Below are 576,716 nucleotides of genomic sequence, written 5' to 3' on the forward strand. Positions count from 1 at the left end.
TATCTAGCACATTAGTTATAATACCATAATTGTTCAATCGAACAAAGCAATACAAACAATTTTCTTCCATTTGGCACGGGCGCTCCCCGGGTCGATATAAACAATAACTTTCTGACACCTTTCAAGATGGCGGCGGCAGAAGAGAGCAAGGTTTTCGTGCTTCGCCATTCCACCTCTTTGAAGCGCGGTAACCGGAAATGACGTTCTCTCAACGTCCTACTCCCAATCAGGGGGTCAAGGGTTAGAGGCGAAGTAAGCACTTCCGGAATCGGGTATTCTCCGGTGTACGTTGAATAATGGCGGCCGGCCCTATATCGGAGCGAAACCAGGGTGAGTGCCGGGCTTTAAAAATAAAGTGAAACGCGTCGTGGGTGGAGCGACAGAGCCAGCCATGAAAAATGTATTCGCCTGAAGACCTAGCAGCCGGGTTATGTTATAACCTCTCGAATTGCCTCCCGTGCAGTGAACGTAGATGACTGTGGAGGTTCTAAGTAAAACTGGCAACTTGGTCCAGTGTGAGCCCAAGTGCGTGTGTGTGGCTGTACTTGGTACTCGAATTTGACACTGCTGGCACAGCCTGTCCCAAACACTATATGCTCCGTACCTTCCTGTGCACGCCTCTACTTTCCTTTCCCACTTTTACAGCTGATCCTACAGCACTTACCACTCTTAATATGCCTAATTTCCTACACTATATGTCCTCTTCACGTGGCTGCTCTGTTGCATATCTGTAGTCCTCTCTTCCGCTCTATCGTTGTCTTCATACTGACTGTGCCCCTATTCATGACTGTCCTGCTTGTGCATCTCTCCCACCTCCGCTTTTCCCTTTCTGCACATTAACTGAGCCCCCTCAAACACGTCTTCCCCTCCTTTTGTCTCTGGCATTTTTCCTGCATGGTCTTTTCTGCATTTTGAACTACATTAGCATTCCTACCCACCCTACTTCTCATTCCCTCCGTGCATACTCGCCGTCCTAACCCCACCTGTCCCTGCCTGTTCATTGACTCCCTTGCCCTCCGCCTGAGCCTGCTTGTGCCTCTCTTGTCCATGTACTCCTCCCTCTCTGCCTGCTGACCATCCTACCCGTCCCTCCATCTACTTAATGCCTATCATTCCTTTATTTTACCCATCTGACTTGGGAACCATCTACTCTGCTCGCTGCTAGTGCTTTCTCTCTTCCTACCCTATGTGCACACTGTCACCCGCAACTGTGCATACTTTCATTTTTACATGTGCTCATCATTTTACTTGCATGCTCTGCTCAATACCTGTATCACTACTTTTTTCCTCTGCTATACCCCGTTTGTTAACCCTCCTGTTGTACTGCTCCAATTACATGCCTACATGCTCGCCGGCTGCCCCATTTTTGTCATATTACATTGTTGGTACTTGAACATTACTTTTTCAAATGTATTAGGCACCACATATTTCTTTGATTTCGTAATGCTGCTATTGCAGTGTGATGACTGAACCCGAATAAAGTTTTAATGACTGACTGACTGACTGACTGAAGGGGTTAATCAGTTCACTGAAGCCCAGTTGATCGCCTCAGAAAGATGAAGGGCAGAATCCACCCCAGAGACATTGTAAACTTTCTAATATAATATTACTGTTATCATATTTGGTATTTATGTAGTGCCTACCACACATGTGACCAACGGGGTCCACATATCTCTGTAGACAGCTACCATCCTGTGGCCAATTTTCCCATTCTGGTTTTAATATTGTTTGTTGTGGTGAGCCAGAATAGAGCAGCTATGAATTTGTTGGTGTTCTACTTCGTGGACATAATTCAATTCTTAGAAACTGTAATATTGAAGTGCAAATTAATCTGACTGTACATTGGTATTCCATTTTCTCGCAGCCTTTTTAATTGGTGTACAAACAGCAATTATCCCCTTTTCAAATTGAGAGCCACAGGCTCCCTCAACCTACCCTGCTGGGTGAAGGTATGAGGGGCCCATCCATGTGGCTGCATGGCAGTTGTCTGATATGACCCTCCTACTTCTCGAACATTGTTCCTATTCCCCATGTTGGATGCTTCTGTAACCCCTAGTGAAGGGAATCTTGCACTAATAAGTAAGCATAACACTCAATCGCAATGCTAAAGGAGTCCCTTTTGTTAAAGTTAGAGCTGTTGGCGTTGAAAATGTTTTTTACTTTTGTTTTTTTATTTGCAGTGGAGGAATTATATTTGCATAGCAGTATTGCTAATTGTATAAAAAAGCAAAAGTAAAAAACATTGAACAACAGCTCTAACTTTAACAAATGCAAGATCTATTTCATACAATGGGTCTTGCAGTTATTGACATTATATATGCCAATGTTTTTAGGTCTTGCCTACGCAGCGCGCATGCGCTGCATAGGAGGAATCGATTCGCATTTCCGCCCAAAAAACGCGCACGCTTTGCATTATTTTCAATTGCTGGCGGCATCTGTTTGTAATTATCTTGCAAACAGATGGTGATCCTGCTTGTTCTGGTAAGGGAAACGCTGTGTGGGTCTGGTTTTTTTTTTGTGCCAGTCCGTTTCTGCAATGGGGCGATGTGAGGTGGACAGTAAGGTCATCATTTTCACGAGAACACAAGTGTCACCATAAACAATGCTATCATAATGCAGACAGTGTTTCCAGATAACATGCACACGGTGCGAAGGAGCAAACTTCACCAGGGAACTATCTGCTCACGCTGTTCCGGAGGGGTGTCAAGTGTCATTACCGATAAGCCCAACGGTCCGCATCAGCAACCGCAGCTATAGTCCGGCAGAGAAAGGCTCGGTGTTTCCTGCTCCCGCCTACCCCTCTGCCACCTCCCACACGCCGCTCCGCCCCTTCCCTACTGCTCACAGCAGAAGTCTCAAGAACTGGATCCAAGCTGAATGCATCGGCCGAGGCTGCCTCTCTGCCCTGGAAGCAGCTGCTGGACCCGGAACAGACACATGACCGGGTTGCCTGGGGAGGCATCTACCCTACGGCCCGGATTACACCTGCTCCTGCTAAAATGTACTTGCCTAATTGATGAGACAGGCAATTAAGAACAGATACAAGCTACAGAATACTCACATAATTACACTCTACTCCAGAGGTCTTCAAACTTTTTTGCTCTGAGCCCCCCCCTAAGCAAAATGTTTTGAAGTCGGGCCCCCCTACAAAACTTTAAGGCAACGATTGGTGGAGCAGGAAGGGACATGGTTGTGTGCATGGGACACGGCTTATGAGATGATTTCCAGAGTACTTTTTCTATAGCTCATAACCACACTAAGTATGATACTTATAAAACAGCAAATGCATCAAACAAAAACACGTATGGTCCCAAAAATACTGCTCCCCATAATTGAGGTGTTGTGAGCCCCTCGCACTCTTGGACCGCAATGCAACTACACCTGCTGTATTATTGATTAACAGCAGTCCTGAGAAGCAGGCTATCTCCTTTGCATCTTTGACCTCTTCCCCACCATGCCTGACCATCACTCCGATTTTGAATAACGTTCTTTGTCCCTTTCAGAAAAAAATTAAGCTCCCACACATTGTCTCCCTTTTTCTGCAAAGTCGCCCTCGGTCCTAATGCTAAAAAGGAAAATAAGCACCCATGCCCCTTTTTAGGTCGAGCCTACTCTATTCCGCAGGAATGAGTATAATGCCGCTAAACCACTACTTCACCCAAGGCTCTCCTCAAGCGGATTTTCAACAGTTCACGAGAATTCACAAGCTCCTCATGCACAAGCTCTCATCAAAGGCAGCCCAGCCTCCCTCACACAAGCTTCTCCCAGCAGGCAGCCCACCCCCCTCCCTCTCCATATGGTCGCTCCAGTTGCAGGCAGCCCACCCCCTCCCTCTAATCTGACATCTGCCAGAGCCTTCTGCCTATCAGCCTCCCTCCCACCTCCCCCCTAATTGCTTTAGTTGTCACGGCCTCAAGGCCGTGAGCTACTTCAAAGAGATCTGCTCCGCAGCTAATCAGCCTGCCCTACCCCCTCCCTGTCTGTGCCTTTATCTCCGTGCCCCTCAGCCCATCGCAGCCTGCCCAGCCTGTGCCGTCTCTCCCTACCCCTTAACCCTGCGGTTGACATCTCATTGATTGCATCAGTGGTAGTATGTTTTTTCTACAGCTCATCACTCTCTGCACACACAGCATTCTCTGTGACATCCCCAGGGCTTTTCATACTTTGTGGAAAGATTGCAGTCATTAGGCAAGATAAATGCTAGTTCCCTTAACACATTGCATGCCTCTCCGGAGTGTTAAGATCAACGCCGGTCTTCCCTGCCCACTGCTTCACACTTCACGACCGCCAGGCCGTGACTCGCATTTTTTTTTTTCTTCTGTGTGTTATTTTTTTTTGTTGTTATCAGATTGGCGTCCGTGCCTTCTTTAGTGAGTGCGCAGTCTGTGTAATAACCATCACTGCGACTTGCCTTGTTGTACTCTGATGGATTAACGGCCCCACATTGCTATGGCATTTATCGAACAAAGGGACGACATGCATGTATGTCTGTGAGGAATATATTTAAAAATAAATGTCTGATGAAGTGGCTGGTTCAGCAAAGAACACAAGAACAGTAAGTTGCAGCATTGCACGTTTAGCACATTTCTTCTCGGACATTGTTTATCTGTGCGCTTGAGCATTCCTGCTGCCACTTTGGTTGGTTTCCCAAGTAGCAGTAGGCAATGCCTATGACACAGACCGTGGCAGCGGAGCGAAAAGTACACTTTTTATACACTCCAGTACCAACATATTTTGGTGCAAATCCAGTATTGTATCAGAAAAGTTTAAGGGTCCTTATTTTAGGCCCCCAAGTGGACATCTCCTGCTGATGAGGCGCCTATATGCTCGGGTGATGTGAGCGCTATAAAACACAGGTTTTGGGCACATTATATATGACCTGATCAATTTACATACAATGTGCACATTGAATCTAATTTCACCGCTTGATCATGACAAAACACGGGTGCACCCTTTCTTTCACGCTAGATCAGATTACCGGGATATTACAGGCTGGATCTCACTGCAGAGAAACGTAAGATCTATATTCACCCGGGTGAAAATGCCATTGGCAGTTACAGTTAATTTCGCTTTGATCCCAGCGCTGCTGCAGGGGGTGTTGAGCATGTACCGATCTGCTGTGGAGAAACTTCCGGTTAATTCCAGTGGCCTCTTGGAGCTGGCTGTTGATGCCTACAGGCTGTGCCTAATTTTTAAAATATTCTCTGTCGGCGCCCACATTTTCTCAGAAGCATACTAGTGCGATGCCGAATGTCGTGCGTTGCCAAATATTAGGGTCATATTTCACCTCTGCCTCTTTCTGCCACTGACATACCCTCCCCCGCCCCTTTGTCATGGACTCGTTTTCATCCCTTTTGTTTGTTGTTGTAGTTTTATATTGCCCAATCTGCTCTACTTCATGCCCATGCAGACATCTCCCGCAGAAAGTAATCTCCTGAAGGGATCTTTTTTAAAGCTGCAGGTTTCAAAATCATTCCCAGGAAGGACGTGAAATGATATTGTTTTATAAAGCGCAATAAAACCCAAGGTACCAAAGCGCTATTGCGAGACAGACAAATCTACAGAGTGAGAGAACCAAATTTCCAAATGCGTTTTAAGGGAGTCTGCTTCAGAATTGTGAGTGGGCTCTGCCTTTCATCCTTCTAAAGTAGATAAAGCAAGCAGCATGCATTAGAGCCACACCTCCCTCATTTACTGATCTGATTGTTCCCAAACCAGGTTTCTTTCGCTTTGCCAACACCCGCCACAGTGTTTGGAGCAGGTCTTCAAATTGCATGCACAGAAGACCTCTCTCCCATCCGTCCAGTACATTACAGATGGGACACAATATTTCACGCCCCTTCAGCGCCCTCTCACACCCTCTCATACCCTCACCCACTCTCACACCCCCTACCCCTCACTCACCCTCACACCCCCACCCCTTCGCCCTCACACCCTTGCACCCCTCACCCTCACAATCCCTCACCCTCACATCCCCTCAGCCTCACACACCCTCACTCCCCCTCACCTTCACATCCCCTCACCCTCCCACACCCTCACCCCCCGTCACCCTCACACCCTGTCACCCTCACACCCCGTCAGTCAACCTCACCCTCACACACCCTCCCTCACCCCCCTCAGTCACCCTCTCACACCCCCTCACCCTCGCTCCCCTCACCCTCACACACCCTCACACTCTCACCCCCTCTCACATTCACACACCCTCACTCATCCTCACACTCGCACCCCCTCACACCCCCTCACACACCCTCACATCCTCTCACCCTCGCACACCCTTGCCCTCACCCTCACTCACACACACACACCTTCACCAGCATAGCATAACAAAACAAAGCATAGGATAGCAAAACATAGCATAACAAAACACAACAAAACGTAGTGTAGCATAACAAAACACAACAAAGCATAGCATAACAAAACAAGGGTTAGCATAGCACAACAAAACATAGCATAACAAAGCATAGCATAGCATAACAAAACCTAGCATAACAAAACATAGCATAGCAAAACAAAGCATAGCATAATAAAACATAACAAAACATAGCATAACAAAACAGCATAACAAAGCATAGCATAGCATAACAAAACATAGCATAGCATAACAAAACATAACATAGCATAACAAATCAAATCATAGGATAGTAAAACACAGCATAACAGAACAAAACATAGGATAGCAAAACAAAACATAGCACCACCACAGCATCACTCAGGGGCAACACAACATCACTATGCGCTACCACAGCATCACTGAACACCACAGCATCACTCATTCGCCATCACAACATCGCTCAGCGCCATCACAGCTTCAATCTGTGCAACCATTCAACAACACCTGGTTCAAATATGTTCTCTTAATGTTTCAAGCTTTATTACAAATGTAACAAAAAGATGTTAATATTTCACTTCTGTTCTTAGATTTTCGTCACAATAAAATACACTGAACATAATCTTCACAAGAGTTATTTACAAAACTTTAAGCTATTGCCATTATAAATTACAATAACTTTTATATAAGTATTATTGAAAAAATTAAAAGTCATTGTTATTTGTAATATCAGTACATGTAAGTCACGTAAATACAACACATATTGCGTTACAAATGCTATAGGTGTCACATTGGCGAAAGTTCTAACTATTGGCATTGTAAATGACAAAGCTATTAATTTCGCTATTTTCAAAAACATAAATAAAAAAATTGTCATTTACAATACCAATAGATCAAACTTTCCTAATGCGAGACCTATTGCATTGCAAATGCTTGTTTAAGGTTGACAGTGATAACTGTGATGCATTGGGCCCCAGTCCTGCTGCATATGCTTAATTATTGATAACCAGCAGTGGCCACTTACACACCTGGCAGCAGTACCTGCTTCACTAATGAATTGCCTTTTTTAAAGAAAAAAGGGGGGGAAAAAGGCCACTTATATTACCGCATTTGCTACGTAATCCATCATGTGCTGCATAGTACTGCAGAGCCAATTCTTCAATGCTGTAAACTAGTACTTACAAACATTCTATTCTGGAGCCTAGATTTATGTATTTTCAATAATTCTGCTTAATTGTGCAGTACAGGAAGACAAATACATTCTTGTTGCACACTTATGTTTTTAAGTGAACCTAGTTCTATGTATGTTGCGGTTTATTTTGCTGCACTTTTTTTGTGGTCTTCTGCAATGTTTTCAAAATATGTTGAGCGTGGATTAAGCAGCCATTTAATCTCTCAAACCTACTTTGGGATGGGATCACCACGGACACATTATTGTTGTTGTCATTAGTCCGTTTGAGCTCAGGTACAAAAAACAACTATCTGCTTATTGCCGCGCAGATTAATATGTCCTCACAGCACTCAAACAAACATTAACTATTCCCTTTGTCGCTAAACAATTCCCACCCCTTAAAAAATTTATTCTTTAACTTCATCTTGACAACTTCTGTTCGTGACAAACCCTTTTGCACTTTCTCCTGACTCCAATATTTCTTTGCACCGAACCAGCCTATCTTGCCCTGGACCAAGCTTGCCGTCCTTTCATTTCACCATTCTCCTCTTACTTTCCTCTTACTTTCCTTTGCTCTTTTCCCTGTTACCTCTAAATTCGTCCTTAGTGCCTTTTGATGAGCTTGACCCCTAATACCCAAATACCTCTTTCTCTGACTGCATCTCTTTCCCAGTGCTTAACCTGCTGCTGAAGCCTTGCGTCCCTGTGTACAGAGTGGGCTGGTAGGCTCAGTGCTTCCCTAGAGTAACTGCTCGGTTGTGAATTCAGCGCTGTGAAGCAATTACCTCTCCCAAATATCACGGGGTGAAGAGGGCAGTACCTAGCAATCCACCCAGTTCCCTGCAAGTCCCTCCGTGTGTGGTGTGCATTTAATCCTCATAGGAAATATCAATTGAATTTACCAACACTGTGTTCTGTAATTACCACATTTCTTATAAACATGCTGAAAAGCTGAAAAAAAACAGCTTCCACAAGATTCGGGACTATGGAAATTTCTGTAATAAAAGTCTAACTATTGATGTTTAGGCATCCTAATAAATACAGCCAGTTCTTAACTCGGTGATATTCTGTGGGTTTTGAAGCACTTATTTTGGTTCTCTTGCTGTTAGCAGGATGTTAGTTAAATTCATTCTTAACCATTCCTCACATAGGTCAGGAACTGAAATGGGGCAAAAATAAAAATACATAAATGTCTTTTGTTTTCAGCAATTGGTAAAGAAACATCATTTACAATGCAATAGCGCTAACTCTCACAAATTCGAGACCGATAGCATTACAAATGATTGTGTTTTTTAGAAACCTTTTTGACCCTGCCAGCACACTTCCTGACCTCCGCCCCCACGGCATTCTGATCACAAGTCTCACAAGGGCTGGAAGTAAATGAAGACAGCCTGGAAATGCAACACATAAAAAACGCGCACTTCCAGGCCATCTTCATTTACATGCAATTGCAGAGACATTTGCGCCCCCCTGTGAACCCATCCACGCTCCCCTGGGGGGGCGCACCCCACAGTTTGAAGACCTCTGCTCTACTCAATACAACATCAGTGCAATCCACATAATATCACTCAGTGCCACGTATTAACATGCCACATAATTACACTCTACTCAATGCAATATAAATACACTCCGCACAACAACACTCAAAACCACATAATTACACTCTACTAAATGCAACATACACTCCACATAACACCGCTCAAAACCACATAATCGCACCATTAAAACACTACTAAATGCAACATACACTCCACATAATACCACTAACTTCCACATAATTACATGCCACATACTTACTCAATGCAACATATATACACTCCACATAATACCAATCAGTGCCACATAATTACAATCCACATAATTACAATGTCCTCTATGCAACACAAAATACCATTCAATACCACATAATTATATTATACTTAATCCAACACACACCCCACATATCACATATTTACACTCTACTCAATACAGCATCAGTACAATTCACATCTCTCACAGCCACATATTAACATGCAACATAATTAAACATAATACTATATAAATACACTACACAACACTCAAAACCATATAATTAAACCTCATAACTACTCTACTAAATGCAACATACACTCCACATAATACCACTTACTAACACATAATTACATTCTATTTAAAGCAACATAAATACACTACACATAAAACAAATCAGTTCCACATAATTACACTCTCCTCAATACAACACAAAATCACTCCGCATAATACAACTCAGTGCCACATAATTATATGCTCCATAATTATATTGCATATTGTGATATGTCTGATGAATAATGCGTGATGGTATACATGAGGTTTTATTCCACTTGCTGTGTCCTTATTTTCATTATTGTTATACAAAATTGTTTGATCTGTTACACTAATTCTAAAATGTGTACTATCAAATTATCTCTGAATAAACAGCTATTGAATAGCACATCAAAGTATTGAACTGTGGTCTGTACTTTGGCTATAAATTCGAGTTACATTGAGTATCAGTATTGGCAATTCTCCCTTGTTTCTTAGTTTTAGGCTCAGCCTTACTGATTAGTCAGCCCTTATAGTTACTTACATTTCCTGAATACAGCATGCCTCAGAGACAGCGCAAGCGCAGCCTAGGCGAGACCTAAAAAGGGCATTCCTGTTTACCCGCTGCTGGTGGTAGTGAATGCCTACTTCAAAGTTTAATTATAAGGCTTACATTATGGTAAGTAAACTATGATTTGATTGCAGACTTTGACCCACTAAAGGTTAAATTCCTGTGTAGAAGACAGAGAAAGGAAAATGTCCGAAGAAAATCCACTGAGAACAATAGGTCAGGTTTTAAGATGAAGAATCCTGCCATCCTCAAAACAGAAGTTTCCCCAGATCCATTTAAGTTATGGACATGAAAAGAATTGCTTTAGGGATCAAAAACTTAATATGAATCCAGTTTATAGATTGGATCAGAGAATATTGTGCAGCATGTATGAACAAGCATCAGCATAGCCAATAGGTCGCGCTTTTGGGACCTTATAAGTATTTAGTTATGCAGCACGATATCCTTGGTGCAACAACATCAACTGATGCATGGGTAAACACTTAAAAGGTCCCAAAAGCGAGACCTATTGGCTATGCCAATGCTTGTTTCAGTGCTAATGGGACACATGAGGGAAAAAAATGCCCTTTCTTAATGTTATGTGGAAGTTTTCCAAATAACATTTTTCTTTTTGTCATCTCATACAAAGCCACTTTATGGGGACCATACCTACAAAAATGTGTTGCCAACAGGTTCCCTCAGTTGTTTCTTCAGGCGTATGTAACTGTGTAATGTGTTTGGACACCAGCCAGGGCAAGGATTTTCAAAGATTTAGGTGAAACAAAGTTTTGCTCTTTGGATGTTTCCTTTCTATAGCAAAAGGCAAGTTTTAGGCTATTTGTTGCATTCTTGCACCTTCTTGTAGAGGCATCTTCAGACAACTGCCTGGAGTCTATACTGTTGCACAGAATGAACACACCTAACCAAGAGTCATTCTCATAAACAGCTAGACTAGTAAGTGTTTCAAATGACATTAACCTGTAACCTGGCGTGACGCCACACATTTTGTTTCTGCAGACAATTTTAATCTTCAGATCTTAGATTTCCATAAATCTGTTATCCTTATACATACATCCAAAAGCCTTTGTACATAGACCACATAAAATCCTAATGTCTTTCTGTCAAAAGGACAATTGAAATAGCTGTAGCTAGTTCTGCAAGACATTATAATGCAATGCAGTTTTCGATACATGCTCGAAATAATACATCCCATGTGGCACTCCTACAAAACAAATGATTTTACTCCAAATCAAATGTCACAAGACAACACACTCCAAGTAAGAAAACTCTATGGTCCTATTAATGCTCCCGTTTTGTAGCTCCTTACAACACCAACAGGTACACCAGCATTAATTCAAACAATTCCAGGATTCTCAAATGTCTGACAATTTTCGGGTCAAATATTTTCACCAATTTTGTAAGTTAATTGTACAAGCTAAATATTTTTGCAAAATAATTAGAACATTGCCTACATTACTCCTACAAAATTGTGTTACCTCTTAACGTGATCAGGGCCATGTGAGTCTCAGTCATAACCATAAAGGCTTATTCAGAATTTATGAATAATTACGGAAGCCAACAAGTAGTTCGTGAAATTCATATTAATAAGGCATCGTATATTGAAAATGCAATAGGAATCAACATAAGGAAACTTCCAAAGCAAGTAACTAGCCAGAGACCAAAATTAACTCAGCAAGAGGACTAACATGGATTCTGCTCAAATAGTTTATGTATCAAGTCAAAGACGGACTAGCGCAGAGTCTGCACAGGTCGGAAAGCAAGAAAAGTCGATGGATAAACAGACCGATGTGGAGTCTGTCTTCATGAAAGTGCGCAAAAAGTATAAGTATAAATCAGCAGGTATAATGACATAGAGACTGCTCAGTTAGAAAGGCAAAATAGATTTAGTACGTCTCCCAAAAAGGGCACATATTATAGGTTCCAAACAGTGAAAATGACACACTCGACATGGTGACATCTGACATCATGAGCTGTACTGATCAAGTTATGAACACATAACTAGTAGTAACAAGCATTTGCAATGCAATAGGTCTCGCATTTGCGAGAGTTTGAGCTCTTGGCATTGTAAATGACAATGCCTTTTATTTATGTGTTGGTTTTTAAAACATAAATAAGGCATTGTCATTTATAATGCCAATAGCTTAAACTCTCGCAAATGCTACAGTCTACAATTAACTATGTGCTTTGTTTGTCCATTAAACTCTGTCAAGTTTGTGACACAAGCTGTACTTCTGCAATTACAGGAAGTGAGTTGTCTTCCAGAGCTTTAGGAATGGTCATTGAAGAATATCTGGTCACCCGTCATGCAGTGTAGGATTGAATACAGAGCTTCCCTGTCACTACTTCACTAGGCTTCACAGCAAGTTGGTTCTACAGAACATGGACATGGATGCTCCATTTTTGCATCCCTCCCCTTACCATGTCCACCTATACCGGCAAGTGCTCTACAGTGCCATGGGGCACTGTAAAAAAACACATAAATCTAGACCACAAGATGGTGGCAGTTAACAAGATTTAACCTCCACCTTCTAAGTGATGTTGAAAGGCAGGAACGCCATATTCTATTCTAAATAAACACTTAGTTGTTTATTCTTTGTCAGGCGTGTTGCTAACACAGCTTTGATGTTTTTTTTGTTTTTTTTAAAGTTGCTGGGCACGGTGTGGTGGGGGCTAAGTAGGTGCACAGTAGGCGTAGACACAACATCTATGCATATTTCCATACTTAGGCCATGTGATAAAGCCGTAGGCCTACATCCACAATTCACTTTCTATTTTATGCAAATGTTGTCCCCTTATATTTAGCAAATGAACGAGGACGTCAAAAGTGAACAAAAGCAATGCAGACGTCTCATGTGGCTAAGCCACTCGACCAAATGTAATGTGGACCTGCTGACGCGGTGAGTGATGCCGAAACTGCAACACGCGTGAATAAGAGAGAGCACAGGGACTGTTGCAGAGACTGCACAATGAGCTGTAAAGAGACAACGAAAAGAACAAGAGGACTGTCCCCCCCCCCCCCCCCCCCCCTGTGGTACCGAGACTTGCTATGAGTGACGCAGAGATTTCACAGGGGAACTGTAGAGTGAGGCACAAGGAGACAGCAGCATGAGTGGCAAAGGGAGTGAGCTGTGAGTGATGCAGAAACCACACTGTGAGGGATAAAGGGACTGAGCCACAGAGGCTGTATGGTGAGTTATTTGGAAACTGTAGAGTGAAACACCCGGAGACAGCAGCATGAGTGGTATACAGACTGGACTGTGAGTGCTACAGGGTCCGCACAGTAGGGTTGCAGAAGCTGATTCTTGAGTGACACTAGGACAGCACAAACAGTGACACAGAGATAGGGCAGGAGAGTGAGTGTAACGGAGACAATACAGAGACTGCACTAAAACTGACACACAGGCTACTGTAAACTACACAGAGATTGCACGATGAGTGGTCGAGAGACTGCGAGTCAGTGATGCAGAGACTGCCCAGTGGGTGAGACAGCAGCATGAGTTACATGGAAACTCCACATTGGGTGCTACGCACACGGCATTATGAGGAACACAGAAACTGCACGTGCATTGCCAGCAGCATCAAAAGATTCGTCAACATTAAGAACAGACAGAGATACACGCCGACCGACAAACGGGCACAGACCGACAAACAGACACAGACAGACACACACACAGACAGACAGACACACACAGTGAAAGAGTGCATGCTTCCCTTTCATAGAGAATAATAAGCAGAACACAGAGCTTGAACAGTAGCAGAAAACATTCGATACTAAACAGCCCTGAAAAAAATAATCTTCAATCGAGTACAAGAACATATACAGCAATAGAACAGTAGAGTGCATTTCCGGAGCCTCACAAGACACAGCACAGCGTAGGCATCAGCAGGGTAAGCCCTCTTACACAGGGCAGGTAGTGAAACAAGCCCCATGAAAAACAAGTACAGGTGCATTATTTTTTTTTAAACTGTATTTTTATTGCAGAATTAGAACACACAATCATTTGTTCCGACTGTCGGATCCATACCCATCCATCTGTGTATCCCATGGAACTCCATTCAAAACCCTTCCACCTTAGTCCTCCTCATTCTCCTGTCTGTTACTCAGTGTTCGTACTATTTCTTCCCAAGCTTGTGCCATCTCCATACTCTTCTCATTAGTAGTACGGGCTGCCTGTCGGAGTCTAACTGTGCCTTCGCTATGGGCCCATTTAAGTAATTCGCTCGCCCATCGTCTACTAGATGGGCCCTCCTTCGATTTCCAATGCCAGGTTATCTCCCTCTGGGCTAGGATGAGACCTAGGTCAATGAATTTACTAGTGGTTTTGGTTTTTTTCGTATGAGGAAACCACAGTAACAGACAAGTAGTCATGTCATAGACCACCTGCCTATCAGTAACTTCGTTAAGAAGCTCCCCCACTTCAGACCAATAGAGCCCTAGTCTCGGACAGTCCCATAGCATATGATCTAGTTCCACATCAGGCATCAAGCACCTAGGGCACGCCGCATCCTGCACCTGGAAATATTTCCGAATCTTCCCTGGGGTAAGTTAGGCTCTGTGCATTATAAAAAAATGCACCTGCTGGAAGCGAGCATTTCTGCACCCCTTCCAGGTCCTCCTCAAAATATGACCCCATGTTGTGTCCGGGATGGGTTTCCCCACACTTGTCTCCCATTTTTGTTTGAGAACCGTTAGTGGTTCCAAACCCTCATGTAACATTTGAGAATGTAGGCAAGTAACCGCTTTAAACGTGCCCGCCGCCATTACCACGTATTGGCAAGCCATCGTGGTCCTTGGTTCTGATTGCCCAGACTTCCAATGCTTCCGTATCGCCTTAGTTACAGCCATGTGCAAGAGGAAGCTCCCGTCGGGGAGACCAAATTGATCCTGTACCGCCCTAAACGGTAACAACTCACCATCAGCAAAGAGGTCACCAATCATGTGAAGCCCCAATTCCTCCCACTATATGAGCGGGGACCAGTCCTCTCCGTGTGGCAATGCCGTCAACATGCCCAAAGGGATTTCGGGGGCGTACGGGTGTGCCACTCCCGCCCTCTTCTGGCTTTTATTCCAGCACAACCTCAGGGTCTTCTCCTCTAGGGTTAAGTCCCACACCTCAAGCTGTTGCTGCATGACGATATACGAGAGAACATGCCTCTGTATTCCCGTCCCACGGGTCTGTTCTGGGACCCTAAATTCTCGAGCCACACTCTGTGTAAGGATCTGCAGCTGCGCCGCTAGGTAATAAAGTTCGAAGTTAGGAACTGCTAGTCCCCCTTCCGATTTCGGCCTTAACAACGTATCCAGCGCCACTCGTCGCCTCCCGTGTCCCGATAGAAAGTCAATGGTGAGCGTTCGTAACTCTCGAAAAATCTGTGGAGGTATGCAAAGTGGCAGCGTACGGAAATAATAGACCAAGTGAGACAAAGCTACCATTTTGAGCAGCGCCACTCTCCCCACCACTGAAAGGGGAAGAGTTGCCCAAAACGCCGTACAGCTTTTCAGGGCCCCTTATACAGCGTCCTATGTTCCCCTCCAACATGCTATCCGCCCCATGATAAATCCGAACTCTCAGATAGGTAAAGCACGATCGCTCCCATATCAGATCAGCGTCTAGTTGCGGCTGTGGCATGTCCGCTCTCATAGGGAAAATGCATGTTTTATTCCAATTAACTCTAAGGCCCGACAGTGTCCCAAATTCTGTTAGTAGGCCCACCGCCCCTCTTAGTGCCACTGTCGTGTCCCCCAAGAACAACAGCAGATCGTCTGCATACAATGAAATATAGTGCGGGATTTCACTACACACAATGCCTCTGTATGGTATCCCCGCCCTAGCGTGGATCGCCAGTGGTTCAATTGCCAGCGTGAGCAGCAGGGGCGAAAGTGAGCACCCCTGCCTCGTTCCTCTCCTCACCGGATACTCTGAGGATATTACTGAACCCAGTCGCACCCTGGCGGTTGCTAAGGAGTATAGGACCTTCGTCCAACGTCAAAATTGCACGCCTAAACCAAATTTCTCCAGCACCCTATCGAGGTACTCACATTCCAGGCTATCGAACGCCTTTTCTTTGTCTACGGGTAACAAGGCCGGCCGCCTATCCATATCCAGGTCGCTCCCCAACACTCGCATGAGGCGGTGGATTTTAATCGAGGTATTCCTAGTCGGAATAAACCCTGCCTGATCCTCATGGACCAGAGCAGTCATGTGGGGCAGCAGCCTCGTGGCCATTATGTGGCTCAAGATTTTATAGTCCACCGTCAACATAGATCGCGGTCTATAGGAGGTCCCATCACTACTCTCCCTCCCAGGTTTCAATAAGGGGACGACCAGCGCCTTTCTCATGGACTTAGGAAGGAGGCCCTGCTCCATCGCTTCGTTGTACACCTCCAATAGGCGAGGCGCCAGGATGTCTATGTATTTCGCGTAAAATTCTATAGGGAGTCCATCCACTCCTGGGGTCTTGTTCCGAGCCATCTGCTTGATCGCTCCCCTAATCTCGGTCAAGGTTATCGCCTGACCCAGTGTCTCAGCATCCTCCTCATCTAACTGTGGGAGCGGAATCCCCTCTAGGTAGCCCTCTATGTCCAGCTTTTCCGCTTCCAGGTGACTTTGATAGAGTGTCGTGTAGTAGCTCAAGAAGCGCGAGACAATCGCAGTCTGGGAATAGACCAGTTCTCCCGTCTCTGTACGCATGCTCAAAACCGGGCACCCTCCTGACACCGGGTTCGCTAGACTCGCTAGAAGTGTGCCCTCTTTGTCCCCTTCAGCATGAACCTTCACCATATATTGTCTATAATCATAGCTCCGTAATCTCTCTGTTTCTGCCGCTACTAGTTCTTTAGCCGCTAAGAGCTGCTCCTGCTGTCCCTTCTGCTCTGGTCTCTGCCTCTCCAGTTCCTGCAGTGCCCCCTCTGCTTTTCTGACATAAGCCAATACCACTGTTCTTTCACCTGAATATTTACTAATGCACAACCCTCTCAATACTACTTTAAATGCGTCCCATTCTATTCCTCTAGTAGATGCTGTCTCCCTATTCACAGCGAAGTAGCGTTCAATGCCATCCCGTATTTCAGAACTAAAGACCTGATCATCTAGAGTGTCTGAACGTAGTCGCCAGGCCGGGATCGCGGCCCTCCCTTGCTGCCATTGAAAGGACACCAGCTGAGGATTGTGATCGGAGATGGTCCTAGCTAAGTACGCAGAATGTGTTGCCAGACAAGCTAACGAGTGGCTATATAAGACCGCATCAATTCTAACATGCAGTTCATGGAGCGCGGAAAAGAAAGCGTAATCCCTGTCCTCGGGGTGGTGCCCCCTTCATATGTCATTTAACCCCCACCTGTCTTGCCATGCTGCTCTCCGTTTCGCTAACCTGCGTACCTGGGAATCAACCAGTGGTGGGTGTGACCTGTCCAATGTTATATCAGTGATCAAATTAAAATCCCCTCCCATTATCACCTGACCCGCCAGAAAATGTGCCAACGTCCCCGAGAGTATGTCTAAGAATCGGGGCTGATCCGCGTTCGTGGCATAAATACTACATAGCACCACATCTCTGCCATACAATCTCCCTTCAACCGCCACATACCTGCCCTCCGGGTCAATAACACTGTTCGTGGCTTGGAAAGGAATCCCCGCCCTCACCCACACCAAGACTCCCCTGGCAAATGCAGAGTAGGCAGTGCCAAACACTTGGCCCCGCCATCGCTTCTGCAACGCAGTACACTCCTGCTTGGTAAGATGGGTCTCTTGAAGCAACGCTATCTGAATTCCACGTCGCACCAAGTATGCATGCACCTTGTGGCGCCTGAACATAGTATGCAATCCACGTACGTTCCATGTAATACATTTCAATTCAGATAATGTCCCCATAGCAATAGTCCCTCAGCGTCTCCCCCTCCAAACTTCGCCAGCCCACACTAGAACCACTGAACCCCGAACCCCCAACTCCCCGGAAAACACCCAGGACCCCCCCCAAGAACAGTACCCAATAACACATTATCAGTCCCCATCCAAACTTCCTCAACAAATCACACAACTCTATCCTGCAGTAGTCACTACAGGTTGCCTTAAGGCCAATGGGAAGGTGGACCAGCCCGACAGGTGGCAGCACTTGCCCCAGCCCCTCAATCCCTCACACTAATAAGGCACAGCTATAATGTTCACGAACATTACCAAATACTCAAGCACCACCAGGTTCAGTTCTCCAGCAATGGCCCTCATGAGGGTCGATGTAACTTACAAGTCATCAGCCGTTCTGGGCGTCCCTTCCGGGCCCCTAGTGCTGTCTGCGTCCGAGAACTCAGTACCCGAGTGTCTCTTGTCCTCATCGGAATCCGTTCCCCTGGTTGAGTCCTCTCTCTGCGATCCAGTTATCGCCGCCAGAGCCCCTTGTTTGTCCGCCGCTAGTTGTGCGAGCTGTAAGGCTTGTTGGGTCTTGGCTTTCCTGCGGAGACGTTGCGATTGGCGCATCTGCGGTGGTTTAGGCTGTCCTCTGTCTCCCCTGCCCCTACGATCCGTGCCTGCCCTGTACTACTCAAGCCTGGACCAAGCGTCCTCGGACGTTAGGAAAAACTGTGTCAAACCTTCCATGATCACTCTTAATTTTGCTGGGAATAGGAGCGAATATTGGATCCCCTCATCTCTAAGCTCTTTTTTGATAGTCCAGTACGAAGCCCTACGTTTCTGTATCTCTTGAGTGTAATCCGGGAAAAGCGTGACTGAGCTGTTCTCCACCTTGAAAGGCCCTGTTGAGCGTGCGTTCTGAATCAGCAGATCCCTATCCTTGTTATGAAGGACCCTGGCCACTACAGGCCGGGGAGGGCGGCCGGTAAGGGTGGTTTGGCTGGAACCCTGTGTGCCCTCTCCAGCGTGAAGAAAGAGGAGAGGCCCTCCGCGGCAACTTGCGTTTTGAACCAGTTCTCCAGATAGGCTATCATGTCCGTTCCCTCTATTTTCTCTGGCAGGCCCACCACCCATACGTTATTACGCCGATTGCGACTTTCGGAATCTTCGGCCAAAGTCGCTAGGCGTTGCAACGCATCTTCCAGTTTACGTTCCACTGTCACCACCACTGGTTTCAAGTCTTGAATGACCGATTCAGTTTCTTTAACCCTGACCGCCAGCTTTGAATGGTCTGCTCTCAGGAGTCCCAGCCCCGTCGCCACTTGTGTTATATCCTGGTGCAGGGAGTCCTTCGTCGCTGCTATAGCTTCCAGGATTTTATCTAGGCGTTTATTCAGCCTCTTTTCTGATATCGTGCCCTCATCGTCCTCGCCGCCATCTCGGGCGCCGTCCTGCTCCACCGCGTCCTCCGCCTTATTCTTTGGTTTCATCTCGATGTATAGGGTGGACCACTGTTCCGCAGGCGGAGAACTTCCAGCGCACCTACACCGCTGCCAATGTCGTCTTGGGCTACCGTGGGTGCGGAATGCAACCAGCTGGGACCCTAAATCACCTGCCCGTGCACTCCATAGTCCCACTGCACTGCAGAAGTCACGATCACAGTCCAAAGCACCAGCTAGTCGCCCACTACAATCCACAGTCAGGAGCAAGGTCTTCCTAACCGTGTGGGATCCCTTCGTACCTCGTGCTGCTTCCATGGGCCCCAGCTACTTCTCCGCCTTCATTCACCTCTCCAGTCTTTTTTCCGTTGTCGGCGCTGTCTCCTTATTAGCCCCTCTCAGACTTCCCGATCTCCAGGTAGAGACCCAGTAAAATTCTCATGGCTCACTGGCACTTGTGGTACTCAAAACAGCAGTCGGCCAAATTCCGTGCAGTAAACGCGGCGCCCCGAGGTCACCTCCCCTCACCAGCTATGGGCAGGCAGGTATGTCCTCTTACTGCGCCATAGTTCTCCGTTGGGCCGTACTACGGTGCCTCCCTTCACGCAGCCTCGCTGTCCGTGTACATCCGGACCCCGGCTGTGAAGCGCTACAGGCCTGCCCCGTTCCCACCTCCGTAGCGCCGGGTCTAGGTCCGGGGCACTCCACTCACCAGGGGCCCCAGGGCCATCTTGTCGTCCGCCGCACACCCTCCGGTTCAATTCGCAGGGCTCCCGGCGTTCGTCTCTTCTCGCACCACAGGCCAGGCTGCAGGGCCTCCCAGCTAGCTCACCTTTGTGCACGGGCCGTCCGTTCTTCTCGCTCCGGCTCCATTTAGGCTGCGTAGCACGTGAACCGCCACAATCGTTCCCGCAGGCAAGGCCCTCGTTCACTGTCTGGACGGCACCACACCACCAGTCCGCCTGGGAACCGTCATTGCTCGCTGCTACTGGTGCGAGACTCTCAGATCATTCAGTTTGCTGGGCGCCATTTTGTAGGCTCTGGGCAGCGTACCAGCTCTCTGCCTCCAGGTCCGTTAATCGCACCAGCAAGTATTATCGGTACCCCCTCAGTATAGGCCACCGGTCATGTTTTGCGTGTACTCGGCGATCAGGTCGCCGCGGCTTGGCCTCAGCCACCGACCAACGCCGCCATTTTGCTGCCCTCTCTCCGGCTCCTCCGGCAAGATCTCCTGCAGCTGGGGCACTTCGGAACCTGCTAAGACCACCGCAGCAGGTCGACATGTGCGCTCGGTCGTTCCGGTGTTCGTTTCCGTAATTACTGCTGTTCCACAGGTCTTTTTTCAGGATGTATGTCGGGATCGGGCACGGAGCTAGTTGCTCACGCCGCCTCCACCATCGGCGCATGACGTCATATTTCTGTTTGTCGGAGCACATATTGGTGCAAAACGGCCAGTGCACTCAATGTAAATCAACTTTGTTCTGCCCATTTGTATCGTAGTGGACTTGCAACGTGATCCGAATTTTCAAATATCTTAAGTACAGATCCGTAGCTGTACACGGAGAGGTGTCATTTTCTAAGTCATTATTAATGTCTAGAAGATATTTGAAACGATAAGCCAAAGGGTGGTAAATGTAACAGCCTTGACATCATATTGAAACTGAAACATACGTCGATATGTAGGTGTTTGGAGGAAAGAACAGCAGGAAATAGTGCCCATGTTGAGACAGGTATTCCAGGCGCCTGCAGAGAATACAGGGGCGCACGCAGGATTAAGAAGTTTATGCAGGTCACTGAGATGGTTCTGGAGGGTCTGGAGCCTCTAGAAGTGGTACGTCTGAAACCACAGCTCCGGCCTGAACCCACTGAGCTCCCTTATGCTTAAGGGACTTGTGGAAACCAAGCTATTCGCTTGGTTTGGCATAATGCCTCAGAATAAGAGTGTGAAATTGGTCAGTCCTCAGATTGATGGTGATTTTTCATCATATATCATGGCATTTAGTCAAGTGCCCAGAAGTCGCAGTGTAAAAATACAAATTTCTGTCCCCGAAGCTGGATCAGTGGTTGATTTGGATCACTAGTTTTATAACGGATGCACTTTCCCTGGTTGACACAATCTGCAGCAAAGACCTCCATACATTGAAGGGGAGGGGCATGCTGTGTGCAGGGCCTTGTCTCCACTTTGCTGTACATACCATATCTGCTGTGGGGAATGCCCCTTCCCTTTGGCATGGAGGCAAACAATTACATCCGGGATGGAATTGCTGCAAACAAAATCTAATTTAGAGCTGCTCTATGTTCTGATTGGCCAGGTTTTTCAGGGTATGCCATGTCACCCGTCTTAAAATGAAACCACACAACACACTGAAAAGAGATAAAGTGCATTCACATTTGATTTAGTCAGCGGCTTGAATCCCTCCAACTACCGGCGACCGCTCCTTTAATTAATCGTGCACAAATAAATAGGCACTGGCAGGCTCCAAACACATTTTGCATGCAGAGCACGTTGTCTGCCTGCATGGGAGAAATTGACTGACTCTGCTGTCTCTGTTAGCAGCTGCACAGTGCAGCATGATTATTTTAGACCGCTGGCCTGAGAAAGGTGTTGTGCCATGTGTGATACTAGTTGTCTGTGACTTGCAGCGCTATGTGCTGGAAGTCTGTGAGTGAGGTGGGGTGTGTGACTTCGTGTATGCGTTTGCATGGAACCTTTGGAGGAGAAAACCGGCAAGCCTAGCACAAACTTGGAACTTTAATATTACCCACAACTCAGTGAATGCCCCTCGCTGATTCTATGACTAGGCACACACCTACTTGATGAAATTATTCAATTGCAGCGACGGGCCGCAGGCGGCCAGCTCGAGAGCAGCTGCATTTCCAAGGCTGTACTCTTCTCTCTGGTGGCTGGCCGCCCGCTGCGCATCAAGTTCGCGCAGGCCGACTCAGCTGCACAGAGTCAGTAGTAGGTAGGTGTCCAGGTGCTCTCAGGGACCGTGAACAAACCACTCTGGCCGACGCAGTGAGTCCACATGTTGTGACTAATTATTGGACATCCGCCCCGATCATTCCTGCCATTCCGGTTTGCCCTCGGTGGCTGATAGGAGGGGGCATGCTGCAACAACGCAATTAAAATCGATTTAAGGTTCCGGTGGCACAGGGCACAAAGTGGGCATGCCGCAACAACGTGATTAAAAGCGTTTAAAGCGCCACAGGCATAAACTTGCCTTCTGCTGGGGCGGGACTACATCCCCCAGCATTCCTACACTTCCTGTTTACCCTCAGTGGTGGTGAGGAGGGGCCACGCCGCAAAAACGTGCTTAAAAGCTCTTTAAGCTTTCTGTGGCAGGGACGCTCCTGGGACAAAGGCGGGTCGGTCTTTCGCCTGACAGGGACCAGAAGAGATGGCAATAAAAATAAACCAGGAGTCTGGGGAGAGAAGCGGAGGGGGCTCGAGGCACATTGCTGGTGCCTGCCCCCACCGTCTACCAAGCCCGTGCAGCTGCCACCACCGAGGGACAAGAGGAGTCCGATAGACCCGGTGAGTGGGGTGGGGGGGCTGTGTGTGTGCGCTTGAGCCCGTGAGTGGGGGGGAACCCGTGAGTGGGGTGGGGAACCCGTGAGTGGGGTGGGAGGGGGGTGCGCGTGTGTGTGTTATCCGCTTCCTGGCAATGTGGGACAGGAGATGTGCACGGCGTCTGGGTGAATGCGCGCGCTCACATGGGAGAATCCCCTGCGCGTGCCGATCCCCTGTCTCACATTCCCAGAAGTGGATGACAATAGATGCTTCACTGGACGCAGTGCTTCGCACTGCTACACCAGCTCGACCTAAAAAACGAAAGTATGATGCTTCAAATAAGACACATTAAGGAACGCCTATGTTTGTGCATATTTATAATCAGGTGCAGATAGGAATTGAAGGAAATAGCACATTTGTGCAACAAATTAAAACAATAGACAATACTGCTACATAGAGTAGACTGGGTATAGAGCCTTGAATTGTTGAAAATACAGGACCTTTCTGCACATGACTTCCTTCTCAAGGAACCAAAATGAATACATTTCAGCTCGACAAATAATCAGTATCATGAAGTGAATTCTGTTTCGCTTATTTTCCGAAAGAGAAAGACACGGAAGAGAAACCTATGGTAGGAAGATCATTCATATAATTTAAAAAAAGCCATTTCTTTCAGTCATTGTAAAACAAAGGTCACTGTAGGCGGACTTCAGCCTCGTCTTGTGAACTGAAGCCTAGTTATACTAACCAAAATAAATTTAAATGGAGCATTATTTTCTGTTTTCATTAAAAATGCCCTGACAAAGACCCTCGAATTTGTTGCAAATATACTAACATTCTGCACATGGCTTACTCTAGGAACACAAAACCATACAGTTTAGATTGACAAAAGGTACCATGAAATTAATTCTATTTTGTTAATTCTGGAATGTACATGTACTACAGAGAAACATCTATGTAGAAAGCGCCTTCGTATAATTTTAAAAAGCACATTTCTTTCTGTCACTCTAAAATAAATGTCTGTGTATGTTAACTTCGGCCTACTTGTGTCAATTGAAGCCTTGTTATCCTAACCAAAGCATATTTAAATCAAGCATTATTTTCTTTTCTTTAAAACTCTGATTTCATAATTCCGGTAAAGGCATAAAAATGTAGACAAAGCTTATCTTGACCCAGAAACTCATTCAGATTCACTATCTTGTGCCTGAGAACCTTCTGAATCAGCTTCAGCTGAAACGGCAAGAAACTTGTAAAGGGTTATAACAAACCTATTGGGAGTAATGCAGTATTAAAAAATATCATTATACATTTAAACAAATGTACATAAATTCCTTAATTGTTAAAAGCGCATCTAAATAAGAAAATCTGTCAAGAATGGTAACGTTAATAGGTCTCGCTTTTGGGACATGTGCCATCAGAATAAATGTGCGGTCCAGCCGAATGACACTGGCTCCATTTGCTTTTATTTATTAGTTCCTAATCCAAGATGGCAGATGCTGCTTGGATCAATGAATAAAAAAAATTATATTCTATTAGCGCAAAAGCGCCAATTAAAAAACAAATGGAATGGGGCATGGGGTCATTGGAGGAGTGGGTGGGGGAGGGAGGTGAAAAGCAGCACAAAGACGGCTGTGTCAGGAAAAGCATAAGGGGAAGAGAGCCCTTTAGTGATATTAAAGATGGTAGAGCTGGGGGGTGCTTGGAGAGAAGCACGCAGAGGAGACAGATCAATATGGAGCGGGAGTGGTTAGAGAAACACAAGAGGTAGATTGTTGGAAAACACATTCTCTCATGGACTAGACCTGTAACCTGAGACGAGAATGCAGCCTGCCCTCGCCACTGTTTAAACAAGACGTGCGGACGGGAGTTGTGCGCGCACGAAAGTTGAATGCAAAAGTGAAACTGATCGCGGTCCAGACGGAGCCTCGGGCGGTGAAAGCAGGCGTGTGCGCGGGCGCGCAAGCGCTAGGCCATCAAAAGCATGGGGTAGCACTTTGAAAACCCCGCTTACTAAATGTCACGCAGGGCAGCGCATGCGCTGGCTCTGGCTCAGGCGAAACCTAAAAATGGAGGAAGTCACAGTTGAATCAGAAGCAGGAGAACCGTAGAGGTCTGGCTTTGAACGCATGTTTGTTTGTATGTATATATTTTTCTAAGGCACAGACCTATCCAAAAGGCAGTGGATCTCTATGAAGGACCAAAGACAAGCATAAAGTCACTGAGTGATGGAGGTAGCTGAGTTGTAGATAATTTATTTGCAATGTGTTTTTTTTAAAGAGGTGAGTCTCCGAATCTTAAATTGGGGGTTTGGGGTTTGCTCTGATGGATAGTGGGATGTTTTGTATAGCATGTCTGCATTGTGATGGTGTCCTGACACCAGGTTTGCTGACAACCACCAGAGATGCTGAGATTTTCTGCAAGATTTGTGTGTGTGCTGTTCATGCTGACTTTGTATACAGTGCAACTGGTTTTGAAAATAGTGCAGGCCAACATGGGGAGCCAATGGGGTTTCATCAGGGTGATAAGGTCATGTATTCAGGTCCTGGGATGTTCTTCAGCATGTAGTATGCTCTTAAGGTGTGCCAGTGTTGAGTTTTGTAGGCCATGGAGTAGGAAGTTTCCACCGTCCAGACTGGAGATTTAATAGAAGTTCTGATGTTTTGTTTCTATAAGAAACTGCTTCACTTTAGTAGAGAGAGCTTACGCCAGGCAGTGTTTGGTTCTTTTCACAGTGTATTACTTGAGGATGAGGTTGGTGAATCCAAACGACTTGGCATTCTGTGTAGTTGAGGTTAGAAACTAATGGTTCATGTCATTGAGCAAGCTTTGTACTGTTTCTTGCTTGGTGTTCTTGATGGATAACTAGAATTATTTTGTCTTGGTTCTATTGAGCTTTGGGTATGCACTGGATGTGAGTGGGGTGGATTGGATTGAGGTGGATTTAGGTCAGTGCGAGACGCAAACAGTGTTTGTCATTGGATGTCTGAAACAGAGAAGACATTTTAAGTCGAGTTGTGCATTATCAGCATATTGGTGAATCTTGCTTCAGTTATCTTCAAGTAGAGCACCAAATGGCTCCATGTACAGGTTGAACATGATAGGAGGTAGTATGGAACCCTGGGGTGCTTGGCAGTTGGTGAACTCCACAGGGTATGGGAAGCGTTTTGGTCATTGAAGTACCCATATGCACAAACTGGTGTAGGTTTGAAAGGTAGTCGGAGAACCAGTGAGAGACATTGCCGGTGAGTCCCATCTGAGGCGGGTTGGGTTGGACTAGGGCGGGTTGGGTTAGACTAGGGCGGGTTGGGTTGGACTAGGGCGGGTTGGGTTGGACTGGGGCTATTTGGGTTGGGTTGGACTGGGGCTTGTTGGGTTGGGTTGGACTGGGGCTTGTTGGGTTGGGTTGGACTGGGGCTTGTTGGGTTGGGTTGGACTGGGGCTTGTTGGGTTGGGGTGGACTGGGGCGGGTTGGGTTGGGGTGGACTGGGGCGGGTTGGGTTGGGGTGGACTGGGGCGGGTTGGGTTGGGGTGGACTGGGGCGGGTTGGGTTGGGGTGGACTGGGGCGGGTTGGGTTGGGGTGGACTGGGGCGGGTTGGGTTGGGGTGGACTGGGGCGGGTTGGGTTGGGGTGGACTGGGGCGGGTTGGGTTGGGGTGGACTGGGGCGGGTTGAGTTGGGGTGGACTGGGGCGGGTTGGGTTGGGGTGGACTGGGGCCTGTTGGGTTGGGGTGGACTGGGGCGGGTTGGGTTGGGTTGGACTGGGGCGGGGCGGGTTGGGTTGGACTGGGGCGGGGCGGGGCGGGTTGGACTGGGGCGGGGCGGGGCGGGTTGGACTGGGGCGGAGCGGGTTGGGTTGGACTGGGGCGGGTTGGGTTGGGTTGGACTGGGGCGGGGCGGGTTGGACTGGGGCGGGTTGGAGCAGGGCGGATGGGATTGGGGCGTATGGGAAGGGATTGGGGCAGATGCGATGGGGCGGATGGGATTGGAGCAGGGCGGGATTGGAGTGGGCGGATAGGATGGGATTGGGGTGGGGCGGGTGGATGGGATGGGATTGGAGTGATGGGATGGGATTGAAGTGGGCGGATGGGATGGAATTGAAGTGGGCGGATGGGATGGAATTGAAGTGGGCGGATGGGATGGAATTGAAGTGGGCGGATGGGATGGAATTGAAGTGGGCGGATGGGATGGAATTGAAGTGGGCGGATGGGATGGGATTGAGGCGGATGGGAATGGATTGAGGCGGATGGGAATGAGGCGGATGGGATGGGATTGAGGTGGATGGGACTGAGGCGGATGGGATGGGATTGGAGCGGGCAGATGGGATGGGATTGGGGCGGATGGGATAAGATTGGAGCGGGGGGATGGGATTGGAGCGGGGGGATGGGATGGGATTGGAGCGGATGGGATGGGATTGGATTGGAGCTGGCGGATGGGATTTGATTGGAGCTGGCGGATGGGATGGGATTGGATTGGAGCTGGCGGATGGGTTGGGATTGGATTGGAGCTATGGGATGGGATTGGATTGGAGCTATGGGATGGGATTGGATTGGAGCTGGCGGATGGGATTGGATTGGAGCTGGCGGATGGGATTGGATTGGAGCTGGCGGATTGGTATGGGAATGGGGCAGATGGGATGGATGGAATTAGAGCGGGTGGAATGGATTGGATGGGATGGGATTGGGGCGGATGAGATGGGATTTGGGCGGGCAGATGGGATTGGAGCGGGTGGATGTTTGAGTAGATGTGACCATATTTATATAGGGCAGAATTTGGATCTCCAGAAGATAAATATTAATGCAGCAATAAGAAGCTGCAATTTCTACTAAAGAGTATCTGTTAAGATTTCATTCTGGCTGAACCTTTTTCTTCATTTTTTTTTTTTCGTAAGACGTTTAATTTCCATAGGTTCCAGACTTTCACTTGCTTTAGGAAGTGAGCATTATTAGTGTCAACAAAAATCATACATATAAGAGTCCTTGGAAGCAGCAAGATGTGGCACAGTGTAGTGTTACACATGAGATCACTAGTAAGCTAGGAGACTATATAGGTTCAAAATAGATGACCCGTTGTGCCGTTACGGCTTTTTTGGAAAGTCAACCCTCTCTGGATTGGGAAGGACACTGGTTGGATAACTGTAAAGCAAATATAGTAATCTAGGTGTTACAATCTCTGATTAGGAATGCTAGATAATGTGACTAGGAAGCTTGATGAGAATTTTTAGTTGCACTTGATTGAACACCAAACCTGTACAATGTACCCTCCTAAGGTTGCATCTTCTAGACCCACTTTATTTGCTGAAAGCCCCCATCCAAAAGTGGTTGAATGGCTGCTATGCTGTCAACTGCGTAACCTGTTAAGCTCTGCAAAGCATTTAATTTCCCTGCGCATCAGATCTCTTGCATGTCAAAACGTCATGCTTAGAAATAAGGTAATAAAGTACTGCATTTCATTGGACCTTTACTTTTAGAATTAGTACTAACTAATCCGTTGATGTAATCTACTTTTCAAGATAAACAAAATGCCACTTCACATTACCGAGCAGTCATTAAATCTTCTGAATTATTATGCTCTTGTCCGAAGCATAATTGTTTTGTACCAAACAGTTCAGCTGACTACTGTCAAGCTCACCCAATGTTGTATTAATTATATTTCCAGATGCAACAGTGTACGTTGGTGGCCTCGATGAGAAAGTGAGTGAGCCGCTGTTATGGGAGCTGTTTCTTCAAGCAGGACCAGTGGTCAACACACACATGCCCAAGGACAGGGTTACAGGCCAACATCAAGGTGAGTTTTTAGGAACTGGAATTAGGAGGTCATGTTTGAACAATACATATTTATGTTGCACATAATTGTATTTTAATCATTGTTGATTTGCATTGTGTTAAGTGAGATGTGAAGTGAATAGGAATATTTCCAGTACCGTGTGCCGCGCGGTGTCATATCAAGTTCTGCAATATGCTGATCTCCTTCCCTTTTGATTCCTGATGAAGGGCAAGATGATTTTTTTTTTATTTGGTGGTTCTTACATACAAATGGGGTCACTTATGCTGTGAATCAAGAGGTGCATTAGCAGCTAGTTATCCAAGGGAAATGGTAAGATCTTTAAATGGCAGTGTGCAGGACTGAAAACATTGCATCCATTTGTAACTTTTGACAGTGTTGTGGGGATTACCTTCTGAAGAGACATGAATCTATTCTAGAACTCTTCTTAATTTGTCTACCTCAAAAGTTCCTCTGCTCAATCCCCATCTCAGCGCCTTCAATCCCTCCTCTACTCACCCACCGGCACATCACCTGTTGCCCTTGGCTAGGTTCGCACGATATTGCATACTTGGCTTGAGGAAAACTCAAAGAAACCCAGCAAAACTCAAAAATAGTCCTTTCTACCGACGTGGTATGATTGACCTCAGTAGGAATGCAGCTGGCGGTGTTTAACACTCAAATAAATACTTATCTTAAGTATGCCAGCCAATCAAAATGCACAGACTTCGCTTAACGATTTATTATATTTTTTGTTGCAGATAACAAGGTATCAAAGCAAAACCCCAGTTTAAGTTAAATTGGGTTGACAGTTTACAATGTTGCACATATTCTCAATGAGGTCATTCTCCAATTTTTAGTAAAATGAATACGATCTGAATCTATAATGCAATTATATCAATTGAATTTAAACAATTCGTCTCAGCTCTTTCTTGAAATAAATGTATATTATTGTAGCATTATAAATCATCTATCTGATTTACCTTAAATTGTCTCTTGCCATTGTGGGTTTAGGGATATTACCCACATTTAGGGTAAAACAGTCTCTTGGACATTAGCCCATTTTTGGGCTGCATAGTCTCTGGGTTTCTACCTCTTCCTGCTTCTTTGACCTACAAAGATTACAAAAAAGGGTAAACCCGGAATCACTGGGACCTGGTTACTAATTGATGTATAAGAAAAGGGGTCCCAGTGTATGGAAGGGATTACATAAACAAGGAAAAACAAAATCATGGAACATTTGCAACAGTTTTCAAGAAGCAAAAACGCAATAGATTAGCACACAATGTTATTTAATCACATTGGTGGAAATTCAAAAATACACATGTCATTTTTAGGGAAACAGTATCATGGAAACTTCACAAAGGCGTTGCCCGAAGGGGGAGGGGTAGTGCAAGGTAGTTAGTACAATAGCTCACTGCACCATCCCAGCTCAGAACTTGGCTATATGCAAATTAGTCAGACCAAACTACCAAGCCAATTCTTATACTGGGAAGGAAACAAGCTACTGGGGACCGGTTACTGGCATTTAAGCCGTCTTCGGCCCGGCTTGCTTGAATCCTGATGGTGCAATGAGCTAGGGCTGAAATGCCAGAAACCGGTCCCCGGTAGCTTGTCTCCTTTCTGGTGAAGAATTGGCTTGGTAGTTTAGTCTGCCCTGTTCCCATGATGCACTGGGCCAGGGACAGACTGATTTGCATATAGCCAGGTTCTGAACTGGGATGGTGCAGTGAGATAAATAACGGTGATGGATCAAGCCCTGATCTTTGGACTGGGTTAGAGTGGTCTGCTTAATTCAGACACTCTGTTCATCACCACCCCCTTTTCTGAATCGTTTTTGGCCACTATAGGGGTGGCAGGGTATACTCAGACATGAGTCCCTTTCTCACTGCACCATCAGGATTCAAGCAAGCCGGGCCGACGACGGCTGAAATGCCAGAAACCGGTCCCCGGTAGCTTGTCTCCTTTCTGGTGAAGAATTGGCTTGGTAGTTTAGTCTGCCCTGTTCCCATGATGCACTGGACCAGGGACAGACTGATTTGCATATAGCCAGGTTCTGAATTGGAATGGTGCAGTGAGATAAATAACTGTGATGGATCAAGCCCTGATCTTTGGACTGGGTAAGAGTGGTCTGCTTAATTCAGACACTCTGTTCATCATCACCCCCTTTTCTGAATCGTATCCTCTGTCTAAAGGCATAGAACCAATATGAGGTGGATTGCCTTTCAAATTGAATTTTCTGGCTGCATTGGCGACACACTTTTGTGTAAGGTGATGGTCCTCTCAGCAGATTTTGGTGCTGCTGCCTTGAAGTAGTAGTATTGACAGACACCTGAGCTGTTACTGCTAAGGTCCGGGGGTCACATTAAAGTGGAAGTTACATGAGTGATGTCAGTAGCCCGCATGCCACTTGAGAGAGAAGTTCTCCCCAGGTCTAACAAGTCCTAAGAATCTGTATGCCGCCACCTCTGCTTCATACTAACTATACAGGACGTGAACAGCAGTACCATGTCTGCCTGCAAAGAGGTTCATCCCTATTTTTAATGCAGGGAATGTTCAGTCCCTCCAACCACACAGCAAAAATAAAAAGAAAATCCTATCAAAGGTTCATCATTCTGTCAGTAAGCTCTCTAATAGTCCATCATGTTTCCCAAAGGTTTGTTCAGTCTTTACTTTGTGTAATTTAGTCTGAAGATCAAATAATCAGCAGTTGTGTCACTACTCGTCAACTAGCTGAGGAAATGTATGGAAGTAAAAGTAAAGAAAGCCCTGGGCAGGTTAGGTGAGATTGTTTTTTCAGATCACTCCAGCTCGTCAAGTTGGCACCATTGTCTTGGATAAGCTTTTGGTATTCTGTATCTTAGACCTGAAGATAAGTGATTGAATTGGCTCACCCAGTCAAGCCCTTATGATGTACTAATTTTCTGCATTCAAATCCACCAGTGGCTTTCTGATTCTTACTTGGGTATGTTGTCATTTTTTTATAACACTAGGTTCCGCCCTCTGGTTATCTCAAATCTTAGTAGGTGGGGTGATGGGAAAGGTGGAAAAAGGGCAATCTAGATAGAGGGATGAAGGAATCTTGTTGCTCCAGTGGTATTCATCTAAGCCTGTACAACAGTGACTGACACATGTACAAAAAGATATTCGAACGGGCCTGTCAGAGTAGAATGGGATGAATTTTATGGTGGACTAGTGCCCCAGGAAACAATTTTTGATACCTTTCCTTAGGCGCTGGGGGATTCGTAAATGCAGATCTGCATATATGAAAATGTTACAATTAGACGATAACCACATAGTTTACGCTGTTTCATGCCTCTAAAAGTCTGTTGTAAACTGGAGAAAATCTATGTATTAAGCCATCCACTTCTACCCTGGATTGATGTCTTTCAATGAAATGCTTGTTTTTAGTTGTTTTTTTTTGTTGCTGTTTTTAAAGATTCTTCACGAAAAAGATCTTTTTAATAATCAAACAAGCTATCTTTGTATTGTGTTGATTGATACTAGGATACGTCAAATGTTTTTTTAATGTATATATGGATGTGTGAATGCCTTTATGATTTTAATCTAAAATCGAATAAAGCTTGTTTTGATTTGATTTGATTTGGTGGACTAGTGGGAGTTGGGGTGAAGTAATAGCATGCTTGTCTTAGCTGCTGGACAATTAAGTTTAATAACTTGTCTCACGATCATACACATAGGAAATAGACTGATAATTAACAGCTATTATTGGTTTGCAGCAGTGGACACAAACAATATCATGCAATTTTACAAGAAATACGAGTTAGCTTGAACGTTAATGATTAATACAGTGCACATTAAAAAAAAAGATTTTGACATCAGACAGCTGGATTAGCTTGCTCTGTTTCAAGCCTGTCTTGCTTGTTATGATTTCATCAGTGATAGCATAAGATTACCAAATTTGCTTTTTGATCCCGAAGTTTAAGTGCTCAATAGCCGGTGTGTGTTCTACCATAGTTCTAATCCTACCAGCAGCAGTTGGTGCACCAGCAGGACACCATGACTAAGTTGGCTTGTCCTTCTCTGTAAAACGGTCCCCAATCTTACCTTGGTGTTCTCTCCTGGGCCCTGGGGTCTAATACCAACGTGTTTTCCTGCTTCTCTACCATTGACTGCAATGTACATGTTGCTGTTGTTGATTGTTGTTGATTTTGGATGAGGGTGTAACTCGCACACTGCTATATTAAAAAAAAAATGCTAATCTAGGTGATTTTATGTCACTCCTGATTCATAGGTTATGGATTTGTGGAATTCCTTAGTGAAGAAGATGCAGACTATGCTATTAAAATTATGAACATGATAAAGCTCTATGGCAAACCAATTCGGGTAAACAAGGCCTCAGCGCACAACAAGAATTTGGACGTTGGGGCCAACATCTTCATTGGCAACCTAGACCCTGAGATCGATGAGAAGCTGTTATACGACACATTCAGCGCCTTCGGTGTCATTCTGCAGACCCCCAAAATCATGAGGGACCCGGACACTGGCAACTCCAAGGGCTACGCCTTCATAAACTTTGCAAGTTTTGACGCCTCCGATGCTGCCATTGAGGCTATGAATGGACAGTACCTCTGCAACAGGCCCATCACAGTGTCCTACGCCTTCAAAAAGGATTCCAAGGGAGAGCGGCATGGCTCGGCTGCAGAGCGATTGCTGGCAGCACAGAATCCTCTTTCTCAGGCAGACCGTCCTCATCAGCTGTTCGCAGATGCCCCTCCTCCCCCCTCTGCACCAACACCCATTGTTGCATCCTTGGGACAGGGCACCGTCACTCCAGTGGGTAAGTAAATTACATTTATAGTTGAATCACTACTTGAGTGACAAATGTCAAATGATGTCCTATTGTATGTCTGATATGTCATGTTCTTTGAAGGCCTGTATGCCTGACTCCCATCCCATTTTTCTTCCACAGTCCTTCTTGTGCTCTCTTTAAAGAGTTGGATGTGTCAAGTAAGGCACCATTTGCCTGCTTGGCAAAATTTACTCAGCAGTGAAGCGCAGACTTTGCATGTTCCCCTTTTGTAAAAGGCATTCACATGCAAACACCTAATGACTTAGATTTTTGTAAGTAAACATACGTAGTACATGACTTTTTTTTAAAGTAAGTAGACAGCCTCTCATTTCCCAAATTATTATTCCAAAAAAGGTAAAGCAATTGGGTCTTTCCACTCTGCTGGTGTAATTTTCCTTCCATACTCCAGTTCCTAGGTTTGACAAATAATTTAATGCAGTTTGATCTGTCGTTCAACAAAGTCACTTAAGTCCAGATGATTGGTCGGGGCACTTTGTAGGACAACAGACTGGACATGGGATCAGCTGCACCTGGCTGTCCTCGTTGTTCGCGCCTGAGTGCTTGTATGTTTATGACCCATTTAATTGATTGCTCAGACTCAACCGGCTGAGCCTCCTACTGATGGCTCACAGGTTTTAGAAACTTTTGAGCCAAGAGTAATACAACACATGTTTTATTCCATAACACAATCTGCCCTCTTCCATGGTAAGTAGTATGACATGGTATTGGCTGTGTTTCCAGTCTCCCTTCGGTCATAAGACAGGCAAAACACTGAATCAAAGTGAGCTCTCTGCTGCTGTGCAATTTTGTCAGTTAATTGGGTTAATAAATGCTTATTTTATTCCTTACAGTGAAAGAAATTTAGATAACATTAAAACAGTTACATTTTTTAAATTCCGACTGCTTTGCTGTTCCTTAGAGTTCATTTGAACATACTTTCGATTTGAATGCTTCCACTTTACTGTCTGTTTCCTTAGAGTTCATTTGAACATACTTTCGATTTGAATGCTTCCACTTTACTGTTGTACCTAGTATTCTTCTGTCATATACATTTTTATTTTGCAACTGCCAACCCCACATGATCCAACGTAAAAATAAATCTCTTGACTTGTTTTTCCCTCTTCTATGCAGGTATACCATCCCTTGGAACCTTCCCACCGCCTGTACCGCCTCCTGGTGCAATGCCCCCTGGTCTGCCTCCAGCTCTTCCACCAATGCCTTTGCCGCAGGCTTCCACTGCTCCTGGCCCAGTGACCACTGTCGCTCCTGTACAGACTCATCCTCAAGTTCCACATCATTTCCAGCCCGGAGGGATCCCACCGCCTGGTACGTTGGTATATCTATTTTGAAGTGTTGTATTAAGGACTGCGGCAAGTTATTGTGGTGTTTAGAACATTGTGTTGTGCCCACAACTCAAAATGTTTGGTGGTAAAGAGGGTCCCTAAAAACCATCCCAGTGCTTTTGTTGGAGGTGTGCGACTTTGAGTTCATTTAGCGCACCTGAGCCAATCTTTGATGCATGATTGACTCTGCACATGGTGGCTGTAGTCTAGGATAATGTGATAGATGGAATATGGCGTGTAATCCATTTGTTTTGAGCACCTTGCCTATACATATTACTCTACTAATCAAAATATAAAGCACCAGGCATAAGCATACAGTCCTTCATTTAAAAAAGCTCTGAGTATTCACAGTGATGTGCAGAACAATTACAAAATATTAGGTTTAAGGTTCTGCAAACACAGGCTGTGAACATCTAACATTTAATGTAAGAAAGCTTTTCGAAGGAGAGTTCTTGTGAAGAATATGGTAAGAAAGAAAATTGATTAGGAGATATAGCTTAAATGGGTGGGTGCCATGGGCAGGTGAGGTGGTTGGGGTTGATGGATGAATTAGGAGGGAGAAATGAGTGCTGTTTGAGGGGGAAGGGATGTAGAGTCCATTAAGTGGAGAAGAAAGGGGTCCCTAGAGGTAAACAAATGCAAGGAGACAATGGACGGAGTGCTGAAACTGTTCAGACACTCGCCCCCAGCCACAGATCTGTGTTAAATCCATCATCGTTCTTTAGCTCACTTCGCCACCCCAGATTGGACCCAGCCATATGCAAAGCAGTCTCGACCCTATGCCTCATGGTAACAGTCCAGCCCGAACTGCCAGTCCAGGTCCTCCCTGGAGCAGAAACAAGCATCCTGGGACTGGTTTAGGGGTACCACCCCTCTTCGCCCAGGCTAGTTTGAATCCATTGGCGAAGTGAGCATGGGACCCAGGTCTGGACACACCCTGCCAACTTAGAGCGAACAAAGCAAACACAAGGAGACAGTGGACAGAGTGCTGAAACGTTTCAGACACTCACCCTCAGTCACAGATCTGTGTTGAATCCATCATCGTTCTTTAGACCACTTCGCCACCTCAGTTCAGACCTAAGTTGGCAGGGTATGCCCAGACGTGGGTCCCTTGCTCATTTTGCCACTGGATTCAAGCTAGCCTGGCTGACGAGGTTCGGGCTGGACTGTTCCCATGAGGCACAGGGTCAAGACTGATTTGCATATATAGCTGGGTTTGAACTGAGGTGGTGAAGTAAGCTAAAGAACGATGATGGATTCAACCCACATCTGTGACTGGGGTGAGTGTCTGAAAAGTTTCAGCGCTCCGTCCATCATCTCCTTGTGTTAGTCCCTAGAGGTAAGCCAGCTGCGGAGAGGATTGCTGTAGGACACAGAAGAGCAGGAGGGTAGAGATATTGCGAATAGAGGTTGTCCCCTAAGGGGCTGAGGCTAGACTGAGATGTGCAGTGGGAGGGTGAGAGGTTGGCTGGAGAAGTGTAGTGGCGGGAAAGTAGTTATACAGAGGGATGCTGTGGTAGAGAGAGAGGGCTATAGTAATGGAAGCAGTCTGGTGTAAAAGTGTAGGATTGGTGGTAAAATTCAGAGGCAGAATAGTAGAACGAAGTCTGGCATGTAAAGGTGTAACGAGGGATAATGATCAGGGAGAGAGAGAGATTTAAGAGATAGAAGTACACACATCCGGATAATGATCATGAGTGGTGGGGTGCAGTGGAGGGAAAAAAAAGTTGATGGGGATGCATAAAGGTCGTGGTAGATTTGAGAATTAGAAGGAAGAAATCAGGGATGTGGAATTCCTATAGCAGACGCCCAGGACATATTGTTTGGGCTCAAGGGCAACAAGTTTTCATGTGTGTTTTGTGCTTGGAGCAATTGGACCCAACCCCTTACAGCACAAACCCTTTGGCTGCCAGTTTACAGTACCACATTATGGATCAGAGAAGGGCATTGTCTGTAGTTAAGGTAATATTTGTGTCAGTGTGTTAATGCTGTTCAAACTTGTATTTATGGTTCATTTATGCAAAGCCTTTAATATTAGGGTGAACAAAGTTTAGAAATATGACGCTATGTATAATGCTCCCAGAATGGTAGGAAAAAAACATTTAGCTAAACTACTGTAACATTTTAGGTACCATTTCTCCGCAGCATCATTTAGTAAAATGTTGATGCATGCTACTTTTTCCCAAAATTATTCATAATGAAAAATCAGTGTAACCAGTCTCAAAATTTTGGGAAACATAAAATAACAAGCATTTGCAATGCAATAGGTCTCACATTAGGAAAGTGTGAGCTATTGGTATTGTAAATGACACTTTTTAGGTTTCGCTGGGGAAAGGAGCCGTTAGGCTCCTCCTCCAGAGAAATCTATTGAGTACAGTAAGCACTGTGGAACACGCCCCCCCGTCCCATTGGCTAGCTCCATAAATGGAGCCTAGCCATTGGACGAGGGGCCTGTCCATCAATGCCGGACCAGACACGGGGGCGTTCCCGAGATTCTTTGGCTTTTGCCGACGTCACGCGACGCCGGGAACGCCCCCGAATCCATCGACACGTGTTTGGTGCAGACTGAAGGTTTGTGAGCCTTCCCCGAGCAGAGCGCACTAAAATAACCTGTGTGCAGCTTCACCACCGCAACCCGGGATCAGTAAACCCCCGACGAAGGGCCCCGTACCTTGCCGGTACCAACGCGACCGAAAACGAGCCCGCTGCTCTCCGATTGGACGGGAGAGCCGAGCCCCCTCACCAAACGCCGCGACGGGATTGGCCCGTGCGGCGCAGCGTCACCACTGTTGCCGTGTGGTGATTGGATTCCGGGGTTTGCAGTAATTTGGTACCCCCGAGTGCTTCGTTGCACTTTATTCTTAATTGACGGGTGCCACCCCGATTATGGCGCCCTTTGCGAGTGCCCACCTCGCTTCACTGTTTACTTTTGGTCTCGAGGGTGTCCACCCCTCTTAAATGCCCGAGAATCACCGCCGCGGCCCGAGCGCCGCAAAACAGGAAGCCAGGCACTACGGTGCCTGACGCGGGGCGGGACTTCCGCATTTGGAGGGAAGTCCCGCCTGCCGCCGCGCACCGATTGGCTGCTCGCTGCCGCCGGGGAAAAAGAAACAAACAGCGCGAGCCATTGACGGCCCGGTCCCGAGATGGGGGACCGGGGGAACAGGTAGCGGGCCGGGAGCATTGTGAAGGCGGGGCTCTCATGTGCTGAGAGAGCCCCGCAAAGCGCTACCGCCACACAGGAGAAAGGACCGGAGTCCCCCACGAACCGCCCGGTAAGTGAAGGAGGGCTGGTGGGGGCTCCATGACTGGCCCACTGGTGTTTGGGAGCCGTTCCCTCCACGCGGCTTCTTGTTATTTTATTTATTTTCATTCGTTAGGTGGGTGGGGATGGGTATAACTTTAATGCCCTTTGCTCTTCACGTAGATTTGTAATGTGTCCCGCGTTGGGCTTGAGTAAGTCGCCCGTTCCTTAAGTGTTCTCTGCCTTACGTGATTTGTAGTGCGCGCTATATGCAACGTAGAACAACACCACAAGTCCCAGAATGCACTTGTTAAAATCCGGGCCAGGATGCACAGCTCCCACTGCAAATGGGACAACCGGAGAGTCTTGCTTGGGGGGAAGAACTTGTTACGGAGGGCGATAATTCATTGCCCCCTCCTCCCAGGCATGACATTTGGGTAAATAGTGACATTTCGTCAGTTGTTTCTGGAAAGTATATGGCGTTTGTTTTTATGGTTAATATGTTGCGGAATGTTCATGCATGTACTTTGTATGACGCCGCTGCTTCATGGTGAGTTTGCGATATGACAGAGCTGCCCATTGCCTTTTCCAGATCGTGAAAAAGCGCTGTATTTCTGATAGCGCCGCCGCTTTAAGGCGCTTAGCTGTTGACCAGGGCTGTCAAGGTTCTTTTGATGGCTTTTAGATAAGCGAGCGGGACCCTGGCCAAATTGCTTTTTTGCGTCTTCAGGTTGTCACCCCCACTTCTGTTGGTTTATGCTTGCGTATATGTCGAAGGCGCTTAGAAGCACGCTGGGGCAACTAGCAGATACTTATAAATTGTGCCCCCTCCCCTTGTGAAAAAATAGATATGCATTGCCCCAGTAGCCTGGAAAAGAAGGTCCCTTCGTGAAGCTTTGGGGGTCCTGTGTTGTGATAAAATGAGGGGCTTCCCGTGTGTTTAATGTTGCTTTTCTTTGTTTCGATTCTGCATGGTGGTCATTGCGTAAGGGGTTTAAAGCCCTTTCTATTTTTTTTCCCTGGGGGGCGATAGGAATACTGTTCACCTAGTTTTGGTCCGGCGGCAGTGGTGCCCCGTTTCACAGCGCTTTCTTTCCATTTTTAGCGCCTTTCTAATGGATTGTCGCACTTGCCACTTAACCCCTAACTGGCCGCTTCACTTGTGTCTTACTTGACACCTGCTGTCAAATAAATCAACTGAATGTAACACTATTGACACATGTATGTTGACTGTAAACATTGCCCGCCTGGGCTCCAGAGTCCTTGCATGCAAAGCAGCACGAGTTAAAGAGCCAGTCCAGACTCAAGGTGTCCCAGTGTGGGGCTGCGGGAACATCTTTACCAATGCTTGTTTATTGTTTTCAGTCCGGTTCTGACAGGAGCATGGGACACACCCTCTTTGGGAATGCAAGTTGTCCAAAGTCATTGGGGCGTGTGTGTTCACCATGCTGGACGGTGCTTTTAATTGTGTGTGTGTGTGTGTGTTTGGAGGGGAGGGCGAGGTCAACTTCACGTTCAAGCCTCGTTGTCCATTTGCTTAAGGTGGCAGGATTTTTTTCATTTAAAAAGAAAAATACGTGAAATGCTGTTCATCCAATTTAGACATCACTATGATAAAATTAATGAAAATCGCAATATTTTAAGAAAGGTATTCAAAAGTACAATAACACTATTTTAAAAACAAAATGTCTGCAAGCAAAGTAAAAGAGTATAATATAGGTTATTTGTGATATTTTGTAGCGCACTGAAATGTCGCAGCTCACTAGCCGCTACAAAGATGGGATATGGCTTTGTTTAAAGGGACCGCCATAAATAAATAATTGAATAAATAAGATGCATTGGCTACATGCAGCTATTTTTATGTGTTTGAAGCAAAGCCCCTTTACCCTTCTCTCTGCCTCCAGGATTTTGCAGTCTGTTACTATATTTTTAGAGTGAAGGTGCCTGTCTAGAAAGAAAAGACAATATTTCTCAAGAGACTGGAGTCTCTGAAAGAGGTATGGCTGGATGTCACCAAACCTCTCATGCTTCTGGCTCTTGCCTGGTCCTCCCAGAGGTGCACCCTCAGGATATATTTCCTGATTGCACTTTCTTTCAGCCAGTACCTGCTCTGACGTGGGATGTGAAGTCCTTCCATCACCGAGACAACGCCACATGGTTTGGCGTTGTGCCATGTGCAGAGTGGTTGGTCTTTGGTTAAATCACCGCCCTGCCTGTCTGGGATTGGAGAGGAGATAGAGTCTTGTCCTCCATCTCTCTCTTGTTCTCTCTCCTTCCTGTCCTCTCCTCCTCTAGCCCTCCTTCTCCTTCCTGCCCTCCCTCTCCTACCTGCCACCCTCTCCTTTCTGCCCTCTCTCACACACTCCTACCTTCCCTCCTGCCCTCCCACTCCTTCTTGCCTGCCCTCTCCTTTCTCCCTCTTTTCCTTCCTGCCCTCCCTCTCTCTCCTGCCCTCTCTTCCTTTTGACCTCTCTTCCTTCTTCCTTCTTACTCCTGCTCTCCTTAACTTCTATATCTATCACTTCTTCTCTTGCACTCAGTCTCCATCTCTCTCCCTCTTGCCCTCTCTCTTTATCTTACACTCTCTCCTTCTTGCCCTCTCTCTCCTGTCTTCTCTCACACTCCTGGCTTCACTAACATGCTTTATGAAATAACGTGTATTCTAATTCACTGTGCATCTGCAACTAATTGCATTATAAATGTATCCATATTTCTGTGTAAAGTAAAACACATCAACGTTTTACACATAATTCAAAGAAGTTAGAAAAGACCATTTGTCAAAAGCAATACCAAAAGCTCAAACTTTAACAAAGGCGAAACCATTGCATTGTAAATGCTTGTTTTAAATTGTGTTGGCTTTGAAAATATACAAATTAATAGCATCGTTATTCACAAAGCCAATAGCTTACACTTTCCTAATGTGAGTCCTATTGGCTATGGCAATGCTTGTTGGTAGCAAGCAAGGACAGTGCTGTTGTGGAGCTGAATGATGATGTGGTTGGGCTGAGTGATGTGGTGGTGTCCCAGAGTGATGTGGTGGTGTCCCAGAGTGATGTGGTGGTGTCCCAGAGTGATGTGGTGGTGTCCCAGAGTGATGTGGTGGTGTCCCCGAGTGATGTGGTGGTGTCCCAGAGTGATGTGGTGGTGTCCCAGAGTGATGTGGTGGTGTCCCAGAGTGATGTGGTGGTGTCCCTGAGTGATGTGGTGGTGTCCCTGAGTGATGTGGTGGTGTCCCCGAGTGATGTGGTGGTGTCCCCGAGTGATGTGGTGGTGTCCCAGAGTGATGTGGTGGTGTCCCTGAGTGATGTGGTGGTGTCCCCGAGTGATGTGGTGGTGTCCCCGAGTGATGTGGTGGTGTCCCCGAGTGATGTGGTGGTGCCCCTGAATGATGTGGTGGTGTCCCTGAGTGATGTGGTTGTGTCCCCGAGTGGTGGTGTCCCTGTACATGTATGTAGTGTGGAATTTTGTAGGTTGGGTTGAAATTGTTAGTTGTGGAATTGTGTGACGGGTAAATGTGTGGTGTGGAGTGGATGTGTGTAGTGGAATTATGTGACATAGTGTGCAGTGGAATTATATGGATAGTAATTATGTGATTTTGAGTGTAAGATATGTAGGTGGATTGTTAGTTGGAAAGTCTGAAAGGGCTGGGGCAGTATTAGCGAAATAGCAAAGCCTGCTTGACGTGCAACTCACTGCCACTGTAAAAGGTGAAAACTGTGGTGCCTTCTAGTAAAAGTAAAAATGCCAGACCTATTGCATTGCTGATGCTTTTTGTTAACAAGTGCATCATTCTGTGCTTTCAGGTTAATAGAGGCCACACCCCCTTTTTTTTTTTTTTTTTTTTAGGCAAGCCCTATCCAAAGAAAGTTCCACGGTCGCTATTTAAGTGAATGCATAGTATGGGGCGTTTTTACCAAAAAAATAATTTGTTTTTCAAGTTGAAAACTATGCTTTTTTCCCGTAAAAACACCCTGTGAAAACACGCATTGCACGCTGAATGTTGCAGGAAAGTATGTCATGCCTGCTTAGGAGTAACTCATTAAAGAAAATAGTGCTTACAGACTAAATAAAACATACAGTGTATCAACCGAAATTAAAGGGCCAGTTATCATGGGAGGTTACAAATGAAGACAATGTGGTACTAAGGAAGAACTAACAATATTAACGAATCGGAAGTCATTTACGAAGGACGGAGTGGGCGGGGCTTCAAGTCCATATTCCAATACACCAAGCCTTGCAGAGTAGGGCCTGCGCTGCCCAGGCTCGACGTAAAAAGGGGAGACCGCGGGAATTGGGAGAAGGAGTGGTGTAATCAGTCATGAGTAAATCAGTGTAGCACGTAAGCATTCCAAGACATCACTTACAGCTTTGTAAGGCATCAGAGCACTCTGAGGCAAATGTCCGGTACTGGTGGCGGAAAGCGTTCCTACAGTGAGCTGAAAGTGTACAATTTTTAAACTCGCTTTTTTCAGCCAGCACATACGTTCAGTTCTGTGCTAGACTGCCTTCTAAATCGAGTAAGGAGAGAAGCAAGGGAAGGGAAAGAGAAACTAAACACTTCCGTGGCATGTTACATGCAACATATACCACTGGTTCTGGGATAAACCGAATCTCAAAAATGTATAAACAAACATAGTCACATGAAAGTGCTTAACGTGAAATTAGATTATTACTCCCGACTGCCATGAAACCCCAGTTGTTTTATCTTTACAATTAAATAACAGTATATTTTTACAGGATACACTGAAGCTGTTAATATCCAGCATTTTGTTTCACTATTCACTGCTGACAAGGCAGGATGGTGCCAAGTACTAAATATAAGAAAATAATACAACCACCAATGCAGTCAATTAATCCACCCACTCTACTTAAATTAGTCTATTCCTGAGCCTGCTCGTGGCACTTCCTCAATATTCCGGTCCTCACTTAAAGTTCTCAGCTTTGCTACCAGAACCATCCCAACCTGCCAAGTCACACAGCCAGCACTCTGTTTCGTCATGGATCTAGTTGGTTCTCAAGTAGTGCCATCCACATATTGTTAACAGTTGCCTACTAAGAAGTCTATGGTACTTCTCTGGAGTACCTCATCATGCTGACTCACTACACATCAGGAAAGTCCCTTTAATAGAACTTCAAAACTAACTTGGATTGTAAAATCAAAGAGCACCCATTACAAACAGAAACAACCAGCCAACAACGACAGAAGCAACCCCTAATGGGAGGATATAAGTAAATTATAAAAATGTATTTCTTTGAAAAGTTATACACACCCAATTCAGTAAGGTACATCAGGGGCACACGAAATCTCAACCAGGCATTATTTCAGGGGCACCAATAAACACAAAGCCCCTCCCAAAATGATGACTTCAGATTGGCGTCCTGACTAGGGTTTGCTGGTCGGACAGTTTGATGAAAAAAATGCCTTCACTCGGTGAATGCTTTCTTGCCAGTAGATCTGAGATGCATAACTGTACAACACCACCCTCCTCTGCTGCTACACAAAGGTTATTACAATTGGCACTTGCTATGTCTGGCAGAGAAGCTGCACATCGAAAATGTATACGCTACTGCTTCGTTTAGCACTCTATGGGCTATTAGCGTGGCACTGTTAACTCACCATTTGCGGAAAGCTCTGGATTTTTTTACAATAAACATCACAATGTTTTCAATTAACACGTGCATGAAAACTCATCGCACTTAAGCATTCACATGTGACGTCTGCGCAGCTTACTTCTCTGTGGCTGCACTGCTGGGAACGAGGTGCCAGAGACTCCCTATCACATGAACTCCAGCGGTTACAAACGAATGTTTCTTACAGCCTTATTATGCGGAAGTCCTCATGGGTTTACCCCACAAGAAGCAGCGACGTCATAAGGACAGCTTAGCCTCATGTGCATTCTCTCCAGAGTTTTCTACCTACATACATACACACTACAATTATGAATGAGGGCAAATAAATGACCAAACATTTGGAGTGCTGACTGCGACACAAACAAGCATTGGAAATGCAATAGGTCTCGCACCATTAGAGTTAGTGCTTTTAGAATTGTTTATGGGTTTTTTTTGTAAATGTTTAGCATTTTTGTTTCCTGTAGCCAATGCTAAAGTATTACAAATAAAAAAAGCCATAAACATTTCTAAAAGCTCTAACTGAAATGGTCTGAGAACTATTGCACTGAGTGAGGGTGAGTGTGAGTGAGGGTGAGTGTGAGTGAGGGTGAGTGTGAGTGAGGGTGAGTGAGGGTGAGTGAGGGTGAGTGTGAGTGAGGGTGAGTGTGAGTGAGGGTGAGTGTGAGTGAGGGTGAGGGGTTGAGGGTGAGTGAGGGTGAGGGGTTGAGGGTGAGTGAGGGTGAGTGAGGTGTTGACGGTGAGTGAGGGTGAGTGAGGGGTTTTGGGTGAGTGAGGGTGAGGGGGAGTAGTTGAGGCTGAGTGAGAGTGAGGGTGAGTGAGGGGTTGAGGGTGAGGGGTTGAGGGTGAGTGAGTGAGGGTGAGGGGTTGAGGGTGAGTGAGGATGAGTGAGAGTGAGGGTGAGTGAGGGGTTGAGGGTGAGGGGTTGAGGGTGAGTGAGTGAGTGAGGGTGAGGGGTTGAGGGGGAGGGGTCGAGGGGGAGGAGTTGAGGGTGAGTGAGGGTGAGGGGTTGAGGGGGAGGGGTCGAGGGGGAGGAGTTGAGGGTGAGTGAGGGTGAGGGGTTGAGGGGGAGGAGTTGAGGGTGAGTGAGGGTGAGTGAGTGAGAGTGAGGGGTTGAGGGTGAGTGAGGGTGAGGGGTTGAGGGTGAGTGAGTGAGGGTGAGGGGTTGGCGATTCTAAGGTGGCCCCTTACTGCAAAACTGGTTGCGGAAATCCTGGTGCATGAGCTGGACTGCTGCTGGGGCGCATTGGTGCTGTTACAAGGGTGTAAGTGCAGCAAAATCACCCGATTGAGCGCTGGGCGCTGCGCATCTAAAATGACGGCAGCGCACTGAGGGGGAGACTTCCACCGGCTGCGGCAACGGGAGATGTGCACTCTGTTTGTGAGCGGCTGGGAGGCGATTCGGCGTGCAGACTCACAGCGGAAAACTGCGGAGGCGGCAGTCCTGGGGGAGAAGTCTGGAGGGCGAGATCGCCTTAACCTTCCTGTGGTGCACTACGCTCCCAAGATGGCAGTTATGGGATGCGGGCGGAGGCCTGATGCCGGCGAAGGTGAGAGGCAGACCGAGGCGGTGAGGCGAGGAGGTGCTGAATGCTGGAGTGGCCGCTGGGACACGCACCTTGCGCCCTGACCTACAGCATTGAGAGGTGAGGTGGCAGCGCTGTACCGATCCTGCTACGCAGCAACAATGGTGTGGAGGCACCGAGGACGGAGGCTGACTGGTGGCTGTGAGCACTGTGTGAGGGTGAGTGTGAGTGAGGGTGAGGGGTTGAGGGTGAGTGAGGGTGAGGTGTTGAGGGTGAGTGAGGTGTTGAGGGTGAGTGAGGTGTTGAGGATGAGTGAGGGTGAGGGTGAGTGAGGGGTTTTGGGTGAGTGAGGGTGAGGGGGAGTAGTTGAGGCTGAGTGAGAGTGAGGGTGAGTGAGGGGTTGAGGGTGAGGGGTTGAGGGTGAGTGAGTGAGGGTGAGCTGTGGGGAAAGCAGAGAATGCCAGCTCGGCGGGACAGAGTTTAGTCTGCCTGCGGGATGGCAGGGGAAGTCAAGATTATTTAGGGAGAGGTATTTGTAGCTCGGGACCTGGTTCAAGCAGCTGTAGGGACCACCAGCAACCAGGTTTGATGTCCTTGCGTGGCAGGCCGCGTTGTTTGGGGGAGCACGTTTGGGTGAGGTGGCGAGCCTGCGAGTATATTGAAGTTACAGTAGGAGAACGGGTGCGTTTGCCTGTGCTGGATTTTATTCATGCAGTCAGGATTAGCACGGTCGGGCAACTCATGTGTGGGATCCTGTTAAATAGCGGGGGTAGAAATAGTAATGTCTGTGAGAGGCCAGAAGCAAGCATTGGAAACAGGGCGTTAATTACGGGTGTTCTGTGGCACGGGATGTCCTGGCACCAGTGGTCATGACTCCTGCTGGTAGGAGCTCGCTGCCAACGACAGACAACAGTGACAAGTAACAAACAGCCCATACTTGATGTTATGCAAGACATCTGAGGGATTCGCTTGTCATTGGTGTGGGCAGGCACAGAGTTCTGCAATAATGTGTGAAGCCCTCCTTCTCCGTCTAAGGCAGGCAGCACTGGTAGCTCCCCCTTGTGCCTGGCGCTCTATTCCAGGACAACCACCAGAAAGTTTAGGTGTGCCTGTTGGCTCGGACTACAGAAAATAGGAGTAGGCAGCCTTTAGAATGCTTTTCGATGACGGCAGATAATGTCGTCCCAAGCTGGAGACTGGACTGCAGTAAGCCACCAGGCGTGTGGTAGGTAGCGATGATGAACCCCAAAAGATTTCGCCGTCTTTGGCTGCCCGATCCGAACAGTAAACCCTTCGTGCTTGTCTCCTCTCCAGATCGCGAGGCGCAGGCACAGACAGCAGTGCCCCCTGCTCTGTGGCAGGCAACAGCACAGCCCTCCCTCTCTGTCCGCCTGGCTCCGCTGCTCTGCTGTGGGGTCGGCGCAGGCTGGAGCCCGCTGGCTGATTGGAAGAGAGGGGGAGGCAGAGCAGAGAGAGCGGGATGGAGGGGCGGGGGAAGAGCCGCTCTCTGCGGGGACTGGAGCCAGTCCACGCCCGGGGCAGCAGCGAGCCCGCAGAGCTGGAGAGCAGACAAAGCAGCCACAGGAAGGGGGAAGGGAGGGCGAGCGAAACCGAAGCGAGGAGATCCAGCACAGAGAGAAAAGGTGCGATCCAGCGCCCGACGGAGAAACATGGGCGAACTAGCACCGTGCTAACTAGGCGAACGAAAACCCGGCACTGAGCTGACGAAGAGTGGTGAATCCAACAGCGAAGTAAATAAGAGAAGGGCGATCCAGCACCGGGCTAAGGGGGAGCGTGGCAATTACAGCACCGGGCTAACGAGGACAGATCCAGCACCGGGCTATGGCAGAGGAGATCCTCCGGACCGGGCGGGGTAAAGAAAAGGGGAGCCAGCAAGAGGATAAATAAACGGATACCTCGCAAAACCGAGTTAAAAAGGGGAGAACGATATATCAAGCACTGGAGGTAAAAAGGGGAAAACATCGCGAAGGTTAAAAGGGTAAGATTTAGTAAAAGCGGTGCAAGTTTGAGTAAGAATAGATCATCCAGGGCAGCTAAAGGAAACAAGACGGAGGGAAGAGAGGGGAGGGGGGAGGAGAAATGCGACACGGCGGGAAGGGGAGGGACAACCAAACAAGACGGAGGGAAGAGAGGGGAGGGGGGAGGAGAAATGCGACACGGCGGGAAGGGGAGGGGGCGGAGCGGGTAAACCAAGACGGACGTGCACGCGCTTTTAAGCTCAATGCGCATGCGCAAGCTCAATGCGCATGCGCATTGAGCTTAAAAGTCACGGGCACTGCAAGGAATCGCCACGATTCCTTGCAAGTTGGGGAAAGAGTGGATAAGTCCCAATACTCTCGCTTGCTCGATGCGCATGCGCATCGACAGGCGAGACCTAAAACTGGCATGCTATCCCAAGGTTAGAGAACAAACAAATGAAAATACAGTCCTGTTTATAACGCTGATAACGGTGAGAGGAACTAAATGCATTCAGATTTTTCAGATGAAAGGAAGTGACCAATTTAAATTCTTTCCAGCTGCCTCGGAGTGTAGGCAGTCCTAAGAGCACTTTAAGACAATACACAGACGAGTCTGTCATCTGTTCCTTTCTACCTCTTTTGAGTGCATATCGCACGCCGCCATCTCGCGTGTGACTTGTACTTTCACCAGACATTAGAGTGCCCGAAACTGGTGCCCTGAAGAATATGTATGCATTTAAAACAAAGAGCAGAATGTAGTACATCCGGGTACCGGAGGCGGGGCGGCGGCTGGAGCGTTTCCGGGTCAGCAGAGGCAGCTGCTACAGAAGGGGTGCGCTGGGGACAAGGCGTCCGCTTCCACTCTGTTTCGGCGCATGGCTGTTGGGTGCTGTTTTAATTATGCAACCCAGGCCAGGCGATGCAGCGGAGATACGGGGAGTCACGACAAAAGAGCCAGGTGAGTGGGGGGTGGCTGCGTGCGTGCATGTGTGTGTGTGTGTGTGTGTGTGTGCGCGCGCACGTGTGTGTGTGTGTGTGTGTGTATGTGTGTATATATATATATATATATATATATATAAATTCCAACCGGAAGGTTAGTGCGACGCCTTTCGCACCAAACCCAGTGCGCAGACACAGTTGAATAAATCCAAGCCAGACTTACTTCGGATATTCTTCCTTTATTGCATATAAAGTGCAGAGGTGCAACACACTGCCAAACAGACGCGTTTCGGGCGTGAACGCCCTTGCTCACTGTCAGCGGGTAAACGGTACGACATTCATTTAAATACATCAGTTAATTGCAACAACGCGCCAAAAGTTCCTCATGCAGTTCAGTGCACTCGAAAGAGGACTATAGCAAGTACCCATTCTCAATATACGTTATTACTGGTTCGGCCATTTTGGAATGGTGCAAAGTTACGTTCAAACATAACATGACTTAGTTATTCAAAGAATTGAGGTATTAGTGTTAATCTGGAATCGTTGGTTATTCTCCATGACAACGGCACATGTAATAAAAGAATAGTCTGATAAAAAGTGCAAGTGCATGAATATCATCAATGTGCAAATATTGACAGTGCAAATACGCAAGATTATTAGCTGTGCAAATACGCAACATAATTCCTGTACAAATACATTAACAGTCCAATATAGGTATTTCATATATATACACAAATTTAAAATCCATTCGTTACACTTAGTCACTTGTGCCTCTATTTATAGTTGTCATTTATTTAAAAACATAATTGTTTTTAAAAAATAAAATTTTGCAGCAATAAAGATTCCATAGAATACCATAACCTCAATGATTGGCATGTTTTGTGTTCTATTGTTGCATTCCATTGACTAGGTTCATGGAATTTTTATAGAGGATCAATGTTTGGGCGCAATTGATATAAACCAAGTTGATAATAATGTATTACTGTACCGTTGGCAAAAGTGCAAAAAATTATATAAAGGTGAGGGAGTGCTGGGATGTCCTACTTGAGTAAACAGGAAGACATCATGGGTTATGGGAAACAAAAAATCAAAAATCATTAACTCAACTGTTTCAGTTACGTTAAAATATGCTAACGCATAAAGGTCCATCTTTGCCCATTTGTTACACAGGATGGTATAAATAGTTATATCACATGGTTAAAGCCAATGGTCCCTGCCACAGACCATCGACTTACCTATGGAGTGACAGTGCAATGGAGTAATCAATTGTTTAGCGGTTACAGTGGTATATAAAACAAGACAACAAAAGAGCAACTATTATTTTGCATCAAGGTGATATATGTTTTACAGAAGAGGTAGCCGGACTAAAATTACATATAGCACCAAACGATATGACTAACTGACACAAACGATAATGCCTTACAGAAAGGTGCTCAGATCTTCTCCCATGTTCAAACCTCCCGGGATCTTGGTATTGAGGCGAACTATGTACAGGGACTCCATCTGCCTTAATTTCTTTTCGTAGTCCCCACCTTTCTTACTGGTTCTAACCGCATCTATTACAAAATAGCTCAGATGGGATAGATTTCTGTTGTGAAATTGATCGAAATGGCGGGCTACTGGATAACTTTTGTCACAGTTCACTATTGCTCTCAGGTGCTGTAGAATACGTTGGTGAACTGGCAATTTCGTACTGCCAACGTACCTCAGATTACACGAGCACGTGAGGACATATACTGCTAGTTCAGTTTTGCAGGTATAGTGAGATCTTATGTTGATGGGTTTGTCATCAAATGGTGTCGTGTACGATTTGGTGTTGGTGCCAAATTTGCACGCTCTACACGATATACATCGGAAGAAACCCTTCCGAGGTGACAACCAATCTTCTTTTTTAGCTGTTTCAGGTGAACTGGACACTAAAGCATTTCTCATGCTGTATGCTCGCCTGTAAGTCACTTCTGGTTTGTTGGGCATAATCTCTTTCAGAATGGGGTCAGTGAGTATAACCGACCATTGCTTCCTGACTAATTTGGAAATTTGACTTGCCTGTCGGCTGAAACCAGTAATCAATCTTAGGGCATTGCTATTGTCATCATGGTTACCATCTAAGGGCATAGCATTAGAAGGGGCCTGCAGAAGATTAGTTCTATCTAATTTGTTGGCATTGTTCATTGCTATTTTGAGGGCACTAATCTTGTAACCCTTAGCTTCCAACCTCTTCATAGCTTCCGATTGATGGAAGTCCCTTTGTTCTGATGAACTACACGTCCTGTGTATTCTAAGGAACTCTCCATAGGGGATGGATCTAATGGTGTGCCCCGGGTGAAAGCTGTGAGCGTGCAATATGGTATTACCTGCTGTGCTCTTTCTGTACAGGCTTGTTGTTATGATACCGTTGACTATGCTCACTTGAACATCCAAGAAACTGATATCGGTCTTGCTAATATCAGCACTAAAGATGAGGTTGGAGTCATTAACATTAATAGCATTGACAAAACTCTCTGCCTCTTCCTTGCTCCCTCTCCAGATGATAAAAATGTCATCAATATACCTCATATATTTAACTATATTTTCCTGCCAAATAGTAGAGAACTGCGTTCTGAGGACATGCTCCTCCCACCAACCCACGTGGAGCCCCGCGTAGGTCGGGGAGAAACATGCCCCCATAGCCACACCTCGTAATTGTTTAAACATTTTGTCATCAAACAAGAAAACATTATTGTTGAGGCATATTTCAACCATAGACAACAGCATAGCACTATGTTTATGTAATTCAACTGGTCTCTTGCCAAGAAAAAATCTCAAAGCCTTCAAACCATCCTGATGGGATATGCTAGTGTAAAGGCTGGCAATGTCCATGGTGATCAGAAAGTCTGAAGACCACTTGCATTGTTCCAAATTATTTAGAAAATCCGTGCTATCTCTAATGTACGCTGGAAGGGTGGTCACAAAGTCTTGCAAATAATGATCAATATACTTCGAGGTGTTTTCAAACAAGCTATGTATAGCTGATACTATTGGTCTTCCAGGTACTGGGCTTACCCTCTTGTGGACCTTGGGGATGAAGTATAAATTCGGTATAACCGGATGTTCTTTATACAGGTATTTCATTTCCTCCTTGGTGAGAAGGCCATCCCTTTTCCAACCATTTAATTGTTTCCAGTATGCTGTTTGGATGTTTCTGACTGTTCTTGAATCACAAGGTTCGTAACAAGCTGCGTCGTTAAGATGGCGGTATGCTTCTTCCATATATTCAGATCTGCTCCAAAGTACCACATTGCCACCGTTATCAGATTGATTTATAATGATGGTGTTATCAGATTGTAATTTCTTCATTAGATCATTATAAGATTTGGTTTTCGGACTGATGTGATTCTTATGTCTACTAACTTGAGTATGCAATTTTTTTAAACCATCGGTTAGTAGTTCTGCATAGGTGTCTATGGCATCCTTGGGCATAGAAGGAATACACGTTGATGGTGGTTTGAAGCCACTTGGTTCACTTTGGCCAATTTCGATGTTTTCTTCACAGGCCACTTCCTGAGTGCATTGAGTGGATGTCAACTCGTTGCGCAAACCATGCATGGATTTCAAAAGGGGGACATCTCTGACTTGTAGCCCACTTCTTTCTGGGTTGAGTGTGGTTGGGCCAGTTTTTTTGGGCTGAGTTAAACCCCCTTTGATGGTATAGTATTTTCGTAATTTTAATTTTCTGATAAACTTGAAAACATCTACACGAGTGTTCCCATAGTTAAAATTGCTCTCAGGGCAGTATGATAATCCTAACGCCAACAGTTGTTTTTCTGCTTGGTCAAGTTGCACATTGGTCAGATTCACAATGGTTTTTTCGATCGCTATTGCTTGTTCACCACGTTCTTCTTCCTTTGTGGCCTCCCTTTGCTTTTTGGCGCATTTGCGGCGTTTTCTACGCCTTGTGTTTCTGCGCCGTTTGTTTTCGCGTTTCTCGAGCGTAGAGTACCTTTTCTTTGGATCCTCACGAACTCCATCTCCTCGTCCAGAGTGAGTTGCCCCAAATCCCCTTCCTCTGAACCCTGGGCTCCTCCATCCGATTCTTCGCTGCTTGGAACAAGGCTCTCTGATGAAATTGAGGCAGTGAGATTACCTGTTTCCGATGCACTTGATTGGACTTGAGGAGGTGCTGGCGCAGGTCTGGGCAGTTTAGTTCCCGTGGCTCTTTGTTTGCGTAGCTGATCATACTTTCTCGCAAACGTATAAATTTGTCCCAATTTGTAGTCCTGTTCGTCTCTGGCAAATTTGTACACTTTCCTTTGTTTGATGGTGCTTTCGTGTTTGCTTAATCGATCTTTGATGTCTTTACGCGTTTGTTCGATAAGGGCAATGTCCTTTGAAAACATATCTTTGGATAATTCTTCATTAATCCTCGTTATTTCCGTCAGGTCTTTGTCCCTATCAATTTTGGCATATTTCACTAACAAGCATAAAAGCCTCATGGATGCCTCCAGGTTACTCTCTGCCCAATCCTTCAACAGTAATGGATTCGGGTTTTCAAAACTGGGCACCAGCATAATTCTTAGGCCCCGGGGGACCCGATTCACTTCTCGATATTTTTCTAGTGAGCGGATCTCCCACCATTTCGTGAGTTCGCTTCTCATGTGTTTCTCCAGCTCACGCAAAAGTTTTTTCACATCACTGTCTTTAGCCACCGTAGCGCTTTTACTCATATTGCCACCCTGTTTCACTGTGGGCAAATTCTGAAACAGCTGCTCAAACGCCTCCTCCCGTTCCCGCTCCTCTGACATGGTTGCTCCTCACTAGATATGCACGTAAGATATATAACAAAAGAGAGAGACTGCACATGGACCGTGCGTCTCCTTACCGCTGGCTGCTCGGACACTTCTTAAACCTGCCTCCGGGTTTCACATCCGCAAATCAACAGTGGATCTGGACTTCCGTACCAAACGGCTCCGACTTCCGACGGCTCCCTCGGCACACAAAAAGCCCCGTCACTGGATTAAACGATTCCGTGAAATGCTCCGAGATGCAGGGGGCTGGTATGATTTGCTTCCCAGCAACACAATCCAGATGGTCAGTCTTTTACCAGCCTACTTTGTTCCAAGAAGGGTCTGCGTATACAGGAGCCGACCACGTCCTGTGTAATACGAATTCCAACCGGAAGGTTAGTGCGACGCCTTTCGCACCAAACCCAGTGCGCAGACACAGTTGAATAAATCCAAGCCAGACTTACTTCGGATATTCTTCCTTTATTGCATATAAAGTGCAGAGGTGCAACACACTGCCAAACAGACGCGTTTCGGGCGTGAACGCCCTTGCTCACTGTCAGCGGGTAAACGGTACGACATTCATTTAAATACATCAGTTAATTGCAACAACGCGCCAAAAGTTCCTCATGCAGTTCAGTGCACTCGAAAGAGGACTATAGCAAGTACCCATTCTCAATATACGTTATTACTGGTTCGGCCATTTTGGAATGGTACAAAGTTACGTTCAAACATAACATGACTTAGTTATTCAAAGAATTGAGGTATTAGTGTTAATCTGGAATCGTTGGTTATTCTCCATGACAACGGCACATGTAATAAAAGAATAGTCTGATAAAAAGTGCAAGTGCATGAATATCATCAATGTGCAAATATTGACAGTGTGTGTCTGTGTGCGTATGCGTGAGTGAGGCTATGAATCTGAGGCATGGGATCTTCGCGGCGGCGCCGTGCGCGCCCTCGAGGGCAAATCGGATACAGCAGAAGCTCGTGCGTGGACGCCGTCTTACATTCCCTTGAACACGCTCACAATAGGTCATTCGCTACGCTCGACCTAAAAAAAGCATTAGCAAAGCTAGTAGGTCTGAAATTCATGGTCTGCCTTCTGGTTTTGTCAATGCATGACTTGTTTTGGCATGGTTTTTGTAAAACCTTATTGGTGTGGGAGCTGCGGGATCCTCACCATTATAACAAACCTTGGCAAAAGCAAGAATTGTTTATGGGCTCAAAAAGCACACATTGCCACAGTAGTTCCTAGTACTAAACAAAACTACTTTGCGTGCTAATATGCTCCTTGTGAAAGAGCAGAATGCAGTCACTCAAGTGAGGCCAGCCTATAGACAGAGGGGGAGAGTGACAGAATTTTAATAAAAACAAAAGATCATGATTAACGCCACAATTAGGGGCCCAATTATTAAAGAAAGTCTCAAAAGTGCACCCATGGTATATGTCCGTGCATTAAGTGTAGATACATGGCTTTTGGGAATTCACAAGAATTTACAGAAGTTGGTCAAGAAATTGTCCTCCTAGGAAATATTTGTGAAGTCCATTTTAGCATGAGCAAATATGGATGTGTAGATTTGCTCATGCAAGTGTTTGCAAGTTAACTTTCCCTTCAGCCATTTTTTTCCCACCCTGGGAAGTTTTAAGTCTGCCATTGTTGGGAGTACATTTCCAACCTTTCTCAGTATGGGAAAAGTTTAGAGAAGAGTTGTTGAAAACCCTTAAAACATGCAAGTTAGTAGGTTTGCACAGACTCAAAAGGGCATTCCAACCCTGGAACTATTGCTTACCACTCTCTTCAACCCTAGTATGTAGATCTGCGGAAACTTGGCCACATAAAGGAATTGTTAGTATTCAAACCATAGTATGATGAGCCCTGCTTTAATCAAAGAGGCTATATCAGAGCTCTTATATAATGAGATTGATGCCATTATTTGTCTCTGCATTACATGACACAAAGGGAACGAGTGTATGTTGTTACAGGACAAGTAGACTTACGAGACAACCTACCCATGGACAAGTAGATATTTTATTAAATTACACACCCCTGGAAATGCGGTATGTGTTGCAGCCTGGGTCGGAAGGAGGTCAGGGGTTGAAAAACTGCATGAGGGGAGTGGAAACGATTCAAAGAAGAGACAAAATGCAAGGGAACGTGCCATGAAAGATTCAATACAGGCTCCATTGGCTGCCTAGCCGGAAGCGGATAGTGTTTAAGGCCCTGACCCTGGCTCACAAGGCTCTGTACGCCTCGGGAGCTCAGTATCTCCAAAGGAGGCTTGCCTTTTACCATCCGGCCCGATCTCTGAGATCTGAGTCTCTGTTCCTGGCTGTGGTTCCTCGAGTAAAAAAGGCCCGCATTGGAGGCCGCTCTTTCAGGTTGCAGGCTCCGCAGCTTTGGAACTCTCTTCCCTTCGCACTACGCAGTACATCTAACCTACTGGCTTTTAGGAAAGGCCTCAAAACATGGCTCTTTGCCCGTTAGTGCGCTCTCTTTCTGTTGCTGGATATTTTTTTATTCCTTCTGTTGTGGTCCTATTTTTGTTGTGCTGTGTTTGTCTTTTTCTGGTTGCTAATATAAGCGCCGGGACACTCTATCGGAGTAGCCATGCGCTATAGAAGACCAATTTAACATAACATAACATAACAATACATGTGAGATCAGGTGGAGGGGGTCAGGTGAGAGGCACACACATTGAGCAGGAGTATGAAGATGCGGAGTCGCATGAATTGGTGAGCATAACAAATCATAAGAAACAAGCAATTGCAATGCAATAGGTCTCGTATTAGGAAAGTTTGAGCTATTGGTATTGTAAATGACACATTTTTTATTTATGTGTTAGTTTTGAAAATAGCTAAATTAATAGCTTTGTCATTTACAATGCCAACTGTTTTAACTTTTTCGCAAATGTGACACCTATAGCATTTGTAATGCAATATGTGTTGTATTTACAAGACTTAGATGTATTGATATTACAACGACGAGTGATGCTGTGGTGGCGACGAGTGATGCTGTGGTGGCGACAAGTGATGCTGTGGTGGCTACGAGTGATGCTGTGGTGGCTACGAGTGATGTTGTGGCGTTCAGTGATGCTGTGGTAGCGCATAGTGATGTTGTGGTGCCCCTGAGTGATGCTGTGGTGGTGCGATGGAGTGAGGGCGATAGATAGAGTGAGGGCGATAGATGGAGTGAGGGCGATAGATGGAGTGAGGGCGATAGATGGAGTGAGGGCGATAGATGGAGTGAGGGCGATAAATGGAGTGAGGGCGATAGGTGGAGTGAGGGCGATAGGTGGAGTGAGGGCGATAGGTGGAGTGAGGGCGATAGGTGGAGTGAGGGCGATAGGTGGAGTGAGGGCGATAGGTGGAGTGAGGGCGATAGGTGGAGTGAGGGCGATAGGTGGAGTGAGGGCGATAGGTGGAGTGAGGGCGATAGGTGGAGTGAGGGCGATAGGTGGAGTGAGGGCGATAGGTGGAGTGAGGGCGATAGGTGGAGTGAGGGCGATAGGTGGAGTGCTAGAGGTGGGTGTGGTGGTGGTGGACAACGTGGTGGTGGTGGTGGTGGTGGACGATGTGGTGGTGGTGGTGGTGGACGACGTGGTGGTGGTGGACGACGTGGTGGTGGTGGACGACGTGGTGGTGGTGGACGACAACGTGGTGGTGGTGGTGGTGGACGACAACGTGGTGGTGGTGGTGGTGGACGACAACGTGGTGGTGGTGGTGGTGGACGACAACGTGGTGGTGGTGGTGGTGGTGGACGACGTGGTGGTGGTGGGCGACGTGGTGGTGGTGGACGACAACGTGGTGGTGGTGGTGGTGGTGGACGACAACGTGGTGGTGGTGGTGGTGGTGGACGACAACGTGGTGGTGGTGGACGACAACGTGGTGGTGGTGGACGACAACGTGGTGGTGGTGGACGACAACGTGGTGGTGGTGGACGACAACGTGGTGGTGGTGGTGGTGGACGACAACGTGGTGGTGGTGGTGGTGGACGACAACGTGTTGGTGGTGGTGGTGGTGGACGACAACGTGTTGGTGGTGGTGTTGGAGGACATTGTGGTGGTGGTGGTGGTGGTGGAGGACGTGGTGGTGGTGGTGGAGAACTTTGTGGAGGACGTGGTGGAGGTGGTGGTGGAGCTGGAGGTGGTGGTGGACGTAGTGGTGGTGGTGGAGGTGGCTCTTTCGTGAGAATGAATTATCTACTTGAAAAGGCTAGGAATGAAAATAGAAGTGGGATGTATCAAGGAACATACTGAAATGTATAAAGCTGTGTGAAATTGCATAACCATATTTTCTGTACTGCTTGTAAAGCATATGGCTTTTTCTGCAAATTATAGGAAACGTTTGTGGAAAGGGTTCTGCTTTGTCATCGTTATTTCAGAGAATTTCTTGGAAGGGACAATCCGCTCAGTACTTCTAAGTAGTGCTAGGCTTGCCAGACACACTGTTATAATGTACTTAGTGTTCCTTCCAAACCTATTTCTTTTTATTAACAGTTTTATATAGAGCACATGCATAAGGATGCTTTACAATATATTACGAACAGACAATCTAATACCGTCTTGCACAGAACGATAAACTGTGTGAAGAGCCAGTAGTTCTAGGTAAATGACAGTGAATTAACAGTGTGCAATGAAAGAACTCAGGAGAGGGAGGGAGACTGAGGGAGAGACGATCTAGCTAAATTGAGGTGACAAAAAGCAAAGAACAAGCAAAGCAGTAAAGAGCTTCGGATGGCAAATGGTGATTGATCACTTTCGCGGGCGCTTTGATGTTCTCAATGGTCGCGCGGCTCACTGAGAACCTCAAAGCAGCCGCGAAAGTGATCAGCAGGCGGACAAATGGTGCACGCGCCCGGCGCACATGCACTGTAGCCAATCCGTACTTTGGGTGCACCTTTGAAAGACCTTACTTAAATCTCGCCAACAAGCATTGCTAAAGCAATGCCTTAGGCTCGACCTAAAAAGTCTGCTCATTTTCCCTAGGGAGCACATTTTTTTTCTGCTTCGTAAATTACAAAGCTCAGGAAATCATTTGATGGCCATTGATAAAACACCTGTGACTGATCGACCCCTTTCTCAATTGATCAATAAATCAGGGGCTTGTATAGCGCTGTTACTCACCCGTGAGGATCACTTGCTTTCTCAGCTTATCACTTCAAGATACTTTGTTCAACAACTGCCTGTTGGGTCAGATCCTATTAAAGACAACAAATTCCCACTGCCTACCACCTTCATGCCGTTAGGCTTTCACAAAGAATTCCTCAGCTTGGTATTGTTATTCCAACCTCGAAATTGAGAATTATTTCATGATCATGACTAAGAAGTGCGCTTTTCACCCTCTTGAGGCAATAGCCGGGAGGTCTCTCTTTCCCTTTTTAATTTTGTTATATTTGCCTATTTTAAAAAGACATTTGAGTTCATTGAACCTTGCGTGTTTCAGCTTGACTAATAAGCGTTTTAAAATAAGGACACTCTGTGGAGACCTCCTAGAGATCTCTCTTCCCCTCCCTCGCTACCAGGCCACTCTCAGCCGAGTACCGACGCTGAGAGCCGACCTTGGGTAGCTGATCCCAAATTGGCGGCCATATTGGGTGTGGGCGAGTGCGGTGCCGCGCTCCAGCTGAAGATAAAAGGCTACAGTCATGCCTCCGCGCAGCGGACGCGGTCAGCGGACACGCCGGATCTGCTCCGGAGTCGTGCCAGAGTCCTGCCCGTCTGCGGCCGAACGGGGCAAGGGGCCATTACTCCTAGTCCTTTAAACAAAGATCCTGTAAGCTACAATAACACCACATTACACCTGTTACGACCTATTGAGATGGCGAAATGTCAACATACATTGGATCCTGCTAAGCCTCTATCATTATGCCAACACTGTCATAGGCATTTTAAAAAGTACGACCACCGGGATACAGACTACACGTCCACCACACAATACAATTTGGAGCTTCTAAATTGTAGATCCCTGCCAAAACATTGCACAGAAATAGGACTTCTAATAGAAGAACATAAATTGGACGCCATATTTCTGACTGAAACTTGGCTTCAAACAGGAAATGAACCAGATATTGTTTGTGCCCTTCCTCCAGGGTACAATATCTGTAGAATAGACCGTAGTACAGGAAGAGGTGGAGGGCTAGCCATTATTTACAAGGACCAGTATAGCTGTCGCCTCCTGCCTTCAACCTTTAAAGAAGGAGAAAACCTCCCCTTTTCTCTAGAGCTATCTCCTACTGACTGTCTATCTGGCACTCTGATATATCGTCCCCCTGAGGCGCTAAATGATTTCGTTCCAAAATTGATTGATTTAGCCTCGGAACAAGTGATAGCCATGGCTAATTATACCACCTTAGGAGACTTTAATATTCATCTAGATGACTCCTCTTTGTCCACCACCAATAATCTTCTATCAGGCCTCGAAGCCTTAGGTCTTGACCTAAAGTGTCTACTTCCTACCCACGGTAAAGGCCACCTACTGGATCCCGTATTCAGTAATTTGCAAAATCTTACTTCAGGAGATCCTATCTCTCTACCCTGGACCGACCATTTCTTAATTCCCCTGTTCTGGGTCACTAAAAATACGCGAGGGGCACCTCCCCCCAATGTAATATATTCGACCGAAAGTGGGGCAAGTTACCCTTGGATAAATGGCAGGGGGGGGTCGTCTGTGAGGGGCTAGAGTAAAAAAAAAAATCACCACATTTCAAAACATTATTAGACAATACTGTATTTCAAAAGCAGATGTACCTACAAGGAGGACAATTTGATAATACATTTTAATTATCGGACAATAGCAAGACAGTTGGTAAACCCATCCTCACTGACTATTTCGGGGTGTCCAAAATGATGTAAATAAAATCGAGTGCATTTCAATGAAAATTGCACTATTTTATACAACTCAGTGATAATAGTCCAGGAGATCTCTTCCCAACAAACCTCTCCCCAAAGAAACACAACACACACTTTGTAAACAGTTCTAACAATATTACTACTTCCCAAGGGCTCCTTGGGACATTTTCACCAGGCCTGGGCATAGTTCATGGAGTTTTGCTCCGCAGAGTTACAAAAAAAACTCTGAGGTTCCGTGAGTGGTGGAGTGCAGTACGTCCTGCAGTTTGTGCTGGTATTCCTGCAGCTCGGATAGCAATTCTACCCGAGCGGCAGCTCGCACTCGCAAACTTACCGTTTACAAGGAGGGAAAAAACTCTGCTGCACATCACGAAGCAGAGGTGAAAGGGCCTGTGATTGTTTGAGTCATGGTAATGTCCATGTAATTTTAGGGTAGGCGCTCTCCCTTTGATTCTATGCAACCCCAAGAGTCGCTGTGAATAATCAGCTACTTTCTCTGATATTCTTTATTCTTTGGTCTTTAACACAATAAATGTGTTTTGACTCACTTGACTCAAACCATCACAGGCCATTTCACCTGATAGATTCTTCTGGACACAAGCGTATCTCCCGTCCACTCATAAATGGTCGGAATTTCATGATCTTTTGCCTTGGCGGTCTACTGCACTTTGTCCTGAGGAAGACACGTTGTGACTCATATCTGCGCATACCATAGGGTCTAAACGTTGACAGTTATCCCAACTCATGCCCCATAACTCACTCAGCCTTATGGAAAAATGAAATGGGTGGACTGGACGAATTTGTAAAAATTGTTTAGGGGCAGATCTTTCATTTAAAGTCTCTCATTCTCTATATTATTTGTACATCTTAAGTACTATATCACATGGTCACTGATATCATCTTGTTCACGTACTTAACCTTAATTACATGTCACCTTTTTGTAAATTTGAACTGTTTTTAATTGACAGCCAGTAAATGACTTAGTAAATATTAAGCATTGAAATAATTTTTGCTTTTGTGTTCCATTTGTCGAAAGTCTGAAAAGCATTTACTAGACTATCTTGCTGGCCATTGCCTTACATGCATCAAAGAAATTTGTGTTCCTCGACAGAACCACTTGTGGTTCTTTTTGTTTTGTCTTGTCATGCGTGTTGGAAAATGTTATGTTTGGGTAATTCCTGGTCCCTCCTAAATCTTTAAAAAAAAAAAATGCTTAAAAGCAAAAACTTTTTTTTATGGTTCAAAGAGTACGCTTTGCCACAGTACTCCATGGAACTGAAGGGATGTACTTTGCGTATTGATGTGCTCCTTGTGAAAGGGCTGGATGCAGTCTATTCACAGTAAAGTAGATCAATGGCTGATGTGGACTCTCACATTCTGTATGCTGTAGTGAGTGTTGGGAAAATATGCATAACACAAAAAAGTTGATGAATAGGGCTGGCTGAAACCCCTCATAAACAAGTTTAATGTACATTTAATTTCAGTCAAATCAAAAGGTCTTCGGTAATGCCACACCTAAAAAATCACATATGTGTTTGAAGTAGTCATCGAAATGTGCATAATAGATAGTCATGGTAGTCACTGTCAACTTGGTAAATTTTATGGTGTTATCTTATCCTACTCTACATGCGTCTCCAGGATTTTAAAATGTGCTGGCTATTTTTCAGGAATGCCACCAATGCAGGTGCAGCATCATCGCCCTCCGGGGATGCAGCAACTTCACCCAGCACCACCAGGTTCCGCTGCACAGGTGCCGCCTCGCCCTCCACATGGAATGCCACATCCTGGACCACCTCCGATGGGCATGCCTCCAAGAGGCCCGCACTTTGGCACTCCTATGGGTGAGTACTTCTTCTCTTCATGCATCACGAAGTGATAGAGTAATGTTTACAAGGGAAGTAGCTAATGCCCATTGGCAAACACCTTCACCGGCTAAGATTCTGCTGTGTGCCCCTTCTTCATGGCCTTAAAATGCACTCAATTTACTGAAAGTGATAATCGTTTGGAAGCATGGCAGGTAAGATTACTGCTTTTTTAACAGACGCAGGCTTTTTGAGTGAGTGAATGTGTGCTCATGACAGAGTACACCTATAGCAATGATGGCAACCTGATGTCAGGAGAGAAGGCTGCTTGAGAGGGAGATACCGATGGACAATCCTACTCTAGTGTGGTATGTACAGTTGTAGTGCTGAAACATGACTAGCCCAACAAGAAACTTAACACAGAGTAGTCGGACATTGGCACCATTGGGCATGAAATTCTCCTGTGACATAGTGCGTAGAATACCTCCTGATGTCATCTAAGTCATCTGTGCATCCTTTTGCAAGTCTCGCTTTGTATTTGTAAAACAATCTAAGGTGTTATTTTGCGGCATGGGATTGTGGAAGCTTCTGAATGTTAAACAGCTATGAATTAAAATGTCGGTACCCTATGTTGAGCCGGTGCATGTGACATTTATGTTCATTTGCACTCAATCACAAATTATTTCAGAGAGCTCGACGAGGAAGAAGTGGTGTAGAGGTTAAGGGAACGATCAAAGACTCACATGTGCATAGAGTGCGCGTCCAAGAAAGTTGTGAATGCTCTTCTGAACATAAGATGTTCTGATAGAGACATCTAGCTGCAGGTTCCTTAACTTGTGAATTCTCCCCGGGCGTCAGACTGGATCTGGATAATTTTTCTCAGCAGTATCTCCTCACGCTGGGGGGGTGGGGGGTTGGGGGGGGGGGGCGCCACATGGCTCCTTATGGCGTCTGCTCCGGATATGACGTCAGTGAAGCAATATAAGTCCCTTTGGCGCGCTGATGTCAGTTTCTTCTTTGTCCGCGGTGCACGCAGATCCGAAGTAGCGCATCTCTAGACCTTTTCGGCCTGCTGTGACAATCTTGTCTCATCTGAAACAGTGTGTTAAATTCCTATGCCCTCTGGGTTTAATTCCTGTGGATCCTGTGCCTGCCAAATGTCTGGTATGGACCCACATTCTATCTGTATGTGGTTCTTGAGGAAGTACCACGGCGCCGACTAGTGATGCCTGCCAGCGGTTGAAGCCGAAGGCTCTGCAGGAGCGGCGTATGAAACTTCTGACAGTGCGGTTGTCGCGGACCTCCAGCTCCTCGCTGCGTCTGTCATCCTTCCGATCAAAGGGTCGTTCCTGTGAGCGCCGCTCTTCTGCCCGTGGTCAATGGCAGTGGCCCCAGTCTCCTGCTCCCTCTCACAGTAAGCGGTGTTGTAAGAGATCGAAGTCCCGGGCCTCTGTGGCTCCTTTGACTCACTGGGCTGATCGTGCAGGCTCTTCTATCTTCTCTGTCATCGATCCCGTGCTTTTCACCTTTTCCTGGAGCCGGGGCAAGCTGGAACAAGATGCAGGAGTACTACAAGGCTCTCTCCCTTGTCATTGGGGCCCCCTGGAGTACCTTCGGGCCCCGATGAGGTCGTAGGTGCAGTAACTGTATTATTGCTGATGGGTTTTCCCTCTCTGGTGGTTTCAGTCTTGGACACAGGCGTCTGTGCACTGTCCTACAGGACCTCCACTAGCGACGTCAGTCGACTCTGACGCAACGTCGGTTTCCACAGCACCGGAAGGCTTCGAGCCATAGTCTGTGCACGACACAGCTGTGCGCTTTGAAGGGTCGGCTTCGCCTCGGCTCCTTGCATCTATGCCGACGTCTACCAACGCTTTTCCCCCCTTCCCAGGCGCCGTTTTGGGCACCAATGGTTTCTGTGGAGATGTCACAGAACCAGTTGGGGGAAGAACTTGAGGGGATAGCCCCCTTGGAGCAGCCAATGCTTGTGCCTCCTACTATGTTGGACAGCTGGATTGCTGAGCTGGGTGAAGTGAGCGGGCTAGATTAATTCCCTGCTTCCTCTCTTTTATCACTGCCAGGCCTCGCTTCAGAAGCCAGTTCTTCTTTGGCAGAAGTTTTGAAAAGACTGGCTGCTGTCTTACATCTCACTCTACCTACAGTAGATAAGGCTACGGACCCTCTTATTGAGGTCCTTCATCCCGGCCAGTCGGGGGTTGAACCAGTACTCCACTTTTGTGAGGCACTGTCTGATATTTTATTGGGGGCATGGGCAAAACCGGAGTTAGGTGTACCAATGGACCCGGCTATTGCCCACAAATACTTCCTGCCCCAGGGGACTCTGCTTACCTTATCCAACAGCCAACCCACCACAGATTCATGGTCCAGGCCATTATGGTGTCCCCTGAGATAGAGAACCTTCCCCATTACCAAAGAACCCAGGAAAAAGGATTCTAGCAGGAAACCCGTTTTTCCACCTCTAGTGCAGCACTACGCTCCACCAACATGATTTGCGTCCTCTGGTGCTTTCTCCATACCTTGTGGGCCTCCTTGGCACAACTTTTACCATTTTTTCCAGAGGCTAACCAGGACAAGCTGACCCAGTTGATTTTCGATGGTCACCAGGTGATCAAACTGCTCATGAGGTGTGGGATGGACTTCATCGATTCCATTGGTCGAGCCATAGTGTCGGCTGTGGCATTGCACCGGTATGCCTGGTTTCGGGTGTCTGGATTTTCAGAAGCTGTCCAGACAGCTTTGCTTGTCATGCCATTTGATGGGTGTTAATCTTTTTTCTAGACCAAGCAGATGCATCCTTGCCTAGGTATCTGGCTAATCAGGGTGGGCCAGACCCTTAGCTTGCCCCCTCCTATTTTTTTTACCTTGCGACGCGGTATGTACGTTTTATGGCGTCGGTCACCAGATCAGTGTCTTTACCCTGATCTCTGGTGTTGCTGGCTAACCTCCTGTCTTGAGCCCCTGGTCTTACTCTACTGGCTGCGACTGTTATGTGAATCTCTTATCATGCGATTCCCTTTAGCATTATGTGATGTGTGATATTGGCCACTCTGGCTTAGTGCCCTTCTTTCTGTTCCTAGGCTGGGGCTCAGGATTTGTTATCATGCCCTGTTATTGCGTTGGAAACCTTGTTTCCTGGTTCAGTTCCTTTGGCTGCCTCTTATCTCCCCTTGGGGGTTCTATCACATCAATGGTATGCAGTTTTTACTCTACACTCCTTTGGAGTGGTCTCCTTCTATCCTTCAATTGTTAAAATGGTGACATGTTTTCTTGCTGAGGTTTTTTATGCATTACCTCCTGTACATCGTATTGCCCCCTGTTGACTGTTTCCACCTTGCGGATTTGGTTGTGCATGTCAGTGTTGTTCTATGCCACCTCTCCTGGCTAGAAGTAGGATTGGCGAGTTTCATGGAGACTTATTGTCCCTAAGGTTGGAATTTGAGTGTCACCTTGTGCATCTGGTGGTACAGGCCTCCCCAACAAGGGGCTTAAGTTACCCAGATACTGGGAAATATACGGCATACCCCAGGTATTGACCATACTCACCGTTGCGGATGCTCAGCTGGTTGGTCTGGTTGGCATTTAATTGTAGAATGACATAAGTTTTTCCTGTTTTCCTTCTGGCCGACCTCACTGCCATTGCGTGTTCTGCCATCCTTCCCTCACGGCCGTTGTGTGATCTGGTCTCCTTGCCTCATGACTGTTGAGCGGTCCTTGTATGAACCTATGTTCCATATGTATATTATATTCCATAGTTGCCCTTCTGAAGGGGATTGCTTCCCTCATCTATCTGGGAGTTTTCTTCTGGATATTCCGTTAGGGGATTCTGGAATATTCAGTCGTACCATCTTTTTGTCTAGGTATTGGTAGGCACTTCTGGGCAAGCGCACTCTTTCATGTTTTCCCCTTGGGAAGTCTGTGCCTGCTAAGATTAATCCAGCGGGCAATGTTGTCTTGTGCTCTGGAGCCCACTCTGTTTTTGGAGGGGTCCCTTATCCCTCACCCTCCCAACTCTTTAAATGACCTTGAGGTCTGCTCTTGGTGTTTAGTTCACTTATTTTCAGTTTCTATGATCTTTGGCGTGGGAGTGTTTTTCTTTTCTGCTCCTGTTTTGATGAGGTCCCCCAGTTCCACTGGTCTGGTCTCCTGACTTTATATGAAGCCCCCCCTTTTTTTTTTAGGTCTCCGGCGTTAGCCGCGCGAAGCGCGGTCTAGCCAGAGACCTATTGTGAGCGACTCTGCTTCCCAGGAGAGGAGACAGGAGCTGGCCGTGCGCTGGGGAATGGAGCGGGCCACGTGCACGCGAACGCGCTCGCTGTGGCCAGCTCCTGTCTCCTCTCCTGGGAAGCAGAGGCACACAGCCACACCTCCCCCTGCTAACGCATGCGCACACACACGAGTACACCCTCTCCCACACATACACACACGCGCGCACACAGACACGAGTGCACCGAGCCCCCCTCCCGCCGTCGCACACATCCATACACACACGAGCACACACACGAGTGCACCGAGACACCCCCCTAGCCCTTTTGAACTTACTGGGCCAATCTTGGGGGACTCCGCTCTCAGCACGCGGCAGGGGCAGGCACCGGGCATGTGCCTCGTGCCCCCTCCGCAGAGTTGACGCTGCGGCTCTTGCCAGCTTCTTTCCCGGGGCTCCCTCTTGGTCAAGGGGGCCCCGCAACACTTGCGCAACCTCCTGCTGGCTGCCCCGGGGCTCTCCACCGCTCACATGAGCCCCGGGCCGCCAGAAGAATTTACTCCGCCTGCCTCCGATTCCGGTCCGGACGCGGCCCCGCCCCGGGCGACCTTGCGGCGGCGGGATTCCGGGGACATTTCCTGCCACACAAACATTGTTTTTGTTAGACTCACTAATTCCAGTGGCCGAATAATTCCTCTTGTGTGCCTTTGGGTTCCATCCTCAGTTGGGAGTAATCTGCAGTGAACTGCGTACTGAAAAGGTGCGAACGCAAGTATTTCTCCTTGACAATAGGTATCACTAACTTGAAGCACCCAAGGGAAAAGCTGCAAGCAGTGGGATACTATGAAGGGCTGGGCAGCTTGAGGAGAATAAGATGGGGTTTCAAAGCTAAACATTTCATTAAAGTATGGAAGAGGCTTTTGTGATGCCTAGTAGCTCTGAGTCGGATATAATAGCTTGGCAGCAATTTCAGAACCACTTATCAAATAGCCCTGTGCCCAGGTTAGGGTACCCTACCGAAGGTATGCAACGGTCGAACATCAAACAATAGTACACTAAATCTCTGTGTTAGAAGAATGTCATAATAAATAAAGAGATGGGCTACTACACAAAAGTACAGATGATGCCACTGCTTCAGAAGTTAGATCACTTTGGAAAGCCTACATTAAATGCCACATGGGAGGCAAGAAAGAACCAGGAAGATAGACTGAATAGAATTGTTGACCACCTGCTGTTGGATCAACAATGTCCCCTGGAATCTCCTTTTTCTGAACCATCGCCTTAAACTGAAAAATAAAAATAAAAACCTCCCTCCATTATTACATCTGGGAAGAAATTAACCCTTGCCTTGCCCATTGAAAAAGTCCTGGTGCATTTATGATAGTTCTGCCTTAACACCTTTAAAGGCTCGCAGGATATAAGAATGGAAAAATAAAATGAATAAGAAATAAGCAGGGCGAGGAATCGGCCTGGGCTTTGTTTTGCGTGTAATGCACAGGAAACATGCCTCAGTGTAGTGGGGTTGGCGCATTTGCATACGTTCGGATAACTTTTGTAGTCACACAGGCTAGTTAAAAACAAACATTGGCACAATCAATTGTCATGGTCTTTGGAAAGAGAAAATATTCTCCCTAGCTTTATGACACTCCATCTCACTTTCAAATGGGCTTATATACTCCCTCCTCCCCATCCAGGAAGTAGTGACAGGCGTTGTGTTTCATTGCCAACCACCTCTAACCTCACCTCACAGCTAACCATTCACAAACCATGTTTATATACCAATTGCAAATAAAAAATAAAAATTATGCAAAGCATTGTCATTTACAATGCCAGTAACTCAAACTTTAATGCTGGAGACCTATTGCATTGTAAATGCTTGTTTTAGGTCTCGCTGAGCCAGCGCATGTGCTGCTCTGCAATACATTTAGTAAGCAGCTTTTGAAAGTGCCACCACAGGCTTTTGGTGGCCTCAAGCTTGCGTGCAGCTGCCATGCGATCACGCAGCCAATGCTTGTTTTACATTACACTAGTATAACTTCTGATTTTCATCCAGATGGCCACACATGCGTAGCTTACGTGGAACCCATAGTTCTCATAAGAACGTATGCAAGGTACAAACCACGCAATCTTATTCATTACTTAACGTAAAACAACATAACATATAATAACTTCAAACTGTTTCTACTTCCAATATCAGAAAAGCCATATATTTAGCCAGCCCCCTCCTTCAAATCTTGCCACCGTACCACAGTACCCGCACCCACACTCTTTATTCTCGTATAAACTGGGGTACTTTATTAGAGTTCTCTGCACCCGTTCAACCATTTTTTTCAAAGACCTCTCAAGCTGAGTCACACTTTTTACAGGTAAACACCAGTGACCCTACTATGAAAAGTATTGAAACATTATTAGCTCTATATAAGAACAATTCTCTTCCTGCTGCAACTTTCCGACACCTCGTAAAAGAAGGCCTTTTGTCCTGTGCCCTGCCGGTGATGGGTTCCGCTGACTCACGTGCCGCTCTCACGCACGTACGTCAGAACAACATGGCAGCTTATTGAAGGTAAATAAAGTGGATGCGTGTGTTGTACTAGGATGCCAGGCATCAGAGTTGCAGACGTGTGACGAGTCTTTATGGGTGCATAATTAATGTGGTGTGACCAACCTTTGTGCCTGCAGGGCTAGGAAAGTAACGGCCTCTTGTGTCTCTGTAATGTGCTGTGAACTCATACCAAAAAGTGCCCAGCAAATAGGCTCCTGGCCAATGTTCTTATGGGAAGTTTCATGCATTATGTACTTTTCTGTAGCCCTCTTATGGCATTGAGTCAATGGCTTTTAGTGGAGCATGGCTTGCACGCAGTCTCCTGTTTGCTTGTGAAAGAGAGAGGGAGAGCGAGTAGAGCGATTCATTTTCATCACACAGCATAAACTTTTTGGTTGTTGAAGACCTCTTTTGAACTTACGGTGGGGCTCAGACCCCGTCCAATTCTTGCCATTAGTTGCTTTATTGTCACTGTTAGTTGCTTGCTTCTTATTTGTTGGCTTTCCTTGTCCTGTCTTTTCAATCTTCTGTTTGTCCCTCCCCTAAGGCACAGCTTCTTTAGAATCCTTTTGTTTGACTGAATTGTAGCCCTGTGCTGCTCACTTTTAGGAAGATACTGTTTTCTATTTGGTTAAGCACTCAGGAGAGAGTGCATGTGTTTTACTGCTCATGTGCTTCTCTCCCTGCTTCCCTTCTCCTCACACTCTGTAGTGCTCTTCTATGCTCCTCCCCAGGCCTCGAACTCTGTGCTGCTCTCACCCTTGTGACATTCTCCCCTTAGCTCCCCAGGTTGCTCTCTTATATGCTGCCACTCCTCCCCCCACGTTGCTCTCTCCTTCATTTGCTGCTATTCTGCTCCTCTTGGCTTTTTCAGTTGTCTTCCCTCCTACTCCATTACCCTCCACCCCCTGTGACTCTTTAAATTTGACAAATATATATATTTTTGGAGAGGGACAGGAACCAAATTTCTCTTCCCCCAACCCCCCCCCCCCCCCCCCCCCCACCTTAAAAGAAGCGGTTTCACACTCCTTGCATACTTTTAAAAATTAATCATTCCATTTTGATTTGGTAAATAAACAACAATGGCACCACATATTTTCGCAGGCGCGTGAATCTTTGGGTGTGCATGCATGGATGATGCACGCACGCTCCACCAAACTCGGGTTAGACAGTAAAGTGTCACAGTTTTAAAAAAACAGTTTGAAAAAAACAGTTTAAACATTGCAGGAGGTAGATTTTAGGAGCCAGTTGTAATAAGAAAGGAAAACCAGCAATGCCAGTCTCACCGTTGGAATCTATTGATATTGCCTTTGGTTTCAGCTTTGCTGCAGAGCATCTCAAATGCTTTGCAACACGCCTTAATATAAAAAAATAGACCTGGCTGCCTGCTTCATTTTGTAGTATGTGCCTACAAAATGATGCATGCATGTTTTTTTTCTTTTAAGTTGGCGATCTGAGGTGGATCAGTATTAAACAGAAAATGTGAGAAAGCATTAAAAAACAAGCATTGGCATAGCCAATAGGTCTCGCCTTTGGGACCTATTAAGTGTTTAGCCATGCAACACTTGATGTTGTTGCACCAAGGATATTGTGCTGGATAACTAAACACTTATAAGGTCCCAAATGCGAGACCTATTGGCTATGCCAATTCTTGTTTTCTCTTGATACATGGTGGAGGGAATTCCACCGTTTCCTCCTGGTATATGGTTTAGAGTGTAGGAGGTATTTCTTTAGTGGACTCTGTCATGCGATAATAATTTTTCCGGATCCGGTCTGACAGCTGGGGAGAATTCACAAGGTAAGGAATCTGCGGCTAGATTATGTCTCTACCAGATACATCGTTCCTCAAGGTAAGTAACTTGTTTGTCAGTATGAGAGGCAAGTTTCTTGGAAAGGTGGGAGCAGGTTTTGGAAGTCTGATCTTGGTACCTTGGTCGACTTCAACAATGGAATACCTTAGTGAGGTTTGGGGCCCAAATACGGCTTTTGGAGTACATAAAGTATCTTGAAAGCAGGTTTTTTTGGCAACAGTTGTTAAAGGCCTTCACTGAAGTGATGTGGTCCTAATGTTTTACACCTATAATTTGTATTGGTTTTCCTCCAACGCAAATTCTTGGTTGGGTTGGGTAGCAGCCCAGGGTAGCTAGGGTTCAGTTGCCATGCTGATATTGTGACTGCTTTGTCTTGTGCTTTGAGTGACATATCTACAACCTATTGTGGGGTCACCTATCTTTCCCAACATCTGGAAGCGACGGAAGGCCTGGACCATTCTCAATCTGGGTTCAGGCCGAACCACAGCACAGAATCAGCACTTCAAACAGGGACCAATAACATCAAAATGGCACTGGATGATGGTTGCTCTATGATTCTGGTGCTGTTGGATCTTTCCGCCGCTTTTGATACGGTGTCTCACAAGGTGCTTCTCCATCGCCTAAAGGAGGTGGGAATAGAGGGAGAGGCTTTGGCATGGTTGGAGAGTTTCCTGTCCGGGCGTTCCCAAGAGGTTAGGCTGGGCTCCCATATATCCACCCACAGGGAGCTCAATAAGGGGGTGCCACAGGGCTCCTGTCTGAGCCCCACACTTCAACATATATGTGGCCCCCCTTGCCAACCTAGCAAGATCTTTCGGGTTCACCCCTGTGTCGTACGCCGACGACACCCAACTCCTTTTTCCCTTTAAAAATCTTACGCCTGCAGTAAAAAGATCATTTGCAGATGGCATGAGAGCCATTGCAGACTGGATGTCATCAAACTGTCTGCAGTGTAATGTCGGGAAAACCGAAGTTATGTTGTTCGGTCAAGCGATGACACACTGGTCATCAGACTGGTGGCCTCAAGAACTGGGTCCTGTCCCCACCCCCAAAAGTAAGGTCAGAAACTTGGGAGTATTATTTGACCAACAACTTACTTTCAAGGACCATGTCAATCAAGTAGCCGGCACCTGTTTCCGGGCTATAGGGATGTTAAGACGTGTCTTCCCCTATCTTCCGGATCACCACAGAAAAACTCTGGTGCAGGCGCTTGTTATCAGTAGGGTTGACTACTGCAATGGATTGCTCCACGGAGCCAACGAGGAGCAACTCAAGAAATTGCAGGTTATTCAAAACACTGCCGCAAGGATCGTCATGAATGTTCCACCCAGGACACCATCCTGCCCCCTACTGTCTCAGCTTCACTGGCTTCCAGTGAAGAAGCGAGTTCAGTTCAAGACCCTTTGTACCATACACAAGAGCCTAACGGGGATGGGCCCTAAGTATTTCATTGACATCTTTCAGCCTTACATCCCAGGACGCTCTTTGCGTTCCAGTAACCAGCAACTACTTAAAATACCCAGAATTAAGAAAAACAGACAAGGTGGCCGTGCACTGGCCTACACTGGACCCACACTATGGAACTCACTGCCGCTTGAACTGAGGTCAATCACCAACCATGTGATGTTTAGAAAAAATCTAAAAACCTACCTGTTTCCCAGCTATTAAAATAATGTCACTTTATCCCTGGACACATTTTTACTCTCACTTCCATCTGCAGTTATAGCGCGGAGATACCCCTTCGGGGGTCTAGTCTGGCGCTTTATAAGCATATAAAATAAAAATAAAAATATATGGAGGTGTGTAGGAGTCTGTGGATGTGAGGCAGTAAGCCTCTGACTGCAGAGATGTTTAGTTGAATCCTCTATAAGTTCTTAAGGATTCTCCAACTGACATTCATTCCCACTGAAGACATTGTACACCCTGGAGAATCAGAAACTCTGGGTACTGATGTCACTGTTAAGCACAATATAATACTGTGATACTGACCTCCGAGGTTTTAGAAAGCAATTGCACTGGGTGGTAAGAAATTGGTGCTGGTTAGCGTAAGCATGCAGGATTATCTGTATCAAACTATTTTATAACACAAAACCGCTCTTAAGTATCTGTAACAGAACATGGTAGTCAAAACTGCAACATACAAGCAACCCATCAAGTGACAGCACTGCTATCACGGAGCTTAAGTTAGGGGTATTTGAGCTTTGTGGCCGGGTATTTTTTGTTTGCACTGTAGTGTTTCCACCAGCAGAGGTATGGACGCTGTAGTGCTCTCAGTTTTAGTATCTGACCTAGGCTACAGAGTTTCTTTTGTCAGGACTCCAATAGTGTTTCTGTAACTACTTTAGTATTACTTTCACTCTTACTGGTCAGATCACTACTTTTGGGAGTCTTGTGTTTAATCATTGCTACCAGTACTAATATAATTTTTAGCAACGATCATACTGAGGCACAGACATTATTGCGAGCTTTGAAACATGCCACATTACTGCTACAACAGAGTGGAGTTCTGCTAGCTGGCTACAATTGTAGTGATGGTGGAGTTCTGCCTTGGTTTGATAAGAATGTAAATAGGAAAGTGAATGTTTATCTTTGGCCTCGAGGGGCGGCTTGGATGATTGGGGTCTTCTTATTACTATCTTGTCCAGTTTGATAGAGAGTTGCTTGAGAGATCGTGGTCTTCTGCATTGATCTGATCTTTGTGTCACAAAGATAGTGTTTTTTTTTTTGCTTTGGTCTGCAGAGAAGCTGGGTCTTAAATTGGTTTTGATTTGTAAAGAATGCCTGTTTATATTTACATTTAGCTGGAGTTAGGGATATGGTATGTCTACGCTTGGGTTTAATTTTGTGTTTGTGATGGACAGTAGATGTACATTATACTTTTGCCTAGTTTTCTTACAGAAATAAAGGGACATTGCTCCTGGTTTATTGTTAGCGTAGAGAAGTTCTGATGTGCTTTGGTCTGAGTTTGTATAAAGTTGGTGAGTCTGTGCTTTTGTTTATTATTAAAACCCACTGTCTAATACACTATCTTCCATTGATTATTTGGAATTACTTTATAGGTCTTGCCTAGGTGGCACTTGCGCTGTCTCTTCGAGACATTCTGTATTTAGAATATGGACTTGAAAAAACGTCCAACTTTTTCATTGGTTCCTGTTGCTGTCCTTTAGAAATGCTGGATTTTTATGAGTGAATACATTTAGTAGTCCCTCCTTTTGGTATTTTGTATTCTTCCATGAGGACTGCCCCTCTTACATGTGTTCTGGTTATTTATACTTGAAGAGAACTCTCTTTTTGTATTTCCTTTTTTTTTTTCCTGCCTCTTTGCTCCTTAACTGTTCGGTTTACTTGAGCAAAGAAACTTAGCTCCTATCATTTGCTTGCTGTTGCTTTATTTCCCAGTGCTTCCCCCTTCACTATTCCCACAACACTGCTTTGGTTGCTTCATATCCCTTAATCACCCCATGCCTCCCCCCCCCCCCGCCCCTCCCATAGCACTGCTCATCAGCCCATTATCACAGGCTGTTGAGCCTGATACATGGATACCTGGCTCACCGGTTGGCAGCTCTCACCACTGCCCCATATCCTGTGCCTAGCCATGTTACCATATGTGGTAAAAAGAGATCTCAAGGTACACCTAGTGACAGCCTTTGGTACTGCACCTTGACAAAACTGCTTGCTTTGATGTAGTCGGAACTGCGATTTTCACTTCCAGCGCTAGGCACCATTACAGGTATACTACTTAAACAAAACACAACAAACTTCTTTATTTTATTAAGATAACGAGGTCATATCTATTGCATAGGTAAAAAAATGTAATTTTTTAACATGCCTATAGCTCCAACTAATGTGAGACCTATTCCATTTCCAATGCTTATTTTCTTTTTCTTTCATTATTCATGCGAGTCTGCTTTCTTGATTTCTCCCTCTTTGCAGCTTCCCCTTCAAATCCCTTATGCAGTTCATGTTGCTTCACCATATTCGGCCCCTCCCTTTCCAAGCTTGTCCTTCGCTTTCCAAAATCCGCAAAACTTTTGCTTGTCTAAAAAAAAGAAATTTCAACCCCAGGCACACTCGGGCAAGCATCTTCATTGGTAAAAGTCAAAGGTGGGGTAAGGCAAGATCTACTGGATTTCCAATGCTTGGTTTATTTCTTTATTTAAATTTTTTCCATCTGAGTTTTGTAGCTAATACTATTGTTTTCTGTCAGTTTTATCTGCCTTGTACCAACAAGTTCCTTATCAAGGTGTCTTTTAATTTTTCGTTCTAGGACACCCTGGTATGCCGCCACATGGAATGCGTGGCCCACCCCCGCTAATGCCACCACATGCCTTCAATGGACCACCACGGCCACCACCATATGGTTACCGGGGAGGCCCCATTCCACCTCCACGCCCAGTACAACGACCGCTAGTCCCAATGAGGGGGCCCATGCCACAGTGAGGAGCTGCAGAATACCGCTGGACAGACCTTACTATTGGCTAGGTGTATTTGTGCTGCCAAGAAGCACCTGCACGTTGACATTCCTAAGGAAAAGACCTGCTTGTTGTCTGGGTCCCGCAGATCGTACCGTTGGTTACTTTCTGATTCATAAGACTGGTGTTTTTTTATGTCATGTTTACTTTAGGACAGCCCACGCCATTTTTAATACGATTCTAAGCGTGAATGCAGCTTTCAGCCACGTCAATAAAACTGGGACGTTTTTCATAGATTTTTTTTTGTCCTTTCATTCCTTCCTTCTGATATCAAATAAATAACTAGGTCTTCTACTGAAAAATATGGTAATTTTTAACTTGCAGATTTCTTCCCTAGTTGAAAGAATGGGGAGGAACATTGTGAGTATCTACTTCAGAAAGGCATTCGATTTGCAACCGACATCCCAGTTTGTCACATTTTACAAGACTCTTCTGGGATTTGGGCAGGCTTAAGGACTGTGGTAGGTATTGTGGAACTTGCAATGATGGGTACAATGTGTACTGTAAGAAACCAGATAATCGGTGGGGACAGATAGCCTCACATACTTTGAAAAGACTCTACTGGTAAGTGTGCACTGATACTGGAGTTCATCGATCCGAAGGACACCGGTATCAAGGGTCATACCAGGAAAACATGCAGTGAAGTGCTGGTCTGAGGACTTTTCGGGCCTTAAAATAATAGGTTGTAGAAACCCTAGCTCTGATGAGCAATGTGGATACTTCCCCACTTGGCCCTGTTGGTACTGTGGAAATAGCACTGGTAACCCTGCACGCACACGACTTTAGCCATGATGTTGCACTGAGTACCCAGGAATTATGACAACAAGGGACCCTTAACAATGAAGGGACCTTGGCACTGATGAACACCAGAATTGGTTCTAGGTTCCCTGAAACCTTTATGTTTCACAGAGACATAGGAAGTGCGGAGTGCTGGGTTTGCAAAAAGATGGGAGGTAGGAACTACAGCCCTAATCACTTTGAGCCCAGCAACTGCATACTGAGGGACCCTCAGGAACCTGGCACTCACTAGCTGTAGCAGCACTTGAATTGTTCGAGGTGTGGCACAGGTGGGCACTGGAGTCAATGGTACTTTGGAGTTATGAGGACTCTAGCAACGCTGATTTTGATGAGCTCTTTGAGGCAGGTAGCTAATGAGCACACTGATGCAGATTGGAAATATACCCTTTGATAAGCACTGGAGTCCCAGGCACAGGTGGGGGGACTATGGACCCTGGCACTGGTGGGCACAGAAGCCTCTGGTGTTAGTGGGCCTGTAAGATGCTCACAGAGGAGTTCTGTGCAAGTTATAAGCTCTGCACTCTGTGAAGAAAACGTGGGGCCCAGGAGCTGATTCCACAAGTCTCCCCAGCGCAGATGGGCACCAGGGTCCCTGTACTGTTTGTTAAAGGAAACCTGGCATTTATGGGTACATGGGACCTTGATTGATGTGAAGTGTGTGTGTGTGTGTGTGTGTGTGTGGAGGGGGATTTGCACTTGATATGCTTCCATTAATACTAACGGGGAATTTGGCGCGGTTATTCCCAATGGAACCTAGGCACTGATGGGTCCTGGTGATCCTGGCACAAAGTGCACTTGGGACCTTGGCCCTGAGGACCAGAGGATTCCGGCATTGGTATGATATTGGCGTTGAGGATCCTGTCCATTTGTGGCACTACATGAAAAAGACCTTGAAGTCTTAGGCACTGGCGAGCTAATAAGTACTGCCCTTAGCCCTGATGTGCCCCTGATCCCCATGATGGGAGAGTGGTCTGGTGGCTAAATTCACGCTTTGTCCCCTAGCTTACAGATCTATACTTGTTTTTCCTGCATGATTACCTTGGCCAATCTCTGTAGTCTTGATCATAAATTTACAAAACTAGGACTAGATTCCCTGGGATGCAAAGGAAAAACTGGAATATCTAATCGCCCATGGAGCCGGTACACTTGGTAGTTATTCTACTGGCTTATAAACTCTTGTACCCTTGTTTTCCCTATTCCTGCTGCCGACATGGAGACATTTGCCAACTTTTTCAGACCAAAATCGGGCAGCATTTCTCAGGTTTCATAACGATTAAGTAGTATATATTTTAAGGTTTCATATTCACTAATTATATTGATGGCATCACCAAATGTATAGCCAACATACCATCACAGGGAATTGTGTTATAAAATTGAATGCTGAGCAGTGGAAATTGTTTAGCTTCTGTCGCAGATATCCTCTTAACATACGAATAACATGAGGTCTATCACGAAGTCCTCGAGACCTGGCCAGGGAATCTGTTAGAGGGTGTTAACGTAGGATATTTGCCAGGCGGCACCCATCCAACTGCTGTCTCACCAAAAATTATGACGAAGAGTCGCTTAAGTTCATTTTGTTTTAGTACAAATCTTTTCAAGCTTCATACTTTGCAAAGATTGCAAACGTTATAAATACATTTATTGTAACTTTGCACACCACTTGTGGGTGAGATGATGGGTTCCCAAGTACGTTTCCCCGGGGCATTTTATTAGCTCCCTGACGCTGACTTGGTAAATCTGTCCTTCCTTCTAGAGGGTGGCCCCCCTTACCAGCGGGGAGTTCCCAGAGTACGTTGCAGCTTGTCTCTTCCTTCTGGGGGTGTCACCCTGGCCAGAGGAGAATTGCCAGAGTACGCTGCAGCTTGTCTCTTCCTTCTGGAGGGTGGCCCCCCTGACCATCAGGGAGTTGCCAGAGTACGCTGCAGCTTGCCCTTTCCTTCTCGGGGGTGTCTCCCTGACCAGCGGGAAGCTCCCAGAGTACGCTGCAGCTTGTCCCTTCCTTCTGAGGGGTGCCCCCCTTACCAGCGGCAGTTCCCATAGTACGCTGCAGCTTGTCCTTTCCTTATGGCTGTGTCCCCCTTACAAGCGGGGAGTTGCCAGTGTACATTGCAGCTTGTGTCTTCGTTCTGGAAGGAGTCCCCCCTTGCCAACTAGGAGTTCCCAGGATACGCTGCAGCTTGTCCCTTCCTTCTGGAGGGTGCCCCCCGTACCAACGGGGAACTCCCAGAGATCGCTGCAGCTTGTCCCTTCCTTCTGAGGTGTGCCCCCCTTACCAGCGGAGAGTTCCCATAGTATGCTGCAGCTTGTCCTTTCCTTATGGCTGTGTCCCCCTTACCAGCGGGGAGTTGCCAGTGTACGCTGCAGCTTGTCTCTTCCTTCTGGAGGGTGGCCCCCCTGACCATCAGGGAGTTGCCAGAGTACGCTGCAGCTTGCCCTTTCCTTCTCGGGGGTGTCTCCCTAACCAGCGGGGAGTTCCCATAGTACGCTACAGCTTGTCCTTTCCTTCTGGCTGTGTCCCCTTTACCAGCGGGGAGCTCCCAGAGTACGCTGCAGCTTGTCCCTTCCTTCTGGAAGGTGTCCCCCCTTGCCAACGGGGAGTTCCCAGGATACGCTGCAGCTTGTCCCTTTTTTCTGGAGGGTGCCCCCCTTACCAGCGTGGAGTTGCCAGAGTACACTGCAACCTGTCCCTTCCTTCTATAGGGTGTCCCCCCCCCCCCCCCCCTTGCCAACGGGGAGTTCCCAGGATATGCTGCAGCTTGTCCCTTTCTTTTGGGGGTGTCCCCCTTACCAGCAGGAAGCTCAAGGAGTCCGCTGCAGCTTGTCCCTTCCTTCTGAGGGGTGCCCCCCCCCCCCTTACCAGCGGGCAGTTCCCATAGTACGCTGCAACTTGTCCTTATCTTATGGCTGTGTCCCCCTTACCAGTGGGGGAGTTGCCAGTGTTCTCTGCAGCTTGTCTCTTCCTTCTGGAGGATGCCCCCCCCCTCCCTTGCCAACGGGGAGTTCCCAAGATACGCTGCAGCTTGTCCCTTTCTTTTGGGGGTTTCCCCCTTACCAGTGGAGAGTTTCCAGATTAGGCTGCAACTTGTTCCTTCCTTCTGGGTGTGTCCCCCTTACCAGCGGGCAGTTATCAGAGTATGCTGCAGCTGCACTGGCCAGAGCGCCGTCAGAGCCCAGGACAGCATCTAAATGGATTTTACTTTCACTTCTGTGCATACCCCTCTACTTCCCACAAGGGACCTTTTTTTGTTAAATCAAATAAGAAACATGCAAAATACATTCGTGGGGGTCTAATAGCCCGATTACATACTGGTAATCGTCATTGTTCTTAGTTCTCTTTGTCCTCGCCCCAGCCACTGCAACATGAGAAATACCTTTTGATATGAAGGACTAATTCTTGCCATTGTAATGCAACACCATGAATTTAATGGATAAAGATGAAAAGGCCAATTTAAAAACCACAGAAAAATGAATTCAGCATCTCTTCATAGGGAAAAGACAAACATGGAAGCAAAAAAATTGTACTGTTGGGGAGTGCACAAACCCCAAACCAAACTTGTGATCACATTTTGTAAATGATACGCAGCGGACAGTGCTTTATAACAATGTCGTCTGAAGGGGCTCGGCTCTCAAATCTCACCAACAGAACCCCAGCCCACGAAGCTGAAACTCCTCCATCTGATCGGGAAAATCAAATAGATTTTTTTTTTGTTAAGTAAAAGCAAAGGAAAGTGTCTTAATCAATATGCTCATATTTGATTTTGATGCATGTTACCTCTTCTGGCAGGCCACAAACGCCTATTTTCTGAAAGAACTGGCACTGTCAAGGTAAATTGACAATGCTCTTTTAACATCCAAACATTGCAGTACCTTTCTTCATCTGTAGAGGGGGGTGGTATGCTGGCACGAAGAACAAACTCTTCAAAAGAAATGAAAATAAGAGTTGACTTTATGCAGAAAAGAGGGATCGGCGTAAGAATTACCCAGTGCTCTGAACCTCCGAAAAGGAGGATGGCACCATAATACAGACCACCCTCTCAATCTGCATTCATAAGTCATTGCTGGGGGGGCACCTGCTGCTTTAGCCACGGGGTGGAAATGAGCTGCAACTGGCCGACTCTTGGGTCCAGCTCGCTCTGACACTTCTGATGGGGCACAATAGCCCTGTGAAAAAAAGTGAAGTCGCTTGGCAGTATGAAGGCCGCCTGATATGTAACACACTGAGAACGTAGGGTGATGTAACGCTCAGCCTCAGAGAGAGTGTTATTCATGTGTGAACTCTGTGAAAATCTCACTCGACATGAAAATCTCAACCAGCATAAACTTGAGTGACAGGTGACCCATAGGGATGAGCATCACAGACTGAATCCTGTTGCGCAGTGGTCGTAGGAGTCCATAGCCTCCACTTCTATTTGGAAAACTCCTTAGGTACCTCAAGAATAAAATTGAAAGGGGTTTTACCTGCAGGCTATTTCACTTTCTTCCACAGCCCGTGAGAATTCACAGCACTTGCACCAAAGGGCTCCCTTCCAAGAGGGAGGTCGAGCCCAGCCAGTATTGTAGATGTGCCAGGAGAGGCCTCGACGGTGAAGCAAGCCATTATTAAAAAAACTGATTAGTTTCCAAACATTTTGGGGGAATCTGTCCTCATGTTTATTATCAGTACAGAAATGTTCTGGATGGTTTCTTTTCAATACCAGAAAGCTCACAACTAGTTAATCAGTACTGGGGAGCCACGGATGGTTTATTCTCAGTATTAGAGAGCCCTAGGTGGTTTATTATCAGTGCCAGAGGGGCCCTGGATGGTTTATTCCAAGTTCTTCAGCACCTTGGATGGTTTATTCTCAGTATTGGAGAGCCCTCGATGGTTTGTTATCAATACTGAAATATCGTGGTTGGTTTATTCTTTGTTCTTTAGCACTGTGGATGTGTTCTTCTCAGTACTGGGCAGCCATGGATGGTTTATTCTCAGTACCGGGCAGCCATGGATGGTTTATTCTCAGTATTGGAGAGCCCTCGATGGTTTGTTATCAATACTGAAATATCGTGGTTGGTTTATTCTTTGTTCTTTAGCACTGTGGATGTGTTCTTCTCAGTACTGGGCAGCCATGGATGGTTTATTCTCAGTACCGGGCAGCCATGGATGGTTTATTCTCAGTATTAGAGAGTCCTCAATGGTTTGTTATCAATACTGAAATATCGTGGTTGGTTTATTCTTTGTTCTTTAGCACCGTGATGTGTTCTTCTCAGTACCGGGCAGCCATGGATGGTTTATTCTCAGTACCGGGCAGCCATGGATGATTTATTCTCAGTACCAGGCAGCCATGGATGGTTTATTCTCAGTACCGGGCAGCCATGGATGGTTTATTCTCAGTACCGGGCAGCCATGGATGGTTTATTCTCAGTACCGGGCAGCCATGGATGATTTATTCTCAGTACCAGGCAGCCATGGATGGTTTATTCTCAGTACCGGGCAGCCATGGATGGTTTATTCTCAGTACCGGGCAGCCATGGATGGTTTATTCTCAGTACCGGGCAGCCATGGATGATTTATTCTCAGTACCAGGCAGCCATGGATGGTTTATTCTCAGTACCGGGCAGCCATGGATGGTTTATTCTCAGTACGGGGCAGCCATGGATGGTTTATTCTCAGTACGGCGCAGCCATGGATGGTTTATTCTCAGTACGGGGCAGCCATGGATGATTTATTCTCAGTACCGGGCAGCCATGGATGGTTTATTCTCAGTACCGGGCAGCCATGGATGGTTTATTCTCAGTACGGCGCAGCCATGGATGGTTTATTCTCAGTACGGGGCAGCCATGGATGATTTATTCTCAGTACCGGGCAGCCATGGATGGTTTATTCTCAGTATTAGAGAGCCCTAGGTGGTTTATTATCAGTGCCAGAGGGGCCCTGGATGGTTTATTCCAAGTTCTTCAGCACCTTGGATGGTTTATTCTCAATATTGGAGAGCCCTAGACCGTTTGTTATTAATACTGAAATGTTGTGGTTGGTTTATTCTTTGTTCTTTAGCACCGTGGATGTGTTCTTCTCAGTACTGGGAAGCCATGGATGGTTTATTCTCAGTACCGGGCAGCCATGGAAGGTTTATTCTCAGTACCAGGCAGCCATGGATGGTTTATTCTCAGTACTTGAGAGCCCCAGATGGTTCATTCTCTGTACTGGAGAGCCTCAGATGGTTTATTCTCAGTACCTGGCAGCCATGGATGGTTTATTCTCAGTACCGGGCAGCCATGGATGATTTATTCTCAGTACCAGGCAGCCACAGATGGTTTATTCTCAGTACCAGGCAGCCATGGACGGTATATTCTCTGTACTAGAGAGCAATAGATGGTTTATTCTCTGTACTAGAGGGCCCCAGATGGTTTATTCTTTGTACTAGAGAGCCCCAGATGGTTTATTCTCTGTACTAGAGAGCCCCAGATGGTTTATTCTCAGTACTAGAGAGCCATAGATGGTTTATTCTCAGTACCGGGCAGCCATGGACGGTATATTCTCTGTACTAGAGAGCAATAGATGGTTTATTCTCTGTACTAGAGGGCCCCAGATGGTTTATTCTTTGTACTAGAGAGCCCCAGATGGTTTATTCTCTGTACTAGAGAGCCCCAGATGGTTTATTCTCTGTACTAGAGAGCCCCAGATGGTTTATTCTTTGTACTAGAGAGCCCCAGATGGTTTATTCTCTGTACTAGAGAGCCCCAGATGGTTTATTCTTTGTACTAGAGAGCCCCAGATGGTTTATTCTCTGTACTAGAGAGCCCCAGATGGTTTATTCTCAGTACTAGAGAGCCATAGATGGTTTATTCTCAGTATTGGAGAGTCCTAGGTGGTTTGTTATCAATACTGAAATGTAGTTGGTTTATTCTTTGTACTTTAGCACCATGGATGTGTTGTTCACAGTACCGGGCAGCCATGGATGGTTTATTCTCAGTACCGGGCAGCCATGGATGGTTTATTCTCAGTACCGGGCAGCCATGGATGGTTTATTCTCAGTACTAGAGAGCCACAGATGGTTTATTCTCAGTACCAGGCAGCCACAGATGGTTTATTCTCTGTACTAGAGAGCCACAGATGGTTTATTCTCAGTACAAGGGAGCCACAGATGGTTTATTCTCAGTACTTTAGCACCTGGGTGGTTTATTTTCAGTACTGGGCAGGCACGGATGGTTTAATTTCTGTACTAGAGAGGCACCAATGGCTATTCTAAGTGCCGGGCAGCCATGAATGGTTTATTCTTTGCACTAGAGAGCCACAGATGGTTTATTCTTAGTACTTTAGCACCTTGGATTGTTTATTCTCTGTACTAGAGAGCAACAGGGGGTTTATTCTCTGTACTAGAGAACTACAGATTGTTGATTCTCAGTACCAGGCAGCCACAGATGGTTTAATCTCTGTACTAGAGAGCCGCGGATGGTTTACTGTCGAAACTTTAACACCTTGGATTGCTTGTTCTCTGTACTAAAGAGCCACAGATGGTTTATTCTCAGTACTTTAGCACCTTGGATTGTTTGTTCTCTGTACTAAAGAGCCACAGATGGTTTATTCTCAGTACTTTAGCACCTTGAAGTGTTTGTTCTCTGTACTAAAGAGCCACAGATGGTTTATTCTCAGTACTTTAGCACCTTGGATTGTTTGTTCTCTGTAAAGAGCCACAGATGGTTTATTCTCAGTACTTTAGCACCTTGGAGTGTTTGTTCTCTGTACTAAAGAGCCACAGATGGTTTATTCTCAGTACTTTAGCACCTTATTTTCTGTACCGGGGAGGCATGGATGGTTTATTCTCTGTACTAGAGAGCCACAGATGGTTTATTCTCTGTACTTTAGCACCTGGATGGTTTATTTTCAGTACCGGCCAGGCATGGATGCTTTATACTCTGTACTAGAGAGCCACGGATAGTTTATTCTCAGTGTTGGCGGCCATGAATGGTTTATTCTCTGTACTAGAGAGCCGCAGGTGGTTTATTCTCAGTACTTTAGCACCTTGGATTGCTTATTCTCAGTACCGGGAAGCCATTAATGGTTTATACTCTGTACTAGAGAGCCACAGAGGGTTTATTGTTGGTACTTTAGCACCTTGGATTGTTTATTCTCTGTACTAAAGAGGCACAACTGGTTTATTCTCAGTACTTTAGCACCTGGATGGTTTACTACCAGACAGGCATGGATGATTTATTATCAGTACTAGAGAGCCACAGGTGGTTTATTCTCTGTAGTAGAAGGGGTGGGGTTGGTTTAGTCTCAGTACTAGATTCCTGGAAAGTGTATTCTACCAAAGGGCACTGAATGGTTTACTCTCATTACCAGAGTTTGTCCTGGGTGATTTATTCCCAGCACTAGACATCCTGGAACATTTTACACATTCAACATATTAGTGTGTTCTTCATGTTTACTCACTCCAGAGAGCCCTTGGTCCGTTATTCGCAGGAGGCCTGCTCGCCTCTCAGACATTTGCTAGGTCGACCTGTCCTCTAAGGCAGTGACAGCACCTGTTCGAATGACAAATGCAAACCCGTGACATTCTGAGAAGGAAATTATAATTCACTGCAGAACCGAGCCCTGCGGCGGTGCAGCCGCGCACCTCTACTCCCAGACTCCCCCTGCTATCGGTGCTCGAGACTCACCCATCCAGGATGGAAAGAAATGACATTGTGCTACTTTCTGCATATTGCGCGTCACGTGAGCAGGCTGTGCCAATCTGTGAGCATGTTACACCAATCTGAGGGCATGCTGTAACAATCTGAGCCCTCTGAACCATTTCTGTGAGCATGTTACACCAATCTGTGGGCATAGTAAACGAAGTAGAGGGCATGCTGTATCAATTCTGTGAGCCCCCGGTATCAATCTTAGCATTCTGTACTAATCTGAGGCATAGTAAACCAATCTAAGGGCACGCTGTACCAGTCCGAGGGCATGCTGTAGACATATGTGAGCATGCTGTACCAGTCTGGGGGCATAGTAAACCAATCTGAGGGCACTCTGTACCAATCTGTGAGCACAGTCTACCAATCTGAGGGCACGCTGTACCAAGCAAAGGACATAGTAAACCGATCGGAGGGCATAGAATACCAAACAGGGCATGCTAATCCAATCTGAGGTCATGCTGTACCATTCTGACTGCATGCAGTACAAATCTGTGAGCATAGTAAACAAATCATTTGGTATGCTGCACCAATCTAGGTAATGCTGTGCCCAATGAGGCCACAGAGCATCGTAAACCACTCTGAGGGCATGGTAAACCAATCTGTGAGGAGGCTGTACCAATCTGTCTTCATGCAGTACCAATCTGTGAGCACATTAAACCAATCTGAGGTCATGCTATACCAATCTGTGAGCATGGTTAATCTATCAGAGAACATGATGTACTGATCTGACGGCATAGTAAACCAATGGGAGGGCGTGCTGTACAAAACTGAGGGCATGCTTTATCAATCTGCGGGCATGGTGTACAAACAAAAGGGTGTAGTAACCCACCCAAGCTGAGGGCATGCTGTAAAAATCTAGTACCAATCTGTGAGCGAAGTTAACCGGTCTGAGGTCATGTTATACCAATGTGAGGGCATAGTAAATCAATCTGGGGTCGTGTTTTACCAATTTGTGAGCATGGTGCACCAATGTGAGGGCATGCCGTAACGATCTGAAGGCATAGTAGCACAACCAAGCTTAGGGCATGCTGTACCAATCTGAGGACATAGTAAACTAAATTGAGGGTAGCCTGTACCAATCCGAGGACATAGTAAACTAATCTGAATGTAGCCTATATGAATCTAAGGTCCTGCTGTACCAATCTATGAGTACAGTAAACCAATCTGAGAGCATGCTGTAGCAATCTTTGAGCATGCTATCTCACGCTGACAGTAAATTGTACTAATCTGAGGGCACACTGTACAAAACTGTGAGCATAATAAACCAATCTGAGAGTATGATATACCAATGTGATGGCATGCAGCACCAATCTGAGCACAGTAAACCAATCCAAGGGCACAGTAAACCAATTTGACGACATGCTGTACCAATCCTAGGGCATAGTAAACCAATCTAAGGGCAGCATGTATCAATCAGAAGGAATACTGGGCATGCTGTACTAATCTGTGAGTATGTTGTACCAAAGTGACAGCATACTGTACCAATCTGTGATCATAGCAAACCATTCTGAGTGCATGCTGTACCAATCTATGAGCACAATAAACCAATCTGAGAGCATGCTGTAGCAATATTTGAGCACACTATGCCAGACATTAGGGCAAAGTGTACCAATCTGAGGGCATGCTGTACCAATCTGAGAGAACAGTAAACAAACCTGAGGGCATGCAATATAAATCTGAGAGCATTCTGCACCAATCTGAGGGCATGCTGTACCAATTGGTGAGCATGCTATACCGATCTGTTGGCATTCTGTACCAATCGGAGTCTACAGTAAACCAATCTGAGGGCATGCTATACTAATCTGACTGCATGCTGTACCAATCTGTGAGCATAGTAAGCCAATCTGAGGGCACAGTAAACCAACATGCGGGCACATTGTACCATTCCGTGAGCATACTGTACCAATCTGAGGGCATGGTAAACCAATATTTTACCAATCCTAGGGCATGCTGTACCAATCCAAGAGCATGATGTACCAATCTGGGAGTTTGCTGTACCAAACCGAGGGCACAGTAAACCAATCTGAGGGCATAGCAAACCAATTTGAGGGCATGCTGTGCAAATCTAAGGGCACAGTAAGCCAAACTGAGGGCATGCTGTACCAAATCGAGGGCATAGTAAACCAAGCTGTGGGCATGCTGTACCAACCTAAAGGAATGCTTTGCAATCCGTTATCATAGCAAACCAATCCGAGGACATGCTGTACCAATCTGTGAGCACAGTAAACAAATCTGAGAGCATGCTGTAGCAATCATTGAGCATGCTACACAAATATGAGGCATGCTTTTCTAATCTGAGAGAAAACTCTACCAATCTGAGGGCATAATGTAGACATATGCGAGCATGCTACACATATCGAAGTCCATGTTGTACTAATCTGAGGAGCGCAGTAAATAAATTTGAGAGCGTGCTGTAGCAATTCTTGAGCATGCTACACCAATCTGAGGCATGCTTTTCTAATCTGAAGGCAAACTCTACCAATCTGAGGGCATGATGTAGCCATATGCAAGCATGCTACACCAATCGGAGTGCATGTTGTACCTATCTGAGGGCATGCTATGACAATCTGTGAGCATAGTAAACCAATCTGAGGCCACAGTAGACCAATTTGAGGGCACAGTAAACCAATGTGAGGTCATGCAGCACCAATCTGAGGGTATAGTAACCAAGCTGACGGCATTCTGTACCAATCTGAGTATAGCAACCCACTCTGAGGGCATGTTGTACCAATCTTAGAGCATTCAGCACCAATCTGAGGCCACAGTAAACCAATCTGAGGGCATGCTGTACCAATCTTAGAACATGCTATACCAATTCGAGGGCAGGGTGTACCAATCTGCGAGCCTTCTCTACCAATTTGTGAGCATGCTATACCAATCTGAGGACATAGTAAACCAATTTGAGGGCACACTGTAGTACCCTGAGGCCATGCTGTATAAATCTGTGAGCCTCCTGTACCAATCTTTGAGCATATTGTAGCAATCCAAGGGTATTCTGTAGCCATATATGAGCATGCTATACCAGTCTGAGGGCATGCAGCACAAATCAGAGGGTATAGTAAATCAATCTGAGGGCATGTTGTACTACTCTGAGGGTATGGTGTACCAATCCGAGAATATGCTCTACCTATCTGTAAGCACAGTAAACAAATCTGAAAGCATGATGTAGCAGTCTTTGAGCATGCTATGCCAAGCTGACAATACATTGTACCAATCTGAGGGCACGCTCTACAAAGCTGTGAGCATAATAAACCAGTTTGAGAGTATAACATGCCAATCTGTGGGCATGCTGAACCAATCTGACTGCATGCAGTACCAATCTGTGAGCACAGTAAACCAATGTGAGGGCATGCTGTACCAATCTGATGACATGCTCTACCAATCTGGGAGTACGCTGTACCATCTGAGGCCTCAGTAAACCAATCTGAGGCCAAAATATACAGATCTGAGGGCATAACAAACCAATCTGAAGTCATGCTGTACCAAGCTGAGAGCATACAGCACAAATCTGAGGACCGAGTAAACCAATCTATGGGCAGCATGTATCAAATTGAAAGCACACTGTGCAAATCTGAGGGCATGATGTACCACTATGTGAGCATGGGATACTAATCTGAGACCATGGAGTACCAATTTGAGGGCATAATCGAACAATCTGAGGGTATGCTGTACCAAATGTAGGGCACGCCATACCAATTTGTGAGCATTTTCAAACCAATCTGAAGGCATGCTGTACCAATCTGTGAGCACAGTAAACCAATGTGAGTGCATGCAGTGCCAATCTGATGACATGCTCTACCAATCTGGGAGTACGCTGTACCAATCTGAGGCCAAAATATACAGATCTGAGGGCATGTTGTACCAATCTAAGGGCATAACAAACCAATCTGAAGTCATGCTGTACCAAGCCGAGAGCATACAGCACAAATCTGAGTACCTAGTAAACCAATCTAAGGGCAGCATGTATCAAATTGAAAGCACACTGTGCAAATCTGAGGGCATGATGTACCACGCTGAGGGCATGCTGTACCACTCTGTGAGCATGGGATACTAATCTGAGACCATATAGTACTAATTTGAGGGCATAATCGAACAATCTGAGGGTATGCTGTACCAAATGTAGGGCACGCCATACCAATCTGTGAGCATTTTCAAACCAATCTGAAGGCATGCTGTACCAATCTGGGAGCATAGTAAACCAATCTGATGGCATGCTGTACCAATCTGGGAGCATAGTAAACCAATCTGATGGCATGCTGTAGCAATCTGATTGTATAGCAAACTATTTTTAGGGCATGCTGTACCAACCCTAGGGTATCCTGTACCAATCTAAGGGCATGTTGTATGAATCTCAAGGCATGCTCTACCAATCTAGGGGCATGCTGTAGCAATCAGAGGCTACACTAAACCAATCAGAGGGCATAGTAAACCTATTAGAGAGCATGCTGTACCAATCTAAACACATACTGTACCAATCAGAGTGTATAGTAATCCAATCTGAGGATATGCTGTCTAAATCCGAGAGCATTCTGTACCAATCTGAGGGCATAATACGCTAATCTAAGGGCAGCATTTATCAATCTGAGGGTGTGCTGTACCAATCTGATGGCATGCTGTACCAATATGTCAGCATGGTGTACCAATCTGATTGAATGCTGTACCAATCTGGGGCATAATAAAACAATCGGAGGGCACGCTGAACCAATCTGCGGGCATGCTGTACCAATCCGAGACCATACTGTACCACTCCGTGAGCACAACAAACCAACCTGAGAGCATGTAGTAGCAATCTTTGAGCATGCTTGCCAAAATGAGAACATACTGTATCAATCTGTGAGGATGCTATCCTAAATTTAGTGCATGCTAAACCAATCTGAGGGTATGCTCTACAAAGCTGTGAGCACAGCAGACCAATCTTAGGGCATGCTGCACCAACCTGAGGCCACAATAAAGCAATCTGAGGGAATATTAAACCAACCAATCTGATGTCCTGCTGTACCAATCTGACGGAAGGAAGTACCAATCTAAAGCATGCTGTACTAATCTGGGGCATAATAAAACAACCTGATGGTATGCTGTACCAATCTGTGTGTACAGCAAATCAATCTGCCGGCATGCTCTACCAATCTGAGGCCATGCTGTACCAATCTGCGAGCACAGCAAACCAATCTGCAGGCATTCTGTACCAATCTGAGGTCATGCTGCACCAGTCTGTGACAACAGTAAACCAATCTGAGAGCATGTTTTAGCAGTCTTTGAGCATGCTTGCCAAAATGAGAACATACTGTACCAATCTGAGAGCATGCTATACCAATCTGTGGGAATGCAGCACCAATCGAAGTGCATAATAAACCAATCTGAGGGCAGCCTGTGTGAGAAGTTGACCTGGCATATGCTTTCCACTATTCTAGTGGGCACCTTGCACCAGTCCAAATGACCCTTATTGATTGTAGGTTTAAAGACAACCTATGTAGAAAGCTATCCTAGTGATAGCTGTGGAGAGCAGCCTTCAGGCTAAGTCTTGAAAGAATGTAAAGGAGCTTGTTTCACCAGTCTATAATCTCATGAATGACCATATATTCTAAACACATCCCTCTAGTCTCTTTATGAGGCTAGAGACAAAAGTACATTCAGTAAACTTATTTAGCACACAGTAAATTAGCACAATATATGTAGAGCCCTAGGGGCGTACCAAACCATATACTAAGGAAGTGGTATGAAAACCACGACTGACATAGATACAAGGCCTATAGCCTTTAGAACAGCTGGGGCCACCAGGAACCACCCAAGGTAGTGACACAGGGGACCCATGGGGAAGCGTGCAGTGTCTAAAAACAGCCGCAAATCACCATTAACTTCTATGGGGAAAGTTGCGGTTGGAAAATCACAGATTAAGGACACTTAGAAGAGGACTTGGAGCAAACCCCTTTAGAACTAGGAGGTTCTAGAGTCAACGCCCATGGGAGCACCGGAGTGCTCGAGTTTCCTCACCCAGGGAAGCCGGGTGCATAAGTGTCTTTTCTTGTCGGGTTTCGTCGTCAATTTCAATGGCGAGCTGCTGAAAAGTGCTGCAGGCGACCAAGTGGAAAGTGTCCGGTGGATCCAAGGGTGAATCTGAGATCTGAAAAACCTGAAAGCAGAGGGGACAGAGTCTGGGTCACTTGCCAGTGACCAGGAAGGTGATGAGAAGATGCCAACCGATGTCGCGTGATTTCAGGTGAAAAAGGTGAAGCTTGACTCTTCAGCCACGAGGACCAGGAGGTGTTGATGGTGCTCGGGGCTTGGACTACAAGAAGCCCGATGCACAACTTCAGGAAAGCTCGGAAAGTCGATGCACTTGCAAATATGCACAGTGTCCCGGAGTTCTGGTCCCATGTCACTCGTGATGGCAGCAGGTCTCAGCTTTGTTGGGATCTCGTGTCGGCCTCTGAGCAGTCTGGAAGTCCATGTCCTGAGTCGCAAATCCATCGGGATCCGGCGGGAGCTATGGAAATGCAGACCGGCAAGATGCTTAGTTGGTGCCTTTTTGAACAGTGGAGTCACTCCTTGACCCCAAGGGAAATTCTTCCATCTTCTAGTCGAAGTACAATGTCGAAGTCCCAGGATATATGTTGCAGAGTTTCGTCCAGGTGTATTCTGAAGTCCTGAGGACTTGGTTCCTATACTTATACTAAGATAGGTGGTTGGACATACTTTGGGGGCCCACTAATGGGAGGATCCAGGGAGGGGAGTGGCTACACCCCTTACCATTTGTCCAGTTTTGCGCCAGAGCAGGGGCTGAGTGCCCCTGCAGCCGGTTTGAACTGGGATATGCACAGGGACACCAAGTGTGCCCCCAGCACTGTCTGAAAAGCATTCTATGAATGCACCCATCCATCCCCAATACACTAAAGCCTGTCTGGGAGGTGGTTACACCTCCCTGTGACAGGAAACCTATTGTCCAGGCCTCCTCTGCTGGAGTTTCATCCAGCAGCAGGAGGTCAGACTCGTGTCTGTGGCTGCAGCATCCATTTTGTGATGCGGGAGCTCTTTTAAACTATTACCGGTTAGGTCAGTGTGTACATGTCTCTCCCTCTAGAAGGGTGGAATTCTACCCCCGCCGCCGAGACTTGACAACAAACAGTACATGTTTCCATGCAGCCATTCCAAAGTTAGCATTTACTGCAAGGTTATAATGCACTTAAGAGTATATGGTCTGGCTGTATCACAGAACAGCTACAGAGAATAGATTCAGAAAGCTGCAGAGGGGTCCTGCTCATCCATGGGCACCCTCTCACACAAAACCAAGCACTCTGCCTTCAGGATTGATAAGGCCTGCCATAGGAGTGACTTAAATGTTTATATGTGTCAGTGATTAAAGGTAGATATAGGTACCCTATACCTTAGTAAGGGGTGCATGCACCACCTTAGCAAGGCTGCAGTAGCAGACCTGTGGTGCCATTTTAGAAAGCTTCCCAGGGGTGGCGCAATACATGCTTCAGCCCCTGGTAGGCCTCTGGGGTACCTATGCCCTTAGTACTTAAGGTACCATGTACTAGGGACTCACAAGGGTAACTCAGTAACCAATCTGGAGTGTACCTAATGTACATGCAATCAATTTAGAGAGCAAGCAGCTAGGCTGGGGTCCTGGTTAGCAGGGCCCCAGCCAGACTAAAGTCGAAAAACAGTGAAACAACAGGAACAAATGGGGGTAACCATAGCAAGCAGACCCTACTCTCCTATACAACCCCCCCACCCCCCCAAACACAGGGACATTAAACTAACCTTGACCAGTTGAGTCTTCAGTTCTAAGTGGAAATACCTGAAGAGTCCATCTGCATTGGCATGATTACTCCCAGGTATGTGTTCCGCTGTTTTAGTACATCCCCTGTAGGGAAATGGACCACCTCAAAAGTTTGGGGTTTTCACCCTTCATCTGTTTTAGACACAAGAGGGGCTTATGGTCAGTCTGAACAGTGAAGTGAGTGCCAAACAAGTATGGTCTCCGCTTCTTCAGAGCCCAAACCACAGCAAAGGCCTCCCTCTCAATAGCTGATCAACGTTTCTCTCTAGGGGTCAGCCTTCTGCTAATAAAAGCGACTGGCTGGTCCTGACCTTCATTATTCAATTGTGATAGCACAGTCCCTACCCCAAACTCAGATGCATTTGTTTGGACAATGAATTCTCTGGAGTAGTTAGGACTTTGCAGAATTGGTGCAGTGCACATGGCCTGCTTCAGGTCATCAAATGCCTTTTGACAGCTAACTGTCCACTGAACTTTCTTCGGCATTCTTGTAGAAGTTAAGTCATTCAGGGGTGTCCGAATGGAACCATACCCCTTGACAAATCTCCTATAGTACCCAGTCAGGCCCAAGAAAGCTCTGACCTGAGTCTGGGTAGTTGAAGCAACCCAGTCCATGATGGCCTGGATTTTGCTCTGAAATGGTTGAACCTGGCCTCCACCTACAAGGTGGCCCAGGTACACAACTTTACTCTGCCCTATCTGGCACTTAGTAACCTTGATAGTTAGGCCTGCCTTCTGAAGGGCATCCAAAACATTTCTCAGGTGGACCAGGTGGAGCTAAAGACAGCAATATCATCTAGATATGTTGCACAGTAGTCATCCAGGCCTGTTAGGACTTTTTTCATCAACCTTTGAAAAGTGACAGGTGCATTCCTCAGACCAAAGGGCATTACCACAGATGGTTGAAAAAGCTGTCTTTGACTTTGCATCATCAGCTAATCTGATCTGCCAGTAGCCAGCTGTAAGATCAAATGTGCTCAGAAACTTGGCTGATGCCAAAGTATCTATGAGCTCATCTGCTCTAGGAATTGGATGGGCATCAGTCCTAGTGACTCGCATTAAGACCGCTGTAGTCAACACAAAACCTCATCACTCTCTTACCAACCTGGGTGTGAGGCTTTGGTACCAAGACCACTGGACTAGCCCTAGGGCTATCTGAGGGTTCAATAAATCCCAAATCCAACATTTACTGGACTTCTGTCCTGATACAGTCCCTGACATGATACGGTTGCCTGTAAATCTTATTTTTAACAAGCAAACTGTCCCCAGGGTCCACTTCATGAGTGCACCAGGTGGTCTGACTTGGAGTCAGAGAGAACATATGTCTGAACTGACTGAGCACTTGTCTGCAATCAGTTTGCTGCTGAGCAGTGTGGCCGCCTGCCACTGACCCATCAGGGTTCTGTGAGAGCAGGTCAGGGAGAGGGTCTCTCTCCTCCTGTCCCTCATCAGTAGCCATGAGCAAGCCCATGTCCACCCTGTCAACATATGGGTTCAGTCTGTTGACAAGAAGCACTCTATGGGGGATCCTGGGAGTTCCTAGGTTCACCAAATAGGTAACCTTTCCTTTCTGTTCAACAATAGTGTGGGGTCCACTCCACTTGTCTTGGAGAGCTGCTGGGCCACAGGCCCCAACACCCACACTTTCTGTCCTGGCTGGTAAACAGTCAGTACAGCCTTTTGGCCATGCCAGGCTTTCTGTAATTCCTGGCTAGCCTCAAGGTTTTTAGTTGCCTTTTTCATAAACTCAGCCATCCTGGAGCGGAGACCAAGTACATAGTCCACTATGTCCTGTTTAGGGTTTTTGAGAGGTAACTCCCATCCCTCCTTCACCAGACACAATGCCTCATACAGGATGCCCAAACAGAAGTTCAAAAGGGCTGTATCCAACCCCCTTCTGAGGAACCTCCCTGTATGCAAAGAAAAGGCAGGGCAGTAGGATGTCCCATCTCCGCCTAAGCTTTTCTGGGAGACCCTTGATCATACCCTTCAAGGTTTTGTTGAATCTTTCAACTAAACCATTGCATTGTGGGTGATAGGGTGTGGTGAATTTGTAATTCACTCCACCCTCCTTCCACATTGCAGTCAAGTAGCTAGACATAAAGTTTGCACCTCTGTCAGATACTACCTCCTTAGGAAAACCCACTCTTGAGAACACTCCCAAGAGGGCTCTTGCCACCACAGGTGCTGTAGTGGTCCTAAGGGGTATAGCTTCTGGGTACCTAGTGGCATGATCCGCCACCACTAGGATAACCCTGTGCCCAGATGCTGTCTGAGGATCAATTGGTCCACAATGTCAATCCCCACTCTCTCAAAGTGAACCCCCCACCACAGGTAGTGGTATCATGGGGGGCCTTTGTGGTGCCACCTGCCTTACCACTGGCATGCCAGGTAACACAGGAGTGACACAACTCCTTTCTGTCTTCAGACATGTGGGCCCAATGAAAGTGAGGGATACTTCTGTCCCAAGTCTTGTTTTGGCCCAGGTGTCCTGCTAAAGGAATATCATGGGCTAGTGTCAATAGGAAGCCCCTGAACTTCAAAGGTATAACCAACCTCCTGGCTGCACCAGGCTCGGGGTCTCTACTCTCTGAATACAGGAGTCCATCATCCCAATAAATCTTATGGTTGCCACTAGCATTCTCAGCAGTAGCTTGCTGTCTGAGGGGTTCAAGAGAAGGGCAGCTCAGCTGCTCCTGACTCAGATCTACCCTGGAAGGGCCCCCTGTCCCAAGAACTCAACCTGATCAGGCTCAAGCTCCTCTGGGACAGTTCCTTCTTCAGGAGCACAATCATCTCCCTCAAGAGACTGATCATCACTCTGGGTCAGGGGGTAAGGCACTGCCTTAACCCTACTGCTCCTTTTCTTGGAAGGCACCTGGTCGATTATTCCAGAATCCAGGGCCTGTTCAGTGTTAGACGTTTTGACCTGTGACCTAGTCACAGCAAACACATGTGCTGAGATCCCTAACTCCACTTCAGACCAGACTGAAGTCTCTAGATCATTGCCAAGCAAGCTTTCCACAGGGAGGTCTGCATACCACAACTTTCTTAAGTCCAGTAACCCATCCCCAGAAGAAATTAACAACTGCCAGGGCATGGTTGTTCCTGACATTGCTAGCATTGGTCACTTGGTAAAGTTCACCAAGTATGATCTGTCCAGGGTCCGCAAGGTCTTGTGTCACCATTGTGACACTTGCTCCAGTGTCCCTGTAGGCCAACGCCTCTTTTCCATTGATCAAAGGCTGCTGTCTGTACTTGCCCAAGCTACTGGACTCACAGAGGAGGACAGCCGGAGTTGGTACTCTGACTAGGCCAGAGTCCATCTCAGTACCCAGGATTAACCCTACTACACCCTTCTGCTAAGTACCACCACTTGGAGCTGAACTAGGGGGAACAGTTGTCTTAGGGGCAATGGTGGCTTGAGTTGCATCTTTCTTAGTGCAATCACTAGTCCAATGGCTATTCTGTTTACAGATTTTACACCATGGTTTCTTTTGGCCTTTCTTTTTGGAAGATTGGGAATCCCCACCAGTAGAAGGTTTTGGGGGGCCTGGTGAAGACTTCTGGTCTTTACCCTTCTCCCCACCCTTATTCGGATCTTGCTTCTTCTGTTCACCACCTTGGTTCTGTACTTTCTGCTTCACCCTGGTTCTGACCCATTTGTCTGCCATCGTTCCCAGTTCTTGGGGAGAGGTCAGATCAGAGTCTACCAGGTGCTGATGCAACAACTGATTCTGACGGTTATTAAGGATCTGCTCCCTCATGATCAAGTTATACAATCCTGTATAATCACACACTTTACTGCCCAGTAACCTGCCCTCCAAAGCCTAGTAGCACAATCTACAAAGTCAACCCAGTCCCGAGTCTGTGCTTTTTGGGTATCTCTGAACTGTATTCTATACTGCTTAGTGGTTAGGCCAACCCCATCTATAAGAGCACACGTCAGGACTTTGTAATTATCCGCATCCTCTTCTCTGACAGTGAGGAGCTTGCCTCTACCTTTGTCTGCAAAGGAGAGCCACACGATTGCTGCCCACTGCTCCTGGGGTACCTTCTGTGCTTTGCAGGCCCTCTCCAGTGCAGTTATCTATTTGTGGATTTCATCCCCACTCTTGTAGGGAGGGACAATCTTGCTCAAGATTTTATGGTCATAAGACCTATCCCTACCTCTAGGGACATTGCTGCTACCATGGGACTCTAGTCCCATCTTTTTTCTTGCTCTTTCAAGCTCTAGAGACTCCCTTACAAAGGCTACTCTTTGTTTCCTTATCTCCAGTTGGGCTTCTTCAAATCTCAGCTGGTTCTCTCTCTTCTCCTGGGAGGTGTCCCTCCTATGAAAAGAGACAGAAGACCCTATTGATGTGCCAGAATGGTTAGACTCCACTGAAGGAGATATTGGCCTTCTAGGCACAGCCCCAACTCTTCCTGGGGGGACAAATATAGGGTCATTTTGGCCTTCTTCATCTCCAGTTGGAGCTGGTTCTCCCAGGTCTAGGTCATTGTCACCTGCCTGGTCAACATCAGAGGCTGAGCCCTGTGGATTGGAACCACTGGCCTCTTCCTCTTCTGTTGCTTCCACCCCACTGCCTACCCTTTCAGGCTCTGAAGCCTTTCTCTGGTCATCAAGCATTAACAACTCTCTGCTGAGATGTTGGGTGGTTGCATTTTTTGGTGTCTTCAGTTTCCTCATAGTACACAGAGCCCTTAATTCTAAAAAAGGGAATGCGTCATACTTGGATGTCTGTAATATACTGACATTTGGCAGGGTCACACTGGTTCCTGCCCCTGAAGACATAACTAGTGAGGTGTGGTGTATGCACTACCTACTCTAGTTGTTTACCTACTAAACTCCCTTGAGTTCTAGAAAGGGTGAGCTTAAGCCCTTGACACACAGCTCAGTTCAGTAGAACTTACTGTATTTAAGCTTGTATTATATGTACCTCTGGTACCTTAAGTGGTTTTCAAATGATCACTCACTTGAGATTATCTGGTAAAACAATGGCAAGCTGGAATCCCACACGCTGCACACCAATGTGAGAAGTTGGCCTGGCATGTGCTGTCCACTATTCTAGTGGGCACCTTGCACCAGTCCAAACGACCCTTATTGATGGTATGTTTAAAGACAATCTATATATAAAGCTATCCTAGTGGTAGCTTTGGAGAGCAGCCTTCAGGCTAAGTCTTGAAGGAATGTAAAGTAGCTTGTTTCACCAGTCTTTAATCTCATGAATGACCAAATGAAAGGAGAACCACACCAGGTATACATATAAAATATATGTATTTATTCTAAACACATCTCTCTAGTCTCTTTATGAGGCTAGAGGCAAAAGTACATTCAGTAAACTTATTTAGCACACAGTAAATTAGCACAATATATGTTGAGCCCTAGGGGCGTACCAAACCATATACTAAGAAAGTGGTATAAGAACCACGACTGACATAGATACCAGGCCTAGAGCCTTTAGAACCGCTGGGGCCACCAGGAACCACACAAGGTTGTGACACAGGGGACCCACGGGGGACGAGTGCAGTGTCTAAACACAGCTGCGAATCACCATTAACTTCTATGGGGAAAGTCACGGTTGGAAAATTACAGATTAGGGACACTTAGAAGAGGACTTGGAGCAAACCCCTTTAGAACTAGGAGGTTCTAGAGTCAACACCCACGGGAGCACCGGAGTGCTCGAGTTACCTCACCCAGGGAAGCTGGGTGCATAGGTATCTTTTTGTGCCAAGTTTTGTTGTCGATTTCAATGGCGAGCTGCTGAAAAGTGCTGCAGGCGATCAAGTGGAAAGTGTCCGGGTGATTCCAAAGGTGGGTCAGAGATCTGAAGAACCTGAAAGCAGAGGGGAAAGAGTCTGGGTCACTTGCCAGTGACCAGGAAGGCCATGAGAAGATGCCAACTGATGTCGGGTGATTTCAGATGAAGAAGGTGAAGCTTGACTCTTCAGCCACGAGGACCAGGAGGCATCGAGGATGACCAGGAGCTGGATTCAAGCTGTCCCACAAAGGATGTCGAGTGCTGCGGTGTCGGTATCCGGATTGGACCCAACTAGCCTTGGCAAAAGCAACCCACGCAGAAAGCAGAGATTGGTTTCAGTGCAGACCAGCAAGCTCTCAGGGACTCACCCTTTGGAGGGGAGTCAGGGCACGTTTGGAGCAACCAGGAAAGCCCAAGAAACAGAAGTTACCTTCGTGGGGACCCACCAGTTGACGGACCAGGGATCGCGAAGGGGCCTCGAGCGGGAATGCTAGAAGTGGACCCACGCAACACTCTTGGAGTGTAGGCCCACAATCTTCGGTGCAGATGGTGCTCAGGGCTTGGACTACAAGGGCCAAGGGAGATTCTTCCATCTTCTAGTCGATGTACAATGTCAAAGTCCCAGGATATAATTTGCTGAGTTTTGTGCAGGTGTAATCTGAAGTCCTAAGGACTGGGTTCCTATACTTATACTAAGATAGGGGGTTGGACATACTCGGGGGACCCACCTATGGGAGGATCCATTTAGGGGGGGGTGGCTACACCCCTTTCCCGTTGTCCATTTTTGCACCAGAGCAGGGGCTGAGTGCCCCTGCAACCGGTTTGAACTGGGATATGCACAGGGACACCAAGTGTGCCCCCAGCACTGTCTGAAAAGCATTCTATGAATGCACCCATCCATCCCCAATACACTAAAGCCTGTCTGGGAGGTGGTTACACCTCCCTGTGACAGGAAACCTATTGTCCAGGCCTCCCTTGCCGGAGTTTAGTCCAGCAGCAGGAGGTCAGACTCATGTCTGTGGCTGCAGCATCCATTTTGTGATGATGGGGCTCTTTTTAACTATTACCGGTTAGGTCAGTGTGTACATGTCTCTCCCTCTAGAAGGGTGGAATTCTACCCCTGCTGGCATGACTGGCGGGGGTAGGATTCCAAAGTGTTTGACACCAAACACAACATGTTTCCATGCAGCCATTCCAAAGTTAGCATTTACTGCAAGGTTATAATGCACTTAAGAGTATATGCTCTGGCTGCATCACAGGACAGCTACAGAGAATAGATTCCGAAAGCTGCAGAGGGGTTCTGCTCAGGTATGGGTACCCTCTCACACAAAACCAAGCACTCTGCCTTCAGGATTGATATGGCCTGCAATAGGAGTGACTTATAGGTTTATATGTGTCAGTGATTACAGGTAGATATAGGTAACCTATATTTTAGTAAGGGGTGCATGCATCATCTTACCCAGGCTGCAGTAGCAGACCTGTGGTGCCATTTTGAAAGGCTTCCCAGGGGTGGCATAATACATGCTTCAGCCCCTGGTAGGCCTCTGGGCAGGGGCGTAACACAGGCCCCCGCATTGCGGGGGGCCCGTGCTGCAGGGGGCCCCGCACTCCAGGGGCCCTCTCATCACAAATTAAATGGTTCGCAGTGCGCACGGCATACCCAGACTCTAAATAATTTAAATGGTGCGCACGGTGGCAGCACGCACACCTGGGCCCCGGCCGGGCCTCTGAGCTTCTTCATTAATTAAATGGTGCGGGGGCCCGGCCGGGCCTCTGAGGCTATTTATATTAAGGGGAGCTCGCCTTAACTTGTGGAAAAAACAACTAATCTTCTGGAAGAAAAGTTACAAGCAATAGGACGACTTTATCAGGGTGTGTACAAAAGGCGTTTATTGTCAAACAGTGTAGTTTGTTAAAAGTGTATTCTTAGAAATATTAAGTCAGTTCAGAGTTCATTATTGAAGCACTGTTCATGACTTACAATAAAGTGGGGATTCGATTCTGTGGGAGCACTGCCCTGAACGTGGACTTTTTTAATCTACAATATCTGTTTGACTGTAATGCATATATATTGTGGGCAACTGCAGCATTTAGAGTGAAGACAGACAGACATTGAATAAATTGGGGCTCTGGAAAGAGCGCCACAGGCCAGGGCCTAGCAAATAATTGTAGAAAAGCCCAAGTGGAAAGGAGGGGAAAGAGACCGATTAAGTTCTAGATGTAAGACAGGAGCGTTGACATTTGCGCCACACAATTGCAAACTCCTAGTTTAAAGTGTGGAGAGATTATTTGAATGAGGCACTGTGTCAAAGGGGGCAGATAGATGAAGTGGAGCCTGATGGAGTACACATTTGCACATATCTGAAGCCTTAAAAGCCATAAAATTCTCGTTTAAAATTCCAGAGGTTTATTTCCGCAACTGCACCTTTCTGTCTTGGTCTTTTCCAATCCATGTCTCGATTGTCATCGACACGTGGGTCGTGAATTCTCAACCCTTTTTATAAAAAAAAAAAAATTAATACTGATTTTACTTCACATTTTTACTCACTCCAACATGTATCATAAGAGCTAGTTCTAAAGTCTTTCACTAAAAATCATCCCACTCCAGCCGTCTTATTCCAAGTACTGCAACAAAGGTGAAGGTGAGCAGAATCGGTGTTTGTGGTGCTTGATTCTACTTTCTGAAGTTAGGAGGGATTGTACTTGCGTTCTGCGAAAATTCTTCTCAGGTAACACTCTGAGGAACTTGTTTGAGAAAAGCAAAGCATACAGTGGCATACTGTGTGCTTCCATCAGCCAGGAAGGTAGAAACAGCATATTTCCGTCAACAAACAGCTGGCCGCCTTCCTCGAGACGAATGGATCCCTCGACCCCTCACAGTCTGGTTTCCGAGCCAACCATAGCACCGAGACCGCCCTCATCGCTGCCACTGACAACATCCAAGCCCTGATGGACAACGGAGATACAGCGGCCCTCATCCTCCTTGACCTCTCCGCGACATTCAACACTGTCTGCCACTGCACCCTAGTGCAGTGCCTCAGAAATGTCGGAATCCAGGAGAAGGCACTGGAATGGATCATCTCCTTCCTCGACGGAAGAACACAGAGAGTCCGCCTACCACCGTACAAGTCAGAGGCCACCGAAGTCATCTGCGGCATCCCTCAAGGATCCTCGCTGAGCCCCACCCTCTTCAACGTCTACATGAGCCCCCTTGCGGCCATCGCACGCCAACACAACCTCAACATAATCTCCTACGCCGACGACACCCAGCTGATCCTCTCCCTGACCAACGACCCCGCCGCCGCCAGAGCCAATCTGCACGAAGGGATGAAAGATGTTGCCGAGTGGATGACGACCAGCCGCCTGAAACTGAACTCAGACAAGACGGAGGTCCTCATCCTGGGCTCCTCGCCCTCCACCTGGGACGACTCCTGGTGGCCCCCCGCCCTGGGCACCGCACCCAAACCGACGGACCACGCACGCAACCTGGGCTTCATCCTGGACTCCTCCCTCTCCATGACCAGGCAAGTCAACGCCGTCTCCTCGTCATGCTTCAACATCCTACGCATGCTACGGAAGATCTTCTGGTGGATCCCCACCGAGACCAGGAAGACCGTCACCCAGGCCCTCGTCACCAGCCGACTGGACTACGGCAACGCCCTCTACGCCGGTACCACCGCCAAGCGCCGGAAGAGACTCCAGCGGATCCAGAACGCCTCAGCCAGACTCATCCTCGACATCCCACGAAACAGCCACATCTCCGGACATCTGAGAAACCTGCATTGGCTCCCTGTCAACAAAAGAATCACCTTCCGCCTCCTCACCCACGCACACAAAGCCCTACACGATCAAGGCCCGAGCTACCTCAACAACCGAATCAACTTCTACGCTCCCAAACGCCACCTCCGATCAGCCGGCCACGCCCTCGCCGCCGTCCCCCGCATCCGAAGAGTGACAACAGGAGGAAGGTCCTTCTCCTACCTGGCCGCCAAGACCTGGAACTCCCTCCCGACCGACCTACGCCTGACCCAAGACCACCTCTCCTTCAGGAAGAAGCTCAAGACCTGGCTGTTCAAGCAGTAACGGCCCCCCCCGCCCCCCCCAAGCGCCTTGAGACCCTACGGGTAAGTAGTGCGCTCTATAAATGTCTGTGATTGATTGATATTATTTCCCATTCTTACAAAGAAAACTGAGGTAGCCATTAAACCCACCCTGGATATTACTCTGCGGTAATGCTGTATCCCCGGCAGATCCAGCAGTCCTAGCAGGCAAGGCTAGGTACGTCATAGCCACAGTAGCACATACAAGTCTCTTCGCCACTCTGCTCTCACCTCTTTTACTGATTTCTCTTCAGACTTGAGAAAAAGAAACGTTGTTCCATGAAAGCAACATTTTATTATGTCAATGTTTGCTTATTGTGCAGGTGGTTGGTGGGTCCTGGGTGCCCCAATGGCAGCAGGCAACCTGAATTCAGTCTCCATAGGAAGAAACCTGCATTAGCACACCCAGAAGAGTTTAGTATTGTATTGCAATGTTTATAAAGCACTCACTACTCTTATGTTGGGTGCTAAAGCACTTGTGTAGAAGAGTAGCATGATACACCATGTGGGGTGTGTGGCTGGAAGTATGTTGTCTTTGTTTTGATCCTATGTAGGAAGTGTTTCAGTGTCGTGCATGAGGTACGGTTATAGTGTTATGGGACGCAGCCCTTAGCAGTGTGATGGATGAAAAATTGTGAGAGAGAGGCGCACAGTTTATGGTTTTCAGTAATCTGGCAGCTCTGTAGGTCCTGTTATTGTATGTTGTTAGGATCATAGTCCGCTTAGCTGGTTACTTTACTTGATTGTCCATTCTGAGATAGTTTGGTTAAAGTTTGTGGTACTCAGCATTCATAGGTATAGAGATTCCCACCCAGATGTGCAGATGAATGTAGATGTGTGGGTCTCAAACTGGGTATACTACGATGAAAGTTGTCTTAGGAGAGCAGGACCCCTCCCCAGCCATCATTGTCACTGTTCCCTGCTCATCACTCCAACCGCGCCTTCAGCCAGCTTGACAGGGCTACCTTGCCATCCTGGACCATTCAGGACTTGTTTGCCTAGAGCAGAAATTTAGTGAGTGATCAGCCAGAAGCACAGTAAAGGCAATATCTAAACAAACATTGGCAAATTCAATAGGTATTGCCTATGAAAACCTTCATTAGTGGTTGTAGCCATGATGTGCATAATACCTGACACTATGCAGCATGTCATTTTAAAAAGAGAAAAAAGCAACACATAGCCCAGCCATGTTGTTTTGTAGGCACATACCTACACAATGTTGCTTTCGCTTCTTTTTTTTTTTTGCCGGTCTGAGTTAGATCTGTAAACTAGCATGGGTAGGGGAAGCTACCCAGGGGGAAGGGAATTAACTGGGTGCAGGGAGAAACAAGGATGGAGCAACGCTGAGGTGGAGCAACAGGAAGGGATGTGCAAAGCAACTTGGTGGTGTGAAACACAGAGGGCGTAGAGAAGGAGCACCAATGGCATGGGAAGCAAATAGAGAGAAAGTGGAACATGTGGGAGCATATGGATGAGAGAACACAATGGGGTGGTAAGGGGAGCAGCATAAGGGTGAAAAGGCAACGTGGAGTTGTATGACCACACAAGGGCATCACAAGGAGGATGTGGGGGAAGCGCATGGGTATGGTTTGGGGGCAGGGCTTAGAGCATGGCCAAGATGATGGCATTGAGTGGGATTGAGATTTTCTAGGTGTGCATCCACAGCGCCTGGTGATCTTTGAAAGCGGTAGGGTGTAATACCCGTTAGGAGTCTGTGGCTGAGTCAGGCGCACATTGGTGGTGAGTAGGTAATCGTAGGGTCACACCGGGCGTCAGTGTTTGAGTCGAGAATTGGATACTCAGGATGGTGAATGATCTTATACAAGTAAACACACTGAGATTCACAGCCAAGAGCTGGACACAGGATAGTGAGCTGTCTTTCCTCAGGTCACCCTGAGTAAGTGACTCAATTAGGAGTTAAATCACAGCAGTGAATGTGCACTGCTTAGGTAACCCCTAGAGGCAGTGGCTGAGTCAGGCACTCACAAGGAGTAAGAGAGCTATTGGACACATGAGGTTGCGTAGCCTTTGTTAGATCACTCAGAGTCAGTGGTACACTTCACCCTTCCCTGGCTCGATGCTCCTGCTGATGTGCCCAGTGTATGAAGCCTGCTTGGATGCTGCTGGGCCCCCGAGCAGCTTTCTTTCTCGATCGGCCCAGGGACGAGGGAGTGCACTGCCTGATGGTTTGGAATGACTTCTGCTTCTACTCTCAAACCCCTGCGATTTTGTTACCTACGTTCATCCCCTCTCCCTCCCTCTACTGCCCCCCTTGATATGGTGGTTTAATGAGTGAAGGAGGCCCTGGAATATTTAACCTGCTCCTTAACACTATGGATGGCTATTAATGGCAAGATCACACAGATGAAGGCCTTATGCTAACAGCAGACCTTGGTGAGTGTATGCACCCTGGCATGCTGTGCTTCTGTATTCTGAGGCAGGTACTCAGTGCTGCGATATTCTCGACCTTTCTCAGAATATTACGAGGGGTGGAAAGCAGGCACCACACACTTGCACACCTACACTGGCACTCCCACATGCACACAGCCAGACACACACTCCCACACGCTCACAGCATTCAGCACAGAGGCACAAAAGCTCCCGGCCAGCTAACATTCCTTTTTAGTATATCCTGTGTGCCCAGGAGCAAAAGAAGATGGCACACCCTACATCACTTGTATAGGGTGATTAACACCCTGGGGTTTGATTGGTCCCTTGGCTGTTAACCACAGTGTGATGCAAGGACCATCCTGCCACCATATGAAATGAGCCATTGCTAGATAATTCAGCCGGGCCTAGCTCACTGACACTCCGGTGTGACCGCCTCATCATCAGAATTGCATCACACCGTCACTTGAACCTGGCCCGGCCCTTTCTTAAACATCATTGGTACCGGTGCTCTCTTTGGCCAAGGAGAAGTTCCTGTACAATAAGGGAGGAGATTGAAAAGGGCCAGTACTCAGTACTGGTGAGTACCGGAGCATTTAAAGCGCTGACCATAGCTTGTTACCCTGAATGTAGGGTGTGCAGGCCCACAAGGAACACTGCACTCTCCTCTCCTCCTTTTGCCTACATCATCCAAAACCTCTCCCTAATAAACTGTCAAATATATTATTACTTATATTATATTCACAGGCAGACCCATTTTGATCTAAGAGTTTGACCTGGTGTAATATGAAATCAACAATCCATGATTGGTGCATGAAAAACCCTCTCCCAAATCCCGTTCATGAATGTTTGTAACAATATGGTTCTTCTCACACTGGTCCGCGAAGGTCTCTTCTCTGTATGCTGCTCACCACGTTTATAGAAGTCTCTGTCTCTATATACTCGACTAACAGACCTCGTATAGGGCTAGTTAAATGTTCACAACTTGTTAGAGAATTTTACAGTGCAGTCCCATCTCATGTATCTGCTCTTGTCCACAGCCAAAAGCAACTACTTTGAATTGGTAGTGCCGACCACCCACCATAAATCGTAGGTACTTTTGATGCCATTTGTGTATGGCCAGGAGAAAATAAGCATCCTCTAGATCTGGTGATGTAAATATTCCAGACGAATGATTGACAGAAGAATGTCCAGGCAAGAGCTCATCCGGAAGCCTTACTTCTTTAGAACTTGTTTAGTGCTCTCAGATCCAAGAAGAGACACTACTACACACATTTTTCGCTGTCATTCTGAATGTCTGGGGCTGTGCTGTAGAGTCAGCACTACATCTGACCCTCTAATTGCCTGTTAAAAAAATTAATATAGATGTGGCAACTTCATGTCCACTTGGACCTGCCACCCCAAGAAATCACAAGAATTCATCTTCACAACTGCTATGTAGGTGACAACCTCCGCCTATTTTGATCCACAGACTTCGCAAACTACATGAATAGAACTACTTTTACATTTCACTTGTAGTCAGTCAGCTGTTTATAGTCCAATAGTGAGCAAAATGTCTGTACACCCCAAAGCTATTGATGGTATTTGTTTTACAGTGCTTATGGCACAATATTTGTTTTTCTGCAATATTTGTTAATGGTTGCAAAAATGAGATTGCTGACCCTGTCTCACTTTTGGGTTTCAGATGTTGTGACTGTCAGGATTCAAGGACAACTTAATTGTCCAAGCAAAAGTTTCAGTAAAAGTTTGTACAATTAAACCTTTACTGGCTTTTCTCAATCACTTCCAAATGATATTATATACTGGAGAGTTGGCGCAGTCGTTTGAGTGGTCCAGTCCTTGAAGTGTGTTGATAGAATGTGGCTGAAGAGGCAGAATGTTAAAGAGGCCATCCTGTGAATGATGCCACAATAGGTCTAAATACCCCAAAAGACATCATCAAACATAAGTACATTCTGAAATGCCTATTGTTGGTTACTTTTAGACATGCAGGACTGGGTAAACAGAACTGTTTTTTCCTGTACACGGGGTGGCCATTTCAGAGCCTGATCACTGTAACCGAACTGATGTTGCTCTAGGTAAGGATGATATTCTGCACTGGATCAAGGACAATTTCAGTGTTAGATCTTCAGGTTCCAGATGGATATGGAAAGCCAATAATTCTTGTAACTGCTTGTGACACTATGGATTTTTGGGAGGTCTACACGGGTGCCAGTTTCCATACACCAGTGGGCATAGGTATTCTCTTAGGTGGATTGTGAGTGCCAGCTGCTTGAACAGTATGTGTAGATTACATGCACTAGTGCTCCCCATGCATTGCTCCCAAAGCAGTTTTGCTGGCACTTTTAGTGATCGGTTCTGAGGATGCTTGAACAGGAACCTCTGAGGGTGGGGAGGAAGACAGGAATGCGCTGGCAGTACTAATAGGTCAGCGGTCTCCAAACTGGTCCTGGAGGGCCGGATCCATGCCAGATTTTTAAAATTACTACATGAATCTCAATGGGGATATCCAAAAAATCTGGCATGGATCCGGCCGCCAGGACCGGTTTGGAAACCCCTGTAATAGGTGAATACTGATGGGCTTATCAGGTGCACAGTTCAAAGAGAGGAAGCCAGACTGCATTTCAACTGCTATCTCTTACTGTGAATTTGATAGTTGTATCTTGAGATTAATAACTGCTTTCCCGCATTTTGATCATGTTGAGGTCATACAACTCCACAACTGTAGCCATTTGCGAGGCAAAATTAGGTGGAACAAACAAAATTGAGCTACATCAGAGACAGGCTGGACTCAGACAAGCAGGGGCAGAACAGAAGACAGGCAGGGGTGAGAGACAAGAGCAAGAAGATTAGAGCAAGGACCTTCACAGCCGGAGGCAGAACAGGACATTGGGGGAGAAATGGTACACAGGCAGGGTTTGGCAACGAGAGTGACAGTACTAGACACAATTGAGGGGCACAAAAGAGAGTAACATTGTACAATGGGTGCTTCTGATGATTCTCCAGCAAACAGCACCGCGACAGTGTATTGAAACGTTCTAGTTAATTTGCTGTCATTTTGTAAAAGTGGCAGAGTGACAGCTAGTCCAGTTGGGCCACTCTGATGCAGTTGACCAGTGGTGTAACACAGGCCCCGCAACCCCCGCGGTGTGTGGGGGGCCCGACCTCTAGGGGTCCCCCTCCAAATGCCTTGCAGGGAGGCCCCCTCAGGTTTCGTTACGCCACTGCCTCTAGGGTACCTATGCCCTTAGTACCTAAGGTACCATATACTAGGGACTCACAAGGGTAACCCAGTAACCAATCTGGAGTGTACCTAATGTACATGCAATCAATTTAGAGAGGAAGCAGCAAGGCTGGGATCCTGGTTAGCAGGGCCCCAGCCAGACTAATGTCGAAAAACAGCGAAACACCAGCAAAAAGTGGGGGTAACCATAGTAAGCAGATACTACTCTCCTGCAGCCTGTATCAAATTGAGGGCATTCTGGACCTATCTGAGATCATGCTATACCAATCTCTGAGCAAAGCAAACAAACCTGAGGGCAGGCTGTACCAACCTGAGGCTGCAGTAAACTAATCTGAGAACATGGTAAACCAATCTGAAGGCATGCTGTACCAATGTGAGAGCATGCTATTCCAATCTGAGAGCACAGTGTACCAATCCGAGGGCATAGTAAACCAATCTGATGGCATGCAGTGCCAATCTGAGGGCATAGTAAACCAATCTGAGGTCATACTGTACAAACCGTAGAGCAGCCTGTACCAGTCTAAGGACATTATGTAACAATCTGATGACATGCTCTACCAATCAGTGAGCATGATTTAACAATCTGAGGCCATGCTGTATCACACCTAGGGCATTCTGTACCAATCTAAGGGGATGCTGTAGTAATCGGAGAGCATAGTAAACTAATCGGAGGGCATGTTGTACCAATCTGTGGGCATATCAAACCAATCTGAGAGCATACTCTTATCAACTGTAGGGCATTCTATACCAATCTAAGGGCATGCTGTACCAATCTGAGGACATGCTCTACCAATCTGGAAGAATGCTTTACCAATCTGAGGCACAGTAAACCAATCTGAGGCCACAGTAAACCAATCTGAGGACACAGTAACCCCATAAGAGGGCAATGGAAACCAATTGGAGGGCAAAGTTAACCAATTTGAGGGCATGCTGTACCAAGCTGAGGGCATGCTGTACTAATGTGAGGGCATGCAATCCCAATTTGTAAGCATAGTAAACCAATCTGAGTACATGTTGTACCAATAGGAGGGCATAGTAGAACAATCTAAGGGAATGCTGTACTAATCTGAGGGCAGGTTGTAGTCATATGTGAGAATGCAATACCAATCTGAGGGCATGCTGTACCAATCTGACTGCATACAGTACCAATCTCGGAGTGTAATAAACCAATCTGTGGTTGTGTTGTACCAGTCTGAGGGCATTGTAAACCTATCTGAGGGCAAATCAAACCAATCTGAGGGCACACTGTACCAAAACATGAGCATAGTGTAACAATCTGAGGGCATGCTGTACCAATCTGACTGCATACAGTACCAATCTCTGAGTGTAATAAACCAATCTGAGGTTGTGTTGTACCAATCTGAGGGCATTGTAAACCTATCTGAGGGCAAATCAAACCAATCTGAGGGCACACTGTACCAAAACATGAGCATAGTGTAACAATCTGAGGGCATAGTAATCCAATCTGAGGGCATGCTGTACCAATTTGACTGCATACAGTGCCAATCTCTGAGTGTAATAATCCAATCTGAGGTTGTGTTGTACCAATCTTAGGGCATTGTAAACCTATCTGAGGGCAAAGCAAACCAATCTGAGGGCACACTGTACCAAAACATGAGCATAGTGTAACAATCTGAGGGCATAGTAATCCAATCTGTGAGTACAGTAAACAAAAGTGAGGGCATGCGGTATGAATCTTAGAAAATTAAATCAATCTGAGGGCATGCTGTACCAATTTGAGGGATTAGTAAACTGACCTGAGGTCATGGTTTATGAATCTGAGGTCATATTAAATCAATGTTTTACCAATTCTAGGGCAGGCTGTACCAATGCCAGGACATGCTGTACCAATCCAAGAGCATGTTCTAACCATCTGAAGGCATGCAGTACCAATCTGAGGGCATATTAAACCAATCTGAAGGCATGTATCAATCTGAGGGCATGCTCTGCCAATCTGAGGGTATGTTGTACCAACCTGAGGGCATGCTGTCTCAAAAAGAGGGCATTGCAAACCAATAACACTTTATACATAAATAAATAAATAAATATGAGGGCATGCTCTGCAAATCTGTATCACAGTAAACTAACCTGAGAGCATGCTGTAGCAATCATTGAGCATGCTATGCCAAACTCAGGGCATACTAAATCAATCTGTGAGGATGCTACAGAAATCTGAGGGCATGGTGTACCAATCTGAGGGCCCGCAAAGCACTGAGCACCTCCTGGAGGAAATCCCTTTGATGGACCTCAAGTCCTTAGAAGATATCTCGGCCCTGGTAAATCGGGCTCTCCCAGAGATTCAGCACCTCCTCATTCTCTGAATCGATATTGGAACTGATCAATTCCTCTGTCTCTACTGAAGAAGTCCCTCCTCCGTGGAAATGTGCCATGGTGTAAACACAGCTAAAAAGCCTAATTTCAACCCTGTTCTCCTGGGGAATTATCGCCCTATCTCCCTCCTCCCTGGGATCAGCAAGATTTTTGAGAAACATGTCATCTAGGTCCTCTCTACATTCCTAGAGTCTCACAATCTCCTTCACCCTTCCCAGACTGGTTTCCGACCCCAACAGGGGGCGGAAACTGCTCTTCTAGCAGTAGTCGAAGAATCCAGAAAAATTCTGGATCAAGGAGACACAGTGGCTATTATTCTTTTAGACCTTAGTGCCGCTTTTGATACCTTCAACCACAACACCCTGATCCTTTGACTTAGGAATCTTGGAGTGGTTGGTGGTGTTATTACATGGCTGCAGTCCCTCCTGGAAGATAGGTCTTTTCAGGAGATAATATCTCAAAGCGTATGTCCCTCAGCTGCGGTGTTCCGCAGGGATCTTCCCTGAGTTCCACTGTTTAATGTATATATGAGCCAGCTAGCTGAGATAGTCCTCCCTTTTGGTGTCAAGATAGTCACATACGCTGATGATACGCAACTAGTCATGGCCTTAAACCATTCAGAGAATTCTTCTCCCGGCCTAGGTCCATGCCTGGAGAAGGTGGCCAAGTGGATGGAGCTTTCATATATAAAATTGAACAGAGATAAGACGGAGCTGATGCTCCTAGGCAATTCCCCTATTTTTTTATATAAGACTGCTGTGGCCAAACTGTCTCGGCCCCGGTCCTGCCCCCAAAAACCAGATCAAACGTCTGGGCATGTGGCTGGACCGTTCTCTGAATTTTGAGCATCAAGCTACAAAACTGGTGGCCATTGGCTACGGCATCCTCAGGATGCTTCGGAAAGTTCTCCCTCTTCTTCCCTTCCTTGTAAGGAGACTAATGGGCCAGGCTCTGATTTTTTCTCACCTTGACTATGGGAATGCTCTTTATTTAGGAGCCCCCCCAAGCAACTATTGCCAAGCTGCAGATTGTGCAAAACTGTGCAGTGCGTCTGCTCCTTCAGATCCCTAACCGCCAATCCGCTAAACCAGCATTGTAGGCCCTTCACATATTGGAGAGAATCAAATTTAAATCTCTTTGTATTGCCCATAAGTCCTTAGAAGGGAAAGGACCGGCTATCAATCGCTCCATCATCTCGCCCTTCCGCCCTAATAGATGCCTTCGCTCGGCCAACCTCCGTCTTGCCTTAGTTCCCAAAATAAAAAAGGCGAGATGCGGTGGCCGTTTGTTTTCCTATAATGTCGCCATGCTGTGGAACGCCCTTCCCCCTCACATTCATCTTGAGTCCAACCTTCTGGCCTTCGGGAAACTTCTTAAAGCGCCTGGTTTTTCCGAACACCCACATTGTAATCTGCCACCTTCTGTTTGCAGCTGTTATTGGGTAGCTATGCGCTCTATAAATATTTTTTCATTCATTCATTTATTCATAGTAAACCAATCTGGGGGCATGCTGTACACATCTAAGGGCATAGTAAACCAATCTGGGAGCATGCTATACCAATCTGAGGAAAGAGTATACCAATCTGAGGGCATAGTAAACCAATCTGAGGACATGCTGTACCAATCTGAGGGCATATTGTATCAATCTGAGGACGTACTAAAACAATCCTAGGGCATGCACTATGAATCTGAGGGTATGTTATCCCAATCTATGAGCATAGCAAACCACTCTGAGGGCATATGTACCAATCAGAGGACATGCTCTACTAATCTGTGAGCACAGTTAATCAATCTAAGGGCATGCTTTACCATTCTGTGAGCATTGTAAACCAATGTGAGGGCATGCTGTACCAATCTGAGGACATAGTCAATCAATCTCTGGGCATGCTGTACTAATCTGAGGGCATAGTAAACCAATCTGGGGGCATGCTGAACCAATCTGAGGGTATAGTAAACCAATCCGAAGGCATGGTGTATCAAACCTAGGGCATTTTGTACCAATCTAAGGGGCTGCTGTATCAATCTGCGGACATGCTCTACCAATCTGGTAGCATTATGTACAAATTTGAGGAAACAGTAGGTCAATCTGAGGGCATAGTTAACCAGACTGAGAGCAAAGTAAACCAATGTGAGGGTGTGCTGTACCAAGCTAAGGGCATAGTAAACCAATCTTGGAGCATGCTGTACTAATCTGAGGGCCTGCTGTACAAGTCCGAGGGCATGTTGTACCAATCTGTGAGTATAGTAAACCAATCTGAGGCCTTGCTTTACCAATCAGAGGGCATGGGAGAGCAATCTGAGGGCATTCTGTACCAATCTGTGAGCATACCAAACCAATATGAGGGCATGTTGTACCAATCTATGAGCACTGTAAAGGAAACTGAGAGCATGCTGTAGCAATCTTGGAAAATGCTATACAGATCTGAAGGCATGCTGTAACAATCTTTAGGCTAACTGTTATAATCAGAGGGAATTCTGTATCCATATGTGAGAATGCCATACCAGTCTCAGGGCATGCTGTACCAATCCGATTGCATGCAGGACCAAAATATGAGCCTAGTAAACAAATCTGAAGTCATGTTGTACCAATCTCAGGGCATAAATAACCAATCTGAGGTCACATTAAACCAATGTGAAGGGTTGTATGTTCTTAGAACGCATTCTGTTGCAACGCATGCCTTTACCACGCATGCGTTACAACGGAATGGTTTTTCTACGGATAACCTTTTCCTCGATTTCTTTCGTGGTGACGTCGGACGTCGTTAAGAGAAAGTGGAAGTTTCTTTCTGTTTCCTCTTAAACGACGCCGTTTTCCTGCACATCTCAACGTTTCTTCTGGTGAGTTTTTTTTTTGGGGGGGGGAGACCCCCTCAAGCCCCCCAGGCACACTGTACCAAAATGTGAGCATACTCTACCAATCTCAGGGCATAGTAAAACAACGTGAGTGCATGTTGTATCAAACCTTGGGCGTGCTGTACCAATCTAAGAGGATGCTGTACCAATATGAGGACATGCTCTATTTGTCTGGGAGCATGCTGTACCAATCTGAAGAAACAGTAAACCAATCTGAGGGCATAGTAAACCATTTTGAGGGAATACTGTACCAATCTGAGAGTATGCTGTACCAATCTGAGGGTATTCTGTACCAATCTGAGGGCATGAAGTACAAGTGTGAGGGCATGCTGTACCACTCACTGAGCATAGTACAACAATCTGAGAGATAGCTGTACCAATCTGAGGGCATGGGAGAGCAATTTGAGGGCATGCTGTGCTAATCTATGAGCACAGTAAATTAATCTGAGAGCATACTGTACCTTTCTGTGAGCATAGTAAACCAATGTGAGGACATGCTGCAGCAATCTGAGGGTATAGTAAACCAATCCGAAGGCATACTGTATCCAATCTAGGGTAATCTGCACCAAACTAAGGGGATGCTGTACCAATCTGAGGAAACAGTAAACCAATCTGAGAGCATAGTAAACCAATCTGAGGGCAAGGAAAACCAATTTGAGGGTGTGCTGAATGAATCAAAAGGTATGCTGTACCAATCTGAGGGCATACTAAACCAATCTGACGGCATGTTGTACCTATCTGAGGACATGCTGTACCAATCTGAGGGCATGCTGTACCAATCTGAGGGCATGCTAAACCAATCTGACGGCATGCTGTACCAATTTCATGGCATGCTGTACCACTCTGCGAGCATAGTAAACACATCTGAGGGCTTGCTGTACCAATCTGAGGGCCTGCTGTACCACTCTGTGAGCATGGTAAACCAATCTGAGGGCTTGCTGTACCAATCTGAGGGCCTACTAAACCAATCTGACGGCATGCTGTATCAATCTGAGGGCCTACTAAACCAATCTGACGGCATACTGTACCAATCTGAGGGCATGCTGTACCAATCTAAGGGCATGCTGTACCACTCTGTGAGCATGGTAAACCAATCTGAGGGCTTGCTGTACCAATCTGAGGGCATGCTGTACCAATCTGAGGGCCTACTAAACCAATCTGACGGCATGCTGTACCAATCTGAGGGCCTACTAAACCAATCTGACGGCATGCTGTACCAATCTGAGGGCATGCTGTACCACTCTGTGAGCATGGTAAACCAATCTGAGGGCTTGCTGTACCAATCTGAGGGCATGCTGTACCAATCTGAGGGCCTACTAAACCAATCTGACGGCATGCTGTACCAATCTGAGGGCATGCTGTACCAATCTGAGGGGATAATAAACCAATCTGACGGCATGCTGTACCAAATTGAGGGCATACTTGGGCAATCTGAGGGCATGCTGTAGCAATCTGAGGGCATGCTGGACCACTCTGAGCATAGTAAACTAATCTGCTGTACCAATTGTTGTACCAATTTGAGGGCATAGAAGAGCAATCTGAGAGCATGCTGTACCAACTGGTGATCATAACAAACCAATAGGAGGGCATGATGTACCAATCCGAGGTCATGCTGTGCCAATCTAAGGCATGCTGTGCCAATGCGCATTGTAAATGAATCTGAGATCATGCTAAAGCAATCTTTCAAAACGCTATACCAATCTGAAGGCATGCTGTACCAATCTTTAGGCAAACTGTACCAATCAGAGGGCATTCTGTAGCCATATGTGAGAATGCTAAACCAATCTGATAGCATGCTATACCAATCTGAGGGCGCAGTAAAGCACTCTGAGGTCATGTTGTACCAATCTGAGGGCATAATTAACCAATCTGAAGCACATTACACCTATCTGAAGGCACACTGTACTAAAACATGAGCATACTCTACCAATCAAAGGGCATAGTAAACCAACATGAGGGCATGCTGTACGAATCTGAGGTCATAGTAAATTGATATGAGTGTATGTTGTACCAATCTGGGAGCATAGTAAACTGACCTGAGAGCTTACTGTACCAATCTGAGAGTATAGTAAATCAATATGAGGGTATGTTTTACCAATTCTAGGGAAGGCTGTGCCAATCCTAGGGCATGCTGTACTAATCCAAGAGCATGCTGTACCTATCTAAGGGCAAACTCCACCAATCTGAGATCATGCTGTCACAATCTCTGAGCATGGTGCACCAATCTCAGGGCATAGTAAAGCAAGATGAGGGCATGCTGTACTAATCTGAGGGCAAGGTCTACCAATATTAGAGCTTAGTAAACTAATCAGAGGGCATGCTGTACCAACCTGGAGGCCCCCTGCACCAATCTGTAAACATAAAACACCAATCTGAGAGCATGCTGTACCAATCTGAGGACATGCTGTACCAATCTGAGGACATGCTGTACCAATCTGAGGACATGCTGTACCAATCTTTATGCACAGTTATCCAATCTGAGAGCAGGTTTTAGCAATATTTGAGCATGATACGCCAGATTGAGGGCATGCTGTACGAATCTGTGAGGAAGTTATACCAATCTGATGTCGTGCTGTACTAATCTGAGGGCAAACTGTACCAATCTGAGGGCCTTTCTGTAGCCATATGAGAGCATGCTATAACAATCTGGGGGCATTTTGTACCAATCTGAGGGAGCTCTGTCAATCTGTGAGAAAAGGAATCTGAGGTCATGCTGTACCAGTCTGAGGGTATGCTGTAACAAGCTGGAGACATGCTGTACCAATCTCAGAGCATAGCACACCAATATGAGGGCATGCTATACCAATCTGAGGGCATGCCCTAATAATCTGTGAGCACAGTAAACCAATCAAAAGCATGCTGTAGCAATCTTTGAGCATTCAATGCTAGACTGAGGACATGCTGTACCAATCTGTGAAGATGCTATACCAATCTGATGGCATGCTGTACTAATCTGAGGGCAAACTGTACCAATCAAATGGCATGTTGCTGTCATATGCCAGCATGCTATACCAATATAAGGCCACAGTAAACCAATCTGAGGGCATAGTAAATTAATCTGTGGGCATGCTGTACCAATCTGAGGGCATAGTAAACCAATCCGAGGGCAGGGTGTATCAAACCTAAGGCATTCTGTACCAATCTAAGGGGGTGCTGTACCAATCTTGGAGCATGATATACCAATCTGAGGAAACAATAAACCAATCTGAGATCATAGTAAACCAATCTGAGGGAAAATAAACAAATTTGAGGGTGTGCTGTACCAATCTAAGGGCATGCTATACCAATTTGAGGGCATAGTAAACCAATTTGAGGGCATGCTGTACCAATCCGAGGGCATTCTGTACAAGTCTGAGGGCATAGTCTGCCAATCTGAGAACATGCTATACCAAACTGTGGGTATGATGTACTAATCTGAGGGATGCAGCACCAATCTGAGGGAATTTTTACAGCGGGTAGAGTCTTTATCTGGCGTGGGAATAATGACAATGAGAGCTTCCAAAAAGGAACCACTTGCTTTAGAGTTAGATAAAAATGAGTTTAAAAGCTCTAGGGTCAAAAGTATCAAAAAAGAGTTTTTCGATTCTCAAATTTCGATTTTTAGCTAACCGCAATTAAGAGAATCGCAAAATGCAATGTATGTAAGATTTGCTAAAAATGTTGCAAATCCTACATATTCCTTATTTGCGAATCGCAAATTGAGATTCACAATTAAGGAATACCTTTGCATTCATTCCTATGGGCTATGAGGCCCATAGCAATGAATGGGAATACATTCTCAATATGCAATTACCAATAAGAGAATCGCAAATTTTGAATGCAATTTCAAGGTTGCAAGGGTGCCAAAAGGACACCCTGTTGCACACCTTAAATATGCATGTGTGCACATTTTTTGCACATACATGCCCTAAGGGCATGTACGTGCAACATATGGCACAAAAAAACTAAAAAAGTGCTTTTTTTAAGGAAATCGCAAATTACCACCAACTTGAAGTTGGTGGTAATTTGCAATTCCTTAAGGCCAAAAAGCACATTTCTGGTGCTTCTAGAATTGCATTTAAGGAATCGCAATTTGCATTTCCTTAATTGTATTCGCAAAATGGAGAATCGCAAATTTTGTAATTCTCTATTTTGCGATGGTCTTTTGGAATGATATATCCCAAAAGGCTTTTTCCAATTCGCAAACGGGCAGATTCTGAGAATCTGCCCATTTGCAAACGGGAAAGAGGCTTGATACATATGGCCCCCAGTAATTTAGGGGCAAAAATGGAGGAAAAGGTTGAGAGGAGTTCAATGGAGAAACCATCTGGTCCAGGAGCTTTAGCCTTTTTTTAAAAGAGAATGTAAGAGCATCAGTAATCTCCTGGACAGAAATATCCCACTCAAGTGGTAGGAAAGTGTCAGGTAAGGAGGGAGGCTTGGATTTTCCCCGGAAAAAAGTTTCAAAATCGTTTTCAGAAGGAGTTGTATCTGCTGTATATAATAGTACATAATAAGGCTGGAAGGTATTTACAATTTCAGAGTTGGAGGAGAAAATGTTGTTATTCTGTTCAGAGTGAATAGGGGCAACAGTTTTTTGTTCTGATTTAATTTTTAAATATTTAACTAACATTTTCCCGCCTTATTTTAGCCTCCAGGATATTTAGATTTAATTTTAAGAAGGATATTACAAGCATCGACTGTAGCAATCTTATTCAGGGTAGACTTGGCTTTAATCAGTTCTTGCAAACTTGAGAGAAATAACTATGGGGCATATTACCAAGCAATAGCGATAATTATCGCTATTACTTGGTTAGAGACAAAAATTTACCGCAGCGCTGCGGCGGTTTTTACCGCAAATAAACCTTGGTATTACCAAGGTTTAACGCAAATGCGGTAAAAATCGCCGCAAAGCATGAATATCGCTGAAAAGTCAGCGATATTCATGCATTAGCGAGCTAATGCTCTTAGCCATGTTATCCACCTCCCACGGGATAACATGGCTAAGAACCGCTCAGGGCAGGCCAGCTTTTGGAGATATTCCAGCTTAGCGCGAATATCTCCAAAAGTTGGTAATAGGAGATAGCGATGTTAGCAACTGTTTTCAGTCGCTAACATCTTGGCACGCCCACTTTGCATCTCATTAGTGATAAATATCACTGACATGCAAAGTGGGGCCCAAGATGGTCGCTATCTCCTACTAGCTGTCGCTAACTGGTGTTAGTGGCAGCTAGGTAATAGGGAGATAATTTTATCTCCGCTTTCTTGACTTTTAAAGCCAAAAAAGTGGAGATAAACCCTCTTGATAATATGCCCCCAGGTTCTAAAATCTTTATCTTTTGTAGGGCGGTGTGATATTCACTGTTTAATGTCTTCTTTTTTTCTAGCAGAATATGCAATAGTAAAGGCTCTAAAAGAAGCCTTAAAGGCATCCCAATTTTTATGAACAGAAGAATCTATGGATTGATTACATTGAAAAAATTCATTAATAAAGGAGGTCGCTTCTTAAATAAAGGTTTGGTCAGAAAGTAGGGAGTTATTAAAACGCCAACTGCCTTGTTTGTGATTATTGAAAGACATATCAAAGGAAGATAACACAGGAGCATGGTCAGAAATAAAAATAGAACCAATTTCAGAGGATTGGATGGAGGGGAGCAATGATTTAGACACCAAAATGTAATAAATATGAGACATAGTATGATGAACATTTTAAAAAAAGTGAATTCACATACATCAGGATTACATGTTCTCCATACGTCATAGAATGGGCGAGAGGAGATGGCGGATTGGAATGCTTTGTGAGCTTTATCCGGTTTAAATTTACACTTGGATATTCTATCAGAGAAAGGGTCTAACCAATCATTAAAATCACTGCCAACAATTATATTAGGATTAGGGATGGAGGATAATTTAAGTTTAATACTCTTCCATAATTCGGGATCAGATTTAACAGGGCCATAAATATTGAAAAGAGTGACTTGCTTTTTACATATAATGGCATCAACCAAAACCCATTGCCCATTCGAATCACATTCAGTTGATACAATTTGCACATTCATTGACTTGTGGAATAGAATAGCAACACCACCATGACAATTAACAGCAGTAGAGAAAATAACCTGATTAACCCATTGACGTTTAAGCTTAAGTGATTCGACATCATTACAGTGAGTTTCCTGTAAAAAGGCAACATGTGCGTTGAGTTTGGATAAATGAGATAGTACCTTTTGACACTTGACGAGATGACCTAGACCACACACATTCCACGAGATAATATTAAACATGTTGTAGGATGATGGGAGACATACAAGAACAGGAACAACAAGCTGCAGAACCAATAAATAAGACACCTTTTATCGACTGCCAAATAATGGAAGAAATAAGTATTTGTAGTGGAAAGAGAGTTAAGGCAAAGAAAAACACTCATATATATGCAAAACTAGTAATAGGGGGAGACCATGAAGAGAAATGTCAAATAGAAGGGAAGGAGGGGTGAGGGAAAAGAAGTATGAAATTAAGAGAAGAAAGACATATCAAGAAGAAAGATCCATATCTGATTGGCAGAGATTAGGAAGTAAGTTGGGAACATGCTTAGGTAAGAAACAAGAATGGCGCCAGAAAAAAGTAAGACCTGTAAAAGTTATAAAGCATGTAGCCATATATTTACAATGAGATATGGAGAGTTGACAGATAAAGTAAAAGATGACTTTGTATACTCTTGAGAAAAGGCAGTGAGGGCTTAGCACCTGTATGCACTAGTGAGTATTCCAAATTATTTCCTGTTAAGCCACAATCTTTTTACACACAATTGTTCATGAAAAGGAGCGTTAAATCGGTGTTCGGTGTACTCAATCAATTATTAAATTCACAAAAAATCCAGTCCACAAGCAAAACTTCCTTGTTCAAAAAACGTTCTGTAATTTATTTGCAAACATATAGATTGTTCCAACAAACGTCACATTTAAATCAGCCTACGCATTTCGTCCACTCTTGGATATCATCGGGGCTCTATATGTATTTTTCCCTCAATACATTCATCAAAGATATTTGTCAGTATTCTCTCTTCATTTAATTTGTTGCGGATAATTTCCCCGTTAGTTATGTTCAGCTATCTGCATCAGTACGCTGCCGCCGGTCCGATAAATCCCGCTGTCAGCGTTGCTTGTGGACTAGATTTTTAGTGAATTCAATAATTGATTGAGTACACCGAACACCGATTTAACGTTCCTTTTCATGAACAATTGTTTGTAAAAGATGAATTAGAAATACTAATATTACTATAGTAGGATATAAGAAAATAAATCAAAGGAAAAGAAAAAGAAACTAGTGAAAGGAAAAGTGAACATTTTAGAAATTATTAGGGAGTGATCTCCATGTTATGATTTGTTATGCTTTGCAAAAAAAACGTCAGCTTCGCCGGCTCCTCAAACGACCGGGTGGTGCCTTCATAGGTGATCTTGCAATGACAAGGATGAAGAATGCCATACTGGATGTTCAAATATCTCATCTGAGGGCAAAGAGCTAAGAATTCTTTACAATGGGCATTTGTTGCGTTTGAAACATCTTGTGATATAAACAAATTATGGCCAGACCAAATAAGACAACATTTTAGCTTTAAAGCTAGTAAATTCCAGAAAGAGCATTAAAATACCATGTGGTTTGGAAGAATAAGGTTGAAGTCGACCTAAACGATGTGCACGCTGGATGTTCAGTGGTGGTGTAGAAGAAAGATCCAGAAGATCTGTGAGAAATGTCTTCAGGAAGACCAAGAGATCAGGACCTTCAATGTTCTCCGGAAGACCATAAAGACGTAGATTGTTCCGTCTATTATGCTTCTGATCTTCTTGTTTCAGCATAGAGATTTTGGTAGATAAGTCTTGAAGGTCTACCACATGTTGTTCCAACTCTGACATCTTCCCTTCCATAACAATCCAGCGGTCCTCAATTTCTTGCAATTTTTCGTTGGTGGTAACCATGAAAGGTTGCAAACCACGTACTTCATCTAAGATATAATCCAACACAGGATTGTGTGAAGATAAAATAGGGGAAGGAAGGTAATTCTTTGCTCTTTTAGATTTGGTGCCCGAAGAAGACGGTTTGGTTGGTACATTCAGTTCACTGGCCATCTTTACAGTGAAATAAGTGTTTTGTAACAATAGAAAAAGGATAAAACTGGTCCAGTCGGATGAATAAGAGGTTGCAAAAACCGGTTTTCACAGAGCTGTATAGACTCTGCTATAATAATCCACAATATTGATGTCAAAAAGGCAAACCCAAGTTAGAAGGCACAAAAAGTCATTGAGTTAACATGTCAAACGGAATATGGTTTCATCAGAAACATTTACCTGATAGTGGAACAGTAGGAATCAGATTCACCAATTGCAGCAGTCAAGTCCCAGAATGACATGCATGGAGAAGTTCCCAGATGAAATAAGTAGCAATAAATCACAAAAGCAATGGCTATTGTCCAAAAAAGTAGGAAAAGAAAAATGTCAGGAAAAGGGAAAAAAAATCAGTAACGCGAGCGACGCAGTTTAAAATGGCGCCCGCTCGTGTTTATGAAGAGAAATAACTGCCGCAGCATATGGGTCTTGAAATGCATCCTCATGTTGCGGAAATGGCAGAAATGCTTACTGCCGCTAATCCCCCAATGTATTCCGCACGCGTGCTCACCGAACCAAACTGAGTGCTAAACTTTTTACTCAACTTTTCCCTTTACACCTGAAATATAAACATTTCCTATTTATAGGAGTCTTTAATGTACACTTCGAGGAAGCACTCAGTACTACAGAGAAGCACCTCGAAAGAGACATGCATATCCTCCAACTCAAGCAATGGGTCAAAGGTCCCACACATATCGCTGGGCATACTCTAGACCTATTATTCTCCAACATAGAGCCAACAAGTATGCAAGAGATTACTCCTGTGTCTTGGACAGACCACTCCTTGATATCTTTTACACTCAACCTGCCGGCGAATGTAACCAAACCCCCCAAGAATGTACAAGTGGCAAACAGAGCCTGGAGACTGGTCACTCAGGACCTGTTCCAGGCCCACTTCTCCCCAGATAATCTAATCAGTCGAGATACCCTGCCACCTAATGCGAAAGCAATAAAACTCGAAGCCGAGATCACTAGTAGTTTAGATACCTTTGCTCCCAAACTTATACCTAAACTAACAACAAACCTCCATCTGAGAAGTGGTATTGGCAGGACCTCAGGACACTGAAAAGAAAGTGTAAATGAGTAGAACACTCCTGGAGGCTGTCTAAACAGGAAACAGACAGATCAAGATATAGGGCTGAACGAAGGTTCTATAATAATGCCATTAAAAAAGCAAAGAAGACTTACTTTGCACAACGGATAAACGAGAATTGCAACACAGCAAAATAACTATTCAGAGTAGTGAAGGAGCTCTGTAAGCCTGCCAGCCTGTCTCAAACGTTGCCCCCCTCAAAGGAAACCTGTGAAAAGATCAGCAAATTTGTCACTGATAAAATTAGCAAAATCTATTCCTCGTTTGATACTAAGGACCCCATTAGAATGCCGGGCGGATCGCCCCCGCCTGGCTGCAAAGACCCTCCGCCATATTACGATGGCTGGGAGGTCCACGGCGGACGGAAAGACCTGGGGGGTCCGCGGCAGACGGAAAGATTGTCCGCCGCTTTTCCACCCGGTCGACAAGTCGACCGGGCGGAAAAGGGTTCAATATGGTGGCGGCGTCTGTTAGACACCTCCAGCCATATTACAATGGGGGCAGAAACATGCCTTTTCGCGGCCGCATTGCCGCCATGGAAAGGCATGTAGAGTTTACTTGCGGGGCCCGTTGTTGGCCCCCAGGGACTCTGGGGGGCGAGGGTTGCACATGGGGGTGGTACCTATGGTACCCCCTGCATTTCAATATACAACGTGGCTGGCACCACACAGTGCCTGTCACGCTGTGCATTGAAAGGCAAAACCTGCCTTTGTGGCATTGAGGCGGGCAGTGCTTTCAGCACCGCCCACCACAATGTTTCAAATGCGCGATGCACCCGCCAGAGTGGCGGGCGCATCCTAATAGAGGTTGTGGGACCGCCGCTAGCATTGTCCGTCCATCATACTAATGACCCCCTAACTCTTCCCTAGCCATAACTAACTGGGAATACCTACCCCCTCACCAAGAGGTCGCAACACAGATGGGCATCTTCTCCCCTCTCACAGAACCAGAGGTTGCGCGAGCCACGCTGGAAAGTAAAATCAGGATCCCGCCTCGACCCATGTCCCCACTTTATATTTTCCCAGATTACACCAATTATATGTTCCTATGTCACTCACCTACTTAATAGATCCTTGGACACAGCAGTAATTCCAGAAAAATGGAAACAGGCTGTAGTGACTCCTTTGCTGAAAAAAGCCGGAACAAATGTTCATAAACCAGAGAACTACCGGCCCATTTCTCAGCTTCCGTACTTCTCTAAGGTCCTAGAAAGGCTGGCAAATAGGCAATTGTCCAACTACCTGGAGGTTAATGAACTACTGGACTGTTCTCAGGCTGGCTTTAGAGCCACTAACAGTACAGAGGCCACTCTCCTAGGTGTCCTAGATGACATAAGATCACTGACTGATCAAGGAAAGGCTGTTGCCCTGATCTTGTTGGACCTGTCGGCGGCATTCGACACAGTCTCACACATTCTGCTGTAGGAAATTCTCCATGAAGAGGGCATCCATGTCAAAGTTCTTCAGTGGCGTAACTCCTTTTTGAGGAACAGAACTCAGATGGTACAAATGGGCCAGTTCTCCTCACAACCAAAAAGCATCAGCTGTGGTGTTCCCCAAGGAGCCTCCCTGAGCCCAACACTTTTCAATGCCTATGTGTCATCTCTGGCACTGATAAGCAGGAAATGGGGCCTCAGCATCTGCTCCTATGCAGAAAACACAGAGCTGATGATAACCATTGAAGAAAGGCATGAGGACACAAGGGTTAAGTAAAATAACTGCCTACCAGAGATGGCAACCTGTATACCCGAACACTGCCTTAAGCTTAATGTAGGCAAATCGGAAATACTGCTTTTCGGAGGAGCTAACTTAATCTGGGATGCCACTTGATGGCCACAATCCCTGGGTGATGCTCCTGCGCCTAAACAATGCGCAAGAAATCTGGGCATTAACATCAAAAACACCCTGTCCATGCAGGATCATGTGTGGGTTCTGTGTGGAAGAAGTTTTGCGATTTTAAAGCTCCTAAGAAGGGTTTTTCCGTGGATCCCACTAGAATGTAGAGGGATGGTCACACAGGCATTACTCATCAGCAGATTAGATTATGGAAATGCACTGTATGTGGGCATGGCAGATTACCTTTTCTCTCGCCTACAAGTACTGCAAAATGCGGCCGCCGAGCTTGTGTGCAACAATAGTAGATTAAGTTCAGCGTCTGTATGCATGAAACAGCTCCACTGGCTACCTATGCGCCAAAGAGCAAGATTCAAGCTGCTGAGTCATGCACACAAGGCACTGCATAACCTTGAACCCAGAATCCTTCAGAATAAAATCAAATTCTATGTCCCCACGAGGTGTTTAAGATCACGACAGCAAGCACTAGTTAGGCCCAGATGTATAAAGAAAGTAAGAGCAGGAGGCCGATCATTTTCATACCTGGTGGTCAAACACTGGACCGAACTACCCTTAGACCTAAGTCTTATGGAGGATTATGTAACTTTTAGGAAAAAACTAAAAACCCAGCTCTGTCCCGGCGAGCAGTCAAAATATCGAAAATTAAATATCTTATTTTTTTTTTTCTTTTTTATCCTCATCTTGCGGATATGTAGATAAGGAGGATTAGGGAGTCTGATGGTTCTTTGTTCTTATACCTTCACTGCCCCGTTCTCGGGTTGTCTTTGGGGAGTATACCCTTTTCTGTTATGACCATTCATTTTACTCCTGTAACCTTTTATCGTTACCAATAATTCCGTGGTTTCGAGAGGGAGCTCGCCTATTTGGCTACTCGGCAGTAATCAATCCTGCCTGGAATTATTGTCTCCGCTTTAATCATTGGATTTTATATACAGATGTTGTGAAGGAGTTAATGGTTTGTCTGAAAGTGTTGTTCCCAAATTTCCCAAAATGTTATACTCTTGGAGTTTCTCCCTTTCCTGTCAAGTTTGTTGGTTTTTATTATAGCATTCAGCCAATTGTCGTGAGTAGGCGCTCCTGGTTTTGTCCAATTTATACAAATCTCTCTACGCGCAAGCAGGATTAGCATGAACATCAAGTTTTCATGTTTTTTACTTAGCTTACCTTCAGCCGCGTAGCTAGGAGGGGCGGGGGGCGGTCCGCCCCAGGCGGCACCTTTTCTGAGGCGGCTGAGGCGGCCGCGGTCGCGCGGGCGGGCCGGCACTATAACTGACTGACTGGAGCGGCGAGGCCCGGCTCGTTGCGGCCGCTGAGGCAGCGGCCTGCTGTGAGTGAGACTGGTGACCTGTTCAGCTGTACCTGTGACTAGGGCGGCCACGGCGCGCGGTGGCCATGGTGGCCGGGCGGTGCTCAGCTCAGGTTAGTTAAGTTTGCACGAGTAACACGACATGACAGACAGTTACAGTACCAGGCAGTAGGCAGACACTTTTGACCCGTGGCCGTGCCGTGCGGTGTGACGCTGACAGTCCACACGTCAGTAAATCACCAGCCATAGCCATCCCATCTCCGATCTCCCTCCCATTCTCATAAGCACACACCATGCATAATGTATTTTATTTAATTATAAATAAATGTATGTCGTTTGTTAGCGACCCGGTTGGTTCGGTTCCCACTTCCGATTCGAGAAGCACCTGATCACGACGTCTGGACGTCATCATCAACTATCTCAGTACAGGGCCCCCACCCCACCACGCACCACCTCCCTCTCAGACTCGCTCACAGGGCCGTCAATCAGGTAGTGTGTGTGCGCGGTGCTCACAGCCGCAACCAATGATGACGGCCCTGTAACATTTTGGGCCAACCGTCGCTCTCGCCGCCGCAGTGGTGGTGGTGACGCGTTACGCGCGGCGTGCAGTGCACGCCGGCCCCTCTCGTTGTGTCGAGCCTCGAGGTCCGGGTGTGGAGACTGAGACCAGCACCATTGCCATAACCGTTGCCTTGCCTGCCCTGGCCCTGCTGCAGCTGCCCTGTTGCTTGCTACAGTAGAGTACAGTACTGGGCTGCTGTGGGTGGCTGCGAGCGGTACTCTCTCTGCGCGATTGTTGCGACGGCGACAGAGTGACACACGACCACTCGCCTCGACCAGCCGCCCTGCACACACAGGCTGTGCACACGCCGCGGCGCGGCCTACTTTAACACGCAACAGAAGCCTCTGCTGCCTGCTGCGCTGCCAATCAAGGCTCCTATCAGACGTCAGGTCAAGCACAACTATAATTGATTGAGGTGAGCTGGTAAGAGAGAGTCGGATCGGGATCGCAAGTGAGTCAGTCCAGTCATTGAGATGGATCATGGGGGGGCACCGTGGCCGTGCACGGCAGACAGTCGACATACCAGGGTGGTGGTGGGGCTATGATGCAATTTGCATAGCTGCTGGCCAAGGTTTCAAATCGCTATCTATGCTATGTGTAACAACATCTTCATAATTTCAGTATATGAGTGGCATTTCAACTACTATGAGTGACACACTGTCTTGAAAGCCATACAATGAAGACGAGGGAAACTTATAAATATTTCATTTGAAATTAGACTCACTTGAGCATAGCTGCCAAGGTTTCAGATTGCTATGTGTGAAATTTTCATAATTCCAGTGAAATTATGAGTGACATTTCAATGACTATGTGTGACACTTTATAGGAAACAAAATCAAGCAAGGAAGACTAGGAAAACATATAAATAACAGCAATTGCACCCATTTGAGCAAAAACACTCTAAGAAGATGTTTAAATTGTTGGAAATAACCAGAAACTGAAGCACCTAGTGCCCTTCTAAGCTGACCATACTATTAAACAAAATGAGGACTCAGATATGCACCACTCATTGGCCGTGCATGCCGCACCACTGCAAACAAAAGAAGGTTTCTCTAAATTTTACCAACGGGAGTTATTGTAGTAGGGTCAGATTATGTGTTGCAAAACTGGCGCAATGCGCCACTTGCTCACCTCATGTACAGAATAACAAAATGACTGCTATAAGGGGGGCGGTGGGGGGGGGGGGGGGGGAATGGGGGAAGAAAAGAAGGCGATGAGGACTGTTTTCCAGATTGGGTCTCATCACTTGAAATCATACATCATCGGTTGCTGGGGTACTGAATGTATCCGAGGCGCAGACTCAGCTACCGAAATTTTTAGCAGGTGTTCCTCTTAATTTCTTCTGCTCTGACAAACGTTACATTTTATTAAGAGCACTGATCGTTTTACGAGTTCACATGTTATAAGTAATGTTTAATGTTGCACTTGCTTACTTGGATTTGAGGCAGGCTGGTACATGATCTCACAGCTGCAGACAGCAGCCCGGCCCGAGTCACTGACCCCTAATACGGCAGGATCATGAATATACCACACTACGCATTGTGCACAGAGCAGCAGGCCGAAAGTGCATAGGTGAACAGTATTCTCTACAGTGATTAAGGGCGGCAGCAGGCTCACAACAGCGGGTCAGCAGCAGCCAACATAGGGGTGCGGTAAACTTCAGAGAGGCAGAGGCAGGTTGGTGGTGGTGCGAGCGCTGGCATGCTCCTCACCTCAGTTGCCTTGAGCACAGGCAAGCATAGAGAAACTCTGAGAAGATCTTAAAACTGCAGCTGCTGCTGCAAATGCCAGAGATGGCTGACTCACAGGCCCTTAGGTGAGTGTAATGGGCTGGGACTGCCAGAGCAGCCAGACAGTCATCTAGTCCCATTTAGTGTATTGGACTGGCACTACTAAAGCGTGTGGCAGTGCAATACAAATTAATACACGACCTGGACCTTCACAAAGGCGCTTTTTGTTTCGCACCAGAGCTGCTTTCGTTTGAGTGCCACACACAAATTGCTGCATTTACAAGATAACAGGGTCAGGGACTGACCAGGGTTCTGGGACAATTGATGTGAATTTATCCCTGGCCATAGGGCAATGCACAGCAGGGACCGTTGGAACACTCCAGTAATTAGCTCCCATAAAACTGGTCATGCCTTTGGTTGGGAGAAAGATGAGACTTTAAAGGACAAGGGAGGGAGGAATGTAAGTGAGGTGACAGGTGAAGTTAGAAATGTGGCTTTTTCAGATAAAAATGCAAGATATTAGCTGAGTTCTAAAATCATTAATGGACATATAAATTACATTTTAACACAAATGTGTACATTCAGAAATCTGGTGCATTTCTTCTTAACACGTGTTTTTGGATTATATATATATATATATATATATATATGTAGGGACCAGTGAAAAAATGTAAGAGACTTGTGGAGATAGTAAGCGAGAGATGGGAGTAAGAGAGGCAGAGCCAGCGAGAGAAGGATAGAGGCTGGGTAAAGATGAGAGGCAAGTGGAGAGGACATTTGGATGTAAAGGCACGGAACCAGCAAGAGACATGATGAGCCTGGTCATAGGGAAAAGGGCAGTGGCAGTGCTTTAGTACTCACAGGTACATAAACGCATTTCATGTTTTTGATATGTGCTCAGCAACTGGTACAGAAGCCAATATGCACCATCATATTGTTCCCTTAGCCCGGCCCCTAACTCGGTAACTCCTCCCACTTGCCATACCTCTAGCTTATTTTTATGAGTACCTGCACTTATTTTTTCCCATTAAAAGCACTGCATCAGACTCACTATTATTGTCAAGGATGTCACTGGATGGGCCCACCCTGCAGTCGGTATCTGTCTATGGACAACGTTTTAAGCTACTTTGATAGGGGCTGCACATGGGTGGGGCCGAAGAAGGCACAATTACGAACTAAATTATCAAAATCAAGTCACACGGTCACACCTAGCAATCTGAACCCTTGGCAGCTATGAAAGAGGGGTGGGCATCCCTTCACACAACAAAGCTTTGAAGACCACGCCCATACTTACGTATTTCATAAAAGTGTTGATAGGAAGTATGTGTTTTATTCTATTGATATTTTATTGTAATCATGAGTCCGCCGCCACAGACATTTGCACCAGTTTTAGTCCTTTTCGAGTGTCTCATTGCTGACTGCTCAAATAGGTGTAATTACACACACATTGTTTTTATTAGGTATGTCATGAGTGCATGTAAGCCCATTATGAGATTTAACAAAGTGGATTTTGCTTTGGGGTTGTGCTAAAAAAGTGGCGCAATCCCAATGCAACATCTGGGCCTCAACTAATTTTAATTTTTTTTTTAAAACCCTGACAAAAAGAAATTGGCAACAAGGAGAAGCATGTTAGTAGATCTTTTATGCTTAATTGGTTACAAAGTCTGCATTTCCTAATATTTTTATAGGGTTAAGGCATCTGCTTCAGAGGTGCCCAGTAACTATCAGGTAATAACAATTGTTGCGATAACCCTGGAGGTTAAAGTATTTCTTGGAGAAATTTCTGTTTTGTGTAGTCTCAGATCTGACTCGAAGTAGTATAGAAGGTTAATGTGCCTGCAAAGCACATCTTGTAATATGCAGGTGACATATTTTGTTTTAATGTAGCTAGGTAAGGTTACTGTTTTTAACATAGCCAGATGCTTTTGTTACTTGCAGTTTATAAATAGTAAGCCTATCAATATAGCACAGTGAGCTATGTAGGATATATGACTGCTACTACTTTTAACCCTCACTGACTCATGCAACAACACATCTTGTTCACTGATTTACACGCTTGCATGATTTATTTTCAATCTGTATGTGTTATTAAAATCACTCTGACACTGCATTGGGATGTGTAGCGTTATAAAAGAAAGTAAAATAGTACTATTTAAACTGTGTGTAAATACTGGGACAGACCAACACATCTGAGATACTTTCAGTACATGCACTTACATAAAGGGGCCTAACAAAGTCAAAAGCATGCCTCTTAAGTACCTGTGAATAGATACCCAGCTGTATGCTTTTGTCTCTGTTGTATTTACATTTAAGTGTGATGTTCCAGTCCACTCGATCAGAAGGAGGCCTAATGGCCCCCTAACTGAGCTGCGCGCTCTGATAGCTGGGACGTGATGTGACGCCCCCCTCTGTATGGTATTCAACGTACAGGCTGTGTCAGATAACAAGACAGTGAGGGTTACAAGGTGTAGGAATCACATGCCCTTCTTGTCTCACTTTATTTTATTGCAATTGAAATGGAGCGTACTACAAGCTAACATTTTGAAATTGGATGTATTTATCAGTTATTCTTTTTATTAAGAATATCTTTTTCTTATTCTTTCAAGCTTAAAGATGAAGCGAATAAAAGAAAGTGGTGCAGCCTTTAGAAAAAAGAAAAAGGCTAGAGAGGAAGAATTAAAAAACTATGAAGGTTCACTACTGAAATACCTCAGCCACGAAACAGAAAGTACTAGTACTACTACTACTACTGTTACTGAAGCAGAAACTACTAGTACTACTACTGTTACTGAAGCAGTTTCTGATTTTGAAGTCAATCCATCATCAAAGACAAGTGATCCTTCAACAAGTGATAAGGGGTCTGATGGACAACAAATTCCGGCTGTTGACTTAAAAGATGTTGGTCTTCGGCCAAGTAAGGAGATTAAAGATGACACACGTATCTTGCTGGTACAACAAGGGTCGTGTGTGGTTCAACATCTAGATTCTGATTTTGCTGAAACAGAAAGTACTACTAATACTACAGTTACAGAAGTAGACACTATTAGCACTACTACTGTTACTGAAGCAGTTTCTGATTTTGAAGTCAATCCATCATCAAAGTCATGTGATCCTTCAACTTCAACAAGTGATAAGGGGTCTGATGGACAACAAATTCCAGATGTTGACTTAAAAGATGTTGGTCTTTGGCCAAGTAAGATTAAAGATGACACACGTATCTTGCTGGTACAACAAGGGGCGTCCGTGGTCCAACATCTAGATTCTGACTTTGGTGAAGTCAATCGTGAGGGTGCTTTGATCAAAGGACGAACCAGAAAACGTACACGCGAGTGGTTTTATCAAACTCTGCCAAATAATGAAAAAATGTTGAGGTCATGGTTGGTGTACTCTCCTTCAAAGAAAGCTCTTTACTTCTTTTGTTGTAGACTATTTGCTGACAGAAGTCATTCGAATTTTGATTCTGCAGATGGATTCAACACGTGGTGGAAACTGAATCCCAGAATTTTCGATCATGAATCTAGTGTTGCCCATATTCGATGTTTCACACAATGGAAGGAGTTGGAGATTAGAATCCGATGTGGAGCTACAATTGATAAAAAAGGCACAAGAACAAGTTGAAAACGAAGTAAAGAAGTGAAGGGAGATACTTTCAAGATTGTTGGATATCATTAGATTCCTAGCTAAACAAAATTTGGCTTTACGGGGTCACCGAGAAGGAATTCATTGCAAGACTGATGATGAACCTGAATCAACAGGAAATAGAGGAAATTTTCTAGAATTAGTTCATTTGTTGGCAAAATATGATTCAGTGCTACGTGAGCATACTGTAAGAATTAAGCTGGGAAAAAAGTATGCTAAATCATATTTGTCGCCTACTATTCAGAATGAGTTTATAGAAATTTTGGGAGAAAAAGTAAGAAGCAAAGTTATCGAGCAAGTGAAAGAAGCAAAGTATTTTTCTATGATGTTCGACAGCACCCCTGATATTTCTCATAAGGATCAGATGAGCCAAGTTTTACGCTACGTTATGATCAATGGAAATAAAGTGATGGTTGTGGAATCCTTTGTCGATTTCATTGAAACTAAAGGTAAAAACGCAGAGAATATTTCAACTATGATTTTGCAGAATTTAGAAAGCAACGGAATTGATATTCAAAATTGTAGAGAACAGGCATATGATAATGCTGCTGTAATGGCTGGTCAACATACTGGCGTTCAAAGACGCATCAGAGAAATTAATGGAAAAGCAGAATTTGTCGCATGTACAAATCGCTCGCTGAATTTGGCTGGTTTACATGCAGCTTCTGTTGCTGTGAGTTCTGTTACCTTTTTTGGAACTGTGGAGCGTTTGTTCACGTTTCTGTCTTCCTCGACCCATCGCTGGGATATTCTGACTTCAGTCACTGGTCAGAGTGTCAAGCGTGTAATAGAAACTCGGTGGAGTGCACGTGGAGATGCTGTGAGTGTTGTAAAAAAGAATTACTCAAAAATCTTAAGTGCTGTAGAACGTTTAACTGGTGAAGAAGAAAATAGAGTTACCAGGTCAGATGCTGGTGTGCTGCTTGTTGCTTTACAATCTTTTTCCTTCCTGTGCTTTCTTGGACTGTGGGAATCTGTCCTTGTAGAAATTAACGACACTCAGGTCTACCTCGAAAACAAAGGATTGAATATACAACAATGTGACATAAAGCTCAATGCTTTAAAATCATTTCTAACTGAAAATAGGTGTGAATTAGTTACCAAATCAGTAGCTTACGCCAAAGAAATTTGTGATGATCTTGGGATAGTCATGGATCGTCGATGTAGAAAGAAGAAACTAATGGCAGGTGAAGAATCACGAGGTGCTGAATTGTCATACGAAACTGAGTTGAGGAGAGAAATGTTTTCTTCACTGGACAGAGTGATCCAAGAAATCACCACAAGATTTAAACAACTTCATGTTCTTGCTGATAAATATGCTATCCTTACTCCATCAAATCTTTTGGATGATAAATACGAATGTCAACTAAATCATTATCATGATGACATTAACGAGGAAGAGTTCCTGGTTGAGAGGAAAAGACTTCAGAGTTTTATTTCTGTTGCTGCTACGCAAGACGAAACAGAGACATGGAAGGACAGTCCCCTTGAACTTTTGCAGTTTATACTAACATACAGTCTTGAGAACTCTGGTCCAAATATTGTAATACTACTGCGAATTTTCCTTACTATTGCTCTAAGTGTTGCTAGTTGTGAAAGGAGTTTTTCTAAATTGAAATTAAGAATTACCTAAGATCTACAATGAGTGACTTACGTTTAAGAAATCTTGCCATACTGTCTATAGAACAGCAACTGAGTGATGAACTAGACTTTGATGATGTCATCGATGATTTTGCTAATAGAAAAGCAAGAAAAATAACAGTTTAGAAATTTTGGATTTAAGTTTTATTTGAAAATTCAACATGGGGTTTTCATTTACTTTCCCATACATCATTTTGAATTGTTTGTTGTAATTTTGATGTGTATTAAGAGGGGCTGCAAACTAAACCAATATTTTTTATATTATCACAAGACCGAAGAATAAAGTCATATTAACCTTATGTGTTCTTTGTGATGAGGCTGCTCTGAAGGAGAGATGCACTATTACAAGATGGTTTTGTGTCCCAAGAGCACACAACTTTTCATTCCCAGGGAGTTGGTTGCTGCTGCTTAGAAGTAATGACAGGGCGCGACCCCTGGTTGTTGCCTTTGGCCCACCAGAGTGGGCAGTCTGTGTTGGCAAGGTGGAGCTGACTGACCCCTTTGTGCTGTGTTTAGTTCTAAGGGCGCACACAGTGAGTCAGTCCCTGTGTTAATAATTAATTTGCTGTTTTTGAAAGGTAAAGAAACACAGGCTTCGACACTGTTGAGTTAGTTTTGGGTCCCCAGAGCACATCACGTTTGTGCAGATTCACACTGCTTTAATGGGGGGACTATGATGTATGGTCATTTAAGGGTCAGCTGTAGATGATGGATCCCTGAACAGTGTCATGTATGTGCATGTTTGCTTTGTGCTGAGGGGTAATTGTTCACACAGCTCTCTGATGGATGTCACATGTGGTTTTTCTCCACAGATAGATCATGCAGTCTTGTGTGTTCTCTTTTGTACTGCCAGTCACCGGTGTATTCAACTGTCTAGCCTTTGACCGTGTCATGTATGTGCATTTTTGCACACTTTGAACTATTTTTCCATCCTCTCAAGAGAATCCCTAGTTTACAGTATTATGCATTCTATGGTTATTGGTCTTGTGTTAAGTCTATGCATAAAGATATGTATTTTTTTGATAACTACTTGTGTGGTGTCCCTATGTAGTGTTCTTCACTGTGTTACTGTGTATGATTATAAATGCTTTACACACTGCCTCTGAGATAAGCCTAGCTGCTCGTGCTACGTTACCACAGGGTTGAGCAGGGGTTATCAAAGGGTGTAGCCCCCTTACTCTGACTTAGGAAGAAGGGTCCCCAGTTGGACAGTGGCCAGCCATTGCTAACTAGAGACCCCCATTTCTAACAAACAACCATTCCGATTTTGAGAGGAGTAAACATCTCAATGCCCATTAGATTCCCCATGTTAGACTAATGTTCTGATTTGTTACCTTTGTCTCAAATTGTAAAGCGCTCTGATAACCTTCGGGTTCAAGTTCGCGCTATATAAAACTTTATAAATTACTAAATGTAACTTTCATGATCGAGGTAACTGTTAGCAGCAATACTACGTGTCTCTCCTCTGAGACTCTGACATCTTTCAAGTGCTCACCGTCCTTTTTCCCCAGCAGCCCCCCCCCCCCCCCTCAAGGGGCGGCACTCTGAAGGGTAGCCCCGGGCGCCACAAGCTCTAGCTACGCCCCTGCTTACCTTTATTGATATCACTGTTATTATATATCCCAAAAATAATGAGAGAGGTACTTACAGTTATGTTGACTCCCAATACTGTGGTTAGTGTCTTACCAATCTCATTCCAATAAGTAGAAAGTGCGGGGCATTTTTGGAACATATGGACGTCGTCTGCTTTAGCCTCTCCGCATTTAGGACATGATTTTATGTTCGTACCTTTAAATTTGGACAATCTTTTTGGGGTCCAGTAGGCTCTGTGTAGTGAGAAATAATGATTCCTTTTCAGTGAGGCAGGTTTTACGCAGGTCCAGCATTTTTCCATAGATTTCTTCCAGAGAAGTTGTAAATCCAGATCTTGTTCTGGCATATCTTTTCTCCACAGTTTTTCCGGGGTTAAAGTCTTCTTCACCTGCTTCAATAAAGGTCCAATACCATTTCGCTATTTCTTTCTTTATTGGTGTTATTTTAATCATTTCACTTTCAAGCTTATTATAGTTCCTCGTGTTTTTTGGTAAGCTGTTAGACCAACTACTTAGTTGGTAGAATTTAAATTTTGATAGTTTGCCTTCAGTGATTGTGTATAGGTGGTCCCAAGTAATTAGAGTGTTGTCTGTCAGTAATTGTCCCCATCTTTCAATTCCTGCTTTTTGGAGAGGGATCGCTAAAGAATCCTTTAAACAGTCCGGGGTACCAGGCGAATTCCAGACTGGAGCTATGTTACTATAGTACTGATTTGGCTCCAAAGTTTCGCAGCATTATATAGGACCTCTAGTTTTATTTTTTTAAAGTATTTGGGATGACCACATTTAAATAGGAAATGGTCTCTCCCTTCAGTCATAGTTTGTAGGAAGTTTGGGTAGAATTGATGTTTCCTTAAGAGAGGTCTAAAGTTTTTAAATTGGAATGATCGATAATATTCATATATTATATAATTAAACATCGACCTACACTAATATCGAGTTGATAATATCGAAGGGACAGAATATCGATGTTAAGAATATCGATGGACATAATATCGACCTAAGGTAAGTAATATCGATTTTTTTATATCGATGTAAGTAATATCTAAGTTAGTAATAGCGATATCAAATATATTGATGTTACTAATATCGATGTTACTAATATCAATATTTATTTTATTGTTATGCATTTTAATATGTATGTGTTATATGTTTTTTGATAAGTGTTCTACTGGTTTTAAAATATATGTATAACATTTTTATATGTTAATAATGTTTTTTTAAGTCAATTTTGTGTTTTAGTACGGTAGCGGGTTGTGGGTTTATAGGGGAATAGGGTGGGAAGTAATTTAAATATACTAACTTAATTATTAATTTTTAGGAATTATAAATTAATTGTAATGAATTTTTGCATTTTAGTTCTTTAGCGGGTTGTGGGTTTATAGGGGAATAGGGTGGGAAGTAATTTAATTATAGTAAATTAATTAATAATTTTTAGGAATTACTAAAATAAAATGTAATTGGTGTTTTAGGCCTAGATGTAGGTAATAGCAAATTACCGAATGGTAAATACCGAATTTTACCGATTCGGTATTCACTATTCGATAATTGCTATGTAGGTAAAATATTCAGTAAAAATACCAAATCTGTAAGATTCAGTAATTACCCATTCTGTAATTACAGAATCGGTATTTGCCATTGATTCCTATGGACCTTGAAGCCGATAGGAATCAATGGCAAATACCGATTCTGTAATTACAGAATCGGTAAAATTACCGAATTTGCAAGGGTGACAGGGTGTCACTTTGACACCCTGTTGCACCCCTGTTTCTGGCTTGTGTGCCATTTGACACACAGACATGCCCTTAGGGCATGTCTGTGTGCCACATGGCACAGGTGTACATGCACAGATGTGCATGTACACTGGAATTCGTTATTTACCATGGAATAGTATTCCATGGTAAATAACGATTCGGTAAGGGCCTGTGGCACTGATTACAGTGCCACCTATATCTTGATTTACAGAATCGGTAAATTTACTGATTCGGTATTTTACTGATTCTGTAAATTTACCGAATCGGTAAATATACCGATTCTGTAAATAAAATGCCCCCTATATGCCAAATCCCAAATACCGGTCGGTAACGGCCGATATCGGCCGTTACCGGCCGGTAATTGGCGACCTACATCTGGCCCTTAGTTCTGTACTGGTCCATGGTAAATAACGATTCGGTAAGGGCCTGTGGCACTGATTACAGTGCCACCTACATCTTGATTTACAGAATCGGTAAATTTACCGATTCTGTATTTTACCGATTCTGTAAATTTACCGAATCGGTAAATATACCGATTCTGTAAATAAAATGCCCCCTACATGCCAAATCCCAAATACCGGTCGGTAACGGCCGAAATCGGCCGTTACCGGCCGGTAATTGGCGACCTACATCTGGCCCTTAGTTCTGTACTGGGTTGTGGGTTTATAGGGGAATAGGGTGGGAAGTAATTTAATTGTAATTAAGTAATAATTTATTTTTATTCATTGGTATTGATAATTATATTATTGTTAATTATTACTTGGTAATTAATTTTAATAATTGATTAATTGATAATTATGTTAAGTGTATTATTTTATTATTGGAGTGCTGTGCGTTTATAGGGGAATAGTGTTGGAAGTAATTGAAATCTAATTAAATATTTACATTTCTTGTTGGGTATTGATAATTAATTTATTGGACATTAATTAGTAATTGGTAATTATTTTAAATTATAATTTTTGGGTTATGAAAATGTATGTATTGTTGCTTGATCATTAATTGGTAATTAAACATTAGTTACTGATATATATTTAATTGATATATTATTAAGTAATTTTTAATTGCTAATTAATTTTTAATAATTATAATTTTTGGGTATAAAAATATATTTAATTGTTCAATATTTTGTAATTGTTAATTGCTTGTTAATAACTAATGTGTTTTTGTTATGAAAAATATGTTATTGTTCAATATTAATTATTTGGTCATTCATATTTATTAATTATTATTTATAGGTATTCATTGTTAATTTATTGTTACTTAATTATTCATTGGTAATTATGTTTTTAATAATTTTTTATTGGTATTTGTAAATAATTTAGAGGTATTTAATAACTAAATCATTATTATTTTTAAAAATTATTTAATTTATAAGTATGTTATTTTTAACTTCTACACTATCCAACACTTTTCCTACAGTTGCACTCTCTGGAGTTGGAATAGTAATTTTTACCCCTACGCTATCCAACACTTTGCCTACTGTTGCACTCCCTGGAGTAGGAATAGTAATTTTAAGCCGTAAGCTATCCAACATTTTCCTTACTGTTGCTTTTTCTGGTGTTGGAATAGTAGTTGTATTCCCTCTGCTATTTAATATTTTTAGTATTATTGTATCTATTGTAGTATATCATTTTAAAAATATTAAAAGTAAAAAAAAATGTTTTATTTGTTTTACATAATTATTACATTTGTTATGTTATTGTTTTATGTGTATAGATGTATTTGTAATATATAATATTTTTAAATAATTTATAAGTCATTAAAACAATTATTAAAACTGGTTATTAAGTAAGTATATGTAATATATATTATATGTGTATGTTTAATTATTGTTTTATTAAATTACATATTACTTATTAATTTTAAACATTATAAAATATTTTTAACTATGTTTCTTTTATTCATAAGTATTATTTAATTTATTTTACATATTTTTTAAACAAAAAAACGATTTTTTTAATAACAATATTTTTGACATCGATATTTTCCCCCAATATTTTTGTACTTACCATGTTGTAGATAGGATGTCGATATTCTTAATATCAATATTCTTGCTCCGATATTTTTGTGGGTCGATTTTTTGACCTTCGATATTTTGTACGTGATCCTTCTTTCCCATGACGTAAGTATGAGCAGTTGAATGCACCTGATACAACCTACCATGTGTTCTGAAAAACAGTGCCGTGATATCCGTCAGGATGAATGCTGCGCTTTACAAATAAAATAAAATAAAATAAAATAAAATAAATACTCAGGAAGAGGGCATAGGTGAGGCTACAAAATCCAGAAGGCTCTGCGCCTGTGACGGAGCTCAAGGGAAAGGCGCCATCTTGATTTGGCGTCAAAGCCACACCCCGAGGTCTTAATATCTGATGTCACTTCTTATGATATCACTTCCAGCGAGGTCACTTTCTGTCATGTCATATGCAAAGTCACCCGTCGTGACATCATGCGCTGTGATGTCACACGTCATGATTTCACTTGCATACTGCCTAACCTGGTTAGTACCCCCACTTCTTTTTTTAGGACTTGTGCTCTGATGTGCACCATTCAATGGACAAACCGATTGGCTTTGTCAATGCCTTTATCATCCTTCACACCTGATTCCACCCCACTCTCTGTTCTGAGGGTTCTGCCTAAAAATGGCCGAGCACGCACTGCGAGTGTTACAAACATGTAGCATAACAAAACCAATGGATGGAGTCAGGCAAATAATTTTGGGTGTTGGGTTTTGAGAAAGGATTGACAGGCCTGCATTTCTCTTCTCTGCTGCGTTTCCACAGCCCTGCCGCTCCCTCCGTGTACCAATTAACCTAAAAATAAAAGTGTGAAAATCGTAATTTACAGTGCTGCGAGTGTGACTATCAGCGCAGAGCTTTCTTCGCGGTCGCTTGCACATCTGTGAGTGTAGACTCCCCTCCTACCGAGCGCCCCCCACCCCTTGCTGAGCACCTCCTGTTCCTGCTCACGGCCACCTGCGTGGTTGTGCGGCATTATGGGTACAAAAGGTGTTCAGATATCTGACCTGGGCGACCTCGCTGGCACGTGACTTCCAAGATGGCTGATCGTGACGTACACTAGGAGCTCTAGGTTCTCCAGTGCATTGCATGAATCTTGTGGATAGACAGACAATAGTAAGGGACAGTCAGACCCCGAATATGAGTCCGGTGGAATGGAATTACTGCATGGAAGTCCATTCTGCATGATTCTGAGGGGACTGGAGCTCCCCCACTCCTTCTCCAGGGTGTTGGAACACCAGACCTGATTTTACAAGTCGATAATTTGTATTGGGAAAAACAACATGAGGCTTTGGCTGCAGTTTCAGCGAGGCCTCTTTTGCCACTTTATTTTCTGGTAGTAGAGGAGCATTTATTTTCCATATATCCGTCCCTCCCTTTTTCATCAAGCCCCCCTACTTCCACTCTCACCCCACACAGAAGCTGCAGCATAAATTTACCACCTGCTCAGAGTACTGCATTATTCTCACTCCACTAGTACTGTGCCACATGTCATTCGCTCCTCAGATGTACCTCGAATAGAATGCAAGAGGGATAATTTACATCTAAAAGTAGTTGGTGAGTGGTTAATTAGCACTGGGGATTGAGTGCTAATAAAAGCATCTGTAAAAATAGATGCTACAAAAAAGAAAGCAACCCTTTTTAGTTTTCACCTAAGGAAGTGCATGCACTGTGTTGCAAGACATATTGTTATCTTAGAGTGGACTTAGAGCCCGCCCATTGCTTAGTGTTGGTTGGCTTCATTGTCACTCTCATTTACTTGCAGCAGCGGCCGCATGGCTCGCAGGTTGCGGGCAGTCATGTCATGTGGGGTAGGGGGGGGCCGTGCAGAGGTCACGCATATTTTTTTTTTCAGTAAAAAATAAAATAAACGTACCATTACGCCATGTTCCACGTCGCCGCACCAGCTCTTCTCCATCTCGGATGGATGCACAGGCAGGCCTCATTGACCAATCACAACGTTGCAATGCAGCGTTGTAATTGGTAGGCACCTAGGCTCCCCTGACCAATCACAATACTGCAATGCAGCGTTGAGTTTGGTTTTGAGTGTCCTGGTTGGACGCTCAACCAGGGAATGGGAGCTTGGGCTTGTTCTCTATGCAGGTTGTAATGCAGCTTGCATGGAGAACGGGGAAAGTGTGCATGACTGGTTTGGGCGGCCAGGGAGGGCTGACCAAAAAGTAATTGTGCACTTACGAGTGGGCAAACCACTCCTCCCTTGTTCTGCCCCGAGAGCAGAGCAGCCCCGCCCACCTGTCCGCCCACAAAGCAGCAGGAAACATAAAATGATAATAACTTAAAGAACTAATTTTATGCTTCTTCTTCGCACTGCTTAACAGCAGTGGGGCGATGCTCTTCCGCCACAGCTGAGGAGCCGTCACTGTTTACTTGCTTCATATTCAATAAGAGTCTGGGCTTTCCTTCCTCTTGTGTTTGTCCCACCCCTGGAGCACAAACGTATTACTCTGTCTTTCCACTGCTCGTCTTTTTCCAAGTGCTACTTTTTTTCTTTTGGTTTAAGTATCTATGAGTGCATGTGTTTTCCCACTGGCTCCCATGTGTGTTTCTCTCCCCCCTCTGCCACAGTCCATGTTCCTCTCTCTCACAGTTGCTTCTCCCTTTCTCCTCCCATGTTGCCCTCTCATCCCTGTGCTTTTTCCCTACTAGCACCACGTTTTCTGTTTGATCGTCCCGCCCTACTCTCCAATGTTGCTTTCTGCCACCCATTGCCCCATTTTACTTCTGTCCCCACCCGTACTCACAGTGTTGCTTCAGCTCCTCGTCCTCTGTGTTTCTTCCATACTCACCCATGTCCAAGCTGGGTTGCTTCCACCACCCCATGTTGCTTCCTCCTCACTTGCTTTATAAATCTACTACTGAGCTGTGCCCCTTTGTTGCTACTGTCCCTGTGTTTTGTCACCCCCCCCAGCACCCTCTATGTTGCTTCCGTCTTGCACTGCATTGAACCCAGCAGCTTAAAAAAAAAAAAACGCTTCTGTTTTTTTTGTTTTAGTTCTCAATCAACTTGGATATGTAAAACAAGCATTTACAATGCAATGGCCTCGGCATTGTTAAAGTTAGAGCTATTGGCATTGCTCATGACATTATTTTTATTTATGTTTTTGTTTTTAAAACATATAAATAAATGGCATTGTCATTTACAATGCCAATAGCTTAATCTCTTGCAAATGCGAGACCTATTGCATTTGCACCCACACACAGAGCCACACACACAAAGCCACCCAGACACACATACAGAGCCACCCACACAGGGCCACCCACACAGGCATTCGCATAGAGCCACCCACACACACACACACACACACACACACACACACACAGCCACACACACAGAGCCACCTACACACACACAGACCCACCCTCACACAGACCCACCTACACACACACAGCCACCCTCACACAGACCCACCTACAAAAAAAGCTACCCACACAGAGCCACACAGAACCCAACACACACACAGAGCCCAACACACACACACACACACCCACCCATACACACACACACACACACACACACACACAGAGACACACACACACAGAGCCACACACAGGGAACAGAGGGCAGAAAAAACGATCACAACGAGGGAACAGAGGGCAGGAAAAACGATCACAACGAGGGAACAGAGGGCAGAAAAACAATCACAACGAGGGAACAGAGGGCAGAAAAACAATAAAAACGTGACTTATTTTTACTAGGTTATAGCACTGTCAAACTCCACTACAAAAATTATTTTTATCCAGCCCCAGGAGCCCCTTTGACTGGTGTTACTGTACTATGGTAACAGATATATGAGCAATTAATAGGCTAACGAGATCAACTGCATCGCCTTTACTACCTAATGGACAAAGATTATTGTAAAGGTGTTTACGCACAAAACTGAAATATAGCCGAATTTCAAACTATGGAACAAGGAACCTTTGAGATAAACTCTAGGTGTGCTTGACCATCTTCGAGATCCCGACATGGCCTGATCCTGCTGTAAGGGGGCAGCTCCACGGGGCCAGGTTTGTATGTGGAGAACAGAAAGGGATGGCTGAATGGCGGCTTCACCTGGCTCATCGCCTGAGGTATTAGATCACTGGATTAGTTGAGAGGACAGGGGGTGTGAAAAGCAGGAAGGTATCTCCAGGTCAATCGCACCCAGGGCACAGTGTCACGCCCATGCTAGCACTCAGCAAGAAAGCCTGTGGCGTATGTACCTTCCCACGCTTCCGGGAAGCTAGCTAAACAATGAAAGCAGGTCACACTGTATTCGCACAACTTTTATCACACTTCTCCAGGCCGTTGCTCTCTGCCCAGGTGCATCCTCCTTGTCGCAGCAATCACGGGCTAGAGATATATTGCTTACTCTTAGCCTTGATGGGAGGCACCATATCTGTCCTCTGTCCCCCTTCGTATTTACATTTACCCGTGTCATCGTAACCCTTTCGTATAGTTCACCTTAACCTCTGACTTTATGTCTTTAAACGTGCTCTTTGCTCCTGCCCTTGGTCCTGTTCCTTGTGCCTCGCAAACTGCCATATCGGTGTATTCTTTACTTCTATCGTGCCATTTAGCATTTTCCTTCGAGGATCCGATATATGTAAGCTTCCTTCCACGTCCAACTACTGAGGGCCTGCGGGGGCGGGTACACACGACAGGCAGACGTGGTCATATCTTCCCACACCATTTTGATCCTTACCATTAGCAGCTTCCCTGGCAAGTACCCGTGGGAGCTGAAGGACGGGCGGCTTGCGGCAGCCTCTCATCAGGAGGGAAGCCATGGGTGCCTATAGCTAGAGAGTCTGGGCGCGTCAGTGGGAGGTGGCCTGGAAGATCGTCTGAGTCACTGGCAGCGACAAGCTCTCGTAATCCACCGTTCCCATGTCCCTGGCACCGGCTGTTGTCTGTTCTCAACCGGCAGTGGCTGTCACAAAGAAAGAACGAGGGGCGGAGATTGTCAAAATACTGCAGAGAACGACGCCGCACGCGACAGCAGGATGCATCGCGCGCTGTTAAAACATCATCAACACCAGCCGGGAAGCTACTCTTAGCGCCGGCGATGATGGCCCAGGCTGCGGGCAGAAAAGTGTATATTCTGAATAGAAGAAAGTGCTGGCCTCAGGGAGCAGCTAAGAGCTAAACAAGTGGCTCTGCACTGTGAACGAGTGAGACGAACGGTGGGCATGATGAGAGGGGAAAGAGGGCAGAGCAAGCGAGGCAACCAGCGGAGCGTGATAGAGAAAAGTAAACAAGCCATCAGGAGGGCAGTGGAACACCACCTTGTTTCTCCGAGGTGAAGCAGGAATGCCTCGGAGAAACGCAGCGTCATTTTCGGATTCGGGGGCGTGTTTTTCTTTCTCCCCTCTTCCCATTGGATGGAATGTAAAATTCCAGCCAATGGGAAGAGGAGAGAAAGAACATAAAAAAACACGCCCCCGAATCCCTTAAATGGACAGACGCCCCTCTTCTCCAATGGCTGGCCTCTGTTTAGGAAGCCAGCCATTGGAGAAGAAGGGCGGGTTCAAGCCCCACACTCTAAAACATAAGATCTCGCCGGCGAGACTGCGCAAGCGCAGCCTACGTAGGCAGAGACCTAAAAAGGGCTGCGTCATTTTATAGGTGCGTGCATGAGTGCTATGCGCATCCACAAAATGACATAGACGGCTGCACCAAAACTTTTTTTTCAAACTCTTTAGCCATGTGGCACTGCATCAGCGCTGCTGCACCACATGCTTAAAACCATTGGCAAAGACAATAGGTCCCAAAGGCGAGACCAACCGGCTTTCTTAGTGATTGTTTCGGTAACAGCCATTTTTAGGTTTCGCTGGGGGGCGGAGCCGTTAGGCTCCTCCTCCAGAGAAATCTGTAGTTTCTAGAATGGGTGACTTGAACACGCCTCTCTGCTTCATTGGCTAGCTCCATAAATGGAGGCTAGCCATTGGAACAGAGAGGCGTCCGTCAATGCCGGACCAGACACGGGGGCGTTCCCGAGATTCTTTGGCTTTTGCCGACGTCACGCGACGCCGGGAACGCCCCCGAGTCTGGTCCGGCCGGGCCGTGCTTGCTGCTGTCCTGCCTTGTGTCCCTCCTCCCGCCGTCCCCACGTTTCCCGCCTCCCTCCCGCCGTCCGTTCCTCTCGTGTCCTTTCCCGCCCCCCTCCCGCCCCCTGTGTCCTCTCCCGCCGTCCGTTCCTCTCCCGCCCCCCCCCTGTCCTCGTAGGTGCTTGTTACTTTTCTATTGGTTTCATTGTGCGGCCGATCTCCGCCAGAGGAAGTCCAGGTCCAGGTGAGTGCTGGCCGTTCCCGCCCCCCCTCCCGCTGTCCGTGTGCCTCCCCGCCCCCCCTCCTGCTGTCCGTGTGCTTTCCCGCCCCCCCCTCCTGCTGTCCGTGTGCTTTCCCGCCCCCCCTCCCACTGTCTGTGTAGCGCTGTATTGTTGCTGCCTCTGTGTGCCGTAAGAAAGAGCAGCGAACGAGTTTACGTGATAGAGCGGGAGGATTGCTTAGCGCTGCATTGTAGTCCACCAGGCGCTGTAAAAGACAGGAGAGGAGACTGGTCGACCTTACTCTCTCCGTCTGGCAAGAATACGTGCCTTCCTCTTTCCCATCCCTTTTCTGGGTGCCTCTTCTAAACCGGTGTGCAGAGCACTGCTGGCCCCGCTCCCGGCTCCGAGCGCTAGAAACACTATCAATACACAGGCCGTACAAATGTATGTGGGAACAGGACGTGGATCTTCTCAGACACAAAGGTGCTTCTATTAAGCAGCATTTAAAATACATATTTAACACTCCGTGGTTTAGCAGCGCTCTCTGCGTGTACAGACACTAGAGACCCGGAACAGACCCGCCTGGGAAAAATAGCAGCATTTAAAATACATATTTAACACTCCGTGGTTTAGCAGCGCTCTCTGCGTGTACAGACACTAGAGACCCGGAACAGACCCGCCTGGGAAAAATACACGAAGCAAATGGTTCTATAAAATAATCATGCGTTCCCCCCATATGAGCTGCGATTCTGAACACTTTCATCGATTTTATTGGGTTTGGAGGAGGGGCCAAATGGTCTATATGGCTCAGAGTCCATATAGACCACTCGCATCCACTTCCAAGAGACCCGTGATGAGCAGGCGCCTCGCAGCCAACCTCGGAGGCTGCCTCGAGTGCAGGCGCTCGGGGTTCCTCCCGGGAGTTGGCGGGGTGGTGCTGTCGGCCCCTGGCCCTCTGCCTCTATCTAGGCAGCTACTAGATGCTTCTCACATGCCCAAGTGCACAGTGTCCATACGAGGATGCGCTGGCCTGCCTCCCTGAGGGTGCGGGACGCAGGGTGGCAGACGCGGGTGTCTGTCAGTGTCAGCATTTGAACCGTCAGTGACTTTTTTCTGACGTGGTATCGGTGATCAATTTTCAAAACACACTCGCACCCTCCCCTGTGGTTTGGTGGGATTTGAGGCGTGACATACGAATGCTGTGCTCATGCCAACTTCATCGTCTGTAACAAAACGGGGCGGGGTAATGCCCATCCCCCACTTAGTTCACCATTTTTGCTCTGAGCCTCGATGCGTGATGCTACCTCTGGTAGCTGCCACTGCCCATGTTTTCTATATTCCGTATTATTTTAGTATTTCAGAATGTTTACAGTGCTTCGAAGCCATCCGAAAGATGTGACTAGAAGCATGTTGGCGCTAAACCCCACCTAAATAAAACACGAGCACCCTGCTATGGTGCCCCAGATTTCACCTGGTGGCGCTTGATGGCAGAGCAGCTTAGGTACACTTCCGCCAAGGATGCCTGAAGGGGTCTCCAAGGGACATCAGATATCTTGTTTATTCTGACACAGCTACCACTTGCAAGGCGTCCAGGACCCGCGTGACCTAAGCTCCCCTGCCTGTCCCAATTAAGCAACAATTCCAATGCCAAAGGCAACTGTGCCGTTTGCATACAGCGCCCCACCCTTGGTTTCCTGCCTCTTTCTAGGCGCTCCCATATATTTAAATGAATCTACTGAGGCATGCACCAATTAAGTGCCCAGGATGACACAATTAGGCCAAGTGGGAAAGCTGCGACCGCTTTCCCTTGGGTGCTTCCTCGCTTGATCTCAGCTCCTAGAAACCTAACACCAATCTTCAAAATGTTTGTGTGCCATTTTCAGACACTTTTCTCCTTTCTGGTGCCACTGCTCAGGGTCAGCTCTTCCTGAAAGAAGGCTAACAACAGCGACTGGGTCAGGGCAATGTGAAAACCAGTGGTGGTGGGGGCGGGCAAAGACAGTCATTGTAGTAAATGCACGTTTGAGATGTTGCTGCCATTACATTCTGTATTAGGCCCTACATTATAATAAGACACTAAATGAAAGATAACTTTAGGCATTATGAGGTTGCATTATATGTTCCTGTTTTTCTATTTATATTTTTTGTACATGCATTTATTTCCTTAACATGCATGCATACATCAGAGGAACGGACGTACACACTTGAATAATCTAAATGTTACCTTTATGTTACAGAGGGGAGTGCTTCCTAAAAGCTTCCATTGTAGTGACGCCCTACAAAATATATTGTTATTTTCTATAAAACAGAATTAGATGTTCTGGGTGGACCAAATAAACCGCTATACGTCCTTATCTATACCTTATGCATTGTATTGTAAACAAGCGGTGTATTAGATGAACTGATTCCTGTATTACTATCTGGAAAAGTCATCTAGCAACAACACTACATGGAGGCTGGAAGGCATTTCACCATCACACTGTTTATCACTGGCGGGTGAGGGCGGGAAAGCACAACTCGGACGCTGAGCCGCTTTCCAAGGCCGACCTTGTCCTTAACCGTGTCAGTGATTGACTTATTCTTCAGTGTGATTCTGCAAATGCCAGAAGTTGTAAGGCCCCTATTTCATACGCATGACGTCATCCCTGCAAATAGCGGTATTTCAACCCCCAAAAGAACGTTTTATTGTTAATTACTCATAACAATTATTTTCCATTTTTGGGGGGGGTCCTACAATGCCATCTCATAGTCCTATGACAATAAAGAACAAGGCCGCGATTGACCTTGTCTCTAATATCCCATATGCAATTATAGGTCCATAATGCCTGAAATGTTCGCTTCACCCCCTCTTATTTCGTTGTCACTAACTGCGTCTCTTTTTCGGAGTCTGGCTCGCACTTTCGCGCTCTCTCTCCCACTCACTTTATATCTGTATCCACCGTATATATTTCTGACTACCATTCTCCCCAAAACAATGCATTTCCATTTCACAGTACTTTTCTTTCCATCTTTTTCTTCCTCACACACACACATATTTTTCCTCTCGCGCTCTTCCTCTCTCTCTCTCTCTCTCTCTCTCTCTTTCTCTCTCTCATTCTCTGATTCCCTCTCTTACACACGGACATCATTTCTCTCTCTCTCTCTCTCTCTATCTCTCTCTCTCTCTCTCTCTCTCTGATTCCCTCTCTTACACACGGACTTCATTTCTCTCTCTCTCTCTCACTCACACTTTCTGTTTGTTTGAACATCTCACCATACTCGCTCTGACTCGGACTCGGTCACTTTGAAGGTCTCCACTGTCTTCTTCTCAGTTCTCTCTCCCCTCCCCTGTTCTCACTCTATGGTTTTCACTCTCTCTCTTTGTCATGGTCTCCGTACATATGTACTCACATAAACACACGCAGACATTCACATACAAACACCTGTATACATGCATGTATAGTCAACCCTATCAGATAGTCCTGGGCTCATTTTTAGGTTTCGCCTGGGGCCGGAGCTCCTAGCTCCGCCCAGGAGAAATCTAATGTCCCTACAGTGTGGAGCTTAGTCCCGCCCTCTGTTCCATTGGCTAGCTCCATAAATGGAGGCTAGCCATTGGAACAGAGATCTGTCCGTCATGGCCGGACCAGACTCGTGGGCGTTCCTGCATTTTTTTCCCTCTCCACCCTTTTTGCATCGTCATCAAGGCCGTGGGCGGGGTTTATTTTTTTTTTTAGTCAGTTTCGTTTGGTCATTGTGCGGCCGATCTCCGCCAGAGGAAGTCCCGCTGTCCGTGTGCCTCCCCGCCCCCCCTCCCGCTGTCCGTGTGCCTCCCCGCCCCCCTCCCGCTGTCCGTGTGCTTTCCCGCCCCCCTCCCCCTCCCGCTGTCCGTGTGCTTTCCCGCCCCCCCTCCCGCTGTCCGTGTCTGCATCGACCCCGAGAAGGAGCAGAGAAGCGGCTGGCAAGTGGGATCCCGAGCGGAGGACCGGAGCAGCCAACATGACTGGAAGGTGGGAATCCTCAACCCCCAGCCCTAATATAACTTACGACTTATCCCCTACTTCTCTAGCAAACACATAGCCCACCACATGATCATCTCCTCGTGCACCGTAAGCATCGACTGAGGATTTTTATTGGAAACCGTGCTTGCCCGCCACACCCCGCAGATCATCACCCGGCATCGCTAGGACAATGACTAACTATTTTAAAAGAACTAGCCCCATCCTCTGCCTCGTACCCCCAGGCAAAACCTGCCCACCAGATCCTGCAGAAACAGTGTCCATGCAAACACCAGCAGACATACATTCCCGTAAATTGCCTTAAAACACAATCCTGCGGCCAGATCTTTTAAACAAACACCTCACCAACTTATGATCTAAGAACACCTTGCAAGAAATAAATAGTCCCAGACCAACCGGCATGACTATGAGAAACAATATCTTAAATAGCCCTGGGAGAAACAGTACATTGATCAGCCCCTACCAATGACTCCCATCCTCCCAACACTAAGGCCCACGACTACTAAAGGCAAAAACCTCAGCTGCCAGACCACCTCCATCTCTTCGGAAACAATCCCCCCGAATAACAGACACTATCATACTTCTAGAGCTATACTTACGGCCACTTGTGCCAGTAACAGCGCTCAGATCCAACCTTTACCGTAAACAAATTCCAATCACTATCAACATCATGATAGGGACCTTCTGGATACAGTTCGAATGATATCTGAATGACCGCATTATAAATGAGTGATGAAGTGGATTATGACAACTCCAGTGAGTCTTGACGTTGTAGCCAAACACCCTTTGCACTCTAAGACTTGCACTAATGCATTATCATTTGTATTTCGCAATTACTAGCCCTGCCTATATGGGCAGTATGCTACATCTTCTAAGGTGTGGGGCTGGAAGGGTGTTGTCTTAGTTTTGATTCTATGTTTGTAGTGTTTTTATGTAGCATACGATGACCACCAACATGTGGCTATCATGTTATGGGATGCAGCACTTGCTAGTGTGAATGGGGGAAGCAGTGTAGGTAGGCATGCAGTTTATCGTTTCCAGTAAGCTGCCAGCTTTGGTCAGTGCTGCAAGTTTCATTAGGGTACTTCCTATAGTGGTTACTGCATATAGTTGTTGTGAGATGTCAAGTAGCAGCCCTCACAGTATTTTGTTATTTGGGACATGCTGCAGTAGACTAAATTAGTCGTCCGGTGGCATATCTCATTAGTTTTTCCTGTTAAGTTGATGATTGGTTGTTTATTTGTATGTTGCTGTGGACCTGCACATTATTGGGTGCCAAACATGACCTGTAGCAGTACTGTCTTCCGAAAGCGTGAGAGGATCGAGCAGTACTAGTGAATTACTATGAAGCCTGTTTGAGCTGCGTGCCTGCTGGGTGAGAGCCAGAAGAGTTGTTTGTGAATTTATATTCCTGTATAATACCCCAGTTAGACACAAGTCAGCCCTTCATAACTTATCTGGACATAGAACGTTGTTTGCTTGGTAAGGCTGTTCTATATGTATGAACTGTAGATTGTACTTAAAGGAGCGATTACTGTTCCAGGTTCTAGCTCAGAGTCATTGTATAGTGTAGTTATGTTGCAAGCAGCTGTTTCCCCTCCCTCCAAAATGTTAAGGCTCCGAATCTTGGCTAATAGTGAGCTCTAGAGCTTGGCGTTATGAACATTGCTTATCTATCTAGTTGTGAATAACCAGTGGAGAGCTTCCAGGACTGATGTCATATATTCTCAAGGGTGGAGGGGGAGACGTAGTCTTGCAACACCATTTTGAATTAGTTACATTTACATATGATGTAGCTGGGGAGCCGAGGATGGGCTGTTTTCATAGTTGAGCTTGGAGATTACGAGTGTGAGGATAGATTGTAGTTTAATTACTTTGGGACAGATGCACAACCTTTTTTTTGCGGTCGCAAATGGGAAATTGGCCCGTTTGCGACCGCAAAATAGGAAAATAGGCCTGTGCAATGTACAAACCCTGTTTTGCGAATCTGCAACATTACAGACTCGCAAAATAGGGTTTGCCACTCGCTATTATGAAGGGATATACAAGGCTGAGAGAGCTGTGTGGTCTGAGAGAGCTGTTGGCAATGTAAATAACAATGCCATTTATTTATAAGTCAAAAACAAAAAAAGAAATGTCATGAGCAATGCCAATAGCTCTAACTTTTCCAAAGGCGAAACCATTGCATTGTAAATGCTTGTTATTAGATGCTTTTGGCGTTGTTTGCTTCCCAGTGTTGCCAGGGAACATCACTGGCAAAGCCAATAAGTTTCAAATGTATGTTAGAATATTGACTACCAAAATATTGTGACAAAAAAATACTGTGTCACATGTATCGATATGAAGTCCTTAAAATGTAAATAAAAAATATTGTAAACTAAAATAAAAAGTGTAAAAATATAGAAAAAACATTATCTACTATAGTAATATAGATATCAAAAATATAGTATTTTAAAAACAATAAATAGACCTCACCATAATATCATTCTCAAAAATATTATATAGACTCATTTTGAAAAATGTTTTTAAATGTAAAAAAATATAATTGATAAAATATACACATAGTAATTGAACAACTGTGCATTGAAAACAAAACGGGGGAGGAGGCAAAGCGAGGAGATGTTATTGACATGAGCAGCTTTCATGTTTAGGCTCCTGCTGCATGATTGGGCTCCTGCTGCTCACCAAGGACCACTACTCCCGCCACACATTGGGCGCGGACGCGCTACAAAGAAGGACGCCGGCCCGTGGTATCTTGTAGCCGCTTTCACGTTTGGGTTCCTGCTGCTCCTGCACGATTGGGCTCCTGCTGCTCGCCCAGGACCACAACTTCCGCCACACATAGCGCGTGGATGCGCTACAAAGGAGGACGCCGGCCGGCAGTGCCTTGTAGCCGCTTTCACGTTTGGGCTCCGCTGCTCCTGCACAATTGGGCTCCTGCTGCTCGCCCAGGACCACAACTTCCGCCACACATAGAGCGCAGACGTGCTACAAAAGAGGATGCCGGACCGTGGCTCGGGAATGTGCCCGGGCCAAGGGCAGGCCCATCCACGCCCGTAGGAGCCTGGAGGAGGCTGGGCTGGGCCACCCCTCTGATATTGGGTCAACGGACCGAGAAAGTGATCTTCTCACTCTTCAGGTACCGTGGTGTTTAATATTCTACTGAGTAGCCCTGTTGACTATATCTATTCGTGCTTAGTTTGGCGTCTACTTGCTTGATATCTGAACTCACAATGAGTATGCGTAAGGGAGTAGAGGGGACTCTGGACGCCTTTATTACTAGGGCTGAATCAATGCTCAGCCACAAGATTCACCTAACGGAACGGTGTCTCTCATTGGACTCTATCTCTACCCAGAGACGCTCCTCCTTGGGCCTATCTACATCGGATGGTGTCCTGCAACCATCCTTGTCTGTCCCTGTGCATGAGCTGTCTTAGCCCCCCCCTCTCTATCACTCCTGGACGCAACTGTTACGGACATTCAAAATATGCCCAGCATTGCTACAAGGGCTTGGGCTCCTAAACCTCATATTGAGGATACCACTAGTGAACCACCGGTTAGGAGAAGGAGGGGAGCGGGCACACATAAACCAAAACAAGAACAGCAAAAAGGGTCACGACTTGCTAAATCTAAGGGCAATGGAGATCCAGAAAAAGGGATAAGTCAGCCCATACTTAGTCATGAGCAGGCCACGCTTCCATCTTCGTCTGGCGAAGAGGAATTCTGGAACAGGATGGAGAACATGGTCACAGTCTTATTAGCCCCTATCCATCTCAAACTCTCAGAATTTGAAGTGAGATTATCTAAGCTAGAGGGCTTGGGCCTATGGGTTAGGCCACATATACCATGCGAGACGGAGATGGAGAGTGCCTCAGCAGCCTCAATAATGGCTGGTGATTTTCCATCTCACCAACCATCTCATCCACTTCAATCCGAACACTTTTCCTCCAGCTCCTTATCGGCAGGTCCAACCGTCTATTTTACAAAGTACTGTTAAGCGCCTAACCCGGAGTGAACTGAGACATTTATGTCTTACCTCTTCCAGCTTCTCCGTGGGCAGGCCCCCTAGTAATTTACAGGTAGCTAATTTAGAGGGGGTAAATGATGGTAATGCACATGAGAGGGTTACCACCATGGGGGAGGTCCATGATCAGTCTCAAACGCTGCATCTACCACCCACAGCGGCTCCACTTGTGCTGGTCCTGGTCCTTGGAAACAGTCCCTCCTTGAGGGTGAATCAAATCGAAAATACTATTCAGTTAATTGATAAATCTCTTCACTGGCTCACCTCTCATACCTCGGCTTTGATGGGAGAGGGGTCATGGTTAGCCAATCATATCATCATGGCAAGAAGGGTAAGGTGTGTGGGGATGTCCCCGAAAACACTGGAGGGGGGCTGTGTGGTGATTAACTTTAATAACCGATCAATATTGAGATCTCTTTTTCACCAACTACACAGAGTCCCTCCTAAGGGTACCCAGATTCTCCCCCTGCCACTTGGCTATTTCTATTCCTCTCCCTCCAGGATGGTCCAAAAGGTCCCGAACCCACCGCTGCTGCATAGAGAGGTTTACGCAAAGTCGATCCCAGTAGGAAATCCTGGTTTACTGCTTACAAACAGATTTCCACCTCTTTCTTGTATGGGCTGTTTTGACTGACTGCCTCCCCCACCACTAGAGGGTCCACTTACACCAGTAATTATACTGTCCAAACTTAGTGAAGCCCCTAGGACTTCTAAATGGGAGCTGGGGCAGTCCAACTCATTTCTTCTGGCAACCTGGAATGTGGCGGGTATAGTGAATATAATGGGCAATGACCAATGGGTAAAAATCTGTCAGGAATGCGACTTAATTTCTTTCCAGGAAACCTGGACTATAGACCCCATTTTTATAAACGGCTGTCGTTCCTTCCAATCGAGGGCAGTTCAAACTCCATCAGGGAGGGCAATGGGGGTTTGTTAACTCTGATCCTGAATACATCGGATCTGAAAGTACAAACGTTCATAGAAAATAACTCTCTTTTTCAGAACCTAGTCGTTGAGCTGCAAAATCAAGGGTCTTGGCTTTTGATCAACTTTTACAATAACTTTGGGCCCAATATTCATCCAGTCCTTGATGAGGTACATAAGGAATTGGATGCCATTGCTAAAAATCAAAGGCTTAAAGAACCTATATATTATCTGGCTGGGGGTCTTTAATATCCACCCCTGTAAACACAGCTTAGAGAAGGTATGTGGTATGACCGATCTCATGGAAAACCCATTACAACATTTCACTCATAGTATCTATGGTAATAGTCTGAACCAATCACTCTCGGTTAGGGACTTGGTGATCGTGAATAACTATCTTTCTACCACTACATCCCTACCCAAAATATTTTGACGTTTCGATTACAAAACAACTATAGACTTCTTTCTGATTTCAACCCACCTAAACGAGACCTGTATCCACGCGGATGCCCTATTCACATCTTTTAGCGATCATGCCATTTTAACGTGTGAAATCCGCTCTGCCCCTAAAGTATTGCCTAGAGAGCTGGAAATAGCTCCGTCCATAATTGTTAGAAGGAATGGATATCAATTGAAGTGCGCACAAACTGATAGTGCTAGAATTCTTTCTGAAATGGTTAGTAATTCGCTAACTAGTATAGGAATATGTCTGGATTCAAATAGCTCCCCTAGTGCAACATTATTAGACTCTACTAATCTACTGTATATTAGAAAAAACGCTTTAACTCGGTACAAGCCTGATAGACCCAAAAAGGCCATTGGGTGGTTCGATTCTCCTTGCACAAAAATCAGAAAGGCCTTGGTAACAGCACTAAAGATACAACCTAGAAATGTAACATTAATTGCTTAGTTAAGTAGGGATGACAAATCAGCAAGAAAATCTAGGGAGAGGGTAAGGAGAGAGGAAATATGGGCCAGTCTAGAAGATGCCTCAGAATCAGGAAACGTTCTGTTAACAACAACAAGGGGCCCCAAATCAGTCAGCAGGGACCTCGGCCAGGAAGCGCCCTTGCCGACCGACTGAACCGGTTCCCCTGGCTCCGACGGATCTATTTATCAGACCGCGGACTTCCGCGCCCGATTCTGGGTTGCGCCTTCAATCTTTTACCCTTGTTTCCTGATCTAAGCGTAACGGCATTTAAGAGGCTACATTTCTGTTAAGGCTTTCATTGAAATGCCCTAATGATGGTCCCCGTGATTTACTAGGGGGTCCGAAACGCCGTCGACTTACTGAGCACCTAATACTATAAACGTGATTACTATGTGTTGTAAATGTGCTTTGTTAAAAACTCTGTACAACTGTATTTATGACAGATAACGTGCTTTGCCTTAAAAAGCCCTCCTTCGCTCTCTATACCCACCTTTGTACCCGCTCTGCTAGTGCTGGGCGCAGGCTTGTGTTCCACACTGGCTGAACTGTGGAAGGTACTCTTTGTGTTGTATTGAACTTTATATTGAGTAAACTTTGGAGACCACTGTCCGGCTGGACATGTCGCTCGCAATATAGATTGATTCTGTCTATATTTTATTTCTTACATATGATTTCTGTATGCATGGGACCTGTGTTGCATGTATAAAATCAGAATCAGGAAACAGCAAAGAGCTTTGGGTAATAATCAATGCGCCCTACTTTAAGACGCAAGAAGATCCTACCTTAGACTCACATATAGCTGAAGGTGAATGGGTGGCTCATTATTCAAGTATTGTTTTTTCATTGACTTTCCTGACCTCAGTCCCCAAACTGTAGTAGCCCTGAATCCCCAAGTAAACCTAGTATTCACCTTGTTTGGAGGTAAAGCGGGGTCTAGAGGCCTGTAGCAAGGGGAAAGCATCGGGCCCGGAGGAGGTCCAAATAGACTTTTTCCAGACGGACCTAGATCTTTGGGTCCCTTTGTTGACAAATGGTTTTAATAAGATAGCGTTATTGGGTCCCCCACAATCATGTAAGACAAGCCTAATAGTTCCAATCTTTAAAAAGGGACACAAGGGACATCCTAAAAATTACAGACTCATCTCCCTCATTGATACAACTGCTAAACTGATGGGTCACCTCCTTTTGTCCAAACTCGAATCTTGGGCGGATGACAGGATTTTTTTCATGCAAACCCAGTATGGTTTCCAACAGGGGAAGGGCTCTGTGGATCAGTGCCTGAACCTCACTCTCATCATGGATAAATATGTGAGGGTTAAGGGTGGGAAACTACATTCAGCTTTTCGTTTCCCACCCGAAGCTCTGGGACATTATGTTAGAGATAGGAATGGATAAACCCCTAATTGACTCAGATGCCTCTGCATCTGTTCGATGTGGGAGAAATGGGGAGCGGACCCACCCAATTAAGATCTCAAGAGGGGTCAGGCAAGGTTGCGTCCTCGCACCATTTTTATTTTCTATTTATACAAATGGCGTGGAGGATGCGCTGGCGGGTGTATCCCTGGATGTCCCCATATGTGACTCACATCGGCTCCCTATCTTGGCATATGCCGATGATGCCATACTTCTCTACAGAACTGGTGTGGGGCTCCAGCGTCTGATAAAAGCATATGCGGCTTTTATGAGCTCGCTAGACCTAAAAGTCAACCAAATGAAGACATTTATATTGATTGAAGGGGCAGGGAAAAAGTTAAAGCACCACAATTTTTTATGGATTTAAAATAATGGAAGTGGGTAATACATTATCCTATTTAGGAGTCCTTTTAGATAAAAACCAGTCTTGGACACAGCTAGTGGAAGGAAGACCATTGGCGATGGATAGGAGCTTAGCGGCATTAGAAACATGCACCAGGAGATTCGGTGCCAGCTCTCTGGGGCCCATACCCATAAGAAAAAAAAAGATTTACCAGGCCAAAACAGTTTTCAGCTGCGGCATACGGGGCAGGTTTATCGGGTATGGCTCCAACTGAGTCATTACAGCTAGCCGAAAATAAATTTCCAAAATCTTTGATCTCCCTTCCACGCTCAAATTACATCTCTCGTAAAGGAATCGGCACTTCCTTATATTACAGACTCAATTTGCTTGGCTCCTCTCATGTTGTGGTTGTCAATCTGGCGTAGGGACACAGTCCCCCTGAACCAAGGGATTATTACAGACCTGTTAAGGATGGAGAACCATAGCAGGAGAGGATGGTTAAGCTATGTTGAGCAGGAATTTAGGGCTAGATGTAGATAAATAGGATTTACTGATTCTAAAATACCGAATTTTACCGATTCGGTATTTTAGAATCGGTAAATGCTATGTAGGTAATAATTCGGTAAAAATTACTGAATCGTTAAGATTCAGTATTTACCGAATCGGTAATTACCGATTTGGTAATTGCCATTCATTCCTATGGGCCTGGAGGCCCATAGGAATGAATGTCAATTACCGAATCGGTAATTACCGATTAGGTAAAATAGGGAAAGAGTCAAGGGTGGCAGGGTGTCACTTTGACACCCTGTTGCACCCCTGAATAGTGCTTGTGTGCACATGTGGCACACATGCAAGCCCTAAGGGCATGTATGTCTGTCACATGGCACAGGTGTAAATGCACAGATTTGCATTTACAGAGGTATTCGTTATTTACCACCAACTAATAGTTGGTGGTAAATAACGAATCCTTAAAGCACAGAAGCACTCTTCAAAGTGCTTCCTACATGTCATTTACCGATTCGATAAATACCAAATTGGTAAATGATGATTCGGTAAATACAGAATCGGTAAATACCGATTCGTTATTTACCGAATCCTCCACTACATCCCAAATGCCCAATACAAATTTCGGCCGTTACCGACCGGTATTGGGCCACCTACATCTGGCCCTAAGTGCCTTTGGCTTGCTGAATCTCTTCAAGGTACCAACGATATGCCGGAACTTTTCCAAGAGAAGGTTGGCCGAGACTTTTAACCTGAGGGCCCAATATGTCCGTAGAGAGAGGAATTATGGTGCGCAGATGGTGTGCATGTATCAACTAACACCCCCAATTGAGGAGGGTGAGTTTTCATATATGGCAGAGGTCCCATTCTCACACCACAAGTTTATCCTAACGATATTTTGTTTAAATTTGACCCCATTAGTGTTGGGGTATCCAGATAGAAGATTCAGGCATTCTGATTTACCTGTGTGCCCTTGCTACTCTAAGTCGACACAAAATTATTAGCATCTGATATTTTTCTGTAGCATGTATGTGTAAGGAAGAAAGTGTTTTATTGTACCAATTTTAAAGAGACATAAATTTCACCAATGCTGGGTTGCACTATACTTTTTAAAATCTCTTCCGAACCTGTTTATCTATTTTGCAGTAGCTTCTTTTTTATGGCCATGTATGCGTAAAAGGAAATATGCGCTCCAATAATGAACTATGAGGATCTTTTACTTGTTCACTGTTTTATTACTTCTTTTATGGAATTTACTGTAATCCTGATTAAGGGGGGGGGGGTCGATCGTTTTAAGAAAGAATTGTGATTGGTTGTATTTTTACTGTTTCACTATCGATTTTATGTACTTTTATGATCTGAACACAAAAAGATCAAATAAAGTTTATAAGGAATGAATGAGCAACTGTAGTTACATTATTCTTTTTAAAATGTTTTACATTCAAAAGATTATTCTATACAAATATTCTTTGTAATAATGTATTTATTGTGTTTTAATTCAATTGTAAATTAATCTAACTGAAATAACAGTAACATTTTACCATTTTAACTTAACATCACATACATTGTCAGGGTGATGCATATATTGAAGGGTGTCAGATCACACATTCATTGGTCAAAGTGTAAATATTGTGAGGGGGACTAAATTTGCTATTCTTACTCCAATCCCTCATACACTGGGTAAAGTGCATATATTGGTGTGTCAGAGATATTATTACAATCTCACAAAGATAGTGGAAAGTTAACTTATTGGTGGAGGTCAAATATACGATTTAAACTCCAATTCCACATACAATTGGGAAACTGCATATATTGGAGGGACAGTTTTACTGTTAAAACTCCAGGATTACAACCCTGGTGTTACCTTTCAAGAGGCACCGTTGTGCTGATCCATGTTTGCACACATCTACATGGGCACATGCTTGTGTGCGTGAGTGCATGCGAAATATACATCTCATTAAATACGTATAATTGTTTACCCCATTACTTTATTTGAAGTACGCTGTCTGAAAGCAGTGTTTCGTCTAGCACAACCGCCATGACTATCTCAAGGATAAGGAACATATACAATATTGACAGTAATTAGTTTCGCACGATAAGTACACTACCCTCATCTTTCACCCAGTGTTCTTCCACAGTGTATACTTTCAGAGTTTACAAAGCAAATCCAAGGCAGTGGTAATTTTCGTCAGGCTTACTCTGAAGCTAGGGGTATATCGACATTTATCTTCCATTTTGTTCTTGCATATGTTCCTTAGCCTTGAGAAAGTGATGGCGGTTGTGCAGGATGAAACACATGTTGCCCATGTATCTATGAAGCTCTAAACAGCCATGCTTCTGTGAAGTTACGAACAGATGAATATGAAGATTTGTCTCAGTGAAGCAGAATAAAGGATTTGATATTTATTATACATTATGGACTACTCAAGTGTACTCTGATTGTGCTCACAAAATGTGTAATTATTGTATAGACAGTGCTAAATTTGAGCCTGTGGTTTCCGGTACTCGGAACCTTCACTTAAATGTCAACACCAGTGCTTGTGAAAGTCTGCCACAAGGTGGCACTGTCTGGTTAATTTAGAGATGACCACAATAACAGTTAATTTTTTATTCAATATACATTAAAAATTACTATTACGTGCCGACCAAACCATTTGTACAGCTTTGGGGGCCTTAAATAGTCCGGACTGTCACACTTGAAACAGTGTGATGGTTAGTAGTCGTGTTGTTACTACCATTGGCAGCATAGCAGGGCAATATGTGGTGCAAGCTGTAGTGGCCTCAACGGAATTCAGGACAAACCAAAACATTCTCCCCCAGTCAAGAGAATTGAGTTAAATGTTTAGACACAGCCATATGCAAATCAGTCTTGCCCATGTTCCTCATGGGAACAGTTAAGCCTGAACTGCCGAGCCAGGTCCTCCCTGGACCGGAAAGAAGCATCCTAGGACCGGTTTGGGGGTTTCACCCCTCATCAGCCAGGCTGGCTTGAATCCAGTGGTGTAGTGAGCCCAGAATCCACTTCTGGGCATACCCTGCGCACTCAAGGCGAGAAAGCAAAGGACACACAAGTGATGGAAGGAATGATAAATGAATCATACATTGACCTCCAGTCAAGAGATTTGGGTTAAATCCATTGTCCTTTTGCTCACCAATCCACCTCAGTTTAGACCCAGCCATATGCAAATCAGTCTTGCCCATGTTATTCATGGCAACAGTTAAGCCTAAACTGCCAAGCCAGGTCCTCCCTGGACCGGAAACAAGCATCCTAGGACCGGTTTCGGGGTTATTACCCATCATCAGTCAGGCTAGCTTGACTACAGTGGCACCGTGAGCCCGGGACGCTCCGAAACGGGTCCCAGGATGCTTGTTTCCAATCCAGAGAGGACCTGGCCTGGCATTTCGGGCTGGACTGTTTCCATGGGGAGCAGGGTCAAGACTGATTTGCATATGGCTGGGTCTGAACTGGAATGGCATGGGGAGCAAAAAAAGATGGATTTAGGCCCAGATCTCAGTACTGGGGTGAATGTTTGACATTGTGCAGCATTCTGTCCATCAATTGTTCTTTTTGATTAATACAATCACAATGGGCATTCCCTCATGCGCAGGGGTCATCACTACTGCTATGTACTCCCATCACTCTGCACGACCTTGTAATAACAGTACTGTGGGGAAAAGTGTGTCTAGTGGGTAGTAAATTCCGAGTACAGTACCAGAATTCTGAGTTAATGTATATATTGCTTGAACAAACTGTGTGATCCTGAGCACATCACTTTACCTCCGCCTGCTTCGAAACCTATCTGACATAAGTGGGAACTCTTACAAAGGTTTCAGGAAATAAACGCTATAATAAAACATGGGTGAGTTCAGATCCAACCCCGGTCCATAATGCCCCCTCCTGGTACATCCTTCTATCCCTCCCCCTACCCATTGCCTCTGACTCCTCTGAGCATCAAGCACATCCCCGCTCAGCTGCCTAATAATACCCCATTACCAGTGGCACCTCATTCACTGCATGTCAATGAAGCAGAACAAACCAACCCCAGCATGCACCACGGGGTGACGCTGGAAACTACCACTAAAACAACTGCTCAAATGAATAAGAAACGTTTCCTTGACTGACTTCCGGTAATGCAGCCCTTAACGCAACCACTCATCCTCTCCATTCAGGGTTCCATGTCAACGCCCTGTCTTTAGTCTCCCAGGAAAACCCGCGCGCTCCCCCAAGTATAGAATGGAACCGTCCGCTGCTCCTGTGTGATGATGTGTAGAAGCTGCTGCTGAGCATCCTTCTGGTACCCGGGATCTGCCTCCTCCTGCTTCCCTGCCGGAGCATCCTTGGTACAAGCACAGGCACGCACGCTCACGCACACAGGGACGCGCGCACATAGATGCGTGCAAACGCGGACAAGCACAACAGGAGTCACTGAAGAGATACCACCGGGGGACGCCACCGTCCAGATCCGTCGGACCAGGTAAGAAACCAGGTGTGTGTCCCCCTGCTGCGTCCGTGTCTGAGCGTCCTAGCGCCTACACACACTGACACACAGGCGCATCCAGCCTCCGTGAGACATCGGAGCCAACCCCCATACCCACGGCCTGGGTAAGGATGCCAGAGCGCCTGTCCGTCGGCGTGTGAAGCCAGGCACATGTGTCAGTGCGGAAGGAGTAATTTTCTCTCCACGCTGTGGCCATTTTGTCCTGCGAAACCTTGTCCCCGGTTGGTGGCCCTCCCCCTTCGGTAGCCTGTCATCTGCAAGCGGTAGCCCTGAACCGTAGGGAGCCACGGATAAACGCACCGGGCGCCCTACCCTCCCCCCCAATGGTTAGTCTATATTAGAAGAAGCGAGAAGCTCCCGCCGTGATGTGATGAATATGTCTTTAGACATGTGACCTTGGGCTATGCAAACATGTAAGTCAATGTGTAAATATTGTTTGTCTGACAACAAATGGCCAGTCGCAACCTTTGTTTGGGTTACCTGAATGATACATTTGCGCATTTTGGGGCAAGAGGGCAATAAGGCATTACCTACACCCACCCATCCGTCAATCCAAAGCTATCAAGTCCGTCTGTCCGTCCATTTCTCCCTCACTCCCTGGGGGTAAACAATCTCCCCTTAAGGTCTGGAATAAAATGAGTATTGGATGAGAGGAAGGTGGGTGCTTCAGATTAAACGAAGTATTTTTTACTCCTGCCCGGCGACTGAGTGCCCGCATTTGAAGCATGAAGGCCTCTGCCAGCCCATTAAAAATGTCCCTTAGGTAGCGATGCTGCTAATGCGGCCCCAAGAATGAGCGTAGGCAGCATGCTGCTGTGCCTTAGTTTTTGGGACCCGACACCCCTGTTCTTCAGAGGAGACACAGACCGTATACAATGTGCTAACGGTAGCCTCTGGGCCTGGGGCTCTGTAAAAGGTATTAACGGGGTAGTGATAAACACTTTGGGGCAGATTTACAAGCCCCCTGCGCCACTTTTGCGTCATTTTTTTTAAATGACGCAAAAGTGGCGCAAGGGGCTTATAAATCTGCCCCTTATTTATCGGCGGTATTTTGGCTGCCTACTATCCGCGGCTACGAGAGGCCCCGGAAGCGGGCCCCTGTCTGTGTTCGCGAACTCTTCGGATTAAATGGCGTCAGAAAGGTGACATTGCCCGGAGAGGCCCGTTTGACACCATTAAGGTTGCTCAGCGCATCTCACATACCCTCAAAATGCCGCCTTAGCATGGCGCGAGAGGTGTTTCGGAGCCCAGTGGGGGAGGGGCGGTGTGGTACTTGATGACCTTGTTGCTGCTCGATGGGTGGAAGGGCCTTGCATCCCCCTGTCAGTGTTCTGTTTCAAAGGGAACTCGGCGTTGCACATTTTGAGGATGGGTCACAGGGTTCGCATGTCAGGTGTGGGCAGGGCCTCTCGCCGTAGAGGCGAGGGTTACCCGACTTTCACCCCATGACCTTGCTGCGGGTTGTACCCTTACGGCAGACCAGTCCGTCTCCTCGCCAGATTCGACACGTGATTAAAATAGAAATGAAACATGGAACGCTCCATACTGTTTGGGTCAATGGACAGTACAAATGTACTGGGTATGTAAGACAACATGGCGTCTCGTTGGGATGACTACAGAAATAATAATAATAATATATATAGCGCTACATACCAAACGAGTGCAGTTTCTATGCGTTATAAATAACAGAGACTGCGGTTACACAAACTATGGTGCTTAATGTACTCTCCTTGCAAAGATCGAAGGCTGAGTTTTTAGATTTGAACTTGTGACCTCCAGGTTACCTAGAAAACCCAGCTGGTATGTTATGCTGCGTCCACCCGTGCAGCTTAATTCCACCATTTATATGGGTCAGAAGTCTTTTGGGGTGTAATAGTCTATGTACCTTTATGCAATGTTGAAGAGACTAATAAGGGCCATATATATGTCCCAGTTTGCGTCGCTCTTACACCACAGTGAGTGGTGCAAGATCAACGCAAACCGTAAATCAGACTTTTGAAGCCATGCAAAGCCACTTTGCTTGGCGCCTAAAAATTTGGAGTAACGCAACGCAGCACAAATCGCTGTGTTGTGTTACTCTGCCCTGTGTAGGTGTTCCATGAGCGCTGCGTGTGCATTCCCATGCAACTCCCATGGTTTTCTCGATGCATTCCCAGTTTTACAAGACCTTGTACACATGGGAATTTACCGAAAAAAGATATGCCTCCCCAGGTGAGGTGTAACAAGGAGAGATCATTTTATTTAGCCTCTTTTTTTCTTTCTTTCTATATGTGCGGCAATTTGCATCACGCTTAGAACGAGGACAAAGCCTTTCAGGATTGTTTTTGTAAAATAATCCTACTTAAAACACAGGTACTGTGGTGGAAGGGTGCCTGTGTTGGCTCAAGGCTGCCAAAACGGCACCAGGACAGGAATGCGCTACATTTGATAACTTCGGTGCAGTTCTGCCCTTTCCCTGTGACTACTAATATCCAATTTAAAGGTTCTTAATTTATGAACCTCACAAGTATGAGTTGTTGGCCTTGATTCAACCCTTGGACCACCTTCAATCCACTACCGATGTCAGTGGCGAGAGCTCAGCTTCATTAGAAATTATGCCACCAGAGAACGTTTTAAATGTATTGTTGCGAAAAAACATGAGTGACGCACGTGTGTTTGGAGTGCACGGTAGCCGGAGGGAGGCGGCGCGCATTTATCCAGCGGCAGTGCTGCCTTTGCAAAGGCGGGCAGGTTTGTCAGGGGTCACATGGCGCCACTGGTGACGTCTTTTGTGATATCATCTGTGGTGACTTGCGTGAGGTTATGGAAAGTGCGTTCTGGGATCTAGGGTTGCCTCACTACACAACCACCTGCGTTTTAGGACTTTTGACGTTTTGCATTGTCGCCCTAACTTTCTTTTCAGTGAATTTTATAGGATATATTCATAAATTATACGCCTGCATTCACTCACGCAGTGCAATATCACATTTATTTTCTCCCAGTTAAGTGAGAACGGTGACTCACTGGAGCGCGGACCGTGCGTCACGAACGTCATTTTCCCGCCCATACTTGAAAATACATTAAGATACACTGCGCCCCTGTTGAGAAGTGCTCAAAACCTACTATTCAAATTAATGGAGCGCAGTACTCAGTCCTGGTGGCAGTGACCAAATTCAAGCACGGTTCCACTGAATTCACTCAAAAAGGTTCTGTCATCTGTCACAATACAGCATACGATAAGTGATTTAAGGAATGCTGGAATTAATCTCACCCACGGGTATTTACTCGGCGATGTATCCATCTTTTTCTGTTGCTCACCATGACACCTCAGTGTAGACCCAGCCATATGCAAATCAGTCTCGGCCCTGCTCCAATAGGAACAGTTCAGCCTGAACTGCCAGGACAGGACCTCCCTGAACCAGAAGACAAGCAACCCAAGACGGGTTTGTCATTATTAAGGCTCAACACTCCAGTATAGCTAGGGTCATTGGAATTATGCGGGCGGTATGGGCCAAATCATGCGGTAGGGTTGACTATACTTTGCATCAAGAAATGCCAAATAATGTGGTACATTTTGAGATAGTATCATTTCATTCTTTTGTTATTTGTACTCATGTTAAAACTGAATGGGCATAGATTTCCACCCACTCATACCAGTTTAACACCCAAACACTCCAGTAAGCAACTGAAATGGGACAAAGGGCCTTCCACTTTGTGGCAAAACCTGTGTTTTTAGTAACTTTTAATCCTTTTGCACTAGAATAGTTTTTTCTTAAAATCTGTAGATTAAGCAGCAGAAGTTGAATTATGTGGTAAATCCATAACTATGAATAAAACGCAGCAGGTGCATAATCGCATCATTTCATTGGCCATGGGTATAGCTTGGTTTCAGGGTCACAGTGTGTTCATTGTGTGATCAGCAACACTTTAAGGAACACTGCAGAGTGAGAGTTTACTCTACCTTCTATGTGTTTCCTGGCATCAAGAAATCTGGCAAGGGTCCCTTTAAGAGGCACCATGTGGCAGAAGAACCTCAGGCTTAAGAGAATGAAGGAAACTCCTCCAGTCAATTCCTAGGACATAAGAAGATGACAAAGATGGCAATTACAGAACCATCTCCTAAGTTGCTGTGCTTGATTTTCCCCGATGCTGCAGAAAGGATGCTGATGGCCAGGAAGTCCAAGGCAGATGCAGCCAAGGGCCAGAACTTAGAGTGGTTTTGTGGCACCTTAGAGAAAAATAGTTTCCCCAGAATCTCCATAACAGGAAGAAGACCGAGATGTCTTCTGCCAATACGAGAGGAGGAAATCAGACGATTTACCTTTACATGGGGCATTCAGGAAGGTACAGGAGGGTGAATTAAAGGACGTGGACATTCTTTTTGGTGTTTTTGAGCAAAAGGTATGTATTTACAGGGTTTTGCGGAGAAGTTCCCAGCTTCTGTCGAGGTAGATTCCTTGATGGTGGGGTTAGCCTCTGAGGGGACTATAGATTCAGAAGAAGCAGCTCCATTGGACTCTGTTGATAAAGGAGTGGGAATGGTTGCTAAAAGCTGCCTCTGTTTCAATTAGGACTTTGGCAAATGCACACTAGACTATCCATTCATTGCTACGATGCTTCCAAAAGATGGCTGAGCAGTTCAGGTGATGAGAAGTGGAAGCAGCTATGCTATCAAGGATGTAGGAGCAAGTCCGCTTCCTAGCGGACATTTGCTATAGTGTCTCACTGGAGTCAATGGTGGCCGGAGGAATTTTCTCCTCCCAGTCTGGCTTAACCTACTGTCAGAAACTTGGGAATTCGTTTGAATGATGCTCTTACTATGCGTTCCCAAGTGTAGGCTCTAGTCGGGACCTGTATTGGATTGCTACGGATGGTGAGAAAGTTTCTTCCACTTCTTCGGCTAGACTGTAGGAGGACAGTGATCCAAGCACATATCACATCAAGGCTGGATTACGTGAATGTCCTTTATCTGGGTGCGTCAGATTCCCTCCTTCAACGTCTTCAGGTGGTGCAGAATGCTGCAGCCAGGGCGATTCTTCGCCTAAAACCGAGGTCTCATATGACACTGCAGCTTAAAGCACTACATTGGCTCCCAGTTAGGGAGCGGATACAGTTTAAGACCTTAGTAATGTTCTTTAAGGCTCTTCATGGTAAAGGGCCCAGCTACCTTACAAGACGTGCCGGTTGGTACACTCCGACAAGGCCACTTAACGGGGGCGCTCGCTTGCGTCCCGAAGGTTCGCCTGGCGTGCAGGGGGGGGGGGGCAAATCCTTCAACCTCTTGGGGGCACAGGAATGGAACAAACTTCCGCTGCCCCTTAGACATGTGAGAGGTCTGCTGAGTTTTAAAAAACTGTTGAAAACTTGGCTCTTTGGAAGCTAAACCATCTTTTGAGCTGGCAGCTATGTGATTCTGCAGCGCCGGAACACTCCTTTTGGAGTAGCTGAGCGCTATATAAACTATTTCATTCGTTCATTCAGGGCAGCCGCTATAACAGCACAGACTTCAATCGTGGCCGTGGAAGGTGAACACATGTCAATATAACCTACTGATGTGCATTCCCATTTGAGATTCCAAAGTCTTCATCTCTCAGTGGAAAGCATTGGCAAAGTCAGTGGAGGAGAAAAAATGTAAACTCCAATCAAGCAGCCATCAAAGGGGAAGGCCTTTACAGCAAGTGGGGCAATTCGGCCAGCTTTCTTAACAAAGTCCGCAGATCAGCCCTTTAAAGGAAGGGGACACGGTGGGGAGTCCCCCCATTGGACGAGATGCAGCAATGTTCGTCTACACCAGCAAGTACAAATCTGCAAAGTCCTAACTATGCCTCAGAGATCTGTCATCTTCCAGCAAGAGGCTGTCTGATGTGTTTCTTAGAGAAGTAGAGAAATCCGATATTGGAGCAATGGGTCTCGGTTGACTCAGAGGTTCAAGAGATACCACCGCATGTGTTTCTGCAACACTTCACCTCCAAAGATCCTAGAAAGAAGCAGGAGTCTAGCATGTGGGGGACAAGAATACCATAATTCCAAATCCTGCAACCCAAAAAAAGGAAAAGGTTTCTACTCCATTCTGTTTCTAGTTCAAAAACTGCCATGGAACTAAAGGACAGTCCTTGACTTGAATACAATACATTGTTACATAACTTATGACCAATTCAAGATGCTGTAATTACAGACAATTGTACCTGTTATAAACATGGGAGATTTCATTGCGTCTTTCAACCTCCACAACACTTATCTTCATATTCTAGGACATGTTGCATCGCAAAGGTTTCTAATGTTCTATGTCCAGCGCAAACATTTTCAATGTACAGGACTTCCTTTTGCCCTCACAGCATCACAGAGAGTGTTTAAGAAGGTCTTGGCACCTCTGGTAGGTGTGATCCATTCTACAGGAATTCAAGTTTTCCTTTCATGGATGACTAGTTGCTCTGTTCCTATTTTTCTAAGGCTCACCAGGGCATGAAGGGGGTGTGCAACCTGCTGTAAGTTCATGTTTTTTGATAAAGCAGTTGAAGTCTCACCTGATACCAACAAAAGAATTGAAGTTTATCAGAATACACTTCAGAACAGACCTGGGCAGAATCTTTCTGCCCCTTGCTCAGCAGTGAAACATTCATTATTATCTCTCCTGCCTTCTGGCCTGCAAAGCTCCATCAGCGAGGGAGTGTTTGAGGGTTCAAGGTCTAAAGGTGGCACTCCATGATTCTGCTTCCGGGCCAAGTTACACCTATCCTCCTGTAAATCAGCTCTTGAACTGTTGGCATCCCAGTTGTCAAAAAATTGAGGGAGAAAATACTACTGACACTGAAGATTGTGAGAGCAATGGAATGCAGAGTGAAGGAAGAAATTCAGGCTATGGGTCCCCCTCAGTAGCTTCACTCAACAATCGCAGGAACCATGGATGCCGGCAAGTTGACATTGGGAGCCGCATTGAGGGAGGAGTCAGTCCACGGAAGATGGGCTAAAATCGAAACAAATTTTTCCTTTAATTGGAATGAGCACAAAGCAGTTACATATGGCTCTGTTCCATCTTGCCCCAATACTGAAGAATCAAGATGTGCAGATCAGAACAGACAAGTGGGTGGTTGTAAATTACATTAGTTATAAGGGCGGTCCATAGGTTCAGATTTCCTTATGTCTTTCCTCCAATCCTATTTTTCACAAGTGTTTTACAGAAGATCATTTATTTGTCAACCTTATTCTAGGTTCACCACCAGAGTGGCAGACATGGGGCTGGTCCCCATGTTGTCCTGAAGAAAAGGTGTAGGGGACACCTTGAAACATGTCGACAAGATAGCTAGGTTTTTGACCACATTATTGATCTAATTCCTATATCTAACCCCTTTTTAATATACCAACTAGAGGCAAGAATAAATGTGTTGGCTTACTAGCTAGGTATTTTTAACTCACGAAAAATCACCACTCCACCATACACCGCACCACACATAGTTTCACCAAAAAGTGCTCCTACGTATCCTTCGCAAGTCGCAGCACGCCCCAAGCAGTAGATGCTTGGGAAGCCCCAATGATGAAGCATGTCACCTAAGGGCAACCTCTGGTGAGTGAGGGGACTAAAGAAAAGAATTTTCTTTTCCAAGACAGGTGTACCCAATTTGGAAAGACCTGCTATTACTTTTCTGACAGGCTAGTTTCTCACAATCCATTGACTATGGGTTATAGTGTTATGATGTACAGGGAGAGCAAGATCATCATTCCTGCAGATGTGGGTGTGTAGCGTGAAATGGGCTGTGACTCCCTGTGATCTGGATATAGACTGTGAGCTGAGATGTGACTCCTGGCGATGTGGGTGTTCAGTGTAAACGTAGCCGTGACTCCTGGTGATGTGGATGTTCACTGTGAGTTGATCCGTGATGCTTGGTGATGTGGGTGTTCAGTGTGAACTCAGCTGTGACTCCTAGTGATGTGAGTATTCAATATGAGTTGATCCATGACTCGTGGCGATGTGGGTGTTCACTATGAGTTAATCCGTGACTCCTTGTGATGTGGGTGTTCAGTGTGAATTTAGCCATGACTCCTGGTGATGTGGGTGTTTAGTGTGAACTTAGCCATGACTCCTGGTGATGTGGATGTGCAGGATGAGAAGGCCATGAGTCCTGGTGATGTGGGTGTGCAGGATGAGAAGACCTTGAGTCCTGGTGATGTGGGTGTGCAGGATGAGAAGGCCATGACTCCTGGTGATGTGGGTGTGCAGGATGAGAAGGCCGTGACTCCTGGTGATGCGAATGTGTACTGACCCAGGACGTGAGGCCCTGTGGTGTTGATGTACAGGGAGAGCAAGACCATAATTCTTGAAGATGTGGGTGTGTAGCATGAAATGGGCTGTGACTTCCTGTGAACTGTATATAGACTGTGAGCTGAGACGTGACTCCTGGCGTGGGTGTTCAATGTGAACTCAGCCGTGACTCCTAGTGAAGTTGGTGTTCACTATGAGTTGATCCGCGACTCCTGGTGATGTGGGTGTGCAGTGTGAGCAGGGCCATGCCTCCTGGTGATGTGGGTGTGCAGTGTGAGCAGGACCTTGACTCCTGGTGATGTGTGTGTGAATTGTGTACAGGACTGTGTCCATTGGTCAGGTGGATGTGCAATGTGAAGAGGCCGTGACTCCTGGTGATATGGGTGTGCTGTGTAAGAAGGTCTTTGACTCTTTACGATAAGTTTGAGCAGGGTGGGAAGGCTACGACTCCTGGTGATGTTGGTGTGCAGCGTGAGCACGGCCATTAATCCTGGTGATGTTGGTGTGCAGCATGAGCAAGACTGTGACTCCTGGTGATGTGGGTGTTCAGTGCAAGCTTATCCGTGACTCCTGGTGATATGAGTGTGCAATGTGAGCAGAGCCATGCCTCCTGGTGTTGTGGGTGTGCAGTGGGGACAGGGCTGTAAATCCTTGTGATGTGGGTGCACAGTGTGAATAAGGCTGTGCCTCCTGGTGATGTGGTTGTGCAGTGGAGACAGATCTGTAACTCCTTGTGATGTGGGTGCACAGTGTGAATAAGGCTGTGACTCCTGGTGAGGAGGGTGTGCCGGGATTGACTCCTGTGATATAGCCGTGCAGTGTGTGCACAGTCATGAATCCCGGTGTGAGTGTGCGTGGTGAATGAAGTTGTCACTTCTGATACAATGGAGATTTTGATATGATTTAGGTATTTTACTTCTGATTGCAGCATTCTGGATCCTTTGACTTCTGCTAATGTGGAGTAATGCAGTGCCCCTGGACCCTTTGATACCTCACACTATGGGGTTCCACAGTGAGCTGGGGCCTTTGGACATTAGATAACATTGGTATTGCAGTGTCTTGAGAACTTTGGGTCCCTTTAATGGGGACCATTGACTCTCAAATTGCCTGGCATTGCAGTCGACTCCTGATAATGAGGAGCGTTGCAGTGTGCGGGTGACCTTTGACTTCTAATCATAGCAGCTACTGCACAGTACCTCTGCCATTGTCGCCTGATATAGGTCTGTGACAAGGAAGACAAGGACTCGGAGTAATGAAGATTACCGGTAAATAAACGGGCCACGCTGCACTCCACGACAGATGTCAGCAGCAAGTGGCGTCCACGGCAGACGCTGCGCTTCAGAAAAGCATACACCGAGAACGTTATGCCCTTGCTCGCGATCTCCACAACTGATTACCTGGGTTTGCAGTGCGAGTGGGAAATGCTGACTGGATAATATTGGCGTGCGCTAACAATGGGGCTATTGAATTCTGTTGACATCAGATAATTTGAGGGTGCCCTTTCAGCGGGGACGTGACGTCCTATGATGCGAGTGTGAACGGCCCTTGACGTCTGAGTGTAGTATGAGTGAGGCTGTGACTCCTGGTGATGTGGGTGAGCAGGGGCCAGGGCCGGACTGGGAACCAAAACCGGCCCTGGCAAAGTGCTCGCCGCCCCCCCTACCCCCGGGGGTTGTGGGTGCCGCCGAGCTCTTTGCCAGGGCCGATTTTTGGCTGATTTTGCTACAGGCCCTGTAACAAAAAGTGACCCCCAGGGGCCCCAAACCGGCCCTCCCACCCGTGTGGTGCACCGGGGGATTGCCCGGTGCCCGCTACGGCCAGTCCGGACCTGGCAGGGGCATAACTTTGGGTAATGTGGGAGTGAAATGTGAATATGACGGTCACCCTTGGTGATGTGGGTGTGCAGAGTCTGCTGGTCCGTTAGTCCTGGTGATGCGGGTGTACCTTCTGGACTAGGCTGTGACTCCTGGCGAGGTGGGTGTGTAGGGTGGAAAGGGCTGAGACTTCCTGTGAAGTGGTTGCATAGTGTGAGATGTGGCATTACTTGCTGTGATGTTGTGTGCAGTGTGAGCAAGGCTGTGAGTCCGGGTGATGTGGGTGTGCAGTGTGAGCAAGGCTGTGAATCCGGGTGATGTGGGTGTGCAGTGTGAGAATGTCTGTGCCACCTCTGACTTTGATGTGTGATAATGTGGGGCATTGAGTATTGCAGTGGCCCAGGCCTTCCGACCTTCGATAATGTGGGGGTACTGCAGTGCCCCAGGGCTGTGCCACTCACGAGCTAGGAATGTGTCGCAATGGCCAGGGCTATTTGACATCTGAGAAAGGGGAGCACTGCAGGACACCAGGGGCGTCCGACCCCAGATCTTGCAGTATTCTGCAGTGACCTGGACACTTTGATTTGTGATAATGTGGTCGTAGTGCATTTCATCCAGAGTGTCAGACCTCCTTCTGTAGGATTTTGCACTGATCTTGGCACTTTTGAGTCGTTTAAAGCGGTCTTCTGCAGTGCACCCGAGGCATCTGACTCCTGCTCTTGTAGGATATTGCCGGGGCCTAGATTATTTAACCCCAGTTAGTTTGGGCCACTGCAGTGCATCTGGGGCGTTTGACTTCTGGTCTTGTCGGATACTGCGCTCACCTTGATCCTTTCCCTTCTGCAAGTGTGGGCTACTGCAGTGCACCTATGTCTATGACTCCTGATCTTGTAGGATATTGCAGTAGCCTGTGCCCTTTGATGTCTGCAGAGCACCTAGGACTATGGCTCCTGCTCTTTTAGGGTCTTGCAGTAGCCTGGGCCCTTTGACTTCTGCAGTGCACATGTGTCTATGACTCCTGATCTTGTAGGATATTGCAGTAGCCTGAGTCCTTTGACGTCTATAGTGCACCCTGGTCGTTTTACTCCTGGTTTGCTAGGGTATTGCTGTGGCCTGGGGCATATGATGTCTGTGCATGTGGACTCCTGCAGTGCCCCGGGGGTATTTAATATCAGTCCTTGTAGGCTATTGAAGTGACCTGGGCCCTATGATGTCTGAGAATGTTTGCTAGTGCAGTGCCCATTCTGCGTTTAACTCCAGGTATAGTAGGGTTCTGCAGTGGCTTGGGCCCTTTGACGTCTGAGAATGTGGTTTACTGCACATCGACACCTGCAGTGCGTGTCTTGGCCCTTGGACTCCTCAATGTAGATGTCTTTTGCATGATCTTGTCATTTATATTATGTAACATATATATAGATATATATATATATATATTAATATATATAAATATATATATATATGTGTGTGTGTGTGTGTATATGTATAATATATATATATATATATATGTTGATATGAGATGTCATCAGTGATGTCATCAGTGATGTCATTTGAGATGTCATCAGTGATGTCACTGACCATGTCATGAATGATGTAATATGTGACATCATCACCAGTGGATTGCGGGTACGCGAAATATAGTTACTACAACTAACTATATAGGAACAATTTCAATGGTTTTTTAAATGCTAATTCCTAACTATATAAGGCCTGAAACCTATGATTTTTTAAGTGAATTTGCAAGGTTTTTTAAATGCTAATTCCTAACTATATAAGGCTTGAAACCTATGATTTTTTCAGTGAATTTGCAAGGTTTTTTAAATGTTAATTCTTAACTATATCAGGCGTGAAACCTATATTTTTTTTCAATACATTTCAAAGGTTTTGTAAATGCTAATTCTATTAGCGGATAACGTTTATATATGTTATTATCCTTCTAGGACCACCTGAGCAGCCATCTTGTTTCTCAGGAGAAGTGAGGCACAAGAGAGCACAAAACAAGAGTAGAAAACACCAAAAGGGGGCAGGGTTGAGACCCCATGACCCCCTAGGCCTTCTCAGTGCAATTTATTTATGTTTTTAAATCGCGGGGTACACGCACAGTATGCGTACCGTACGCGTACGGTGCGCGTACCCCGCGATTTTTTAGAATTTTTTAAAAAAAAATTCACCCTTGGGGGTCCTTTTGGGACCCCTGAGAAGGGCTAGAGGGTTAGGGGGTCTCTACCCTGCCCCCTTTTCGTGTTTTCCACTCTTGTTTTGGGCTCTCTTGTGCCTCAGTTCTCCTGAAAAACAAGATGGTGGCTAACACTTCCTGGTTTGGACAGTTTGGAATGTTGACAGTCGACTGCCAGCCAATCAGAAACTCGCTCGCGCACGTACGCATACGGTACGCGTACCGTACGCGTACGGTGCGCGTACGGTGAGCGCATATAGATATATAATTTGCTCAAATTCAATTTTCTCAACAACTAGTGGAGGGATTTTCCCCAAATATAGAAAAGGCACTACTGCATACCTGTCCCTACCATTTTGCCAAGTTTGGTGTAATTCCGTTCAGCCGTTCGGGCTGTAGCCGTGTCTAAAGGTCCCATAGAAAATGCCATTTGAAAAATTTCAAATTCAATTTTCTCAAGAACTACTGGAGGGATTTTCACCAAACATAGCAAAGGCACATCTGCATACCAGGCCCTATCATTTTGCCAAGTTTGGTGTAATTCCATTCAGCCGTTCGGGCTGTAGCCGTGTCTAAAGGTCCCTATGGAAATTAACATGGGGAAAACACGTTTTGGGACCCCCCTTTTTTCTCGGACCCCGCTTGACGAATCCCTCCGAAACTTTCAGGGAAGGAGCGGAGCGGAGCGAAGCAATTTTAAGGAAAATTACACGCAGATTCCTCAATCGGCGCCAAAGTTACTCCCAATAGAATGTTGGGGATTTCATATGGTAACTAGGTCCTAACTATATATACCTACTGGCGACCGCCAGTAGGTAATATAAATATATATATACATATATATATATCTATATATATATCTCCAACACCAATCCGACCAGCTACTGCTGGACTCAGGGCGGGTGCCTCCATGAATCGTGAGGGTAGGACTCATGTTAAAATGCAAACTTCAAAATTACAGATGGTTCATTGAGGCATTTAAAATGTATATATATTTGAATTATTAATGTGGGTACCAGCATTTTTGAACGAACACTGAATAATTTTAATGTTACTCTAGCATGGCGGCAATTAGATATAACATTGAGTGTAGGATGGCTACAGTCTTCTACCATTGGACGCGAAATCCACCAATGAGTATGATGTACATTACATAAGTGCAAATGTGCTTCAAAGTTCTAGAGCTGTGCGAATATGCCTATACGACCATTCTGTTGGTAAAATATGTACAAATAGCTCTTCGTCAGAATTCAAACCGTAAGGTATTTTCGTTTTAAGCAAAACAATACATTTTGACTCTAATTCCCTTAACCTGAGTTCTCGGTTTCCACCTCTTCTATTCTTAGGGACTGAGTCAATGACAAAACAGACCAGTTAATTCAGATTGCCATATACTATATTTGTTAGAACTATGTGAATTTAGTTTTTGGATGTGTGCTCCTTGACAGTTATATTTCTATAGATATCATAAACATTGCAGCTTCAAACGTTTCCTTTTCTGGAGTAGTGTATTGTTTTCACGAGCCTTGCCGTAAACCTTAGTGTTACTTTTGTATTCTGAAGTAATGTACACAGCGACTCTGCTAACTTTCACGATTACCTTTTTATTGATAAATGTATATGCTTACTTAATTTAATATAAACCAACTAGGCAATTCAATAACATGAAATAAACTAAAAATACAAAATCTAAATGGTGAACATATATTTTAAATCAATTTCTTTTCTTAATTTGAGTTAGTGTATTTTTGAATAATATTCCAGTAAAAAGTGGTCCTTAACTGTTGACTTTTGTAAATGGTGCTGTAACTCCCAACTTCCACCTTTTGTCTTGGTGGAGTATTTCAGAAAGCCTGTGACGGATTCTACTTTGTAGAACAATAACTTGAGCTCCGGTCTTCAGCCAATGGTTTGTCCAGGGTACTGTAATGAGCATGAGGTAGTTGTTATGTTGCTTTTCTGGTGAACTGGAGTGGGCGTGTCCATGCTGCAAGCAGGTATTTCTGGAATATAGCTGCGTGGAAAGTGCTTCTAAGTTTGTGAATACTTCATCTAGACTGTGTTTCCTCACTCCTCCTTTCTGTTGGTTCTTCTAGAGTGTTGCAGTCTTCCTGTGACCTTCCCTCTTTGGTATTCAGTGATTTCACATTGTGTCTCCTGATTCTGTGTTTTCTGGAATTTTGCAATGAGTTCTATAATCCTGAATAAACTTCAATGACCCTAGGCCTTGGGTAGTTTCTGAATTGTGAAGTGAGTTGTAGATTTTGTGAAGTCTGGGGTTTATGAACCTCATTTTCTTTCGTACTGGAGTTTTCTTCTGCATGTCCATGACCCTAGGCCTCGGACAGCTTTCTGGGCTGTTGAAAGGGGGCCTCGGGTTTATGCACCTTGTTATTTCTAGTACTGGACTTCAGCATGCTAATCACCAATGAGCAGGGCTGGACTGGGAACCCAAAGCAGCCCCGGAAAAATTGTCAGACCAGCCACTATATGGTGCCTGTCGAGAGAGAGACTGCCCACTACAGGAGGAATTGGGGGTTCTTCCCTCAAGATAACTTGGGGAAAAATGGTGCAATCTACAACACATTTTTCATTATATATTCAATTATATTAGTTTATAAAGCATAGTAAATGATGACCTTACTGTGCACCAGGATACGACAATCTTTGTTGGGTGTCTTCAATGATTCCCTCACTATCACTCTCCAATAATGCCCCTCATCTCTCTATAGCCCCTCTTTCACATGTATATCATTTGATTTATAGCGCCTCCCATACAAGTGTAAGGTGTTGGAGCATTTTACTTCACACACACACATACAATGAATCTTGCGTGTAAATCAGTGTATTGAAAATGTTGCATTAAACAAAGGGGACTACAAGGTGTAACATTCACATGTCATTCATACTGGGAGGCATTTTTTAAGAGTCTTTGGTCTGGGGAAGCACAAATTTAGGATTCAGAACGTAACAAATTTAGGATTCAGAACGTAACACAGTGCTTAGGGTTGACTACTGATAAAAACGTATTTCTACCCAAACAACCTATTTTAGCAAAATTAGGATAATGAAAAGACTGGGAAAAATATAATTTTCTGACCTAGAGTACGATTGTAATTTATGAACTGCACAGTAACAAAAGGATCTCTGCTCTGTGACCCACTGAGCTCTGCACATAAAATACAGTTCTGTGGTCTGCAAAGTACACACTGCTTGCAGCAGGCATATTAACCCTCTACACTACCTTAGATGAGTCAAAACTGCCACTAGACAAAACTCCAGTCTTTCTCCAGCAGATACATTAAACACCAGAGTTATCTTGGCACTTTTATTTTTTTCTGAAAGCTGTTGGATATACAAGGAACTCTGCAGTGCTTTTAAAATTGCTGCAAACCCAGCCCCCAATAACAAAATCGCCCCCCACCCATCCATCCTCCCGAGGAAAAATCTGATGCCCGTTACAACCAGTCTGGGCTTGCCCCTGAGGGCATGCGAGTGCTCTGTAGCAGGTGTGTCAGGCCACCCTGGGGGCTTAGTTGGAAAGCCAGGTCTTCAGCTTCTTGGGAAAGTCAAGAAGAGAGGAGTAGGGTCTGATGTGTTGTGGGAGGCTGATACCTAAAGAGGGTGAAATTGTCCCCACGTGGTAGTGGCGCTTACTAATTCCGGTAATTAGTTATATGTGATGTACCAATATATAGGTGCTCAAGGGAAGAATAAGTGACCCAAGAAGATCACATTCATAATGTGCCACATGCCCGAGCACACATATAATATCATTTACATTAATGTAGAGTAATCTCAACCACCACAATAGTACATAACATATGTCTTTAATGTTCTTTCTTCTGTTGGTCCAGCCAACACGTGTTTCGTCGCCCGGTAGTGACCCACAACTTCCTCAGGGCTGATTGACCTTTTGTTTGTGCGGTAGGCCTTTGAGCCGGTTATACTTCAGTCCCGGCCAAGAGGTCAAGTAAAATTGTATTGGTATCGTGCACTTCTAATCTTCGTCCTTTCAGTGAATGCTAAATCCGTACGAGTGGATGGTAAATATAAGTAGGAAATGTTCTATCCTGAGTTCAGGATCATAAGTTAGTACTTTCGTACTCAGACGTATATCTGCGTCTGTCCACCGGCACCCCGTATGGCTGCTTAATTTTGAGATTACTCTACATTAATGTAAATGATATATGTGTGCTCGGGCATGTGGTACGTGTTGTCGGAGGCTGTTCCAGGCTTTAAACGCCAGGTATTAGAAGGCACGCCCCCCTGCTCCGCTTTTGTACATGAATGGGGTTTGTGCTAGTGAGAGGCTGACAGAGTGAAGGTGTCTGGAAGGTTAATGGAAGCCAATGTGGCTGTTTAGGTAGGCAGGGTCTGTGTTGTGGAGAGGTTTGTAGGTGTGGGTGAGGAGTTTAAACTGTGTGTGCTTGTATATCAAGAGCCAATAGTGTGTCCCAAGGTGTGATGCGATGTGGCCTTGGTGTGGGAATTTGAGGACTAGTCTGACTGCTGCTTTTTGTACAGCCTACAATCTTCTTGTAGCTGGTTGGTAATCCCCGCATACCAGGTGCTTCCATAGTCTGCTGGTGACGAGTGCTTGGGTGATTGATTTCCTGGTGTTGTCTGCTAGTACAAATATATGTTATGTTATGTTTACAGACCTGAGTTACATCCTTTACTGAGTCTTTCAACATGACTCATGAAGACACCACCAATTTATTACACATGTACAGCAGATGGAAATATGAGGGCACGGCACACCTTGACTCTGTTACAGATATTGCAGTGAGGTGGCAGGTTAATATATATAATATATATTACTGCATTGGGCTTGTAGTCTGTGGCTGCCTTTTTTTCTGAGAAGCTGAAAAATACAGGGAGGGTCTCATTCTTTGTTTTACAAGTCTAATGCAGTAATCTAGTTTTCTATGGCGGCTGTTTGTCCAGAACACAGTAGTAAGTCTAGAGTTAGCATTTTGAATACTTCGAGTGCTGTATTCCCTTAGGCCCCTCTTTTTATGTTGCTTGGAGTATATGACAGTGTCCTGACAATACCCTGTTGATGGCTAGTATATGAGATAGCCTGGGGTCACTGACAGCTGGTTTCCTGTCTTTTTACAGGGAGTAAAGGCTGTTTGTTGTTTGCTTGTGAAAGTGTTTTGAACCTGTGCTGTGGCACTGTAGGCTTTCTGCAGTATTGTAGCTAGCCTGTGGTCTACGTACATTCATTTTATGTAGGTTTGAAGTAGATATGGCGCGCTTAGCCTTGTTTTCGAGGTGAATCCCAGGTGTAAGATGCTTACTTGTCTGTTGATTTTGAGAAATCAGTCTCTTTCTCTTCTATTTTTTCTGCTGCTTTGCAATGGACCCATGGCCACTACTGCTCACCACCGGCCAGCTATTGGTTGTCCAGAGTATAAAAGTGATCTTGGTGGTAATGAGTGGTGAATATGTAGTAGTAAGAAACTTTATTCGGTTCAAAACAAACCATAAAAGCACAGCGGTGAATATATTTACCTTACCTTTAGGTGGTAGATTTCTTAAGTTCCTAGATCTCCTTATGGTCATGACCGAGTACTTGGTTTAAGGGAAGTTGTAAGAAACTGGAAGAAGCACCCTGAGGAGAATGTGATGGGTGTCTTTGCTACTCTTTTTGTTGAGGAAAAAGTTGAACAATACACTCTTCCCTGCTTCCCTGCAACGAAAGTGGTTGGATTTCTAGATTATTTCAGTGAGCTTGAGTTATCTTGTTTTATTGATGTTTTTGAAACCTATGCTGATTATCTAACCTCTAGTGGGTGGTTTTCTAGAGTATTTCAGTGAGCTTGAGTTATCTTGTTTTGTTGATGTTCTTGAAAGCTATGCTGAGTATTTAACCTCTAGTGGGAGGTGGTTTTCTAGAGTAATTCAGTGAGCTTGAGTTATTTTGTTTTGTTGATGTTCTTGAAACCTATGCTGAGTATATAACCTGTAGTGTGTGGTTTTCTACAGTATTTCAGTGAGCTTTAGTTATCTTGTTTTGTTGATGTTCTTGAAAGCTATGCTGATTTTCTAACCTCTAGCGGGTGGTTTTCCAGAGTATTTCAGTGAGCTTGAGTTATCTTGTTTTGTTGATGCCCTTGAAACCTATGCTGAGTATTTAACCTCCAGTGGGGGGTGGTTTTCTAGAGTAATTCAGTGAGCTTGAGTTATTTTGTTTTGTTGATGTTCTTGAAACCTATGCTGAGTATATAACCTCTAGTGGGTGGTTTTCTAGAGTATTTCAGTGAGCTTGAGTTATCTTGTTTTATTGATGTTCTTGAAACCTATGCTGAGTATTTAACCTCTAGTGGGTGGTTTTCTAGAGTATTTCAGTGAGCTTTAGTTATGTTGTTTCGTTGAAGTTCTTGAAACCTATGCTGAGTATTTAACCTCTAGTGGGGGGTGGTTTTCTAGAGTAATTCAGTGAGCTTGAGTTATTTTGTTTTGTTGATGTTCTTGAAACCTATGCTGAGTATTTAACCTCTAGTGGGTGGTTTTCTACAGTATTTCAGTGAGCTTTAGTTATCTTGCTTCGTTGAAGTTCTTGAAACCTATGCTGAGTATTTAACCTCTAGTGGGTGGTTTTCTAGAGTATTTCAGTGAGCTTGAGTTATTTTGTTTTGTTGATGTTCTTGAAACCTATGCTGAGTAGGCTGGGTTTATAACATCTAGTAGGTGGTTTTCTAGAGTATTTCAGTGAGCTTATCTTGTTTTGTTGATATTCTTGAAACCTATTCTGAGTATTTAACCTCTAGTGGGTGCTTTTCGAAAGACTTACAACGAGACTAGCGACTGTGGTCTTGCTTTTCTGTATTACCGTAGACTGGTAAATCTTGATACTGGTTTTCTGGAGTAACGCAATGAGATCTAGTCAAAGGTCATTGGGCCTAAGGAGTGCCAGAAGGAGGCAGGAGTCTGTGAATTTGGTTTTCTGTACAGTTGTAAATGAGCCTGGGCCTTTAACTGTTGGATTTCGGAGGATTGCTCTGAGTCTGGGGCCGCTAGCTGTTAGCCCTTTGTGATATTACGAGCCTAGGGCATTTGAAAATGAGGTCCTAGAGTAATCTATTACCTAGGCCCCTTCGACTGCTGGTTTCTGCAGAGTTGCCATGTGCCTGGGACATATAATTCATGTTTTTTTCTAGCTTAATCATGAGTCTGATGCCTCTTACTACTTTTATTTTTTAGGTTTGGCTTGAAGGCAAAGCTGTCTGCATGACATATTGATATTCATGCTTTAAAATATACCCAGATGGGCTTTACCTCCTTCTAAAGAAGCATTTCTCTCTCACTGCCTGCTTTTGGCAATTTAGTGTATCTTTCTGCTTCCTCTTGAGTTTTTGCATTTCAATGCACCAGGGTCTATTTTACACCTCAAAAGTACAATGACTCATCACACTTTAAATTCCATATCTCTTAGATGCATTGACGACTGAAAGAAATCTTTCCCTGTATTCATTTTCACTTCAGGGGGCATTTTAAATGTTTCAGTCAGGAGCCAAAATGCAAGTGTTTCTATAGTATTACAGTGAGGATCTGGCCTAGGGCATTTCATTGTTGCTTTGCTGGAATACATGGTGCTTTCAGTTGTTGATGTCTGGGGATTTGCAGTGATCTGGACACTTTGTCATGATTTTGCCCCAAGCATAGACATTGATGCCTAAAAGGTAGGGAAGAGCCCCATCGAAACTGGAAAAACCCTAACTGGACCTTTGCGTAAACCTCCATGAATTGTTCTGTGCTTCATTAGTACACTTTTCTGCATGTTTAAAAAAAAAATATTATTTGAAGTAACTGAAATATCTTGCAAATAGCTCATGCCATCTGTTCCATCTTTCCTCACTATATTAGACAAGTCCGATTCATAATGATCTTTCTGCGAGTAGATGGGATTTGCTTTTGTGGAGATCCCGGTTTAATCCTGAAATCCATTAATAAACCACAACTGCAAACCAGGATACTCCTGGCTTACTGTCAACCCGTTGTAAAAAGTACTCCACATTCACTGGTTCCTAAATGCCCAATGGGATAAGGTCAAACTGGTGTCGAGACAAGCAAGGTTTAGAATAAATTCGTTCGTTCATCCAAAATCACAAAGTGAATTTCTTACCGTCTCCATCTTAAAGTAGGCCAGCATTTTGACAAAGGACATTGAAAGTGGGGGAAATGGCTGATTGGTCACCAAACAGAACACCTGGCCCACACCATCAATTGTTGAAACAGGCAACGCCCCGAATGCCTTGTGTCCTGGGGTTCCGCTATTATTAAGTGGAACCACCGGCCAGTGCCAGTGGGGGAGTGGGGGGGGGGGGGGGGGACATGGCCCATTGAAACACAATTATGGTAGTCTTTAGCACAAATTGCAAATGGAGGAATTGTTCTCATTTATACTAGTGCTCATTACTCCTTGCTGTACCACTGCTCATGTATCTTGACATTCCAAGTTTCTGTCAACCTGATTGGACAACGTTTTTTCCCAATCAGGTTATAGCTAATGAGCACAGCAGTGCAACTGGGAAGAGGGGGTGGCTTTGGAAGAAGAACATTTCACCCCAAAAGTCAGCAGCTTGTTTTCCTGATCTTTATATCCCAGCGATAAAGAGGGCCGGAATTGTTTTGGTCTGAGTGTTTTTTTTCACTTCAGCGGGCCATCATCTGGTTCTTACTGCTGTCAAACCAGTGCTTATTTTGTAACAAAAAAAAGTGCCAGGGCCCAAAGTATTTTTTTTCTTTTTAGCTGGTACCACCCACCACTCCATGCTGTTGAATGCCAATGCCAGCATTACCAAGTAACCATCACACAATAAAACAGTGTGAGATCTTGGACTATTCAATGTTACTTCAATCTGTAGGGGTGGCTTGGGAGTGCTAGCTTTTTCATTTTTTGGGTAATATATTGAATTGAAATTGCTAAACACTCTACTGTGGTTCTATGTTAAAAAATAGGCTGAGAGCGCCACCACCTTGTGGTATACTTTTATAAACAAGTGACAGTGTTTAAAAATAAGTTCCAGTGTCGAGGACTGGCAAACACCGGCAGAAATTAAGCACTGTATCAAACAAAAACATTGTCATGGCTTCCTATGCTTCCTGTGGTATACTAGAACAATTAGAGCAGGAATCCAAAGGTTTCACTTATATACCTTGCCACTGTAAAAGAGCATCATATTGTTAGAGTAGGTAGTCAGCGCCTCCTCTGCAGATTACAGGTCCAAGGGCAAGATTGCATGCTTCACTCCTCCCAAAACAAGGCATTCTGGGAACGTCTGCTTCTTCACAATGATTATTTGCTCCTGAAGACTTTAACTATTGGTTTTCAACATCACAAAGACTAATGGCACTAATTACAGCGCACAGAGGGGCTTGGCTGAGCCTTACATAATGTGCTACTTTTAACAGAATCCTGCCTGTTTAATATTAACGGGACCGGATTCGGCAAATCCTACCCAATGGTCTTTTTTGCTTGTTTTCTCCGTCACAAATTATTTGACGTTCAAGAATATTTTTGGGATGAAAAACCAGTCGCTCTGCAACCGCGACTTCAGTGTGACTCGATAATGATATGTCGCACCCCAACTCTATGCAGCCGCAGTCAGTGCTGGTAACAGCGGTGGGGCAGTGTAAGGGGGTATTTCGAGGGACGATGCAAAAGGGAACATTTATTATTTATTTAATTTTCCCTCTGTATCGTCCTTCAAAATCACCCCTTACCCCGCCCCACCACTGTTACCTGCATGGACCGCAGCTACTATTAGGAGACTATTTTTCCAGATTCTGGAATTTGTAAAGGGTTGAGGAGTAGCAAGACATAACATGCAATGGCAAAGCCAGTAGTTCTGAGCTTAATATGCAAACGCATGCCACATTAGCGCATCAGAGCGGGGAAACACAGGACAGAGCCGGAAGATGTTGCAGCCGCGGTCCATGCAGGTTACAGCGCTGGGGGGGGGGGGGCATGTAAGAGGGAATTTCGAGGGGCGATGCAGAGGGAAAATTAAAGAAATAAGTAATTTTTCATCTGCATTGTCCCCAGTGCTTAATTTGTAAAAGGATAAGTGCCGGGGCTCTGGTCGGGAGGCCACTGTAGCTTGCACCTCACATAACCCATGCCAGCGCTGCCACTGACAGTAGATACACAGCTACTAACCTTCACAAATGTAAATGTAAATGTAAAATGTAAATTGATACTTGTATAGCGCACTACTCACCCGCAAGGGTCTCAAGGCGCTTGTACGAATACCGCAGTGGAACCCGTCCTGGCTTTCCTTGTGAGGCGTCCACTCCTGGGCACCCCCAGGGTGAAGGCCAGGCATCCTTAGCGTTGTGGGGGCCGTTGTGGAGATTAAGCAAGCTATTGCCCAGAGTTGCAGAGTGGGACTCTATGATTAGGATAGGCACCGAGGCGAGAATTATCAGGTCCGTGGAATTTTGAGCCCAAGACCCGCCGAGGCGGGGAATTGAACCCTGGTCCCGGGCTAGACCTCTGCATCAGGGTCTGCCGCTCCAACCATTGAGCCACACTTCTCCACTCCTACAAGTGTGACAAGTCAGACTATTCCAGGTCCCCAAAGCCAAAAAATTGGTTTAGGAGGCAGTTATGAGTTATTGGTAATGTACATTGAACAAATAAACCGCTGTTGTTGTGTTCATACAGAAATTAGCAGGACAGCCCTTCCATGTGGCAGACTGTCATGGCCTCTGTGCTGACAATAACGTGCCGGTGCAGAGCACCGGAATGCACCGGCTCAAATTAAGCATTGATCGTCCCTCGAAATACCCCCTTACACGGCCCCACGGCCTCACCGCTGTTACCTGCACTGACCGCGGCTGCTCCAGAGAAGACTGTAAAGTAGGCCCTCATGCAGTTCAATGCAAGCACTCTAGTGGAGGTGGAAGGATACATACAGCCAGTAGTTTTATGGGAGACATGATTAATACACCACTGGCCTGATTGACAAAGTCTCAATCAATGGCCGAAAGAAGTTGGTTGTTGAAAGCTGATGGCTAAAAGGGGCGACCCAAACCCATGTTAATTATGGGTCTGTTAAATTTGTGCAATTTGCTTTTGTGTAATGAAACGAAATTTTAGGAACGTTACACGAAACTACAAATAACTACTCAAAGCGCAAACCCGCCATTTAACGCTATATTTTAGGCTAAAATATTTCCTTGTGTTAGTTTTTAGGTCTCGCCTGTCGATGCGCATGCGCATCGAGCAAGCGAGACTATGGGGGCTTATCCACTCTTTGTCCAACTTGCAAGGAATCGTGGCGATTCCTTGCAGTGCCCGTGACTTTTAAGCTCAATGCGCATGCGCATTGAGCTTAAAAGCGCGTGCACATGCCCCCAGCCGCCTGCCTTGCCTACTCTCCCAGCTGGTGCCGCTCCACCCCCTGCGGCATCAAAGGCTTTCACGGCCGGCCGGCCATGCTTTCAGTTTCACGACCGGCCGGCCGTGTGAAGTGCATTTCAAAGCCTGCTCTCCCTGCTCCGCCCCCTGCTCCGGCCGAGACGCATTTCTCCTCCCTCCTCCCCCCTCCTGGGTCAGGTTACCCTGCTTTCTCAGTGATTAACTTTTCCTTCGCCTTGACGCCGGTGGATGCAGCGTTTCCTCACTCCTAGGTAGGTGTCTGGCTTTTGTGCAGTTGGAAGAGCTTCTCTGCAGCAGTTTTCTTTCGTTTCCTGTGTTTCTGTTGGCTCCTTTGAAGTTGGAATGTCATTGGAGTTGGGTGTTTGTGACTTTCTTCTCGGCTGGGCGGTGTTTTAATGCGGGAAAGGAATTGCGTGTTGTTTATTTTTATTTGTATAGCCCCATACTCTTTTCATGTTCGGTATGGTTACTTCTTGTTGGTCTCAAACTTAAACTTTCGCACAGAAGTGTCTGTAAAGTGAAGTAGTTGTTCTAATGTAGCTGTTTGGATGGCATCGCGGTGCTAGGCGCAGGTGAATTCAAATCAAACCAAGTAATTAACCCAGTCGAAAAACATTTAGGGTACTTTGTATTTAAATGATTTATCGATGCGTTTTCTTTCAGATAACTGAAAGGTGCAACACAGCATTTTAATGATGTTTACATAATCAGAACTGCATGTATTACGAACAGTAAATGCTGTGTGTTGAAATTCAAGTTCCGCTAACAAAGGTGTGCTATATGCTTTAACAAGTACCGCGCTACATGAAAAGCTAACACAGCATGTGAAAATAACTTTACTTTTCAGGAGCACGTGAACAATAACAACATGCTGATATCGAATTAGACATGCCTGTTGTTTGTCAAGAGAGTGGAAGTGAGAAATTGTTGTGAACACTGTTTTTAAGTTGTGGTGTTGTGTCTCACTGAGCAGCGCCACACATCACGCATTTGGCATGTGCCCGTTTCACAAAATATCAGCACATTTAGGGAATGTTCCTCAGAGCTCAGCGCGCGTGGTCGGTGCGATAAAAACTTCACTTGTTCATGCACACTAATTGCCTGCCAGCGCCGAGTTTTTTGCAGACAGACTGTACACCGCACCGCAGCCGGGTGCTTCATGCCAAAGTGTGCTCTGCAGAGTTTAACATGCTCATTCTCGCGTGGTAGCATGTAGAGAAGGTGCTTCTTGTGTATGTTGTCATGTATTAACATTAATAATAAATCGTATTTCGGAGACTCCAGCATACCTGGTACACAGGTGATTTGCAAGACACGTTTTATTTCTCTCCCAGACACAAACGCATGCAGACAGACATGCTGTTGCTGCAGAGGTCGATGAAATCTCCATAAAATTATCGAAATTAAATATAATTCACTGTTCCTTTGGTTTATCAACTCCTTTACACTTTTGAGTTGCGAATGTGTACCATTAAAGAAAAGAAAATACATTTAAAAAAAGTTCAGAGTGCCTACTTTCTGAGAGGTGTGAGGGCTCCAACAAATAACTTGAAGTAGAAGCTGGTTTTCTGTGTGATCTTGTTTTTTCAAGTCGTTTTTAGGTCTCACCCTCACTCACCCTCACCCTCACTCACCCTCAACCCCTCACCCTCACACAGTGCAATAGGGCTCAGACCATTTCAGTTAGAGCTTTTAGAAATGTTTATGGCTTTTTTTATTTGTAATTCTTTAGCATAGGCTACAGGAAACAAAAATGCTAAACATTTACAAGCACTAACTCTAATGGTGCGAGACCTATTGCATTTCCAATGCTTGTTTATGCAAGGATGCATTTCGAGCTGATAAAGAAAGCCAGAAAAATCACAATTGCCCTGAACTAAACCCACTGCATTCTAGTTGTTTGCGTTTGTGCAGCAAAATAATTTAGCAATGAATGGCAGTTAATTATGCGACGTGGTGTAATGGCGTAATTTTGGTAATTTCATGTTACAACATAATTCGGAGTACGCGAAATTACAGAATTTATGCTGGCATAATTTACATTTTGAATGGGTCTACACTCTATGTACATTGTTAGAAATATGTCTGTTTGAGAGCTGTGCTGTCAAAACCCGGACCTAAGCATGTCTGTTCTCATGTTTATTGTAAAGGAATATGCATGTGCATATTTTACATTCTGTGTAGTTTTAGTGACTGGCTCCGGAGCGCAAGGCTCACGGTTCGATCCCCGGCGCCAGCGGCAGCTCAGCTCTGCATCATGTGACTCTGGACAACAGCTCACTTAATCTCCCCAATGGCCCACCTGTGCTTAGGGGTGAAAGTTTGCCCTTCACAAATTAATTTTAAAACCATTTGTTGATAAGCTAATGCTCAAGAGTATGTGGCAGATTTCAACAAATTTTCCACTGGCTGTGTGGGTTGCGGAAAACAGCGCGTCGCAGTTCAGAGGGCAGCTGAGAGCGATACACTGTTGAGTGGTCTGCTCAAACCTTGAAAAGTGTTGTACACACTCAAAAGTAGAGCAAGAAAAGGGTTGGTGGATTCCTTTCCAACCTGGGGCACCCGCAGTAGCTCCATGGAGTTGAAAGCCTGGTGTTGGAGTTTGCTGTGCAGGAAACCATGGCCTCTCTAACTATTGACCAGGCACTGGGCCATGCTTATCTACTGTTTTAGAAGGTTACCAAAGCAGCTTTTTGATATAACCCTGACCCAGATTGGAAAGATGCATAACATGTTCCTTTAATGCCTGTTATTAAATCCAGTCCTGAGACTAAGCACATTTCAAGATGTATTAAAATGAATGAAAACCTGATAGGATGATGGGCATGCTAAGATATACCAAAGCACCTGACCCGGTCACAGACAGCAGTTGTATGACCGGGATATATTCTAGGATAAAGGATAAAGCCTCCCTCATCAGATACTCATCACAAGAGGCCAGCCTACAGCCTATGTTTAACAAGATTACCTATTGGAATACAGAGTGAAAAACATGGACGTCAACCCGCGGGAAACCGTGTTAGGTTTTGTAAAAGACCCTCACCCACTCTATTAGTGTCATGGTTCGTCATGCTTTCTCATCTTGGTCCCTATAAGCCAAGATGGGCTCAACTGTGTTTCAGGAAGCGCTTAAGATATTGTTTGTTCAGCCACGGTCTAATGCAGGGGTATTCAAACTGGGGGGGCTCAAGTGATCCCAGGGGGGGCGCCAGGCTCTAGCCAAAAGAAGCATTATGCTGATAACAGTGCTCTGTTTTAGGCAAAAGGAAGTAAGCCGCTCTGTAATGGGCCAACACTAACATCTTTTGTCATTTCTATCCTGGCTGGGAGTATGTGTCAAAAGGGAAGGGACTCAAAATAATCTTCAAAACCCCACCTCCATTTCTGATTATCCTACTGTGGATACTTTTTAAAGTCAGTAAGACCAGCCTGACCAGAATAGCATGTTTGGCAATCGTGAATTTGATTGCATATTTAAAACAAAGTGAATACTCCACTGCAATGTTTGAATAAGTCTAGGCATATTTAAACATTGCCAATTTAATAGAATAATTGTCAACAATTTTAAGGGGGTGGCCATTATTTTTTCCGCGGGTGGTGGGGGGAGGGGCACGGCAGTAATACATTTGAAGACCGCTGGTCAAGTGGGAATTAAAAATTCCTGATGACTGCTGTTCCACTACGCCTCATAGGAATATTTGTTTTTGCGATAACACTGGCGAGATTGGTATCGCTGTTGTACACTGGCTGTTAAAGGAGGCTCCCAATGCTATCCTTTGGTGGCATGAATTTGTGAATATTGGCTTGTTGGAAATCTCATTAGTCGGCAATGATATGCGTAGGAGTAGGTTACGGAGCATCTGGGATCCAATGAGGGGGATACTGATCCGTTTTCGGACCGATTAGGGTTTGTCAAGAATAATCCTTAATTATGGGTGTTTTTTTCTCCTTTGTTGAGCTTGTTGTTATCTATCCTATGTTTAAGATTTATGCAAGAACTCCCTCCTATCTAGTCAGTCTTCGAGGAGGTTGAGTCCGCCCTGGTGGTATTGTCCTACCAGGGTGGGGCGAGGACTCCTATAATGAAGCTGGACACAAAAAATTATGTGAGGTTTCCTTTTCCATTAAGGATGACTTTCTACAGCTAGGGATCTAAGGTTTAAGTCTTGCACAGTCCACATTTATGTTGTTAGATGTTACGTGAAGGGACATACGGTGCCAGCTACTAACCTTCACACTCCTACAAGTGTGACAAGTCAGACTATTCCAGGCCCCCAAAGCCAGAAAATTGGTTTAGGAGGCAGTTATGAGTCATTGGTAATGTAAATTAAACAAATAAACCGCTGTTGTTGTGCTCATACAGAAATTAGCAGGACAGCCCCTCCATGTGGCAGACTGTCATAGCCCCGGTGCTGACAATAACGTGCCGGTGCAGAGCACCGGAAGGCACCGGCTCAAATTAAGCATTGAACGTCCCTCGAAATACCCCCTTACACGGCCCCACAGCCTCACCGCTGTTACCTGCACTGACCGCGGCTGCTCCAGAGAAGACTGTAAAGTAGGCCCTTATGCAGTTCAATGCAAGCACTCTAGTGGAGGTGGAAGGATACATACAGCCAGTAGTTTTATGGGAGACATGATTAATACATCACTGGCCTGATTGACAAAGTCTCAATCAATGGCTAAAAGAAGTTGGTTGTTGAAAGCTGATGGCTAAAAGGGGCGACCCAAACCCATGTTAATTATGGGTCTGTTAAATTTGTGCAATTTGCTTTTGTGTAATGAAACGAAATTTTAGGAACGTTACACGAAACTACAAATAACTACTCAAAGTGCAAACCCGCCATTTAACGCTATATTTTAGGCTAAAATATTTCCTTGTGTTAGTTTTTTATGCAAGGATACATTTCGAGCTGATAAAGAAAGCCAGAAAAATCACAATTGCCCTGAACTAAACCCACTGCGTTCTAGTTGTTTGCGTTTTTGCAGCAAAATAATTTAGCAATGAATGGCAGTTAATTATGCGACGTGGTGTAATGGCGTAATTTTGGTAATTTCATGTTGCAACATAATTCGGAGTACCCGAAATTACATAATTTATGCTGGCATAATTTATATTTTGAATGGGTCTACACTCTATGTACATTGTTAGAAATATGTCTGTTTGACAGCTGTGCTGTCAAAGCCCAGACCTAAGCATGTCTGTTCTCCTGTTTATTGTAAAAGAATATGCATGTGCAAAGTGAATACCCAAGCTACAATGTATATTTAACATTCTGTGTAATTTTAGCGTCTGTCTCCGGAGTGCGGGGCTCACAGTTCGATCCCCGGTGCCAGCGGCGGCTCAGCTCAGCATCATGTGACTCTGGACAATAGCTCACTTAATCTACCCTATGGCCCACCTGTGCCTGGACACCATTAGGAGTGATAAGTTTGCGCTTCACAAATAAATTTTAATATAGCCTTATAGCCCACCGTAGCGGGCTATGCCGGCTATTAAAGGCCCGCTGAATCGTTAAAGGCCTGAGCCGAAGGCGAGGGACTTTAATGAGACAGCGGGACTTTAATAGCCGGTATAGCCCGCTACGGCGGGCTATAAGGCTATTAGAACATTCTGCCACTAGAGGGCAGAATGTTCTAACAAATTAAACAAAGGGTTCTCGAAGCTCGAGGGGATATAAATCCCCTCGAGCTTCGAGAAGCCTTTGTAGAACATTGGAATGTTGCTCTGCGGGCCTTTACCGGCCCGTAGAAGCAGGGAGCACTCCATTGTCTGCAATGAAGCTCCCAACATTCCAATGTTCTAATACCATTTATTGATAAGCTACTGCTCAAGAGTATGTGGCAGATTTGAACAAATTGGACAATATATGAAACTGGTGGTGAACCCTACAGGTTTAGGGCTGTGGGATGCGGAAATTGGGGAGGTAGCGTGGCCCAGTTCAGAGGGCAGCTGAGAGCGATACACTGTTGAGTGGTCTGCTCAAACCTTGAAAAGTGTTGTACACACTCAAAAGTAGAGCAAGAAAAGGGTAGGTGGAATCCTTTCCAACCTGGGGCACCCGCAGTAGCTCCATGGATTCGAAAGCCCGGTGTTGGAGTTTGCTGTGCAGGAATTCATGGCATCTCTGACTATTGACCAGGCACTGGGCCATGCTTATCTACTGTTTTAGAAGGTTACCGAAGCAGCTTTTTTGATATAACCCTGACCCAGATTGGAAAGATGCATAACATGTTCCTTTAATGCCTGTTATTAAATCCAGTCCTGAGACTATGCACATTTCAAGATGTATTAAAATGAATGAAAACCTGATAGGATGATGGGCATGCTAAGACATACCAAAGTACCTGACCCGGTCACAGACAGCAGTTGTATGACCGGGATATATTCTAGGATAAAGGATAAAGCCTCCCTCATCAGATGCTCATCACAAGAGGCCAGCCTACAGCCTATGTTTAACAAGATTACCTATTGGAATACAGAGTGAAAAACATGGACGTCAACCCGCGGGAAACCGTGTTAGGTTTTGTAAAAGACCCTCACCCACTCTCTTAGTGTCATGGTTCGTCATGCTTTCTCATCTTGGTCCCTTATAAGCCAAGATGGGCTCAACTGTGTTTCAGGAAGCGCTTAAGATATTGTTTGTTCAGCCACGGTCTAGTGCAGGGGTTTTCAAACTGGGGGGGCTCAAGTGATCCCAGGGGGGCGCCAGGCTCTAGCCAAAAGAAGCATTATGCTGATAACAGTGCTCTGTTTTAGGCAAAAGGAAGTAAGCCGCTCTGTAATGGGCCAACACTAACATCTTTTGTCATTTCTATCCTGGCTGGGAGTATGTGTCAAAAGGGAAGGGACTCAAAATAATCTTCAAAACCCCACCTCCATTTCTGATTATCCTACTGTGGATACTTTTTAAAGTCAGTAAGACCAGCCTGACCAGAATAGCATGTTTGGCAATCGTGAATTTGATTGCATATTTAAAACAAAGTGAATACTCCACTGCAATGTTTAAATAAGTCTAGGCATATTTAAACATTGCCAATTTAATAGAATAATTGTCAACAATTTTAAGGGGGTGGCCATTATTTTTTCCGCGGGTGGTGGGGGGAGGGGCACGGCAGTAATACATTTGAAGACCGCTGGTCAAGTGGGAATTAAAAATTCCTGATGACTGCTGTTCCACTACGCCTCATAGGAATATTTGTTTTTGCGATAACACTGGTGAGATTGGTATCGCTGTTGTACACTGGCTGTTAAAGGAGGCTCCCAATGCTATCCTTTGGTGGCATGAATTTGTGAATATTGGCTTGTTGGAAATCTCATTAGTCGGCAATGATATGCGTAGGAGTAGGTTACGGAGCATCTGGGATCCAATGAGGGGGATACTGATCCGTTTTCGGACCGATTATGGTTTGTCAAGAATAATCCTTAATTATGGGTGTTTTTTTCTCCTTTGTTGAGCTTGTTGTTATCTATCCTATGTTTAAGATTTATGCAAGAACTCCCTCCTATCTAGTCAGTCTTCGAGGAGGTTCAGTCCGCCCTGGTGGTATTGTCCTACCAGGGTGGGGCGAGGACTCCTATAATGAAGCTGGACACAAAAAATTATGTGAGGTTTCCTTTTCCATTAAGGATGACTTTCTACAGCTAGGGATCTAAGGTTTAAGTCTTGCACAGTCCACATTTATGTTGTGTTAGATGTTACGTGAAGGGACATACGGTGCCATACCCTTTTCTTCTCCCTAATTGTGTTTCCAAGTTATCTATCCTATGACCAGCTGCACCCAGCTTTGTATTACTTTAATGTGGTCCTCTCTACCCCAGTTATTATCTTTTTTTTCTTTTTCTCTTTTTTTCTGGGTTTGTTATTATATGTGATGCAATATGTATATTTTCACTTACTTACCATTTGCTCCAAATTACAGAAAAAAAATCCTGATGAACATCCAGATATCACTTTAATAACAGGCATCCGCGAATAGATAAAAACAGATTTGGGGTGTCAACTGGGTACAATGGCCCTACACCCTTTCTAGTGTCAAGTTATAGCAGAAAATAACAGAAAACGCAGACGAAGTGTCCACTTGGGAAGTGGGAGTATCCCGCTCTGTAACAATGAGATGAATAATTGAAAAAACCCGCAGAAATGTGATTACATTACACTGCACGGCTCCTCAATCATTAATACTAATGGAAACAATTTAATATACTCTGTTAATGAAACCACAAAAAATCTGTTAGGACTACAGTGATGCCAGAGTTGCAAAAAGCTGTTTTCAGCCCACTGCAGTTCGTAGTGCACAGTCAATAGAATTTGCATTTGTCATTTATAACCTGTACTGTGGAGGCTGATACTTGGGAGGTATTGGGAGTTCCAGAGGAAGCACCCATGTTTTTTTGACGCATACAGGGGCATATTACCAAGAATAAGCGATAATTATCACTAAGCTTGGTTAGCGGGTATAATTTTATCGCCGTGCTTCGCCTAATTTTATCGCTTAGAAAACTTGCTATTATCAAGGTTTATCTCCTAAACGATAAAAATCGGCCGAAATGCATGAATATCGCTGAAAAGTCAGTGATATTCATGCATTACCGAGCTAATGCTCTTAGCCATGTTATCCACCTACCATTGGATAACATGGCTAAGAACTGCTCTGGGCTCTGGGCTTTTGGAGATATTCGCGCTTAGCGCGAATATTTCCAAAAGTAGGTAATAGGAGATAGCGATGTTAGCAACTGTTTCCAGTCGCTAACATCTTGGCACGCCCACTTTGCATGTCATTAGCGATAATTATCGCTGACATTCAAAGTGGGCCCCAAGATGATCGCTATCTCCTACTAGCTGTCGGTAACTGGTGTTAGCGACAGCTAGGTAATAGGGCGATAAAATTATTGCCGCTTTAGCTGGAAAAATTACCGCTAAAGCGGCGATAAGGCCCTTGGTAATATGCCCCACAGTGGCGTAGCAAGGAGGAGGCGGCACAAGTTTTAAGGGCGGCGAGACTCCACCCCCGCTCCTACCTGCGACCGCTGCAGATATTGCCAGCACCACCCCGCCCAACTCTTAAGACGCCCGCAGCGGGGCAACAAACTCAGGGGTCGCCATGGGTGGACACAGGTCTAGCTACGCCACTGGACGCATAGCCTATCAAATAAAATGGTCAGACTGAGCTTTGCATAAAAAGATAATGCCTCCTGGAAGCAGGAGTAAAGTGAGAGAAGTATATTTAATTCTCCAAACTGTTCACACATTGCATGGGTGTGCACTCTACAGCACTCCAAAGTGTGAAGTGATTTACAAATTGTCTAGGCATAGGATTTTGTACAGGAATATTATGCTTCGTGTACAGAACCCATAGTAGACATCAGGCACACACCATTGCAACATGGTGAAAAGGTTCTGCATGTGGCACTAGACTGCCTGTTTGTGGTCCAGCGTGGAGGGGATGTGGCCTAACGGCTAGAGCGGTCAACCTTGATCCTGTGATTCTGGGCAGATCACTTAATCTCCCCGTGCCTAACAATAAATAAATAAATGAATGTGTCAGTCTGTAATGCAACTGGTGCTCAGGTAAAGCGCTCTGATAACTTTAAGTCTAGTTCGCGCTATATAAAAATCCCCCCCCCCAAAACAAATAAAAAATACAGGACCAGGTCATATTTAGTAAATAGGGCTCTGCACTTCTTTTGCCGCCATTTTGCGTCACATTGCGCCATCTTGGTTGCTGCGCTGCATTGTTCTATATTCTAGTAAATCTGCCACATACTGCGCAACTTTCACCTTTTTTCCTTCACAAATACGGCCAAGTAATACCTGGGTAGAGTATGGTGGTGAGGAGGAAACAAAATCTTCTCTAGTTTCAAAACTGGTAACCAAGGAAATAGCAAAGTAATCCCGCACCCTGTGGTATCTGTATTTGCCGGCGGCGTTATCCTACAGCGGGCCATTCGTATCGAGGGCCTTTGATATCAACAATGTAGCGGATGATTTTCATTGTGATTGGCGGTAAGCCATTTGATATGCTTCACTTGCAGAATGAATATCAAGCATTCACGCTTCAAACCAGAACTAACTGGGCGCATTTCAGCCAGCTGTGTAAAATCCACATAGCAGCATCCTATTTACCCATCGAAGAAGCTGAATTTTAATCAAGTCTGCAGAAAAGTCTGAGTATTATGGGATGTGCATTGAGGGACCTTGCGACGAATCAGTGGTAGCCGTTTATAGGACAGTACTCTATCTGTGCTGTCAATAAGCAAGAACCAAGCACAGAGATTGATCGAATTGGTGCATGCGGTAGCAAGCTCAAAAGTTGTGGAATAGTAGAAATTAAACATGATCAATGAGGCATGAGCACTTACAACAATTATCGAGTGCAGAATATCGACCTACAACAATAATGTGTGCAGAATTTCGACCATCAACAAAATTGAGTGCAGAATTTCGGCCAGATTTTCGACCTTCAACACAACAGCAGCTCCTCCGCTACAGTGGAGGAGCCTCGCGGCCCCCGTCAGCTGCTGCAAAAATTGAAAAATAAAATAATAAACCAGGTTTATTATTATTTTTTTTTCTCTCCCGAGCGAGACTTGAAAGGCGGGGCCATTGTGGGGCAGTCACGGAGGGGGAGTGGTAGAAACTGTTGTCAGAGCGCATGTGGGTTTGGCTGGCTGTCTCAGTACATCAAAACCGACATGCGCACTGAAGCTGTCTCCAGCCCGAGCTGCGTTGCCTGGTTTGGAGACAACAGGCACAGGCTGCCAGTGTCTTTGGGAGCGCAAATCGAGGGCACTCAGGCCAATCCTGACACTGCTCTCATGAGGATTCTGGGACCCTGTGCTGGTGAGGAGCAGAAGAGCGACGAAAAAGGAGTTAAGTTATTTTTTCATTTGTTTTTTTGTTACCGTTGTTCATTCCCTACCCGTGCCACACCACTCAGCCTGGACACCAGCCACTACTGCTTCTCAGGGGGCACACTGACAGTCCACCACCTTTTAGGTGGTGCACTGTCACTGCGCCTTCTGAGAGAATCTTTGCCTCTGCCCCCGCGTCTGTAATACGGCACAAGTACAGAGGGGAAAGGATTCCCACATTTGAATGGGACACGCTCACATGCAAATGAGGGAACTCCCCCTGCAGATAGCAATGGCTCTTTATGTGCACCATCGGACCCACCCCTGGAAGAACCCCACTGATTAATTCAGGTAATCTTCCGACTCGTCTCGCTTCTAAATCCGCTCACCACAGCCCGATCCCTTCACCTCCTAACCCGCCTTTTTCTCCCCCAGAGCCAAACCCCTGATTGACTCTACCATGCTCCGGACTTGTCGGACATGCCTTAATTGAATAGGCCGTCCCCGCCTGGAACCGAGTGCAGATTCATGTAGGTACACTGCCGCTCGCGTTCCCTCGCCCTCCTTCATTTCTGATCCCACCCGCACTAACAACTCGCTTCATTCCCACAGACCATATGGCTCAGCTATCATCCACTCTACCCTTGTGAAGAAAAAGCTACTGCACCCCTAATGAGGCGCCCTTGACCATCAGTACAGGTATTCTCATGCCTCTAATAGTACCGCTACCAATCCCTTGCAGACAACCTCCCTCACCCTTCTCTCCCACCCCACAGCTCCGATTCGAACGCTGCTCCTCCCATGGATCCTTGACTACACCAGCACAACTCCTCCCCGGCTTGGCTACTTCAGTAGGTATTCTTCTCCTACACTAGCTCGCCCCGCGTCTGCCTACCCACCACCAACTTAGTTACCTTTTCCCACCGGCTTTGCCCCCTCATTCATTGTCTCCCCATGGTTGATACTGCCTGTTACTACTACCAATGTTTTGAACCAGATACTGCCCAGCCTGCCCAACCCCCGGACTCATCGGGTGCTACACTTCCTGTTACCGACACCAGTATCCCGCTCTAGACACCGCCTAGCCCCCTCATTCGCCGACTCTCCGGCAACGACACTGCCTGTAACCACCACAAGTGTCCCTATCTAGACACCGCAGCACGCCTCACTACATCCAATAGATGAGCTTTATTGAACGTCATACTGCTCACTCCGTGAGTAGTTCACACCCAGACAACGCTTCTTCTCACCGACCCATTTCTAGCCCACCTTCCCGCCTATACTTGACGTCCATGAACCACGAGCACGGCGCGTTCTGTCCTCCTTTTCTCCCTCCCTCACCTCTCCCATTCCCTCCCGCAGCATTATTAATTCATCACAACCCGGTCCTGAAGACGATCCCGAGACACAGGGATCGAAACGTCGTCGACAACACATCGCATTAAATGGCGCAGCTCCCTCAGTGGCTCACCTGAATTTCTACCTGTAAATTGTACTAAATTGGATTGTAATACATTTTGGAGCCTCTGCTTTCACCATCCACACTGTATATATTGTTACACTTTCACACCTTGCGCCGTCCACGCTGTCCACAATTGTCACTTGCGTCACCACCTATGTCACATGCACATACCGAGCACCAAGTGCAATTCGGGTTGTTTATTAATTCACTTTAATACAGTGCTGCTATAACTGTATTCCTTATCTATGCTCAAATATACGATGCGATGAGCACGTTCTAAAACCAATTGAGTCTCCTTTTTTTTCTTCGAAGTAATGCTTTCGGCATACATGTCTAATTGTCTGTATATTGATACCTGTTGGGATATTGTTTGTTCATTGTATTTTTATGGCACCAGCACCATCTGTATTACAGAAGGGCCACAAAAGCATCTGCGTCCCTTTTCTGTAATATCAAAGTGCACCGGGGGTCTGCAAAGCGGGTGCAAACGCCTGTTGCACCCCCGGGGCACTCTCTGAAATACGGTCCCTGGTGTCTCTGAAACATACAAATTATTATTAAAAAATATTTAATTATGTACTGTGAAAACTATGTAACCATAGGCACAAAGGACCATTTTAGTGTTTGTCATGGTGTATATAAAGATCTGCATAATACTATACACATCTTAAGGATATTAAGACCCTCATAGATCTTACAAGCATTCCACCTATATCATGCTTACTGAGTTTTAAGGACTTGGGTCATTCTTCTTACCACTTTATGAAACACTTTTCAACAGATATTCACTGGAGCCAGAAGCAGCCTGCATAACGTGCCACAGCTGTAGCAATGAGCACTGTGCTGAGAAACAACCCCTGCGGATGCCGCTAAATTTGGATTGAATGTGCTAATTAACTGTCGAGCCGCCTTCTGCAAAATGGCTTCTTGTAACACAAGGACGTATTCCTTTTATTAACGAAGTCTCTCTTCACCGCCTTGTGGGCTTTGACATTTATAAATGGGCCGGTCAGTCCGTGCACATAGGATGCACAGCGGGATCTGGTGCGATTGCGCAATCAATTCTCAGAACTACCTGAAAAGGCAACGTGTCAGGTTGATGTGAGTGTGTGTGGTATTTCATGCACAACTCAGAGCCACAGGGTATATCTTCTTTGCCTATGGCCACTTCCTGTGCATATTACATACACAAGCATTAGGTAGAGACGGGCTCCTGGGCTCAATGTTGACATAATGTAGGGTGTCATGTATGTACTGCATTGCACTAGCCAATATGACACACCTCTAAACAATATAAAACATAACCAAACGTAACATCAAGGGACAAATTTGACTCCGGTCAATGTAAATTGATACTTGTATAGCGCATTACTCACCCGCAAGGGTCTCAAGGCGCTTAACGAATACCGCTGTGGAACCCATCCTGGCTTTCCCTGTGAGGCGTCAACTCCTGGGCACCCTTGTGTGCCGGATGCATACGCGGATACACTATACAAATGCAGTTAACATAGCGTAAGATGGCCTATGCTTTGTTAGGCGTTATTGAGCAGTTTGAGAAGGTAGTTGGAGGTGGAGCTCACCAGCACTCTTTTTTGGTGAACAGGACTTATTTTTAATCATCAGACTTTGACCCAGAACAAGACAGAGAAAGTCAGCAAACGAAGAACGGAGGAGGGAGATAAAGACCGAAACACAGTGACAAAGGGCGAAAGCATGGAGTAAGAAGATCCTGCAAGAGTGAGCTAAAGGGGCAGGGAGAGTATGTTACTGGAAGAAAGAGGCATGAGGTATCAAATACAGCCTAGGTATTCAGCAATCCCGACACTTGCGGCAGCGCCCGATGGCGTCTGAGAAAATTATGTGGTGGCACATAGTCTTTTACAAATTGAGCACTGGATAGGAAAGACCTATGGGCAGTACATAGGGTGCGCGGCCTTCGGGCACGGACTATACATAGCGCATTCAGGGCATACCCTGGCTCAGGGCGCATACCGGCTCTGGTTGGGAGGCCCTCACTCACTCACTATCCTAAATGTAAAGTTACCAACCACTGAAAAAAACCAGACATACTCAAATACAGTCAATGTGTCATTGACTTGTACGGTCAATAGAATGTAAAAAACAAAATCACATTCAAAACATGCTTTACAATCTCTTCCATTATTGTTAAAAAAAACACCTCTGTGGTTTACCACTCTACAATAATATCTAGAACTTAATCTAGCCAAAATTCTTATTTTGTATGGACCATTTGATGGTTCTGCATTGATGAAAGTGCAACCTTTGGAAAAAGAGGTGGCCTATTGTAAATAGAATACTGGTCACCCCACGGAAGTCAATATTACTCTGTAATTACACTATAGTACCTCGGCCTGCTGCTTGGGTCTGCATTGTTTTAGTCCAGCCATAATGACTTACAAAGAGTATAACAATAGTGCCAAGTGAGTATCTTTTAACATATGTGATACAAGGGCATTTCATACTTAATAAATATGTAAAGTAAAACTGTCATGTTTCATACTCAGATTATTATTTATGGCTATTTAAGGCTTATTATAGAGAGATAGCGTACTTTTCGTAAGCATTGCAACCCATACATTTTTCAGTGATCCTCAGGGAGAAAAATGAAAGCTTAGTATCTTCAACAAATAAAGTAATTGAGAAAGCAGAGGTATGTACCGCTTTGGACCAGACCGAATACATATTTAATCATATATATTATACATACATATTTAATCATTTTATTTTCATCAGAGAGGGACATTTCGATAGAAATGTATGTTATGAGAAGTTTTTATTTCGGGATATAGAATATTAAACGTATAGAGTGAATTACAGAACCCAACGTGGTTGTAAATGCATCAGTTTAAAAGTGGGCATCGGTGATATCGTACTATACAGGAAGAAATATATCTTATTTTATAGTCTGTTCTCTTTGTCTACGATTATTTAGCTCATGTGATCCTCTGTATATAATTCACAAATAAACCTTTGTATTTATGAATGTGCATTATTTGGTCAAATGGACAAGAGTTGTGAACACCTTGAAAGGCTCCTCTGCACCCAGAGCAAAACATATGTAGAATGAATATTTATGGGTGGAATTTAATTTGTTGTACTGCTAGCCTATCACACTAACCTATATCGAATTAAAAGCATATTAACTAAATCCTAGTATTTAAGGAATATTAACTGGAACTGATTTCTTTCTTTTGACGTTTGGAGGAGTGCTTCCCATCATACTGCATCGTATATGTCTTTTTTCAAACCCATGCATTTATGTCTTTGGATGTTGTGCTTCCTGTGGGTTTGCTTTGCTACAAGGTTGGGTAATGAGCTGGTTGCCACAACTGTTTACGTTGTACAAGAGGTCTTGTAATTGCATTTGTATTTAGATAGCGCTTACTACTCCTGACGAGGTGTTGTCGCTCTTTACGGCGAATTGCACTCTACTCCGGAACCCAAGATTACGTTATGGATTATTGTTGGTTACTGAATCAGGTCCTGTGCTTCCATCAAAATCATTCTATGAGTTTGCTCCAGTTTCATTGTAAGAGGTTAGATCAATAGGGGTTAGGTGTGATTGTTAGTGTGGACTTTGTTAGTTAGTTTTTGGAGATGGTTGATGGGATGAATTGATAGGCTAGATGAAATGAACTATGGTTAGGTGGTATGGATATAGTTTTAAGATGAAGAGGTTGCGGTCCATGAAATGAGGTGTAGCAAATTTGAAGAAATACAATAAAGGAGATTTAGGGAGATGGCATACGATTTAGAGTAAGCTATATGCAGAGAAAGGAGGAAAGCATAGGATGGAGGTAAGTTGGGGTCATTCAAATGAATGAATGCATTGGGAACAATTGAACGTTTTAAGTCAAGGCCGAATTTTTTTCGTGGTTTTAGAATTTCGTGGGAGGACACTCTTAGAGATAGCATGCAATCACAGGATGTAAACAGTAAGAGAGAAAACAACATTATTTGCATGTGAAGGGAGGGGGGGTGTCCCTTTCATTATATACGGGGACACAGCCACGTCCGGCAGTGGGAGTACCTGCAGGGCGGTGACGTGGGGAGGGGAAGGGGCAGGGTGGGGGGTAGTAATGTATGGATTATGGAGCTTCCCAGGTAAGTAAACATTGAAATAAATAAAACGAATTTCGTTGAGTGCACTGCATCCCCACATGCGATGAAGTGCGTGCAACAAAATTTGTTTTGTTTATTTAAATGTTTACTTACCTGTAAAATTGCGTAATCCATACATTACTACCCCCCACCCTGCCCCACCCCCTCCCCACATCACCGCCCTGCAGGTACTCCCACTGCCGGCGGGTACACACCCTTGCCTGACAGGGTGTGGATCTGCTATCCTGACTTTTCACTTGGCCTAGACCTGCCCCAGACACTGTGCAGTCCATGATCTATCCTGTGACCTGAAGGGGTGCCCCAAATACTCTGAGAGGGTTGTTGGCAGTGCACCGTATTTTATGATGGTATATAGTTGACTAGACCTTTTTATCTGTGTTAGTGAGATTATGGCCTACTGGCCCCTCTTGTGTAAGCTCTGCTGTTATGTGAAAACCCATAACTTTGTGATGATATCCTGTGTGTTTGTGGAATACATGAGCATTTGTAGTACTAAAGCCAGGGCTATCCATTAAGTACATCTCATATTTAGCGGGCGCAAGGTGGAGGTAGAGGACACCTTCCCAGACAGTTCGGGCCATTTGCATCAACACATTTTGCCATAGACACAGAATGGGCAAAACGCTTTGATGCATCTGGCCCTAAATGTGTATCACCTGGATTCCTGTGACTGGACGGTGTAGCTCAAGACACTGAAGTGAGAAGATGGAGACCTTTCCACCTTTAGAAATCCTATGAAGACTCTGTTAGCAAAGGGCTGCTGATTAGTCCTTCCTGAGCACTGCCATTTCATGGATGGTGGAGATGAAGGGAGGGACTGCACTTTGGATGTTCAGGTTATTACGTTTCTAGGTTGGGCCTGCCCTTTTGTCTATCATTGAAGGCTACTTCAGAGAGCCTAATGACAGTCAGGTGCAGGAACTTCACACTTCATTTTGCACATGTTATATGTGCTCCGGTGTGGTGATTGCCCCAGGATTCTCTGCTGTGACAAGAATCACTTTACACAAAGGTAGTGTCCGGGTAGCAGCTTTTCAAGCACATTTGAAGGAGAACTGTCTTAAATTATACACAATCTAAATATTGTTTAGCAACTCTGAAAGCATCTTCCAAAAATAGGGACTGCTACTACATGCAGTGGTGTGTGTCTGAACCTGGATTGCATATACATTCGCACCATCAGTTTCTTCAAACTGAACGTCAGGAGAACTCAGAGCGCCTTTATGTTAGATTGGACTCTGTGAAAAAAAATAACTACAAACACAGGCCCTTGTGCACCAGAGAAAAGAGCGACACATGGCAGTTAGCCTGATAGAAACACAACTTCAACCACTTCACCTCGAATGTGTTGGGAGTTCACCTGGAAGTGAAAGAATTACATGAAAGTTCTTTGTATCCTGGTATCAGCGATATCACTCCTTTACACAAAGGGGCTTGTGAGACCTTACAGTATACAATGCTATACGCATACAGATAGGATCAGAATATGTTCCAAGGGTTAGTGGGGTCACAATATGTATGGAATGCCCCTAAAAAGTACTCATTTTGGGCTCATAAATATCTGTAACATGCTATTTTGACTCATCTGTGAAACACAGTTTATTGACTTCACAAGATGGAAGGCTAACTGGCCCAGCCAAGCTTTGAATCACTTAGTTACTTACTGGTACACCTTCGTTGCAGCGGCTATTCCGCCACAGCGCTAAGGAGGCGGGGGGCCGCGCGGCGCGCCCATGCTGGTGACGGAACCGCTCCGTCACCAGCCTCGGTGAGCTGTGCTCATGACGGAGCGGTTCCGTCATGGCCCCACCCGCTCAATGGAACGCCCAACGCAGGCGGGGAATCTGCGCCGCGCAGGCGCGTCGGGCGGGCCATGACGGAACCGCTCAGTCATCAGCACAGCGCTACCGCGGCTGATGACGGAGCGGTTCCGTCATCAGCACGGAAGTGTAATCTTCATTACTGTGAGATAAAGTCTTCCTCATACAAGTCCCTACCGATGGAGACAACGATTGCCACACAGACAACAGTCCATCAATCCAAGCCAAACACACACATGATGATACCAACCACCTATGTGGCCAATCAGGACAGGTCTTTCCAAGAGGGAGAGATCTAGTGATACTTTCTAGTCATTTGATAAGTCAATTAGAAGTTAGAAAAAATAAACAACTAATACTACTGCTACATACAGAAAAGTCTTACAAAGTGTTGGACTTGTCTGTTATGCGCAAATACTATATACACGATATAGTAATAATTGTTGGAAAGACCGATATACATAATTGTATACATTTACTATACACAATGCACTTCATTTGTAAGTGAAGTGCTTATGGAGAAAGCACAGCAAGAGCATTGAAATGAGTAATAATTACAGTTATTAGGTGCCAGGCTCGCTCTCAGCAGGCCTTTCAGGCTAAACACAAAGAAAAGCCATAGACATGCCAGTACGCTCCCTTTAACCGGAGAATAGTGCTTCTTTTTACTGACAATCCTAAAATCTCAGTTCAATTCAAGATTTTATAAGTTAAGCATTCTAAAAAAATTACAATGTACATTACAATCTTAAAACACACTCAAATGAAAGCTAAGGATTTTTCTGACCTAACTTTAAAAAATAAAAATTTATAGAGTTATTGTGATAGGACAAAACGAAAATCAAAAAAACAACATCTTAATGGAGTGAGAAGATGTTTGCTTGCCATCCTCCGTGGGGATGCTGTCCATACTTGTTAGAAACATTTCTGGGGCAATTATTGTGCAACATCCACAGGTTGTTTTATAGGCTCCACATCAAGAGTTTGTGAGTTCCTGTTGCTTGTCTATTTAAAACACCTGTCTGTCTGGGGCAATATCTATTTCCCAGTCTCCCAAAATGCCTCAGTCCCCTAAGACTTCTTAGATCAGGGGTCTCAAAACGGTCCTGGAGGGCCGGATCCATGCCAGATTTTTAAAATTAGTACATGTATCTTAATGGAGATATCCCAAAAATCTGGCATGGATCCGGCCCTCCAGGACCGGTTTGGAGACCCCTGTCTTAGATCATATTGAAATCCCATCCCCAGAATGACCTAGAACTCAATTTAAATCTCCTGAACTACCCTCCTTGGCAGATCTCCAAAGTCCTTCTCCCACATAATTGCCCCACACTTCTACTGCACTCCCACTCTCTTGGAGCATCTACGATTTCCCTCCCGAGTTGACAAGAGGGTTTCCAGACATTTCCAATCTTCGAAACTGACTTTCCAATACCTCCAAAAAGTAAGTTCCCATAAAGGTTCTAAATCTGGGATGTATTATCACTTAATAAATTTCCTATTTTTGTTAAGTGTGCTATTTGATCTGGGGACGGTTTTGTGACTTTTGACGCAAACAAAATATTTTTTTCTTCTGAGAAGATTCTGTGCAAACTACCTGGTTCCAAAGTGTCAATATAGTTATAAGAATGATCTGTATAAAAATGTTATATCCCAATGCATAGGCGCACCATTTGCAATAAATATGTGCATTTATCAGTCACATGCAATGCTGTCGCGACACGCTCCTTCTTCCTGATCACACAACATACCCTGAAAGGATGATATGGAAACAGGAAAAAGATACTAAGAAAGTTTACACTTTTGTTCCCCAATCACATTTAGTATGTCTTTTGCTGTAGTAAATTGCTCACGCACTAATATGTTTGTCAAGATGGGCTAATTAGCGAGTCAAAAATGTGCACCGTATTCCAATCCGCTGATGTGATAATGGGTAATAGCACGCTAATAGAAAACATCCCCTGTACTTTAGATTTTTCCTGATGCAAATTAAATAGGCAAACACTTGCACATTGCAGTTAAGTATCAATACCGTTTGAGTCTGGGACAGACAGAAACAAGCATTGGTTTAGCCAATAGTTCTCGCCTTTGGGACCTTATACGTGTTTAGCCATGCAACAGTTGATGTGGTTGCACCGAGGATATTTTGCTTTATAACCAAACACTTAGAAGGTCCCAAAGGGTAGTAAGAAGATCAGAGCAAGTGCCAAGGAAAAGTAGAAAGCGAGGGAAGGGGAAAGAGGAAAGGAATCCCAGAAAGGCAAGTGGGAAATGAATGGAAATGAGGTGGGGGTCTATAGGGTGTAGAATAAGGACAATATGAGGAGGGAGGGAGCCGTGCGAGTGAGGAGTGCAGAATAGAGGAACAAGTGAGAAGAGGAGAAGAGAGAAGTCAGAAGATAGACAGGAGAGTGGTCGGTGAAACAGCGTTTTTTGAGGACAAACATTAACCCTATCCATGCTGATGACGGAACCACTCCGTCATCAGCTGCGGTGGCGCTGTGCTGATGACGGAGCGGTTCCGTCATGGCCCGGCCGCCGCACCCGCGCGGGGCTGATTTCGCGCCTGCCCGCGCGTTCTATTGAGCGGGCGGGGCCATGACGGAACCGCTCCGTCTTGAGCACAGCTCAACCGCGGCTGGTGACGGAGCGGTTTCGCCCCGCCCCCTTAGCACTGCGGCGAAATAGCCGCCACAGTGAAGGGGTTAATGTGTTAAGCGGAAACGGTAAGTACAGTCCATATGGTGAGCATGGCAGCAGCCATAAATAACATGTCATAAGCATAGAGGCACATGGGAGATAAAAACGGAAAGAAAAGAAAAAGAAAAGGAAAAAGAAAAAAAACACAAGCGCCTTCTAGCGGGAGTGGGGTACTTTATCACCAAGAGAGACATTGGCAAAAGCTGGCATTCCCCGAACTCCCCCGCTACCTCCCCAGGATGGATGCATGGGAAAATGGGATGGGCTATTGCTGAAGGATGGAGAGAGAAATCTACAAATGGAGAGGTGGTGCCTCCAAGCACCGCGGGGTTTGGGGCCCGTGACTTTCTGGGTCAACTCTTGACGAAATGTATACCTTATTCAATGGTATCCTTTATAATGTCCTATACACCGGGTCTAAGTTAGACTGTAACATATGCTCATCCTTCACTGTTAACTGCCTTGCCTTATTACTCTTTGTGGCTATTTTGTCATATATTGAAAAACCTAAGAAACAGAGATATAAAATAAAATTCTGCTCAAATCACGAGACACAAGTAGAGGCAAAATGATTAAGTGAGTACACAACAGAGGAACAGAGGGAGGGATGATCTGACAGTCATTTGCATTTCTAAAGGGGTACAACCCAGTTGAAGAGACAAACAATACACAATGCAACATTGCACGACAGAAGGGTAAGAAGGACATGACGGAGAGGTTACGGAGTAACATAAGAATTATGTGTCCCTGCCCGTCCACTGAAAGGCCGAAGATAAAACCAGTGAACCAATTGAAAATCTGGGACACAGACAGAGAGAGACAGAAGGAGCAGTACTAGTGCTAGGGAGAGGTGTGGTGCAGCGGCCAGAGCAGCTGATTCCGGAGTGCGGGGATCACCGGCGACAGCTCAACCCCCAGCGCCTTGAGACCCTTACGGGTAACTAGTTTGCGCTTTACAAACACCGAATTTAGTGCCTATTTTATGCATGTGGTGGGCACCAACATGCATTTTTGGGTACCGGGACTCATATTTCATAAACGTTTGACCCAGAACAAGAGAAAGAATGAGAGAGATGGGAGAAAGAAGGATGAAGAGAAAGATAGAAAAGAGTGGTAAAGGTAGAAAGCAGTGATGAAAATAACCTTCGAGGCTGTGTTAACAAGACAGTAAGTGTGGGATGGTGAAAGAAAGAGGCATGAGGTGGAATCAAGACTAGGCAGCCTGGCGATACGGCCATCCTGGTGGTCTTCAGGACAATGCATATGAAGTGCAGCAGTATACAGCATTTATTCAGAGAGTTTTATAAAGCACTGGCAGGACCCGTGGGTATCAGAGCGCTTTACAACATGTAACACAGGCAATAAGGAAAACAGACAGACGAAACGAAAACGGACAGCCGTTCGTAAGGTAGGTAGTAGAGTCGAGAGTTACTTGATTGTAGGCTGCTAAAAAGAGCTATGGTATATTGTCCAAAGGGCCGAGTCATCAGAGTTGGCCATACCGAGTGAGGCTGGAGGCCTTACTGATGTTACAATCTGGACAGTGAATTAAGGGTCCTTGACTAAGACGAACATGACTTGGCTGGACAGGGCTCTATGCTAGAGACATTGGAAAGATAGATCAGCAAGCCTCGGCCCCACACATCACCAAGGAAACCCTACGCAGGTGGGACTTTCATCAAAGCGGGGATCATCTCATCTCTTCCTCTCAAAACAGTAATTTAAATAACAACACCGACTCCTGTGCAATCAGGATCAATCGCCGAATGCAGAAGAGGAGCCACAATGCAAGCAATCAGTTCTTGGCCACATGCCAGACTGCGATACACCATTAGACGTCAAAGACACAATTAAATTCCTACGAGCGACTGCCTTAAAGTACCGCGGGTCCTTGTATCCTCATAGAAGGGAGTGCTAGTTTGATTGATACTACTTAGCATTAATTTTATGCAAGGGGTTTGTTGACTGGGAAGGCCTTGAGCTGGGAGGATGGTGATGCTCTAGGCTCAATAATAAGTCAATTTGGACATCTCTTTGCCAAATGGATCCTTTGAGGCTGCATTCAAGCTGGGTATTCGGAATACACACATGACATAAATACAATTGTTCTACTCCATAATAGTCCTTAAATCCTGGTATGATAGTGCCCTTTAAAGATCAGAGTAGGAAACCCTTGTGTCCTGCTCTGTTTAGCCTTTACCTGTTGGTTATATCCCACTAGACTGAGTGTGATGAGTGAACACCCACATGTGAGACCAGAATTGACCCACACGAGACACCAGAACTGGCCATCACAAGAATCCACCCAAACCAAACCACAAAGAAGCCCCTTAACCTCCGGTGCCATGCGGGAGAATGCTGTGACCCCTTCTGTTTGGTTTACCTCACTCCCATCCACCCTGCTTTTTTCACATGACTGCGCCCAGGTCCACGCCCAGGAACGTGCCATGTCTCTGGGCCCCTATGGGACTCTGGCTTACCATGGTAGGAAGCATCAAGTCTAATGCAAGCTGCAGTAATCCGCGTCAGACTTGGTCAGCATAAAATCGAGACGACAGATACCGGGGCGGGAAGTTTTGCGTATGGATAAAACACTCATTGATGATTCTGCCCAAAACCACAGGCTCCTAGTGAGACCGACATCAAGATCAATGAAAATACTACCGGTTTCCATTGAGTAATGACAATTCGGATAAAAGCACAATAACATTTCAGATTTTTTTACCCAGAGAAATAACAACAGTATTATCATCCTGGAGGGGAGGATCAATGACTTCTTCTGTAGTTTTCGCTCCATGCTGGCATATCAGTATTGGTTACGTATTGTGTGTATATTGAGCTCACAAAAGGTGCAGCCTGACCTTGGAAGTGCTTCCTGGAAGGGCTTCCTGGATATAGTCATCTATCACTGGTGACAGGAGGAACTGCTCACACATCATTTCCACAACTAGAACTAAGCCTTATTATAGAAGGGCGAGTGACAGCCAGCCTGGGCACAGGAAGGAGGTGCAGCATGCAGGTTTCCAAGTATGTAGTCGGTTACTGATGAGCAGGTCGAATATATAATGCATTTTTTTTGTAATAATAAATATATGAAATGTAAAACATCTGCAGGCAAGGTCAGACATATTGTCTGTGTCACTATACATTGTTTCCTTTCAAATTATGCTGGGCTTTTGATTATAGATTATCCTTTTAGGGGTTTAATTTTATTTATTCTGCAGTTTTTCTTGGTGCCTGTATACTACTGCGATACTGCTAGTAAGGTGCAGCAACCAGACACAGAAAACATGCAGATAAGAAGTCATTGCACATGTTACACATGAGATATACATCAAAGCTGAACCGACCTCATGTCAGTTACATATTTAGGAACCCATTTATAGGCGTTGCCCCACGCTTGTTTTCCACGAGGTGGCACGTGTGATCTACTAGATTGCATTACAGGGTTATCCAGTGGTGCACATAAGCTATAATGCACTTGTAATATGGCAGCCGGGATATCGGCCATGTTTGTGGCAGACTATCCTGTCCACCAAACTCTCAATAATTCCATAAATTATGCTCCTTCACTTCCTATGGTGGCCTGCTTTATTAGTCGTCTACATTTGTGATGTGGCCCATGCTCGCTTGTCAGTGAAGTCCTTGCTTATAATTTATTCTTTCATATTCTTTAAAAATCTAAAAAAGTATCTTATACAAAACTACATGTTTCAGTTTTTACTTCTTAAGAGACCCATGATCTTTGGGGATTCTATGGAATTCTACCCCATCCTCATCCCGTCTCAGATTTTCCTACCGTTTTCCTGACTCCCTTTCCTGTCTAATCTGCTCTTGATGGCTTGTTAACCCCTATCCAGACCAATATGCTCATGCTAGTTCCCCGCTCATGAGTCTTGTCTAGTCTAAGATATTCCTGATGGTTTTTGATCCATTTTCAGCCCCAGGTGCAGTTGCTGGTTTTATGACTCCTTTTGTGTCTCTTGCTCATTTTCTGAATCCCATCCTGTCCCAGATATTCATGGGGAGTTTTGTGATCCCTGTTGAGTCTCAGACCTTTGGTTAATTTTCTGACATCTTCCCAGTGTCATAGGTTTCTGTTGGTTTTCTGACCCATGTGCAGCTTCAGGCACACTTGTAAAGTTTCATATGCTCTTGCAGAATTTTGGATTCGATGAGGTCTCTTTAAGACTGAATGCTGCCTATGCTATTTTCCCTAGTATCTCCAGAACAAACCATCCATTACAGGATGATTTAAATCCTGTATTCGCCAAATTGGTAACAGGGGTAAATCTACCCCATCACTCCATTTTCAGGTAACCATTACTAATAGCCGTTGTTGACACCTAATAAAGATCTTTCAAGCCTGGATAGCTTAAAATTTAGATGAGAAGTTGTTAAATTCAAATAGGGAGAACATTGACAAGTAACCCAGCATCAAAATCCAGTAGGGTTTTTCAGGATGACCCCAAACAGGCAAATATCCTCCAATGAAATTCACTGAACACAAACTTGTCTGATAAGAATTAATTTTTTTGATATTCTGAGAATCTCAATCAAATTTTCTAATTGGTGGACACTGTATGCCGGCCCAATCAACAAGCTTTCCCTACCAATATCCAGATCCTCTGGAATATCTTTATTTACATATTTATCTTTAGATCAACATCTTCATCTTTCAGCTTTCTTTGGAGACATATTTTGTAAGTAAGCTTATAACGTTTTGATTAAATTATTTTCCATTTTCTTCTTCTTTTCTCTTCAGTTTGGAAATGTATGCTGTGATCTAGCATCTGTGCAAGTTTTGGTTCTATTATGCTCTCTTGCGATAAGATGCCTTTTAATGTGTCTTGACCTCATATTTGCACCTCAACACCAGATCTGATTTTATTCCTCTGAAAAATAAGCAATCATTTTATAAAATGATACATTCTGGAATGGGTTTGTAAATATAGGAAAGACCTTGTCTCAAATATACATTATGCTGGAGCCACAAGCCTTTTCATGGTATTTTCTGTGGACCGAAATGCATGGCATTGCGGTTGAGTTTCTTTAATCAGATTTTCTAGAGATGACTGAACTGACATTTTTTCTTGGCTTAACCTTTCCTCAGGGTTGAGTTGGAATAAACTCTAAGAATAAGGAAAATTCAACATGCATGCTAAAGGAAACGTGTCACAATGTCCTCTATTCTTCGAGAAGTATTATTTGGATTGGATGTTGCCTGGAAATTCTTTGGGTTGCTTCCTGTTGTCTCAGTTCTGGCAGTACCTATCCACTCAGTCAATACATTCTAAATGAATGGCTGTCAGCTGCAACATCTTGGTTGCCTGTTAAAGTTATGGTTGGGTCTAATCTCCTGCAGGACACCAGATCCACCGACAACCAGTCTGGCTCTTCGATATGTTGCTGAGAAAGCCACACAGCTCCCTGATGTTCAGTGATGTTAAGGTGCTATGAAAGCTGTCGATGGGCATTCTCTTCAACAGCATTATGCGTCTCCTTCCATAAGGATGCATCACTAAGCAAGAACTATTAGCAGAGACTGAAGATCCTAGGGAAGCCAGGGGCATTGATAGACACTGACATTAAAAGGCAATATATAGTACCTTAATCCAGCATTTGATTAAAACACAACTGCAATGCCAACACCCTCATTGTGCATTACATAGACGACTACAACTCAGTGCTAAAATGTAAGAAATTAAAAGTAATGATGCTCAAATTGTGTGTTTTGGAAGCCCTCTCAAATGCATTGCACATTAACTGACTAATATTTTGTATTTTTTATTTTAGTATTCATTTTATAGGGTTCCTACAGTTTGTTTTAAAAAATGCTGTCCTTACGTATTCTGCAGAATTTCCTCATCAAACTCTTTAGTATCCAATCTGCTTATTTTTTAATTTTAGTGTTTGATTTCAATTTATCCTCTTTTTTTAACCCTTTCTTTAATCTCTAAAGAATGAGATCACATCAGACGTGAACAATAGGTGCACTTTCGAGATCAAATATACTAGTAAAGGTATAAAGTAGAAGTTTACATTTTTTTTCATTTTCCTGCAACATGATCACATGTCCTGTCAATCCTTTCCCCTACACACTGTAGACTTGAATGTCTGGAGAGCAATGATTCAACCACTGATCAAATGCTTATCAGGCAAGTACTACTTCTAGTCTGTCCAAATTTTCCATCTCCTTTGCTCACTTATATTGACCAGAACACCGTATCATGTTCTGGATAAATGGACAGGAAAAAGACTACCAAAAGCACTACTTTTTCATATTTCACTCCTGGTATTCAGATCTATACCCTCCATAAATTGGCATTGCAAAACTTATTTTTTGGAACCTATAATTGGATTTGAAAAGATTTCTGCTGTTGATTTGAGGTCAAGGTAAGTTAATGTTTAAGATGAGATTGTCATGTTTTAAATTAACCCAGGTGATGGCTGGTCAAAGGTAAACGTGGAATCAAGAGTAGTCGTGGTGATGGCTGTCTGGGACATTCACAATGCGTAGTTCGGCCACGGCGTGTTGTCATGGATCAAACTTTAGGCAGAAAACCGCAGTTTAGCAGACAACATATGTGATTAATGGCTGTTAGTGACATTATAATAACAGGGTGTAACCACCACCATGTAATTTTAGTCTCATCAGTACAGCTACTTTGCAAAAGAAAGTCTCTACTTTTTTTTGGGGCCAGGGGCACGGAGAGAAGAAAAGATGACTCGCCTTACAAACATCAATACTGTAGTGAGTGCACACTGTCTTAATGGTGATACCGTTTAAAATACTCCTCCAGTTCAATAAACATTAATAAAGTCAATAATTTTTTATAGCAATACATATTTCATTGTTAGTAAGAGGATGCATATATATATATAAATCTTTAATTAAAACTATTCAGATTCAGTAGCGGCCACACATACAAAAAGTGGTGGGGAGGAGGGGGCACAGGGGAGCGCAGGAGGTGGGACAAGCGACTTTAATAATAATAAAAATGCTTTACAAAAGTTTAACTCACCTGCTGCCGGCCACCACCCCCGTCGCGCCTCAGTGCTGGGTCTTCCATGTCCCAGCAGACACAGACTATGTCACAGACTCCTGGTCCAATCCCCAGCTGTAGAGCAGCGACAGGTTTGACCTGAGCGGGCTGGAAAGACGATCCGCTCCGCTCAGGTCAGGGAGTCTGTGGGGTTAGAGAAACATTAGTGTGCATGTGTTTTTTGGTTGGCCTGAGACGACCGACCAAACACATATCTGCACTTAGAGAGGGCTCATAGCACTCCTCCCCCCCCTCCATGCTCCGGCTCCACCACTCCCTGCAGACCCTGGCTGAGCCAGCTGCATAAAAATAAAATGATGATGAAATATTATTTTCTTTTTTTGCTGCTGGCTCTGAGCCAGTGGGGTGACGCTCGTCCGCCACTGCAGAGGAGCCGCAACTGTTCAAATTTTAATAAACCAATACATTTCACATATCACAGAAAATGCTCATCTAAAAGTTTACAAAATGTGTTAAAAAGCATTAAAAAAGTAAAAGAAAAGAACCAGTAAGAAGAGCAGAAGTAAAAGTGCTAGATATATAAAGTGCAAGAGACATACTTCTCCTGCGCCTGGGGATCTTCTAGGGTTTGTCTGTGCAGCAATTTTTGAGCCCACTTTGTCCATGAACTTCACAAGAGGCAGAATGAGCCTACAGCCCCTACCCTGCATGCAATGATCGATTGCCACCTGGCATAGACGAACGTTCAGTTCTCGAATATTGGGTTTAGACAGAACCGCCTTTCCCACTTGAAGCCAGAACAGGTCCATGGTACTTGGGCCACAAATTCCTTCGAGTAGGGCCAAAAGCGACAGGCAATGTATTTGCGTTTGTGTTTCCATCCTTGGACTACTCCCTCTACATTGAATAAGCCCATCTGTAATCTTAGGAACCTTCGTTAGTAAGATCTTAACAAGGGGAGTGTCAAATAGGATTGCGGATGCAACTCGCCGTAAGTCTCAGCAGCAAAAAGATTATGGGACTTTAGCTGATTATGGTGATTATTGGTTTAAGAACAAGATCGAGAAGATGGAGTATTTGTTATGGTAGAATAGATATAATCCTCCTGCAGAGTACACTCTAAAATTGTAATGTGCTAATGACTTTTGCCACCAGGGCACTTTCATTGTGCTACAAATTAAAATAAGAAAATAATATTTATAATGATTTGAGTTTGTCTTCCACTTGTTTCTTAGCCCACGCTATACTCATGAGTTCAATTGGTATAGGTTAATAGAATATTTTTGTAAAATCAGGGGAGTTTGTTTGATCACAATTATATCACCTTTTATTTGTCTGCTGGATAAAACAGCCCTAGATGTAAACTGCAAAATTAAACAGGCCCATTTGTTGTTTATTAATAACTAATATATATCCTTCCACAATGGAATAAGGGGATGCATTGCACAACAGTTTACTTGAGTTAGAAAGAAACATCAACCTTTAATGCAAATTGACCTAAATGTTGAAAGAATTTTCAAAATACAAGATTAATTGATTATCTCGGTTAGTTTCTGATGAACAAAACTGTGATTGTGGGATACTGAATGCAGAAATGACTTCAAGACAGCCTGAATTCCTGCTTTATGAGTATTGGAAGGAAGCTTCTGTGGTCTGGTTTCTATGACAGTCTAAGTTTCTGAATGATTTTCTTTCACTCTGCTCCAAACTAGTGAAGTTTTGAATACACGTAATTTGCTTTTGTAAATTTCCTGAAATTTTGAGAAAATTGTTCGAAATTACACTTGGTGCAAATCTGTCATTTAGCACTATATTTTTAGCAAAATGCGTCCTCACATCAGTTTTTTACTCGAGAATGGAATTAGTGCAAAACATTCAACTGACACTCATTTTCTACTTGTACCCACTATAATTTTGCATGAACGGTGGTGTAATTAAGTAATGTAGTGTAATGGCATAATTCCAGGAATTTCATGTAGCCACAGTAACACAAAATTCATAAAATCATGAGAATTACACTGATGTAAAATAAATTTTGCCCGGGCCTACTCCAAACCACTGATCTATTTTCACTGCACAAAAGCTGTGATTTTATTGCAGAAACAAATGAAAAAACATCAAGATATAGTTCTCCTTAGAAAAAATGAAAACAGTTTGGTATACAAGTCTAAGAACAAACATTTACTAGTGAAACATTTGGAGGTCAAAACTTCACATTTTAGCTGATAAACACATAGTAGCGGAAGATGGAAGCAAAATGTGATTGAAACAAACAGTCTAAGGGATGAAGAGAGCTGACCGAAAGCTCCTCTATGTGTATATTAATAGATATTTTTATAAGGAAGTTTAGGAAGACATAAGACAGGTGAGACAGCTAAGGCTGCCTCTAGGGCAGACCTAAAAAAAATCTCAAAATGCTAATTAGTTTTGGGAGTTGAAAGTTCAAATAATTTATTGAATAAAATGTCCTGTCACACATTAACTAAGAGTTAACTATGTACTTCACATGTATGTACAATAGCCTAATGACCTTTAAATATTGGTAACAAAAATGATATTCACACTTGCAGTATTCAATTACAATTTTACCATCAAAATATCAAATAAATTACACGGTTCACATAAACTGATTAAACATACATAAAAGGATGTATAGAAAGAGATACTAAAAAGACAAAAAGAGATAACAATTCTTGAATCATGTAGGTTAAAAGGTGGCCTCACATTCTGACAAAAAGATCCTCCTTGCCTGGAAGATTAAATGAAATCTTCCCAATCACAGCAAGGCCTAACATCAAAAGTAACAAGTTTTGTCATATCGATTTAGAGACACACTCGCACTTCTTAAGAACCATTGTTTTTGGCTGTCTTAATAGCTTTCAAAATACATTTTCTTGAGTATGCCAAGAGGAGTCATGAATAAACAAAAATATCCAGCTGGGACAAACTGGTTTCTATGCATTTCATCACAAAATTCTGTTTGCTGTTTCTTTACACCAGACTTGAATCTTTTCACGGTCAACAAACATGTGAACCATGATGGAGTCTGTGCTATGGAATTCAGATCAGTGCATATTTTTCATGTTCAAAGGTGTCTCACATCTAATGCACAAAGCAATACAAGACATTTAACCTCACTTACCAATAATATCTGTTGATTTTATCTCTCACTTCAAAGAAAGTGGATTTTAATGTTTTTTATTGGATTTAATAATATTTATTGTTTGTTCACTACTTAGAAGAGCATATGATTGCATTGTCCAGTGATAGTTTCTGAATATTAGTGCTTCAAAATATTATATCTCAATGCTTGTCTAATTGATATTGTTTATGCTGATAACAATGAAAGAATAAAGAGAGAACAAAGAAATTGACATGCATTAAAATGCTTTAATAATTGATATACATTCCTACCTTTTATAGGCTCAAGAATGTTGTGCAATTTCTTGATTTTCTGCCAATCTTCTTCAGCCAGAAGGAGAAGTTAGTTCGTTTGTTTGGAGTCTGGAGGCATACACTTCCCCATCTTTGGATGTCACTATGGGAATGTAGTAAAGCCTTTGCTTTCTACACTGGTTTGATGTGGATGTGGGGGATTTAACTTCACTCTCAATCCAAGTTAGGATTGTGCTGTAATGTAACTGAAACAAAATTTTCCTAATTTTACAAAAATTGTCATAGGCCAATTGTAATCACATTATTCATATAATCAACGATGTATGGAATAAACATACTTGAGATGAAAGAGTTTGCATAGCTTACAGATACAAATATAAGAAGTGGTGTGATTTTGTAACATATTAGTTAAAATGAACTTTGCCGGGCCTTCACAATTAAAGCTGTTGACCATCACAAATGAACTGCTGATCTTAGAAGTCATACTTTCTCAGATTATAGATGTCTTTGTGGCTATCAGGCAGGGCTGGCTACATAGCCTGATGCATCCTGACTTTATCCTGGGATGTGTGGATATAAGGGGCTTTAAAATCCTTTCTCCCAAAGGAACCCTTTCATCCCAACTTGATTGCTTCATCTCTCAGGTTTCTCTTTCATCAGATTCATATGTATATGACCAGAATGTCTCGAGAAAAGGAAAATGACCTGCATGTTTTTTTTTGTATAAGGTAACCGTTTAGTGTAGAGAACACCTCTCTTATCACAGAAAATCCTTACCTTTTTCAAATTGAAAAAAATATAGTATAAATGAACTTCCTGATCCCCTTGTATCTCCTCTGCACTAAAATCTTCTAGTATGGTCAACCCAAGAAACCTATATCTTGAATCAGAGACTTTAACAATGTCAACAAATCAATTTTAAGCTTCAAAATGACCCCGAAACTCTTGCAAACACAATCTAGCACGACACGAAAAACCTAGTGGAGAACTATTGACTGAAGTAACTAACAAGCTTACCCTGATCAAACTCAAACAACTTTGGGACTCCTACTCAGCACAATGGTTCTCCAAACAACTCTTAGAGATGAGAAGAATGGATTCTCAGATCCATTAAATGCCTCTGGCGAACCCCCCCACAAAAGAATCTCACTGGCCAAAAACAAACCTAAAAAACTCTTTGAAATTGTCAGGGAATCCATCTCCCCCTGACCTTTATTCAATCTGTCCTTACAACAAAGAAACAATCTACCCACATTCTTCTTCAGAAATATTGACAATATTGAACAAACCATCTCAAAAACTTTGCTCCAGTCACTTACGTGTAAATCCAAAGATACAAGTCTAACTTTAAACCTTTATCCAAACTTGCCCAAGAAATCCCTGTATTAGTCATCAAGCCCTTTTCTCCTTTTGCAGATACTATCCTGGCAAACATCGTAAAAAATCTAGCCCCATCTCTAATCTCGTCCCTTGCCCAAATAATCAACTTCTCCCTCAGTGAAGGTGTAGTGCCAGACTGCCCCAGAGCCAGGCAGATCATTCCCCTTCTGAAGAAACCTGATGCGGACCCCTCCGACTCCAACAACTCCGCCCTACCCTTGACACCAGTCTAAATTTACATGCCCATTTCAATGCCATAGCAAAGAGTGCCCAGTTCCAACTCAAGCTCCTCAAAAGGATGAAACAACTTTTCCACCTGATGACTTCAAAATGGTAGTACCATTGACTGTCCTCTCTACAATGGACTACGGCGACTCCATACTATGGGCATTTCTAAAATTCAGCTTGCCCCCTTGAAAGCAGCCCTCAACTCTGCTGCTCACCTGGTCTCGGGCATAAGGCGTTATGGCCACATCACCCTTATCCTCACCACACTCAACTGGCTCTCCATCGAAGCAAGGATTACCTTCAAATTGGCCCGTATTATCCACAAAACCCTACATGAAGTCTCCTCACCTAACTATCTCATTAATAAGCTAAACATTTCAGATGGTTCCTGTTCCCTCAGAAGTTCCAACTTAATGTGTCTGGCAACCCAATCCTTCAAAAAACAGAGACCTCTAAAGCAATCCTTTTCTGGCACCGCCTCCAAAATTTGAAATGTCATCCCACCACCATCAGGAAGGACAATCCCCTCGCATATCTTCTTCAAAAGGGACCTGAAAACCTCACTCCGACATCAATATCTCCCTCCTTAGTTGCCTCTTTATGAATCTGCATACTAATAATGCATGCTCTCAATCAAGTCAGACTTAAATCACCTGATGGTAGCTAATACTCCTTTGTCATTGTGTTAAGTGTTCTGTTCTGTTAAACTCTGTGAAGTGCTCTGACAACCTTCGGGGTCTGGTTTACGCTATATAAGACGGCAAATAAATAAGGAAGCAAATAAATAAATACATAAATAAATAAACAGGATGGTATTAACTCAGTGGCAGCGAGAGATGCATAATGTAAAGCGCTCTGATACCTTCGGGTCTAGCCAGCGCTATATAAAACTCTTTAAATAAATAAATAAATAAATAAATGTTATAAATGTGACATCCACGTTAACTTGCTGTTTGTTTTAAAAGGATTTCACTTCAAATGAGCTCTATACTCAATTATTAAGTGCGAAAGATGCATGATATCTTATAACGTGAAAATGCTATTTGATTTGATCGTTTGTGTTGTGTTTTGTGTGAATTTGTGTTGTGTGCTGACCTGGGTGGGGTTGATGGAGACAATTAGTGGGCCGAGTACAGCAAAACACCCTAGGCCAGACGTACCGGCAGGGGATATATAGCTACTGTGCATTTCACCAGACAGTGCTGCTTGTCAAGTGCTAGCTGTGTATTTGGAGTGATCGTTCCAAGAGCACACAGTGCACCTGTGAGTATTTCTCACAAATCTTTTTTTTTTGCTGCTGAAACCACTGATTTGTCAGGAAAGAGTACCATTTTAGGAGGAACCAAGCCTGAAATGCGGGGTTCCGTTTTGGAGGCAGGCTTTAAGTGGGCCGGGTCTCACCGGGTCTGAGCACCTGCAGTTTTTTAAAAGGGGTCTCAAAACGGGTCTCTATTGGGCTCTGCTTTGTGCCCTAGCACAGGCGGTCCGTTTTTTCCCGGACTGCTGTGACTGACAGGAGGGACATCAGCGTGCGTGTGCTCACACTGCTCACTTCTCACTAGTGGAGAAGTTATGGCATGACGTCATACCAGGTGAGCTTTGTAGGGGAAGGGACATCCTTTAAAAAGAGTCATTTTTTCTCTGGAATTCCCTTCTCTTTTTGAATCTCAGAAGCAGCAACATTGTCCTGGTGTCACCAAGGCTTTAAGTGGAAGCTTTTTCAATATTATAAATAAGCCATAGTTGCTGCCTATTTATCTTATGCAACTAAGAACCATTGACAAAGCCAATAGTCCTCACTTGTAGGTATGATGTTACTTGTTGTATCATATCTGGATGCAATGACAGAAACAGCAAAATACAAGTTGGGCAGCAAACTATGTAAGCACAGATATTTAGCTTAGGTGTTTTAAGCCACTCCCTTAATTACATTGGCCACGCCCCTTTGAGAAACCCCCCAGTTTTTTCTTCCCACTTAAAACCCTGGCTGGAGGGACATGCTGTGGGGACTATTGGTATTGTCTATTGACCATATTGCACATAATAGACATTATAAACAGTGACCTAGCTAGGCCTTTTGCCGCCCGTGGCGGTCTTTGCGTTTGCTGCCCCGCGACGGGTGCAGGTGAGAGCGAAGAGCAAGGGGCGCTGGGTGGTGGAGAGACAGACAACGATGGGGGGAAAAGTGCCGCCGCCCGAAAAACTTGTGCCGCCAGGGGCAGACCGACCCCCCCCCCCCACCCCAGTTACACCGCTGATTATAAGAGGAGTCTCTGCTGCTCTCAAAGAAGACCTAGGTGAGATTTTCATCACTTGCTCTAACCGAATATCGACCTTACAAGGAATATTGCACAGTAATTAACATCTGTTTAATTAATATCGAACAACTACATAGACTACAGCACGTGAGCGTCTCTCACTACTTAAACAATATGAGCTAAGGGAGCTAAGATATTTAGGGGCATATTATCAAGGGGGTTTATCTCCGCTTTTTTGGCTTTAAAAGCCAAGAAAGCGGAGATAAAATTATCTCCCTATTACCTAGCTGCCGCTAACACCAGTTAGCGACAGCTAGTAGGAGATAGCGACCATCTTGGGCCCCACTTTGCATGTCAGTGATATTTATCACTAATGAGACGCAAAGTGGGCGTGCCAAGATGTTAGAGACTGAAAACAGTCGCTAACATTGCTATCTCCTATTACCAACTTTTGGAGATATTCGCGCTAAGCGCGAATATCTCCAAAAGCTAACACCTGCCCTGAGCAGTTCTTAGCAATGTTATCCAATGGGAGGTGGATAACATGGCTAAGAGCATTTGCTCGATAATGCATGAATATCGCTGACTTTTCAGCGATATTCATGCATTGCGGCCGTTTTTTATCGCATTTGCGATAAACCTTGCTAATAGCAAGGTTTATCTGCGATAAAAATCGCCGATGTGCGGCGATAAGTTTTGTCTCTAAACAAGTTAGAGACAAAAATTATCGCTAGTTGTTGGTAATATGCCCCTTAGAGTGCACGCTAGACATTACCACTCCTAAACCTGGTTCACATTAGACATTTTGTAGATTCATTTCTAGTCACTCAAAAGGCCTCCATCGTCCAGTAGCTGGTCCAAACCAAGGGCCCGCATTAAAAGGAGAAAACACTCAACTCTCCAACTGGACGAAGAGCATCTGATGTAGGCCTGATAACCATGCACACCCTCGTCAGAGTAAGATGTGCCTGGGACAACTGGGCCATAACTTGATCCCCATGTATAAGCCCATCTCCCCTTTTACTCCTGGCTTTAAGATGGAGTATCGGCTAAAGGGCTAGAAACTGTCGAGTAAGCACCCCTCCCCCAACCCAGGCACCACAAGAGATCCAAAGCCCACATTATGCAGTAAAGACAAACATGTGTGTATAAAAGTCGATATGGACTGCAAAAAGTGTCTAGCCCTATCCATGGCAAACAAAAGCTACACCTCCCCAAATAATACGCAACTTAAGCACCCCATAGATCAGAATCATCCATGTCATTGCATCATCAATACTTACAATTTACTACTCAGTGGGTGGGTCAAGGCAGATAAAAAGGCCACCTGACCTTTGGCCTGAGAGTTTAAGCGTCTCGTTACACATGGCCATGTCATCTCTGGCCCACCCGACCCAGTACTTCCGCTTCCGGTTGAAGCCCACCTTCATGGGCTTCTGCACCCCCTCCCTTACCCGGAACCCGGCCAGAAGCATTGCTGAGATACTTCCCATGCAGCTGGGCTGGCTACTAAATTCAGCACCCCTATATTAGGGGGCTCTTTTGCACATACTGCTCACTTAATTGACTTCCTAAGATTGACAAGTTCAGCCAACCCTATTGGGATTCCAATCAGTAATTTACATATTAGGAAATTGCTTTGCAACAAGATCATTGATCCGGTGATCTATCTAACCCGATAATTCATTGTCTTTGACAGCTATTGTTGTGGAAAGGTGATAGCAAGTATGTCAAGGGTTTGACCCCAAGCTGGGTCCAGGGGCGGCTCCTCCGTAATGGCAGAGGAGCATCGCCCCACCTGTCATTCAGTCAGCGAAAAATAAAATGATAATAAAACAATATAATCATTTTATCTTCTGCTGACTTACTAACCCAATGTCAGTGTAGGGCGGGCTGGACCACGGCACGGGGAAGAGTGATAGGCACTATAAAATGCGCATGTCAGTTTGGCCGGCCGTCTAAGGTCAGCCAAACAGGCATGCACATTTAGGTTCCTCCAACCCGGCTGTGTCACATAGCAGGGTTGGAGAAACAGCACAGACTCCCAGGTACTGTGAGCGGCAAAGGAGCCCGCTCAGACCAATCCTGATGTTGCTCTCATGCTATTGAGAGCAGTGCTGGGATTGAGTGGGGAGCCTGTGGCCCAGTGAATGTCGGTAGTAGAGGCAGAGACAAGCACTGAGGAGGCCAGCGTCGACTGGTACGTATCTTGATTATTCCCTGTTAACCCCCCACGCACTTTAGCTATGCAGCAGCCGCCACTGGCTGGGTCTATAATCCTGATCCAGTGGGAAAGTTTGGTCATATAAATTAACAATCATCGTACTTGGGCCCTCATTACAGGACTGCAGATTTCTGATGGGCCGAGTAACAGGAAAGACCAGGGAACCCTGCAGAAATCCGGGTGAACGCACCAGTTTCCACAGGTTATTCCCCACAAATGTAAGATTTCTATTAGTTCCATAAACACAGAAAAACCGGAACCATGGTGACAATACAGCTGAGGTTTGTAAATAATGGGGAATTAACAGGCTACCATAACGAGGGTCTTAGCGTTTCCACTTCTGTATTAGGATTAAGAAAAATGTATATACACAGTGTGCTTCCCTCCCAATGACAATATGTGCTCAGAAGGGTGTCACACTCTGGTACTTTTTTTTAACACATCCACAGCTCCTGTCACAGAAGAGCATAGACAATCTAGATGATATTTACACTCCAAAACCATTTGAACAGCTAAGAAAACACAAATATCAATAACATAGCAATACACAAGCATTTGAGGTATCGATTCAGATAATTGAGGCACGTTCCACACATTTTTCGTCCAAAGTTGCATTTGTTTACCGCCTGCTTTGTGCTTTGATTAGCTTCCAAATATCGTAGCGCTGCTCTGCTTGTCTATCTCCTCCAAAGTTGCATTTGTTTACCGCCTGCTTTGTGCTTTGATTAGCTTCCAAATATCGTAGCGCTGCTCTGCTTGTCTATCTCCTCCAAAGTTGCATTTGTTTACCGCCTGCTTTGTGCTTTGATTGGCGCTTTGTGTTTGGCGCTCTAGCTTTCAATTTTGTATTTTAATTGCATTGTTTGCGCATTTACCTGTGGCGCTCCGCTCTGCTCCTCCCCCCGCCTCCATTTTGTTTGTTTGTTGCCGTCCTCGTGTGCCCGACCCGCCCCCCAGCTGAGACGCCCTCGCCCCTCCCCCTCCATATATGACAGGAGTTCCCGCGCGCAGCGTTTACGCGCAGCGACCGCGCCCAATCCGCGCCGAAGGTGCGCCAAAGGTAAGCCCGTCTACGCCCGTCCGCGCCTGGACCGCGCCCAGCGCCAGACCCCCTGCCCCTCACGCCTCCCAGCCTTCCCGCATTACCTACGATGCCGCCTCCCTCCTAGCCCTTAACCCCGGTCGCGCCCCCAACTGCGTCCAAGCCGCTCCTGGACGCACCCATGGACCTTTCTCATGCTACTCCTGCAAATTCTGCGGCACCGACAACATCTCCGCTACGACCACACCACAGACTCTCGACCCCAACCACCTACAATGCATCCTTCTCAACACCCGATCGGTCCACAGGCACGCCATTGACCTATGGAATCTACTAGACACCATTTCTCCGGACATCGCCTTCCTTACGGAAACATGGATGAACGCTTCCTCCGCACCAGACATCACCATTGCCATCCCTGAAGACTATAAGATTACTCGCAAAGACCGTACCAGCCACACAGGAGGAGGACTCGCTATCGTCCATAAGAAATCAATCCGCATCTCAACCAGCTCTGACGCCAACCTCGCCAACTCCGAACACCTTCACTTCCAGATCCACATCGACCCCAAAACCACACTCAGAGGCACTCTCCTCTACAGACCACCAGGACCCCGCGCAAAATTCTGTGAAGACATCACGGACTTCATCACTCCTCACGCGCTCCCCTCCAAAGAATACATCCTTCTGGGAGACCTCAACTTTCACCTTGAAAAGATCAACGACCGCAACACCGCCACCCTCGTGGACAACCTCGGCAACCTCGGACTTAAACAACTAGTCACTTCCCCCACCCACATCGCAGGTCACACACTCGACCCCATCTTCACATCCAGCAATCATGTCTCCTTCAGCCACACCACGGACCTCCTCTGGACTGACCACAGCTGCGTCCACTTCACCTACAGCAAACCAAAACCCAACATCCACCTCCAACCTACCCTGCAAAGAAACTGGAACAAAATTACCACGGACCAAATATCCGCATCGCTCCTTCGAAACTCCCCAGCCCTCTCTTCTAACGCAAACGAAGCCGCCGCCAACCTCACCCTATGGCTATCCAACACCGCCGACACCTTAGCACCACTGAAAAAACGTCAAAGCAAACCTGGCAGCAAGAAGGCCTCATGGTTCAACGATGATCTCAGGAAGTCCAAGAAACTCTGCCGCTCCCTTGAAAAGGCCTGGAAAAAAGACCCAACCACCAGCACCAAGGACGCCTTCAAAAGCGCCACCCGCACTCACCACCAACTGATCCGAAAAGCCAAGAAAACAGCACTCAAGGATCGACTTGACATCAACGCCCACAACAGCAAGGAACTTTTCAACATCGTCAAGGAATTTTCCAATCCCTCGGCCAACTCCAACGACATCACCCCCTCTCAAACCCTCTGCGACTCCCTAGCATCATTTTTCCACAACAAGATTGCAGACATCCACAACAGCTTTGACAACCAACCCGGAAACCAACCCACCCTACCATTTGCTGACCATCTTCCCCCCGTGAACACCCTCAACGACTGGAACCCAATCTCCACTGAGGACACCATCCGCCTGATGAATTCCATCCACTCAGGATCCCCCACAGACCCTTGCCCTCACCACATCTTCAACAAAGCAGACTCCGTCATAGCACCGCACCTCCGAGACGTCATCAACTGCTCCTTCAACTCCGCCACCTTCCCGGAAGACTGGAAACACGCTGAACTCACCGCCCTTCTGAAAAAACCAACAGCGGACCCCACCGAACTCAAAAACTACCGCCCCATCTCGCTTCTCCCATTCCCGGCCAAAGTCATTGAGAAAGCTGTCAACAACCAGCTCGCCGCCTTCCTCGAAGCCAACAAATCCCTCGACCCCTCACAATCTGGCTTCCGAGCAAAACACAGCACTGAGACCGCCCTCATCGCAGCAACAGACGACATTCGAACTCTACTGGACAATGGAGACACAGTCGCCCTCATCCTCCTCGACCTCTCTGCAGCCTTCGACACAGTCTGCCACAGCACCCTTTTACAACGCCTCAGAAACATCGGAATACAAGGAAAAGCACTTGAATGGATCACCTCGTTCCTCACCGGAAGAACCCAGAGAGTCCGCCTTCCTCCATTCAAGTCCGAGGCCTCTGAAGTCATCTGCGGCGTACCACAAGGATCCTCACTCAGTCCCACCCTCTTCAACGTATACATGAGCCCCCTTGCGGCCATCGCTCGCCAACACAACCTCAACATCATCTCCTACGCGGATGACACTCAACTGATCCTTTCTCTCACCAATGACCCCAGCACCGCCAAAACTAACCTACACGAAGGAATGAAAGAAGTCGCCGAATGGATGAAACAAAGCCGTCTGAAACTGAACTCAGACAAAACAGGAGTCCTCATCTTAGGTACATCCCCCTCTGCATGGGACGACTCCTGGTGGCCGGAAGCCCTCGGAAAAGCACCCATCCCGACAGACCACGCACGGAACCTAGGCGTCATCCTGGATTCTTCACTCTCAATGAACAAACAAGTCAGCGCCGTATCCTCTTCCTGCTTCAACATTCTTTGCATGCTCAGAAAAACATTTCGCTGGATCCCCGCCGATACAAGGAAAACAGTCACCCACGCTCTGGTCACGAGCCGACTGGACTACGGAAACACCCTCTACGCGGGTACTACCGCAAAACTCCAGAAGAAACTCCAACGAATCCAAAACGCCTCAGCCAGGCTCATATTAGACATCCCACGCAACGAACACATCTCTGGTCACCTTAAAGACCTCCACTGGCTACCCGTCAATAAGAGGATCACTTTCCGACTGCTTACCCACGCACACAAATCACTCTACGACATCGGACCAGATTGCCTCAACTCACGACTGTCCTTCTACACCCCCTCCCGCCAACTACGTTCTTCCAGCCAAGCCCTCGCCACTGTTCCTCGCATCAACAAGACCACCATGGGAGGCAGATCCTTTTCATACCTAGCTGCTAAAACATGGAACTCACTCCCCGCTTACCTTCGCCTTACCCAGAACCACCTAGCGTTCAGAAAGCAACTTAAAACGTGGATATTTGACAAGTAATCCTCCTCCCCTTCCTAAGCGCCTTGAAACCCTCTGGGTATGTAGTGCGCTATACAAATTCTATGACTTGACTTGACTTGACTATGGGGTAGCGGTGGTTCACACATAACCCGTCTTATACCTACTAGAGGTGGTGGGAAGGGAGCTTGTGCAGATGCTTGAGGGCGTGGAAGCAGGTATGAAGTCCCTTCCTCCTTGGGGCCCTCCTAAATAACTTATTTGCCTTGAATTCCTTCCCTCAAAAGCATGAGGAATTCTGATATGACCCTGGGCCAATGTTGGGAATAGGTCCTACCTAAGATCTGTGAAAAAGAATTACACCTGGTGCACCTGGACTGGGGTTAATAGCTCTAAGAGCACATCAATCCCTTACCGTCTACACAAGTATCAGCGGGACCAAATTCCATTGACCTGTCTCCATCCGCCGTACCGTGCGCCTCGCGAGGGTCGCTCTGAAATGGATGACTGAGGGAATTTCCCCATTGGTAGTCCAGACCTGGCATAGAGCACCCTTCCAACCTGAGGGTCTTCAAGAGACCGGCCTAAGCTCCAGTAGGTTCTACCAGCAGGCCCTCCTGATGGGAAATCTTTGGTTCCTCCCAACCCCCAATATGGAGTCGGTGGGGCTAAGACCACCACTTCTGCCATGCAAGCAGCTCAACCACAAGCTCCCCCCCCAAAAACACTTGCTCTCTTCTAGACAAGAAGTCAATATTCTCAGCAACCATTCCCCCCGCAGGAACACACCCGTGATCTCACTGCAGGCACTGCCAATCACTCTCGACTCGCCCCATGCACGCCTGGCAATCTCTTCCTTTCTTCCTAACTGCAAATATCATATAGAGCTGGGCCTACTAACTGCGCCTTGCAAAACAGTTTACTGCTGCAATAATATTTTGCAAAGCACATATTCCACATTGATAGACAAGGTCAGTGATAACTAAAGCCATTGTAAGCACCTGCCTTATGACACTACCACAAATGGCCAACAGGCAGTGCCAGAGCACAACAAATCAACTTCAAAGGGCTGGCTTTGTTGCAAGTGTAAATAGAACACTCAAATTGCAAACCATCATTTTTCTAGGGCTGTCTATATCAGAGCTATACAAAGTAGGGTAGCCAGTAGTTATGGATGTGCCCTGGCCCATATTAGTAAATGTGCTATGGCATGTTGTGGTGTGTGTTGCAACTTTGCAACTCCAAATGAAACTATAATTTAGTGGATGTCTGTTGTACATGTGAGGATGCTGTGTCTGATTGTTCTGATGGGTTGTTGCTGAGATGTCCACCATGACTCTCCCAAACTGCTCCCATTGAGGAGAGAGTTGAAGACAGACCTATTTGACGAACACTACATTATGATGCAGTAGCTGTAGACTTCTGCCCACTGAAACTAACTACCTCTCCTATCACTCGTTGGCTATATACTTGCCTTTGATCATGCACAGAGCTTCTCCGTCTTTTGGCTATGTTTGCGCAATACAAAAAGCACACACAAACATATATACGTAAGGTTATAGATGCGTTCCACGAGAGTCGGTCACAGTCTAATGTGGCTGTGTTGTATGTTGTGAGCTTGTATTATTGAATACATTACAATTGCTCAACTTGGAAGGCAACCTGAGGAACATTTCATAGTGGGTGTAGGGGTTTCCCTACAAATGGTTTTTGTAGGCGTGGTGGGTCTTGAGACCTTTCATCAAAACCAGGGTACGTTTTAGCCAGTACTGCAGCATGCATTGCAGGTGGGGAGCGCGTCCTCAGATCCTCTGCGAAGTTTGATTAAGCGGTTTTGGTGTGCACCATTGCTTGGCGTCATGCGTAACCTTGATTTGCAAATGGTGGTTATGCTTCTTTGTATGAGTTGCAACAGTGCGGTTGCTGTTGGTTGAGCGGTAGTGTAAGCCTTTTCTAGCCATTGTATAGTTCATCTTCAGCTAGGCATAAAGCAGGGATTTTTATAGTGTGACCTGTACTGCTACTTGTTTCTGAGGAGAAACTTTGTCATTTACTTCAGTTGTGGCACTTGTTTCCTAGTTTTAGTTGTAGTTCTGGCTTCTTCTAAGCTGTGTTATACGTGACACAGTTCCCCAGTTCCCTGGTTTCTCTGGATCCTTCTTCCCATTAGGCAGCCCCGAAGCATAGACTCTGGATTTCCGGTCCTTACCATCATTTAGGGTACTTGTTTCAAGATTTTGCTCGCTATCGTCTCCTTCTCTTCTTTGTTTTAAAAGCACTTGTGTCACCAACTCCCCGTCTTGCCTCTTACAGTTGCCCACCATTGGCCCTAAACGTCAGACTGAAAACGGGTTGATATCTAAAGCAAAAACATGGGTTAAGAGTTTTTCATATTCAAATAGGTTGGTTGCTTCTAGTTCATTGGTGTAGCAGGGGCGCCATATGCCCTAATGCCAAGAAGACCAAGCATTGGTAAAGCCAGTAGATCTCGCCTATGAGTGAGCTATTGGCTTTGCCAATAAGTTCTAGCCGTGGTGTACACCACCGTGGTGGCTGTTCAGCATGGTGAAAAGTTAGTGGAGGCGCATAGGTTCGAACAGAGTGGAGTGGAGTGGCAAAGAGAGGAGTGGCGTAGAGTGAGTAGTTTAGAGTTTAGACAAACGTATTTTCCCAGGAACCATGCTGGTATCTGCTGCCCTGAACTGCTACCTCCAGTAAACTCAACAGTCTTCATTAACACACAGCTGACAGAAGAAGAAATATGTTTAGCTCCATGACTGGCACAGTTTGAAACCGAGGACGTCTGTAAAACATTATCCTCAGCTCCACAGCAAGCTGCCATGCTGCAAAACCCTCATAGGCATTTATATATGTTGCAAAACCCAACATGAAGTAGAGCTATCATAACAAAGGAGCCAACTTAATGTGCCTCTCTAGAAACATATTGTACTTCTGGGCACACCAGGTTAGCGAGTAGCGTCAGTAACCAATGGAATACATTGCACTGTGATTTTACCCCACTCCTGAAAAACATGAAGAGGACGAAGACCCGTGCCCGAGTCGCCATTGAGAGCGTACTGATGCCTCCGCAATAAGAGCTTTGTTTACATGAACAACAATAGAATCTGATGGTGAAATCCTATTGGTCATACCAGCATGTTCTTCACAACCAGCACCTCTATTAGAATTAAACCGTTCATTGATGAAATTACACTCCATTGGGTACTGGACCCAAATGGAGGCATGTTCATATAGGAATTCAACAAACTAATCAGCCCTTAAATTGGCAAACTGCCAGGGCTTTAATTTGATTGCAAGAGCAAACTTTACTAACTGTGCGGACTGAGGCATTAATGCAGCCGCTAGGTCCTCAATTCACTGCCACTGCTTACCTCCACTTGACAGGAGCAGGTTCAACAGGGTAAGGCCATTAAATCTTCTTGCCATTAATTACCCGACAAGTCTTTAATATTCTGGGCTCGATTCACAAAGGGCCTCCGCACTTGTTGTGTAGGCCCGCACTCGTGGTAGGACTTCAGCGCTCTAGTTTCTCATTGCAGTTGTTCCGCCACAAGCTCTGGGCCCCCCTGATGTAGCTAGACCTTTTGCCGCCCGTGGTGGCCCCAACCTTTGCTGCCCGGCTACCGCAAGAGAGGGAGTGTTGGTGATCAATTTCTGCTTTTGCCGCAGGTAAGAGCGGGGGGGGGGGCGCCAGCCTGAAAACTCATGCCTGGCCGGACGGTCTCTTCCCCTTGCTACGCCACTAGCAGGGCCGCCGGCACGAGCGTGGAGGCCCTTTATGAATCAAGCCTTCTGAGGTTACCTAAGTTTTACCGCTGGAAGTGCTGTAGTTAGTGATGAAAACACTATGGTAATAGACAAACACAGACTTCATGGGCTGGATTTATGCTTATGTAGTGCGTGGAACTGACATTCTCGCTAAACCAGTCAACCACATAGGAGTGACTACTTGTAAAATGAACATGTATGGTAAAAATCAGCACACAAATCAAACAGATGCCACCCAGCTACACCATTTGCAAGACCCAGACTATCTATTAACCCATTCATAAGAATATATGACGTTACAACGCAAACAATTACAACGTGGTTTTTACATCGCAACTACCATTACATCGCATGATTTTACAACGCATTTTTAAAAGCTACCATTACAACGCATTCCATTACAACGCATACCATTACAACGCATAATACTTTTAGGGCAACAATAGGGTAAGTGTTAAATAGTACTGGGGTGAAAATTACTATTTCCACTCCAGTGAGTGCACCTGTAGGGAAAGTGTTGGATAGTGTAAGGGTAAAAATTATTATTCTCATCTACCCCAAAACCCATACCCACCCTAAAACGAAAAAATATCCATTACTTACCTTATAATGCTTTGTAATGGGTTGGGTTGTAATGTCATGCTTTGTAGTGACATGCGTTGTAATGGCATGCGATGTAAAGGTAGTTGCGTTGTAAAAGCAGTGTAATGCAATGACTGCGTTGTAATGGATGTTTCCCCATTCATAATAACTGAGAATGTGACATGAAAAGGCTGCTAGAGCAAACGTTTTTTCTCTATGCAAAACCAGCAAAATAAAAAAGTAAACATCATACACTATAATTTGGGTTGAAATCCTAGTGCGCAGTCTCTGGTTTGTTCTTTAGTAATCAAAGATTAGGAGTTTTTTTTTTTTGCTAGTAGCAATCAAATCTCATACCTTTGGGAATAAGGGCCTAGATAGATTGTTCTGTCTTATTAACCCCTTCACTGCGGCGGCTATTCCGCCGCAGTGCTAAGAGGGCGGGGCGGAACCGCTCCGTCACCAGCCGCGGTTGAGCTGTGCTCATGACGGAGCGGGTCCGTCATGGCCCCGCCCGCTCAATAGAACGCGCCGCGCAGGTGCGGCGGCCGGGCCATGACGGAACCGCTCCGTCATCAGCACAGCGCCACCGCGGCTGATGACGGAGCGGTTCCGTCATCAGCATGGATAGGGTTAAAGAACATTATTTAGAAGATTAACATAAACTGTTATTTCACCCATTTAAAAAGTATGCTTAAGCTTCAAACATCTAAAATAAAAATAAAAAGTTGTTTGTGACAGTGTGGTCATGTTTCTATAAATATTAGCAAAAAACGCCAGATTTCACGATTTCTAAGGTAATTACATACCCCTGCAAAAAGGCCTGTATCATTACAGACTTTACAATTAAATTACCCCAAAACATGAGAAAATCAGAAATCAAACAACAACAAAGCATGAAGTCCTGATGGAACCGATTGGCTTCAGATCTGCATTTTAAATCCAGACCCTCAATTTCCTTGTCGGAAATCCCATCCAGTCAACAGGCTGACACAATATGAACTTGGTACCGCTAGCTTTCAAGATCCTTTCCAGCAAAGGGAATGCCAGAGAACCAAAGGATTCAGAAAAGGGGGTGGTGATGGACAGAGTATCTGAATTAAACAGAACACTCGTACCCAGTCAACAGATCAGGGCTTGATCCATCACCGTTTTTTAGCTCACTGCACCATCCCAGCTCAGAACCTGGCTACATGCAAATTAGTCTGTCCCTGGCCCAGTGCATCATGGGAACAGGGCAGACCAAACTACCAAGCCAATTCTTGTACTGGGAAGGAAACAAGCTTCCGGGGACCGGTTTCTGGCATTACAGCCGTCAGCAAGGCTTTGAAACATATTTACTTGGGAAGACAGCAAGCGTTCATTGCTTGACGTTCAGTAACATACTGGCAACACCCTGGTTAGCGAGGCATGTAAGAAACTTCCAATAAATTCCAGGGCAAGAGATACAGTCGGCAATACCAAAAACAACCCGAAAAACAGGCAAAGCTCCTGGGATTGTCTCTTCCAGTAGCCTTCGCTCAATTATTTGCTGTTTGAAAGAAGGGTTCCACAAACTAAACTGCCCTCAAAAGGTAAACACAAAAAAAAGCGATATGACGCAGCCAGCTTGACCATATCATAGCCAGCGGCGGTTGGCGCAGGTTAGCATGGTGGGGCGGGGCAGGGAAGTCGACAGACATGGAATAGATACAATTAAATAAAACCTATTCTGTCGTCTGTCAACTCCGCCCGCTCCACCGCCCCACCGCGCTTACCTGCACCGGCCGCAACCGGACTTAGCGCTATTTTTTAAGCCATGTTGTGGGGGAGGAGGGAGAAACAGATGGGGGCATGGGAAGAGGGGGTGGGGTGAGAGAAGAAATAGTGCCTGAATGAGAGCGCTGCGGACGGGCACTCAATTAAGTAGAATCGATCTGTGCTTGGTCTGTGCTCCACAGAAAGGGAAAGGAGAACAGCTGGGTATGCGCTGGCCGATTAGGAGGCAGCAGATAAGAGTGACCCAGAAGCCAAAGAATGGTATGCAATGGGCATGCTGCAAGCCTCTTTTGTATACAAGAGTCTCGCAAGTAGCGCATTAGCTGTCGCGGGCTGGACCTAGAAAAGGGTTCTGGTTGGGTTCTAAATAGCCACGGCCTGTGCAGGTAAGTAAATAAATAATTTTCCCTCGTCATCGTCCATCGAATCCCCCCAACTGTACCCACCGCCCCACTGCTCTTACCTGAACGAGCCGCGGCTGGTTCTAATAAACAACTATAATTGGAGCTCAGTGGGCTCCGCCCAATCCTAAGCCCCGGTGCTACTGCACCTACCTCACCATTGGTAGATACACCCCTGATCTGATTGCAAACATATTGAGATCTGCAATTAATCCGACGTGCATCCTCTGCTGACAAGCAACATTCCAAGAAACAGCTCTAAAACTGGGGAACCGCTCTTTAAGATGCCCAGTCAGAGATGTCCTGGTGAGGGGTATTTATGGCGGTTTGGCAAGAGGTATCACGTCTTTGTCTGAAAACCTGTGCCAGTGGTTTCTTATTAGCACAATAGCACACGGAAACGTGGTTAAGAGAGGCATAGGTCAAGTTGTGAAGCCTGTGTCACTGACAGAACTTCTTAACTCTAGAGACCCGGGACAACACTGGGGCTAGTTCGCTCTTTCAGGTTCCCTGGCAGATCCTGAGATAGTCTTGGAAGCATTTATTGTTCAAATGTCCTCTTGTTTCTTATATACATTAATGACTTATATTGTTATTTGAGTAAACAGGGAAAGTTTTGCCCCAACTGAAGTTTATTGTTTTACCAGCATTATTTTATTATATGCAGACAAGGCGGTCCCAATCTCAAGAACCACAAATGGATTACAACTCCTTCTAGATGCCTTTTATAGTTTTAGGGGTGGGGGTGGGGGGGGGGGGGGGGGGTTAGATCATAAAACCAATCTTAGAAAATCTTTTGCTATTAGTATTGGACCTAAAATTTTTAAAACCAGAGCAGACTTAATAATCTTGGTATTCCTTTGGACCATAACCTAAATTGGCACAGCCTTTATACTAAAAGGGTGACTCAATGCCAAAGAGCTGTGGAGTCGGTGTCTGAGGGTGTATGCCGGTCCATTACAGACGGTCGAGAACATTTTTTGCGAAGACTCCTGGTAGTTCCCCAGTCTACTCCTTCATATGTGTGTCAATCGGAGGTGAGACTGACTCCTATGGAGGATAAGATCAAGCTTAGAATCTGAGGAAATACAGGAGCACACCTCTCAAAAGTCGGCTTTCCCTGAACAAAGCTTTGGCGATCCCCTGGATTAATTATATCAAAGTGGGATTTATAAATTTAGGTTGCCCAGAGCTATTTTTTAACCTGGAGAATTATACAGAAAAATCTTGTGTCTTGGGTGAAAGAGTTATTTAAGGAAAAGCATTTAAGGAAAGGCAGGGTAGATTTCACCAGGTAAACTTTGATGAAATCTGCTCTAGTGTTAACTACAATTTAATCGAAACATTGTTACTTGTTATCGATGTTTAACATGAATTGCAGGTTTTAATGTATAAGGTTTTGTTTTAACGCATTACATGTATTAGTGGTATTTCCTAGGGATGTCGGCTGCAGTACAACATTGTCAAGTTGCTCTTGTGATGTTTACAAACAAAGTACCTTGCATTGTACTCTTTTTTGTCATTTTTGCCCCCAATTTTACGTTTTTTTAAGGTTAGATCTCACATGGGGGCGTTTATTATCCTGCACAAACTCTGCAATACAGACTTTTGTGTTGCAGTGGCAAATTTTGTCAAGTGTTCCTTGAGAACTAGAAATAGATATGGGGCATTGTATCAAGTTCATTGAATTCCGGTTGCTTTTACATGTGGCTGGTGAATGTTTTAAGACTTTGGATCTGTTTACTATCTTGGCGAACGTGATACACCCTCACAACGGTGACCGGCGATATCCCGTCCCCCGAAATCTAAATCCCATAGGATCTTTGGGATTTAGATTTCGGCATCATTGTTTTTAAACCTTTCTAATAAGTTTGAAGTTTTGCATTTTTTTATTGTTTTTTTATCATGTTTATGGCTTTTAATACGCCGAATAAAGATTATGTGACTTCACTTGACTGCCCCTTGTTAGCAACTTTGTTTGTATATTGTTCTTAATCCTTGTTCTTCAAGAAATACCAACTTTTATTTTCTTTGTATATTAATTACTTTTTAAATGAATGAAATGCAATACATGTAGTCAAAAAAACGTATCTTGAAAATCCGAAGGATGTGAAGGTTAAAGGTGAGAAGGTCTTGCCTAATGGTTTTCTCAACAGGCAGGATTTATTTACACTAGAGGGGGGCTAGCTACCTGAGGGAGACGTCTGTGATTGGTCGTGTCACCAGTCACCCTCAATGGGGCTTCTCCGCTCATGGGAAGGGGTGAAATGCTTTTCCTCCTCAAGGTGTGAAACTTACCATGTTGATTGTCTCCTGACTGCTTGTGGTCTGGACTTTCCTCACTCTAACTTGTCTCAGAGTGGGATTGGACACTTTTGCTGGCCCGTCTGAAGTAAATAGTAAAATGAACCTATTTTCACACCCATAGATGCCAACATATTTAATTCATGTATAATTTTTATGTAGTCCTGGGCTACCCTACAAAGGATTCAAAGCTCCTTGAGGAGGCTAAATGGGAGGGGCTAACAGGAATAGTCAAGGGATACTCTTGGCGAAAAAGAAAAGTCTTCTGACCTTTTGGGAATGTTCCTAACTTTCTGGCAGAAATGTAAGGGAATGGAATTCCAGGGAATAGATCCTTCTGAGTGTAGAGAATGTTTGCCGGTACTGTTCGGATCCTACCTATCAACAAATGTTAAGCTCAGAGCAGCCCACAAACACATGATCTTAACAGACACAGGGGCTCATTTGAAATTTGTAGTGCACAAAGCCAAACAGCTGGAGCAGCAGCGGTGATATCTCCGCAGGCTCTGTCACAGATGGACGATAACATGTATGGTTTCCTCCCTGGTCTGTGTTTTTTTTCCCTTCACAGAAGCAGCTACTGCTTTCATGATGGGAGCTACTAGAGTGATTGCCGGACCATTGAGCCACGGTTGCGAGTCAGACCATTTGCCACCTATTTAATTTCTGATGACAGACACCCTTAGTGGGGAACAGATCTTTACAATAGGGGGTCTGGATTCGGAAAAAAAAAATTAAAAGATATCACCAAGAGGAAAGGGGGAATTGAAATAGTCCACATGGCAAACCTAGGGAGGATAAAAGGCTTCCGACAATTTGCTGGAGGATCTGACCGGACTAGGGTGGAGGCGAAACATTATGTAAACCCATAGGATGGTTCTTTATAATGGGGGAGGCATCAGCAGCTCTTTTTTGGGGGAAACCACGAATCTCTTAAATCTAAATGAGGCTGGGATGCAAAAGGTGGGCAGTTGGACAACTGAAAATGTTTGGAAAACATCCCATCTCAAAATCAGGGACAGATCTTCTTAATAAATAGGTCAGCTGTCAGAAACACATTAACAAGAGACAAATGCCAGACCCTTGTTTCATAACACTTCTTTCTTTTGTTTTCCTCTAGCACATCTGAAATTAATGAAAGACGAAGCACAATCAAATCTGAAGTGATCCGACTGCAGCCGTAGCAGCTAGCTGTCTTCCAGGCCGTCACTGACTCTCGGCATTCATCGCCGAGGACTGACACCGTGCTGACAACCCTCTTCTGACACATATTAGTTGTGTAACTTTGTGTTTGAAAATTAATTATCCATACATTCCGAATCAGGAGGGGAAAGCTGTGCTGAACTGACATTCAGATGTTCTAGAGTGGCCTAGTACACAAGAGACACCTAAAACCCAAGAAGCTGCAGAACTGAATTGCCCTAACTCGTCATGGATGAATCCTTCAAAGACCGGACTGCCTTCATACGAGGCGCCAAAGACATTGCCAAAGAGGTCAAGCGGCATGCAGCCAAGAAGGTGGGCAAGAACGTGGACCGGGTGCAGGACGAGTACACCAAACGCTCATACACCCGTTTTGAGGAAGATGACGATGATGATGACGAGCCCCAGGATGGTTATTACCGTGGAGACCAGCAACACAATAACGATGACGAGGGCGCCTCCAGCGACGCCACCGAGGGCCACGATGACGACGACGAGATCTATGAGGGCGAGTACCAGGGAATTCCTCGCACTGACTCCATGAAGGGAGACCAGATTATAGAAAACCAGCAGATAGTGCGGGAGTTCAAGGACTTCGAGGACCTGGAGGGTCAGCGGAAGAAGGACAAGGAGGAGCTGGCCCAACAGTACGAGCTGATCCTGCAGGAGTGTGGCCACGGAAGGTTCCAGTGGACTCTGTACTTTGTGCTGGGGCTTGCACTGATGGCGGATGGAGTGGAGATCTTTGTGGTGGGCTTTGTGCTGCCAAGTGCAGAGAAAGACATGTGTTTATCGGACTCTAACAAGGGCATGCTGGGTAAGTCCATTTATTGGCATTCCTTATTGAGTTGTCATTGTAATCTTGTGGCTGCAAAAGTCATTGAAATGTTATGTTATTATTTCTACCATGGAACATAAGTAACACAAACAGCTTTTTAGATGGAATGTCACAACAGCAATGCAAGAATATCATCTAATTGTACTTAACATCTGAAAGTTATACAAAGGAGCAATGTTATTACTTTTTAAACAACTTTATTCATTTTCTACACAATATCAAAACACTTGTAGCACTTATTTTGGCACTTACACAAGTCGTCCCAGTAATAAATGAGTATCCGCATCTTTCAAGTGTAACTTTCAATTTTACGAAAAAGGTTACAACTTTATAACTAGCTTAGTCCATTACCATACACGGATGTCTTCCAACGAGCGACTGCCTGTCCATACTGCATATCACCTTAGTAGTTGCATTTATGGCTGGCTCCATGTTGGAAGGTTGCAGTCCCTCAAGTGAAAGATTTCTTCATTAAATTCATACCTGGATTTTGTTAAGCTTCTTAAATACATCGAAGAGGTCCCTCATCTTTCCTATTCATTTTCTCTTTTCAGAGTATAACAGAGCACCTCTTTTATTTCTTTCAACCCAGAGCAGGGCTGCCTTTCTAAATGAGTTCTCTTTTTTTCCATGGATCCTTCACCATACTTTCCTGACTACCTGGAGTGTCCCGGTACAACATTCACCTCTCACCGCCACAGTAATACTTCAGAAACAGGGTAGTGGAGCTATTAACATCCACCGCAGTGTCGGACTACTGTCCACCATATTTAGAGACCTCGGCCTGTCTGGCGGGAATCTCCGTGCCTTCAGAGGAGTCGCAACTGTGGCTGCTCCTCTGAAGGCCCTTAGGGCTCGATTAAGAGTCTGGCGGTCCACGGACCATCAGACTCACGGGTGCGTGGATGTGGCTGTCTTCGGGCTGGCCTATTACAATTTGGGCGGTTGGACCGCCATTGCCCCACAGCAGCCGCCAGGGAACTGCCGTTCGCAGACGGTGGTGCAGCGGTTTAGAGGCATCAATATGCTTGGTGGGACCGCCGCAGTCCCGCTAAGCATATTACAGGTTTCATCTCTGCCACGCTTTTCATGGCGGATCCTCATTCATGAAAACTACAGCGGAGAGGAAACAAAGGGGGCCTACAAGGCCCACTGTTGACTTTGGGCCTCTGCAACATGTGCCCCCCTGTTTGCATGCCCCCTAGTTCCTGCACAGCATGGACTTTACAGTCTACACAGAACTATTTTTGCCATGGGAATGTAAAAACAGAAAAGCCACCAGACACAAGAAACACTCGGAACCCGGCGGGCAGCCTGACCAAGGGGTTGGCGGCGCGGCGTTTGGATGGACCCCGCGCTGCACCTCCAAATTCGTAATCAGGCCCTAAATGTTTTCTGAGCCACCGCCATGTTTCAGGAGGCTGATCAGCAAACTGTTTTTTTTACGAAAGCAAATTCCAAATGCAGAAGTTCGGTTCGGTACAACAAAAAATAAATGACTTGGATTTCGTGGGAGTTTTCTCCAAGGACCTCGAGGTCATTTTTCTTTTTTTTTCTCCAGGACTGCCATGTTTTCCCAGCGGTCCTGAAGAAAAAGGAAGTACATCAGAATGCCCACACTAAATAGAGAAGATAGTCTGATATACGTACACCGAGGTAACGGTTCTGCTTGCAAAGGCAGGTGGGGCTCAGCCAGCGCAAACATGATGAACTGATACAGATAGAGGCAGGGCCGGACTGAGAACCAAAACTGGCCCTGGCAAAGTGCTCGGCCGGCCCTCCTGGGGGTGCGACCGAGCTCTTTGGCGGGGCCGGTTTTCGGCCGATTTTGTTACAGGGCCGCTTTTGCAGCTATGCTGTAAAAACGGCAACGGCCAGTCCGGGCCTGGATAGAGGGGGCGGACCTTCAATTTGAGAACTTGGTGGTCCGCCATGTTTGTGTCAGAGTACCCTACCTGCCAAACTCTAAATTATGCCCCGAGTTCTTTTGCCCAAGAATCACAAGTTCTCACGTCTTAGTCATTGCGCGCCTTCCTCCAAACGAGTCACCGAGGTCCGCATTATAAATATGGAAGAAACCTTCGGTACTGTAATGCTTCACCCTAGTTGTGGGCTGTTGTAAATGCTTGGAGTGGTTTAACTACATCATGGCAGGTTTAGGGGGCAGAAATTGGTGTTTCTGCATGGTTTTTTCACATTTTCCCTGGTTTGCAGCACCTTATTCATGGAGATATTCCACCTGCTTTTAGCTCGCAAAATGTTTCCTGGGAAAACCACAAATGTGCAGACTGATCATACAACTCGGAAAACCTTAAGGGTGCAGAATTTATGCTTCGCTTGTATTTGGCTTGGAGTTTCCGTGAGAATCCATTAATAGGCCACTTGTAATCAGGATTCCTTTATTTTAGCTCCAGGCTGGGGGAAACACTCCATCCTGTACTTGTGAAGGTTGCAGAATTAGTGTATCCCTTGAAGGATGGGCATACATCGTATAAATTATGCACAGTTTGAGAGACTCTCCACTTCATATACTTCTCTTTTCCACATCACCACTAGTAGCAGCACAGGCCTGAACTTGGTAGGGGCAGTCACTGCGTATGCTCCTCACAAAATACTGTGCTCCAACCAAGGTTCAAAGATTAGCTTTGCTTTATGCAACAAGATGCAAAGATTTGCTTTATACAACTAGATGCAAAGATTTGCTTTATGCAACTAGTTAGAAAGATTTGCTTTATACAACTAGATGGAAAGATTTGCTTTATGCAACTAGATAGAAAGATTTGCTTTATGCAACTAGATAGAAAGATTTGCTTTATGCAACTAGATAGAAAGATTTGCTTTATGCAACTAGATACAAACATGTGCTTTATACAACTAGATGCAAAGATTTGCTTTATGCAACTAGTTAGAAAGATTTGCCTTATGCAACTAGATAAAAAGATGTGCTTTATACAACTAGATGGAAAGATTTGCTTTATGCAACTAGATAGAAAGATTTGCTTTATGCAACTAGATACAAAGATGTGCTTTATACAACTAGATGCAAAGATTTGTTTTATGCAACTTGACGCAAAGATTTGTTTTATGCAACGTGATGCAAAGATGTGCTTTATGCAACTAGATGGAAAGATTTGCTTTATGCAACTTGATGCAAAGATGTGTTTTATGCAGCTAGGTGAAAAGATTGGTTTTATCCAACATGATGCAAAGATTTGTTTTATGCAACTTGATGCAAAGATTTGCTTAATGCAACTAGATGCAAATATTCGTTATATTCTACTTGATGCAAAGATTTGTTTTATTCAACTTGATGCAAAGATTTTCTTTATGCAACTAGATGCAAAGATTTGCTTCATGTAACTTGATGCAAGGGTGTGTTTTATGCAACTAGATGGAAAGATGTGTTATATGCAACTAGATGCAAAGATTTGCTTTATGCAACTAGATGCAAAGATTTGTTTTTACAACCTTCGAAAGTTCTATAGAAAACTTAACATAATTTGCTTTGCCAGAAACACATGTAACAATGACACTTGAGGCAATTTATGTTGTACATATCCATATTTACCTCTGACAAATGGTTCCACTTAAGACACCTGGGAACCCTTCAGTGTAAACCAGTGTCCTTCTTTCTGCAGTGAGTTTGGGTGATCAGCGCAGACATCCAATGAGACAGGCGTGTAGTTGCATACTGACCCCATGTCACAATGGCCACCTTCAAGCAGCCTATCCTATCACTGACCAGGACTTGGAATTTAGATTGAAATTGGACTTGTAGGATTTTACTTATATTGAAATTATACAATATGTGCCTTTTTAAATGTGGTCTGAACAATCAATCCATATCTTTAATAACACAATTCACAAACATATAATAAATGAAATATAAATTAATAAAACTAAAGAGAGACACCTGTAGGAAGCGTGAAGCTAGAAGGGATGCTAAAACCAATAAGATGTAACAATCGTGACTGACAGGGTTCGGGCGGAATCAAGTTAACACTTGAAATCTGTGTTCATAACAGCAAGTGTGAACATGTAAATGATTTTAAATATAAAAGAGAAGAGCTCTCTGAATAAAAAAAAAAGTTGATTGTTCTAGTCTGTTCAGTACCACTCGGCTTCCTAACTAAGGGGCCTATTAGGATGGCGGACGGACCTGCATCCGTCCGCCACCCCAGACGAGGAGGGACCGTCCGCAGGGGCAGCGGCGGTCCCTCCGTGCTAATTAGGATGTGACCGCCTCCCTGGCGGTCACATCCTGTATTTTTAACATTGCGGCGGGTGCTATCATAATCGGCCCCTTAGTCCTACTTCCATCAAGAAACTTCAGGACCTACTTGTTAACCATTTGAAAAAGTGTTTTTTTTTATTAATAAAGGACAACCAAAATGTCATAGCACAGCACAGCAAAGAGAAAACTCCTTTCCGACCCGCTTTCACCACTAATGATGATCGCATCTGAAGGGATGGTTTTGGTGTCTTACAAAAATGGATTTAGGTATTTCACCCCACAAACTGAATTGTCTCTTGGAGTCTAATAATCACAGTTTTACTCAAACCAATGAGGCTCCATCATCAAAATGGAGATGAGTTAACTCTGTCAACTGTATGCCCTTGGCCTTTTCCATCACCTCTAGATATCAACGTCATCAGATGGGCTAAAATCCGGCCAACCCTGAATCTACTGTCAGTGGTCACAGTCAAAAGTGTAGAAACAGGTATGCTGGGTGTGCTGTGAAGAGCCATCAGATGGTATGGATGACAGTTGTCAGTGGTTTGATAGGGCTTATGACTGCAGTGGTTAATTTGTAATATAAAAGGTGCCGGGCTCTCTTCAGGTGGCAGCGCTAACAGGAGAAATGTGCTGGTGCAAACTGCCTCCTGACTAGAGCCCCAGCACGTATTATCCTGGAGAGGATTTGGCCTAAAGGCTAGAGCTGCAGACATTGAAGTTGGGGAACCAGGTTCGAGTTTCGGTGTGGCTCAACATTCTGTGATTATGGGGAAAATCGCATTCCTTCCAAATGGGTGTGGCCATGATTGGTGCTATAAGCTCCGGTGCTGATGATTAGGTGCCGGTGCTGAGCACCGGAAAGCTCCTGCTCAAATTAAGCATGACTGACTCTTCCAAAATAGTATGGGTTGAGTCCTCCTACACTTTGTTCAAAGTTGGAAGCTTGTCTGAAACTGACAGTTTTCACTTATTTCCTGTACCTTTGAAAGTTTGGTTGAACATTGAGGAACTTTCACAGATTGTTCCAGAAAACTCAAGGTATACCCTGAGTATCTTGCTTCTGAGGTTCTCTCATCTCAGAATCAGAGCGGTGTTTCCGGATCTGTATAAGAGTGCCAGAGTTTTGAGTTAGTGGTAATCCCTTCCCAGAAGCTTTGTGAAAGATGCGAAGAATCTCCAGACTGTTTGTGCTTTAGTGGGAAGCAGTCGGGGACCATATTGTCCATCCTGTTGAGGCAGGGAGCATCTTAGCATCCTTGATCTTTACTACATTGAGGTTACATTTTCTCATTTTTAGGTAATCCTACGTATTTGATGTTACTGTTACCCCATCCTGGAAGGACCATGACCCCCAGTAGGTCTATGCCGCGTCTATGTGATCATTCATTTAGACAAAATGTTAGGTCTTCCTGAGATGTTTTATGTGGTAGATTAAGGACAAGAAGAATTGTACCTGAGAGATATCAATGCTCTGACAAAAGTTATCAACCATGTATTTTATAGAAACTAGTTGTCTCACTTTTCTTACTTTCCTAATGACTTAACCTTTGGTAAACTTACCCATGGCTTTATTCGAAACTGCTCCATATGCAGTAAAAATGATGGTCATTTCCTGTTTTACTGGGACTTAAAACTACCTTATTATATCCAACTTCATGGGATCAACTGGGACATTATAATTATTTGTGCACGGCAGATGGGTTTAAACCATGCATGTCACTTCACCAAAATGCAATGGGTAGCGGAAATGACATCACAAGCCCTTTGACCTTCACTTTTACTCACACACATGCTTACATATACACACACATTCACACTTACACACAGACTCTCACATAAACACAATGTCACCTGCAAGTACGCACACAAGATACATTTAGAAGCATTTTTAACATACCTAAGCCGCCAGAGAGGGTCATATCTCAGCTAATTGAACTCCATCATCACGACACTAATAGTGAAAATGATTATATATATATATATATATATATATATATATATATATATATATATATATATATATATATATATATATATATATATATATATATATAAGAATCCACGATCCTGAAGCGCCGAAAACAGCAAACGGACACAGCCAGGTACAGACCACAAACCAAGGATTTCAGAAGAAAATAATGTGCTTTATTCCATCAATGGGGATGGCAGCATGACGCGTTTCGTCCGGGGAACCCGGACTTGATCACATGACGAAACCCAGAGACATGAGTGGTTAAATACTGGTACAAAAACGGAACTCCTCCCACACAATAATAGACATGAAAGAAATATCCTTCAGCATATAAAATGGACAATCCAAATACAATGTACAGTGCAATTAAGTGCATAAATGCAATAATATTTAATATATACCTTCAACCACTGATTGGACTCCTGAATCAGATGGATTGTCAGGTATATAACTATGCCGATGACACCCAAATCATTATCCAAATGGATGATGGGGCACCAGCTAATCTGCAAGCCATCTTGAAGCAGACAGCTAACTGGATGTCACTGAATTCTTTAAAAATCAATCCGGAGAAAACGGAAGTTCTACCTGTTACCATCGCCGGCAACCCATGGCATGATGGATTCTGGCCGAGGGAACTTGGACCGCCCCCGGAGCCGGCAGTGGCTGTAAAAAGCCTTGGCATTTATGTGGATGACAAGCTCTCCATGCGGAAACAGGTCACCACGGTGGTAGGAACTTGTGTTGGCATGTTGCGTCAACTTAGGAAGATCGCGCCATTACTGTCCCATTCTACCCTGCGAAGGGCGGTCTCTGCTATGATCCTGGCAAGACTGGATTATGGTAACTCGCTCTATTTGGGCTTACCTCAAAAACTTCTGGACAAACTGCAGATGGTGATGAATGATGCCGCCAGGCTCATTCACAAGAAACCCAGGAGCACGCATGTGTCCCCACTCATGCGTGAGTTACATTGGCTTCCAGTAAGGCAGAGGGTGCTTTTTAAAGGGTTATGCATTGCACATAAATCCCTTTATGGTAAGGCACCAAGTTACATCAAGACCCGCCTGACCCCATACACACCGTCCAGGGTGTTAAGATCTGCCGAAGCAACTATGCTCACGCAACCCCGGTTCAGATTGGCGACAGTGGGCGGTCGTGCCATCTCCAATACCCTTCCAGGGGTCTAGAACAGTCTGCCGGTGGACTTGCGCAAAGAACCCAATTTGCTGACCTTTCGGAAGAGGCTGAAGACGGTTCTGTTCCAGAAAGCTTGGGGAGGGCTATAAATCGCCTGTAGTGTTTCTTTTGGTTCCTGTGGTGTTTACTGGACAAGCGCTTAGAGACCCCGGGGTTATATAGCGCTATATAAATCGAAAGAAATAAATAAATAAATAAATAATATTAAAACCACTATACAATTCTAACAATTTTAATTTTTTTTTTTTTTTTTTTTTTTATCTGTTGAATGCATCAAGGGCAAGTGCCCAATGGATGACCACAATATTAAAGTGGGAACAATATCCTCTGAGCACACCCACAGTTCACACATATAGTTCCAACGTATATATGGCAAGCAACTCCAATCCTCAGGAGTCGGATCAATCAATATAGTCTCCAAGGTCAATGCACAAAAGAGTCCACTTTCTGTATTTGAAGTCCTTTTAATGAATTTCAAAAGTTGATTACACCAGCCAACACGTGTTTCGTCGTGCATAAATTATACCTCGACTTCTTCAGCGCCAATGCTTGGATGAGGCCGGATGATATGACAAGCTAATAAGCGGAACACAGGTAGTCGAGATATTTAAAGAAACCGACGATTGATAGCCGTATACTGACCGAATGAAGACGACGACCCTGTGCATACTATGTTTTATACTTACCGTTGAATATAGTGAACAAGTGAAGCCTAAACGATCACGTATAAAACACACCAGACGATAATTACTGGATGAATAAAGAAATAGAGGTGGTTGACATATTGCTGGATGAATTGGGAGGAGATTCGAAAGACTGATAGATTTGTTTATACTATGAGGATCATATAAGGATGAGAGATTACGGAAAGATACAGAGCCCTGAAGAAGTCGAGGTATAATTTATGCACGACGAAACACGTGTTGGCTGGTGTAATCAACTTTTGAAATTCATTAAAAGGACTTCAAATACAGAAAGTGGACTCTTTTGTGCATTGACCTTGGAGACTATATTGATTGATCCGACTCCTGAGGATTGGAGTTGCTTGCCATATATACGTTGGAACTATATGTGTGAACTGTGGGTGTGCTCAGAGGATATTGTTCTTATTGTTGCTTCACATGAAGCCATTTGATGTAGGATACGCATCATTCCTCTAGAAGCACCTTATGATTATTGTCACTAGTTATAACTTAGTACCCTAAAGTTAAGGTAGTGCGCCCATAATAGGTTGGTATCCCCCACTAAATAGACAATATTAAAGTGCATGTTATACCTGAATAATAAAAATCAATGTCCGTGGGACATGTTATATAACCAGTAGATCGATCTCAAAACCACTAATAGAATTATAGTGCAAAAAGAAAAGTGCAGGGTGCATAATCCCAAAAGTTGGGAGCAAACATGATTTATATATTCGACTATTAGTGTATTATTATAGTTGCCAGGATAGAAAGGGAGTGCAGCCCCAACTGACGTCCATAAGGACGAGCTGTCACTGTGTTCCTGTAACTGATGTTGCCACCCCTGAGGCCAGGGGTTTCAAAGGCAGTGCTAGAGGTAGCAAGGGGCAAACCAGGGGGTCGCCGCTGCGGCCCCCTGGCGACCTCTAAAGGACACTTGTGGTTTGAAGCCCTATGGACTAACAACAGCACCCGTCAGAAAGACTGCCTCCATGCCCAGTGATCATGGCATACTGAAAAAAGATGCCACTATGTAGATAATATCTCTTGAGGTTGAATGTGGGTATGTGACATCAACATTATATTTTGGTTTGGCGTTAGCCAAGACCTTTTGAATTTACTAAAATTAAATATATAATATACTGACATATTGGAGGTTTTCATGCAATGCTCTATATCCATTAAAACAGGGACAAATGTAGTGGGAGAAATGCTTGACAAGAGTCTAACCACTGGCAGTTGCTAGTGGTAGCATTTCCCACTGTTTTTCACCTACTGTGCCACTCTAGACAAAGGCCTGCCTTATGCAAATCATCATTTACCCAGCTCATCAAGGAGACAGTCCTTCCTGAACTGCCAGGTGAGGTGCACTCCATAAGGCCTCACAAAAAAACCCCAGACCTGTTTCCGCATTATCAAGCTCCCCCAGTGAGGTATCGCTTGGATCCTGTGGCACAGCAAGCAGGTGATATCAAAAAAACATACAGGAGATACAAAGTCAGAATGTGTGTTGTACTAAATCTTTGAGCTAAACGGAGTCATGGAATACACCAGAAATTACATGTGGCTGAAAAACTCCTATCAAACCACCATTATGGCGGAGTATCGTCACGTGAGATACGGATGGTAAATCCAAGTCTTACCCAACCCATCTGGTGATGGTGTAGAGATGGATTCAAGGGTGACCCTCTAGCCACAATGTATTTCAATAAGGTGGTGATGGTGTGGAATGTGAAAAAGGTGTGAACTTAAAATTAACTACTGTGACAGAAAATATGTTTAATAGGCACTGTTACAGTGTTAAGGCTAAAATTACGCCCCATAGTGTGAAAATATGACTATGTGAAGGCGTGGTGCAGAGTAGTCCGATTTAGTACAACACACATTCTGACTTTGTATCTCCTGTATGTTTTTTTTTATATTAATTGGGTTATGAGATATGTAGGTCGGTAAACCAACCCACAGACACCCCTCTACCTCTTCTTTTTCTACTAACAGCAAGCAGGTGACCAAAGTATGGCCACTTTGGGCGTGACATTAAAATAAACAAAAGGAAATACTTGCAAATAGCCTAACTACCTATAATTGCTAGCGGTCACATTCTAGCCCATCGGTTTCAGCTGACTGTCCCACTCTAGATGAAGGCCCGCCTTATGCAAATCAGTACTGACTCTGCTCCTCGAGCAAACGGCCCAACCGGAGCCACCAGGGGAGATGTCATCCAGAAGAGTCCCCAAGCAAACCATCAGACTAGTTTTGGTCCTATTAGGCCTCATCAGCGAGGTATAGGTTGGATCCTGTAGTCTGTTATTGCTCAGTTACATTTTTCTCCCTCCCACCACAGCGTACAGCATGGGGCACATGGTAGTCCACTTCAGCCATTGGCTAACCTCATAATAAGATAAGACATTTTAGTACAGACGCAGAACACAAAGTAGCTCCCTTGACTGTCAGGGACTGCTATGACAATGTGGTTTTTTTTAGGCCAAAAGGATATATTGGCTTTTAGCATTTTTTTTAAATTAACACATGCAAGGCCAACCTCCCAACAATATTTTTTACAAAAACAATGAAAAAACAAAACAAGCAATAACAAAGCCATTATGCTGGTGGCATCATCAGACCTGATGGGGTTTCCAGTGCTTTCTATTAATATATTTTGCTGCACTCTGAGTGAAAATAAGTGAGACCTATATTGGTGAAAAAGCCACCCGCTGCCCTGATGGTACTCAACATGATCTGCCATAAGTAACAGGGGCTGGTTATACAACCGCACGGATCCATCAGCTGCCTTGATGGTACGCAACCTGGTCTGCCATAAGTAACAGGGGCTGGTTAGACAACCGCACGGATCCATCCGCTGCCCTGATTGTATGCAACCTGGTCTGCCATAAGTAACAGGGACTGGTCAGACAACCACACAGACCCATCCGCTGCCCTGATGGTACGCAACCTGGTCTGCCATAATTAACAGGAGCTGGTCAGACAACTGCAGGGATCCATCCGCTGCCCTGATTGTACGTAACCTGGTCTGCCATAAGTAACAGGGACTGGTCAGAAAACCACACGGATCCATCCGCTGCCCTGATGGTACGCAACATGGTCTGCCATAAGTAACAGGGGCTGGTTATACAACCGCACGGATCCATCAGCTGCCTTGATGGTACTCAACCTGGTCTGCCATAAGTAACAGGGGCTGGTTAGACAACCGCACGGATCCATCCGCTGCCCTGATGGTACGCAACCTGGTCTGCCATAAGTAACAGGGACTGGTCAGACAACCACACAGACCCATCCGCTGCCCTGATGGTACGCAACCTGGTCTGCCATAATTAACAGGAGCTGGTCAGACAACTGCAGGGATCCATCCGCTGCCCTGATTGTACGTAACCTGGTCTGCCATAAGTAACAGGGACTGGTCAGAAAACCACACGGATCCATCCGCTGCCCTGATGGTACGCAACATGGTCTGCCATAAGTAACAGGGGCTGGTTATACAACCGCACGGATCCATCAGCTGCCTTGATGGTACTCAACCTGGTCTGCCATAAGTAACAGGGGCTGGTTAGACAACCGCACGGATCCATCCGCTGCCCTGATTGTATGCAACCTGGTCTGCCATAAGTAACAGGGACTGGTCAGACAACCACACAGACCCATCCGCTGCCCTGATGGTACGCAACCTGGTCTGCCATAATTAACAGGAGCTGGTCAGACAACTGCAGGGATCCATCCGCTGCCCTGATTGTACGTAACCTGGTCTGCCATAAGTAACAGGGACTGGTCAGAAAACCACACGGATCCATCCGCTGCCCTGATGGTACGCAACATGGTCTGCCATAAGTAACAGGGGCTGGTTAGACAACCTCACGGATCCATCCTCTGCCCTGATGGTACACAACCTGGTCTGCCGTAAGTAACAGGGCCTGGTCAGACAACCGCACGGATCCATCCGCTGCCCTGATGGTACGCAACATGGTCTGCCATAAGTAACAGGGGCTGGTTAGACAACCACACGGATCCATCCGCTGCCCTGATGGTACGCAACCTGGTCTGCCGTAAGTAACAGGGGCTGGTCAGACAACCGCACGGATCCATCCGCTGCCCTGATGGTACGCAACATGGTCTGCCATAAGTAACAGGGGCTGGTTAGACAACCACACGGATCCATCCGCTACCCTGATGGTACGCAGCATGGTCTGCCACAGTAACAGGTGTTGGTTGGACAACTGCACGGATCCATCCACTGCCCTTCTGCCGACAACCTCTGTGCTTCTGGTGCTGATTAGTTCCGCTCACGTCGAGGGACTATTTTTAGACAAGGAGATGTGCAATGACGAGTTTAAAAATAGACAATCCCCAAAGGAAGCCCTGCGAGCTGAGTACAAGAGGGTTCGACAAGCAAGCACTGGAAACGTTTCAAAGCTAACTAGGCTAAATTAATGTTTCGTGCTCATATTTCAATGGGACATAAAAAACTAATAAGAAAGACGCTTTATTACATTTTATACACAGGGAAGCTAGGTCGTGGAAGTAGCAGCGCCTTAACGTCTCCCTACCATCGCTTCCGAGGTGTAGGACTTGAGCCAATCCGGTTCACTGTTTCAAATGAGCCAATAAAATGATTCTGTTCGTAGGATTAAAAGTGAAGTGAAATTCACATGTCTCGATGTCCCTTCAGCTGCGTTAAATTCACTAAAAGATGTCCCATAAAGGCCACAGTAGAAACGCATGGGCCTTCCTTGGTACATACAGTATCATGGAAGGGAGGGCTAAAGATGTACTTTATGTCGTGTTATGAGAGTGGCGTAACTACATTTAAAGGTCTGAAGGGGTGAAATCAACGCATTGCAGTGATACAGCGCGGTAGAAGGCTAGAATTGTGTCTTTGGGTGTAGTAGGAAAATTAAAATGTCGCAGGTGTTTTTGCCATACATATAGACTAATCAGATTTTTCATAATTTATATGAGCTAATATGGGAGTAAAACGTACAGGGTATGTGTCATATCTCTAATGTATGTATTTATGCAGCCCTGGACTTTCAATATTTCTTGTGCACTGCTTTAATTTATAACCAATATAATATCTTCTTATCCAGAACTCAGGAGATTCCAGACTTCTCCCCGAGAAAAGGTTTTTGCTGGGAATACCGTAAACTGGGCATGTTGTCCTAAAGTGTCCTCCAAAGGCTTATCTCCACACATGGCGGCATTTTAAATGGGGAAAGTGGGCGATTTTGCAAAAAAACTCCCCCCAAAAAATGGGGGAAATGTGTTTTCCCTATTGACTTAAATTGAACCAAAAGCAATTTTAGGTGAAAGACAGCTCAAATAAAGTCATTCTTGGGAGTCTCTCGCCTGAATCGGGCCTGTTGGGATGTATGAGTGTCTGACTTGGAGGTGGGCTGTAACAGGACTTACAGCAACAATTTGAGGGTGTCCCTTCACCCACCACACGCATTGTGGTCTTAACAAGAGGTCCGCGATGATGATTTGTCAGCCAGAGAGCCGTTCTCGACTCCAATGACAGCAATGTCAGCAAGTCACTTTGCCTTGGCATCCTTTATGAACATGGGGTCATAAGGATTGCCTTACAAAGGCCTTTTCCACTGCCTTGTTTCTAGCTAGAGACTAGAAGTTACTCAAATCAGTACCAGACGGGAACAAGCATTGGCATTGCCAATAGGTGTCGCCTTTGGGACCTTTTAAGTGTGTACCAATGCACCAACTCACTTTGAGCAGGGCACAACATGGCACCTCCATGGTTAGCCTGAAATAGGAAGCAGGGAAACCAATACTGCACTCACAATGATGAGGAATTCACCGCATTAAACAGCGAAGTCCAAGGCTAGATCCGTCCAGCTGTGGTCTTGGCAGGATACCCCACTATCCCTGCGCCCCAACGGAGAACTGCAGACTGTAGCCCCAAGTGCTTCCAGGAAACACATACAACATGCACCCACTTGGCACAACATGCAATGTGAGAAAAAGTATGTTTGTTTTGCGATAACAACACAGTCATTTTGCTGAATGGATTTAAAGAATAGTAATTTACAAACGCTCACACATGTTAATGTTGAGAATTACTTGTAAACGCGCACTTACACCTGGTGGTTTCATGGCGCTGTGATGATAGGTTCTGTCAATTACCTATGGAGACGTCAGTGGTAGGCTTGTGCAAATAGTCATGTTTTGAGGGTCCTTCTGAACTTCAGAAGGTCAGTGGAAGACAGGATTTCAAAAGGGAAGGAATTCCACAGTCTGGGGGCGAGGGTTGCAAATCTGCGGCCTCCCTGACGTTTCTATTTGAACGTGGGGGTGGAAAGGAGTAAAAGGTGAGCTGAGCGCAGGTGCCCTGAGTATCAGGTTGTTTATAAATTTGGGGTTTTGACCGTGCAAAGATTTGAAGATCAGGCAGCCTGTTTTGAAAGTGCAACATTGAGGGATGGGGAGCCAGTGCAATTTCCTTAATAGAGGAGTCGCTGATTGCCATCTGAATTGTCGAAAGATCAGTCTGGCTGCGTGATTCTGGACCATCTGCAACCGTTTGAGCAGATAGATTGGCATGCCCAGGTACACAGAGTTAGTATAGTCCAGGTGTGACAGGACGGTAGCTATCACAACCTGGAAAAAAGGCTTCATGCGTGAGTAGGCGATGAAGCTTCCTGATCTTCTGCAGATGGAAGAAGCATTTAGAGATGACTGAGCCGACCTGTGTTTTTAGTGAGAGATCCCTGTTTAGGGTGACCCCTAGTGTTTTAGCCAAGGAGGCTTTGTTGCTACTTTGTTGAAAACAAACTGGGCACTGAAACTTAAGACAGGCAAACTGCTACACGAGCAGGAAACCAATAAAGAAATGGTCCCCCAAATGACAGATAAACAACCAAAGCGAAAAGATACAGTATTTGGTCCCGGCTCCATGGGAGGGAGATAAAGATAAAAAGGTAGGACAAAAAGGCAGGACTGACCACTAGCAAGCAAGAATCTTTAAATGACACTGAAAAAAACAAATGACAAGTAGGGGGATGATTTTAAGCCCACAAGAAAAGTACATACTAAAGTATATACTAGAGGTCTTGAAAGCTCGACCTAAACATTTTCCTCATGTGCTTGAAGACCACTTCCATTCGAGCAGAAAACCTAGTTTTACATATTCTGCGGACAGACCACCCCATGTGGGCTGTGTTTAGTTTGCAATCAAATGAAGTGCAAGGTAATGCAGTTGGTGCAACCCACATGCCAATTTAAACTTTGGGTTTAAGTTCGAGGTTCATCATTTGTTTAAAGATGAATTAAACAATTGAAATGCTCCACCAATAAACTTTGCTTAAAAATTACACACACAGTGCCACCATAGGGTGGGTTCTCATTAGTAGAAGGCAGTGTTTACAAAAAAGCATTGGTGCCAAGCACCTGAAAACACCGGCACAAGGCAAGCACTGTGTGTGTGGTCTGCTTTTAGAAAATGTTACAGTGCAGACTGGTTCGTGATGCGTCAAGGCATAGCGGAATAGCAGCTGTCTTGAGCAGTAGTGCTTCCCACACTCCACTCGTTTGGCAGAAAAACTCAAATGAAGTCCAATAATTCAAATATTTAAAGGTATAATGTGTAACTGATAACATTTATCACATTTTCAGTCCAATCAAGATGAAAGTCTCAAATGTGGGTGCAAATTGCACACCTTCAAATTTGAGTAACATAGAAGTGCACACATTAGCAGCTACACAATTTACATCCAATTTCTGATTGTCACACCTCAGATTGCGGAATAACGTGCAAAAAGCACATGCAAGTTCCATTCCAACCACAATGCTCATTTGCGCTATTTGCCCGTGTGACTGGTGTCCATATTTACAGTCACTGTAGCCTCACAACGGGAGTTGGCACCCTAAATGGGATTATCTGCCCATTTGTGATCTGGGCCCTAAAATTTACAAAATGTTTCTGCATTGATTATTTCGAGGTGGAGGCTTTTTGTCCACTCCCGCAGGCTCTCGCGAGAAATGTTGTATGAGCGGCATAGTCGGTGATTGGCTGAAACTCGTCACATGCTCTCTGTACAGCTGGCGTAGCTACAGAATCCATCGCTTTGCACCGCACAGAAGTAAAAGACTAGCCTCTTGCTTGTGAATTTGAGAGCGTAATGGTGGCTCTTTAGCGGTGGAAGACTCAAAGCCCGAGGCTCTCCTACACTAAGTTTGTTTCCTTTTATTTATAATGCATTTTGTCTGCCAGGATCTCACCAGGCACAGAGCAGGATGAATTGCAGTTTAATACCACATTAGGGAGATAAAACGTCTTCTCCCCCAAGGCGCGCAATAATCTGCCTGAAACGGGCTGCCTGCTATTACTCCGCACAAGACGCCTGTTGTTGTGTTGAAGATAACCCCACGTGGACGGCTATAGACCCCTGCATGCAGAGTTAACGTATGATCAATTATGTATCTGCTATGAACAACACTTATGCACATAGTGGCATAGGTGTATCACTCAAGAGCGGTGCTTTCTGCTTGTTCTTCTTATGCGGTGGAGTTGTTGAACTTGACCAGGAAGTGTTTCTAATCCTTTATGACTAACATAACATGTGTATTTGTAATGCGCACGTTCACCCCAAACGGGGCATCTTGGCTCTGAATAACAGATGTTTATTGATACCAAACTCAATGGTACTCATTTTATCGACCTCAGAGAGGATTAGAGGCTGAGTGGATCCGCCAGGATGTGAACCTGTGACCATGAGGTAGAACACAAGTCCCTGCAGTGGATGCATCAGTCCATTGAGCATTTTATCGACCTCAGAGAGGATTAGAGGCTGAGTGGATCCTCCAGGATGTGAACCTGTGACCATGAGGTAGAACACAAGTCCCTGCAGTGGATGCATCAGTCCATTGAGCATTTTATTGACCTCAGAGAGGATTAGAGGGTGAGTGGATCCACCAGGATGTGAACCTGTGACCATGAGGTAGAACACAAGTCCCTGCAGTGGATGCATCAGTCCATTGAGCATTTTATTGACCTCAGAGAGGATTAGAGGCTGAGTGGATCCGCCAGGATGTGAACCTGTGACCATGAGGGAGAACACAAGTCCCTGCAGTGGATGCATCAGTCCATTGAGCATTTTATCGACCTCAGAGAGGATTAGAGGCTGAGTGGATCCGCCAGGATGTGAACCTGTGACCATGAGGTAGAACACAAGTCCCTGCAGTGGATGCATCAGTCCATTGAGCATTTTATCGACCTCAGAGAGGATTAGAGGCTGAGTGGATCCGCCAGGATGTGAACCTGTGACCATGAGGTAGAACACAAGTCCCTGCAGTGGATGCATCAGTCCATTGAGCATTTTATCGACCTCAGAGAGGATTAGAGGCTGAGTGGATCCGCCAGGATTTGAACCTGTGACCATGAGGTAGAACACAAGTCCCTGCAGTGGATGCATCAGTCCATTGAGCATTTTATCGACCTCAGAGAGGATTAGAGGCTGAGTGGATCCGTCAGGATTTGAACCTGTGACCATGAGGGAGAACACAAGTCCCTGCAGTGGATGCATCAGTCCATTGAGCATTTTATCGACCTCAGAGAGGATTAGAGGCTGAGTGGATCCGCCAGGATGTGAACCTGTGACCATGAGGTAGAACACAAGTCCCTGCAGTGGATGCATCAGTCCATTGAGCATTTTATCGACCTCAGAGAGGATTAGAGGCTGAGTGGATCCGCCAGGATTTTAACCTGTGACCATGAGGTAGAACACAAGTCCCTGCAGTGGATGCATCAGTCCATTGAGCATTTTATCGACCTCAGAGAGGATTAGAGGCTGAATGGATCCGCCAGGATTTTAACCTGTGACCATGAGGTAGAACACAAGTCCTTGCAGTGGATGCATCAGTCCATTGAGCATTTTATCGACCTCAGAGAGGATTAGAGGCTGAGTGGATCCGCCAGGATTTTAACCTGTGACCATGAGGTAGAACACAAGTCCCTGCAGTGGATGCATCAGTCCATTGAGCATTTTATCGACCTCAGAGAGGATTAGAGGCTGAGTGGATCCGCCAGGATTTGAACCTGTGACCATGAGGTAGAACACAAGTCCTTGCAGTGGATGCATCAGTCCATTGAGCATTTTATCGACCTCAGAGAGGATTAGAGGCTGAGTGGATCCGCCAGGATTTGAACCTGTGACCATGAGGTAGAACACAAGTCCCTGCAGTGGATGTATCAGTCCATTGAGCATTTTATCGACCTCAGAGAGGATTAGAGGCTGAGTGGATCCGCCAGGATTTGAACCTGTGACCATGAGGTAGAACACAAGTCCCTGCAGTGGATGCATCATTCCATTGAGCCACTAAAACCCGGCTAACCTGATTGTCAAAACTTTGCATGGTCAAACATATGTCAAATGGTGTTCCACGGTGCTCCAGTTTGTCTCCCCCTCTATTTAGCGCCCATGTCATGCTAAGGTTTATCGAATATCAGGTACCCTTCCATATTTACCCAGATGAAAACTCGCGTTATCTTCAAATGTACTCACGTGCTGCAAAGCGTCCAATTTTCCTTCTTACCACATACACCCTGATAAAGCGAACTGACCTGCATAGCTGTGTCTGATAATCTTAAAGCCCACTTTAAAACCACGTTTAACATGTACAAACCCTCCAACACTCTGCGTTGTTGTGGAACACGTTGTTTGTGGTACCCAAGGTGAATTGAATTCAAGCTGATGGGAGGTCCTTCGCTCTCATGCCCCCCGTCTCTGGAACTCTTCGTGACATTTCGGATTCTTTGTTTTGTTTGATGTCCCTGGGTTTTAGGCACTATACAATTGATGATGACAATGATGAAAAAGCTTCCACAACATGGGCATAGCAGCTAAAAGTAGCCTCATAAAATGATTCATTTTCAGCCCCAAATTGAAACAAGAGAAAGAGCAAAGCAAATCAGTGAGACTATCTTCAGGAAAGATAGATCAAAAGAGTGATCTTCCACAAAAATGTTGATTTCGAATTTGATCTCAGTGATTCATTGTACAGTATAATTTCTCAAATGTTCTGACTAAGTCTTAAGTTTTATTTACTTAATTTAAGATGTTTGTTTATAGGCTGGGTATAACAAAATACACACACGCATCAAAAATCAATTTGGATGACAAACTCACGAGAATCAGTCCATTGCTTTAGAATTTAAAACTGTTAATTTAGAATTTAGGTGAAATATTTCTACCAGTTTACGAGCATTTTATAATCTGCAAATAAACAAACATCATAAATAAATGAAATACCATTCAGTGGTATAATATCCAGTGGTTTTACAAGCAGCTTAGAAGAGAAACTCATGAAATATTCCAATTAATCTGGTCGGACCCTATAACCCGGAGCATCTTCTCCCTTCTGCTGTAAATCATTTCTGTGTATGTTCCTCCGGGCTGCTTTGAGGGCTGGCTGGACCAAGGATAAATCTCCCCGCCCCCGCCCAACCAGTCCTGACAGCAGCTGATTCTGGCCCTGCCTACGTCGGGGGTGGAGACATGGGGGGGGAGGGGCTCCCAGTGTCCCACTTCCAGGCTAGCCCTGCAGCTGGGCTGTTGTTCCAATTATGTGTGCACCACCAGAGCGGCACAGATGCATTCATCCAGTTGGATGATGTGCGCGTACTACATTTCCTAGGGTGTCCCCTGTCACTCTAACGTTTAATCCCGCCCCCATGTCACAGCAGCAGGAACCATTACAAAGATGGATGCCTACTACTCATGTCACCAGTTCCCCTTCTTGGAATCATTTATTGGGCCTTTCCTGATTACCCCTCTGTTTTTTGTTGCACAACACGCAGCACCTTGTTGCCGGCTAGGCTGATTCTTTTTAGCTGTGTATATGTTTCAGTCCTAACTATAATTTACACACTTATCGCTCACGCCTCCTGCTTCAGCACATTGCTAGGTAATGCACCTCAGTTTGAGACAAGAGCCTCTCTTTGGTCACTCATGCACGGCACCAAAACACTTCTCACATAGGATGACACCAAATACAACACTCTTACCATCTGCGTAGTCCCCCAAGGTGAAGCATGCAACCAATCCGAAAGAGTGCTTTGGCGCCCCCGCCCGGGTTATGAAGCGCTAGAGTAATGCCATAATGCCATACACCCATGCTGCTGAAGGGTATTGCACTGCTGTTCATCTTCCTTCTATGTGCCAAATATCTATGAATCCTGAAACTTGATCATATTAATTTTTCATAGAACACTCTTAGTTAGGTGGCAAAGTTGACTAAATTATGCAGCAAGAAAAAGTAAATTATGCAGTGTAACACAGCACATTTTGTGGCAGTATAACTTTATTATTTTGTCATTTTTACACACGAAAACACTGTCTGGGCAAATATTTCACCTCAATAGTTTCAGTTTGACACCCTACTACAGCAATGAGCAACTGAAAGGTGTCCAGCCATCCTTTGCGCAGGGCATTCCACTGCGCAGCAGAATGTGGATCTGTGTTTTAGTAACTTTTGATCCGTTTTTGCTATAATCTGCAACTTAGGCAGCTGATGTTGAATTATGTGGCAAACGCAGCAAATCCATTATTAAGCGGAAAAGACTGCAGCCGTAGAATAGCATAACTGCAGCTGCTCTGCTTTTACAGTGTGAGAAGAGGGGACAGTGTGCGATCTGGAGCAGTAGTGAGGCAGTGGCGGCTCCTCCACTATGGTGGCAGAGTGTCGCCCCACTGCTTTCAAGGAGTGTGAAGTAGAAACATAAAATGATAATAACTTTGAATTATTATCATTTTATGCTTCCCGCTGTGTTGTGGGCAGAGCTGCTCTGCTCTCAGAGCAGGGGAGGAGTGGTTTGCCCACTCCTAAGTGAGCAATGATTGTTTGGTCGGCCCTCTCGGACCGACCAAACCAGTCATGCGCACTTTCCCCATTCTCCATGAAGGCTACATTACAGCCTGCAACAAGCCCAGGGTCCCATTCCCTGGTTGAGCGTCGAACCAGGATGCTTAAAACCAATCACAATGCTACATTGCAGCATTGTGACTGGTCTGGGGAGCCTGGGTGCTTACCAATCACAACGCTGCATTGCAGCGTTGTGATTGGTCAGTGGGGCCTGGCTGTGCTTCCTGTTCCTCCAGGAGAGTAGGAGCAGAGACGTGGGACCTGGCGGCAAGGTAAGTCAACATTTTTTAATGTATTTTTTATTATGCACACCCTGCCTGCGTGACCCCACCTTTCCAGCATGACCTCCCCTTCCCTGCATGAACACCCCCCCCCACCTGCGAGTCTTGGGGGTCGCCACTGAGTTGAGGCTCTGAGCCCACCACCACCTGGGCAACCATTGCGAGGTGGAGCCACACCGAGCAGTGGGGTTCGGATCCTAGGCTTGTTGCATTATATTATTATGGATTTTGCAACACACATGATGTCTGAGGCTTCTTGGCGCTAAGAATGCAGAAGTCTTTAGGTGGTAAGAGGCTGCTGTTGTCCCAAAGAGACATGCACCCACTTTAGTTGTGTGTGCCTAGTGCCAATACTGTGGCCCTTTCCCTGAGCAGCAGCCCCTGCAGACTCCCCTGTGTGCCTCCTCAGCGATCAGGGCTCTGGGGTGGGGTCTCCAGCTCACCGTGTGCACACCGTGTGATATCTGGAAACAGCACTTGGAATCTATGTGAAGCGAGTCGGCGTCATGGGACACATGGTGACACGTGTGAGTTGACAGCTCTGAGATTTGAAACACATTCAACTATGCGTTATTAAGAAGCTATTTCGGGTCCATTTCCTACAAATGAACCCACAGTGTTCTATCTCACGCACTCCGCACACCTTCCAGTGCCTTGCACCCGCCCCTCAAAGCTAGTAGCTACATACCGAACTTAGAACCTGTGATTCGGACTTTAGAGAGTCACTCTGGAGTTCTGGCTCATGACAGAAAATAAAGACAAAACAAAAACACAACTTGGGATGCTACCGATCTTTTCTACGAGAATTTGCAGAAATATTTCAAGGACGTCCATTTGTCCTTGTTTTTATGTATTGAAAGCTATATTTAGTCTGGGCCTAGAGTTTTAGGGCTTCTGGTGCTGATACAAGGCCCGACTTGTACATCAGAGGGGGCACAGTTCCCCACTTCTCCTAGAGAGGGGAATACTTAGTGGTGAGTGCTTTCAGAATGTTCCTGCATGTTTGTGGTTAAATCCTCCCTTATTACTGCCAACTTCTTAGACAAGATATGCCTATTTCCTCCCCCACCGTGCGAGAAAAGTAAACAAGCACTGGCGTTGCCAATAGGTCTCGCAGTATGAAAGTTGGAGCTATTGGTTTTGTAAATGACAAAGCCCTTTATGTTTTTAAAATGAAAAAAAAATAAAAGGCATTGTTATTTGCAATTGTAATGGTTCCAACTTTCCTACTGCGAGACCTAATGGCAACGTGAGTGGTGTTGCATGTGTGAGTGGCGTTGCGTGTGTGAGTGGCGTTGCGTGTGTGATTGGCGTTGCGTGTGTGAGTGGCGTTGCGTGTGTGAGTGGCGTTGCGTGTGTGAGTGGCGTTGCGTGTGTGAGTGGCGTTGCATGTGTGAGTGGCATTGCGTGTGTGAGTGGCGTTGCATGTGTGAGTGGCGTTGCATGTGTGAGTGGCGTTGCGTGTGTGAGTGGGGTTGCATGTGTGAGTGGCGTTGCGTGTGTGAGTGGCGTTGCGTGTGTGAGTGGCATTGCGTGTGTGAGTGGCGTTGCGTGTGTGAGTGGCGTTGCGTGTGTGAGTGGCGTTGCGTGTGTGAGTGGCGTTGCGTGGGTGAGTGGCGTTGCGTGGGTGAGTGGCGTTGCGTGGGTGAGTGGCGTTGCGTGGATGAGTGGGGTTGCGTGGATGAGTGGGGTTGCTTGGGTGAGTGGCGTTGCGTGGGTGAGTGTGGTGTTGCGTGGGTGATAGTGGGCTTGCGTGGGTGATTTCCCTTTTAATGAATATTTATTTTTTTAATCATGGTGAGCTGGCCACAGACATGTAGCCCCTAAGCACCGACCATACCCTTGTATATAACCCCCAGCAATTAAGGTTGTTGCAGGGTTAGAAACAACTCATGCAGCATAAACACAGGCAGGGCAAAACAGTGGTTTCACAGCAGAATCGGCAGTCTGAAAACCGTAGCAAGGCACAGGGTTTGGGGGACGGGCAAGCAATGAAGAGACAGGAAACAAATTAAATGGGGGAGGGGGGGGGGGCAGGAACGATTGGAAAGCTCGCAGAGGAGGAGAGATAAAAGCTGCAAATGCAGTAATAGAGTGATAGATAGCAAATACAACTTTGCTCAGGGTACTTTATCAATAAAATAAATATTCATCTAAAAAAGTTTGATTGCAAAGCGTCCTGTCCAGCTTAATGAGTGTGTGTTGCAAGCTGGTCAATGATGCCACAGAAAGGGCTTAAAAGTTTCCCCTCTTCCAGGTAAGGACATGGATGGCTGCGCACTCTATGCACGGGGAAGGGTGGGTTGAGGGAAACGTTGCATTCGTGCTCGGAGGGTGGGGGAGGGCTCAACACCAATCCGGAAGGTGAGAGCGCTCACTTTGAAGCTCCGTGGGCTCCTGTGGTGACCTCAAACCAAAAGCTGTCTGGAGGCGCTGAGAGGCGGAAAAAGTTACTGGCAGCAAACGAATCGCGGCAGAGGCGAGGTGGTCTTAAGCGGAAGGCTGTAGAGATCCAACTGTGTGGAAAAGGAACAGAGTGAGGATTTGGGTAGTGCTGACAGTGGAAAGCACTGTAGGAGTGGCTGGGCAATGTTGACACTTACTCAATATACACCGGAAGGGAGCCCCTAGGATAAAGTGGGTCCAAGTGGGCAGATGCTGTGGTCAAAACAGCAGTTTTGAAGGGAGGCGTCCAACTGCAACGAGGAGACAAGGGGAGAGGAAGTAAACAAGGGCACTTCAATTAACCCAGGGAAGCGGATAGGAGGAGGACAGCACGGGAACTTACTAGATTGGATCGAGGTGCGTTCTGTTTCGGGGATCTGTTTACTGCGGGCTGAGGTGGGCGCTGTGGTCAAAACAGCAGTTTTGAGGGGAGGAGTCGAAGCGCAGCCAACTGCACCGAGGAGTCAAGAGGAGAGGAAGTTAACGAGGGCACTTTAATTAACCCAGGGAAGCGGATAGGAGGAGGACAGCATGGGAATTTACTAGATTGGATCAAGGTTTGGAGAGAGAGGGGAGGTGCTGGTGTGGGAGAGGGGAGAGGTGCTGGTGGGGGCGGGAGAGCCTACAAATGGCGCTTTCACTCCTGTACACCAGTGTTGTGCTCTTTGTAAGCATATTAGAGGCCTTGACGGCTAGGCGGTGGAGTAGTGAAAATGAGTGGTAATCGGTGCAGTTCACCGAAGAAAAAAGTAAAGTGTACAGGTTTTATTTTCCATGGCGGGAGAGCCTGGGGCGGGAATCCGAGCGAGGGGAGGCAGGCAGATTACGAGGGAAGCCGGATGGGGGCGGGAGAGCCTGGTGGGGGGGCGTGAATGCACGAGGGGAGGCAGGCGGATTGGGAGGGAAGCCTGATGGGGGCGGGAGAGCCTGGTGGGTGGGCGTGAATGCGAGAGAGGGGAGGTGCTGGTGTGGGAGGGGGGAGTTGCTGGTGTGGGAGGAGTGCTGCTAGGGGAGGAGAAGCCTGATGGCGTGAATGCGAGAGAGGGGAGGTGCTGGTGTGGGAGGGGGAGTTGCTGGTGTGGGAGGAGTGCTGCTAGGGGAGGACTGGGATGGGCTTGCATGCGATGCGCGTGTATGTACACGGGAACTGCATGAAAACCGCGGGCTGGAAGCCCTTTGGTTTGACTTGTGTTTTCGCCACTTGAATTCTCGCTCCGCTCGATGCGCTTGCGCACATCGATAGGTCGCGAGACCTAAAAAAGCTCCCCCTTTACTCACCTCACTGACAATCTTGCTCCTCTCTCTTCTCCACGCTCATACTCTTTTGCTAACTTCTTTACTTTCAAAACTTACAAACTCTATGTATGTTTTTCTGGCCTTTCCTCTGCTTCTCCTGTGCTATCGCTGTCTCCCCTAAAAGTACCTTTATCATTCTCGTCTCCACCTGAATTTGAGTTTCAGATCTCCATCCTTCAAGGAATCATTCACCACCGCGCGTCCTTTGTCTCTCATCCCTTCCAGTTATTCTGCGCTCTGCATTCTAGTTTGTCCTTTGATCTCTGTTCCATTTGCCATTTTTTGTTCAAAAAGCTGTTCTTGGGACATCTTCTCTTTCTATTACACCATCCCTCATCTATTGATTCTCTCTAGGCTGCTAGATGACATGTACTTCCAAAAATGTGTTTGTGACTCCAGCCAACGTTTCTCCAACAATAATCTCGTGAGCTACTAGTAGCTTCCCAACTACCCATAAGTAGCTCTCCTGTGTGCAGCCCGGCCTACTAAATTAGAAGCTTTTGCTTGGTAGTATTAATATATGTATTTAAAAATTGAAAAGTGTGTATTTGAGACGAAAATATACACTTGTCTGATGTGGTCAGTATTAAAATTCTAATACTATTAGTAGTTTGGGGTGATTTTCATTGAACATAAGTAGCTCTTACTACAGAAAGGGCTGGAGAACCATGCTCCAGCCTTTTTCCTTGTCATTCCACACTGCCTTCCACTCCACTCATTTTACTGGGCTATTCTCCTCTCATCACTAACCCTCTCACACCCACTCTTCAATTTAACCTCAGTGTTTTCCCCCTGGATCATGAATGATGCTGCTTTTGTCGTGGTTGAGTATTTTTCTCTCTATTCTATGCTTTTCTCTCTTAGGATCTCTGGATCATCCATTCACAGCGGGTCTCTTGTTCCCTCTCATCACACCTTTGTTTGGTTACCAAGATACCAAGTATATTGTCTGACATAAATATTGTGCCCAAAATGGTGCCAATTTTATAATATTAGTGACAATGGGCCATGATCTTTGCAGATGATATTTCCAACTAAATATTTTTGTTAGACGATATTCAGTCCATGCTATTCTGGTACCACATGTTTCCTATATGTGGTCCTACAGGCTCTGTTTTAGTCGTCTTCTGTTTCTTTAGCTCAGGCTTTCTACCTTTACTTCTTTAAGTCTCCTGCCATTTCTATTGGTATGATTCTCAAAACTACATCTCTTTCTCTGTCTTTGACTCTAATCCACACCACAGTTTCAAGTTGCCTCTGCACCGCCCACCAATGGATGTTTTCCTATATTCTTCACCATAACATCCTACGGACTAAAATTCTTTCCTCGCCCCTTCACCACATGCCAATCTTCCTTCCATTTTAATCATTTTTGATTTATTTACATACTCTTCCTTGTTCTCTACTATCCTCCGATCGCAATCTTGCATTCACATTAAATCCGTCTATGTCTTTTTTCTAACAACATTTCTTCTCTGGTTTGTACTTGTTATTTCTAAGTAATGTAACTAATGTTTTGCTGGTATCGAGGTGCTTGGAAAACAAGAACCCAGGTTCCTGCTTCTCCCTGGGAAAAATATTGTATGTAATGTAATGTAATATTATATGTAATGTTCTTATAAGAAATCAGACCTATAGCTCTACAGGGGGATTTGCTTAGGGTTACCAATCCTGGGTTAAAGTGTGAGTTGAATGTACCTGACTACCATAGAACCATAGAAAATGAAAAGGGATGTAGATGGCCATACAAAGCAGACAAAGGTCCAGGGACAACGTTTATCATTTAGTACATCTTTCATGGACATAATACAATAAGTAAGAAAGTAAACTGAATTTATTACCCCTAGATTGAGAAAGAATCACAGTGAGGCACTAATCAAATGCGAACGGCGCACCTACATAGAACAGCAGCCAGATGGCCGCTGCTTGCATTGATGCTGCTCCATGTAGGACTGCACTCCATTGGTTTGGTTCCATGGTAACACAAAATTTTGATGGACAGAAGGCTGAACGTTGTCAAACATTCACCCCCAGTACAGAGATCTGGGCCTAAATCCATCTTTTTTTTACTCACCATGCCATTCCAGTTTGTACTCAGCCATGTGCAAATTAGTCTTGACCCTGTTCCTCATGGGAACAATTGAGCCCGAACTGCCAGGCCAGGTCCTCCTTGGAACGGAAACAAGCATCCTGGGACCGGTTTTGGGGTATCATCCCATAAGCCAGGCTAGTTTGCATCCAATGGCATAGTGAGCATGGGACCCCATCTGGGCATTCCCACCCACCGAGGACGACTACAGCAACACAAAAAAAACACAAAAATATGATGGACGCCATGCTGAGCATTGTCAAACATTCACCCTCAGTACAGAGATCTGTGGCTAAATCCATCGTTTTTTTACTCACCATTCCAGTTTGTACCCAGCCATGTGCAAATTAGTCTTTACGAGCACAGTGTATCATGGATCGAATACACAAGCATGGGTGTCAATGGGAGCAAAGGAATGGATAAAGTCAAAGGCTCTGCAACTCAATGACCCATCTTCCAAAACCAATGCAGCGGCTTATAAGCAGTACAAAACTCAAAATGTTGGACCCCAACATCCGCGGTACTGAATAATGGTGGTGATGAATACAGTGGCGACCTAATCTTGATTCCACTGCACGTGTCTTTTCTTCCACCACACTGCACTTCCTGTCTCTTTTTCTCACTCTTGTAGCTTCTGTTTTTCATTCCTGCTTTCTCCCTTTCCATTTTTTCCCCATCTGCTTCTGTATTCTTCTGTCTCTCCTTTCTGCCTTTGTCCTGCTCTTGTCCGAAGTCTGATGTTGATAAATGAGCTGAGCCTCGAAAACGAGTGTTGGTGTTTACCTGCAAACACTGGCTCAAAGCGAGCACTTGCGGATCGTGAATAGGGTCAATTCATGATAGGCCTTGGCACAGGCTGGGGCAGTGTTTTCTAAAGGTAAATTAATGTTTATTGGCTGGCCCACTATCAAGCAGGACAACCACTCATCAATGCAGAGTACCCAGAGCCAAGCCTACACACCTTTTGTTCTCCACATGTATGGGGCTCAGTTCATTGAAAAGACAATATTGATTTGTACTGAGTACCTGCACTTCTTCAATTTGAAAGGGAGAGTACTGACACTTTTCAGGAGCAAACAGGTACTCTAAAAAGTAAGTATCAGCACTCAGTAATGGCTGGCACCTATTGGGGCGGTCAGACACGCGCACAAAACTAAATTAAAAAGACTTACCTTATGACGTCCTCGGCTCCGGAGCTCTTCTTTCTCCGACGCCCACAGGAACTGGAACTCTCTTAACCAATCCAGGTACTGATCCCATGCTGTAAGAACAATGCCAGGATTGGTGGGAGTGACTTCCCTCGGTGCTCTACAGCGACCTGTAGGCCTGCACTCACTCTAGCCCAGATGTCTTAAGACAGCTGGGTTAGTGGTTTCAAATTGGCTGGCCTTCGCAAAACGACCGGCCAAAGGGACATGCACACTTTAGAAGTGCATAGCCAGCACACCCTCCTCACTGCTGCTGTCACTCAACATCAGCCACGCCCCGTCCTGTTGCTCTGTTCAGGACAGGGGATGAAAAATAAAATGATAATAAATTACCATTTTATTTTCATCCCAGGGTTTTTTGGGGGGGGGGGGTTTAAGTGGGGCGACGTTCCACTTCTCCAACGGAGGAGCTGCCCTTGCCAGCACTTCTATGTCTCCATGCAGAGCACTGAGCATGACTTTAACCCCTTGGACGCTGATGACGGAACCGCTCCGTCATCAGCTGCGGGTGCGCTGTGCTGATGACGGAGCGGTTCCGTCATGGCCGCTCGGAACGCCTGCGCGGCGCGCATTCCGCGCCTGCGCTGAGCGTTCCATTGAGCGGGGCGAGCCATGACGGAACCGCTCCGTCATGAGCACAGCTCAACCGAGGCTGGTGACGGAGCGGTTCCGTCACCAGCATGCGGCCGCCCCGCCCCCTTAGCACTGCGGCGGAAACGCCGCCGCAGTGAAGGGGTTAAACCTCATTGTCAGGCTACTGATTTTGTATTTTTAAATGACAAATATTCTTTTTAGATCACATGTACTTCTGTACAAATGCTAGCAATCTAATTCTGAAATAAATATTTTGCCAAGGTTTGACCTCTATAGCGACTGTATTTCAGGTAGGTCCTGCTGAAAAGTTTTATTATTTTAATGGTCTTTTTTGCATTTGTGTCCAGGTCACGACATTTCTAGACATTAGAGGACATTTGATAAAACACAAGCTGGGTGCTACTGTACAGCCTGCTTTTACTCACTCTAAGTGGCTCATGCCATTATTCGGATACAAACGACACAAGCCGTGCAAAGGAAATTCCCATCGGCCACCGCGTGACCATTTTAGAACTGAAGTATTGTGAATGTATGTGTAACAATAAAGTATTCACCAGGCTTCCCACTAGGGTCATTACTAGACTGAGAGTTTAGAAAAGCACCACTGCCCACACCAAATGACACCTCTTTCTTTACTCTTTTGAATTCAAAATGTCATATTAAAATATATAACAAGGTCCACTGGAAATATAAAATTTGTCTGCTCTTCTATTTTATGTATAATTTATCATTTACTGCAGTCGCCACATAATCCACCTTGCGTTTCACAATTTGTAGTTTTCAGCAAAAAAAAGTTCTCTAGCTCATTCTGATCAAAAGTTACCAAACAAAAACACCACCTGGTGCCATGCAGTAGTAGATTCTTCCAAAAGTTAACTTGCCGCCTTTCTGTCACAGATTGTTGCATTCAGGTTTTAAGCGTACCAGTGGGATAACATTCTTTAAATTATGTGGCATAACTTGCCTTTTTTGCCGCATATATTATTCACCCTTGCTGCATAAATCTGGTCCTTCATTGCCTCGTAATTCCAGTGGCCCTGAACTGTATCAGTGCACTAATAGTGGCAGTGGCGGCTGGTGACATTTGAAAGTGGTGAGGTGTAAAGTTGTGAATGTGTGTCACGAGTGAGCCCAATTGACAAACGGGGAAATGGAGGGACTCTTGCCTCAAGATTTTTTTTTTTTAAGAAGGACCAAATGGTGCAAGTTAAAGCAAATTTCAGAAAGCGAGAAAAATTATAAAGTAATTAGGAATGTGTAGTCTTGCACTATTTAAACACATTTAAAACTGTCTCATATTTTACTTTATTCCTGCTTCCACCCATGCCATCTATTTAGCCTGACTGCAGTATTTTAAAACAGTAGGGTGGACAATGATAGTTTGATGGACGTCACCCTTCATTTAGCCACAAATAGGCTTTTGAAAATGTAAGTTAAAGATAAGTAGCTCACAAATGCCAATGGCGCTCACTGGAAACAAACACATTGCCAACATTTTAAAGTGGCTTACCTTGGACTAGAAGAGAAAACCCCAGTAGGCGCTTCACAGCTCAACAATTTTTTTTTTTAATTCCTTCCTTTGTCTTGCAAACTAGCCCTGGTTTGTGATAACGGCTGTGCTAAAGGTCATCACAAGAAGACTGTGTTATAATTAATGACAGCCCCGTGCCCCAATTCAAGGCAGGAAATTATTGATGTTGAGGAAATTGGCAATCTCGGTGTGCAGCATGTGCATATAGTGTTAGCCATGTTCCCTCCGAGCTGAGCACGTGTGCAGGAAATGATAAACGGAGCAGCACGTTGAACAAGCTCAGTGCTTAATTTGTAAAATATTAAGTACCAGGGCTCTGACCAGGAGTTTACTGCAGCTTGCACCACCCATCGCCCCTGTCATCACTGCCAAAACAACTCCGAACCATCTCTATCGCATGTAAATGCAAAAGTTCCGATTATTCCTTGGCCCCCAAAGCTAAAGGAATGGCTGGGGAGGCAGGCATTAGTATTTTTTTTATGTATATTGTTTTCCTAAACAACTGTTATACACTGCTCATCTCTAAATTACATGAGCAGGGCCACCTTGTGGCAGACTGCCCTACGAATGGTGTTGACAATTAGGTGCCAGTGCAGAGCACTGTAAACCAATTAAGTGCCGGTGCTTAGCACCGGAAAGCTCCGGCTCAAATTAAGCACTGAACAAGCTTTTCCGTAAAACTTTGAGCAGGAAAGGGCATTTTTCAGAGAGTTGTGCGCAGAACCGAAGGAAACAAAGGTAAGGTGGAAAGGCACCAAACTCGTTCAGAGCAGAGAAAGTAAAGCAAGCTTTTCGTTTCATTTGCCACTGCTCACAGTTTCAGTAAAGTTGTGGCTTTCAGCATTCAAAATGTTGCTCTAGCTCCCGGACTTCTCTGCAGACACAATCAGTCTCACCTTCACCCACGGGGAACTACTTGTGCGCGTGTCGCTCTCTCTGGTGTTCATGATTTGCATTTTTTCCGCAGCCCGCATCACAACGTAAAATCTATTGTGTATGCAGTGGTGAAAAATATATGACCCTCCTTTTTTTTCCCTTCGGCATATCTGCTTTCACTCTAGCTATGTTATCCTGTGTTTGCTGTCCGAGCCTTGGCAAGCGCCTGACCCACAATTGTGATTATTTCACTGTGCAGACCTGTTTATTAATATTGCCGGCTCAGTGGGCCAGAATTCAGCTCAGTAAAAAAACCAACCTGCTGCGCGCTCGTTTGAAACCACGGCTGCAGGCGCCTTTCTTTTTCAAGGTGACCTCGGCCTCGCCTTACCCAATTAGGAAGCCGAATTCACGGAGGCGAAAGGGAGTGCTGGAATTGTTACCACCCCCTGCATTGTGCGGCAGCCCTGCCCCTTCCCATCATCCTGAATGGCACTCCACTGACCGCGCCCTGGGCCGATTCCTTAGCGCCCAATTGGAAACCAATACACTGCCGCTTTATTCAGCCACGCCCACAAGGCTGACGTCACCCTCCTCCTCACTCCTAGCTTGTGCCTCGAGAGCGAAGAATAGTCCTCGCCCAGCTTTTGCACATGCGCAGGAAGGCTATGACTTCTTTTTTGTGCTTGTCTCGAAGTCTTCGAGACAAGTAAGCAAGAGCATGAAGCCTACTTTACTCCTGAGGGCCTGTGGACTAAAGTGGATTTCTTCCCCCAACCAGTAGTGCGCCAGGAGGCGCGTTTGAAGAGTGGTAGAGAAAGGGGGCGGGGCCTCCAACTTCTCTCAGTAACCTTGCTGTCTGGGACTTAGTGGAGGCAACAGAAGGGGTTCCTGGACCCCAAGGACACTCAGCCTCCAAGAGGACTTCATCCTCCAACTAGTAGTGCACCAGGAGGTCATAAGCAGTGCATTGCGGGGGCGGGAGTTATAGTTAGCTCACTAACTATAACGGCTGAATTTCTCTGGGTTTGTACGAATGAAACCTGAGCCTAACTATAACGCCCCTGTAACCCTTGTCTTTTTTTCAGCGAGGATATGCAGGAGTGGAAATAAATATCTCCTTCCATGCTCGAGCCACGGCGCTCCGGTGCTCATGACGAGCTCAGCTCGTCATGAGCCGTGGAACGCTGGCATGCGGTGATAATTCCCCTGCTGTGCTGAGCGTTCCACGGGAACGGGTGTGGTCATAACGAGAGGAGCTCGTCATGAGCACAGGAGCGCCGTGCCTCATGACGAGCTCAGCTCGTCATGAGCATGCGGGCGCCATGCGCGCCCCCGCTCCCCCCCAGCACAGCGGGAAAATACCCCCGCAGCGAAGGGGTTAAAGTCCAATAACACATAGTGTAGAACAATTCTACTAATATGCCCGGGATTCATTCATATCGTACTAGGTAAAATTCGAGTTTATTAGCACAATTTAGCAAAAGTAACATGCGAAGCACTCTTTTTACTGCCACAGATTGCATGTAACAATTAATGTGATCATGAAAATATCTCTCCTAAATAGTCACATATCCATGAGTGTGATTTAACATTGCTGTCCAAAGTTAACCCCTTGCAACCTGGTTTTGGTTAAATGCATTTACTAAAACAAATACACATAAAAAAAATACATGGTATTAACTGTATGCAGAAATGTAATTGCTTTATTTGATCGAGTGGAGGAACACTGCACCACTCGTGAGTCATTGCCCTTTCTTAAACTCCAAAAAGGTCATAAAAAGCATATGCGTGCACACATATAGGCACTTTCAGGTGTCACTCACATTTTGCATCCGTTCGCCCACCACAGCATGCCGTATGGCATTTCTACTTTGAATGCTTATTACATATGTTTACAAAAACGCATCCTTGCCAAGGCTAGACCTTTTGGCTTTGCCAACGCTTGTTCAGGATTTGGCACAAAGTTTGCAGTCCTCCCTGCTGGTTCGAGTTAGCACGACCACTTTAGTTTGACAAAGCTCTTTCAAGGTTTCTGACAGCATTAAAAAGGCCCTGTGTTGTTTTGCATTTATTGGTTAATTATCTGGACAGGGGAGGTTGCGATACTGAATAATTGGGACTGAATTCCGTGGCGCATATTATATTGCAGCGTCGTGGATAATTGGAGATGGCGCAGCCAGCAAGTGAGCGGGAACGTGCCAAATTGACGAGTTGCTATTTATTATTAACACTCTCAGAAATTATCCATTTCGTGCCGGATGCGGAAGTAATTTTCACCGTCAGGCCTCGGGAGGTGATTTACGTCGTGTGCTGTCAGCTGTTAATGCTCTGCCAATATTCCTTCAGGAATTCGGCATTACCGCGCAGCGCAGAACCACTGGGCAACCAATCACATAAGCGGAGGACTTGAAAAATTAAAAATATGACTGATTAATTATTTTTTAATGACATCATGTGAAAGGTGTGGCTTCACCATGTTCACCGAGTGCTCCGAGCTATCTTTGGTTGGTAGGTTAAACAGGATGGGGTTTCTGCTGGCAGTGACTGTCAAAGCAAGATCTTGCATACTATACAAAACATTAAATAAATGTGTTCATTTACACGGGAGACATCTATGGCTGACTTGAATACATAGCTGAGGGTCCCGGAAAATAAAATGTTGGACTTTGACAAGTGCTTGATTTGTAAAAAAAAACATAAGTGCGAGGGCACTGGTCTGGAGGCCTCTGCAGATTGCAGCACCCATTGCCACTGCCAGCGCTGCCAACAACAATACTTACACAACTAATAACCATCACATTCCTGAGGGTGTGATCATTCAGACTATTCCTGGCCCCCAAAGCTATAAGAATGGATTGGGTGGCAGGTATCAGTCATTTTTAAAGTATATTTAATTAATGAACTGTTGTTCTTCTCATCTCTAAATTACTTAAACAGCACCACCGTGTGGAAGACTGTATTAAGTGCCAGTGTTAACAATTAAGTGCGGGTGCCGAGCACCGGAAGCAACTGGCACAAATTAGGCACTGAGAAGGTTTAGCAAAACTATCTTTCTTGTTGGAAAAGATATCTTTTAGAGCAAAGGTGGAGGAAATGGTCAGTTTGAAGTGAGTTCCTGTCGAGTATGGCAGGGTTTTTCTAGAAAAACATAAATGTTAAATAGAAACCTGGCATAACTGTATGTCCAAATGAATAGCACCAACTCTTTAGAGAGCACATGTGTATGGCTTAGGGCCTAGAGCATTAATAAACTGACAGGCACATGCATCAAAGCCTTTTGTGATCGCAAACGGTGCGATTCGCAAAAATCGACCGTTTGTGATAGCAAAATTTGCTTTTGCGATGCATCAAGGGTCGAGGCCCTCGCAATATGAGAATTCACAATTAATTGCGAGTTCTCAAATTGCGATTACATTTAAGGAATCGCATTTTACGATTCCTTAAATGCAATGCAAGTCCCACTTTGAAGTAGTGATTTCGCTGCTAGGCGGCGAAAATTACCATGAAGTTGAACTTCATGGTAATTTGCAAAAACTTTGAAAAATGCACTAAAGTGCATTTTTCAAAGTTCCATTTTACACACACACATGCCCTTGGAGCCTGTATGTGTGCAAGATGTACTCATATGCAGATTTCAGGGGTGCTATAGGGTGTCCTTTTGACACCCTGGCACCCTTGAATTTGCATTGTCAATTTGCGATTCTCTAATTGAGAATCGCAAATTGATAATGTCTTCCCATTCATTGGGGAAGTATTCCTTAATTGCGACTCGCAATTTGCGACACGAAATTAAGGAATGTGAGGGCTCCTATATTGACAGAATCTAAGCATAAGGGGCATATATTAGGCCTCAAAACGTAGTGTGTATAATAAAGACTCTTAAAGAAGCAGCTAATTGTCATACGTTCTATGTGGCACTGCAATGTACCTCCCTCTTTATCTGATGTGTAAAGAATCTTGCCAATCCAGTTATAATAAACATAGGAAGGTCCGGTTTCGTAATCGGCATCAAAACTTAGTCCTTGTTTCTTCAATAGTGGTGAGGTGACACGTGGTTGTCAAAACTCATCATTCCAGTTATAATAAACGTAGGAAGCTCCGGTATCACAAATGGCATCAAAATATATTCCGTATTGCTTCAAGCCAACTTGGCTGCCGGTTATTATGCCACGCGCAGCACATCCTCCCCTGCTGAAGTTTTGACAATTATGTGTCACCTCACCACTCTTGAAGAAACAAGAACTAAGTTTTGATGCCAATTGCGATACCGGACCTTCCTATGTTTATTATAACTGGATTGGCAAGATTTTTTACACATCAGATAAAGAGGGAGGTACATTGCAGTGCACATAGAACATATGACAATTAGCTGCTTCTTTAAGAGATTTTAGTATACACACTACGTTTTGAGGCCAAATATATGCCCCTTATGCTTGGATTCTGTCAATATAGGAGCCCTGACGAAGTTCCCTCTGGCAAAGTTTTGGGAACGAAACGCGTTGGCTGTGTGCCAGTTTTAAGAAATGTATTGAATAAAAGGATTTAATTTTGGAATTACCGTTCACGCTGCTTCCTTGACTTCAGATAGAGTGCACCTTCCAAAAAATGTCTTTCAATTTTAAATTACATACCTATTGAACTTATGAACACCTTTAAGGACAGCCTATCACCTTTTAAACTGAGTTTAGAAAAAACACATTTCTCTATTCTAGAAGAGCAGTGCAACCAATGGAGAAATAGAATCCTCTTATATCCAGGCTAACCAGCCATTTTAGATTCTGTTGCTCCTTTGACTATCGGCGCCCTTGTTTCAACTATTTGACCATCATGATGAATGCTGTTCCCTACGGCTTCATGCTAGGCCCGCCCCTTAGGTCCACATAGCTACATTCCCTCCATGACCAGTGGGTGTAACTATCAGTATTATCAATAACCGCCTCCTCCCAACCTACCTGTTCTACAGCGCCGAGATGTCCCTATGGGAATAAGCCATGCGCTATACCAAGAATCAAATAACATAACATAACAATAATGTAGCTGGTGCAGTGCCACTGGGTCCCAGGGGTTCAAAGAGCCCACTGTACCCAAATTATAAATATTTGTTCTATGAAACAAGGGAAATAGGGCCAATTTTCTGAACTTGCGCTATAGCCCCTGGCTCCCTTGCTACGCCACTGTCCATGCAGCAACATCGGGAGAGCCACAAGGCGGAAGCCGGGTAACCATGGCATTCCGCTGACTTCTGAGAGCTAGCGACAAATCTTACCAGAGCCTCCTGGGCAATTACGTCGACAACATGTCTGACCCCCCCCTCCTCCGCCCAACACCCACGCCGTAGAGGGAGAATAATTGAAAAAATGCAAATGGGGACTCAGAGCTTATCTCCCCCTTCCACAGCAGCAGCTTCTAATCCTCCCTCTATGGAGGATCGAGTGGTGAAAATGAAAAATGAAATTCTGGAAGAGGGTGGTACGACAGGCTGGAAAGGTCTTCACGGGGGATTGCAACTGTGGTGCAACTGTGAAACTGCACACCAGGGATCATCAAATGTTAAGGCCCGCATCTTTTCAAGCTACTCAATGCAAATATTGTTATTCCTAAAACACCAGCGTCATCCATTGTCAGATGTATTTACTAATTTATGTTTTCAATAACTCATTCACTTCTATATAGTATATTGTATCCGGCACGGCATAACATAACATAACACATGTATTTGTAAAGCACACGTTCACCCCTAACGGGGTATCTTGGCGCTGAATAACAGATGTTTATTGTTACCCAACTCATTGGTACTCATTTTATCAACCTCAAATGGATGAAAGGCTGAGCGGACCCGCCTGGATTTGAATCTGTGACCATTAACCGAACACAGGCCCCTAGAGTGGATGCATTAGTCCACTGAGCCACCAGACTAAGCCTCTATAAGGTTTTAGCAATGGACATACATGCCACTATGTTAAGGAAAAATAAGTATTTTGCTTCATTTTTCTAATGTCTGGAGAAACATTATAAATCAAGAAGAGAGTTCATGATATCATATGAAATAAAAAAATTCAGTTAGTAGAGTCCACAATGGAATTTAGTAGTTTCCATTAAAAGTTGGAAGGTTTTCGAATACGGCCAGACTCTCAATCAGGACAAATGTACACGTCAAAATGAGAGGCGACAGGGTCAATTGGTCACTTCATGTGTTTCCAATGTCCAGAAAAAATATATAAATCTGGGTGAGAATCCTTGTTATTATATGGTTGAGGAAATTCAGATTTTACTTCTGAACCTAGATGATTTTAAAACTGAATTCTGAATCTGGCCCAAATGTAAATGGCATAATGAGTTTTGAAAAGGCTAGTAGGAAAAGCTGTGCGTTTCAAATTTCTGCAAAAAATGATAACTCTGGATGAGAATCCATGATCTGATTTGGTGGAGGAAATGCAGAAATGAGAGTCTACTATGGTTTTAGGAGTTTCCTTACACATTTGGAGAATTTTCAATTTACACTGAACTCTAAATCAAGCCCAGTATAAATGGCAAAATGATTGTTGACAAAGCCAATAGGTCAAGTTGTGTGTTTCCAATTTCTGATACAATATGATAAATCCTTAATAGAATCCATGCTATTAGTTGGTGGACGAAATTCAGCAAGTAGATTCTCTTCTGGATTTAGAATTGTTCTTCAGATATTGAAGGGTTTTCCATTTTGTGCACTCTAAACCTTGCCAAATATAACTGTGACTGACTTTACCTCAGCTTACCAGTGTTTCACAGATCTCTCAATTTTCCTATTCCAAAAATGAGAATCTAATTCAGTGCAGTTTTTTCTGTGCATTCTGTTACTTGGTAGCTTTTTTGCACTGTTATAAATTCACAACTACAACTGCCGGAAAGAAGATAAAAAATACGAACTGGATAAGATATGCAGTTGTGAACACGGGAAGTGAATGCTGGGAGATCTCACACCCAGCTGCCAACTGGACCCATGCAGTGTTTTGCTTTTTATTTAGTGCAGGGGTGCAGGAGACAGTACATTTCTAGGTGGCAGAGACAGTCTTGTGGACTTTGCATTGATCCTATATAAAGTGCCTGTTGTCAGCCAGCAGGCTCACATAAACGTAAACGAATGCAATCGCATAGTTCTGAAGTGAAAAAAGAAAGGCAGGCATGTAGTCACAGTCCGAAAGTATGCTTCATTGTTATTAAATTCTGCAATAATGCAAGAATGAATGTGTGATGTCATGCATAAGTTTTGGATTGGAAGACTACCCTTTAACACTCTCACAAAAATTTACAGCTGCCTTGAGGAGGTGTAGATTTTAGGCACAAAGTCCTGTCTACTTTGTTTAGTAGCTGGGGCTTTGCATCAAAAACTGTGGGTGGTTGATTGGGAATGCCCAATTACAACCTATGGAACTCCTCCTTGCCACAAAGTATCACGTAGCTCTGCATTACATTAGCCCACTCTCCGAAGCAAATCAGAATTAGTGTTGGAAAGTAAATCCCAACACAACACCTTCCCTGGGTTTGTGTCACTTTTGTGAAGCAAGCCTAGTTGAAAGGGTTAGTATATTTCCTCCTAAGTCTTTTTGCAGGACTTTGTGGGAGCCTATTGTATGCTGCGAACAGCCTAACACATTTCTTTAACTGACCTATGTATATTCAATGCTTTCTCTTCCATTCTGGGACCTCATAGGTCTATAAACACACAAGTCACAAGTCCCTACAGCATCAACCAGTTATACACACAGATTTCTGAAGTAATCATTGTACACAGCTAAGCTTTCTTACCCAAACAAAGCATTTCCACTGATTAGTTTATCTTTCATTTATTTTTAGGTCTCGCCTGTCGATGTGCATGCGCATCGAGCAAGCGAGACTATGGGGGCTTATCCACTCTTTATCCACTGCAAGGAATCGTGGCGATTCCTTGCAGTGCCCGTGACTTTTAAGCTCAATGCGCATGCGCATTGAGCTTAAAAGCGCGTGCACGTCCGTCTTGTTTTACCCGCTCCGCCCCCTCCCCTTCCCGCCGTGTCGCATTTCTCCTCCCCCTCCCCTCTCCTCCGTCCGTCTTGTTTGTTTAATTTAACCCGCTCCGCCCCCTCCCCTTCCCGCCGTGTCGCATTTCTCCTCCCCCTCCCCTCTCTTCCCTCCGTCTCGTTTGTTTAATTTAACCCGCTCCGCCCCCTCCCCTTCCCGCCGTGTCGCATTTCTCCTCCCCCTCCCCTCTCTTCCCTCCGTCTCGTTTCAGACTCCCTCCCAGAAAAAAAACATTTCCACACGCTCGTATTTCTGCACGCGCACTAATGTACACGAAGCCACAGCTGTTTTAGCTCTAAAACGTCGCGTGGTGGCTATGCGGGCTCTAAGCCACTGCCCGGGGTGATGCCAACGGCAGGCTGGTTCTCCACAATGCCCCCTCCCTGGCGTCTCTCTTTTCAGGCCTGGCAGGCGATAACCACCCTCCTCCTCCCCGTGCAGGAAAGGCAGGCGCTGCTGCCGCCAGTAAATAGAAGCCACGGCCGGGGTTCCATTCTTGCGCTATTTGGCCATTGAACCGCTCAGTACGAGCCTCCATATTCTCTTCCCTCAATTTTTCCAGGTGCCATGTTAATGCTCTATTTGGAATCACCCTGGTTGGTCAAACTGCAGGGTAATGTAATGCACGCTTAATTACCCCGCAGAGGCAGGCACTACAGAGCGGGGCTTTCTGAACTGTGCTTCACTTCACTGAGTTTAATGTTTCCGGCTTAGTTTTGCCCCCGATTCTTTTTTACGATGCTTGCCAAAGTTTTTATTTTTATAATCTTGGAGCGAACCTACCGCATTCTTGCGTACTGTATTTGCGGTTTTGTTACCCAAAGCTAAGCTGCTGTTTCTTTTAACTTTTTTTTTTAAAGCGCCGTTTTTATTGTCGTGTTTTGTGATTTCGCGACACTGTAGGTTTGCACGACTTCCGTTCACGCTTGTTGCGCTAAGTTGGTGGTTTTAAGACAGTCCCAGCCAAGAGGTGGAACCAAAGTTCCACTTCAAACATCCGGTGAGATAGCTCTGCTGAGTTTGTTTGGCTGCGGAAATCTGTTTGGAGGCTGCGGACAACCCGTTCTGCCCTGAACGGAAAGGGAACAATAGAGTAAGTTATTTATAGCTCAATGAAGGTGCAAGAGCGTGGCAACAGACGCTACATGACACAGGCTCTTAGCACTTATGCGAGGCCATGCTGATGAAAGGAACACGCATACGCTCAAGCTACCTATATCTTTATGTTACTGTGTTCTTGGATGGGGCATCGGCCTCCATCAGTCATTAGCCGTGTGAATGGTGAGTGTAGTGGGCTCTCTCTGCCTTGTACTGGTTCGCAGTAAGGGGTTGCGTTTCGAGGCCCTTCGCCCATCTCTTGGCATCCCACATTCGTTGCATGCAGATGGGGTTCATGTGGACGGCCTGTGGGGGCGGGGAGTGGGCAGTGCCCTTTTATTGTCCTATTGTGGCGAGAGCAATCAACAATATTGTGATGGGCTACTAGCCTTTCTAGTATGGTAAGCAACTTTTCAATAAATATTTTACTCTGAGTGATAGAAGGGGCTCTGTTAGTAAAAAGCTGTTACGTACTTTAGGATGCAATTTAATCACTTGTTGAGTAACATTTTAAACCCCTCACCCTCCCTCACCCTCACCCACACTCACCCTCACTCACCTTCAACACCTCACCCTCACTCACCCTCACCCACACTCACCCTCACTCACCCTCAACGCCTCACCCTCACTCACCCTCAACACCTCACACTCACTCACCCTCACCCTCTCTCACCCTCTACCCTCACTCACCCTCAATACCTCACCCTCACTCACCCTCACCCTCACCCTCACTCACCCTCACCCTCACTCACCCTCACCCTCACTCACCCTCACCCTCACTCACCCTCACTCTCACCCTCACTCACCCTCACTCACCCTCACTCTCACTCACCCTCAACCCCTCACCCTCACTCACCCTCAACCCCTCACTCACCCTCACTCATCGTCACCCACCCTCACCCTCACTCACCCTCACTCACCCTCAACCCCTCACCCTCACACAGTGCAATAGGTCTCGGAGCATTTGAGTTAGAGCTTTTAGAAATGTTTATGGCTTTTTTTTAAAATTCTTTAGCATTGGCTACAGGAAACAAAAATGCTAAAGATTTACAAAAAAACCCATAAACAATTCTAAAAGCACTAACTCTAATGCTGCGAGACCTATTGCATTTCCAATGCTTGTTCACTTAAGGTGTCTGCATTATATTTTACATGCAGTTATAGCCAACGTTCAGGGCCACTGGTAGCATGTGGCATGGAGGACCACATTATGTGGCAGGTTTGACTAAATTATGCTGCAATATAAGGCAAAATATGTGGCCTAATGGGTACCTTTTTTGTGATGTTACTTATTTTGACATTTTTAGAAATATTAGCCCTGGGAAATGTTTCACATCATTAGTACCAGTTTAAGAGCTAAATACAGGAATAAGCAACTGAAAAGTTGACAGGTCAGCTTGCGAATGGCTTTCCACAGTGCTGCAATTCGTGCTGCTGCAGTTCTAGTAACTTTTCATCTGTTTGAGCAAGAATACATTTTTTATAAACTCTGAAGATTATGGAGCAGATGATGCATTATGTAATAAATGCGACAAATCCAGCAGCTGCAGAATCGCATTAGTCAAGAGGCCTTCATACGGTGAACTGCCCAATATGATATTAGTATAAGCCACAAGCTGGCCCAAGCACACGTGTACAAAAGATTAGCACAGCAGAAGATGTTATTACTTGTCAAGACTAGTTATGCTCAGTCTGATGTGGAAAGAAACTACAATCAGGTGACCCCACATTAATTCCATAAGTAGCACATGACATCTTTGAACAGTAAATGTCAGAAAATGTAGAACAGGAAAAAACATCTGGTGGAAAGTAACAAAATGTAAAGGTTCGAAATGGAAGTTCTGATGGGTATACCACTAGACATTCAAATGTACTGTGTTTCAAGGAGTGGATTAATTTGCTCACAACACTCCACCTCTGTCAGTGCTATCCCAGCATATGATTGAATCGCACACACATCAAGGATCTTGCTTAGGAGGCGCTCGTAGCAGCTTCTTTAAAAATGCCATGCTGAATTTAAATCAGGGACGAACATGATTAATTCAAGGATTTTTTATTTGGCTTGGGCTCGAAAATGTTTAAATCAGAATCTATTAAATATTTCATAACACAACAAAAAGACAGAACCTTGACATTAGGGTAAAAAGTCATCTGGGTCTATAAATAAAACCGTATTGCCAAGTTATCTGTAAGTCAAATTCCAGCAAAATGATTATATAACTTTTTTTTTGCCACATCTCTACCCCCCACCTCCATTGTAGTCAGGATCATAGTTCCCATGCTTTTAATGCACTGATAAATAAGTGACATTTAAACAAGGACTGCATTACTGTATTTAAACTTCACACGTTGTTGTAGTGTACATGGTTTCACTCTCACAGTAATCTCTTACCTGGCAGTAGCAGTCTGCAGGCATTGGGCTAGGAGGCACATTGATAGTCCTATTTTTCAGCATGAAGCTCAGCTTCAAGGTGGCAAGAGTGGTAGGGAGGCATAGGTGGCAAGTTTCCTAGGACCATGCATGCTCCAGTCAAGGTTTTTTAGGTCTCAGCCTGCGATGGCTGCGCTTGCGCAGTCTAGCTTGCAAGATTTAATGAGATAGAGAGAATATCACTAGTGAGGTTAAGCCCCGCCCCTCTTCTCCATTGGCTGGCCCCCTAAACGGCGGCCAGCCATTGGAGAAGAGGTCCTAGTGACGTTCTTCTTTCTCTTTAAGCCCCGTCCTTTTAAGATTGGGTTCCTTGACTTACTGCTGAAGTAAAAGGTTTCTTATCTTCTTTATGGGTCCAGATGGCCCCATAAAGAAGATAAGGAACCTTTTACCTCAGCAGGAAGTCCGGGAGCCCAGTCTGAAAAGGACGGGGCTAAAAGACAAAAGGCAGCGCTTGTTTTTTTCCGTAACGCCGTGCTGATCGAGACCCTCTGATATACTATCGGGCTCTATGCGCCCTTGCACCATGCTGGAACTCCCTAATGCAGAAGTGTATATATATCCCGTTGTGCTGTCTCATGCACACTCATCCATGTACGTGGCGTGCACCATCTGTGCCTTCCCTCGTGCTGCCCTTTATAATTCCTCTCAGGCGTGCACCTTCTGTGTCTTCCCTCATGCTGCCCTTTATAATTCCTCTCACTTGTCCTGTGTGTTTCTTCAAGCATCCTCTTATGTGCGGCATCCTTGTGCACATCCTTCATATTCTAATGTTTGCATGTTGTGCACTCCTCCGCATCTAGCAGCGTGCGCGCATGCATTTCCTCGCGCACCAATCTGCATCGAATCTCTCTCTCCCCCCTGTGACCGGTCTCGTGCTCTCTGTGTACACTGTACCGCAAGCTCCTACTGTGCGCGGTTCATGACGGCGCAGGCGTCCCTTACGTCAGGCTCACGTGTGCATTCTTCAGGTTCGTTCCCTCATACAATCAGGTGTTCGCCCCACTCTGCCGCCTTGTGTACTTTCCCTTTTACACCCGCTTCCTCTCTATATTTGCACACACTCCCTGGTCCCTGCTCACTCCATGCAGAGCTGCCTCTCCCCCTCTCTATCCCCAAAAGAGCTGCCCCCACACACTTAATCACTAACAGAGCTGACCCCCACTCCATTCACTCTAACACCAAAGTATCGCCCTTCCTGTTTGTGGGTGTTCCACTGCTCACTCCTCTAAATTTTCACGCACACAACCTCTCAGTCCATGCAGAGCTGCCTCTCCCCCTCTCTATCCCCAAAAGAGCTGCCCCCACACTTTATCTCTAACAGAGCTGCCCCACACACTCTAACCCTACAAAGTGTCTCCCATCCTGTTTGGGGGTGATCCACTGCTCACTCCTTTTTAACCACCCCAACACCCGACCCTCCCAGCTCGGAGACTCTGCCCTCGAGCGCGCAGTGTCCCCAGTATGCCCCCTCGCTGCACAGCATCAGTACCTCCACGCGTGCCGCTATGCAGCGCCCCCCCTGTGGCGTTGAGCCCTCTCTCGTGCACGCAGCCTGTTCCGGCTCGAGCTCTGCCTGTGCCCCGGGCCTCTTCACACTGTGCACGGCGCACCGGTGGGGAGCCGGGCTGCTACCTCCGCACCTAGGCTCAGGAAGCGCGAGGAGGAAGGGAGGGAGGGCTAGGAGAGGAGGAGGAGGGGCAGTGAGAGCAGTGGGGCAACGCACAGAAGAACTCCCCGTCCGGCAGCAGCGCCTCCAGCAGCACCCAGCCTCCTGCCCCGGCATGGACAGCCACCACCCCGGGCACCGCTGCCGCCTCTGCTGCTGCCCCTGGCGGCAGCCCTGCTCCTGGTGAGTACATGCCTTCTCTTACAGTGCTGCATACCGCTTCTAAGAGCTGAAAGTGAATGATGGAGGGTCGCCTGACAAGTGACTTGCCACGACGGGTGGCGTGTTACATCACAATGGACTGAAAGTGGCATAACAAGTTGGGTGGAAAGTGACCAGTCAGGAAGGGTGGCGAGTGACCTGTCAAGATAGGTGAGAGCTGTCAGCGCCTCCACAGTGCCCCGGATGCTTCTTCACAAGTAATTTTTAAACTACATTGGCTCTTGGAATTATGCTCTGGGGCTCTGTGTATGTGTGTGTGGCTCTGTGTTTGTGTGGCTCTGTGTGTGTGTGTGTGGCTCTGTGTGTGATCTGTATGTGTGTTTGTGGCTCTGTGTGTGTGTGTGGGTGTTGTGTGTGTGGCTCTATGTGTGGCTCTGTGTGTGTATGTGTGGCTCTGTGTGTGTGTGTGTGTGGCTCTGTGTGTGTGTGTGTGGCTCTGGGTGTGTGTGGTGCTGTGTGTGTGGCTCTGTGTGTGTGTGTCTCTGTGTAGCTGTGTGTGTGTGTGTGTGTGGGTGCAAATGCAATGGGTCTCGCATTTGCAAGAGATTAAGCTATTGACATTGTAAATGACAATGCCATTTATTTATCTGTTTTCAAAACCAACACATAAATAAAAATGTTGTCATTTACAATGCCAATAGCTCTAACTTTTGCAAAGGCGAGACCGTTGCATTGTGAATGCTTGTTTTTATTTGTATTCTGGGACTGCAGAGTGTAGGCCTGGTTTTATAATGGAGTAAAGAAGACTACATGTCCCAGAATTCAAAGAAGAAAAACCTGGACTGGACCAGCTCATAATGCCTTGGCCTGGGAACCTTGGCAGGGCTGTTGCTGAGGAGGGCCCAGGGCACTAGACACCCCGGAGCCTGGGCCTGCCAGCTAATGAGCAGTGTGTGGAGGTCCTGATTCTCATCCCGAGGCAAACTGCAGGCAGTAAGCAGCAGGTATGAAACAGCTTCCATCTCTTCTTTTGTCCTCAGTGGCACAGGACAGTTTGAAACTGTGGGCTAGCAGGTGGGTGAACACACAAAGAATGGGCAATGCCCTGGAGTGTAAATGCAGTGGGCTTAGGGTGGGGGTGACCTTCATGGCGGTTGGCTCATTGTGTCCTGGTGGATTGGTCAAAAGTACTAAGGGCAAGCCAGGAAGTCAAAAGCAGGGTCATCATAATTTAGGGTGAGCACATTTTGAAAACCAACAAGCATTAGCAAAGGCAAAAGGTCTAGCCTATGAGAGCTATAGCCTTTGTCGATGCCTTTTAACCATGCTGTACAGTGCAGCATGGTTAAAATTTAGAAAAAAGCACTATGACGTAGCCAGCACTGGCCTCATCACAGGTCTTCTTTTTCTAGCAGGAGGAGCAAGGGCAAGCAACACTGTGCTACCCAAAAAGAAATACCTGAATAAAGGCCACAGCATCAATTATTATAGCACTTTGCAAAAATGCAATAAAGACATTTTTTAAGTGTTACCTGTTGTCCAATCAATGGAGAATGGAGCTAGTCAAAATTACAATAAATTGGACACACAGGTTTGTCTAAGAGCACCATAATTGGCAGTGGAATTTGGTACCACACAACTATTAATCTTTGACTTGATTTGTCAAAACATAAAATAAACATTTTGGGGGATTTGATTAAGGAAGTCGAAAAGGGATAGCTGTGTTTGACCAAAAAGTACAATACAGAAAAAAAGCAAAATTAATGGCATGTAATGTGTGGATTCTAATATGAAAAACATTCACAAAAACATTTTGATCACCACGTTGCTCTAAAACCAAAATGTTAATCCAGATTGTGATACCCTCAATTAGGCTAACCAAAATATAAGACTGTATCCAGGGACGGACTGGCCGTAGCGGGCACCGGGCGTTTCCCCAGTGGGCTGCCAGGGTGGGGGGCGGTTTTGGACCCCTGGGAGACGTTTTATTATTACTGTGGAATGGTTCTGCAATATCGGTCCCCTGTAACAAAAGCGACAGCAGTGAGACAGGAGTGGTGCTTTTCCCAGTACCAGTCCCAGGGAGCGATTTCGGTTCCCAGTCCAGCTCTGACCTTGCCACTCATTACCACTGAGCACCCATTGTTTACACAAAGGAAAAGGGTATATTTTGCTCCTGAAGCACATAGAACATTTCCAAACAAATGTTATGTGGTTTAATAACTGAACGAAATGTACGCAATTTGCTTTTGTGTATTTATGCAAAATTATGCAAAATGCAAATCTGTCATGTTGCACAGTATTTTATTGAGAAATGTATCTTCACGTTAGATTTTGGTGCATTGACAGTGGCGGCTCCTCCGCTGAGGCGGAGGAGCGTCACCCCACTACTTTGCAGCAACAAAAGACAGGAAAAAATAAAATGATAACTAATGTTGTTATCATTTTATGTAGTCCTGCTGTGGCAGCGTGCATGAGGAGGCGGGGGCTGCAGAACAGAGGAGGAGGGTACAACCCTCCTAAGTGCACAATGACTGTTTGGTCGGCCCTCTGGGGCTGCCCAAAACAGTCATGTGCACTTTCCATCTTCTCCATGTAGGCTGCATTACAGCCTGCGTGGAGGAACATGCCCACCCCTCCAGCCCCTGACTAAGCGCCGTATTACAGCACTCACACCAATCATTGCAGCACTGTGATTGGTCAGGCGAGCCTAGCTGTGCTTCCTGTTCCTGGAGTCTGTCGCAGGAGAGCAGGAGCAGAGACGGGGGACCTGGTGGCAAGGTAAGTTTTAATTTGTATTTATTTATGTTTTTCATTGCGACCCGTGTCGCCCCACACCCTCTCTTCCTCGAGCCATGCCGGCCGCCATTGTGCATGGATGTGTTAGAAATAGGATCTCTGGTTGGCTAAGGCGTGCGCCAAAGCCAGGAAGAGACCACCACTATTGTCAGGGCAAGGGAGTTACATGCCAAGATAACCCCTGCTTACCCCCTTGGCAGCTTGGCATGAGCAGTCTTATGACCAGTCAGGCTTATCCCGGAGGCAATGCGTAAAGCGTTTGCGCAACACACACACACAGCAACAACACACTAGGCACACCACAAAAGGAACTCCACTCAAGGTTATATCAAAAATAGCCTTTGTATTATCATAAAACACATTAGATGGTAATCACACAATATACACTGTGCCAACTGGCACTGGGCAGTTTTACAGGGGACTATATACACCCGACAAAGGTCAATTGGGCCACTGTCAGAACCATCACAAAGTGAAAATAGTAGATGTAGAACATAGAATACATGTAGAACACAACCAGTAATTACTGGCAAACACTGTACTCAGTATTATAGCCTGCAACATAAAACATATTATGCAATCAGCATCACATCAGGCACAAACCACATTATGCACCAACTTAGAGCTCTGCGCCATATGTCCAGCAAAGTCAGGGCTGGCTGCAAAAGCAGCGAAAGCAAAGTGCGCAGGTGCACAACCTAAACGTGGCAGCTGCCCACTACTTGCTGCAAAACACACAAGATGATGGACGGAATGTTGCACAATGGCAAAACATTAACCCCCAGTCCCAGATCTTGGTTTACTCCATTGTTATTTCGCTCACCAAGCCACCCCAGTTCAGACATGGCCATATGCAAATCAGCCTTGACCCTGTACCTCATGGGAACAGTCCAACCCAAACTGCCAAGCCATGTCTTCCCTGGACCGGAATCAAGCATCCTAGGACCGGTTTCTGGCTATCAGCCGTCTTCAGCCAGGATAGCTTGACTCCAGTGGCTTAGTGAGCACGGGACCTACGTCTGGGCATACCGTTCCCACATAGGGTGAACAGCAAAACACACAAGATGATGGACGGAATGTTGCACAATGGCAAAACATTCACCCCCAGTCCCAGATCTGGGTTTAATCCATCGTTATTTTGCTCACCAAGCCACCCCAGTTCAGGCATGGCCATATGCAAATCAGCCTTGACCCTGTACCTCATGGGAACAGTCCAGCCCGAACTGCCAAGCCATGTCTTCCCTGGACCGGAATCAAGCATCCTAGGACCGGTTTCTGGCTATCAGCCGTCTTCAGCCAGGATAGCTTGACTCCAGAGGCTTAGTGACCACGGGACCCACGTCTGGGCATACCCTTCCCACAAAGGGTGAACAGCAAAACACACAAGATGATGGACGGAATGTTGCACAATGGCAAAACATTTACCCCCAGTCCCAGATATGGGTTTAATCCATCGTTATTTTGCTCACCAAGCCACCCCAGTTCAGACATGGCCATATGCAAATCAGCCTTGACCCTGTACCTCTTGGGAACAGTCCAGCCCGAACTGCCAAGCCATGTCTTCCCTGGACCGGAATCAAGCATCCTAGGAAGGGTTTCTGGCTATCAACCGTCTTCAGCCACGATAGCTTGACTCCAGTGGCTTAGTGAGCACGGGACCCACGTCTAGCCACCCCAGTTCAGACATGGCCATATGCAAATCAGCCTTGACCCTGTACCTCTTGGGAACAGTCCAGCCCGAACTGCCAAGCCATGTCTTCCCTGGACCGGAATCAAGCATCCTAGGAAGGGTTTCTGGCTATCAACCGTCTTCAGCCACGATAGCTTGACTCCAGTGGCTTAGTGAGCACGGAACCCACGTCTGGGCACTACTTGCTGGGCAGCTGTAAAAATGAGCACGGACACCGAGGTGTCCCTGAGCCCCTCTCTGGGACTCTAAATGACACTGTCCCCCAAGGTCGCAGCTGCCTGAGCTCTCGCAGGGCAGCTGTAAGAATGCACAAATACAGTCTGGCACTCCGGGTGCCTCTTGGGCCCCCACTGGGGCTTCTCAACACAATCTGCCCCACGTTGCAGCGGCCCACAACTGCGTCGCCGCTGAGGACCCAAAGGAAGATTGGGCACAACGGTGCCTGGGAGCCCCACTCAGGGGACTACAAAAAAGGCCCCCAACGTTGGAGTCCCGCTCAGGGACTCGGAATCACCAGATGGCCAGACGTAGCAGCTGCTGGGCAGCTGGGAAGAAGTGCGTGGGCACCCCTGGGGAGCCCCCCCCCCCGGGGACTCTACCTGAAGAAATGCCCACACGTTGCAGCGGCCCGCCACGGTGGTGCCCCTGTAAAGATTCCCACCACACTGGCACCACTGTGCCACAGCGAGCCCCCCCACTCACCGGGAGTCTCCTTCGTCAGCAGGTCAGGCTTGGCAGCAGGCGGGGTCTCCACGAGCACGGGAGCCCCGCTGGCTCACACACTTGCTTCCGGCTGGCTTCACGGGCACAGGAGCGTGGGGTAGGCTCCCGTCTGCTTCTTTCCGCCCGCACTTCCTTCTTCCGGCCAGCCTTCCCTCAGGCCTCAAGTCACGCTCCTTTCCTGGTGCCGGCTTCCGCCGCAACTCTCTCGTTGCTACGGCAACTTAACGGGTGAACCGCGCTCGGCCTCAACAGCAGAGGCAACCTCTTCCGGGCTGATTTCAGGCCCCGCCCGCAACCAGGGCTTTACTGACGACTTCCGGGTGGCCGCGGGCAGTGCGGCGGCCCTCAGTGTTTACTTCGGCGGCTGCAATACGCCAGGGTGGGCAACAGCTCGTAGGAATTAATTAAAAAGAGCAGCCATAACGCGGGGTGGGCTTCCTCTCGTATTGTCCAGCACACAGGGTGGGCACCTGCTTGATGAATAGCAATGGCGGAGGAATCCCTATGTCGGGATTCCCTCTGTAGATGAGGCAGCTCAGTGCTGTGGAGCCCACGAGCTCCTGGGATGAGAAAAGTCCAAGGCAAGAAATGGAGCGCTTTTCCCAACAAATGAAGAGCAAAGCACCCTTCCAAATAAAAGGCTAATTTCAGGGGGCCCAAGGCTGGGCTCAGGCAGGCCAGCACACAGGGCCCTCCAGCAGGGAGGAAGTCCCTTGTGGCGGTTCCTCCCGGAGCCCAGCAGCAGCAGCTCCCAGCGTCAGGACCAGCACGGCAGAGAACATTTTTATGGGGTCACAGCCCTATATTTATACCACTTTTCCCTCTTGTGTCAAATCACAGGGTTTAGGGATACCAGTTAGAACTGGTATAGGGTTGCTTTGGAGCACTTTGTTTTGCTCAGCTCCTCTCTCCTTTGTTAGGTGGGGCTCAGGGATCAGACGCACCACATGGGGTGGAGCCGGCATTGTGGAGGGAAGGCACAGTCCTATTCAGGTCCCGGGTGCAACTCCTCCCTCCCATCTACATGCAGATCTCCCTATTCACCACTGGGCAGACTCATCCTGGCTTCTGGAGCCAACCACACCATCTAGCACCTGTCAATCACAAGCCAGACATGCAATTCACATCAGGCAGGCAGTCACACAGGACACAGAAATGCTAACTTCTAAAAGTGGCATTTCTCCACCAGTCACCATAAATCTGCACAAACCATTGCGCAGCATTTATTCTCACGAGTTCACACATACTAAACTCGCCCCTGCACTACTCTCATACCAGGAATTACCAGGGACACACATATCCCCCATGCATTCCTATGGGAGGGCAGGCCAATCTCACCACACGCACTCAGAGTGCGCACACACTTTACACTGGGACACAGTGCTAAAGTGTGCAGAGGCCAAATATCAGGTCACAGAAAAGGCAAAAAGTTTAGGGGTGAAACTGCCAAAATGGCCAAGTCCAACAGGATGCATTAAAAAAAATACACTGCGAACAACAGTTGCATGCCTTCTGTTGTTCGAAGTGAATGTTTACTGCGCATGGCACAATGTGCAGTAAATTTACACTGCGAATGGTGCATGATTACGCAAAGAGACATAATGGTAAAATTGCGGGAGTTTCACATAACAAGCTTAACGCAAAATACCTTAAATTACACAAATTACAACATCTTGAATTACATTTCAGCAGGCCTTGCAAGAAGGCTCTCACATGAAACTTATTTCTTAAGAGAGGCTAAAGAAATAAATAGATGGCAGATTTTATAAACCTATCAGACATTTCAATATATTAAAAGGAAGTAAAATCATGAAAATAGCAATTCTGCCATCTGTGCCAGTTTTTTCTATTTTGTGGCTCTGGGTGAAGGGCAGAAAAGGAGGTGTGTTCCCAAGAAGCTAACAATTTGCCAAAATATCACAGCACAATGTAACACCCAACCTCCTTCACCCAGATATTGGTGAGGATTCAAAGTGACAGACAAATTATGGTGTGCGTGTGCTGAAATCAAGGCAAATTAAAAGTTCCAGTTAATGCAGCTGTTTAAATGGGGCACTTATTGCAGTTCAATGGGAGCTGTCCAGCACTTCAAACTGGTCTCCACACTGATGGTCATACCAAGGATTTACTGGTGTTGGAAAAGGTCTAGCATAGGGACTATCTTTTACTCTACTATCTTCTATCTTGTTGAGTGCTGATCACAGTCATAATTCTCAAGTGGCAGGGTCACCCAGTGGACCGCTGACACAAACTGGACCAACTATTTCCCAGTTGTAACTGCAGAACTGGAATTTAGGGTTATTGTCTAGATGTATCTTTCAACCATGACATCTCCAGAACTGTAAACACTAGAAAGATGGTTAATTGGTTCTCAATTCAGGGCAACTAGGCTCGCCCAGTGGGCTACAAGCCTAACACCCAGTGATAAATCACTCTGTTGTTTCCAAGATGGAAATATTGTGGTCAAGTAATGATGTGGGGAGTTTCAAATGCTGGCACAGAATACCTCCTGCAGGCCCGAGAAGACCCTATGTTATGTTATGTGGTTTTTATTTGGCGCACAGATGCTCCAGCTAAGGAGCGTCCTGGCGCCCGACAAGGCAGCTACACAACACAACTAAAATAAAAACAGCACAAGCAAATGACTAAGGGAATAAAAATGTTTTCACGGCGCGACGAAAAGAAAGCAAATCGCTCATGGCGCGAATTGCCGGGGGTAAGGAGTTCCACAAAGCAGCGGCCCGCACTCGAAATGAGCGTCCACCGGCCCTGCTTCGTTTAAAGCGCGGTACCACGGCCAATTCGAGGTCTGCCGATCTTAAGGGTCGTGCTGGGATGTAGTTGGCCATGAGGGTCGTAAGGATCGTTGCCGGGGACCCCTTCAAGATCTTATAGGCGACGCAGAGGACCTTAAACTGAATCCGCTGCGCCACCGGAAGCCAATGCAGCGCTCGTATGGTGCTGGAGGTAGGACAGAATCTTGGAAGACCTACCACCGCTCTCGCTGCGGCATTCTGGATCCGTTGCAGGCGCCCTATCTCAGCAACGTTCAACCCGGCCAGCAAAGAACTCGCATAATCCAGCCTGGAGATGACGGTAGCTTGGATCATGAGTTGCCGGGTAGAGGCATCGAAGAACTTTAGCACAGGACGGAGCCCACGCAAGATGCCGAAGCAACACGCAGCCGTGCGTTTAGTGTGGCATGCAAACGTAAGGGAAGGGTCCAACCAGACCCCGAGGTTCTTAAGCTCGGCGACTGGGATGGGAGCAGAACCCAACTCCTCCGGCCACCAACTCTCTCCCCACAGTTCCGGTTGTCTACCAAATACCATCACCTCGGTCTTACTAGCGTTTAGCTGGAGACAATTGAGCGTCATCCAGCTAGCGACCGCCCTCAGTCCTTGTTGAAACCTGGGAGCGTCGACTTCAGCATCCCCGCTGATCGTGACCGCTAGCTGGGTGTCATCGGCATATGACACCATGGTCATACCCCATTGTTTGACAACCTCAGCTAGCGGCCTTACGTACAGATTGAACAACGTAGGACTCAGCGAGGAGCCTTGGGGGACGCCCAGGTTCAACGGATGGAATTTTGACTGATAAGGTGGGACGGTCACGCTAAAGGCCCGGTTGGTTAGGAACGACCGGAACCAGTCGAGAGCAGTGCCGGTAACACCAGCCTCCTCTAAACGCTGCAGAAGGATAGGGTGCGAGACGGTGTCAAAGGCAGCGCTTAGATCTAATAGCACCAGCGCTGCCGTTTGTCCCGCGTCAAGCACGGAGCGAAGGTGCTCCACCATATAAAGCAGAGCCGTCTCCGTGCTATGACCTGCCCTAAATCCATTCTGCGTGGCGTCGAGTATATCAGCTCGACGAAGATGTTCCGCGAGAGCGGCATTTACGTGTGCCTCCATCACCTTAGCCGGCCACGGCAAGAGTGAAATAGGCCGATAGCTCTCCGGCTTGCTCCCATCCAGGCTAGGTTTCTTCAGGATCGGACGAACCATGGCTCGCTTCCACTTCAGTCGAACTACGCCAGATGTAAATGACGCATTGACCAAGGAACAAAGCGGAGAGATGTCATGTGCCGCCAGGTCCTTGAACACTTCAGGGCAAAGTGGATCCTCAGGGGACCCAGACTTCACTCTGCGGGCCAAAGTGCCTAGGCTATCAGAGTTTAACAAAGGTAGAGAACATAGTCCCTCAGATGGTGGTGGCTTAGAAGATGTAATCGCCGAGGGAACGACCACCGGAAAGGCTCGATAGATGGCATTCACCTTTTCCAGGAAAAACTCTGCCAACTTTTCACAGTGCTCCACAGAGCTCTGGTGTGATGTTGTCACTTTTTTGGCAGTGAGGTCTTTCAATACCTTAAAGATAGCCTTTGCCGGGTTCGAACTGTTCCTGAATTGTGTCGCATAAAAAGCGGCACGAGTTCTACATACCGCCCGATGGTACACCTTCACTGTTGACTGATTTCAGGTAGATATCTTAGGGTCCGTTCTGATCCCGGGGGTAAAGTTACTTTTAGCTCTTGCAGAACCCAATCTCATGAGATGGCCTTCAGACAGCCTTCAGTTTCCTGTATCTTTATTTTGCTACCCAGTTCAGGGTAAAGTTCATCCACACACCATGCAGAGGGTCAGTATTTAACTACAATTAGAACATTGGAATGTTGAGCACTCCATTGAATACAATGGAGAGCTCTGTGCTTCTATAGGCCGGTATAAAGTCCCACAAAGCAACATTCCAATGTTGTGTAAAACAAAGGCCTCTCGGAGCCCAAGGGGATTGAAATCCCCTCGGGATCCAAGAGGTCTTTATTTTATTTGTTAGAACATTCTGCCCCCTAGTGGCAGAATGTTCTAATAGCCTTATAGCCCCCTGTAGCTGGGCTATACCGGCTATTAAAGTCCTGCTCCCTTGTTAAACGCTGGAGCAGGCCTTTAATAGCCGGTATAGCGCGCTACGGCGGGCTATAAGGCTATATTGGTGCACTCACTGGCATCAGTGGGAACAGCTGAGCCTGGCCCCAACTGGGGAATGTGAAAGAAAACAATGTGCTATCTCAGTGGACTTGAAGATTGAGAAGTCCTCTGAGGAGAAAACAAAAGAGCAGGCCAGTGAGAAGAGAAAAAGAGCAGGACATGTGGATGTCTGTGGAGGGACCTACATGTGCCTACATGTGGTTGCAAAACTATTTTAGTGGCATGCGCCACCTCAACATCTGCTGTTTCTAAGCACTGTAACCGGCAGATTTTCCTATTAGTGAATTTAATGGTAACCACCATATACAAACCCATTCATCCATGCACACAGGTTCAATGATAAGTGTATGTATCATTTCATACCATTGCCATATCACCTTTGAACACAGGCTAGCAGATTCAAGGATGCCCACCATTTGGAAACAACCAACACACATGACTCACTTTTAGTAAATTTGGGATGGAAGAGTTGGGTTGGCATGCCTCTTTCGAGTGCCCAGAGATTACCCACGATCCATAGCATACTATTTACGTACGAATTTGGTAGAAAATTGCAAGAACCTCCCTTGTTCGGGAATATCCATAAAACACGAAGGCCTAGCTTGCACAGAGATCGGAATTCTGAGTTGCGATATGATTATCACACCAGCGCGGTCTCCCCCTGACAGATTTTGATAGGTCAAAACGGCTGAAATTTATTAAATGGAAAATATACAGTAAAAAGGCAAAATGTGACAATTTTGGTGCAATAAACTGAGTCTTCATTTTATACCTCAGGCTTCCCTCAATCAATAAATCAATCAGGAATTTATATAGCGTGGCTACTCACCCGTGAGGGTCTCAAGGCAGATCAGGAGTTATCTACTTCGTTTAAAACATACCTCAATGAGGGTTAATGCAAAGATAACATGAAAACATAGATGTTGAGGCAGATATTGGCCTGCCGAGCCACCATTCATATTGTCACTTGATCCACAAAGACATGTATGGATTTACTCCTTGTTACTCTTGACAATGCGCGTATGGTCTGTTGTGGGTACATTTAAATCCATGTATATATGTTGCTTCCTTGCATCAGCTGGGAATCTGCCATTACTAAAGCTGTCGACTTTTAATATTATGAAATGTACGAAATCTGATTATACTAGCCCTTATGCTCTTTGTGCGCGTTCAATTAACCCGCCACTCATTTTGTTACGCGTGGTTGTTGGTCTGATGGTTGAGGTGGGACCTATGAGTAGCATGTTTTGATGTTCTGCCCCAATCATGCTGCACCATTCCGTAGCAGAGATCATGAGTGAAATGTGAGGGTGAAGGAGTGAGCGACAGATTAGCAATTTGCCTACACATAGCAGAACATCTGTTAAATTGCTCCTTCTCACCATTCACTACATGGGAAGGGAATGGGAGTTCAGTCCTCCAGAGAGAGCTGAGATTGAAATAGGTGAGGCAGGAGTGAGATTGGCTGGCCTTGGGTCATCTGTCGTCTTCGCACAGGGTACTGTGATTGATTACAGACTCTGAAGGGCAGAAAGCAGAGCACATCCCTTAGCAGGCACTGCTCACCACTGAGCAGGGAAATAGAGGTCACCTCACAGGCCAATCCATTTTCTGTTCACAAAAGATGTGTGATTTTTTGTACAAAGCTTACCTGGCCCACTGCGAAACGGCATATTTCTTCCAGTACCTACAAGTAGAGCTGGGCCAGAGGCAGTCCTGTGCTAAAGAGTGCGAGTGACTCGTCCCCAGTTGCACCAGATTTCCAGATGCAGCGCAAATTCTTCTACTGAGCAAAGGCAGTGGGGCTGAAGACTTTATGGGACAGTTGACCCACACTGGTACCTTTTCCCCAAAATACTTGAACGTAAGAAAAATAATCCATTTAAAGACTGCCCAATAATCCTGAGCCAGTATGTTCATTGATGTATTTACTTGATAAAATGTCCTGGTAAATTGGTTAAGAATAAAGCTTATGTACAGCAGTTAGGCATGAACTGGGACATGAATCACTGCATAAAACCACATTATTACTAATTTAGCTTACATGCGTTAGTGCCAGTTACTAGCTAACTCGACCAGTAGAGATAGCTGCAGTGAGGTTAGTCATGAAGATAGCTCAATTACAATGCCTAGCTAATGGTAAGATAATTGAAGCTGCATAAGTTGACCTTTTTGAGGCACCTTCTCAAATGTGCTGATGGTGCGCAATGTATTTCCATATTATTCAGCATGTAGACTAAAAGTGTCACCTAATAGCTATATGCAATTGTTGGCAGCTCTGCTCAGCTGCAGCCGAAGATGGGTGAATATTTGAAGAGCAAGATGCCTTCTAATTAAACAATGATTACAAATCCTATCTGGGTTGAGAGTTCACAAGGAGGCGATTGAGAGCTGTTTCCAGGACCACTGGAAATATGTGATTCTGCTGAAACAGCGTTTTCTTCATATTTATGGATTTGAACAAATATGACTTTACCTTTATAGAGGATTTAAAATTACAATTCACTTGAGTCTAAACAGCATATTTCTATCTGCTCCCAATTAAACATTATCACTCATTAAATGCAAAAAGATAATCTCATGTTAGTCAATGGGAGAGATAGGCCTTACAGAAGTGAAAAATGCCTCTAGGAGTTTTTCACTACCAGAACATGTGAAACTTAAACACACATGTCCTACTTTTTAAATACAATGGACTCTGCCCTATGAGCCTTTAGGTGCTACCTTAAGGGTGACTTACTAGTATTAAAAAGGAAGGTTTAGGCCTGGAAAATGGTTTATTTTGTCAGGTTGAAAAGGCAGTTTAAAACTGCGGTACAGTCTGCAGTGGCAGGTCTGAGACATGTTTTAAAAGCAACTTTAGTAGGTGACACAATGAGTATTGCAGTCCCACTTGCAGCATTTAATTTCCAGGACCTGAGTACATGATGTACCACTTTACTACGGAGTTACAAGTAAATTAAATGTGCCACTCAGTTATAAGCCAGCTGTACCATGTTGTAGAAAAAGAGTAGAAGCACTCTATCACTGCTTAGCAGTGGTAAAATGCATGGAGACTCAATACCAAGAAAAAAAAGAATTCATTTCATTTCATTTCATTTATAATCTTTATTTCGGCACAATAGAGCCATAAAAGATACATAAAAACAGTCATTACACAATATAAAATCTACATAGAGGAACTAGTGGTTCTGTGAATTTATGGATACAGTTTGGAAAGCGATAAAATCTCAAATAAGTTAATTAAAAAGGCAACAATTTATAAGAAGCACAGTGGGAATATTGATTAAATTCATCTTATCATTATTTCCATATGCTAATAGCTTTAAAATTGTGAGTATATATAGAATATTTTGTTAACCCAGAATAGCAGCAATTATCACATGTTCAAAAAACAAGATTATATTGCAGTTCCTTTTATAACTTCAGACCCACTTTGCCTCGTACAAAATTTATTGCAAATAGAAATCTGCTAACACGAAAAACTATCATCTGCCTAGTATAAAACTTGATAATTTTTTCCGCTTCCTTATACGAGGCTTAATCCATCTTTTCCTGGCCGCCACATAGGCTGGGCAAAAAAAGAGGATATGGGACTCATCTTCTCTTGTGTTATTTTGGCACATAGTACATCGGTCACAAATCTTATCTATGCAAGTTCTTGTCCATCTCGCTATGGTCTTGTTAATTTTCAAAGTTCCATATCTAAATTTCATATATAGGGTTTTAGCCATCGGTGAGGTTGACGGCACTTCTGCCTCTGGCCGGTCGTTATCAGTAGGAATAGGAATATGGTCTACCACAGAATCCCCTGAGATGTGAATGGGAGATGTAATGCAGTCACTATTAGCCATTAACAATGGGTCAAGTGAGATTGGTTGACCAGGTTCTTTATGTATTGGTAGTTTGGACGGATCCAAGGATAACCTTCTTTCAGCAAGGGCAATCTCATGGGTTATAATCAATTCCACCCTTAAAATAAAGTTATCCAGAGTCCCGCTATACATTTTTGTTTGCTCATAATGATATGCTGGTTTTGACCGTAGTATGTAAATACGCTAATGATCTTTCTCACTAAACTTGACTAACAGGTATCATCCTTGCTCACAGCAAAAAGGGTAAGCCGTTTGTCAATTTGACAGATGCGATATCACAACACAACGGGATTAACAGCCAATAAAAGCAATAATATGGGATGCCCCTTTCCCTTCGCCCCCCAATACTTTGCTAATTAAGACACTTGGGAAGGATCATCCAGTGAGAGAGACCGCACTTCAGCGTGCTCTTTTATCCTTACACAGACACAGCACAGTTCCAGTTACAATCAGTCGGAACGTGAATTAAAGCGAATGTCAGTATATATTACAACGTGCCCAAGATATAATAGTTATTTTCTGGATACCAGGGCCTAAAGGGGGTGGCCCAGCCCAGCCTCCTTCGGCCGCAGACGGCCTGCCCTTGTCCCGGGCTTCTCCCGGCACGCTCCCGCGCGTGTTCCGCGCAGCGGATGCCGTGAGAAGTTTATATGGCGCTAGTGGGCGGGCCTCACGGGGCAGGTTGCAGCAGTACAAGGGCTCTTAGGACTGTAAGTCTAAGTCCGTCGGGAACACCTCTCCCCCGTAGAACGCAGCACAAGCGGCAGAAACTCCTTAAACAGCGAAGCGGCACAAAAAGAATTCAGAAAACAGGTGGGGTGAAGGCAAAATGTTTGGGTGGGACCCTGCTGGAAGGGCCAAATACAACACTATGGAATGGAACTACAAACGGATTGGTAAACAAAAGGATTGGCCCACCGACCACGGCAATGCAGTATTCTTTTTAGATGATGTGCACGTGTGATCAAAGAAATGCTGTCACTCACAAGGCAACAAAGCCAATGAAGGAAGTGAACTGACTTGTGTTCTGTATGGACAGAAGCTGTCTCAGGCCAGACCTAAAGAGATACATTTTCTTGTAGCTTTGGGGAAAAGCACAGGATGCAATAGCAGATGACCGGATCATGCATCAGAAAATTGCCAGTCTGTTGTCAAATCTGTGAACCTGAGGTTTACCAACCAAATAGCATCTACCAGCATCTGGGAACATGCAAGTCTACTAATTATTTCAAGATGGCTGCCTTCCCCAAGCACATGAAGGGAGGAGTAGTTACGTGAAGACACCATGGATGCAGCTTTGTGTTATAGATGGCCAACTCCTGTCTCTATACCAGCTGGTCACAGTGCTTGAACTGGAAAAAATGTAACCCTAGTACCCACAAATTAGGTATATGGGGGAGGTAGCATAAAGCGGGCTCCGTCATGAGGGGCTACATCCAGCTGTGACAATCTTCCTATGTATTAATTGTAAATGGTCTAACCCAAACCAAACCAGTGACATTGGCAATAGGGATACTAAATAAGTATTTCTTAATTAATTATTCACAAATAAATATCATTCTAAGATATCTTAGCAGGTTACGGTGCCTTCTGCAGAGAGCTATATTTAAGGGCAATGCTGAAAATGGAAAACATTACTCTGAGATACCAGAAATTGTTGGTCACAGCTTGGCAGCTGAAAGGGGGTAGTCATTAAAGTGAAACATAAAGGTCAATTTAAAGATTTTTTTTACATAACTCTGCCACACAGAGATTGCTAACAGTGTCACATTTTACATTAAATCTGTTCTAGTTACATAATTGATCACAAATAGGCTGTATTTTAAAACATCATATGGCATTAAGGTACCTTCAGTACACAACCTTGTTCCCGAACACTTTTCAGGGAATAATAATAAAGGTACGTTAAAGCTGGTCGTTACTGCATTTGCTAAAGAGATTTGTGTTTTGTCTGGTCAGTTTTAACTCATCATCAAGTAGCTTAGATGGTTAATGTACTTGCTGCAAAGCACAACATACAATATGCACAGCACAGATTTGTATTTATGTAGACAGCTCAGTGGGTTACAGCTTTTGTCACAGAGATCCTTTTGTTAGTAACAACAACTCCAAACATTGTGCTAAGTTTTAAACCCTGACCTTTTGTTTTTCCAGACTAAATACTCTTCGCATATGTCTACCAGTAAGGATGATGTGTGACTCCTACACCTTGTAACCATCACTTCTTATGTAACATTTCCAGTTCATTGGTTTAAACAATTGTATGGTTTATTGTCTCTGTGTAATATGTGTTTGTGTAATGTTAAGTCCTCTGACAACTTGAGTTTATCTAAAAAATAAATTAAACAAAGATAAATGAAAAGTGATATTTAAATTGCTATTACTGCAATTACTTTTACAGGCAGATGCATCTGATATTCTTACAGTGCATGCGCAACTCATACATACAAATTATAAAACCTGCCCCAAACCATGGTGTCTTAAGCACTTGCAAATTGATAGAAAATTGAGTGCCTTTATTTCCCTTCATGACACTAGCATCTAGATTCGAGGCTCCAGGTCAATCAATCAATCAAACAATCAATCAAGACATTTATAGAGCGCACTACTTACCCGGAGGGTCTCAAGGCGCTTGGGGGGGGGGGGGGGGGGTGCTGCTACTGCTCGAACAGCCAGGTCTTGAGCTTCTTCCTGAAGGAGAGGTGGTCTTGGGTCAGGCTCAGGTCGGTCGGGAGGGAGTTCCAGGTCTTGGCGGCCAGGTAGGAGAAGGACCTTCCTCCTGTTGTCGTTCTTCGGATGCGGGGGACGGCGGCGAGGGCGTGACTGGCTGATCGGAGATGGCGTTTGGGAGCGTAGAAGTTGACGCGGTTGTTGAGGTAGCTCGGGCCTTGATCGTGTAGGGCTTTGTGTGTGTGGGTGAGGAGACGGAAGGTGATTCTTTTGTTGACGGGGAGCCAGTGCAGGTCTCTCAGATGTCCGGAAATGTGGCTGTGTCGTGGGATGTCGAGGATGAGTCTGGCTGAGGTGTTCTGGATCCGCTGGAGTCTCTTCTGGAGCTTGGCGGTGGTTCCGGCGTAGAGGGCGTTGCCGTAGTCCAGTCGGCTGGTGACGAGGGCCTGGGTGACCGTCTTCCTGGTCTCGGTGGGGATCCACAGGTAACTTCCAGCCAGGATGACAGTCCACAAAAGGAGGGCTGGTTGTCAGTTAAGTGAGGCCTTTGTGTTGTGCTGAGTTGTAAGTGAAAGTAAGAAACACCCTAACACCCTGCAGGTTTCTGCTCTGAACAGAGAGCAGACAACATGCCGGAGCAGTTGAATGTTTCAGGTGTGAGAAAATTACACCATGAGAAATTCAGCATATTTCACTGGGACTACACAGGGTCCACATCAAATAATAGCTGTTGGATCCAGGATCTAGCTATATTCCAATAATTTCCTGCATTGTTGCAGGATTCCATACGGTGAGAAACTCAGGTGGTTACTTCTGTGTGTATAATCACTAGAGATAGGTTTGATTTATTAAATTGGTTAGAGTGTTGATGTTTCTGTTGCAGATGTGATCTGCAAGGTATGTATTTCTTTTTTGGTCTAACCTACCAGACAACAGCTTTTGGAAGTTTGTCCCTCCACTGAAGAGTAACCTCTTTGACATTCTTTTGACTGGATGACTTGTCTCCTTCCACTGCTAACAATGAAGGAACTACTTCTTTTTTTCATTCAGCACTTCATGAGAATGCATGCTAGCTCTCAACATCCTATGTGGCTTCCCTGCCCCCAAACATCCACCTCCCTTGCCATCTTTAGCTGTCCTTTCATGCTTCGCTCGTGTGCTTCTCCCTTTGCACCTGGATTCCACGTTGCTTTCTCTCTCGTGGGCATTTCCACTTCCCCCAAACTGCCTATATTTTCATTATATCACCGCCCACCACCTGCTCCTTCCCTCCAACTCCTCTATTGCTCCTTGACACCCATGTCTATCTTTTATATTTTTTATGTAGTTTGTGCCTGGCCCCTGCCATTGGATGCCATGCAAAATATAGTGCAGAACATGCTTTTGACCTACAAAAAAGGCATTTTTATATTTACCAATCTAAATGGAACCCGTCAGCCTGTCATTCCGTTGGTGCATTCATGTTATCAAGCATGCATGCACAGGCACAGTTATGCAACTGCCAGCAGCAGCCTTATGAAGTCTTTTTACTTTTGCAAATGCTGCAAAACGTAGGCAAAAAGTAATTTGCTTTTTCCTCGATGCTACACAGCATAAACAAAAAAGACTGGCAAATTCAATGGATCAAAAGGCGTTGGCAAAGCCAATATTTACAACTGCTTGTTTAACCCGTTCCGTGCTCCCGTCGGCACTGCCTCGCGGCTGCTGCCGTCGGCCAACGGCCGAAAGAGCCCCGCCGACTCAATAGAACGCCCGCACCGCAGCGGAAAAACCACCGCGGTTAAGGCGTTAAATAAGATAGAACAGTGGGTTAATGCTTTATTTACACTGATTCTTATTTAATCTCTAGGTCTCGAAATATAATCATGCAAACTATCTCAGCGAGTTACACACCCGCTACAGATATCTGCATGAGTTTAAATCCTTGCTTTTTTTCACAAGATGTCCTTGATAAAACGTATCAGTTAGATAGTAATGGCCAGCACGTGCACCATGAAACGATATGCATCTTCCTGAAAACATGTGGATGGCTTTGTAGCTGTGGGTGAGGAGTTTCATGTGTGTGCACCTGAATATCCAGAGCCAATGGAGTTCCCCAAGGTGTGGGGTGATGTGGGCTCGGTGTGGGAGGTTGCAGACTAGTCTGTCTGCTGTGCTCTGGGCAGCCTGCAGTCTTCCCCCATTAAATGTTTTGCAGCAGTGCTGAAAAGTGCAAGTACTCTCCCTTTCAAATTAAAGAAGTGCAGGTACTCAGTACCAGGCAGTACCACTACCTGCCCATTTAAAGCTCTGGTCAAAATTGCAACAGGTGCAGTGACTACCCGGCCCACAACACTCAAATTTCAGCGTGCCATTGCTTTCCCATTTTCCTGATCTGCTAGTCACCGAGAGTGCGGAAAAGCAGCACATGAAAGACCCCCTTTCAAAGCTTGTCCTTCACGAATTGCAGACAGTCCAAGGTCCCGTGACGTAGGTCAACGTTGGACGACGTTGGTTGCGTGAGGTGACGTCGGTGGCAGAGCTTCCCTTCGCCGCACGGGGCAGCCCCTCAGCGTCCTCCCCCTCCCACGCGTAGGATCCCGCTCCCCCGCGCGCGTGACTGACGCGTTGGGCTCGTGGCCTCCTCTCCCCCTCCTCAAAATGAGAAAGGCGGGATAAAAATAGCCTTTCTGCCTTCAGGCGGGCTCACGCTGCGCTGTGGCTGCCTCTGCCACCGTTTATTGATGTCAAGCCTCAGCCCCCCCTGTGCGATTCGCTCTGCTCCATTTCTCCCCTCTCTTCCTTCCACGTCCCTTCGCCTTCCAACCCCCACCACTTGTTTCCTTCTCGTCCATTCTCTCGAACCTTTTACCGCGATTCCTTATCTCTTAACGTTTCCCCATTCTTTTCCTACTCTTCTATTTCTTTTGATTATACTATTCCTCCTAGCCCAGTCACCCTAATAAATAGAGGACATCAAAAAGCAAATTTGGAAAGGCGCGTGCTATTTTTAACAAACATTAAAACAGTTCTAGGAATATTCTAGGACCCGATATCCCTTAGGACATGTGCATACTCGTCTTCCTCTTGCCTAGAAAATGTGGGTGAAGTCAGGCTTTTAGGACGGTCACCCATGAAGGTCAACCGGAAATAAATAGTTTATTTGGAAGGTATATATTTTAAATGAGGGTGAGTTCATTAAAATCTATAGAGGCTTTTTTTGTCAAGCAGGTGAAAAGTAGTGAAAGCCACCATCTTCCAAAAGCAGATGAGTTGCCAGTTTTGCATAGCACTAGGATGGAAATTCCCAATGCTACTCCACACAAGTCACACAGCCATGCAGGAAAACTACTACATGCCAGTCACTCCGGTATAGACACTCACTGGAGACACCACCAAAAAACATGTTAACCTAAACCACTAGTTGACGCCAGGATTATGCCCTTGTGTCACACTTGGGATCATTCATTCTATCCTCAGTGTGGTCCCTCAAGGGGCAATGCTTTCCCAAATTGCCCTTTCATGAAACCTCTCTTCCAGATCCAGAGGTGTTCCATTTCACTCGTAAGTGGATGTGATGCAGATATATCTGCATTTTACTGATCCTCACACTACTGACAGGGATTGGTTGAAGTGGATTCCTCAATACACTGTAGTAGACTTAACGTGGGGTTCACACTGAAGTTCAGTTTTTCGACCTTTGTCTTGGAGTCCAATCTGTTGATGCCGTCCCAAACCCACGAAATGTTTGCCATTACTATTGTATTTTTTGACAAAGCAAACACTTTTGGGTGAACTGGCCTGGGTAACCACATCCCCCCCATCCTTTACAGAGAGTGTATCTAGCCCTGGAGGTTTGGTAGATCGCCTGATGCATTCTGGAAGTTGTAGTCTCATTTTGATTCTGTTGAATTATTTACATCAACACACCTGAAATCACTGATTTAGAAGTGAAAAGTTCAAGAATGGAGATGGTGTCTGTAATGACCTAGAAAATTATGGTCACCTCAAATCAGGGGCCCATAACTGCAACCATTTCCGATCTGTTTTGAGTTTTGAATTCATTAATTTAAGGAAGCTAAAGCAATATCTTTGGTTAATTGATCAGCTGTATCAATAATTAATTTAGGGATACTCATTACTGCTAAATTCGAATACGCAAGATGGTGGATCTGCCCACATTTTTCGCTGAATGGCTGTAATCTGTACAGAATTCTGCTGCAAGCCCTATTTAAAACCTTAAAAAGTTTGACAACATCTCGCATGACCTGTAAACATTACACTGCCTGCGGGTCGGGAAACAAATTATTGTTTTAATTATTTTGCTTGGGTTACAAATGTTTTTCCATAGCTGCTCTAGCTTATTTTCGAACAAACATTGACATATTCCTGCTCACATGATGCCTTCATTGATTTGTGGGTGGTCACCCGCATAGGTCTTAAAGGGAAAGGAGCTCTTTACTATTGGATGTTATAATGTCATATTAAAGAGGTAAACACCTATCTACTTTGGAAAAAGTTCTATGGTGTGGATCTTCTAAGCTTGTTCTGCCTACTCAATGTTGTAACCAGTATTGGTGTCAATTTATTTAGACTTTGGCCCTAGAAACTATATGGACCCCATGTCAATCTCTAGGCACCTGACTGTCATGATCAACAGATGAGTGGTTTGTGGGCAGAGGGTTAAGTGTTTAAGGAAGAGCTATAATTTGGATGAGAGGTGTTTTCAGAGTTTTAGACCACACAAAGAGAAACATTCACCGTTTTGACAGGTATGACTGCTGTGGGTTGATTTTTTTCTCCCTTTTTCAGTCATTCAGAGCTTTATATTTGGTAAGCAACTTTGATTCTCAGTCTGCTGGAACATAGTTATTGGGTTCTAAATATGCGTACAAGGCACAGCATTTAAATGGTAAACGCAGAAAGAACAATTGATGGACAGAACGTTGCACAATGTCAAACATTTACCCCAGTACAGAGATCTGGGCCTAAATCCATCGTTTTATTGCTCCCCATACCAGTCCAGTTCAGACCCAGCCATATCTAAATCATTCTTGACCCTGTTCCCCATGGGAACAGTCCAGTCCGAACTGACAGGTCAGGTCCTCCATGGACTGGAAAGAAGCACCCTGGGACTGGTTTCAGGGCATCATCCCTCATCAGCCAGACTAGCTTGATTCCATTGGCATAGAGAGCACAGGACCCACGTCTGGGCATGCCCGTCCCACTTGGGTGACAAATGTAAAAAGAACAAATGATGTATGAATGCTGCACAATGTCAAACATTCACCCCAAGACAGAGATCTGGGCCTAAATCCATCGTTTCTAAAAAGTAAATGTGTAGGCATTTATATAGCGCACTGCTACCCGTAGGCGTCCTGGCGCTTCGACCGCTGCGAAACCCTTCCTGGCTTCCCTGAGAGATGGTCCCTTAATGGGTATCTCCAGGGTGAGACCAGGCATCCCCGGCGGTCTGGGGGGCCGTTAGTGAAGATGAGGCAAGCTAATGCCCAGAGTTGCCGAGTGTGATCGCTGATCAGAGTGGGCACCGAGGCGAGAGAATTATCGAGTCCGCTGACCCTGGTCCAGAAACCTGCCGCGCCGGGAATCGAACCCTGGTCCCGGGCCGTCCTCTGCTCTCGGGTCTGCCGCCTCTAACCAGTGAGCCACACTACTTCAGTACTCTGTCTTCAACCTGTAACCAATGTAAGTTCTACCAAAGACATATGGTTATGTCTCCGTCGCTCAAAGAAAATTCCATTCCTTGTGATCTAAGCTTCTTAGGACTTTCCCAGCAGTTTTATGGCGCTGCACATGTATAAATGGTAAGAGAACACCTGGGCATGGTGCACATGTATAAGACACATAAATGCAGCATGGGAGGCAGAAGAAAGAGGTAGGTGGCACCGCAATAGGCCACATTAGTGAAAGAAACCAATACATTTGTATTTGTCATTTTTTAAGGACCACTCCAACTGGCAAACTTCTGTATTGGCTGTAGCGCTTAAAAACCTTTCAGAGTTCACATTGGACGAATTTGCAGATCACCTACTCATCTGTGTACCTACTCCATGCTTAGTATCTCATGGGTGTATTTCTAAGGATATGTAGACAATTCTAAATTAGTAAATATCTGGGATATGTGAACCATACATCACAAAAGCATCAATTAACAGCAAAGAAGAATCATAACAAAACAAGCAGGTCTTTCCTCTCTACAAATTAGGCCAACTGAATCAGCCTAGAACATGCCACACTTCACTGAGCAGAAGCAAGGCTTTTTAGCTAACTGCACTTTTAGCCCATGACCATTGCTTTAAATAGGCAGGTACTATCCGGTGCTGAGTACAAGAACTTCTTCAATTTGAATTGGCTTTGCATGTTAAATGTAGAAGTAGGGTGTCAGCGTAAAAAGGAGACCTAGGGCAATCAGTGAACAAGGGAACTGCATTGAGGTCACAAACTGATCTGTGAATTTGGGGTGGAGTTCAGGCTTCTGTGAGTAAACATACAATTTTCTAAGTTCTTTCCCTGTTGTTCATGCTATGTACCGTAACATAGCAAGGATGCAATCAGCCTTTGAGGAGATGTGACCTTTTATTTTAGATTTGTTAGCCTGGGAGAATTTGAACCTCGTTCAAATCCGATCCTCGGCGCAATGTCCAGTCATTCTAGGCAAATCACTTATTCTTACTGTGTCTAAAAAATACATAACATAATCTGTCTCTGTTCCAAATAACTTAATGTCCTCGGGCCGCGTCCCCACTCTCAAAAGATGCAAAAAAGCCATGAATTTGACACCCTGGCTGTTGGTTTGGAAGTAAAATACAGCAGTAATTAGGGCTCAATTGGCCCTAGAAGTCCTTTCGGCTCTGGTGCTACTGCACCAGCTGAACCATTGATAACCATGTTTGTGTCCATACAAGTACCTGCACTTTGCCCATTTGCTATACAAACTTTTGTTGGGCAGACCCAAAAGACAAAATGGCAGCTGAAATGGATGATGTCTATTCACTTATTTACCTACTTTGTTTGATTTAATGATGTCAGGCTGTTAACAAATTTGGAGCATTGTTCACAACAGGCATCTGATAATTTTGTTACTCAGAAAATACAAAAGCATCCTATGATGCTCTGGATGTGGTGCTGTGTTACAGTTGCTACCAAGGGACACACTGGCACCCCTTGGTCCTCTACTGGTGTTTTTAGCTAAGTCCAGTTTTTGGCTAGAACCAGTACTTTAAATGGGCAGGTACTCTCCGGTACTGAGTACCTGCACTTTTCCAATTTGAAATGGAGAGTACCTTTACTTCTTGGCACTCCTACAATCCATTTAATAGGAGAACACTTTTCAGGATCAAACGGGTACTCTGATTAGTGAGCACCAGCACTTCTATATTTCTATTTAAAGCTCTACCTACGGTTTAACCTTTCTCATCACAGGACGGGGCCTGTCAGTTCTAGCATGGTAAGTTTTGATAGTAACATATGCAGAGATGGCTGTAAATGTTACTTGCGGTCGGGTGAGGAAGCATCAGGTAGTACCGAGCGGGTTTGCCGATAGGAACAATGTTTCCACGAGGCGTTCCTGCCCTTGCCTAAGACCATGGGGTGTAATCAAACACTCTTTTATAATTCCAAGTAAAATACAAACCGTATGTACAACAACACGCATGTTTTATTAACAACAGTGCTTAATATAAATAATTAGTTTTTATAAACACTTTTTTCATTTGAAAACAGGAGTGGCAATACAGGGCTGGACCCTGTATGGTCCTGAAGAAAAGCTTGGGGGAGCTTGAAACATGTTGACCATAACACTGATCTAGCTCAGTAAAAGTTAGAATACAGTGTTACCCCTTTTTAATTTTTATACCACACTAGGAGCAAAATAAATTGTTGAGGCCCACTAGCACGGTATTTTTAATTCCACACCCACTCCACCATCACCACACTTGCACCACACATAGTCATCTCACAAAACCAGTGCTCCAGCGTAGTCGCCTTGTCGCAGCACGCCCCTTTTCGTAGAGAACTGGGATGGCCCCAATGATGAAGCATGTCACCGTGGGGCAACCCCGGTGAGTGAGGGGACTCTAGAAAGAAATTTTTCTTTCTTACATAATTTGGTACACACTGACTTAGTAAGCAGTAACCACACAATACCTACCAGGTCTCTGGACCCTTCACATAGGGTTCCTGTATTGCATATACTGACTGGAGGCCGACCTGGTCTGGTTTAACCTCCTTCTCCCTCTATTTTTGTTTATGTAAATGTTACTTGCCACTTTACGCACTGGTATAAGACTAGCACCTGAATGGTGAAGAAAACACGGTGTCAGACCTTCCTACTCACAAGGTTCCATCGTGTGTCACACAATACCGGCTCATTCCACAAGGTCACCAGCAAGGAGCCGATTTCAAATGGTGTGCACACAATCAGTAAGAAAATCCTGCAGAGACCTGGTTTACAGCTAATTGTTTGGAGGCTCTGAGCAGCCGGTGTTCAATACGGGTGTGAAACCTCCCCAGGACATTGACGACCACCCCAGAAGCTTCGCTTTTTTGGTATCGGGTGAGGGAGATGGTGAATTTAAAGTACTATGGGCTGTACCTGGCACTAAGCCACGCCCCCTTAAAGGCCCTATCCCTTCCTCACAGGGTGAGGGAGACTGTGAATTTAAAGTGCCATGGGCTGTAGCTGGTACTAAGCCACACCCCCTTAAATGCCCTATCCCTTCCTCACACAGTGAACATTTTTGACATGTTTGCAGGTCTTTTTAGGTCTCGCCTGTCGATGCGCATGCGCATCGAGCTTGCGAGACTATGGGGGCTTAACCACTCTTTAACTGACTTGCAAGGAATCGTGGCGATTCCTTGCAGTGCCCGTGACTTTTAAGCTCAATGCGCATGCGCATTGAGCTTAAAAGCGCGTGCACATCAGTTCCCTCAGCCGCACTCCAGGCCCCCGCTCCGCCCCCTCCCCTGCCCGCCGTGTCGCATTTCTCCTCCCCCCTCCCCTTATCTGCCTTCCCTCCGTCTGTTCCCTCTCCCCGCTCCGCCCCCTCCCCTGCCCGCCGTGTCGCATTTCTCCTCCCCCCTCCCCACAGAAATGCCCTCCGTCTTCCCGTACTTTTTGCTCACAACTGCCTGAGCACTCGATCCTCTCGAAAGTTTCAGCGCACTCCCCCATGTCATCAGCCATTTCCCTCACACGCCTCACAACAGCGACCATCTTATGTAAGCTCTCCTTCCAGTGTGCCTTTTCAAGGTATTCTACAGTTACCTCTACAACGCATGTCTACACGATGACACGCACACCCTTCAGCGTGTGATCAACATCAATAACAGCCATCTCATGTGAGATTGCTTCTCCACGCCAGTGTGCTGCCTTTCCGTGGTACAGCGAAAAATTCCTTAGTGCGTGTTGCATGGTGATGTGCACACCTTTCAGCTGGTCATCTGTTTCTGTACCACCTTTGTGTCTCCACAGTGATACACACACTTTTACTGCTTTGCAAATCGTTACTTGGAAGTTTTTTTTAATCTCGCAGCAAACCACAGTGATACGGACACTATCACCCTTCACCTCTGCGTGTCAACAGTGATATGCACACTTAATACAGCGCATCTAAGCACAAGTTAATGCACCCTTTATCGGAATTTAACCCTATTCAAGTGTATCTTGCGGTGATAAGCACACCTTTACTATTAGTGCTTATTCTGTGAATCCTTCAGTGGTGACCTACGTATCTGCACCCCCCTGTGCGTGCACACTTAAGTAGTACTCTATACATTGCATTTCTTTGCGCCGTAGAGATGTGGCCTAACGACCAGAGCTGACATCTAAGTCACGTAAAGACAACACACATTGCATTACAAATGCTATAGGTGTCACATTTGCGAAAGTTAAAACTATTGACATTGTAACTGACAAAGCTATTACTTTTGCTAGTTACAAAACCAACTCATAAATAAAAAAAGTGTCATTTACAATACCAATTGCTCAAACTTTCCTAATGCGAGACCTATTGCATTTCCAATGCTTGTTTGTACTTGTCGATTGTCTGGTACAGGGCACAAGCAAATGCAATGATTTGTAGGGTGTCAGTAACATAGTGAGACTCACCTCTAGTCTATCCGCCCTCGAACTCTCACAACGAGTGCTCGTACCCGCCCACCAAAAGGGCCACCTCCTTGACCCTATTTTTAGTAACTGCTCGGACCTACAAATTGGAAACCCTTCCCCCCTCCCCTGGACAGACCACTCTCTTATCCCTCTAATATGGACCACCCCCAACCCTCGCCCACCCAAGCCCATAACAGTCCAAAAATCCCGGAACTGGTCAAACTCCCCCAACCAGAATGGCTGGAGAGGCTCAAATCCACCAAACCGCCAAATACCTCCAACCCCATTGAGGGGAATGAGAACTATAACACTTGGATCACCAACTCTCTCGATCTGGTGCTCCCCCTCAAAACCATCGAACCCAAACGCAGCAACACAACTGCCCCATGGTACACCACGATCTACGGGAATCAAACCGTAACTGCAAAAAATTGGAGTGGAAATGGCGCCTAGACTGCTCACCCACAAAAACACTGTTCTATAGAACTGCAATCAAAATCTACAAAGCCTGCATCAAACTAGCACAGGCAACCTATTTTGAGGATAAAATTGTTAAATCAGCCTCTAAACCCAAGGAAATGTACCGCATTGCGAAATCAGTCCTTCAACTACCTGAGGCACCCAAAGAATACGGCGATGTCAATGTCCACTGCGACAACCTAGCAGAGTTCTTCCTCTGCAAAATCGAAACAATCAACACCTCTTTCTCCCACCACTCCCCTTTGACCAGTAACTCCCTAGAACCTGCCCCCCCTCCCCCAGTTACACTTGAGCACTTTCCTCCTCTAGATCCCACCAACTTAGAGTTAATTATGCATCAGGTTAAGTCTGGCTCACCAAAAGACCCCGCACCCCCGCGCATCCTTCTCCCAGTCATCCATCACATCTCACCCACCATTCTGGACCTACCCAACACCTCCCTCTACACTGGTACTGTCCCACCCCCCTGGAAGCAAGCCATGGTCAAAGCCCTTTTAAAAAAATCTAACTTAGATCAGAACAACCCCTCCAACTACCGACCCATCTCCCTACTGCCCTGGCTCAGTAAACTCCTAGAAAAACATGTCAACGCCGTATTGACAAACTTTCTGGAGTTAAACCCAGACGGGTTTTCGCCCCCTCCATAGGACTGAAACAGCCCTGGTTGCAGAGACGGAGGAGGCCAGAAGGATCCTGGACAATGGAGGCTCGACAGTCATCATTCTCCTTGACCTAAGTACCGCCTTCGACACTGTAAACCACAACATCCTACTACATCGACTCAGCGGGATAGGAATCTCTGGAATGGTAATCACCTGGCTCAGGTCCTTCCTCTCTGATCGCTCCTTCCAGGTATTTGAGAAGGAACACACCGCCCCCAGCAAACCTCTAAGCCCCACCCTTTTTAATGTTTACATGAGCCCACTGGCTGAGGTCGTCCGCCCCTTCGGAGTAAAAATTGTCACCTACGCGGACGACACCCAGCTAGTGGTGGCTCTAGACCCCCCCATAACTCACACCATGGCCTGAAAAAATGTTTGGAAGCAGTCACCATATGGATGACATCCTCCTGCCTTAAAATAAACGGGGGAAAAACTGAGCTTATGCGCCTTGGAAACACCATTGACAAGACCATAGATCCAATCTGGCCCCCCGGTCTGGGTCCCCCCCCCACCCAAAGAATCAATCAAAAGCCTTGGTATATGGTTAGACAAGTCACTCAATTTTAATCACCAGGCGGCCAAACTATCCGCCACCTGCTTTGGTCTCCTAAGACTGCTGCGCACAATCCTCCCTTTCCTTCCCTTTCATGCCAGACGGATTATGGTACAAGGTCTAATTCTGTCCCGCTTGGACTGTGGGAACGCCCTGAACCTCTGGGCCCCCCAGTCCACCCTAAATAAGCTACAAATAATCCAGAACTGCGGAGCCAGGACCCTCCTCCAAATGCCCCGGCGAGTCTCAGTTAAATCCCGACTAAAAGACCTCCACTGGCTCCCAGTAAAAGAGAGGATAGAATTCAAGGCTATGTGCATCGCACATCGTTCTTACTGGGGAACAGGACCCATCATCAATCGCTCCCTTATAACCGCTTACCATACCAACAGACAACTTAGCTCAGGATCCTCTTACCTCGCCATAGTACCCATATTTAAGAGAGCCAGATGTGGAGGTCGCTCGTTCTCTCACAATCTCGCTAGGCTCTGGAATGCCCTGCCTCTCACACTCAGATCAGAGCCCAAACTACTGACTTTCCGAAAACTCCTGAAAACCTGGCTCTTTAACAAACCAGAGTAACTTTCTGCGGCTCTGTCTCAGGCCTGACCTCTTGCAGCGCTGGGACGCCTCAGGGTAGCCAACGCGCTTTACAAATCGTCTTTTCATTTCATTCATTTCATTTCACCATGGACCTTGTAATGCCAAATCACAAAGGCTCCAAATTACAACCACGTTAAACCCGTTTGGGCGTGAACGACTTTTTTTAGTATGAAACGGAATAGCCTTTTCTTTTTACTTATATTTCACCCTGCCAAAATGGCACAGCCAATCTTGGAATTGTACATTGAACAAATGAATGTGAAAAACATATCAAAGGAGTGGCATACGTCTTGGGCCCGCGTAAAAGAAATAACATCTCTGTTTTCTTAAAAAGAGCGATTGGGTGGGAGGAGAGAAATTCCGGAACGTGTGGTTAGTTGTAGGTCAATGCCGCATATAAAGCAACATGACGCCAGGGTGGGACATGGAAGCAATGGTGGATCATGTGTCAAGGTTGAAAGGAAAAAAAAAGTTATACTGGGTGGACGAGTTTTGGAGGTACACGGGAAAGCAACAAAGAGAGTATGGGGACAGAAATGTGAGAGAAAGCTGAACAGAAGAGAGCAGGAAAACACAAGGAGAGGTAAAAGAAAAGAAAAAAGTAGTTAAGTGTGAAGATGTGGAAGGATAAAAGGCATTCAACCAAAAAGAGGGACAAATATGGGAAGCAACCGTAAAGCAATCAAACAAGACGCAAGCAAAGACTGAAATAGAAGTCAACCAATGGTAAGCAATGGACATCCCTGAAGCCTACTGTAAGTATTGGTACTGTCCACAATGGATCTTTGACAACAGGAAGCTAAAAGCTGTGTGTGTAGGCAAGCCCTAAAAAGGTATGGGTTGGCTGTGGACTTGCACAGCTCTGTATATGGTGCTTAATGAATGAATGAATTAAGATTATTTATATAGCGCTCGGCTACTCCAAGAGTGTCCTGGCGCTCAGCATCATAGGTAGAAACAGACAAACAGAACCCAACGGCAACCCAATGCCATAGAGACTAAAGAGGTACGTTTTCAATCCTTTCTTAAAACTTGCTTCCTCTATTGATAATCTCAGATGGCCAGGCAACTGGTTCCACATACCCGTGATCCCAACCGTAAAGGAAGAGCCTCCTCTCCTCTGCTTTTTAACGAGGGGTACTGTTAACAGCCCAGCCTGATTAGAACGCAGCATTCTCCCTGGACTGTACACATGGATTCTCTCATTCAGATACGATAGGCCCTTATTGTGGACGGCTTGATGTGTCAAGGTTAGCTCTTTGAGCCTTATACCCTTCCGCACTGGAAGCCGATGAAGCTGCTGGCGACAAAACGAAACAGACGAGTGCTTAGGTACTTTGTACAATAAGCAGACCGCCATATTTTGTACCACTTGTAAACCCTGGATTAGGTACTCTGGGATGCCCAGGTACAAAACATTGGCGTAGTCCAGCTCTGACAATATCAAAGCCCTAACCACTGTGACCTGAGCTTCCTGATGAATCAGGTGCAAAAATCTCTTAGGCATGTGGAGAATCCAAAGACAGGATTTTACCATCATGAAACCTGGGAGTTAAAGGAGAGATTTGAATCAGACCAAATTCCTAGCCACCTCCGCAGGGGGCGGCGGAGGGAGTAAATTATTCGTCCATGCTCCGGTCCATCCTGGTAGGGGATGTGGCCCAAACAACAGGATCTCTGTCTTATCTGGATACCACTGTAGTTTGTTCGTCCTGAGCCAATCGAGTAGCGCCTTTAAACAGACAGCAAAAGCTTCTTTAGGGTTTCTTAAGGATCATAAAGTTTCTTTTGAATGCCTACAGATTTTAAGCATTACTAAGCAAATGCAAAGCAGCTTTTATCCACATTTTTGAAAAAGTAAGATCTCATGAGAGTTCTATAATAAAAAGAGCATCACTGTGTTTGCTGGGGAAAGCAATTACTGAATCTGCAAAACTAAGAGCCAGATGTGGGGCTGGTTTTTGAAGGGTAAATTCTCTGATTTCAGGAGGACGTGCTAAATATAGAAGAGAGTCCACCAGCGGACTTTCCTCCAAAACATAACATAACATGCATGTTTGTAAAGTGCACATTCACCCAGAAGGGCATTTTGGTGCTGAATACCAGATGTTTATTGTTACCCAACTCAACGGTACTTATTTTATCAACCTCAGAAGGATGAACGGCCTGGATTTGAACCTGTGAGCATGCGGTCAAACAGAGGCCCCTACAGTGGACGCATTAGTCCACTGAGCCACCAGGCCCAGCATTATAGCCCAGTGGGTTGCCGCAGGAACTTCTAGCGCTCAGGATAAAAATGTAATTTAGCTGGCTGCAGCGATAACAGGCCTTTTTTCAGTTATTTTGGGTCCTCTGGTAACATTAATAGGTGGCGCTACAAGGCAGCATCGGCACTTGCCTTTTTTGAAGCGCCAGCCCTGGGGGGTGGTTACTTTAACAACATTGTCGAAAAGTCTAGGAGTGCTTATAGCTAAGCGCCACGTGTTTACATCAGAAGTGCTTTGCGATAGGCTGTTGGCGCTTAATAGATTCTGAATTCATCTCCAAGGTGCGTCGGAAAAGCTCCCCTGTGCTCTAGCATTTCTCAGATGCTTGGAGAGACTCAATTTTCCTCCAGTACATATTAGATTAAGGACTCTAAATAAATACTCTCTTGCATCTCCCGGGAAACTGCGGATCAAATTTTATAATAACTGAATGTCACTTGCATCTCAATGTAGGCCAGGCGATGAGCTGTTCTTTCTCAGTTGTTTTCCAACATGGAAGCGCTTTGCAGAATAGCCTCAGAATAAACAGGCAGACAAAAGATGAGCTGTGACCTGCACTCAATAGACCCACGTGGATCTTTAGTAGGAGCAGACCTGCAAAGTAAATAGCAAAGAAACATGCACTTAAGCAGTGCTTTAAATTGTCCGGCACGGAGTACCAGCACTTTTAATTTTGTGAGGGAGGGTACCAGCACTTCTAAAGAGTAATAATTTGATGGAGAGTACCGGCACTTCTCAGAAGCAAGAATGCACTCTGGTACAGAACACCTGCACTTCTATTTTTCCATTTCAAGCACTGCATTGAGGAGAAAGACCACCCATCTGCCCCGCTGAGCGAGCAAAGGAGCAGGCTCGCATTTTTATTTTCTGAGATTTTGAAGGCAGAATTTTTTATCAAGCTCACCACAAAATCCAAGTTTTGAGGTTTCAGCCAACTCTTTTGCTGGTTGGCATAATATTATGGTCACTGCTGTCAACAGCCTTATGTTTCCACCAGAAACTGTTAAAAGAAGGCATTGGATAGCAGCAAATGGCCTTAAAATACTTTGTTCTTGGGTAAAAAGAGGACACCAACTTTAAAATAATTTTTTTGCCTGGGGCTCAGAAAATCCTTTCTACAAGGCAGCCGATTGGTTGACTTGTGGGCCAATTTAGTTTGATGCAATTGTATGGAACTACCTTTCTGCTGTTTATGCCTGCCGCATCAGATGTAGAGTTTAGAACTTAGAACTAAGAACAGAGAATCCCATCAATTCTGCAGGTAGGTATGGTGTATGCAGCAGTGGATGTTGTACAGGCAGGTGTGGTGCCTAGATCTGTCCATGGCACTATGGGTTCTGTATGGATAGGTAGGGTAACTAGATTTGTCCATGTCACCAAGCGTTCTGTATGGGTAGATATGGCGCTTTGATCTGTCCATGGCACCGTGGGTTCAGTACGGGTAGGTATGGTGCTTAGATCTGTCCATTGCACCATGGGTTCAGTACGGGTAGGTATGGTGCTTAGATCTGTCCATTGCACAATGGGTAGGTATGGCGCTTAGATCTGTCCATTGCACCATGGGTTCAGTACGGGTAGGTATGGTGCTTAGATCTGTCCATTGCACCATGGGTTCAGTACGGGTAGGTATGGTGCTTAGATCTGTCCATTGCACCATGGGTTCAGTATGGGTAGGTATGGTGCTTAGATCTGTCCATTGCACTATGGGTTCAGTACGGGTAGGTATGGTGCTTAGATCTGTCCATTGCACCATGGGTTCAGGACGGGTAGGTATGATGTTTACATCTGTCCATTGCACCATGGGTTCAGTACGGGTAGGTATGGTGCTTAGATCTGTCCATTGCACCATGGGTTCAGGACGGGTAGGTATGGTGTTTAGATCTGTCCATTGCACCATGGGTTCAGGACGGGTAGGTATGGTGCTTAGATCTGTCCATTGCACCATGGGTTCAGGACGGGTAGGTATGGTGTCTGCATCTGTTGATAGCACCAGTGGGTTTTGCACAGGGAGGTATGGTGCCTAGATTTTCCCTCCTCCTTGTTGTTAACAACACTTTAAGATATAGTATGTTACTGGCATAAAGGCAGCAACCAGTGAATGATGTCATATTTGAAAAAAATTATCAAAAAATCGATAAAATATGTATATTCTACCATATCTGCAAAGATCTTGTTCGCGCTATATAAAACTTTGTAAATAAATAAATAAATAAACAAGTGTATCATGCCTGTATTCGTTTCCCCTACACCTCCAGCCCCTCTCTTCCCCTATTAATGTTAGTCCAAGCAAATAACTTGGAAACAAACTCAATAGGATTGTCATCGGAAGTAACTTCACGATTAATGAGGCCTAAATCTAAACACCATGTTGGAAAGCTTTCATTTGTTCCGGTTCCCCCCCTACGAAGGCCCAGTCTGAATTCCAATTTCTTTTACGTTTTATTTTGATCTAGGGATACCCCCCCAGAAGTAGTCTTGTGTATATCAGAAGCCATTTTCAGCGAGTCGCTGCAACTCGCCCAACCCTCCATAAACCTTTCTTCCCTTAATATCTGCTCTAGTGACTGGGCTCCCTCATCAGCGAACTAGAAATAAAGTTCCTTCCAGTCACCGACATATGGTGGAGTCGAGGGGGGGGGTATTTTCTATCGAAAATTTTTCTGCTGAAGCTAAATGGAAATTCAATGATTGGTTTATTTAGCTGCCCTTTGCTCAAACCGTGTTATTCTTCTATTCAGAGTGATGCATCCCAGAACTGGAAACCAAACACGGAAATATCAGGGACCCGAAACCAGATTTTGAAATTTTTTCAGTATGCACTAGGATAATACGACATAACTTAAAGAAAGTCTCTTTGCTATGCATTTGAATAGCCCTGATTCTATAAGTATTGGGTATTAATATAATAAGGGCTAGCTACAAGAGTAAAATTCAAGAATAGGGTAGGGTTCATAAGAAACTAGGAAAGGTTGGACCCTATGAACATAAAACAAAAGCAAAGGCACATCCCTAATAGTCCTTGACACCATTAATTGAGAGACCAACGAATAAGTCAGAAGTTCCAAATTAAAAAATACAAATCAGTCAGAAGTTCCAAATTAAAGACTACGAATGAGTCAAAAGTTCCAAAATAAAAAAAAGCAGATCAAATCTAAATCATTTTATTTAGGAACTATTTTACTTAAGGCTCAAAGTTAACCAATGAGATACATTCATACAAAGAAAGGATAGGATAACATCTCTATCGTATCGTACACATAAGACAGAAAACAGAGAAAACGTCACCCCTGGAAAGAGTCTGAATAGTTGGTAATTAGGGAGATTTCCCTTTCCTCATCATCATCATCATCATCATCATCATCATCATCATCATCATCATCATCATCATCATCATCTATAACTTTATTCGGTCATTTGTACAAAACACCATCAAAGTATACAAGATAAAACATAAATAATGTACGATTAAAATAGTAATAAACCATTTGAAGACAGGTACAAATGACATCCCGAATCAGGTTAAAAAACAACCATTTAAGAATACATAAATTCATTTGACTTAGTCAAGCTAAAAGGGAGCACTATACTGCCACCAGACATTAGGGGTACTAAACCATATGTACCAGCTTGATTTTCCTTTCATTTTCGTATATATGAAAAAGAACTTTAACAAAATGGACCAAAAAGGTTTAGTACAAAATACCAGCGCAACTGCTAGGTGTTCACGGAATAAATAGTTGGTGCTGTTTGACCATTCCCAAGCTGGGTAGGGGAACCAAACCAGCAGCAGTGATGTGAACAAGTGAGGACTACGGTACTGAAGAGGTGGAATGGAATAGTTTCTGATACTGTGTTCCGTGATTGAAAGGAGAGCGGGGTGTTGGTTGGTGAGGCCCTCGGATCCTCGTTGGATTAAGCCTAAGAGAGGATTTTAGGCAAAATGTTTAGGATGTTAACGATGATCAAGCTCATTGAAAAGGTGGTCTCAACTCCTTGCTGAACTCAAAGAGCGATATGGCGAGATTGATGTGGCGAGGAAAAGCATTGTTCTATGTGTCAGAAAAAAGATGGAGAAGGCTTGCATCTGTGTTTTTTCTTCTCTGCAATTTTGCTACCCGAGATGGGCATTTTCCTGCTAAGTGTGTTGTAGAGCTTACCATTGCAGCTTTGTCTGCGGGTCTTGAACGTGATACCTTCTACTAGAGCAGCAAGTGGAGGTCCATCATGGTGGGCGTAATTTGATTGAATGTTGTTGTCTCTTGAGAAGACGGATGGATCTATTTAGATTACTCGTTCGGTATATCAAGGAAGTCAACAATGCCTCAACCAAGGATATTGCTCTCATTTATATTTAAGATGACCAGGGCTTTGACAGCAGGCAGGGTTTCCAAATTCACATTTCAGTAAGTATGACTTTTCTTTGATGAGCACAGAGATCAGACACTATGCTATATGGGTTTCCTTTGTGATGTTGCGCTTTAAAGAAAGGTCTATTTTGATGTAAAAGTCATGGGACAAAACACTGGTTGTGATCTGTGGTGAGAATCCTTCCAGGTTCCTATCTGAGATTCACTACCGGATGTCAGAGTAGCTTGTGTTGTTACAAATAGCAATTTTTGTTTTGGTGGGTTCAAGTTTCAGGTAGGCTCTGAGCGCCCTTTTGGAGGAAAGCTCGACTCGATGGATCTGCAGAGTTCAGAAGAGGATGAGAAAAACTTTTGAGATGGCTGTAAAGGCCTAAGGCGTTGGCAAATAAGGAGCTACTGGTTAAAGCATGGCATGGACATTCATCTCCATAGAAAAGGGACCAGTGGGAATCATTGGGTTTTAATGACCCAATAGACCTTTTAGAAAAATATGGATATAGTGGACTATCAAAGTGCTTTCAATTGCATATCAAACTATGATACGCCACACATTAACCTCCGATAAAACACATTTGATAGAGCTCCTAACATATATTTTACATACAGGCCAGAAAATCGTATATGGTGAAACAAACAAAGACATGCAACACCACCACCACCACCACCACCCGAAGGGAGAATAGGAATGTCTGTCAACCAATACGGTGTGTAAGCTAGCAGCAACATTAGATAACAAAAAGCTGCTTAACTGACAAAAGGACAAGGACCAGAGTCCAACACCCGTAATGATTGTATATCACTATTGCGTGGTCAAAATATCGCCCGACAATAAAATTGCATCCGCTACGTTACCTACCTCTACGTAGTCAAAGTAAGTAGATATTTACTATTTTTAACTCCCAAGTAATTGACGAACCGTGTAGCGGTAAGGTTGACAGAGTGGATGCAATATTGAGAAGATTCATGTTTGATATACATTTAGAGACCACCCCTGGGTCATCACCAGGTGAATCCGACCTCTGTCTCCGATCCTAACCCCAGGACCAAGTGAGAATTCACCAGACTGCCACAAATGGCACAGATAACAGTACCGACCAGTCGGAATGCATTTTACACACAAGGAGGTTTATAATCTTAGGCCCATCACGTGGGTCCTTCACTATGTGATTTTTTTCGGAGCAGCAAGGCGTTTGGCCGGCTCTCCAGCGCGTCTCTGATGCTCAACAGAGGAGGTTCTTCTGCCGCAAATAATCTGTTGCTAAATTGGTCTATTTGTCCTCGCGGCGGCTCTCTTCTGCTGATGGCGTCCAAGCGCGCGCGCCGGAAATAGAACATGTTTTCAGTAGCATCTTCCAAGGGGAGTCTGGAGTCAACCCTGTCTGCGGAACAGCTGGGGACGCACCAGCGCCAGGCACACAACCTGCGAGCTGAAAGAGTAAGGGAGGGGGGAGGGGTGGTGAGCTACGCAGAGGGAGGGAGGAGAGAATAAAGAGGTGAAAGATGTGGAGGGGAAGCGAGGAGGAAGGAAAGCGAACAGCGAAAGGATGGGTAAATGAACAGTAATGGTGGGAAGGAAATGGAATGAGGTTAAAAAGTGACGTATTCAGGACAAGGAAGGAATAAAGAAAGCAAATGAAAGGGGCAAGGAAAATGAATCGTCAGCCTGGGGAAAAAGATAAAGAGAAGGAAGAAAGCAAACGAGGTGAAGGGAAGCAGGAATTCAAAATGGACGAGGAGGGGTTGTGGGAAAATGGTGGCGAAAGGGAGCCATGAAGGGGAAGAAAGGGAAAATCAAAGCTAACCGTAAGAAAAATAAATGTTTTGAAGCGAGGCGCAGAATGTTGGTGGTATGGACAAGAGTCTTAAAGAGAAAAACAAAAGCAGAGAAGCAAGACGAAAAGATGAAGAGAAACATGGGAGGCAGTGGTTGGGAACACCGAAGAAGGGCAGGCAGGAAAAAACGAGTTATGATTTAAGAAAATGTCACGTGATAGACCACTAAGCAGGCCGCCCTCAAAGTACAGCTAAAAACTGACACAGTCATCAAAACCATGGTCTGTATTTTCACAGACCTCTGGCAGGTGAACTGGGTTGACCTCTAACCTGCCATCTGAAGGCTACTTATCAATCTTCACAGCAGGTACATGAATCCATGGAGCTAACCATGCTGCCTTGCACTTCCCACTAGAAGAAGAATTTACAAAGACAAGAAGTTTGGCATGTGCATAGTGTATGCCCACAGGTTGTATTGTATCTCATCGTAGAAGTTACGTAGTGCTTCATGTCTCTGATGAGGCCACGAAGCGCTCTGATTTGCACAGGTTTCAGAGTCTCCCTTTGAAGCGAATGGGTGCAGTGTGTGCCTGTGTGTCTTTAAGAAGGTCAAGGCATGTTTTGAACCTGGTGCAGATCAAACAACATCCATGAACACAGACACACAAGACGCATGCGTGCACATATGCAGAGCAGCACACACAAAGACAGGCGTGCGTCCACATAGACACCCATCCACATATCTGGAAACACACAAACCAACACAAAGATATTGACACACAAAAGCATCAGATTTATAGTTGCTGCTGACATAGACACACAGGTACCCATGCAAGAAAACCACCATACATGCAGCTATCCATGCACCCAGACTAGCAGACTCAAAGGTACCATGAACACTGTCTTCTAATACAAGAATGTACCTATACATTCAGAATGTTTTTTTATCTGCTAATGGCTGTCTGTGCACTATCAAACACAAATAACATACAGTCAGATAGCACAACCAATGCAACTCACATGCACTCACACAGCACACAATCATTCATTCAGAGAAGGGGTTGCTGGAAAACAGTGGGGCAGAAAGGGAGGTTTCTTGTACCTTTTTGCAGAATAAGCACAATTCCGGGTGACAAAATAGTTGAATGTCTCCCCCAATTAAATTCTTCGCCTTTTTCTTGTTTGTTGTTGCACTGTTAGTCCGTCTGCCGCGGGCCTTGGTTGATTCTTACTCACTACAGGCTTTCTCTCTCACGCTCGGAGGGATCACCGAGTGATGGGAGACAAATCCGAGCATCCCCCGAGGATGAATCTGTGTTCCTTCACGCAGATCAGAGCAGCCACCGAGGACTGCTGGGCACACATCTGGGCATGTAGTGAGGGTTTGTACTGAGTGAGCGGTGCAGTGTGGGAGACTGCTTTTTAATGAGACGTGTACTATAAGTGGGCGACAGTCTAAGGAACCGCAGAAGGAAACCTAAGGGCAGACATTGACTCTGTTTTCAGGGAGAGGGGTGTATGTGCATTACAGCCTAAAGGCACGGGGATCTGAAAAGAGTGTTTTTATTTTTTTAAGTGCTTGTATCAATGTAATTGATAAGAGCCGTACTGATAAATCAAGAGCAAAGCTTGAAAACAAGGAGGAGGACCCTGTGTTCTGAAGAGGTAGGAAATTGCAGACCAGCTCTTACTGGTCATCTTGAAATTCAATTTTTTGAAAAAGTGACCCCAAAAGAACACATGGGAAAAAATGGCATTGAGAAAGCAAAGCCAGGTTGTTGACCATGTTGTGGAAGTGTTTCAAGAAAAGGCGGGAAATGGCAAAACTGTTGCATTCCATATTTCATGTTTGGAGCGCATTGTTTGTCACTTGATTGACATGACCAAATTTGCCCTGTGAAATACTGGCGCATCGGGCATGAAGAAAAAAACCACACAGTATTGCATCAAGGCCATGTAGGCAGGTTGTCCATGAAAAGAAAGCTATGTATGGATTTCTGGTGGTGTGGTATGGATCGCGAGTTGGAAACATGTGTCAGAAATTGTGTAAACTGTGTGCAAGATAATCAGTCTTATACCGGCTTCACCAACGAGTAGCTCGAAAGCTACTGCTAGCTCTCCAGCTACCTTTAAGTATCACTCCTGTAACCAGCCCAGTGAACTAAATTAGAAGCTTTTGATTGGCTGAATTTATATATGCATACTAAAATTGAAAGGTATGTACTCTAGATAAAAATGTCTCTATTTTTAGAGCTCATGAGCTGATGTTTGGAAGAAAATGGTTGAATTTCCAAAATATATTTTTAGCCGACATTGTAGATTGTGACGCTGGGAAAACATATTCTTTTTCCAAATAGCCAGAAGGAAGCATGGTTGGCGAGGTAAAGATTGAGAATATAATTTCTTTTTTTTGTTATATGTTCATCGAGGAAGACATTCTGAAAAAGATAATAATAATTAACAGGCCACAGTTTGTTTGTTTTGGTATTATTAATTTCTTGAAGGAGCCCTGCATATCACATCACAGAACAGCTTTATCTCGCACGAGAGGGAATGGGCCAAAAACGAGTCTCTCTGTACTTGTATATCACACTGAACCAGCCCTTAAATGTGTGGGTTGCTGATCCTTGGTAGCTGCAGTGCTTAATTTGAGCCGGTGGTTTCTGGTGCTCAGCACTGGCATTTAATTAACAACACCAGCACTTTTCATGACATTCATTTATGGCAGGCACGGGTAGATAAAGTGTTTTGCCCAGAATCACAGGATGTTGAACTGACTCAGAGACTCGAACCTGGTTCCCCAGAGCCAAAGTTGGCAGCTCTGGTCATTAAGCCACATCCGGCCCTTCATTTCATTGTTAGTAGTTGGCGCTAACAGGCGAAATGGGATAGTGCAAGCTGCCTCCTGACGAGAGTCCCAGCACTCATTTTTTTTAAAACAAATTAACCACTGGCGTCGCTGTAGTTTCAATTAATGAGAGTTCTGGCTGGGGGTGAGCTTTTGTGTCTAGGTGTGTAGTATTGTCATCTTGAACCTTCTTACCTTTGACCTGTGCCCTCTGTGGATACAGAAGACGAGTATTTAAATGTTTGGGTGATTTATGAGGTGGCATCACACTGTTCTTGTTATTAACTGATTCAGTAATGTTAACCCTTGTGGTCCATGGAAACTGGGCTCACACCTAAACATATTTACATTCTCCCAGAAATAATCTATTAGGCATCACTTCTAATTTTGGAACCAGTCAGTCTTCACCATGAGGAAATCTCTGCACAAAATTCTTCCCTGAAATTATTTATTTTAGTACTGGTGACAGCGAACCACCGGTTCTTATTTTTGGAGGTTGTTGCTGGTGGTGGGCACCTGCACTTATCCTTGGGGACAGGTACTTCTTTTTCATCATCACCCAGAGCAAAAGAGAGGGAGACAGAAAAGGGTGAAGGAAGAGGAACAAGAAATATTGGCAAAGTGCGACAAATGCAGCAAGAATGGATAAAACAGTACCTGCAAAAATAGGATAAAGAGACAGGAAGCGTAATGAGGTATAAAGTGAAACACTGGTATTTGGCAGCACTTGGGGGGGGAGGGGGTCTCCTAGGAAACGTTTGGGCTCTTGCACTTATTACTTTAAAAATCAAACACCTTTTGGGCCCCAATGATATCATAAGTTTGACCCCTTCCCCAGCCTTTTCCCCGCATCAATCTCCACATTGCTGACAGCAGCTGAGGACATGGAAACTACAGAAAATAAACAAGGTTCCTTCAATCCTGCCTCCTTTCTGCTCCTGTTGCTGTATTTATGGCTCATAAGACCGATGCTGCTAAGGGCAATGCCAGGGGTACACAGGGTAGAAGTTGATACCCCCAACTGATATGCAAGTACAAACATGTACTTGTGATAAGTAATAAATGTGAAACCCAAAAATGTGTCCTACCACAAATTGGTTACCATTATGATTCTGGTGGCCACATCTCGGCAGGTACAGAGCTCTAGGGAGCAGTGGAACCAGGGCGGGACTGGCCGTAGCAGGCATCGGGCATTTCCTCGGTGGGCCGCCAGGGTGGGGGCCGGTTTTGTACACCTGGCGGGGGTGTTTTTGTACCTGGGTTGGTTTTGCAATATCAGCCCCCTGTAACAAAATGGGCAGCGGTGAGACAGGAGTGGTGCTTCCAACTAGCCATCTGAGATGTTTGCCAGGGCCGGTTTCTGTTCCCAACCCGGCCGTCTTCTCTCTCAGCAAAGCTCAGAATAATCCACAGCTCTAATGACTAAGAATCGTTTTCCGATTGCAGTCAGGGGATGTGTTCCACTCTGACCACTCAGCCAGCTGACAAAGGCACCTCGTGAAGTGCATAATGACAGCCTAAGCTGTGAGTCATCAGTGACTCACTCCCCTTTTCCATCACAGAATTTTAAAGGCACGCTCCATGATTCGCCACATGCAGTGTTGTTTTTCCCAGCTTCAAGCAATCAGGCTTAGCTTCAATACAAGGTTGCAATGATGCTCGCGCGGTGCTAGCTAGCCCTTCGCAGTTCAAAAGGCAGCATCGCGTAACTTTCGTGCGCAACATTTTTTTTATGCTGAAACTTGACCCCCATGCTTCATCAAACGTATAGCAAAATGCCCATCATCTGTTAATTTATGCAAAAAATGTGTGTCCGCGGCAGACCAACGCAAACGCCTCTTAGATGTGATGTTAGGCCAGATCAACCAAAATAGATTGACCTGGTTTATGCCATAGGCTTAAGCCAAGTTAAACCAGGTGCAACGAGGGGCGGAGGCAGTGTTGCCTGATAAATCTGTGAGTGATATGTGATTTGCTCAAAATCACACCTCTCATGCGGCTTACCCAAACATGCCGGCAGACCCGATTCAGACCAGAGACTCACAATTTTTAAGCCACAAAACAGCTTTATTACAGCAGTCTCCGGCAAGAAATTCCCTCTGCTTCAGTGAACATTTAATGGAGAAAAAGAGTCCCCTTATTTTTTCCCAAATCTCCCTCTTTGTAATTTCAAAATGTTGGGATGTATGCTTACCTTGTTGCGGGTGTCTGCTGGTCAGAGTTTGTATTGGAGGGTGGCTCTGAATTGCATCTCTGATGTTGGACACTTCTGGTTCACCTTCGCTCCACTGTGCAGGATGAAAATCCGTCAAAACAGATTTTTTTTGCATGAGCAATGTGAGTAATATAATTGCCTAAAGGGTACTATATCCAGGCCACAGAACAATCGAAACCTACCAATCTGAAGATCTTTCACTTCAAAGTAAACTGATGAGTTTTCGCAGCCGACATGTGTTTCGCCCTGATTATTGTGAAGTAAGCTGGAAGCTATAGAGCGGTATGTTGTGATCCTATAGGTGCTGGTGGTTGCAGTCTTATACAAGTACAGACAGAGGTCTAGGTTTTGTGAGTCAATGATGCATGCCTGTGGGGTCATGTTAAATTAATGTGGATCAGTGATAAGCTCAACCGCTGGACTGTGAGAAGAAATCATTAAAATTTTAATTTAAAGGGGCGGTTGTCTGGAAAAGAGATAAACCAACCACATGCCAGTCCCTTGATTGTGCAGACGAGTGTACACGTTAAGCAGTCTATAGTGGTTCACAAGGTCAAAGGTGGTGGAGAGGTCAAGTGAGATGCAGACACAAAATTGGCCTTGGGCCCTTGAGGTAAGAAGCTCTTCGCTACTTCCCATTTTGTGGTTTTCATTGATTAACTTGCTCAGAATCAGGTCTGAAAGTTGGTAGTAAGACATTTTGATAAGGGGTGTGAGAAGTTATGAGGCCAAATGTATTTCAACATAAAATATTTTTTAAAGTAAAGTTCGCCAGTTTTTAAAAGTTTGAAGTTGGGAAAGCTTTTAATAAACATGTGGAGAAGTTTCACTGAACAGGGCCTGGAGGTAGCCTCTCTGTCTGTCCACCTTGGGCCTGGCATTCGGTTAAATGTGCCAGGAGTTGGGTGAAATCTAGAAACTTCCCTCTTCGCGAAGGGAGAAGCTTCCTGAATTCTCACAACTGTAAATGTAGTGGGTATTGCTTTGTTTGATGTAGTGGTGAGAATCTTTGCTATGTATAATAGACCTAAGGTGGATTGTCAGCTTCCAAGAATTGGAAGGTATGCACCAGGTAGTTATCACTCATGGTTTAAAAGTAGTCAACTTTATATTCTAGGGAACACGACCTAGGGGTAGGAGTAGTAGGGTGTGTAAGTATCCGGGATTTGCTGGGAATGTCCCAGTTTTTTACTAACCATTCCAGCATATTTCAGTAAAATTGAACGTCCTGGTTTTCAGAGCGGGTCGCTGAATACAGATGGTGGCAAGCCTTTGTGTGTTCAAGTGTAGAATTAGTTAGCAGCCCCTAGCGGAGAGAAATTTTGATAACGCAGATTAAAATGTGTAGAATAGTGGCTCACTGTCAGCGTTTTTTCTATGTTGGTAAGCGCGGTGAATTTAGAAATTCTGCACCCCTAAGATGATACAAAATTGTAGTCCTACTTCTAAGATTGTGGAAGGTTCTGGTGTTGGTTTTCAAAATCTGGTCACCCTAAGGTGGAGATCTTCCATTCCCCAGCTACCCAAACCACACTTAAAGGGGCAGTGCAGCGTACAGAAAAAAAGAGTTTTTTTTGCACAGTCCTGCCTCTCCACCAATCGATCACCTTTACCCCGTCATCTCCGTCCTCTTCGTCCCATCCCACCTCCATATGTAAGCACTGGGCTGAGGAGGCCTACAAATCGGGGTAATGAAGGTTACTGGTAAGTAATTGAATCACTAACAGGCATTCTGGATGTTCACCTGTTTGATGATGTCAGCTGGGGTTTTGAGGCCCATTGTGACATCATTCCGCGGATGGCCGCTTTAACCTACTGCAGCCAGTTCTACCCTCTGAGTGAGCACCATCCGGCACGAGGAATAGCCGAGAAGGCGGATGTATTCACAAAAGCTGTTCATAAATAATCGTACAGTTGAGTACCTATCAAGTCGAACACTCACATACAGGCACGTGAACATCTGCTTCATACTGCGTGGTACAGATGGCGGGCCTAGGGGTTAAGGAGTAGTTAATGCGGCAACGCAACCCTGATGAAGGAAACACACGTTTTCTCCATTCAGCACATTACATGGGCCTGTGGGACGCCTTTGAAGTGAAACACGCTCTGCACACTTGAAACCCAATTAGGGCTGTCCTTAGAGAAATGGCGCGCAACGCTATTGCAAAGGGTGAACAAGTCCTTCTCAGAGAGGAGGGGAGGATCTGAATCGATGGGCGGCCTTCAGGCTCCAATTACAGTCGGCATGAGAAAAAGCGGTATTTAAATTTCGAGTTGTTCGCTAAGCATCATACGACATCCACCCGCATACATTTGTCAGGTCTAGCCTGCTGAGATTTACACAGAGAAAACATTCCCGTAAATAACAGGACAAGTGGATTTTGGTGCGGTAAAAACCAAAACCAACATCTTATACACCAGTTTTTTAGGTTAATAAATGTAACTGGGTGTTATTATTTGCACCAGATTCATTATGATACCTTTGGTGTCAGAATATATTGGGTGTGACAAGTATTGCAGGCTTTTCTGAGCAGACAATAATCAGTGCCTTAGAGGGTGAAAAAGGCCTAGCTCAGACTCCGACACGCTTGGGCATTGGGCGCAGTGCAAGCTTGCAAATGAACTACGACTCTGTTTGCCATGAATGTCAATTGACCAAAATGCCAGGGGTAGCAAAAGTGACATCACATGCCATTTGACCTTCAATTTCACTCACACACACATGCTTACACATATACACCCACATGGAGTGGTGTGGCTCACTGGTTAGAGGTGGCAGAGGACGGCCCGGGACCAGGGTTCAATTCCCGACGCAGCAGGGTCGTGGACCAGGGTCAGCGGACTCGATAATTCTCGCCTCGGTGCCTACTCTAACCAGGGATCACGCTCGGCAACTCTGGGCATTAGCTTGCCTCATCTCCACAACGGCCCCCCACATACGCCGGTGATGCCTGGTTTCACCTTGGAGATACCCAGTAGGGACCATCTCACAGGGAAAGCCAGGACGGGTTATCCAGCGGTCTACAGCGCGGAGATACCCCATGTGGTGTGATTCATGCGCTTTACAAGACATCATTACATTACATACATACCCTCAGTGACGTAACAAAACTTGAGGGGGTCCCCTCCGGACTTAATCAGCTCACCTGCAAGCATGTACAAACACACATTGAAAAGCATTTATTTAACTTACTGAATACACAAAAATTAAATGGGTTTGCTTATCTTGAGCCGCACATCACAGAGTTAAGCCAATTGTATGGGAAGCATTAATTTGCATCAAAAAGCAACTGAGGCTAGGGTGCTCATAAGGTATGTGACACCTACCCACCAAAGTGTCAATAAGTACCCGGATTCAAATGAACCCAGGTCATACATATATGCACAGTACACCTGAGCACACCTGTATCATTATTTCCAAAATCAGTTATATGGCTAGTTTGCAAAAACGATTAATAATGTCTCAGCGCCCTACAGGTTTTTGTTTGGGGTCCAGAGGTTTTTCAAAAGGAAAAAGTAAATAGTCCAGACAGATCTTGGGTTGAGGTCTGTTTTTAATTTCCACAATTTCATAAGAAGAAAACAGCAGCCGACGCGCGTTTCGCCCGCAGGGCTTTCTCAAGGCTTATTGTTCACTAATAGTGAATAATGAAACATTATTAACTATTAGTGTAATAAAAAAAATCGAGAGAACACAAATAGAGTGGAACCACTGTCAGCGTCCATAATGACAAGCTGCCACTGTGTTCCTGCCACTGATTTTGCCACCTATGAGGCTAGGGGTCAGAAAGCCAGGGCTAGGGGTCGCAAGGGGCAACCAAGAGGTCACAAATTCACTCTAATGTGCATTTTTGGAGTATATGTCCTTTTCTCCGTTCCCTGTTGCTGTCCAGAAGAATCTGTCAGGAGAACCATTCCTGATGGGTGCTTAACTGTGCGGGGTGGGGTCTGGGTTAGCCTCTTCTAGAGGTGAGCAAGCCAGCAAATTAATAGAGAGCCGAATCAGAGCGGAGCCAAGGGTTTTGCCGGGCTCTAAATGCCGCACGCCGACACATCTATATATATTGAGATATATATTGTACAACAAACATCACCTAAAATATGATAAAGACTAATGAAAATCTAAAAACAAGCATTTGCAATTCAATAGATCTCGCATTTACGAGAGTCTGAGCTATTGGCATTGTAAATTACAATGCTTTTTATTTATGTTGTGTCAAAACAGATAAATACAAGGCATTGCAATTTTGCCAATAGCTTAAACTCTCACAAATGAGAGACCTTTTGCATTGCAAATGCATTCATGCTATAAAAATTAAAGAAAAGCATTAGGAAATAGTGTGTCCTGCCTGCAACAGCTGGCAGGACAAAGTTATTTGAGAAAATACAGCTTGGAGGCTGTAATTACAGCCTACCGAGTAACAACACACGTAACAGGGGGTGTCGGCATGGGAGGTTACAAAATGAGACAAGGCAGTACTAAGGTGCGATTACTAATCCTATTGACTAATGAACAGCCACAGTTTACAGTGGACAATGACACAAGCCAATGAAAAATATGGGCGGAGAGTGGGCGGAGCGTCAAGTCCCTACCTGAATACAGAATGCCTTGCATAGCAGCGCATGCGCTGCCCAGGCTCGACCTAAAAATGTCTTTCTTTAATATATGGAAGTGTTTGATTAGAATATATCAATGATTTGAGTGACCTATATTATAGTTTCTAAACATGGCCTTAGACACATGCATGCCTCTCTCCCGCAGCACCCTGACCATCATGCTATTAGTGAACCAAGAGGCAAGTCATTTGTCTTATGTACCCTATGTGTGGAATTGATTGTTAAAGATGGAGCACACTTGTATTCTATTAAAACATATACGAGGCTTATACAGCGCTCATCCTGCACTTGTGCTTTAAAAAAAAAAAAAAAAATTGTAAATTGATACTTGTATAGCGCACTACTCACCTGCAAGGGTCTCAAGGCGCTTGTATGAATACCGCTGTGGAACCCATCCTGTCTTTCCCTGTGAGGCGTCCACTCCTGGGCACCCCCAAGGTGGAGGCCAGGCATCCTTAGCGTTGTGGGGGCCGTTGTGGAGATTAAGCAAGCTATTGCCCAGAGTTGCAGAGTGGGACTCCATGATTGGAATAGGCACCGAGGCCAGAATTATCAGGTCCGTGGAATTTTGAGCCCAAGACCCGCCAAGGCAGGGATTTGAACCGTGGTCCCGGTCTAGACTTCTGCATCAGGGTCTGCTGCTCTAATCATTGAGCCACACTTCTCCACTTTTAAAGGTGCACTTGGACTGGATGATAACAAACAAATGAAAAACTATGATGTAAGGTAGTTGCCTAGGCTCACACAGTTGGGCCATGCTGGGAAGCTGGGATTCATTATTTCCTGGTTTCAAATTATGCAATTCAGACACAATATTTCTTTAGCCTGTTTTACATCAAAAGTTAAGGATCTGTTTTTAAGCAACTACACGTGTTACATGGTTAATCAAGTTGAAACAAGCAGTCTTTTCTATTTAAAAAAACAAGCCAAGTTAGAGGCATGGGAAACAAACGTGGGTTTGCTGGATGATGACGACAGGTGGAGGCGGTGCAAAGCCCCAGGGAGGTGGCAATCCGGGCGAGATTTCAACTGATCTAGTTGAGAATCCTACATAGGTCCTATTCCACCAGCACACTCATGTATAGACTGGGTCACACCCCCACAGTGGAATGCCAGAGGGGCTGTAAACAGAAGGACACCTTCTTTCATATAATGTGGAACTGTCCGATTATACAACAATTTTGGGGGAGACTGACGCGAGTAATGCCAGAAGTCCTAGGAACTGTAATACCTCTGGAGGCACTGTGGCATGCTCTATGTGTATCCAGGGAACAAACATGTCCCAAGTATCAAAAAATCTAGTTATTTGTGGCTGCAATGGTGGCCAAGAGAAATATTGCAAGGGCTTGGAGGGCCAGCCAACCATCGACAGTGGCGTGTTGGAAAATGGGCATGGACTGGTGCTGCGCAGCAGAGAAAACAATAAATGAGAGTCCAGGGTGCCCGAAGAAATGGGAAAAGGTATGGAATCAGTGGGAACTGTACAGGGGTATTTGAAGGACGTTAGGATGCAATGGCGGGAGGGGGTGGTAGACCACAATAGATATGGAGATAGCTCACCCAGATCCCAGTCCAGCCGGGAAAGATGCTATTTTCCGGAATATATAAATAACATGCTACTATATATGTACTGTCAAAAAAGAACTGTGGTAACAATGTCCAATAACACTGTTGATGTTTTAATAAAAAGAATACATTTAAAAAAAGCCAAGTTAAGGGAAGGCAAGGCAGGGCAGGGCACTTTATTTTAATGTTGATATAGTCCGCTTCCTCTCCATTAACACACACACAGATCTGGGGATAGGGCCAGCACTTCAGTGAAGGCAAGGAGACACATCTACAAGACAAAGGTGTGGGAGTGCTCACATGACACCAATGAAGTGGAGAGCTCAGCTGCCTGCAGGCTTTCTCACACAGCCCACACTGTGTGGGCTATCTGCTTTTATTCCCTAATGGAGGGGGGTCCCATTTCAGATGGCAAACCACCAAGACCATACAAAGCGTTGTGAGAGTGCTCAGGGAAAAATCTTTTGCTTACCATCCCTCTCCCAGCACTTTTCACAGAACTCTGAAGAGGCTTCACTGTCTATCAATCCGACTGCAAAGTGGCAACAGGACGGTGCTAGGTAGTGCCTCCCCTGCAGCAGATGGAGCAGCGGGGGCTTAGGGACTGAGGTAAGAGGTGGCAAAAGCCCCATGAAGACTTGGCTCGATTTTAGCTCGAAGATCCAACAGGATCCTTAGACATTCATCGGGGTCAAATCTGGCTCGAGGTTTCATTGGCATGTCTCTGACCTGCCAACTCACATGGTGCCACCGTGTGTCACACGATGTCCACTAACTCTACACGGTCAACAGGTGAGAAGCCAAAATCACACAATGGCAGGAAAAACGATCTGAAAACCACTGTACACAATAGATTTCCAGCTCGATTTCAGATGCTGTAAGCAGCTGATGTCTAATAAAAGGTGTGAAAACACACCAAGACATCGGCGACAGCCTCGACGACCCTTAGTTTTTTTTTTAATGGGAGGGGGTCAGGGCTTGGTGAGGGGTAGAGTGCCTCTTGGGTAGCTCTCGGCACCAGGCCCCACACCCTTCCAAGTCCTCACCCCCTCCTCACACAGTGAAGGTATTTTATACATTGGGAGGTATGATACCCACCTCTAGACACTTACAGCCAGATTCATCAAAGACCCGTTTTGCGAGTCTTTAATAGCGATTCATAAGGAATCGCTATTACAGACTCGCAAAACGGGATTCATGTAGGAATCGCAAAATAAAATGCGATTCCTACACATTCCTTATTTGCGATTAGCAAATTGCTAATCGCAAATAAGGAATAACTCCCCATTCATTCCTATGGGCCAAAAGGCCCATAGGAATGAATGGGGAGTATTCCTTATTTGCGATTAGCAATTTGCTAATCGCAAATAAGATAGCGATTTAAAGGGTGCCAGGGGTGTCCAAAGGACACCCTGTAGCACCCCTTAAATGCAAATTCAAACAGGTGTTGCGCACACACATGTCCAAAGGACATGTGTGTGTGCAACATGCAAAAGAAAAAAATGCACTAAAGTGCTTTTTACTCTTTTTTCGCAATTTCAAATTGGTTGATGAATTGCATTTAAGGAATCTCTATTAGAGATTCCTTAAATCCAATTCCTCGTAAATATGCGATTTCGCTAATAGCGATTTTTGCATTTGGGATGATGAATCCCAAATGCTAAAACTGCACTCGCAAAGGGCCAGATTCTCAGAATCTGGCCCTTTGCGAGCGCAATTTCGCTTGATGAATCGGGCTGTTAGCTCACTAACAGCTGAACCCACCCACTGCTTCTTCTGTAATTCAAATATTTAAGAAAACAGGACTGGGGCAGGACATCACACATGGGCCTGGGAAGCATGGCAAATATATCTTGGTCCTTGTGGCCTGAACATAGATATTCGCACATTTTCCCCAAAATTCATATCACACAATATATCTATCTATCTATCTATCTATCTATCTATCTATCTATCTATCTCTCTCTCTCTCTCTCTCTCTCTCTCTCTCTCTATATATATATATATATATATATATATATATATATATATATATATATATATATATATATAATATATATACTGGTATATTATCAAAAGAGAATACATATGAATGAATGCAGGTGGAAATAATAAAAATATCATACAACTTGCAGCCCCAACAATAATAACTACAATTTACACTGCTACCTCCCATCTCAACATCAGTGTACGGATCACTACAACTCAAAATAAATTTACTTTCGGCACCAAGAAGATCTTCACTCACAAGTTCTTCGACAAGTTACTACCATCATGAACGCATGTGGAGTTGATGTTTGGAATTCATCATCTCTGTTGCTATCAGAAGCACATTCCATCTCACTTAGGAGCGGAAAAGGTCCCTATGCTCTACTTTCATCAGTGCACTCTACTGACACAAGACATGGCATTTTATCACACTTAATTAAAAATGAAGCTGTCTAATTTAATCGCACTTGCTGTAGATCCATTTAGTGCAACTGGAAGGCTTTCTGGATGACTGCGTTGCCTACAACATGGCAGGCTCGCGCAGAGAGGGGTCGTTAAGTCGTTGCGTATGGCGGATCTTCTCTGACACCGTGCACTCAGGATGTGAAGCTGTTCTTGTCTCTCTACAGCATGTGTTTCAATTACTTTATTTAGAGTTGCAGAACAACAAGGCTGATGAGTTTTACAGCAAAATGACAATATATAGACACTATTATACTAAACATGATTTTACATGGGGATATGTGGCTATAGGGCACTGGAAAGGAGTTCTAGAGGAGGAATTTGATCATTTTAAAATGAGAAAATTGGTTATCAGGCATATTGGATCTGAAGTTGGAAAAGGCAAATCAATCTTATCCTTGATGAGTGATCTTGAATGAGAAACCTACTCTTTTGGACAATGTCACATAAGCATGTAATCCCCATTCTCGTCCACTTCCACATAGAGAAGGCCAAATTCTTCTCTAGCCAACCCTCTTTCCCTGTCCATGCAAGCCACTGCCGAACACGTCCCACCACGTGCCGAACGCGTTCCACATCATGTTTGCCAAGTATGCAGCGTAGTGGTGACACCGTTTCTAAGGGAGCCACAACCGTAAATGCCAACTCCTTACATCCATTTATTTCCATGCATGCCAGCAGGCCACAGTCAATGCATTCATGGCTCACCGCTATGTGTGTGCCAGATGTTCTCTTGAGAGCATAGGCCTCTCGTATGACTTTATGGCTCACTTGTGTTGAACTTTTCTACTCATACTGAAAACGAGCCCACTCTAAGACCACCTGAACACACTCCTTACATGAAACGTGAACCCTTATGGAGATTCGCCTCTGCCCCACTCCTTTTACGTTGAACCCCTTAATACCTTCTGTCTGAACTGACAGGAACAACCAGTCACTAACTTGGTGTTCCACTATTAATGGCCCTTGTAATTGTTATTAATGAAGGGAGCTTTTTTAACCTGTCGAAGATGGTGCAAAAATAGATGCAGTGGAAACATGTCAGCATGGTTTACCCTGACCAATCTAAAACGAGGCTTTGTATTGGACTTGCACACTATTTTAAAAGTGGAGAAGCTCATCTGCAATTTGCCAATCAATTTTTCAATCCCGGCTGGTCACAGTGGAATCTTTTTACAAAGTTGTACTTTATTGGGACACCTCCTCTTAGTCGATTTATATACAGGAACAAACCTTTCATTTTCACATTTGAAAGCATTCTTCAATTTTGGATTTGCATTCTGAATTAAATAGTCTTTATTTTTTCTTACGCCAATGCTAATTTTTCTTTGCTTTTTATCTCTTACTTGTAATCAGATCAGTTAAAGGAAAATCTTTTTGTTACATTTCAGTGCTTATTTGTATATTTGCAAACCAGAAGTTTTCAATGCTGTCAGCAGCATGGCTCTACACGAACACAACAATCAAAACATTGGATAGATGGTAGGCGTGGGCGGAAAATCCGTTCCGCTCGCGGATTTTGCGGATTTTCGGGAAATCCGCAATCCGCGAGATTTGCGAATTTCCCGCAAAATCCGCAAATCCGCGAGCAGCGGATTTTGCTCGCACTGCTCGCACTGTTCGCGTGAGTTCGCGCCCCGCAAATAAGTGCAAAATTGCAGAAATACGATCTTAGCAAAACTGAAAGTAACTACTTACCAGGTTCAAAAGTTCAGGCTCATCATTAGTAGCCATTTCCTGGAGTGCTTCCTGAGGGGCCCCTCCAGAGTTCAGTTGCCAGTTGAAACTATTATGTGACCCTGCTCTGAACCTCAGAATAGTTACACATATGCCACAAAGGTCCTGAATTACAGCTAAGGGAGACAAGCAGGAGCCAGGCTGGAAGTTAAAATCCATTAATCAGCCCCTAATTCATTATTGTCAGTTGGGGCAGGGCAGGTGTTGTAACTAATTTTGCAACAATGAAAGCACTTAGCAAGTGCAAAAGATCACTAATCAGGGCGCACTAAGGAAGCAGGTGCCAGCTAAAAAAATATTCTGTGACACATGAATCAGCCCCAAATTAATTCAGGTCACTTGAGGCAGGGAAGGTGTGCTTTGCTTTGCCGAAAATAATGTACACTGGACAACCAGAGGGTGTGGTGATGAAACAGAGGGTGGCATGGGTGGGCCAGAGGGTGGCATGAGTAGTCAGAGAGTGGCAGTGGTGACAGAGAGTGGCAGTGATGAAGAAGAGTGTCCCAAACAGGCTGGACACGTAGAAACAACAAGTTCGCGAAACTTGCGACCCGACAGGTAAGTTCGCAATTTGCGAAAGTGTACAAAACCCTCGCGAACTGGCAGAAACACGGGCGAACACAAAAAAAAAAAAATCCGCAAATTCGCGGGAATTCGCGGATTTTGCGGATTGCGAATCCGCAAATCCGCAAAATTCGCGAACGCGAGATCCGCAAAATTCGCTCATGCTTAATAGATGGTGCACAAATGTAGACACTCACTGGATTTCAAGCCGACTTGTACCCCAATTAAAAATATCCTTCAAATGGTGTTTTGCGTATTGTGAACAAGCATTCACTGCTTTGCAATCACAGAAAAATCGATGCATGTGTGGTTTAATATGATTACATGCATACTATACATATTTTGACACTCATACATGTAAAATACACCAGTTCCCTTTAAAGTGAGGGGAGTGGATGCAGTGCAATGTCACTGTGACATCAATTCTTGTATTCTTGTGACTTTAATGCACATTGCCTACGTTCACAGTTTTTAAGGGCTTGTGTCATAGTTGTGGTGGTGTCTGGCGGTAGTTGGTGGTCGGCCTCCACGCAGTGTTTCCATCAGTGTTGGTGGTGTGTGGTGGGGGCAGTTGACAAGATGGAGTGTTTCTATTACTTGTAATGGTGTGTGGTGGGGGCAGTTGGCAAGATGCAGTGTTTCCATTACTTTTAGTGGTGTGTGGTGGGGGCAGTTGGCAAGATGCAGTGTTTCCATCAGTGTTGGTGGTGTGTGGTGGGGGCAGTTGGCAAGATGCAGTGTTTCCATTACTTTTAGTGGTGTGTGGTGGGGGCAGTTGGCAAGATGCAGTGTTTCCATTACTTTTAGTGGTGTGTGTTGGGAGCAGTTGGCAAGAACGCAGTGTTTCCATCGCTGTTGGTGGTGGTGTGGCGGGGCAGTTGACCTCTGCGCCATTTTTCCATTACTGTTACCTGGGCATGGCAGAGGATGGTCAGCTAAACACGGTGTTCCCACTATTGTCAGATTTGTGGGGCTGGCAGTTCAGCTACGCACTGTGTTCCATCAGTGTCGGCAGGGGAGGTCGGCCAATGCTCAGAGCTGCCAGTCAGTGGTGGAACAGTCGACGGGGAAGATACTGCTGCAGGCGGAGTGACTCAGCGCGAGCAACAAACTGCGGGATTCCAGGTCATTGCATAAATTCTTGTCACAGGCCATTTGTGTGTGAGCAGAACAAGTGACACAGAGGAGGGTGCGGGTCGCACATCTCCGTTTCATGGAAAATCACACCCAAATATGCATGTTTCCGCATCCCACTCTTGGACTGAACGCGTATAGAGTTGTGAGCCTTCTAAATATATGTCTATGTACCTCTTTAAACCGAAATGGTTCCCTAATAGAGAAATATTTTGATAGCAGGAGACCCCTTCCATCATGCATTAAACTAGCTCCCCCCACCCCCCTCCATGTGGATCCTCCTTACATTTCACACGGACAGACGGCACAGAAGACAGACTTCAGCTTCCCTGCCCACTCACTGCTGCTTGGATGGTGTGTTAACATTCATATCACTCAACCTTGTCACTTCGTATCTACGAGGACAGAATGGCCAGGAGTGCTTTAGAGAAAAGCAAATTACATCAAGTCATGTATGTAACACTCTTGAGCTGGTTGAGTAGAGGAGTGCGTAGGAAGGTGGGAGCAAAAGCCATTGTAAGAAGAACGTTGAGCGGAAGCGGAGCAGCAGAGACCACATACTCACTTTATTGTGTGGAAAAGGCTGCTTTATTGAAGACAGATGAACATCACAACATATACCTAGACCTTCGCCTTACACAACTATACCTCACTATACATTAAGTCACCTACCATCACTTACCCCTCAACCCTAAGCTTCCCGCCACCCTTTACCTTTTTTCTTTTGCAGATGTGTAAATCCTTCCCTGCTATTGTACTGTTGCCTTTCAACTCTGTTAAACTTGTAACCTTAACATCTATCTAGCTAAGAGTCTAATCTAACTATCTAAGATCCTAATCTAACTATCTAAGTATCATAAGTCTTAACTTTCAATTTCTTGTTTCCTTCAATTGTAACTTTATTGCCACCCCCCAGTGTCCTGATTCACCAAATGTTCACAACAATAATGTTAATGTACAACCATGCCACCTTAACAACCAACCGCCACTCAGAAAAGTACACCCCATACTTTTTTGCCCCCCCCTTAAATGTAAATGTAAATGTATTTGAGCTTATATAGCGCACAGCTACCCGCAGTGGGTTTCCCGGCGCTTGCTTAGGGAACCCGTCCTGGTATTCCCCTGTGAGATAACCCCGGCAGGGTATCCACAAGGTGAAAGCCAGGCATCCCGCCGTGAGGGGCCGTTGTCGAGATTAAGCAAGCTATTGCCCAGAGTCGCAGAGTGTGAACCCGTGAGTCGAGAAGGCACCGGAGCGAGAATTATCGAGTCCGTGGAATTTTTGAGCCCAAGACCCGCCGAGGCGGGGAATTGAACCCTGGTCCAGGGCCGATCTCAGATTCCGGGTCTGCCGCCTCTAACCCCTGAGCCACACTTCTTCACAGGACCCGCTGTTGTACCTAATCACATTCAATGTTCTACCTAGCACTTACTTTAGCTGCAACAAGCACAACTCCATCCTAAAGAGGGACAAATGGAACCGGTCCCCACCAAAGGAATTCCGCTGCATCACATTTTAACACTGGATGTTCCACCCGACCAAAACCTTCATCTCTGCAGAAAGTGTGCATTTCCATGTACACTTTTGCTTAGGCCTTATCAATAGCGGATGGTTCTTAGCCCCCCACCATTGTCTCCGAGGCACCAATTCTATCCACAGGACGAAACAGCCAGACCATTGCTGTTTGATATCCCGTAAATCTATCTTCATTTCTTTTAGCCGCGCTAGACCCTTGCATAACACCAAGTCGTTCTCTCCTAAATAAAGCACCAATATATCTGGACATTTATGCCTTCTCAGCAATGAATTTAAACATTGTAACAGCCATCTCATACAACCTTTTCCATGCCATGTTACTTTGAACAAACTTTCGTCAAGCCCGAGGTTAGCGCCTTTGCCTTTTTGAAGTTCGTACCTTTCCGCCCACTTAATAAAGGAATGTCCTACGATCCACACAGAAATATAACTGCCCCTGGACTTGCAATTGCACCTGAAAAGAACATCATATGTACCAGAAAGCCATATCTTCAACAACCCCATTTTCCCAGCTGCACATACTGCCGAAATGAGTCTGAAGACCTCAGACCCAACTGCATGATCCTCCCCCTTTGTACCACCTCAGTGGCAACACCAATCCTGAACGAATGTGTTCCATAAGCCCCTGGGACTTTCACCAGACTTGATAATGCCTTGCATAGGACCCATAGCAGCTGGAAGACTGACATCTGCGACCCATTGGAATGGGGGAAAAGTGCTCCATGACCTCCACTAATCGCTTTCAGTTCTGTGCCCCTAACACCAATGTCTTGCCCTTTATTCTTTTGTCTAACTTCGATGTACGATGGTGCAGCTCAATCTTGTCCTCCTCAGCCCCCACATTCACCCAATCCAACCCATCTATCCCCTTACTCCCAACAATTCAGACACCCGGAAAGCTCCTAAAACATCCACAACATTAAAGTTGCAAACAACCTTGCTTCTTCCATCCCATTGCATATGTTCGGGAGCACCCTCACTACCTTTCCGAAAAGCTGTCTGGTCAATGGCCTCCGTACTCATGCCCCCTGACACCTTTCCCTTGTCCAGCCCTTTAACATCCTTCTTTCCAGTTCCCAAGCCGATGGTGCTATCCTCATTAGAGCTTGCCCATAAATGCAATACCCTCCAACTTTGCTACTATTGTGATCCTAGATAATCCCTTTTCTACCCATGCCAAGATGAACTGGACTACGTCCTCTTCTCTGCTCCCAACCTCTGACCTCTTCTTGGCGCCACCTGATGTAAGCACCTCCCAGGCCTGCACATTAGACCTCCTGGTAGATTCTGACAAAGCCCCTTCGACCAAATGAAGTATCCTTTTTCACCTATGGTCCACATGTCCGATGGCATTTTTGTCTTGACCTTGTCTGCCAGCATGGCCAGCCCATGGAACCTCTCCCACTGTGAATAAGACTTAATATCTGCAATGTTATTATCCACCCCTGGCAAATGTCTATCTTGTAATAAACAACCCATCATTAAAACCCCCAACAACTTAAGGACCTGCGCATCCCTTGCAGACTGTTTGGTTACAATATACACTACCACCATGTGATCAATTCTGAACAGAACCTTCCTGTGTGCAAATTCCTGACCCCAAAGCATCACTGCTACTACTAGCAGGAAAAATTCAAGAAAGGCAATACTCCTCCCCCCATGCTTCCAGTCCGCTGAACACTCCTCAGCACACCACCTGCCCTGTTAATGCAAGCCAAAACCTGCTGCCCCAGCTGCATCAGAGTATATCTGTACCTCCCAGTCACATTCTTTCACAGCCATCAGCGGTATGCCATCGAACGCGTACAGAAACCTGTGCCACATTCATAAGTCTTCCTAAGCCCTTGCTGCCAAAATCATGTTGTGGTGAGGCAGCAACGAGCTGGCTTGGGACATGTCCAGTTGCATGAGAAAAGTCCTCCCTGACCGCACTACTCGACATAAGAAATTCAAATGGCCTAATAAAACCTGTACCTCTCCGACTGTTACCTTGGGTTTTGCTAACATAGAGTTTAGTAACAGTTGCATATGCATTTTCTTCTATTCTAGGAGGCACGCCTCCATGGACCATGAGTAAGCATGGGCGGAAAATCCGTTTCGCTCGCGGATTTTGCGGATTTTCGGTAAATTCGCAATCCGCGAGATCCGCGAATCTCCCGCAAAATCCGCAAATCCGCGAGCAGCGGATTTTATGGCTTGCTCGCACTGTTCGCGTGAGTTCGCGGCTTGCCAGTACAACTTCGCACCCCGCGAGTAAGTGCTAAATTGCAGAAATACGATCTTAGCAAAACTGAAACTACTTACCAGGTTCAAAAGTTCAGGCTCATCATTAGTAGCCATTTCCTGTAGTGCTTCCCGAGGGGCCCCTCCAGAGTTCAGTTGCCAGTTGCAACTATTATGTGACCCTGCTCTGAACCTCAGAATAGTTACACATATGCCACAAAGGTCCTGAATTACAGCTAAGGGAGACAAGCAGGAGCCAGGCTGGAAGTTAAAATCCATTAATCAGCCTCTAATTCATTATTGTCAGTTGGGGCAGGGCAGGTGTTGTAACTAATTTTGCAACAATGAAAGCACTTAGCAAGTGCAAAAGATCACTAATCAGGAAGCACTAAGGAAGCAGGTGCCAGCTAAAAAAATATTCTGTGACACATTAATCAGCCCCAAATTAATTCAGGTCACTTGAGGCAGGGAAGGTGTGCTTTGCTTTGCCGAAAATAATGTACACTGGACAACCAGAGGGTGTGGTGATGAAACAGAGGGTGGCATGGGTGGGCCAGAGGGTGGCATGAGTAGTCAGAGAGTGGCAGTGGTGACAGAGAGTGGCAGTGATGAAGAAGAGTGTCCCAAGCAGGCTGGACACGTAGAAACAAGTTCGCAAAACTTGCAACCCGACAGGTAAGTTCGCAAATTGCGAAATTGTAAAAACCCTCGCGAACTGGCAGAAACACGCGCGAACACAAAAAAAAAAAATCCGCAAATTCGCGGGAATTCGCGGATTTTGCGGATTGCGAGTTCGCAAATCCGCAAAATTCGCGAACGCGAGATTCGCAAAATTCGCCCATGCTTAACCATGAGTCAGTCTGCTCCTACCTAAAAAAGAGAGTACTGTGCTTGGTGCTATTGTCTTTTCTGGAGCAGGTGGCACCCCAAGGCCACCCATGAGCTCTTGGAAACTTGCCAATTGTTGTTGGCAATCGGCAGAACCAGGGTGACCTACAAAGAAAAATTCATCCAGGTAATGTGTCACCAAGGTTTTCCCCGAGTGCCACATGAAAAGCCACTGTAAGAGTGAACTGAAGCGCTCAAACAAAGCACAAGAGATGGAACACCCCATGGGTAATGCTTTGTCCACAACCATTGCCCATCAAATTGTATGCCCAGCTATTGAAAGTTTGCGGGGTGTATCGGCAAAAGGCGGAAGGCCGACTTAATGTCGCACTTTGCCATCATCACCCGCTTACCCTTCTGTTCCACCAATTCCATTGCCACTTCAATGGACAAATAGGGGACCAATGAGATCTCTGGTGATCTGAAATCATTAATCGATGTCCCTTGCGACTATGATAAGTTCTGTATGAGTCAAAATTGACCTTTATTCTTTTTGGTACCAGGCCAATGAGAGAAACTATCAAGTCTGGTCTAGGCCATTCAAAAGTGGTCACTCCATGCAACCCTTCTACACCTCCTTTAGGATATTTGCCTATATCACTTGTTTGTGTGCCCATCTTCACGACCGAGGCCCTTCGTACCCCAGCCTAAAACCCTCCCAAACCCCTTGCTCAACTATTTGTCATCCCCCTGTCTTGGCACTACTCCAACCAGAAATCCAAGTGCCCCAAATCAATTGGTGTACGAGCCGTTGCCCATGTTGCCATGTGCACCTCCTCCCCCCCAAAACCAGTATTGTTACCCTGCTGTCCTCCATTTGCCCCCTGATACTGGGACCCTTATCCTGTGAGCTGGTCCTGGAAACTAGTTCATGCTCCACAGCAGTGCACAAGGTGTGTTTTCCTGTGCATTTGCAGCACTCATGACAGAATTTACAGTACTCCCACATACATAAGCCTTTGTTAAAATCCCAGCATGTCCCAAGTGCTCCTCCCTGCATCTTGCCACCACCACTACCCCTCCTCGGGTAGGGTAGGGTGGGGCTGAAAGGGCTTGTATACCAATGGAAGGCCACTTGCAGTAAATACATTTTTTCTGAATTTTGCTGCTCACATCGTCTATTGCCATAAGTCATTTTCTATTTCCCCCCATTTTTCCTCAGGATCCCATGCTAATCTCGCACAAGAGTTGTGTCCAGTCGATGATTATGGCAGACGGCATACCACTAAGCTAGATAAGATAATTTAGATGTGTCCTTCCAATTTTTTGTTATCTGCAGAAAGGCAACTGCTAATAGCAAATCTATGATTTGTGTATGCAATTGTCCCTTCTCCCAGTCAGTGGATAAACTTCCTAGAAAAATATTCGTGAAAGAAAAGGGGACTGTAGTATGTAAAATGGTGTTAATTTGAAGACAGGCCTGTTCCCAAAATGTAAAAGCATGCGGTCATGTGAAGAGCATATGTTTCAAGTCAGCATTTTCATGATAAGCACGTCCAGTAGGTACTTGGAGTTGTATTATGTATTTTTATGAAGATGTACGGGTGTGAAAAGTAATCTGTTATATATGAAAAAAAGTGTTTGGGTAGTGCTTGCCGCTCTAGATGATTTCCTGATATTTGTCCATATTCTGGTCCACAGGGAAATGGGCCAAATTGTAACTAAATCAGTCTCCCAAGAAAGTTCTATTTTAGTTTTATCTCTAGTCATCGGCCGTTGTGTTCAGCGAGAATAAATGGTAGAAGCTTTAGGGTGTATGTGTAGGAGATTGTTCCACGTGGAAGCAGATTGAGAAGATGAGGGGGCATAGGTGTAAACTGAGCATAGGTGTCAAGGGTTGTGGTTCTTAGAACTGAGAATTTGTGTTGACAGGAATAAGATAGGTGATAAAGGATTTGTGACTGTGGAAATTGAATAGGTGTGCCATTATCAAATAGCAGATGCACCCAAAGCAAACCTTTATTTCTCAATATTTTCCAGTATATAGGTTTATTCTTAACCAGGATAAATTTGTTATGCCAAATTGTAGATGTGAGAAAGGTGTCCAAATCATGCTGTACTAGATGACGAGTAGCCTCTAATAACTTACAGGAATGGTTGATTACTGGTGAAGAGGTTTTATGAGGTTTACGTGTAGATGAAAGATTTTCTTGATATGAGAAAGGTTGTATAAATGAGGACTCAAGGTAGACCCATAATGGGCTGTCTGCTAACTGATTGGATACCCAATACGATAATTTCCTTAATTGAAAAGCTCTATGATAGAAAATACGGGAAATTTACACCACCTTCTGATTTTGGTTGTGTCAGTTTCTGTAACACCTTTCTTGATTTTTTATTATTCCATAAAAAAGATAATAAGATAGAATTAAGCTTATGAAATAGTTTAGATGGTATAGATACCGGTATATTGGATATGATGTAGAGTATTATAGGGGTGAGCATCATTTTAATGGTGTCTAGGTGACCCCACCAAGAAAGATGGAGAGGATGCCACTTTGCAGTCAGTGTTACCATGTCTCTCTGGCCCGAAAGTGCTAGCCACACAGAATTAACTGTCCAAGTGTCCTAGATTCAGGGGAACTCCACTTGATGAATGGGTTTAGGACTATGCCTTATCTTGGTAAAGTGTCTTTGCACACTGGCTGGGATAGACACATGCAGGTGATTACTGCTTTATCAAAATGGCGGATATCCCAGTGACTGATGGCTTCGTTCATTTTTCAGCCATTTTGTGTCCTCGCCTTGGGTCAGTGGTGTAGATCTGAGGGGCACGACATGCCCCTACTTTTTTAATTTTAGATAAAGAGTTCCTCAACCTTTTGTGAAAATACATCAGTCCCAGGACTGTTAATTCAGAGAGGGAATGCTTCAGCTGAAGTGAAAGGCAGGGAGCCTCCTGCGATGTAAAATCGAGGGAGGGGCAGGCAGCTAAACAAGCATTCTTCTGAAGGGGCCTGCTTCTCTGAAAGAAATGTAGCTGTGCGCAACTGGTCAATCTGTAAATGTAAAGGGTGCTTGTGAGCAGTTATTGGCTTTAATTGATGGAATCACTTGAAGCTTCCTGATGATATATATATATATATATATTGGAGTGGTACAGTAAGGGAGCTACCAGCTAATCTGGGAAGTGCGTGCTTTAATACACCAGTTATAATTTTTATTTTTACTGTACGTACAGTCTACATTTTGGAAGCATTTTGTAGCTGCCTACTCAATGATGTGAGTAATGCACATTTAAAATAATGACTTATATGTTCACATTGATTCCCGTCACAGACTGGGCCTTTTTAATGCTAAACATACACAAGTCAGCATTCTCAACTACACCAATCCGGATTCAATTCTGTGGCTCTGGTGCAGTGCATTAACTAATAGAAGTTTCATAATGTGTGATAGTTAATGTCCCATTGATTAACATAACTTGCATTTAATTTTAATGTAAGCGTTGCGTTGTTTTATATGAAGTTCCATGGAGATGAAACAACGAAAGTTTCAGAATATTTATTTTTTAGCCATGCCTTTGATCTTGCCCCACGCCACTAACCCCACCCCCAATGCACGTAGCATCACAGTTCCCACAGTTTTGTTAATGCACTTCAACCACTGCCTTGGATACCCATTAATGGCTTGTTACAGAGTGTTGCCACGTTTCCATTCAAGAACCGTCTACCTTTTCACAGTGTTTTACTTCTTTGCTACTTATTGTCCGATTCACTACTTCCGTGTAAGACTGACAGCTGTGTAGGAGTACTGTACTCAACATAGAGCGTATAATTGAGGTTCTCCATGCTGCACGTCAGTCGAAAGGCAGATTTTATTTTGTGTACTCACTCAGTTTTTCTTTTTGCTCCAAATGACAGAAATGATATTTAGTTCTCCTTGCAAGGTTCTAAATCAGAATAATTTCTAGGAAACTGTGTAAAATCAGAAATGGTTATGAGAAAAGTGTAATAAAGATATTCTGGTGTTTGATACCTCAGCATAAGTGGGCCTTCATAAAGTGCCTTCTACTCTAGACGCACAGATCTGAGCCCTTAGCTCAGCACATGCTCATTTCAAGTATTTTTTAAGTTACTTTGCCATAGGGTTCCTTCTAATGCACCCCCTGTGGAGATCATAATGCTTACAGAGGATAGTTCACCTCAGGTCCCCACCGACCGGGGGAATGGACAATGCCTTAAGGGATTTTAAGGGTCCCCCGTGCTTCATTTGTGCCGGTGGCTGTAGCTGTTGGTCACCAGCAATCGGTTTTGGGAAACAGGACTGAATTTCCATCATCAGACTTTGACCCAGAGGAACAGAGATAAGGGCAGGAGGAAGAGAAAGGCAATTAAACAATGGCAAACAAATAAAGGAGGAATGAAAAAGAACCCGCAAGAGTGAGAAAAAGAGAAAGGAAGTGCGGGCGGTCGAAGAGAGAGGCATAAGGTTGAATAAAGACCCCAGCATTCATCTGACTCAGGCGGGCTCCTGAGACAAATCTGGGGCCTTTTCATTCAATCTTTTATAAATTAAGCACTCCAGGACCATCAGTATAAAGTAGCCAAGGGTGTGATGCAGTAGCAGCTCCTGGAGGGAGTGCTCCCGGGCAGTGACGCAGGATGGGGGGGTCATAAACTCCGGATTATGGCCTAACGGAGGTAAGTATACAAATAAATAAATAAAACGCACAATGAAACTCATTTTATTTATGCATTTGTATACTTACCTCCGTTAGGCCATAATCCGGAGTTTACTGCCCCCCACCCTGCCCCTCCCCTGCCCTGCGTCACCGCCCGGCAGCAATCCCTCCAGGAGCCGCTACTGGTGTGATGATAGGTATATGTGCTGTACCCTGGAACCCGACTTTAAAGACCTTACATCCAAAAATTGACGTTTTAGAGCAGTACTTTTGGGGAAAGTCTTGATTCACATGTAATAAGAGCTTCAACACACTTAAAGCCTCATTACGAGTTTGGCGGTGAGGGAGCAGGGCGAGCCACTCCCGCACCGCCAAACCAACGGTTGAACCACACGCCAGATTAGGAGTTATCTTCTTTCTGGGAGTAGTTCTATGGCGTTCCCACGGCAGTGCCTATAAAATAGGCACCGCAATGGGAATGTCAAAATCAGTATCTGACAGCATGGACTGCTGCAGTCCATGCCGTGCAGGTACTGGGGTGCATGCACATAGGAGGGCTCAACATGTGCCCCCCATAGCGTACAGGCACAAGGGGGCCCTGTAGGGTCCCTCAGTTTCCTCAACACCACACAAAAGTGTGGCGGTGAGGAAACTCATAATATGCTTGGGGGTGCTGCAGTGGCCAGCCAAGCATATTGTGGCCTCAAGACTGCAGCTCCACTGCCAGGTATCTCTAATCCCTGGTGGTTACGGTGGTCCCTGGGTGGAAATCTGCCACCGCTGCGCCCCGCGAGTCTGGCTGTCCATGGACTACCAGACTCGTAATGAGGCCCTTGGGACTCAATTCCAACGGCCTATGTATTTTACAATCCTTGTTTCGGTTGCGATCACCATTACAACTGGTACTTGCCTAGTAAATAGCTGGTGTGATAAAGACAACACCTTCAGTTTTTGACCTGATAAATAACTGCTGGTCAAACCTGCTCAAATTTAATGGTGACGAAAAAGCCCAGTAAATAGTGGGACTTGTGGATTTTAATGCGGAAATCACCAAAATGCACGTTATGCCCCATTTTTAGGGCGGAACTAGTAAGAGGTGATATGTAATGTCTTGATAAATTCTGTCTGCCAGGGTATAGATATTTGTTGTGTGGAGAAAATATTATCTGCCGTTCCAGGGCATTCATAACCAAGCCCTTTTTGAGTTATATCCCACCCTTTGGAATGAGAATTGAAACTTTGCAACAAAAACAGTTTCCACAGTCAAGAATATGACATATATTTATTGACCATCATGTATGTAGGCACGTGACTTATATACAGGGCATCAGGAATAAGGTGGCAGTGGAGGACCAAATTATGCGACAGGGTTGAGTAAATTATGCAGCAAGAAACAGAAAATTACATGGCACAATGCTGCACATTTTATGGTGGATATTTAAAAATTATTTTTACATTATACACATGCTAACACTGTGTGGTCAAAGGTTTCACCTCATTAGTACCAGCATAACACCTAAATACAGCACTAAGCAACCGATACATGACCAGTATACTTTTGTGAAAGTCTTCCACTTCATGACAACAAGTTTAGCCACATTTTGAGTAACTTTTGATCTGTTTGGGATAGAAACACTTTTTGATAAAATCTGCATATTATTCAGTTTATGATGGATTTTTTGGCAAAAGTGTCAAACTCATACTTAGGGGTCGATTCCGATCTCGGACGTAAGGGCTCCAAATCGGATTCGGAATTGCTTAAACTGATCCGGAGCCCTTGTTTCTGACTGAATCTTTTACAGTTCCGAACGACCAAGTACGATGCCTGGAAAGCCTTAGCACTGACCAAATTGGTTCCGGAAGGCATTTGGAGAGATAGAGCCCTCCGGAGCTGATTCCTACAGCTCCATTGACTTGGTTTTCCAAGTGAGCAAGTGCGATGAACGATTCGGACAGCCTTTCCGATTTGGTTTCCCTAGATCAAACAGGCTTCCGAAATCGGTCTTTGGGGGCCCGTAGCGGGCCCCCCTTCACCCTGGGCCCTCCCAATCGGGCCCGTGGGGGTATCCATGGTTCTCCTTTACCTGGCATCAAGGGGTGCCCGCAACAAGGTGACGCTTTTCCCCACCCACCCAGTTTTGCAGTGGAAGCCTGTGTATTTGTTCGGTACACAGGCTCCCATAGAGTTCAATGGGAGTCTGAGCGAACCGAGTCCGTCACTATACGGATGCATCGGAATCGGTCGCACGGACTCCCGGAACACGAGTCGTTTGGAGGGCTATCCTAACGGGATTGGAATTGGGCCCTTATTTAGGAAACATTGCTACTGCATAATTTCATAATTCCAGTGGCTCTGCATATATATAGTAAATTTAGGCTTAACGCAATTGAGAACTGGATGCAATAGGTGTTCAATAGTGGGCAGTGGAGAGAAAGGAGGAGATACCGTTTCACAGGCATTTGTTTACAGGGAACAGGGCCCTGAGTAGGAACACCTGCTTGGGTACAAGAGAGATTAGTCATGAACCATATATACACCAATGTACACTCACTAAATCGGAGAAAAGAGAAGAGGGGAGCTGGGATCTGCAAGACCTCAGAGTAAAATGTGTGATGGGGTCTTTCCATTTATGGCATGAACCCTCAAGTCTCCACGTATCACCTATATGGTACAGCATAGGCCTAAGGCCTAGAGCTGTCCTGCAGCAGTAGATCAGTGAAATCCACACAGCAGTCATTTAGGACTGTTACCTACTTCTCTGTAGTATAGTCAACCTTGCACATGCAGCATACCCTGTGTCTGATGGCACCAGGGCCTAGAGAGATCTCACTCTGATTCGAGGTACTTCCTACTTGAATCCCCTAGCTGGATGAAGAGAAGGTGCATCAAACACCTGCTGCTCAGACATGTGGTGTGCTCCTTAGCAACGTTCAAGGTCAAGCAATTATGCATCTGGAGTCACAGGTTTGTAGAACTCACAACAATCTGGATAAACTACAAGGGATTCTGCAAGAAAAAAAGTCACTGACAGCCTCTATCATTCTGACTACCTCAGAAATTCTTTTAGGGAGGCGTGTGTAGATTGCCACTGCACAAACACCGTGACTTCTCATTGCCACCGCGACTCTACCAACCGCCAGGTCCTAGGAACAGCTTTGATACCTCCATGCAGACATTTTTGGAATCATGCATGGAGTTCCCCAGTGTTGGGCTAATTTAACTTCCATTTGGAATCGAAGGAAAGTAGGGATACCCTGAATTTGATTGACTGTCTAGAGTGTTTCGACCTAAGCCATAAAGTATCTGAACCAACTCACATGGGCAAGCACACTCTTGACTGCATTTTCACTAATAATCCATGGGCCACTTTCAATAGAGTTCTGCCTCTAGCGTGGACGGGTCATAGTGCAGTGTTCTTTGAGGTAGCCATCTCTGGGGAGGTCCCTTGTTTACTTAACAGGGAGAACATGGTCACAATACGCCCTTGGCGAAAAATAAATAAACTTGAACCGAATATGGCATTAAATTCCCACAACCATTTTTAGATATGGCTATTGACTCAGTAGCTCTTAAGTTCACAAGCTGGATTGATTCTGTGGTCACCAAGCTTGCCCCAGAAAAACACAAACTAAGTCATAGGAAATCTCCGTCAGCTCCCTGGTACACGGTTGAGCTGAAGGAACTTAAAAGGAGGTGTAGGGCACAGGAATAAAGATGGAGGAAAGATTACTCCTTGGATGAAAAAAAATCTATAAAATAACTATTGAAGATTATAAAGTAGCTATTGTCTCAGCAAATAACAATTTTTTACTGAGAAAATCAACTCAGCGAGGAATTTGACTAGAGAGCTTTTCAAAACCGTTACCGCACTTTCCAACTTAGATTAGAGTAAACAGTTTACTCCTGACCAATAGTTTTGCAATAAACTTGCAAACTTCTTCTATAATAAAGTAAAAGTTGTATATGAAGAGTTCTCTGCTAATCAAAATTCCCATAGTCTAGATGAATCGGCTTGCCATGACGATAACACTAGAAATACACAGGCTAGACTAGAAAAGTTCTCTCAGTTGACACCTTAAAGAGTGGAGAGATTCATAGAATCAACTAAATCCGGATCCCCATTAGCTTTTGTCCTGCGCATGTATTACATATGGTCCCTAACACTATTGCATTCCATCTTGCCTCGCTTCTAAGGGTCCTTTCCAACAAACTGGAAAAATCATTAGTTCGTTCAATTCTGAAAAAATCCTCACAAGACCCTACAGAAATCAAAAACTACTGGGCTATTTCCTGCCTCCTGTTTCCATCTAAGATCCTAGAAAAAGCTTTAAATGAAGATCTGGTAACTATCTTATAGACTAATGACAAGTTGGACACATCACGACAAGGCTTCCGGCCTCAGCACTGCACAGAGTAAGCATTAATGACAGCAACGGAGAAGATCCGCATCCAGGTGGATGCGGGAGGGAAGGCAGAACTCATCCTGCTATGCCTCTCAGCTGTGTTTGATTCTGTAAACCATCAAGTACTTATTCAGCGATTGGGCAAGATGGGGATCACTAGTTGGGCACTGGTAATTATTTGTTTGTTTTTATTAAACAGAGAGCAAACCGTACTGATGGGAGGACATACGTCCCACTCCTTTGCTCTCCCCTATGGGGTGCCTCAGGGATCATCCTTATCCCCACCCTGTTCAATGTCTATGTCACCTCTCTGGCAAAACTCATTCGCTCATATGGTTTTACGACTATCTGTTATGCGGATGACACACAAATAGTGGTGTCACTATGATCCAAGCCAGAGGATGTGGCGAAGAATTTTAACAACTGCATGGCTCACATCATCTGATAGATGTAGGAAAATTGTCTCAAGTTAAACACCGAAAAAACTGAGGTCCTATTATTTGAAACAACCCCTCATTCTGGAACAGCTCCTGGTGGCCGGAGGCTGCTGGACAGTGTCCATCCCCCGTTCAAAAAGTTAAAAATCTAGGCGTTGCATTAGATGATCAGTTGTCCTTTTCAGACCAGATTAATCACATTACATCTTCCTGTTTCTATTCCTTCTTCCTTTCATCCCTTTAGATCTACAGAAACAGTCATTGTTCTATTGGTTCTATCAAAGATATACTATTGTAATACTCTCTACTTGGTAGCAAATAAGTGGACTCAACTGAAGCTACAATCACTTCAACATACAGGAACATGTTTACTGCTAAAAATTCTTAATTCAGCCCTGTATCAAAAAGTATTAAGGATCTGCATTGGCTGCCTGTTCAGGCGAGAGTTAAATTTAAGGCTGTGTGTACTTTTCACAAGGCCCTTCATGGCTCCGGCCCAGCTCACTTTAAGAAATTCATCAAGTGGTATGTTACTCAGATCATCAACCGCTTGTCTGCTGGTCATCTCCAGGGCCAGGACAGTAAAATGGCGGGGCAGGGGAGCAGAAGCGTTTTTCACTTATTCTGTAAATTTTGGAATACCATGCCACTTACTTTGAGGGCTCAAACCCTGTGGCGGCTAGTATGTTTGGAGGGAGGGAGGTGGGCAGGAAATCCACCCGCACACATACACATAACACTCATAGCCATACATACACACATGCGCACACACACAAACACATCCATTCACAACACACTTTTCCAAACATTCATACATACATGCACCAAACATTAATTTAAAAGAAAACACACACTTATCTGCAGCCAGCTCTGCCATGGAGGTTCCATGAGGCTTGGGGACTGCTGCCTTCCCTCATTGGCTGAACTAAGGTCAGCCAATGAGGAAAGCCAGGAGTCCCATCGTCATCACAGAGTATGATGGGGTCAGTGAGACTGCTGACCCCATCCCACTCTGTGATGAAGTGTCACTGATTGACACTGACCCTGGGCACTTCAGGGCTTAAAACTGAAGCGTCCAGGTGCAAGGCAATCAGTGACGCTATCCCCCGTCGCTGAGGGGAGGACCTCAGGGACCTTTGCTGAGCTGAGGACGTCACGCCCACAGGAGCTGTGACTTCCTTAGTCCAGCAAAGTTCAGCTCAGGCAGCCAGGAGCCTGCGCATTTAGCACATATCCGGCTCCTGGCTGCCTGAACTGAAAATGAACAGTGTGTGTCAGGCTGAACTTTGCTCAACCTGACAGACACTGATCGTTAGGGGCAAAAGGTGGAGGGGCGTGGCACCCAATGCGTGCCCCAATGGACCGGCCTCAGCTGCTTAAACCAACAGGCAGTCATTTGGAAAATCTTTGAAAACATGGCTATTCAGATCTGAGGTGTAATCCTGTTTCCCTGGTGTGATTAGTTAAAGGCAATTCTAGCGCTAAGACGCCTTGGCATTCATGCGCTTTATAAAAATTTTACTTACTTAGTTACTCCACAGCCTCTGCCTGGACTCAAAGTGATAGTCCAAAGGCATATTTGCTAACTGGAAAGATCAGTCCCATGTAATTTGACTTTCAAATCTTAGTACATTTTTGCACCCCATGCCTTTTTTTCGTATGTGCAGCTCCAGCCGGGCTGGTAAACACAATACAGCTACATGTCGGTGCCACTCCTTCCACGAATGGGGCGCCCCACTTGACTACGTTTGTGTCCTATATATGCAAGCCTTCCTGCTGACATGATAATCTAATTTACAGATCTGTCAACAAGGAGAGCTTGATCCATTAAAATGCACCAACGGTTCCAGGTGGATGGGTTTCTTAGCTTCCAGTTCAGAGCATTGGTACACATGTCATACCGAGTTTTCCCCCCAAGATACCCGGGGCCCTGTTTTTGTGTAATTGTAAATATAATTTGTACATATGTGTCCTCTATCCATCATATTTCCAGCAAATGAATATTATGTGATGCTTAACCTTTGTATAACTCTATGACCCTTGTAAAGCACTCTGATACCCTAACGGGTCAAGTTCGCGCTCTATAAAACACTAAATACATTTTTTTAAATGTGTGGGTACATTTAATTCTGGTATGTAAACACAGAAGAGATTGCTAACTTCAGATACACCAAACTGAAGGATTTGGTGGGCTGCGTCAGTTCATTCTTCCACATGTCTGACATTTCTTCGTAAGTCTCTCTTCCTGCACCCAAGGCCGGGGAACTGGGTCTCATGCAGCAGCAGTCCTGCGAAACACACAGAAGCTCTTATGACTCTTCCTCAGCGCAGTTTAGTACATGTGGACTCTTCAAGTGTCACCCTGGAAGTTCCTGTTTAGCACCCTTTCTACTTGTTGAGTGACAACTTTCTCCATCCAATCAGTGGTAGGATACTTGGAAAGTTCTGGAAGCTCTCTTCAGCTACTGGTTACCTCACAGAACGCATTAGTAGGAACATACAATCCAGCAGTGCTAGTCCTTTCTCTGTTAGCATTGGTGTGGAATGTAATGCCCCATCTGCCTCCAAAGTAGGACTCTTGGAGGAATATGGCTGTTAACAATGGGTTTGATCCAATGGTATTTGGATGTACTATTGAGTTATAAATATCGAGCCAAATAAATTTCCACGTTTTAATACCGTGACACATTATTATTGTGATGCAGAAATATTATGGACATACATATCGAATTTTAATAATTTTTCCAATAATATAGTTGTAAAAATATTGTTTTTAATTATTTGTATGTGTTTTAAATAATATTTTATTGTATATGATATATATTGTTTGTATAGTTGTTGTTAATAATTTTAAATTGTCGTTTTTAATATTAAGTCATTTATAATTTTTAAAGTACTTGTTAATAGTAATTTATAGTGTTGTAGTGGGTTGTGAAGTTTGCAGGGGTGTAGGATGGGAAGTTAATTATGTATAATTAATAAATATTTATTTTTAAGTTAATATTAATTCATTCATTTAATATGTAAATTGTGTAATTGTTATCATTTTAAGTGATATTATAGGAGCAGGTTGTTTTTGTAGGGGTATAGGGCGGGAAGTTGATTAAGTATTAATTGTTCATTTTTTAATGAGGTAATTGTTAAATAATTATGTAAATTGTGTGATTATTTTATTTGTTTAATGATAATTTAGGTGCGGGTTGTTTTGTTTGTAGGGGTATTGGGTGGGAAGTTAATTAAGTAATAATGTATTAATTATTAATTAATTGTTTATTATTAATTAGTTAATTGATGATTAATTAGGTAAAATGTGTAAATATAATGTTTTTGTTATTTTTTAGGTGTGTGTTCGGTTTGTAGGAGTATAGGGTGGGAGATTAATTAAGTAATAATCAATTAATTTTTTTTTATTACATATTTAATTTATTAATAATTGTGTAAATTGTTTATAAAAAATAAAAATTATATTTTGTGTTCTGTTTGTAGGGGATAAGATGGGAAGTTATTGAATTATAATTTATTAACAAATAATTAATTGATTAATAATTAATGTATATATTACTAAATATGTTAGTTGTGTAATGTTTTTTATTTTAACTATATTTTATTGTAGGCTGCTAATTTTGTGGGAATATAATGTATTTTAATTAAATGATCAAATAATTTGTTTTAATAATAATTTTAAATTAATTATTAAAACTTTTAATAATTATAATAATTATGTAATGGTTTTTTAAATGTATATAAATATATATATTTTATATGTATAGTTTTATATTATTGGACAGTTAATAGAGATATTAAAATATGGTATGTGTTTGAAGTGAATTACAATTTTTACTGTTTCACGGGCTGGAGTGGGAATAGTAAGGTTTACCCCTCTGCTGTTCGTGCTTTCCGTACTGTTTCACAAACTGGAGTGGGAGTAATAAATGTTACCCCTTCGACATCCAACACTTTCCCTACGGTTTCCCAGACTGGAGGGAATAGTACATTTTATCCCTATGGCTTCCAACGCTTTCCCTACTGTTGCACAGACTGGAATGGGAATAGTGAATTACACCCCTCTGGTGTCCAGCGCATTACTTACTGTTGTTGCAAAGACTTGAGCGGGAACAGTACACTTTACCTCTTCAGCGTCCAACGCTTTCCCTACTGTTGCACATTTCTATAACATTACTTCCTGTTTATTTTTTTAATTACATATCTTCCGTATATGTATAAATATATATATATATATATATATATATATGTATATATTTTTATTTTGTTATTAATATTTTTAGTACGTTTTTTAAAAGTTTTTATTACTTTTTACATTTTTGTAATTTTTATGTATTTTTATATGTATATAACTATATATAAATGTGTATATTTTCATATTAATTCTTTAGGACAGCCACAAACAAATTGTATTATGTAAAATATATATATATTTAATATTAGTTGTTTTTTCTATAGATGTGTATATAAACATACAGGCACATATGTTTTCATTTGTGTGTTTACATAAGTATGCATTTATTTTTAATGTTAAATGTTGCTTAAAAGTATGTTAAATACATTATATTTTAATTATGTATTCAAATGTTTATGTTTTACTCTGTTAAACTGTATTTTATTTAAAACAATATATTTGTTATATTTTTAACGATAGTGTAAACAATATTTTTCACTCAATATTTTTCTACTTACCTTTATAAGTATAGGAAAACAATATTTGTGTCAATGGTATTTTTGACACAATATTTCTGTGTCACAATATTTGTTTGGTCGATATTGTGTCATTTATCCGATCCAATTCCAGTTACCTGGAAAATAATTTTGGAGCTGTCTTAAATGTTGAAAGTTTGCATCAGTAGTAAAAAGAAATTTTCACCTGAAACATTAAAACTATTTCTATATCTCCATGCTGCATGTTATGGCCTGACCACAATTAGTATCTTCTGTGTTATTTTAAAGAGCATATACATCTAAAATGATTCATCGTGCTAAAGGAATTGGTGAAGATAAACAAGTGCAAGAAAAGAGAAAAGCCGTAGCACAAGTGGAATATATTTAAGACCATTATTTTCAGTCTCTGTCAACTTAAAAGACAGATTATTCTAATGCCTGTGGGTGAGTTAAGAGAAGGGATACTGTCTTGTGTCTTCTCTCATAATATTTCAAATGCAAGTTTGGTGTGGATTTTATGAGCGCATGGATGAAGCTGGAGCGTAAATATGTTGGCGGTTCCCAAGTTCTTACTTTTCAACACTGTAGAGAGATCGGGTGCTAGCTAGACTGAGCGTAACTGGCATTCTTTCTCTTTGTGAAAACACTCATACTGGCTGTCTTCATAGATTGCAAAGAGCAGCTGCCTGGCCATTATCAAAGTTCAAACTCTTTGAGTGCAGCACTCATATCCTTCAATCAATGCATTAGTTGCCGACATCTAAGAGTCAGCCTATGGAAATTCTGAATCTTGACTTGTAAATATTTTTAACTACAACTACAATGCCTGACATGTCCCCCATTGCACAACCACAACGTCCCAAAACTTGACCAAAGCCCTCTTAATCCGTCCCTTACAAATAGTGCATGAAACAAGGAGTCTGATTGTTTAACTGTCATTAAAACCAACTTATGGAACTAACGTTCACTGATGATCATTGCCAGAGACAAATGTACAATTGTAATGTGGACATTCAGATGACGCAAGAGGTCTGGCTTGTCTGAATCAGTTTATTTCTGCAGTTAAACGCCTCAACCATGAAGGTTCTCTGATAGAGATATTCTCAATTTCATCCTCTACTCTCGGTGACCCCTGGGTTCTACAGTAAGGAGATACCCTCGAGTCAGGGTTCTGGAACACCATATCTAAAAGATTCTGTACATAAAGATATGGCAAGGAGGTTATAAGTTATAGGTAGCCCTTGAAGACAATGCTACCTCCCCAACAGGCCAAGCACAGATTTTGCGGAGTAAAGACAAAAAGATCTTCAATATTTACCACTAGCAATGACTTCTCCGTTCAGAAGGGCCCCCACTGCTTTTGAGTGCAAAAAAGGAAACATGAAATGATAATAACGGGATTTTTTACCCTATGAAGCCACGTTGGGCAGGGCTTCTGTCAAAGTGCAAGAAGAGGAGTGGTATATGCACCTTAAGTGTGAATGACCGTTTGGCCAGTCGTCTTGAGCTGGCCATACAGTCATGCGCGCTTAGCCTGTTCTTCACCGGACAGTAATGCACAGCCTAGGTGGAGATCATGCACAGGCTCGCAGCCTTGCCTGAGCACCAAACCAGGGTGCTCAGACCAATTACAATGCAGCTGTCATGGTGACAGAGCGTCGTGATTGGCTTAGGGGAGCCTGGGTGCTTCCTGTTTCTGGGAAAAAGGAAGAGCAATGGAAGAATAGAAACATGAGGTGTGAACAGGTAAGTGATCTTTATTTTTAATTTTCATTGTCTCACCACCCCCATTCTGCAACAGCTGTCACTGGTTACCATAATGCTCTTGAAATTTCAACAGACCAAAACCACATCACACCACATTTTAGAGTCTTGCATACCAAGACTGGGACAAGGTGTTCCTCTTGTCTCTTTCTATCACAAGGGTCTATTCTTCAACTGTTATTTCATTCAGTTACCCAGACATCCATATCAAAGTCCATCTATATATTCTTTCATATTTGATAACCCTTGGAGGTGCAACCATGGACAGTGTGCTCTATAACTGGTAATGCCCGGCTCCCAGGGCAGAGACAAATTCACAACTGCCTGTAGGGCAGGCATTAGTGAAAGATGGACCAGGTGAATGCTGCAGCCAGTTTGTCTTTTACTGTGCAGGAGTCTCCCAATGGCTTTTCAAAGGTGGGACAGAGATCCCCTTGCAGTGTGCTGTATATGAGTTAGCGCTAGCTGTACTACAGAAAGTAAAGCGCAGTTGTCGCTAACCCCTCCTTTAATGACGCATGACCCCAGTGGTGCAAAAAGCAGGCTCTCTCGGGCCACTGAATGCAATATAGCTCTTGGATGGCACAGTGGTGCGAACTAAAATGAAAAAAAACTACTCACCTTGGCAGGTGGTTGAAGATTCCCTTTAATCGGATGCTGGGCACTCAAGAATTTGCCTTATTGCTTAGCCATTGTAGCTTAGACCTGGCCGTGCTTCTTAATAAGCTTAATAATTTAAATAATCTCTAAAAGAAATCTGTTGAATCTTAGCGAAGATACTGGGACAGACGTACAATAGATAGCTGTAGAATTCAAAATGTGTGGCTCAATTTGAGCTGCAATTATCGATTCAGAATTATTTTTTGACAGTTGAAAGCAGAAATCCTTGCCTTTTCCAAGTAATGTTTTTGTTTGCCTCTTTGCTTTACATGATTCTAAAGCACTGAAGTTGGTTTGGCCCACACAGATCAAAAGAAATACAAAAGGGTATATAATTTCAGCTAATCACAGAAAAATGCAAAACAAAAACACGTGTTATTTATTTATTTCATGGCCACAAAACCGTAAGTCATATTCAGATCACGTTTACATTAGTTCACAAAATGTATGGGATGAGATGTTTCACATTTTAAATGTAGATGAAGTAGTGTGGCTCACTGGTTAGAGGCGGCAGACCCGAGAGCAGAGGACGGCCCGGGACCAGGGTTCGATTCCCGGCGCGGCAGGTTTCTGGACCAGGGTCAGCGGACTCGATAATTCTCTCGCCTCGGTGCCCACTCTGATCAGCGATCACACTCGGCAACTCTGGGCATTAGCTTGCCTCATCTTCACTAACGGCCCCCCAGACTGCCGGGGATGCCTGGTCTCACCCTGGAGATACCCATTAAGGGACCATCTCTCAGGGAAGCCAGGAAGGGTTTCCCAGCGGTCGAAGCGCCAGGACGCCTACGGGTAGCAGTGCGCTATATAAATGCCTACACACACACACACACACACACACACACACATGATTTGGCTAGGCTTCAACAAAAAAAGGAATTCCTGTAGAAGACTGTAACAAAAATCTATTTAGTCGAATCATTAGTAATTCTTCTCCTAAAAGTGTGTAGACTTTTTTAATGATGTTATTGTGAGCTAAAATAGTATGCTGGGTACCTTTCATTTAATGTCAACATTCACGATGAGCACTGTGTTGTGTAGTGTTTCTCAATAATTAATGTCATTTTGATTAATACCTTCTTATGTGTAATGCTAGAATACTATTGAAGTTTATTGTATTGCTTGATTTCAATTAACCATTTCTAAAGATATTTGTAAAATTATTGATTCGTGGATGTAAATAACTACTGTAGCCCTTACATAGAATATGATTCTAACCTAGTTACAGAATAAGGTACGTATTGTCACTAAATTATAAGGTCAACTACTATCATAAATGCTGAAGCAGTTGAGTTCACTAATTCATTAGGAACTCCTAAGAACTAGTATCAGAAGCCCTGGCCTACTTTCGATTTCTGAAACTGACCTATGTGATGATGCACCACCCGTTCTATATAAAACAATCCCTGTATGCTAAACGTACTTCCAAAAATTGACAGTCTGAAAAACAATGGCAGCGGTCTATTGATGTTTACAAAACCGCCCTTGATGCCAGATGGATAGAGGATTACACTACATAGCCCTGAATGCAAATATCTTTTCATCCGAGTGGTAGTAGAATTTATTTCGGTTAATTAAAACATATATGATTCTATACACTTAAAACAAATTTTGGATAACAAACCTCGACATAAAACCATACCATAGGACATAGTTAAAAAGCAAACATGGCGGCAGCAAGACCACCTGGATATGCTTGGTATTAGCAATGAGCAAAATGGAGGCGAATCAGTTAGCCTCATTTGGGATAAAACATGATTCGCAGTCCAACTGTTGCCAGTGGCATCTTAGGGGACGGACTTTAAAGCGAACTGCTCCTATTGCGGTCGTTGATTATCAGACCATTGAACTTTCTCATTTCCCACTTTCCTTTCCTCGTCACCTGGGGGTACATACACAAGCCGCTACGAAGCCACACACCGAGTATACGAATGTCGGACACATGCCCTTACAAAAGGCCGTATGTAACCCAACTGGCATATAATGTTATCAAGCTTTTTCTTCCCCTCAGGCGACCCATACTGTACTCCTATATACTGTACCTTTGTATATAAAAACTTTTTTTTCCCTCAATAAAATTCACTTGAGATAAAAAAAAGATTAAAAAAAAGAAAAGGATAATACCAGTGAGAAGCAGAAGAGACACTTAACAGAAATGTACGTAGCTGATGGCACAGATTCCTGTGTGCTCTCTGAGAGTACAATGCTTACAAACCATTGCTGAGTAAACTTTTTTGCACATTGCCAGCTGCTATGGCGAGGTCAGAGGTTGTGACTGCGTCCTCAACCAGCAGCCCACATAGTGACTTCATTAACTTTTGTGCTGGTGGGCTATGCCACATTGTCAGATTTTGCAGTCAGCTGGCTCTCTGCAATAGTCAGATTTTGAAAACATGTATAGTTACGTGGGCAAATTCTTCTCTTATGCAAAGATTAGCGCTTGGCAGCAAGTTATAATTCCATAGCAGTTAAAACCATTTCGAAAAGGGGGTGGGGTCGCACACTACTCACACACCGGCAAAAGTTGCCCCTAAGGACTCTGGTCATTGTAGTAGAGTGTTCGCGATGCATCATCTTTCGATCTTGCTATCTTCGCTGTCTTCGCCATCCCTGGACACGTGTTTCGGGTTTTCAACCCTCGTCAGCAGGGATAGGCAGTGTTCTGGGGTCGCCGATGGCTGCCAATATCTGCCAGGTATAGTACCACTCCGGCCCGTAGGTGCGGGATCCCAGGCTCGTCAGCCCGCTGCTCAAGGGAGCTTTAAGTTACAAAAAGGGGGTGGGGTCGCACACTACTCACACACCGGCAGAAGTTGCCCCTAAGGACTCTGGTCATTGTAGTAGAGTGTTCGCGATGCATCATCTTTCGATCTTGCTATCTCCGCTGTCTTCGCCATCCCTGGACACGTGTTTTGGGTTTTCAACCCTCGTCAGCAGGGATAGGCAGTGTTCTTGGGTCGCCGATGGCTGCCAATATCTGCCAGGTATAGTACCACTCCGGCCCGTAGGTGCGGGATCCCAGGCTCGTCAGCCCGCTGCTCAAGGGAGCTTTAAGTTACAAAAAGGGGGTGGGGTCGCACACTACTCACACACCGGCAGAAGTTGCCCCTAAGGACTCTGGTCATTGTAGTAGAGTGTTCGCGATGCATCATCTTTCGATCTTGCTATCTTCGCTGTCTTCGCCATCCCTGGACACGTGTTTCGGGTTTTCAACCCTCGTCAGCAGGGATAGGCAGTGTTCTGGGGTCGCCGATGGCTGCCAATATCTGCCAGGTATAGTACCACTCCGGCCCGTAGGTGCCGGATCCCAGGCTCGTCAGCCCGCTGCTCAAGGGAGCTTTAAGTTACAAAAAGGGGGTGGGGTCGCACACTACTCACACACCGGCAGAAGTTGCCCCTAAGGACTCTGGTCATTGTAGTAGAGTGTTCGCGATGCATCATCTTTCGATCTTGCTATCTTCGCTGTCTTCGCCATCCCTGGACACGTGTTTCGGGTTTTCAACCCTCGTCAGCAGGGATAGGCAGTGTTCTGGGGTCGCCGATGGCTGCCAATATCTGCCAGGTATAGTACCACTCCGGCCCGTAGGTGCGGGATCCCAGGCTCGTCAGCCCGCTGCTCAAGGGAGCTTTAAGTTACAAAAAGGGGGTGGGGTCGCACACTACTCACACACCGGCAGAAGTTGCCCCTAAGGACTCTGGTCATTGTAGTAGAGTGTTCGCGATGCATCATCTTTCGATCTTGCTATCTTCGCTGTCTTCGCCATCCCTGGACACGTGTTTCGGGTTTTCAACCCTCGTCAGCAGGGATAGGCAGTGTTCTGGGGTCGCCGATGGCTGCCAATATCTGCCAGGTATAGTACCACTCCGGCCCGTAGGTGCGAGATCCCAGGCTCGTCAGCCCGCTGCTCAAGGGAGCTTTAAGTTACAAAAAGGGGGTGGGGTCGCACACTACTCACACACCGGCAGAAGTTGCCCCTAAGGACTCTGGTCATTGTAGTAGAGTGTTCGCGATGCATCATCTTTCGATCTTGCTATCTTTGCTGTCTTCGCCATCCCTGGACACGTGTTTCGGGTTTTCAACCCTCGTCAGCAGGGATAGGCAGTGTTCTGGGGTCGCCGATGGCTGCCAATATCTGCCAGGTATAGTACCACTCCGGCCCGTAGGTGCGGGATCCCAGGCTCGTCAGCCCGCTGCTCAAGGGAGCTTTAAGTTACAAAAAGGGGGTGGGGTCGCACACTACTCACACACCGGCAGAAGTTGCCCCTAAGGACTCTGGTCATTGTAGTAGAGTGTTCGTGATGCATCATCTTTCGATCTTGCTATCTTCGCTGTCTTCGCCATCCCTGGACACGTGTTTCGGGTTTTCAACCCTCGTCAGCAGGGATAGGCAGTGTTCTGGGGTCGCTGATGGCTGCCAATATCTGCCAGGTATAGTACCACTCCGGCCCGTAGGTGCGGGATCCCAGGCTCGTCAGCCCGCTGCTCAAGGGAGCTTTAAGTTACAAAAAGGGGGTGGGGTCGCACACTACTCACACACCGGCAGAAGTTGCCCCTAAGGACTCTGGTCATTGTAGTAGAGTGTTCGCGATGCATCATCTTTCGATCTTGCTATCTTCGCTGTCTTCGCCATCCCTGGACACGTGTTTCGGGTTTTCAACCCTCGTCAGCAGGGATAGGCAGTGTTCTGGGGTCGCCGATGGCTGCCAATATCTGCCAGGTATAGTACCACTCCGGCCCGTAGGTGCGGGATCCCAGGCTCGTCAGCCCGCTGCTCAAGGGAGCTTTAAGTTACAAAAAGGGGGTGGGGTCGCACACTACTCACACACCGGCAGAAGTTGCCCCTAAGGACTCTGGTCATTGTAGTAGAATGTTCGCGATGCATCATCTTTCGATCTTGCTATCTTCGCTGTCTTCGCCATCCCTGGACACGTGTTTCGGGTTTTCAACCCTCGTCAGCAGGGATAGGCAGTGTTCTGGGGTCGCCGATGGCTGCCAATATCTGCCAGGTATAGTACCACTCCGGCCCGTAGGTGCGGGATCCCAGGCTCGTCAGCCCGCTGCTCAAGGGAGCTTTAAGTTACAAAAAGGGGGTGGGGTCGCACACTACTCACACACCGGCAGAAGTTGCCCCTAAGGACTCTGGTCATTGTAGTAGAGTGTTCGCGATGCATCATCTTTCGATCTTGCTATCTTCGCTGTCTTCGCCATCCCTGGACACGTTTTTCGGGTTTTCAACCCTCGTCAGCAGGGATAGGCAGTGTTCTGGGGTCGTCGATGGCTGCCAATATCTGCCAGGTATAGTACCACTCCGGCCCGTAGGTGCGGGATCCCAGGCTCGTCAGCCCGCTGCTCAAGGGAGCTTTAAGTTACAAAAAGGGGGTGGGGTCGCACACTACTCACACACCGGCAGAAGTTGCCCCTAAGGACTCTGGTCATTGTAGTAGAGTGTTCGCGATGCATCATCTTTCGATCTTGCTATCTTCGCTGTCTTCGCCATCCCTGGACACGTGTTTCGGGTTTTCAACCCTCGTCAGCAGGGATAGGCAGTGTTCTGGGGTCGCCGATGGCTGCCAATATCTGCCAGGTATAGTACCACTCCGGCCCGTAGGTGCGGGATCCCAGGCTCGTCAGCCCGCTGCTCAAGGGAGCTTTAAGTTACAAAAAGGGGGTGGGGTCGCACACTACTCACACACCGGCAGAAGTTGCCCCTAAGGACTCTGGTCATTGTAGTAGAGTGTTCGCGATGCATCATCTTTCGATCTTGCTATCTTCGCTGTCTTCGCCATCCCTGGACACGTGTTTCGGGTTTTCAACCCTCGTCAGCAGGGATAGGCAGTGTTCTGGGGTCGCCGATGGCTGCCAATATCTGCCAGGTATAGTACCACTCCGGCCCGTAGGTGCGGGATCCCAGGCTCGTCAGCCCGCTGCTCAAGGGAGCTTTAAGTTACAAAAAGGGGGTGGGGTCGCCTCTGCTGGGAGGTGAAGCAGTGTGCTCCCACACCTACCTTCTAAAACCATTTCGAAGGAGGGGCTTGTGGTCATTTAGCATGAAAGTGCAAGTGCACAATAAGTGACAAAGGCTTTCCTGGTCCTATTGGCACGGTCTGTATATTCCCGATGGCTGGCCGTCGGCCCATTTTGGTAAGTAGTGATATAAAGGAAAAACACCGAATCTCAGTTGTTGGAGCTTTATTTTGTAGTACCCTTTAAAAGCATCCGCTACACAGTCCTGTTGCAGCAGTCGTTTATTGGAGTTAATTCCGAGTTAAGCTCAGCTCAAGGCTGAATTTTTTCCTATAGCTGACTAGGGGAATACATTGTACATGTTTATTCAGACGCTTTTTAAAAAAACATTATGCGATGGGATGTCTTCCCATAAAGATTAATCTTTGAGGTATATCAGGCCCTTGGTTAGTGTTACTGCCCAGGCATTTGATTTGGTAGACGCCTCAACTTCTATTTCTTTCCAGATATAGGATCGTAGGGAGTCACAGCCCGCTTGCCGCAGTGCGAACAGATATCTGCAGTGCGAATAGAAATTATCTATTCACCTGATGCGTTCTGTTGCCAATGTATGCATTCACATTTCTCATGATCTACAGTGTGTCACCACACAACACAGCTTTTGACAAGCCCTTTCTGGATTTTATTGTGATAAGAACCTTAACAATTCTCAATTTAGAGGCTTCAGTGTATGTTTCAAAGGCTTGACTTTTAGCAAGCAAATCCCTACTCTCTATCCTAGAACTAATCAATTATTCGCAATTGATCCCAGGCCCCACATATACAGATGGACCTTCTGAGTGACCGAGAACATCCATCATCTGTACTGAGCATCAAGGGATTATAGTAAACGCTTCCTTCCCAGCAGAACTAAAAATAAGTAGGCCCACAAATGCTCTAATCAGTGTCAGACAATAAAAAAACTTTGGACAGATCCTCCTTTTTCTACCTACTAGCTGCTTGCTTAATCACCTTTCAACAACAATAATTCAGTAGGATTCCATCGACCGAGAACCGTCCATGATTATCTTATCAAATCCTTTCTTTCCACTATATCAATGAAAATGTGATTGCAAGACACCTGGAGTAAAATCCCTAAATTAAATTAGGCACAACTGAGGGACCCTGGAAAGACCCTGCAACTAAAAGCAATAATGTGAAACTGAAACTAGAATATCATTCCAGAATCTATATGCCACCCATCAAAAAAGCAACTATTCAATTACTCGCACTTCATCCTGAAGCCTTTTGCTCATCAAGGTACTCCTCCACTCACAAGTCACCCAGTTCCAGGAACTATTAGAATCTCTGGCGGACGACTTCACTAATAAAACAAAAGACTTGGAAACACACCTAGAGAAGAAAAAGGATAACAACTGGGCTCCTTCACCAGATCTCCCGAATCTCGCAATACAAATTTAGGTCTGAAGTAACTTGTCTCTAACTCCCTAACTCCTAAAGACTTTACCAGTGCTATGAATTGTGTGGTTCCTCTTGTTCACCTGTGCATCCGGCCCCATGTGCCTCGGTGATGTATTGAAGGATGTCCTCTTGATAGCTTGCTGCTGTCCTGGCCAGATCCATCATCAGTTGGACCTTAGTGACTGAAGTTTTCCCAAGCAAACCCAAAACTGCATGCATCGAAACTACAATAAAGAAACTCAGCCTTGTTCCGACCCACCCTTCTATCTAACAACTGATATCTAGTGGCTTATTTTTGGCCTACATGTTAAAAGATCAGCTTGAAATCAAGCATCATTATTCAAAAGAAAATAGCCTGTCTTTGGACGATCAAATTGGATTCTATCCCACCCCAGTACTGCAGTAACGGTAATCGTCCAATGGGATGATATCAAAGCCACTGGTACCACGTGTAAAATAGCGGTATTACTTCCATTTGGTCACTGATATCCATTTGCTATGGTTCATCACCCTACTTTCATTTAGAAAATTGATAACAATGGAGTTGAAGGAAGGGTCCCGAACTGATGTCCTTCCTACCTATTTCTTCACCTCTCTTTCTTCCGTCTCCTTGGGTACAATTGAAATCCACAGCGGCACACCCCAGGGCTCAACTGCTGCTACTCCCATGTTCAATGTTTATCTCACTCCACCTCCTGACCTCATCTATTTTTATTTAAACTGTTGGAAATGTTTTAAAGCAAAAACACCAAAGAGCTTGAAAATCGATCGGATCTTGACAGCTGTGCAGTCCAATAATGCATAAAAGAAGTCCTCCGCATGGCACCACTCAGCAGACTTGGTATACACATATCTGGCTTGTAGACCACCATTTCAACCTACTGCACAAACTGTGATATGGATCTTAGAAAACCATCAAAAACTGATATATTGTATCTGGCCAAAGGATCGAGCATCTTCCCTCACCCATGTGACCTCAAGCGCCAGGGCCACCAACATTCTGTTCCGCCGAAGAGAGGACTCTGAGGGGATTATGGACTTTACTCTATTATAGCACAAGGAAACCAACGGGGCATTTAGACCCTAGCGGTCTGTCCTCTAGTCCATTAGGAGGGGGAGGCATGACCTTCAACACTGTGGATGAGGAGCGTCCCCTGAATTTACTGATCCCCACCTGCCAGGCATGGAGACTCAATTCTATGTTTTTCTGAGCTGCACACATTTGAAGCACCATATTGGTACACATTTTTGTTGAGAGAGAAATTCTTAAAGTGGAATCTGAACAAAAAGTAAATAGCCGACCACGCAGAGAGCCTCTCCTTGTACATAAGGTCAATTTGACATTTTCCTCTCCAGATTCGACCATGTCCTGCCTGAAGGACATGGGCATGGAAAATGAGTGCCAGAATTTTTGTCCTCAATAGAGCGGAATGATAATCACTGTGAGCCGGCTATCCCATGGCGTAGGTCGCTGGGTAAGCGGTTACAAAAAGTAAATGACCAAACATGCAGGGAGTCTTTCTTGGCACGAGGGCTATTTTCCATTTTCCTTTCTGGGTTCAACCATGCAGTGATGGGGTGGGAGGACTGCTGGTTTATGATAATCCTACCACTTGCCTAAGCCCTACATATGGCCCCATGTCTCCAAACAAAATTCCTACATGATGTCATACCTTCAGTGTATTTTCCAATATCTTGTCTTCCCTCAAAACATTCATAGTATCATTCACCTGGCACGCTCCCATCTTGATTGTGCACTATACCTTGAAGCATCCCTGTTAATAATACCGAAATTAGAACCCAGCTGCCAGAACGCTAAACACATACTGCAGTATAAAGCAACTTGTGTGTAACCTTCTGGGTTTGAACCACACTGTGGCCAACCCTCCAGCCCTTACTATCCATCTTACTAACTTGAGAGCCACGTAGTTGGGTTTTCCTGTAACTTGTTATTTACAGCTCTGCGAAACCTAAAAGAAGCAGTGGCAAGCGCTATATAAAAACGAATTATTTTCATTTCTTGACTGAAGGTAAAACCTCCCCCAGGCCTTAACCGTTAGTGATCTGACCACCTCTTCTTTGCACCAGACATTCTGGCCTCAAAGCACCAGAGGCTGAGAATTTGCAGTTGCTCGAGAGGCCATTAGAGCGGTGAGATCTATAAGCGAAGCGTGATTAGAGGGTGTCAGAGTGCGCGCGGCATGGGAGCGCGAGCGCTTGATGAGGCGCGAAGAGAGCGCGCGGCACGTCATCTCCTCCGCAGGCGCCTGGCGCGAGCCTTTATCTTTTCACCTGAAGACAGCGCTGAAAATAGGGGGAAAACATACTCTATAAACACTTGTGTCAGGGAAAGGGGCGGAGCCAAGAAACCCGGAACTTTACAGTCAAATTCTACATTTATTTTTTTCTAAATCTACGGTAAATGGATTGGCAGCATGGACCAATGTGACAATTCTGTCCCGCGTGCCAAATTGGTCGCAAAGAGGTTGCATTAAAAACATGTTAAAAGTTAAGGGCAAGGCACCTGCTGCACAGTGATTGAAGTGGAAATATGGACCTGCTGGTGCGCCTCGTCCCAGGGTACCTGTTTGCTGCTGAGAGGCGTCGCTACTTTCCCTTTAAAAGCATTGCTGTAGCGCTGAGAAGTACCGGTACTAACCCTTCCAAATTAAGGAAGTGCAGATATGGAGTACACGAGAATAGTATACCTGGTCATTTTAAGCATTTGTGTTGCAGAGAACTTTGTGTACCCAGCAATTTTAATGGGATTATAATCGTGGTAACTTAACTCTGATGGTTAATGCTGTTCTTGGAGAGTTCTGTGTTTTTTCCAGTCACAGTTGTGACTAAAAAAGTAGCATAGAGGGTTAACATGCCTGCTGCAAAGCACATTGTGTAACATTCCGTTCATAGATGTGTATTGTATGTAGACAGGTATCTGGGTTACTGCTTTTGACACATAGATCCATTTATTACTTCCAGTTCATAAACTCAATTCTAATATAGCACAGTGAGCTATGAACTGGCATCAAGGAGCTGTATGCAATCTGAAATTCATGGGTTTATATCGTTTTTATTTTTTTCTTAATCTGTTGTTATTCTAAATTTGCAAAGAAAGGCTCCTTTAGGTATTAATAAAGTGATGTTAGTACAGATAAACTCAATTACTGCATTATGTTTTAATTTCTGATTTTGAGTTTCTCTCGACCATGCACTCTTGCCATACAGTGACTACAAGTACGGATAATATGTGGCTCCTACACCATAAAGCCCTCATTGCCTTTTCTAACATTTCCTTGAATGAGTTATCTTTTTGTGTGTCGCGTAAAGTACCTCAACACTCTAATCTGAGATGAGCAGTGCTCTAAAATAATTAAATTAAAAATTAATAAATAAGTGTAATTTTCATTAAATTAGCTATTTGTGTAATTACTCAAACACACAGATTTATCTGGAATTCATACAGTGGATGCATAATTCCTACATAGGCGGGCTGATCAAAGTAAAACACCTGCCTCCAAATCATAGTTTCTCTAAAGTACTTGTGAAGTCATAAGCCGTGCTTTTGTTTCCTTCCATTTTATTGGTGTCTAGGTGTTAGGGTCCAGATGGCTCCCATTCAGGATGACAGGAACAAAAGAAGGGCTAATGGCTCTTTAATTCAGGCCTTTGTTGTAGCCCCACTGAAGTGAAAATAAAAACCCCATCTCCACGTTACTGCTTCGAACAGAAAGCAGGCTATGTGTGGATGCAACTGAATTGTTTCCCAATGTTGGAAATTTACACCAGAACACATTTGCCATATTTGATTTGGTTGGTCAGATCCCAGATCCAGCTCTAAAAGATCTCCCAGATCCGGCGAGATCCCCCTCATTTCCTGCACTGTCTGAAGGTGCCAGTAGGCTTCCATGGTGGCAGGAGGAAGAACAGAACTGCCTGACCCTTACTTTGCAGATCAGATCATCCATTTTAGTTTAATTGAGCTAGTGAAACTTGTATACTCCACATATGCTACCTAGGTGGACACAATCACATGTCAACAGACCAGAGGCATAACTATTGTCGAAGAGCTACTGTTCCCCTTTCCCCAATTCATGTAAAGTGAAACCTGCTCTTATCATGTCTGCTCTTCCTCCTCTACAGGTCTCATTGTTTACCTGGGGATGATGGTGGGTGCCTTCCTGTGGGGAGGCCTGGCTGATCGCATTGGACGAAAGCAGTGTCTCCTGATCTCCCTGTCCGTCAACAGCGTATTTGCTTTCTTCTCGTCCTTCGTACAGGGTTACGGTACTTTCCTCTTCTGCCGCCTTCTCTCTGGGGTCGGGTGAGTGAGCTGTCCTTTCACTTTTCTTGGTGTGTCATGGTCTCTTTGCTTTTTGGTGATGGAAGGGCATGATTTGGTGAATGTGAATGTGGACAGTTCTAATGCTGGATCTGTTGACTCAGTCAACTAATATACACACTCCAGAATATGTATTTGAACTCAGGGTCAAATGTTCCTATCAAGGCAATTAATTTCGTCTATGCAAATGTGAATTACAAAGCATATAATTATATATATATATATATATATATATATATATATATATATTTGTCAAACTCCTGGCAGTACAATCGCTCGTAAATCAGCAAGACACCAGAGCCGGGGCCCAAATGTTCGTTCAAGGTGCAGATATTTTATTGGCACACGTGTGCCAATAAAATATCTGCACCTTGAACGAACATTTGGGCCCCGGCTCTGGTGTCTTGCTGATTTACGAGCGATTGTAATGCCAGGAGTTTGACAAATACTTTGGGAGGTGGCGATCCCGCCGGGAGCCTGCTGAGGCGAGAGGCGAGAGCAACGCTAATCGAGTGTGTGTTTATATATATATATATATATATATATATATATATATATATATATATATATGGATCACTGACATAATATCGATTACACTAATAAAGAATTACTATTCCCACTCTAGAGAGTGCAACAGTATGGAAAGCGTTGGATAGCGTAGGGGTAAAAATTACTATTCCCACTGAAGAGAGTGCACCAGTAGGGAAAGCGTTGGATAGCGTAGGGGTAAAAATTACTATTCCCACTCCAGTGAGTGCAACAGTAGGGAAAGCGTTGGCTAGCGTAGGGGTAAAAATGACTATTCCTACTCCAGTGAGTGCAACAGTAGGGAAAGCGTTGGATAGCATAGGGGTAAAAATTACTATTCCCACTCCAGTGAGTGCAACAGTAGGGAAAGCGTTGGATGGCGTAGGGGTAAAAATTACTATTCACACTCCAAAGAGTGCAACAATAGGGAAAGCGGATAGCCTAGGGGTAAAAATTACTACCTAGGCAGGCCGCAAAATATTCCACATATAAAGCACCCAAAACTTGGAGGCCCACTCACTGCGTGTTGCAATTCTTTATTCTGTAAGGAGGCATCGGTAAGTAGCACAGTAGGTACAGCAGAGTTTCAGCCAAATTTTCCAACGCGTTTCGTGTGTTTTCTCGCACTTGTTCACGGGATGGCAATGAGGAGTAGCATCTGGCGAGTTCTCACGTGTAGCTTAAAGTCCCGCCCAGTGGGCGAATGCACTCGCTGCATTATGGTAGTTGAAGTCTCTTGCGAGTTGTAAACCTGTAGTAAGTGCCGGCGCCATTCTCCTAGTCTTGCTTCTTGAGCCACAGTGGGTTGTTGCATCTACTTGATGCCGCTGCCATGCCATTTGTTACCCTAACAGACCAACACTTTGTTCCTTGATGCTCCGCACTCGTGGAGGTGCAGGACCCACTCGTCCGCGGGGAGGGGCTCTCCGCGACCTAGGCAGGCCGCAATATATTCCAAATGTAAAGTACCCGAAACTTGGAGGCCCACTCACTGTGTGTTGCAATTCTTTATTCAGTAAGGAGGCATCGGTAAGTAGCACAGTAGGTACAGCAGAGTTTCAGCCAAATTTTCCCAACACGTTTCGTGCGTCTTCTAGCACCTGTTCACGGGATGGCAATGAGGAGTAGCAGCTGGCGAGTTCTCACTTGTAGCTTAAAGTCCCGCCCAGTGGGCTTTTGCACTCGCTGCATTATGGTAGTTGAAGTCTCTTGTGAGTTGTAAACCAGTAGTAGGGGCCGCCGCCATTCTCCTAGTCTTGCTTCTTGAGCCACAGTGGGTTGTTGCATCTACTTGATGCCGCTGCCATGCTGTTTGTTACCCTAACAGACCAACACTTTGTTCCTTGATGCTCCGCACTAGTGGCGGTGCAGGACCCGCTCGTCCGCGGGGAGTGGCTCTCCGCGACCTAGGCAGGCCGCAATATATTCTACATGTAAAGCACCCAAAACTTGGAAGCCCACTCACTGCGTGTTGCAATTCTTTATTCTGTAAGGCGGCATCGGAAAGTAGCACAGTCGGTACAGCAGAGTTTCAGCCAAATTTTCCAACGCGTTTCGTGTGTTTTCTCGCACTTGTTCACGGGATGGCAATGAGGAGTAGCAGCTGGCGAGTTCTCACTTGTAGCTTAAAGTCCCGCCCAGTGGGCGTATTCACTCGCTGCATTATGGTAGTTGAAGTCTCTTGCGAGTTGTAAACCTGTAGTAGGTGCCGCCGCCATTCTCCTAGTCTTGCTTCTTGAGCCACAGTGGGTTGTGTAATCTACTTGATGCCGCTGCCATGCTGTTTGTTACCCTAACAGGCCAACACTTTGTTCCTTGATGCTCGGCACTAGTGGCGGTGCAGGACCCGCTCGTCCGCGGGGAGTGGCTCTCCGCGACCTAGGCAGGCCGCAATATATTCTACATGTAAAGCACCAAAAACTTGGAAGCCCACTCACTGCGTGTTGCAATTCTTTATTCTGTAGGGCGGCATCGGAAAGTAGCACAGTCGGTACAGCAGAGTTTCAGACAAATTTTCCCAACACATTTCGTGCGTCTTCTCGCACTTGTTCATGGGATGGCAATGAGGAGTAGCATCTGGCGAGTTCTCACGTGTAGCTTAAAGTCCCGCCCAGTGGGCGAATGCACTCGCTGCATTATGGTAGTTGAAGTCTCTTGCGAGTTGTAAACCTGTAGTAAGTGCCGGCGCCATTCTCCTAGTCTTGCTTCTTGAGCCACAGTGGGTTGTTGCATCTACTTGATGCCGCTGCCATGCCATTTGTTACCCTAACAGACCAACACTTTGTTCCTTGATGCTCCGCACTCGTGGCGGTGCAGGACCCACTCGTCCGCGGGGAGGGGCTCTCCGCGACCTAGGCAGGCCGCAATATATTCCAAATGTAAAGTACCCGAAACTTGGAGGCCCACTCACTGTGTGTTGCAATTCTTTATTCAGTAAGGAGGCATCGGTAAGTAGCACAGTAGGTACAGCAGAGTTTCAGCCAAATTTTCCCAACACGTTTCGTGCATCTTCTCGCACCTGTTCACGGGATGGCAATGAGGAGTAGCAGCTGGCGAGTTCTCACTTGTAGCTTAAAGTCCCGCCCAGTGGGCTTTTGCACTCGCTGCATTATGGTAGTTGAAGTCTCTTGTGAGTTGTAAACCAGTAGTAGGGGCCGCCGCCATTCTCCTAGTCTTGCTTCTTGAGCCACAGTGGGTTGTTGCATCTACTTGATGCCGCTGCCATGCTGTTTGTTACCCTAACAGACCAACACTTTGTTCCTTGATGCTCCGCACTAGTGGCGGTGCAGGACCCGCTCGTCCGCGGGGAGTGGCTCTCCGCGACCTAGGCAGGCCGCAATATATTCTACATGTAAAGCACCCAAAACTTGGAAGCCCACTCACTGCGTGTTGCAATTCTTTATTCTGTAAGGCGGCATCGGAAAGTAGCACAGTCGGTACAGCAGAGTTTCAGACAAATTTTCCCAACACATTTCGTGCATCTTCTCGCACTTGTTCATGGGATGGCAATGAGGAGTAGCATCTGGCGAGTTCTCACGTGTAGCTTAAAGTCCCGGCCAGTGGGCGTATGCACTTGCTGCATTATGGTAGTTGACGTCTCTTGCGAGTTGTAAACCTGTAGTAAGTGCCGGCGCCATTCTCCTAGTCTTGCTTCTTGAGCCACAGTGGGTTGTTGCATCTACTTGATGCCGCTGCCATGCCATTTGTTACCCTAACAGACCAACACTTTGTTCCTTGATGCTCCGCACTCGTGGCGGTGCAGGACCCGCTCGTCCACGAGGAGGGGCTCTCCGCGACCTAGGCAGGCCGCAATATATTCCAAATGTAAAGTACCCGAAACTTGGAGGCCCACTCACTGTGTGTTGCAATTCTTTATTCAGTAAGGAGGCATCGGTAAGTAGCACAGTAGGTACAGCAGAGTTTCAGCCAAATTTTCCCAACACGTTTCGTGCGTCTTCTCGCACTTGTTCACGGGATGGCAATGAGGAGTAGCAGCTGGTGAGTTCTCACTTGTAGCTTAAAGTCCCACCCAGTGGGCTTATGCACTCGCTGCATTATGGTAGTTGAAGTCTCTTGTGAGTTGTAAACCTGTAGTAGGATCCGCCGCCATTCTCCTAGTCTTGCTTCTTGAGCCACAGTGGGTTGTTGCATCTACTTGATGCCGCTGCCATGCTGTTTGTTACCCTAACAGACCAACACTTTGTTCCTTGATGCTCCGCACTAGTGGCGGTGCAGGACCCGCTTGTCCGCGGGGAGTGGCTCTCCGCGACCTAGGCAGGCCGCAATATATTCTACATGTAAAGCACCCAAAACTTGGAAGCCCACTCACTGCGTTTTGCAATTCTTTATTCTGTAAGGAGGCATCGGTAAGTAGCACAGTAGTTACAGCAAAGTTTCAGCCAAATCTTCCCAACGCGTTTTGTGCGTCTTTTCGCACTTGTTCACGGGATGGCAATAAGGAGTAGCAGCTGGCGAGTTCTCACTTGTAGCTTAAAGTTCCGCCCAGTGGGCTTATGCACTCGCTGCATTATGGTAGTTGAAGTCTCTTATGAGTTGTAAACCTGTAGTAGGTGCCGCCGCCATTCTCCTAGTCTTGCTTCTGGAGCCACAGTGGATTGTTGCATCTACTTGATGCCGCTGCCATGCTGTTTGTTACCCTAACAGACCAACACTTTGTTCCTTGATGCTCTGCACTCGTGGCGGTGTAGGACCCGCTCGTCCACGGGGAGGGGCTCTCCGTGACCTAGGGAGGCCGCAATATATATATTAAAAATTATATGCTTTATAATTCACATTTGCATAGGAGAAATTAAGAATGTTTTGTTTACTTTCATAATACATTATGGGCCAGAGTGTATCTCTGCACTGTTGTATATATTTGCTCATTGTTCAATGTTAGAAAGTAATGGACAGTTATGTAGAACTTTATGTCAACCAAAAGGTTTGATGGACATTCACAACAAACTTAATGGTATATCCGAATAAACGATGGCTGACTAATGAGAGTCTTGCAAGGCAAAAAAAAAGTAGTTTTTTTCCCTTGAGTACGGACCTTTGGGCAGCTCTTTCCAGCAATGCAAAAGTACAATTTTCAACTATGTTTGAAAATATTTGAATACATTTGAACTAACCCTTTTTTCTAAAATCTTGGATAATTTTTAACTTTCCCCCAAATATCCAGGACTGAAGTTAGAACAGTGGATAAGCTTCCTCAACTATCTTGTGGAAAATAGCACTTTCCCCACATATTCTAGAACTACAGTTAGAATGTAGTCTTCCTTCTGCCTCAGAAACATTCTACTTTCTTCACTGTAGCATAAACTAAATGCAACTTGTGAAAACTCTTTAAAGTCATTCAGAACTCGAATTCAACATAATTAATATCGCGCGCAAAAGATTAAAAAAAATTTGTATAGGGTCTGTCAGACTTTCAGTGGCACACCGAAAATATTGTTCTCGAGGTCTATCCGCAAGACCGAAGGAAAATAGTGCTGTCTTGTATGATCAGAATTCTTTCTAATTTACCATGACAAAAAGCAAATATTGAACTTTTCATAAAGGTCCTCTAATCAAGTTCCAAAGCTCTGCTGACTGACTGACTGACTGACTGAGGGTACTTGTAAAGCGCACTTATGCCGAGGCGTCTTGTCGCTGGATAGAGTGATCTGAGAACGCACAGTCAGTTAGCATTGTGTAAAAAGCGTGGTTTTGATAGCTTTCCTAAAGGTGGTGTGAGAAGGCTGTAATCTGTGAGACACGGGGAGAGAATTCCATAGTTTGGCTGCCAGGAATGAAAAGCGTTTCCCCCCCACCTGACCCTTTTCATCATGGAAGAAAGAACCAATCCACTATCCAAGGACCTTAAGCAACGCGAAGGAATGTAACGGGGGAATAGTCGCTGCACGTCTTCCGCCCCCCCTCCATAAAGAGCTTTGTGCACTAGGCATAAGGCTTTGAATTCCACCCGTCATCTCACTGTTAGCCAGTGTAGTTGTTTAAAACTGGCCGAAGTGGAATGGTGCTTAGGTAGACCATACAGAACTCCAGCTGCAGCATTTTGGAGTGACTGAAGCTTATTCAACTGTTTCACTCCAGCACCCAAATAAAGAGCATTACAGTAATCTATCCTTGATAGGATAAGGGCGCCAACCACCGTTTTCCTGAGGGAAAACGGGATGAATGGAAAAATTTTGCGCAGTATCTTGAGTGTGAAAAACACATAGAGACCACTTGGTTTATTTGGGGAGCACAGGTCAGATCTTTATCAATGAGAAAACCGAGGTTTCTGGCCTTGGCCACCGGTGACAGGCATATGCCGGCATCAGGGGGCCACCAATGGTGGTTTCAGAATGAAGGTTGTTTGCCAAATTCCAGAATCTCGTTTATTTTTGTGTTTAATTTTAAGAAGTTGGCATTCATCCAGGACATAGCAAAGGAAAGACAGCTACAAAAACGTTCAGCTGACATATTGCCGTTTTGAGTGACTGACACTACCAATTGTGTGTTGTCAGACAAAAACGTTAGGCCTTGACTTTTGATTAGTCTTGCCAATGGTGTTACATAGATGTTGAACAGGTGGGTGAAAGTTCCGAGCCCTGGGGGACTACACCCGGGAGGATGAACTGTTCCGATCTAAGACCTTCCCAGTATATTATTTGTTTTCTGGACTCGAGAAAAGAAGAGAGAAGGAACAAGGCCTTACCGGAGACTTCCTCGGACTGCAGCCTATTGATTAACACTGTATGATATACAGTGTCAAATGCTGCAGTGAGGTCTAGCAGAATTAGAGCCGTCCTACCAACCCCATCCAGCACCTTTCTAATCTCCTCTGTGGCCAGAAGCAGAGCGGATTCAGTAGAATGCCGTGCTCTAAACCCATGCTGGGTGGAGTCAAGAATGACATTATCTTCAAGATAAGCAGTAAGTTCCACATTAATGGCCTTCTCTAGGATCTTAGAGGGGAGAGGTAAACAGGAGATGTGGGCGGTCATTTTTGGCCTCCAAAGGATCAGAGGAAGGTTTTTTTAAGATAGGCTTTATACAGGCCTTTTTCCATCCTGCTGGAAAGATCCCAGTTCCAATAACTAGATTAAGCAAAGGGGTCAGCGATGCGCAAACTTCATCTGAGGCTAGATGTAGGAGGTATGGAGGACAGGGTTCAAGTGGGGACCCTGACTTAGTTAATGAAAGTATGTCTGCCACTTGCTTTACTTTCAACCTGGTGAATTGTGCTAAACTACTTTGGCCAGGGTGGCTTTCCCAAGTGTGTGACAAGTTTGTGCTGTTAGCCTCCACTGAATTCAAAAGCTCCTCATAAACCATTGTGACCTTTGACTGGAAAAAGACATCAAGGTTATCGACGAATGCTTGGTCAGGAGCAAAAACAGTATCTCTGGGACAGTGGGACAGCGTTGTAACTGTTTTAAACAAATCTTTGGGGGAGTTTGTGGCTTCTGAAATTTTTGATGTGAAATAGGCTATTTTAGCTAAGATTATTGCTTCCTTGTATTCTTTTAGTGCTGAGCCATAATCGGTCATATGTGCTAAGCTATATGCGGATCGCCAAATGCGTTCTTTAAGTCTGCAATTTATTTTTGTTGCTTTTAGCTCCACTGAATACCAAGGGGAGGATACCAATCTTTTCTTGGTTGTCTTAGTAACTTCAGGTGCCAGTGGATGGATAGCCTGGGTTATCCAGTTGTTAAAGTCCGTGGCGGCCTAATTGGGGTCTGCACTGCAGGTTAGATTCTCTTTCAAGGCCGTAGTTAACTCTTGTTGAGAAACTTTCTTCCAGGCTCGCACCTTACTCAAAGGGGGTCGATTTTTACTGCACACTTTATTATTAGGAATGTTGATGATAAAGTTGCCAACATGGTGATCTGACCAAGGTATGGGTAGCACACTAATCACCTCAATATGAGCACTATTAGTGAAAATGCCATCCAAAGTATGACCTGCCTGATGTGTGTGTTCTTGCACAATTTGCTTCATTCCAAAACTAGCCATGATATCTGTTAAATATAAAGTGTCAGAATTATTCATTACCTCAAGATAAAAGTTAAAACCCCCCAACAGTGTAAAGGAGTTCTTATTAAAACACGACTCCATGCAAGTTTGTACAGTAGTCACAAAAGATGTCCGGGGACCAGGGGGTCTGTATAATAGGATTCCTTGAAAAACTTCCATATTGTTTAATTTTATACTTAAGAACATAGCCACTGCATCCAGTAGCGGCTCTGGTGTCATTCTCACCTTATAGCAGGCATGATAGATAATGAAGATCCCTCCCCCCCTTTTTCCCGTCCTGTCCATATTAGTAACAAAATAGTCAGGTGGCACAATATAGTTCCAGTCGGGGTTACTCGTATCATTCGCCCAAGTTTCTGTTAGGAAAATCAAATCCTGATTTTCAGCTTGAATGAAACACTCTAGGTCGTTCTTATGTTTTGTAATTGACCTGGCATTGATCAGGACACATTTAATAGACTTGGGGCTGTAAAGTGATGACTTTTTAGAATGGGCTTTGAGGAGTAGCGTAGAGTTGTCCTCCATAACATTAAGCCGCCTGGTGTTATTTAACTGTGTAACATAACTAGGCCTGGTCGACTTAAAGGACCTTGAGTTATTCTTGCATTGATTGCAGAACACCTGAAAAATGTTAATAGGATCTATTTCAGTATTTAAAGCAGGGCACTCACCACAATTAAGGCTCAGGAGTTTCTCACGTGTGTAGAACAATCTGGAAATTTGGACAGGGGTTCTGGTCGCGTTCCGGAAGCCGACGGGTGCAGACAGGCTGGCCTTTGGCGCGTTGTGGCGCGCCCGTTGTGTTGTCGCAGCATCCTGTGATTTATAGCCGAAAGGTGAGTGTGGAGAGGGAAAGACTAGACCGTTACACTGGTCCGCTCTGACAGACCAGCACCGTGATCAGCGGGGGAACCAGTAAACACAAAACAGTCAATAGTAAGTTGTGGCAGTAGTAATTTTCAATTTTAGCAGCACAGTATTATAAAAGCAGTTATTAAAATTCAATTTACAGCATTCAGTGTGAGAATAGCAGGAGGCGCCAACGCTAGTAATCAGCGCAGTGCCCCGATCTCTGCTCCAGTTTCAAGTCTGCCGCCACATAACAGACCTGCGGGGACCGATTCAAGACGGCTCTGTGTGACGACTTACACGAACCAAAGGATATGATCCCTACACGGGAAATCATCCTTTAGAATGAACAAGGACTACCACTATGAATATTAGCAGTTATTGAACGCTTCAGCTGAATAAGCGCATAAGGTGTTGCGACAGACTTAAAACAGATCCTCCAAAAGGAGGAGCCCCTCAATTCGACCCTCGCATCTTTGAATGAGTCCTGTAGATGCACAGTCCTGCCCAGAGGAAGACCTTCACCAAAAACACCCAAGCCCAACAAGAAGTTCGAAACGCGTCGGCATACTCTATAAAGTAGCCCGGAGACAGCCATTCTATAATAAAGAAAGAAGTAATTCATATGAAAGGCAAAGAGAGTACTGATACATCTAGGACTACTACAATGACCTTCGACCACTAAGGTCCTCAAAGTGTCTTTTGGACCACACACAGGGTTACAGTATGTTCCCAGCCCATTCAAACATGTAACCTTTTTTGGTTTACACTGCTGGACGCTCTTTTACAACAAACACTATCTGTAATTATGTATATTGTACACTTACAAATGTAATGTTATTATGTAACAATGTTGAACTTTGTGTATATATCAGTTTCTATTGTGTTGCCTATATAATAATTTTCAGAAAATGTGGATGATTTGTCTATTGCACAATATTGAATGTATTAAGCGATGTGGCTGAAGTAAAAACACTGAAATCAAGTAAAAAACATACTTTATACATGCCATGTCTTTGCTGTATTTCACAAAGTGTGATAGGTGCATAGATGTACATAGTGCTTTAAATGGGGGGGGGAAAGTACAGGCACTCACCAAATTGAGCTATGACCGAAGGGGCGGGTGAGGGGGCGGACTTAGGGGTGGGGCCAGGGGCGGGGCTACTGTCCAAATTTGACGAGAATCGGTGTAGTGTGTAACTGTTGGTGCATAATGTGGTAGTGCACTGTAATTCAGAGACAACACATTTTCCGTTGTCATTACCACTAAATTTACACAGACATAGTTTTACTGACAAAAACTATGCAGTGCACCAAGGATAATGTGTGGAATTGGGTACCGGACAGTCAATCAATCAATCAATCATTTGTAAAGCGCACTACATACCCGCGAGGGTCTCAAGGCGCTGGGGGGGGGGCGCTACTGTTCGAACAGCCAGGTCTTGAGTATCCTCCTGAAGATCAGCAGGTCTTAGGTCTGTCCTAGGCTCAGTGGGAGGGTGTTCCATGTCTTGATGGTGAGGTGGGAGAAGGATCTCCCACCAGTGGTTGTTCTTCGGATGCACGTGATGGTGGCGATTGAGAGGTCAGCGGAGCTTAGCTGGCGGTTGGGGATGTAGAAGGAGAGCCGTCTGTTGAGGTAGGCTGGGCCAGTGTGGTGGAGTGCCTTGTGTGCGTGGGTGAGGAGCTTGAAGGATATCCTCTTGTTGACGGGGAGCCAGTGCAGGTTTCTCAGGTGGGGGTGATGTGGCCGTGACGTGGTACATCGAGGATCAGTCGTGCCGAGGCGTTTTGGATGCGTTGTAGTCATTTGATGAGCTTGGTCGGGGCTCCCGCTTAGAGGGCGTTTCAGTAGTCGAATCTGCTGCTGACGAGGGCTTGGGTTACTGTCTTTCTTGTATTTGTCGGGATCCATCTGTAGATCTTGCGGAGCATGCGGAGGGTGTTGAAGCAGGAAGAGGAGACGGCTTTGACTTGCTTGGTCATTGAGAGCGCTGAATCGAGGATGATTCCCAGGTTGCGTGCGTGATCGGTGGGTGTCCGGGATTCCCCTAGTGCCGTCGGCCACCAGGAGTCATCCCAGGCTGAAGGGTGGAGCCGAGGATGAGGACCTCCGTCTTGTCCGAGTTCATCTTCAGACGGCCTTCATTCCTTCGTGGAGGTTGGCTTTGGTTGTGATGGGGTCCTTGGTGAGGGAGAGAATCAGCTGAGTGTCGTCTGCATAGGAGATTATGTTGAGGTTGTGCTGTTGGGCTATGTGTGCGAGTGGGGCCATGTAAATGTTGAACAGCATCGGGCTGAGGGAGGATCCCTGGGGTACGCCACAGATGATCTCGGAGGCTTTGAAATGGAATGGGGGGAGGCGGACACTCTGGGTTCTGCCGGAGAGGAAGGAGGTGGTCCAATCCAGAGCCTTGTCTCAGATCCCTGCGGCGTGGAGGCGTGTGCGTAGTGTGCGGTGGCAGACGGTGTCGAAGGTGGCAGAGAGGTCTAGGATGAGTGCTGCGGTCTCGCCGTTGTCCAGCAGGGTCCTGATGTCGTCGGTGGCGGCAATGAGGGCAGTCTCTGTGCTGTGGTTGCTGAGGAACCCTGACTGGGAAGGGTCCACGATTCTGTTTTCTTTGAGGTATCGGGTTAGCTGTTTGTTGACGGTTTTCTCAATGACCTTGGCCGGGTAGGGGAGCAGAGAGATGGGCCGGAGGCTCTTGAGGTCTCTTGGGTCTGCCTTAGGTTTTTTGAGTAGGGCGTTGATCTCGGCGTGTTTCCAGATCTCTGGGAAGGTCGCGGTCTCGAGGGAGAGATTGATGACGTTGAGCAGGTGGGGTGTGATGGTGATGCTTGCTCTGTTGAAGACGTGGTGCGGGAATGGGTCCGATGGAGAGCCGGAGTGGATTGAGCGCATGGTCTTGATGGTGTCATCGATGCTCACGCTGGCCCAGGCTAGCAGGGGGTCGTGGTCGATGGTGTACGGAGGGTCTGCTGTGTTGCTGTCTGGGTGTTGAAGCTGTCGTGGATGTCTGCTATCTTGCGATGGAAGAAGGTGGCGAGGGAGTCGCACAGGGCTTGCGACGGCGGGATGTCGTTGGTGTTGGAGCTGGGGTTGTAGAGTTCCTTCACGATGTTGAAGAGCTCCTTGCTATTGTGTGCGTTGTTGTCGAGGCGGTCTTTGAAGGAGGTCCTCTTGGCCGCCCTGATGAGGTGGTGGTGGTTGCGGATGGCATCCTTGTGTGCTGCGTGGCTGTCCGGAGTTTGTTTACTGTACCATTTCTTCTCTAGTTTCCGGCAGGCTTGCTTGGAGGCTAGGAGTTCTGGGGTGAACCAGCTGGCCCTCTTGCTGGTGTTTCTGTGGGGGGGGTTTCTTCAGCGGGGAGAGGGTGTTTGGCACAGTCCTCGATGAAGCGTCTGAGGCTGTGGGTAGCTTCGTCGGTGTTGGAGGGTTCAGTGGGTGGGCTGAGAGCGAGGTCTGTGTGTAGTTGGTCTTCGGTGATTTTGCTCCAGCAGCGGCGGGGGATCTGTTGGGTGCGGTGGGTTTCTGGAAGGCGAAGTGGATGCAGCGGTGGTCAGTCCAGAGGAGTTTGGTGGTGTGGCTGATGGAGGCGTACGGACTTGAGGAGAAGACTGGGTCGAGCGTGTGGCCGGCAGAGTGGGTGGGCGAGTTGCTTCAGTCAGAGGTTGGCGAGGTTATCGATCGCCCCCAGAGCGACCGCGCAGCAGACGCGCGCAGCGGGAGCGCCGACTGAGCGCCGAAGGTGCGCCAAAGGTAAGCCCGTCTGCGCCCGTCCACGCCTGGACCGCGCCCAGCGCCAGGACCCCTGGCCCCCGCAGACTCCTGCCCACCCGCCGTACGTACGACGCCGCCACCCTCAACGCACTCAACGCCGGCCGAGTCCCGGGCTGCTACCGAGCCACCCCGAGACGCACCCACGGACCCTTCTGCTGCAACTCCTGCAAGTTCACCTGCATCCGGACCTGCACCACTCCAGCAGTGTCCAAGACCTCGACGAGCAACAGCAGCAGCCACCTGAGATGCATCCTGCTCAACACCCGCTCCGTCCACAGGCACGCCATCGAGATCTTGAACCTGCTCGACACCACAGCCCCAGACGTCGCCTTCTTCATGGAAACCTGGATGAACGCCTCCTCCGCTCCTGACATCGCCATCGCCATTCCAGACGGCTACAAGATCATCCGAAGGGACCCTCATCTACAGACTCCCTGGACAACGCACACAATTCAGCGAAGACATCGCCGACTTCATCAGCCCGCACGCCCTCTGCTCCGCTGACTACATCCTCCTAGGGGACCTCAACTTCCACCTAGAGAACAACAACGACCGCAACACCACCACCCTGCTGGACAACCTCGCCAACCTGGGACTCAAGCAACTGGTGACCACCCCCACCCACTACGCCGGACACACACTCAACCCCGTCTTCTCATCCAGCAAGGACATCGCCTTCAGCCACGCCACCGGACTCCACTGGACGGACCACAGCTGCGTCCACTTCAGCTTCGCAAGGACCACGATCCACCACCACCAGCAACAGGCTGCACGCAGGAACTGGAACAAGATCACAGCCGACCAGCTCGCGTCCTCCCTGAGCACGAACCCTCCCACCAGCACAACGAACCCTAGCCAGGCGGCCACCAACCTCACGAAGTGGATCAGCGACTGCGCAGACGAGCTCGCCCCCTGAGGACCCCGCCCAGCAGACCCGGCAGCAAGAAAGCCCCATGGTTCACCGACGAACTCAAGAGCTCCAAGAAGAACTGCCGAGCCCTCGAGAGAACCTGGCGCAGAGACCCAACACCGGACAACATGACTGCCCTCAAGCTCGCCACCCGGAAACACCACCAACTCATCCGCGCCACCAAGAAAACTGCATTCAAGGAACGACTGGACAACAACGCACACAACAGCAAAGAACTCTTCAACATCGTCAAAGAGCTCTCCAACCCCAACGCCGGAAACAACAACATCACCCCTTCGCAAGACGTCTGCAACTCCCTCGCCTCCTACTTCCACAACAAGATCTCAGACATACACAACAGCTTCAGCACTCAACCGACGAGCACCACGACCGAACCACCGCCCCCCACCACCACCCTCCGCGCCTGGACTCCGATCAGCACCGAAGACACCGTCCGCACAATGAACTCCATCCACTCCAGATCTCCGACCGACCCCTGCCCTCACCACGTCTTCAACAAGGCCGGCGCTATCATCGCACCCCACCTGCGGGACATCATCAACACCTCCTTCGACACCGCTACCTTCCCGGAGAGCTGGAAGCACGCCGAACTCAGCGCTCTACTCAAGAAGCCATCGGCTTACCCCACCGACCTCAAGAACTACCGCCCCATCTCGCTGCTCCCGTTTCCTGCAAAAGTCATCGAGAAGACCGTCAACAAGCAGCTGGCCGCCTTCCTCGAGACGAACGGATCCCTCGGCCCCTCGCAGTCTGGCTTCCGGGCCAACCACAGCACCGAGACTGCCCTGATCGCAGTCACCGATGACATCCGAGCGCTGCTCGACAACGGAGAAACAGCGGCCCTCATCCTCCTCGACCTCTCCGCGGCCTTCGACACTGTCTGACATCGTACCCCTAGTACAACGCCTCAGCAACGTCGGAGTCCAGGAGAAGGCACTGGAGTGGATCATCTCCTTCCTCGCCGGAAGAACACAGAGAGTCCGCCTCCCCCCGTTCAGATCTGAAGCCACCGAAGTCATCTGCGGCGTCCCTCAAGGCTCCTCGCTCAGTCCAACCCTCTTCAACATCTACATGAGCCCCCTCGCAGACATCGCACGCCAACCCAACCTCAACATCACCTACGCCGACGACACCCAGCTGATCCTCTCCCTTACCAACGACCCCGCCACCGCCAGAGCCAACCTTCACGAAGGGATGAAAGAGGTAGCCGAATGGATGAAGAACAGCCGCCTGAAACTGAACTCGGACAAGACGGAAGTCCTCATCCTGGGATCCTCACCCTCCGCCTGGGACGACTCCTGGTGGCCCCCCGCCCTAGGCAGCGCACCCAAACCAACAGACCATGCACGCAACCTGGGCTTCATCCTGGACTCCTCCCTCTCCATGAGCAGACAAGTCAACGCCGTCTCCTCGTCGTGCTTCAATATCCTGCGCATGCTACGTAAGATCTTCCGGTGGATCCCCACCGAGACCAGGAAGACGGTCACCCAGGCCCTCGTCACCAGCCGTCTGGACTACGGCAACACCCTCTACGCCGGAACCACCGCCAAACTCCAGAAGAGACTCCAGCGGATCCAGAACGCCTTAGCACGACTCATCCTGGACATCCCCCGTCGCAGCCACATCTCCGGACACCTGAGAGATCTGCATTGGCTCCTGGTCAACAAGAGAATCACCTTCCGTCTCCTCACCCACGCACACAAAGCCCTACACAGCCAAGGCCCAGGATACCTCAACAGCCGCCTCAACTTCTACGCTCCCAAACGCCAGCTTCGTTCGACCAGCCACGCCCTCGCCGCCGTCCCCCGCACCCGCAGAGCCACCACAGGGGGACGGTCCTTCTCCTACCTCGCTGCCAAGACATGGAACTCCCTCCCCACCCACCTCCGCCTGACCCAGGACCACCTCGCCTTCAGGAAGCAACTCAAGACCTGGTTGTTCGAGCAGTAGCAGACCCCCCCCCCCCAGCGCCTTGAGACCCTCTGGGTAAGTAGTGCGCTATATAAATACGATGATTGATTGATGATTGATTGATTGATTGATTGATCAGGGTTGTGGAGTTGTTGTCGTTGTTGTTCTGAAGGTGAAAGTTCAAGTCTCCAGTGACATATCCAATGTACCATGGGCCTGAGTGCAAGGAAGGAAATGGATCACTAACCCCTGTTTGGTTTGTGAAATACAGCAATAATCTGGTTTCACCAGACCTCAGGCCTCTGCACCTATGGAAGCTAGACCCCTGGCTCCAGAGAATGTTTAGCTTTCGGGCATCACCCAGTAAAGTATCCTATTAAATTCTTCCATGACACTTCAGAATAACAAAACAGCTGCTTCATTTGTCCTTTCCATTTCCAAAATTGAAATATTTGTACAGTTCATTCAGAGGTATTTATGTTTGCGAACGTTCAAAAATGCTCTCGCCCTGCAGTCAGGTAAAGAAAAGTAAACATCAGTCTCCATGTTAAAAGAATAAGCAGCAATTTGACCGATGGTTTCGCCTGACATGATATACAGACAAAATATCGAGTTACACAAATATCGACTTCAAAATATAGAATGGACAAAATATCGACTGGACAGAATATAGTCATCAAAAATATTGTTTTTAATTTAAGTAACATAATATCGATTTTTATAAATATAGAAGTCAAAATATCGTAGTATATAATATAGGTTATTAAAATTATCGAATTTTTAATAATATCAAATGTTTTAAAGTGTTCTGTATGTTAGTATATGTGTGCAAAGTGTATATTTTTTTGAAATTTATTTTAAGTAATGAATTTTATGTTATTTAATTTTTGCGTAATTTAATTCTGTAGCGGGTTGTGGGTTTATAGGGGAATAGGGTGGAAAGTAATTTAATTATAATTAATTAAATATGTTAATTTATTTATTGGTATTTATTTTGAATAAATTGTTAATACATTTTTAATTGGTAATTAATTAATTCTTAATTGGTAATTAATTTTTATTAATGGATTAATTGATAATTATGTGAATTTAATAACTTTATTTTCCGTAGCGGGTTGTGAATTTATAGGGGAATAGGGTGGGAAGTTATTTAATTGTAATTGATTAAATGTTTTTTATTTATTTATTGGTATTTATTTTGAATTAATTGGCAATTACATTTTATTTTTTAATTAATTAATTGTAAATTGGTAATTAATTTGTATAAATAGTTAATACATTTTAATAATTAATATTTTTTAAATTGGTTAATTATTATATTGTATTAAATTAGTATTTACTTTTAATTACTTTTTTATTGGTATTGATATTTAATTTATATTTATTAATATATTAAATATTTACTTTCTCTACTGTTAAGCTCACTAGAGTGGGAATAGTAATTTTTACCCCTACGCTATCCAACGCTTTCCCCACTGTTGCACTCACTGGAGTGGGAATAGTAATTTTTACCCCTACGCTAACCAAGGCTTTCCCTACTGTTGCACTCTCTGGAGTGGGAATAGTAATTTTTACCCCTACGCTATCCAACGCTTTCCCCACTGTTGCACTCACTGGAGTGGGAATAGTAATTTTTACCCCTACGCTATCCAATGCTTTCCCCACTGTTGCACACCCTGGAGTGTGAATAGTCAATTTTACCCCTACGCTATCCAACGCTTTTCCTACTGTTGCCCTCACTGGAGTGGGAATAGTAATTTTTACCCCTACGCTATCCAACGCTTTCCCTACTGTTGCACTCACTGGAGTGGGAATAGTACATTTTATCCTCCTGCTATCCTATGGTAAAAATATTGTATGTTTTTTATGAATATCATGTGAATAAATATATATATGTTTAAAAAAATAAAATTGTATGTTTTCTTTAGCTTAAATTAATTATTTTATCATTTTAAGGTTATTTAAGTATTTGTAAGTATTTTTTAGTTAATTATTTTTAATATTTCATTTATTTTAAATTACTTTTAAGACATTTACAAAAATTCGATATTTTTACTATCTATATTATTATTATTTTTTTCACAACAAATGTTATTGATTGATCGGATAAAGGCATATATACAGTTCTCCACAGTCAGGAGATCACTGCAAAATATCCACACACGTCTCAATATCTTGGAAAACCAATCAATAAAAAAGAACAACTCCCCCCTATCTCCCCCTCCTCCCTCGGCCACCCAACAACCCCTCTACCCACTCCTTATCCCTCCCTAACCCAGTGCACGCGATCACAGTAAGCCTCCTGTAAGTGCTGATAACATGCCAGGCGCCGTGCGTCTCTCTAGGCCTGAGGTCCATCGTCTAGATCTGGACCGTCGTCAGGATCTGCTGGAGGCTCCAGAGTTAAACCCCTATAATCGGCCCACCTTTTCCAGATTTTGTAATGTTTCCGGGGGCATCCTCTGGCTTCGAACACTGGGCGCTCTAGCCCCATAAAATAGTGCAGTCCAGCCTTCCACGCGCTCAGGGGGAGGGCTCGCTCATTCTTCCATGCCCGCGCCAAGTCCCGCTTGGCCACAACTAGACCCAATAACAAAAGGTGACGTTTGTAAACATTCCCTCCCACACCCTCCAGCACATGAAGGAGGCCCAGGCGATGGGTACGGGGGAGATCCCATCCTAGTACCTCCGACAGACAGCTCCATACACCATTCCAGAACCTAGTCAAACCAGCACAAGACCATACAGTATGCAGCAGGGTACCTATCTCAGCTCCACATCGCAGGCACTCCGGGGACACAATCAGGCCCGCCTTCCACAGCCGCTCCCGTGTATAGTAAGCCCTATGCAAATATTTGAATTGAATGAGTCGGAGTCGTACCGCGATAGCGGTCCCACGCGGGGACTCCAATGCCTCCCTCCAATCATTCTCATCTAGGGGTCCGACATCTTTTTCCCAGGCGTCTTTCAATGGTAGCAGGGAGGAGGAACAGTGGGTGACTAGCGTTTGGTAGATACGGGACACCTTTTTATCCCCGAGGTCTCCCATGAAAACCTTCGCTTCCACGGGGCTGAATTCCGGCAGCGACTCCAAACCAACCATACTAGGTGCGAGCGCATGGCGAAACTGTAGATACCTGAAAAATTGGGTCTTGGGCACGTGGAATTCATCCCTGAGCTCCTGGAATGACTTGAGGGTTACACCAGACATAACGTTCCCAAGCGAAGAGATCCCGATAGAATCCCATCCGCCAAACCCCGCCAGCGAGGCCAGCGCGGGGAGCCGCTCATTATGCCACAATGGGGTCTCCGCTGTCAACCTACCCCACCTGCCCATGCGACGCAGCGCCTGTCGCCAAACCGCAAAAAACACTCGTGTGGCACACGGCAGCCGCCTCCGGAGCCTGGCCGAGTATAAGATTGTGTGCAACGTCTTGTCCCCCATCAGCGAGCGCTCTAGAGCATATGCCGGGTCTCCTCCATCACTGTACCACCATTCATTCAGTACAAGCAAATGGGAGGCCTGGTAATATGATAGTAGGTCTGACGTAGCAAGGCCACCACAATATGTGGATATGAAGCACGTACGCAGCGCCACCCTGGCGGCACCACCGGCCCACAAGAAGCGGCCTAGGATAGAGTTGACCTGCCGGAACCACTGAGGTGCAATCGGGTGTGGATGGTTCTGCAACCATGTTTTAATATCCGTTTGGACCTTCTCCCTTACCGGTATCACGTTACGCTCCCACGAGATCGTCGCGGACTCGGACAAGAATACTCCAAGGCACATCATGCCCCCGGCCGCCACCTGCAAGGCCGACGCCCACGAGCCCGCACCTGCCCCGTCTCCCAGGACCCACAGGGTGGACTTACGTGGGTTAAGATAGAGGCCCGATACTTCGCCGAATATACGCATGATTTCCAACACTCGGGCCTGATCTATTGAAATCCGTGAGAAAGAAGAGGACGTCGTCCGCGTAGAGTGCGATCCTATCAGTGAGTCCCCCATCCCACACGAAGCCCCGCAGCTGCGCGTTGATGCGTACCCAAGAGGCCAGGGGCTCCATGGCCAGTGCAAATAAGTACGGGGACAGTGGGCATCCCTGACGGGTCCCCCGGCCGATGGGAAATCTCTCCGAGACCGCTCCGGAGACACGCACGGACGCTGTGATGTCGGTATATAGCAGTTTGACATACGAGATAAACACCGGGCCTAGAATAAGATGAGGCAGGAGCGTGAACAGATAGGTCCAACTCACAGAATCAAAAGCCCTATCTATATCTGCTAACAGCAGGGCTGCCCGTTCCCCAGTGGCCTCCATTGCATCCACAGCCGTCTGTGCCCGTCGGATATTGTGCCGTGTCGCCCTACCTGATCTGGGTAGACCAGATCGGCCACGTAGGGGAGGAGACGGTTCGCCAACGCCTTAGCCAGCAGTTTAGCTTCGATATTGAGCAAAGATATAGGGTGATACGAGTCATGTCGATCAGGGGGCCTACCCAGCTTCTGAAAAACCACCACCTCAGCGTGGCGCCAGTCAGCTGGCAGCCGACCCAGCTCCCGCGCTGCCTCCAGCGCTGTCCTGTAGTGGGACCCCAATTGGAGATGGAACTTCTTATAGAATTCACACGGGAAGCCGCTCGGCCCGGGTGCTTTCCCCGTGTTGAGCTGCCCCAGCGCATCCCCCAGCTCCTCCGCCGTAAGGGGGAGGTCCAAAGCCGCTCACGTGTCAACGGAGACTGCCTTCGGGGGCAGGTCAGCAATAAATTTATCAACCGCATCGGCCGAAAGGTAATCCTGCGGCGCATATTGCCCCGCATAGTATCGAGCAAAACTAGCCGCCAGTTCAACCGGGTCTGTTATGGTAACACCATCCCCATCCGTGAGTCCTGGCAGGGCAAGTGGCTGCAGGGTGCGCTGACACAGCCTGTGGAGCATAGTACAGGACTTGTCAACCCACTGATATACCCTACTCCGCGTGGCCAGCCACGCCTGTCGGGCCTCATCAAGTAATACAGACGCATAGGACTGTTGCGCCTGCAGGAGCAGCCGCACCGCCACATCATCTCCCTCCCTCTGACACCGCCGCTCCAGAACTTCCACATGAGCCGCTGCCGCAACTATGGCCTCCCGACACCGGCGACGGGCCGCCGCACACCACGCACTGTCAATTCCCCTCAAAGTAGGCTTCATGGCTTCCCAGACCACCGTCACCTCTGTGTCTGCTACCAGATTTTCCTGCCAGTAGTGTGCAATCGCACCCCGCATGTGTTGTACATATTCAGCTTGCTGAAGGTGCCACGAGGACATCCTCCATCAGAACGGTTGTCTCTTCCTATGCAAATCAACCTCCACTGCCACAGGGGAATGGTCAGACAGCCCCCTAGGCAAGATACTTGCCTCCCGCACTCTACTCAGAAACACACAGGGCACAAAAACATAGTCCAGTCGCGAGAAGGAACCATGCACAGCAGAGACATAAGTATACTCTCGGGCTTTAGCATGCATGTGTTGCCAAACATCCACCCAGCCTAATCCTTCCACCATCGCACTCAGCCGGGTAGGGGCGGCAGCAGTCAGCGTCCCCTGCAGTCTCCGACGGTCCATATGCACATCCATCACGTCATTCCAATCCCCACCCAGCACTGCTAGGGACTCCGGGATTTCCGTCCACTCCGCAAACAACCTTTCAGCCAGGGACCACTGCAACGGGGGGGGGCATAAATACTTCCAAACACAACGGATTCCGTACCCACCATCCCTTTAACAAAGGCGTACGGGCCCTGCGGGTCTATCCACTGTCTCTTGTGAATGTAAGCCACGATGGACCAAGATGGCGACTCCCCTGGAGCCCCTGGAAAACCCAGCATGGAAGACCTGTTGGTAACCAAATCTCTGTAGGCTAAGCACTTTCGCCCCCATCATGTGCGTCTCTTGTAGCAGTAAGACATCTGCCGCTTCCCTTTTCCCCCTCCGCAAAATCACCCCCCTCTTGATTTTATCTAGCATCCCTCTAACATTCCAACTCAGTATGCGCATGGACTCCCTGGGGAGCCCCGGAATTGATGCATCAGCCATAATCCAATGGGTCCCAACACAAAAGCACCCAGTACCAGGCCCAGACGCACAGCACAGTCTGTAACAAGGCTTTAGAAATCACGTGCACCCCCCGCCAACCACCCCTGACCCCCCCACCCACATGTCCCCCAAACATTCCCCTCAACTCTCCGCCCCCAGTCCCTCGCCACCCACTCCTATGCCTCAAAGAATTCTGAAGTATCTGTCGCGGCATGGGCGACCTCGGGCCCAAAACAGAGCGCCCAAGGCGAACCATACCAATGGATCCCAACTACCCACTCAACCAAAAGAACCCCCGTCAACTCCCACTCGTGTAGGAGGCAGATAGCCCCTGCAGAAGAGCACCCCGATCCCCACCCCGCAGCCCCACACAGTCCCAAGAAAATAACATGAGCAGTGACCATATACTCAGTTGTCAAGTGTCAGTTCAGTAAAACACAGGTACGCCACTCCTCCCAGCGGGAGCCTGTGATATCTGCAGACAAACTTGGCCCACGAAGCCCTTCAATGATCCTTTCCGGAATGGTCAGAGTCAGTAGGTGCGCCATCCTGTTTTCCACTGCGAGAAGAGGAGCGATCTCGATCTCCTGTTCCTCTTGCCCCGGGCACTTTGGTCCCCCCGGTCCTGCGACGGGCCCCTCGAGTGGCCCGGGTCCAGACCCGGTTGGGCATGCGGCCTGACCCTCACCGTCTCATCCGTCCATTTAAAGACATCCTCTGGGGTATCAAAGAAGTGAGTTCGCGACTGGAAGACTACCCGCAGGCGGGGCGGATAGAATAAGGAGTATTGGATCTTCAGACCTCGTAGTTTCGCCTTGGCGGCAATAAATGAGTGCCGTTGTTGTTGCACAATTCTGGTATAGTCTGGAAAGATCATGATCTTCTGATTCTCAAATTGAAGAGAGTCCTTGGGCCTCGCCTCCCGTCTCTATCATGGAAGTTCAGGATTTTAGCTATTACCGGCCTGGGCCGCTCCCCCACAGGTGGCTTCTGCGTCAGGGCTCTATGTGCGCGCCCTATCTCAAAACAGCGCGATAGAACATCTGGGGGAAGCCAGCTCTCCAACCATTGGGACAAAAAGTGTTCCATATTTCCTTTCTCACATCCTTCCGGAAAACCCACAAAGCGAAGGTTGTTCCTGCGTGCCCGCCCTTCGGCATCCTCCACACGGAGCGCAAGGCCCTTTTGGATGTTTTCCATTGCCGCCATTTTCTGCTTCAGGGCCCCAACGTCGTCCTCCACCACCGATATTCTGGATTCTGCCTCCGTGATACGTGTCACCGCATTTCGCAGGTCCTGACGCAGTAGGGTCACATCTGCCCCAACCGCCCCTATCTTGGCGTCCAGCATGTCCCTGGATTGGGTAATTGCTGCCATGAGCGCTGCATTGTCCGGCCCGTCCTTTGGCCGCCTCCAGATGCTCCGGGCCCCCCACTCGGCCCCGTGAATTTATCGATGGGCCCCTGTTTGGTGGGCCCGCTGCCCCCCCGCCTCTGGTCATGTCCGCGGTGCACCCGGATGCTGCTGTCCTCAGATCGTTCGCAAGTGACCGCAGTGCAGACACCTCGCACCACCAATAGCGACCAAGAGTACACCGCACGAATGTCGTTTCCACCCCCGGGTACACAATTCCCCCCACACCGTCGTCTTCTGTTGTCGGGGGGGGTACACCGAGTCCTCCTATCTAAGGTGTACAGTGTGGTCCCGGCCGGGCCTTGTCTCTTTGCCGTGAGGCCCCCGGTCCGGCCTCCGTTCCACAGGGGGCCCCGTGGCTCCGCTCCAGGCCACCAGGCTGCCGGCCCCGAACCACAGGAGGCTCCTTCGCTACACAGTCCAAGCGCGCCGGGCACCCACAGGCACTGCAGTCATTGGCCACGGCCCCCTTTCGCCCTTCGTTCACACACACCGATGGGGCTCCAGGGAGTCACTCACGTTTCTCACGCCGTCACCTCTGGCGCAGTTGCAGGTCCTCCCCGGGCTCAGGCGCGACACTCGCCGAATCTTCAGGCCGCCCACCAGCTCGTAGACTAAAGAAGCACAGCAGCGCTACACCAGTCCCGTGAGGCAGGGTCTCACCCCGGGGGTCACAGCACCACTGGCCTCTCCACTTTGTCACCCAGGCCACCACCGGACACCAGCAACCCGCAGCCGGGAACCTCCAAACTCGAGGTCCCGGTCTCACGGTCCCGATGCAGGCCTCAGCTCCCTCCAGAGGTCCACGCTGCACTGGCCGTTACAGCCTCCGCAGCGGACAGGTCCGAGGGCTCGCCCACAGCTCCGTTGCCGATGAGGGGGCACTGGGCCTAGGATAAATGCTGGCGCGGCCGGCTCACGCGAAGACCTCCCGACTGGGAGGTGCCAAAATCGAGGCCCCGGCTGCACTCCCCGGGACCAGGCCGCGGGCCGCCTCTGCCGCTATCTCCACTTCGGAGGGCCCGGGAACGCTGCACTTTACACCGGGCGACTCCCCCGCCTTCCGCCACAATCGCCTCAGGTGTGGGCTGCAGATCGGGTCCGGGAGCCAGGATAAATCGACGGATAAGAGTCGGGCTGGTGGGAGCTCTAGCAAGCTACGTCCACCATCTTCGCCCGCGAAGCCACGCCCTATCTATATTATTTTCAAATGATATTTTTATTTCGATATTTTTGTACTTACCTGTTTGTAGATAGGAATTCGATATTTTTGTAGTCGATATTTTATCCTCGATATTTTTGTATGTCTATATTTGTGTACTCGATATTATGTCAGTGATCCCCTGACATTCAACCTCCGTGGCAAGAGAAAACACAACATTTAAAGGCATCTGATTGCTCTTTCATCTTAACTCAAGGGCGGTTATTTTAACAGCTAGGAACAAATGAGAAAAAACCCTGCCTGCAGTAACAGGTTGTGCTCACTGAGCATCAGCATTGGCATCGCTGAAAGTGGCGAGTCTTACTTACCTTTTTCTTTACCCCTTTGTAGCAGGCAGAGTCAATTGGGATCAGAGGGCCCCATGTCCGGAGAACTCTCAGTAGAAGAGAGGCTGAGGACTGCTGGGTGCTGAGCATATTTATTTATTTTATGTAGTTTGTAGAGCGCGCAGCTACCCCCGAAGGGGTGTCCCGGCGCTAAAATCCAGAGTTACCAAGGGAAAGGGGGAATGAAGCAAGAGGAGCAGTGGAGAGACTAAAGTCCGGAGAAGAGCCAGGTTTTAAGTTTGGCTCGGAAGATGGATTCAGAGGGACAGAATCTCAGCTCAATTGGAAGGGAGTTCCACAATTTGGCAGCAATGACACTGAACCCTCTGCCACCAGTTCTAGATAATCTAAAACGGGGCGAGATCAGGAGGCGGAGGTCATTAGATCTCAGGGATCTGGTGGAGCGGGATATCGAAACCCGTTTTTTCAGATAAGTAGGTCCGCAGTCGTTGACGGCTCGATAGGTGAGGGTGAGGACCTTGAACTGAATGCGGCTAGCCACTGGAAGCCAGTGGAGTTCCCTCCGATAAGCAGAAACAGATTGACGGTACGGGATATTACCGATCAGTCTGGCTGCAGCATTCTGGACAATCTGCAGCCGGCCTATCAGGTACTGGGGGGCACCAGCATAGAGGCTATTGGCATAGTCCAAGTGGGACGTGATGAGGGCTTGGGTGACTGTACGGCGGGAATCCAGGGGGAGATAGGGGAGGATTTTTCTGATCATGCGCAGTTTCATAAAGCAGGCGGAGGTGACTTTATTAACCTGGGTTTTGCATGACAGGGAGTCGTCAAATTGGAAACCTAGATTCCGAGCCGAGTGAACGGGGGACGGGGCGGGATCAAGCGCCGTGGGCCACCACCAAGAGGAGGGGATGGAGGTTCTCTGATTAAAAAACAGAACCTCCGTTTTGTCTGCATTCAGTCTGAGGTGGTTCGCGGTCATCCAGACACTGATGTTGTCAAGTCATTGGCGAAAATTGACGAATGCGGAGTCCGAGTGGTCCCTGAAGGAGAACACCAACTGTGTGTCGTCAGCGTAAGAGACCACCCTGACTCCGTAGGACTCCACAACGTCGGCCAAGGGGGCAAGATAGACGTTGAAGAACAGGGGGCTGAGGGCGGAGCCTTGCGGCACCCCACATGACAGAGGTTTTTTCTCAGACTTGAAGGGACGCAACAGTACCCTTTGACTTCTAGATGAGAGGAAGGACTCGATCCAGCTGAAGGCAGTGCCACCAATGCCTATCTGCTTAAGTCGGTCAAGGAGGATGGGGTGAGAGACCGTATCGAATGCTGCGGACAAGTCGAGGAGAACCAGCATGGCCTCCTCGCCCCTGTCCACGCATTCTCGAATTGTTTCGGATACTTCCAGCAGGGCCGTCTCAGTGCTGAATCCGGCTCTGAATCCGGATTGTGATCCATGCAGCAGAGAATGGTTTTCTAGGTATTCCGTGAGTTGCAGCTGCACGGCTTTTTCCAGGACTTTGGCGGGTTTAGGAAGAAGGGAAATTGGACGGTAATTAGCAAAAACAGTGGGATCAGTGTCTGCTTTTTTTAGAATAGGGATCACCAAGGCCTCCTTCCAGGTGGTAGGGAAGAAGCCATGGTGAAGGGAGGCATTCCAGATGGAGAGGAAGGGGCAGGCGAGTGAAGGCGCCAGTTCTCCCATGATTTTTGCGGGGACAGGATCAGAGGGGGCACCGGATTTGCAGTGAATAAGTAGTCTGGTAGCCTCGTCCTGGTTAAGTTTGTTAAATGAAAGAAAGGACGGTGACTCTGGGGGACTAGTGGGAAAAGGCAAGGTGACAGGCCCTGTGGGGAAGGAGACACAGAGTTTGTTAATCTTTTCGAGAAAGTAGTCTGAGAGTCCCTCGCAAAGAGCCTGACTCGCGGTGTTCTGAGGAGCCCTGGCCGGAGGGTTAATAAAATCTTTGACAATGCTAAAGAGCGTTTTAGATGAGTTTTTAGCTTTATTAATTTGAGAGGCAAAGTGGTCTTTCATTGAGCTTTTTTTTTGTTTAAGGAAATTTTTTAGGGCAGTTCTATATAGAAGTTTGGCTTCGAGGTCGTAGTTTAATCTCCACTTGCGTTCGAGAGCCTTGCATCTGCTTTTTTCCTCCCGGAGGGAGGTGGAGAACCAGGGAGCAGAGGGTCGCGACCTGGTGGAAATGATGATTTTCTGGGGGGCGATAGAATCAATCGCTTCAACGAGGGTAGTATTCAGCCTAGAGACATTTTCATCAATGTCCGAGGAGAGGTACTCCGACTGAAAATGGAATAACGGGTCCAAGGTGGCACATGTAACCTTGTGCCACTTTCTTCCCAACTCCTTCCTTGGGGCCATAGGGGCAGATTTTCGTCCCAGGGTAAGAGAGAAGGGAATGAGGTAATGATCAGTCCAAGTAAGAGGGAGGGACGGGAGGACAGTGATAAGTGGAAAATTGGCGAATATGAGGTCCAGAGTGTGGCCAGCCACATGAGTGGGACCTACAACTAATTGCTTGAGATTGAGGCTATCCATAGTTTCCAAGAGGTTGGTTGCCTTCACACAGAGCGGATTGTCTATGTGGAGGTTGAAATCGCCCAGGACAATGAAGTATTGGTGTTTAAGAGATAAGTCAGCCAGTTGGTGGACGAGGGCAGTGAGGGAGGGGGAGGTGGCGGGGGGGGGATTATAGACTAATGTGCCAGCCAGGATAACTGCCGCAGAGTCGGAAAAGGAGAAGTACATGGCTTCAATTGTACCAATGTTGGTGAGTTTGGTAAAAGTCAGCTGGAAAAGGGATTTAAAAATGACGGCTAGACCGCCTCCAGACTTACCACCAGCCCGGTTCAAGCATTTTATATCATATCCTGGGGGAATAGCCAAATAGATATCCGGAGAGGAGGAGTCTGTGATCCAGGACTCGGTGAGAAAGAGAATATCCCATTCATCAGAAGAGATGGACATCCAGATGTCATTGGCATGCCGGGGAAGAGAACGGCAATTAATCAAACCTGCTTTCAGGGTGCGCTGATTAGAGGAGGATAGCTGTAGCGGGGGACATAGAGAGAGACAAGGTTGGCAGGGCGGAAGAGTGAAACTGCATTGCGAGCAATGGTAATGAGCGGTCTCCAGGTGGTTTGGGATGCAGCGAGAGCTGGTCAAGCAAGGGCGCGTATTAAGTAGGTGAAGTTGGGTATGGGTCCAGCAGGTGCGGACGGGGCTAGTGGAGGAGGCAGGGGGACTGGCCCTGGTCCCGGTCCAGGCCCGGACGGGCCCAGACGGGCTTGCCTTTGGCGCGCCTTCGGCGCGCTGCCGGCGCGCCCGCTGCGCCCGTCCGCTGCGCTTCCTAGCAAGACACATCTTTTTATGTCAGTGTGAGGGGAATCATGGGGGTGTGGCCAGCTGAGGTGGGCGTGTCCGCCGTGGCGCCTCGCCCTCAGTAATGGCGAAAGGTAGCGTTCGTTGCAGCGCTAGGAGCGCTGTTTCAGTGCACAGGGAAGTGGTATTAAAAGTACAAGGTATCACACAACAATTTTTTTAAAAAGAACAGATTCACTCCCGGCTTCCGCCTCAGGAGACTCCCGGATTAAAGTGACGCGCTTTCCAGCTGCGCGCACTTTATAGTGTCAAGAGGGGGCGTGGCCAGCTGAGGTGGGCGTGTCCGCCGTGGCGCCTCGCCCTCAGTAATGGCGGAAGGTAGCGTTCGTTGCAGCGCTAGGAGCGCTGTTTCAGTGCACAGGGAAGTGGTATTAAAAGTACAAGGTATCACACAACAATTTTTTTAAAAAGAACAGATTCACTCCCGGCTTCCGCCTCAGGAGACTCCCGGATTAAAGTGACGCGCTTTCCAGCTGCGCGCACTTTATAGTGTCAAGAGGGGGCGTGGCCAGCTGAGGTGGGCGTGTCCGCCGTGGCGCCTCGCCCTCAGTAATGGCGAAAGGTAGCGTTCGTTGCAGCGCTAGGAACGCTGTTTCAGTGCACAGGGAAGTGGTATTAAAAGTACAAGGTATCACACAACAATTTTTTTAAAAAGAACAGATTCACTCCCGGCTTCCGCCTCAGGAGACTCCCGGATTAAAGTGACGCGCTTTCCAGCTGCGCGCACTTTATAGTGTCAAGAGGGGGCGTGGCCAGCTGAGGTGGGCGTGTCCGCCGTGGCGCCTCGCCCTCAGTAATGGCGAAAGGTAGCGTTCGTTGCAGCGCTAGGAGCGCTGTTTCAGTGCACAGGGAAGTGGTATTAAAAGTACAAGGTATCACACAACAATTTTTTTAAAAAGAACAGATTCACTCCCGGCTTCCGCCTCAGGAGACTCCCGGATTAAAGTCTCCATATGCAGTCTCCACCAGGGTAGAGGCTGCCCCCAAACTCACATGGACTCCAGGGAGGGCGCTCAGGCCATCTCCCCAGCTCCTCCTCGCCCATTATGGGCTCAATGTCGCAGCTCAGCAGGGGGCAAATTAATTAGGTGAAAGACCCTGTCAGACCATAGTGGCAGGCAGGCCAAGGGGTTAAAATGGCCCATCCGGTGTCCTGCATCCTCAGCGACGCTGTATGGACGGGGGGCCAAACTACAGGAATCTGATTGCTGCTTCCTGGTTCCCGGATGGTGCTGGATGCAGGAATACAGTCCTGGGCCCCCTGCCTGGCCCTTGAGGGAAATCAGATACTTAGGCACTGAACCTGACAGGCTCCTTGTCTGTGATCCTCACTGCTGTATGGCAAAGAAGGAAGGGAAAGCCCGGCGGCCGTCTGCCCAGGAAGTTACTTACCTCGGGCACCCCGTACGTCCTCAAATACCACCCCCAAGGAGCAGTGCTGCTAGCTTGGTGCCCATGCAGGGATTGGCTATAAAGGCCTGTTCGAAGAGTGCACTTCCCCTCCCGCTCCCTCCAGCCACATTGCGGTAAGCACTCCCTGAAGGGCCTGAAAGACCGCTGTTCCCCACCTATTCCCATTAACAAGACGGGGGCCTTCTATGGACTGTAAATGCCCCATCAATCTGACCTTACCGCAGACCAAGGATACTATCATACAATACAACACATGCTGATCAGTGCAAGAAAAGAGGTTAGTCATGAATAAGAGTGCAACAAACAGTATAACATGTCTCCACAGCTTGATATCTGAAAAAGAAAAGAAAACTCCCAGTGGCACTGCAACTGGAACCAAGCATTCACCCACAACAATCTGCTGCCTCAGGGGATGGCGAGTGGGACAAAAAAAGGCAATTCAATTCTAAGCCCCGATGGGACAGCTGGCAGCGCATCGGCATCAGAGCGGCGTGCAGTGAAAGAGACTGCTTCGCCGCTCCCCTGTCCCTTTTAAAGGGGCGGGCCCGGAGCAGACTGGTTCTCCCCAACCCAAAAGTGCTTAATGCACTTCCTGGTCGCCACGCCGGAATGACCAATACCCGTGCGCTTTGTAGGCTGGTGCTGGGGGCGTCACTCGCTGCCGTTACGAGCCCCTCCCCCTCTAGCAGGGACTGGCATCAAACCATAGGCATGGCGCTCCTGAGGCCAGGATGGAGTAAATTGGCCTATGGGCAGGTATTGCCTAGTCTCCGCCCCTACACCCTGATTTGGGAGCAGACCGCAGACCATCCACCGCCAGGAACTCTCCCCACACCCCGTGGGTCTTCACCACCAGCATCCTCCCGTGGCACAGATTACACGCAAATACCACCAGTAGTTTTTGGGTTACGGGTCATAACAACCCCGGGCTTATTTATTTACAAACACCACATCATAAAAATTTGCATTTTTACATTAATACACAGAAACCCCCATAATACTCCATACAGTATTATTTACATATTCTTGGATGGCTAACCATAACAGAGACTCTAATACATAGCCACTTCTAACCATAAACTATACATTGTCCCTGCATATCCTGCACTAAGCCTACGTGTAAGATCATGACTGGTCCAACAACCTGTGAGGTCCTCCCAGAGTGATCTTGAGCAGGGGACCTGTCTGCCCAGAAGGTTATCGACCTCAGACACCCCTTCGCCCTCAAATACCACCCCCAAGGGGCTGTCTTGCTATCTTGACGCCCATGCGCCCGTGCATGGATTGGCAGTAAAAGCCTGTTGGAAGCATGCACTCCACCACCCCTGCACCCTCTAGCCGCCTTGCCGCAAGCACCCCCTAGAGGTCCCTGAGAGACCGCTGTCCCCCACCTATCCCCATTAACAAGGGGGATGCCTTCTAAGGACCGTAAATGCCCCACCAATCATGACCCTACCACCACAGGCAAGCAGATTTCCCTAATATCTGCCCCTCCCTCTCCAGAAGGTCATGCCCTGCCTAAGGGTCAACCATGCAAGCATATTTTCCAGAAACATCTAATTCCCAATATTGAAAGGTGGACACCATCCTGAACCAAACACCCCTCTCCCCGTATGCGCCCATGCGGGATCCTCTGGAGTTTTGAGGACCTAAACAAAAAAGGCAGTTGAATTCTAAGCCTCAATGGGCCAGCCGTGTCAGGGTCAGAGTGGCGTGCAGTGTAAGAGACCACTTTGCCGATCTGCCACCTCTCCCCTTTTCTCAGGGGAGAGGTGTGGCGCCACGGCCAGGGTGATTGACGTTGGAATCTGGGGTTCACGGTACGATCCCCGGTGCGGCAGATTAGCCCAGCACCTTGTGACTCTGGGCAATAGCTTGCTTAATCTTCCCGTCGGCCCCCAGCGCCTAGAGACCCTTACGGGTGATTGTTCGCGCTTTACAAATGCAGAATATTATTATTATTAAAGGGGCGGGATCCGAAGAAAACTGGTTCTGCCCCATCCTGGAATTACTTAAAGCACTTCTGGGTCACCGCGCCGGGCTGACCAAAGCCCATGCACGTTTTAGACTGGTGCCGGCGGCATCACTCGCCGCTGTCACAGCCCCTCCTCCTCTGGCAAGGCTCAGCGCTCCAGAGGCTGGGGGGATGGGGGGCGCCTTTGCAGTAATGTTGAAAGTGTTACATTTGACTTGATTTTCAAAACAATTTTCAAAAGCAAGTTGTGATGACGTGAGGTTATGGGTCTGACTTTTTCTCTAGTCAGAGCTGTTTCTTTCCCTCAGTGGCATAAGTGGGAAATCATTTTATATTAATTCATAAATAATTAAAGGCCCGATGTATCATAGGGCAGAATGTAAATAGTGGGTGCAAATTGCTCACTGACTTTATTCAATCTGGGCTGCATATTGCAATGCAACAGATTTATTAAGTAGTCACAACGCAAAATGCAGATATGCAGGAGGTCCCAAAACCTCCTGCCTCATGAATATTAATTAGGAAGGAGGTATTTTGGCACCCCTGTGAATGCCTCCAAACAAACGGACGCCTGAAAGGGACAGCAGACCTCCTCCACTCCTGTGTTGGCATTAGTGACACATAAACTTTTTTAGAAGCAGCCTATGTTCATTAAAGGGACAAGTGCTACTTCCTTTAAAAAAAAAACCTTTCCTGTAAGGCATGACATCATGGAGGAGCATGTAGTGGTACCCTATACCAGTGTCTGCAAGACCCCCTTCCCCAGTGACCAGCAGGGATGGTGCCCTTAGGGAAGGCTATCCCACAGGCACAAATTCGTCCTTGCAAATCAAATACTACCCATTGTTGGTTTCTTTATCTGATCAATGCTTTCCAGCTGCAATTGCTGTCAGAAAGCATTGACACAGACCACGGCGACTCCCATATAAGAGGGGGAATTGCAACTAGATTGGTACTGATTGGCTTAATTTATTTCTCGAACTCATGTAAAGTGTTTTTAATGATTTCCCTCTATATTTCCTAAGGAGATCTGCAGCAGATTCACATAAAACAGCAAGTGCAAGGAAAGCTTGCCTGGAAGCGAATAAATCATGCTTAGCGGAAGATTTCGCTCAGCGTGATTACAAACCTTTTAAAAATACAAACAATGGTCTTTGAGGGGTGTCTGTTGTTACCATGGCAACAACAGACCTTTTCTTTAATTGTTGGGCTTTCATTATTGTACTAAATGGCGTCTCAGGTGAAAGCGACAATACTGGCCTGTCATCGGCATTGAGATGATTCAGGCTGGCCTCTATCGGCTCTTGCATACCACCAGCTCTTCCTTGGATCACCCTGATATCGGGACCCTCCATCGCGGAGGCACCAGGACAGCCTGTGCGAGCTAGCTCTGCAAGTATATGGGTCGATCGATCAGCCTGTTTGAGAAGGCATTGCGGGGAGCAGTAGTCTTGGCACTCCGAGGTTGATCTATAGGTTGTCAGCTTCCATGTTCATTGGACATTGACTTTTAGGTCACTTGTATTTTTCCACACAGACTCAATTTATGCAACTTTACATTTTAAAAGTCACTATATGTATTTTATTTTTCAGCTGAAATTTGATTCTATTGGACACCAGTCAATTACATTTTTTTCTAATGACTTCGTAGGGGAAATGTTAAAATCTTAGGCTCTAAATGTTCACTTTTACACCATACAATCACCTATCAGGATCCAGTGCTGATAAACCTGTATTTAAAATATACTATCATTCAATTAGCTTCTAATTCTTTATTTTACCACTGAGGGGACAAGATAAACTTAATGTAAGCGGGTGCAGCAGGTGGTTCTCTGACACTCACATTGGTAAACTAGAATATGGAAAATGTTGGCAATTGGTTATCTTATTGCAATGGTAAAGAGAGCAGGAAATTTCGACCCAACATGAAAACTGCTGTTAGATTATATGTCTTTGGGTTTCCCCTCTCTGTGCTATCTAGCTTAGCAGAGGTGGTAGAAAAGTCAATAAGCATGATGTACATTGGACGAGCTTTACACTGAATATATATTTTTATAGACTCATATGCAGGGATGTGATATTGTCCAGGTCAGAGGGGTTCAGTCAAAAGGCGACTTGCTATCAAGGTAGAATTCCTTTTGCCTGTACCCTGGCTTCAAGAAGGACTAACACTGAGCCTGTAAACAACTTTCCAATTGCATCCACACTACTATTTGTCAAGAAGTATGTGGTGACATCTTCAAGCTCTTTTTATAAATAGGGAGTATTAAACCATCTTTTCAGAAGTTAGGATTTGCATCCTGATCATAACAACAAACAAGTAGGGGACATGAACATTTTGCCCAAGCCTGCATATTTTGTTTTAATACAATAACAGGCAACCTATCTGTGGCCGGAGCCATTGTCTGCCTTGCCTTTCTAATTGTTTTTTTAATAATGTCAAGGGGTGATGGGTCACATCTTACTCTGGGCAGTTTTGCAAACTCTTCCTCTGTTAGAAATGGCATGCCTGTCCCTGCATATAGCACTGAAATGTATATTACCCAGTCTTCTTCTGATATTAAGACTGTAGATTTTTAAATATTTGTCATAGTTATTTTTGCTAAGACTCCAGAACGCTCCGATGACGTGCTGCAGCCCTAGACAAGCATTATCAGAAAAATATTACCAAGTGAGATTTGTTCAAATTATCTTTCGCTGAGTCTAGGAATAGTCAATTTAGGACAATGTATGTGACTAAAATCTTTTTCAACTGTAGGAAAGTCTAATATTTTCCTGGTATTCAACCACAGTAGTGTCCCTGAGGCAAGGCACTGGAGGTTTATGGATAAGAATGTAATCCGGAGTTTCCCAACTTCCCACAGTTCAAGTTTCCTGTAAGCAAACTCTGGACAGACTTTGATCTTCCCATAGCAGTTTTATTTGGACAGGTTCTTTAATCTATAAACACTCCAGTACACAAGGTGAAGTTCAGGGTTAAACATTTAATGCATGAGAGATGTTGCAGGATAAGGGGCAATATCAGAGGTTGATTTAAATACATTGTGGTTCAATGTTTGTAAAAAAAAATTTAAGTGGTAAGAACATGAAGGTTTTCACTTAATATTTCTAGAGATGTTAACAAATAGAGCATTTTCATAGCACTTCAGATACAGGACATTTTACATTTCATCCCCCAAAATGTGGAAATGGGCATCAAATAATAAATTCCAAAGATTTTTTTAGGGACTGGATCAAAATAGTGTGCATACTCTTAAATTCCTTTGATCCAATATATTTTGACAATAGATGAGGCCTTGAAACTGGCACAAATTGTGATATTGGCCTCATGGCAATAACAATGGGAATATAGCCATGCCGAAGGTGTTGTAATATCAGGTTGGACTGTATAACTCAAACTGTGTGTTGTTATCCCAATAATTGACCGGAATTTCCAGCTTAATCCATACACTGTTGTACTATTAGTGAAATGATCTTGCTCCATTTAAAATCATAACACCCTAAAAGATCAGGAAATCGTTGCCCTTGCAGGAAGCGTTCGTCCTGCCATCACAAAAGTGTCCCAATAATCTTCAGGTATTTGTGTGCTTAATTATAACATTTTAACTTTGATAATGTTTTGATTGTCTTCTTACTCATCATATAATAGCCCTACTGATCATGATGACATTCTCTCCTTTTACCCAGAATCAGAATATAGTCTCACTAATTATCATGAAACTGTCATCGTTATTCTCATTAAATTGACATGTATGCCACATTACATCCTCCCACTTATAAGAATGTAACTAACCCTTAAATATAAAATATGAACAATAATTATCATCTCATTGTAATTCTAGTCATAGTGATATTGCCAAGACATAATTGACATTGTCTCCATATCATTGAGACACGTGATCATTTAACTTTCTAAAAAAAATAAAACCCATATGATACCTGATTGTCTTTATATTTGGTGTTAATCTGTCTCTGTACGGTCCTCAAAATATTCATCAGTGTCCCTTATAAATTAGTATAAGATTGACACCAAATTGCATATTAAAACCCATGCTATACCTGTCCACATAGACTTGCCCTGGGTCTCTGCAACAAGCTTCAAAGATAGATTGTACCAAGGTTTTGGATAACAGTATGTTCTGAGCGGTGGTGTTTTAACTGCGAACTGTCAGGTTGACTGTTATTTCCCCACATGGTGCTTAGAGGCCACCGGCTAATAAGGATTTTGACATGAACTGCCTTCTCTGTCAAAATGTGCTGGCTGATGCACAGACATGAGAAATTGTGCTGCTATGTGAAAAAAACACCTTCTGCAGTGGAAGGGTTGTTGGCTAGGGTATGTCAAAGTAAGGCTTCTCCTCCTGGTTAGGGGTCTGCTCTAAATTTTGTATCCATATACCTGTCCTAAAACAAGGTTACTCTTTGGGAGCACCACCGTCTCCGAACCCATGGACATGAAGGGAAAGGCGCAATATGCCGTTTAGTGACTGCTGAAGTTATACATTTAGTGCAATAGTAGAGAAACTCTGAAACACAGCATGCCAGGGCCCTCAGGCATCAGTCATTCTTCTGAAGCCAGCGGAAGGAAAAATATGGTATACATGATCATTGTTTAGAGTTGGAGGGAGGCATCACGACTCATGTGAGGTTCCATCTCCGGCTTCCTTATCGCTTATGCAAATAAAAACCATGGGGTATTACACTGGCCAGTAGTGCACATAGATTTTATGCCATTTAGTATATGAGATACACTTTATAAACTAAAAGTCTGTATCTACTAGACTGCAGGTATACAGTACAGTAATTTGAGAAACATCAACCAATGTAAGATTTATTCATTACATCTCTGGAACATAAAAAAACAAAACGCTGATCTAGAAAGTAGACAGATTAAGTGGGTAGAGTATGTCATATATTGTGTTTTTACCTTCCAAGATACTAAAACATGTCTAGACTTTGCCTATTAGAAAATGTATCAATTCCTCAAATAGCCTGTTGGCATATGAGAATATGAGAGTGAATTTGAAATTTCTACAGCTGTTTTTGAAATTACAATTTGTGTTTTGATATATAGTATAAGAAATGGCAATATATAACTAGAATTGGTTCAATTTGTTTTGCGGTCTGTAACATGTAAAACAGAATATGCTAGCTGATTTCAATCTTGTAGTCTTCTCAAATTTAAGAGATGTAGTCTGGTTGATTAAAAAGCTAAGCACTTGGGCAACCTGGGTTTAAGCACTTTATAAATAATAATGACTGGAACCATTATGATGATGACAGTGGAGAAAATGTGATCAAAAGGATATGACAGTAAATAAGCAGCCATAGGCATCCTGAACTATTTTAATTTCTTGCAGCATTGGAGGCTCCATCCCCATTGTATTCTCTTACTTCTCCGAGTTCCTGGCTCAGGAGAAGCGAGGAGAGCACCTCAGCTGGCTGTGCATGTTCTGGATGATTGGTGGCATCTACGCATCGGCCATGGCATGGGCAATCATCCCACACTACGGTAAGAGGAAATCAATTTTTAGCTTGTAAGTGAATCTAAGACTTTGATTCCCTGAAGCTTGCAAATCTTTTTAGGAATGCTGGGACTCCAACCCATCTCGGAACTAGAGTCTGAAAATGGGTTGATGGCAGGAAGTTCAATTTTGGAAATGTCTAATGTCATTGAATCTTATCTGAGTTATATTCTCATATTCAAATAATTATTTAAGCATTAAGCAATAAATATTTAAGGGCGTATTTCAAGGTTGAGAAATGGCACCTGGGACCATAGTCAATGTCTAAACTCCCATAGGCCAGATCTTCTTTCTTTTCCATTGGCTTAAAAAACACAGATGAAAGCAATCAAAGAATGGTAAGAGATGGTGGTAGAGCTTACATGTTGTCAGTAGAGAGTAAAGCTAAAGGAGGCCATACAACCCAATGAGCAGAAGAAGGTCTAGTTTAGTTGTCATTGGTACCCAATTTGACATAGCTAGAGCGCACCAAACACTTTTCCAAAAAAACCTAAACTCATGCAACGAAAAAGCATTATTTATTTCTCAGATGATTGCATTAAAGTAATGAACCTGTAGAAAGCGAGAGGCAATAGCCTATTTACAGCAATGCAAGGATTCAAATTCCACATGTTCTCAGATTTCCAGGTTGTGGAGGTGCAGGTCTTCTTGTCTTGGATTTGTCAGAGGTACAGATAAAATGGGGGCATGGTATAGCTAAGAGGCTTAACCAAAGATGATGTTAGATATGGGCATGTCTATATTAACGGTTCGGTTCACTTCAGTTGTGAACGAATCATAAATATAGAACTATTGGGACAAGGGGCGTTCCCCCACCAAAGGGGATGTTCTTTCAGTGTCTGGACGTATCTGTTGAGCATAAAGCTCCCAATAGTACTGGGCAAATACTGCGGATATCCCCTGAGAATCTTCCACCCATCCATCCGAGCTCTCCATAATGCGGGGTATCACCCTGTTTTCAGATTTCTGTGTGGTAGTTTACTAGATTTGTTGCTCCATTCATAAACACAGCATGTGAATGCCATCCAGCACTTCTGAGCCTCGTCCAGGCATAATTGGCGTAGTGAGGCCCTGTCTAATTCTAGCTGTTGGGTCCCTGAGTTACTAAGTGATCCAGGCTCCCTGTTGTTCAAAAGCATTAGCGAGGTTTCAAGCTCGACCATTTGGCTGTGTTTTTCACGGTCAACCCCTATGATGTAGGAGTGAGTCATGCCCCTCATATAGGCCTTGCTCGCTTTCCATAAGGTCCTGGTAGAATCAACAGAACCCTTGTTCCCCCCAAGCAGAACCAGGCATTGAGGCGCCATATAGGGCAGTTGCCTCTGGGGGACATGTCAAAACTTAGTAGAACCCGTGCATGATCTAATATCCCCCGAAGCAGGATCTGGGATCCAGTGCTCTGAAAGAGATCAGCGGCTGATAAGAACAAATAATGTGGGATAGTGAACCGTGGGCAAACCGAAGTGTTGGTAAAGCTGAGGTCCCCTGGGTGCCACACTCACCAGGCATCACTGAAGCCAAGTCCTTTCGACCAATCCATTAAACCCTGACTACGTCCGGGAGTGTCCCCCTAATTTCGTCAGCCCCTGTGGGAGTGCAGCCACTAGGTCCCGAAGAACTTTCAGCATGATCTCATGCATTGGAGGGGGTTGTATATACTTAAAATATTGTACATAGCGGCCTCCACTGTGCCCTCCAGCAGGGTATATATACTGTGGGTATCTTCCATGACTTTGGTTATGGCCATTGGGAGGGATTTGTACAGGAGGATGGCTACCCCTCTGGAGCCCCTAGCATAACCCGTATAGAACACCCTGTCACATCCCCTGTGAGCAAGGATTTGACAGTTGGTGCCATGTAGGTGTTTTCTATACTAACACTAAATTTGGGGAGTGCTGTTGAAGAAATTGAAAGACAGCTCCTCTCTTAATACAGTTCAATAGGCCGCTGACATTCCACATCATGAAAGATTGAGACATGGTAGGGTCAGTGGAAATAATTGGTACTCAGCGAGGTTTGGCTCGGGAATACTTGATAGTGTTGGTGGGAAGGTTCCTTGTGGTAAAGGCCAATAGGAGGGAGCCCTCTATGGGGGACATCAGCCCTTTATTCATCCAGAATAAAGGAAAGGCAAAATAACGCAGTACAAACTGAGCATAAACACATACAATGTTCCCCTTTCCCACAACTCCCCCCTCACTATACTTCCCACCCAGAAGAAGCATCTGTTTCCCATTCCCAACATACTATAGAACAAACTATTCAACAGTGGGGGGGTAAGATGTATTAATGCAGGTCCGGAAACCTCCCTAAGCCACTTCTAAAATTGCTATGGAATAATACCGTAATAGGATACCACAGGGCTGGTGTGCTGAAAGTGCCATAATCTTAAACATGGAAAATTACTCCAGGGCCAGTTGGTGAATATGCCATAGCCACGGTGAGAAGTCGGGGTGTTGTGTTCTGTTCGAGGCCCCTTTTCTCCCTCCGACTCTGAGGTAAGATCCATTTCACTTTGTCCCACTGGTCGCTTTCTCGATCTCTGGCGCTGGCGTTTACTCTTTGGTTTTTCAGCTTCCAGGGTGAATGCGTGAGGAGATCTTGAATTGCCCTATAGAACAGGTGGATTGGGAACAATTGGTTGCTGCTCTGTGAGCCAGGTCCATGCCTCTTTTGGGGAGTCAAAGAAGAGTGTCTTGGACTGGTGAACCACTAGCAGCTTAGCGGGATACAGGAGCGACCACAATTTGGCTTTAACTTGGTCAAAGGAATTACGCTGGGATTGTACCATATGGGTATAGTCCTGGAAGATCAGGATGCGCCCCGATTGGAAAGGTAGGTCTTTTGTGAGGCGCCCACCTTTCAGGATGGCATCTTGATCCTTATAAGTCAGAAAGCATGCTATGAGGGGTCTCAGTGGTGCTACGGGGGTGCCTTTGTGCAAGGGAGCGAAGCACCAGTGCAGTGACGAAACAGTTGGATAGCCTGGAAGAGTCTAGCCAGATCTGAAGCCCATGTTCTAAGAAGTGTTCGGGTGACTGGCCCTGGGAGACCTCCAGCAACCCAATAAAATGGAGATTATTGCCCTTGGACTTGTTTTTGGAATCCTCCACGTCATTGTGCATGATTTTTGAATCCCGGGTTAGGCAGATTACCTCAGACGAGAGGTGTTTAATGGTGTCTTCCAGGGTAGACATCCTTTCTTTGGCTTTCAAGACCATCTCAACCGCCTTTCGGAGTCTTGGCGGAGTAGGGACATCTCCGCTCCTACTCGCCCTATTTTGGTCACTAGTGATATCTTGGATTCGTGGATAGCTTGTAGAATGAGAGATGCAGGGTTACCAGTCACCGGGGTGTCAGCCCCAGGGGAGCCATCCGAAGTTCCCCTCTTCTCCCTAATGGGGCCAGTATTGGTCCATTTTGGTCTGCCCCGAAGTTCCACTGTCCCAGCCCATGGCACTGTCCCCAGGTCCGGAAGCAGATCTTGTGTGTGCTTAAGCGCTAAAGTGCAGGGCGGTGTAGAGTAGAGAGAACAACTACCCCCTTGAAGTCCTTGGAGAGCCTGCATATAGGCCACGCCCCAGCAATACTCCTTTCTCTAGCTATGAAATCATGAGAATGCACCTGCAAAAGAAGGAATAAGCAGAGCAAGCAAAATGTCTTTCAAACTTAAGGCCTTTAGTCATGCTAACTTTAGTCAAGCATTTCAATGTGCACTTCAAATACATTATAGATGTATTATATTTTATAGATGCACATAAAACGTCGAAAGTAAGTACAAACGTGAATAAATGCATTCATGGTTACATATACAATGTGCTTACAAGTAAATGCAATATGACTTGAGACATAAGTGCAAATGTAAATGAAAACTACAATCCTTCATGGTTAAGCTAAACAATAATATGAACACGTTTTCATGAGTTTCTAATCTTCTACAATGAATGCACTTCAGCAGTACATTTAAATGCTTCACTTCACATTAATAAAGTTAGACACACTGTCTATATTGTCAAATACACATAAAATGTGCGCTTGGGGGACATGTAAGGGTGGGGCCTAAATTGCGCTGCTGTGCGTGTGTTTTTACGTGCGCGTGTACATTGAAAAATCCCAAAACTGAAACCTTAAAAACAGTCAATCGTACAAACATTCCAATACATTGCGCATTCCCTGTATCATCAGAATTTATACAACATGACAGATTTTACGCCTACATCCCCTTCCGCTGCTCGGGTCTCACAAGGATTGAAGTCCCGCCATTTCAACCAAGTCAGCAGAAATGGCGCCGGCACGAGGCAGGCGCCGCTGTCGCTGCTGCAGCTCAAGCCCTCGGGGCTGGAAAAAAGAAGGCGGCCTGATGGGAAAGGAGAGCTGGGAGCTGAGACATACAGCGACAACAATTAAATGAGAAAGGGAGGTAGGGGCCAGCATGGCGGCATATGTAAGAAACAAAATGCCAAACCTTCAATTAGCGGCGATGCTGCTGTAATACGAAGTGGAATGGAAAACACGTTCTTCTGCAGAGAGTGGAGACCAGATTGTCGGGGTAATGCGACAATAATGTGGTCCAGCTGTGGATTACGAACAACACATTTTAAAGGTTAAACGTATAAAGGAATGAACAGCCACGATAAACATATATTACCTTCATGCCTCCATTTCTTTCTGCGGTGCCTCTATCTTTCCTGCCTTTGGCCAAAAAGTGCACAGTGGAGTGGGTCAGTGCTCCTGTTGCAGTCAACTCTGACCCAGTGGCGTAGCAAGGTCAGGTGGTACCCAGTGCGAAAAATTTCTTGTCACCCCCGGCTTCACAAAATAGCAAAAATATGTGTTTAAAACACATATTTTCGCCTTTTTCGTCACCCCCCCCCCCCCCAGTGATTTTTTATCTATGAACGATTGGCAAAACCAGCCGGCCTTTTTTAACCTATTAGCTTTGCGAATGCTTTGTGTTGATGTGGTGCAGGTTCGGGAAAATAAAAATAAAGGAAGCGATGATGTAGACAGGCAAGCTCATGTGACGACATATGCGTACGCATGTGTCACCACGCGTGTGTGCCTACAAAATGACACTGGGGTCATTTTTTGTTTGTTTTGTTTATATCTTTCTAAGATGGCCAACACTATTTCCATTGGGTTTTACATATGCAAAAGATCTTTTTGACATGTGGGCTGGACTGTTTCCATGAAGAACTGAGTCAAGATTGTTTTGCTTATGGCTGGATCCAAACTGGGGTAGCCTGGGGAGCAAACAGTGGGGCGGCTGGCCGTAGGGGGCATCGGGCATTTTCCTGGTGGGCTGGAAGGATGGGGGGCAGTTTTGGAGTGGTGGTGGCCGCTTTTGTTTCAGAGGGGGCGGTTTTGCAGCAGTGTTGCAATATCGGCCCCCTGTAACAAAAGCAGCAGCAGTGCTTCACACTAGCGACCCCCCACCTTCCTCGGGGCTGGTCCAGCTGAATTGTCAGGGCTGGTTTGTGTTTCCAGTCCGGTCCTGCAAAGAAGCAATGGATTAAACCCAGATCTGTGACTGGGTGTGAATTTTTGATTCGTTTAGCATTCCATCCATCATCTGTTCTTTTTTGTTTTTGTCGCCCTAAGTGGTAAGGGTATGCCCAGAAGTGGGTCCCGTGCTCACTGTGCTACTGGATTCAAGCTAGCTTGGCTGATGAGGGTTGATGCCCCGAAACCGGTCCTAGGATGCTTGTTTCCACTCCAGGGAGGAAATCTTGAATTAGTCTTAGAGGATGTCAATCCATTTGAACTGATCTGTTTCTATCAGATAATGGTCGACACTGGCTTGTATATGATTGGTCCTTGCCTGTTGTGACCAAGTGAGCAAAAAACAGAGCAGGAATTTGGCATGGACTGAGTACCAGTGGCCTGAGATTAATTCAAGCATTCTAGCCATCATGTTTCTGTTTCCTGTTGGGCTGGAGAAAGGATAAGCAACGTGTCCACAGAGGTGATGGTAGTATACAGAATATGTCTGTGTATGGGTAGCCATGGCATCATCAGAATGGGATACACGTTAATCCATAAATTAAAAGCCGGCAATGGTAGTCTATATTATATGCCTATGTATGGCATGTCATAAAATCACCATCATCAGAAAGGGACAAATGGTAAGCTAGAGACCAGTGCATGCAATGTTAGCCCATGAACATGCCTGTGTATCTGGGCAGCCATGACAATAGCAGAATTATATGCCAGGATTATGAGTCAAGCAGTGGCGGGTGGTGACCCTCAACACTGGAGAGGCATCGGGGGAATAGAGAGACAAACTCAGTGGGAGGCAAAAAGATCATTACAAAAACATAAAAACTGTACAAACCCGTATTTCCCTCGTCGTGTTTTCTTCTTGAGTCAGTGCGACGGCACCTCATGGAGCCTCAGGCATCCCACTTTTGCAATTCCCAATGCTGCTCTCATGCTGCAGATGAGCAGCATGAGAGCTGTGCCAGGATTGGCTGCAGCGGGCTGCCTCGATGCTCCAGGATCCTGGGCCTGCTCTCCACCCAGCTATCCGAGACAGCTAGGTGGAGAGGTTTACACTATGCATGTCTGGCTGGCCATTGCAAGATGGCCGGCCAAAGTGACATACGCAGTGTAATCTGGTGGAGTGAGCACCACTCCTCTGCTGTCATTCAGAAGCAATTCCTCGTCCCAAACACTGCTCAGGCTGGAGCAGTGAAAAATAAAATGGTAATTCGTTTTATTACCATTTTATTTTTTACTTTTGCTGCACTAGCAGCAGGGGGGCGCTCCTCCACCCTAATTGGGGGTGGGGGTGGGGGCGGCACTGGAGTCAAGAGCATGCAATGGCAGTTAACAGCATTGACATTATCCAAAAGAGGACACATCATAATCCATTAATCCAGATCAGGCAATGGTATTTTGCCTGCTCTAAGCCGGAGTCCGGTGCATGCAGTGATAGTTTAATATATTTTTCTGTGTAAGAGCATCTGAATGGTACACACTGTACGGCTAAAGCATCTGGGCCCATTGCAGGCAGTGCTAGCCCAGGGAATATGCACTTCTTTGGGCGGTCATGATATTGTTCAAATGAGGCATACAACAAAAAAGAAGTCCAGAGCAGGCAAAGATATCCTAAGGAATATGCATCTGTAGGGTAGTTGTGCCATCATGAGAAAAGAACACCCAAATACAGGGCACACCTGACACCAGTTCGCAGTGATGTGTCTTGGCTGTACGGGTCTCTGGACATAATCAGCAGACACAAGGCGGGCTCCACATCTCATGGTGACGATCATACTCCTGGCAGCCAGTAGTAGCCCAGAGGCTCGCCTCCTATCACAGTACTTTGGGTGTCGTAGAGTTTACGTTGTCAGCTCTGGAAACAAGTAAAGCAAGCTTCAATCCTGACTTACTCCATTGACCAAATTGCGCAACAACCTTTGAAAAAGCGTGTCTTCCAGTGTCACAACCCCCTCACTCAATGATCTTGAGAACACCATGACCACCAAGGAGTTCCCTTTCAAGCATGTAGCCTTCATCCTCACCTGAAGGCACCTCACGAGGTATGGAAAGCATGGAAGACTGCTCTCTGGGACCCATGGGACAGGTCAAGGAGGTGGTCAAGCTTCTGCTCAATGGTTGTAATTTTTCTGATTTCTTTCTACAGGGTTAGACTTCAGAAAATAAAAATTTCAAACATTAAAACATTTGCCATACAGCTTAACAGGAGGATGTGAGAGATGTTCAGCCTATATCTCATGCAAAAATGTGTATTTATCTGCTTGTTCTTGGTTTGTGAAGAAATGCCTCCTTTTCGAAAGATCCTAATTTATACGTTGTCAGAAATGATCCCACCTGTAATCAGCATTGCAGACCAAGAGGCATAGGCACAGCCCTTAATTTGCAAACAAAAAAGGAACAATAAGTGCAATGGTCTAAAGCCAAGGCTTCTCTTTATAAACCTTCTTTTTTCTCTCTTTTCTGTCTTTCTCTGCCTTGGCTGAAATCTGATTATGAAAAATAAAGCATGGCATCAATGTTTAGTGGTGGTGTCCACCATCTTCAAACACTGGTACAAATTAAGCACTCTATACACTATACATTTCGTACCTCTGCTCTGATACAAATTGTAGGAGCCATTGAGTCCTATGAGAAATCTTCCTGCCAGTAAATCTGATTCCTCGTCAGTTCAGCCCACAACACCTGTTTCCCCCCTGTCCTTTGCACCAGGGCAAGATCATCTGTTTACCTGTTAGGTCCCCTGTATCCACTCAATGGTGCATTGACCCCCTCTTTAATCATATAATTGTTTCTCTGCCACAGGATGGAGTTTCCAGATGGGCTCAGCGTACCAGTTTCACAGCTGGCGTGTCTTTGTGCTGGTCTGCGCGTTCCCCTCTGTTTTCGCGATTGGTGCCCTCACCACTATGCCGGAGAGCCCACGCTTCTTCCTGGAGGTAAGCATGCCAGAAAATGAACGGCTCACCTTTTCTAAGGAGCACTACTTGGAGAAAACACAGGGGGGGGGGATTCTTTCATTGGTTAGATCTGGGGGCGTGCAGTTTTGACGCACTCATATATCTCTAATAAGAGTATATTGTTCTGTTTAGAATAAAACATTATTAATTTCTTCTCACATTCAGTTTAGGAGTGATTCTCACCAAGGTGGTGGTTCACTTGCTTACACTGCCACAACTGTACAAGTGTTATTGGAATGATGGTAACGGTGGCCAAATCACAACAGATGTTGTCGCTAATACCGAGATCCATCGCACTGGGAGTATGTTCTGAAACAACCCTTTCTTGAGCAGCTCATGTCCCTTATCATACAGGCACCTTTGAAGCCACACCATATTCCCAAGTTCCACATAGTGATATAATTTCACCAAAGCTATGTTTATAGTGTAAGAGATATCATATGATCTCTGATAATACCAAAGGAACTGACATCCCATGGACATTGACTCCATTGATAAGCCATTGTGCTGTTTTTAATAATCTGTACAAAATAATTGAGGGGCAAAGATGGCCCCTGATATGAACTCTTAATTGATACACAGAGCAATCAAACATCCTCCCAAACCACTGTTCTCTTTGCAGAACTTCCCAAACTTGGGGAATCTCTCACAACAACTCATGTCTATTTTTTCCATTAATGAATTTGATAGCTTAGGTTTGAAATCTTTTTCATTTACTACTATCTAGGCAGAGTGCCAAATGTGAGCACTATACTCATATGTTGCTGGGCTAGCAAAGACACGTCAGAAGAGACTATATGGTGGCATACAAATACATGTCAATTATTCCATGGTAAAATGGCTTTTCCAGACCTGGTTTTCAATGCACTCTTAAATCCAGAACAGACATGTGTATGAATTCATGGCGGGGTGCCATCACATTAGTCTCATAGCCTGAAAGCACTGCTGGATTCTTTGCCCAACCTGTCCTCTCATAATTTATACTTTGTCTGTGTATTATTTTAGCCTTGATAAATTCAGTATTGAGTGGGGATTACTACAGAAATAAGTCACACCTAGCAGCAAAATCATTTTGAATTAGAATCATTAGAAAATACTAGTTGTACTAGTAGTTCCCAAATTCTGACCTGGCCAATGTTTATTATTTTGCAATTTTTCTTTTTTTTTGTTCTTGTGTCAGTCAGCAGGCACAAAACTAAACCTATTGGTTATTCAAAAGTAAGTGTAGGTGTTTGGCCAAGACTGAGGTTGTCATCCTAAGAATTTCCGGTATTGGCAATCCAACCATCGCAAGAAGTCAATTAGTTTCCGTACCATACATAATGCTGTTTGTCCCTATCCGCTCACACAAGTTGTTAACAGTCTCTTGAATTGCTCTCTTTTCCAGAACGGGAAGCATGACGAGGCCTGGATGGTGCTGAAACAAGTCCATGACACCAATATGAGGGCCAAAGGCCATCCTGAAAGAGTCTTTTCGGTAAGTTGTTGTCCCTTTCAGCACCTCCTCCCTGGACTAATTTTTAATTTCTGATTCAGCAGTTTTTTAAAGTCAAATTCTTGACTGTTCATCTTGTATGTTTGTGGAAGTTAATTGAGCATACCTTATATTTTGTATACATTGTATATTTTAGTCTTGTTCTCCAAGGTGGTTTTCCTAAAATTCCTCTTTGGGAATTTCAAAATAATCACTCCATAAATGTTTACCTTGTAGTTGTCGATACTGTGGAGTTGATATACGTGCACGTTGATATTAAAGCTTAAGTAGTATGACTCCTCACCCTGTACAATACTAGTCACAATCTGATAATTCAAGATTTGGGATGATGTAATTGAACATAATCTTATAAATGCAAAATCTCTATTTACATTCAGCAATTAATCTGTATTTTAGCAAAACTTAAATGTGCCTGTTTATAGTTTGCTTCAACTAGTGACTGTCTGTGGAAATGTTTTGCAGGGTTACCTCAAGGTTTAAATGGGATTCCATACAATAATATAAATTATTTGTTTGTTAGTTATGGTTTTTGGCTTATATTGCTAAGGTCTCAAGGCTCTTGACCAACTGAGAGATAGGCACAGTTGTTAGACTAGCTTTACTAGTGAAATGCTTTTGTAAAGCGCAAAGTCTTTCGAGGTTGGCAAGTTTGTGGGAGTCTCGTGGGCACAGATGTAGCGTGCTTCCAATTCGGCGTTTTCTGATCATGAACCTTCCACGTCATATGGAGGAAGATCTGAATGAGGGCAGATCTAATAAGTTTGTATTCAAGTCACTTAGACCCTAGTGGGCTGTACTCTATTGCAGCTGGGCAAGCAGATGAATCTACTCTGCTGCCCTGGAGGAAAACAGCCCCCCATATTTAGAGATCTCAGCCTGTGCGGCAGAGGTCTCTATGCCTTCATAGAAACCATTACATTGCAGGTACCTCTGAAGGCATTGAAAGTTTGCCAAGGAGCCTTCATGTTTCATGGGGCCGCTCACCAACCTTTTTTGTTTTACAAGAACACACTCCGAAAGGAGGAGCTTGCTTTCGTAAAACAAAAAATAAATGACCCTGACACCCTGGGAGTTCCCTCCCAGGGTGCGAGGTTTATTTTATTTTTTTGGTCGGGACTGCTAGGTCTTCAACAGAATAAGATTACCTCAGAACTTCTCCTTAAATAGGATGGTCTGTTAAGGTGCTAAGATGGTGGGCCTCAAATCTGCTGGTGTGAGGTTTCTGCTGGGGGATCCAGAAGGGTCTCTGCCGGCAGAAGCATGAGGGTTCACCAGACTCTGAATAGAGCATGTGGACTGTCAAGTTAGACAGAGGGGCATTTTGCCACATTTGTGATGGAGTACAATTTACTCCAAACTGTAAATGGATCATAGAACTCACTCATATAAATATCTTCAATTCATGGTAAAAATCCTACTTGATCACCAGTACTTTCCTAGCAATAAAGGAGTTTGATTCGGAACTAACATTCAGTTTGTGATCATTACAAAATTACAGTTAACTTTAATATCCAAAGGAGATTAGGCCTTATTTTTTTTATTTCAGTCTTATTGTGCACAGTTAATAAAGTGCATTTTTTTTCCTACTGTAAATTGACTTTAAGATGTACAAATAAGGCAATACATTCAAAACAATGAAATATAAGCAGAACCCAATCAATCTACTAATCCACAGACACAACAATTGGAGAAATTCAAAATGAGCACTAGTCAATATCATATTCCTCTTCCTCAGTGATAGATAAAGTGGAAAGGCGTTCATACTACACAGAACAATTTCTTTAGCTAGAGAAAGTAAAGTTTTAGGTTAGTTGAAAGGGTAAATTGTCATTTCAGTTAAGTAGAAAAAAGGCCTGTCTTTGTGTTTGCATCGTTCTTGGGTTAGGGATGTTCTATACCAGAGATCTCCAACCTTTCCTGTAGTGGGACCTACTTCTGATCAGTGAAAATCACTGTGAGGTAATGAAGGCTTAACATCTAGTGCATTGTTACAAGATACCCCCCACACCTAATGTCCATAGAGCCACATACTATGGTCTGAAAAAAAGACTTTGACTCGGGGCACTATGACAGGGCTGGCATGTGTGTCAGTGAGAGCGTGGTTGTTGCGGATGTATGAACATGCGTGCATATGATTGGGATATATGTGTATGGGTGACTGAGAGTCTGTGTCATATGAACTGTTGGCAGAGGACATGCCCTTCACCATATGTGGCACAGTTACATGTATAACACAAACATACAACAGTTTTTTCCAATGGGAGAAATTTAAAGTGCAGAAAAATGTTCTGAAAAAATGTTCAAGTATGGAACATTTTCCTGCACTTTAAATTCCTCCCTCTTAAAAAATGACTGTCTTTTTCAGTTATACTTATGGCACAGTGAAATGAAAAACACTTTGAAATGGGAGAAAATGTAAATCAATCAATCAGGGGAATTATAAGCGCACTACTCAACCGTGAGGGTCTCAAGGCGTGGGTGGGGTGGGGGTGGGGGGGGGGGGGGGTCAGCTGTCCCGTTTCAGTCGAAGAGCCAGGTTTTCAGAGCCTTCCTGAAGGTGTTCAGGGAGGGGGCATGTCTGATGTTGGTGGGGAGCTCGTTCCAGTATTTGGCCGCGATGTAGGAGAAGGATCTTCTCCCTGCTCCGGCTCTGCGGATGTGCAGGGTTTGGGTGGGGAGAAGGTTGGTGGAGTGGAGGTTTTTTTTCCGTACGTGGAGGGTGATTCTGTCGTTGAGGTATTGGGGTCTGGTGTTGTGTAGACATTTGTAGGCATAGGTGAGTATCTTGAAGGTGACTCTTTTCTCGACGGGGAGCCAGTGGAGATTGCGTAGGTGTTGGCTGATGTGTTTGTGTCGAGGGAGGCAGAGGACGAGTCTGGCAGCAGTGTTCTGTATTGTCTGGAGCGTGCGGAGTAGAGAGTTGTTGATGCCAGCATTGAGGGTGTTTCCGTAGTCCAGCCTGCTGGTAATAAGTGTGTGGATGACTGTCTTCCTTGCCTCGGGGTGGGGGGGATCCATTTGAAGGTCTTACGGAGGATCCGGAGGGTGTTGAGGCAGCTGGAGGTGACGGCATTGACCTGCCAATTCTTGGAGAGGGAGGAGTTGAGTACGATGACGAGGTTCTTGCCATGGTCCGTGGGGGTCAGAGGGCTGCCGAGGACGGTGGGCCACCAGGTGTTGTTCCATGCCGAAGGGGTGGTTCCGAGGACGAGGACTTCTGTATCATCCGAGTTGAGTTTGAGGCAGCTGTTGCTAATCCAGGCTGCGACGTCCTGCATTCCTTCCTGGAAGTTGAGCCTGGTGGTGGTAGGGTTCTTGGGGAGGGAGAGGATGAGCTGGGTGTCGTCAGCGTAGGACACTATGCTGAGGCCATGCTGTTGGACAATGGCGCCAAGGGGAGCCATGTAGATGTTGAAGAGGGCTGTGAGTGTGTGGTGGGAGACGGTGTCGAAAGCTGCAGACAGGTCAAATAGAATCAGGGCTGCAGTGTGGCCATGGTCGAGGAGGGTGCAGATGTCATCGGTAGCGATGAGTAGGGCAGTCTCTGTGCTGTGGTTGCTTCGGAATCCTGATTGAGAAGGGTCGAGGATGGCATTGTCTTCGATGAACCTTGTCAGTTCTGCGTTGACGGTCTTCTCAGTGACTTTTGCTGCAAAAAGGAGGAGTGAGATGGGCCGGTAGTTCTTGAGGTCCGTTGGGTCTGCTGAAGGCTTCTTGAGAAGGAGCCTGACTTCTGAGCGTTTCCAGTTGTCGGGGAAGGAACCGCTCTCGAAGGTGGTGTTGATGGTGCGTTGTAACACAGGTGCGATGGTGGAGGCGGCTCTGTGGTATATGTGGGGATGGGCAGGGGTCTGCGGGGAGCCTGGTGTAGATGCCTTTCATGGTCATGGCAGTCTCCTCAGTCTTGATCAGTGTCCATGCTGAGATGTTGGTCTGTCTGGCGTTGCCGCAGGGCGGGCAGACTGCGGTGTAAGGCGTGTGGTCGTTGAAGTTTTCATAGAGGTTCTTTATCTTCTGTTGGAAGTAGGATCCGACTTTGTCGCAGAGGTCCTGGAAGGGGGTGATGTCCGTGGCTTCGCTGCAGGGCTTGGTGAATTTCTGGATGACGCAGAAAAGTTCCTTGGAGTTGCTGGAGTTAGCAAGGATTCTGTTGTTGATGAAGTCCTTTTGGTGGGTCTGATGCGTTGGTGGTATTCTGTCATAGCGCCCTTGTAGGTGGTGTAGTTTTCAGGAGTCTTGCTGTTTCTCCAGTTCTTCTCCAGGTGTCTGCAGTTGCTTCTGGCTTCTTGGAGATCGGTGGTGAACCAGGCGGCTTTCGTGAGGCATTGCTTGTCGGGGTTGGGCAGCGCGGCAAGCTTGTCTGCGCAGCTTGCGATCCAAAGTGTAGAATTCCATGGCCGCGAGGTTGGTGTCAGTTGCAGCGGAGGGGGTGTTGCAGTTGAGGGTGGAGTTGAGGAGTTCCTCGGTTACTCTGCTCCAGTTCCTACGCGGGGGTGTGGAGCAGGTTCTGGTGGCTTGGGTTTGTTGACGAGAAAATGTACAGTGTTGGTCGGTCCAGGGGGGCTGCGTGGTGTGGATGAAGTGAACGCTGCTACCTCCAGCAAAGATGGGGTTGAGAGTGTGTCCTGCCTTGTGGGTCGGTGTGGTGACGAGTTGTTTCAGTACGATGTTGGCGAGGTTGTCCCAAAGGGCGGCAAAGTTGGGGTCGCTGAGGTTGTCGAGGTGGAAGTTTAGGTCTCCGGTGAGTATGAAGTCCATGCCAGCGATGGCGTGGGGTGCGATGAGGTCGGTAACGGTGTCGGCGAAGAGTGCTCGGGGGCCGGGGGATCTGTAGGTGAGGGTCCCGCAGAGAGTGGAGTTGGGGCTGGGCTGGACCTGGAAATGCAGGGGCTCGGCGGCGGAAAAGATTGCGCTGGAGGCAGTGAGGCGGAGGGAGTTTCTGTGCGCAATGGCGATGCCTGCTCCCGGGTAGTTGGGGTGGTCCTTCCTTTGGATCTTGTACCCATCTGGGATGGCAATGTCAGGGGTCGAGGAGGGCCTGGTCCAGGTTTCCGTGAAGAAGGCGACGAGTTGACTTAATCATTAAGGTAACTTTTCTTTTTAATTTTCTCCCATTTAAAAGCATTCAGAAACATAATTTTGTTCTCACACTCCAATATTGAGTTGGCAAGGACTTTTGTTTTAGAGTTAAATACATCAGTGCTTCAGTTCTTCCCCTCTATACCCCAGCCTAGGTCATAAATTGGGCAGAGCAATGCTCATTAACAGGCCCTGCCATCTGCAGCCTGATGATACTAATGCAAAATTAACACAGCTGACTAATTGTGAATGCACATTGATTACTTTGAACATTGATATATGCAAATAACGTTGGCATATTGTATTCCTGTTTTCAAATTAATAAAAATTGATTTTTATAAAAAAATAGAAGTTTTCTTCTGTCCTGGATTGGTCTCAACCACTACATATGTAGTGTACAAAAGCCATGAATGCTACAAAGGACATTTCTGTTTTGTTACAAATCATATAGATAAATAAAGAGAGCCTCAGCATTTCTCTAAAATTCTGGAATCTTCCTTTCAGGTGACCCAGATAAAGACAATTAAGCAGGACGATGAGCTTGTGGAGATTCAGTCAGACACTGGAACCTGGTACCGGCGCTGGATGGTCAGGATCCTGAACCTCTCTCAACAGGTAGTTAATGAAGATGTATGTCACTGAGCTAACGCAATCTGCTGTTGGAACAACGCTTAGACCTCAGTGGTGAAGCCTCTGCTGATGAGATTTTTGGCCATCCAGAACAGATGATGTTTCATAACCCTTACTAGCTCACTTGCCCCTGTGATGGTGTCTGAAAAGTCCATATGTGTGTTTTGGTCACAGCCTGTTTAAAAGGTGGTAGAAACTTGCCTTATGTTGAGATAAAAGTATGTTCTCTCCATACAGGATGTTACAGATACCAACAACTACTCAAGAAAGCTCTTCAGAATCTTAATAGTAATACAAACAGTAATGATGATGATGGTAATATCAATATTAAAAGAACAATAATAACACTATATACTTTTTCGACAGTTTCGCCTCTACTCTACCCCTCCTTGCACCATCTGACACCTCTTTTACTATACTGATCCCTCAAAATAAGCCTTTCTAAGCTCTTCCCCTCCACATCCCTTTTTACTCATCTCAAGGCTCCCACTACCGCTATGACCTCTAAACAAAACAAAAAAAGTCTAAATCCTTCACACTTCTATCCCTCCACTATCCTTTTCAATCTAAACAATAGACTAGCTTGTCCACTTCTGAAATTTCATATTTCACTATACTAATTCACCACTAATCCTTTATGGGTTCCAGAGTAGCGAGGTACTCGCCGAAAAAGCTCTTCAAATCCTCATTAGGGGTTGCAAGCACTATATAAGTGCAAACCTTTTTTCCCTCTTCTACCCCTCCACTATCCTTCTCAATACAAATAACTGACTAATATCCACCACTCAAATTACTTTCATATTTCACTATACTAATTCACCACTAATCCTTTATGGGTTCCGGAATAGAGTGCTACTCGATGAAAAATCGCTTCAACACCCCTTCAGCAGTAACAATCGCTATATATATATATATATATGCAAACCTCTGTCCCTCTTCTATCCCTCTGCTACCCTTCTCAATCCAAATAACTGACTAACATATCAACCACTCAAATTACTTTCATATTTCATTATACTAATTCAACACTAATGCTTTAATGCAGGGGTCTCCAAACAGGTCCTGGAGGGCCGGAGCCATGCCAGATTTTTGGGGTATCCCAATTGAGATACATGTAGTTATTTGAAAAATCTGGCATGATCCGGCCCTCCAGGACCGGTTTGGAGACCCCTGCTTTAATGGGTTCCGGCCAAAAAATCACTTCAACACCCCATCAGGGGTAACAAGCACTATATAAATGCAAACCTCTTTCCCCTCTTCTATTGTGCCGCTATCCTTCTCAATCCAAATAACTGACTAATATCCATCACTCAAATTACTTTCATATTTCACTATACTAATTCACCACTAATCCTTATGGGTTCCGGAGTACAGTGCTACTCGCCAAGAAAGTGCTTCAACATCCCATTAGGGGTAACAAGCGCTATAAAAATGCAAACCTTTTTTCCCTCTTCTATTCTTCTGCTATCCTTTTCAATCCAAACAACTGACTAATATCCACCACTCAGATTACTTTCATATTTCACTATACTAATTCAGCACTAATCCTTTATGGGTTCCGGAGTAGCATGCTTTTCCCCGAAAGAAGCACTTCAACTCCCCATCAGTGGTTGCAAGCGCTATATAAATGCGAACTTTTTTCCCTCTTCTATCCCTCTGCTATCCTTCTGAATCCAAATAACTGACTAACCTAACTACCACTCAAATTACTTTCATATTTCACTATACTAATTCAACACTAATTCTTTATGGGTTACGGAGTGGCGTGCTACTCGCTGAAAAAGCGCTTTGAGGCCTCGCCAGGGGTAGTCAGCGCTATATAAATGCAATTACATCAAGCCACACTTCTGATATTTGCATGTGCATATAACAGGTTACTTGATAGCATTCAGCAGTCACATGGCAGACTCCAGTATGTCATAAAGCACTCTCGCTTTCGGGAATTTCACAATACCATAAATGCCGTAGGCAAAAATCATGATGTTGTGTCACGTAGGCTCTGTAGTTTATCAGAAAGCAGAGCTTCCTTGCTGCTTCCCATGCGCTCTTCTCATCTCCGAAATGGAAGTGGCAAGGATCTGAAGACTCCTGTACGCAACATGCAATAAATAAATAAAATCCATAATAACTTCTTCCCGGCTTTGCCATTACCAGCAGATGAGTGGCTACAGTGTGCCTGACTTCACATACCCATATTCCCTTACTCATCCCTAGGCTCTTCAAAACTTAACTTGAAAAAGGGATGGAGCCTTAGAGGTTTGAGATTGCCACGAGCTGCACCATCCTAAAGAAACCAGCTGCTGACCCTGGAGACCTGTGCAACTATAGACCTATTGAAAGTCATCAGCTATTGTGCAGTTCTTCTCCCAACTGCAGAGAAATATACTGGTCACTGATTACAAGCCTAGATCCCCTTGAGCTGCAGCACAAGTGTTGCCGTCATGACCATCTAATAAGACCCTTTCTCCACCAGTGGCTTGTAGCGATTTCTCTGATGTGTCAACACATTGGACAATGACATTCCCCTCCATCACCTCCACATATCAACAGACATAAGGTGACTGTCTCAGATCTTTCTGTTTCTCTATATACACAAGTCAACTTCTCTTTAGTGTTAGCATCTATTTCCAGCAGCAAACTTTGGGTATCACACAGATTGGCTCTGCCACTGCTAAGATTTAACACATCCACAAAAGCTCTCAGCATCGTAGAATACCTATTCAGATACCAAACTGCAATACTCAAAGGCACTCCATACTATGGAAGGTATTGATGGTAGCCACCAACTCATGTTTTCTAGGGCACATCCTAAGAAGACATAGTTAAATCAGATTAGCCACTCTAGGAGGATATGATAAGGAAATCCTTATAGGCGTGAAGCCCACTCAGACCTATTGTGATAAAGGTGTGATAGAATCACACTTTCCCTCATTTGAGAAAATACATATAGCCTTACTTGGAATGAGGGGCACCATGCAAATTGAGGTAGAAGTTCCAGGAGTAGGATTTCTCAGGAATCCTTAGGTTATTCTGCTGCCAGGATCCAGGCCACCCTATTCCTGGGCTGTCTTACCTACAGGCTCACCAACGAGCTAGGTACAATGTGGGTCGTCTTACGGGAGGGGCAATACAGCGAGGCAATGTTAATTTTCTTCTAAGGAACAACTCTGAATTAGGCACACATATGCCCTCAAGTTCGAACATCAAGATTTTCACCTGGCAGAAAGTTAGCACAGAGGGCAGCACCATGCAACCTGCCATGCTGTTAGAATACTTTTCAGGCCTTGTACCATGTTGTGCCTCTATTCCCAGGCCAGGATCTGAGTATTACATAGGGCTGAGCAGATACCTGGGTAAAGGCAGTCACTCAGGCAGTCACTCACTTTGCTCTTCCTTTCCATAAATAGGATTAGGATGCTACACGATAAAACTTTATTCGGTTAATATAGAACATAAAATCGTATAAAATTTCACATAGATACAAACTAAAAGCACAATTTCATCAGGGAGGATAAATACAAATGTAAAAATCTTATTACCAAATGTAAAGTAAAAACGTAACAAAGTGTGCTTCCCCTCAGTGCATTATCTTAGACAGGTTCAACAATTTCGAACTTTTACAGTAAAATTCCACTTTTGAATAAGTACAAAATTACCCTGTGTGATGAGATTGGTAGAGGATCCCTCTAGTCCTTAAATAGTTTTTTCCTCAATCTGAGGGCATCTGAAAGGAATCTTGCAACCCCAAAACAAAATATAGGGGAGGCTAAGGTTTGTAAAAACAACAATGCAGGCCTTACTTGTACAAATTGGTTGTTTCTTACCAGCGGAATTATAAATGTATGCATCAGAGCAGAATAACAATCAAATAAAAATATAAAATGCAGAATGTCCTGTTCTGAAAAACTATCACAAGCGCAAGGTTTCAGGGCTCCTGGCTTTTAAAATCCTGTTTGGACAGTTAAGAACCAGTGTATGGAGTTACATCTAAATCTGGTCAAATAAAAAGATGGCGAGTATTATTGACAAATGACAAGTAGGGTTCCCCCCCTCAAACCTGTAGTCAACCGAGCATGTTGAGGCACTGTGAGTTTTATAAGTTCCCTGTCTTCCATTTCCCCAAGCTGCCTGGCCAAAAACATGCCTTTAATAGCCTGCACATCACTTGGGTGTAAAGCTTTTGGGTTGGCGAGCAAATCCAGCCTAGCCTGATCAGCTGCTCCTGAACATATCCTAACCACGGGATACGCAGGGCTCCTTCAAGGCCATTACAGTCCTTTAATAAACCTTCTGATTGCTATGGCAAATTTTTAGATAACAAAAAAGAAGGTATGTTTTCGGACAGTTTTCTTCTGACATGAACTGGCTCCTGACAGTACTACTCACTTCCTCTAATGGCTTTGTAGCGCAAGATGTTGGTTAAATTATGTCCTTTACTGTGGATTCATCAGCCCCAGTGATGCCTACATAGCCTTTCTAGCAGAAAAAAACAATAATCCATGCACAATATATTTCCTTAACAATAAAGGGCCTGATATGGATCTTAGCGGACATGTTACTCTGTCACAACGGTGATGGATATCCTGTTGGTCGAAATATAAAACCTATTGTATCGTATAGAATTTTGATTTTGGCGGACGGGATATCCATCACTGTTCTAATGAAGTAACCAGCCCACCAAGATCTAAATCAGGCCCAAAGTCTTTTTAGGTCTCGCCTTTTCCATTCCGAAGGAATGGGAAATGGAGAGAATTCAAGTGCTCAAAATACTCGTGAAACCAAGGGCTTGTTGGTGCGGTTTTCTTCGAGTTCACGTGGATCACGTGACCAAACAAGCACGCGCATCAGCCTCCCTCCCTTCCTCCTAATTGCATTTTTTCACGGCCGCCACCACATCAAAGGGCTTCTCCCAGCGTGCGCTCTGCGGCTTCTCCTCCCCTAATTATTCATGGCTGGACGGCCGTACTTTCAGTTTCCCGGCCGCCATGTATGAGTCCTTTTTCAATTTTTCCAACCCTGACGCTACAAACATTTCAGACACCCATGCACGTTACACTCTCCAGAGTGATGACACCGGAATTTACTATTGGAACGTTAGACCCATGATTTCCACTTATGCGGTAAGATTGACAACTCGCTGGAATTTTCAGTAACGGACCCAGCTTTCATTGCTGTTCACGCATGCATGCTGCCACGATGTTCCTTTGTGCGCTCGGGTATTGTAAACTCTTTGCCACTCCCTCCTGTCTTCAGCGCGACACCCGCTTTATCAACGTTGTGCAATAAAAAAAATGGTATTTGTTTACTTTCATTTAGGCAGCACAGGTATAGCAAACACTTCCCCGCTCCCTTCTGTCTTGGTTTTCCAACTCGGCACGGCGCCCGCTTTATGGGGGGGTCCCGCTATAACTTTTAAATATGTCCGAGTTTGCTCCCCCTTCCCCCGTGCAGACACTTCCTCTATGCGCCATTGTTCTCCCTCCCTCTCCCATCTATTCCCTTCCTGTGGCTTTTTTTTTCCCGATGCGGTTTTCACTTTATTGTTTCTTATTTTTATTGCAGCTACAAACAGTTCACATTCACTCAAGAAGCCTAGGTGCATGACGGTAAACTGCACAGTTATCTCTAAAACAGATCTCTCGAAAGCACTCAAAACCTTACTATGTGTATATTGACGTTGCAATTGATTGTTTCACACAGATTTCGTTGCCCAATCCTGCAATCTGAATTCGTCCTTATCCCTCCTCCCATGTCCCCAAAAGAAAGTAGCCCTTGTGGTATGTTACAGACAGATGAGTGCAAGTGCTATTCGATTTAGGGGCTGTTAGTTGTATCTGAGCCCAGTGGACCTCTCTCCTTAGCAGCCTCCGTCTGGAGCGGCAGCAGGTAGGAGGATTAACACCTCGGGCTACTTGAACTGGAACAAACACCCAGTGTATATTTATCTCGCTTTCCCAAAAGTCCTGTGTGACATAATCTCACGAGCCCATGTGTTGCTGCTGTAAGTTTGATTGACACCCCTATCAGCGTTTCTTGTTTTTGTTTTGAAAGGCCACTTCCCCTCCCAAACGACGTCACTTCCGGTTCGCTTCCTATTTTCAATGGCTGTGCCGATTTCGCGTCATTTCCGTGCTCATTAGTACAATTGACCCCATTGACTGGGAGCCCGGGGACAGTGCAGTCCTTCCAGACCTTAAATCAGTGCTGTTTAAACTGTTCGATGCAGAGCCACGCTCGTGAAAAAAAATCAACCGACCCCACCCCAGATATTTTTTCGCAATTCTATAAAATCAACTGCTCTAAAATATCTAACAATTTAAACATTGCTGTTACTTTTAGTTATCCTTTCTAAAAACAAATGCAATTTTCAATTTTATTTATTGAATTCGAACAGAACAGCTTCTTTACGTATATAAATAATAATACACTTTACAGATGTATATGAGGGTGAACGGTGTAAATGGGAAACAAGTTTTGGCATAGCCAATAGGTCTCGTCTTTAGGGCCTTATAAGTATTTAGTTATGCAACATAATATCCTTGGTGCAACAACACCAACTGTTGCATGGCTAAACACGTATAAGGTCCCAAAGGCGAGACCTATTGGCTATGCAATGCAATAGGTCTCGCATTCACGAGAGTTTGAGCTATTACAATTGCAAATAACAATGCCTTTTATTTTTGTTTTCATTTTAAAAACATAAAGGGCTTTGTCATTTACAAAACCAATAGCTCCAACTTTCCTACTGCGAGACCTATCGGCAACGCCAGTGCTTGTTCTTTGTGCTGGTATTGGTGTCTATATTATATTAAAGTCAACAAGGGGACCCCAAGCGGGTCAGCACAGGACCCTGTGCCCCGCTATCTTGCCTTGTACCCCTGTTGGCATTGTACTTATTTGTAAATTATTTCTTCTTTTGTGCCTGTTTGCCTCTTTTTCGTTGCCCCCGTCTCTTCCCTCCCCGCTCCCCGCCACCGCCGCTAACCCCGCCCCTTTTTTCCTTCTGTACCCTCCCCGCTCCCGCCTCCCAGCTGCTCCGCCCTCCCTCGCACTTCGCCATATATGGCGACCGTGCGAACGCGCAGCGGTCACGGGCAGCGGGCGCGCCGATTGTGCGCCGAAGGCGCGCCAAAGGTAAGCCCATCTGCGCCCGTCCGCGCCTGGACCGCACCCAGCGCCAGGACCCCTGGCCCCCGCCGAAGCAAGACGACCCGCCGGACCTACGACGCTGTTGGACAGGCCACATGAAGGGCCGCTCTCCCCCGGCCCGACCAGGCCCGAGCCCGGTCACGCAAGTACCACACACCACCATTGCACGTCCTCCGTCCCCTCAGGGACCCCTGCCCCCGAGCACGTTAACCTCGTGGATCCGATTCACTGCCGGCCCGCGCGCCCAGCCCGGGCCGCCATCTTGGACACTTCACCACGAGGCCGCCTGGCCCCCGATCGACCTCAACCCTGGGCCTAGCCCGGCCTCAGACATTCCGGCACCACCCTCCACCCAGGAGGTGAGCGGGCTACTTGGCAAGTCAATGGGAGGAAGAGGTGCCGATGGCTCTCCCCCGCCAAGTGCCGCTCGCCCATCGCCTCCCCGAGCGCTGGCTCCACCCCCCTGCTGGGTGTCTGGACTCCCTCATCCCGGACCTCCCGACCTCCAAGTGCGAGGGTCCGGACATCAAAGCACACCATCCCTATAACTGGGGCAGCTCCAGAGCAGGAAGGCAGTTGTATCTTGGAGTCGAGAGACGTAAAGAGGAACTCATCCTGGACGGACTACTGGCGCTGCCGTAGCTCTGTCCTGTGCACCATCGTCCTGCCTGTTGGCGCTGCCACAGCCGTCGTAACCTTCATCCTTCATCGTCGTCGGGATCTGCTGGCGTGGCCGCGGACCGTTGTAACCGTCATCTTTCACCGGGACCTGCAGGCTCCGCCGCGGACCGTTGTCCTTCCTTCATCCATCTCGGGACCTGCTTGGCTCCTCCACGGCCCGATCATCCAGAACGCCGAGCTCGAGGATTGAGAGCTATTTTTGTACTCATTGGTAACTAAGACTGCCCCGCTACCCCTTTCCTCAACCAAAGACTAGAACCGAGGGGACCCCTGAGTCCAGACCTCCTTGTATCATACCAACGTAACCTAAGAATTGCATATAAAGTCTCGTTAACCTTCAATCTTGTGTGGTGTCCGTCTGTGGGGGGGAAGTTACTTGTCTGTACAGTCGTTGGAGACGGCTCTCCCTGGAGACCTCTCCCCGTAATCTCGGCCGACCCTCCCGGTCCGTCTAACATTGGTGGCAGCGGTGGGATTCGAACCCACGCCTCCAGAGAGACTGGAGCCTAAATCCAGGCGGAAGTGGCTAAGATGCTCACGCTCGGGGTCATCGAGCCCTCAGACAGTCCATGGGCCAGCCCGGTCGTACTGGTCCCCAAAGCAGCCGCCCCCGGAACCACACCAGAACTCCGGTTCTGCGTCGACTACCGGGGCCTGAATGAAGTCACCAGAACAGACGCACATCCCATCCCCCGGGCAGATGAACTGGTCGACCGAATGGGAGCTGCCAGCTACCTCAGCATCTTCGACCTGACAGCAGGTTATTGGCAGATCGGCCTCACACCCCGAGCACAAGAACGTTCTGCCTTCTCCACCCCCGATGGCCACTACCATTTTACGGTCATGCCCTTCGGCATGAAGAATGCCCCAGCGACTTTCCAACGGCTCGTCAATCAGGTCCTGGCGGGGCTCGAAGGGTTCAGCGCCGCCTACCTAGACGACATCGCTGTGTACAGCCACCATTGGACCGAGCACCTCCACCACCTCCGAGCAGTGCTGCAAGCCCTTCAGCGAGCTGGCCTCACGATCAAGGCTAGCAAGTGTCAAATTGGACAGGGGTCTGTGACCTACCTCGGACACCAGGTGGGAAGCGGCCTAGTGGCCCCTCTACAGCTCAAAATTGCCACCATCCAGGACTGGCAGCCCCCTATCACCCAAACCGAGGTACGAGCCTTCCTGGGCCTCACGGGCTACTACCGAAGGTTCGTGAAAGACTATGGTACCATAGTGGGGCCTCTCACCGAACTCACGTCAAAGAATCAGCCCAAGAAGGTGAACTGGACCCCAGAGTGTCAAGCGGCATTCGAACAGTTGAAGGCCGCCATGTGTTCCGCTCCTGTGCTCCAGGCCCCAGACTACAGCCGGGAGTTCGTCGTCCAGACGGACGCCTCCGACCAGGGCATTGGGGCGGTCCTGTCTCAAGTGAACACCGAAGGCCTTGATCAACCGGTGGCCTTCATCAGCCGGAGACTCCTACCACGGGAGCAACGCTGGAGCACCATAGAGAGGGAAGCCTTCGCTGTGGTATGGGCCCTCAAGAAACTCCGGCCCTACCTTTTTGGCACCCACTTTCGGGTGCAGACCGACCACCGACCCCTGCAGTGGTTGATGCATATGCGGGGGGAAAACCCAAAGTTGCTACGCTGGTCCATCTCCTTGCAAGGTATGGACTTCACAGTCGAACACCGGCCTGGGTCAGACCACGCCAACGCGGATGGCCTGTCCCGGTTTTTCCGCCTCGACGAGGAGAGTCCCCAAGAGGATGGGTAACTCTCCCCGCCTTCAGCTGGGGGGGACGCATGTTGGACAGGCCACATGAAGGGCCGCTCTCCCCCGGCCCGACCAGGCCCGAGCCCGGTCACGCAAGTACCACACACCACCATTGCACGTCCTCCGTCCCCTCAGGGACCCCTGCCCCCGAGCACGTTAACCTCGTGGATCCGATTCACTGCCGGCCCGCGCGCCCAGCCCGGGCCGCCATCTTGGACACTTCACCACGAGGCCGCCTGGCCCCCGATCGACCTCAACCCTGGGCCTAGCCCGGCCTCAGACATTCCGGCACCACCCTCCACCCAGGAGGTGAGCGGGCTACTTGGCAAGTCAATGGGAGGAAGAGGTGCCGATGGCTCTCCCCCGCCAAGTGCCGCTCGCCCATCGCCTCCCCGAGCGCTGGCTCCACCCCCCTGCTGGGTGTCTGGACTCCCTCATCCCGGACCTCCCGACCTCCAAGTGCGAGGGTCCGGACATCAAAGCACACCAGCCCTATAACTGGGGCAGCTCCAGAGCAGGAAGGCAGTTGTATCTTGGAGTCGAGAGACGTAAAGAGGAACTCATCCTGGACGGACTACTGGCGCTGCCGTAGCTCTGTCCTGTGCACCATCGTCCTGCCTGTTGGCGCTGCCACAGCCGTCGTAACCTTCATCCTTCATCGTCGTCGGGATCTGCTGGCGTGGCCGCGGACCGTTGTAACCGTCATCTTTCACCGGGACCTGCAGGCTCCGCCGCGGACCGTTGTCCTTCCTTCATCCATCTCGGGACCTGCTTGGCTCCTCCACGGCCCGATCATCCAGAACGCCGAGCTCGAGGATTGAGAGCTATTTTTGTACTCATTGGTAACTAAGACTGCCCCGCTACCCCTTTCCTCAACCAAAGACTAGAACCGAGGGGACCCCTGAGTCCAGACCTCCTTGTATCATACCAACGTAACCTAAGAATTGCATATAAAGTCTCGTTAACCTTCAATCTTGTGTGGTGTCCGTCTGTGGGGGGGAAGTTACTTGTCTGTACAGTCGTTGGAGACGGCTCTCCCTGGAGACCTCTCCCCGTAATCTCGGCCGACCCTCCCGGTCCGTCTAACAGACGCCGCCACCCTCAACGCACTCAACGACGGCCGAATCCCGGGATGCTACCGTGCCACCCCGAGACACACCCACGGACCCTTCTGCTGCACCGCCTGCAAGTTCACCTGCATTCGGACCTGCCTCGCACCAGCACCCGCCAAGCCGACCAACAGCAGCAACCACCTCAAGTGCATCCTGCTCAACACCCGCTCCGTCCACAGACACGCCATCGAACTCTGGAACCTCATTGACACCACAGCCCCTGACGTTGCCTTCCTCACGGAGACCTGGATGAATGCCTCTTCAGCGCCCGACATCGCCATCGCAATCCCAGAGGGATACAAGATCACCCGGAGGGACCGCACCGCCAACCAGATGGGAGGAGGCATCGCCATCATCCACAGGGACACCATCCGCATCACGACCAACACCGACGACATCCTGACCACCGCCGAACACCTACACTTCCAGATCCACACCGACCCGAAGACCACCCTCAGAGGCACCCTGATCTACCGACCCCCGGGGCCACGCACACAATTCAGCGAGGACATCGCCGACTTCGCCAGCCCGCATGCCCTCCCCTCCGCTGACTACATCCTCCTGGGGGACATCAACTTCCACCTGGAGAACAACAACGACCGCAACACCACCACCCTGCTCGACAACCTCGCCAACCTCGGACTCAAGCAGCTAGTGTCCACCCCCACCCACCTCGCCGGACACACACTCGACGCCGTCTTCTCATCCAGCAAAGACATCGCCTTCACCCACGCCACTGGACTCCACTGGACGGACCACAGCTGCGTCCACTTCCCCTTCAAAAGAACGACGATCCACCACCACCAGCAACAGGTTGCCCGTAGATGCTGGAACAAGGTCACAGCCGACCAGCTCGCCGCTTCCATGAGCCAGCACCCTCCCGCCAGCTCAGCGAACCCCAGCCAGGCCCCCGACAACCTCACGAAGTGGATCAGCAACTGCGCGGACGAACTCGCCCCACTGAGGACCCCGCCCAGCAGACCCGGCAGCAAGAAGGCCCCATGGTTCACCGACGAACTCAAGTGCTCTAAGAAGAACTGCCGAGCCCTCGAGAAAGCCTGGAGAAGGGAGCCAACACCAGACAACATGACCACCCTCAAGCTCGCCACCCGGAAGCACCACCAACTGATCCGCGCCACCAAGAAAACTGCATTCAAGGACCGGCTGGACAACAACGCACACAACAGCAAGGAACTCTTCAACATCGTGAAAGAGCTCTCCAACCCCAACGCCGGAAACAACGACATCACCCCATCGCAAGAACTCTGCAACTCCCTCGCCTCCTACTTCCATAACAAGATCACGGACATACACAACAGCTTCAGCACCCAACCGACGAACGCCACGACCGACACGACCGAACCAACGCCCCCCACCACCACCCTCCGCGCCTGGACCCCGATCAGCACCGAAGACACCGTCCGCATGATGAACTCCATCCACTCCGGATCTCCGACCGACCCCTGCCCTCACCACATCTTCAACAAGGCCGACGCTGTCATCGCACCCCACCAGCGGGACATCATCAACACCTCCTTCACCACCGCCACCTTCCCTGAGAGCTGGAAGCACGCCGAACTCCGCGCTCTACTCAAGAAACCAACAGCGGACCCCACCGAACTCAAGAATTACCGCCCCATCTCGCTGCTCCCGTTTCCGGCCAAAGTCATCGAGAAGACCGTCAACAAGCAGCTGTCCGCCTTCCTCGAGACGAATGGATCCCTCGACCCCTCGCAGTCTGGCTTCCGGGCCAACCACAGCACCGAGACCGCCCTCATCGCTGCCACCGATGACATTCGAGCTCTGATGGACAACGGAGAAACAGTGGCTCTCATCCTCCTAGACCTCTCCGCGGCCTTCGACACCGTCTGCCACCACACCCTAGCGCAGCGCCTCAACAAAGTCGGAATCCAGGAGAAGGCACTGGAATGGGTCATCTCCTTCCTCGACGGAAGGACACAGAGAGTCCGCCTTCCACCATACAAGTCAGAGGCCACCGAAGTCATCTGCGGCGTACCCCAAGGATCCTCGCTGAGCCCAACCCTCTTCAACGTCTACATGAGCCCCCTCGCGGCCATCGCACGCCAACACAACCTGAACATCATCTCCTACGCCGACGACACCCAGCTGATCCTCTCCCTGACCAACGACCCCGCCGCCGCCAGAGCCAACCTTCACAAAGGGATGAAAGAGGTAGCCGAGTGGATGTCGACCAGCCGCCTGAAGCTGAACTCTGACAAGACGGATGTCCTCATCCTGGGATCTTCGCCCTCCGCCTGGGATGACTCCTGGTGGCCCCCCGCCCTGGGCACCGCACCCAAACCAACAAACCACGCACGCAACCTGGGCTTCATCCTGGACTCCTCCCTCTCCATGACCAAACAAGTCAACGCCGTCTCCTCGTCATGCTTCAACATCCTGCGCATGCTACGTAAGATCTTCCGGTGGATCTCCACCGAGACCAGGAAGACGGTCACCCAGGCCCTTGTCACCAGCCGACTGGACTACGGCAATGCCCTCTACGCCGGAACCCCTGCAAAGCTCCAGAAGAGACTCCAACGGATCCAGAACACCTCAGCCAGACTCATCCTCGACGTCCCACGACACAGCCACATCTCCGGACACCTGAGAGACCTGCACTGGCTCCCGGTCAACAAGAGAATCACCTTCCGTCTAATCACCCACGCACACAAAGCCCTCCACGATCAAGGCCCGAGCTACCTCAACAACCGCATCAACTTCTACTCTCCCAAACGACACCTCCGATCAGCCAGTCACGCCCTCGCCGCCGTCCCCCGCATCCGAAGAGCGACGACAGGAGGAAGATCCTTCTCCTACCTGGCCGCAAAGACCTTGCACTCCCTCCCGACCGACCTGCGCCTGACCCAAGACCACCTCGCCTTCAGGAAGAAGCTCAAGACCTGGCTGTTCGAGCAGTAGCAGCACCCCCCCCCCCCCCCTAGCGCCTTGAGACCCTCCGGGTAAGTAGAGCGCTCTATAAATGTCTATGATTGATTGACTGATTGACCTCAGGGAACATATTATTTCAAAACAACAGTGGTCCCATGCATACGGAATACTCAAACAAAATAAATATAGCCACAGCCGGTTCTATATTCAATTTGATATGTCCAGCCGGACAGAGGTCTCAATCTTTACTCATTGAAAGATGCACGGAAAAGCATTCCTTCAGCAATTCACCGTAGTGGGGCACAAGCCTGTACCCAAACACATACAGATCAATACAGTAAGTAGAGCGAAGAACAGAACAGGGCTTTTAGGGAAAAGCAGCAATTTTCTGTAGTTTTACAGATACACAGAGTTTTCAAGCAGGCCCTTTCACATATTCATAATATATAACATTGTTATGCGTAATGTGCTCAAAAGGTCGACGGCGTTTCAGTCCCGCTTTTAAATCATGGGGACCATTGCCTATGAGGGAAGAAGAAAGGAAAAAGAAAACATAGATACATTTATTAAAAGACACTAAGAAGACACAGAGTAATCAAGTGACTGTGTTGCTCTTCTCATAAAGAGGAGCAGTGGTGTAAAGTGGGTTGTGCACGCAGTGTGAAAGAAGTTATGGTAACCCCATGTTTACATCACAAGGTGAGGCTGAGTTGTGACTAAAATCGATTTAAACGCTCGAAGATGCCCGTAAATACAAGACGTTGTTTAACCACAAGGAGATGTGCCCAGTGAACTAGGTATAAGTTTAAAGGAGATTGTTCCTAGCTCGAAGAGAGCCCGAGAGTACACGACGGCGTTTAACGCGAGAAGGAGTGTCAAGTGAGCGGCGTGCACGCGTGGCCTTCAGGTGACAGTGAGTGAGGCTAGTAATGTCTGAGGTCGAGTAGGAAGAACCTAGGTGAGCGTACCTGGCAGCGTGATGGGAACTGAGGCTCCTAAGGCGGAGGCCGTATAACAAGGATGGTTAAGACGGTGCCCTCAGTTTGGTGTCTGTTGCGTATTGTGTCTGGATTCTTTTAAAGTGAAAGCAGTGAGAGCGACGCAGTGAAGACTAAGTGAAAAACGGCGCATATATGTAGGATGTGTTTTAAAATGAGATGTGAGCGGAGTAACCGGAACATTGTGCAGCTGGCGCGTGATGATGGTGTGAGGAAGGGGGTTGCTTACCGAGGATGGAAACCTCGGAGGGCTCGGGTTGAGCCGGACGTTTGCCTCGTGTAGGCAGCCTTGCTGGGTATAAGGAGTATGCAGCCCTGGGGGGAGATTGGGATTTAACAGTGAATTGGATACAATCACGTAATAACGGAAAATAACGGAGCCCTCAAATGGGAGTCTTACCACAATCGGGTGCAGATCTGGACCGCGATGACTCGTGGGTCAAAGCGCGGTAAGGTGGAAGTGCCTGTGTGGAGATAAACGGGTGGTTTAAGCCCCTGTTATCTCGAGTAGGGATAAAAAGGTAAAAACGGAAACTGCTCGTGGGCTCTTACCGGTTCAGTCGGCTGTAGTAACTTCCTTTGCAATGCGACTGGGATTGTAGGGAAGAGCTACGTTATGTTCGGGGAAGTGAGGTCTGATTGGTCATACTGAGAGCATGGAAATAGAGGAGGGGATACGATGGTGGGTTAGGGTGAGGGCATGAACATAAACGATGGTACGCTAGGGAGGAAGGCATGAACATAGACAATGGTTCGTTATAAGGGAAGGGTATGAAGGAATTATGTCATAGGTGATAGTGCCAATTAGTGAAGTGTCTATAAAACAGTTGAAAGGAATAGTGATTAAAAACAGAAAGTACATTTCATATGGACATCATATTTACAGGATTAATTTTGACTGACAAGCCACAAATAGCATTAAAGCATTAAGAGTAACCAGAGGAAGCCATGACTGGCTTTAAATCAAGCTGGTCCACTCTTCTTGGAGATTTAAGCCAGAGTTCAAACTGTCCGTTTTTAGTATCCATTTTAGCTCTTCCCGGTTGAGCATTCTTGTCAGGTCACCACCTCTTGGGGGTAAAGTCATTTGACTAATCACGGTTCATCGAATTTCGTTTTCATTATGTCCCTTGTCAATGAAATGCTCCACCAAAGGGGCATTGGCCGTTCTGCACTTAATCCGGCTCCGGTGCTGTGAGATTCGCAGTTTGATTTTTTGTTTAGTCTGACCCACATAAATAAGATTACATGGACAAAAAGTTGCATAAACAATGTTGCAGCTGTAACAGTTAGTGAAATTCTGGAGCTCATTTTTCACACCTTTGAACACAAATTCCTTGCAATCAATACATAGGTCACAGACCACACATGCGCCACATTTGAAATGGCCTCTCAAAGGTGGAAGACCCCAGAGATCATTTATAGTGGTATTGATGGTAGTCGTAGAGGGGAGAGCTGCCCTCGCCTCACTAACTGGTCTTTCAAGTTTTTATTCGTTTTGAATGCGAATAAGGGAACCGCCCAGTTAAGCGGTCCAGAGATGAGAATGTGCCAGTTCTTCTTTATACTTTTTCTGACTCTGTTGGAGATGGTGGAGTAGGTCGTGACGCATACTATTTTCTCGGATGGTTTCTTAGGTGTAGGGTCTCACGAGGGCAGCACCAAGCCCTCTTCATTACATTTTTAACCAAGCGGCGAGGGTAACCTCTGGATCTAAGTTTGGCTGAGAGAATGTTAGCTTCAGTAAAATAGTCATTTTTTTAAAGCAATTTCTTCTCAGTCTCAGGAATTGAGAATACGGGAGACTGTCTTTCAGGGCCCTGGGATGGCAGCTGTTATAGCTCAGTAGCATATTTCTTTCTGTTGGTTTCCGAAATAAGGATGTAAAGAGCAGTCCATCCTTATTTTGTATGCAGAGGTCTAGGAATGGAATGCTGGTCCTGCTATGTGTCAGTGTAAAAGTGAGACCATTACAGTTGTTGTTTAGCCAGTGTAACATGGCTCGGAGGGCATCCTCTGAGCCGCCCCAGATGAGGAAAATATCGTCTATATACCACTTCCACGTTAATAGCCCAGGGTGGAATGGGTTCGTGTCAGTGAGGATAGTGTTGCATTCTAACCAATCCATATACAGAATGGCTAGAGTTGGTGCGAAAATCTCACCCATGGAAGTGCCACGGACCTGTTGATAGTAGTTATTATCAAACATAAAGAAATTCTGTGTCAGACAGATTTCAAGCAGTTGTACAATGAATAAGGTAGGTACTATGTGTGGTCGTGGTCTTTTATTGAGTATGGCCTTCATAACAAGGAGTGACTCTCTTTGCGGTATGTTGGTGTAGAGAGACTCTATGTCCAGAGTGCATAGAGTCTCTCTCTCAGGGTCGAAATGGTGGTTCTCAATCAAGTTAATCATGTGCATACTGTCCCTGACGAAGCAGATGGTGTTGGGCACAAAGTCTTTTAAGAAGAAGTTAACATAATGTCCTAGTGGTTCGAGGACAGAACCACAGCCCGACACAATCGGTCTACCTGGGGGACTGTCCAGTCTTTTATGAATCTTTGGGAGGGTATAAATTACCGGGGTCCTTGGATTGGTCACATTTAGGAAGTTGAGTTCATGTTTGCTCAGGAACCCGGTATCAAATGCCTCAGTGGTGATTTGTTTCATGACTGTCTGCAGGCCTCGGGTGGGATTGGTTGGGAGTCTGCAGTAGTGATCTGTATTTGAGACTTGTCTTATAACCTCTGTTCTGTAAGTGTCTATATTTTGTAGCACAATCCCACCGCCTTTTATCAGCAGGCTTGCAGGTATTGGTGTCTTCACTTGCCCACAACTTCTTTTCCTCCATTATTGGCCACCACACTCTCCTGACTGAAATCAAAATGCTGCAACCTTGTCTCGTATTGTCTGAACTTGCTGCATTGTGAGACATGTCTATTTCTTTTCCAGGTCTGGGCCAACTTCCATCAATGTTTTGCACCAGAATATCGTCGGATCACCCTCATGATGATGGCGGTGTGGTTCACCATGTCCTTCAGGTGAGTGATAGGCAGATGTGAGTCCAGATGTTGTTCTGAATTACAGTGGTGTTTTGCTCCAAAATATCTCAAAATCACCCTCATGATGATGGCTTTGAGTTTCACCATGTCCTTCAGAGGGTGGTATGAGTCCACACATAGTTCTGAACTACACTGGTGTTTTTCTCCAGGGTATTGCCGGATCACGCTCATGATGATGGTGGTGTGGTTCACTGTGCCATTCAGATGGGTGGTAGGGTGATATGAGTTCAGATGTTGTTCTGAATTACGGTGGTGATTTGATCTAGGGTATTGTCGGATCACCCTCATGATGATGGTGGTGTGGTTCACTGTGTCATTCAGATGGGTGGTAGGGTGATATGAGTTCAGATGTTGTTCTGAATTACGGTGGTGTTTTGATCTAGGGTTATTGTCGGATCGCCCTCATGATGATGGTGGTGTGGTTCACCGTGCTATTCAGGTGGGTGGTAGGCCGATGTTAGTCCAGATGTAATTCAGAATTACAATGGTGGTGTGCTCCAGAGTATCGTCGAGTCACCCTTATGATGACGGAGGTGTGGTTCACCATGTTCCTCAGGTGGGCGCTGTGCTGGTGTGAGTCCAGATGTAGTTCTGAAATACAATGTCACAACAATGGGAAGTTTTAGTCTTGAAGAAGGAAAAACAAAATTATGGTAATAACCATACAATTATCAATTTCTAAGAATTAACCCGTTCTGTCCCTGGGGGAACAGGATCTAAAGTTAAACGATGAAATACAAGAATAGATAAGCAGAATTTTTAAAAGCAACCTGGATATTCATGACTTCTTCTCTACTGCTGTTTCTTTAAACTAAATGTACCTGTGAACTCAGACTGTATAGCCACAAAGTGGCCCTGAGGTTTTGTGGCATCAACCACCCCCCTGTGTTCAAATACATTTCCAAAACTCAGTAGTTATGTTTGTTATTAGAGACAAAGGTGTTCTGTATATGTGTCTTAGCGCCTTGTACGTGTATTAACCAGCAGAGCACCACCATTCTTGCAGTTTGTAGCACCTATGAACTGAGACCGCAAATTCCTCTCAATCCCGATTGCTTCCTGTGATACCTTGCATGGCCATAAAATAACAACATCCTCCCCTGCTTAGACCCTTGCAACCGGGTATCTCAAGAACTAGTTGACCTCCCCTTCCACCCCCATGGTGAGTATTCACCTCTCCCTGATTCCTCTGAAAGAGAGCTCTGCTCTCTCATGGCCATTCTGCTGCTGTGGCATTTTACTGGTAGACTGTAGGTTAAGGGGCGGCTTGAGTGCATAATGGGCTTCCATGACCCTTTTACACCCCTCTGGCTCTGTACTAGCGACTTTCTGCAGTGTGGGGCTGTTTTGAACATTTCTTGCCAAGACTGATTTTGATTTCCGGTCTGGCCTTGTAAATGGGAGGCCTTTGATTAGACTCTAGTTACACCACCTGATCCTAATAAAAAACAAGGAAAAACATATAAGAAAAGAGCCAATGTGAAAAAATAAATCTTTGTAAGATTGGCCTTTCAAAGGCTAGACTACATGCTAAGTACTATGATGTACAGGGTTAGTGGCAGAGCTGGTCTGAAAAGGAAACAGCAGAGTCTAAAAGGCACACAAGGAGGTATTGTGGAGATTTCATATGGTGTGTATCGTGATCGCATTGTCTCCTCTGCCAGAATGTTCTTAGAATCACCAAGTGGGACATTGGTTCAGCCATCAGGGGCCAGGGAAGAGGATGTGCCCTGTCCATCTTTTCTCCCATTTGTTTGCAGTTTTGGACACTGATTAAACCTAATAACAATACCACCAGGAGGAGTTGTGATAGGTGGCTATATAGAACGAATTAATTTCGCATCCCTAAATTAATTATTAATTCTGTTAAAAGTTATAAGAAGCGTGTTTCCAGCACCAATGGATGTGGCTTACCCTGACTGTTCTAAGGATAGACTGAAACTGAGGTATGGCCGCTGTGTAATAACATGATAACTCCAACAGTGCCATGAACTACATCTGCAATCCCCAGATCAGAGTCATAAGGATCAGATCAACTAGTTGACATCTTGTTTCAGCAGAAACTTAGACTATGATCACTAACACAGGAAAGGCATATCTCCACGCCCACCTTCAATCCTACATAAAAGCATCCACTGCTTTGGTCCTGGGGTCCAGTGGAGGCTACATTATACCATGAGCTTATTATTTAGCCTGGATGCTAACAGATCTGTCTACGAAGGTCCACATCTCTGCATGAGCACAGTGAAACTCCTACGGTCCATTATCCAACTGCCCATGTCCTGAATAAATCTGGAATTTCAGTACGCCACACGTTCTGGGGACCAGGAAGGTACTTCACTACGAGTGAAAGCAGAATTTCCAGGTAGGAGTGCCAGCTGTGCCAGCTTTGCCACCATTTTGCATTGAGTGCCCCCTAGTTGGGTAATGTACTCGACTGTGGACACATGCATTTTTAAGAGGATGCAGCAGGACACTGTCTTTCGTCATTAACTTTACCACAAACAATCTCACCAAGAGCTTAAGGCATTTGATGTGGAGATCTAACTCAGCCTCAGACCTTCTGACTCACATAGATAATTCCAAGACCTGACCCCATAGCCTCATCGTCTGGCATCCAACTATATGACCAGGTCCAGGGCAGAACCAGAAATTGCTCTCCTGTTCCATGCCTCCATGTGATCCAGCCACTGCTGGATCATCATCCTGGTTTCCTGAGACTGAGTGACCCTCTCTGAGTTGCTGAGCTCCTTTCTCAGATGAGTACACTTCAACGACTGATGGTCCCTGTAGTGCAGGGGGCCTGGAATGATTGCTTGTATGCAGGAATAAAGCTATCCCACAATCTTGACTAGTTGTTAGAGGGAAAGACGGTCTCTGTAGGACCCTTCTGAGCTCCTTCTTGATCCCCACACTTCCTTCGTTGGCAGCCTGGCCATATGGTTATATGGGTGCCCAGGTTTATAATGAAACTCAAGAACACACAGAGTGTGTGGGGGGTCAGTTCTGACTTCTGGTTGATTCTGAAGCCCAGATCCTGGAGAACAGTAATAGCTGTGTTCAAGTTGAACCACAACTGCTCTTGTCTCTGATCCATCACCAGATAGCCTTCCGGTAAATGATCAACCTGCCCCCCCCCCCCCGAACTTCAGGACCTCCACCACAGGCCAAAGGAGCTTGGTGAGGCACAATGAGGCTGAGCTCAGAACTGCTAGTCCAGCGGAATTGAAGTCATTGCCTTAGTGAAGAGAAGATGAGAACGTCAGGTGGGCATCCTTGCGATCCAGACTGACGATCTAGTTCCCTGGGAGCAGGATGTCTCTGAGCAGTTGGATGCCTCCTTCTTGAAATGCCAGTTAAGATGCCACTTGTTGAATTCTATTATGTTTATTACAGGCCTGTGTCCCTTTTCTTTCTTTTTCATTAGGAAAATATTGCTTCGGAAACCTCTACGATGTAAGGTAGCCCTGTGAATGGCTTCTTTCCTCTCTATTTCCTAAACCCCGGTGTCTATCACACTGGCTTCCTGATCCAAGAAAACGAGTGACTTGAATTTCAAAGTTTGAACCAGGGACCCATAGAATTCGATGTGAAATGTTTGCGCTATCTTTCAAAAATACAGATCCCTCGTCATATTCTCTCCACTTGGTAGGAAACACCCAAGCTACTACATTGATTTAGAAGGGAAAAAGTGATACTTATATCATAAACCTTTGGAGATGTTTAACCCCTTGGCCGCAGCGGTAATTCCGCCGTGGCGCGGGGGGGGGGAGGGGGGTCACGCGGCGCCGCCATGCTTGTGACAGAACCACTCCGTCATGAGCCACGGGGGCGCTGTGCTCATGACGGAGTGGTTCCGTCACGGCCCGCCCGCTTATTAATTCAGCCGTGCAGGCGCGGAATTGATGCAGCATGGGCGGGGTGGCTGCGGCGTGACGGAACCACTCCGTCATGAGCACAGCGCGCCCGTGGCTTGTGACGGAGTGGTTCCGTCACTTCCACGGAACGGATTAATGTATGTTCCCCTAAATACGCTGATGCGTCCTTTGACTCTGCCACTCCCTCTGGTGTGAAACAGGGTCAGAATGGCCTGTTGCCTGGCCCCCTGTTGTTGCTTCCTTGTCCTTTCTGGGGACCATCTTGGCCGTACCAGCCAGGCCAACATATTCTGCTTCAAATACCTCCTGCAAAAATAGTGCCTACCTCAATATTTTTAGTAGATGTTTTCACCTTATCCAAAGTGATGAATGTTGCTTTAAGCTTCCTCAAATGACGTGTAAGTGCTGAACACCTTCTATGTGTTTTAGAATTAGAAAGTACTTGGGAAATACTAGGTTTTTGTCAACCACTAAGCGGTGTTCAGAGGGTGTTCAAACAGGGGGGCTCACTGAGAGGGAGCTCTAAGGGTGCTGAATTGAGCCAGCCTAAAATAGCAGATGTGGGCCACTGTGCTGACAGCCATTAAGATGCCGTACCCCTGGATGCTGAGTCAAAAACAAGGAGTACTTGTGCACCTGCTGGCTCAGGAAGTGCCGTGGTCCACTGCGGGATGCCACTGTGTGTGCTGGCAGGCTCTGCTATTTCAGCTCACGTGCTCAAGCACCCTGCAAGGGGGGTCTTCTACAGTGGGGTGGAGGCTACCAACGAAGGTGGCTCCGCTCTATTGACAAATCACTCGCCCAGCCTGCTAGCTACCTGGTCAAGTACCACCGGATAGCATGCACTAACAGTTCAATTGTATACCAAAATGTTTAGCAAATAAGCTGAGCAGCAAAGAAAGAGGGGAAGAAATGAGCATCGCAGGTGTGTATGGACTAGGGTAGATAGTGATTGGTGGATTAGTGTATGGTCATTTTACCTGGGTATCCTGGGGAATGTAGTTTAAGGTTTGTGTTTCTGTGTTAACTTGATAACTTGCTGCTGAGCAATAAAGTGAGGAAAGTAAGGCATTATCTGTGCCTCAGGTCCTAGCATATAATTCATTAAACGTCATAAAATAAGGGTTTGTCTAAGTCGGAATACAAAATTAATCAACTTTGTCGGAGTTGAAAATGAACAAGCTTAATTATGGAAGTGTGAACATGAGAGAGGTGTTTATTGGAGTGAAGAGGGAATTTGTATATTCCTCATTAAAAGTAAGATGAGATATTCTCAGAAAAGACGAATAGTCTCTAAATTGTCTCAGCAGCTGTCATTTATTTTGCACTATTTTATGGTTTCATCATAAACAAAATATTTGTGCTTTTCAAATACTTGTTCTTCATTACATAATGTATACCTTGGTGATAACTGGACTCAAGAGAACTCTCGAAGCATCCTAGCACCTTATGACCAAGTGGTACGATGCTGCCTGGGCTGTTTATTGATTTGAGGTTTTTTGTTAATCCCCAGCGTGAAAAGATATATATTTAAACTTGACCCTTGCACATACTTGTCTGTGTCAATGCCAAATTGACATTATATTAGAGAACTTTGCAAAAAGATCTCAATGAATTGTCAAGATAAAAATATGTGTGTCTTTGCGGTGGATAGCCATAGCTATCCACCGCCACCCCGCTCTGAGACAAACTCTGCAGTTGCTTCGTACATTGCAACCTTGTACCCACAACATTGTTTCATCCATCCGCAGAGAGACGTCATCCCACAAAACTGACCTACGCATCAGCATAGAAGCCATCACTTATTCCACAAACAGTGGAAAAACATAAGCCATCGCCCCACACTCACTGACTTTGAGAGCCATAAACATGGTCCTCTTTGCTCCACGGATGCACATCATCTTGCCAACCCCGCTACACACGGTTATGGATGACTGCAGGTGTGCATTGATGTTTGTGTGCATGTTTATCTCTATATGTTTGATGGAGTCTGAGAAAACGAGTCTCTGTAGGTGTCTTGGTCAGTATACATGTATACATGATATAGGTGTGCTGCAATCACTCACCTGGCAAACGCCAAACCAGTTGGCTTTGTCAATGCTTATTGAATTTGACTGCTGATTTGTGCCAAAACTTTGGAAACCAAGCAAAGTAGCAATAGTTCTCTGCGTGGGAGGGTGTTATTACGTGAAAATCTGTACATTTACGAGTGTTTCTAATGCAAATGTAATTTATGTTGAGTCATTCGCAAGCTAAAAAGTAATGAAGGTATGCACTCTGTTACGAAGTATGCGTTCGAGTTGCCGGTGCAATGGAGTTCCGGAGTTCCTTGCTTGGAAAAGCAAAACACAATACGCACTTGTATTCAAAATGCAGGTAAATTATAGCAACCGACTAAATCTGAGAGCGAAAACTATGAAGGTGCATAGATATAGGAAAATTAAGAATCTCTGTGAGCAATCAGTGGCCCATAATCACCACTACACGAGACACACTCGCATAGACCCACAAACTTCGCACAACACTAACCCTGCCAATATAGTTGTGACATAGTTGTGGTATAAGACATATTTAGGTATACATTGAGTTGGACATGATGGCGTCTTCTATTCTTTGAACTGATGCTGCAACTTATCATGTGAAAACAGTATATTACGTATATTTAAACGATGCTTGTGTTGTCAACAGCTATTACGGATTGACTGTCTGGTTCCCCGACATGATCAAACATCTGCAGAACATTGAATATGCATCGAAGACGAGGGTATATATGCGCGAAAGAGTGGAACATCTAACTTTCAACTTCACGCTTGAAAACCAGGTCCATCGAGACGGCATGTTCTTCAATGACAAGTAGGTTACGTTAGAGATTGGGGATGGCAGGGTGGGTATGGTCAAGTAGAGAGACTAGACTGCCTGAGCCTGATCGACAAAGCTTGGTTGAAAAGTAAGCCTACTTTTGTTATAGCGGCAGATCATTATGGCTCCCGATGGGCTGTGACGTCTTTGGTAGTGCGATTGGGGACGCTGGCAACTACTTGTAAGGCAGAAACAAACTGACTCTACACAGAGGTGAACAGTTAAAACTAAAAAGACAAATTACTCTGTTCTGAAAGTGGTGGGTTTGGTAGCAGAAATAAGAAAGAGGCTGTTCCACCTCAAAGGTGGTCACGTAGATGCAGTGTGATGGGCCATTCTCATGCGTACATCATGAGTTACAAAAGAGAGTTAGCTGTTTGCAATGGTGACAAGACAAAGTTTGACTCAAAAGGCATTTTGGAGCGCCTTTGTCAGTGATGGAAAAGCTTGTTAGGAGGTGGTAGCGTGGAACGTGGTATACTAAAACACAGCACAGAGGAGAAAATAAAGATTGTCCAGGTTGAGCCAATCTGGCTCAGACAGTGAAATCAAAACCCAGGTTGTGGTTGCGGCGCAATTCAAGGGCAAAGTATATATGATCAGGCATTTATGTGTAGCATTCAGAAGCGATACATCTTCATAGATACATATGCAACAATCAGAAGGGGTATACTATCAAACATGAACTAATCAACATATATGACTATGCACCAATCAGAAGGGGTGTATAATCATATGTATATTAAGAGATAGACCAATACAAAGGAGAGCATCATACATACATGTGAATCATTGAGAATCAGTGCATCATGAAACATACACATGTGCCAGTAAGTAGTAGTATATCACTATACAAATTCTACTATATGCACTAGTCAGCATTGTTATCTCATCACATTGAAAGGCAGCTATCTGAAGTGATGTACCATTATAAGTACCAGCATTGACTGGTCATTGGTTTCTGACGTTAGCATCTATAGATGTTCATTCTGATGTCTCTAGGTTTCTCCGGGCACGCTTATCCATTGAGTGTCTTCGCTTTGAGTATTCAGGGTGTTTTTCTTTACATACGGAAGAACACTGCATGCTCAGATTTGTGAGGTACTTCCCCAATCGCTTAATTTGCACATCAGCAAAGCAGGACCAAAGAACTAATGGGAAAAAAACTACATTTACTGATCTGATCTCTGGTAAAATCAAGACCTGATTTACATATGGCTGGTCCCTGGCTGAAGTGGTATCGTGGGTAAAGACCGACGGACTAAAATGCAGTCCTAGTGATTCGCTAGTGGATGAGACTTTGCCAAGGTTTTCAATAATCATCTTTGTTTTTGCCTAAATGCAACAACGAAGGATTCGCTTATAGACTCAGATATACCAGCTGTATCACAGGACTCAGGCTGCAACTCACTGATAAGGGATAACTATCCCAAAACCACTCCAGGGACGCCTTTACTCCTGTTTAGAGGGGGGTGGTCTGGCAATTAGGGCATAACTGATCCTATTGAAGCAGAATCAAGGCTTTGCATATGGCTGGCCTCTGGCTATTACAAACAGCAGCAGAGGAGCAAAGGAGACCTGCACCGAAACCCCTATGAATAGTGGTCAGTAGACAGACTTATACAACAGAAGTCTGGAGCACAACACAGAAAGTAGTTCTAACAGTTATCACACTCTGTAATCAGAAGTGAAATTTAAAACACTCATTTATTTAACTCCAAAAAATGATCACATGCATATATGAACACAAAGCAAATATCAGTTATGAGGGTATAATCATGCAAATGTCAAATGCTTTCTTCATAACAAATCTTTTTAAATTTTTCTGACTCTGAATTTGCCCTGATGTTTAATCTGACACCGGGGATCAGTATCCCTTATCAGAGGACCTTTTTGTTTATCATACGCGTACTTACTTTTACTCACCCTGTGTGTCTTGATATTTGTTATTGGGCCCCTGAAGGACGCTATTCATCCTGAGTACTTACTATAATGCATTGTGAATGGTCGTATTGCTACTTGACAATAGGATGGATATATATATATATATACATGAAAGACCCTGTCATAGGCAAGGATTTGCCCAGCAGGGTCTCTCTGACATACAGTAGAGCTCCTTCCCTAAGGGACCAAATTGTGAAAACTAATCCTGAACCAATCAGAGGCAGCAGCTGGTGGCAAACGGGCAGAGGCTTTTACAAGTGTAAAACATGCAAAGCCTGCACCCATGGGGTCAATACCAAAGAATATAAAGATGGATTTAATGACACAGTTCATCCAATAACACAGGTATTGACATGTAAGACCGACCATGCGGTGTACGTCCTACAATGCCCTTGTCCGCTGATGTACGTGGGAAGTACCAAGCTACCTGTACATCAGCGAATCCTCCAACATCTAAGAGCAATCTCCAATGGGGACAATACTTATCCTGTTGCCCGCCACTATCGGGAAGTACATCAAAGCAACAACAAAACACTTACGTACTTCGTGATAGACAGTATCAACACAAACAGGCGGGGGGGTGATAGAGAAACCAGTTTGAGAAAACTTGAGACAAAGTATATCCTCATGTTAAACACTAAGACGCCATCAGGTTTAAACATCACTGAAGACTTATACACATGTCTACTTTAAATATGTTAGTACTCTGAAACCTAGGATGTTACTTCGTACCCCTTTTGACAACACAGGAAATATCTGGGCTGGGACAGAAATTTGCATCAATTATGTACATAGGATTACTTAGAGCATCCCATATCGGTCAATCAGGATACTGCAGGATGTTGCTGCGACTGCTAACTAACAGAAAAATGAACAATAAGATATGATAAATAAGATAAGAAATGAGAAAAAAGTTTTAAACAAAATGATAAGAAAAACAGCAAAAAAGATATAACACAAAAAAAGTACTTACTATAGGAATAATATTATCTGGGATTTTCAGCTAACAGGTCCTTATTCCTGGGGCTGGGTTAATGCAGATAGAATAGGTATGATTTATTTTGCACTTTATATGTACTTTATATTGCACTGAACTTGCACTTTATTAATGACATGGAAGTAAATATAGATTCTGTAAGTGTGATTTGATCCTGGGGTCAGTGTTTGGTGGTGCAGGGGGATAACACAAAAATTAAATTCATTGCATTGCCTCTACATTAAAAACACGGTAACGTTTACATTATAAATCTGCTTGGATTTGCACTTGTTCAATTTAACATCGGATGTTTAACATCAAGACATTCTCTGGTGTACTGAGTGCAAATAACTTAAATGACCATACGGTTATAAAGCACAAACACCTTATTGGTGATTATGTAAATATGTAAATATGTCATGATATGTAGATATATGTAAATAATATATACTAACAGGTATAACTATGAACGTGTTTTAATCTACTTTTGTATTATGAAGTATAATGGGGCAATTTTCTATTATAGAGTGATTCTCACATTTTTGTATTTAACCCATAAATAATGAATTCAAATGTATTTTAACCACAATGCACCAGAAGGTATTACACCATGATATCATGTGTAGAATGTACTTTGTAATTACAATCTTTCATTTTATCAAGAAAAGTATGTTATGCAAATCACAACGGAAAGTATTTCTTCCATGTCTTTCACCATACCGAGCATGTGATCACAAACTTTTTTCTAATGGCTGCTCCTTTAAAAGAACGGCTCTAAGATTATGACACTGTCATGTGAACAAGGCTCCTCGGAGCCGAAACGTCATGCGTTGTGCCTGCTCAAAATAAATTGATTGCACAAAATTGGACCGTGTCTGCGTCTCTCTAAGGTGTGGGAGAACGCCGCACCTGTGTGGAAACTCGAACGTGGATTTCGTGGATATATATATATATATATATGTGGCTCGTAGTCCTCAAACTCCTGTCGGAAAACAGCACTCGTAGGCACGTTGATATTAATTCTCCTGTTTATTTACACAGAGTCGACAAACGCGTTTTGGCTGCAAGCCTTCGTCAGTGTCGATTGTCGATTGTCGCGCGCCAAACAACAGTGTATTTAAGGGATATCACATGATTTTGGTCAGTCCATTACATAAAAGAGGGACTTATAATATTATTGCAAATAGTCCCGCCATATTAGAATGAGCAAATTTGCACCTATTAATGGACATGATGATATTTACATATTTACCAGAGGACATTCCATCTGTGCGACGACGCTTCATAGGCCCGATGGGCAGCAAGTAACTTTTGTTTGTTCTTGCAGGTTCATCGGCCTCAAGATGAAGTCTGTGACCTTTGAGGATACTCTGTTTGATGCCTGCTACTTCGAGGATATCACCTCCAGCAACACCTTCTTCAAGAACTGCACCTTTCTCTCCACCGTCTTCTTCAACACAGGTGAGCCGGACTCATACGGCCTTGCCCTTTCGGATTTATCAATGAGCATCACAAACAAAAATTCTGCATATGCAGTACATGCAGCTGCAAAATAGTAACATGGATCTCAGATAATTACAAGGACAGTATTTGAGGTAAACCGGTGGAGAACGAGGCATTACTGGATTTCTTGTTTAATACAATGCTCTCAACAGAGAAGACGAGACATCACTAGAAGGCAAAGCATTTACAGTCTATATTACAAATATGATGTTTGACATTTTACTCTGTTTATCCATATACTTTATCATCATTCTCTTGGTTCTTGGTATCTATAAAAAAACTTATGATTTTGGTCTGTGAAGAAATTAATCAGCAAAAATGCAGTTTCCACATTTATTTATCTGATAAATGAACGCTCAACACTTCAATGTCTGAGGGATGTTAGTGTTCTGAATAGCTATAACGAATACAATTATAGGAACACCTAAAAACATAAGCATTGTGGTAGTAGAACATTTGGACCTCTTATAACTTCTTGCAAACCAATATGCGTAGTTATTGGCCTGATGGTGATGAGTGACTGCATGGAGAGACACTCAGAAGACTTAATTTCTGTATTATTCAAGTATTAAAATTCAGTAGAGCCGGGGACAAACTGGGAGGCTTAATTATAAAACGAAAGTATAGTAGGTATGTATTGGTGGCCCTCTGGGACAGTCATGAAAAAATATTTCAAGGTGTATGGAGTGGTGATTGAATATTATTTTGAAGGTGGTAATAACTCTAGACCAAGGATGTCCAACCTTTTCTATAATAAGAACTACTTATGCTCCATAAAAGTCATCCTGAGCAACTAACACAAAATTATCAGTGTTGCTAAAGAGATAGTAACTACTTCATACAAGTAGACATTGCATCAGGAATACTAGTAGTGACCAGCTCTGTGTCTCAGACAAGGCCACCAGCAATAATGTACAAATAAATCAAGTCTTATCAATCTCAAATTTGAAGGACTCTAGATGTCATAGCAGTGATATATTCACCCAAGCACCTAAGAAGGATTATCAGTAATAATGCTCCTTGACCCAGCATAAAATGTCATTTAATTATCAGCCTCAAATATATTTCTCTGCAAAATCAGCTTATCGTTTCTAAAAATAGAGACATTTTATGTTTAAACATACCCTATCAATTTTGGAACCCTATCTAATTCAACTAAACAAAATCTTTTAATTTGCTAGTTTTAGCTTCACTTGGGGGAGCTACTCACAGATAGCTAGAAAGTCACTGGGTGCTCCCGAGCTACTCTGCAAAATCAGCTTATTGTTTCTAAAAATAGAGACATTTTATGTTTAAACATACCCTTCCAATTTTGGAACCCTATCTAATTCAACTAAACAAAATCTTTTAATTTGCTAGTTTTAGCTTCACTTGGGGGAGCTACTCACAGGTAGCTAGAAAGCCGCTGGGTGCTCCCGAGCTACATGCTGATGAAGCCTGATGGAGATCTTAGGTGGGGGGTGGTGTACTGAGAGGGGAATTTGAGAGTTTACGTACCTGGAGGTAACAAAAGGGGAGCAGTAACAAAGAGTGCGTTGGCACTAGTAAAGGGGTGCTGAATGTTCGACTAAAGCCAACACCTGGAGTTGTAAAAGGAAATGGCAAGTACAGGGTAAGAAGTATGAAAAGCATCTTAACTTTACAACAATTAGCTGATAGGAGGCTGTCTTAGTGTGAACTTGCCAATTCAATGTCTGTACAACTGGTAGGTCTGCCTGGGTACTTGAACATGGTTTCCGCAATGCTGAGGACTCTTCATAGAGTTTGGAAGAAATAGGGTGGATGAAGATAGTGCTACCTTAGAGTTCGCAGAATGGTGTTAGCGGGGGATTCGGAAGAGTGGAGGGTGAGTTTAGGTTGGGGATGTTGAGCAGGTTGGTAGAGCTGCCAGTCGAGGTCAAAAGAGAAACAAAGAATCACACTGTGAAAGAATCACGCCCCTCCGGGGATCAGTGGATCAGCCCAAAGGGAAATTTATAAATGTGTTGCCAAGCTGTGTAGAAATGCAGTCCCATTCTGGGCTTCGGCTTGTGACTTTCTTTTCCACAGCCCTTTCAGGGATGAAGTAGGTCGGTAATGTCTATGCTCCCCTCTACTCATCCGATTTTCTTCTCCCTCTTGTTAGATCTCTTCGACTACAAGTTCATCGACAGCAGGATAGTCAACAGCTCCTTCTTACACAGCAAGGAGGGCTGCCAGCTCGACTTTAGCGATGACAACAATGCCTACATGATCTACTTTGTCAGCTTCCTGGGCACATTGGCTGTCCTTCCGGGTAACATCGTGTCTGCCCTCCTCATGGACAAAATCGGGCGGTTGAGGATGTTAGGTATGGCAAGGCTATTTGTGCAACCCAAGGGTGGATATTTTATCTGCATGAGTGGGGGGTGTGGGCATGGCATGCATCTCACTTCATGAGTCCATTGTATATGAAGGTCAATGTTGAGGTACCTACGCAGAACACTTTTACATTTGGTCCCTGACCATCTGTATGAGAGCAGATAGCAACTCTACATGGGCACGGAAGGACGCAAAAACAGGACTGTGTATTTTACCAACAGGAACATGGGTCTGGAGAATACTCAAGAACAGTAGTCCCTGAGGATTCACTACACAATGGTGTCTAAAGCTTCTAAGTGCAGAAGAATACAATGTAATTCAACCCTGAAAAATACTGATTCATTTCTTATGAAAAGGAACAGTGACACAAAAGTCCTGTATTTCTAAGCAGGGCACAAGTCCTCATAAAAGATTTGGGGGGACGCTGATGTCATGAAAGGATGTGACATCACTAAAAAGGTGGCTTGTAATCAGCTGCAGTTTATAGTTATCGAGTTCCCGGTAAAATAAGTGGGGGGACGCTGTCCACCCGCGTGGATACCGACTAGAGCCCTGTTTCTAAGGATTTGCAGCTGATATTTTACATTGTGAACAGATATATAAATGCACTGATTGCGCAGTGGAGTAGTTATGTAGTGGAAGTGAAATATGAACGTATAGCTCAGCAATGAAAACCTAGGCTGAATGAAGGCACAGGAGACCTCAAGGATAATGTCTATGGGCTTGAAAACACAGATTGTAAAGTTCCGCTCATATTGGTAGCAGTTTGCGTGTTTGTCCAGAGGTTCTCATCAGTGCTTAGAAGCAAAGTTAGTTGGCTACCCGTAGACCTGCTCCATCATGCCTCTGTGCATCAGTCATGGACAGAACTGAATTCCAGTCCAAAAAATGTAACAGTGAGTGTAGGGCCAGTGGTTCTAGTGAAATAGTGTGCTGCAGCATCAGTAAATGAAGGTACATTGAGGAAGACGAACGACAGGTGATCCTGTGCGTGCCTTATAATAACACTGAGCTATGCCTCATAAAGCATGGATAAAGGCTGTGTTCAGGTGCTTATCTCCTTCAGATGAGAACACAGGGTCCTTCGCAATTCAATGAGCATCATATAAGAAAAGCGAGTACGACCAGAATGACATATAAGGGCAGATGTGAGGGCTCCATTGTTCTTTTGCCTGCCAGATCAAAGTTACAATCAACAAATAATCCCAGCTGTCTTACACCTGCTTCAAAAGACCTTCAGCCTTAGCCACAACTCTAGCCACTCGAAACAGTTGTCGAGACACTACTACCGGACAGACACACAAATCCAAAGAGCTCTTACACTGATGGCCACAGCTCAGAGCACATATTGAACATGAGAGGGAATTATTGATCTCTCATACACCTTCTATACATGGCCCATCGAGTAGATAGTCTCCACAGCCAACGGTGAAAGAAGAATAGTATACCGGAAGCACAGGAAGGGAAGAATAGGTTGCGACTAACATGTGGGTGACAATGCTGACCCAGAAATCATTTATGCTTACTCTACAAGAGTCCTACTGATGTCTTGTGGACATTGGCTGCAGTTCATTTGTCACTGATTAAGTCACCAACAACACTCACAACCCTCTGGATTGAGTAGTGTTGTGAAGAAACATCTAAATTAATCTAATTGCTTCTACATTCTATCAGCAGACATACAAATGGCCTTCAAAATCAAAGAATTTATGTAATTCCCATGCTTTTGCTCTCTTACTTTTGTCTGTATGTAATACAAGTGCCCAGGATAACCAGTTCATGCACCGCTGAGATTTCCAAATGTGCATCTGTCCTTCTTATGGTCTGGCTTGACAGTGCAGCTGTCCTCAGACAGTTAAGTGAGTACCACCAGAGAGGGGCGTTGGCTCCGCCTACATATTGGGAGCCAGGAGTACATGTTATGATTGGGCAGAAGTTGTGTGCTTTCACAAACAAGCGCTTGCCCTCATTTTGTTCACTTATTCAACAGCCTGAGCGTGACCTTTTAGAGGTACACACAAGACATAAGAATGCTAGTAAAGTGTCCTAGAGAACTAGATCATTTGTGTTGCTTTTCTCTGGCAGCACCATACATGGGAGGAGGGCAGACATTACCCACATGGACTTTTAGGACTGGCTTGACAGTGCAACTGTTACCTGACCTTTTAACCTACACCAATTGTATTCTACAGTGCTTTGCTTCCACTAGAAATGCATATCTATTCCCATGCCTTTTACTTGTAATCCTTTACGTTAGCTTAAAGCCAGACTTATTGGATTTGGCCTTGCTATTGTTTTTTTTCATTGTAAGGTCAAGGTTGTCACATTAATCTTGAAATCTTTATAGCCAGACAGTTAGTGCTATCACCCCATGAATATCAGTTTATATCACTCTGCAAAATAAAATACACATTTTCCAAGTTCCATTTTCCATTTTCAGAAATGCTTCTGGGAAGGATTGGAATTCTCAAATGTACTTTCCCTGTCTTCATTTAAATTGGTGTGGTGTATGGTGTGGTGTTTAAGCACTTCAGTTTAAAACGTTTATATAGTTCTTATTTTTGGTGGTGCAATATGTTAGAAAGCCTGTCTGGTAATGATTGATCCAAAATGGCACCAGAAATGAATAATGCAGCCAACTGATAATTTAGGCTGGCACCCAAACATAAAACCCTTGCCCTGAAAAGGTCTAAGATAGTCTAGCCTTAAGGTAAGGATTCCTTATTCTGATCTAAGATGGCATCTTTAGTTGAAAACTTGTCATGTGCTAATATTTCTCTTAATTTCACATGGTTCTCCCTTTTACAGCTGGTTCCAGTGTCATGTCCTGCATCAGCTGCTTCTTCCTGTCTTTTGGGAACAGCGAGTCGGCCATGATTGCCCTGCTGTGCCTGTTTGGGGGGGTCAGCATCGCCTCGTGGAACGCTCTCGATGTGCTGACAGTGGAGCTCTACCCTTCAGATAAAAGGTACATCCTTTCACTCTACTCAGTGTAAAATGGAGACAAATGTCAAGAACTCCAAGTCTAAACCAATAGCTGTTAACATACCACACAAAGCCTCAAGTGAGAAGAGCAGGCTGTCTTGCTACATCATTACAAATGCCTGCCAAATTCATTGGTGCAGATCAGTGTGGCTTAACACATCAGGTGCCACACAGGCAAGATAGTGAAGGAGAGAGTCTCATGAACACTAACCTTACAGCCCTTTTATGATGATTCTTAATTCCAGGGCACATTGACCCTCTTCCATCTGCCATGCTAACCTGTTGAGAAACCTCAATTTACTTAAGTGTTTCTGTATTTATCCACTGGATTTGTGTAGCTAAAACTGTGATATGATTTGTCTTAGGGGATTTCATTTGGGCAGCCCGCGGGAAAACAATGAGAATGGATGTGGAGAGAGGACTCGAAATACCCATTTGCTGATTAATGGGGATGGAGAGGAGGGTCTCAGACGGGTTTGTAGATACCTGTGGAGAGGGTTCTTCTTGGGTATCCGCTTATAGCTTCCTGAGGCCCAGACCCAGTTCTGAAGGCAGTCGACCGCAGATGTTGTGGAGGAAGAAGTGGATTTTTCAAAATAGTTTTTAAAGCAATGAAAGAAAGGAAATCCACGGTATTTGCTACAATGATAAGCATTAGCAAAGTCAATAGGTCTGGCATTGGCCACCAGCCTTTTGGCTTTTTCAGTGGTTGCTTTGTTTTGTCTTGGCCTTTTGAAAACGTTATTATTTAAGAGCTGCCTGGCTCATTGTCAATGTAAAAAAATAATTGGATGAATGCAAAAATATTTTGGGTCTCAAAAGGCAATGTTTTCATAGTAGTTTCTAGCACATAAAGGAACTACTTGTAAAAGAGCTGAATTTCTTTAATGGTAGTGCAGTTTCCCAATGCCTGAAGTATTCTGACTCAGGACACATTCTGTATGTTCAAGTGGGAGAAAGGAACATCTGAGTGGTAAAATAAAAGACCAATAAATTAAGAGGGCTGGCTGAAATCCCCATAAGTACGCATATTATACATATGGATTTAGTGAAATCAAACGGTATTGGGTAAAAGCAGACCTTAAAAAGAAGGTTTAGACAGCACATCTTCTGGCACCTATTTCAACATGACATAAGTGCGGATACCCCGCTGTGATGGTAGCAGACCGTAATGGCTAGGGTGGTTAGTGGAGTCTTATTTACTGTTGCATAGAGACGGCCGCACACTCGCCAGGCTTTTGTAAGTTAGGCACAGAAGGTACCCAATATAAACAAGGATAAAGAGGAAGCAGGTGAATTGACATTAGATAAACATAATGGGTATTCACTCAAATGGTCAAAGATATAACTAAATCTCTTGTGGTTAATTGTAAGACAGCAATTGAAATTTGCCTGTCCGAGTTACCACCGGCAGAAAGTATAGTTACATCTTATGCTGAAATATCATATGCCCATAAGAATTTATTATTGGTGCAACACCGTAAGAAAAATAAGGATTCAGGCTGGTTTAATTCAAGATGCATTGAAGCCTATTGTAACCTAAAATTAGAACTACATAGGCATCTTAGAATTGTGGAAAATATTAGACTTGCCAGGATGGAATATCGACAGGCTTCAAGGGAAAGGAAGAATACCATGAGAAGCGAAGCATGGGAAGCCCTACACACAGCAGCAGTTCTGAAGGATAGTGCAGCTTTTTGGAGGGTGGTGAAGTTAACTACACTTGAAGGACCATCAATAGATATCGCCATTTCAGAGGAGGTGTGGATTATCCATTTTGTGCAGGTATATAATGGCACTGATGTTGCCCATATAACACCTGTTGATGAATTAGAGAATGACCACCCAAAAATGAATTTAAATTTCACCTTAGATGAAATAATTAGAGCACTGCATGGGAGCAAGTCCGGTAAAACACTCGGCCCGGACGGTATCCCGATAAATTTGTTTAAATTTAATGTCGAACTATGGGGGCCTATTATAACACAGGTTATAAATGCAAGCTGTCAAACAAAACTGCCAGAAACCTGGGGTAGGTCATTAATAGTACCGATTTTTAAAAAGGGGGACCGCCAGAATTCGGGCTGCTGCAGACCGATCTCCTTATTAGATTCAACGGTGAAAGTGGTGGGGCGAGTGATTTTAGAACGTTTACAGGATTGGTCTGAAAAAAAACAAAATTTTAACTGACTTACAATATGGTTTTCAAAAGGGGCTTGGAACCATGGAGCAGTGCTTACATTTATCCATACTTATAGGTTAATATACGAAGGCTAAAAATAGTAAATGTACATGGTCTTTGTAGACCTAACCACTGCCTTCGATTCAGTGAAACATGGAAGATTGTGGGAAATTCTTGAGGACTTGAAAGTAGATCCCCAAATTATTATGTTTTAAAGAAATCTTTATAGCAGCGCAAAGGCCAGTGTGCGTTATTGTATAGGGGGGGAGCATACAGCTAACTTTCCCATCAGAAGGGGGGTGAGGCAGGGCTGTGTGCTCGCCGCCTTTCTGTTTAACTTGTATACGAATGGATTAGGGGAAGCATTAACAAAAACTACACATGATTTTTCCTATGTTGCCGGTCAGCCCATCCTGGTACTTCTTTATGCGGATGACGCAGTTATGTTGGCTAGAACTCAAGTTGCCCTCCAAAGGGTCCTTAACAGATTCTTTGTTTTTATGAAGGATCTAGGTCTTAGTATCAATGTCTCTAAGACATATGTAATGAGATATGGTCATGGACCCAAGCGAGTGAAAGATATCTTTGTAGAGGGGCAGAAACTAAATTCAACTAAGAGTTTTTAATTTTTGGGCATTTTGTTTAATCAAAATGAATCGTGGGCCAAACCATAACTGCCAAAAAACTGACGCTTATCCGGTTTTCGAATGCCCTGATAGGCTTTTCTAAGAAACTGGGCCGGAACCCCCCTTCTGAGCTGATCCAGATTTACAAAACGAGGTGTATCAGCTCCACGGTGTATGGAGCAGGGGTCTGGGGTTTAACAAACACAACGCAGCTGCAGCAAGTGGAGAATTTTAAGATTCATACTGTCTGTTCCCCCGAGTACGTCAGCTTTTATCTGCCACGAAGAGTCGGGCCTTCCTTTTTTATCCGATTTAATTAAAATAGAACCAATACTCTTGTGGCATAGTGTCTAGACTAAGGAATAAACACAGTTAAAAAGGGATATTATGGCTGAGTGCCTCAAACTTGCTGGAGCACTAAAAATACCTTGGATCAGATCTATGCGGGATTTTATGACCGATTTGGGCCACATAGAGTATTTCACAAACCCAAGCTCCATACAGAAAATCTTGCGGGAAGCATTAAAAAGGGTAGAGGCTTGGTATGCTAGAAGAGATCAGATTGTCTAGCGAACTCACTAAACCTACTGTTAAACAGCATCAAACTATTGTAACTACTTTTGGAATGGAGCCATATTTGTCATATGTTCCTGCTAAATTCGATAGAATGTTATTGATTAGATGTAGGTTAAATATATTCCATAGAATGGTTTTGTGGCCCAAATTGAACAACTGGTCAAGACATTTTGACCTATGTCCTTGTGATTACCATTCATGTCAGTCTACAATCCATACTGTTTTTTTCTGCAAATTTTATTCTGAATTGAGAAAAGTGTGGCTGGTTCCGCTTGTAAAAGCTTATGGACTAAGACAGTGTCATCCTGCTTTTTTAAAACTCAAGCAATTAGATAATGATCATGCAGTATGGAGACTGGCCATGTTTTTAAAGAGAGTAAAGGAAAAGATTAAGTAATACTGTTGAATTATAAACTTTAATTTGAATGGCTTTTAAATCTGTACGGAATAACCTTGCTCACTTCGATGATAGCGTTGTTGCACATTATGAAAGTAGATACCTTGTACATTTTTATTTTACAGTATGTAATATAATAATGACTTTTTAATGTGTGCTTTTATGATTGTAAACTTATAACAATCGAATAAAGCTTTATGAATTGAATTGAAGTTAGGCACATATTCCAAAATTAAATCTTGACTCCAACCACTACCCCCCCTCCCCAACCTCTTCCCTCTTTTATTCTTTGTCTATCTCCCCTATGCCTTTCCTCTCTCCCGTGAATTTCTCTCCCCGCCTGCTTTGTTTATCCATATGCCTCTGCTATGCTTATGCAACTCATGTAAATATTGCTCCAGCAACTGTTAACCCCTTGCATGCTGATGACGAACCCCAGCCGTCATGCACTACGGTGCTCGTGTGCTGATGACGGCTGGGGTTCGTCATGGCCCGCACCTGTTCATTTGTTTACAGCACAGGGGCGGAAACGGGCCAGCAGTCAAGGGGTTAATACTGTGCAACTATGTTCAGAAACAATGTTCTTCCTCATGTAAAGCGCTCCGATACCTCCGGGTCTATCCAGCACTATATAAAACTTTTCAAATAATTAAATAGTGATCTTCTTGTAACACTTGAGATGTCAGATCCCTTCTCTAATGGTGATGGTGAAGTGGGTGACAATCACAGGTTAGTCATCTGGATAGATAGATCAAAGATTTTCATAGCGGGCAATAGATAGTCAAAAGTAGAGTTCCCAACTGCGTAGAAAACAACAGCGCTGTCAGCGGAGCTCCCGTATTAGTGCTCCTCTGAAGGCCCTGTATTCTATGCCAGGCAGGCACATTTCCAAATGTGGCGCGCTGCAGTCAACCAGAGTAAACCTTTCCACTGCCTTTGCAGAATGGAGCACAGTACACCACAGTCTAAATAAGGCCCCAGATTGCAGCTATAATAAATAAGCAGATTGAATTCATTGCCTGGTAAGTGATATTATCACACACACCTATTTTAAAAAGGAAAGTGTCTGCAAATCATAATTTAGTTATATTTCACTGATGTGAAATATTGGACCACCCATCTTACAGCTTTTTAAAAGTTCTCCAAATGGACATAATGCTTTTAACATGTTAGTTTCTGAAGGAGAAGATTGGGAACCTCTCCTCTAGGTTGACTAGAACCCTTTTGTTATAAAGTATGTACTTCATAATTAATTGGCAGTCTCCTTCTTCAAAATAAAAAGCAAAAGTAGCACTTCCACAGTTGGACATTTGTTTAAACAACATTCCACATAATATCCAGTGCTCCATGCTTCTCCCTGGCTATGTTGCTATAGAAATAAATTAATATATATATATATATATATATATATATATGCATTTTCTATTCTGTCAAAGGTGACATAATTAAGTGCCATTGCTCTTATCTAGGTAAAAAATTGCTTTAAATCTTTTATTTTATATGCTGCTGCAGTAATAGGCTGAGCTGCAAGTGCAGTGCATGAAGCTGGTGGACGAATAATTTGCAGCCATTGTTGCCCAGCATGTAAGGGCAATAACTATATTTTACCCCTAGATCCAAAAATAAAATGGGCAAGGGAAAACTGCTCCTCCCTGGCCCACAGTGCATCCCCATCTTTCCTAAGTAGAGGCTGCTGACGCTGTCAGATCTATGTGTTTCATTCTGAAAGCGGAGAACGTCTGGCTAGAAGGTGTACAGATAAAAAGTAACGGGCCCCTCAAATCTCCTTGTATCATGCATATGTGCCTTGTGGTATTCGAAATAGATTACTACTGGAAACTATCGCTATTCGACAAACACATGTTTCTTTCACCAACAGATATATGAATATAATATATAATTGTAGTGATATGGACATAAGCAATATTACTTCAATTTTAAGACATAGTTAGGCAGCCAGAGAATACTATGTGGAGTTTGGCGAGGAACAGAAATGCAGACCCTGGTTGATTGTGAGGTATACTGGAAAGTACTACTATGAGTCCATCCAGGAACAACAATTGGCCAAACCATGGTTTCAAGGTTAATTAACCAAAGAACAGTATAGGGTCCAGTTCAGGAAGACAAGAGGAGCAACTATAATACAAACAACTCCATTGTAAGGTCTGAGAAGTCCTTTCAGAAGCAGAAGAGAGCATATCATAGAAATGGACATTGCTCATACCAGCTTTCATACATGGGCTATGAGGTCCGAATATATGGCGCAATAACGCAAACAATTACAACACATGCTTTTACAACGCGTTTTTTACATCACAGCTACCATTACATCACATGATATTACAATGCATGCCATTACACCACATTTTTAAAACACTACCATTACAACACATACCATTACTCCGCATAATACTTTTAGGGCAACAGTAGGGTAAGTGTTGGGTAGTGTAGGGGTAAAAATGACTATTCACACTCCAGTGAGTGCAACAGTAGGGTAAGTGTTGGGTAGTGTAGGGGTAAAAATGACTATTCCCACTCCAGTGAGTGCAACAGTAGGGAACGTTTTGGATAGTATAGGGGTAAAAATTACTATTATTTATTTATTTATTTAATTTATTTATTTATAAAGTTTTATATAGCTCAAACAAGATCCCGAAAGATATCAGAGCACTTTACAATAAGTTGGTGGAGAGGACAAAATTAAATATACACAGCAATTGTGAGGAAAAAAATACAAAATGATAAACAGTGAACAAAGGTACACATAGAGGGTCCAACATTAAGCAGACAATATGGACCATAACTGTTAGTTGTGCTATAGAGTTAGGAACCAAGAGATAGCCACTTTATGAGTATCACAACCCCTTATGGTAGGAATTTGCTCATTAGGAATCTCTTGGCTTCCAGTTTGAAAGCTGTTGTCGAAGCGAGTCTGCGTACATCCAGAGGAAGAGAGTTCCATATTTTAGTGGCAGCACCAGAGAAGGCTCGGTGACAAGTTCTCTTTTTGCTAAGGATGATAGGTTTCAGGAGGAGAGTAGAGGCACTTCTGGAAGCCCTCTCCCCACAGGATAATTCAAGCTTTTGCACTAGATAAGTGGGAGTATTGAAGTGTAGGGCTTTGTGTGTCAGGATCACAATCTTTAGCTGGATTTGTGCTTCAAACGGTAGCCAGTTGGGAGATTTCAGGACTGGGGAGATGTGCTCGTTTCGTTTGGAACCTGTAATCAATCTTGCTTTAGAGTTCAGCGAGGCCCTAAGTGGAGCTAAGGCTTATTTAGGAATGCCACAGAGAGTTGCACTGCGATAGTCTAACCTTGATAAGTCAAGTGCTTTTCCACTTTCTTGAAATCCTTTTGAGGCAAGAACGGTTTGATCATTCTGAGTGTCCTCATCAGGTGGTTTGCTCCCTTACAAACGTTGCTGATATGAGCCTTCATACTCAGGTGCTTGTCCACTGTGACTCCAAGCGATAAGGCTGAATCTATGATGATCGGAGTGCAGTTGAGAGTCGTGAGGTGAGGTAACCAGAGATCGATCTTGGGAGTGTGGTTCGGCGGGGAGATGAGCAAGAATTCCGTTTTAGAAGCGTTGAGCAGGAGATGATTCTCTGTTAACCAATTTTGGGTTGAAGTGAGGATAGAATTTAGTGAGATGAGGTTGTCCGGGGTTTGAACTTTTCAGATAGAGTTGTGTGTCGTCTGCATACATGCGGAAGAGTATATTCATAGAGTTAAGTAGGTTAGTAAGAGGTTCCAAGAAAAGATTGAAGAGGATAGGAGAGAGGGCGGATCCTTGGGGGACTCCCATGAGTGCTGGGGAGGGCTGAGAGAGAGAGAGTGATTTGACTTGAATCTGTGAACTCTGTGGTGAATAAAGGATGAGAACCAGCGGAGCACCAGATCCGAGAAACCCATTCTGTTTTGTAGCAGGGATAGGAGAATGTCATGCAAGACTGTATCGAAAGCAGATGAGAGGTCAAGGAGGATCAAGAGGCAGGATTCGTTTTGTCAAGCATTTTTAGGATGTCATCAAAAATGTTTATAAAGGCCGATTCAGTGTTGTGACCCCTCCTGAAACCAGATTGATGATGGTCTAAGAGTTGGTAATCCTCAATGTGAGCACAGAGCTGGGATTGGACACAGTTTTTCGAGAAGTTTCGCTAGGGTGGAGATTTTGGAGATGGGACGGAAGTTATTGAGATCCGATTTGTGAAACCTGAGCTGCTTTTAGGCAATCGGGGATCAAGCCTTGAGATAAGGAGGCATTTGCAATCTTGGTCCAGGTGGGGATGAGAGCGCTCTTGATCTCTTTGAAGATGGCTGGAGGCAGCGGGTCACCGAAGTGGTTAGACAGGTTGATAGTCTTGAGAATATTTTCAATGTATTTTTCACTAAAAGAGGAGAAGGAGCCCCATGAAGCATTGTTCTTAGCGCCAGCGATGGTCGGGATACACTTTTCAGGTAGGTCGGGGAACAAGGCAGTTAAGGAAGGGGGCAAAAGGGCCTTCTTAGAGACGAGGTCGGTGGAGATGAGTCGAGATTTCTCCATGAAGAAAGTGGCAAATTCATCGCAGGAGGGAGGATTACCATTCGAATCAGAGAGGATTGGCGTGGAAACAGATTGCTGTTTGACCAGTTCGAAGAGTTTCTTGGGGCGATTTGCTGCTAGATCTAGTTGTAATCTAAAGTAGTCAACCTTAGCTTCCTTGACCTGTTTGTTGTAGAGGCCTCTGACATCTCTCAGAAGTTTTAGTTGATCCAAAGAAAAACCCCAAAACCCATACCCACCCTAAAACAAAAAAATCTCCATTACTTACCTAATGCGTTGTAATGGTATGCATTATAATGGCATGCGTTGCAGTGACATGAGTTGTAATGGCATCCGTTGTGATGGCATGCGATGTAAAGGCAGTTGTGTTGTAACAGTTTCGATGTAATAGCAGTGCAACGTAACAACTGCGTTGTAATGGATGTTTCCCATGAGGTCCACCCAGGAGACGTGCTACCCGCAGTGAGGGTGGAAAAATGCAGCATGAATTGAGAGGATCCAATCAGTGATACTGCGGTAGGAATGTATCGAATTGACTGAACGAGAATAGATGGAGGGCAGAGGGTCATAGAATGATGGAAAAAAAGTGAAACAGGGAATGGTTTCTGGCCATTCCATAGGCCTCATCTGGCCCCAGCAGCCCAAAAGAAGGAAGAGACCACAGGAAGAAGCCCTTAAAAAGTACCCTGAACCTAGACACCCTACAAGGCGAGGTGAAACAGGTTACCTTGCAGTGACACAACTCCCAAGGGGACCAATGGAAAGGTACAAAGGGACAGTATGTAGTGAGGGTCAACCTCGAAGCAAGAAAGGGGCAAGACACAAAGAAACTGGGATCCATCATCCTGCAAGACAGGTTAAATATGCAAATACTTCTAAATCAGTGATAATTGGTGCAACAAAACGGGATAAATGCATTTTTCAAATTAACATAACAATTTATGCAGGTAGATCTGCACTCATTATGTGCCCAAAGAGAGGCAGAGAGGCGATTTTTCACAATTTACGCCAAGCTGGCTGCCTTTACCAACAGACATCTGTGGTCAAGTCCATGGGGTTTGGCACCAGAATACAGTTGTCAGAATATTGTCTGATATAAGTATTGTATCCTAAATATCATAGTCAAATGTTTTTGCCACAGTGGAGGTATAAATAGAAAGTCTACACCCTAAGATACAATATTTTTGTAAAACAATATTTAGATTGCAATATTAATATCAGATTATTCTTCCATATATGGTATTCTTACATACATTTGACAGTGCACCACAAGGAAGCAAGAGTGAGTTTTATGCGCCATCATATGAAATTTGGGCCTATAATTGCAGGGTTTATAATTAACAATAGTTATTGCCTGCAGGTTCAGCAATGATACTCATTTGAGGTCTTCAGAGAATAGGGAAGGGTCTCCTAACACCCTATGGGTAAAGAGAAGAAAGACGCAGAAGGTTCGCTAATACATCCTCCCCATAGCAAAAACATAGCAAGTAGAGTGAACCCAAACAATGGTTTAATAAATGTTCTAAGTCAATAGCCTACAAAAGTGTCTTTTTTTCATAAATATAAAAAACACACACCAACAATTTTTGTCATGCTTCATCACAGAGTCTTATGTACATCCTAGACAAATGTTTTGCCAGGATGTGCTCTACCATCCTCTGGAGCTCTTGGTATCATTAGGAGGCATCCCATAGGATAATCGAAATGAAAAACAGTTATATAGCGTCTCACTCATAAGTACCTGTAATCGGGGAACCGCTGATAAGATGAAAAAAATCAAAATAGGATATCGCTGGATGTTAATAGTCCCTAAATACTTTAGTTGACAGTTTCAGCCAGACAATTAATTCACTTGGTGTCAGTGGCCTTACTCAGGGCTCGAAGCTTAAAGAGGGGAAGTATTACCTGCGACGTGCGGCCACTGTTTCATCTTTGAGTTAAGTTTGCATCATCTTTCTCCTCTCCGGTACTCTCCATGCATGTAACTATGTAGATGGGTGGGATAGTCAAAATGTTACAGACTTGACTTAACGTATGCCCTTTGAAAGAAGGGAACAGAACAAGCTTGAAAGTAGAGACAGAGCATGAATTTAGATAATGAAATATAGGAAGGACACACATCATGAGCCACATATGGGTTTGCCAGAAACGTCAAAATTACTTTTTCAATTATATGTGACAGAACTGAAAAGTAAATAAATGAGTCCATTGAGCTCAAGTGAGTTTTTCATAGAATTTTCTCTTGAAAAAAAGTGATACTTCAAATTCAAGCGCCATTTCTAGAAGAAAGTGGTTCTGGTTTGACATCTATTTCTGTTTTTGTTCTTTTTTCCCTCGCATTATTTAAAATGATCAATTGGTTTTCACTCCCCCGTGTATTCTATCAATAACACGGTCACATTATTATGCTTTGGAGCAGATATATTTACCTCTCTGCGAGCCTGGAAAGCTCCTTCATTGGATTTGCAGGGCTTCTTTATTAACTATATTTCTTGTATTTCCTTTTTTGACAGGACGACAGCCTTTGGATTCCTCAATGCTCTCTGCAAGCTTGCCGCTGTCCTGGGCATCAGTATCTTCACGTCCTTCGTGGGGGTGACCAAAGCCGTCCCCATCCTGCTGGCGTCGGTGGCCCTGGCGGTGGGCAGCTCGCTGGCTCTCAAGCTGCCAGAAACCCGGGGCCAGGTGCTCCAGTGAAAACCGTCTTGCGGGTGGAGGGAAAATAGATATGTAGACACTGTGAAATGTCTTTTGTTTTGGTCCACAGCCTCTCCCATCCCACCCTCCTCTGCCATCTCTGTCTCTACACACCCCCAACAGTTTTAAGTTATTTTGTGTGTGTGAATCCGCCTCTTCGGAGAGGTCCTTCCTGAAGGAAGGAGTGGTAAAGACCAAGTAACCTTTTTTGCATTGCACTGAACATGAAGGCAGGAACCATTCTGGTGTCCTAGTTTAATAATGTGGGAGCAGAAAGGCGCCAGTTTAGGGGATGTCGATGGAAATAGGGTGGGATCCTATTCAAAACCAGTCCTGCTTCCTTGAAGCTTACTACATACTACTGAAGCGTCACGGCGCCACCTCGCACCATTTAGTTCTATTGTATCCTATATGGCCATTTATTGAGAGCAACGTGCACCCTGCATAGGGTCTCTTGCCGCTGTTGAGATGCGAGAGCAAATGAGGCGGAGACTTAAACAGATTGATCGAATAGCCAAGTTTTTACTAAACGTCTAAATTCTTGCCAGGTAACTCAGTTTGTGGTGTGCGCCATATAACTGACCTTTTATTTATTGCTGCTGTTCCATGAGAAGCCCTCTCTAATATGTCTGATCCATGTGTTTATTCCCATTACTCCTTTGAGGCCGGCCAAGCTCCAAAAGTCTCGGCTCTGCTGGGACTGGCTGTATCTTGTTCCTTTGTCTCTTCATACACTCTCTAAACCAACCATCGATGAGACATTCTTTCATCTCACTTCCGGTTGCGTTCTTAATTTCACTGCTGCAAAACAGTTGCTAGCATACCCTGCTCCACGTGCTCTCCTGAAATAGTGGTAACTTTTGACTGTCAGATTAATAAGCAATATCATATATGGCCACCAGATGGCAGCTTTTCCCCAGAAATCATTTCAATGGATTTTGACGTGAATTGTGAATGGGCTTTTGGTCAGGCACACCCAAATGAGTCACGTAGCTGCTTATTAGCCTTCTGTGCTACACAGCTGGGCTCCAGGGAAACTAAGGGCCTGATTTAGAGTTTGGAAGATGAGTTACTCCGTCACAACGTGATAGACATCCCATCTGACTTATTTCAAGTGCCATATGATATTATGCACTGAAATAAGTAAGCTTGGGTGAAACTAAAATTACCCCGGGCACAATTTGCATAATTTTGGGGGTTTCCGTTATGTTTGCTATATGGAGTTCCAAAAATCAGGTTATTATGCCATACCATGCAATAATTTGCTATTCTTGGGAAACTTTTACAACAAGAGCACGAGAATAGTGCAAACCGTTGGAAAGAAGAAAGGCTCGCACCGCTTCTATTTTATGCGCTAGTTTTTTTACCACAAAATGCGTCCCTGTGCCAAAATTTCTGTGAACATTTCACACTAAAATATAGTGTTAAAAGACAGATTTGCATTTTGCCTTATTACACGTCATTTTCCTGAAAAATTGTACAATAACGTGAAAACAGATTACGCGTATTTCGATTACCCCTTGTAATAGGGTGATCAGAATATTCATCATGTTTGTGATGGAGTAACCAATCCGCCAAATTCCAAAGCCTTAAGTGCCTAATTCAGAGTTTGGAAGGAACTGGAAATCCTCCAGTTTCTAGAGGAAACTCTAAATACGCACTTTAATCCACCAGGTTAATTTCCTCCACAATTTTATCACTATAGCACAGGAAATTCAGCTGGTGGAATCTACTCCGTATTTAGAATTTCTACCAGAAATTGAGAGATTTTCAATTCCATTCATACTCCAAATAAGGCAGCAAGTTTTTCAGGCCTTTCAGTTTGTTTTTTGGGATTTTGAGAGAGTGAGTCACAGGGTTGTGCTCAGAGAAAGGTGAGGTGTCCCAGGCCTTGCTCTGCATTTGCTTTTATTTTCCTCTTTTTTTAATTACTTACCATTTTTCTTTTATTAACCACTGCATTACAATTTTTTGTATTGTGAATCGATTTAAGGGTTTCCTGATACAAATATGACTAACTGCATTTTCATAGAAAGGATAAACACACCCACTTTATAGAAAAAGGATAGCAACTGAGCCCTTGGGAATTGTTCACTGTGGAAACATGGGGGTGTATTTAAAGTTTGGTGGATGAAGTACTCTGTAGCAGATATCCTGTCAACTACATTACAAGTGCATTATAGCCTATGGCACCTGTGATACGGTGGATGGGATTTCTGTTTGGTTGTGATAGAGTATCACATCCGCCATACTCTAAAAAAGGCACTTTTTGAAAAATCATAGACTCCTGTACAATGACTGAGAAATCTTGACCTTAAATAAATAACTCCCTGTAAAAATGTTGACATTCACATGATTTTTAAAATCTGTTAAATTCTCTTTCTAAATAAGCTAGAAAACCTAGGAAGAACTAATCCAACCCCAATTAGAACAGTTTTCCAGGGAAGTGCTTGATAGATAATGTAAGTGCAGATTGGGATTTTTACAGGGAGATATTTATGTATGATCAAGATTTTTATATGCGTATGTATTGGTATTTATGTAACTCAAACCTAGCTAGGGAGAAGCGGAGAGGTGTACATCATGAGGGAAGCTACAGGAAGATACAATCTTTTGCATATCAAGTATGGATTATCAGTTTTTAATTATACAGGTGCACTTCACATATTTACATTTTTTTTACTTAGGGAGACTTGGTTATGTGCCCAAATTCACACAACTTAAGTCACGTAAGAGAAGTCTGAAGTTGGCACGTTATCCATTAGCTAACATTGCCTACCTAGTCTGTACTTTGTGGTCCATACTACAGCAAAATGTGTCTTTACAGTCTATGTTTTCAAATTCTATTCAGGGAATTTATGGGTGCAGGGGAATCAAGAGGCTTTGGTGTTAAAAATGAGAGTTGTAGTCATTCTTTGAGAAGACGAAGAGACAAACAAGCGCTTAGATCTCTTATGGAGCTCACATAAGACAGACAAGGGACACTTGTGATGGGGAGTTCTACCAGAAACCTTTCTGTCTCCCACAGTATTCCGAAAGTAGACCTTACTAAGATAAGTCTATCGAACACTGTTGGGACCACATTTACTAATGTTTGGCCCAGTGCTTGTGCAATACATTGTACCTTATTAATGTGCATGCCGGCCTATCTGAAGCCTGAGCACAGATGCAAAATTTTAGAAATTGTAGGCCATAGTTTATGAGCAGCCTAGTGGTGCACATTCTTAGTTAGGAATTATATCCCATGCTTTTTGGAACCTGAAGGCTTTTAAAATGGGGGCCACACCTCCATGAGCAAAAGCTGCACTAATAACTAGAGGTTTTCCTAAACAACAGTGTCTTGAAGAGTTTCTGATGTGTAGATGAAGCGCAATGGCCTTCATGGACTGTGGCAAAGCATTACAAAGTGACAAACCATTGGATGTCAACCTCAAGCCATGGGTATTCTCATACTTTCTAATAGTTATTAACACATCTATGTTCAGCAAGGTTATTTAATCATTAAATGTCTTCTGCATCTCAAAGCCGATTGGCTGGCTAGGCCAATCACCTCAGCTTGCGATCTAATACGTGATAGCACATTTTTGCCATGTTTGTCTTCCTCAAACTCAATCTGATTTGCCTTATCGTTTTTTTACATGAATTTTATTGCATCATTTCAATTGAAGCAGTTGGAGATCTTCGCTGATTGGCCAGCTGCCTGCCTCTCTGTGTTGCACTAGCGGATGATGCATTATCCATCATGTTTGTCTTCAATCTCTTATTCTCTTTGCCTTATTGAGTATGTATTTATTTATTAGTTTGGTTATTTATATTTTATCTGAAGTGTGGCATATCCCAGAAAATATATATCAACAACGAGGTAGAACATATCAATTCTACCAAAAGAGTATGCAGTTCCTAAGGATACAGGAAGAGAGAATTAGAGAATATATTCACACACTCTGTACACTCATGTACACTACACTTGCAGTTCACATTACGGCTTGGGAACAAAAGCTTTCCGATAAAGAGCCCGTCGGGCATTGCAGCGCCGACCCGACGAGGAGCAAGCCCTATGATGAAGCATGACAGCCAGCTGGGTGTGTGTAGGGCCCTACATATTATTGTGCCCTTTTGTAATATTTATTTCCTTTTTCTATCAATAGCGCAGCATACCTGAGGGTGTCAATGCGCTTTGCAGTCAGTTAAACAGTATAATTACAATGCCCATTAACTCTTCATAGTTTGGGTGAGTACATACCTCCCAGATGCAGTCTTTTTCCATGAGCGGGAGTATTCTAAGTAGATAATCCTCGACAGATCATGAATCGGTTGTGTGGGTTTCACTTTGATTTCTTAGATAGAAAACCATAGAATGGAATATTTAACATGCCAGTTACCAACAAAGAATGGTCAAAAGTATAGTCACTGTTGCCGCGGCGGTTTCATCATAGGGGCACAGGGGTGTTGACTACCTGCTGCTGTGAGCCACCATGGTCCCAGGCTATTTTTGACAAATGCAATTAGCCCCGTATTACCGTACCTCCGTCATTGTATTTCCTTATGGGCAGGCATCTCCACTAACCCTGATTCTCTGAGGCCAACCTGTTTTTCCACGAACAAATTGCTGGCTCTCCCTCTTATTTCTCAAGTAGAATTCGAAACAGTCGCACAGGGCATTACCTCCGGATCCCCCCTTGACCCGCTGCCATCGAAAATATGGAAAGCCTGTGGGCACCAACTATTTCACACCCTTCGGTTGATATGCAACCAATCCCTGAGCTGTGGCGTCGTTCCCCGCTCTTGGAAGCAAGCGCTTATTACCCCGCTGCTAAAGAAACCCACGCTCAATCCAGACTGTCTGTCCAACTTCCGTCCCATATCACTCTTGCCCTTCCCAGTGAAGGTGCTCGAACGCTGGGTCAGTAAATGCCTCTCAACCCACCTCGAGCAGCACCACTTTTTGGACGAGTTCCAATTTGGGTTTCGCCCAGCCCATGGCACTGAAACCGCGGTGCTCACGGCCATGGAGGAGCTTCGAATGCGCGCAGACAGGGGCCAAGCCGCGGCCCTCATTCTACTTGACTTGTCTGCCGCATTCGATACTGTTAATCACAGAATCCTGCTCCAGCGGCTGAGAGCGGCAGGGATTGACGGCACGGCCCTTATCTGGTTCCACTCATACCTCAGCGACAGAAAACAAGCTGTCTCCCTTCCCCCTTTTCAATCGGTCTATTCCCCGGTCCCACACGGTGTTCCCCAGGGCTCCTCTATCAGTCCGATTCTTTTTAACGTTTACTTAAAACCTCTGGTCACGTTAATCAAGTCACATAACATGACCACAGTAAACTATGCGGACGATACACAGCTCCTTCTCTCGTGGGAAGGCGAAGATTCCATCTCCTTACAAGCCTTCCATGACTGCCTACGAGACACGGCACGCTGGCTGCACCAGAACTCACTTCAGTTCAACTCCTCAAAGACTGAGGTGATGTACTGCCCTGCGAGTCGCATATCCCGCCCTCTGCCCGCTGAGTTCTGGCCCCCGGAGAACTCCAATAACCCCCCACCAGTTACCACCGTCCGCAACCTGGGCGTCATGCTCAACCATCAATTGAGCATGGAGACTCAGGTCTCAAAAACAGTCGCAACCTGCACCGGCCTTATGCGCTCACTGCGCAAAGTCTTGCCACTGCTTCCATCCTCTGCCAGAGCACTAGTAGTCAGGTGTACTATTCTTAGTCGCCTTGACTACTGCAACGCCCTGCTGCTTGAATCTCCGGCGACACTTCTGGACAGACTCCAACGAGTCCAGTCAGCAGCAGCCAAACTGGCTCTGGGATGGACCAGGAGATCCTCGGCCACTGCCGCACTGGCCGAATTACATTGGCTGCCTTTGAGGCAACGCATTGCCTTCAAGGCCCTTTGTTTGGTCTTCAAGGCACTGCATGGAACAGGACCCAGACCTCTCCAACGTCTATTCTCCTGGTATACCCCTACCAGAACACTTAGGTCCACCACTGCTTGCCTTGCGAGAGTGCCCAGATATAAGAAGGCCAGGACGGGAGGAAGATCGTTCAGAGTAGCTGCAGCCAAGCTATGGAACAGTCTACCTGCCGAAATCCGCCATATCCCTCATCTCCTCCCATTCAGGAAACGCATCAAAACTTGGCTCTTTCCCCTGTCCGTAAAAATAAATAATTAAATAACCGGTCTCCTTCAGTTCCCCCGTCAATAAACCACAGGAGTAACTATCAGCGCCAGGATACCTGCCAGGTGACAGTCGCGCTTTATAAATATTTTAAATAATAATTAAATAATAAATAAATAAATAAATGGAGCGCAACGTGTGTGGGATGAGCAGCTGAGGCTGAAACTGAGCTGTGCACGCCAGATTGCCTGGTATTTATGCTGTGGCCGACCTGACATTGCCAGTGCAGGCTTCCACATTAAAGGCACCCATGGAGATGCGTCAGAAAAGACAGCCCCATCGGTTTTCAATAGAGTGTTGTGCTTGCATATCCAGCCACTCATAGCACTACTCTTATGCTGCTTAGTATTAGATGTAGCCTAAGAACAGTGCTTAGATTGGCATGGAAGCTCGGGTTTATTTTTCCCGGTTAGGTTACATCTTCACAAGCAGGTAGTGCGCGGCGGTAGTATTAACCTCGGGACTTGGAGTACTTAAAGGTAAGTCTCTATATTCACATATATCGCCCGCCACTTTCAACTACAGCAGCCGCCACTGTAGTGGACATTCATAGATAAGACCCCAGAGCTATTGCGCTTGGTCAACAGTAACTCTCGGATTGTGATGACCATCAACCAGTTACAGTGGAGTGCCAAACCATGCTGCCACAGTGATTTGCCCTTTAAAACCAGGGCTTGAAGAAAACCAGCCTTCTGTGCCCTTCATTGGTTACTCCACAAGAAGCCAGCTCAGTGCATCTCTTTACCCACTTTTACAAGACGCCTGGAAATAAGAGACTCATTCTGGTCAATGCGCTACTCCAGAATGGGAAGTCACCGTTTCTCGGTTCAGGGCCTGTTTTCTCTATGCCCTTCCAGCAAATTTGCCCTGGTGAAAAATTAAAGCACCTTTCTGAGGGCCATGATAAGGCGCTCATTTAAGCCAGCAATTAATAATCATAAATTGCCCAGAACAGGGTATCCTGATGTGTATCATTGTATACATAATCCAGCAACTGACCGAAAAGCCAAAGTTGGGGAGATGTGGCAACCCATGCATTGCTGACAGAATTGCTAGTAATTTCGCTCACCCACACCATTGCTTCGCAGACGATGCTACCGGATGGGAGGGTGATACTGGGCAGTAAAATACTTGCCTGGAAACAATGTAACCTCTTTGCACTCATTAATGGTATGAGAAATAGTAGCAACATATCCATATAGTTTGTTACTATTTACCACTCTGAAAACCAGAGCATACATGAAGGCATTATTGACAGAAAGTCTTTAAATACCACAACCATCTTAAACTTTTGTTTGCTGATTTTCATACTAGTCTGGTTTGCGTAGAAGATGGCTTTTGGTGTCAAACCTATATCAGTCCTGTAAACTTGGAATTTATTTGTTTTTGTTTTAGTTCAAACCTATTATCATGGTGCCACAGTTATCTGTAGTTTTATGAATAAGACATCAGAAACATACAAGATATAAAGATAGACAAAATATGTTGTTTGATATCACAAATTGTTGAGATTTTGCCTTGAACAATTGGAAGTTATTTAGAACCTGGCACAGTGTATCGGTTGATCATGCTCCATGGTGTCTTACCTATTTACCACATTTACAACATTGCCGGTACCAGTACGAGTACCCTTGGTCATTTTCTGCAATGTTTCTAGATAGCTAGTTTCATCCTGTACACATACATGTGACGGTGCACAACTGGCCGAATTAACTGCCTTAGATCTGTCCTGGTATTACTGAGGCATGCTATAACCATCATATTTACTGAGATGTTATAGATTACCTTTTTTGGCTAACGTTGGTTAGTAAGCACTTTGAAGAAGCTTTAAGCAATACATTTTTTAATGATTTAATTATATACTTTATTAGACTGTCCCACACTTCAGGGCAAAGCGATGGTGCATACACTTGGCAAGCAGGGTATCAGAGTATCGAGCAGAGCAGTGAGGCGGTACGTCAGCTTAGTCATCGTCTTGGTAGCAGAGCCATGTTATTATCTACTTTGGGGAACTAAGTCCATTGGGTTGCCCACATGCAATAAATGAAAACCAAGGGGGAAGCAGGTGATACTTAGAAACCTTTTCATTGCAATAAAAAGTTGCACAATGTCTGCACTATCAGCTGGGACACTTACAGGTGACAGGCAGCCAAGTTGTGAAGTAAGCCAGGCATTCAGAAGAATGTCTGTGCAGATAAGGGTGTTGATAATGGATAGGGTTTGGACTCTGTGCCCTGCATGTCCATGACCATAAAAGCCTTTCTGGGTCCTTTATTTTCTGATTTGAGCTGACTGCTTTCCAATAACAGCACACGACAAGGGCAACACATTGAACAGATTTCCTTCTACTCGTAATAGTGGCCATGAATGCTGCTATTGCCAACTCATCCAACGTTCAGAACTCCATGGCAATGATGACTTTAATTCAGTCCCTCACATATAAATGAATGGCCACTCACCATGCTGACTCAAATATGCTTACCTGCAACTCACCTCTGTTTGACGGGTATTGCCATTTTTTCCTCAAATTCACCCACATGGCAAATAAAATGCCTCCACAAACTTCAACTGGATCACGCCCCAAAAACTGTTAGTTCGCCATTCATGTTAATGGATCACCCTCTTGAACATACAGCTTCACCCTTCTTGATGAGTCAACAGGTTGACAGGTCGGTGTACACCCTCACTGTCAAGTGCAAAAATGCCATTACAAATGCAGCAGTTCACCTATCATTTGTTTCAGGAACTGAAATTCCAACTAATAGGACCTTTCACCGCCTGCCAATAACCACTTCCATCTGTGGTGGTGGAGGAGGATGTGGTCTCTAGAGTCAGAACCCACCCAAAGTGAGCGTTCCTTTTGGGTGAAAAAGCATAGGCTAAAGGGAATTATGTGAGTTCAGATTTTTCTCTTAGTGCAGAACAATTTACACATAAGCAGAGTTCAAATGGTTGCATGTCAAATTATTGAGCTCAACAAATATCATCCTACATATAATCATAATGATCATATCCGCTTCGTAACTCTTATAAAAAAGTGTGGAGATTTATTACCGTGACAAACGCCGTGATTACATTTCGGAGTCGATATAATGGTCATGATATACCTGTAGAAGATATTTCGACTGCAATAAAGTGTACTACACGGGTAACATTCATGATGAAAGATGATCACACTGTGAGACGAGGAGCTAGTTAAAATGGAATGTCAATGCAGGGTATGCATCGCAATAGCCATATATTTGTGTGTGGGTGTCTTTTTGTGCATTTATGTGTCAGTGGGTGTCTTTGTAGCAAAGGTGTGGTTTCCATGCATGTATCGCAGTTGATGCAATCACCAATAATTCTTGTTAAAAAAAAGGCACTGGATGGTGCCCAGTCTTTTCTAGCTAATCCATGAAATTTGGAAACAAATTTGCTTTGCAGAGCCTGGGTTGTCTAATTGATTTTTAACTGGTTATGGATTTTACAGGAAAGCCAGTGCAGAAGTCCTTTTGGTCAATGCACCTGCAGCTGAAGTCTGGCCGGAATCTTTTTAAAACCACCAATGTAATGTGTATTCCTTTAAAACTCGATAAAAGGGTGATATTGCACAGGACAGGATAATCATTTGTTCTAAGATATCATATTAAAAACAAATGTATATTATTATATTTGTGTGGGTTTTCAACCTCTTTCAATAAAGTTCTTGAAAAGGCAAATTACTAAATCTATCTTACTCGCTTGGAGTTCAACGCCTCATTCAGGTCAGGTCAGTGAAAACCCTCATTAAAAAACGTAACTGACCTCTTTCCAAGGACCATGAGCGGTTTCCAAATGTATATATTTAGCAAATAAAGGCATTTATTTGGAAATATAAAAAGGGACACTCTTTTTTAACATAATGGGGAGCGGGGCAATAAAATGAAGAAACAGATAATTTTTTTGTGGATATTAGACAGATAAGCTGTTTCTGTGGGGTGGAGAAGTGAGTTAACGATGCACACGAAAGATGTTTTCAAATATTTCTGGAAATTTAAAAAGCTTGATAGGGGAGGATATAAAGAGGACATTAAAGTATGCGACGCCCTGTTGTAGCATCAGACAGGTGGTTTGATCGACACGTAACTCTGACTTATTAAAGAATCCTCTGAGTTTTTGTATATAGGTATTTAATTCAACGGTTCACCATCTTAGCTGTACAATATTGTATATAAGGCAACACTTGGTCCGAGTGCGGAAGCATCAGAAAAAAACATTGTTTCTCATCATATTTTTTTTTTAGAACAGAGAGCAGAGCTAGTCATACTTTTGCAGTCGTTAACATGTTCATCATCCTTCCACAGACCTTGAATACACGTGGTGCGGACGTTTCAAAAGTCACGCGTGTATGTTGGGATTTTGGCCAAAGACTGGGTTAGTGCCGAATAAAACCTACTGCAGATCCACTGAAGGGGTTTTGCTGAGTGGAAACTATTTTGTACTTTCCTAATCATTTTAGAGGGAAGACTTTGCAAAATCTAATTATAGGCCATGAAGAGGGAAGTTTTTGCTGCAGGACTCAGACCTCTAGTCAAATTTAATAAAAATGCTGCCTCATATTTCAGTGTATTTCCCGTACTCTAATCATACATGATAAACAAATATTTACCTTTCCAACAAACAGAGCTGGATATATTTCACTGCAAAGAATAACAGAAATTAAATTTTTTCTTTAGTTTGGCAATAGATTTTGCAGAGATGCATGAGGCCCTGATCAACTTGCTTTTTTCTTTTCGAACTCGTCATGGATGAAAAAAGTTCTATTTTAGGAAAATCCTTTCTTCTGTAATAAAGATGGATATTTTAGTACAGAATCTTACAACAAACTCTGGAAATTCGGTTCCACGGAAATAGGGCACATACCCAATACAAAATAAATGTATGTGGATTATGAATATAGTGTACGTCATCTTTAAATTAAAGCACAAGCCATTTAGAAAACATGCAATACGGTAACGTGGACCATACTCAAAGTCTACCAACAGGGGTACAAAATGGAGGCTCTTTGGTGCCTTGTGATAGGCTAGCTCGGAGAGCCAATCAAAAGATTCTTCTGGCCTTGTTCTTTGTAGTAAGTGCCAAATCTCAATCTTCAAAAATGTTTTTTGTACTGTGAAGAAGCATGCAGTTGACAGGGGCGGGAGGAGAAAGTGTGTTTACATGTGTTAAATTTTATGCAATGTGTGATGGTCTCTTTTCTTTAACCAGAAGGGACTTAAGAAGCATAATGGGGATCAAGTGTAAGAGCGACAAAATTTAAATCCAACCAGGTTGACAGCTAGGAAAATGTTTGAACGAAAACTAAAATCTGCTTCTCCACATACAAATCTATTAGCACAGAATTTTACAAGGACACTTCACCTATACAGGGTGCATTTCGTTTTTAAATTCCATACGAAAACATTATTTTCCAGACATAAGACTGGAATAGCATAACACATACTGAATCCTATTTTCCACATTTGTCATAATCCATCATTTGTTTAATCCTTGCATTAATTTGAGAGACGTGCAAGTTCTCTACGCATTGCTGGTGGCGTAGAAACGAACAAATTCCAAAAAGGTGGAAACATAATGCAGTTTCAAGGATCCCGAGGTTGGGATCAGAACTTACAAGTTGGGAGGATAACCTTTTTTTGAAGGAAAAAAATAATCGGTTTGTATACCATCAGCACTTGTTGTTTTAGCTTCTCTTTCCAAGTGCTGTGTTTTGAACATATGCATTGGAACATTTATATCTATGTTTTCACCTCAAAGAAAAAGACAACGACTTCCAAAAAGCAAACTTATTACTGAATTTGACAAATTCTGTAAGAGGGAATGTCAGCATATTTCATGAATAGGCAATAGGCCTCCCATTTCCCACCCTCACAACCTCCTCAGCTAGCCACAATCAAAAAGCTAGCCCTTTTATTGGAAAAAAAGGCACTGAATCAAAAATTGTCCATTCCTAGTAAAAACTTCAGATTATTTAAAAAATACCCTTAGATGTAGGATCCATGGGGAAAAGAATGACACAGACGGGAAACACATCGAAGTAAGTTTGTCACAGAAGACATAGTGACAATCAATCTTGTGCTCTGCCGTGTGTGAGTGTGTGTGTGTGTGCGTATATGTCACCCATCATTAATTGCCAAATATTTTTCTACTCATTTTATTTATTTTTCTTCTACAGTTTTCGGACTTCAACTATAAATAAACAATGCAATAGTCGTATGTAGACCATGTATTTGGGGTATGACAGTGAGTGACGGACTGGTGCAGACAAAGGCCGCATGGCCTGGTGCATGTGATCCCTGGCGTGACTCAGCTCCTTTGGCTGGGAACTTGCACAGTAGAAATGTGGTGGATGATGGCACCTGAACAGGTGGTAATTCTGGCCTAGCTCTTAAGACACCTCAGTGTTTCCAGCTGAAATTCTCCAAACTTATACCTATTGCCCACAGAAGGTAGTACACGTGTGAAACCCACAGTCTTTGATTCGTTTTTTTGGCAACGGAGAAGTGTGGGAGCTGAGCACTTGAGTGCTCAGGCGAGAGTCCCGCTTGATGCTTTATGTCATCTACTTGATGCATTGTGTCATCTTGGGCAGCTCACCTTGTCCCTTTTAGATCAGGAGGTATTTCGAAGCTTGAAACATAAATTTCGGGTGCCCAAAATCCACCCATTTACATGCATACTTGGAGGGTCAGAAACACTGACTCACTACTGTCTTTTATTATCACTCATTGGAAACTTAATGAGAAGTGATTTTGCAATAATAAATTACAGTTGATACTTCTGGTACTATAACTTTGTGAGTAGTAGAAATTGCGCAGAGAGTAGCTGCCAGTCTTACACATTTATTTTCGCAGGTTTAGGGGTTTAGGGGGTCATGGTGGGTCGTGGTGGAATCAGTCCAGAATGAAAAACAGCTAAGGAATTGCAGTTTTGTGATCTGAAAAGAACATCACAATGTTTCTTATTTCCATCTAATGATTTCTCGTCTAGCAGGTTGAAATTGAACAAGAGGATGTTATCAAAGGAAGTCCCGCCTTAGGGGTAGAAAGGGAAGACAGTCTCTACAGTTATGTCTGGGCCTTTCAAAGTAAGCTGCTTCTGTTTTGAAGCAATACCATTTTTAGCTGAAGAGGAGGCTCGAAAATAAAGATAAATAAATTGGAGTCCTTCCTTTAAAGATTTTGCACATTAAAAATATAGATTTTTTCAATTGTCAGCCAGCAATCGATAAAAGCACACAATAGTATAGCTCTTTTTCGAGGGGGTGAAGAATAAACACAATCCTTTTGTAATGGGAACATGAAACCGATAAATTATCTGTGAACACCTAGGTGCACATAGGCCCATGCCTGGATTTGCCTCAAGCATAAGCGGAAAGAGATGGGGAGCTAATTGACCACACTTTTGTGTGAGTTAATTGGACTCTGACAGTCTGACCGTGAATTAAGCACAAAAAACCGTAACAAAAGACCATTCCTTGATTTTGAAGCACAAGTTACTGTAGAAAATTCGAATGTTGGGCAGAAACCCCAATCCTTGTTGAATGGGTACAATTCTGGCCTTGAAGCAAATACAGGATACCTTGGGATTTGGTTTTATGGGGAGCACCAATAATCCTGCAGGTTATGTCTGAGCATACTCTGTCTCTCCCACGAGGATGCGTAAAACACTTCAACGGAGCAGTTCCAATTCTGTAAAAGCAGAAGTGTCCAAAACCAGCATGTGCAATTCCAAGCATAGCTGTATGTCGGTAGGGTAACATGTGGGTCAAACCCCTGGCTTCCCTTTCGCAGGTTGGATCATGCATTTAAAGAGAGATATTGTCTGAGCACTGGACATCACCATTAAAGGCTCATTCAGGATGTGATCAAAAGGAGCTTACAAAGTTTAAGAAGCAACACAAATATAGTGGCACTGCTTGATCTGAAGGGCGCAAAGCGTTCCCACCAATGTATCCTGGACCAATAACTGTTGTTTGCTTTTTGAGAGTCTGAAGAGACAAAGACTGAGGCTCGAAATCTCAAGTCTTGAATATATCTTATCTATATGATGATGGCATTTATAGTTGACATCCTTGATTTTTAAGCAGACAGGCTACTTACTGGCAGTGAGGGGAGGAAGGTCCTCTGAGCATGGCGCTGGCAAGTGTATTTCTTCAGGTTGAGAATAGCTCGAACGCAGCAGTCTGCTAGTTAGTGCAGACTGAGTTGAACTTAACTTGAGTTCAATAATGGACCGACATCTCATCCATCCATTTGGAGGGTCAGGTAATGCGTTATGTCCTTGCTATGTTTCTTCATGCCCCTCAATATCTCTCCCTTCCTCCTTTATCTTTCCCTTCCCCATTTCCGCCTTCTGCTGTTTCTTAGCTCATTCCGCTTCTCAACCCCAATATTTCTCATCTTGAAGCCCACTCCTCTCTCTGTGTCCAGATTCTCTTATTGCCTTGTTTAGCAATACATAAAAGAAATGTTTGCCCATTGATGGGCTGAAAGGGCTAGAGTCGCTCCGGGCAGCATTAAGTTGAAAAGCGGTGCATTGACACAGCTTCGACTTTGTTAATGCAACCTCCTCAGAACCACGCTACTGCAAGTCCTTTCCGCGCCCAGCCCTACTAAAGATGGTTATATTGATGTGTAGAGTTTTTAGACCTCATAGAGAACGATACAAAATTGTAGATATGTAACATGGTAAATATAACAGAACAAAAACACATTCTAGATTTGCAATATATTCAGGGGATTCCTCGTTGCACAAATCTAAAGACCAGGCAGCTTAATGGGCATGTAAGTTTGCACAACTGAACTTCACATATCGATACCTTGTACATTGATCACATTTTTGCACTAAGAACTAAATGGGGAAACATATGCCCTCCATTTCCCTTGTGCAAAACATAGGCCTAGTTGTAATGTTCAATGTTAAATGCCAGCAGTTCAATCTGACTGTATTTGGACCTGGCTCTATAAAGCGACATATTCAGTTTCAGGCCAGCCCAAAAAATTGCAAATTACTGACAAAAAAATATACATGAGCTGAAAAAAATTGTAAATAAAATAAAATTATACGTTAAGATCACCTGCACCAGCCTTGTGGAAAGCAGCCTGTCCGGTCCATTCTCTGAAAAGTAACTGTCTGTTTATCTTCTAGTCTTCAGAGTAGCTGCTCTTTGCCTATGTAGTACTCTATGTGTATCAGTCGTACCGTGCTGTAGATTTTAGGTGTTTGTAAAGAACAGGTGTAAAAAGAAAGAAAAACAACAAAAATACAAATATTACAACTGTGGTCTTCAATGTGTCTATTTTGTATGAATAAAAAAGTGGTTAGATATGACAGTTATTTCAATGTCCTGCTGGAAAGGTGCTGTGCAAGGTTTGTGTGCGTGTGAGTGAGACACTTGGCTGGACAGCATTGCGCGGCAATGCGACATGTTTGTCAACAATGAACAATATCAATAAAAATATATGTAAAATACACTTGTATGGTTTCTGTGTCTGTCTTCAAGTATTGTTTCGATTTGCAAAATATATTAAATGGGTCATCCCAAGTCTCAAGTTTATTGATGACAATGGTCTAGGTAAGAGAACAGTTATGGCCCTATCGAAGGATGAAGAAGCAATCGCGGAAACAATCCGATTGTGGTTGTATGTGTGTGTCACACTGTATGGCATGGGCAATATAGGTGTGAATACCATATATGGCCGCCACTCCCAATCCATCTCCACATGGGTCAACACTCCAAAAGCCCATTTGATCTTCTTCTTTAATTGTCCAGGCATATGTAGACTGATAAAGACTTAAAAGAATGAAATATGAATCCACATTCATCAAAAGGCTAGACAAATTTAGGAATAAAAATATAAAGCTTAAGGGACTGAAAAAATGGAAGAGTTTGCAGGGCAATATCCACCTATTCCAAACAGCAATAAACGTGGTTGTAGAAAGTAACACCACAATCTTGGATTAGGAAATAAAAAGCAAAGTATGAAAAAAAGTATATCTTGGTTTGAGTTTTAAGCTACATGTAACTTCGCTCCCCCAGTACAGAGGACAGAAGGTTATATTGATAGTATAACAAAGTTGTTCCTTCCTGATGTCTTGTCCTATGTTAGTGCGTACAAGGCCTCTAGTGGTCCTCTGCAGACTCCTTACAAGTATTAGGTAATCTTTTGGGTGTGGCTGGGTGTGGTTGATAGAGTTTGTGACGCAGTGCGGTCAGTTAACGGTTGCATGGTGAAAAATAAAGATGTACTAACCCGAGCTCCGTGTTTGGCATGGTCTGTTACATGATCTGGGGAGGACATTACAACTGGCGACAAGGATGGGATATGTGACCCCAAGGATAAATGATTGCTCTCCCTGAGAATTTTCCGTGGCCCAGCAAACTGATTGTGCTTGCCACATGCGCCCCAAGAAGTGGTTTACAGTTGGTGTATGTGGAGTGAAAGCGCAACACCAGATTTTGAGAAGCCCTCGAAGAAGAGGAAGGCCCTATGGAGAAGCACTGTCAGTAATCCCGCCAGAAGTCTACTGGTAAGGCTGAAAGAAGAGATATTGTGCCACAGCTTAACACAACCAGAAGCAATGCAAAGCAGAAACGCAAAAGACAGTGACAACCGAGTAAAAAAAGGAGGGCTAAAGGCATCAACAGCCAGGTGCAGGAAAACGCTAAAGGCAAAGACAACCAGGCCCAGAGAAATACTAAAGGCAGTGACAGCCAAGCATAATGCATAAGTTAGGAGCGGTGAACAGCACGGGCAAGATGCAAAACCATTACTCACCATGAAGAAAAAAGATGGCATCCGCCGACCTCAACTCAGGTGCAAGTACCTGAGTACTAGGGAGCAGACTGCTGCTTGCAGAGGTGCCACCGGGTCAAGGAACACCAAAAGACAAACACTGTCTGAAAAGCACACACTAGAACAACTGGAGGACGGGAAAGCACTAAATACAGTGCAGCCATGTTTCTGAAACTGCCGCCTCTGTTCAATACAGTCAAATAGCAGAATATTGGAGCCAGATAGACTACCTGGATCGAATCGATCGATGACTTCATATATGCTCTAGAAAAGGCAGATGACAAAAAGATCATCAAATATTTTATAAAACCTTGCAGGTGATGGAGTAAAAGAAGTGATAATGAAGATAGCAAAAGCTGATAAAATTTCATACTGTCAAATCAAAAAGACGTTGGAAGCCAGGTTCATCCAGTGTCAAATGTTGATTTTTAATGGTACATCTTCAACTAAGCAAGACAGCAACCTGGTGGGACAATGTATGAGTTTGTTGAGAGACTGGGTACACTCATAAAGCTCTTCAAGTTCAGTGAATTAAATGATGAAGAAGCCATGCTCCTAAGAGTTATTGATGGTTACCTCTCCGATTCAATTTAGCGACGCATGCTCAGAGAAATGCTCATTCTGTAGATAGTGATCATGGAGGCAAGAGCAGAGAAACATGCTGATCAATAAGCTGTTTATATGAAGCTCAAATTCAAAGCCCTAAGTTGCATGCATAAAATCAAATCTGATACAGCACTACAGTATCTAAACACCTATGTCCATCCCTATCTACCACCACGCCTTCTTCGCTCTTCCAACCAGCCACATTTTCAGTTCCTAGGACCAGACTGTCGCGCATGGGAGGCCGATCCTTCCCTTGCCTAGGCTCTTCTCTGTGGAACTCACTCCCTACGTCTCTCCGGAATGAAACCATCTATACAAACTTCCACAAATGCCTAAAATCCTGGTTATTCAACCAATAGTCTTCTTTCTATCTGCCTGTGTCTGATGGCGCCAGGGAACCTCCGGGTAGCTGTGCACCTTATAAAATTAATTAACAATAACAACAATAACAAGCTGGAACAACGCAATATTAATCAGCATTGAGTATGAAAAGTAAGCAGAAACACAAGGCAGAGGCCCACAGAGTGATGTGTCAGAAAAAAAGAAACTGTGTTTCTGCTTTCTACGTGAAGGTAAAAGTCCCGTCATTGGACAGATATGCAAAGGCTGAGGGAAAGAAAACCATTTCATAACGGTTTTCAAAGTGAAAGGGAAACAAAGTGTGTCATAGAGAGAAGGGAATATGTATGCCAGAAAGTTCCAGAAGCACTCTAGCCACTTCCACAAGGCCAAACAGCGACATAGACTGAGGAAAGTTGAAACAAAATAAAGTTGATTGTCATCAAATTCATCTTTCAAAGGTTCAGTAATGTCATTATCGAGTGACAGAGTGGAAAATGGATGTGAAATGATTGTGTCAGTCACAGAACAATGTGCACATGTAGGATTGGCTGATTGCAAAAAAAACACAAATCTCCAAGAATAGCAACACAAAGCAACAAAGTTCATTTGGACATTGTCCTAAATCACGTTCAAGGTGAATGGTTGCCCTACAACATTTATTATAGACACTGGTGCATCGATAAACATCATGCTAGCAGAAAAGTACAAAGAACTATCTCTGAAACGATGTCAAACACAGTTGAGAAAGGAGTACACCTGGGCAGCTAGTACGACTTAGCAGAGTGAAGGATTCTTTGTAGCGCCCATGCGGCACAAGAAAACAACAGTGAAAGCATCTATTCATGTTCTGATACTGCTGCTGACATGGGATGATCTCTATTAAAGACAATTTGAATACCTATTCTGAAATAGAGGATCACTTCCCAACATTGTTTCATGGACTTGGGAAACTTAAGACAATGAAGGTGCAGCATTACATTAATGAAGATATTCACACTGTTGCACAGTGATTCAGTCAAACTGCTTTTCACTTACAGGAAGCTGTGTACAAAGAACTAGAAACACTGTTAAAGCATGACATCATTAAGTGTTCTACTGGTTCAACTGAGTGATTTACCCATTGTGGTAGTGCGAAAAAAGGACAGTGGAGGTTCATTGTGCATTTGTGTTGATATGTGACAGGCCAACAAAGCAAATTGAAATAGAAAGATATCCAAGTCCACAGATTGCGGACAAGATCATGCAGCTGAATGGTGCCAAAGTTTTCTCCCGCCTTAATTTGAACAAAGGATACCATCAACTTGAAGTGGAAGAAAACTGTAGGTACATTACTACTTTTTCAACAGATTTTGGTCTGTTCAAATATAAAAGACTCAGTTTTGCTGTGTCTTTAAGCTGCAGAAATCTTTCAAGATGTCATTCGTTAAATAATTCAGTTTGTCACACATGCTTTTAATTACTGTGATGATATATTGGTGTTTCAGGCTACATGAAAGTACCTTGATAAAGCACCCACACAAGTCTGCTGTCTGCTTGCTGATGCAGGTCTCACACTAAATGCAGAGAAGTGTGAGTTTCACAAAACAGACTTAAATTCTTTGGGCATATTTTCTCTGAAATGTGAATGACTCCTGGGCCCAAAAAGGCACAAGCATTGTTGTCCACTTGCCCTCCAGAAGATGTGACCATGCTAGGATCCTTCTGAGGCATGGCCAGCTACTGCTCCAGGTACATTTGTGATTTTGCCACTGTAAATGCCCCTCTAAGAGAACTAACAAAGCGTGATGTTCCATTTGAATGGTTATCTGAATGTGACAAAAGTTTCAAGAAAATAAAACACACAGTTGAAATTACAACTGAAATGGTTTACTTTGATCCAAAACTAAAAACAGAGATTGCGGTTGATGCAAGCCCAGTGGGGTTGGGCGTGATCCTTGCTCAACACAATGGACAGCCCAGTGCTCAGAGACACATTGTGTTCTATGCTAGCCGTAGTCTTCATCAGACTGAACATGTATATTCTCAACCTGAGAAAGAAAGCTTACCAGTACTAAGGGTGTAATTTTAGCAGCAGTATGGGTGTATAAACACTTCAGTGTGTTTCTGTACGGAAAGCATTTCACCCATATCACGGATTATCAGGCGTTGCTCACCATTTTCAGAAATCCAAACTCCAAGACGCCCCCTCACATTGAGAGGTAGGGGTTGCATCTGCAAGAGTATGATTACACTATTGGGCACAAACCGGGAAGGACCAAAACCCTGCAGACTATTTTTCACAAGTGATGCTACAGAGTCATAGTACAGTGTCCAAAGCAGCTGAGGCCTACATCCATTTTATAGTAAAGTCAAATGAACCTGCAGATCTTTCTATTGAACAGATTCAGACAGCTACTCGTACTGACAAAGACATGCTCAAGCTTAAATAAATCATTGCAACGCAATCATGGTGGAAACATACCTCTTGCAGACGATATTGAGTACCAGAAATTCAAGAATTTTCTGGAAGAACGTTCTTTTACACATTATGGTGTCATACTAAGAGAGGTGAAGCATTTCTGATGTATGAAATTGGCCACAGGAAGGCTGTTAATATAGAGTTTATTCCCATAAGAAGATCCCATCCAACAGGATACAGGTTACAGCATCAACTGAAGCACAGCTCAAGTAATAACAAGTTCTACATGACATGCATACAATTCTATGGTGACATAAGTACAGCTTACTAGGAGGAACTCATGACATCAAGTGTTTACAAACTATACAGATATTATTTAAAGAGACACTCCACACACCTCCCTTCCTTAACAAATAACTTGTATACCAATTAAGAAAATTAATCATAATCAGTGAGATAACCAGGACGTTTGATTGTCCTGGAAGAGCAACGAGTGTTTCTCAAAACAGTATTTTTTTCCATTTTTACAAAAGGACTAACAGGAGTATGGATTGTATTGTCTAAAATTTGAATAACACTTCTCATCCATTTTTCCCTTGACGACCACAACTCTGTTTAAATTCCAAATGCGATGATCCTTAGTTTTTATAGCATTCTTGAAAACTTTAATGACCATACGTGGCTTAATGTATTTAGAAAGAGAATTACCACCCAAACCAGGCCGTTTAATCATGACCCAATCACCAACCTTCGTCACAGTTTTTTCTACAGCTTTCTCTGTATCAAAATAGTGTTTGCATTCAGTAACTTTCTTCTCTTCCCTTTTTTGAATGTCATTACCATCACACACTCTCCTTTCCCTTGGCTAGTTCATATTTGTTGACCCAAGAAGGTTTTAAGAATGTGCTAGGTACTCTTCCACTGACTAATATAAAAGGGGTTTTCCCTGCAGTACCATGAGGAGACATTCTGTACTCCTCCACTTTCTTCAGAACCTCTGCTTTCCAATCCAAGGATAAGAACTTTGCCAAGGTAATGGTTTCCTTAAGTACTCTATTGAATCTCTCAACAATTCTGTTTGCTTCTGGATGATAATGAGCACAAGTGTTGTGTACAATACCTCTCGAGGTTAAAAACTCCTCCATTTCTCTAGCAGTAAGCTGAACATCATTGTCAGTTAAAATAGACTCAGGCATACCTTCCTTGGAGAACAATTCTTTCAAACACTTAATCACATGAGCTGAATCTATCACAGTCATAAAAAACTATTCTGGCCAACGAGAATACATGTCAATTACCACCAAAAGAAATATTTGCATACCACCATGATGAACTGGTCCGAGTATGTCCAGTTCAATATCCTGCCAAGGACATAAAGGAGGCCTCCTTATGATCATGGGTTGCACACGTGGACACTTGGATTTATCACTCAAAGTGCAAGGAATACAATCCCGAACCACATTTCATTTCATTTCATTTTGGAATTTGGTAAAGCGCTTGGTAACGCACACCGGCGTGTCCCCGCGCTGAAGAGAACCTGGAACATGCTCCACAAGCTTATCCATTCCGGGCCACCAATATGACATATGCAATCTTTCTTTACTTTTAGTAAGGCCCATATGAGTTGAATGCACCAAATCCACTAATTTGTTTCTGAGACTACATGGAAGAATTAATCTAGTGCCTCAAAACAACAAACCATTCTCAACCGACAACTCATTTTGTATATTCCAAAATGGTCTCATTAGATCAGATCCTAACTTACTGTTCGTCCAACCCTTTTGAACAAATGACATTACCTCTGTCAAAGTTGAATCAACAGCCAACTCCTCCAACCACCTTTTTCTGAAATAATATCATGTTCAACTACACGCACTCATTCGTTAGAATCATCAGACTCCTCACACACAGTTGATTCTCTAGGAATGAGGTGTGATAATACATCAGCAACGCCATTGTCAAATCCTAGAATATGTTTAAATGAAACTATAGTCTTGCAAACCAATGACCCATCTAGTGATCCTACTTGAAATCAAATCAAGACCCTTTTTATTGAATATTTCCACTAATGGCTTGTCGTCAGTACGAACCTCAAAATCAATTCCCCAAAGAAATAACTTTAACTTTTTTATTACCTAAAAAACTGCAAGATTCCCTTTCAACCACTGAATATTGTGTTTCAGGATCCCTCAAACTACGGGAAAGAAACATAACAGTTTGCATTCCAGATGGAACATACTGTTGTTAATCAGCCCCCAAACCTTTCTCACTAGCAGAAGTAACCAGAATGGGTTTAATAGTGGGATCAAAGCTCTTAAGAGAAGGAGCAGCATTTAGTTTTTCCTTAACACTGTTGAATTCACTATCGCATAGGTCCGACCATTCAAAATCAACATCTTTGCGTAATGGAGACCTCATATTCACGGTACAATCTGCAAAACTCTTCACGAATTTGGTGTAATATTCCACCATACCTAAGAATTTCATCAACTCACCTTTGTTAGTAGTAGAGCTCATGTTACGAATAGTATTAATTAAATCACTCTTGGGTTTAACGCCAGCACCACTTATGTTGTGCCCTAGGTAATTTATAGAATCAGATCTGAATCTGCACTTCTCCATCTTAATAGTAAGGTTGCACTCACACAATCTTTTTAACACCATCCTTATTCGAGAGTCATGTTGCTCCAAATCATCACCAAAAATGAGAATGTCATCCTGGTATATAAACACCCCTTTTAAATCTCTAAATACATTTTCCATGGCTCTTTGAAAAACAGACAAAGCTGATACTAAGCCAAAAGGCATTCTAATGAATCTAAATGTTCCAAAGGGTGTTATAAATGATGGAAAATCTCGACACAATTCTTCTAACTCAAACTGGTGATAGGAGGAGGTGAGATCGATTGTGCTAAACACCTTTGCCCCACCTAGTAAAATCAACAATTCAGTAATGTGTAGCAGAGAACAACGATCAACAATCACACATTTATTTAATTGTCTCAAGTCAATACAGAGACGCAAGTCACCGTTGGGTTTTCTGGCTGCGACCACTGGGGCCAACCATTCTGTACCCTTTTCTTTCTTAATTAATTCACAACTCTTGAGTTGTTAAATTTCTTTTTGCATATCATCTTTCACGGATAGCGGCACATTTCTTACCTTGCAACATACAGGTACAGCTTAATTTTCCAATTTAATTTTGTGTTGATAACCTTTCAAACATCCCAACTCATGTTTGAAGACACCAGGAAATTCTTTCTTAAGATCATGTAAAAACTCACTGTCACCAGATTTCAACACAGAACATACCCTATCTTTAATTTGAATTTTGATACATACATTTTCCCTGATACAAATCTATTTTTATATTCTATCAGGCCAATAAAATACCCATGCAATTTTATAGGTTCGCCACCATAAGCCAAAGGTGTGATGTCAGGCTTCATAAGTGAAATCTTGTCTTTCAATTTAGTACAATAGAAATCATTGGAAACAGTAGTAATCTTTGCACCTGAGTCAAATAAGTCACAAGTGGTTTCCCCTTCAACAGTAATATTGTTAAAAGGGCATGCTTTCTTATTATTTCCATTCTGAACCTGAATTACAATTTGTCCACATTCAAAATCATTTGCACCTATTTCACTATTGTCAGCCTCGTATATCTCCACAGTTTTAACTTTTGGTACTGATTTACTTTTACACATCAAAGCAGAATTACCTTTTCTTTTGCACTTAGAGCAGATTTGACCCAATGCTGGACACCTTGTATCGTTTCCCGAGATGGCCCACTCTACCACATCTGTAAAATTTTCGCTGCTCAATAACTTTTCCTTTAAATTCATCCTTTTCAATTAGGGCATTATATTTATTTTTTTCAACTCTCTTTTGGTTTTTATCTTTAACCTCTTGTATTTTCACATATTTTTCATTGTCCTTCTTTATAACTTCAATACATTTCAAGGAGTGTTTTATTCTCTTAGCAAAGGTGAGAACCTCATCTAAAGTAGGTTCATCACGCAACCACAATTCCTGTCTAACCTTTTCCATGTTGCACCTAAACATGAACTGATCACAAATACGTTCCTCAGTTAAATTCTCAAAATTACATGAAGAGGCAAGTTTTCTTAAATCAGTAACATATCCTTCTATAGATTCTTCTTCCCTTTGCGTTCTTTTTGCAAATTGATATCTCTCTAAGATAGTACTAACCTTGTGTAAATAGTGTTTATCTAACTTTTTAATACAGATCTCATAATCATTCAAGTCTCTAGCTTCTGCAGGTGAAAGATCAGGTAGGGGATCAAACACATCTTGGCCTTCTGAGCCTAAACAATGAAGAAGTGAAGACGACTTCCTCTCAGCACTAAGAGATGTAGTACAGACCCTGGAATACCTTCCAAACACTACTTTCCTTTTTTTCCATTGTATGAGTGGAGTTCCAGGACTGGAAAGAAAGAAGGGTGCTACTGTAACGTTTTGCATGTCGCTAACTATAAAATATTCGAAATATTAATCAGTAAAATTTAAAAGAGATATTAGTTGATGACTAGTTTTTGTAATATGAATACTCCTATGAATTATTGTGACTACAAGTAATGCCAATGAAACATAACATGTTTCCTAAAATTGTGGCACAATATCATGAAATATTGTAGCAATAAACAGTTCTAAAGATTGATGATGGGTGAGCATGTCACAGTTGATGTAACACGCAAATTACAGTGGTAACACCCTGTAAATTGAATGAATATTATGAATATTATGGAACCCACAATAAAATGAAATTATTGCTATAAAAAAAGGAGTTTAATATATAGTGTGCGTGGCACTGAAATAACACGCAAAAAACCTCTTAAGTTATTTGGTACCTCAGCGTAATATGTCCGTAATATACACAATGTGGAATCGATGTCCTCCGAAACACTGCTTTCCTAGTTGCCAAGCAATGATCAGCGTCAGTCCGTGAATCAAGTACAATTACAGTTCACTCAAAATGGCTGCCAAGCATATTTACGTTGCTTACTTGAAAACGCCTGACGTAGGAATATTGACATCAACTGTGGAGCGCAGACGCAATGAAGATGACGTATGAAAAGGGTTGACGATGAAAATGCTTGTGACTTGCAGATCTCTGTTCTGCTTAGAATGAACAGTAAGTTTATTTTTAAATATTACTGTTTAAGATCGTTGCACTTGTCCTGGAGCTTGAAAACACTTGATCAATCCAAATGAAGCATTTTAGTGCAGTGCCACTATTCAAACAATATCGGTACAGAGACGGCACACCAAAGCTCTCCTCCTATGTCAATACGAAAGGTCAAAGACAGGGACGAGCCCGCATCAACGGTATAACTCCCAAAATGCGGCGAAGCTCCCAATCCCTCACATACATGCTGAAGTAACCAAACTTAAATAACTAGGGACGAGCCCGCATCAACACCACAATCTCTCAAACCCAACAGTTATCGATAAAAGGGGCAAACATGCGGCGAAGCTCCCAATCCCTAATATTTTGAAGTTGAAATTAGATTTAGGAACAATTTCACTACGGTATTGAGTAAGGCAAAACTTTAAATCCAATCAATAAGGCTTGAGCTCCTTGACTGACTTGACGGTTACTAAACAACTTGAGGAAACATAAATTACCTAAAAAGATAAACACGTAACATATGCAGTGGCAAAAGAAATAGCCAAACAGAATAAAAAAAACAATTCCCACAATAATTTGTAGCACACTGGAAACACTACATAAGATAATCATGGATGTTTAGGGATACTCCTTATGCCATGCAGGTGGTCTTCTTTCACTATCAGATCTCAACGACTGCTTCTACTCCTCAGAAGACTGCAGAGTGTCCCGTACCACAATTACCTTTGCCATCACCACCTGACTTTGAACGGATCATTTTTCTTTATTCCACCACTTGACATTGTCAAGTTAAACCACTCTGTCCTTAACAGTTTTGAAAAGTACAAGGTCCGAAAACTTGGATTTTCCTTTAAGGATCAAGCCAAGAAGTTTAACTCTCACCCAATCATCCACTCTGAAACTAGCTTAAAGTCTCCCTTTGTATTTGCTCCTCATTCACATATTTTCGTTGAGCTTTCTCACCTGGGCACGTTTCACATCTGATGCCATTAAATTACTCATCCATGGTCTGACTAATTTGGTGGGGGCCAGTCTTCCTTTCACTAATGCAAAGGGTGAAATATTGGTGGTGGTGGCATTGGGAGTAGTTCGCAATGCCCACTACAAATTCCTTAGTTAAGTTTTCCAATCCAAACCACTGGCCACAGATAATTTAATGTTATCATTTATAATTCTATTGCAGTCTTCAACTGGGCCATTGTTGTGGGGGTGATACAAAGAAGTTGTGATATGCTTTATGACCCAATGAAATAAAAATTCCTGGAATTCTTTCGACAGGTAATGCACCCCATTGTATGTGACTTGTTCTGTGGGGGCACCCTCTCTCAAGAAAATGGTTTGCAAAAATGTAGCCACTTCCTCAGTGTTGGATGTTCTCACAAATCTGACCTCCAGTCATCTAGTCCCATAATCCAGCAGCACAAGACCTTACTTGTACCTCTCACTCAACACAGGCATAGGTCTAATAATGTCCAAACCCAGTTTGGACCATGGTTTCTCCGGGGTGGGTATTGCCTCCACAGGACTGGGAAAAGCCACCTGTGATTTGTCGCTTACAGCACACAGCAATCATTCCCTCACAAAATTTTCCACAGATCTATCCATACCCAGCCACCAAAACATTTCCCTGATCCTTCTCTTCATGGCTCTCATACCCATATGCCCCTCATTGGCTAATGACAATATTTTGTTCTGCATGACAATTGGAACCACCAGTAACTGCATTCTCCTCATCACTCTACCATGCATGCTTATTTGTGCAAAAACATGATTTAAGGCTTTCACCTCTTTATCAACACCTATATCAGACCATTTTGTACTCTACATATACGCCACCTGTTGAATGACATCAACCTTTTCCACAGCATTCTTCTACTCCTCCTCCGAAAGTGGCAACATTGGGAAGCAGTTCACAAAGACATTTTGGACACCTGGAATGTATTCCAAATGAAACTGGAATTCCAGCATCCTGTAATGCCATTTGGCTATGTGAGGTGTTGCCTTGCCAGCACCCATCGTGGTAAACACACCCATCAAGGGTTTGTGATACATGCAAATGCAAATGGGCATCCTGGCGCTGTATTCATACCACTGTGGAACCCTTCCTGGCTTTACCCTGTGAAATGTCCACTCCTGGGCACCCCCAAGATGAAGCCAGGCATCCCAGCGCTGTTGGGGCCGTTGTGGAGATTAAGCAAGCTATTGCCCAGAGTTGCAGAGTGGGACCCATGATTAGAATAGGCACCGAGGCGAGAATTATCAGGTCCGAGGAAATTGTGCCCAAGACCCGCGAATAATTCCTGAAGAGATTAACACTCCACCAACATGCCAGAGCTTCACATTCAATTACAGAATAGGTGGATTCAGCACCGCTCTGAGCTCTTGAGGCAAACACCACTACTGCTTCCCTACCGACCCTTTGCTGTGACTGTACCTACCCAAACCATCTGTCACCAGAACAAAGGAATCATGGGTGTTGAAAGGCTTCAAAGGAATGCCATTTGCTAATTTATTCTTGATGATCTCACATTTTTGGGCTTGATTGTCTGTCCACAAAATTTGCTGATTTTGCTTCATGAGAGCCCTCAAGTTTTCCCACTACAGTTGGAAAAAAGCAGGCATAAAACTATAACAAACCAAAGAAAGAATGAAGTTGATCCTTGGTCTGTAGCAACGTAAAATCTTTGATAGCTCTCACTGAACTTTCGTTTGGGTCTAAACCTTGGAAAGACAATTTGTAACCCAATAATCCACAGAGCTCACCGCAAACCTACACATAGCCGCTATCAACGTAACCCCATTTTCAGTTAAAATGGCTAAAACTTTGCTTAAAGTTTTTATTGTAACTTTCCATTTGGCTACCATGCACCAAAATATAAGCCTTGAAGCATTTCATGTCGGCATGCCCTTTGAACATGGCTTCCACCACTCTTTGAAAAACAGCAGAAGCTGAAGCAAGGCTAAAAGGCATTCCTTTAAACCTAAACGTACTAGCTGGAGTAACAAGTGAGGCTAGATTAAACTATTTTTATGCAAACCTATCTGATTATATGCAGAAGATATATCTAGGGTAGTAAAAACCTTTGCCCCCTTTTAAGGAACTCAACAATTCTGTGATGTTGGGTAAGAGGTGTCGATCCACCTATTTTCTTTCATTAAGATCACACAAGTCAATGCACATCGAGACTACCATTTCCTTTTCTGACATGAACCACAGGGGTCAACCACTCAGAACTGTCAATGAGTTGAATTATGCCTTGTTCACACAGAGATTTCAATTTGAGATTCATTTCCTCCCTCATTGCTTAAGGCACCCATCTGGCTTTATGAACAACCAGTTTGACACCATCTTTTAACACAATGGGATGAGAAAAACCTTTGATCTTACCTAGCTTTTCATTGAAAACTTCAGGAAACGCTCTTTCCCACACTCCCTCCTCTAGTGTCCATACTGACTAGCATTCATCCTTGAACAAAACTTGTTCAGGACTATTAGGATCTAAAATGATCCCAAGATATTTCGGTCTAACCACCCTAAATGGCATGATCTATCCTTTGCCACATAAACTGTGGCTGAAATGTTTCGTTCTTTGAAACTCGCAGAACACTCAAACTCACCAAGCACCTCTACAGATTTACCCCATATGCTTCAAGTCTAACTATAAACTTTTTCAACTCAATATTGTCAAAAGTCTGCCATTTATCTGGACTAATTAAGGTAAAGAATGAACCAAAATCAGCCATCATGGGAATAGGAATTCCACAGATATCCATTTGAGTAACTGGTCTTTTAAGCACGGTTGAGTCAATCTTCAGAACTTTACAATTCTCTTCACCTTCCACTGATGAATCAAAAATCATCAATACACAACTCTCATCCTCACTGTCTGAATTAGAATTAGTATCAATCACACTGTCAACAGAAATATTTTTCTTTGATTTAGGCTTAACAAAAGATTTTTTAGATTTGCAAACCTTTGCATAATGCCCCTTTTATTTACACTCGGCACAAGTTTTGTCCAAAGCAGGACACATAATGGCCTTTCCCAAATGGTTCCAGCTGCCACACCAATCCCATTCATATATTTTACATGTAGAGTGGTGCATGTGAACAAAAAGAACGTATTCAATCGATATGTAACAGTAGTTTTATAAGAGGTCAAAAGGATAAATGCCTTCAATCCCCAGTTAGGTGATCTCTGCCTTAATAAGCGGTTGTCTACGCCTTCCTGCCAGCACCATCCTCTTATAAAACTACTGCTACATATCGATTTGACTTGACACTGGTCTGAAGATAGATTTGGGATGAATGATTATTGGACCCGGCATGTGAATTGACTAATGCAGAGGACTATTAAGTCGGTTTGTGTGATTCAAAAGCCCTGAAGAAGTTCTCTTGGCTATGTGCTGAACTGAACGAAACGCGTTGGCTGCTTTTTCGTGAAACTTCGTTTTAAATTGAAAATAAAGGACTGAAAGAAATATAAAAAGACTAAATACGTTTTTTTTGTTCACGTGCACCGCTCTATACGTAAAATATTTTGGAATCTGTGATCAGTGGCACCAAAAGGTGTAGATGCTGAGAAAAGTGCATGAACCATCCACTAAATAAGATTGTAGCACTGTTGTGAGGGGCTTTTTTGCTAAAGTCCGTTGACTGAAGCTTTCCTTGGATTTTTACAATAAAATTCATATACCTTTGGTTTGGAATCAACACTTCTCTCCTCTCTCTTAACCACAGCATCAACACCAAGCGATTGCACCCTGGATTCTATAGCCATTTGCTCCATATGCACTGTGGTAGCTTCTACATCTTTGGCTATCTCCAGAGCCTTGTCCAACGTTAAATTATTAGTAGTCAATAACTTTTCCTCACTTTTCTTGCAACTAGGTTTTTCCACTAACATTCCATCCTCAAAAGCCTTATATTCACACGTGTGGCCCAAAACTCTTAGATCCCTCACAACGTTTTCTACTGATTACCCCGGTGATTGTTTAACATTCTCTTTTTCTTGCGTCTAATATCCAGCGCTCTGATGGCTGAAGAGTACTCATCAACTTCATCATCCTCATCACACACCACACCATGGGTAAGTGCATATAAACTTTCCTCCCCTCCATACCAAAAGTGTGTTGTAACAACACAAAGGTTTTCTTTTGCGTGAAATCCCCCTTATCAATGGCCAGACTTCTTGCTATGCCACCACCGACACTGACAATAAGGAAGATGAAATGTACTTATCTGAGAGGCAGTGATGAAAATAACGAGCGGCCAACAACTGCAAAAGGCTGCTTCAAATCCAGACCTGCATGCCGGATGAATCTTTGGCTGCACAGAGGGTCACCTGTCCTGCCAGTCACAGGGTTCTTGTCTACTTGTCAAAAACCACAGCATTTAGAAACAATACGTTTATTCTACTGAAGTTATTACAACCGGCAGGACAGGCAGCAGCCAGCAACTGACCCAACTCACACATTCCAGGTTTCACCTTAGAAACAGTTATCAAGGTGGCACCTGCTCTAGGGCCTAGTACAGAACCTAACAAGCACCCACTGATTATGTCTGTCTCCCTAAGCAGGCCTGGGAGAGGATTGCAGTTGACTTCTCTGGACCCCTGAATAATGGATACAATTTCATGGTATTTGTCGCGGAGTGGTCAAATTTTCCTCTAGTCGAAGACTTATCATCTACCACACATGAAAAAGTCATTGAGAGGCTGGATGACATTTTTGGAGCATGGGGTGTTCCTTCCACATGAGAGCCAGAGTATTCAGGAGAGCCAGATGTTCCTTGAAAAAGGACCTCATCAGTTCAGGCATATCAAACACAACAGCCTCCATCCGGAACCGTAGCATACGACGGTTAGCTGACTTCAAGTGTTATCCAAGACCTCCATGTTGTTTTCTACTTTCATCATAGCCACCTCTTCCTGGTTCCAAAAAATCTGATCAAAATTGCAAATCTGTTATCCCAATATCTGCGTTCTTCTCAATGACCTGCAGCATTTTCTGCATGATTGATATCGCAAGCTCAGTCCAAGAAACCATAAACTCAATCTTCCCTGCAGCTGACGCTGCTCTTCCCCCTTACTCAGTTTCTTATTCTAGTGCTAACCTCATCTCCTTCTGTCCCTGCAAACGCTCACCTTTTGAAGTGTCCCTACTATCTTCCTCTGCCTCTGCCTTATTCCACTTTATCTTTGGTTGAAAAAATGCATGCTTTTCTCTCCTCATCTGCTAGCCTACCATGTCGCTGTCACTTCATTACGAGCTGCTGTTTCCCTGAAGTTCAGCCTACTTAGGTCAGATAAAACTACTGCTCTAGCTGGGAAAAACTATTCCTATCAGCCCTCCTTCATACCTAGTTCAGCTGCACCTGAGGATTTGTTCTGTTACACCTGTGTTTTCTAATAACCACCACTACTTGTAAGGGGGCCATTCTTCATCACTGACCAAATTCAGGCTCCTGTGCCAAAGACCCACGTCACAGCCTTTGTCTGCAACATAGAAGTCTCAGTTGCACAGCACCGCCATACTGTCCCAATTTCAAACCGTTGAATCACCTTCCACCCAACCTCACCAGAGAATCCCCAACCTCATCAGTGCTGTTGGTATAATTTCCTCCCAGTCTGATGGTAACTGCTTTCCCACCATAATTCTCATGATATGTGAGCACCAAAAACAGCCAACATGAAGTGTAAAATTGGGCCTGATAACCACTTTTCTCAAATTTAACAAACAATATGGTTCCTGAGTGACTGAATTGGAAACTGTTTGCCTTTTTGACCACAACATGCACTGACTGTCACGGCGGTCCCTTCTGCTAACCCCCTGGACTGTGGATGACCTAACACTGTTGGTGGTGTGAAACATCATGAATGCATGAAAAATAACTCACATCACATATTGTTGCCAATAAAGGTGCATTGATACTATTTTCTACTGGTTAGATTTCTTCAAACATGATTACTTTCTTTGTAATGTGGCACTCTACAATGCATACGCACATTCACATTCACAAAACAATTGCATTGTGTGTGGTAGTTTTTCATAAGGCCACAGAACCCCTCAAAAAGGCTTCAAACTCCGACGTTTTAAGGAAGCACAACCTCCCACAGTTCAAACAGAATCAACCATGACTATAAACCAGTCATCAGTATCATTCTATTTCACAGCTGCACCAAAATTTCAGCAAATTTTCATAAACAGCTAGTAAACACCCTGCAACCAAGAGGTTATATTTAAAACACAGCGGGCCTTATTCACATTCTGCATTTGGTAATACGTAAAATAGTACTACTCAAGTGCTACAAAAGGCAGTTCACAAACCTATGGCCAGATACTTCTGCCTTTCCTAACTTTCCTGTGAGTAAACCTTTGCAACAGTGGTGCAGTTAGGTGCACCTGTATGTATATGGCCTTGGGGTAAATTTGGAGCAGGTCCTAAGGCAGCGGGTGGTAAACATTGAATAATTCATAATAAATGTGAAGGATTTTGGGAAATTTAAGGAGGTGTCTGACAGGGTTGTGCTAATACAAAACACACTCCGACAAAATAGTAAGACAATTGCAGTTCACAAGGTATACTTCTAAAGTTACTAAAGATGTAAATGTGTTAAAACAGGCTCACATTTAATTAATCCCAGCCTGGGTATAAGTTAAACGCCGCACAATCTACTACAGGTTCCGCAATAAACACTCATAGAAAACAATCGAGGTAGGGAATTAAACCAGCACCCCAAATGAACTAATGTTGAATAAATTAAAATAGTTCGACATTTCAAACGATATATATCTTTTTAAGTGATTGAAAATGTCAAAATCGAAAACTGTTTATTTCAGATTTACAATTCATAAAATACAATGCATCAAAATTACAGAAAATGAAAAGTTAAAAAGATGTAATACCTATAGTTAGTTTACAAATGGTAAAAACCGACAGTGCAAACAATCTGCCAGTGCTACAATCATAAAAAATAATGCATGATTTATGAAACAGAGCAGGACAGGGTGTTAAAATTATCTCTAAATATTACTAGGATTGGAAAACCTAAGGAGTCAGGCCCTTAAGGACAGGCTGGACCCTATTTGAATAAGAAAACACAAGAAAATGTCTAGCCACCTAAATTTGTATCCACACTTAAGGAAGGTCGAAAACACTGTTTGTCTAGATTGACCAGGTATTTTTATTTATACCACTTATTTAATATTTATTTAATGATTTTTCACAAAAAAATTTAAAGCGAGAAAAGACAAGTATCTATATCCACATATTTACAATGTTTTTTACAAAGCTTTTTACACAAATATATTTCGAACTTTATGCATGAAAAATTACAAGTACAACCAGACCAAAATTAAATCAAGTATCTACATCATGTACATCCCACATAAAAACACCACATTTGTTAAACAAAACAGTATATCAAATAAACATGTACATTGAAAACAGTGACTCAAGACAAGTAGAAATAATGAATAAATCAACAAGAAAATGCAAGGAGTGAAGTCAATCTATGACCACTAGTACAACCAGCAATTGCTGGTGTAAAGAAATTAATCAAAGTTGCTCCTTTTTTACAAGCCGACGCGTTTCGATTCCAGGGCAAAGTTCCTGGAATCTCATCAGGGCGCTGTGAATGTATCTGTGGGAGATGCAAAGAAAACAGTAAAGTTTCATTTGCAAAACTCCAGACTCGAAACCTTTCAAATGAGACTCAGAGTGTGTGACATAAATCAGAACCTACCAATATTTTTGGAAGAAGTGAATTCAAAGAACAAACGATTTTCCACGGGATTCTTCACGTGGAGTAGCCTTAGAAGTATCCTTCTCTATTCTTGTAAATGCGTCCAATTGCGTTGCAACTAGGGGGGAAGGGGGGGGGGCACCTATGGAAGTAAATAAATCAGAGGTGTCACATAACGGGCCAAGCTGCTGTTTCAGGGGGAAGTTTTAAAACTGCAGAAAGGCACGTACCTTCAATTATTATTATCGAAGGAGGCTCGCGGCTGTCGCCGACTTCATGTTCTGGAAAGCTCAAATTATGTCTGCCGGTGAAATGGACGATAAACAGACAAGGAGGTAGTGTCAGTGCTGACCCTTAATGGCGCAAATTTACTCAAATAGCTCTGTTTACTGCCGACTGGTAGTCACATACCTTAAGCGGCGCGTAACAAGTGAAATACTTTTCACGGGCTTTCGGGCAGCGCAATTCAGTCCGCTGTAAAAATAATGGAAGTAATTCAAATACTTCGTTGCTGCCCAGTTCTGGGCTTTGCCATATGGGTTACAGGTTACGAAGGCGGCACCTACCTCTTACCTCCCTCATCGCTGGTTCACTCTGCGGTCGTGTCAAAATGGCTGCCAGGTGCATGGCTAGTTATAACTGTGTGGAGCTGAGCCTTTGCATTGTGGGAGATGTAGTTTTGTGTATATACTACGTGTAATGTGCAACAACTTGCAGTTTGTGCAGAAGGTTCATAAGGGTTTTGAAAACGGCAGACATGTCTAAAGTAAATCAGAAGAGTACATTGTGTCATCTGATGTAATTACTTAAATGCAAAAGTGAACATGATTTTTTGTGTGTAGATGGGGTGGCAAAGTTGTGCCTCTTCCAAAAAGAGGGGGATCGGTCAAAATATTTAGAAGAATGAAGTGGATTCATTGGGGACACATTGCTCTGTTGGACAAAAGACAGAAGAGCCATGGCTGCTGCGGACGCACAAGGAACTCAGGAATTGGCATTGAATTTATAGCCTTGCAATCTCAGACAAACTATTCAACCCTGACTGCGCGCTGTTAAACTTAAGAATTAAATATGCTTCTTTTTGTAAGAGCATTTTGTCCACGTCTGCATTCCGATGCATTGGCCTCAAAGTGTACAATACTGTCCACTTCAGATCATTTTCATCATGCTTGGCTGCTATATAGTGATCGACCATTGGTGCAGTCAAGATTTTATTTTTTATCCTAGATCTATGTTGGCTGATGCGTAGATGTACTTGCTGGCATGTTTTACCAATGTATATCCTTTCGCATGGACATTGAACCAAATAGACCACATTCTTGGTCTTACAGTTAGAAAATTCGAGATGTTTCCACTTGGTTCCTGCATGGTGGAACTCACTACCTTCAATTGTGCTAGAGAAGGCAACACAGGTCCCACATTTGTGGTGCCCTGTAATTGGTTTGAGATTCCACTGCGCCAGCAGGTCGTTTATGTTTTTTGGCAAGGAGACATCTGCTCTCATGATCTGTTGGCCTAGGTTCTGATTTTTTCGTATAGGCGAACAGCGGAAGTGGAAAAGAGCATTCTAGATTTTCCAATAAATGCCAATTGTTCAAAACAGCTTTCCTAAGCTTATGGGTGTCTGGACCAAAAGTGGTGACACAGACAAGTCTTTCTAGTTCAGGTTTCTTTCGTACTTGGAGAAGGCATTCTCGAGAGGTAAAACGCGCTCTTTTGAGTGAGTCTTTTAATAGCTTCTTCGGGTACCCTCTTTGCTTCATTTCCTCACAAAATTTGTGAGCATGTGACGAAAAATCATTGACATCCGAGCAGTTTCTCCTAATGCGCAATAATTGCCCATAAGGGAGATTTGATTTCAGATTCCTGGGATGGGCACTCTTGTGATGCAGGATGGTGTTTCTGTCCGTGATTATCTTATAGAGGGATGATTTCAATTCACCATCGACGCATGTTATTTCAATGTCGAGGAAGGTCATCTTCGTGTCACTGTGTGCTATGGAGAATTTTATGTTACCATGTCTATTGTTAAGCCATTCGTGGAACACCAACAGGTGAGTCTGGCTCCCCTGCCACAGGAGCCAGACATCATCTATATACCGATACCACTGGACGATATGTTGGTTGAACGGATTATTGTTGTCAACAAACCTCTCCTCATATTGTGCCATATAGAGTACGGCCATTTCTGGAGCGTAAGGGCACCCCCTGGCGGTGCCCTTGACCTGCATGAAGTATTCACCATTAAATGAAAAATAATTATTTTTAAGAGCGATTTCAGCCAGTCTTAGGATGAAAGAGGTGGGCACTCTGTGAGGTCTTTCTCTCTTGTCCAAGTATATCTCCATCACCTCTAACGCTTCCTCCTGTGGGATCTGTGTATAGAGGGAGGTGACATCCATTGTGACCATTAATTGAGCTTCTGGGTCTAATTGTGTACCGTCTACTTTTAACAGAAAGTCTGTAGTATCTCTCAAGTAGGATTTCACATGGGTCAAGAAGAGTTTCAAAAAGAAATCCACATATTGGGAAATGGGCTCGACAAGAGTCACACCCCGAAACAATTGGGCGCCCTGGGGGGTCTTGGAGGCTCTTTTGGATCTTAGGTAGGAGGTAGAGGACTGGCGTTCTGGGGCATTTTTTGGTAAGATACTTGTATTCTTTGGTTCCCAGAAACCCGTCCTCAAACCCTCTTTGCAATGTCTCAGAGATAAGCCGTTGAATATCTCTGACAGGGTCTTCAGATAGGCGTCTGTACCAGATTTCATTGGTGACTTGTTTGGCCCCTTCAATTAGGTATTTCTCACGTGACCAGACAACAACCGCACCGCCTTTATCAGCCTGCTGGATTACTATAGAGGTATCCTCTTTCAGTGCCTTTATCGCTGCACGCTGTCTTTGGCCCATGTTTTGTTGCACATAGCTCTTGCCTTTTTCGAGCTTATTGATGGTTGATAAAAGAACTTGCTCAAACGCAAGGATTTCTTTCGGAATATTTTGGTTCGGAACACAGTTGGACTTATTTCTAAGACCCGTGACTTCTGTGCTCAGTGAAGGTAATTGATTAGAAAAGAAAGCCTTAAGGCGAATTTTGCGACAAAACTCAATGGCTTCTAACTTAAGCCTGGTGTAGTCCGTCTTTTTACATGGCACAAACTTAAGTCCCAAATTTAACACAGATAGCTCGTCGCTAGTTAAAGACCTGGCAGATAGATTGACCACAGAGCTAGGGTGGCCTATGATTTGTATGAACGGTCCCTCGTCCGCATCTCCCAAGGGGGTTTGTAGCGGGATTTTGGCTGTTGGCCCTGATCTAAAAAAGCAACCTGTTTTTTTTGGTTATTTCGATTTTCAGACCCAGAAGAGTCAGATCATGAGGTCACTGAGAAAGTTGTAAACCGGTTTCTTGACCGGCCTTGGTATGGTGATATTGCTCTACGAGAGTCTTGTTGGGTGTAGTAATCCTCTTTCAAAAAGGGATAGACCTGCTCGATCTTAAATGATTTAACGTCTCTGTCATATTTGGAGCTTTTATCATTAATAGTATTGTCTTTAAAGATTCTGATCTCTTTATCTATCTTTTCCAAAAGTGCTTTGGCGTCCGTTACAACTGGGCTGTTCTTAATTGCCTCAGTGAGCTCTTCGATTTCTTTTTCTTCTTCTGCACACAGTCTCTGTGCGGTTTCTATAGTGTGGACCATTAGGTCCCGGCTACACTTGGTGTTTATGAAACTGAAACCTCTTTTATACTCTGTGTCTTCAATAAAAATTACAGGGACATTTTTCACCTGTAGCCCCCGAGAAATGGTTCCTCCCTTGAGGTGCCTCAGGAGGAAATGCCCATGCAACTCTGTTCTTACATGTTTAAAAAAAAAAAAAACATTTTTTGGGGGGGAAAAATCATTAAATAAATATTAAATAAGTGGTATAAATAAAAATACCTGGTCGATCTAGACAAACAGTGTTTTCGACCTTCCTTAAGTGTGGATACAAATTTAGGTGGCTAGGCATTTTCTTGTGTTTTCTTATCTAAATATTACTAGGCACACCATTAAGGATAGCAGCTGAAAGGATTCTAAAACCTTGAGCATAATAAAAGGTAACGCTCTGATAAAACTACAAGAACTTTCAGCTAAAAAACAATGTTCAATTGCAATACAACTGTGATAGAAAGCTCTTGTCAGATAAAGAGGTGATCATTGAGCATATCAACACTTCATAATATAACATACTAATATAAGATACTGTGCTTGCAATAACAATCACTTCTCTAGTGTCAAAGCGTAAAATATGTTGTGCAGGCCCATATTTTTGGAAACCCAGGAGTTTACAAACAGGTTTTACCCATTGTTTCCATGGCTTCGCATAATCAGGGCACAAAAAAAACAAAGTGATGTGGGGTTTCTTCAGCTAAACTACAGGAGAAGCACTTGTGGGAACTACAACACTTTGTACCCCAGTTCGCACAGAAACTGTTCACAGACAGAACCCCATTAAAGCTGCAGTGGGGTACAACCTGGGAGAATATCAAAGAGCAGTTCGTAAGCAAGGGGGATCTTTATAACCAGGAATTAGTCTGTCAGGCTCCCCGTCTTAACACATCTCAATTCCCTCATCCACAGATGCTCCTCTAAACGCTCTTTTAGCAAGGAGCGGGACACTAGCTTGGCAGTAAACAGAGCATTTCATAGGGATCACAAGTCTATTTCATAGAGCACAAATTTGATAGCATTTTTTAATAATTTGACATTTCAAACGATATATATCTTTTTAAGTGATTAAAAAATAGATATATGTACTGATTAAGAAACTTAAGTTAAAAAACATTGAAATTAAAAAAAAATGTTTTTCAGTTGCTTAAACATACAACTTTGTACTACCTTTAATAAATATTAGATACACATATTTATGAGGATGAGGTTTTTAAAATTATTATTTAAAAGTTAATATTTATAAATGAAATTCTTTAATACACATTTAATAAGATGACTTAATGAGCTCTAAAATCGTATTGTATTATTCTTGCTCAATAATACATATTTTAGATTATCTTCCATTCACATTATATCATGCATTAAAACATTTTTTTTACATATTGAACTTTATTAATTGTCCATATACTTTACCACATTGAGATCTTCACATTTGCCTGGAGATCTTCACCAACGGGTTCAAAGTTAGCCGTAGTAACTTTACACTAGAAAATTGTGCTGTAGGAAGGTTCTGCCAACTCAATTAAGGGGGGGGGTGATTTGTTAGTCTACTCCAAGATGTAAATCTCCACTCAGAAATGTTGTGCAGCCATAAAGTAGAGAGTTACATCAAGGTTTAGAGTAAATATACACACGGGCAAGTATAAATGTGTTCATTTACCTTTGTGAATAGGGCCTAGAATTGTTATTTTTAGAAATATGACACTAAGGGCTTGATTCTAAGTCAGGCAGAGCTAAATTAACGCATAGAATTTCACTCTGTCTGATTCAGAGTGGGTAGATTATTCAACACCTGGATTTTTCAAGTGTTGGAGAACCATATCAGATCATTCCAGATGAAAAAATCACATGAGGCTTCGGCTGCACCCACAGTCTTTGTTTTTACAATGCTCCACACTAAAGAAAGAAACGTCTCCTTGCTTCCCGTACTCCGACCACCCCACCCCACCCATAAGTCCCCATATACATTTGGCACCTGCAAAATGTGGGTGGTAGATTCGTTCGTTAAAACCCCATGGAATTGGGAAATATGTGTGGTTTAATTACTAGAAAAATAAATCAGTCCCACATGGCAATTCCATATTTATTGGGGTTTTGCTTGTAATTGTACCATACTGGTGCAGATATAGCACACAGAAAAAGGTAAGTCTACCGCAGTACCATGCTGCTTGGAATCAGGCCAGACGTTGGTAAACTGCATTGGGACCTTTGTCACCCATGTGCAAGATAATAAATGTAAAAATAGTTAATGATCTGCTAACAATGTAAAGAAGTTTACCCACAAAAACAATGTCAGGTGTTCGCCTACGAATAATGAGCAGTGTTTCACTTTCAATTGCAGACACTGTACTTGACCTCGCATTAGATAAGACCAAATAGGATTTAATGTATCCAAAGAAACAAGGCAATCAGACTGCACAATGTATATGCACTTATGTTTACCATGGGATACACACAAGTCTAAGGTTAATGATGGTAGTGTCTGATCAGAAACAATAGCAGATATGTACTCAATATGCGCTCTATGACTCCATCCCAAAGATATGTTACTCCTAAGTTCAAAGATGTTGCAGTTAATAATACAAACAAAATGCAGTGTCGTTGACATTCATCGATATATCTGATTCAGCTTCTTGGTCAACCAGTTTCATTTGGCAAGTCAAAGGATCAAAGACCTTTAGTTCACCACCGCCTGAACGTAAGTAAAACAAATGTGCTCTGATCTAACTGTCATTGCAAATAATGAATTGCTAAATCCAAAGACTTGTGCTTTGCAGTTCACTGCTTGCTAAATGGCTAGGGTAGATAAGTCAAAGCTTGAATCAAGCATGAACTATGTTAATTTTCTAAATAAATGTGAAAATAATGAAATGAGGAAATTTGATGGTTCACAGTAAAGCCTTCATAAAAGTACATCTGAAAATGAAAGATTATCTAACTGGATAGTGCACTAAAATTCTCAATATTGCACCACTAAACAAAGTCAGTGAACTTGCCTCCTTATATTGTATTACGAATACATTTGTGAGAATCCAGATGTTTCCTAAACTTTTAAAACCCACTGTCACCAATGAATTTGTGCAGCTGAGAAAAACTACTGGATTGAGGATTGAGGATACTAAGGGCTTGTTTTACAGTTCTGCAGATGGGTTATTCAGTCACAAACGTAACAGATATCCTGTCCGCTATATTATAGGTGACACTGTATATAATGCATATGAACTTTAAATCATGCACTTAGACTGTAAAAGTTGAAGTGAAGGGCAAAGTTTTAAATTTGGATTGTAAGGTGCTGAGAATAGTAAGAGCTTGTAGTTTGTTTGGTAAGAATTGTCAGAGTTCAGCAGGCCAGACCGAAAAAGCAGCGGCCTCTCTGTCCACAGAACAGGATTGCAGACCTGGATCGCTGAATCCTATATAGTGTTTATTCAAAAAAAGTCAGTTGCTCAAAAATGCAGGGCCTGTCAGTTAAGAGAATGGTATAAGATAATATCTTGAATTGGATTCGCGCAATTATATGAAGTTAGTGTGAATGCGAATGAGGGACTGAACGTGGCCGAAGTGGAAAGTAGAGGTGCTGGTTTTGCAGCAGCACCACAAAAAAAACAGTGTTTGTGTTTAAGAGGTGGAGGACCAATAAAGATGCCTTTACATTTTGCTATTATTGTGCCACATTTGGTGTACTTTCAAAGACAAAGGCCAAATGTCAGGCTATGTCTTCTGACAAATTGGTGCTTATTCTTTTAACAACTGGTGTTTACTTTTCTCTTTCTGGCAGCAAACTCAAAAGATTTTTTAAAAGTGAGAGGCGACAATTTTGTAGTGGAATGGGAAGTGAAATGAAAAGCTGTAGGATGACAATTGATCTCTACCACAACAAAATGTAAATATATGTACATGAACCAAAAACATTTCAAAATATATAACAATTAGGAAAGCAAAAATGAAGCACATTGTGTTAATTCTGAAGTTTGACAAGGATTTTAATAGGATCAAAACAAATCAAGACACTTAACTTGGTGATGCACAAATGATAAGTAGTTCCTCAAACACGACTTCCCTCGATTTTCCACACATTATCTTTTGTGCACTATATAGTTTTATCGAATATGTTTTATTACAACAAATGCGTTTTTCACATATTCCATTACAACGCGGTTGTTACAACGACGCGTTGTTTCAACGCCAACCATGTCCAGAAATAGAAAATTCCCTTTTGTGTCGTTATATTTTTCCTATAATAATGTCACAGTTAGTTTGCACTGAACCAAAAGTATACAGTTAATTATTACACATCATCACACAAAGTAAAAAAACCTTGTGTTCTTGTCATTTTATTATACACATTACAATTTTAGGTCAATAAGCAATACATACACATATAAAAACACCTTCTTGTACACACTGGTTTGCGTTTGATTTCAAAACTATTTGCCACTTTTGATATATAATTTCCTATTCTCATGCTATCCCTTTCACAGATTGTTAACACAACCACGCCAGTTTGTGTACAGTACTAGATTGCAGTATACTCTGCCACAGTTTGTAAAGTACATCTAAAAATAATAATAAAAACAATACATATTCTTTTTTGTCCTTATGTCGACACTTTTGGTGTATCTTGTTGTTTCTTAAACACTTTCTTCAGGACTCAGATTAAAAATAAGATATTTTTCTTATAAAACCACACCATAATATCTAAAAATAAATAATAAAAACAATTAAATGCGGAACATTGCATGTGCAGACATTGTTTAATTATTTAGGTTCAATGCATACTCAAACTAATTTAAATTGTGACAATACAACAAAAACCATGGAAGTTAGTACTTCCATATGTTTAGGGGACTCACTACATAAGCCTTTATTATTAGGTCACCCATCCACCTAAGTGCTTAGAAGGGCATCAGGTATATCTCACCCTTGAATGTATTCACTGAGGAATTTCAATGAAGTCGATGGATTAGGATTGATATTCCATCGTGGCTCCTCAGTAGAGACAAAATCCCTGGAGATATTTCACCTGTGGGCAATGTCTTAGTTATTAATTAAGATAGTGCCTTTTGATTCACATATTTATCTTGAATAATTGTTATAACTGTATACTTCCAAATGCTGCACACTATTCCTTTCCTGTGCTTATGATGTGATGAACATTGATGTAGTCTTTCTTTTCCCTGTATATAAAATTATATATTTAATTATATCTACTGTCATTCTAATCTCAGATTCTATATCTCACGTATATTGCCACTTACCAATTTTCTAGAATTTCCTTTGCAGTCAATGTAACGATAAAAGAAAATAATGGTACCTTATCAGTTGAACTATATACTAATCCATCTGACAGAAACACCATACTTCACCACACTAGCCATCATCCTAAATGTCCAATAGCATTCCTTTCAGTCAATTTTTCCGCATAAGGCGCAGTTGCAGTGATAAGAAAGATTTTGAATACCATGCAATGAATTTACAACAGAAATTACTAAATCGAGGTTATCCTAAAAGACTGGTTAGAGACTCCTATAAGAGAGCAAAGTATTACAATCGTGAAGCCTGTTCCAGAACAAGGAGAATACCAATAAGGGAGAACAAGGAATAGTCATGGTGACAAACTTTAATGGCATGAGTAATAAATTAAAAATTTTGATTAATAAGAATTGGTTTCTCTTGAATAAAACCGGTACTAACCCCCTCTGTAAACCAACGTATGCATACAGAAGAAATAAAACAATTTGCAATTATCTTGTTAGGACATAAAGAGGACCTAAGTTGACACATCAAAGGAGTATTGTGGATGGTTCTAGATTGAAGGCCAACTTTCCATGTAGTACTTGCACACATTGCAAGTCAATAATTAAAGAGCAAAACGTTGAACTCAATGGCATTTACCATTGGATGAACGAAATGGTTAACTGTAGAACTAAAAAATTTATATATTTAATCAGCTGCCCCTTTCACAAAGGATATGTAGGGGAAACGTGCCGCGAAATGCGAATGAGAATGAGTGAACATAGATCAGCATTGAAAAATAGGAAAAAAATGCCCCACTTGTAGATCATTGGATTGAGAAAAACCACAATGAATGTGATCTTAAGTGGTTCATTCTGGAAAAAGTAAAAGTGTTGACACGTGGTGGCGACACGGATAAGAGGAGAAAACAAAGAGAACAGTTCCTTAGCAAGGGGGTCACATATACTTTTAACAAATGGGGTGGTAGGGCTGATCTTTGGAGGACGTCCTGCTTTGAGAGATTACCCGCCATACAAGGTGATAGTCTGACAGACTGGAATCTGTTATTTTAGAAGGATTGAAATAATTTTGCTGCAGTTCTTGAGGAGATTGAGCAGCTGTGATGTCGCTGTGTGGAACGTGGCCGAAAGTTCCAACAGGGCCAGGTACAGGCATTGCCGTAAAATGCTTCAAGTCTCAGACAATCGTGGACTGCTACAACTGAATCTTGTGGGATGGTCTGAAGCCAGCCTAGATAGTTCCGAAAGACGTGGTGGCATTGAGGTGCAAGCATACTTATTTTGCTATATGATTCTGAAGTAGTTTGGCTGTATTACTGTAGTTGTCTTTATTATGGGGGTTGCAATAATGGATTTAATGGGCAGCGGCACAACGACTTGTTCAGAGACAAATTGAGAACAGTTCTTAGAGGCCCTATAATGCTAGTTTGTATTTGCTCAAAGACATCTATAGGTAACGGATCAGAGGAGGCTCCAATGTCTAACTGTGAGACTGCTAATATGAGGTCATGATAAGATAGGATTTTGAAGTGTCAAAGAGAGGTTACGTTTTGGTCAATTTCTGTTGTTGCCACTGGAATGTGTTACTAACCATTTCCACTGCTGCAGCTTTATAATTATTTTTTTATATAAAATAAGGATTTAACTGATTTCAGAATGATTGTGAAAACAACTTCTTGAATTGTCTCTGCATCATTAGATATCTCCATAATAATTTAAATTACTGATGCACACTCTTGCTATAAAAAAACAAAAAAATTGGACTCACATTCTACATGGTAGTACACACAAATTTGCTATGATAATCAGAGCAACTAAGATGTACCTGACTGTCGAATGTTTGCAACAACCATAACAGGGAACAGATGTACAACTGGATAAGCCTCAACCACCTGTACCCCATGATAAGGAATACACCATGTGGATGACGCATTCAGCAAGACCTTCATTGCAGATGGTTGACTCAAAATATTGGTAACCTTGCCGAGGATACGAGAAACCAAATGGCGCAGCTGTATACTCATGGAGAAAAATAAACAGGGGATGGGAGGAATTCCACTTGTAAGTAGTCTGGGACACATTCCAGTGCATCGTCTTTGTAAAACCATGGGGCGGTGTGCATCACAATTTAGAAATTCGGTTATGCAAAAATTATACACTTTTCTACATTGCTTCATACACCTGCCAATAATACTCAACACACTACAAGGATTAGCAATGTTAGTAATGATGACAAAGAGCAGCAAACACTTGAAAGATGTCACCAAGTGTAGAAAACCAAGATTTAGTTAATGGTGAGTCTCTTGTTAGCAGAAATTATATTCTTGGGGTCGTAAGCCCTAATACATTTACAATTATTTTGGCCACAGCCTTAGTGCAGCACATCATAACACAGCTAAATGAAAATGACGCATACATAAGGACTTGGGAGAAGTACTGAGCTGCTACATTTTCATTCACTTTAATCCAGTACAAGTGTTTTGTGCAAATTCATGGTTACCTGTCACTGAACATGTTCACCCAGGAAGACTAAAGGCCACACAAGCAGTGCAAGGCTAGTTCTTCTCAAACAATGGCATAGATGAATTAGTTACCACATGCTTGGGTATAGAAGCACCTGACATGACTTGACTGAGGATCTAAGCCAGAAATGTGCCTGTGTTCTCTTCAAGGAGGGCATCCACGTAGTAAGGGAAGATCACAGCAGAACAAGGGCTGAGTAGCGACACAAACTCCATATGGCCACTGTGAAACACTATACAAGAAACCATCGCACTCCTCGTCACTGTGTGAAGTAGGGAGTCAGACAAGGATAAGCGTACCCTACATTTACACGTTCATTTCTCAGCTTCATCTCTCATCCACCGAATCCTTCCACACAAGATTCTCCAAAACATTCATAAACCTAGAGTACTGATAACAAATCCTATGACTGAGCAAACGTCTGTATTTTTACACAGGATTCAATATGGAAGGGTACTACCCCGGCACTTATAGTACAACATTCGATCCAACACTTTGTTAAAGGCATACGTCACATTTTATTATTTTTGTTTAAATCTTTTAATCATAAACCATCAATACCCCAACTCAACATAAGACAACTTGCTGTCATCCGTGTTTAGTTCACAAATAGAAAAAAAGCTTACAGAATAAACAAAAACTTTCAAAAAGTATATCTCCCCTTTTGCCAACCTTACTTCAATACCTGCCAAGACTTCCAACTCAACAAAGCTGCCAAATGCAATAGTTGCAGGCAATACCCAGTCACCACCCATCTTGTATCCTACTCCTGTTCCCCATTAAATTGGGTGAAAATAGAAACAAAAATAGAGAAAGTGGGGTGATTAGCTGGTTAAGACCAATAAAACACAATCATATTGTTTAGCCATTAGCCATGAAGCAGTTCCAAATCTTTAAATGGCTGAATTCAGGCGGCAAAATTAATATCCCCAGTGGTAAGAACTACTGTTCGTAAATCTGATCAATGCAAACAAGCAAAGAAAAGTACTGCTCAACCCTGGAGATGCAGACCAGCAATTTTTGTCTTGTGATTGTCCAACTAGCTATTCTAAATCAATGCTTTAAAAGAGGGACAGTTATTCTCAGTCAGGCTCAAAACAAATAAAGTGTGGCACATGAAGTCTCTATGTCTGTCTTATGTAGAGGCGGAGATAGAAATAATGCAGCCGGCACAGTGGTCCAGCAGTTTGAGGGGCACAATGCACCACAATCGTAGCTGTTTTCTAACTAAAAGAGAAAACGGAGGTGTGTGTGTGGGGGGGGGGTGGTGGGGGGTCCAGCTATCCTCGCTTGTAATAGGGCCTGTGGCACCCTTACTACTCCACGGTCTTATGGAAAAAAGACAAAACTTGGAAGATGGCTGCAGACAGATCCAAAAATGGTTTCCGGCACAAAAGGCTAGGCAGAAATGTTTTAACAATAATTTCCAAGCTTTTTGAGGTATTGTTTCCAGACCCTTGTAGCTGGGACTTACTTCGAAAGTTAAAAGAGCCAATATCCTCCCCAGTTCTTTAATCCATCTACTCTGTAGAAAACCAGGAAAATGCATACAGTAAATACAGATTTTTTGTTGTTGTAATTTTCTTCTCCGTGATACAAGCTTAGACATGTGAGCCCAAAGAAGCCCTTTGTGCAGAGGGCTGAAGGGACTGTTAACATGTTATCCTTCGAGAAAAAGCTGAATCCCAAGCATTTTTTTTGAGCTTTAGTGTCAGTGTCTTTCTCCAAAACCATGCTAGGCTAAGAATTGTCTTTAGTGGCAAGAAGTATTATTTTTATTTTTTGCATGATGAGACACAAGGCTTGTTAGGATACTGAGCGATGGCAAGGCTGCTGTGATGAACCAATCTAGGTCTAAGGAGCGCTAATGCTGTTCATCAAAATAAAATGTTGCTGTGTTTTCTTAGAAGAGTATATGTTGTGCCAGCCTGCTGGCGTGTGATTTCATACATGACTTAAGTTTTATGACTGCATTTCATCTGGAGCTGTAAGAGTTGGGCCCATTCTTCCGTATTTGATTTGATTTTGATCTGTCCTGGTATTTGTCTGAAATAATCGTTATATAAAATTATTTCAATAATAACAAATCGTGGTAGGGCAGTATTCAATTTTACTAGAGTACCTTTAGGCTTGTTTCACAAAATGTAACACTTAGTTTCACTTAATTTAGACTAATTGACCACATGCAAAATAGCTTTAACTATGGTTTGCTTTTAATAAAGCCTGCTATGGAGTTTACCCTTTCTAGCTTAAAATTCTACTTCTAAACATACTATTTGTACAAGATGACACATTGATGGCAATCATCCATTTGATAGGACTAGTCATGTCCCTCTTTAACCTACTCCCTAAACAGACATATGAGAGTGACAAGTTGCTATCCATGGCAGCATTTGTTGACTGCGGGTAGTGTCATCAAACAAAAATATATATCATTCTGCTTAAAGTCAGTAAGGTACAGCACCAACGCTTAAGAAATAAGTATTTAGGTTTCAAATGCAGATAAACCTATGATGAATGCCTCAACTTAAATTTTCCACGTCAATTGTAACAAGCCTGCAGCAATTGTGGCAGCTGAGCAATATATTTAGTGGTGGTATCAAAAAGAAGTCAATAAACAGACATTTTTTCGGTCAGTCTTTTAACATTTGAAATGATTCTGTGATGAAGTTAACGGAGTGGACTCAAACTTGACATTTTTCAGTTAATCAAGCTGTGGTGAGAAATATATCTCTGAAATTTTTGAGTGAGGGACTTGCAAGGAGCTGAACTCATCATTTAATAACCCAGAAGTTGACTGAATTTTGAGGGTTTGCTGGCAGTTATTAGCTGCATATCTCCTTTTGACCAAGATGCCTTTTTTGCCAAACAGTGTGGGAGACCAGAGACCGACACACAGCTCGCGCTGTTACGAGCGAACCATAAGGTGCGGACTACATTGCCCAGCAGCCTTTGCCGGCGCACACTGCTGACGTCCTCCTTAAGCGCCAGGAGATGCCAAAAATGCCCCGGAACTCCCGCAGCGCGGGACGCCTTTCCGAAGTTGCCTGAACTTAGAGGGTTTGCTGGCAGTTATTAGCTGCATATCTCCTTCCGACCGAGAAGCCTCTTTTGCCAAACAGTGTGGGAGACCAGAGACCGACATACAGCTCGCGCTGTTACGAGCGAACCATAAGGTGCGGACTACATTGCCCAGCAGCCTTTGCCGGCGCACACTGCTGACGTCATCCTTAAGCGCCAGGAGGTGCCAAAAACGCCCCGGAACTCCCGCAGCGCGGGACGTCTTTCCGAAGTTGCCTGAATTTATGTTTAAAGTATGTTTATTGTGCTGCACACATGTATGAAAGACAGTATGATGCGTTATCTACTGGTTCGGCGTCAACATTCGGCCTGGCCAGTATTGATACAGCATTTCCATGTCAAATACAATAGCAACCATAAGGGACAGCCTTAACGGAGCATACGGATACCGGGGATCTTGGCCAAGTTCATAAGTGTGGGTAACAGAGGCCCACAGAGATCACCCGGGGATGAGGAAAGAGGGACCCACAGGATCAGCGCAGCATAAGTGCTGAGCCGGACCCGTCCCTCCGATGCTAACTGCTCCGGTCCCTCCGAACAAAAAGTCTTCAAACTGCTCACCCCGCCCCCCCCCCCCCGACCCCCCAACCCACCCTCCACCCCAGTTCCAGGTCCAAACAATATGCACTATAGATGCTGTTGATTACTCTGTCGACTCTGTGGCAAGATCATACGGCAGCCGGAGAAGGCGCAGGAACCTGGGACAGGTCACCTCCCTGAATTCCGTGGCCAGGAGAGCCAAAAAGGGACGCCACATGTCCGGGTATTTATCTCCCTCCCCCCTAGCCACCAAAGACAGCTTTTCCATCCCCAAAGTTGCCTGAATTTAGAGGGTTTGCTGACAGTTATTAGCTGCATATCTCCTTCCGACTGAGAAGCCTCTTTTGCCAAACAGTGTGGGAGACCAGAGACCGACATACAGCTCGCGCTGTTACGAGCGAACCATAAGGTGCGGACTACATTGCCCAGCAGCCTTTGCCGGCGCACACTGCTGACGTCATCCTTAAGCGCCAGGAGGTGCCAAAAACGCACCGGAACTCCCGCAGCGCGGGACGCCTTTCCGAAGTTGCCTGAATTTAGAGGGTTTTCTGGCAGTTATTAGCTGCATATCTCCTTCCGACCGAGAAGCCTCTTTTGCCAAACAGTGTGGGAGACCAGAGACCGACATACAGCTTGCGCTTTTACGAGCGAACCATAAGGTGCGGACTACATTACCCATCAGCCTTTGCCGGCGCACACTGCTGACGTCATCCTTAAGCGCCAGGAGGTGCCAAAAACGCCCCGGAACTCCAGCAGCGTGGGACGCCTTTCCGAAGTTGCCAGAATTTAGAGGGTTTGCTAGCAGTTATTAGCTGCATATCTCCTTCCGACCGAGAAGCCTCTTTTGCCAAACAGTGTGGGAGACCAGAGACTGACATACAGCTCGCGCTGTTACAAGCGAACCAGAAGGTGCGGACTACATTGCCCATCAGCCTTTGCCGGCGCACACTGCTGACGTCATCCTTAAGCGCCAGCAGGCGCCAAAAACGCCCCAGAACTCCTGCAGCACTGGACGCGCGCGGGCATGCTCGGGCCAAGGGCGGGCCCGTCCGCGCCCGTCAGAGGCCGGGCTGGGCCAGCCCCTGAACATGGGTGTCCTAGATATCTTCGTAAGAGTCTTTGATAGTTTGGCTTTTTTCAGTTTGCGTTCTATATATGTTATTGCCTCTGATACATGTTCTACACTGTGTAATATTATAACATTTTAACATACACAGATAGGGAAGATGGCGTTACGTGTAGGGAAAGGGAAGAAAGTAGCAATAGGTAGGAGTGTTACTGGGACATTGGATCAGTTTATAACTAGGGCCACATCAGTTCTGGAACACGAAATAGCTATGACAGATCGTCGCTTGTCATTAGAACCCCTTTATAACAGTCGTTCCTCCTTGGGCCCCATAATGTCAGCTATTACTCCAGTAAAACAAGGTAAAGAAATACCTCACACCGATGCTAATGGGGGAAATAGTATTTATCCACAGCCGCAGGCGTCGTCTAAACTAAATGCAACTAGGGAGGTTAGTTCTATTGACTCGAGTACTGAATCGGTCTTAGATATTACATCCAAAGAGTCTACACCACGTTTTCCCACAAGGTCCATAGCCAAAAATAACTTGCTAAATACAGCCCATGGGCAAGGTCCTACAATAAAAAGGAAACGCAGAGGGGGTCGACCGAAGGGTAGGTGCCCAAAGACAGCCAAAACAATAAAAACACCTAAAACTGCTAAGAATACAGTTATATTGACGCAACCTGTACTGATTATAACATCTGCATTGAATAACATCTCCTCGCCAAATGTAACAGCGGTAAGCCTGGTAGAGTCCTTACCCCCCCACCCCAATTCCTTGACGGTTTTATGGAGAACGTTGAACACTTAATGAAATCCATGATGGCACCACTTCTGGAGAGGGTAAAACGGATTAGTGAAAAATTAGGGACTTTAGTAACTACATCCAGCTCTGATACATTAAGACAATTAGCAGATAGCATACATAATCAGAGCAAGACAAATCCCAACCAGAGATCAAATCAGAGATCATAATAGTATGATCGCTTTATCTCCACCCTCTGCGATCACAACTGTCCCGTTATCTAATGGAATTGGCCAGGTTGATAAACCTTTTGGGAACAAGACTATGATGCCTGAAGAGGGGGGCCTGCAAGCTGGGGTGAGCGAGGCGGTTAAGGTTCCAGGAGCCGTAGGACAGGCTAATAAAGCTGTACATCCAGTTAAGGAACCATTAACAGTTGTAAAATTAAAGAGAATATTCCCACACATCTATCTACCACCAGATTCTTCTCCATATACAGTTGTGTTATCCGGTGTCCCTGAGCTAAACGCTGAAAAAACAGAAGTGTATTCTTAATTAAAAAATAAGGTAACATATTGGCTGAATAAGAACAGACCACTCCCGCCAAACATACATGGAGAAATCCTATATGTTAGAAGAGTAAGCTGGGTGGGTCACAGAGTAAAAGACCTACAGGGGGACTGTATCATCGTTAATTTTAGAGATAGACGGGTGGTTAGCCACATCAGTGATTGGTATAATCAGAGAGGAGATGGTGGTATATATACCTGTGACCTAAGTTACTTTTATCCCCCATCCTTTTCTGCGCCACCAAACAAACATCGATTTGGGACTCTGCATCAAGGTACTATGGCGGGGCCCAGAACCAGATTTAATATACCCACGTCCAATCACTTTAATATGCTCTCAGAGCTAGAGGGGGTGGATTGACTCAGTACAGAGGGCGCTATGGATAACTTGGCGTCTAATTTGTCAGATGTGATATCTGTGATTGGGGGAACATATGAAGGAGTGACTAGTACAAGGGAGGTCCTAAGTATGAGCTCTGGGGAACCTAACCCTGTAGAGTCCGGTGTTCTGAAGGGAAGTGCTATAGTGGGGAACACACAGTGTGAAAATTTAAAGGAGAAGAGTGGTCTCTTTACTTGTGCAGATCCACTAGATAATAGGGGTAGATGGTTGATAATGTATTGGAACGTTGCAGGTTTAAAAACAAAATTGTCCAATCAGATATGGATTAACACCATAAACGATTACGATATAGTGAGCCTTCAAGAAACATGGGTGATGGAGGCATATCATCTATGTGGTTTCAAAACTTTATTTTCACCAGCAATAAACTCTGCATATGGCAGGGCTAAAGGGAGATAGTGTATGTATGTATCGAACCTGTTTAAGTGTGAGAAAATAGAGATAGTGTTAAATAATAGATACTACCACATGGTTAAGATACATATCGATAAGACACTCTGTTTGATAATTGTTAACTTTTATAATAATGTTCCCTTGGAGGCAATTGAAGAAATGTTGAAAGCATTGGGCACAGACATTAAATACTTGATGGGGAAAGTTCAAAAGAAGTCATTGCTATATGGGGAGGGGACTTTAATTGTTCCGTATGTAAAAGAGGAGAACAAGGGACATGTGGTATAATGCTGAACCACGATACCAGCTTAACGCATTTAGAACATACAACATGCGGGGACCTCTTGGATGATATTATCTTCTCCTGTGATTTGGGCTTTTCAAATCCAGTAGCGGTCGGCAGTAGGTGTTTCTATAGGGCGGTGACGTGGGCAGGAGGAGGGGCAGGGTGGGGGGAAATAATGTATGGATTACGGAGTTTTACAGGTAAGTAAACATTTAAATACCTAAAACGAATTTCGTTGCGCGCACTGCATCACATTTGGTGATGCAGTGTGCGCAACGAAATTCGTTTTATGTATTTAAATGTTTACTTACCTGTAAAACTCCGTAATCCATACATTATTTCCCCCCACCCTGCCCCTCCTCCTGCCCACGTCACCGCCCTATAGAAACACCTACTGCCGACCGCTACTGTTCAAATCGAATTTGTCAACTAGAGGCCCCATTTTTCCCCACATTTAACCGTAGAGGTGCCTCTTCAACAATTGATTTCATATTGCTGTCAGCTAGATATGGAGGACAGGTTAAACCCTTTAAAACCCTTGATACAGCACTTAGTGATCATTTCCCCCTAATTGTGGAAATTTTAAATCCACATTATGATTCTGGTGGAGATAATATGTTAAGGCAGGCTATTTGTGATGTCACTCTGAATAGACAAAATGGCTATTCCTTAAAGTGGAGCAAGGTGGTCCCAGACGATTTTCTTTATAATTTAATTAAGAAATGTTCAACCAGCATTGAGGCTTGCTTGGATGACAATTCTGATAACTTCTTTATTATTAAAAAATAATAATAATTGTCACACATATTAAAAATAGTTTATGGGTAGAACTGAAAAATCGTAAAGAAAAAAATGTGAGTTGGTTCCACACAGCGTGTACCAAGGCCCATTCAAATCTTAAGCTCACTCTGAATGCTCCCGTTCGGGATTTCACCTTAATTAGGGAGCTGCGGAAAGCTTATAAGATGACATTGAAAACTAGAAAAGATGTTATAAAAAAGGAAGCCTGGGACTCTCTGTGTGAGGCCTCTCTGAACAGGGACACAACGGCTTTCTGGAAAGCGGTGAATGCCCCTTTTTTTTACGATAATACCAAGGCAAGGATAGAAATAGCGTTTTCTGAGGATGAATGGGTAAAGCATTATGCTCATTTATATAGTGCACTGTGCGAACTGCAGCAAATACCATCTGAATTGACTGCGGTGGAGAAGATCTCTGACACTAATAGAAAAATAGATCTAGGCATTACCTTGGAAGAGGGAAATCTAAGTATAAAAGCTAGCCAGGGCGGAAAGGCAGCAGGCCCCGATGGGGTACCAGTTGTCCTGTATAAAAGCCATATGGACCTATGGGGGCCAATTCTCACACAACAATTCAATGCATCCTGTTTTAATGGACTGATTCCATCATGGTTCGAGTCTACCATCGTCCCAATATTTAAAAAGGGAGATAGACAAAGTTGCTCGTGCTATCGCCCTATTTCATTATTAGACTCATCCATTAAGATTTTCGGTCGAGTGATTTTAAATAGACTACAAATTTGGGCGGATGAACACTCAATTATAAGTGATCTACAATATGGATTTAGGAAGGGCCTTGGTACTATTGACCAGGGTCTTAATTTGTTTACTTTACTAGAAAAATATACCAAGGTTAAGGGGGAACGCATCTTTTAACCTTCGTTGACTTAACGTCAGCTTTTGATTGCGTTACCCACAGTAAGCTTTGGTTAATTTTGGAGAATATGGGGGTGGAGAAAAATATTATTTATTTCCTTAGGAAGCTCTATTCTGGGGCTACAGCGTCAGTCCGTTTTGGCAAGAATGGTGAGTGTACCAGATCCTTTAGCATAGCAAGAGGGGTGCATCCTTGCTCCTTTCCTATTTACAATCTACATCAATGACCTTGAAAGAACATTGCTGCAGGAGTGCAGGGACATGTCTATGATAGCAAAAATATCTGTCCCTGCACTATTATATGCGGAAGACGCAGTTTTGATGGCTCGGACCCCTCTTGCTATGCAGAGGATGGTTACATCTTTTACCCATTTTATGTCCAGTCTGGACTTGAGAATTAATTGTACTAATTATTCTGCATGAACTGTGGTTCCAGGGCAGGTAAAAAGAAAAAAGCTATGTACATTAATTCGAAACCATTGGACTTCACCCCAACGTTTCCATATCTAGGTATACTGTTTGAGCAATCTGGCCTATGGACATGTGCAATAAAGGCAAGAAGGCTGATGTTCTGAGATGGGCAAAAAAACGAATGGGGAACTTTTAACCATTTATAGAGCAACATGCGTAGCAATTGCCATTTATGGCGCAGGTATATGGGGATATGTCAATGTGAAATGCCTCCAGGTGGTGGAAAACACGTTAATTGGGATACCTTCTAGCTGTCCCAGAAAGTGTCTCTACTTATATTTGCCACGCTGAACTTGGTCAGCCACATATTGAAGATATTATTAAGGTACAACCTGTACTTCTGTGGCACAGGGTTTGGACCACCGAGGAGTGCGTTTTTAACCGTTCTATCTTAAAGGACGGGATGAATCTCGATAATGTTAGTAAGATGGGATGGTTATCTTATGCAAAGATGTTTCTAACAAATATAGGACATCAAGATTATCAAGATGACCCTCTTTCAATGTGTCATGTCCCCAGGAAGGAGCTTAAAAATCTTTATATGCTGTACTTGGGAGAAAGTAGAACTAACACTGAAATGAAGAAAAAGACAGTGGTTGCCCATCAATTAATAATGACCTCTAGTAACATTCAACCATATGTAACATTACATATGAGTGAACGTGAAAGGTTTTTATTAACGCATTTCAGGTTAAATATTCTTTTTAAATCTCTTAGTTTCCCCGACATGAACAATTGGTCAAGACAAATTACCAAATGCCCATGTGACGATTTGTCGGAACAGTCATATTCTGTTATTTTGCAAGTTTTACACTATCCCAAGGAAGACAAAACAAGATGTAAAAACTATAGTATTTTAAGGATGCTGCTGCTTGGCTTAATGTAGCCTTAGATACAGGGATCATAATAAAGCCCACTCTACCATTTACATATTTTTTATTATGAATCGAGAGAGAAAACCGGGCGAGAAAGAAAATGGTCTTCATTTGAGTTTTCTTAGTGGTGTCAATCTTGACTGCCATGGCAACAGCTCTGCAGATTATCAGCAGGGGAGATAAAAAGCAGAAGGATCACATTTCCTAAATACGGTTTACACAGTTAAGCAAGTGTGTTTGCACTTCGAAGAAAATGTATTGCGTTCTAGAGAAGGAGCAGTAATAGCAGCAGTAAATTAATTCAGAAAATAAAAACTGCTACAACTCAAAGCCACATAAATAAAACACATAAAAACAATGCAGTTACAAATGCATAAAACGAAGAAATTGCTGTTTATAAAAGAATCAGCATTTTTTAAAAATAGTTCACTCTGTTATAAATTGTGTTTATATATTTGCCAACCCTGACTAGTTCTGTTATGTCCTTGGTGTTGAAACACAAAAGTGAGGCTTCTCTAAGGGTAAAAACTCTGCTTTTTAAAAAGATTAGTTTTAGTAAAGTGCAACATGCCTGTACAAATTCAGGGTGGGCGCAAAAGAGGGTGCACAAAAGATTTTCATCTTTAGTCACAAAATCTGCAACGCGGGGTGAGGGTTGATCTATTTTCCAAGATGTTCTGTATTCCTCAATGGAGAGACCCAGAAACCTTACCCGTAGAATAATAGAATTGCTCCTGAGGAGGTTTAGTTCTTGAAAGGCCGCTGCTAAATTTATGGACCAAGGATAGTTTGTGGAGTTATAAATTGCTTGGATCATCATTTTCATTGTATCTGGGGTTGCCTTGATCACTTGATAATATTTGATAGTTGCCAACCTGCATTCTAAATCTGTATAGGAAGGCTCAACTCTAAGCGAATCTGAGCCCGCTGTGTGAACTTGGATGGGTAAAATAACCGTAGGTATGCCAACATTACAGTTTGTCCAGAACTTCTGCAAGCTTAGCAAGAAAACCCTGATGCACATAAGAAATCGTTGGTATTAATGTTGCCCTGATGGCACGGATTACTACCTTAGCAGGTGGACTAAATAGTGGGTGTTTAATTTACACAGAGAAACATTAAGGTTATAACTTTGTTCTGGATGTTATTTACATGCGTTCTGGGACTGCCAGAAGCTGATATCCAGACTCCAACGTAGTTGTACATTCCAGCATAAGAGATCTTTAAGTGCTGGATTGACCAGGAGTGCCTATGCTTATTTTTATTCCTTCCGAAGACCAGGACCTTCGTTTTATTAACATTTGCTGATAGCGTGCTGGCTATATTGTACTTGTTCAGTTCATCCAGCATATGCTTGTAGCATACCTATTTTTGTCTAAGATGAATAGATCATCCACATTTTAAATGATCCGCATCTGAAGAGTGCATGTACAAATATATATATATATATATATATATATATATATATATATATATATATATATATATATATATATATATATATATATATATATACACAATCAGGCATTTTTAAGGTTAGCTCATCTAAAATCGTTATAGTAATTTAAAAAGCACATAAATTAAATGTAAACAAGTAAAATTACAATGTTGAAAATGAGATTAAAATATTTTCATTTGAGTTATTAGGTAAAATTAACAAGTTATTCAATGTAAATAATTATTCATTATTTTAAACAGGTTAGGAATTCAAATAAGTAATAATGCTTTTTACTGTTTAGGGATACATAATGAATATTCGTGGCAAGGAGTTTTCTGGGCTAAGGGATGGGTAGTGCATTGGGGTACTGAGTATTTTTACGGATCAGAGATGGGTAGAGCATAGAGGTTGTAAGGCGTTTTAGGACTCAGGGATTGATAAGACATAGGTAGTATATAGTAGTAGTAAGGACTTTTGGGGCTTAGGGGTGAGTAGTATATAGGCATAGTAATGAGTTTTTTGCAGTACATGGACGGGCAGTAAGTAGTGATAGTAAGCAATTTTTAGGGCAAAGGGATGGATAACGTAATGGGGAAGTAAGGATTTGTTAGAGGTCAGTCTTAGGTATTTTATAAAATTAACTTTAAATAGATTACAATTATTAATTAAAATGATAATAATAGATCACATTTTAAAAAGTACAAATCAATAAAATTAAAATAATTAATTTCACATTATTTAAAATGAAATTTTATATTTAATATGTCTTTTTTTACTATACTATATATAGGGATATTGATGCGTGTGAATATATATGCAAATAAATACATGCACCTATATATATATATATACTAGCAGCCCACCCGGCGCTGCCCGGGGCAGAAGGGGGCTGGGGGTAGCATCGCAGCAGGAGAGGCGCAGCAGAGCGGCCGTAAGCAGCAGAAGGCTTGCGAGCACTCATGGCCCCCGCCCGTCACTCCGCCCGTCACTCGGTGCGCACCCGCGGCTGCTTCACTTACCTCAGCCGCCGCTCTTCCCCGCGCTGCTGAGTTTACCACTCCACTGCTCCTCCGCTTCTCGCCGCTCCTCACCGCTTGTCCGCCGCTCCTCCCCGCCTGTCCGCAGCTCCTCCCCGCGCTCATGTCCGCCGCTCTTCCTCTTGCTCCTGAACGCCGCTCCTCCCCGCGCTCCCGATGTCATCACGCACGTCGCGGCCGGCGCTACTTGCAAGGGACTACTTTTTTTGTATTCCTAAACTTTTTTAAAGAACGTATATTTTTAATTTTATATAGCCTATGTCCTTCTGCTTGCCCTGAGGTTTTCAAAGATGTCTTGGGTGTTTGGATTGGTGGTGTACTTTTCGAGTTTACCTGGCTCAAAAAACACAGTTCTCTCTTTCTAATAGTAGTATATATATATATATATATATATATATATATATATACACACAGAAACCTCCTTTGTAAGAACAAAAGAAGAGCGCAGAAACCAGACTCTGCAAACATGCGCTTTTATTCATGAAAACTTCGCAGTGGCAGCATGGAAATCCTTACGCATTTCAACTCATATAGAGCCTTGGTCACAGGTGAGCCTTCTGGATAATTGAGGGCGTGACCTTCCTCGTGCCCCCTTTAACTAAGACTGCGATGTCACTTTGCAGTCCTAGTGTACTAAAATGTCCATAATGCACTGGGAAGTTCATAATAAGTTTTAGATCCAGTCAACAATTCATTTTCACAATTATTCATTATTTCAGTGGAATTGTAGGCTGAACGATTTTCTTTCATTTTTCATTACTCCACAAGTGCACAAAACGGCTCCATATTGTCATGCTGCCCTGAATATTGCATTTCTCCAGCGTTTGTTTTTAAAGTCCATCACAAACTAACATGTGTCAGTTCGTTTTCCCTTGCTCTGCTACACCATTTTCTTGGTTGAACATTTCATACCTTTTAACATTGGTGTGTAATGCAGGCGGGTCGGGCTCTTGTACATTTCAATCCACCTCCAATCTCCGACCTTGAGCCCCCGACCTCAACAGGGCGGTCTCGGCGCGCGGGGACCGGAGCACCTCGCTTAACACCCACAGAAACCTCCTTTGTAAGAACAAAAGAAGAGCGCCGAAACCAGACTCTGCAAACATGCGCTTTTATTCATGAAAACTTCGCAGTGGCAGCATGGAAATCCTTACGCGTTTCAACTCATATAGAGTCTTGGTCACAGGTGAGCCTTCTAGATAATTGAGGGCGTGACCTTCCTCGTGCCCCCTTTAACTAAGACTGCGACGTCACTTTGCAGTCCTAGTGTGCTAAAATGTCCATAATGCACTGGGAAGTTCATAATAAGTTTTAGATCCAGTCAACAATTCATTTTCACAATTATTCATTATTTCAGTAGAATTGTTGGCTGAACGATTTTCTTTCATTTTTCATTACTCCACAAGTGCACAAAACGGCTCCATATTGTCATGCTGCCCTGAATATAGGATTTCTCCAGCGTTTGTTTTTAAAGTCCATCACAAACTAACATGTGTCAGTTCGTTTTCCCTTGCTCTGCTACACCATTTTATTGGTTGAACATTTCATACCTTTTAACATTGGTGTGTAATGCAGGCGGCCGGCGCTACTTGCAAGGGACTACTTTTTTTATTCCTAAATTTTTTAAAGAACGTATATTTTTTATTTTTATATAGCCTATGTCCTTCTGCTTGCCCTGAGGTTTTCAAAGATGTCTTGGGTGTTTGGATTGGTGGTGTACTTTTCGAGTTTACCTGGCTCAAAGGACGCAGTTCTCTCTTTATAATAGTAGTATAGATATATATCTATATATCTATATATATATATATATATATATTCAAAAAACACCTCCGTTTGCTGGGGGCCCCTGGTCCTGCAGGGCGGACTCTCACCAGGAGCGGAGATCCTGGAACATTGCGTGCAACCACCTCAAAGAATGAGAGTCCACAGCGTCTGAAGATACAGAAGACTTTATTCGTCACCTCCTTTTAAAACGTGCTCTTTACCTTACGCGTTTCAACGTTACTACGTCTTGTTCACAGGTGAGCAATTAATATAGACTTAATAGTCACGTGCTTGTTTAGCCATCCTACAAGCACCATAATGCATCGTGAAAGTTATTAGGGGACTTGCCATTATTCAAGTATTATTTTCTTGCATTATTTTCAGCATGTTGTCCCAATTCGGCGCATTCATGTCAGGGTTCCAAAGGGAGTAATTAATGTCTGCATCTGCGCTGCTTCCGAGAGAGGCGTCCTCCTCTCACATCTCCCTTTCTCCTGCGCCATTTGCCATGTTGCTACGGAAGTCCTGAAGAGCTGGCAAACCGGCAAGGAGCGAACCATGCCCCCTCAGTTAATATTCAAAAAACACCTCCGTTTGCTGGGGGCCCCTGGTCCTGCAGGGCGGACTCTCACCAGGAGCGGAGATCCTGGAACATTGCGTGCAACCACCTCAAAGAATGAGAGTCCACAGCGTCTGAAGATACAGAAGACTTTATTCGTCACCTCCTTTTAAAACGTGCTCTTTACCTTACGCGTTTCAACGTTACTACGTCTTGTTCACAGGTGAGCAATTAATATAGACTTAATAGTCACGTGCTTGTTTAGCCATCCTACAAGCACCATAATGCATCGGGAAAGTTATTAGGGGACTTGCCATTATTCAAGTATTATTTTCTTGCATTATTTTCAGCATGTTGTCCCAATTCGGCGCATTCATGTCAGGGTTCCAAAGGGAGTAATTAATGTCTGCATCTGCGCTGCTTCCGAGAGAGGCGTTCTCCTCTCACATCTCCCTTTCTCCTGCGCCATTTGCCATGTTGCTACGGAAGTCCTGAAGAGCTGGCAAACCGGCAAGGAGGGAACCATGCCCCCTCAGTTAATATTCAAAAAACACCTCCGTTTGCTGGGGGCCCCTGGTCCTGCAGGGCGGACTCTCACCAGGAGCGGAGATCCTGGAACATTGCGTGCAACCACCTCAAAGAATGAGAGTCCACAGCGTCTGAAGATACAGAAGACTTTATTCGTCACCTCCTTTTAAAACGTGCTCTTTACCTTACGCGTTTCAACGTTACTACGTCTTGTTCACAGGTGAGCAATTAATATAGACTTAATAGTCACGTGCTTGTTTAGCCATCCTACAAGCACCATAATGCATCGGGAAAGTTATTAGGGGACTTGCCATTATTCAAGTATTATTTTCTTGCATTATTTTCAGCATGTTGTCCCAATTCGGCGCATTCATGTCAGGGTTCCAAAGGGAGTAATTAATGTCTGCATCTGCGCTGCTTCCGAGAGAGGCGTTCTCCTCTCACATCTCCCTTTCTCCTGCGCCATTTGCCATGTTGCTACGGAAGTCCTGAAGAGCTGGCAAACCGGCAAGGAGCGTATATATACACACACACACATCTACATGAATATACATTGTAAATAAATATACTTACAATCTTAGCTGCGAGGTAAAGTACTCCTGATGTAAAGTACCACAATGTAATGCCACTCCAGATGTAACGACCGAGATGAAATGACTCCCAACGTAAGTGAAAACAATATGAAAACTGACATTTCTTCCTTACAATTCCAGTTCCAGACTCATTTGCATATAAATTCTGATATTCTCACGGTGACATTCAGCAAAACAGTAAAGGTGTGAAAGTAAGAAATACACAGTGAGCCAGACAAAGTGACCAATGTGAGAGTTATTAACTGAAGTGGTGGATGCGAGTGTCAAAAATTATGATGAAAGGTGTGTTTTGCCAAACGTGAAAAACTTAGCACTTAATAAAAGCCAAAGCATTGCTCATCTAATTTGATGATATCCCAAAAAGGAAAAAAATCCAATGAGTGCTGTCACAGTCACAGGTTGACCATGACATTTGTCAATATCAATGCAAACTTTGGTCGTTGGACTCATTTCTAATAGTAATATGACTCCTTTTTTTGCCCCTTTTTGGAATATTGACAAATTAGAAGTTCTTTATTTATTGGGTGATATGCATTTCAAGCAGATTAGGGGATATAGTTTTATCGTTTTTGAATTAAACACATGGCATACACATTCTTCAACATGATTTTCAAAATCAAACACTATGCAAACAACCAAATGTTTTTTCATTACCGACTCAGGGCACCTACACTTAGCATTGAAAACGTGCTTTCTGCAACAAAACGTGTGTCGTGGACCGATCATCATTTCTGTACCTCTCCACCTGAAAATGGACTTTGGATACCTAATCTGCTTCATACACAATCATTTGATTCTACATTCTGAAATTTTTCCCTGTAACATAACTGGGCAAAGTGGAAGAGTCATCTATAATCTCCATTAGTATCCACAATTCTTTTACGTTACTTGCTGTTTTTCTTTACATTACAGATTAACTGCACATAGTCAGTGGATTTTAGTGTGTATAATAATTAGCTCTTTTCAAACACATCATTTAATCAGTTTATACTACAATCGTCTAATTACTATCTCTCTAATTGAGGGTTGTGCTACCTTGTCATATTTATCAGAGGCCACAAAAACGTTTTGCAGGATCTTGGAGTCATCTTGTTCAAGACAGATTTGAAACACGTCAAAGACCTGGTTGTGAGTCTTTGTGATCATATTTTTGAAATACAGCCTCTTAGCATGCTTCTACCCTCCTTTTCCTCAACAGTTTGTGTGTGTACTGTGCAGTGATGCTGCGGAAGGCCGGGTAGCTGATGAGGTTTGACTGCTATCTCAGCCGGGCCATGTACTTATTGGAATGTTGTGTTAAGGGACATTGGGTTAGGTTGTTCAAAGTTTTGATAGGAGTGAGCCTGAATATTTGGAAGCGATCTTTACTAGGATGAATTGGTGGTGACTATTTGCTGGCATTAATTTGTGGTCAACCCTGGAGAAGTGGTGTGCAGTGAAGTTCAACCTACTCACAGTGTAGTCGTTTAGATCTGCGGTTGTGGCCAACCTAGGATACCGGGCTGATCCATACATAGCTTAAAGGCCCAGCCGATTTCTTCTTAGAGGCCTTAGGCAGTAATCAGGCTAACTCAGCATTAAGAAGATAAAAGCAATATGTTATACATTATGCACCCTTCTTGGACCCTGCCAACAGGCTATACCTTCTATAAAAAATGAAGTTGAGTATATGTCAAGGTGAGATGCTAGAACACATTCAAAATGGTTGTAAGTAAGGACGCCTCAAACGACTTCAATGAGGAATAACTTAGTTTATTGAAGTTAACAGCATAGAAAAACACGACCAGCAGTGCCCGGCTTCCAACTCCCTCTAACGGCTACATCACAGAACGCTGGGCTCGTAGGCACGAGAATAAGCCGACACGAGCCCAGCATGAGGAAGAAGCCTTGGTGAAGATTGCATATAAGATAAACATAACACATCTGCTTTCCTTTAACATGAAAATTATGACAAAGATAAATATAAATTGGATACATAACAATTGAATCATTGTTGCACTTTAATGATAAATATGGTAAGATAAAATAAATACAATAAACATTTATAGACTAACAGTGGAAGTGACTCCACTCCTTTCCTAAACAAACTACAATAACTTCTATCCACTCCTTTCTTAAACATTTAAACAAAATCCTTTAAATGCGCAGACACCTTTTTCTCGCAAACAGGTCTATTCCTGTTTACATCAATGACTTTATGAGGATGTGAAGTTTGTGACTGTGATACACAAGATTGTGGTTTCTTATCTTTCTTTTGATATAATGCTATCCTGTGAAGATTCCATGTCTGACCATTTTGTAATCTAACATAATTACCACATACTGACTTTACCTGAAAAGGCCCCCTGAACTGGTTAAACATTTTATGATTTCCGCCAGGTTTGACCTTGACTAGATCGCCTTCAGATATGTTTGTTCTACTGTACGTATCTATGTGACGATCTACCATCAACTCTGTTTTTTGCAGCCATGTGGGGACTAATTTCGTACCAGGTGACCTTCCCCTCATAAGTTCAAAAGGTGTCTTATTCATGTTTTGGTGTATTGTAGTGCGATACGCCCAAAGCATTTCTTTTATTTCTTTCTGAACAGACTTATTCGAAGCTAAAGCAAGTTGCATAGTGCCTTTGACCAATCTATTCACTCTCTCGCACAGGCCATTGCTTTGGGGATTGTATAGTGAAGTACGCAAATGTTTCAAACCTACATGAGGAAAATAATTCTCCATTTCTCTAGACGTAAACTGTGTACCGTTATCTGATAAAATCATAGCAGGAATTCCTTCTCTTCTGAAAATGTTGGTAAGTACTTTGATAGTGGACTGTGCACTAATACTTTTCATAAATGCAACTTCAACCCACCTTGAAGCTGAATCTACTAACACCATAGCAAATTTTTCACTGTCCTGTAGTTCATGAAAAGTACCTATAAAATCAATACATAATTTTTTCCATACACCCTCCTCAGATACCACTTGTCCACAAGAATAGGTGCTCGCACCTACTTGAAGCCTCTTCTCAGATTCCCTACATAGTTCACATTGGCCCAAATGACCCTCGTGGGCCAAGCCAATGATGCGAGACCCAAGGGATTCTGGTGGTATGTACCTCTCGCCTCTCACTAAAATAAAATCTCCATGCATCGAGATTTCATGTTGTAGTTGGACATAGGGTCTAAGATTAAGTGACACTGTGCTTAGCCTGGACACACCCTCCTTACACATCTTAACCAAATTTCCCATGAGTAGATCTTTCTTCGTGGCTTGTAGCCACTCATCTTTGGATATTGATTTAGAAAGATCCTCTGTAAGGTCTTCTAAATAAGCAACTACATTCTCGATTCAGGACACCCTACATTTTATTATGTTTTGCGAATACTATCACGAAATAAGAAAGAAATTCTTGTTCCCAATTCTGAGGGAGGTGGGTTGTATAAAGGTTAGGCCAGCCCTTCTTTATTTACAATAATTAAATTCCCCAAGAATAATATTTCATGTTGCTAGTTTTCTAGTTGCTGCTACTCGGATAAGGAATAAGATTACCAAGGTTACACCTATCCTTGTTGATATTCTATGAATTATATTGTCTGTTTTTATGATTTTATTATAGGTCAAAAGCCCCTGTAACTTTTAATATATTTTTAGACATATTTATACTGTATAACATTTACACTGACATAATGAAATCTTTGTCTATGTTGTTTTCTCTGCGTAATTATTTGTGGTATTGTACTATGTCTTTTTATGATATTTATTTATCGAATAAAGTATTTGACTGACATTCTCAGTCACTAACTTCTCTGGTTTAACCCTTGTGTCCGGTAACCTTGATAAACAATCTGCAACGCTATTACACCAACCCGGTACATATTCAACATTGCATGTGAAGTCTTGAACACTGACTACTAATCTGGTCAGTCTACCTGAACAATTTTTTATGCCCCCAAGAGCCAACACTTTTAACAGAGGTTTGTGGTCGGTCCTGAGTGTGAATGAGATTACCCATAAATAAACTCTGAAATATCTTGTTGCCCAAGCAGCCGCCAACGCTTCTCGCTCGATGACAGAGTAATTTCCTTCACTCTCAGTTAAAGAACGAGATGCAAAGGCAACTGTGTTTTGCTGTCCATGATGTTATTGTGTCAGGACAGCCCCAATGCCCACAGAGCTTGCATCCACAGACAGAACAGTAGGTAAAGATTGTACAAAACTTGAAAGACTATGAGCATTTACAATGTTTTCCTTGATTAGATTAAAAGCATTTATTTGTTCAGTACCCCATGCAAACATTTTCCCTTTTCTCAATATGTTCCTCAATGGTACCACTTTCTCTGCAAAAAATTGTTATGAATTTTGCATAATATTCCACCATGCCCATAAACGATCTCAATTTATCTTTATCATTTGGCTCCGTTACATTGAGTATAGCACTAACCAGATCATGCTCAAGGTTGGATTCCATTACCACTAACGTGGTATCCTAGATAGTCTCCTTCTTTGGCAGCAAAAACACATTTATCCTTGCGCAACGTTAGGCCAGCTCTAGATAGACATGACAAAACTTTACCCAAAATTGTATTGTGATCGGTGGAGTCTAAACCATATATTAAAATGTCATCTTGGAAGAAGACTACTCGTTCTATATCCTTGAGGATGTCTGTTATGATTCTCTGAAAAGTGCTTGCAGACGAACATAGTCCAAATGGAAGGCTTTTAAACTGGTAAGTACCCTCAGGGGTGATGAATGAAGTGTATTCTTTTGAGTCTTGATGAAGCTTGATCTGGTGGTAAGCGCTTCGTAAATCGAGTTTTGAAAACACCTTACCACCACCCAACCCCAAAACAATTTCATTAATGTTGGGAAGAGGAAAATAGTCTATTATTACAGCCTTGTTTAAACTCCTCATGTCCACACAGAAGCGCAAAGAGCCATATTGATTCTGCGTGATAACAACCGGACTTAACCATTGTGTGGCTTCCACAGGCTCAATAATATCATCATCAAGCATTTGTTTGATCATTTTCCTTACCTCACCCCTAGCAGACAAAGGTATTTTGCGTGCAACGTTTGGCAGGTACAACATTCTTCTTAAGCTTAATAACATGTTGATAGCCAATTGCTTCTCGCAACACCGTATTAAATACTTTTCCATGCTTGCTCAATAAAGTTTCTAAATCATTATCATCAGTTTCAACGCACATGACTGGCGGGTCAGCCCTGGGATCTATTCTGATATTTAAATCGTATTGGTGCAACCAACCTAAAATGGCAGGACCATGAGGTGAAACATAAATTTTGCCACGGGTAACTCTTCCTTTAAATGTAATGCATGCCTCAAAATAACCTAACACTCCAATGCTTACCCCTTGATAACCTTTCAAAATGACATCTGATGTGATTAAGTCATTTTTACTGCAAGAAATGACATATAATTTCTTTGGAATAGTCGTGTATAATGAACCAGTATCTACCATAAGTGATAGAGTTGTCCCATTGACATCAAAATCTGCTTTCGGGCGAGACAAAACAATATTATCAGTGTTGCTAAGATCATTATCAGATGTAATCATCATGATTTCTGTTTCATCATCAGTTGTATCACACTATCATCGCAACTTTCTTAGTTGTACTTGTTCTACACATACGTGCAAAGCGCCCCCTTTTTCCACATTTTAAACATTCTTTTGTCAAGGCAAAGCAATTCTTAGAATCCGCCAAATGAAAGGGACTACCACACCTATTGCATGAGCGTGTATTTTGTCTATATTTGTTTGATATTGTGGGTTTAGTATATGAAGTGGTACCTCTATTTCCTGCCTTAATCTGTAGACTTTGTGTATGTTTTGTGTGTATAGGATTTACTGTCTCACTAGAATCAAGTTGTAGCATTGCAACATCTGAAGTGTTAGCTTGTTGAATTGTTTTCAATTCCTTCATGCACCTATCACTTTCTTCAGCTACCTTTGCTATGGTAATAGCCTCACTTAGGGAAGGATTTTTTGCAGCCCATAATTTCTCTTGAGTTTTTTTACTATAGCACTGCACAATCAACTGGTCCCTAATCATTTCATCTTGCAGGTTACCAAATTGGCATTTCATAGACAATTCTCTCAATCTGGAAATAAAATCATCAATTGATTCATTCTGTTTTTGTGGTTGAGTATAGAACTTGTGCCTTCGCATTACAATATTTTCTTGTTTGGCAAACCTTGTATATAATCTAAATAAGGCATCTTTATAAACGTCATGTATCTCGACTGGTGGGTTTGGTAAGTATTTAATAATTCTCTGATCTTTTCCCAATGCCCCTAACAACAACGCTTTCTTTCTAACAGCAGAAAATGTAGTGCCATTTAAGGCTACAATATAATTTTCAAATGCCTCACACCAATCATCCCAATCCATGGAAGGGTCTACTGGAACAGTCAAAAACGGAACAGGCGCTTGAATGGTGTTATTAATATTCATTTTGAATGGTACTATATGATGTGACACACGTTGTATTGTGTGTGTATCACAGCTGTAAATTCAAACAGATGTAGGAATCTTCATAAGGTTATTCCAAAATGAGGCACAATATATTTTCTTTAATCGAGTTAGCACAGGAAATGTTCACCAACTTGCTTAACTTCCTAGCAGAGTGTTGGTTTTCCTTGTGGGCCCACTAACAGTGCATTACCCTTTTAATTTGAATTCTGCCATGTATCGCCCTTTTAATACAGTCTGAAACGGTGGGGGCGCTGTATATCGCGTTATTTAGCCCAAAACTTCTCAGGCGGAGAGATCCTAAGTCCTACAGTGACGCCTACACGAAGATTAGAGCTTCAGCGTGATATACCTCGGTGAGATTCTGTATTTTACAGCGCTTGTGGCTTATGAATACAAGCTTAAATATAACGTACCTTGTTTGTACAAGAGTGCCGCTTTCACTCTGTACCTGAATCCATGTCAATACGCTTTCGGGTTTTCTATCCGTGAAACTGTAAATCGTTAATTGCTTGTCCGTTGATGGCAGACTTCGGCAGATGATTTATTTCTCAAAATGACGGCCCTCTCTGCGATGTGTGGGTCGAGTTGTCACCATAAAATGTTGTAAGTAAGGACGCCTCAAACGACTTCAATGAGAAATAACTTTGTTTACTGAAGTTAACAGCATAGAAAAACCCGACCAACAGTGCCCGGCTTCCAACTCCCTCTAACAGCTACATCACAGAACCCTGGGCTCGTAGGCACGAGAATAAGCCGACACGAGCCCAGGGTGAGTCACGAGCCTTGGTGAAGATTGCATGGCCTCTCTAGGCGCAGGCAGGATTCCTTAGTTATCCTTTGTAAGGCAGTCTCTCACCCTGATCGGGTTCGAGAATCTCTGGTCAAATCCCGAGGCTTCCTGCTCAGCTATCTCTAAGAAAACCATCTCTCACACTATAAAAGACTTTAATCTAAGGAATGAATTCTGTTTAGCTAAAACTCCAAGTCTAACCGATGCCTTCCTGGACCATATGTCACACTATAGCTTTGAGCAGGAGATCAATGCCATACAACCTACTCTAGCGAAGACGCTTTATCTACAATTTAGATATGGAACTCTGCCTTTATACTCAACGATCGATAGGTGGATGGGGGGTCCAGCCCGTCCCTGCCCAGGTTGTCGAATAGAGGATGAAAATCCTGTACACGTTATCCTCTTGTGTCCGGCATATGCTAATATCTGGAAGAAGTAGATAATTCAGTTGTGCAACAATCTGGGCATTAAGAACTATCTTGTTTTTTTCAGGATCTTGAAAACTGATACCAATGCAGTGATAGTGGCCGCTGTAGCAAAGTTCATGTTCTTAATGTGGTCAATTCGAAGGAATCTGATTAGTTAAGATTGTTATATACTTGCACTAAGTTCTATTGTGGAGACGAAGGGAGTGAATGAGTATATCAAAGGATATTTTACAATTTTTAAGCATCTGTAGATCTAATTTAAATTGTTTATAACTTTTTAAAATGCTATCTCTCCCCACTTCGCTGATTTTATGATGATGGATTATTCCAATTGAATTGTTTCTAAAAGACAACTATTATGTTTGAAAACTGTATATTTTTTATGTATGTGCTTTTATGGTTAAACCTAACCGCAATAAAGCTTTTTGAACTGATAAGATAAACATAACAAAAATGTATACAGGAAAGATGCTTTTCCTGCTATACTTCAAAAATATGAGCAAAATACCAAACTCATCTACTGTATCAAGTAATAAGCTTCACAACTTAATTCCTTTTTTTCTTTGGCCTATATTGAGCTTATTTATATCAGAGAGAAAACTAATTCATATATAGTTCATGTACAGAATATCTTTATTAAAGTTTGACAGTTTTGATGCTCCAAATAAAAAAAAATGTTGTGAATGCCATTGTCAGTTAAAAGATATTGAAGTTTCAAGTAATAGAAGAAAACGGCTCCATTGCGGAGGGTTTGCATTACAATAGCATGACATTAAAATAAGCACACAGCTGGAAAGGAAGAATGCTAGGTGTCACGGTGCCAAAATCATAAAAGCAGACACAAAACTTTATTTTTTATTGAAATTGTTCAGTAAGTGACCCAATATGCAGGTGACCTAAGCTTAGAGCACTGCTACTCGGAAAGAGTAGTACTTAGGTGAACAGCTTCATAGTGAATATACATGCTGCAAAAAGAATGTCAGAATTTAGGGCCCAGGGAGCGAGCAAAAGGTCACATCGTGATTGAAAAGTATAGTGAAAGGCCCGCTCTGTAATCAGTAAGTCAACGTGGCTGAATATTCAAAGACTGAAACACAAAACGTAACACAAAAATGCACAAGAATAATTTATTGCATCCAACTGAAAAAGGTAAAACCGGGTAAGCGTAAAGCTATGTGTTGAGCGCACGTCCACACTCTGCCTCAGCTTATTTCCCCATCAAGCGTCAAGCTTGGTTGGTCAGTTTATTGCTCATTTGTGGATCATGCTTGGAACCCCCCATGCAGGCAGGGCTCTTGCTTATGCTGGGGTTCTCCTCCCACTGCTGGGGGGTCTTTGCTTGGATGGATAAGGCATGCACAGGTCCTGCCAGCTCCTCCTTCAGTGTGTCATTTACAAGTCTGTGCCTCTGGAGCAGAGTCATTCCCTCAAAGCGCTTACACACCACCACCACCTTGAAGTGGGTCTCGGACCCTGGGGGGACGCTGTGCATGTGGCTCTCGTTGTAGACCTGAATGTGGACTGGCTCCAGCTGGCTAGCAAGCTTGGCGCGGATGGATGATTCCACTGGCCTCTCCATGTTGGGAAGTGTGGCAGAACCACCTAGTCGCAAGGCTGACTGGAACAATGTTCTGCTGGTCTGGAGCCGACGCAAAGTGATCATTAGGACGAAGCTGAAATGAAGAGGGATGGATGTTAAAAGATTGGCCCAAGCCAGTGAGTTCACTGGAATTTGCAGTGTTCTTAGTTCTGTTTTAAAAATCCAGATTGCCACGCAGTTCACACAATTTAAAACTCAAAGGGAAAAGCATTCTGTTACTTTTGGGAAACATATATACATAATTATTTGACGCCAGGAGTCAATTTAACCCCTTGAGTGCTGCCGTCGGCCAACGGTCGTCGCGAGCACTACCTTGCCAGTGCTGCGCATGTCCATTGGCCGACGCGCCGCACCCGTTTCTTCGAACGTTCAGCACTGGCGCAGAACGTTCGAAGCAACAAATGGGTTAAAGAAAACGGGACTGGAGCTCCCCTCACCCCATCTCAAAGCACCCAACAGCAAAATCCGAAGTAGACATATTACATCATGGTGTGTAGACCGAGATACCTTCACAGGATACACATATGGACTAAAGCAAATGATTATATGAACAGAAACCACACCTGGACTAATACAATGATTTCATTATTTTTTACCAGATTTATTGAGTTTTCCAATATTCGCATTTCAAACTTCATTTATGCAATACCGAACATGCAAGGTGTTATCCATACATTTCTGGTTCTCTTCAACAACAACTTTATACTGCTCCCCCCCCCCCCCCCCCCCCCCTCCCCTGGTACTGTGAGTTCTCATATAGTGGGGTTAGGGTCAGATGGTAGGCTAGCCTTCATGCTGTCAAGCCTGTTTCCCATTCTCCCCGGCCATGTGTTGGGGACTGTGAGGGACCTGCCCTCTCCACTTCCCGCCCACTTCCTGCTAGTTCATCCACTAATTGCTCCCATGCCCTTGCCTTGTCTAGTGTGCCGAAGCCCTGTCTTGCTTCCCTAAATAGGAGTCTCCCTTCTACACCTGTCCACTTTTCCGATTCCTTCTTCCATGTTCCCACTCTCGGTCCCCCTGCTGCCTTCCAGTTACTGGTGGTTTCTCGTTTAGCCAGGACATAAGCCAGGTCTTAAAATGTGCCAGTCGTTTTTGTTTTGGCTGTGTGTAGAGACCAACCTAGCACACCTGGGGTGTGTGGTATCTCTCGCTGGACTTAAACAATGATTATATGAATATAACATGGGAAAATATCACTTTCAATTTTGTTTTTTCAGAAACATTTGGTGAATTGACCAACAATACACAACGTTTCTAGTACCAAACTGTGCAAGGTGAAGGTAAGCTAAGGGGCAAGCAGGAACAATAAAAGAAAGCTACACAAAAATGTAAAGCACAAACAATGCCCAGTTTTGACTTTCATTTGGTGAAAAAGTTTTTTATGGCTTTTCAAAGACACAAAACAGGTATTGACTGGGCAGGAATCCAAACGTCCTCACCATGAGAAGAGTAGAACACAGCAGTAACTGTACAAAGTTCCCTCAGACACCCTTCCGCAATTATCACACTCCCAGGACCATCATGTGCAGCTGCCTTTAATGTTTCCTCTACTGTGCTGCATGTTCTATTGTACTGCATGTCTGTATTAGGCTTTACAATGAGGTGATCCAAAAGCTTGTTAAAAACAAGTATTGGAAAAGGTTTTTTTGCCAACAGGCAGCTTGCGCTGTTTGGTAGGTGAGACCTAATTAAGTGAATAAGTACTGGCACAGCCAATAGGTCTCACCTCTGAGTGTTATTGACTTTGTTAATGTTTTTAGCCATGTCTACAGTAAACTGGAAGCTGTGCAGCATGGTTATGGTTAAATCTAAGCAACACGAAGGGGGGTGTGAGGAGGAAAAGCATTGTGAGACAGAGAGAGCAATGTGTACGGATGGTAAAGAAGCAAATGGGGAAGAAACAACGAAGGAGAAGACTCAAGATCAAGCGCAACATAGAGGAGCAGGGAGAAGCATACGGGCGACAGTGAGGAACACAGAGTGCAGGGAGAGAAAAGTACATAAGGGAGATAGCTGGAAAACACATTCACTCTTGTGGAATGCTTTACCAAAAAGGAAAAAGTAGCGCTTGAAAGGTAAGCAGTGGAAGCATCGAAGCCAGTCAACCAAAACAGATGGTAAAGAGTTTATGCTCCATAGGAGGAACAAACACAAAACTGACTAGCTGGGTCACAAATAAGAACCAGGCAAATGAGAATGGCTGGAAAGGCCCTAAGCGTTTGTATTTTCTTTATATGTCCATAATATGTCTTACACAACCAAACAGCAGGCTTGGCCTAAAATGACATATCTCACAAATACATTAAAAACATTCAATGTAAGCACAGATTGGGCTTCAAGACCCGACAATGAAGTTGGCTACTTTCTATGGTGATATGCACATGTGCAAGAGCACAATGCCATCACTCGCAGTGAAGAGAGACAAAGTTGGCTGACCCACTACCCCAGAATGTATGTTGTGGTTAGCTGACACAAAAGGTGAATGGCACTTGAACCGACCAATGGATGAAGAGGGCAGACCAAAGTTCGTCTACATATGTATATGTGCGTCTCAAGGCCACACCTAAAAAGATTACCCTGATTGTATGGCCCATTTTTAAGATTTCAGAAGGTTACTTAATATCATAAAATGTAAATACTCTGATAACCCTATCCCTTCATTAGAATCAGGGCCGGACTGGCCATAGCGGGCACGGGGCAATCCCTCGGTGCCCCGCAAGGGTGGGGGCCGGTTTTGAGCCCCTGGGGGGCAATTTTGTTACAGGGCCGTTTTTGCAGCATAGCTGCAAAATTGGCCGAAAACCGGCCCTAGCAAAGAGCTCGGCTGTACCTCCAACCCCCCCCCCCCGCGTGGGGGGGGGGGGGGGGGGGGGGGGCGGCCGAGCACTTTGCCAGGGCCGGTTTGGGTTCCCAGTTCGGCCCAGATTAGAATATGAATAATTTGCCCTGCACTAAACAAGTAAATTACTTGATTTCTTTAAGGGGACTGAATTAAGTGTGTGACCTCTGACTCCATTGCTATGCACTTGGCTACACAAGGATTTTACTCTTTAAATGGCTTCCCTATCTTAATTTAGAATTTCAGATTTCGTCTTTTACATTTGTAATTGATCCTTATCACACGTATTGCTATTAACAGCTTAAAGGTATTCAGTTTACTGACTTTAGAAGGGTGGCATGTAAACCAAAACAGACGTCAGAAGCAAGCATTAACTTATGGAGTCACCTTGATGACTCTGATTGTGATTACTTGTCCTTACATTTGATTACAGGAGATTAGACTGATTACTTTATCCTTCACTGCATTTGTCAGTGTCCCATGCTCGACTTCCAGAGAGAGTGCACGGGACTTCACAGATCATAACTTAATACACTAGATTCACAGACCTCCGCTCCGATATTGTGGTCCCCAGCACAAAATTCTTAACTTCTGGCTGGGATACATTTTATAAACCACTTACAGTCTCCAACTGAATCAGGGAAACGACTGCCTGTTTCTCAAGGCTTCTATGTGGTATCCACAAAGAAACGCTTGCCTACGGAAGCAATGGACCCAGGACCTACCAGAAAGATACTACTGCTGTACGAGCTCATAATCATGGAATGCTAAAAAAAAATAAGTATTGGCAAAGCCATTCGGTCTGACTTTGGTTGTCTGCATTTCGGCTTTGTCAATGCTTGCTTTGCAATTGTTTTTGTTTAAATTTGTTCTGACTTCCGGGCCTTCGCCAATAATATAAAAAAGAAGAAAAAAATGGTCTTAAAAAGCACACATTTCAACGGTGTCAGTCAAAGAAATTGTTTACAGCAACGGTTGAAGCAAAGTGACTCACTGCCCCATGCTGTATGACATAGTGGGTGGAACACAAATGGAAATGTTAACAACAGACCAATTGATAAAGATGGTTGGTAGAAAGGCTCTTTCAGTTGGTATATTATATGTATAATTTTACTAAAATCAAAAGGTCTTGGCTAACGCCAGGCCAATGACTGGTGCTATCAATACATCAACAAGGTTATGCACTGTACCATGCTTTCGCAGTTCAAGATATTTCCTTGTTCTTGGACTTCGCTAGTTCAGCAGAGGTGGCGGTTTCATCATGCTTGACATTTCTGAAATACTAACAGTCTTCATCGCCTATGGTATTTCCAGGTATATGAGAGTCCTTTTGTGGGGCTTTAGATTTTCTTTGACACCATGACAATACCTAAATCATTCTCATTTTTTTCTGATGCTTGTAGTTAACTGAACTGAGAGCTTTGGTATCTGTTGGCCTAAACACCTCACCCCTGTTCGAATATAAAGCTGTGATCCACTAGATCAGAGGTTCTTACACTTTTTTACTTCTGTGGAACACCACTTAATTATTACTGGAATCTGGGGACCGCCAATGAATAGTTATTGGAAACCAGGGATCACTACTGAATCATTAGTGGAACCTGGGAACCACAGCTTGCCATATTTTGATGATTTAAACCTCAAAACAATACACAAAAAAACCAGATACAAGCATGCATCAAAGTGTTTTTTAGGGGAGCCCGTTCATTGACAATTTATCAGAACGGGTCTCAAAGATAATCTCTTGAATTTCCAAAGGTACACTTTGAATAGTCCCGGTGCCTGTTGCGTTCGACTGTTTTACTTGGGAGAACGCAACTGGTCTAAATTGTGATACAAGCATTCATCAAACAACTTCACAAACTATGAAATATTTAATTCACAAATATTTAAAAAAAGAAAATGTCCATTCTCATGAAAAGGTCGGGCTTTTCAAAATTTAACTGAGGCCACACATCTTCCATACTACATTATGTGTGATGGATTTTCACTGCTTCTACAAAAAAATCTCAGAAGACCATTATACTTTTTGGTCTCCAATTTCAAATTCCTCCACTTTTAAGGAACGTTAAAAAAAATTAATTTTATATTTGTTTTAATTTATATAAATTTTAATAATCTGTTGATACTATTTCATCTTCTAATTAGTCGCAAAACCCTGTGAATAGGCGTCTTGGAACCCATGGTGCACAAAACAACTGGTTAATAACCACTCCTACAGATCGCTTTTAGCTCTTTCCCATTTAGGTTAGTGTGGTGTTTACTTGCATTGCCAAATGGTTCTAGAAAGCATGTGATGATGAGTACATGGGTCTGAGGGGGGGGGGGGGATGTTGGGGAGAATAGATTGTTGGAGGAATGGTTGGAATGAGGCAGTTGGGAGAAGCCGTGGTTAATGGTGGATGTGTTACCCGCTCTTCTTCCTACAATAAAGATACTACTTGTTCCTTCGCTTGCTGCCTCGTTTCTTCGCTACAGTTGTAGGTGTCTACTGGTACCACAAAATCAGATCCTGCGAACCTCTGAGACAGAGTATTATAGATTTCGATATATCTATGTACACCGCATGCATTACTTTTCGAGCAGCTCATCAACAGGTTAAACTGACCAAAGATAACGTCCTCGGACACCTTTCTGTTAAAACGCTATATTGTCCTTGGTGTGCCAGCCGATGAAAGCGAGCAAAGACAGGGATATGGTTAGGCTGCAAAAGCCCATGCGCGAACCAAGACATTAAATATTTGGCAGGTAAATCATGAAACAAACATCAAGTAAAAGCAAGTTAAATTCTCTACAAAATTAAAATGTATATATTTCCTTAACATAAGATAGAGTGTATTTAGTCAATGCATATTCCCAATAATATTCCCTCACATTAGGTCAACTTTGTTAATATGTATTTTACTCCTGCGTTTAACCTAACACTGACAGATTTTTTTATTTTTTACAATATAAATATGCAAATTGTTGGAGTTAGAACTGCATATATGTAACTTGTTAGCGTGCTCAGTCTTCCTTGTGTACCTTTGTAACCGTATATATGTAACTTGTTAGCGTGTTTAGTGAATCTTGTCTTCCTCATGTTCCCTACCTGGTTACTCTGACACCTTTGGGTAAAGTTCGCGCTATATAAAACTGCATTATATAAATAACATCCTCCAACTAATCCACCTCCGTAAATCTATCCTTCCTACTCATTAACGAGCAGATTTCCACACAGCATTTTCAAGCTGCATTCCCCCTCCGGCGGGGGGGGGGGGGGGGGGGGGGGGGGGGTGTAATTTTTAAGGAGCATAAAAATTTAACTGACCAGTTTTCTCCACTCGGACGTTGCTCAGCCTAGAGTGAGAGTCACACACGGTGAGATTGAGAACACTGTGCATCGAACTGTATACAAACGTAGAGCCGAGTCCCAAATGAACTACTAAACGCCATCTTGGAAAGGTGCGAAATCCAACATACCACAACTAAAGTAATACATAAAAATCAAAGATTTGCACATCGTTCCAAAGCAGTTTTTCAAACGCTATAACTTTCAATTATCTTACAAGTGATACAATCAATGATTTAACAAGTTCCGTAAGGTTTATTTCAGAATAATATCGCACTATTTAAATAGCAAATTTATCAACAAAACAATAGAAAATAATTCAATATTTTTCTTCTTCTTAGTAATTTAATTTGTACGTATTTTCATTTTCGCCCGTCTCTACTTTGAATTCAGCGCATTCTTTTCCAAGGTGTCTGCTCAGATTGCAAGCAATGGAAAATACAAATGCACTAACGTGAGCGCATGCGCAGTTCAGGCCTACCGAGAAGCTTGTTATCGGACTGCGGCGCTGGAGAAAAATGTGTCGGCAGTACCTTTTGTTGGCCCATGGTTTTCATTTAAAATGTATTATCACAAAGAAAAAAAAACGCAATTATGTTTCATGAAAATAACCAATTCAATGGCCGTTACGTTTTATTTTCATCGGTAATATTTAAAACTCTGTGTGAAATACGATTTTGAAGACGAAAGCAGTATTTTAATTTAAAAATACTAAACTATGGTTTTTATCAGCACTTTCTTTGAAACATCTTGTAAATCACTCGTTTTAAGATGGCTCCTGCATTTACGTAGTCTTTAAACGACCTCTAAAGTGGCTTGTTTTCCTTAATGTGTCAGAGATAGGGTTAAAGTGTGCTTGGCACGTCACGGCTGTGAAAGCTTATGTTTCTGCCCTCATGACGTTCGTCTGACTGTGCGGAAAGAAAAGGTAGAAGGGTAGCTGGCAGGCTTCGGTATCGAGCGGGAGTTACCTGCCCCTAACTCGGGTTCTTCCTCACGAAGTCTCCCCTGTAGTGACTTGGGCATACTTGAAAGGCACAGGCCACAGGCTATCCAGTGGATTTGACGAGAATGGATCTCACCTCTTTCTTCCAAAACGGAGGGGCCGCCACAGCTTCAGTTTCCGAAAGCAGAAGAATAAACGTCCTAATACTTTCTTTGCAGAGAGGTTAACAGGCTTCATTATGCCTGACAGCATCATCTATTCTTGAACTGGCTGCACTATCCGATTTAAGAGTATACCAAAGGCAATAAAGAATCTGATCAGAAGGGGGACATTAGTCTTGCTCTCCTAGAATAGGGGGTAGTCACGCCTACTGAGTTCACTGCCACCCTCTGACGTCCCCAACCTGTGCATTGGCCTCCACCAGCATGGAGTGCGAGCGCATGGATAGCCTGGATGGCTGGGTTGCAATCAAGCCCAATGCCTTCGAGGAACCAGACAAGTTCAGACTAGTCTTCATTGTGTGCTGGAACGATATTGAAAGCAAATTTGCAGTAACCTGTCACAATCGGACCCTTCAGCTACGACAGCGGCGACATTCGGGTGGTGGACAAGAGGACGAGGAAGATCAGCGCACAAGCTGGGCTGGTATATTCTCAGTACGGGACCTGCAGCTCATCAACCAACAACTGTCTGGGGTATGTGAGGAGCTGAAGCCCTGTTTTCCAACTCTGCCATTGTTTAAGTCAAGTGGTACTCTCTGGTCCTTGATATTTCCAGTCGAAACAGCGTTTGAGGGGGCTGAAGAGGAACTAGAGGCAACATGCCGTAACCTTGAATCCTACTTCAAAACCGCCACTGAGCTCTGTGGTCGCAGCATAGTCCTGGATTCCCTCTTTGCAGAGGACCAGGGGGACATTGATCAGTACTTTGAGAACCTGCACGAGTTTCGGAAGCAGACTCTGGAGGACTGCGTGACCAGGGCTAAGGAAGAGCTCAGGAGCATTCTCCATCAACATAAACATGCCAATAAGATGGTGGATCTGATGAAGGTGTATGGAAAAGAAGATGAAGTATACCAAAACCTTGTTACAGTGGCCACTGAGTTCTACCAATATTTACTGCAGCCATTCAGAGACATGAGAGAACTTGCAGTATTATACAAACTGGAGATCTTGAAATCTTTGAAAATGGATGATCTGGGCCCCAAAAGAATAGAAGCTCTGGAGAAGGATGTTGACAAGTGGAATGGACGGGCTGAGCAGGCTGTGTCGTCTATTCAGGATGTGACTGTGAATTACTTTAAAGAGACTGTTAAGGCACTGGCTGCAATGCAGAAACAGATGGAGATGGATGAGAAGAGGTTTGGCCAAACTGCCTGGGCTGCCGCAGTGCTAAGGTTGGAGAAGCTGAAGACTATGTTGGCGAAGGAGACACTGCAGCACATGCGGGCGAGAGAGCTATGCCTGAATCACAAAAGGGTGGAAATTCAGAGGAGCATGGAGAAGTTGACAGAGCAGGACATGGATGCCATTGACCAGTTGGAGATTCAATACTATGAGACCCAACTGGAACTGTATGATGTGCAGTTTGAGATACTGAAACACGAGGAGAGGCTGCTTATCACGCAACTGGACAGTATAAAGCGTCAAATCAAGGAGAAGGAGGAAGAAGTTATCTATTATGATACATGTGAAGACCCAGATGAGCTTCAAGAAAATGAGCCAAGGGGATTACTGCATCACCCTGAGTCAGCCGAGATGAAAACTCTTAAAATGAAGGCACAGCGTCTGGAGTCTAAACGAGGCAATATCTGTGCAAGAAGAGCCTATCTCAGGAACAAGAGAGATCAATGTGAAGAGACTCAGAAAATGAAGCTGCAACAAGTAGAAAAGACCATGAAAGAGTACCATCAGCATCACAGCATACAGATAAAGCGAAACAAAAAGAAGGAAGAAGACCATAAAAAGAAAGAATTTGTTGACCAGGAGCGCCAGAGAACGCTGCAGAGGTTGTTGACATTTAAAGAGAAGTGCCCATCTCAGTTTGTACTGAAAACATCTCGGTCACAGCCTCAAAGTTTGAAAGTGCGTCAGGATCTTTCCCACCGGCCATTATCGCCTTCTATCAAATCCAGCCAGACACCGTCCATGCAGCCAAAAGTCATTCCGCGGTCCAAGGTACTTGGAAGAGGAAAACCTCGAAGTGCTCTGGTAGATGTTCCTGTACAGATTTTTGTTTCACCAAATGTACCAAAAGACCAAACTTTCAGTGACCGGTTGATTGAAGCATCCACAAATATGCCTCCACCACCCCCACCTTTGCCTCCTCCACCTCCTCCACCACCCCTACCACCTCCTCTTCCTTTTTCACCAGAGGCCATCTCTCAACCTTTTTCGCCAGACCCCTCTTTGAAAACTTTTAGCAAGCCATCAATAAATGAAGGATTGTGTGGAAGTGGCGGTGAAGCAAGGCTACAGGAATCTGGGAAGAAAGTTTCGAACCACTATTCTGGATCAATGGACGAAATCTTGGCCTCCTTGAAACGCGGTGAAATTCTACTTCGTAAAGTCCAGCACCCAAGTACCCCAGCAACTGACACTGGCCCAAGGGACAGCATCCTCTCCTCCATCAGACAAGGAGTGAAACTGAGGAAAGTTGTCCGCGAGGACAGGGCAGACTCTAGCAATGAACCAGAATGTGAACTGGAAAGAAGTATTAAAGCAGCTATGAAAAGAATTAAAAAAGTATCTGCTGACTCGGAAGATGAGGAAATGCATGAGTATAAAAGTGGAGAATGGGATACTTAGAAACCTAGCCAGCAGTTTGGTTCACTTTTCTTTTACTGGATATTTTTGAGAGTGAGTTTATAAACGCAGCACTGAGCAAATATATGGAGAAAAAATATTTATATTGCATTGTATGTTTAAGGTAAATCAGTTATTGAACGTTTTCTAAAATATTGAATTGGTTGTTGCAGAACTTATTTCTCTATATGTCTAACCAGCACTTCTTCATGATAAGTAAGCATGGAGTGAAAATGATTAGATTATTTTGTATTATCTTCTTATCACATGATTACAGTGGGACATGATGATTCAAATGTTTGTATGAGGGAGGTTCCAACTTAATGAAATTGAATTGCAGTCAATGGTGAATTTATATGCACTTATACAATTATGGAAGAGCACTTCATGGGGAATGTTATCTCCAAGTTTATATTTTAGCTGAAAGTGCCCTACTGTTATTCCTCTTGTAAGGAAGTGTTTATATGACAAAAAGCTCTTATCACCTACCTGCTAGCCAAACTGATTTTCTATATGGGACTTATTTTTTTTTAATAAATCCGGACTCCTTGTGAAGAGGCTTGACTCCCATGTGAATTGGTGCATGCCCATCTAAAATAACAGAAGACGTATGGTGTGCTGCCACACTGGGGCATCATCCTTGGAAGTCCAATTTGGAATTTGTGCTTAATAGATTATCGCACAAAGTAAAGCAGAGCAGCGTAAATGCAAGTGGAACCTGGGTGATTGCACTATACAGAAACACCAAAGGTCACAGAGTATAATTTTAGCTAAATATAAATCACTTTACAAGCAGTATAACTGCAGAGAAAGATCTACTTGAAAACTGCAATAAAAGCTTAAAAGTTCAGAACTACGTGAAGCATATTCATAGGAAGCTCAGTGCAGTTATGCAACCCACTTATGTACTAAGTGACAAGACTATAACAATACTGAGAAAGTAAGAATCGGCCCAATGTGAACAAGTGGCAAGAGTTTTCAAAGAGTTAGTGGACAAAATATCTAGAATGTATTTTATGGTTTGCCTTTGGGTAAATTCTACTGTAGAACGTTGTTTTCATCGTATGCCTTTAAAGAATACAGTGGCAAAAAAGATGATGGCCAGGCCTTTCGAAAATGCAATTATCATGTGCTCTCCAAAACTCCCAGACTAAGGAGGATCTCCAACTCTCTCCAACATAAAATGTAGGCCTTAAGTTTGCTAATATTGCTGCTATCGCCCTCTTGAATGGTGTGAATTAGTGTTTAATGTAAATGAATGGCCACAAACAGCAGCTCTACCCAGTTGAATACTCTGTTGCATATGTTAGTTTTTATCCATTAAGACATTTTGTACAACATTTTCCACTCGCAGAGATTACTTGTAGACAAGGACTGTTAGACTAACATAGTTTACCCATTTGTCTGCTATAACAGCCAAGCCGTTTACTACTTTGCTCAGCTTGTACAACGACATAGCTATGTTGACTTTGTTTCATACAGTGTTTTTTGATGACAGCAGTTCTTGGGCAAAACCTTTTGGTTGACTCAAATGATGTGCTATGATGATATGTCAGTAAGAAGTCCACAATGACAGAAGTAATTTTGTTCTGAAGTTAAGAAACGGAGCGGGAGGCAAAATATTACCTTGCATATGCTTCAGCTAAATGTTCACATTAAGGTCCAGCCCAGTGGTGGTATTGGATTTCTATGGAACTTAATCTTAAACTACATTGTACTCAGAGAACAGTATATAATGTTTGTCAGTTAGTTAATAATGTTAATAAGTACACTGTCTGCTGTGAGTTTCATTGTCTGTTCCTGCTGCCAGCTGACGGTGAAACAATTTGGCAAAACGGTAACAGCTCATAAATTAAAAATGAAACCGTGACAAAGCCAGTATGTCTTACTTTGTCATTCATTGTATTTAGTAAGTGCCTATTGCGCTCGGAGACACAGCATGTTTGTATAATGTGTAGTAAATTTAGGAAGACGGACTACTGGTACTCCACTCTTGGTTTTGTGCTTAATGAGGCTGACACAGCCTGGCAGTAAGCACAGCTTTCTTTGTGTGTGTCATGCGCAGGGTGTAGGCTGATGCATACCAGCATCCTGCAATGCACCCAAGGGATTTCTAATATGACAAATTTTCAATAGTAATTGGAATGTTATTACGGGTTACGTAAAGTGGTTTACTGCCTATTTGCCACTATGTGCCAAAAGGAAGAATTTTCTATTCTGTAGATTACGACTTTGAAACCACTTCGCTTAAAAATGGCACAGGTGCTCTATGAAGCTCTGAATAAAAAAAGTGGTTATTATTAAGAATATCTGAAGTTGTTTTCTAAAACCAGGATGTCTGCAGCTGATTTATTGCTAAATGATGAGTTTCCCTACAGAATCTTCTTTTGAATCCGGATTGACCAACCACATATTATTTCCTGATGTTTGTAGAACAAAATAGCAGGAATGGAACAAATAGTTGAGTCTGGCGTGTTATGTTTGGAAATTCTTCTTAGGGTTATCTTAACCCTATTTTATCCAGGGCACTAATTGCCTATTAGTATTGTTCATATTGCTTTACAGTAGATGTTCTGGAATAGTTTACACATGTAATAGCTAAATCTTAAAAATAGCACCATACAACTTCCATCTTTCCCTATGTGCTAGGTACGGGCCCAGTTAGGCATCCTACAGTTAAACTGACAAGTTTCTTTGTGTGCACTTCCATTTTCCGTATTAAAATTTCCAGTGCCAAATAGCTTGCAAACGGAAATGACAAGCAATTCTGGCTCAATCCTACTACGATCAGGTTTCTAGTATTTTAGATGGTTCGAGTGTTTGCTTTGCTATTTTCATTTTGGACTATTTTATTAGTCCACTTAGTGGATTATAAAGTTTCCTCATGCTTTTTGTTATGTGGAATAGGAAGCACTCTCTACCATTCCATGTCCATTTAATATCCCCTGTTTTAACAAGCAAGATATGATGCAGCTATGTTTCACATCTCAACTAGCACTTGCTCATTTTTGGTAGTGGATATTTTCAATTTCACAAAAAGTTCTTTATGGAAACATTGGGCTTGATTTGTAGACTGCATTTCAGCATTGTGCTGAACAGCACAACACACCAGTCCTTTAATCACAAATCTGATTTGTGGTAATTAAAAAGCTTAGGAGGCAAGTGCCAGAGCTCTGACTTGTGCCTTCTTGTTATTTGTTGCCTCCCTTCATGATGGATGAATAGAGGCTTGGCAAAGTTAGACTATCTACTGTTCGCTCCCCCCTCTCCCCCTTACTGTATCAGTGAAGAAACTGTATGTTGGAGAGCATGCTTCTACACAACCATTACGTTCCAGAAATATCATAATTTGAAGTTATGTTAGCGGACCCCAAATCTCAGTATTCCTGTTCTGAATGGTCTGTCTATCAGGGGGTCCACTGAGGGTCACTTTTAAGATATGAGATCATGAACCGTTGCATTCCCGCAGAACAAATATTTGGGTGTTAGTCAAACTCCGGTACCAGTTGTCTTTATTCGAAGCATTAATGGTCAAAACTTGTTTGGACAGAAACTGGTCACCCAAGTGCCCCACACACCTGTCATCAGAGGTCTGGTTAAGAGCTACCATCTCTTTTCACATTAACAATACTCCAACACTTTGAGCTACCTGTCAGTCGGTACCCCTGAGTTCTCCATTCACACTTGGTTCAATCCCTTTTAATTTTGTCTTTTATGCTTTAAGACAACTTGATTAGTAAATCATTGTCAGTCTGGCACTTTCTTAAACCAATTTTGGGCACTCCTTGTACTACCTATCTATGGCTGCTGAGAAAATAGAGCAAAGTACGGATGTATCATAGACAACATGCTCCATTTTAACGCAATGTCTGACAGCTTTGCACTAATGGCTGGGCTTAGAAACAAAGGGCTATATTATAAACTAAGGCTCTCGTGGTTCAACCATAATTCAGTTGTAAAATAATAATTGGAAAGTTATGTAACCCAGGCCTAACACTGTAGTGTATTTATCGCTACATCATTTCCTCAGGAGATGGACTTTTTGGTTTTAGATGCCTTATTTTATTTGATCTGCTATCCAAATCAAATCGAACAGCTTGTTATTTAAATATTTATTGCTCTGATTACATATTGAATAATATTTTTAGCGCTATTAATATACATTTTCTGAGTTGCAAAACATTTATCAGGTCATGGCGTGGGTACCAATATCGCGTCCATGTTACCCATGTAGAGTTAAGTGTGGATGTAGAATAATTTAGTTATCCATTTAGTGTAGAATATTCCTTGCTGTTGTTAGTGTCACCAACGCAGATTCTGGCAATACTCTGTGACTGTGTAATTGCTGAGTGTAAGACTCTACTACTTTCAACTTTGCAATTGAAGAGTAGCAGAGGACAACCCTACTAGACAGTACTTTAAATAAGATTTATCCTGGAATCGCAGTTAACCTCTATTAGTAACCTGACAGGGCTGTCATCTGTACCTACCCTGCTCCCCTTTTCATCAAGGTGCCACCACCCCTCTCTCTCATGGTCTGCATGCTCTTAGCATTCTAAACCTCACTTCACAGACTATAGCCTGTCATCTGTTGTCCTGTGTACTGCATGTGCACATATTTCATGGTTTGTGGAAGTGGTTTTTGCCCGTATCCTGAGCTGCTCTGAGTCATGGGCCAAAGGTACAGAGAAAAGACACATGCTAACAGGATCTTACTGTTTATACCTATTTACACGCATGTGCAGTGCATAACCGACATGCATAGATTGGATCGGCTACTGTGGGATGAAGCAGGATCCATGCGTATACACATTTCTTATTTCTGAGGCTAACATTGGAAATCTAACACACCACATCCCCAATCAGCGCGGCTAAAAATTCAGTTTGGCAGTAAAGTACAGATTTCAGTAAGCATAAACACACCTAGAGAATTTCTTCATATACACTTTATTAGGTAAATGGTTCTTAAAAGAAGCAACAGGTTAAATAATGTGCATCAGCAACCAAGAATCCAATGTATTTAAATAAACCGGTATAAAACTGGTGAACCATTTTATTTCAAATTGTTGACAAAGTCAGTCAAGTAATACCATTTTATAAAAAAAACCTCAAGAATACATTCCAAACAATAGAATGACCCAAATAACTAATTTACTGATAACATTTGTTAAATTGTGACAAAATGTATAGATTCATGAAACTAGTCATAGAATGGTTAAAAAGCGACCAATTGATTGGGAATGACAACATTTGAAGATATGTAAAGGCCACTCCACATTTGGGAGCTTAAGGTACTTGATATGAGCCAGTCTATAAAACTTCCCAAAAAGCGCATCATAGTTTGGGCAGAGATTTTACCTCAAGGGCACAGATTACCAATTTAAATACCAACAAGTGATGGGTAATACCTTCTCTAACTCTAGTAAGTATAATGCTCATAAACCCTTGATTCCAAGTCTAAATATGTTTTGAAGCTTGGAACAGTTTTAAGAATAGTAAAAATCTATTTGGAGATTTTTCAAGCTCGGAAGACTGCCTAAATGTATTTGTTCTTAGTAAAAACATTTTGAATGCACGCCTTATCAGAATTCAAAATATTCCAAGGGCTAGTGAACAACTCTAGGTGACATAAATCAAGACATACTTTTTAAATAAAATGTAATCATTGAAACCTACGATCAGCCTCAGAGTAAAAGCTGTCTTGATTAATCTAGATTGATGCAACCCACAGTTTTGATCCAGAAAGAACTCCATACAAGTAGTGGCGTCAATTTGATGTTGTCCACCAAATAATACAAGCCATTCCCCATGTACAGAGGAAGTGAAAAGTGTTATGATGTAAGCACAAGCACAGAAAGTGCCTGCAAAATGTACTATTCTCTACTTACAAGCTGGAAACATCTGTGATACCTCCAACACTTGTGCAATTGGTGACAGCAATGGGCTTACTTTTGTAATAATGTCAGGTTTCAAGGGCTTGCCCCCTGTATGACTGGTAAAATTAAATGCTGCCCCAATGTTTGAATGAACTTAAGCATTCGAGCCTGTCACAATGAGCCCTTGTGCTGCTGCTATCAGAAGATAAGCCTAGGTAAGAAAAGGTGAAACTTTCTCCATCTGGGTTGAAATAGGGTTAAGAGGAGAGGTGCCATTGCACCTCCCTCACAAATGCTCCTCGCCAAATCAGAGCTCTCCAAGTACTCACGAGCCCTGGATCTCGTATGACTAGAGCAAGAAGATTATACGATCTACAATGCCATCTCCACCCCCTTAGATTTGATAATTGAGAGCTTAGACCTTTGAAACACTGAAAGCTGGTGAAGGTGCCTGACGTCTAGGTGTTAAGACCACCCCAAAGAACTAACACATATTTGATAGATACCAGATTGAAGTTCAGGCACTGTTCCACTTCCCCTAGCTTGCTAAAAAGCTGTACTGAGTATTAGTCAAAATCCCACTGGATTGTGCCCAAACACGAATTATTATCCTCAATATTTATTTTGCCAACTTAACCAAAGAATCTATGAAGGAGAGTGCATAGTACGCCCTATATCCTTTTTTAGAGACTGGGATTTTTTCCCAGAAGCCTGGACGGTGGCATTACAAGCAGCATTCATCACATTAGTAATCAAGTTAACCCACGATTCAATGTGTGTTCACATAAATCCATAAACACCCTATCGGATCCAGGGCTATCACTAGCAGCTCTAATCACTTTGGGGCGACTATAAAACAGCCTAGTATTTGAGAAAGATAACATAGTGGGATGTCCTACTGATCTATCAATGCTAGAAACACACACTTCTGTAATGCGAACCTCTAACTTTGATTGAGTGGCATCATCCTGCAATAGAGTAGGGCTAACCACTTTCCAGGATGCTTCTGAATCCATAGCAGCACAGACATTCCGTTCTCTGTTCTTATAAGCAGCTCTAAAAGTTGTGATTTCTTCCTAATTGCAAGGTAAGTGCTCCAGTGGATAATTTTGATTCTGGTTGGCCTCATTACACCACTTAGAAAACAGTTTGAATTGTTACTACCAAAAGCATGCCTCAGCGCAAAAAGGATATGAAAAATGTGTCTGAAATTGAATCAAAGGGAATCAGAATGTCAATAGTCCAACCTGAACCTTGTAAATATAAAGATATCACACACTGAAACTGCTTTCACCCGATTCTAAATCAAAGCAGGATCATTCCGCTCCCAACAAAATGTAATGCCTCATCTCTAGTTGACATGTTATTTGGACCAACTACACTAACTGGCTTGATAGCATGCTGAAGCTCAAAAACAAATGTTGTAGGATTATGATCACAAAAGGCATTTAATGCTCCCTTGCATATCGCTGACAAAAATATAGTCTAAAAAACTTGAACAACCACTTTGTGAGAAGGTAGGAAGATGAGGTACAATATGGACAAGTTGTAAGTGTAATCAGCTCTAAAAAAAGGTTACTTGTTGGCCAACTGAATGATTATTACATTTTCGGAATGATATCTTTTTTTCTTGGTTTTACTTAATGTAAAATGGATATAAACAATACTCTGACACCGAGCACCTGGTCCAAGAAAGAATGTTCAAAATCCTGGGTTGTTTAGACCCCAGCAGGCAGCCCCCTGTAGGTAGTGATGGCCTACATTTCACCAGAAGACCTCCCTCCTTTAGAAATCCCCTCCTGACTGGCCTTTGTATTGGTAGATGCACTTTAGTCACTTATAATGTTGAGATGGTGCTCATGGTTTTTATGGTCAGCTCTGCGTTTGGTTTTCTCTTTCAGAAGCACCCTACCAAAGTGTGGGTTTGTTTCTGGAAAAGAAAAGGTCAATAGCTCTGACATTCAGGATTTTCTTTCCTGGCGCCGTTGAATATTTTCACTGCCCGCATCAGCCAGGATAAACACTGGGGACGTGGATATGAAAAAGAGATATGGGTCAATTCTGCTTTAAATAGGCTGAGTGACCGTCAGTTGGACCTGATAGTCCACTGGCGCAGAAGCCATTAGACAAAAGGTTACTGTCGGCAGAGCCTGGTTTGGGTCCACTTTCAAATAAAAAAACACTAACTGCAAAACTATGGTGAAATGTATGGGTTTCATGATTTGAATCGGGCAGTTCAGTTGCTAGTTGTGCCTGGCATGACTGCAGTTTGGGGTTTTTATGTCTGAAGTAATAAACTACTTTCAAGACCATACTACGTGAGAACCTATCTTCAGTTAGTGGAATTATATTCACTTATATTTGGAAAACATTATAAAAACTTCTAGGAAACTCAGATGGTGATTCCTTTATTAGTTTCTCATCTTTAAAAGTGGTGTAAACAAATTCTCTAAAAACACCATATTGGATTTCATGAATATAAATGGATCTTCCTCTGTGCAGGTTCCCGAAAGTTTCTCCTTCTCTTTGTAAATGTAAATGTATTTGAGCTTATATAGCGCACAGCTACCCGCAGTGGGTTTCCCGGTGCTTGCTTCAGCTTCTGATGAGTGATGGTAACCACAGATTTGGTTTTAGTCTTCACAGTTCATCTCAGCTTGCTCCACAATGTATCTGACAAAATGTTTCAATTTTTCTACTTGATTCAAAATACCAAGGCTGACATTGAGTGGAATCAGACTCTCCAGAACTCTAACTCACTCCTGCAGATGAATCTTACTTCTTGGCTCCATAGTAGTAACTTGTCTGGATTGTTTGTTGGATTGTGTTTGATGGAGCAATCAGGTGCATCCCTTTTACACATGATTTTTCTCTTGATTAATACAGTTTTTTACATATTTGCGAGTTTATCTATTTATTCATGCAGTTGTACAGAGCACAGATTTGGCCAAGGAGCATTAGAGCCCTTTAGAGTTAAAAACAGAGTGAGAGGTACCCAATAAAACAAACATACATATAAAGATGAAAGTGTTGCAAAAGAATATCATTATTTAAAAAAAAACACAGCATAACAATCTAGAGCTTAAAATGTGCTAGTTTTTAGTTTTTTGTTGTTTTCAAAAACCTTTATTTATTCGTACAAGTGATACACTGCTATTTAGCCAACAACCCGGAGGCAGGGAGCTTATCAACATGAATTCTCACCGCAATTGCGGTACTGTATCTATATACTCGTATATAGCATCAATAATCAAAATGTACAATTAATAACATACAACAACTAGAAGCGTTTTGCATAGTCGATTATTCTATCCTTAGTCTGACAGTTATGTCCACTATGACACTTTCGTCATAAATTATTCGTCCGAGGGTCTCGAGTTCTTATCACCATTCACACGACCGACATTTCAGTCTTCCCTGTGTGTCTAAACTCACAGCCCACGTCCATTCTCACACACCATTTTACTTTCCCGCCACAGTCCCCATTCACTCATTCTGTTCCCATCTTTAGGGTCTGCATCCTGCTCTCCGCACATTATAACCCAATGCACCCTACCCACATATCTCCTGGCTCACTCCTCTAAATCCGCCCCATCCAACCAGGTCGTCAATGGCTGCCAGATATCTACTGGCCTGGATTGCTGCGGCATTAGTTCCCAATAGGCTGTCAGTTGGTCCTTACAATACATGGCCGATTTTAACCATCCTGATGTCGTTGGTGGACCTTTTTGTTTCCAGTGTAGTGCGATCTGTCTCTTAGCTAGCAGAAGTAGGAGAGTAACTAGTTTGCGAGAAGCACACGGAATATTCATGACAAAGCCGAGGAGAGCCAGAAGTGGATCAGGACTTACTTCCTCCTCAACTATTTGTCCTATTTTTCCAAAGATTTCAACCCAATAGCTCACAGGCCCGCATTCCCACGTTAAATGATAAAATGTCGCATCTTGGGTTCCACACCTCCAGCAGTTTGTATCAGCTGATAGGCCCATCCTAAATAGTTGTTTAGGCGTGCGGTATGTTCTATGTAAGAAATTAAAATGGATCAATCTCAGTCTGTAGTTTGGCGATAGGTGTTCTAGTTGGGTACAACAGAACAACCATTGTTTTTCTGTAATACTAATCCCTGCCTCTGCCTCCCACTGCAATCTCGATTCAGGTTGCACCACCGGGGCCGTATCCTGCGTGATCTTGTAAATTCGGGTGATCAGTTTGTTTGGCGAGCTGTTTGCTAGGACATCTTCCAGTGCCGACAGCGTCGGCGGCGCAGCAGGAAACATTGGGTATCTAGTCCTGCATGCTGCACGTAATTGATAATATAGGAGCAATTCAGATGCCGTGGGCTCCTCAGACTCACACATTGTCTGCAAAGATAGAAAGGTGTCATCTGGATATAGATCCCCACCACCTATAGTCCACATTTGCGTGCCCTTTCGGACACCGCTGTGTCCATTAATGGTCCCAATAGCGGGTTTCCACCTAGCAGCATGGTCGGGGCGTATAATTCAGCCAGTCCAGCACGTCTTGCTATATTCAGCCAGGCCCATCGTACCGTCTCCACCGTGTCTATATCTGTCGGTGATCGTTTATATTTATGATACAGAGGTGCCTGTAACGGGGTAGGTGCTGACATGTCTTTCTCAATCGCCACATGTGGTTGATACGGAATTGGATGTTGCCAGTAATGTAGGTATTGGGCTTGAGCACTAAATGCACATAATTCAAAATCCGGGGCTGCGAGCCCCCCCTGCCAGAAAGGAAGTGTTAACAATTTCCAGGTTACCCTGGGTTGTTTGCCCGCCCAAACCAGTTCCAGTATCGCGGTCCGGATGCGGCGGAAGAAGGACACCGTAAGTGGCAGAGGAATATTCACGAAGAGGTATAGCAGTTTCGGTAGTATTACCATTTTTGTTATCGCTATGCGGCCTGTTAAGGAGAGCGGTAGGGTCTTCCATCTTTTTACTTTGCCCTCCAACCAGTCCATCGCCACTCCATAGTTTGATAGCCAGATCTCTTGTAGTGAGCGGCTAATTCTGATGCCCAGGTATTTTACTTCATCTGTCACCCACTGTATAGGGAACTCGGTTTGACACTCTCTCGTGCCATCAGTTAGGGGCAGCATCATTGATTTTGACCATTTTATGTTAATGCCAGTTTGGCCACTATACCTCACCAATTCCCGCATCAGAGGGTCAAAATTCTCAGCTGGGTTTTTCATGTATATCGTTATGTCGTCCGCATACATAGACACAAGTAGACCCCTCGATGTAAAGCCAATGCTGCGATGTGTATGATGTTGCCTCAGGCGTGCTGCCAGCGGTTCCGTGGCAATGGCAAACAACAATGGCGACAAGGGGCAACCTTGTCTAGTCCCCCTTGTAATCTTTATGGGATCGGAGATTTGTCCATTTACTCTCACCCTCGCCGTCGGGTCCTTATATAGGATGCTAATTTTCTGGGTAAATAACCTGCTGAAGCCCATTCGATTAAACAGCGCTAATAGGAACTTCCATTCGAGGGAGTCAAATGCCTTTGTGGCATCCAATAAGGCAGCGGTGGCCTGTACTTTGGGGTCTAGATAATGTAGTAGACCGAATAGCACCCTTAAATTATGGGAAGTTGACCTGCCTGTTACAAATCCTGACTGGTCCGACAGTGTTATATGAGGTAGCATGGGTTTTAGCCTGTCGGCCAGCAGCTTCGCATAGATCTTAGCGTCCAGGTTTATTAGTGTAAGTGGGCGGTATGAGTCTGGATTAGTCGGGTCTTTATCAGGTTTGAGCAATGTTATTATCATCGCTTCTCTGAGCGACGGCGGTAGCGTCCCCACCTCAATCGCTTCCATGTATACATTGTGCAGTCTGGGCACAAGTAAATCTGCATATTCCTTGTAAAATGCTGTGGTTAGGCCATCAGGGCCTGGCGCCTTGCCAGATGGTAAACTCGCTATCACCGCCTGTATGTCTTCTGTCGTGATCGGTAGATCCATGTATTGTCGTGCCCCATTATTGAACCATACTAGCGCTATCGTGTCTAGATAATCTGTAATTGCCTGGTCTTCTGGTGTTACCTTGGATGCGTATAGTGTTTCATAATATTCTGACATTGTGTGTAATATATCTGGTGGTGTCCTGACTATTCTATCATCCACGTCCTGCAGTTCCATGATATAGTCTGTTCCTCTAGGCGTACGTAGTAGGTTAGCTAAAGTCCTCCCAGCGCGATCTCCCTCACCATACCATCTAGCCTGAGTGTATTTATTGAGAAATGTTACTTCTCTCTCTGCCTCCTCCTGAAACTGGGTGAGTGCTGTTCTGAAGTCGGCACGGGCCCTGTCAGTTGGTGCCGTTATCAGAGTGGCTTCCAGAGCGGCCAATTCTTTTTCCAGTCTATCAAGTGTATTTCTAATGTCACGCAACACCCCTGTTTTGAGCGCCATACAGTGTCCTCTGGTAACCACCTTACAGGCTTCCCAGAGTGTTCCCGGCGATTCCACAGACCCTTCATTTAGTTCAAAGTACTCCGATATTTTCTCTCTCAACCCTTCTCTAAACGTCTGATCAAGCAGTGCATGTGAGGGGAACCTCCAGCTGAACGGTTGTACATATTGTGGCGGGGGTGGCAAATGTAACACCTACCGGTGCATGGTCAGACAGTGATCTCGGAAGGTGTGTAGCCTCCAATACAGATGTATGAAGGTCTCTAGACATCAACCAGAAGTCTAGTTGGGACCAGGCGGCTCTATGTGCTGTAATACATGTGCCTGCATGTGCCCCCGGATGCAGTAGCCTCCAGGAGTCCACTAGTGCGGCTTCAAGAATAATGTCTCCCAGTTTTTCGGCTGCTTTCGGGTGATGCTCTCTGGTTACCCCTTGTCTGTCAGTGTGTCAGAAAGTACAACATTGTAATCCCCCCCCCCCCATAGGATCGCAGCTGAGCTGTAGGTCCGCATTTTATGCCATAACTCTTCAAAAAATTCAGGATTGTCATTATTCGGACCATATATGTTTACTAGCAATATCTGCATACCACATAGCGTCCCTAGAAGAAGTATGTACCTCCCTTCAGGATCCGTGATTTCCTTATGGGTTCTCCATTGTAGTCCTTTCCGGATTAGGACTGCTACCCCTCTTGCATAGTTCGAATAGGGTGCGTGTATTATTTCCCCCCATCTAGTGTGTTTGAGTAATGATGAACCGGTGTTAGTTAAGGGAGTTTCATGCAATAGGCACATGTCTATCTCCTTCCTAACCAAATATGAGTGTATAAGTCTCGCTTTTCTTTTGTCATTCATGCACCGTACATTCCAAGATAAGCACTTTATTGACTTCACAGCTGTATTTTTATGCATTTATGTCTTTTCACTAGTGGCGTCACTCCATCAGGGAGCCACCCAGGCATTTCTTCAAAGAGAATGTGGAAAGTAGGACTGTACACTGTTCGCGTCTTCTTTGGCATGTCCCAAATTGTCCCAGCTTTTGGTAATTCCACTCTCGACCACCCGCAGTACACATATTAAATATTTTGACCAATCGCTTCATTTTCTGCTGTTTTCCCATTTCCAGCATATTGCACTATCTCACCCAGCATCACGCTTCTACAAGAGAACAATAACACATAGAACTCTCGGACCATATTCTCTCCCCCCCCTCCCGCTCCAACCCCCCAATTAGGTTGTGCATTACCCCGCCCCCCTTCCCTCCAACCAACATCAGTCTGTAACATCAACAATCTGAGTATCCAGTTTGTGGGATTCATCCCATGGGGTACGCAGAAAGGCTCCGTCTACCCCTGTACTTGTGACAGGGTGATTGAGCGCCGACCTGACAGTGTCCGCTCTAGGACCCCCGTAACCCGTGCCTGATCGGAGTAGTGGTTATGCACTTTAAATTCAGGGAGATTAGTCACACCCAGTTTGGCCATTCTCAACCCCGTTCTAGTAAGAGTCACAGCCCATGTAAGACACATATCTGAAATAATAAGTACTTAGTGTTATTCAATGTCACTTAGCTTCTCTGTCGAGTCTTGGTCTTCTGGCTCCGTCCACCGTTTCTGCTCCTTAACAAGTTGTTTGGCATACTGCAGTGCCGCCTTCGCGTCCACAAAAAAGGTGGGTCTACCTGGACCCTGCACTCTCAGTTTCGCCGGGTATATTAAGGAGTGTTTCGTGCCAGTCTGTTGGAACACCTTCTTTGCTGGTAGGAACTCCCTTCGTGCTGCTTGTACCTGGAGGGTGAAGTCAGGATACATGGCTATTCGATTCCCTTTATATTGCATGTCTTCCATCCCAGGCTCCATGCGCAAGATTGTGTCGCGGTCTCTGTAGTTGAGGACGCGGGCCAGTATGGGTCTTGGTGGTGCCCCTGGTTTCGGCCTGGGCCCCAAGGTTCTATGCGCTTTCTCTATGAGAAACATCGGCGAGAGTCCTTCTCCGAATAAATCCTTCATCATTTGTTCAATGTAGCGTTCCATGTTAGCTATGTCTGTGGATTCCGCCACACCCGTGACGCAGACGTTATTTCGTCTCGACCTCTCCTCCAAATCCTCATTCTTTTGTTGTATGAGAGCTAGCACTTTATCCATACCTCGTACTTTTTTGTCCAGGTCTGTCTGGCTTTCTTCTGTTTCAGTCACGCGTGTCTCCAGCACTCCAACTCTACCTTCCTGCTTGTCCATCCTCTTTGTCATGCTGCCCATACGTGTGGCTAGGGCATCCATTTTTGCATCTATGCCTTGCAGGCTCGCTTTTAAGTCTTGAAACATGGATTTGATATCTTCTGCCGGCAGTCTAGCCTGGTCATCCCCGACGCCTCCTGGTCTTGGTGTTCTGGGCCCGGCGTTTTCTGCTTCGATTTATCAAAAGTAATTTTAGGTTGTTTGTGTCCGGCTTACCCATTGCGAGTCACGGCAGTGTTGCTTATTAGGAAGCACTCCCCACACTTTACTCTTTGTATGCAACTGTCTGGTCTGTATATTTTGAGGGACGCCTTTTCCCAACGGTGTTCGCAGAGTTTTGTTTCTATAGCCTCCCACCTCGTAATGAATCCACTGTCCTGCCAGTGTATCCGCAGTCGGCCTGCAACTTCCCAGCACAGGCTCGTATGGTTAGCTCCGTAGGCAACAGTGGCCCAACTGCCGCCCAGACGCAGCAACACAATTTCCACTTATAGGGGTTTCCTGCCCCGGTGCTATTCGTTCAGTCCAATGGGGGTAAGTTGGTGGCAGTGTGCGTCCTCGGTGCGGGGCTTCGTATTTTTCGCTTTCCCAGCCGTCTTGCTGCCTCCGGTCCCAATCCAAGATGGCGATTCGCGCCCTTTCTTCGCCCGTTTCCAATGCGCTAATCAATGTCGTATTTTGCCCGATCTCACAATATTCACCGTCTCTACAGCTCTGCCAGCACCCTTCTTGCTCTCCACTTTAGAGGTGCGGTGTCCACCCCGTACCTGGTGTCCCACGTTGTCAATGATCGCCTCACTCTCCAAGTGAACCCCGCTCCTCCGGCGGCCTCTTACCTTCGGAACGGTGATTTTGATGTCTTCAGCGCGTTTATCTTCAACACCCGTAGGGCAGTATGTATGCTGTCGGGTCTTCAACCGGTGAATTTCTTTCCGGACACTCGTGTTCCGATACAGTCGCGCTCAAAGCCGCAACCACGCCACCTCGTTCAGGTCCGTCCCTACTCGAGCTCCCAGCTTTTAGCAAGCCACCAGGCCTCACCATGGTAGCAGTCCGGACGGTTGATCTCAACCGTTGCCGGGTCTATGGTCACTGAAGTCTCATAGGGCCAGGCGGGTGTCTTCCTCAGTCTGTAGGGTCCGTTGGGTCCAAGCCACAGCGTCCAAGCCACAGCGTCAGTTTAGGCGGATAGATGTCGGATTAATGTGCTCGATCGGCGGAGCTGCGAGATTAGGCAGCCATTCCGCTCGGCAGCCAAGCCACGCCCCCTAAAATGTGCTAGTTATTGGGGGGAGGGACACAATTATGCATGAGTGAAAATGTGAATAAATTGATGTTGTGTGAGCAACATCTCCCATTGATCACAAGAAGGGACCGCCCCAACAAACCAGGAGGAGGAATCGCAATCTTCTACAGAAGTACCCTCAGAGTCTCGACCTGCACGACCGATACCTCCGGCACCGCCGAACACCTACACTTTCAGATCCACACCGACCCCAACACCATTTTCAGAGGAATACTCGTCTACAGACCCCCCAGCCCCCGGCCACAGTTCATCGACGCCACCTCCCACATCGTCAGCATGCACGCCCTCGCGTCCGCAGACTACATCCTCCTCGGTGACCTGAATTTCCATTTTGAGAACGCCAACCACCTGCTCTCCGGGACCCACGTCAACGACAAGGATACCATCAAGATCATGAACACCATCCTCTCCGGCCCACCTACCGACCCCTGCCCTCACCACATCTTCAACAAAGCAAGCCGCATCAGTGCACCCCAACTTCGGAACATCATCAACAGATCCTTCGAGACCGCCACCTTCCCCGAAAGCTGGAATCATGCAGAAATCAACGCCCTAATCAAGAATTAAGAAACCCACAGCAGATCCAAAGGACCTCAAGAACTTCCGGCCCATCTCCCTCCTCTCGTTCCCGGCGAAAGTCATTGATGAGATCGTCAACAAGCAACTGACCCACTTCCTCGAGGAGAGCAACATCCTGGACCAGTCCCAATCCAGCTTCCACAGCAACCACAGCACCAAAACCGCCCTCATCATCCTGGACCTCTCGGCCGCCGTCGACACCGTCTCCCTGGACTGAATGACCTCCTTCCTCACCAACAGAACCCAGAGGATCTGCCTCCCACCATTCAGCTCCGAAGCCACCAAGATCATCTGCCGCGTACCCCAAGGATCATCCCTCAGCCTCAACCTCTTCAACGTCTACGTGGCTCCACTTCCGCTCGCACAACCTCAACATCGTCTCCTACTCCAACGACACTCAACTGATCCTCTCTCCCACCAATAACCCTGCCACCGCCAAAACCAACCTCCACGAAGGAATGAAGGCAGTCGCCATCTGTATGCAGACCAACCGCCTGAAACTTAACTCGGACAAGACAGAAGTCCTCATCCTTGGATCCACCCCCTCTGCCTGGGATGACTCTTGGTGGCCAGCCGCACTGGGAGCTGCACCCACACCCACCGACGGAGCACGCAACCTGGGAGTCATCCTGGACTCATCGCTCTCAATGAACCTGCAAGTCAATGCTGTCTCCTTCCCTGCTTCAATACCCTTCGCATGCTCCACAAGATCTACAGATGGATCCCCACTGAAACCAGGAGGACGGTCACCCAGGCACTGGTCAGCAGCGGGCTGGACTACGACAACGCCCTCTATGCGGGCACCACGGCCAAACTCCAGAAGAGACTCCCAACGCATACAGAATGCCTCCGCACGCCATCCTCAACATACCCGCCACAGCCACATCACTGCCCATCTGAGAGACCTGCACTGGCTCCTCATCAACAAGAGGATCACCTTCAAACTCCTCACCCAAGCTCACAAAGCACTTCACAACACTGGACCAGCATACCTCAACAGGCATCTCACCTTCTACACACCGAATCGCCATCTGCGCTCCGCCGACCTCGCCCTTGCCGCCATTCCACACATCCACAGGTCCTCCACCGGCGGCAGATCCCTCTCCTACCTCGCGGCCAAGACGTGGAACACCCTCCCCACACAGCTGCCACAGGCCCAGGACCTGCTGACCTTCTGGAGATTCCTCAAGACCTGGGTGTTCGAGATGTTGCGCCCACATGCCCTCAGCGCCTTGAGACCCTCACAGGTGATTAGCGCGCTCTATAAATATTTTGATTGATTGATTGTATAAGGACTGCAGTATTATAGAAGAATGGTATAGAGGCAAAATAATCTACACAAAAAAGGGCAAGATCTAGGAAAGGTGGTCTGTAGGAGAATGTTGCATGAAAGAAAACGTACTTGTGCCAGCTAAGATAGGAGAGAATGGAGGAAAAAGGAATGGAAAGTGTAGGACTGAAGAAGTAAATGGTAGAATAGAAAGCAAGCCAAGAAACAGTAACCAGTAGATGGCAGTGATGAGAAAGTAAGTGATAGATTGCAAAAACAATTGTGTCAAAAAAGCTAAGTTTTGAACATTTTCGACAGTTCCAAATGTTGTGCATTGAGTCTGGGATAAGGAGTGTCAGACCTTATTTGCTCAGTCAAGAATGACTAAGCCATAGCACCCTATTTTCTATATGTTAAGGTTTAAGTTAACATACCAACAAAGAGTAGCAGTGGGTCATTAGTTAATTAGTTAGCTCGAATTATGTATCTGAAAAGAGGGACACCCCACAAAAGATAGTGAGCCAAGTCTCAACTATACGTTGTGATGCTATCTCAAAGTGAGTATCTTTCCTGTGTAGAAAGATACCCATCAGTTGTCGATCCTGGACACCCTGTTCATCATTTGGGTTCCTTCACACCGGGAAGGTAAGTTTTTTGAAATGTCCACTGTAGACCGCAAGAGCTCACACCTATGTCTAAACAGTGGAACCCAGTAGGTGTTATCATATACTAGGGTGTGAAGAGACAACTGTAGAGCAGTGCAAGTGAAAGGTGAGAAAAAAACGTGAAATTGTGGTATGAACAAATAAAATTGGGTAGTAGAAAGGATAAGAAACTTAATTGGACACCTTAATACTCCCAAGTCAATAAAATGCGTGCGATAATAGTGGCTTGAACCTATAACCACTAATCTTTAGATACGGTCAACATGTTTCTGCAGACTTAAAGTGGAGCCTCAAAGGTATCCTGCTGCTTTCTTCAGGACCATGACCGCGACTGCTCAATAAAAAGGTGAAAAAAAGAAATATCACCTGGGTATTCAGTGGATCTTCATTCTCCTCACTTTTGTGATCACAAGAAGGAGAGGCGCCCGAACAGATACATAAAGGGAGACAAACAACCAAATAACAAAACGTGAATTTGGTTACACAATCCATAGGTGATGTGCATCAATGATTGATCAACCAAAATACCAATCTTATGCCATGAAATGACATCCACACTTTCATTATTGTAAAGTGGCCACTCTCACTTACCTAGTTAAGAGGAGAGAACCGCTCCACCCCACCTGGCCACAGCTCAGGTAAATGGAGCCCCGCACTAGTGGGCAAAAAAAGGAACATTAAAAACAAGGGTTACTTGGATATGTCAGAAAAACTGACTTCATTACACTACCCCAAACGTAGCAAACACATCGTTTTTTTTGCCTCTATGTATTCATGGCTAAATAAGAAGCGTCTTCACTATTTCTAAGCACTCGTATTTGCTTTTATGGCGTATCATCAAATATCCATCTTGTTTGTTGACTAAGTTAAGACAAGTTCCAAGAGAAGTGTTTCTGCACTGAGTAGAGAATGTTGTCCTCTAGAAATGTTTTACTTTTTGGTAAGAAAACGTTCTTGAGTATAAGGCATCATGGGTGATGCAGGGTTTATTGTAGAGTGTTCTGGCTTCCCTGGAAAACCATTGGTTTGTTTGTAGGGTGGGAGTAATTTGATCAATTGTTTTGCTCCCAATGACAAAGCAAACTGCCACATTCAGAGGTTCCCATACAGATTAGAGTTATACTCTGGGTATGTTGCATCAAAGGGGATATAGCATAGTCTAGTCAAGACAGAACAAGAGATTCACCCTCGGTCTTGGGATCCTCTTCATGCATCCTCAGAGGAATCCTAATTGAAAGTGTATCCTCTTACCAATCTCATAAATATGAAATTGGGAGTTAATTGAAGCCATTGGATTTGCATAAATATAATTATTTGCAGCAGTATATATATATATATATATATATATATATATATATTTTTTTTTTTAATAAATGGAATTTAAAGTAAAGAGAGACTTGGGCCACCTATGCCTGGAAGGTGGTAGCATCGTCTTGAAGTAGATTGATGACCTTGTGACATCTCCATCACTTGAGGCCTGTGAAAGCTTGTGAAAAAGACACTAGCTCTGCAGAACTACATCCAGAAGAGCAGCATCATTATCAAAATACCAGTGCTGTCAAAAAGAGGTGACTTACCTGGGTTTTGTGATATTCCAAGATACACGCCGCATGCCACCTGACAGAATAAAATTGTTTCAGGGCATTCAACTCCTGCCCAACAAGAAAGGATGTCCTTCCTGGGGATAAGGAACTGCTGCCACCAATGGGTCCATGAATGCAGATGCTATGACTAATGAACTTACTAACTGTTTCAAGAAATTGAAAGAGACATTGTGTACTGCACAAGCATGGGGACTGCCTGACTATACACTGCCTTTCCATCTTTGTTTCAGAGCAAAATAACATTGCAAATGAAGTGGTGTTGCAGATGGTGCGCTGAGAAAGCTGGAAAAGAAAGGCCTTTGGGACACAACTATGTGACTTTGCTTTCTGCAGTAATTAGGGGTCAGCAGCTGTGATGGTGGAGAGGATGGCTCTCATTGTGTTGGACTATACTTGTATTGTCTAGGTGACACATTTGGTGCAGTTGTTGCTGCCTGGATCGACACAACATTTTCAGCTGGCAGGCACACAGGTTATAATTGCACCATGCTCTCTAAATTGTAATATCATAATAAGATGCCCACCTGTTAATTTGGCAAACGTATCACCTACAATATGTTATTCTGATGAGATCCATTCTCTTAGAAACTGATGAGACCCTAACTAAGTTGGTGTTGAGATTGTAGAAAATGGCACAACGCCAAGATTAGACACTATTAGTAAAGATAGACTATGAGTGGTACACTGATGGTTTCTTCAGCAGACTGATAGACACTGAATACAGAGCAGGGTATGCTATAGCAATAGATGAAGTGCAGCTCTGCCACTTGAAACATCTACCCAGTAAGATAAGTTGTATGCTGTAACAAAAGCATGAATTCTAGTCAAGGATAAAACTGTTAACATTTACACTAACTCACATTATGCTTTGCAGTTCTTATTTGTGACCAGCTGTGGGAATATTATAGGATTCATAACAGAAAAGGACGCCTTTTTAAAAATGTTCCTTTAGTAAGGACCTTGTTTACAGCAATAGTAATATACGCCAGGATAGCGGTAATAAAATGTGAAGCCTACTCAGGAGCTAATACTAAGTTAGTCAAAGGTGATGCCATTGCTGACCCAACATTAAATGAAAGTGATGAAGCGAACTTTTAAAATTTGTTGAGTTTTTGTTCACAGATTTGAACTCCCATAATTAATAAAAATATTAACGAGTGTTGCATGTTTTTGTATTAATTCAACCTAGAATAATGTGCACCTTCATAAACACGTGGGAATAATAATATGTGCTCTTGTTGCATTAGTCACTACGTTTGAATAATATATTAACTTTGTCTTTCTGTTTTGTCAACATTAACTGCGGCTGATTAAAGTAATAGCATGTGCTTATTCTTAAATGTGCTCCCGTTTATGTTGTGTCATTTATGTGATAGAGTTTTGTTTATTTCTTGTGCTTAAAGCTAGGTAACATAGACTTATGGGTTAACATTAGTAAAGGGGGTGGGTAACAGAATAATTATCATTTCTTGAATTAATTGATGTCTTGTGTTTCCTTGCATACTAGAGTCTCGGTAAAAGAGGCCTGTGGCCTATTCTAAAATGGATTTCCGAAGTCCTGTCGAGATGGGCCATGCACAGCAAAGAATGAAAGAAAGCGTTTTGTTCATAATCTTTGAAAAACAAATACGTGGAAGCAGAACTGTGCAGGATGTCCCTAGCATTGTATAACTTTCTTTGCCAAGGACAGGACATAGCGGCGGAAAAGCTCGAGCTAAGGAAGCAACAAACTATTATTTTAATAAAATGTTGCAAGCTCTTCGGAAGAGTTTGTGTCACACGTAGACAAAGGACAATGCCGCTTTTAAAGAATATGGTTTTCAGTGAGAAGGCGATGACTTCATGGACTGACACTTGACGACCAATCATTTTGCGAGATGGTCTGTAATTTGTATTCTTTTAGCTAGTCTTAGATAGAGAAAAGGTATAAAACTTGGTCCCTTGGGAGGAGCTTGGTTGGCTCGTTCCTGTTCTCTTGAGATGCTGTCAGACCTTTGACTCACGTAAGACAAACTTTGATCTTTACATTTTTCCCCTTAGGTTCCTTTGTTAAGACAGGGAAATAGGTTTAGGGAATGAGACTCAATTAGCTTAAACATTTCTTGTGCTGATTTTGATTTAAACTGACAGTCTAATGTGCCTTACTAAATAAAATGATGCTTATTAAATGCAAATAAAGAATTATTACTTTGAATATTGCTCTTGCTTGAAAATAAAGTTAATAAAATAGCTTTTGAAATGACAAGCTGGTCTTGATTATTTCATATTAAGTTACCATCAGTTAATCCATTGCCTAGGTTATGACTTAATTAAATGTTTATTTTAGTGATTTAATTAATTAGGTCATATGATTCAGTTTGTCAATTCATGTCTCGGTCATTTATGGGCCTAGTGATAAATTGTGAATAATGGTGAGTATCGTGGTGTAGAGATATGTTTATGAGACAGAATTTCCTTTGGCCCGCTGGATCAATTCTGTGGTAGCAGAGGATCGTTACTATGGTAACTGACATGTTACATGGTAATTACATAGGATACATGTTTTAACACATGTTAAAGTTTGTCTAGTTGTTATATGTTGTCGAAAGGTTTTTTCCAGCAGTGAGAAAAATCCTGGTTATGTGCCGGCAGAGTAGTGTGACAGGTGAAGTTACACAGTTCATTTGTTCTGTTTTAAAATTAGTGGTACTGAAATATCTCTAAGTGTTGTGGACGTACAGCACAAGTTTAGGGATTTTAGGTATGACAGGTTGTATGTATAGTGAGGTTTGACTATGAAATTGTAGCTTTGAGTATAGGGACTAGGAGCCCGTTTTAAAACTCATTGTGAAAAGAGTAGTAGGATTTTACCGAGCTTGTGTGAAGGGTAAGGTGGCGTCGTCTATTCTTACTGGCAATTGTGGATTTCTATTGGTTGGTTAGAGTCCTGCCAAAGATTTCATGTGTACATGGTCAGGGTTTCCCTATGAATGCGTAAAACTGATTTTGTGAAAATAGCGTCGTCTATTTCACAAGAGTGAAATCTTGAATGTCTGGTAAAACTATCACTTTGTTTAGCGAAACAGACAAATGGTTTGTTTTTCTGTAGTTATTAACTAAAATGCATTGAAAAGAATTGTTTTAAAATGGCGCTGTGAAAATATTTTGTGAAGGAGGGGTGAGTTTACGGAGTGACACGCGCAGCTACGCTGCAGCGGCAGTATACGTCCTAGGGTTCGCACTGCGATTGGTTAACATTCGTCATAGCAAGCGCACTGATTGGTTCACGTGACCAAAATGAGCTGTTAGCTAATTGGTCCTTTCTGCAAACAGTACTTTCATTGGTTGAGCAAGGTAGTGACGTGGCTTAACCTGATTGGCTTGTTGGTGAGTTTCGCGCACGGATTGGCTAGAGTAGCGGAACAACAAGGAAATACTTACGATCTTTTCTAAATTAAACGGAATAGTTTTAAATCATGAGTAATTGGTAAAATAAAGAGGAAAAGAAACCTTCATGGTTTCAGAAATTTAAAAATGTATTCAATCCTGACAAGAAAATTGAAGCGCGTGGTGGAAAATTACTTCATAAGTACAAAACACCCGCAGCATACATGGAAGGAGAATAGGGTTATGATACTGTTCTCTGGTTTGAACATTGGATGCAATATACCAAAAATGATGGTGTTTTGGCATGGCCGGAAGACGGATCGTTTAATGTTAAAGTTTTAAGAAACTTAAGAGATAAAATGATGGCTCTTACGCCAAAGCCCAGACCCACTCAATTTGAAGCTTTAGTTGAATGGGAAATTGAAATGATGGAGCTTGAACGAGAAAGCTGGGGAATATCAAGAGGCCCAAAATTAGATATAAATAGGGAAACTCATCAGGATAGAGTGCGTCGTTGGAGAAGAGCAGACATGCATGATGGTTTGTACCCAGTTAGAGAAATGGTTGTTGAAACATCAGGTCAAAAGAATACCCGGAAAAAGGGTCATCTTGATGAAGAATTAGATGATGCAGTTTTAGAAGAAATTCTTACTAATCCACCACCTTATCAGCCAAGCTGTTCACAGTCTACCCGAGAGGTTCTTCAGGAATTTCTTCTAGTGCACCTCCTAGAGAGGTTGATGAAAATTCACCCACATTTTTAAGATTACCTGAAAGGGCAAGGTCAAGAAGTAAATCAAATACCCCAAAGGAAAGCAGAAACTATCCAGAAATTTCAGATCTGAGGAATAATTTCCCGAAAAATGATAAAAGAGCAGAGGTACCTGAAAATATACCAAACATATCAGAATATTTAAAAGCAAAGGGAGAATTAATTCAGCAATTAACAAAAGGGATGTAAGCAGTAACAGTACCAGTAACAATTGGTCCTGTTGTACCAGTTTTTGAACAAGATGAAAACAGACATTCAGTTCTAACAAATCCATTAAATGCAGAAATTCAGAAAGTGGCTGAAAAATTGTATTCTGAATTAACAGAAATCCATTGAGATAAAACAATACCAAATTTAACTTTTAATCAAAGTTCGTCAAATGGTGTCACACCATCAGCTGCAGGTTCTGATTCTGGGTCTTTAGAAACGACCATGAATAAAACAGATTTAACACAGATTCCATTCATTCCACAAGTTCCTGAATCTAAACAACTTGATGTTGCAAAATTAAAAGCAGATTTAGAAGAATTAATTATTGGCACAATTGGTACTGACTGTTTGAAGCAATATCAGGATGATAAACTGTTGTTTATTTGCAAAAGTATTCAATGGAAAACAAAAAATAAATATGATCAATTTGAAAAAATGGCTGCTGAATTAGAAATAGATTTAAGTCGACAGAAACAATTGCAAAAACATTACAGAGTGGATTTTTCTGAGAAAGATATTGAGAACCTGAATACCACAGGCAGGATAACCAATGTAAAAGAGTTAATTGTGTTTCTAAAAACGTTAGGTGAATTAAGTAAATGGAGAGTTAAATGGACAAAGAAAAGAGAGGAAGAAAAGAGAGAAAAAGTAGAAGTCATAAATGAATTTCCTATGAGGGAAATAGCTGGTGGAGGTTATGTTCATGTTCCATGGACAAGACAGGACATTCTGCTTTTTACAAATGATTTCCCTCGGCTGAGAGAAAAGCCAGTGGAAAGGTATCGTCAGGTTGACAGATTTATAAAAGTTTCAAAAGTTCTGTGGATTGATCTTGATGGTTTCTTCGACATTGTTGTCCCATCAGATCTTTGGACAGAATGTAAAATTTCTGTTGGTTGGCCCAGAGAAGAACCAGCTCGACATAAAATAACAGGTGCTCCATCAGCCGATGTCATGGATTTCTATGAAAAAAGTAATTGTGTGGCTGAAAAACAAGATTCCTGCAAAAGAAGTAGATTGGGTTAAAATAGACAGAACAAACCAAGAACCAAAAGAATCCGTTCACTCCTTTTATGAAAGATTACTCCTGGTATTTAAACAATACAGTGGCTATGAAAAATTAAGTGAAAAGGACATGAGCCACTTCATTTATAGATTTGTTTATGGCTTGAGACCTGAAATTGGAGAAATGATTAGAAACGGAATTGTCGGCTGGCAATCACTTTCAGTTGATGATATCCTGAGGAAAGCAAAATACTGCAGTGATGAGATAGATGCAAAGCAGAAGAAGCTGAAAGAAAAGGCAATGTGGGCACAAGTGAAGGTAGCTGAATAGCAAATAGCAACCTTAGATAATAAAAATTTCCAGCAGAATCAAGGAAAGTTCAAGGGAAACTTTGTAAATAAGCCCAAATTTAATATAAATATTGAAGAGCTAAAACAAAAGCTCCCATGTTTTAATTGCGTTGAAATTGGACACTGGAAGCGAGAGTGTAAGAATCCGCCCAGAAATTTTAAAAATTCATCATTAAATCCACAGATGTAGAGTGGGATAAATCAGCAGCAACAGTTACAGCGACAGTTAAATAAAATAAGTCAGCAGCAACAGCTACAGCGACAGTTAGTGAATCAACAGAGCCAATTAAATCAGCAGAGCCAAATTCCACAGCCACCTCTACCAAATTGTATGAATGCACAGAGATTCAGTCCTCAGGCGGGATTCTGCGGAGCTGAACAGGTAAACAGATCACAAAAAGTGAATGTGTCGAATGTCTCTCAACAATTTTGGCTAAAAGAAAATGAGAGCAGTGACTCGGAAGATTACTCATGACAGTGCCTGAGAGAGGAGGAAGAGTGTGTACTTGGAGCCACTCTTGAGGTAGATCAGTCAGGTCCATTTGTAAATGGTAAAGTGAATGATGTAGATGTCACTTTTCTTGTCGACACTGGTGCTACCCGTTCTACTGTTAGATCAGTGGAAATTGAAAATCTTCCTCTCTCTGGTGAGACAATCCAGGTGGTTGGTGTAGCTAATCAACAAATAAAGACATATTTGACAAAACCAGTTAATGTGGAAATTGGGAATTACAAAGACAAACACAGATTTGTTGTCTGTAACAGCAGTCCTGTTAACCTATTAGGTCGGGATTTGTTGTGTAAAATGAACTGTAAAATATATTGCTCACCGGATGGTATTGAGCTTCAGACCTTAGAAGAAGATGGTCTGTATAAATTAACAATGCTAATGGTTGAAGAACAAAACAAATTGTTTCCTGCTTTTGATAAAAACAATTTACCTGAAGAATGGAAAGAGGCAGTTAATCCGAAAATTTGGGATTTAACTGGTGATGAAATGGTTTTAATGAAACATGTGGACCCAGTTAAAATTACTGTAAAGCAAGGGATAGATTTTCCAAACATTCCCCAGTACAAAATGAAAGCTGAAACTATTGAGGGTGTCATTCCTGTAATTGAAAAATTCATTAAGCAAGGTGTTTTAAGAGAGATTGAGAGCAGCCCATGTAATTCACCGATTATGGGAATCAAAAAGCCAAACAGAACTTACAGAATAGTTCAGGACCTGAGAAAGGTTAACAAAATCGTTGTTCCTTGCTGTCCAGTTGTACCAAACCCAGCGGTAATTCTATATCAGATTCCGCATGATGCAGAATGATATACGGTCATTGACCTATGTAATGCCTTCTTTGCAGTTCCACTGCATCCAGATAGCCAACACATTTTTGCGTTTAGATTCTAGGATCGCATTTTAGCATGGTGTTGTATCCCTCAAGGGTATACTGAGAGTCCGTCTATCTTTAATCTGTTGTTAAAGAAATCCCTGGAAGATTTAGAATTGCCTGGAAAGTCAACATTGGTTCAGTATATTGATGACCTCCTTGTGGCTAGAAAAACTCGAGAAAATTGTGTAACAGACACTATTACACTTTTGAATCGATTAGCAGATGAGGGACATAAAGTGTCACCTGCGAAACTACAGTTTTGCGAACAAGAGGTTAAATACCTTGGTCACAGAATTGCAAAGGAGAAAGGCTGACAAAAGCAGACATTAAAGACCCAATTACTTTGACAAAAACAGAATTGGAGGCTTTTGAAAAGCTAAAGAGAAGTCTGTGTGAAGCTCCAGCATTAGGGATGCCAGACTATGATAAGGAGTTTGAGCTGTATTGCAGTGAAAGGGAAGGTTGTGCATTGTCAGTTTTAATTCAGAAACATGGAAAAATGAGAAACCCAATAGCTAGGCTTTCCTGTTTTCAGTTTCTATTTTTGGAAAATTCTGGTGGGGTTTTGTCAGTGTTTTCAATATCTTAAAAAACAGTTGTTATCAGTGGTTACACATTTTCACGCCACTAAAAATAACAGAAAAAGTGTTTTTCCGGTGTTTATGGAATGTTTTGCTTTTATCATTGCTTGCTTTCTGCACTGAAAGAACATGGTATATAGACAGTGTACATATAGTGTTTATGAGGTCCAAAGAGATTTTTGCAAATTAATCTTATTGTAGTACACCATACAATACTTCTTCAGTGAGTCTTTAGTCATGCGCGCTCGCGCTATCCTTCCCATGTAAACTTCTGTGAAAAGGCACTCTCATCATTCGTAGCCCCTTGGGCTAAGAACCGTCAGCTAAAGGGCACAGTTGGGATGACTCTTTCTTTGATGCCACATAAAGCATGAAATGATAAATATTTGCGTTTTAGTTCCGGGCATAAGAAAACAGTGCACCAGAATGGACTAAAAAGTCAAAAGCATCCCTCATTAACTCTGAAGATTGTACAGATGCTTTCAGCATACCATCTAACAAGTGGCAAGGATCTCCTACAGGGAATCACTTCAGCTCGGGTATCAATTTTGACAGGTCATCACACACATTTTTTATATATACGTTGCTGAATCACTATTCACTACAAATACAAACAATATCACTCCAATCTTTGTTGAACTTGGAAAGAACCTTTTTTGCAGAGCATAATAAGTGACACTGCGTTCCATGTTTTCCAAAAGTCTGGTGTCACGTTTTCACCACTGTCCCAGATGCTTGGTGATATATATATACTTGTCACTATACCTTGCATTTAATTATTTTTAAAGCCTGAGGTGTTGGCAACTCACCTACTATCAATACTGTCCCACTAGAAACTATGGTCTGATGTATTAAGGGTTTTTACACATTCTCTGTGGGCAAATGTGATGACACATATTAGGAAAGATTTTTATGAAACTAGCCATTTTACCTATCAGTGAAAGAATCAAATGCAGCCAAAATATCAAATGTGAGTTTGATATGTCCTGATTCTCTATAGTTTATAGAATAATTAAACTAAACCTTAAACGTGAAACTAAACCCTGCATCTTTAGACCAAAGGCCATAAATCTGAAAAAAGTAAAAGGAAGAAGAAACAATATTTTAGTTGCATCCCTAAAGAACAAAACTGAAGCAGAATAATGTTAGCCAGTCTTTCTTACTGCTAGCTTGTATAACAAAGTTACATTTTATTGACCCCTTCAGT

At 44.6% G+C, this 576,716-nt stretch overlaps 4 protein-coding genes across 5 annotated transcripts; 3 read left to right on the forward strand and 1 right to left on the reverse strand.

Annotated features, from left to right (window-relative positions):
- Positions 1-222: 222 nt before the first annotated feature.
- SF3B4 (splicing factor 3b subunit 4) lies at positions 223-74,835 on the forward strand. Its single transcript, XM_086945376.1, has 6 exons — positions 223-330; positions 28,563-28,691; positions 32,923-33,468; positions 34,612-34,806; positions 61,418-61,591; positions 74,395-74,835. Exons 1-6 carry the CDS (start codon positions 297-299, stop codon positions 74,565-74,567), a joined length of 1,251 nt encoding a protein of 416 aa, XP_086801502.1. The 5' UTR covers positions 223-296; the 3' UTR covers positions 74,568-74,835.
- An 85,733-nt stretch (positions 74,836-160,568) lies between these two features.
- Positions 160,569-468,664, forward strand: SV2A (synaptic vesicle glycoprotein 2A). The gene is made up of 13 exons (XM_086945381.1): positions 160,569-160,729; positions 235,868-236,767; positions 368,956-369,136; positions 405,837-405,988; positions 414,303-414,436; positions 415,845-415,934; positions 421,536-421,646; positions 439,235-439,323; positions 445,911-446,075; positions 450,329-450,462; positions 452,630-452,833; positions 455,653-455,812; positions 466,675-468,664. The coding sequence occupies exons 2-13, from the start codon at positions 236,179-236,181 to the stop codon at positions 466,856-466,858; spliced, it is 2,193 nt and encodes a 730-aa protein (XP_086801507.1). The 5' UTR covers positions 160,569-160,729; positions 235,868-236,178; the 3' UTR covers positions 466,859-468,664.
- A 68,792-nt stretch (positions 468,665-537,456) lies between these two features.
- On the reverse strand, positions 537,457-544,156 carry BOLA1 (bolA family member 1). 2 transcript variants are annotated; one of them, XM_086945383.1, is made up of 2 exons: positions 544,096-544,156; positions 537,457-538,016 (listed from the first exon to the last, which is right to left on the reverse strand). In XM_086945383.1, exon 2 carries the CDS (start codon positions 538,004-538,006, stop codon positions 537,569-537,571), a length of 438 nt encoding a protein of 145 aa, XP_086801509.1. In that variant the 5' UTR covers positions 538,007-538,016; positions 544,096-544,156; the 3' UTR covers positions 537,457-537,568. The 2 variants fall into 2 exon arrangements, with proteins under 2 accessions (XP_086801509.1, XP_086801508.1); XM_086945382.1 differs by lacking the exon at positions 544,096-544,156 and adding an exon at positions 543,877-543,929.
- An 823-nt stretch (positions 544,157-544,979) lies between these two features.
- WHAMM (WASP homolog associated with actin, golgi membranes and microtubules) lies at positions 544,980-549,744 on the forward strand. Its single transcript, XM_086945384.1, has one exon. The coding sequence runs from the start codon at positions 545,488-545,490 to the stop codon at positions 547,867-547,869; it is 2,382 nt and encodes a 793-aa protein (XP_086801510.1). The 5' UTR covers positions 544,980-545,487; the 3' UTR covers positions 547,870-549,744.
- Positions 549,745-576,716: the final 26,972 nt, after the last annotated feature.

This window comes from Lissotriton vulgaris, chromosome 12 (assembly GCF_964263255.1).
Source record: "Lissotriton vulgaris chromosome 12, aLisVul1.2, whole genome shotgun sequence".
Lineage (NCBI taxonomy): Eukaryota > Metazoa > Chordata > Amphibia > Caudata > Salamandridae > Lissotriton > Lissotriton vulgaris.

Excerpts from the sequence above, each read along its gene's own strand:
- SF3B4 (XM_086945376.1), top strand. The coding sequence starts at position 297 with ATGGCGGCCGGCCCTATATCGGAGCGAAACCAGG. Across the intron at positions 331-28,562 it reads TATATCGGAGCGAAACCAGG|ATGCAACAGTGTACGTTGGT; the intron begins GTGAGTGCCGGG and ends TTATATTTCCAG. Across the intron at positions 34,807-61,417 it reads CGGAGGGATCCCACCGCCTG|GAATGCCACCAATGCAGGTG; the intron begins GTACGTTGGTAT and ends GCTATTTTTCAG.
- SV2A (XM_086945381.1), top strand. The coding sequence starts at position 236,179 with ATGGATGAATCCTTCAAAGACCGGACTGCCTTCATACGAGGCGCCAAA. Across the intron at positions 446,076-450,328 it reads GGCATGTTCTTCAATGACAA|GTTCATCGGCCTCAAGATGA; the intron begins GTAGGTTACGTT and ends TTGTTCTTGCAG. Across the intron at positions 450,463-452,629 it reads CACCGTCTTCTTCAACACAG|ATCTCTTCGACTACAAGTTC; the intron begins GTGAGCCGGACT and ends CCCTCTTGTTAG.
- BOLA1 (XM_086945382.1), bottom strand. The coding sequence starts at position 543,926 with ATGCAGTTTTATATAGCGCGAACTTTACCCAAAGGTGTCAGAGTAACC. Across the intron at positions 538,017-543,876 it reads AAAGGTGTCAGAGTAACCAG|CTTCGTCCTAATGATCACTT; the intron begins GTAGGGAACATG and ends TCTTCATTTCAG.
- WHAMM (XM_086945384.1), top strand. The coding sequence starts at position 545,488 with ATGGAGTGCGAGCGCATGGATAGCCTGGATGGCTGGGTTGCAATCAAG.